The following is a 493,896-nucleotide window of genomic DNA, read 5'->3' as shown; positions in this document are numbered from 1 at the left end:
TATCTAATTCCCATCTTATTTCAGCAAGACATAGATGTAGGCATATGTCAGAGTGCAGCTTGAAACCAAGCTGTTATAGGAAAACATGCAACTGTGCAGAATCCTTGTGACAAAACTTATATTTATCATAACTTCTTTCTGCTCCCACCAGTGACAAAGCACTTTGTTTTCATTGGCTAAATGGACATGTAGTCTGCAAATTTACATAATGTTGTCTGTAGGATTTTGAGATAGTGGTTAAGAACACTGTCAGAGTTGAATGTTACCATATTGTGTTTGAGGAATTGGCCAATCTAGAAATGAGGACATTCTATAACTAAACTTTCTAGGTCTGGGCATCAAAAGGCTACCGAAAGGTACATGCTTTCAGAGGTGCATTAGTGCAAGAATGACCCAATTAGTTAAATAAGTAATCGAATATCAAGAGGGAAATGTCATATTCCATTTAAATTAAGAACCACTGAAATGCTATTAAAAGCTATACTTAGTACATTAAGGTTTTGATTTGCATAGCAATATGATTTCAGATATTAATGCTATGCTTGAGACTTCTGGTGGCTGATGCACAGGCAACAGCTCAGTATGGATATATCACTCTTATAACCCACATGTCGAGGAAACTATATTTATTCAGCCTTGATTTATCTATCTGGTAATCAGATGTTTGTGCCTGAATTGGTGCCAGTTAATGTTCTGAAGAAACTGGTGAGTTTTGTACACTTTTGGGATCATGCACTTAGTAATAATTGATATGAAAATTATATATTTGAATATCTTAGTGAGCAATCTTGATCACAGAATCATACGGTTTAGATCACTCAGACCCTCAGGCCCGTTTCTTCTCAAACTCTAGCCCATTAGTTCTATTCACCATTCTGAATATATAATTACTGCTGAATCTGCTTCCAATAAATCTTTCAAACCTCTTCATTCTAATAACTTGTCACATTTAAAAATAAAAGACCTTATCTCCCACAGTTATTTTACTAATTATTTTAAATCTGGAATGCTCTACAGAGTCAAAATGAATTAAATGGATTGAACAGCCTCCTGTGTCATAATGACTGACTCCACTGGTTCATAACCCTTCTCACAGTGAAACTGATCCTGTAAAATTTATAACTATCAAAATTTATATTGAACACTTCAATAAAATGTACCATTGATTTCAGATCAAAGAAAGTTAGTCACAGCTTCTTGATATACCTGAAGTCCCTCGGTCCTGAAGCTTTTCTCGTTAATCCTTTCTGCGACCATTCTGGAATCTTGACATTCTTCCTAAAGTGTGCTGGTTGGAACATGGGGTTTTGGCCATGATCCTATTAGAGTAGGTTTGAGGGGCTCTAATTCATGGTAGCACTGTAGGAGAATCAATAAATACTTGGCTACTATTTGTTCCCTAGCCCATCTGCACTTTCAAGCCACTTCTTAAGATAGCTACGGATGAGGGCAGATTCCCTTCCATGTTACAGATTAGGGATCCAGTTGTATTGTTAGTGACAATCTGATGTGAGCCCACAGGCTACAAAACTTACTGAAATAGTAGGATTTGAATTCTCCCTCTGGGTCCTATTACCACACCTCATAGCAGATAAGGTGGTGACTGTGGCAGATGAGTTCACAGCTGGCACTATTGCAGCTGTCTGCACTTACTATCCAGTGCCCTCCTTTTTTAAATGATGTGGGGGGGGAAGGCTCAGAGCCAGACAGGATTCTGGCTGCTTTTGAGCTAGCAGAAGTAAATCATGGTATTCCAACCAAAATTAAACACTACAAATCAAAACTAAATTGAGGGAGGAGTAATGCAATAGTGCACAGTATCTGTGGGGGAAATACTGGACACTTCTCAATTAAGCCACAGGGCTTATATTCTGCAAAGTTTCAAAAATGCAAATTGATTTCTTGAGGCATACAAAAGGAATACAGGGTAGACATTTTTTCCCCTCAGCTTTGTGTATCTAGAACCTAATGACAGTCTCAGCATTACAAGTATGTAGGCAGTGCCATGGTTAGCACTGCTACCTCACAGGGGCAGGATCTGGGTTTGATTCCACACTTGGGTGACTGTGGGTTTGCTCCCACGGTCCAAAGATGTGCAGGTTCATTGGGCTGGCCATGGGAAATGTGGGGCTGCAGGGATATGATGGGTCTGGCTGGGATCCTCTTCAGGGGGCTAAATGACCTGTTTTAGATGTTAAAAGACATCAAGGAACATAAGCATTGATCTAGTTAAATAGTGGAGAAGGCTCAAGGGGCTGAGTAGTTTACCCCCATTTTCTATATTTCTGAGGAGAATAGACTTTCCAGGTGCAGGATAAATAAGACACTTTCCTACATTGCTGACTCTGCTCAAATACCATCCTAACTTGGCCATTAGGTCAGTCTGCTGTCTCACCATACTTCAGACAATAAGACAAGGCATCCTGATGAAGGGCTCTGGCCCGAAACATCGAATTCCCTGTTCCTTGGATGCTGCCTGACCTGCTGTGCTTTAACCAGCAACACGTTTTCAGCTCTGATCTCCAGCATCTGCAGACCTCACTTTTTACTCGAACATTTTCTTGGAGTAGCCTTCCTCAGCTGCTGGCTGTAATTCCAGACAATAAGAATGAAATACAAATTTACATCCATGCCCATGTCACCTCCCATCCCCCTCCCCCTCTCACACACGCTTGACGGAGGTAAACGGGCTGTCAATGAAGGTAATAGGCAATCAATATATCCAGAACTTGGGTAAATATCTGCTGGATATCTGGGCAAGAGAGATGTCATGTTTCCTGGACACCTTTGTAGAATTATCAGCGTCAATAACTACTAAATACCCAGTGCATGGAATTGAAAAGTCATTGTTAAGACAGGATGTTCTAGGGGCCATCAGCTTTCTTCACACTGGAATATACAGCCTCCTTCGTTACTCCTCTTAATTGCTAATTCTTGGGAAATTCCTGAACTTCCAGGTTCTGTACATTAGACAGAAAAATAACCCACAAAACATTGGTTGGGAAATTAAGTATTTTCTCCAGAACTGTCCTTCAGAAATCATTCTGCATTTGACAAATAGTATCCTGTAACTATCTACGAGGGTCACCTTCCTCAGTCAGATAAATTAACATACAAACTTATTAATTTACACACAAATAAATGTTGTGCAGGAAATTTCAGACCCACATTGCTAAAATGCTGTTTCTGGTTTGAACTATTGTGACCTTGGTTAACAGCACACATAGCCAGAGGCATTTTAAACACAACTCCATTCATAAAAGTTTTGAAATGAAACATTTACTGGAGCATAGCAATTCAATGTTAAATTATAGGCGCCAAAACAGTGAACCAAAGCTGAAGCTTACCAACTTTTTTAAAAAAATGCTCAAACACTAATTCAGATCTTTCCTTTTTACCAGAGAGCTGGAGTTTCAAGTAATTGGAAACTTTCTGCAAATAGTGTGTTTACTGCCTCTACTTTGTTGGTGTAATACTCTAGAAAAGTTCAATGTGCTGTTCCAGTGACAGCTATCATTGCACAAAACTGATTAGTAAGACATTCTCTCCCCGAATGAAAAGTTGATTCACATGTCTTTGAGAAACCTGCTGATAATCCACCCTGGGTAAGGATTTCTTTTTCCATTTCTGTTTTCCTCCTGTCAGTGTCCTGAGCTTCAAGCTTGGTTGTTTGGTGTCTCCCTTTGATCGGTCAAGGTCTCCTCCTTCACTCTGTGCAGAGGGGTTTAAAGTATCTGAGGATACCTGTGTAAGTCCACAAGTCAGATTTTTGCTGTCATCCTGTTCAGCATTAGTACCCTGAAACCTTTTGGGTAAATAGCCTGTTTGTTCTGTCGATGTGGCACCTGGCTCCTCATCTGCAGATCTTTCTTGTAGTTTCAGCCGATTAAAAAGCTGAATTAGAAAACAAATTTAGTTAACACAATATAATCTATGTAGTGCCCAAAGATAATATAAATCAAACTGAATTCTCAGCTAAATATAATGCAGGTTTAACATGTAAAACCCCATTAATATCCATTAAACACTCTTGGGCAAGGTACAGCATAGTTTAAATACAGATCTGTGGCCCCTCTATGCTGTTTTATAAAATAATTCAGTATGAGGTAGGCACATGTTAAACATAAAAAGTATCAGCACACACCTTACCGAATCGCAGCTAAGAATACATATTTAAATGCTAAAGTGTGAGAAACATTGGCAACAGTTAAAACTTCTATTTCACTGCTTTTCTCACTAAAGTATACGTGACAATAAAAATCATCAACTGAGCTGCAATAGCGACGTTTTTCTCTCCCCAGATGCTGTCAGAGCTACTGAGTATTTTCAGTGTATTGAATCAGCACCACTATCATCTTTCATATTTATTTAACCTTCCTTTAAATATTATCCTTGGAAAGAGAGGGAGGGAGATCATGCAGGGTTCCCACTGCTGAATGTAGAGTCATACAGCATGGAAATAGACCCTCCAGTTCAACCGGTCCGTGCTGACCATAATCCCAAACTAAACTATCCCTCCAAGCCTTTCCTATTCATGTACTTATCCAAATGTCTTTTAAACGTTGTAACTGCAGTTCTCCCACCTGCAGAGTGAATGCAGGACAGCAGTCAGGCTGAAGCCACTATGTAATGTGGCACAGGAGGCAGCAGCTTTGGGTTGGGAGAAGGGAGAAAGTTGAGCAAAATGATTGCAAAGTATTTGTCGTCGAAAAAATAATCATATCAAGCTCTCGACTTACTCTGCCAACGGTTAATACTGGTTCACTGTAAAAGGCTTTCCCAAGGATAGGTTTCCTGAAGGTCTCATCCACATCCACGAGTGCCTGAATAATGGTGGCAGACAAGACAAATTAACAATGCTTGAGTGCTGCATCTCACATTTGCTGAAATCCTAGAAGCTGTGAAATTACTCATTCTTTCATGATGGCATTAGAACAAGGAATATACAAACTACAACCCTACTCAGGAAGACTCAAGGGGCAACACTGCTGCTGCCTCACAGCACCAGGAACTCAGGTTCAATTGCAGCCTTGGGCATCTCTAGAGTTTACATGTTCTCCCCGTGTCTGCATGGTTTTCGTCTGGATGCTCGGACTCCTCTCTCAATTTAAGGATGAGTAGGTTAGGTAGAATGACCATACTAATGTTGCCCATGGTGTCCAGGGATATGCAGATTAGGAGGTTTAGCAGGAGAAACGTCGATTCTCCTGCCCCTTGGATGCTGCTTGACCTGCTGCACTTTTCCAGCAACACATTTTTCAGCTCTGATCTCCAGCACCTGCAGTCCTCACTTTTTCCATGGTACATGCAGGGTTACAGGATTGGGGGGGGCAGCAGATCTTAGTTGGATGCTCTTTGGAGGGCTGATGCAGACTGAATGGGCCCTTTCCACGCTAGGGATGTTATGATTCTGACTACAGCATCTGATGAAGGTAAAACATAACTTAAAATGACATTCAAAAGGAAGGCCAGTTAGCCATCTATGTCATTACTCCCAAAGTTCCTCACAGCATCTCAGAGTCTATTCCATGTTAAACAATTTTAGTGCAAAGCAGCACAACACCTTCAGTTCCAAATCTGTCTATCACTGAACCAAAGCTCTGTCCCCTGTTCTACCTGCAGTTCATTTACTCATGAGTTTCTAAATTTATGCATTGATCAGGTAACCTCATTTCACTGAGGGAAAGCCCAGGTTGGTGCAGAATGAAGTGATATGCCTTGAAATTCTCCTCTAGGGCTTGTGACTCACTGACTTTAAACAGGTCAACACTCAAAGTGTGGTCTTAAATATTTGTGTATTCCTAATCACAATATTTAATACCTCCTGCTGGAAGGTGCAAGTACACAACATAAACTGGGCTCATAAAATAGCCTGACAACTCCCACCGCTGCAAAATGGCATTTTTAGATAGGGAGTAAACTGGGAAAAGAAATACTATAGCTTTGACTCATCTTTGTATGAGGTGCAGAGCAAAGAAGAAGCATTCATTACCATGTTCCAGAACTTGTCGAAGGTCACCAAAAATCCTGAACAGACGCCCCGCAGTCCTTTGAAAGTCCGAATGTGGACATTGACCTTTATCCTGTCCTGAACGCAACGATACAATTCACCCAGTGGGCTGCCTTCATGTACTGAGAACAAAATAAACCATTTCCAGTTAATAATACATTAAAGAGTGCACAACAGCTAGTTAAAAAATTTAAACAACTGCATTATTGCTTGTTGCCACTGGAGGTCATCAAAGCTGCACTGTACAGCAAGAATATCTCCCCGCAATCTCCCCACCCCTTGCAGAACTCAAATTCAATATCAGTTCTAACTAGATGGACTTTGCATGTCTTGCCTTCAATCTAAAGTTACAGTCTCTTTGGAGGATTGGTGAGCACCTGAGAGTTCCTTAGGCAACAAGCCTATTTACAATTGTTTTTTGATAATTAAGTGGCAAGTTGATAATACAATCATCAATAACTATAAAAATGGCGCCAGTTGTTATTTGAACATAGTGCAAGGTCCCAGATTGCATTATTTGTGTGGAAACATTGCTCAGGATCTAAGTGTACATTATAAAAAAACACGGCGGCACGGTGGCACAGTGGTTAGCACTGCTGCCTCACAGCGCCAGGGACCTGGGTTCAATTCCCACCTCAGGCGACTGACTGTGTGGAGTTTGCACGTTCTCCCCGTGTCTGCGTGGGTTTCCTCCGGGTGCTCCGGTTTCCTCCCACAGTCCAAAGATGTGCGGGTCAGGTGAATTGGCCATGCTAAATTGCCCGTAGTGTTAGGTAAGGGGTATGGGTGGGTTGCGCTTCGGCGGGTCGGTGTGGACTTGTTGGGCCGAAGGGCCTGTTTCCACACTGTAAGTAATCTAATCTAATCTAAACAACTGGTTACACTCAAGGGTTAAACTGTTTGTAAATGAAAGGATTTGATAGATCTATTTTGCATCAGAAATAAAACTAATAAGTGTAAGATTATTGAAATCTTGCAGATTTAAGGAAGCTGCGAGGAAAGAACAAATATTTACAAGGAATATTCACAGTAGGTCCCAAGATAGTTCACAATTGATAATGCCCTTTTGGAAGGGCAGTGACTGCTTTGTTGGAATATATGGCAGTCTAATTATGCACAAAATTCCACAAAATGTAATGAAATAAAACACCAGATCAACTGCTTTTAGCAATGTGATAAAGGAATGTTTGTCAGGTGACGAATAGCAATCGTCTGTCTTTAGGAAAAAAAGCACCCTGGCATTTTTTTTTACGTCCAAGCGATTCAGCAGGCAGGATCTCTAATAAAACAAAGGTCACCTCTTACTTAAATAAAAAATTACTGTCAAACTATAGTGAATTATCAGCCTTGATTATGTACAACCTTTGACTCAGGGACAACTATGGCGGGACACAATGACAGAAGTGTGCCATTACCTACAAATTTAATGGCCTTGGTTTTAAACTTCCAATTTACAAAGAGGTTCTTCAAAGAAAATTAGCAACTGGAATAAACAGTTAGAAAAACTATTAAAACAAGCATTCTCTCTCACTACCTCTCTCTCTCTCTCTCTCTCTCTCTCTCTCTCTCTCTCTCTCGCCCTGCTACATGCATACCTCTGGTTGAGCAATAACGAAGCAGCCCTGAAAGCGGTCATGGAGGTGTCCATGGCCCACACCATACTGCGCTCCTGGCAGGAGGAGGCGAGCTGCTCCTACAGGGAAACAAAGAGCAAAAGTCAGGGCTCGAGTTGAACACACAGTCACTGAAACTTTCACAACACAAACACCCACTAACTCTCAACACTGTTTCAGACTCTAGCGAGCAGGGATAAAGCACCTTCAGTCTAAGTTAATTGCATTTTTACCTCAGTAAACCCTTCTCTAAAGGTTACGAGTTACAAGTTCTCCCAGTCTGCTATTCTTCATCCCCAGTATCTTACCTGAGTTTTATTACTGATGTGCAGAGACAGCGAGCGCCAAGTTTGGGAACTGAGTCTAATGCAGTCCTCACCCAATTTCCATGTAAACAATTTGTCTCTCCACAAGCTAATGCATATTGGTTGAAAATATAAGTACTGAGACTCTCATCAGGTTCAGGCTACAGTCAGTATCTTTGAGAGTAACCAGTAACAATCACCTGTTAAGTGACTCAGTGGCACCACGTGGAGGGCAGAGACCCACAAAACACTAAGGAAAAGCTATCAATGTCTTCGTGCACTTCCAGTGAAAGGTGTGTAAAGGGACAATGGACTCAAGTGAATTTGTAAGGCTCAGAGTGTAGTCTACTCATTGAGCAAGCAATTAAGATTGTATCTGAGCTTTATTCTGCCTCTGGAAATAGCAGTGTTACATCAATGAGAGTGGAGTGGGGACACAGCGCAGTATTATAGTATCATTGAATCCCTACAATGCAGAAACAGGCCATTCGGCCCAACAAGTCCACACTGACTCTCCAAAGAGCATTCCAACCAGACTCACCCCTCTACCTTACCCCTGTAACCCTGCATTTCCCATGGCTAATCCACTGAACCTACACAACCCTAGTGTGAGTCATACACAGTGCCCACTACAAAGCCTTTATACGAGGCTGATAATTCCTACAGCTGACTAGGCAACAATCTGTTCAATAAACCTTGTGAATTCAACATTATATTATGGAATTTAATTCTACAGATATTCAATTGTTAGCGCAGAGCTTGAATGGTGTTAAAAGAGCTAGACGTTTTTCTCAGCCTTTCATCTCAGGCTAAGCCATAGGAATACCATCTGTTGCAAACACAATCATGGACGTGTCAGAAATATGCAAAGAGCGGGAGGTTACTTGTCATTCCTTCGAATAACCAATCAGCATTCGATGGCAATGCCTCCACCAATAATCACGATCCACCTGTCAACCAATCAGCACCCTCTGCTCAGGCTGCACATACAGAGGAACCTCGATTATCTAAAAGACACGGGTGGCCAGTATTTCGCTCGGTTAATCCAATTCCGGATAATCGAATGCTGAATAACATAGTTTAGACAAGCATCGAGACCTTGCAATCTTGCCGGATAATCAAGGTTCCGCTGCATGTTAGTTTTCCTCACAAATTGTTTCGACAAGTGTGAGACGAAAGCTTCAGCAAAATGTTTTCTTTTTTCTAGCAATATACAAACATTACGACTGGAAGCAACACTGGACAAGACAAATTCCAGAGTAAAATCTGGCTTGTTAGAATACAAGGTATATTGTTTCCAATTTGGTTAGCATGGTGGTCAGTCATTAACTATGTGCACCCAATGCTGTCACTGTACTTTTAACAGTATTTATATAAAAAAAGGGAAAAAAATTAAAGCTATAAAACAATTTGATAGACCTTACTATAAACAGCAAATGAAATGAGCCATCTTCCCTGTAATATCCTTTATACACAACCAAAGTGAAGTATCAATCCTTTCATCACTTTAATATTTCTTATTGAACTGACAAGATTGCAATGGTTGTGTCTCGTTGGCTTCCTGCACGTCCACCAGATGTGATTCTTTCCATTTCTATCTCTTCCTGAGGCACACAGACAGGTTATTAATCTGATTGCCTACATTGAGATTGCAAAAACATCTTAAAATTTCATTCCACAGACTAAAATGTTACCCTTGTACTGGAATGGTTCTTCTGAACTCACCCTGCTTTTGGTCCTGGCCAACTGTCTTTTGTATTAGGTCATAAAAGTTCCACTTAGCAAACAACCCAGCAATTATTTCCACTGGCAACTTGCAACATCTAGAGTATGTCACAAGCTTTTTTTTCATGTCTTTATTCACTGAACCAAATTACTTTCTGACCCGTAGAAAAACTCAGAACCTAAAAAGACTGAAAACCAAAACTTAATTTACATCATTCTTCTTCAGAATCCGAGATCCCAAAAGTTATAAGACTTTATTACAAACTTTCATCACACAGCCCCTCCACCAAAACAAAACAAAAACATTTTTATTTTCCATGAAAATTTCCTTTGATTGCTAAGTGTATTTCATGTTGTTATTAAGCAGAAGGATTTTTATAACAATCATATACTATACAAGTTCATTTCATTCATGACATTAATTGTTTTTCATATTTGTTCTTGACAAAGCTTCAGCTATGATACTGTAATTTCTGTGATAGGAATTGTTTTCAAATTATATATTTGTAGCATTAACCTACAATGAAAGTCTCAGATTTTATTGTGGAAATGCTGCAGGAAGGTTAATGGTCTGTGATCTCGATAAATACGTTTCTGCAGAGTTGTTCAGTATTATATTGTGATGCTAGCTGATGGTAATAGTGATCAAGTCAGATCTCAGAATAAATGTGACTTGACAGACTGCATTTTGTTTTTCTTATTTAACACAGTGGCTCAGTGGTTAGCACTGCTGCCTCATAGCACCAGAGACCCAGGTTCAATTCCCGCATTGGGTGACTGACTGTGTGGAGTTTGCACATTCTCCCTGTGTCTATGTGGGTATCCTCCGGGTGCTCTGGTTTCCTCCCATAATCCAAAGATGTGCAGGCCAGGTGAATTAGCCATGCTAAATTGCCCGTAGTGTTAGGTGCGTTAGTCACGGGTAAATTTAGGGTAGGAGAATGCGTCTGGATGGGTTACTCTTCGGAGGGTCAGTGTGAACTTGTTGGGCTGAAGGGCCTGTTTCCATACTGCAAGGAATCTAATCTAATTTAAACATGGCTGTACTTTACTGAAACATAAGCGCACAAGTCTATGGCTTTCATTTTATCAATAAACTGATGTTTATTGCACAAAAAAAGTTAAATAAACCAAACCAGGCTAAATCTGAGAGTTTGAAGTAGTTTAAAAACACGCAGCAAAAAAAAATCCCATCCACTCCCCAAAGCCATCACTCTGCAGTTAATCAAACTCCAAAGAAACTCCTGCCCATAACTGCTTCTTGACAGGTTTGGTCCTTTGAGTTGCAAAGCCTTTTCCTTGAATACTCACACAACTAAAATCCTAAGACTTTCTCAATTTTGAATAACAAATGCAAAGTTCTAAACAAACATTCCAGAAGTTTAATATTAAATTCTTTCCCCAAGGTAACTTAATCCCTTAACTGTCCTGAATAATCCCCTTTCTGGCAGAAATTATACCTGTATCTGACTTGAATGGAACTTCTTCCTTGAATTGAACTTAAAAGCTGTTGACATTTTTATTTGCTTTAAAATTTGATCAGTGGCTCTACAACTAATACTTTCATGTTTTTTTCTCTTCTGTTGTAAATGCCAACATAAACAAACTTCCATTAACTCTCCCGGAAGTTCTGAAGTCGCCTGCTCTCTTGCACTTATTGGTTTCAAACTATGTTAGCAGAAGGACTAACCTAATTAATTTTAACTGCTTCACTAAAGTAGGCCAAACACTCATATACCACAAGATTAAAATCCAAACTCCTAAACACAATTTTTACATATTCTACTGTCCATCGCAAGGGGATGTATTAACCATAAAATAATAATCTTCGAGTCAAAACAGCAGTTAGCCAAACTGAGATCGCATTTACCATCAACCGTTATAATACTGCTTAGTTATTGCAGCTGTAGGTAACCTGTTGTGATGATGTCAAAACTGGATAGATTAAATCAGTTCTGTATTGATTATCACAATGTCAACATGGCAACAAAGACATTTTTAAGTAATTTCATGATTGGAGAATTATAGAGAGGATTGGGCAAGCACAGTTTGTAACAAAAATGGACTCATTAAAATTATATTGGCAAGTTCCATTGACTGACACATCTAAAACAATTTCAGCTTTTGTAACACTGGATAGACTTTATCATTGCAAAGTTATTTTTCACTTTTGCAATGAAAAACGCGCCAGCGGTTTTTCAGTTCTTAACCAACAAGATCATTGAAGGATAATGTAATAATATTAAATATATCTTCAATTTGGATGCATTCATCTAAACCTGTGAAGAACCTTTGAACCACTTAATGGGCAGTTGCAGAGGTCCAATTTGGTCATAACTCTGATTTAAAGTGAATTTGACAAGGCACAATTCATTTGGCCACACTGTAGACAGTAGCACCGAGGGGTAATTCGAATCACAATGCCCTACATTAACAGCATGTATAGCCAAATACGTATCTGCTGACCTAGTTATGCAACTCGGTGTATAAGTCTGTAACAGCTTTTGTAAGTCACCAATAGTTTCTCCAAGATTTTTTAAGGATCTCAAACTGCACTTCCTACAGCTATTATGATGGTTCCTAATTCAAATTCACAAAAATAATATGTTATAAACTTTCACATCAAACAAATATACCAGAGTCTTCCTGCCCTCCTTAGGATTTAAGGCTGCTTGTCTGCATGCATTTAGCTTTCATTCTGTAGTATCAGCTACATTCATGATTATTAATAACCACTTGTATTTATATAGTGCCATTCACATGATTAAAATGAAAAATGTTTCATAGAGGCATTATATAACAAATTGTGGCAGTTGAAACACAAGTAGATTCAGAATAGATAGCCCAAAAGCTATCAGGCATGTCATAAAAGAGGAAAATACAGCAGAAAGGAAAAAAGGTTAGGTAAACTATTCCAGGGTTTGGAGTCTAGGCAACTGAAGCCATAGCCACCAATGTCAAAGCAATTACAATCAAGAAGTCAGAACTACAGGAGTACAGATATCTCAGAGTTGTGGGGCTGGAGAAAATTAAATCAATTTGTTTTACTCATTCGTGGGATGTGAGCGTCACTGGCTGGCCAGCATTTATTGCCTATAGCTACTGACCCTTGTGTAGGTGCTGGTGAGCTACCTTCTTGAAATGCTGCAGTCCCTATGCTGTAGATAGACCCACAATCCTTAGGGTGGATTTTGAAGGAACACTGATATGTTTCCATGTGAGGATAATGAGTGGTCTGGAGGGGAACTTGCAGTTGGTCGCGTTTCCTTCTAGATGGAAGAGGTCACGTGTTTGGAAGGTGCTGAAGAAGGATCTCTGGTGAATTTCTGCATCGCATCTTGTAGCCAGTACACACTGCTGTTAATGAGCGCCAGTGGTAGAAGGAGTGGACGTTTGCAGATGTGGTGTTAATCAAATGGGCTGTTTTGATCTGGATGTGTCAAGCTTCTTGACAGTTGTTGGAGCTGCACTCATCCAGGCAAGTGGGGAGTATTCCATCACACTTCTGATTTTTGCCTTGTAAATGGTGGACAGGCTTTAGGGAGTCAACAGATAAGTTACTTGCTATACATTTTCTAGCCTCTGACCTGCTCTTGTAACCACAGTATTCAGGAGCCAATACTCAATTGTGTTGAACATGGTGAAATCATCAGCGAACATCCTCACTTCTGACCTAATGATGAACAGAAGGTCATTGGTAAAGCAGTTGAAGATGATTGGGCCTAGAATACTATCCTGAGAAACTCCTGCAGAAATGTCCTGGAGCTGAGATAATTGACCTCAAACAATCACAGCCATCTTCCTATGTGTCAGATATAACTCCAGCTAGCAGAGAGTTTGCCTCCGATACCCATTCAAACGCAGATTGATATCAAGGGCTGTCATGCCCCCATCACCTCTGGAACTCAGCTGTTTTGTCTATGTTTGAACTAAGGCTGTAATGAGGTCAGGAGCTGCGTAGCCCTGGCAGAGCCCAAACTAGGCATCACTGAGCAGGTTATCACTGAGCAGGGACTGCTTGGGTAGGAATGCTGATGACAGCTCCCATCATTTTACTGATGATAGAGAGTATACTGATGGCATGGTAACTGACCAGGTTGGATTTGTCTTGCTTTTTGTTAACAAAACATACCGTGACAATTTTCCACATTGTCGGGTAGATGCCAGTGATGTAACTGTACTGGAACAGCTTGGCTACGGGAGCAGCAAGTCTTCAGTACTACGCTAGAATGTTGTCAGGACTCATTGCCTTTGAAATATCCAGTGCCTCCAACCATTTCTTGATATCATATGAGGTGAATCGAATTGGCTGAAGACTGGTATCTGTGATGCTGGGGACCACTGGAGGTGGCTGGGATGGATCATCTCCATTTGGCACTTCTGGCTAAAGACTGCGGAGAATGCTTCAGCCTTATCTTTTGCACTGATGTGTTGGGCTCTTCCATCACCGAGAACCGCAGCCATTTGTGGAGTCTCCTCCCCCAGTAAGTTGTTTAATTCTACCACAATTCACGATCAGATGCGGGCAGGTCTGCAGAGCTGAGATCACTTAGCTCAATCACTTGTTGCTTTGGAGGGGTGAGACCGTATGAGATCTAAAACAAAATTTAAGTTGTGGTATTGCTGCACTAGGAACTAATGCAGGTAAGTGAGTTCAGAACAAATAGATGCACAGGATTTGGTACCTGAGTTTTGGATAATCTCAAATTTACAGAGTACAAAATATGGGACACCAGCCAGAAGTACAATAGAATGGTTAAGTCTGAAGATTTCAGCAACAGGCAGTTGGAAACAGGCAATGTTATGGAGGTAGAAACAGGTATCCTGCACGGTGGCGCAGTGTTTAGCACTGTTGCCTCACAGCACTAGAGACCCGGGTTCAATTCCCGACTTAGGCGACTGCCAGTGTGGAGTCTGCACATTCTCCCCGAGTCTGCGTGGGTTTTCTCCAGGTGCTCCGGTTTCTTCCCACAGTCCAAAGATGTGCAGGTCAGGTGAATTGGCCATGCTAAATTTCCTGTAGTGTTAGGTAAAAAGGGTAAATGTAGGGGAATGGTGGGTTGCGTTTCGGCGGGTCGGTGTGGACTTGTTGGGCCGAAGGGCCTGTTTCCACACTGTAAGTAATCTAATCTAATCTTATTTACAGTGTAGGTACCCGCTCAGGTACATTAATTAAATTGCAGTCTGGTTTAGCCTCAGCTAGTTGCTGAAGAGAATGGTCAAATCAGTGGCAAGAATCAAAGACAATAAGTATGAGAGATTCATTTATGACACAGGGGAAGCATCAGGTATTGAACTGCCTCCTCCTGCTTCTGTGTTCCTAAGCCAACTGGCACATCATATCCACGCCATCAATAAAGTATACGTTCAGTCTAATCCCATTTTCTAGATTTTAGTGCTGTCACCTTCAAGGTCCAAGTATTTTTTTAAACTGTGATGAAGGTTTCTACCTTTGCCTTATTTTCAGGCAGTGAATTTAGGCATCCCTCACTGCCTGATCGTCCATCCCTACCAACAGCCCCAGAAACCAATCTGCTCTGTGCCCTACCCAATATGATTGTATTCTCCCTGTAATGTGGTGACCAGAACACTATGCAGTATTCCAGCTGTGGCCCAAGTAGTTTTTTTTTTAACACAGTTCCAGGATTACTTCCCTGCTCTCATATTTTGTGTCTCTGCAAATAAAGCAAAGTATCCCCTATCTATCAATCACCTCCGCATCTCCCTTTCACACTCTCCTCCTTTAGGACACTGCTTAAAACCTACTAACCTTGAGAGATCTGTGGACATGTACCCAACGATCCTTACTGTTCCTCTCCACTTCTCAGACCACCTACAATAGTCCCTGTTTTTTGCACTAAGCCCATAGCCTTGAATGTTATGACAAATAGTTACACGGCCATCATTAGGCTCATAATTCTAGGTTTTAATACCTCTACTCAATCTTTCCTTGGTCTTTCTTCCTGAAAGAGAACAATTTCCAATTTTACTAATCTCTCCTAGCACTGGGGATACACAACTTCACAACACGTAATAATCAGAAACTCCTAATCAATCAAGGTGCACACAGGCTTCTGCTTTCAAGCCAACTATGTTTTCGAGCCAACTTCTGGTGCAAGCCAAACTCAATATTTTCACTGGCCTTAAACATTTGCAATCGACCTAAACCCACCATATCTGATCAGGAAACCAAACTACAGAAAGAAATATGGATTGTTTATTTCAAGAATATTAATCAAACTGCACATACTAAATCCAGTGCTAAATGAAAATGCTTGTCATTTGCAAGTGGATACTTTTAATCCTCTTAGTATCTCTATACAGGTACATAATGATAAAATATCGGAGTTTATGGTGGTGAGATAAAGCTGGGTATTGTTACGAGGAAGGTGAACACCAACAATGCCTTTTCAGTAGGCTGTAGAGAAGCAGATGAGAAAAAGGAGGGATCCAAAGATAGATCCCTAGGAGTCAGAGGTAACTGCACATGAATGGGAATAAAATCCGTCAATAGCAATTCTCTGGCTATGATGAGGCAGACAAGAACAGAACCAAGCCAGCGCAGTCACAGCCAACTGGCAGCTAATGAAGACACAATAGAGCATGGTGTAGCTAACTGCAGAAGGGTCCAGAAGGCTGAAGGTGGATTGGTCATCTTTACCATAATTAAAGAGGATGTAACCTTTTGATAGCAACTATTTTGGTACTTATCAAAGCTCCACTCTGAATGACAACTTTATTTTTATTTACTTGATAACATTAAGATTCACATCTAATTATAGGCTCAGATCTTTTTCCTCAGACATAAGTACCACACTAATATAAAATAGCATTATCACAGCCCAAGGCATCCTAGTCAATACATTGCTCTTGTAGGTGTAAATCTTATATCTAAATGCACTTCCCGCCAAGATTCTCTACTCTAAGCTCATATGTCTATGTTTATGATGGAAACAGCTTGTAAACATGCCACACTGTGAAACATCCTGCCCTAGTGGAAGCATTGTGGTTTATAAAATCATGAGAGGCACAGAGAAGATGAACAGTCAAGGTCTTTTCCCCAGAGTAGAGGAGTCCAAAATGAGAGGGCATAGGTTAAAGGTGAGAGAGGAAAGATTTAAGAGAAAGCTGAGGGGCAATCGTTTTTTTAACAAGGGGTAGCATGTAAATGGAACGAACTGCCGCAGAAAGTAGCAGAGGGGAGTACAATTACAACATTTAAAAGACGTTTGGATAAGTATATGAATAGGAAAGGGTTAGAAGGATATGGGCCAAATGCAGGCCCACTTCGGTTACAGGGCCACCTCGGTTACAGGGCCACCTCGATTATCCAAGCAACATGGGAGGGGAGTGTTTTTTTCAGATAATCGAATGTTCAGATAATCAATTGATTGGATAACACAGTTTGCCCAAGCATCATGACCCTGAGATCCTGTTTGAATAATCTGAAATTTGAATAACCAAGGTTTTACTGTAGTTTGGTTTAAGAAACCTGGTCAGTATGGATGAGGTGGACTGATGGGTCTATTTCCATGCTGCATGTCTCTACTGTAAAAAGGCTCCAATTATAGCATGACATTGACAAAGTAGTGCCCAACCAGTACCATTCCACTGACACTCTCATTCCACTGGCTGAACTGGTCCTCACCCTTAACAACTTCTCCCTCGAATCCTCCCACTTCCTCCAAACCAAAGGGCTAGCCATGGGCACCCGCATGGGCCTCAGCTATGCCTGCCTCTTTGGGGTATGTGGAACAGTCCATCTTCCACACCTATGCCGGCACCAACCCCATCTGTTCCTCTGCTACATCGGTGCTACCTCGTGCTCCCACGAGGAGGTTGAACAGTTCATCAACTTCACTAACACCTTTCACCCCGACCTCAAATTCACCTGTACCATCTCGGACACCTGCCTCCCCTTCCTGGACCTCTCCACCCCCATCTCCGGTGACCAACTCCCACAGCTACCTCGACTACCTCCTCCCACCCTATCTCCTGTAAAAATGCCATCCCTTAAATCACAATTACTCCACCTCCACCACCTCTGTTCCCAGGATGACCAATTCCACCGTAGAAAATATCAGATGGCCTCCTCCTTCCAAGATCGCATTTTCCCTTCCCACATGGTCAACAATGCCCTGCAGTGCATCTCCTCCACTTGTCGCACCACTGCCCCTGAACCCCATCCCTCCCAATGCAACAAGGACAGAATCCCCAGACCTCACCTTCCACCTTGCCAACCTCCGCATATATCACATCATCCTCCGCCACTTCCACCGCCTAAAAGCAGACCCCATTACCTGAAATATTTTTCCCTCCCCACCCCTATTAGTGTTCCGGAGAGACTATTCCCTCTGCGACTCCCTCGTCAAATCTATGTTCCCCTCCAGCCCACATCTCACTCCCGACACCTTCTCCTGCCACCACAGGAAGAGCAAAACCTGTGCCCACACCACTCCCCTCACCTTCATTTAAGACCTGAAAGGATCCTTCCAATTAGATGGAAATTTACCTGTACCATCACCAATGTCATCTACTGTATCCATTGCACCTAATATGATCTCCTCTACAGATAGGAGCAACAGGACACCTAATTGCAGATCATTTCACAGAATTTCTCTGGGACACCCACACCAACCAACCCCGCCGCCCCGTGGATGAATACTTCAATTCCCTCTCCCAATCCGTCAAGGACATGCAGGTCCTGGGCCTCCTCCATCGCCAAACCATTACCACCCGAAGCCTGGAGGAATAATGCCTCATATTCTGCCTTGGGACCTGCAACCACACAGGATCAATGTGGATTTCAACAGTTTCCTCATTTTCCCTTCCCTCACATTCTCAGTCCCAAGCTTCCAAATTGGCACCATCCTCCTGACCTGTCCATCACCTTTCCCACCTATCCACTCCACACTCCTCTCCAACCTATCACCTTCTCCCTCACCTCCATCTATCTATTGTACTTTCAGCTGCCTTCCCCCCAACCTCAACCCCCACCCATTTATCTCCTAGCCCCCAGCTCACAAACCTCATTCCTGATGAAGGACTTAGGCCCGAAACGTCGATTCTTCTGCTCCTCGGATGCTGCCTGACCTGCTGTGTTTTTCCAGGACCACATTCTCTAACTTGACAAAGCTAGGCTGATTATACACATGGACATTTGAGTTTACCGTGGAAATGTCAAATAAGGATAGAATTCTAGCCTTAAAACAGAAAGCAAATTATTTTATTTACCCTGACCTCAAACCTCAGATCACTTCATAAGGATCTTTTTGCAACATATAAGCAATTAATTGGGAGTACAGTCATCATTTTTATACATTTGAACTCAGCAAAATGTAACGTGATGAATAACTGGTTAGTCTGCCTTTTCACTATTTTGATGTGGAATTCATGAATGCGACCACAAGGGTACATTCAATCTGAACCATCCAAAAAACAAAACGAGCGTTGGATTAATATTTTTTGAAAAACTGAGCATCCCACAATGTCATCAGTAGGGCACCAACTGAATCACTCTACTGAAGTAGACGGCAACACATTGCTGGAACAGACAACGTCAATACCACAATAAAGCTTACGGCCAAGAAACAGGTTAACAGACTCAAAAGGTGACAATAAGTCCGGGTTTTAAGAGCTTTTCAAAATGGAGAGGAAAAGCTGAGAGGTGAAACGGTAAAGGCTAGAACTCCAACATAAGGCTAAAGTTATGAATATGCTGTCAATGAGTGATGCATGAAGAAATGAGGAGACACAAAAGATCAAAGTCAAGACGACACAAGAATGCAGCAGACAATGATATTGGAGTTTGCAGAGATAGGGCGAGGCAAGGACATGAACCCTCTCTTGCTCCAAAAGGAGTTTATATCATCTATGATGCAATTGAGGATTTGTTCACAGGGAGTATATTTAATGGTTATAATTATTATATGGTTCTTCACTTGCCAAGCACAATAATTAGGAGTTCATAGTACATTGGGATATAATTGAAATTCTATCATAATCCAGTCCCACACTCTGTCTGTGCAGCACTTAGGATTACATAAAATGTAGACCACAGAATCAGGCCACTTGCTCAAAATTGATCTATACCAGAGCTTTTGCCTGACATAAGCTCCCTCCCTCCTTATTTCACCTAACCCACACTTACCTAAAGGTGGCCTACTTACAGGTTCCATTTGGTTAAAGGCTGTTTCTCTCCTGTATTTGTTTCTAAGACCAAACCTTACACAGTACTCCAGATGTGTCCAATGCTCCATACGAGGTCAACAAAACATTATTACTTTTGTATTCCATTCTTATTTCAATAAGGGATTTGGATTCTATTTGCCTTCCTATCCCTTGCTGCACCTGAATACTAACCCTTTTTTTTTCTCATGACCAGGAATTCCAAATCCCCATCTACATCCGGACTCTGCGATCTCTCTTATTTTAAACAATATGCAGCTTTTTTATCCTTCCTGTCAGAGTGGACATGATCAATTTTTTCCCCCATATTTTCCACTTGCCAAATTGGTATGCACTAACCTTTGTAAATCCCTTTACAGACTTTATATCCTCTTCACAACTTACCTTTTAAACCTATCTTTATGTCATCAGCAAATTTAGTAAGCATAAAGTCACCAATAATAACTTGTAAATAGCTGAGGGCCCAACACTGATTCCTGTGGCATATCATTCACATCGAGCCAACCTGAAACTAGCAATCCATGCTCACTCTCTATCCTTATTAGCCAAGCAATCCTCAATCCACGCTAATAGGTTGTTTCTTACACCATGAGTGCTTATTTTTTCAGAGTATCCTTTGATGTGGCACTTTGTCAGATACCTTCTGGAAACTGAAGTATGACAATACAAGTATGATGAAAAACAACGTTATTGAAGCTTTTTATTTCAGTGGGCACATATATTCTGCTTGGTAGAAACAATACCCAAAGTCTGGAGATTATAAGGCAGTCAAGCACTATGCTTGTTTAACTCAAGTAAATAGGTGGTGACCATTCTCTGACTCATTTCTTAGGGAAATGCCTTGACCAATCAGGGACAACCTACTGGTTTAAGAGTAAACAAAGCCTGGCTGTTAACTTCAACCAGTATTGGGGAGACAGGACTTGAGTTACTTGCTGCAAAGTTCCTAGTCCCTGAGCTGTTTCTTGTAGCAACAGTATTTGTACATCTAGTCAATTGCAGTTCAATTTCTTCACTGCTCTCCAGTGTGATTGTTGTTCCAGGGTCTATAAAACAGTCCAGAAATGATTTTATTTTAATCTGAAACACACAAAACAAAAACTTAGCAGGTCTGGCAACACCTGTGGTGGGGAAAATAGTGTTAATGTTCCAAGTCCAGTGACCCTACTTCAGAACCGTTCTGAAGGGGGATCACTGGACTCAAAACGTTAATTCCATTTTCTCTCCACAGATGCCATGAGACCTGCTGAACTTCTCTAGCAATTTCTATTTTTGTGTGTTTCATATTTCAACATTCACAGTTCTTTGTTTTATTATAGCTTTTTTTTTTCCATTTACTATTTCTCATCTTTACCCAAACTGATTCTACCCCTCCACTCCAGAACTAAACTAAACTCTCTCTGTCCAATGTAATGGTGCCATTCTTAATTACCAAAGCTCCACATCCTGAACGACATCTACCCCCAATGTTTTTATTCCTAGCTTCCTAATGCCATGCACCTAGAATATTCAGGTCTTAATCTTCATCATTACAGATACATAGTTACAAAATGACAATCAGATCAAATACATTTCTGTCCATTTTAAACTTCAATTCATGCCTTGCTATGAATTGGAAATCTTTACCTGCATGACTTTGAACCCCTCCAAATTACAAGGATGTTGCCAAGGTTGGAGTTACAGGGAGAGGCTGAATAGGCTGGGGATGTTTTCCCTGGAGCATCAGAGGCTGAAAGGTGACTTTATAGAAGTTTATAAAAGCATGAGGGGTATGGATAGGGTAAATAGACAAGGGCTGTTCCCTGGGGCAGGAGTGGTCCAGAACTGGAAGACATAGGTTTAGAGTAAGAGGGGAAAGATAAAAAAGGGACCTAAGGGGCAACTTTTTCACACAGGGTGTAGTGTGTGTACGGAATGAGCTGCCAGAGGAAGTGGTGGAGGCTGGTACAATTACAGCATTTAAAAGACATCTGTATGGATATATGAATAGGAAGGGTTTAGACAGATATGGGCCAATTACTGCAAATGGGACTCGATTAATTTAGGATATCTGGTTGGTATGGACAAGTTGGACGGAAAAGTCTGTTTCCGTGCTGTACACCTTGATAGTTTTAAATAGTTTCTAAAAATACAACCTGGGGAAAGTAGGGCTGCAGATGCTGGAGAGTCAGAGTTAAAGAGTGTGACACTGGAAAAACACAGCAGGTCAGTAGCAGGAGAGTCAACATTTCGCAAATAAGCCCTTTTTCCTGAGGAAGCCCGAAATGTTGACTCGCCTGCTCCTCGGATGCTGCCTGACCTGCTGTGCTTTTCCAGTGCCACACTTTTCAACTCTAAAAGCACACCCAGCCTGTTGAATTTTCATAACAGATATATCCAGTACCATCTGTGTCAATCCAATTTTTAATGTCTTCCCCGGTGCCTCAACACAAATATCATGTGTAGTCAATATTCCACACAGGTTTAACGTAACTTCATGGTCTGAGGAAGGGTCACCGGACCCGAAACATTAACTCTGATTTCTCTGCACAAATGCTGCCACACCTACTAAACTTTTCCAGCAACTTCAGTCTTTGACGTAACTTTGCTTCTCAGTCTTATCCTTGAAACGAGTCAGTTTTGGATGATTAAATGGTTTTGTTAGCTTCTGCTCTTGCTCTTAATGTTATGGAGGTGCCGGTGTTGGACTGGGGTGGACAAAGTTAAAAATCACACAACACCAGGTTACAGTCTAACATTGTTGTTGTTGTGTTGCCAGAGTCTTACCAGACCAGAGGGACTGCACTGCCATGAGAGACAGAAGCGACTGGTGGTGATTTAACCTAAGGGTCATCAGAGCTCAGGCGAGGGAAGAGGTTGAGGGTTTGCAGAGGAACCTCGATTATCTGAATTTTGGATTATCCGAACAAGATCACAAGGTCCCAGTCTTGGCTAAACTGTTATCCAGTATTCGATTATCCGAACACAATACTCCCCGCACACGTCATTCGGATAATCGAAGTTCCTCTGTATGCGGAAGTGCAAGCTTTTGGAGCGCTGCTCCTTCCTCCGTACTTCCAAATAAAGCTGCTGAACTATACACAGAGGGTGGTGTGTGTGTGGAATGAGCTGCCAGAGGAAGTGGTGGAGGCCGGTACAATTACAGCATTTAAAAAGCATCTGGATGGGGACATGAATAGGAGGGTTTAGAGGGATATGGGTCAAGTGCTGGCAAAAAGAGACTAGATTAGGGTTAGGATATCTGGGCGGCACGGATGAGTTGGAGGGAAGGGTCTGTTTCCGTGCTGTACATCTCTATGAATCTATAACCTGGGTGTCTGGTTTTTAGCTGAAAATGTGTTGCTGGAAAAGCGCAGCAGGTCAGGCAGCATCCAAGGAGCAGGAGATTCAATGTTTCAGGCATGAGCCCTTCTTCAGGTCTCCTGCTCCTTGGATGCTGCCTGACCTGCTGTGCTTTTCCAGCAACACATTTTCAGCTCTGATCTCCAGCATCTGCAGACCTCACCTTCTCCTTGTCTGGTTTTAAACATTGCTCTTAATTTGGGATCCTTTGCCCGGTCTGGGCTCATTTCCCAACTTGATTCCTTCATCCCACCCTCGAGTGGGATCCTTATAAATCCAAATGTGCACACACACATACACACACACAGACGGCCCAGCGGCCCCTCTCCATCCCCGGGCTCGGTTACTCACGGGACATCCGGGTCAGCACATTCTTCGGGGCCCGCTCCCTCCTGAGGGGCCTGGGCCTCTCCTCGCTGCCCTGCTCGGCCACCATCAGCTTCTTGAGGCGCTCGATCCTGTCGGGGTCCGGGGGAGGCCTGGCGGCGGTGCGGCGGCGCCCGCGAGCCCGGGCCTGGGCCTGGGCCGGGTCCCCGGGCTCACGTTCCCGCGGCCGCCGCCTCAGGAAGCTCTGGTACTCGGCGATGTTGTTGAAGGTGCGCACGTTGGGGAAAGGCAGCGGCGGCGGCGGGCTGCTGTACAGCGCCAGGTACGGGTCGAAACGCGGCGAGCTGACATTCAGCCGCCCGTCCCCGTCTTCGTCCGGGTCGGGCTCCGAGCTCCCGGTCCCGGCCTCCGCCATGTCCCAGCGCTTCCCCACCGCCAGCTGCGGAGATAGGGCACTTTCACCAGCCGCCATCTTTGGCTCCGCTCGCGCTCGGCATTGTGGGACGGAAACGGAACGCTGGAGAGTGGCAACATCATCGAGCCAAAGAGATGTGCAGCAGGGGAACGGAGCTTTCGGTTCAACTCGCCCTTGCCGACCGGACATCCCAGACTAATCTGGCCCCTCTTGCCAGCACTTGGCCCACATCTAATCTAATCTATCCCTCCAAACCCTGCCTATTCGTGTACCCATCCTGATGCCTTTCAAATGTCGTAATTGTACCAGACTCCACCGCTTCCTCTGGCAGCTCATTCCGTCCACTCTGTGTGAAAAGTTACCCCTTAGGTCCCTTTGAACTCATTCCCCACCCTGAACCTACGCCCTCTAGTCATGGACACCCCAACCCAAGAAAAAGACCTGTCTATTTACCCTATCCATACCCCTCATGATTTTGTAAACCTCTGGGAAAATAGCCCCAGCCTATTCAGCCTAGTGTCTATGAAGCATTTAGGTGTTCTTCAGAGTCACACACTGGATTCAAAATGTTAAATCTCTTCCCCTCTCCACAGATGATGATGAGTTTCTCCAGCACCTTCTATGTTTTTGCTTTCTGCACTTTCTACTGATTTCCAGCATCTGCAGTGATTAGATTAGATTAGACTTACAGTGTGGAAACAGGCCCTTCGGCCCAACAAGTCCACACCGACCCGCCGAAGCGCAACCCACCCATACCCCTACCCCTACCCCTACATTTACCCCTTACCTAACACTACGGGCAATTTAGCTTGGCCAATTCACCTGACCCGCACATCTTTGTGACTGTGGGAGGAAACCGGAGCACCCGGAGGAAACCCACGCAGACACGGGGAGAACGTGCAAACTCCACACAGTCAGTTGCCTGAGTCGGGAATTGAACCCGGGTCTACACAGTGTTTTGCTTTTATTACCTGGACTCAAAATGTTAACTGTGTTCCCCTCTCCACAGATGCTGCCAGATCTGGTGAGTTTCTCCAGCACTTTTTGTTTTGATTTTTAGACTTCCAGAATCCACAATATGTTGCTTTTTTTCTGAGCATTGTATGACCCCCTCCACCTCAACTCAGGATTTTTTTTTTCTGACAGGAAGGCAATAGCCTTGATGTATTATTACTGGACTGTTAATCCGGATAACGGTCTGAGGACTCAGGTTCAAATCCTACATCAGCAAATTTGAATTTAATAAAAATCTGGAATTAAGAATCTAATGATGACCATGAATTCATTATTGATTATTGGAAAAACCCATCTGTTTCACTCATGTGCTTTAGGGAAGCAAACCACTATCCTTACCTGGGCTGGCCTACATGTGACTCCAGACTGAGAGCAATGTGATTGACTCTCAACTGTCCTCTGGGCCATTAGGGACAGTCAATAAATGCTGCCTAGCCTGTGATAACGTCAACCCATGAATGAATAAAAAAAAGACACCACCTTGAGGAAGTACCAAAGTGTCTACATTTTCCAAAACAATAACAAATGGGCTGTTGCCATTACCAGGAAGCGTAGCTGCCAATCTGTACAAAGAACCATGTTGGAGGTTGGGGTAGTAACCGTTCATTGACTTCGTCTGATTTTTCAAATAGGGTCACATTGACCCAAGAAAGTAGATGGCACCTCAGTTTTGGGTCTGTTCAGAACATAGCATCCCGGACTCAATCTAGGTTGATATTCTAGTGTAAAGTGCTCAAATTCTGAAGTAGGTCTTAAATCTATCACCTCTTGCCACAAAATCAATAATGTACCAACAGAACCAATGCCACTACTTTGATTTTATTTTGAATTTACATAACACCCCTTGTTCAAAACCCATCAAAACTCCTCATAGTTATGTAATTAGAGTAACTATTTTGCTGTAGCCAATTTGCACATAGGAAGATGTCCTTGTAGACTGGTAACAACAGACAAATTAGAAGAAACTCTCCAATCCATTCAAAATAAATTATAAAAGCTACATCTGTTTTAAGCATTATTATAATCCACCTTTCCCTGCCCCAACAGCTATTCATTCACAAATAGAAAGACATGTTTACTTTGAAAAAGGTGTCCAGTTACTCACATAAAAACAAATGCTGTAAAGACTCAATACATCTAGAGGTTTCTGTTGAGGGGAAAGCAGAGTTAACTAGAGTTTGGTCTGAATTCTGAAGAAGTCATTTGGGCTTGGAGCATTAAAGAGGACCTACCAACATCTGTGATAGGTAGATTGAAGAGCACAATGTGAATGAAGTTCTTCACACATGTTGGGTCCTTCACTTCCTGCTGCAGATCCAGTTGAGCAGCAATGTTCTTTAGGACTTGGCCAATTGTGATGCTATTGATGTACTCTTGGTAATGAACATTGAAATCTCCCACCCATAGTGTCCTCAAAATAATATTGAACATGGAAGAGTATTTGCTCTTCAGCCAAACAGTAGTGTGATAAATTATCAGGATGTTTCCTTTCCATATTTAACTTGATACCATTAAACATCATGGGCCCTGGAGTCAGCATTGATGATGTCCAGGGCAACTCCTAATTGTATAGCACTGTCCCATCACAGCTGATAGAATACTACATTCCCAGGATTGGTGGTGTTTGGGATCTAGTCATGGAATTATACCTTACAGATAATGGCCACCTGTTGCTTGACTAGCATGTGGGAGAGCTCACCCTGTTTCAGCCCATGCTTCCAGATCTTAGAGTCATAGAGATGTACAGCACAGAAACAGACCCTTTGGTCCAACCCATCCATGCCTACCAGATATCCCAACCCAATCTAGTCCCATCTGTCAGCACCCGGCCCACATCCCTCCAAACCCTTCCTATTCATATACCCATCCAGATGCCTCTGAAATGTTGCAATTGTATTACTCTCTACCACTTCCTCAGGCAGCTCATTTCATACACGTACCACCCACTGTGTGAAAAAGTTGCCCTGTAGGTCTCTTTTATATTTTTCCCCTCTCACCCTAAACCTATGCCTTCTAGTTCTGGTCTCCCGATCCCAGGGAAAAGACTTTGCTTATTTACCCTATCCATGCCCCTCATAATTTTGTAAACCTCAATAAGGTCACCTCTCAGCCTCTGACGCTCAAAGGAAAACAGCCCCAGCCTGTTCAGCCTCTCCCTATAGCTCAAATCCTCCGATCCTGGCTTTAGAAGGAGAACATTGCAGGATTGACAGAGCTGAGCTTACAATTGTTGTTTTGGTGCCTAGAGTTTTGCAGGAGGTCTGCTTGAGTAATTCCCTTCTTTAGACTTTATAGTGGCTTGATACAACTGAGAGTTTTGGTGGGCCATTTCAGAGGTTAGTTAAGAATCAATCACTTGTTGTGGGTCAGAAGTCACATGCAAGTCAGACCAGGAAAAGCAAGATCTCCTGCAGAAGAATGTCCCTCATGAATTGAGGCCTTTTTGGGGGAAGATTATCTAGTTAGAGCGATATTCCTTCAGATATTGAATAGATTCAGTCACCTTGTTGTGGCATCTGAGATTAAGACCAATGCCAATAATATGTGCAACTCTCCTGTTAATAATATGTTGCCTTTCACTCCTTCAGGCTGAAACCTTGTCCAGCATGTACTTTAGTGTGATATCTGACAGTGGGACAACTAACAACTGGTTGAAGGGGGGCAGTAACTGGACATGGAGCAATGTGGCATATTCTAGCCTGTCATGCCTTACGCCTGTGAATTTTTCTGAACCAAGTTCAGGTTTCTTTTGCCAGTCCTTGTGGAAACGAGGGTTCACAATCATTCCATTAGACTTGGGGCCCGACTGTTTATTAAAGGGCTGAAAGCCTCCTGGAGAATGTTGGCTGCTTTAGTTCATAAGAAAGGAGACCCTTCTGCAGAAGAAATTAAAGTGATAACTCCGCTAACTGGACCAGTTGAGCCAATCAAAAATATATAAATATATACAAAAACTGAAGGCCTAAGTGATCTCAGAAAATAAGAATTTCAAAGCTTCTGTAAGCCCAAGACTTGTGCCAATGCCTATTTATGTGGAATCTGCACTGAGACCAAAGAAAACAGCAGAACAGGGCATTGAGAAGAAAATCTAAAATATAAAATATATGGAACTGTTCAATAAATAACTTGTCTATTTGAAATGAAAGAAAAACTGCTTCCCATAAGGACATTAGTGAACCAGATGGGATTTTATGATATTCAATAATTGTTATATGATTGTCAATATACTTGGTTTTAATTCCAAATTTTTATTGAATCTATATGTTACTTTCTACTACAGAGGAATTTGAACCCACATGCCCAGATCATGAACCTTGGGTTATGGATTGCTAGTCCAGTGATATTACCAATTATCTCATTGAAACTTACAAAATTATTACAAAACAGAAATAGACAATGTTTCCCTGACTGGGGAGTCTAAAAATCATGGGGCAGAATATGAAGAAAAGGGATTTAAGGCAGAGATGAGCAGAAATTTATTTGATCAGAAGATGGTGAATATTTGAAATTCTCTACCACAGCTTAGGATTGGAACCGTAAAAGTTTGTGAAATTCAATTTTTATGAAAAGAAATCAGGCACGTGAATTGAGGTCTAAGCCTTAACACAATTCTTGACTTTTCCTTCTCAACTAGTCTATGTTGAACTCAAATTCAAGGTGACATAAAACCGCATGATAAAAGGGAGTTAAGAAATAGGACTGAGAAAGGGAAGCCAGTAGATGCAGTCTATTTGAAGTTCCAAGACTAGGAATACCGCAGTGAGTGACTCACCTCCTAACTCCCCCACAACCTGTCCATCGTCTAGAAGGCTCAAGTCAGCAGCGAGATAGAATACTCCCCACTTGTCTGCAATACAAATCAACAATCATGACACCATACAGGACAAAGCAGCCCACTTGATTGGCACCACATCCACAAGCATTGACTCAGTCCATCACAGACGCTCAGTAGTGTTATAAGTGAATTCTGTCTAGGTATTCTAAATCTCCGGAGAATAGTCCCTGACACTCGGCTAACTACTCTACACTAGGGCTATGGTTCAGATCAACCGGGTTCTGCCTCCACACTCTGCTGACCGCGGACTGTCCTTTAACCCTTGACTTCAAGGGAGACTGTCCACAAGGTCCCGTCCTAGGAGGCGAACTCCAAGCTGACAGCACCAGCCCTCATCCCCTCCGGCTACCGCTTTTCCCGTGGCAAATCAAAATGCTGCGAGACACACAAATGAGAACGGATGTTTATTTCAAACTTGCAAGTTTGGGCGGCTTCCAAAAAAAAAGGAGCTTCGGAAGAATCGCGCCGGAAGATTTTACAGCGCTAATATTTATACATTATTTTTACAGGTAAAAACATTAATGACAATTCCATTGGTTAAAACATTTCACGCTTTTCTCTGCCAATTCTTTGATTAAATATTATTTTACAATTCCATTGGTTAAAACATTTCTCGCTTCTCTATCCCAGGCCTTGGTTATCTGTATGTTTCTAATATTTTAAGAGCTTCTATTGTATTATTGCCAAGGTTACCTAGCTTCATAGCAGCCTAGTTTTAATTAACAGCTTACGTCAGTTTCATTCAAGGTTACAAACCGCCATGTTTTTGACATAACAGTTTCTCCCTGTTTCCAGGCTAACTTACATTCAGTCTCACAGTTCGCCCTTACTTATTAACCCTTAGTTAAACTGCAGAAATTACATCACCCATATCAGTAGCAGTATGGACAATCTACTAGATGCACTGCAGAAGTTCAAGGATGCTTAGAGAGCATGTTCAAAACCAATGAGCACTGCCAGCTAGAAAGACCAGGCCAGCAGATAGATGGGAACACCACCACCTAGAAGTTCCCCTCTGATCCACTCACCATTGTATTTGGAAATACAAATCAGTTTCTTCACTGGGTCAAAATCCCTGGAATTCCCTCCCTAACAGCATTGTGCATCAACCTACATCATGTGGACAGTAGCAGTTCAGGTTAGCAGCTCATCACCACCTTCTGAGGGCAATGAGGGACAGGCAATAAATGTTGGGCAGCCAGCGAAACCTTTGTCCCATGAGTTGAGTTTTAAAAATAATTGCTTAGTGAACTAGCTTTAAGTGACATATAACAAAGATATCTAGGTTCCCTTAGCAAGAGACTGAAAAGTATTGACTTTCACTCAAAAAAAAACTCTGCATTTGAATTCTTCCTACCAGTGAAAAAGCTCACATTCATCTCATATGCTCTTGCCCACTAACTCAGCCCATCTAAAGGGTCCTTAAATTTTTTGATTCCTTTTCTCAATTCACATACCCACTAGTATTGTATCATCTGCAAACACTGCATTTGAACCCCACATTTAAGCCACTGATTAAAAGAAAAGCTGTTGCCCAAGCACTGATTCCTGCCATACCTCACTGGTCACAGCCTGCTAACTTGAGGATGACTTATTTATTCTGAGTTTTTGTTTTCTGCATGCTAACTAATCTTCAGTCCAAGTAAGTATATAACCCTAATTCTCAGCATTTTAATTTTGTTTATAACTTTCTGTGTGGAACATTATCAAAAGCATTCTGAAAGTCTATATACTCCATATCCTCTAGCTCACAATACACACAAGCCAATGGTGTTAAGGCAATATACTCTATTAGCATGGATAGAGGAGGATTCAACTAACAAACAAGAGAGAGAGAAAGGATAAAAAGAAACATTTTCAGATTGGTGAACTGTAACTGTAAACCAGGATTCAATAATGAGATCTCTAATACTTTCTATATTAATGATCAGGATAAATAATATTTTGAAGCCAAATTTACCAACAACAGAAATATGCAAAAAAGCAAGTTGTGAAGAGGGTATTAAAAGTCTGCATTTAATGAGAGCGCGCTATACTTTGCCTGCCAAATTATGTGCAAAAGTTAAGGGTAAGAACAGCAGTCAGGCAACATATTTAACTGGAGAGACTGCTAGATCTTTTTGTATCTGAATCATTGAAACTTAACATGCAAGTCCAGCCAATCATTTGGAAGGCAAATGGAATGATTGCTACATTGTAAAGGTGAAATGAGCATAAAAGGAAGTCTCAGTGCAACATGTAGAGCATTGCTGAAATAACACTTGGAGTACTGTATGCAAGGTTGGTTTCCTTATTTGAGGATATGCTCACATTGCAGGCAGTTCGAAGGTTCACTGGGCCGATTGCTGGATTGAAAGTGTAGCCTCAAAGGGGAAATGTTGAGCATGCTGAACTATATTCATTTAGAATAAAGGTGGACTTGTTGAAATACAAGCAAAGGGGCTTGACAAGTGACATGCTGCACGGATGTATTCTCTTGTAGGAAATCAATAACTTGAGGGCAGTTTTAAAAGAAGGTGTCTCTTTTAAGACAGAAATAGCCTGGTTCAGATTTCAGATCCTCATTTCCTCCCACAGTCCAAAGATGGGCAGGTCAGGTGAATTGGCCATGCTAAATTGCCCATAGTGTTAGATGCATTAGTCAGATGGAAATGGATTTGGGTGGGTTACTCTTCAGAGGGTCGGTGTGGACTTGTTGGGCCGAAGGGCCTGTTTCCACACTATATGGAATCTAATCTAATCTAATCTAAATGAGGAAGTGTGTCTTCTGAGCATTTCTGCTCAGATAGCAATGCAGACTGGATCACTGAATATATTCAATTTTCAATCTGTAAGGTGTTACTGTAGCAGGCAAGAAATAGTTGAGGCCACAATTAAAACAGTACTGACCTTATTGAATGATGGAGCAAGCCAAGGGGTCACATAGCCTACCAGCTGTACTTATTTCCTTCGATTCATATAGGTTAATAGGCTTCTTGTTTTCAAATTTCCATGGTTTTAGCCCTCCTGATATCTAACCTCCACCAGCCCTAATGCTTCAGGCCCATGCATTTACAATTCTTCTTGCACATCTCTGACTTAGGCATCGGTGTCTGTAGTTGAGAAAGCTTACCCTCCTTAAACCTCCAGGATGATCTTTAAAACCTTCTCTGACCCAGCTTAGATCATATCTCCTAAAATCTTTTACGGCTTCGTCTCAAGCTATTAGATAAAACCCCAGGAAGCTGTTTTATAAAAAAGGTTCTATATATAGTGAGGTTACCGTAAAGGACTCTCCTTCCTCAACCTCTCTCCTCACCAGAGGTGTAGTGACCATGACATTAAACCAGCACCACTTGCCTTCCTCTAATGATCTGGCAGGTCTATGGCAACTTTATATACATAAAAGCTGGAGTTACTGTTAATCACAAAAAGTTGTCATTTGACTCATTAAAACACTCAACTACAGAAATGTAGGCACCCATCATAGCATCTAACTGGCCCACACAGGCTTTTGTCCCCATGACATTTACTGTGACATCTCTTATAGCTATCAAGAATAAAGAAAAATATAATTGCTTTAAAAAGCATTGATTAAAAATGCAATGTATTCCACAAATTTGTACAAAATATGTTTGCAATGCAAGTCAGGTGACTTAAGTTAAATATGAGAGAGTGAAGTGCATAGGTATGAGATTCATTGGCCATGCACAAGGTCAGACAATTCAAGCAAAAAATATTTAAAACATTATCAAGATTTAATAAAGAGAATTATTAACCTGAACTAGAAATAATATTACATTTCTTCATTCAAAGACATTTGTCAAAAGCACATCTAACATTAAAAATCTGTACATAATTCAACTTTAAATGACATCAGGACCCCAGCTCAAATTTTATAATCTCAACCATATTAGTCCGTTCAGCCTGCAGCAGTAAAAGGAAGCCCAAGTTCAGCACTCTGATCAGGAAGGGAATGAAAGAGAAAACAAAGCATCTTGCCCCTTCTTGCAATCCTGTGAACCCCACTGGGTAACTTGGAGCTGACTTGGGCATAATGCAGCATCCTTCCATTATTCCCTGCAACTCAAAATCCAAATTAACCAGCTGGACAAAGAATCAGGAGACCCGACATTGCTTGTTGATTTGAATTCCCGATGTCAGTATCATCAGGATGGTGTTAAGAAGAAATCTTTGCTTAGCTGTTATCAGCAAGAATCTCTGAGTGCTCCTCCCAGAACTTATCTCCAATGATATCCACATGAAATGGAAGAACTTTCTTGCGAGTCCTTTTAACCACAACATTCTTTCCCTCTGGTGCATCCGGAGTTATAATCTTTTTATCAATAGACTCGTCAACCTTAACCAGATGAAAATAAAATCAGGAAGGGATGTTAATAACCAGAACACAAATCTCACCCAAATACACATAAAACATTGAAGTACACAGGACAGTCAGACCCAGTAATATTGTCCTATTGTCAAAGATCAAATTCAATATATCTCCTGGACTCAAATGCTTCCTAAGATGTATCAAATTGCATCTTGAATCCATTTAAAACTTGCCACTTCAACAGCTTTCCCCTTTAACCTATGCCACAATTCATTGTAAGCAGGTTAAAACGCTTCTCCTAACCCACCCCATTTTTGCATTTGAACTTAAGGTAGTGAACACTTACATCTGCTAGCTGAACAGTTAATCCTATGTTCTTTATAACAGTTTACTGCAAGTAGCCTTTTCCAAACATTGACAACTTCCAACAACAGAATTGCATTTCTATTGTGGCCCTCATGATAACACGATGTTCCAAAGCATTTTCGTGCAGTCCTCAAGTGTGGTCACTGTAGTAGTGGAGAAAATCTGGCACACAAGCTCCCACAAATAACCAAATTAACATCCTTTTTCAGTTAAAATGTGATATTGATTGAGGGATAAGAATTGGCTAGGACATTGGGAAAAGCATCCTGCCCTTTGTAATAGTGCCATGGGATCATTCCCATGAGGCGGAAAAATGGGGTTTTGATTTAACTTCTCTTGCCAAAGACTCTGTGTTTGATCATGTCCTCAGGATTACAAGGGCAATTCATTAAAATGTATTATTTTAATGTACTTTCAAGCTTTTAGACAAGTATTGTGGACAATTTGCACAAAGCAAGATCCGTCACATCAAAACCAAGACCTTCCATTTCTTTATCACAATCAACAGCACTTCTAAACACAGAATTAGAGAGCTCCACCCACGTCTTTCTATGCAATCTTTATTCAGGATGGAAAGCTACTAGAAACAGGGCACCTGCTTAATTTATGACTGGATATTAAATCCCGTAACAGTACAATCTAAAAGATTACAAACTCCGAACAGACTATCTCAGAGTTAGCTACACCTCTAAAACCAGAAGGAGTCACTGCTGTATCCACCCAGCTTCCTGCAGATTAGAAATATATCAAAGGATTCTTGTTATTACAACACTGCTTGGGAGAGTGGAGGCGGAATCCATAGGGCATTTCAAAAGACTGAATATATGCATTGAGCTGATATAGATACAATGTGTCAAATGGTCTCCTTACGTAAAATTCTATGATTCCATAATATGCCCTTTCTCCATTTGCCAGACTGATATTCATCTTTGAATTAGACAAAAGACTTTCATATATTTTATTGTTAATTTGTATTTTAGCAAAGACATCACTTTCCTTGTCTGGAATACCAAGTTGGGAAGAAGTCCGTGATTTTTAAAAAAATAAACCAAATTGAGAAGAGCAAAAATTGCTTCGGGGGGCACTGTAACAAAAATAGAGGAAATTTAGATGAAGCAGCTCAGGTTCTGGGGCACAGGATCCTAAGAGAGCCTTTACCTGTCCAAGCGGGGATATGTTCAGATGGAATCCATTGCACACCTGAACCTCCACCAACCCACAAATGACATAGGAGCTGAGTATAACCATATTCAAGGTGTTGCCACAGAATACTCTTGTTCTTGTTGTAGCATTGCTTCACCACAGAGTACATCCGTGACTCTTGTCACCTCTCCCTTTCACCAGCCACTCAAACCAGTGACAACCAAGGCACAGGTTCCTGAACAATAGCTCACAGATGACAGCTACTATTCCTGACAAGGACGAGCTATGATTTGAGTCGACCACGTTCCAGACATTGGTTAGGACAAGAACCCAGTTTTTTTTTTGTCATATCAATAAACCCACCACCAAATTAACAAGTTACAAATGCTGCCCACCAGAACAGAGCAAGAATAACAAATAAAATTAAAAAAAGACAAAAAATCTAAACTAATTTAGTGTTGAAAGGGAGAAGATGCCCTTGTGGTGCCAACCTGTAAAATCTTTCGAAGGTTCACATGGACACCACTTGCTCCCTCTCCAAGGGCACCCAGACACAAACATAGCTATGTTAGAGGGACAAGCATTCAGATACTACATCTGGATCCATTGATGACTACCTTAGCAGGCCCACGAGGTGGTCCTCCTAACTGCCCACCCCTTATGCACAAAGGAGGAGAATGACAAAAAATTCAACAAAAACAAAAGAGGTTTTCCAAATAACTAAATAGTGCAACTAACACTTTTCACAGCACCACGAAGAAGCAGTTGGGCTCAGAGTCTGGCAGTTGCATGGGACTGCTACATGTAACACCCTCCACCTCAGGTCCCAGTGGAAAGCCAACTCCACCAGAGAGAGCCTTCTACTGGCTTGGCTGTGGAACAGAATGCCAAAGCACACCTAGGCAGCAGATGGCATGGTTGACATGCAGCAGCAGTCCGTATAGGAAGCATCCTCACGCTATGTAGATGATGATGGATCGAGTTTCCACATCAGGTTGTGGGACAGGGGCTCCTGAGGAAAGTCCACTGATGTGGAATTTTGTCCAAGCCTGGGTATGCTCAGATGGAAGACCACCACATACCTGAGCACCCTCGAACCTGGAAATGATATCAGAGGCGAGCACTGCTGTTTTCAGGTAATGAGACAACCATTACTGCTCAATTTGCCAGGTCACTCCTCCCCACCCAACATCCCTCCGACACAGGTCACTATGGCAGCAATAGCCTTTCTTTTTTCCAGCCACCAGAAGCCTTGATGAATGAGACACAGATTCCTACTCTCTGATAATAGCTGGTTATTCTGACAGGGGGACAGTATGATGCGAGTGATTTTGATCAGGGCCAGAAGCTAGCTGTCAAGAAATTTTCTCAACTTGTTCAAGAGATCTTATGTCATGCCTGTGGAGCAGGTGGTACTTGAACTCAGGTCCCCTGGCCTCAAGATAGAGGCACCACCACTGCACCACAAGAGCCCCAAGAATCCAGCTCTTGATATTTTTAATCGACATGTTCAGAGATGTTATGTCACGTATCTGGAGAGGTGGGACATGACACATAATATCTAGCCCAGAGATGGGGACACTACCACTGTACCACAATTCTCCACTGGTGGTGGTTTAACATGAGGATCACCAGGACTCTGACAAGGGGACAGGTTGAGAAAAACAGCCCTTCACGGTAACCTCAGCCAGTGCAGGAATTGAACCCATGTTGTAAATATTACAATTCAGCCATCCAGCCAACTGAGCCAACCAACCCACATCAGAACCTAGCTTTTTTTTGCCTATTTTCTAAGAACTACGTAGCTGTCAACATGCAATTGGCATAATTTATTCTCAATCAGTTCTGAAAATGTCCTGGTTAGGCCTTTTAAAAGGCCTGCATTTCAAGCAATGACGCCATTTACTTTCATCTTGGTTCCTAGTGAGAGGAAGCACAAGGAGCAATTTTCAAAGGCAGTTGAGTAGCTAGGCTCGAACTGACAATGAAATACCAAGTGTAAATGTCATACATCCTGTGGTTGCCATTCAGGTTTTATAGAATTCTGCTCACCTTATGCCATATCAACACTGTTCCTTTTCTATACATTTCTGGTTCGTTATTGTAGTTTACATTAAACTCCAAAAATAAAATGTCGTTTTTTTCTCCAGCAAGACTACCCTGTGACCAAAACAGAATAAAAACAATGCATCATAAGGCAAATTCAAAACCATATCCTTTCAAGCTGCTATTTAAAAACAAGCAATTGTTAAAGTGACTAATACAGCACAAAGACCTACATTGATAGATAGGAAGTAGCAATGAAAGCTTATGGACTGAGAAATATTCTAAAAAAAGCTCAAGTTATGAAGATTGGAAGAAATAATATTGGAAAGGTTAATGTTAACAGCTGGAACAGATATTGCAATTTAATTAGCATTTGGCCGGAGATGGTTTACCACCACAAGGAATGAGAGCCAGACCAGCAATAGCATATAGTGCATATGCTAAATAAAAAGAATTGCTTAGATGAATGAGCAAGGATCTAAGAATTCTGAAGACTGCGGTTTGGCGTGTCTTGTTCCGTAAGGTTGTGAATGCAGACCGAGAAAGATCAATACCCAGAGACTGGAAATTGGAGAAATGCAATTCTGAAGGAGGAAGGAGTAGGTCAGTTGGAAAGAATGAAAACCAAAAACGACATTTAGCATGATGGAGAAAGGGAGCTTGATGGTGATTATCAAGAGAAGGCAACAGGTTTAGTTCGACCATATTGTAAGACACGAGATCTTACTGAACGAAGTAACTGTAGAAATTTTAAAAGTGTTGGAGACCAAGGAAGGAAAAAAAAATCACCTTACATCATTTAAAATTGAAAACACAAAGGCATTTATAACTAAATGAAGAGAAAAGTATTAGACAACAAGGAATAAGCAAAGGAGCTGCCCTTGGGTAGGTCACTACTAATCATTCCTAAAGTTTTTTTTAAAAACTTGAATTTATGGGATTACATTTCTCCAATAACTAAAGTTATTTTGAGTTACAATAACACATATTAGGCCGTTTTGCACAACAGGATCCCACAAACAACAAATCAGAATAATGACAACCTGGTGGTACAGCTTAGAGGCAGAGTGATGACTAGGGCACCAGAATAGCATTCTGCTTTAAATGACAGCACGGGATCTTCTTTGACAATTTAAAGTAATTGAGACATTAGTTAAATAACTCAGCTGAAGGACCATACTTTCAGTAATGCAGTCCTCCCCATCAAGCACTGCAATGAAGCATCAACCTAGATTGTGTTCCAATATAGAGCTTGAATCCATAACTTGCCACTAAGGTGATGGTCCATCAAATGGGTCAAGACAACAAAGTTCAGCCCCGAAAATACCAGATATGAATTCAGGAGGGGGGATTGAGCTGCATGCACAGTGCCAACCCTTTTACTCCAAAAACCTCTTATTAAAAGAAATTAGACTAATGGAAACTAGAAAACAATTGGCCATTGTCATAAAATCTGTCTGGTTCACTGAAGTCCTTCAGGGAAGAAAACCTGCTGTCCTTACCTGGTCAGACCTTCATGTGTCTCCAGACCCACAGCAACGTGGTTAACTCTTAGCTGCCTTCTGAAATAGCCTAGTAAGCCATTCAGTTCAAAGCAATTGGGACTGGGCAACAAGTACTGACCTTCACAACACCCACATGCCATGAGAAAGCTAAAAAGTTACATATTAGAGTCACCGATAGGACAATCCCAATTCTTTTCCTTCAATATAGCTCTTAGAAATTTAAGTGAATTGAATGATCAATAATCCATAATTATCAAATGAGCTGTTTATGTCAGGTTTAGCAGTTAGGCGTATTTAATACCTGTTGTTGGGAGTCATTATAGATTAAGCTTTCTGACCACTCAATAGATCCCCATCAAGGTGGTTCAGAACCCCAATAGCTTCGGTTGGTGCATCTATTGTTACAGAGTTTGATACAGAGGGTAGGTTTGACAGCATTCAAGTAGACAACTTTTTCTGCTCATGCAATTCAATCTGTAGCATTTCAGACTTGACCGGTTAGGCAGACTTTTAAGTTTAGTACTTCCCATTATCCCTGACATTTTTTTTCAAATACATAGCTGAGGATGTGCTCATCTTTGAATTATCATCACCTTAGCAGAGATGTTAATTCCTAGCATCTCCCCACTTTGCGACCATTACACTTCAAGCTTTTGTCTTAAAGAACTTTTTTTATAGAATCCCTACAGTGCAGAAACAGGCCCTTTGGCCCAACAAGTCCACACCAACCCTCTGATGTGTATCCCAACCAAACCCATTCCTTTACCCTATTATTCTACATTTACCCCTAATTAAAACATTCCTTATACTACGCACAATTTAGCATGGCCAATTCACTTAACTTGCACATCTTTGGATTGTGGAAGGGAACCAGAGCACCCAGAGGAAACCCACGCAAATACGGGGAGAATGTGCAAACTCCACACAGACAGTTACCAGAGGCAGGAGTTGAACCCAGGTCCCTGGCACTGAGAGGCAGCAGTGCTGACACTGAGCCAGCGTGCTGCCCTGCATGCTTCAATCTATCAATTCTCTAATCACCACTATTACCATGAGTCTACTCTGTTTACTATTCCAAGCATTGCCAAATGAGAAACTGCTAAGAGGGTATATTCACAGCAACTTAGTATCCCACGAGGAGAAACGCTTGAGATAAGACGATCAGTTAAAACAAAATTTCAAGCAGTTGCCAGGCTTAACCATAGTGAATAGTGTCAAGATTATTACCTTTAGTTTTTCTTCAGCTTCGCTGTTAGACAAACCACCTTGCTGCACTAATGCCCAAAAGGTTGTATTGTAAAGGTTATTAATATGACCTATTGATAGAAAAAAAAAATCACTGTTTAGAGCATTCCAACTTGAATATTCTTCATCTCAAATTTCAATGCATTGCACAGTAGAGGTATGCATGGGCATTGCAAGTGACAGAATTCAATCACTTGAATAATTAAAGTACACCCTATCTTACAGCACAAAAGAGGTATCAATCTTGCAACAGAAAAATTTGGAAGAGTTTTGGAATTTTTGTATTATAATCATTTGAACCATGAAAACCAAACTTATCCAGTAAACAAAGTCATACAGTACGGAAACAGACCCGTTGGTCCAGCTTGTCCATGCTCACCAAGTGTCTCAAACCACACTAGTCCCATTTGACCCACATCCCTCTAAACCTTTCCTATTCATGTACCAAACCAAATACATTTTAAATGTTGTAACTGTATCTGCATCTATCACTTCCTCTTGTAGTTAATTCCACACAAAAACGACCCTCTTTGTGAACAAGTTGTTCCTCAGGTCTCCTTTAATCTTTCTCCATTTCATCTTTAAAAATATGCCCTCTAGTTTTGAGCTCCCCTAGCCTAGGGAAAAGACCTTTGCTATTCATCTTATCTATGCGCCTCAATTTTATAAACCTCTATAAAAGGTCACCCTTCAATCTCCTACATTTCAGTGTAAAAAGTCCCAACATATCCAGCATCTCCTTATAACTCAAAACCTCCAGTCCCAGTAACATCCTTGCAATATTTTCTGCGGCCTCTCCAACTTAATAGTAACCTTCCTATTTTAGAGTGACCAGAATTATGCTCACTACTCAAAGAGACCTCACCAATGCCCTGTACAACCGCAACATGATATCCCAATTCCTATACTCAATGATCTAAGCAATGAATGCAAGTGTGCCAAACATCACCTTTACCACCCTGTCTACCTGTGAAACAACTTTCAAAGGATAATGTACTTGAACACCTAGGTCTTTGTTCAACACTATTCCCTTGGGCCCTATCATTAATTATATAAGTCCTCCACTTGCTCGCCTTACCAAAATGCAACCCGTCACATTGATCCAAATTACACTCAATCTACCACTCCTCTGTCCATTGGCTTAATTGATCAAGTTCCCTCGTAATCTTAACCTTGTGCACGGTCCACTCTACCACTAACTTTGGTGTCATCCACAAACTAACTAATCATGCTTCTTAAATTCTCAACCAATTTTTAAAAAAAAATAAATGACATATAGCAGTAGACCAGCACTGATCCCTGCAGAACACTGCTGGTCACAGGCCTCCAGTCCAAAAAACAACCCTCCACCAACACCCTGTCTCCTAACATCTCTCAGACTATGCTGAGATACCACGCATCTACCGGGATAACAATTACAAGTCACTTTACTAACTTTGGGCAAGTCTAGAATGGAATCCAAATACTACAACTGAAGCAGTCAAAAATGCATTCAAATCATCTCATGTAGATGGTATCTGACCTTGGGAAATATATGCATGCATACTCGCTGAAAAGTTTCCATCCTGTTCAAAGATGAGCAAACACTCCCCAAGGCTAATTTGAGAAATGGGCACGAGGTAGGGGTTTGAGAGGGCCATGATAACCTGTATCTCAGCAAAGAGGCAAAGCCTTTGGTAGGAGATCAAATTGACTTTATAAAGCTCTGGTTAGGCCCCATTTGGAGTACTGTGTCCAGTTTTGGTCCCCACACCTCAGGAAGGACATACTGGCACTGGAGCGTGTCCAGCGGAGATTCACACGGATGATCCCTGGAATGGTTGGTCTAACATAAGAGGAACGGCTGAGGATCCTGGGATTGTATTCATTGGAGTTTAGAAGATTAAGGGGAGATTTAGTAGAAACTTACAAGATAATACATGGCTTGGAAAGAGTGGACGCTAGGAAATTGTTTCCGTTAGGCGAGGAGACTAGGACCTGTGGACACAGCCTTAGAATTAGGGGGGGTCAATTCAGAACAGAAATGCGGAAACATTTCTTCAGCCAGAGAGTGGTGGGCCTGTGGAATTCATTGCCGCAGAGTGCAGTGGAAGCCGGGATGCTAAATGTCTTCAAGGCAGAGATTGATAATTCCTTGTGACATCAAAAATTTAAGGGCTACGGGGAGAATGCTGGTACGTGGAGTTGAAATGCCCATCAGCCATGATTGAATGGCGGAGTGGACTCAATGGGCCGAATGGCCTTACTTCCACTCCTATGTGTTATGGTCTTAAATTATAGAGTGGTTCAATTAATCACATAAACCTTTAATACATCATTGAGTGAAAGCTTGAGAAAAATGAATATAATCGCAATTAACTTATAACTTTTAAAAAAAACTCACAATCTGCCTGCCTCCAACTTAGGTAGTCACGCAGGTTCTGGTTGCTTGGATAAAGAATGACTCTCCCATCAAATCCAGGTGGAAATAACAGAGCTTGATCTTTAAAATAATCCTTCCAGTAGAAAACAAAGCTGGAAGAAAACTGAGACACCACGTGGCTCATGAATTTGCTGTTGGAAGAGGAGGGAAACAAAGTGAATTGTTAATCACAGTAAATCATGTTACATTTATCAAACTAAGTATGTAAGTTAGTTCGCTGTGCTTGAAGGTTTGTTTTCAGACGTTTCATCACCGTACTAGGTAACACAATCAGAGTGTCTCTGGTGAAGCTCTGGTGATATATCCCATCTCTCTATGTATGGGTCTTGGTTTCTTAAGGTGGGTAACATAATTTCCAGTTCTGGCCACCAAAAGACACGATCCACTATCACTAGTTTCTATACACACAGGAGGACATCACTTTAACTGGGACAACACACACATCTTAGGACAGGTGAAACAAAGACATGCACGAGAATTCTTAGAGGCATGGCATTCTAACCAGAACTCCATCAATAAACACATCAATTTAGATCCTACCTTCCCTTGAAATAGAACCTGAAATGACATCACCCACCTTAAGAAACCAAGACCTATAAATAAAGAGGTGGGACATACCACCAGCTCTTCATTGGAGACTCTCAGTGATGATGTTACCTAGTCATGATGATGAAACATCTGAAAACAAACCATCAAGCTCAACGAGCTATCTTACATACTAATCAACCTGAGCTACAAGATCACTAATATATCATACTCCCTGCCTTAGAGGAACCTCGATGATCCAAATATCGATTGTCCGAAAGACATCTCAAGGTCCCGATAGAAACATTACGTCAAAGAGCTGTTTCAACCCTGATCACATCTTTTGTTTATAGGTACAATGATTAAAAACGAACTCAGCTCACTGAAATGCTGGCGAGAACAATCTTGGACAGTCCAGGCACAGTCTTTAAATGACTGACCTCCTGCCCTCACGCACTCCCGCCCACACACTTTCCCTGGAGTTCTACCCAGGGGTGAACCCTAAACCCCGCCTTCCTCAGATAATCTCTCCAACATTGTCCTGTACAGGGCAGGGGTGGAACCTGTCAAAGAAGATGTGTGTGTGTGTTTGTGTGCACGCACACTATTTGGAGACAGCCCACAAAGGCGACAGCAGTCTTACTGTTGGTGTACATTCCGGCTGGCCCAGGTCCGGTGTTTGGGGGGGGGGGGGGTGGCGGCAGGAGAGCTGGGACGGGGGTCCGATGGTGCATGGGAGTGGACGGGGATGCGGGCGGGCAGGGGGATAGCATTGGACGGGGCTGGGGGAGACAGGGTGGGAGCGGACAGGGTTGGGGCGTGCGAGGGCAGTCGAGGTTGGTGGCAGGCCGTGGGGGTGGGGTCTTGCGCACAGTGTGCTTTTGCCTAGTCTCCTGAACGGGGAGCGGACTTCACATGAAACTCTGAGCCCCAGAGGAAACCAATTTACCAAATAATCAATTATCCAAACGAAATAGTGCCCGCCCATCTTGTTCAGATAATCGAGGTTCCTCTGTATTACAATGGTTCTGAAAGAATAAAAACAGATTTATCCTTTGGTTCAGTAAGCAAATATGCGATCCTAAAAGATACTTTGTGGTCACAAAGTGGGACTTAGTACAAGATGGACTAATGGTTGAATGGCGTGGGTGAGCACACATGGGAGAAAGAGGACTTCAAGAAACAGATAACAATCATTATTTCGTGCATACACAAGAAATCCAGTCTTATCACCATAAACTGTAAATTCACACTAGTGAGTTACAAATACCAACATATTAAAAGACATGGAACCAAGGCAAGTAGATGGAATTAAAGTACACAGTAATAATCTAATTGAATGTAGGAATAGGCTCAACATGTCGTCCTCTTTCCTATGCTTGATACAGGCCAAGCTTTGAAATTAATTTTCAATACTTGCTCATTTACCTCCTTAAAATCATATGGAATCTATTTGTTCGTTTCATCTCAACCATCCTTAGTCTTAAAATAAATGAATGTATTCATCTTTTAAACTCTTCTATTCTTCCTTGAATGATACTAAATTTATGCTTTCTAGTTACTAACTTAGCAACTAGTAGAAAGAATTTTCCTATTTATGTTAAAGCTTTAATAACTTATTTCAGATCTTATCCTTTCTTGCTAGAATTTAAAGAGTCTCCATTCCTCCAGTCTTTCCTGGTAACAATGTATGTAAACCATAAACTAATAAAAACATCTCTGCTTTCCCTGACTCTTGGCTCTCAATACATCCAAACTAAATAAAACCAGAAAACTAATCCAGAGTGAAAGCTTCTATTTGTACACTACACCTTGCTCTCCTTTTGAACCAGTTACTTGTCTTCTTAAAGACAAAACTGTACTCATCACTTTGGCCATAGGCGATTACAATGTCATTCAGTTCTTCCATGACAGTTGAAGCACATCGTGTCATCAGACGGAGGGCCCGCTCATCATTGGGCTTTCTGAAATCATGCAGATTTGCAAACCTGAAGTGAAGCAATAAGTTCAAATAAATGCAAGAGTTACAAACAGTAGCACTTTCATCACATTGAACTTAGAAACCAAAAACATTCAGCCAGGATACAAAAGCTTCGACCCAACCCTACTTGACAAAAGGAGGAGTAATTTCCTCAAATTCAGCAACAAAAGAACACAAGTACTGGAATTTTGACAAACACGCCTGGGATATGATTGCCATGATAAAGATTAGATTAGACTAGATTCCGTACAGTGTTGAAACAGGCCCTTCAGCCCAACAAGTCCACACTAACCCTCTGAAGAGCAACCCACCCAGACCCATTCCCCTACATTCACCCCCGACTAATGCACCTAACTCTACGGGCAATTTAGCATGGCCAATTCACCTAATCTGCACATCTTTGGACTGTGGGAGGAAACCGGAGCACCCGGAGGAAACCCACGCAGACACGGGGCGAAAGGCAACTGCCTGTGTGGAGTTTGCATAAAGACGGGAATTGATCCCAGGTCCCTGGTGCTGTGAGGCAGCAGTGCTAACCACTGAGCCACTGTGCCATTCGTTGTTGAGGCAACAGACTACCATGTATTGATGCAACTGAATGGATAATTTGAGCTGAGTACAGAAAGCCAATATTGATGTGTAATAGCTCCTGCATGTCTACCAAATGTAACTGAATTGTTGCAGGAACTAACTAAAGTAGTTAAAGGAATGTCTATAGAAGGAATTCATACGGAGCTCCACGTAAGAAACAGTTAACTAAAATTAACACTTAATGACTCAGCTATTCGCAACATTTATTAATGACTTTGATAATACGTGAGAGAGTCATATATCCAAGTTTTGAGATAACACAAAGATTGCTAATATAGTAAATCAGTGTATAAATGTGAATAGAAGAATCTGTAACAGATGGATTTAAATTCAGTTAAATGGGAGGTCACTGATTTCAGAGCAAAAAAGGAAAAAATGTGACTATGTCAATTCAAAGAGCTTTAGAGGTCACAAACATAGATCAGGTACAAAAAATAATTTTAGAAAACTTAAGGAATGATAGCCTTTAAACTTCTGGCATAATAAAGAGTTTTGCTACAGTTATACAAAACTTACGTTAGACCATATCTGACTATTTGGCTACAGAACCGGTGGTAACATTCTTTGTGACATTGGTGGCAGTGGTGGATTGCTTATCAGAATGGAGGCCCCTGACCAGAGATGAGCCACAAAGATCAGTGCTGGGTCCATTGCTTTTCATCATTTATACAATTGGTTTGGATGCAAATAGGAGATATGGTAAGATTGCAAATGACACCAAAAATGGAGGTGTAGTGGACAATGAAGAAGGTTACCTCAGAGTACAATGGGATCTCGATCAGATGGGTCAATGGGCTGAGTGGTGGCAGATGGAGTTTAATTTAGATAAATGAGAGGTGCTGCATTTTGGAAAGACAAATCAGGCAGGACTTATACACTTAATGGTAAAGTCCAGAAGAAGTGTTGCTGAACAAAGATGCCTGGGGGATGCAGGTTCATAGTTCCTTGAAAGTAGAGTCACAGGTAGATCGGATAGCGAAGGTGACTATGCTTTCTTCATTGGTGGGTGCATTGAGTACAGGAATTAGGAGATCATGCTGCAGCTGTACAGGACATTGGTTAGGCCACATATGGCGCACCGTGTGCAATTCTGGTCTCCCTCCTATAGGAAGAATGTTGTGAAACTTGAAAGGGTTCAGAAAAGATTTGCAAGCATGTTGCCAGGGTTGTAGGACTTGGGCTTTGGGGAGGCTGAATAAGCTGCAGTTATTTTCCCTGTAGCATCATACGTTGAGAGGTGACTTTATAGAGATTTATAAAATCACGAGGGGCATGGAGAGGGTAAATAGACAAGGTCTTTTCCCCAGAGTGGAGGAGTCTAAAACTAGAGGCCATAGGTTTAAGCTAAGAGGGGAAAGATTTAAAAGGGTCCCAAGGGGCAACATTTTCACGCAGAGGGTAATTTATGTATGGAATAATCTGCTAGAGGAAGTGGTGGAGCTAATATAATTACAACATTTAAAAGGCATGTAGATGGGTATATGAATAGGAAGGGTTTAGAGGGATATGGGCCAAATGCTAGCAAATGGGACTAGATTTATTTCAGATGTCTGGTCAACATGGGCAAGTTAGACCATAGAGTTTGTTTCTGTGCTGTATAACTCTGCGACTCTGAAATAATGTGCTCTACTCTCTTCAGGCCAAATAACTGATTAGTCTTGGAAGGAAAATAGCAAATTCAGAAGAATACTATCAGGATTCCACTGGTGATCTTAGGAATAGAGATGAACACAGATGATTAAGAAATTAATTCATTTCAGACAGACAATAATTTAGAAGAAAATCATTCCACTAGTGGGATTCTAAGACAAGGATGAATTTAAAGAACCCATTTAGGAGAAAAATTAGGAAACACTGGAAAAATAGTGGTAGAAAGGAGAGCAGGATTGACTGGATTGATTTTTGAAAGAGTTGGCACAATCTTTATTTGCTGAACTGCTTCCTTCCATGATGCAATATTCTATATGCTGTAAGATTGAAGGTGCCAGCTCAATTAGTAATTTTAAAATAAGGTTTTTGGTAGACAAGGGCATTAAAGGACTTGACGTGACAGCCGGTGAGATAATTTAAAACCATTCATTACTTTATTATGTAATGGACAGGCTCAAGGGCTAAATGGTCTATTCTCTCTCTTATGTCCATGAACCAGGATCCAAACAGATCTGCAGACGCGAGTGATGGATTACCAATACTTGGTAAGATGTAAGATACAGACAGCAGAGATTTTAGATAAACGTTAATTTTAGGGGCTTAATAAAAAGCAGCAAAATGTAGTATGCATCTCTGCTTTCCACTTACTTGTGAAAATTTCTACCATCCAGTCGAACCACAACCCAGCAATTTTGTAGACAGGTATCATCAGCTTCAAACTGGCGAACGTATTCAAATTTAGTTTTAGCCATGGTTTTGTGTCTTTGAGCTTGCACATGGAATCCTCCATTCGTTTCCCTACCGCATCTAGAAAAACCAACCGTAAGAGCAGCTTTTGAAAGTCGATTCAAATATGTCCTATATAGCATTGGGTAGCCTGCAAAAGTACAAGAGGTTAACAATTATTATTGATTCACTCCAGGCAGCACATGGTACTATCATTTTAAACTCAACTGTTTTTCAGAGTCTCAGTCTCAAACAGCCCACATTTATAAAATGCTACAAAAGTAGGAACAAACACCAAAGTTATCTACTTCTAGATTACTGTCTAGACTAACATCCCCATTAAGCTGCATGACCACTCACTGTAACCCAGAAGTTTTGATGAAGAATACTCATAAATCAGCCTCAAAGTTGCTGCACAAAACACAATTCAAGTCAGGGCACAAACTGAAGGCCTTTCACAGAAAGAAGTTGAAGGAAACATTGCTCTAGATTGACAACAAAATAAAGATGCAGATGCTGGAGGCCTGAAATGAAAACAAAAATTACTGGTGAAACTCAGCAGATCTGGCAGCACTTCCAGGTAAAATGCAGTGTTAATGTTTCAAGTTCAAATGATTCTTCATCAGAACTGATAGCAGCTAGAAAAAGTGATATTTGGACTTGAAATGTTAACTCTACTTTCTTTCCAGAGCTGCATAGTTTCACCAGCAAATTCTGTTTTTGCTCCAGATCTGTAATGCTGTGCCTTGATATCTGATCACTATGCACAAGTTTCCTTTATTTTCTTCTACTTTTCTCACCCAACCCTGTACTCTTTATGCAGTAGTTTCTCATGCAAGAAAAAGGCAAAAGCAAGCAGAGAGTAGCAGCCAGTAGCAGCTGACCATGGATTGATATCAAAGTTTACATGCAGTGATGTGAGCAGCCTCTGCTGGCAGCAAAACATACTGTACCTGGTATTCCCAGGCAGTCTCCCAGCCAAGCACCAACCAGACCAGAGTCTGTTCAGCTTCTGAGATCAGATGATATCTAGGGCTTTCAGACCAGTATGTCTATTGGCATTTACTAGTTAGCTGTTACTTTAGTTAAAGAAACACTGTTTCCTTTGTAGTTACTGTTTCATAAATGACAGTAGTTTATATTTTTATTTAATTACTTTATTCTCTCCCAGTATTCTGCTTCCCACTTAAGTGAACAACAAGCGCTATTCTTCCAAAAGTAGTCAGGCTTGTACAAAAACATTTTCCCCCCAATCCCTTAAAAAAGGCAATTACAAAAATTACACTTGACGACAGGATAGCAACCTTAACATTATAACAGGTACAAAATTCCTTTTGAAATTGCGCCAGTTCCAAACAGAAGCCAGCCTTCAAATTAACAAGATAGTTTGGAAGCAACAAGACAAGAACCACAGGTACATGAGGTACCAGGGCAAAAACCACACAGTGTCTAATTGGATCTCTCAATATTCTTGCAAAATAGAGAACATCAAACCCACCAACTATCGAGAACTGTTGCTTGCTTAGCTTTGTCCCAGGCAAATCAGGGCAGGACTTATACACATAAGATCTGGGTGAGTGTTGCTGAACAAAGAGACCTTGGAATGCAGGTTCATAGTTCCTCAAAAGTATATTCACAACTAGTTACGGTAGTGGAGGCAGCATTCAGTATGCTTGTTTTATTGATCGGTGCATTGAGTTTAGGAGTTGAGGTGTCATGCTGTGGCAGTACAGGACATTGGTTTGGCCACTTATGGAATAATGCATTCAATTCTGGTCTCCCTGCTGTAGGATGGAGGTTGCTAAACTTAAAAGGGTGCAGGAAAGATTTACAAGGATGCTGCTGGGACTGGAGGGTTTGAACTATAGGGAAAGGCTGAATAGGAAAATAGAATAATTTCCCTCCAGTGTTGGAGGCTGAGGGGTGACCTTATACAGGTTTATAAAAACCATGAGAGGTCAGGAGGGGGTGAATAGTCAGGGTCTTTTTCCTAAGTAGGAGAGTCCAAAACTAGAGGGCATAGGTGTAAGGTGACAGGGGAAAAGATATAAGGGGCCTATGGGGTACCTCTTCACACAGAGTGTGGCATGTGTGTATAGAACAAGTTGCCAGACTAAGTAGTGGAGGGGGTTACAATTACAACATTTAAAATGCATCTGGATGTGTACATGAACAGGAAAGGTTTGAGAGAGAGATATGCGCAAAATGCTGGCAAATGGGATTAGATTTATTTAGAATATCTGGTCAGCATAGAGGAGTTGGACTGAAGGCAAGTGTGTGATGCTGGAAAAGCACAGCAGATCAGGCAGCATCCGAGTAGGAGAATCGACATTTCGGGCAGATGCCCTTCATCAGGGATCGAAACACTCATGCCTAAAAAGGTCAATTCTCCTGCTGCGCTTTTCCAGCACCACACATTCAACTCTGATCTCCAGCATCAGTCGTCCTCATTTTCTCCTAGCTGGACTGAAGGGTCTGTTTCCCTGTTGTGTATCTCTATATTTCTGATTAACAGGTTCGAAGGGTTGAACGGCCAATTCAGTTCTATTAACTTTTTGCCTTTATTTATAGGAGATTGGGAGTTTAAATGTAGGAAAGTCTTGTTCCAACTGTGCAGGGTGTTGTTGAAGTCATAGCTACAGCAGTATAAAGTTTTGATGCCAGTGTTTAAGAAAGGATATACTAGAAGTGGAGACAGTTCAAAAGAAATTTGCTGGGTTGATTCCTGGGATGAAGTAGCTGACTTATCAGGAATCACTAGATAAAGCCTTTATTCGTTACAGTTGAGAAGAATGAGGAGTGATCGTATTGAAAACATACAAGATTCTGAGGAGGCTTGCAGGGTGGATGTTGAGAAGATGCTTCCATTTGTGGGGAATCTTGAACTAGGAGGCACAGTTACAAAATAGGGGGACACATTTGCCGCTGGGGCAGCACGGTGGCACAGTGGTTAGCACTGCTGTCTCACAGCGCCAGGGACCTGGGTTCAATTCCTGCCTCAGGCGACTGACTGTGTGGAGTTTGCACGTTCTCCCCGTGCCTGCGTGGGTTTCCTCCGGGTGCTCCGGTTTCCTCCCGCAGTCACAAAGATGTGTGGGTCAGGTGAATTGGCCATGCTAAATTGCCTGTAGTGTTAAGTAAGGGGTAAATGTAGGGGTATGGGTGGGTGGCGCTTCGGCGGGTCGGTGTGGACTTGTTGGGCCGAAGGGCCTGTTTCCACACTGTAAGTAATCTAATTTAAACAGAGATGCGAAGGAATTTTCTATCCCGGACAGTGGTGAATATTTAGAATTCTCTTCTCCAGAGATGTGTGAGGGCTTAATCATGGAAAGTGTTTAAGGAGAGGTGGAAACATTTTAGAAATAGAGGAGTTGAGCACAATGCTCCCTTTCATATTTGCAGAGATGCAGCCATTCCAACAGTCCACAGGCAGCAATCGACATGCCAATGCTATTCACAGCATTAGCTTCTAGTTCCAGAAGTTGCTGTCTGCACAGACCCAATCCAAAATGAGCAGGAATGCTGGTTGAGAACTATGAGAACTGCGGCAGATCAGCAATAACTTTGTTGAACGGCAAAACCAGCTTGAGGGACTAATGGTCTATTTCTGCTGTTATTTCCATTCTTAATATCATCATTGCCACCCACTGAAGCATATCTTCTTGAGCGAAGGATATTGTGAAACTTGAAAGTGTTCAGAAAAGATTTACAAGGATGTTGCCAGAGTTGGAGGATTTGAACTATAGGGAGAGGTTGAATAGGCTGGGCCTGTTTTTCCTGCAGCATAGGAGGGTGAGGGGTGGCATTATCGACGTTTATAAAATCATGAGGGGCACGAATAAATCAAATATACAGTCTTTTCCCTGGGGTGTTAAAGTCAAGAACTACAGAACATAGGTTTAGTTTGAGGGGGGAATGATTTAAAAGGGACCTAAGGGCAACTTTTTCACCCAGAGCGAGATGTGTATGGCATGAGCTGCCAGACAAAGTGGTGGTACAATCACAACATTTAAAAGGCATCTGGATGGGTGTATGAATTTCGAGGGATGTGGGCCAAGTGTTGGTAAACGGAACTAGATTAGGATATCTGGTTGGCATGAATAAGTTGGACCAAAGGGTCTGTTTCTGTTCTGTACTTCTCTATTACTCTATAAATGCAAATGCTGATACAGTACCTAAGCAATAACTAAAGACCACTTTTTTTACTCCCTACTCATCTCCACTTCTTCAACTTCCTTAGTATTATATATGTATTGAAACAAAATGTCTTAAATTCCTCTTTAAGTCTGGCACTAAACTATTTTCTCATTAAGTGGAAGTGCCTTCTCCTGATGAAGGAGCAATGCTCCAAAAGTTTATGATTTCAAATAAACCTTTTCACTATAACCTACTGTCATGTGACTTCTGACTATTTTCTCATCACCTTTCTTAAATTATTCATGTTCTTTGTATACTCAGTTTGGCTGTATACACCCCACTCCCCATAGTAGCATCTCCAACCTAAAGGATTGGGATGCAGAACAGTGCAGAAGGCAATGCAGATGCCATTCGGCTCAATGAGTCTGCATCGACCCTACAAACAGCATTCCACCCCTTCCTTGTAACCATACATGGGATTTTAATGATGGCTATCCCATGTAACCTGCATCTCACTGAACACTTAGGAGCAATTTAGCAATGGCAAATCCACCTTACCTACACATGTTTGGATTATGGGTGGAAACCCACACAGACACAAGGAGACCATGCAAATTCCACAGTCAGTCACCCAAGGCTGGAATCAAAACCAGGGTCCTGTTATGACTTAGCAATGCTAACCACTATGCCGCCACACTGAGCCACCTCCCATGACAGCACCTTGCATTCTTCCCACCACTCCACTCTGCATGCACATGGACCCCAAACCTATACCCCATGCCGGCTTTTCCTGCACCACACTTTCCTCTACATCAGGAGACAGGACACCTACTTGCAGATCATTTCAGAGATCATCTCTGGTACACCTACACCAATGGTGCGGGGAAGTGAAGGGGGGCACGGGATGGGGGGGGGGGGGGGTGGTGCACAGCAGGGAAGAGGGGACACAGGGGGCAGAATAGGTCACAGCAGGGAAGGGGGCAGAATGGGAAAGGGGTAGCACAGAGCAGGGAAGGGGGTTGTGGGGAGAGAGCAAGGGGATGGGTGTGTGGAGGAGGAAGTGGGGTGGAGGGATATATGATCAGCACACTGTCCCATCGCACACCCGTCTCCTGTGCAAGGGCTCAGCAAACTCCTTCTCCCCTCTCAAGAAGCGGCCCTCATACCTGACTCGCTAGCCGCCCGCCCGTTTCCGCCGGAGACTAAAACCAACTGCCTCCCTCACTTCAGTCCAACGCCGACCCAGGCCCGGGGCCACTCCGAGGCTGCGCAGTGCTCCCGGCCCGGAGCCCAACCAACAGTGAGACGGAGGGAGGGTATACCCTTCTATGGGTTTAAAAAAAACAAAACAAAACGAAACGGACAGTTGAGAGGGGATTAAATATTAGAAACAAGGGGTTACAATAGTCACGAGTCCTCTCACTGTCCTTATCCGGGAGAGGTTTGCACGCAAGTAGGCCGGTAGATGAAAATCACCCCCTCTCCGTCCCTTGTGGTATATCCGGGGATGATGGACAGATGGGTCCCCGCCCCCTTAGGGCACGTCCCGCCCTCTGGTCCCGCCCAGCGGTGACGTTACTCTCCCTCCCGTTTGTGACGCGCACGGGGCCACGTGCCGGGCCAATGATTTTCAAAAAGGTTCGATCCGTTTGTTACCAACGAAACCAACCTAACAAAAGGGGTGAGGGAGTGAGTGTTGGGTGAAGAAGGATCCCATTGACTGAGATCACAATAAAATAATGATCACAATGGAGGCATCTCCGAATAAAGCAATCCAGGTAAACAGGGAGGCAGAAGAGGAGACATTGCAGGTGAAAAACGGCATTGAGAAACACTTTTCTGATAACTTTTGAGGCTCAAATTGAGGCTTTAAAAATTGAGGTTGGTTTTATTCCTCAACCATCGCACCCAAAACCAATGGCACCCAAATGAGAAGTCAGTACTTTTTCTCTGTGACACTGAGGAGGAGCAGTAATTTATGAAGTTCTGTATTTGGGGTCCTCTCCTTGGACGAGAGAGAGAGCTAAAGAAAAAGCTGCCAAAACTTGATGGGCTGTCATAAGCCATTTGTTTTGTTGTTGTTGCCTGAGCAAATGCCTACCCATGTCTGCCTTGCATTTCCATTGGAAGTCTTTGTGGGATCATTAATGTCTGAAGTCTTGAGTTGATGCTGTGCTGTCCTATCAACATCCAACTTTTTTTTTGTACCAGCAGCAGATTTGGGAGCCCTCATTCATCCTTTCCTCCCCTGACAGATTGTGGAAGTAGTGAGTTATCAATGGTTGGTTGGGAAGCCCCCAAGTTTGGTTTTGTCAGTGGGTTATGGTAATAACTGAGCTGCAGGAATGTGGGAAAGGAGAAAGAAACATTTTGCAGTGTTTTAAGTATTTCATGTTAGGAGGAATGAGTGCTGTGTTTAAATCACAGCCTAGTAGAATTGCAACAATGATCACATCCATTTTATGATTCACCTATTTGTGTTGCATTTACTAGTCAGAGAAGTTAAGATAATAGACTAATAGATGATTAAGGGTGCTTGCTAAAAAGTAGCTTTCATGAGCTTAATGACAACAAGTGTTGAGGTGGTTTATAACCAGTCTCTGAACCCCAAGTTGGGATGGTATAATTCTGTCAATTTGGACAGTATTATTAGTTTTCACTTCCAGTGTTTTAGGTTTATCCTTACAGGCTTTGGCATTCAGGATACTCCCTGTAGTTAAGGTGGGATGACACACTCACTGAGGGATTACTGATTGTGATGTAAGCATTGCAAATTTATTGAGTGATAATATGCACTTGATTACCAGAAAATGGGACTTTCAGTCTGGCAATCAGACATTTCACATTGCTGACATTCTGACATTTTGTGTGGAAAAGAAGTGCAAATGAGACTTGGACTACATCACGTAGAACTTGTCAAGGTAACCATTGTCAAAATGTTTAAAGAAAAAGTAGTTACATACTTTATGTTGTAATATAATTAACAATTTGCCAACTTAAAATTGCAAATGCCTTCAAAATTCCATTGGTTTTGGGTGGTAATAAGGTTTCTAATGCCTTTCACACTGCTGTTTTTCCAAAAGCCAATTGATAAGCTAATGTTTTTGTTGGTTTTGCTTAATCGTAACACTCATGCCTGTCAGAAATTTGTGTGTTCAATTCAGAATTTTATCACTTCATCTATGATAAACTTCAGTGCAGCACTGAAGGAATTTTGAAATGTTGGATATGTTGTATTTCCTATGAGTTATTTATATGTAAAAGATTCTGTGGCATCTGGTAGAAACTCGGGGAGCTTCTTTGGTTTCCTAGTCAACATTCATCCTTCAGCCAACATCATCAAAACAAACTCACTGGTTGTTGACTTGTTGTTTGGGATCTTCTTTTGTCTAAAATTGCTGCTACGTTGATCCACATAATAGTGAACACGGAATGAAGATTATGAAGAGCTTTAGGGTAACCCAAGTGAGTGACAGGTACAATATGATGCACATTTTTGTTCTCTTAAAGATTGTTGGAATGAGAAGTCAAAAGAAATTACCCCAAAATTATCAAAAATTGTTCATTATTATTTTAAAAGAAGATTCTCCATCTACTACTGATTTACCATTAAATAATCTGAGGAAATTTCCTTAAAAGAATTCTTATCTCAGCTTCCATTGTATGTTTCTCTGCTTCTTCATATTCCCAAGTATTTCCTTCCTACTCAATTCATAGGCATCCACTCTTGTTTGGCTGTCTGATGCTCTGAGCCAACTATCTGAAGCTGAACCAGACTGTTTGTGAGCTTGGAGCCATAGTTGACCATGAGGTGAGCGTCCAACCACAAGTCTGCACCTTAATAAGATTACTTACTCCCACCTTGATAACTGTACCCTTCTCAACCCTGCCTCCTGCTGCTGAACTCCTCATCCATGCCTTTGTTACCTCTACTAATGTACCCCTAGCCAGCTTTCTGCATTGTACCCACTGTAAACCTGTGGTTATGCAAAACTCTACTGCTCATGCTCTTACTTACATCAAGTCTTTCACTGACATGGCTTGACTGAAAACCAGTGGAAGTCAGAGAGCAAAGTATCTCAATTACAAAATTCTCTATGGTCTTGCATTTACCCATTGCTGTAGTCTTTTCCAGCCCTTTAATCTTCCAAGATAATTGTGTTAATCTAATTCTGGCCTTCTGAAAGTCCCTGATTTTAATTGCTTCATATTGGTTGGTGTGTTTCCAGCTGCATTGAGCTTAAGCTCTAAAATTCTCTGCTTAAACTTTCTACCTCTTTATCTCTCCCTTCAACTTTAAAATACTGATTAAAAGCTTTTGGCTGTACAGTATTCACTGTTACATTTTGTTTCAAAATGTTCACGTGAAGCACATTGAGATGTTTGATTATGTTAAAGGTGCTATATAAATACAATTTGTTGTTTGAAGTCATTCATTTAATATATATCAATGCTTAATACTCTGCATTTTTGAACAGCATTCCCAAAATCAAATGTGGATGGTAATAAACCTTTCTAAATTTAAACTGCTATATTCTAATTCTGCTATGTTAATGTAAAACAATGACTTTTTATGGAATTTTCCTTCTTCAATTTAGTATGTACAGCGTAAAATGTTTTTAATTTTAACTTGGATGTGAATATCACTACAAGGCAAGCACTACTAGATTATCCTTAATTGCCGTCAGGAGAGGGTGATAAACTACCTTCTTTAACTGCTGCAGTACCTGTGGTGCTGATAATTCTAAGGTGCTGTTAGGATCAGATTTCTAGGAGCTGAACTCAGTGACTGTGAAGGAACGGTGATATAGTTCCAAATCAGAATGATAACTAACATGAAAGGGAACTTGTAGGTGGGGCTGTTCCCATTCATCGGCTGTCCTTGTCCTCCTCAGGGGTGAAGGTCATAAGTTTGGAAGGTACTTTGAAGGTGAGTTGCTGTGATGCACTTATGGATGACACACACTGCTGTCACTCTGTGCTCGTGGTTGTAGGAGTGATTGTTTAAAGGTGCTGAACAAGTGAACTTTTTTTAAAAATGTTAAGCTTATTGGGTGTTGGTAGATCTGCACTTGTCCAGGTAAGTAGAGAATATTCCATATATTCCATACATTCCAGTTGTTATAACTGAGGTGGGAGAAGTGCAATGTCTTTCTGGCCCCACTGGTCCACAAGTTGTAACGCAATACAAAAATAATATCCTCAAGTTCTGATAAAACTACTTATATGCTTTATCTATTTTAGACATGAATTGATCATTTTGTGTTTTTAATATTTTCATTATTATAAAGCAAAATACATTCAATGACAGTGTACAACTGGTTAACATATTTGCAAGATAAATGTATAAATCTTTCCCTGTTTAAATAACCTAAAAACACACACACACAATCTCTTCAGGTACGGGGAAATATTAATCTCTCTTTGTACAGAATCACTTTAAAAAGAAAAACACTTTCTGAACAATATTGATTATTCTTGGAGTCAAAAAGAAAGATGAGTATGGCAATCTTGTGTTCTTAGAAATTTGGGCAAGTTACTAATTATTCATGGTTGTCTCTAGGTCTTGGCAGATGTATATCTTGCTCAGTAAGTAGAACAATATGAAGTTCTTTCAGTCATTCTTCCAGACAAGCAATCAGATTTCAAGCTGAATTCACCACAAAACTTCTTAAGCAACCGGAAACATGAACTGACAAACTAGTTTGGGAGCAGGTTTTTCTTTACTGAAGAATTCCAATACAAACTCCAAACCTACAAATACTGTATAAATAAACCTATTCATACACCCATCCAGATGCCTTTTAAATGCTGTAGTTCTACCATCCTCCACCACTTCCTCTGGCAGCTCGTTTCATGCACGCATTACCCTCTGCTTGAAAAATGGGTGGCACAGTGGTGACTCTGCCGCCTCGCAGCACCGGGGACCCAGGTCTGATTCCAGCCTTGGGGCGGCTGTCTGTGTGGAGTTTGCACGTTCTCCCCCCCCACCCCCCCCGTCTGTGTGTGTTTCCTCCGGGTGCTCCGGTTTCTGCAGACCTCGACCCACCAGAGGGGTCCTTTGGTTCCGTGATCAGTCAAATAAACACTCGCAATTCGGTCTGGTTCCGTAAGATTTCACACTTTATTGTCACAGCTAGGGTCAGGTTGTCCAGCAACGCAGAGGTTAAAAGCTTCTGTGTATCTAGGGGAAAGCTGTGCATATGGCTTAAAACAGAGACAGTTTTTATATGGTTTTTAAGGAATAGTACAGCCTCAATCGCAGATCAAATCCAATAAAATGTCATAAAGTGACATTATAGATATAAGGTTAAGCCAATGATATTTCCTGTGAACTAACTTTGTTTGGCATGTTTTATCTCTCGGCCCCTGTGTCTCCGATGTTAGCTAGGAAGGATAGTAATGTCCTATCTAGCTCCATACTATGAAGGAAGCATTGCCTGCTAATCTTTGGTTCAATTAGTTCAGGAATGCAGCTTTTAGTTGGGTAAAAAGCCATTTTAAACAAAGTTGTCAATTTCCAGCCCAGGAGCCATTTTGTTATGTTACTCGCATGAAGAAGCCATTTTGTTGTTCGTAAGGGCGTGTATCAAATGGTTGCTCCTGACAACAGCCTGGTTCAGATTTCAGATCCTCATTTCCTCCCACAGTCCAAAGATGGGCAGGTCAGGTGAATTGGCCATGCTAAATTGCCCATAGTGTTAGATGCATTAGTCAGATGGAAATGGATTTGGGTGGGTTACTCTTCAGAGGGTCGGTGTGGACTTGTTGGGCCGAAGGGCCTGTTTCCACACTATATGGAATCTAATCTAAAATTGGAAAACGAAAAAGCCATAAAAACCAATGGTAAAAGCAATCAGCAATTTACCTTAAAGTGAGTTCAGGCAACTGAGAACAACAATTATGTGGAAATATATGGTTTCCAAGAAATGCATTGTTTGGGGAAAAAATTTCCACTCTATCTTTTCATTCACCTTTTAAAAACAACACAGGCATCTCCAAAATCCTTCAAACTCAATGCCATATCAAATTAAATATAAAGCATCTCCATAATAACTATTGAGATGCAATATATTGAAACTAAACTGGTACAATAAGAATATCTAGATTGACGAAGAGATACTTAGGCTCTTTAAAGAAGCATCAAGAGGAATGTATATTTGAAAAACAGTCAAAACTGATTAGCATAGAATCATTTTTTGCCATTTACATCTTGTAACCTAAGGTAACCTTCTGAAACGATGCACCTCAGAATATGGTTAAATCTGTACACTAGAAATTCATAGCAGAACTAAAGTTTTTGAAACACTATACATTGGAATCTGTGTAGTGGATAGTCTTTCAGACCAGCCACAATCAGATAAGCACCACATCAGGCACAAGTCATGGTGGGGAGAAGAGTTTGGAAAGATGAGTGAAAATGATTTCAAAGGTTAAAGTTGCAACAACCCTTTGAAGGAAATGGAAGGATCCAGCATTAAGGACTTTGCCAGTTAATGGGGCCATCACCATTCAGACATGACTATTTGGACTCAATCTGAGCAACTGGAAAGATCCAGGTGAAAATAAGAGTTACATCCTCAAAAACGAAGGTGATTGCAGATGAGGAACCCAAGCCTTCTCAGTAGGCAAAACATTGAGCATCAGGAAGCAAGAAGGAAAAACAAGGGGGATAAAAGACCAGGAGCCTGACCACAGCATTTGTGGCAGAACATATGTGTAGAGGATGGAGAACAGTGCAGAAATTCTCTCTCTCTGTCTGGTAGATAGTCATTGATACCTGTGACCTCAGCAATGCGAACCTTTGAGGCATCTTGCAGGTGGCTGCGTTCTAGTGCATTACATAGGGTGACAGAAGCCTTATTCAGCAATGCTGGGCAATATCACAGATTCAACACAGGTAGGACATCACAGATTCAGAGGCAGGAAATCCAATGCCTGGAGAAGTCAGGTAGAGTCCTCTACTACTTTCCGGCTAAGATCTTGGTCATGATGGTCCTCCAAAGAGGCATGAATGTTGATGCTGGGGAACCCTTTGACAGTGAAAAATTAGTGGATGTTAGGGAGGAGGCAGGGTTGGAAGTATGGGCAGATGATGCTCAATAGAAAAGTCCCTCTGCTGCATTATATAGTAGCCTCCTTCTGTCACCTTCCAAGAAGAGCAACTCTTTCCTTTCCTTCCTGGGTCCCAGTCTTCTAGCTCCTCAGTAATGTCTCACTTTCTTGTGTTGCAGTAACAGAAAATATTGTAGGAGTCCATTGAGGAAATTTCCAAACTGTTGGACAATTGTACTACTATCCTGAATGAGATATAACTTGAACAGATGCAATAAACTCTGTGGGCCATCAGTAACAGCAGAATAGAATCCAAGCTAAATCTTTAATTTCATCACACATAATCCCCACTCTACCATTATCACCAGTCCAGGGAATAACATTAGTTAATGAAGAATGCTGGTGGTCATGCAATAAACAGCACCAACAATTAGCCAAAACTGAGATCTCACCTTGATGAAGCTACAATTTAGGGCCATATGCATGCCAAGGAGTGTAAGCAGCATGCAGTAGACAAGAGCAAAGAAATTCCCCAACCAGCAGATCAAGTCTATGCTCTGCACTCCTGCCATATTCTGTCATGAATGGTGGTGAACGATGAAATAATTCACTGAAGGAGGAGGCTCCACAAAAATCCCTGTCCTCAAGGATAAGGGTGCCAAACAGTTGAGTACAAAAGACAGGGCTGGGTGATCTTTTGTACCCCTGAGATCTCCAGCATCACAGAAGCCAATTTTCATTCAATTTGAATCACTGTACATGACATTAAGAAACAGCTGGAGAAACTGGACACTGCGAAGGCCAACACTCCAGCAAGATGTGCTCCAAATATACCCCATTCCTCAAGACACTAATACATTTACAATACTGGCATCTTACCTGGCAATGTGAAAATTGTGTTCCATTAGTCTACTCTCGGTCTTCAATAAAGTGATGGAATGTGTCATTAAATGTGCTATCAGGTGGCACTTACTCAACAATAATCTTCTCAGTGATGCTTAGTTTGGGCTCAATGAGGTCCACATAACTCCTCACCTCACTGCAATGATCAGCAGGTGAAAATCCTCACATTTCATCCCTGGCAGCATTGTAGCTGTTGACATTGAGCCTTTTGACATTCTACCTAAAATATGGTACCCAAAATTGAGCATATTACCTTACCTGAGCCCTAACCCATGTTTTATATCAGGTTTTGCATAGCATGCTTTTGCATTCAATGTCTCTGTTTACAAAATGAAGAGTTAAGAAGAAGAGAGTGTTCCTTCTGCAATATTCTACTGTTCAATAAACCCCAACATCACCTCCTGTCTCAGTAGCACCTTCCTATGTAAGTGCAAAAGTTGGATCAATTTCTCTCTCTTATGTTCATCCTTCCCATTGTTCAAGGATCCAAATTCTCCTTTCAGGTGAAAAGCAATTTATTTGTGCTTCTTTCAATTTAGAATACTCTGTCGCTGTTGACACTGTCTTTTCCTATATAAACCCTCCTTACCAACTTGCTTTGCAACCTTCAAGGTCCCTCTGCTTTGTAACTCCCTTAATATTGCCATTTAGATTCTCCTGCTTCTCCAAAAGTGTGCTCCCAAAGTGCATTACTTCACACTTAGCTAAACTAGTTTCTCCCTGCTGTCTATCTTTCTATTTCATCATCCTTCTTATTGTTTATTCTGTTACCAAGCTTTGTATCACCTGCAAATTTAAAATTGTCCTCTCTCTACCCAAGTCAAGGTTATATCAATTAAGAAGAATAATGACATTGGTTTCCTATCCTTTTAATTTCATATGCATCTATTTCTCAATTAAATCTGTTATGTAACTATTACGTGTCTGTAGAAGATATATTCTTGAAAGAATGTTCGAACGAGCCTTCTTCTGGTCTGATGCATGCTTGTAACTATATGTCCATATGTAATATTTAACATTTGTATTTGAACTTCCATTTATGAACTATTGAGTTTCAGGTAACAATTGTGCTTGAGCAACTGTAGCTCATACATTTTGTTTCCACGTTAAGAATGGGAGATCTGCTGAACTGGTAACATTTTTGAATTTTTGTTATGATCTTGTGCCAAAGACTATAAGTGCAAGTATGTTATCATTGTGTCATTTGTTGGACTTAATGGCCGTCAACTGTACTGAGCTGGAAAACTTTGAATGTTTCTGACTTCCAAACACGATTCTAGTTATTCAAATAATGGACAGATAAAGGTTATGTGCAACAATTGTGATAAAATTAGATAATTTTCTTTCCTTGAAGATTTCCATTCTTCCATGAGCTTTTTCAGATACATTTATACTATTTTTGTGTGCGAGTGTTAAATAAACAGTTCTTATCAAGTTTTTCAACCAAGTCATTTTTATATATTCCCATAGTAATTTATTCATGTTTATGAGAAGACTAATCATTGTATTTAAGAACGTAACTTGTATGATAAACTTCAAATTACCTCTTTAAAGAAGATCAAAAGTCTTTAATTGGAGTAAAAGAAGATAACCAATAGGGAATGTGAAGAAGCAAAAATTCTTCTTCACTAAGAACTAATGCACAGATACAAAACATATTTGAACTGCCTAATAAATTTTTTACCTTTATTTGAAAGAGACTGGAATTTGAAAACAATGAAGAGTCAATGCTTCAATTGTACAGACAGTTGGTTAGATACCATCTGGAGTACAATGTTTGGTTTTAGATACAAATCATTGGGAAAATATCTAAATATAAAATGCTGGAAATATCCAGGAATGAGAAACAGAGTTAATGTTTCACATCGATGACCTTTCATTAAAACTGGTATAAATTAGAGATATAGCAGGTTTTAGGTATATTTGAAGACAGGGGAAGGTGAGGGGCAAAGGAGAATAGAGCAAAAGGGATGGTGTCTGTTAGGATGTAAGACAAGAGTGATTTAATGACAAAAGACATGGAAGGAATCCAAATAAAAGATCAGCAGTTGTAAATACCTACAATGGTATCATAAACAGTACCTAATATCCAAAACATGGGTGCACTAGTTGTAACTTGAAATGGCTGAGCTCAGTGTTGAATCTTGAAGACTCTAAATTGCCTAAATATGTCTTGAGCTGCCATTGAGCATGAGCAATTCAAATCATCTTGGCACTTACTGATTTGTTACTTAATAGCACCCTTGAGTTTTTTAATTCTCCTAAGATTTTAGCATTCTCCTGTTCCATTTTTGATAACCATTTCTAATAATTGTCTGATCTCTTCAACTTTTCTTTTTGATTTCTTTGAAGTTCTTCCAAATGTTGTTTCAGTTGTTTGGTTGCCTTTATGTTCTGCATGAGCTCTTTCATTAGTGCATCATTGGCATTAATTCTTGAAAGGACTGTCTTATGTGTGACTAGCAGTTCCTAATTGTGTGTATTGTACATATCTACTGTTTATACAGGTCTGTAAGTTTTTTTCTGGCATTGTTCTGAGTTCAAACTAAAGTTTTCATTGTTGTTCTTGCTGAACCTGACCTGTTTTACATGCAAGTTGCTCCAATCTTCCCATAAATGAGCATTCCTTTTACTGGATTAATGATGAACTGTTTATAGTTCATCCTTTTTCATTTCTTTCTCTTTTAACACTTAACAGCTCATAAGGATGACTTTCATGAAGTTGAAGGCATGTACTGTACCTTTAAGGGAGAGTGAAAGCTGAAAGCTGGCAAGCAACTGTCATATGACTGACTAGCATTCACATAGTATGCTGGAAAATTGAAAGATGTAACATTTAGCCGTAACCTAGATATCTCAGCTGTTCGAATTTAACCACTCAGTTTAAATTATGTCCCAAGATACTAAAACCTAATCGAATTTGAATTTTACTGTTTTGACACCATTGAACCAATGAGACGATCTGATGTTTGGGGTATAAAGAAAGCAGGCATTTTGGACAGTTCGCCAGAAAGAGCACCAATTGCCATTGAAAGACTGCTATTCGCCACACTCTCTGTCAAAGGTACCTTTTTTTCATATGAAGCGTCTTTGCAGCAAAAGACTGATAATGACCCTGGGAGATCTACGAACAGAGGAAGACCGACATTAGAGACAACTGCTGGTGTTTGGTTTTGAAAATTAAATTGCTGTAAATTTAATAGGGGCTTTTATTGGATCAGGATATTGTTATAGAGTGATAGACAACAAGCCTTTTAGAGAAAAGAGGCTTAGAGTTGTAAGTAGCCGTGTTTAACATTCACTTTGAGAGTTAAAGAATAGTGGATTTTGGGTAATTCTCTGTCACCCTAACAGATTATGAGGCAAGATGAGCTTTTCCATGTGTTTGGTTTAACTAGCAGAAGGGTTTACTGCCGTGTCATAACAGGGCTGAATAGAGGTGTTCCCAAACGACTTCATCATCTCAGAGATAGTAATCTCAAGCCTGATTTTATTCTCAGTTGGTTAATTAGTCTTTTTTTTTTGAACTTGCATTTTTCTTTTTATTTCTTGAATAATCTGCTGCAATTTTTCTTGTGCCTGTGACATTTGGTTGCGTCCATGGATTGTCACTGACATCAGGGATCAGCATACAATTGCAGGTCCAACAGTGTTTACAATGTAGAAAATCGATGATGTCCAGGTTGATTGATTATACTTGTACGCAAACACTATTGATCCTGGGTATGGAGTTAGTGAACTGTTGTATTCTTAAAAAAAGTGTTACATTTATTGGTTTTAATTTGTCTTTGCAAGGGTTGTGTTGATTTTGCTTCTTTTCAAACTCCTTTATTTCAGTTATCACTATTTATTTTGTTACCTGATAATGCACTTTGTATCTTTCCTACTTATCAAGATTTGAGCTAGTTTTTTGGATTTTTGATCGTGTTTACTTTTAATTTTATGTTCTCTTTTAATCTTTTAGCTGTCCATTGTGAGAAATGAAACATTTAAAATATTATAACTACCCTAGCAGAATGTTATATGCTTTCTTTACAACTGTCAGTAAACTATCTTAGCAATCATTCTTAGCAAAGACAGAGTTAAAGAAAGATATTAGCTAACCAAGGAAAATAGTGCTCTCAGCAGTCTGAGGTTGAAATCTCTGGGTTAGAGTCCCTTATTGACAGTCCTAAGTCATTAAGAGCATGGAGTTGCATACCCCCATTAATATAAAATTCTGACGGGAGTTAGATAGGTAGGAAGTGTACACTTAGATCCAGCCAAAATTGTGCCATGCTTGTCAAGAAAGTCAAATGAGAAACATGGCTGCATGTCATCAACATTTAAAGAAAAATTAACCTACATGATGCTGCATGAATAGTTTAATTCTGATTACCTCAGGATATTTTCCAGGAGCAGTATTGCATGACAAACAATACGCTGCTCAGGGCTGGAAAAGTTTCTTACCATACTATTTAAAGAAACCGTGCAGTGAGTGTGGTCAGGTTCATTGTTGGTTTATAATTCTGCCTTTTGCTTGACATCAAGACATTTTTTGATGTATATTTTTTACTTTATTTTCACAGAAAAGTTTTCCTGATATTACACTGTTGCTGTTCATGGTGCAGATACACAATTTCATAGGACTGCCTTTGGGGCAAGAGCTAGGCTGATAAAAGAAGGGGGTTGGATCCCTAAATAGTGTCATGCGCTGATATTTTGAGGTTATGAGCTCCAATACAGCAATGGCTAATTCTACTGTTTTTTTCTCCAACCCGCCAGTATTTCACCAAGATGTCATGACAATTTCCAAAGCTCAAAATATGGTCATAGTAGAAAAATGTTTTGGAAGCATTGGGGTAGAGGATGCAAAAAATTAGCAAGGAGCACAGGATCACAGATCAGGAGAACTTGTCAGCAGAGGGAGGTCAATGACACTCATCAAAACGTCATATTCGCATTGAGTTTTCAGAGCACAATTCTCCCACAACTTTTCACCAGCCTTACTCAGAAGCCATACATAAGATACATTTGTGTCACCGAGGATGCTACTGAGCTGTGTTACCCGATCAAGCCATAACTCAAGTCTGAACCCAGGATTAGCGAGAATTGCCTTTGTCTAAGAAGGTCACTGTAACCTTCAAGTTTTATGCCATAGACTGAATTTGATCAGCAGAAATGTCAACAAAACCTCCCAATTTCTAGTTCAATGTATCTATTAGAGAATTGACTAGTGTCCCTATACCAAGAGAAATCTCCATTGATAGGACTTAAAATGAGAGAGATGAGGCTTTGAAAACATTGATGTACTTCTCCAACATGCAAGATGCAAAGACTGCTGTCACGTTGCATATCAAGCCTCTAGATTGTAATTATATAAATGGGGTTCTACTTCCTGCCCATGTAACAATTTATGACCAAACCAGTAGTCATATTCTTTCAACCTGTGCCAGGTTTTGTGTGAACTTGTGCCAACTTAGCTACGCAGTTTACAGATTGGCTATTTGCTCACAAAAAAGATTCCACCTTGCTTCACAACTCAAGTAAGAAATCTCTGCAGAGCGTTTTTAAAGTGCGACAATGATGTTACATTAAAAGTTTATTTTGTCCTTTATTTTTAAAGAGAGTTTGTAAGGCAGAGGTGCCTTAGCGATGACTTAAATAAATAATTTGATAGACCTTCAGGTTTTTTTTTAAAGTTGGAAAAATGGATGCAGCCTGAATGTGTGTGGCCAGCTCTCACAAAAGCAGATATCAAGATTTTGGCATTTTTCAATCACTCAGAAGCTGTTAGTGGCCTCAAAAGAATTAGAAGCTTCAGTGAATGTTTGTTGATTGCTACACTCTCTGAACTTTGTCCTGATGTTTTTTCCTCCTGAATTGGATGTAAGAAGCTGTTTCTGTATTTGCCTTTTTGCCAAGGAATGTGTTTATGGTCTGTTACCTTATTGGAACAGTTAATTAGTAGGAGGTACAGGAACAGAAAGGGTGACCAGACTCAAAACATTAACTTTGATTTCTCTTCACAGATGATGCCAGACCTGTTGAGCTTTTCCAACAATCTCAGTTTTTGTTTCTGATTTACAACATCTGCAGTTCTTGCGTTTTTTAAAAGTAATTTTGATAGGTGAATAAGAGCATTGAAAGTAGATCAAACATAAGACAGACTTAGAGAAATGATTATTTTTGAGGTTTTCAAACATTCACTTCCTGAATTAACGAGAGCTCATATGGGAGAGCAGAGAGTTAAAACTGCAAGATTAGCAGCGGAAATTGCTGAGTTGGTTCAAAAGATTTGCTTCTGACATCAATTTCAATCTGTAAGGGGTAGAAATGGGGGCAAAGAGAAATCCTCAAATGGTAAGAAAAAAGGAGACCTCATTGAAGACAGTAAAGATAGTTTGTCACAGGGTAAAAAGGAAACCCATGAGGGGGAAGGAGAAGTAAAAAAGCTCCAGTGTTTTCACTGTAATAAAGTAGGCCACATGAAGTCGCAGTGTTGGTGCTTTAATAAAAGCACTGGGAAGATGGATGTAGGGAAATAGGATACAGCAGTGAATTTTGTTGAAGTGGTAAAGGAAAGCACTGTAGAAGCTAAAAAAAACTGCACCAGAATGTATAACCTGGTCAGAGGTTGGTTGAGAAGAAATGCCAGATCTTCTTAAACTATTTACTTGCAAAGTAAACATTTACTCTCATATGCCAAGTGGAGCAGGTAAGGAAATTACAATTTCAAGAGATACAGAAGCAAGTCAATCTTCAATGTTGAGAAGTGCAGAGATATGTAATTTCCGAAGGGCTATTGCCTGCTGAAGGGTCAACACTCTGAAAGCCTGTGATTTAAATAAACCTGTTGGACTATAACCTGGTGTCGCCTGACTTCTGACCTTGTCCACCTCAGTCCAACACCAGCATTCCCACATCAGAAAAGGTGGTAATATGTGTTCCATTGTGTACAGTGAGGTTGGAGTACCCGGTGAAAAGTGGCAACAGTAATGGAGGAACTCTTGACTCCAGGAATACAATTTGTCCTTAGTAATGATATAGTTGGATCAGAGGTGCGAGTGCTACTTACTGTGGTTGAAATGTCAGTGGAGATCAGGCAACTGTGGTATTACATGAGTTATATCCTGGGATTTTTCCTGACTGTGTGGATAACAAGATTGGAAAGCTACAGGTTGAAGTAAGAAGAGAAATCAAAGAATAAGGATAGGGAACTTGAAATACAATAGTCAGAAACTACGTTTGATCAAATGGTTGAGAAAAAAAACAAGAACAGATGCTGAACCAAGTGCATATTTTTGGTTCAGAGAAATTAATTGTTACAACAGAAAGATGAAAATCTGAAGTAGTTGTATCAAAAAGCATACACAGGAGAATCTGAGTGTATCCCAAAATGTTACTATTTTAAAAACTGACAAGTTGATGAGGAAATGGAGACCATTACTTAGGTAGATGAGAAATGAGCAGACGTTCATCAGGTTGTATTACTAGTGGGTTATAGAAAGGAGGTGTTGTGGGTATCACATGAATTACCAGTAGGAGGTTATTTGAGAATAAAGAAAACTCAAGCCAAAAATAAATGCATATTTACTGACCTGAACTGCATTAGAATGTAGTTGAACTTTGCCAGACAAGCCGTTCGTGTCAAATAATTGGAAAACCTCTGGCAGTAATAAAACCAGCACCTTTAATATCAATTCCTACATTTGAAGAATAGTTTATAAGGGTCTTAATTGATTGCATTGGACTCCTACCTAAAATAAAAAGTTGGAATCAGTATTTGTTGGCAATAATGTCCATTAGATTTCCAGAGGCCTTTCCATTAAGCAATATCACAGCAAAAAACATTGTACATAAGTTATGCAATTTTTTTCACGAGATACAGACTACCCACAGAGATATAATCAGATCAAGGGTCAAATTTGACATCAAATTATTCATGGAAGTTATGGATAGCTTAGGAATAAAACAATTCAAATCCACTGTGTACCATCTAGAATTGCAAGGAGCATTAGAAAGGTGCCATCAAACTTTAAAGACCATGCTGAGGGCTTATAGTGAAGATGATCCAGATGATTGGGGTAGAACAATTCTGTTTGTACACTTTCTAATTAGGGATGCACCATATGAATTGACCAACTTCAGTCCATTTGAATTAGATTTTGAGCATGAGGTCAGAGGACCATTGAAATTAATCATGGAGAATTTAGTGAGTCAGAGTTCAGAGACCACACATTTGCACTATGTGACAAAGTTTAGAGAAAGACTACATTGAGCAGGCAAGTTAGCTAGACAGCATTTGAAAACAGCACAACATGCGATGAAACAGGAAGCAGACAATAAATCAAAAATTCACGATTTTGCATGTAGAGATAAACTGTTAGTGTTACTTCTAGTGACAGGTGAATCTTTAAAACATTTAGTGGACCTTATCAAATCGGAAAGAGAGTGAGGTGGAGGATTATTTGATAAGAAGACCATATAGAAAGAAATATCTTAGAGTATGCCATGTGAATATGCTCAAAAGATATTTTGACAAGGAAGGAAAGCAAAAGGAGAATGTGTTACTGGTTACAATACAGAGTGAAGAACCAAGTTCAGATGACTCTGAGTTGGACATTCCTCAAACTAAATTGGACAAGAGGAAGTTCTCAAAAATTGGGATAATTATTGAGTTATCTTCCAGATGAAAATCCAAATGACCTTTAAGTTATTACTGTTGCATGGGGGGATATGTTGGAATAAGTTGGGAAATACTAATCTAATTATGCATGACATAGATGCAGCAAATGCTATTCCAATTAAGCAACATCCTTATACCACCCTTATAATCCTCTAAAGTTGGCACATGTTCAAAAGGAGATTGGATGCTTGCTTAAAGACAACATAATCAAAGTACGTTGCAGCAACTGGAGCTCGTCCAACGTGATAGTGCCAAAACCAAATGTACCCAATGACTATGTGTGGACTATTGTAAAGCCTATCACAAGTTTAGATGACTCTGAATTGGACATTCCTCAAACTAAATTGGACAATGAGTGAATTCGCAAAAGCACAAGTCACTTTCCTGGGCCATGTTTTTGGACAATACAATGCGGACAGATGGCCGCACAGGATGTGAAAACAAAAGTTTTTGAGGCGTTTTCCATACCATTAATATTGAGGGCAGTAGTACGATTCCTGGAATTGAATGGGTTTTATTGGAATTATGTACCAAATTTTAGCAGTGTGGTTGCTCCATTGACTGACTTGCTGAAGAAGTGCAGAAAATTTCAGTGGATGGCAAACTGTCAGAAGGCACTTGATGGCCTGAAAGCTGTGTTAACCATTGTCCCAGTGTTAGGCACTCCTAAATAGGCAAAGCCATTTAAGGTGGCTATTGGTTTTGGTGATGCGGGTATTGATGCTGCACCTTTATAGAAAGACGGTGAGAAGATAGAAAGACCTATAGGGTATTTTTTCAGAAACTTGAATACTCATCAGCAGAAATATTCCATGATTGAGAAAGAAACTTTGAATTTGGTGTTGGCATTACATTTCAGCATTTAAATTGCCAGTAATATGTCAAGACAATTGTATATACTGATGATAACCCACTAAAGCTTTTGGAGAAATTTATAGACAAAAATTTGAGACTGTTTAGATGGAGCTTATTATTGCAGCCATTCAATTTGAAAATTATACACCTGACAGAAAAAGAAAACGTAATTGCTGACATGTTGTCACGACTTTGATGAAGAAAGACGGAAGCATTCTGAAGCAGGAGTAAACTGACTGAAATAGAATGTAGTATTTAATGTTTGCATGCTTAAAGTCAATGTAAGGTGTATATATTGTCGTGTACTCGTAGAGTAAGACTAGGAGCTTTAAAATTGAAAGCATCTTTCCACCCTTTTTTTAAAAGGGTGGAGATGTGACAACTTTAAAAGGTTATTTTGTCTTTTTTTTAAGAGAGGTTGTAAAGGCAGATGTTCTGAACTGCTACTTGAAGATGATTTAAATAAACAACTTGTGAGCCCTTTAAGGTTTTTTAAAAGTTGGAACAATGGAAGCAGCCTGAATGGGTGTGGCCAAGTCTCACAGTTCCAGGTCTCTGGATTTTGATTTTGTTAGTAACCCTGATAAGCTGTTTGGGGTCTCAAAAGAGGTGGACACTTCAGTAAATGTCTGTTGACTGCTACACTCTCTGAATTTTCTCTTAATGTTCCTTCCTCCTGGATTGGAGAACTGCATGTAAGAATCTTTGTGTGTGTCAATTTGCCTTTTTGTTAAGGGGTGTGTTTATGGGATGTTACTACACTGGAACAGTTAATTAGTTATAGGTACTGTATCTATTATTCAGTTAAGTTTTTCCAATAGGTAAGTTATTCTAAATTCCTCTTATAGTTTGTATGTTAACTACAGTTTTTAAATAAATTGCTTTTTTTTAACATCAAGTGGTTTGACCAGTTGCATTGCATCAAAAACACAGCGCTTCACATCCACCTTCAGAATAAGAAAATGTTAGGCTGCCTTCTTAAAATATTTTGAGGGGGTATGGTCTGGTCCTTAACAAAAGCTAGATCCATTCTGCCAACAGGAATATCAGTGAACCTTGCTTTCATTGCCTGAAATGTCCCGGAGAAGATTTTCAGTACAACGCAGTGTGAGCATCTCAACTTATTATACTTTGCATGCATGCTGCATAACTTTGCCATTAATAGTGCAAGGAAAATAAAGGAGGAACAGTTAAGTGAGGAAGAAGAGAGGCTGTGATAAACAAAGGCCTCATCTGTCCAAACTCTCAAAGACAAAGCATCTTGAAAAGAATCTCTAGATTCTATTCACTGTGCCTCTTTGTCCTTACCATCTTGCTTACAATATCTGAATGCCTTTCTTATTCTAGATTTTTAGATCTTGCACTCATTTCAGAGATCATATTTGAGTATCAACTCCAGAAAAACAAAAAAAAATCAGTCAGCATCACAAAAGACTAATCAGCCTTCTTTACAAATTTAATAGCACATGCACTCATTTTTCTAACCTGGTGCATTCATAAAGTGATACTCCAGTGACTGTAGCTTAGGCTGAACGCTGATAGGATTGTATGGAGGACAGTTGAGATGATTTTGGAACACAATCTCAAGTATCTCTGCGTCCAGAGGGCTCAGCTATAGTTTCTACACAGCAAACCATATGGGCTACAGCAGACCAGTCTGTTTAGCTGAGCAGCAGCAGCTAGGGCACTAGGTCTAATATGATGTCCAGAGACACGCATCAGATGCTTCTCTGATGGAGCCCAGGACACTGTTCTAATATAATGCCTCAGCATTCTTATAGAGCTGCCAAATCATTACAAATCCTGAGAACTACAATTTCATGAACTTTCATTTCCATTTATAGGATGAACAATAAATGCTGGTGTGTTTCCAGTAATCTCACATTGCATAATTGAACTAATTAAATAAATCTATAAAGCACTTTTGGTTTGGAGGATGTAATAATGATACTTTTGCCATCCAACGTTTGCTAAATATTGTATCCTGGTGCTGAGAACATTTTGAAAGATTTTAAACAAAATGTTAAAGGAGAAGAGAGACCAGAATATGTTTAGGAGGGGAATTCTAGAACTTAAGGTCTACAAAGTTTAGAGACACCAACAGCAGAATCTTTCACCATATGGCTTATCTTGTCCCTCATTCTACCATCTGAAAGGTCAGTCTGGTACAATGAGGAATATTGGATACTATTACAAAAGCAGCACCAGGTAAAATGAAATATCAGTTACTAACCTGGTGAAGCTTCAATCGTGGACCCCAGCATGCTAAATTGTAAAAGCAGCATGCCTTTACTGCTTTTACAGTCATATTATTGAAACAATATGTGGCTTTTTAAAAAAAAATCAGAATGCAACCCTTATCAAGATTGAAATCCATTTAAGAATTGCATGTCCTTTCCAAAAATTGCACGTCCTTTCCTCAGTATGTACTATATGTCTCAATTTGGTGTCATTGGTCAAATTGTATTTCCAATTCCATACACCAAGTCATAAATACAATATTGTGAACTATAGTAGTCTCAGCATCAATCCATTTCGCATATTGTTTCCCATCTTCTGCTAGTCCAATCCTCAACTGCTACTCTTGACTTTCTGTTTTCTACCAGGACATATTAGCATTACACATTTCCTGATGGAATCCTAAGAATCAGAAGCAAAATTTGGCAACTTTGGCAATGTTAACAGTGAAAGTGATCTCTCAATTTGTGGAGCTTTAGAATTCAAGGAACTTTTCTGTGAATTGCTCTTTTCTGTTCACACATTAGTCATGGGGAACACCATTGATACATAATTCTCCCAGCAATTTGAGGTTTGTTTGCTTTAGCCAATTGACAGTATCAGATGTATTCAATTAAGGTTAATAATATTGCAGTTAATAATGCACTCAAAGTTACAAATAATAGGGCATAATGTATTGTTTAAAAACATATCAATGTTTCCATCCATTATGTCAGCATCTGTTAAGTCATTTTGCACTGACATCAATGATTTTATACACACTGCAGTGAACCCTCAGTGCAACATTGTATTAATATATTTTTCTGAATACACAGATAAATGCAAAATCAACATTTTAGTATCAGAAGTGCATATTTTTGGTGATAGGTAGGTACAAGTACAGAATTGGTGTGAGTACTTCCATATCATCAGGATCCACCAGTTTGCTGACATATTTTGAGGTAGTTGCATAATGAAAAAGCATACGGATGAGAGTTAAATGACTGACGTGGACGGGGTTGAAAATCAGTCAAGAAAGACAGTGAAAAAATGTTTACTTCCTCAGCTAGAAATGACTTTGAGTTTGTAAAATTTGTAACAGCATTGAATGGAAAAACCAAGAAACATTAATGTTTATCTTCATGATTAAATGGTGTGTAAGAGAAAAATAACTTTTTTCGTAGACTGTTACATTGTGTTAATACTGTGTGAATATGGAAACCACACACAAACCTGCTAAAACAATACTACCATCAAATATGTCAAGAATAGATCACATGAACAAACAGCTAAACTATGGTTTCCTATTTACAATTTTAAAATGTTTTCCTAATTTTGATTAGTTTCAATAAAAGATGCTCCATAAAGTGGTATCACAGGAGAAAAAAAAAGTTGATCCTTGTCCTACACCAGAATACCGTCAGATGATTGAAGCTAGCTCTAATAAAACTTCTAACAGGAACATTTTCTACAGATGCAAATAAAATGGCACTATAGTCAGAGAGGAAGATATTAGGAGAAGTGAACGAAAGCATGGTCAATAAGTATATTTTGTGGAAGGTCATATAAATGGAAATAGAGAGGCTGATACATTCAGGAGCTGGATCCCAGCTCCCTGCAGATGTGTATGTCAATAGTGAAATACAGACAAGGTTCAAATACAGATGAGGAAACAGGCCATTCTGTTATAACACGCATTTTGTCAACGTGAATTTGCTGTAACACAATTGATGAACTGGGGATGCTGTTTCTACAACACATATTGGCTATAACGCGATTACAGTGCCAACACTTTAAGTGCTGTTTCTAAGGCACAATTTTTCTAATAATGTGGGGAAGAACTGACTATATAGGAATGTATTCATGATGCTGGAGGATGTTTAAAGCAATGGAGACATTTAGCAGAAAGGATAAAAACCTTAAAATGGAGGGAGCTGAGATAAAATAGGGACTGGAGTAATGGGAGAGTGGTACTTGGTGCAGGTAATATTTGTCCAATGGATTGTTGAATGAGCTAAAGTTTAATGAAGAATTGAGGCCCACCTAGAAAAACATTAAACTAATTGAATCTGAGGGTGGCAAAAGCACAAGAGTTTTAAGAACAGATGGGCTGAAGTTGGAGTAGGAAGGGCTGACATTAACAAGATAGGAGCAGGCGGACTGTGATGGAAAGGAAATGAGATAACAAGCTCAGTTCAGGTCAAATAAAATGTCATGTTTAGTGGCTGAGGATAGAGCTTGGAATCATGCCAAGAGTATGGTATTTGTAGGGAGCACCAAAGGTGATTGTTTATATCCTCCCATTGCCGGGGCGGCACAGTGGCTCACCGGGTAATCCGGTTTCCTCCCACAGTCCAAAGATGTGCAGGTCAGGTGAATTGGCCATGCTAAATTGCCCAGAGTGTTAGGTGCATTAATCAGAGAGAAATGGGGCTGTGTGGGTTACTCTTCAGAGGGTCGGTGTAGACTTGTTGGGCCGAAAGTCCTGTTTCCACACTGTAGAGAATCTAATCTATTCTTATCCATAAAATTCTAACTCATTGAAGACTGGAGAACAACTAGGGAAAGGATCAGAAGAGACCAGAGTGGGTACCATCAACAAACATACTGACCCCTCATCTGCAGAAATGTCACCAAAATTCAACTTGTAGATAAGAAAGAGGACACTTCCAGGATCCTTGGGTTAAGTCACCTTTCAAGGTGGCAGTATAGAATGTGAACAGCAACGACTGCTGGAGATCTTAGAATACCATTGGATTGAAACATAATGAGGGTATTTTCTCTAAATTGGAGAATGTTGACAACAATTTTGGAAGATAGTATGTGATCCACTGTATCAAAGCCTATATAGACCCAAGATGCATTGGAAGAAAAAAACATCATGGTCACAGTCATCAAGAATGTGTTTCATGATATTGTTTTAGGCCATTTTGGTGCTACGACAGGGTGGAATCATGTTGAAGTGTTTCAAACAGGAAGTTGTGGCACTGATGGCATACACCTGGGAACTAATAAAACATTCAAAGTCAAGCTACATGTTGAAGCAGTGTGATCTGTTATATAAACGCATATGATTTTTGAAATATCACATATTGTGGATCATCATGGTTAATTTGTTTTCCTCTAGAACTTCAGTGAGGCACTAGTATTCACCAAAGAAATGTTCAAAGCCTTTATCAGTCTACCATCATGCTCTTAACTAAGTCACCACATAAAAACAAGGAACAAAAGTAGGCAACTCAACCCTTTGACCCTACTCCGCCATTCAATAATTTCATGGCTGATCTGATTTTAAGTTCAGCTCTACATTCCTGCATCCCACAATAATCTTTCATTCACTTGGTAATCAAAAATCTATGTAACCCTATCTTTACAGTATTAAAAGATTTTGCACCCACTATCTTTTGAGGAAGGGATTTCCAAAGACTCATAACCTTCTGTAAGAATAAAAATCCTCATTTCTGTTTTAAATGGGCACCCCCTTATTTTTAAACACGACCTGTAGTTCTAGATTCTCCCGCAAAGGGAAACATGTTTTCAACATCCACCCAGTCAAATCCCCTCAGGATTTTATAAGGTTCAATTAAATTGCCTCTGACCCTTCTGAACTCCTACTCTGTCTAGCCTTTCCTCATAAGGCAATCTATGCATTCCAGCTGTTAGACTAATAAATCTTCTCTGAACCTCTTCCAATGTGTTACCAAACTTACATGAGCACAGTGACTAGTACCATGCAAAGGACAGGTCATTCTGCTTTAACAGATGTTTCATCAATGTGAATTTGCTGTAACATGATTGACGAATTGAGATGCTGTTTCTAACTTTTAAATCATGTGTTGGCTGTAAAACAATTACATTGCCAGCACTTTGAGTGCTGATACTAAAGCACGATTTTTCTATAGCACAGGATTGCACAAAAATGTCATCACATTATACAAGAACTGACTGTGTACTCCAGTTGTGGTCTCATCAGTATTCTGCATTACTGAAACATAACCTCCATATTGTTGTATTTAATTACCATTGCACTAAAACATTAAATTCTGTAGCTTTCCTAATTAGTTGCTGTGTCTGCATTCTAATCTTCTGTGATCCATAGATCAGGACATCCAGATTTCTGCTTCTCAGAGTTTTGCAATCTTTCTGCAGTTTACATAATGTGTATTTTTTATTCTTTCTGGACAATTTCACACTTTCCCATATTCTATTCCATTGGCCAGATCTTTGCCCACTCGCTTAACCTATGTATATCTCTTTAGAGAGGCTTATTATGTCCTCTTCATAACTCCATTTCCTACTTATCTTTGTGCCATCAGCAAATTTAACCACGATACCCTCAATCCCTCAATACAAACACATATATAAATTGCAAAGGTTGAGGTCCCCAGCACTGGATCCTTAAGGCAAACCACTTGTGAAAACATGCCAGCTTGAAAATTATCCACCTATTCCTACTCTCTGCTTCCTGTTAACAAGCTAATCTTCAATTCTGAGGACCTAAGGACTTGTCAACTTGCAGTTCTAACAATTAACTGAGTACTATTTCCCTGTTAATTTTCTTGAGTTCTTCCCTCCCTTTCAATTCATGATTTACAGTTATTTGCAGAATGGTACTTTTATGCGCTCTAGTGAAAATCAAAACAAAATACCTGTTCAATTCATCTATCATCTCTTTATCCTCAATTACTAATTCCCTGGAAGCCTACAGGTAGCGTTTTAGGAATCAAACAAGGGAATCTGGTCAAAAGTACACAGACTTTGAAAGGATCAAACATACTAACTTTGATAGGTGGATAAAGGCATTGAAAGTAGATCAGACGTATGATGCTCTTAGAGATTGTTATTTTAGAGGAGTTCAAAATTTCACTTCCTGCTTCCAATATCAATTTTAATCTGTGAGGAACAGAAATTGGGGAAAAGAGAAATCCTCAGTTAGTGAAGGAAAAGGAGATCTCATTGATGATAGTAGAGATAGTTTACCAGAGGTTAAAAAAGAAACCCATGAGAGGGAAAGGGAAGAAAACCATCAGAAGTTTCACTGTAATATGATAGGACATATGAACTCACAGTTTTAGCGTTTAAGAAAAGTACTACAAAGACAGATGTGGTAAAACAAGATAAGCTTGTGTGATATATTAAAGTTGTAAAGGAGATCCCAGTTGAAGCTAAAGAGCACCAACAGAATATACAGTCTGGTCAGTGGTTGGTTGGAAGAAAGTGCCGGATCTCTTTAAAGAATTTACTTGCAAAGGTAAGGTTGAAATTTTAGATGATACAAGAATAGTATTTATGGTCAGAGATGAGGAGATAAGTAATTTGGAAGGAATATTGGCAGAAAAGGTGGTTATATATGAGAAGAGCAGTATTCCATTCTATAAATTGAGGTTGAAGAGTCTGGTAAAAGGTGGTAAAGTAATGGTAGGAGCAATAGAGAAATTCTCTTCCAGAGATACAATTTATCCTCAAGAATTGTATAGCTGGATCCCAGGTAAGAGTGATGCCTACAATGGTTGAAAAGCCAGTGGAAAATGAGGTGACTGAGCTGTTACAGGAAGTAAATCCTGTGATTTTTCCTGACTGTGTGGTAACAAGGTCACAAAGCTACAGGTTGAAACAGGAGGAGAAATCAAAGAAGAAAGATAAAGAAGTTGAAATCTAATTATCAGAAACTATGGTTGATCAAATGTTTGAAAAAATCAACAGATGGAGGACAAGATGGATATTTTAGTTTAGAGAAGTTAGTTGAATTACAACAAAAAGATGAAAAAAATGAGTTAGTTGTATTAAAAAGCATACAGAGAAGGAGGTGTATCTCAGAATGTTACTGCCTTAAAAATGAAGTCTTATGAGGAAATGGAGACTGTTATGTAGTCAGACAGAAGAAGATGGGCAGATGTTCATCAAGTTGTATTGCCAGTGGATTATAGAAAGGAGGTGTTGTGGGTAACACACGAGATACCAGTAGGAGGTCATTTTGGAGTGAGGAAAATTCAAACCAAGCTACAAAAACTTTTTAATTGTCCAGGACTGCATAATAATGTGTTTGAATTTTGCCAGACGTATCATACATGTAAGGTAATAGGAAAACCTCAGACAGTGATAAAATCAGCACCAGTCACACCTATCCCAACATTTGAGGAACGTTTTACAAGAGGCTTAATTGATTGTGTAGGACCATCCTTAAAACAGAAATCAGTATTTGTTGACCATAATGGATGTGTCTATGAGATATCTGAAGGCATTCTATTATGCAATATCACAGCTAAAAGGATTTTCAAAGAGTTACTCAATTTTTTTCTCTATATGGACTACCCACAGAAATATAATCAGATCAAGGGTAAAATTTTGAATCAAAATTATTCAAGGCATTCATGGATGGCTTAGGAATATTGCAATTTAAGTCTATTGCATACCATCCAGAATTGTGTGGAGGATTGGAATGTTGACATCAAATTTCAAAGACCATGTTGAGTGCTTGCAATTATGGATTCACCTAATGAATAAATTTAAATTCAGTCCATTTGACTTAGGTTTTGGACATGAGGTGAAAGGGCCACTGAAATTAATGAAGGAGAAATTGGTCTGTCAGAGTTCAGAGAGTAGTACATACATGGAAAAAAATAAATACTGTGGATGAGTTGGCTAGACAGCATTTGAAAGTAGCACAGCATATGATGAAACAGGAAGCAAACAAATAATCACAAATCTGTAGTTTCGCTAGAGCGAATAAAGTGTTAGTTTTACTACCATTGGTAGATGGACCTTTAAAAGGAAGGTTTAGTGCGCCTTATCAAATTGAGTGAGGTGAATTATTTGGCAAGAATACCAGATGGAAGGAAATCTCACAGAGTGTGTCATGTATGCATGCTCAAATGATTTTTTGATTGGGAAGGAAAACAAACAGAGATTGTGGTACTCTTTACAACTCATAGTGAAGAATGAAATCCAGAGAAATTTGAGTTTGATATTCCTCAAATTAGATTGGATAATGAGGAATTTCTCAAAAATTGGGATAAATTATTGAGAGGAAACTCGAAATGACCTGAAAGAGCTTTGAGAATTACGGAGAGATAGGCTGGAAAAAATGATTACACGACTAACATGATTACACATGTAGATATAGGAAATGCTATTCCAGTTAAGCAAACTCCTCATAGACTTAATCCTCTAAAATTGGCACAGGTTCAACAAGTGATTGCCTTTGAACATACTTTCAATGTAATTAAAGTGAGTTTCAGCAAATGGAGTTAACCCATAGTGATGGTCCCAAAAGCAGATTAATAGAATAGACTGGCAATTTATTTTTACAAAAAAAAGTGAAAAGTTTTATAAGTTGCGATACCACAGCACCTAAATTAATGACAGAAATTATAAATAAAAAGAAAGCAAAGTAGAAGTTCACCACAGTTCAAATAGCAGCCCCTGGGTTGGGGTACATTGGAAAACTGGGCAGCACAGTGTCTCAGTGGTTAACATTGCTGCCTCACAGCGCTAGGGTCCCAGGTTCGATTCCAGCCTCAGGCAACTGTCTATGTGGAGCTTGCACATTCTCCCGGTGTCTGCATGGGTTTCCTCTGGGTGCTCCAATTACTTTCCACAGTCCAAAGTTGTGCAAGTCAGGTGAATTGGCCATGCTAAATTGCCCATAGTGTTAGATTCATTAGTCAGAAGGAAATAGGTCTTGGTAGATTACTCTTTGGAGGGTCGGTGTGGACTGGTTGGGCCGAAGGGCCTGTTTCCATGCTATAAGAAATCTAATCTAATATAAAAAGATACTGGCAAATACCTTTACCAAGAGAGCAAAGGAAAATTTGGCTTTAGCGAACCAAATGGACTTTATCAGTTTAAAGTTATGCCAGTTTAGAGGAATATTGACCAGAAGGTGACAAATGGGACTAGATCCGTTTAGGATATCTGGTCAATGTGGACGAGTTGGATCTGTTATGACACGGGGTAAACCCTCTTGCTTAATTTAAACCAGCAGCACAGAAAAGATTTATATGAAAAATGCACCAGCTACATTTCAAAGACTAACTAATAAAGTCATTTCTAGAGTAACTAATTGTGTGGTGTGTATATAGACAATCTAGTGATTATTACTGACACATGGAAGGAGCAACTATCAGAATTGTTTAGTCAACTTCAGAAGGCAGGTTTGGTGATAAACCTGGCAAGGAATGAGTTTGCAAAAACCCAGTCACAATCCTAGGCCATATCATTGAACATGACCTGATAGCTCCACTGGATGTGAAAATAAAGATTATTGTGGAATTTCCCATACCGTCAATAAAGAGGAAAGTTCTATAATTCCTGGTACTGAGTGATTTTTGTCAAAATTTAAACTAAATTTTGTATGAACTGACTGACTTGTTGAAGAAGTGCAAAAAATTTCAGTGGACAGAGGAATATCAGAAGGCATTTGACAGCCAGAAAGCTGTGTTAACCACCGGCCCAGTGTTAACCACACCTAATTATGTAAAGCCATTCAAGGTGGCTATCCATGCGAGTATGTCGGTATTGATGCTGTACTCTGGCAAGAAGATGACAACAAAAAAAAAGACATCTGGGTATCTTTCAAGGAAGATAAATATTGATCCACAGAAACAGTCCTCAATTGAGAAGGAGACCCTGAAGTTCAATGTTGACATTGCAACATTTCAACATTTATGTTGCTAGTAATGTATCTATATATTGATTATCATTCCTTAATGTTTTTGGAGAAATTTAAAGACTAAAATACAAGATTGTTTAGACGGAGTTTATTGTTACAGTCATTTAATTTGAAAATTATACACATGGAAAGAAAACGTAATGGTGTCATGACTTTGATGAAGGAAGGCAAAGATGTTCGGTGGTGGAAAAAATGGACTAAAGTGGACTTTAGTGTTGAATGTTTGCATGCTTAGGATCAATATAATGAGTATGTATTGTAGTGTATAATAACGTAAGACTGGGAGTTTTTATAAATGAAGTTGCCTTTATGTATTAATGGTCCATTTTTAAGGACAGGGGTGTACAATGAAATTATGGCTTTTAGAGATGTATTTTGTCCATTTTAAGAGAGATTCTGAGCCCTAGGTGATAGCTGTCTGTTCAAAGCCAATAAAGTAAACATCTTGTGAGGCCTTGGAGTTTTATTTTAAAGCTGTAACAGAAGCCACATGAATGGGTGGAGTCTGTCTCCCACAGAGCCAAGGTTTTAGTTTTGTTTTCAGTAGTTGTTTGGGTTTTGAATTTGCTGTACATCTCACCCGCTATGGCAAAATGGTTGAGTTCTCTCTCTCTACCAGAATTTTCTCTTGATATTCTTTTCTCCTGGACTGGAGTAACATTGTATGTGAGACAATCTCTTTTTCTGAACTTGCCTTCTCCAGTGATGAAGGGCTTATTCCTGATGAAGAGCTTATGTCCGAAACATTGATTCCTGCTCCTTGGATGCTGCCTGACCTGCTATGCTTTTTCAGCACCACACTCTCGACTTTGCCAATGGTGCATTGATGGAGTGTTACCATATTGGAACAGTTTCTGTTTAGTAATTAAGTAATCTAATATTCTGTTAAATTTTCCACTAGCGTTAAAATTATACCAATTCCTCTTTCATTTATTTATTCTTTAACTGTATAGGGTAAAGATAAAGCTTGCTTTGCTTAAAACTGAGTAGTGTAATTAATCAAATTACATCTGAAGTACAGTACCTTACACTTGCCTGTAAATAAGATTAAAGTTAGGGTCTAAGCTATCTCTGTGATATATTTGAAGGGGGTTTGGTCTGGTCCATAACAACTTGATTTACCTGATCTACCATTCTACTTTTTCAACCATGGTGGTGCTGTCTGCAATAGGCCTGATCTTTCAGCTATTTTGGTTAATATATAAATTGCCAGCATGTTGTGGTATGATGTGATATTTGGGAGTTATTTATTTGTAAATGGCAAATGTTGCAAATCCAGATCTGTTTGGCCCTTGTAATCTGTTGTAGCTTTATACCTCGACCTAAGTATTTGTACCTGATCAAATGGTACTTTTGTAGCTCCTGTGCATAAAAATAAAATACTATTTTTCCAACCAGAAGGTGCCTGTAATTAAATTGACAATATCCACTGACTTTATTTTAATTCAAGCATGTTTGAATTTTTTTGGATGCATACATTATTTTTAAGTGACAGAGCAAGCTAATATTATTCTTGTAAAAGCAGTATAGGACTAATAGCTTGATGGATCTTTAAATTTAAATAGAAATAAGATTAGTTTGCCTCCATGATATTTTACTTGCAGATCAGTACTCACATAAACTTGCTGCTGTCTTCTGAATGCTTTAAGACCAGGGCTGTGTGATTTTCAGTGGAGTTTCCAAGGTATTGCAGATGAGATTCTAGATTCTTTTACAAGCAGATACTGCTGCTTAACACCAGGATACCACCAAGATGTTGTATTATGTGGTATCTAGGAGTCATTTCTCCATAAAGGGCCACCACTGTTCATTGGGATCTGTTCTGCTTTCATGTTCTGTCATAGTTAGAGTTATACGCTTTTTATGTTCAGTTAGATACCTGGTGAGGTGATACTTATATTACCTGTAACATAAGAATGAGATATGGATAACGTAGTACTGAAAGATTCAATAATCTTTTATATAGCTCCTGGTATATATAGTGTGCCTGGGCTAAAGCTAAGCAATTTGAATATCAACTGTCGAACACTTTTTTTAGCATGACATGCTAAAAAGGTCCTCAAGAAGATGAAGAGCTAGATCTTTTATACCATTAGCTCTCATGGCATGGTACAACGATAGTATCATGCACATGTCCTTTAAAGATATGTTGTATACTGACCTTTCACATAAGACAACAGAGAACACACATGTGCAACTTGAACAAGTTAAGTGAATGGCGAATGGAATGGGTGTTATGTATTTAAACATAAGGTAATATACATATGAGAACATGAAGTGGATTATTAGTTTGCTTTTATTGACAAAATATCAGAAGATAACTACAAGTAGGATAAACAAGCCAAATTATCTTAACTTTCTAGTTACTAAGATCAATTTTAGAGTTTTACGCGTAAACCATGCTGCCTTCAAATGGAATTGATACACAATGGAGAGATCAGAGAAGAGTAACAAGGATGAATACAGTTGCAGAACTGTTTTGTTTGGAGAAAAGAAGACTGATCATGTACAGCCCCTCAAAATGTTAAGTTTGAATAATATTTAAGTTGACTGTGTGAGCACAGAACCTGAACTGCAACTACGGAATTAAACTGGAGGATCTTCTCCCCACAGAACAGTGGATATGGGATAGAATCATCATAAAAAGTATATTTTATGTAGAGCATTTCACTTCTCAAAAAAAGCAAGATAAATGCCGGCATGGAAATAGGTTTGAAGGCAATAAGAATGTGTTAACAGAATTGGATTTTTTGACATTTTCCTTGATTGAATGGAGGTCAGGGAGAGATTTTGCCAGAGAACATTGCCTGAAGTAAATAAATACATTTGATGGTGCCTGTACTAGAATGGATTGCACATGGATTTTGGGGGAGCATTGATGGCCTGAAGGGCCTTTTCTCATTTCATGCTTTCTTATTTACAGATTACATTTACACCTATCTGTGAACTTTGGGAGAAATCTTCATTGGAGATACCCTCCACAGGATCATTTTCAGGATGAATGGCACATCGGCTAGAGTGCCAATGGATGGTTCCCCACATTTCCCTGAAGGTAACCTTCAGTTGACTCTGCAGAAATATAAACGGCAACATCTTGGCGTGATATAAAACAGAACTACTGGATTTTCACAATGGCATGCATCTTGTATCAATTGGATCTGCTATGACAACCACTCTTGTGATAATGCAAAAAAAGAGGCTATTTTTTCCATTTTTGTGCTTGAGCCTATGCAACAAGATTCCCTCTTTAGCTATCCTTTGGCATTTTGGATTGTATTCTTATATTTCATATTTTCGGATTATGGTGGAGCATTGAAAGTACAATATCTATTGTTCATATGTTCTTCTACATCAATCCTGTGGAAGATACCTCCATTTGAGAGATTTGTTCCTTGTACTCTTGTTTAAACTGAATAATCTGCTCCTCATTGTGCTTTGATGCTCAGATTTCAATAATTCATTTTGCCACATAAACTTCAGGTGACACCTACAGTTACTTAGCTAAGATCACAGTGGCATCATGTTTTATTATGCATTAGGAAGTGAAGGAATCCTCAATATGCATTTAGAGGCAAGGTGTTGCTTAATGCACATTAGAATATACATTAACTACAATCTATAATAACTATCCTAAGACTTGATCATTAGCATGAGCATGCACAGCTTATGACAAAATAAACCTTTGTGGACCAATAGTATTTGTCTCTTTTTAGGAGCAAATAGGTTGGCTTGTAAAGGACATTATATTGTGTTTGACAACAATAATTGAAATTTTCTAAAGTTCAGAATCTAGTTTGATAAAATGACAATACCAGAATTAATAGAGGTATATACCACAAAGTTGTGGATTTCTCTTCATTTTATCATGTAAATATATTTCATTTGGGCATATCAAAACTTGACATTGTGAATTTTTAAGGAAGTTAGATAAAATAGGACAGATTATTCCTACAGGTTGAGGCTTGGTGCCTATAAGTAAATACAATGTTGGTAAATGGTTCACAGTCCTGTCAAAACTGTTAGTGGGGGCATTGTGGGTAAACCTTTGATTTCTGCAATGAATCTTGTCTTAATCACCTATCATCAATTGTTACCTTTATCAAGTGAAGGAAAATAATAATTATTGATTTTAATTTTTGAGTCTTTAAGTTAGAAATTTAGAACACTGATTGTTAAATGAAGGCCTTACTTTCTCAAGTAAGAAACAAATAATTAAGTAATACAAAGAATCCACCATCTTTTTCTTAACGTATTGTAAGAGGAAAATTCAATAGAAAGCCTTGAGCAAGATGTTTTTACTTCCAAAGAAATTAGAAACAAACATCTTTTCCTTCAACATATGATAACTCTGGTACCTTGGTAGGAGTATTTAATATAGATGCTAATTCAGTTGCAATTTTAAGACTGGGAAATGTTATAAATGAGGATATAGAGAAAGGTTTGATAGTAAGAGGTGAGGTACAGATCAACCATAATCAGACAGAATGGTGGAGAAGTCTGGGAAAACCAAATGGTTTGTCTTTCTGTTCATTTGGTAATTTTAAGTGTATTCAAATTTAACTTTATTTCTACCATACCTTCTTAAAAGCAATTTCTCTTAAAATACCAACTTCATCTTTATACAATTATAAACACTCGTTATCCTTCTCTGACTCACATTTAGATGGTGTATGATACATTCAATGATCTCACACTCATAATAAATAGCTGTTCTTGAAAGGAGATAGAGATACAAGTCCTTTTAAGTATTGCTTTTCTGTGGGCCCATTGGATTTGTGTGTATAGCACAATGTTTCCTGATTATTGAATTCATGATAAATAGGTGATTGCTTCAGCCTCTTCAACAACAGGTTGTTGTAAATCCAACAGAAACTTCAGTTATTTGTAGTGTAATGTCAAAGCATTGACCGCAGAAAAACGGGCCAGATCAAATGTGTCCAAAAATTGGTGCATCAAAAAATTTACAATTACACACATTGTCTGTAGAAGTTAAGGTTTGTATGAATCCATGTAAATCCATAGTTTCAGAAAAGGGCATGATATATAGTAATAATTTTGGGGCTCTGATCATTATTGGCAAAAGATAGTGGTCGTGAGCCTTCTCCTTGAATTGCTTTAATCGATACAGTGCTGTTAGGTAGGCAATTTCTGCATTTAGGCTGGATGACCATAAAGGAACAGTTTCACATCCTCATAACGAGGGTACATGACCTGAATACAAGCCTAGAAGTGATGGTATTCCAGTATCCACATTGGCTTTGATCTGTTAGGTGATAGAGACCAAAGGTTTGGGAGGAGCTGACAAAGAAATTTTGGCAAGGTAAGTAATTGCTTTCTGGACAGGGAAACCAAGGTATCCTGAGTTTGGGATGGAATTGTTCTCCATTTGCCTCAATCTGAGTGTATTCAGTGGCAGGGAAAGCTACCCATGTCCTTGCCTCCAACCTCTCACTGTCTCCCCTCCAGCTCAACAAAAAAAGGACTAATTTGTTCGCCAATGCAGCTCTTTATGGCTGTGCAACCTGGTCCTCCAATTGACACACACTACAACTCTACTCAGGCTGCCAATCTGTCAGAGACAGGTAGGGTGAAACTTCAATTGTTAGTTTCCTAGTTAGATGATATACTCACCCATATAGCATTTAAGTATAGTACCAAATTGGTGTTTGATCCAATGAGCTTTCTCACTGGTGAGCGAGGGGTATTAGTCAACCTGAAGTTCCTGCACAAAAGCCTTGTGCACAAAGCACTAAATCCTTACAATAGTATCCTTGTAGGCTTCAAGCAGATGTAGTGCCTCAATTTTTATAACTACATGCTATTACTGCATTTGTATGCAAGACTAATTTCAATTTGTACACATAAAGTAGTTTTTAAAATATTGTGTTACACACTATGTATAGTTTGAAACAAAGGGCTTATTTTAACTATTCAAAACCCATGCACTTGTGCAATGGTTAACTCAGGTCCAAAGCATTACAACATTGATTGGGAGCATCATCTGTATTTTTAATGAATATCATTAATTCAGCAATTACTCAAGAGAGAGAAGAATTAGATAAGTTGACTTTCGTATGTAATGACGAAAGGCTCACTCTGTTAAAGCTGCAAAAATATATATATATTAGAACCATTCTCTGAACACAGTTCTTCATCACTATAGATGAATAACTGTATTTATGTCAGTACAAATGTAGGTAGGCTTCATATCAAAATAGTCTCCAAAAAGAGTTCCAAATGCCATCTTTTTTTTATTTGTGAACTTTATTATTTCTCCACTTTCTGATTCATCTATCAAAAAGACCTCTTAAACTGAGCTAGAGTAAATAAAAATTCTCTCTGGCATACACAGAGCTGCAGTTGACATATTTCAACAAGCTGTTCACCCTGACAAGTATGATTTCAATTGAATTTAGGTTAGTAATGCAGTGACAGCATATAGTCCTTTGCAAATGATGATAGTCTAAACCATAACTATGGTGCTTATTAACATTATTTTCCTATATTGCACCACGTGTACGGAATAGCACAATTAATCCCTTTCCCAGTGCTAGATCACATTTTTTCTCATTCATGGGATGAAGGCATTGCTAGTTGGGCTATCATTTATTGCCCATCCCTAATCTCTCTTGAAAAGGTGGTGGTGAGTTGCCTTCTTGAACCACTGCAGTTGGTGAGATAAAGAGACAACAGGATTTTGACCCAGTAACAATGAAGGAACAATGATATACTGTAGTTCCAAGTCAGGATGGTATGTCAATTAGTTCAACAATTTCTTTTGGTGGTCAATGCAGTGCGTCTAGTATTACTTTTGACCTCTTCTTCTGCTCTTTTCCTTTTCTCCTCTCCCCTTCTGAAGATAGAGTTCATGGAATAGCATTGTTCCAGAGCTACCATCAGCTGTTCAGAACGTTTTGCTCATGAATGAATCGAAGACAATCTGTGCTTACAACTATTTAACAGAGTGGCAGGACAGCCAATGCCAGGAAGTAAACAATAGTTGATTTTGATTTTATCCTGGCCCAATATATGATCTACATCTACTCATCAACCACAGCTCCACCTTCAATCCCATAAATCCGACCAGACTAATCTCAAAATTGCGAGACTTAAGTCTCAGCTCTGCCCTCTACAACTGAATCCTCAGCTTCCTGATCCACAAACTGCAATCAGTGAAGACAGCCAAAAGCATCTCTTCCATGACAGTCCTCAGCACTGGCACCCCAGCAAGGATGTGTTCTCAGCCCCCAGCTGTACTTCCTACACACACACAGCTGTGAACCCAAATTCCATATGAGCATCATCTACAAGGTTGGTAGGACAGATATTAAATAATGATGAGTTAGAATACAGAAAGGAGATAGAATGCTTGATGTCATGGTGCAATGGCAACAATCTCTCTCTCAAAGTTGGAAAAACCAAAGAATCAATCATTCACTTCAGCAAGAAAGGAGGGGGACACAACTGTATCTACATCAACGGAGCTGAAGTGGACAGGTCGAAAGTAACAAGTTCCTAGGAGTGACGATAACCAACAACCTATCCTGGACCTCCCATGTAGATGCAGTGGTCAGAAAGTCACAACAATGCTTTTTCTTCCTCAGACAACTTAGAAAATTCAGCATGTCTATAAGCACTGTCACCAACTTTTACAGATGCACCAGAGAAAGCATTCCTTCCAGGTGACTGGTACAGCAAATGCTCTGCCCAGGACTGTAATAAACTGCAGAAGGTTGTGTGCACAGCCCAGACCATCATGGAAGCCAAACTGCCATCCATGGACTCCACTTGCACTTCTCATTGCCCCTGAAAGGTTACCAACATCAAAGACCCCTGCCTCACCAGTAATGCTCGCTTCCAAACTCTTCCTTCAGGTAGAAGACATAGAAGCTTAAACACTTGCACCAACTGGTTCAAGAACAGCTTTCTTCTCTGCTGTCATTAGACTGTTGAATGGAGCTCTCTAACTTCAAATAATGTTGGTCTTGCTAATGTTGATCTTGCTTTGCACACTCCTGTGCAACCGTAAATCTTTATACCTCAGTCTGTCCTCAGGTACATGTGACTACAATAAATCAAATTAAATATCTGTATGTTTTCCAGTTGGTGTCACTCAAAAGTAAAATTGGGATTTCTGGACTTTTCCTTATATCTCCATCACTAACTCACTGAGATTGTGATCAATGTGATTCATCCCAACTAAGATCAGATAACTTAGTACACAAACAACTCTATATTCTGTTCTGTATTGTTACAGTACAACACCAAGCAGAACCTTTACATAATGAGAAATCAAGGAAGTCAATAAACCTGCTGATATCATTCAAGTTATTAAAAAGTTGTTTAGGACAACAAATAATGAAATTTACCAATATTTTCAGTTATTTAAGACAGCCAATAGATGAGTTTGTTTTGCTAATTCATGTAAGAAAGTACAAAGGGATCTAGGAGTGCTAGTCGAGGATTCTCCAAAGGTAAACGTGCAGGTTGAGTCCGTAATTAAGAAAGCGAATGCAATGTTGTCACTTATCTCAAGAGGGTTGGAATATAAAAGCACTGTTGTGCTACTGAGACTTTATAAAGCTCTGGTTAGGCCCCATTTGGAGTACTGTGTCCAGTTTTGGTCCCGACACCTCAGGAAGGACATACTGGCACTGGAACGTGTCCAGCGGAGATTCACACGGATGATCCCTGGAATGGTTGGTCTAACATACAAGGAGTGGCCAAGGATCCTGGGATTGTATTCATTGGAGTTTAGAAGATTAAGGGGAGACTTAATAGAAACTTACAAGATAATACATGGCTTGGAAAGGGCGGATGCTAGGGAATTTTTTCCATTAGGCGAGGAGACTAGGACCCGTGGACACAGCCTTAAAATTAGAGGGGGTCAATTCAGAACAGAAATGCGGAGACATTTCTTCAGCCAGAGAGTGGTGGGCCTGTGGAATTCATTGCCGCAGAGTGCAGTGGAGACTGGGACGCTAAATGTCTTCAAGGCAGAGATTGATAGATTCTTGATGTCTCGAGGAATTAAGGGCTACGGGGAGAATTTGGGTAAGTGGAATTGAAGTGCCCATCAGCCATGATTGAATGGCAGAGTGGACTCGATGGGCCGAATGGCCTTACTTCCACTCCTATGTCTTATGGTCTTATGGTCTAAGATCAGACCTAATTATGACCTAACCCACCTAGTGGAAACAAATTTCATCCAGAATGGACACAGACTTCACACTTGAGCGATTTTACTCACCATTGATTTCATTGTTGCTTAGTAGTACTACTATGACTTGTAGCAGATATTTTCTCATCACTGGGCAGAAATGTCTTGGATAAAAGTCAACAATCCCAGCACTATTGGAACAAAATTAAACTAATTCCATGTCTGAATACTAGCATTTCTCAACTTGACTAGCAACTTATACACTCTTTCATCAACCTATCAAATCAGGTTCCCATAGTTTTGTATCTCAAGCTCAACTGACGGCTGCTGTTAAAGATACTACGTTGATTTCTTAAGAAAAAGCTGGATAACTATCTGATTAGGACCAGAGTTAAGCCTTAGCAGTACAGATAGTAATAAAGCTAGTGTGAAAACAACACAATGAAGAAAATTTGTCAAATATGAATACATTTCTTTATTCATTTATAGAATGTAAGCATCAAAATTGGCCATTATTTTCCATTTCTAATTTGCCTTGAAAACATGAAGAGATTTGAAACGCGGATGTGAATTAAAATCAAAACTTCACTTAATGCAGAGGATTAGGTGTGATAAAGGGATGGGACTTGGTGCAGTTTTAGAGGTTTTTACAGATTTGGATGGTCTTATGTTTATGATAAACACTGTCTGGGTAGTCAGCCTAGAGGGTTAGTGAATAAAAAAACAAACTAAAAGAAACATGAAGATTTATTTAATTAGCTGAATTTGGATTCCCAGATTGCCAAGTGGCATTTAAACTCATTATACTAGATTATTAGAACAGGGATTTGAATTTACTTGTCCTGTAACATAACCAGGTGTCACAGTTCCCAATATAGGGTTAGATGTAGCATTATATAGATATTTGCTTAATTTGCCTTCTTTTTGACATAAATTAATAATAAAAGGGAACAGAAAGCTCAAAAGAACATGTCTTATTAGAAATTGTTCTCTTACCTGATTTGTAACTTTGATACCTTGAAAACATTAATTATGTTGAGATATTCAAAGTTGAGTCTCACTCATTGAAAACTCTTGAGCTATGTCACATTTGAGAAACATCACTGGGAGCTGCTTTGATGTTAATGCAATATTGAACAAGGAGGTGGAGAAGCAGCAGCCTGAAAGCCTTAGTCTTTCCCGTTGAATCTTTTTTTTATATGATGGTCTTCACATGAACATAAAAGCAAAAGCAGCAAGTAATGTTGAAAGTGGCACATAATGTTATTACTGATCCATGCCATTGCTGTCGTTATTGTAATGAACTCACTACACCCTAACCTTCTTTATGATTTTACTTGCCTCGCTTAAGAGTAGTGTTCTGCAGTATCTTCTTAAATCGGTAACTACCAAAAACAAATTTATAAGTTCCATTCTTACAGCATTTGCTTTTGCTGGCATATAATTCATGTGCCAACATTGACCATGTGTCTCAACAAGCAGTACACCCATGGATCACATTCTGAATGTTGTTCTTAACAAAGTGTCCATACACATTGTGTTTCTATCAGGAGTCACCAGACTGATTCAGAGATAACTTTCTGGCTGTTTAGTCCTCATTGCAGGTTTGTGGCTTTGATATCAATCTCCACATCTCACTGCTTTCTTCAGCCCCCACTGTGTGGACTTGGAATAACCTCAGAGTATCTAGTTCCTACAGAATAATTTCACAATATATATTGGCCCTTTTAATTAATTGAGTCACCAAGGGGCTCAAATATTAAACTAATTATAGCATTCCATATTTTCGCTTTAATATGACATAATTTTCTATTTGTTTTTCAGAGTGAAAATAAGTTTGTTTCAGGGTTAAACTCAAGAAAAGACTTTGGTGATCAAAATATTGCTGGCCAACATGTGACTGAAAAGATAAAATTAGAAGATGATGAGCATTATAAACCTTCTAGTTCCAACCGAGGAACTCAACAGACTAAAGATTTATTGTTCTTGAAGGATCTGAATGGGACTGATGGGTCACAACATAGTGATCTAAAGCTGCCTATAACTTTACACCCACTTCCACCTGGAATCAAACTTCAACTTCAAGGATCATCTTCCACATGTGATGTGGTCAAATTTGCCAAATTATCTGGACCACTAGCATCAAACAATCTGGGCGACATCAGGCTACAGACGCAAGTGGATCCATCCTTGAAAATCAATACTATAAATGTTCCCCTTACTGTTCCTCCTACGGAAGCAGGTACTTTTTTATATAACAGCTGTTGAATTTTATTTGAATGCAGTACATTCTTGAGGGGTATTTTTAACATCAAAATGAACATTTTGCTAATCAGCCACAATCTTAATCATATATGCAGACAAATCATACATATTTTGTTGGTGTGTAGTACTGCGACATCAACAGTGTCAGAGTAGCATATTGCTGATTATCCTAGGTTGAGAAGTTTATACTTATTGTTTTAAAATATATGAGCAATTATTATTGTCACAACCTCTGAATGGCACTTTAATTTTTTTTCTGTTGCAACATATGCACATTAGAAGCTTAATAAATATTCATGAGAAAATGAAAGTTTGAAGAACCCATATATTTTAGAGAGCTAAAACAAGTTATAGGATCATAAATTAAATGTATTAACAAATATTTCTCACTGCAGATTTTCTACCAATTTTTGTTCCCTTGTTATTCCTCTCTTGTGGACAAAATCTGCTTTTGGGTTATTGTGCCAAGGCTGTCCATAGCACATAACTGACGTGGCCATTCTTCAAGTTCAAGCTTTGGCAGTTATAGGTCATTCTGCTGTAACGCATGTTTCATTACCACAAATTTGCTATAATACGATGACGAACTGGGAACACTGTTTCTTAAGCATAGCGTTTTAAAGCGTGTACTGGTTATAATGCGATTCCAGCCCCATTAACATAGATGGTGCTGCTACTTTATGACTTTCTTGTAACACAGGATTGCATGAGAACAGAACTACCGCGCTATAACAGAACTGACTGCACGTGATTAGGATGAATCAGAACCAAGTTTTCACTGAACCCTCCAGTTTCACATTTTCAGAGATGGATTATCCTAAGCTTCCTCATGCAAATTCTGAAACCACTCTAATTTCACCTTTATTCCATACCTGAAATCATTTGTTTGCGTAGACCAGAATTAAACAAAGATTTTCAAGTTTACTCGGTATCCCATAGGTTAAATCCAACACTTTTATATATATTTATTTGTTGATTAATCAAGTGTCTATTATGCAGACAAACGCCTCAGCATGTTTAAGAGGTCTGAAACCAGGTTAATTGAATTCTGTCCATCTGTTGGGCAGTGCAATATGCACTCTGTCATCAAGAGTATATTCCACTTTTCTAAACTCTGAGAGAGATTAGGTATAGGTTGATTGAAATTGAAATTGAAGTAACTTTGTGATACTTCTGCAAGTGAAAAAGTTTACAGGTTTCAAGTTCAGAGCATCCAGCATGGGTTACTTATGACATTAGGGAAATTACTTAAAGAGTATTGAAGTATGGTGATAGGGAGAAAATGCGGACTGCAGATGCTGGATATCAGAGTTGAGAGTGTGGTGCTGGAAAAGCACAGCAGATCAGGCAGCATCCGAGGAGCAGGAGAATCGACATTTGGGCATCAGCCCTTCATCAGGAATTCTTGACGAAGGGCTTATATCCGAAATGTTGATTTTCTTGCTCCTCGGATGCTGCCTGATCTGTTGTGCTTTTCCAGTACCACACTCTCAACTCCAGTGACGGGGACCAACTTCCATTTGTGAACCTGGTTAGTTATTCATCAACAATGCCCTATAATACTGCTAGCTTGTATAGCTTGAATATTGGGTGAGTTTGCTATAGTGGCTTCACTTAGTTCCAAGGTCATGTCAGAATCCATCTTATCTTGGAAGCAAATTGACCACCTCTTCTTCTGGCAGGATGATAATCATGTTGATGGCTAAGCAGGTATAAGTGCAATCTTTGTGAATTTACTAAGTGGATACAGGCTTCTCAAAGCTGCAGTTAGTGGCCCAGACTTTGCTGCCACCAACAAAGGAATGGCACTGGCTGTTTGTCACAGTGAAAGTTGCCTACAGAGTTTTCATGGAGACTTGCTGTAATCTAGTGCCTCTACTATGCAGTTACAAACAAAACAGAAAAATGTTTGAGCACTTGTCCCTACCAGATTGAAGATTTTTGACTGACACATACAAGGTCAAATTTCTCTGGAGTCAAGAAGATACTGTAAAAATGACATGCAGAACCTGCATAAAAAAATTCCCTCCCCATTTCTGACAGATCCCATGTTTGCTGGTATGGGAACAGGGTGGGCCGTGATTCACAGAGAAGGCGAATCTAAATCCATCAGTCATTTAAATTTAGCCCTGATATGATGATGCTGAAGAAATGTAACTATAGTTAATGGTTTTATGATTGAGGGATTTTTTCCCCAATAGACTGAAGTCTACAGTAGACTTTTCGAACGTTATGGAATCTTATTTTGCTGTATCTCTCTATGGATCCTGATATTTGTCAAAAGTGGCTACCAGGTGCAATGCATACTCAATTTAAGGTCAACAGATGGTGGATGGAGATCATGGGTTAGCATTAACTGTCACTGTTGGCATAGGACTACAGGAGTGGGTAGACTGGCACAGACTGGTGTGGAGGACATGCGTATGGTCGGGGGGTGGGCGGGGGGCCTGAGTTGGCATGGGAATGAGATGGTGTGGGATGGAGATGCATTGGGTTGGCATGGATGAGGCATGAGGAGTGTGTGTGTAGAGAAAGTATGAAAGGTGAGGTTGGTAGGCCATATAATATTCCCATTTTTTTTCTGAAACTTCATACTGTGATGTTAATCCAAAGTAGGCCTTATGCTCAGCGTATCCTCTGTGCCGAGCAGCATGTGCACTCATTTTGTGATTTGTTAGTGAGTTCTACTGTATCTCCCCTACCACCAAACCAAAATTCTACTGTTCTGACAGCCACTTTAAAGACTGAGTTCACGCAGCTGGGCATTCTTGCAGCTTTGTACACCCAAAACACAGACAAAAATTTAGTGCTTTGAGGATTTTAAAGGCTTTTTTAAAAAAATCTTTAACATGCTACATTATTCTGATGACACAATTTTTTTCAACCATCTGTACAGTTACTCCCTTTGTTCTGGCTTTAGAAATCAATGATATGCCACCCTCCAAAGATAGAAGTGGGCATATAAAACGGCCAATGAATGCATTTATGGTTTGGGCTCGAATTCACAGACCTTCGTTAGCCAAGGCAAACCCCAATGCAAATAATGCTGAAATTAGTGTCCAACTCGGCCTGGAGTGGAACAAACTGACTGAAGAACAGAAGAAACCCTACTATGATGAAGCACAAAAGATAAAAGAAAAACACAGGGAAGAATTTCCTGGTGAGTTAAAAGCTAGTTAGAATATGTAGATTGGTTTTTATCTTGAAGTGAAGATGAAGTCTTGGATAATAGCAGGGGAGGATTAGACAGTTCTGGGGAGACTGGGAGTTTAGTTTTTTTTAAATCTCCAAAGCATACGTCTTTTGTGCTTAACAGGTTCCTGACTCAGGAGTCACTCTGATTGACAGGTTTGCCTTTCACCCCTTGTGGGTTGAATTCAGCAGTAGACTGTAGGAGGAAGTGCTGCATGTCTGCCCTCTCCCCAGTGCTTAGAATGGTGTGAAGATGGTCTGCTCGAAGGAAGTGGTCCAAATCCCAATTCTAGCAAACTTTTTATGGGAGAGAAGGTGAGTTAATGGACCTGGGGGTGGGGGGAAGCATTTCTGCTCTTCCTAGCCCAGAAAGTGTGCTATAAATGCACATTACTGTACGATGTTCCTGCCTCCCTTTAGCCACCAGATTGGAAAGTCTGCTGCATTAAGATCATTTAATTTGCCTCCTCACCTCCTAGAAGTAGATCTGCTGCCCTCTTTTTTTTTGTCCTGCCTCTGTTGAAACTGGAAATAGGTGTGTTGAGTTGTGGCATTTTTTAAAACATTTGTACCTTATACAACTCTAATCCACCCAGTTTTGATGTTAACATTCAGCTTGAAAAGCTAAAACCTGAAACAGAAAGCAAATCTGAGTCATAATTTTCATGAAAGTATTCCTCTAATGTCTATGTAAAAATATTATGAGAAGCACATGGACTATACTTACTTAGAAAATTTCAAATGTTGTAAGGCATAGAAGAATCTTAATAGTTTTCCAGATGGCATCAAGCATTCTCTCTACTATATTTGTTGCCACTTAAAAATGTATTTTTTGTTGGAGAATTATCTCAATAAATTCACTTTTGGCTGAGAAAGCATGGGTCCTTTGCTCCATCATAAATACTGAGATAAAGTAAGAAAATATCAGGTTCCCTCTGATGATGATCAGTCATGGCACTGCAAGTAATGAATTGCAATAAAAGGTTGTAGGTTTGAGCCATGAATCAAGATTTGCACCTACATCTGAGGCTGAATTTCCAGCCCCCCTTTGAGAAGTACTACCCAGTTCTAACACGTTAGCATAATTCACTGTGTCAAAGGTGCTCTATACATGCATGTTGGTGTTGTAAGCCACACACTGATGAAACATTAAAGAGAGTTACTCTCTAACTTACCCTGTGAGTATTAAAAATGAATTATGAGAAGATTGTAGGATCATTATTCTAGAAGGGTAATTTTGAAAGGCCCAGATTGAAACGGATTAATTGTATTAACTCACACCCTGCAAATACCTGACAGAAAGAAAGAGTACCATTGCATAAAACAAAATGAAAATGATCATTAAAAAATCAGAAGCAAAGAGACTCATCTTATTTGACCTAAGATTCTTGCGTGACGTAATACTGAACTCCACTTTGTTATTAACCATCAGAAGTCTTCTGAAGAAATTACATTTGACACCATACCATGCAATGACAGTAGTCCTTATAATGAAACTCTAGCTGTCCAATGTGCTTTTAAATATTATCAGTTTTCAGAGAAGAAAAAGCACAATATCCTACTGAGGCTTAGGTCCAAACTCTTATGGTCTCCAATCCACCACTCAACCAACCAAACCTATCTAACACTCAGTAAGTGCATTAATGATGTTTATTTTATCAAACTATTAAATAATGAAATTTGTCCACTTAGTTTAACATCTGAATAGGTGCAAATTTCATACTATAATATACTACGTTACTTTTTCCCCATAGGATGGGTGTACCAGCCACGACCGGGGAAAAAAAAACGATTTGCATTGGGTGTTCCTTCAAACGTTTTTCCTGGCAGTGGTCAAAATATTGTTTCGACAACTCCAGCAACCATTTACCCCTATCGGCCTGCCACCTACTCAGTAGTTATTCCGAATTTACAAACAAATGTCAACCGTCCATCAGTTATTGGTAAGTTGTGAAATTTATAATTGCGTGTATTAAACAGTGTAGTTCAACACATCTATGATGTAATAAAAATGATGCGTAAGCTCCATATTCCAATGGTATGAGTATAAAGCATAGAAAAGGATGTTCAAGGTAGTGAGGTGACACCATATGCTGCGTAATAGCCCTCTAGTCATTTCTTGGTCAGAGAGAACCATTGCAAAAGGGACCATATGTAAAGCCACAATGTGGACACAGTAATGGTAATCATATTTACAAAATGGTGAACAAATGAAGTCTGCAATTTAAGAGGCCAAAAGAAGGTGTGGCTATGTGTTCACAGAAAATGAATCTTCATTAAGGAGCAAAATCATGCACTTCTTCCTGTCACCCCATTGAAGCCTAAACAGATAACTGGCTACCTCCCTTTCTCTGAGGTAGATTCTTCCCTTCTTCACCCATTTCTCGTAGTCCCCTCTCCACTTCTACCTTTTTTCACTTCCTCCCAGCCCATCCAACACTCCAACCCAACGTTCTGACTGAGGCCGACATCAATTATGATCATTTCTATTGATGCCTAAAGAGTCTCCCAGCTCTTTCCTTGCTTTCTTTCTTGTCTTTATTTATCCCTCAATGCTTTATATTTGCTTATGATTTATTTATTTAATTATTTAAATATTTGTTTCTCTTCTTTCCCACTTTCCCTCTCCCTGTCCCCTTTCTTCACTTCCCCCTCTCCCTGACCCTTTCTTCACTTTACCGTTCCCAACTGCTTCCCATCCACCTTTCCCTCACCTCTCCCTCTCCTCCTCCTGTCTCCCTATCCCCTCCCTGTTCCTAACCTGTTATTATCACTTCCCAATATTCCCTTCCCCTGACTCTAATCCTCCATTCCTCCCTTCATTCAAATTAAAATTGGTCTCATGCCTGCAACATCTGACTGTAGAAGAAGACCAGAGACTGCCTGGAAGTTGAAACTCAGATCTCTTTTGCTCAAAACCTGCAAGCTGTCATCACTATCTGGGTGACCTGATGCTCTTCGTTGGTCAAGGAATAGAAATTTCGGCTGGACACAGCCCAGAGATTGGAGTGAAGGAGGTGAGCAGAAGGGGAACAAGCATGGGTTAGCAGCAACCTGCAGAACTGTTTGGACAGGAAAAGATGAGAGAGCTGTTGTCCTCTCTTCAAATTAAGGTATATTAAAAAACAAGAAATTACCAGTTCCGTGATTGCCTCCAGTGGCTTACTGAGGAAAACTATCAGGCTACTGACCAAGCAGAACTTTCGCTTTCCATTTATTTTTTTACTGAACTGGAGGTCTTGCTGCAAGAGGAGGAGAGTAGGTCAGATATCACACATGGGACGAGATCATCCAATGTTTGCAAAGGCAATAGGATCAGATAATTATAGTGACTAATCTCAGATCAGTGCTCTCTTTACATTACACATGCGCAAGATCGCTCAGGAATCTGGAATATGCCATGCAGGAAACAAACTGGTAACGTGCCTGGCCTGGCAGAAGTCTTAAAGGGACCACTCAGTGCAACAGCCGGGCTGAACACATTCAAGGGAAATTAGAGAAATTAGACATTGAGAAGGTGTTAAGTTCTGAGGTTTTAGAAAAGATATCACACAGTGGTCATAAAATGCATCTTCATGTTTTACCAACTGTGCCAGTAGACTCTCACATGACTCAGTGCATTGCATCTTCAACATTCATTGATCATCATTCTCTGTTAATTGTACTCACACCTTGTTTTCTTAATTTTTCTTTAACTCATTGAGGGAACATGTGCTTCATTTATTGGACCATCATTTATTATTAACCATCCCTGATTACTCTTGAAAAGGTGGTGGAGGTCCGTCCTCTTTGACACGTCCATTGGGTCTAGGTAGATTTTCTTACACATTTCTGTCTCTCTTGTAGGACAAGGTGGTGTGCAACCTTAGGCAACAGTTACTAGGGTGACATTCCTTTCTCCCTTGGACAAGTCAGTGCTCACCATCATTAAGCAGTTATGGCTGAGACCAGGGCAATGGCAGAACTACTGTCACTGAAACTGATAATATGCTTGCACTTACTCCACTTTACAATCCTATTTACCTTCATTTAATAATCTCCTCTGACTTGCAAGGTGCAGATGGTGGAAGCATGCATTTCTTGGTTTCTCCCTCTCCTCTTTGCAAACTCTGCCCTTATACTTTTCAGATACCCAAGACTGTTATCCAGGCAGTTATGGAAGACAAAGAACTGAAGAACAAGAAAATAACGATAAAAAAGAAACAAGTCAGTCACTGTCATACCTAGTTTCCAGCTCGGATATTGACATTACACATACTGTAAAGGAAAGCTTAGAAGTAGGATCTGTGAATGGTGAGATATGGGACATAAGTGGCCTCCAGCCTGGGCAGGAGAAAGGCAATACAAGTACCAGATTACCAGAGAATGAATTTGTGTATGAGTCCTTCCACAGTCAGATGAGGATTTAATGGAAAACGAAAAGAACTGTGGATGCTGGAAATCAGAAACAAAAACAGAATTGCTAGTAAAACTCAGGAGTTATGGCAGCATTTGTGAAGTGAAGTCAGAGTTAATGTTTCAGGCCCAGTGACTCTTCTTCAGAACTGATGGTAGCTTGGAAAAGGTTTATATTTATGCAGAAGTTTGGGTGGGGGGAATGGGGAGAGCAAATGATGGATGGAGATAGAACCCAAAGAGAGAGAAAATCAGTAAGACAGATGAAGGAGTAATTTAAAGCCCACCTGGGGGAATGAAGAGCTGCTGATGGGGACTATAAGTAGCTGACAAAGAGTGTATGAGGTAGCAAGCTATGTGACGACAAGGTCTAATGCGTGGAGGTTGGTGTAAGAACATGGTGTAAGGCCCTAAAATTGTTGAACTTAATATTAAGTCCCATATAAAAAATGAGGTCCTGTTCTTCCGGCTTGTGCTGACCTTCGATGGAACACTGCAGCAAGTCTTAGACAGCAATGTTGGACAGGGAACAAGGTGGTGTTTTGAAATATCAGGCAACTGGAAGCTCAGGGTATTTCTTGCAGACAAAACATAAGTGTCCTGCAAAGCAGTCACCCAGCCTGCACTTTGTTTCCTTAATGTAAAGTAGACCATATGTGAGCAGTAAATCCAGTAGACTAGATTGTGCAAAGTGCAGGTAAAGTGTAGGTACAGGAAGCAAGGTATGAGGATGTATAGTCAAGGTAACTGTGGGAGTCAGTGGGTTTTTGTGGATGTTTGTGGCCAGCCTGTGCCCAGAATTGGAAAAAGACATGCTAAGGAAGGAAATGAAAGCTTCAGAGATGGACCAAGTGAAAGTGAGAACAGGGTGGAAATTGAAAATGAAATAGATAAACTTTCCCAATTCAGGACGAAAGAGGGAAGTAGCACTGATGATGTCATTGATATAACCAGAGAAAGTGTTATGGGTGGAGTCTGGAGTAAGATTGAAACAAGGAATATTCCACATATCCCTCAAAAACACAGGCATAACTGGGGCCCATGCAGGTCCACATGGCCACACATTTGATCTGAAGGAAGTGAGAGGAGTTAAAGGAGAAGTTGTTCATAGTGAGAACAAGCTCAGCCAAACAGGGGAGGGTGGTGGTGGATGGGGACGGTTCAGGCCTTTTTTCCAAGAAGAATTAGACAGCCCAGAGACCATCCTTATGGAGGATGGATGTGTAAGGGGATTGCACGTCAATGATAAAGGGAAGGCAGCTAGACCCATGAACGGGAAATTCTGAAACTGACGTAAAGCGGGAGAGCAATCATGAATGTAAGTAGAAGGTTCTGGAAAGATGAAAAAAAATCGAGTCAAGATGGGAAGAGATGAATTCCATGGGGTGGGAGCAAGCAGAATTAATGAGTCTGCCCAAGCAGTCCTGTTTGTAGATTTTGGGAAGGAGGTAGAAGTGAGTTGTGTGGGATTAGGAGACTATGAATTTGGAGGCAGTGGTGGGGAGACCACCAGCTGAAATGAAGTTACTGATAGTGGTGGACACCACACAATGGACTTTAATGCAGTTCTCTCTGTAAAAGGCTGAAGGGTATGAACAGTGAAATGCCAGACTTGCCAGAAAGCCTGGAGTCAATATCAAGCAATGTTGAGTTGTGCATTACCAACCTTACACGGGCCTCTGGAGTCCATCTTCTCCAACATGGAAGTACTGGTCAACTTCATGTCAATACTTGCAGATCCAACCATGTTAATATGTTCTGATGGCACAGTTTCCAGTTTTTAAACCAGAACCTAGACTTCTGACATGCAAGCTCAACTTGCTGCCACACAGGTACAGGTAGATGCAATATATATGCTGATACCATTGTTCAAAGGAGCTTCTGGGTGTCAAAGCAGTCCAGCAATCTCTCTTGCCACAGTTCCTAGGTGAAGCTCTGAAGGAGAGGCTGTGACCTTGTGGAGCATAAACCTGATATCCTCTCTCAGGATGACAATCTTCATTCCATTTTGTTCTGGCTGAAATAGCAGACTGCTGCAGAAAGAAGCATCATGATTGTTGCCAGGATACCAAACAACGACTTGCATGCAATGCTGTACACCGGCTAGATTTTGAAGAAGTGGAATTTCATTCAATTATACTTTATCCCAGAGTTGCCAGGCAACACCTACAAAGCGTATCACCTGCTTTGTGTGCATAACACTTGCTTCTATCTGGCAAGGCAAAGTGCCATGTATTAATCTCTTTGTGAATAAAGTGTCTCAGGGTTATCGTTCATGCAATGGTGATCGTTAGGGAGAAGAATTGGTCCCTGAACATCCTCAGCAGATATAGTCTCCTACTGAAAGCTCTTCATATCCTCCCCTCCTCCCCCTTCTAGTAGCTTGTCTTGCTCTGCAGGATTTCTTTTAATTCTTTCTGTCATTTGCTAGCCAAAGGAAGTGAAAATACCTATATTTATGTTGGGGAGTGAGTTCTTTGTACAGTGTCTCTGATCCTTAGCACATGCTACACCACTTGATGTAGACTTCAGAAACTTCAACCAATTCTGAAAACCAGCAAACTCTTCTAAAGTTATAACTGAGTTGGTAAAAGTCAATCAGCAATTTAATGCTCCCTTTAAGTACCACTGAGATGATTGAATTCTAACTGCTGCTGAACATGTATTCAACTGTGTGTGTCTACCAGATGGAGCTAGCTGCAATGTTGAGTTACAAAATGGCAACATTAGAGTTAAATCAACATTATAGATATTGCTCAATCAACCTGTTTAGATATGTTATGGAACAGCTCTGAAGCAGGTGGAACGTGAATTTGGGCCTTGTGTCTCAGAGGCTGGGACACTGTCACTGTGCTACTGGAACTCTCAAATCGACATAATGTGCTGATTGACATGTGATTTGTCTCTAGCATCGAGTGAACACTCCCTGCATGCATGTGATATGACACAACTCACAATGTAATTACACTTCTAGCATCAGGCAGCGGGATTCACACTTAGCAGCAGCAATATTCTGATCCTTTCTTTGAATCCTGGTATGATTCAAATATACCCTCAATCTATCTCATCTGCAACACAAATTGAATTCTTACTGCAGTCAGGTACCCTGAACTAAACGAAGCACTCCAACAGAAACCTGAGCAACGTATAAACTAAGCATAATTTAACTATTAAAAAGTGACATGAAGTCAAAGCTCTTCATTTTGCATTTATCCCTTTCAAACCCCTTCATTATTTTTCCCTCTGTACCAGTTTCATTATGTTGCTTTGCCCATGTCCATTTGCAATTTCTGCACATTCTTCACAATTTGAAATATCCTCTAATTTAAAATAATCAGAAACTTTGATTGTTATTATTCCTATCTCTCCAATCTGCATCTACATTTATATAAGTGGAACATAGAAGGGTTTCTGAGGGATGTCACTATTGCTGCAACCTTTTTGCCTATATGTCAAGTCTCCTAGCTAGTCAAATAAAAGCAAGTTACTGCAGATGCTGGAAATCTGAAACAAACACTGAAAATAATGGAGGTACTCAGCAGGTCTGTGGAAAAATATACAGTTAATGTTTCAAGACCAGTATGATTATCCTTGAGAAAAGATACTGCAAGCAGAGTCATTGAATATTTGTAAAGCAGAGTTGGAAACACAGGAAATGTTAGGGTATAGTGACAATGTCATTGGACTAGTAAACCAGATCCCTGGCTAATGTAGTAGAAACATGAATTCAAATCCCACCATTGCAGATGATGAAAATTGAGTTCAATTTTTAAAAATTCTAAAATAATGATGTAACTGTTCTTCATCTTTGCTAAAAAAAACCCCAACTGGTTCACTAATGCCCTTTAGAGAAAGAAATCTGCTGTCCTTACCTGATCTGAGACAAAAAAAACTGCAGATGCGGGAATCCAAAGTAGACAGGCAGGAGGCTGGAAGAACACATCAAGCCAGGCAGCATTAGGAGGTGGAGAAGTTGGCATTTCAGGTGTAACCCTTCTTCAGGACTGGAGCTGCAGATAAAGGAGGATGCTGGGGCAGGGTGGTGAAGTGGGGATAGGTGAAGATAGATAAGAGGGTATGACCTGGTTGGTCAATGGGAGGAATTAATCCATTTGGTGGCAGAGAGCATTGGAAGGGAGACGATGGGGCTGGGAAGGGAGCCAGAGGATAGGGAGGGAGGTTATTTGAAATTGGAGAACTCAGTGTTGAGACCCCTGGGTTGTAGGGTGCCCAGGCAGAAGATAAGGTGGTGTTCCTCCAATATGAGCTGTAGTTTGTTTTGGCAATGGAGGCGGCTAAGGATGTTCATGTTGGAAAGGAAGTGATTGAAGAAATTGAAATGGGCAGTGACTGGGAAGTCCGATAGATGTGACTTTAGACTCTCAGCCATGGAGCTGACTCTTAACTACCCTCTGGGAAATTAGGAGTGGACAATAAATGCTGGCCTAACCATTGATGCCTGCATCCCATGAACAGATTAAAAACAAATATGTTCTTGGTAATAAAGGCGATAAAAAGTTATTAGAGTAGGCATGAATGTGGATTTGGATTTGAGGTTTCAATCACATCAGATTGTATTAAATTGTGCAGAATGTTTGAAGGACAGAATGTGCTGCACCATGTTCATTGATTCATAATTGTTAAGATGTCAAAGAATTGTTAAAACTCATTGGAACTGAGAAAACTGCCAAGGGAGTTAAATCCTTAAAACAGTATTTCAAGTTTAAAATAAGTGTTTTCTATTTCATTTGTGCTCCACAACTGATTTTACAAACCAACATGTCATAGTGGGATATCTGTAATTTAACAGCTGAAGTATTTAACATTCTATATTGATTGTTGAGATTGCAACCCTGTTACTCATAACCACATTTGCTGCTTCCATTTTCAAAACAGATACATGAACATTGAAGGAGGGCATAGCACTAAAGGTGTTTAACCTCCTTGAGACAAAAGTAGATGAGTGCTTGGTTTGGGAACTGTTTTAGGCTTATAAAAAGAAGTAGAGTTAAAGAAAATGAATACTGTATGGAATATGATAATTCTTGAGTTAGAAGATCTGTATTTAATGGAGTCTACTACATTGTCAGAATATCCCCCAAATACTTCCAATAATGAATTATTTTTAGAAACAGAAACAGAAATTTCTGGAAAAGCTCAGATGCTGCCAGATATGCTGAGCTTTCCCAACAACTTCTGTTTTTTGTCTGATTTACATCATCTGCAGTTCTTTCAGGAATTATTTTTAGATTTGTACACTTCAAGATATCTGCCACAACAATGAGTCATTTTTCCTTGCCTGAAATTAGCTGAAGAAGAAAGTTATCCAAGTTAACTCCAGTTATTCTCATTATAATCATTTGTTTGCAGTAGAACAAGTGGCTGGATCTCAGTTTGACATCTCATCAGAAAAAAATTGCACTTCATTAAATGCATTATTCCTTCAATCAAAATGCAAACTTTTCTCACATACTATAGTACTCCTCACTAAAAAAAACAAGGAAACTGCTTATAAAGCACATGTGAACTCTTCTCAAATCTCACAAATCTTCTCAAAACTCATGAACTCTTCTCTATAGAACATGAATGTGCAGTGGTCTGGGATAAGCTCATGGACTATCACTAATACTTGATGCTACCTTTGCAGGGTCTCTGTTACTGTATTCAAGGAGGGTTATTCCAAGACTAGGCCTCACTATTAAGTTCTGCTTCTGGCTAAAGATGATTTAGAAAGACATTGTCTTACATTGTAGAAGATTTTATCCAGAGTTCATTAACATCTAACTCAAGAAGATGGACTGATATTGAAATTGTGGTAATTAAAGAATCGATGTGTGTCATTTTATCATTGAGGAGCAGATTATTTTATTACTGTGGAGCAGTTGGTGTTAAAATCAGCAAAGATATCGCTACATCCTGAAGCTGGTTCTAATGCACTGAGTTATGTCTTATTTCTAGATATTTTTGCATCACTCTGTTGTTATTACATGGAGCAGGGTGAACCTGATCCCAGCCCTCCTAGCACGAAGGTCCTAGCACGTGGCCACTGTGGCACAAAAACATCTCCTGTATTATTTGGAGGCTATTTTCTAATCAACCTGCTCAGATATGTTAATACACATCTTTGGAATAGGCAGGACTTAAACCCAGGCCTCATGGTCCAGCGGCAGGGACTCTATTCACAGCACCACCGTGTTGATTGTTTATGGATTGAGTTTAATTATATCCAGGTTTGCAAATTAACTGAAGATTCAATTGGCCTCTATATTACATTCATGCCTCAATGTCCTTAGAGAAGAAGTAAGCAGTGTCCGCCAATACTCTCGATGCCTTTCGAGAGAGGTAGGCCTCATAGTGGGTAGAGTGCTTTATCTATTCATCAAACTACATTTTGAATTAGCCCCTTCCTCCTGTGTCTGCCCCTGTCCCACCCACCCCACCTTCTGGTGGCTTGCAGTGCCCTTAACAGGCTTTGTATATAACTATCTAATTGGCTACATGGGTGATTTACTGATGGTGGTAAATAGTGAAAAACAAAAAAATTCACAATGGTTTGGTGGTGGAAAAATTTTTTTTTGTATCTGATAGCACTTCCAGTGATACAAAAAGAGCAATTGGCCCCTCTGTGACAACTCCATTTTAAATTAAATCCCTGTCTCTTTCTTCCCCTCCCTCGCCTTTAGTGTCATGCTCTGTCATTAACAGGCTCTGCAGGTCAGTTGAATAATTGAAACATGGGTGGTTCAGTGATGGCGGATACCTGGTGAAAAGTAACACAGATGATTTCGTGTTGGAAAGAAAAACATTCAGTTGTACGAGAAAGTACTTCTGAATATAAAGCAAAAATTGACCCCTATGAATGTGGCTGTGTCCCTACCTTTTAGACAGGAGGCCCAAATTCAAGTTTATCTGCACCAAGGATGTGTAATAATATCTCTGAAAAATATCTTGACCCTTATGAAGTGCTGCTGTGTTGCAAGGTAGTGTCTCTATGTCTGAGTCAGCAGGCTCTAGGGTATGTAATAACATCTCTGAATTGGCTGAGTAGATTAGATTAGATTAGATTCCCTAAAGTGTGGAAACAGGCCCTTCGGCCCAACAAGTCCACGTCGACCCTCCGAAGAGCAACCCACCCAGACTCTTTCCCCTCTGACTGATGTACCTAACACTACAGGCAATTTAGCATGGCCAATTGACCTAACTTGCACATCTTTGGACTGTGGGAGGAAACACACGCATAGGGAGAACGTGCAAACTCCACACAGACAGTTGCCAGAGGCGGGAAGTGAACCCAGGTCCCTGGCACTGTGAGGCAGCAGTGCTAACCACTGAGCCACCATGCTGCAATATTTTGCCTCTTATGAATAGACACTGATTTAAACTGCTGTTGATTGGTGACAAGGTGCTGGTTTGTAACTGTGCAACTAAATGCCTCTAACTGTATGTAAAGTTGATTCCAATTCAATCTTTCAGCAATCGGTTTTCTGAAAATTAGCATTTTTTTGTTTAAACTTGGATAGTCAACTGCTTTCAGGTGACCCATGCTAGAAAGGTAGTGATTTGAATAATTAGAGGATCATAGAGCTGTTCTTTCAGTACAGGGAGAGGCAACAGGTGATGAGTTTAATTTGAGGGTGATCACACCTTGGACAAGTGGTAGGATTGAGGAAAGCTGGACCTTCATGGTGACCTCAGTTGGTGTGGGAATTGAACCATGAGTTGATATCAGTCTGCACCGCAAATCAGCCATCCAGACAATTAAGCTAGCTCCCCTCCACCCATCCCCCAGTGGCTCTCAATATTTAAATCTGTGGATAGCAAATATATATGTAATCTCCATTTAAATTTTACAGTGCATGTGGAAGTTTCCTTAAATACTGAAACTTACCTAGTAAATAAAATTGAAAAGAGATCGACAACTCACGGAGCTCGTCATCATAGCATCAGTGGCTCAATAACTGTGTTACATTCTGGGTAATTTGATCTGAATGGATTCACAGGTACAGAATGAATGACCTCATACTGGCCTCAATCTCACATCACAAATGCATCATATTAGAGTTCTAGAAATCCCTTGCTAGAGATGTGGTTCTTAGAGTTTATTAGATTATGTCTACTACCTAATTCTACAATTCAATTATTGTTCCTACTTCTCCTAATAGATGGAAAAAGCATACTCATTCAAAGTACATATTGCTCAATTAATTACTTGGTCAATATGTACTTTGAATGACGGTGGTTTTTCCACCTATTATGCTATTTCTGTGGTGGTTCTCCCCACTCAATGATAACAATCATTTTGTCCCCATCTGAGGGTATAGTGTTAGATGTCCTGCAATATATTTTGCTGATTTCTAGGTCCATAAAAAATATTTACATCCATAGGCAGGTCAGGAGAAATACTCAACATTTTGAGTTATGACCAGACACCTGCTGTCCCGTCACCAATTGTTTCTTTCACTTTATCTGTGCTACCTCTTCATGATCATTAAGTGACAACTGTGAAGTATATGAAGCGTAACACAAACAGGAATACTGGGAAAATTCAGCTGGTCTGGCAGCATCTGTGGAGAGAAAGCAGAATTAGCATTTCAGGTCCAGTGAACGTTCTCTCCACAGATACTGCCAGACTGGCTGAGATTTCCCAACGTTTCTGTTTTTCTTTCTGATTTCCAGCATCCACAGTTCTTTTGTTTTTTATGCTTAGTAAATGGAGTATGTTTAGCTGATCTATCCAGGCTTAGGGAATTACTCACAGTTAAATTGAATGTCCCTAATTAGCTACACTAGTGCAATTTTCCTTTTCCATGTTCTGTGAAGAGAAGACAACACAGATCACTAGAAAGTACAATGAAGAAAGTGCTTTGGATGGAGATCCTTATGTTAAATGTAGATTAGAAAATCATAGCATGGATTCATCTATATAGTAAATGTGTTGAGTGTTACGTTGACATCAGTTGGATCAATGGTTTTCAAAATATCCTAGCACATCTGCCTAAATGCATACATTGCAACACCTTGTGGCAACTGGCCGTCACTTGGACAGCTCCTTGGCATTTTGTTCACTAAGACATTGGCTTTGGAACATAAGGGTAAGAACCTCATACAGCACATGGTGTTACGCTGTGTCTGAGTAAGCAAATTACAATAGAATCCCTACAGTGTGGAAACAGGCCCTTCGGTCCAATACGTCCACACCAATCCTCCGAAGAGTACATTTACTCTTGACTAATTCCCCGTAAAGTTCGCATCCCTGAACATTAATGAGCAATTTAGCATGGCCAATTCACCCTAACCTGCGTCATGGGAAAACCAGAGCATCCAGAGGAAACCCACGCAGACACGGGGAGAACGTGTAAACTCCACACAGACAGTTGCCTGAACCTATCAAGACACCTCAGGATCATTTATGTTTCAATTAAGTCACCTTTTATTGTTCTGAGCTCCAGTAGTTACAAGCCTAGCCTGTCCAACTTTTCCCTCGTTCCAGAACCTGTCCATTCCATGTATTAATCTAGTAAATCTTCTACAAACTGCATCTGATGCATATATATTCTCCCTTAAATATGGAGGCTAATTGTGTACACAGTACTCCAGGTCTGATCTCACCACTGTCCTGTATAACTGAAACAGGGCCTACCTACTTGATTCAATTTTCTTCACAACAACTTGTAAAATTCCATTAGCTTTCCTTGCTAAAGCAACCTTATCAACCTCTTGATAAATCAGCAAAAATTATATACAATACCTCAAATACTGTGATCTACTGCAATGCCTGGGAATTTATGCTGTAAAGTATAACAGTAACATGTATACCCCCTGCATTACACTTTTATTACTGTGTGTTTTCACATTGATTTTAGGAGGAGTGTTGATGTTTTTTATATCGATTTTTTTGAAGTGTATTGATGTCTCAAAGCTTTGTTTCAACAGGGTTTACTGCGGTTATGCATACCATTTGGTTATCCGGAATATTTGATCAACCAGCACAATCCTGGTCCAAAAAGTGCTGGTTAATAACACGTTTGCTCTATTGCCATATCTTGTTTATTCTTCCTGCCAAAATGGACAAACTCATGTTTTTCCACTTTATATTCCATTTTCCAGATCTTTGTCCACTCACTTAACCCATCTAAATCTTTTTGTAGCCTCCTTATGTCCTCGTCACGATTTGCTTTCCTATTTTTTTGTCCTCAGCAAATTTTGCAGTCCCCTTCCTAACATTCAAGACACTTACTCTGCCATTTGTGATCACTGTCATTTTTTCCCCATTGCATACTTCCAATTTCCAGCAGAATAGAAGGAGAGATAAGTGTTATTTGACAGATGGTTTTCAGCCTCTACCTCTGTATGTCAATGATCCCTGAACATCCAGATCCCCTTCCTGTAAACCCACTTTGACTTTGATCTCCCCAAGTCCCTCCCCAACCTGCACCTGACCCCCTTTCATCCTCAATCCCCTGGCATATGAGGTGAATAAGCCAAGTATGGTCATATATAGTCCCCCACTTAAAGCCAGAGCACTCCCAATCATGGTTGAATCCCCTTCCCATATCTGTTTATCACATTCCCCCTTACAAACACAGTTGTCCTCTTCATAATTGTCATTTGTCCTTCCCCCAGCCAGAAGCTGCCAAACCCTGTAAGTCTCCTTTATACAGTAATGACACCCATTGTCTACCTCCTCATTGCCACTTTCCCCTTAGTTTTTCTGAACTGACCAATGGCTTTGCAATGGCACACTGTCTGGTTTGACCTAATCAGCAGCCCTGGACGAGAAATGCCCAGCCACATGACTGATGCCTATAGATCTCCCCGACGATATTAGCCCTAGCCCTGGTCGCAGCCCCATACCGAGTGCTATGGAACTGCAGGACTGACTACCCTTGACTTACAGTGCCAAGAACCCATGACTAATGCATGCACACATTATGAGCACTGGCTTCATTATTGCAACTGTTCATATTTAAGATGCATTTATCTTCCTGGATAAAGAATCCAATGCCTATGAAAAGACAATTACATTATTCCTAAATGATGGAAAACTAGAATTTGACTCCAACTATAATTATTATAGAAAATTGAGTATGTTCCCAAATAAAAAATCCTAGCAGAAACATAATCATGAAGTATCACAAACAATGAAAGACTACTGGAAGCATCTGAATGGACTCACTAAAATACATAAACTATTTATCTGCAGCTGCAGAAGATCCTGAGATTTTATTTGCTGGAACTTCATAAACTTTAACCAAGTGTATGCAGTGGACTATTTTGATAGATTACACAGAATGTACATTACAGAAACAGGTTTGTGGTAGCACGCACACTCTCACAAGCCTCATTTCACCTCTCTTCCTCTCCTCCTATCAACATAACATTCTGTTCCTTTCCTACCTCATTTATTTACTGAATTTTCCCTTAAATGCATTAATGCTATTTTCCTCAACTACTCAATGTTGTAATGAGTTTTATATTGCAAGTTATTATGGGTAAAGACACTTCTCCTGAATTCACTTATATTTATTTATGAATATCTTATACTTTTACCTCCTAGTGTTTGCCTTCCCCACAAATGGAAATATTTTCACTACATCTACCCTATCAAATATTTTCATTATCCTAAAGGCGTTCAATGGCCTCTCAACCACTTCATTGAGAAATACAACACAGGGATTTTCAGTCTTCCTTCATAAGCACAATCTCAAAAATACTCATTAAACAAATTGGATAAGCATGCAAAATAAGCATGCATTACCAGTGGCAGTGATAATATCTCATTGAGGATATGTTGTATGGATGGCATGCTGATATGGTGTTTGCATGACCTGACTGAAGAGTGAACACTTGCAATCTCATCACATTGATGTTATGTGCTCAGTCCCCTTCAATATAAATATCACATTGTGCCCATGATACTCTTCAAAGCTAAGATTAGTAACATTAGTGGTTATACTCTGCTTGGGACTTCAAGAGGTCAAAAGCATAAGAAAAATCACACAGACAAATTGTAGACGTCAAATGTGAAATTAGGTAATATTCAAATTTGACAACAGCTTAGCATTTTGAAGGGAGAGGCCAACAAAAGTTCAACTGGGATCCTCCATCAGTTGGGTTAATTGAGCCAAAACAGATTGAAGTCAGAAGTTCAATTTTGCTAACAAGTATTTTCATGAAATGATAATTGAAGGAATGCAAAAGCTGTGTCAATAGATGTTAAAATATGGATGAAATTATTGTAATGCATAACACAGGAGTTAAAATGCAGCTCAAAAATATAAGAAAAAGCAGTGAAACTATATAGCAAATCAGAAAGACATCAGTGAGCTAAATGTAATAATATAATTGTACTGAATTAGAAATCTGTACAATGATACATTGTTATTGACTCATATAACTTTGATGGTAATCATTGTGAATTATGATACAATTCTGCTTGTTGGAGTTGTTCACACCGACTGCAGTTTACTGTACATATTCCAAGTAATAGAGATTTGGCACTGCATAGAATTTCATGGTGTGCTGATGAGTGGTGTTAGTTGTGCTATCGTAACTGCTTACTGCAGTGATATCGATGATTGTAGATTTTTTTTGGCAGTGTCAATTAGGGCTAGGATTTATCTAACTCACTATGGATCAGCCTGTCTTTTATGTAGCACCTGGATTTTATATACAACGTTGGTCAACATGACAGCCATTTTCCGCTGTCAAGAACTGAGGACTAATTATGTAAATTAAATTAGACACTTTAAAAATCCCACCACATTTGCAGCAACAATGGCCTGTAAAACTGAAAATTTCAGTGTCTTAATGAGTGCGACGATATTGAAAGACTGAAATACTCAGATCAAAGAATGATTTATGAGTGAATTATTTCATGTCATTCTCAATTAATTTTAGTTATTACAATTTGAAGTTGAAAACAATATAACATATTTCAGATAAATGCATAAATATTGGTTCTGCAATGTGTAATGTCTTGATTCTCCAGCAGGTCAAAGCCAACCTCTACGCATGCCAGTTGCTCAAGGTCCTCGTCCAAATTCAATTATACTTTATCCACAAACAAACCCTGTCCAGGTTGGTCTCCCTACGCAGAGTATATCTAACCACCCCACTGTGCAACCTACTTGTCCTCCAGGACACGGTAGAAGTGAGGTCCATCATGAGGTTCCTGGTCCAAGTGCGGTGTCAAATTGTTCAGAGCAAAGGATACCTACGATGTCAGTGGATATTGGCAAAAGAAATTCGACAAACGAAATTAATAACACCCACAATAGAGTTACTATACCTGAAGTACCACCACAAAAGGAGATACCTACTGTTGCCAACTGCCCTAGAAATCCACCACCAATGCCTTCAGCAACTCTTCCACATCCACATGCTTACCAACATCCACCAATGGGGCATGCTGCTAATCTCTTCGGAGCTGCTGCCCGATTTCCTTTTCATCATCCTTATTTCTTGCCTGGACCACCGTATTTCCCCTCAAGGTATGTAGAATCCAAAATAGGATTTAATTTGTACAGAAACATTGCACCAGTTGAGAACTGGAAATATACTTACTTTAAATGGTTCTGTAAGGTAACCTAGTGTGTTATTGAACCCTGAAATTCAAATGGGATTGTGTGGTAGTATATGCTTTCTAGGATATTGCTCAGTTGAGGAAGCATTCTGGATGCAACCTCTATTGAGGCCCATTTTCTATGTAAGTTAAGGGCAAGCAGCATAATGCACCAAGGTAACTCACCTCCAATGCCTGGTGCCTGTTGCACCAGGGCCTTCAGTGAAAGAGTTTGTATAGCATGTTTCCTGAACTGTGCAATGCATATTGTGCCACCTTTGACAGGCAGACTGGGATAGCTGCTGTTTTGCTGCCCTTATAAGCACAAAACAGTTGCCTTGGCCACGCAAATGTATTTTGGGGTTATAGTCTCTGGCATTGGGCTGGGGTAAGTGGTGATTCTGCTCCAGAACTGGATCTTTGGGGTGCAACAGATCATTAAAGACAGAGATTTAATAATTACCTCATGAGCACACCATCACTCCCCCCACCTTCTCTTGTGCCCATGGAGCTCTCCAAGTGCATTATGAAATACTCACTAACAACATTTCTCAAATATTTTAAATCAACAGTCTCATTATGAAGTAATATCAGCTCACAGTTCTGCAGGAATGGCCAGCATGTAATGCACATTACCAGTCTGTTGTTCAAAAAATGGCTGTTGAGAGAACTTGGTGACTAAGTAGTTGATGCAAACTGGGATATAAGATTTATGATAACTGTTACATGTTTTGCACTCTCTACTGGCTGTGGGTACAGCATATACATCTGTCTAATTTTGGCAGCAGCTAACAACTGAAGGAGACTGTGGCAAGCAGTATTATCAACGGACAAGTAGCAGATACCCAGTTGAATGTTTTAACAGCTTGGTTTCAGATCCCGCTCCAACAGCTGGTGGAGTTTAAATTCAATTTATATTTATACACCATTTTAGTAATGGTGACAAGTTCACTCATTTTCATTCGGGAGAGAAATCTGCCATGCTAACCCAGTCTGGTCTAAGTGTGACTCTGGACCCATTGCATTGTGGTTTATTTTAATCACCCTCTGAAATGGCCAAATATGTCACTCATTCAAGGGCAATTAGGGAAGAGCAATAAAAAACAACTTTCCAGGAGCCCAGGATAAAAGAAACTCAGCGGCTCCAAGGCTTGCTGGTACCTCATTTTCAAATTTAACATGAGTGTATAGGTGGTAATTTTTATGATGTGAGGACTAGGGAACTTTTGGGGGGAAAGTAAAGGAGAAGTAACAGATTATTCTTTATACTTGTCCTTGGTGTGCTTGGTACAGATTTAGTACGTTATTTTGATATGTAAAATTAAATTACTAGGATTTTTGTTTGACCAGAGAATCTCTGATTGAGACTAATGAAAATCTGAGATTTTAATCAACTGTGCGTATTCTTAAAATAGGTAATTTTATTGAAACTGTGGTAAGTGTAAGAATATAAGATATGGGAGCAGGAGTAAATATAGCCCATTGGACACCCCTGCCATTCAATATAATCATAGATGATCTTTAACTTTAGATCCACTTTGCCACTTGCTTCCCATACAATAACTTACTTATTTGATGTAATCTGGGCACTAATTAAAAATATGAAGATTCATCATGTTTTTAGGAGCCACAACAAGGAATTAGTGCCCATTGATAAATGGAGGCTCAATGTTTTGCATTCAGTACTCCTGAAAAATCCCCTCATTAGCTAATTAACACTCTGTCATTCTGCAAAAATGCATTTTACCATGATTCAGCACCTGGCCATTTATCATCTCTATGAAAACAGCCTTAAAATGCAACAGATTATTCTCCAAATCTAGTGAAACTTCAAGTACTTCTTCATTTTTGTAACCGGTTTTCTATATTTTACCTTTTTTTTGTCATTTAACCTGCACTTTTTGGCAAAGCAGTTTGACAATGAAGCAGATGCCTGTTGGTACCATATCCAACTAGCCTTTTTTGATGTGTACCATAACAAGTCCTCCAGCATACAGTATCTTCGGCTTACTAGATCATGTCAGTAATCACATTGATCCATCTGTTTTCAACACTACACCGAAACACACATGCACATTTTTATTCCAGTACAGTAGTCAGTTTTATTTTTAATAATGATGATTACTATCTTTTAACTCTTCGAGAATTCTTGATCCAGAAAGCTCAGTGATAAACCACATTGTACGTTGTCATTATTTTAGGCTACTACTGTTCCGTTATTTTTGTATGAATGCTATGATCTTTCATAAACATTAGCAGCTGCTCTGTTAACTCATTTTTCTCTTATAACTCCACTGACAATGATCTCTTTCACTATTCTAATCCATTTGATCAATATGAACATCACATTTCTGATATGCTAGATCAGTTGGATCCTCTGCTCTGTAGGTTGCACTAACGTTTTTGATGCTGATGGTGTCACTCATCGTCTTCAAGATGTATACTTCTAAATTTATCCAAGCTACTTGTCACAAGTCATTTCTTCAAAAAGAAAAGAACTTTAATATAGTATTTTTCACACCCTCAGGGTGTGCTGAAAGCCTTTACAACCGAATAAGAATTTGCCCTTGAAATATAGTAACTTTGTAATATAACAAATATAGCTGCAGTTAACCTCCAAAAACAGCCAGATATTAAGTTTAAATGATGCACCAAGTAAGCAGTAGCAAGATGCAGCACTTTTGTGAGGCCAGAAAGAATATTGCTGCCCCAAAATTTTTCAGGATGGTTTTAAAGCACTCTTCAGCAATGTAGAACAGGAAGGCTTGTGGTATTCTGACCTTTGCAAGAAGATTTGAGTACAGCAGCAAGAGTATCCCACTGCCCCTGTATAGGGCCCTGGCGAAATCTTACCTGGAGGATTGCGTGCAATTGTGGTCTCCTTACTTGAGAAAGATATACTTGCCGTAGAGGTAGTGCAGAAAAGATTCATAAAACTGATTCTTGCTATGGCAGATTTGTTACATTAGGAGAGGTTGGGTTAACTGGGCTTGTATTCACTGGTGTTCAGAAGTATAAGAGGGGATATTATTGAAATGTGTAAAATTCTGGCAGTGCTGGACAGACTGGATGCAGATATGATATTTTCCTGGGTGAGGGGTCCAGAACAAGGGATCATGATTTCACGGTACAGGGAGGCCTGTTTGGGTTAAGATAAAACATTTTTCCACTCAGATAGTGATGAACCTGTAGTGTTAGCTGCCACAGAAGGGTTTTTGTGAAGGAATATATGTTCCAACATATATTCCTAACCTTCAGTGTGGCATTGAAAATCTTACTGCTTTCAATTTTCAAATTGGTCAGGCTATAATTACCATTAAGCATTGCCTGGGTGAGGTTCAGAAAGAAAGATTTAGTGAGAATGATCCGACACCAATAACAGAACTCTAAATCTTTTCCATAGTTTGAAATTATTGGAACCTATTTGGCTGCAAATCTCCTGACTAGATTTTCTGCTGTCTGCCAGATAAGAACAGCAATCTCCGACAGTTTCTTCCTGTTTTGCAGAGCTTCATCTTTTAGTTTGTAACCAGTTTCAAATGGATTAACATCATGTGATCTCAGCTGTAAATCTCATAATCTCTCTATTGATAAAATTGAACCATCAAAACAATCAGAATTGTTCTTCTGGGCCCCATGTTCTCTGCAAAATAGCTTTGATTAAGTCTAAACACTTCTCCCACATCTGGGGAGAAATTATTTGCAGTTAACTCCAATTCCCAGACAGGATACAAGATAAAAATAAGTCTGTAGATAATTTTTCATTCAACCTACCCTTTCTCTCCTTCCCTTTCCCTTTTGCACCATTAACTATTTTATTGCAGTTCTTTGGTTTGTGCTGTTGTAAGCTTTTCTTCCTATCCCTATTTATTGATACTGATGTGAAGTCAAAACAATTTCTACTCTCTGTCATTCCGACATTCTGAATAAAGGATTTCTGTGGCCTCCTTACCTTCTGCCTTCCTTTCAGTTCTAAAGTCCCTGCTGTCATAACTACTTACTACCTCCCTATTTGTGTCCAATTCTTGTGATATCTTGTACAATAGAGCCTGATGTTTCACCTGTGTCTTTCAATAACAAATCTATCTCTATTTTAAAAGGCACTGGCTAGGAACTTCTAGCCAAAACCCTTTTACAATAAAAAGCTAGCATATCACTAGCTGGATGTAGTATAAATTTCTCCAGAGCTACTCTGCACTTGCTCTGATAATTTCAAGATTTCAGAAGCTGTACCCCAGCATGTGTTGACATGCATAAACATAGCACAAACTGAAGGGCTTATCTCATGCAATGCACTTCTGTTATTTGCTCCCGAGCAACTCCACATCCAACATTTTAAGACAAAAAGATGTTTGCTCAACCAAGCCTTCTACAGTCAACCTCCCGCCCTTTTCCTGGACATCAGAATGATTTAATAAACTCCAGACTTAAAACCAGACCATGTTAGGAGAGAACCACGTCAATGTTTGCAAGTTCTATCTATACTTCAGCTTGCCTCACAGCTGAGATCTGGATAACAGCCTAAATCATCCAAAGTGTCTTTCAAAGAGGGAGAAGTTGGCCTGGTCAGATGTTTGAAGGACAATAACATTAGGAATATAGCTTTACATATCAGTCACGCTGTTGTGCTTTCCTGTATTGTTTGTAGTATCCTCCAAACCATTTGTACCCCTTTGTAACACATTCAGTGCTCCTGTCAGATAGTCAGTGACCATATATTATTGGCAAACATTGAACTGAGTCTATCTCTTTTCCCTCTATAGCACCTGCCCTTACAGTAGGCCACCCTATGGCTACGGTGATTTCGCAAACAGTATGTCTGAATGCCTGGGCTATTATGAGGACCGCTACCAGAAGCATGAAGCTATGTTCTCTGCACTGAATCGAGATTACCCTTTTAGAGAGTATCCAGATGACTGTCAACGCAATACTGACTCCAGGAGCAATAGCAGCATTGAGGAAGGACCTCACTCCAACAGCCTGGGAGGAGAAGAGTACCTGAACTCTGTGCCACAGTTAGATGTTGGTGCGCTGGAAAATGTCTTCACTACCCCAATGTCTGCTCCATCACAGCCACAAAGAGTGGAGATGGTCCATAGTGATGATGAACAAGAAGGCAAAGTATTAAAAAGTCTGTAGCTTAAAAAAAAACTATTCCATTTGTTTTAAGCATACCATCATAAAAAAAAGTATCTCTTTGGAATGATGATTCTTTTATTTATAATAAACCAAACTGAGAATTCACAGTTTTGTCTCCAAACGGGAGCACTTGATGTTTATAACATCCATGCATGAAAATAGTGAGCAGTAAAAATATAATTTTAACCTTTGCACACAAAAATACAGAAAGAAAACTTTGTTGGTGTTACAGATTGTTATTGATACATTTTAAAATGCCTTCAGTGACATTTCCTTTTCATTCAGTTGCAAAGTTCAATTGAAACACATCTAATTATTAGTTAGTGCTCATGATTCTGGTTATTGATAGAGAAATGTGAGTGTTGTTCATATTGTTATAATTTTTTTGAGTAATATTTTAATAAACTAACATTAAACATACATTTTTAAAAATAATTGTTTTTTTAATTGCTCCCTTATCACATATAAAGTTGCAGTACATTATGGCTTATTTTAAAAAAGGTTAAAGGATTCCTCTTCGGCACAGAGGTGTAAGCAGGCAAAATGCCAAGGCTGTTGTCATTGCCACATTGTGGAGTGTCTTTGGCTCAATGTTCACAATTTCCCTGCCGGAAGTAGAACAGAGATTGGAGATAGGGAAGTCTGATGCTGATCCTTTCCCTCCTGCTCTTTCATACCGAGTGAACAGAGCTGGCATAAAGGCCTGGCAGCAGGCTGCATGCCAACTCCCAGGGACTGGTAGTTGGTGGAAGAGTGTGAAGAGGGGGAGCAAATCTTCCAAAGGTTGATTTCTGTATTTATTCAATTCCAGCTGTTTTTTTTCATATAATATTATTTATTATAAGCCATCAAGGACTGCTCAGCATTCAAGTTGCTGTATTTTTGATTACAGGGAGCTTTCTTAATTTAACATAACTCTGTGGCATAGACCAATTAATTTTATTGAACTTTTTTAAAGTAATAGTTGCAGTTCAGAACATTCCAGTTTTGATGGACGATGAAGGGATGGGAATCAATTTGCCATCCCTAACTTGTAACATTATCACAAATTCATATTTATTGTTATAATAAATATTTATATTTATTGCTGTCCATTTCTGGTGTGATTTTATTGCATGAATAAGGATGCTTGAGACCTCTTAACAATTGCCCAGCGTTTTGCCTCGGTTTTCTCCCCGACTTCAGCATTAACCTGTTGTTTTCTCTTTACACATGCTGACTGATCTGCTGAGAATTTCCAGCAGTTGCTGATTTCATTTCGTACCTTCAACTTTAGCAGCTTGTCTCTTTATAACCCAGTATGTTTTGTTTCACTGCTACTCTTAATCAAACTACTTTTTCGAAATTTTCTCAACGACTGACACTTCAGTTTTGTATCCTTCATTTTAAAGGAATACTTTTGCCATTTGAAAGGGGTCACGAAAAATCAGTTTTTCACTCTCTAAGTAAGCAAGGTACACATAAAACTTAGTGATTTCATATTGTTGGAGATCATCCCTTTGTGTGAGATTCAGCCCAGTCTGACCCCATGAAATCTTCTTCCATTCCACTATGAATTAAACATGTATTGTGGGCATTATCCTTGCACCATCAAAACTTACCACTATTCCATTACATAAAGTGAAAGCATTCCCCACAGCCAATAATCCACTCGTTTAATGTAAAGCTCAGGCTAACAGAAAGTCTGTTAGAAACCTGTCTCTTCTGAGTCAGTTGGTTTTTGGGGTCCAGTAAAAGCCTTTGACGCCCTACTCTTTAGGAAGAAAAATTGGCGGTGATTCATGCTCTTGATTCATGTCAGTAACAACAAGGGAAGCTGGGACAATATTTGGTAGGTGATTTGATAGACGAGGTATTTAAAATCATGAGAGATTAGGACAGAGTAAATGGGGAAGAACTGTTCCCGTCCAGAGATCTGCAGGTTAGGTGAATTAGCCATGCTAAATTGCCCGAAATGTCCAGGGAATTGCAACCATGGGGCATGCAGGGTTACAGGGATAGGGTAGAGCCAGGTTCAGGGTCGGATGCTCTTCGGAGGGTCAGCATGGACTCAGTGGGCCAAGTGGCCTGCTTCCACACGAGGAATTCTGTCATTAGTGGATGAATTGAAAACATATTGGAAGTAAAAGAGCAATAGCAACATGTAGAAAATTGTTTACATATAGGTAGTGCCTCTGAACTGGAATGTACTGCCTGAGAGTACAATGGCTTCAAGTTTGAATGTAGCATTCAAGAGAGGATTGGAATGTCATCTGCAACACAACAGGGAGATGGTGCAAGAGTGGTACTAGGTTAATTTCTTCTTTAAAGAGCCAACACAAACACAACAGGCTAAAAGACCACCTCCTGTGTTGCCCCCATTCTGTGATTTTATGAACTCCTGCTCGGAAGTTAAAAATCACACAACACCAGGTTATAGTCCAACAGGTTTAATTGGAAGCACTAGCTTTCACAGTGCTGCTCCTTCATTAGGTGCTTCATCAACCACCTGATGAAGGAGCAGCGCTCTGAAAGCTATGCTTTCAAATAAATTGGTTGGACGATAACCTGGTGTTGTATGATTTTTAACTTCGTACACTCTAGTCCAACACCGGCATCTCCAAATCCTGCTAGAAAGTGCTGCTATCTGAAATTTGAATGAAGACAGATATTGGCATGCTTCTGTTGGCTTTTATGCTTAAACAGTTTACTGATAGCATAAATAAAAGACACTTGTACTGTATGCCTGCAGAACTGTCCCAGGAATGGAGAAGACAAATAATGGCCATCTTTAACTTAGACCTCTCTCAGAAGAAAAGAACCAGACACTACGCGTAGTAATAATTAAATAGATACAACTGTTTGTATTCTTTGACACTTTTAGTCTTACTCATTAACTTCATAGATTACAGCAAAGAAGTTAGTTGAAAATTAAAAAGCAGGACTTCAAAGATAATTTCTAGTTTACTCCTGCTGCTATAGGAATTGAAGAATAGAGGAGATGAATGCACAAGATGGTGTAGAAGGAAGGACTTTGGATTCTTGCAGCATTGAGTACATCCCTGGCGGAGTTTGGCCACTGTACAGGTTGGGCAGGTTATGTTTGAACAGAAATTAGACCCACATCATAGTGAGGAGGTTTGCTGATGTTGTTAGGATGGATTTAAAGTATGTTGGCAGGGGAATGGGATCCTGAAAAGTAGCTCAAAGGGGGGAGAAGCTGAGATGGGATTAGAAATTAAAACATGAGTGAGTCTGGAAGGCAGATGAAACACAGAATAGATAAGAAAGCTATTTAGTTTAGCAAGACTAAATGGAATATACATTTAGTACAAGATCCTGAGGAATAAGATAGTTAAGGTGAGGGTTCAGATAGTCATATTGGAATGTAATATCATTGCTATGACCAAAGCATGACTGGAAAATGGGCAGCTCAACCATCTTGGTTATAGAGTAGTCAGATGAGGAGGATAGCAGAGCAGTCGGGGTTCACAAATTGATCAAGGAATTAATCATAGCGGTGAGAAGGAAGGATCATCAAATGAGGTGGTATGGTACAAGCAAAATATACAGAAGGGGCAAAAATACTGTTGGGCACGTACTATAGGTTCCCCAAACAAAAAGAAATAGAGAATCAACTATGCATTCTCTAAATTTTAGAGAAATATAGAAAAAATAAGGCAGTAGTATGGGGATTTTTAACTATCTGAATATTAACTGGGCTAGGTTAGTGAACAAGATATAGAGGGAATAAAGTTCTTAAATTACATCCAGGAGAACTTTTTTAGCCAGTAGGTTTAAAGCCTAACAAGGGAGAGGGTAGTTCTGGATCTCATATTCATATTCAGAAATTCCAGCCTTGGGCAGCTGCCTGTGTGGAGTTTGCACATTCTCCCCGTGTCTGTGTGGGTTTCCTTTGGGTGCTCCGATTTCTTCCCACAGTCCAAAGATGTGCAGGTCAGGTGAATTGGCCATGCTAAATTCCCCGTAGTGTTAGGTGCATGAGTCAGAGGGAAATGGGTCTGGGTGGGTTACTCTTTGGAGGGTCAGTGTGGACTTGTTGGGCCAAAGGGCCTGTTTCCACACTGTGGGTAATCTAATCTAATCTAAAAAACTGAGCCTGGGCAAATGGAAGGCGTATCAGTAAGGGAGCAGAACTCAGTTAGATTGAGGATAGCTATTGAAAAGAATAAGGATTGGCTAATTTTAGTAAAGAATAATGAGGCCCAAAGACATTGGGTGCAGCTACTTGCAGATAAATCTGTGGTGGAGGAAATAACAAGAGCTCAGGACAAATATGTTCCCATAAAGACAAAGACTAGAGAACTCTGGACTTAAAGGGACATCAAGATAAGGATTTTTAAAAAAAGGAGACACCAAGGGTTCAATACAGCAGAATCCCGAGAGGAGTTGTTATAAAAAGTATGGTTGGAGAGATCTTCAAAAGAAAATTAGGAAAGCAAAGAGAGTAGAGAATTTGAATATTTCCGAAACTGAAATGGTGTTCGTCATATAAGGACGAACGGTCTACAGAAAGAGCAGTCTAAACTTTGAAGGAAGGCTTAAAGAAGCAGCTTACAGCTTCATAAATGCCAAACTCTCCCAGTTCCTATTTGATTATAGGACCACCCCACCCAAGCAAGTACAGGGATAGATCTAGCAGAGTTGCTGATAGGGAGAAGACTCCACACCAGGCTAAATCTGAGCTTCTTGGACCGGGGTGGAGGGCGGTGGGAGGGTGAAATGGCATCAAGAATGCCAATGCTGGATGAAAGACTCCTGTAAGTGACAGAGACAGTGTACTTCAGGGGATGAAGTTTGGTGAAGAAAATGGCCCTCCATCGGTCTGAGGCATGTGAGATCAGGTCCAGTGACGTATAAAGTTTAAGTAAGTGCGATGGTCCTGAACATCATGAGGATACGAAAGCTGCCTCTGAGGAAGCTCTTCATGTGTAAATAAAAGGGAATTTGGTGATGAGAGACCAGCCTCTGTGAGCGATTTCACTGGGTACATGGGTTTGACTCCTACCACAGCCGAGTTTGAATTCACTAAACATTTGAAACTAAAAGCTAAAAGCTAATCCAATGGTGACCATGTAGACACTGTTGATTGATGGTAAAGCCCCATTTGATTCATTCATGTTCTTTATAGAAGGAAGTCTGACATCTTTAGCTGATCTGGCTTACGTGTGACTTCAGACCCACAGCAATGTGATTGACCCTGAACTGCCTTCTGGGGTATTAAATGCTGTCCTAACCAGAGCTTAACCCTAACCCACATCCCATGAATGAAGTAACTCTACTGTAATTCTACTAATTGAACATACCTTAAAGCTCCCACATATATATAGACAGATGGGTGTTATGGGTAGTGGGAAAAATCAGGAAAGTTGCTCAATGGTCCCTAGCCACAGGATTTGCTGAGATTATCCTTTTAGCTTAGTTCTAAAGGTTCTAAATCTTCCTTGTTCAGGTACATTCATTGTTTGCAGGTGTCACTGTTTCATCCTTATAATGTCTCTAGGTTATTGGTTAAAAACCACAGCTTAAAACAACTACTGAGGGAAGTAGGTTTGTTAGAGCTTTGTGAGGGCCTTTCTTTTACTGTGGGAAATGAACTCCTTTACTGCAGGGCCAATGACTTCTGAATCATGTGTTCATGTCCACAGTTTGTTCTGCTCCCTGGGAGCCAATCGTCTGGTTGTTGGCAGGCAGAGGGCCTTTGTCATTTTCCATAGATCATCACTACCCAGAACAATCAGCTACTTTTTGGCGGCCAAATCTCCATTCATGCACACTCCTTGGCTCCACCAGGTCTGCAACTAGACCCAATTTATTTGGGAACATGGTTGATGTGGACTGGTTGGACCAAAGGGTCTGTTTCCAGGCTATATGACTCTTAAGTCCAAGGAATGGATTGTCCTTTGCTCTTCAGCAGAAGTAGAATTAAATCTGGGTTGCGAGGCCTCATTGGCCTCACCTCAATTTTCTTCATCTTGCTGCTGCCAGGATCAGCCCTGGGCACTTCTTTTCTTTCCAAGTATGAGTCCTGAGTTAGGACTAAATTAACAGTAGGAGTATTTAGACCGTCTACCGTTCGATGAAATCATGGCTGCTCTGAGAACTCTGCATACCCACCTTTGTCCCATATTCCTTAATAGCTTTGGCTGACAATAATCTATCACTCACCATTTTAAAATGAAAAGTTGATCCAGCATTCGTTGTTATTTGTGGAAGTCAATTCCAATCTTCTGCATCTAGCGCATGAATATGTGTTTCCTGACTTCACTCCTGAAATGTCTGGTTCTTATCTTTGCAGAACGTGATCCAGTTTTAGACTTGCCAAGGAGGAAAAATAGTTTTCCCTCCAGTCTACTCTTAGTTGTTCCCCTTAAATCCTTGAAGACTTTGTTTAAATCACTTGTATAAGTTCTAATTTCGGGGAATGCAACCTTTTGTTTGTATAATCTCTCCTCAAATCTTCACCCTTCTATAATAACTTAGGAAACTTGACTGGAGAGGAACATAGTTTATCGTTGAACATCAAAGTAGAGCCACTACTCGTGGTGTACAAATGGCTCATCCTTACCCAGGACAGATGGTTCTGTAGCCTCAGCCTTGGGTCTACTTTTTAAAAAATATCTGGAAGTGTTATCGCATGACCAAACATTTTTTTCACCGTGATTTATTTTTCAACTACAGATCATCACCGATAAATCACCTGTGAAGTCGTTTATAAATGTGCATGCAAAGCCTTCTAAAGGCATCAGGAGTGTTAAGAGAAAGTGAGGACTGTCAATGCTGGAAATCAGAGTCGAAGAGTGCGGCCCTGGAAAAGCACAGCCAGTCCAGCAGTACCCGAGGAGCAGGAGAGTCGACAATTCGGGTATAACCCTTAATCAGGAATTTGAGAGTGTTGGTGGACACCACATGCTCCCTCTCTAAGGACATCTAGGCATGAACAAAGCAGTGGAAGAGAGAGTTTGCTCTTTTTTATTATATCCAGAAGCGCTCTTACTCACAACTGAATGGTTTTCCCACGACCAAATCACAGTGACTTGTTTTTGCTGTCTTAACTATCAACCATTATCAGTAAAACACTCAAGCAGCCAATACCAGTAAAACATGCAAATCACATTATGAGCAATGCAAACCATCAAAGGTGAGGGAGTGGTGGGGATATGGGGAAGGGGGAAAATAAAGTACTGTATTCCCCACTGTGCCAAACATTCTCTAAAGGCATTCAGAGTATTTGTGGACACCCTGTGCTTCCTCTCCAAAGATACCCAGGCATGAACGTGGATATGGCACGTTTTTTCTTCATCTTTCTTATACGCCTATTATGCACCACTGACTGAATTCCCCACCACAAAAATCACTGTGGCTTTTTTTTTGTCTTTTGTTAACTACTACCACTAATTGTGGTCTGCCTTATAAAGAGCTCAGGTGATGACTTCAGGCTGGGCAAGTCATTGCTTGTTCCCAAGTGAACTCATACTCGATGAGATCCACAAGGAAGTTGATTAGTGATTCCATGGACCTTTGTAAGGATTATCACATCTTGGAATCCAGGTATTATTCATTTTTACCGAAAGTGTAATGCCTGGAACTGCTTGCAATACTCCAGATCTGTTCTCACCAGGGCTTTGTATAACTGAAGTATGACCTTTAATCCCTTGCATTCTAGTTGTCCGGACAGAAAGGCCAGCATTCAAATTGACGTTTTGATTATTTTCTTGATATCTAAATTCAGAGAATAAAACCTTCGTTAATATAATCTCTTCTCAAATCTTAACCCTTCTGTAATAAGTCAGGAAACCCAATTAAAAGGAACATTGTTTATTGCTGGTCTTCAAAACAGAGTGGTAGGGAATCTAAGTGTCAGCACTGCTGCTTCACAGCGCCAAGCACCTGGGTTTGATTCCACCCTTGGGCGACTGTCTGTATGGAGTTTGCACATTCGCCCCGTGTCTGCGTGGGTTTCCTCCGAGTGCTCCAGAACCACTCAAAATATTTTAAGAGGGTAGCCTAGACCCTAACTTTTTATCATTTTAAAGGCAAATGTAACATGCTGTGTTCCTGAAGCAATTCAATTAAACCACTCTCAAAACGCAATTTATTTAAACACTGTAGCTAAATACAACAAAAGAATCAAGAACTTAGAATAACTTAATTCTACTGGATAACTTGACAGAATTTTAGATACAGTAACTATTACTAATTAATTGTTCCAATATAGTAACATCCCATAAAGACAGCCCTTGGCAAAAAGGCAAATACAGAAAAATTGATTTGTCTCCCAGGTAACCCAGCAGCAGAGAGAAACCCAGTTTATAGCTGTAACCAAGACAGGGAAAAGATAGTTTCCACTTCCTCAAAACTCAAGCAGCTTCTGCCCTGGTGAGATTCCAACAGCAAATGCTGCAAGCCAATGGTTTGTCTGTGGAATGAACTGCCAAAGGAAGTATATGAAGCAGGTGCAGTTTCAGCATTTAAAAGACAGTTGGGTAAGTACATAAACAGGAAAGGTTTAGAGGTAATTGGTCCAAATGCAGACGGGTGGGACTAGTTTAGTTTTGAAAAATGGTGGACGTGGACAAGTTGGACCAAAGGGTCTGTTTCCATTTAAAGTCTGGTTGAAGATTTGTAGCTCGGGTGTCCGTTGTTGTGGTTCTGTTCGCCGAGCTGGAAGTTTTTGCTGCAAACGTTTCGTTCCCTGGCTAGGGAACATCATCAGTGCTATTGGAGCCTCCTGTGAAGCGCTGCTTTGATGTTTCTTCCGGTATTTATAGTGGTAAATATAGTGGTAAAACCACTATAAATACCGGAAGAAACATCAAAGCAGTGCTTCACAGGAGGCTCCAATAGCACTGATGATGTTCCCTAGCCAGGGAATGAAACGTTTGCAGCAAAAACTTCCAGCTCGGCGGACAGAACCACAACAACGGTCTGTTTCCATGCTGTATGACTCTATGGCTCTATAACAGTATGACTCTATAACTGTGGTGTGCAAGTGAAAGTCACACCTTTATAACAAGGCATGTATTCCATCATTGAGATTTGTGTGTATAATCCTCTGGTCTTACTCAGATCATTCTTCTAGTTCTACTGTTTCCAAATATCCTACAGAAGTAAAAAGTGAAGTCTGCAGATGCTGGAGATCAGAGCTGAAAATGTGTTGCTGGTTAAAGCACAGCAGGTCAGGCAGCATCCAAGGAACAGGAAATTCGACGTTTTGGGCACAAGCCCTTCATCAGGAATGAGGAGAGTGTGCCAAGCAGGCTAAGATAAAAGGGAGGGAGGAGGGACTTGGGGGAGGGGCGATGGAGATGTGATAGGTGGAAGGAGGTCAAGGTGAGGGTGATAGGCCGGAGTGGGGTGGGGCGGAGAGGTCAGGAAGAAGATTGCAGGTTAGGAGGGTGGTGCCGAGTTCGAGGGAATCGACTGAGACAAGGTGGGGGGAGGGGAAATGAGGAAACTGGAGAAATCTGAGTTCATCCCTTGTGGTTGGAGGGTTCCCAGGCGGGAAATCTGAGTTCATCCCTTGTGGTTGGAGGGTTCCCAGGCGGGAAATCTGAGTTCATCTGGGATGACCTCTCCGCCCCCACCCCCACTCCAGCCTATCACCCTCACCTTGACCTCCTTCCACCTATCACATCTCCATCGCCCCTCCCCCAAGTCCCTCCTCCCTCCCTTTTATCTAAGCCTGCTGGACACACTTTCCTCATTCCTGATGAAGGGCTTGTGCCCGAACGTCGAATTTCCTGTCCCTTGGATGCTGCCTGACCTGCTGTGCTTTAACCAGCAACACATTTTCAGCATCCTACAGAAGTATAAAATTACCCATTGCTGAAAATGTAAACGTATGGAAGATAGTATGCAATGAGTTCAAACTTGAAAATACACTGTAAAAACAGAAGATGGCCTCCTTTACCACTCAGTAGCACCAACAACAAACTATTGCTCTCCAATATTAGTCAAATAAATGTTTAATTCATTTGTGACTTCTTTGACCATAGATGACAACATCTTAATGCAAGCAGTAGACTGATATCATTGTCAGGGGGCTGACAATGTCTTTAATTGAATTAGAACATTGAAAATAAATGTATTGAGTAAGAGTTGAAAAATAATAGCCATATAGCAACATGATCAACATACATAAATTGCCAAGATCAAACATGGTTGAGCTGTGAAGACTTCCACAGTTAATTAGGTAGACAAGCAGAAGGCTGCAAGAACACAGCAAGCCAGGCAGCATCAGGACGTGGAGAAATCAACATTTCAGGTGTAACCCTTCTTCAGGACAAGCAGCCACAGCCACAGTTAATTAGTTGGCAGGTTCTCATTGTCTTCATTGTCAGATACATAATTACCCTGTTTCTGCACCGAGGGTGGGACACATGCCAGCTAATCCAACCCTGGCCCTGGTTCAAAGGGAATTGATGTACTTGAAGAGAATGGTGATGTATGAAACTCAAAGAGAATGAGAGTTTAATGGGATGAACGGAAGCTTCAATTAGTCAAGATTATTGCCACAGTCACTCCAGGAGCTGGGTCAATTATAGTCCAGAGGGTTGGCCACAGTCAATCAGGGGGTTGGACCAATGCAAATCTGGAGTCTAATCTAGCTAGAGTATCCACTGAAGTGACATTCTCTGTGATGCTAGTAGGTGCAAATGGATGGTAATCCTTTCCTGGGGTCCAACAGTGCTGAGCTGCCCTGCTATCTGTACCCAGGCTGAATGGGTGAGAAGGTGATAATCTTATAATTCTATTTACTGTGTCCCAGTTTTCTGTGACCTCACCCAGCAATGTCAGGAGGGCATGTTCTCTGAGACAGGGAGTCAACAGGAATGTTCTGGCTGGCATCTCTTCTGTTATAGGAGTGACCACGACAGCCTGAGGGGCTGTTCTTTGCTTGCAGTGCCTGAAGAGGAATCCAGCTGCCCTTTAAGTATACACTCAGATCCTGTGAATGCTGAAAGTTCCAGCAGCGCAGAGAACATTTGGCTCACACCCTACATGCCTTGTCAAGTGACCATGCAGTATCCCTATTGCACAGATGATAAATTAAGAATGTGCAAACTACTCACACACATAGTCGCCCAAGGCTAGAATTGAACCCAGGTCTCTAACACAGTGAGGCACCGTTGCCAATCACTGAGCCACCATGCCACCCTGTTTTCCCCAACTGGGGAAGTCTAGAACCAGAAACGTGTTCTGAGAATAAGGGGTAATCTTAAAACAGCCCCAGCCTATTCAACTTCTTCCTATAGCTCAAATCCTCCAACTCTGGCAACATCCTTGTCAATCTTCTCTGAACCTTTTCACGTTTTGCAACATCTTTCCATCTCTTTGTTCAGCAACACTCCTTAGGACCTTACCATTAAGGGTATAAGTCCTGCTAAGGTTTGCATTCCCAAAATGCAGCACCTCGCATTTATTTAAATTAAACTCCATCTGCCACTCCTCAGCCCATTGGCCCATCTGATCAAGATCCCGTTGTAATCTGAGGTAACCTTCTTTGTTGTCCACTACTACCCCAATTTTGGTGTCATCTGCAAACTTACTAACTATACCTCTTATGCTCACATTCAAACCATTTATATAAATGATGAAAAGTAGTGGACCCAGCACCAATCCTTACACGATTTTCAAATCTAACACAGGACTGGCTGCTTTTTAACTATGGCATGAGCTCCTGCAATGAACATACAACACCAAATACATATTTAAACACAAGAAAAAAGTTAGGAATATGCAGTCAAAAGTCCTTAGAAGTGTCATGTTTTAACCTGAGACCAGAGATATTAAACTGATGACTTATATCCTCACTTTTTGCAAATTGTGTAGGTACCCTTCAGGTCTTGGTGAATGGAAGTTTCTTGAGTTTGCTTTATCCCTGTTCACTGTTTTATGGACAGACTGAGAGGACCAGGGAGAAAAGGGTTTTTCAGTTTTACTTTCACTCTTCAACTCTTTCCTCTCTGCTTTACATCACAATGCTGCTGCCTGAATTGCCAATCCTTTGTGCAATTCTATTTCTGGCTCCACTCGTTTTCTCCAAGCTGAATAATTTTTAACCCAAGTGTGAAACATCCAGGAAGTTGCGTAAATAATTTAGAAGATGCAAATATAACTGACTGATTTCAGTCATTTGATGACCTGTTAATTACCAATCAGACTGAGTCTTGTTTATTGATGTTTGCATGAACTTGGCTCAACCTGGTCAGGTGACCACTATGGCTATCTTAAATCAGAGGTTCCTTTTGTTTTTATACCATCCTTGTCAATGAAAAGTCCCAGTAGTACAGTCAGCTGGGAGAAGTCAAAAATTAAGAGTCCATTTTGACTACTATCATAATAAGAGATGTGCCAAGTCAAGAATTTACAGGTTATGCTTGAGCACTGTGCTGTTGCTGCTTTTGTCCCTGAAATAACCCACAAAGACCAGTATCCCATCACCAGTCAGCTTTTAGATCTGTATGCATAGTACATGACACTAATCCAGCAAACTCAGAGCGGCTCCTAGAGGGAATAGAATGTCTCACATTCCGGTTTATATTTGTCAGTCAGGACTCCCTGATTGGACCAGTTTAACAGCCCCAGTCAGGGAATTTATGTTTTGTGAGATCCACCTGACTGACCTTGTTCCAATCACTATAACCCCAATTCTATCTGGATACTTAATTTTGAGCTGCCAAAACTCTTCTGAATCTATCCAACTTAGTGCTGTAACAGAGTCGAGAGTGTCATGCTGGAAAAGCACAGCAGGTCAGACAGCATCCGAGGAGCAGGAGAATCGACGTTTCGGGCATAAGTCCTTCCTCAGGAAAGAGCTATATAGTATATCCTCAGTGTAAAGACAGGACTTTGACTCCACTAGGACTCCACAGTGGTCAATCTTACTAATACTGTCACAGATAGGTAGATGCATTTGAGACAGGTAAATGGCTAAAGGTGTTTTTACCTCTTTTTGGTCTCTCACCAGGTGCTGTGGGAACAGTCTGGCAGGTATCTTCTTCAGAACTGAGCCTGCCCAGTCAGCGATGGATCTACCAAGACACTCAAACAATCTTCAGTGTTTCTTTATCTTGGTGTTCACTGTGAAGGAATTCTGGTTAATCAACCAAGGGATGATGATAAGTGGTAATCGACAGATTCTTACTGAATTTTGAAGTTATTGCATCTCCTGTTGCACTACTAGACAGTTCATGTGAGAGCAGTTGAAAGGAAAACAAGTAGGTGGATGAGATCAAGAACAGACAGTCGGGAATCAAAAGAGTTGCTAAGTATAGTTAAAGATAGAAAAACCGTCAAGCCCAGACTTTAGAATTTAAGATCCAACAGCCCTGTCCTAGTAACAGTTGCAGGAAAAATTGACAGGAGAGGATAAAACAAACACGGGAGATAATATTGAGGCATGACTAAGGAGGACTTGATAAAAGGGCGGCACGGTGGCACAGTGGTTAGTACTCTGCCTCACAGCACCAGAGACCTGGGTTCAATTCCTTCCTCAGGCGTCTATCTGTGTGGAGTTTGCACGTTCTCCCCGTGTCTGCATGGGTTTCCTCCGGGTGCTCCGGTTTCCTCCCACAGTCCAAAGATGTGCAGGTTAGGTGAATTGGCCATGCTAAATTGTCCATAGTGTTAGGTGCAGGGGTAAATGTAGGGGAATGGGTTTGGATGGGTGTGCTTTGACGGGTCGGTGTGGACTTGTTGGGCCGAAGGGCCTGTTTCCACACTATAAGTAATCTAATCTAATCAGAACAGAATCAAACAATGTCAATGACCCTACTCAGACTCTTTTTTTTCACTCATGGAATGTGAGCACTACTCACTAGAGCAGCATTTATTGACCATCCCTAATTTCACCTGAAAGGTGGCTCAGCAGTTGGCACTATTGCCTCACAGTGCCAGGGACCTGGGTTCAACTCTTGGTGGAGTTTGCACGTTCTGCATCTAGATGCTCCGGTTTCCACCCACCGTCCAAAGATGTGTCAATTAGGTGGATTGACCATGCTAAATTGCCCAGGGACATTTAGGTTGGAAATGCACGGATAGGGTTGAGTTTGGGTGGGATTTTTTTTTGGAGGGTCGGTGTGGACTCAATGGGGTGAATAGCCTGTATCCACACTGCAGAGGTTCAACGAAAGTGATAGTCAGCTGCCTTCTTGCTGCACAACCTGGGAAATAGGAGCACCCACAGCTTGTGAGGAAGATATAAACTGACTGTAAAAGCTTCTATAGGTATGTGAAAAGAACAAGATGAGTGAAGACAATTGTAAGTAACTAACATCAGAAACAGGGGAGGTTGTACTGGAGAACAAAGAGACGGCAGATCAATTAATTGAACATTTTTGTTGTTTTCACAAAGGAGGGCAAAAATAACATCCCAAAAATGGTGGGGAACACTTGAGAGCATTTGTAAGACAGATACAGCATTGTACGGTCAGCGTATATGTGCAAAACTGTGCTTGATAAATATACTGGAATTTTATAAGGATGTGACTAGTTGAGTTGATAAAGGGGGAGCCAGTGGATCCAGTTTACTTGGACATTCAGAAGGCATTTGATACGCTCCCACATAAGAGATTAGCATGTAATAGTTAAGTGCATGGGATTGGAGGGCATGGATAGAGAACTAGTTGGCAGATAAGAAACAAAAAGTAGAAACAAATTAGTTTTTTTTTGAGTGACAGGCAATGACTAGTGGAGTACTGCAGAGATCAGTGCTTGGACCCCAGCTATTCACAATATTTATTAATGATTTAGATGAAAAGGAACTAAATGTACAAAATTGGGTGCCAGGGTGAACTGTGAGGGAGATGCTGCAACGTGATTTGGACAATTTGAGTGAATGAGTAAGTGCATGACAGGTGAAGTGTAATGTGGATAAATGCGAGATTATTGACCTTGGTAGTAAAAGCAGTAAAGTCGATTATCATCTGAATGTTGATAGAGTGGGAAAGGGGAGATGTAATGAGACCTGGGTATCATTGTACATCTTTCGCTGATGTAAGCATGCAGATGCTGTTGGCATTAAAGAAGGCAGATGGTATGTTGACTTTCATTGCAAGAGGATTCGAGTACAGGAGCAGGGTTGTCTTGGTGAGGTCACATCTGGAGTATTGTGTGAAGTTTTAGCCTTCAGTTCTGAGGATGTTCTGGCTACGAGGGAACGCAACAAAATGTTTGATTTCTAGAATGGTGTGAAAGTATGAAGAGAGACTGGATGGTATAAGACTACATTTGTTAGCATTTAAGATGGGTCGAGAAACCAATATGGAAACCTTTATGAAGACTGATGAAATTCGAACAGGACTGCAGAGTGTTGCTAAATAAAGAGACCTCGGAGTGCAAGTTCATAGTTCCTTGAAAGTGGAATCGCAGGTAGATAGGATAGTGAAAAAGACCTTTGGTATGCTTTTCTTTATTGGTCAGAGCATTGAGTATAGGAGTTGGGAAGTCATGTTGCAACTGTACAAGACATTGGTATGGCCACTTTTGGAATATTGTGTGCAATTCTGGTCTCCCTGCTATAGGAAGGATGTTGTGAAAGTTGAAAGGGTTCAGAAAAGATTTACAAAGATGTTGCTGGGATTGGAGGGTTTGACCTATAGGAGGAGGCTGAATTTTCCCTGCAGCATCGCAGGCTGAGGGGTGACCTTATAGAGGTTTATGAAATCATGAGGGGCATAGATAGGGTAAATAGACAAGGTTTCTTCCCTAGGGAAGAGGAGTCTAGAACTAGAGGGCATAGGTTTAGGATGAGAGGGGAAAGATTTAAAAGAGACCTGAGGGGTAACTTTTTCACACCAAGTGTGGTGCCAGAGGAAATGGTGGAGGCTGGTACAATTACAACATTTAAAAGGCATGGATGGGTACATGAATAGGAAGGTTTAGAGGGATATAGGCCAAGTGCTGGCAAATGGGATGAGATTAGATTAGGATATCTGGTTGGATTGGACAGGTTGGACCGAAGGGTCTGTTTCCATGCTGTGCATCTCTATGACTATGACTCTATGACTAAACAGAATAAATGCTGGAAGGATGTTCCTGATCACTGGGGAGTCCAGAACCTGGGGTCACAGTTTAAGGATACAAGGTAGGCCATTTCGGACTGGGAGGAAGAGAAACTTCTTCATCCAGAGAGTGGTGAGCCTGGGGAATTCATTACCACAAAAAGCAATTGAGACCACAACATTGAAAATTGTCAAGAAGGTGTAAGATATTGTTCTTACAGCTCAAATGGTCAAAATGTCATGGAGGGAAAGCAGGACCAGGGTATTGAGTTGAATGATCAGCCATTACCATATTGAATGGCAGAGCAGGCTTGAAGGCTGAATGGCCTGCACCTGCTCCAATGTTCTAAGGTGATTTCAAGGTTCTGACATGGTGACAGTGAAGCAACGGTGATATGGTTCTGAAGTGGGAGATGGCACAGGGCAGGGCGACACTAGGCACACGGACACACAAGATGGCTGTTGAACCATAAGTTGACCCTTGACACACAAGATGGCCACCAGATCACAATATGGAGAGAGACAGCAGAGCAAACCTAGATACTGCCTGGGGACACTAGAATGCCAGCACAATGAACTCACAACCTAGTTGATTAGTTTAAGGCAGGTGGGGAGAGAATACACATGAGAAGCGTATACTGCCTGCTGAAGTGTCTGGGTTCAGCCAACACCTTTGATAGAAATGCTAACTGTTTGATATGGACTCAATACAAAGTGTTAATAGCCAGGGCTGCAGTAATCGTCCTTCTCAGGAAGAGCGATTAGCGCTCATTACTACAGCAATGGACTTTCATGCAGACACCAAAACTGACAATGTCTGCACTGAAACTGACAACAACCGTGCTGAAATTAACAAAGGCTGGGCTGGAACTAACAGTGACTGCACTGAAACTATCAATGATTCTGCAATGTTTACAATAAACAAACTATGTTACAAAGGCAATAACCTCATCACTGACCTATTACATTACAAAATGTATAAAAGTATCTTGACATGCGCTCCAGATTGAGAGAAGACTCACAGCTGACCACTGCGCTGTTGGTGTCTTTCTCTCTCCGGAGCTCCAGTATTTTCTTGTACAGTAAACTCTATCATTGAACTCCAAGGTTGGTGATTTTCCCCATAACAGTTCCAAGTCAGGAAGATGCATGATAACATGGGAAGATGGCAGTATATTCACTGGATTGTTAATCCAGAGACCCATATAATGTTTTGGGGATTTGGGTTTGTACAGCACCTCAGCAGGTGGTGGAATTTGAATTCAATTTTTAAAAAAATCTGGAATTAAGGTTCAAATGGTGACCATGTATCCATTGTCGATTGTTGGACAAACCCATCTGGGTCACTAATATCCTTTAGGGAAAGAAACTGCCATCCTTACCCTGTCTGGGCTACATGCGACTCCAGACCCATAACAATGTGGTTGACAATTGACTGTCCTCTGGGCAATTAGGGATGGACAATAAATTCTGGCCTGGCCAGCGGCATCGTCACTCTACAAATACATTTTTAAAAATGAACAAATATCTCACTAATTTTCAACAGTGACAGTGGCTTGTTGTTTATAAAGCTCTTTGGGACATCCTGAGATTGTGAAAGATGATCCAAAAATGTTTCTTTCTTTGCACAGAAAAGTCACAAGAAATATTTGTTGTAAGTAATGTTATGACCAGGTCAAACCCCCTCAAAACATATTCAAAGCAGTAGCCTAACTCTGAACTTATTTAAAAGCAAGTGTAAGGTACTGTGTTTCAGATTAGATTTGATTGTTAGGCTTTAAGCAAATTAAACTTTGTTCTTGCAGCACAGTTAAAACACAAACAAAAAATTGAAATACTTACCATAAATATATACATATTTTAACTACTAGTCATCAACTTCCAATGTAGCAGTATTCCATAAAACCACCCTTGGTAAAGGTAAATTCAACTAGGAGAAAGTGAGGACTGCCGATGCTGGAGATCAGAGTTGAAGAGTGTAGTACTGGAAAAGCACAGCCGGTCAGGCAGCATCCGAGAAGCAGGAGAGGCAATGTTTCGGGAATAAGCCCTTCAGGAAATTTGCTAGAAGTGCTTGGGAGGATTTAAACTAGTAAGGTGTGGGGGGTGGGGGGGGGGTGGGACCCAGGGAGATAGTGAGGAAAGAGATCAACCTGAGACTGGTACAGTTGAGAACAGAAGCGAGTCACAGTCAGGGCAGGCAAGGGGCCTAACAGGGAAGGCAGATGATTTCAGGGCATGGTTAGGAACATGGGACTGGGATACCATAGCAATTACAGAAACATGACTCAGGGATGGGCAGGACTGGCAGCTTAATGTTCCAGGATACAAATGCTACAGGAAGGTTAGAAAAGGAGGCAAGAGAGGAGGGGGAGTAGCACTTTTGACAAGGGATAGCATTAAAGTTGTGCTAAGGGAGGATATTCCTGGAAATACATCCAGGGAAGTTATTTGGGTGGAACTGAGAAATAAGAAAGGGACGATAATCTTATTGGGATAAGATTATAGACCCCCTAAGAGTCAGAGGGAATTTGAGAAACAAACTTGTAAGGAGATCTCAGCTATCTGTAAGAATAATAGGGTGGTTATGGTAAGGGATTTGAACTTTCCTAACATAGACTGGGACTGCCATAGTGTTAAGGGTTTAGATGGAGAGGAATTTGTTAAGTGCATACAAAACAATTTTCTGATTCAGTATGTGGATGTACCTATTAGAGAAGGTGCAAAACTTGACCTACTCTTGGGAAATAAGGCAGGTGACTGAGGTGGGGGAGCACTTTGGGGCCAGCGACCATAATTCTATTAGACTTAAGATAATGATGGAAAAGGATAGAGCAGATCTAAAAGTTGGAGTTCTAAATTGGAGAAAGGCCAAAATTTGACGGTATTAGGCAAGAACTTTTGAAAGCTGATTGGGGGCAGATGTTTGCAGGTAAAGGGATGGCTGGAAAATGGGAAGCCTTCAGAATTAAGATAACGAGAATCCAGAGAAAGTATATTCCTGTTGGGTGAAAGGAAAGGCTGGTAGGTACAGGGAATGCTGGATGACTAAAGAAATTGAGGGTTTGGTTAAGAAAAAGAAGGAAGCATACGTAAGGTATAGGCAGGATAGATCGAGTGAATCCTTTGAAGAGTATAAAGGAAGTAGGAGCATACTTAAGAGGGAAATCAGGAGGGCAAAAAGGGGACATGAGATAGCTATGGCAAATACATTTAAGGAGAATCCAAAGAGATTTTACAATTACATTAAGGACAAAAGGGTAACTAGGGAGAGAATAGGGCCCCTCAAAGATCAGCAAAGCGACCTTTGTGTGGAACCGCAGAAAATGGGGGAGATACTAAATGAGTATTTTGCACCAGTATTTACTGTGGAAAAGGATATGGAAGATATAGACTGTAGGGAAATAGATGGTGACATCTTGCAAAATGTCCATATTACAGAGGAGGAAGTGCTGGATGTCTTGAAACGGGTAAAGGTGGATTGATCAGGTGTACCCTCGAACTTTGTGGGAAGCTCGAGAAGTAATTGCTGGGCCTCTTGCTGAGATATTTGTATCATAGATAGTCATAGGTGAGGTGCTGGAAGACTGGAGGTTGGCTAACATGGTGCCACTGTTTAAGAAGGGTGGTAAGGACAAGCCAGGGAACTATAGACCAGTGAGCCTGACGTCGGTGGTGAGCAAGTTGTTGGAGGGAATCCTGAGGGGCAGGATGTACATGTATTTGGAAAGGCAAGGACTGATTAGGGATAGTCAACATGGCTTTGTGTGTGGGAAACCATGGCACACAAAGATGTGATCTATATGGACTTCAGTAAGGCATGCAATAAGGTTCTCCATGGGACACTGATTAGCAAGATTAGATCTCATGGAATACAGGGAGAACTAGCCATTTGGATACAGAACTAGCTCAAAGGTCAAAGACAGAGGGTGGTGATGGAGGGTTGTTTTTAGGCTGGAGGCCTGTGTCTATTGGAGTGCCACAAGGATCGGTGCTGGGTCCAACAAATTTTTGTCATTTACATAAATGATTTGGATGTGAGCATAAGACAAAAAGTTAGTAAGTTTGCAGATGACACCAAAATTAGAGGTGTTGTGGACAGCGATTACAACAGGATCTTGACCAGATGGGCCAATTGGCTGAGAAGTGGCAGATGGAACTTAATTCAGATAAATGCAAGGTGCTGCATTTTGGCAAAGCAAATCTTAGCAGTACTTATACACTTAATGGTAAGGTCCTAGGGAGTGTTGCTGAACAAAGAGACCTTGGAGTGCAGGTTCATAGCTCCTTGAAAGTGGAGTCGCAGGTAGATAGGATAGTGAAGAAGGCGTTTGGTATGCTTTCCTTTATTGGTCAGAGTATTGAGTACAGGAGTTGGGAGGTCATGTTGTGACTGTACAGGTCATTGGTTGGGCCACTGTTGGAATATTCCAACAATTCCAATATTGGAATTATTATTGCATAATTCTGGTCTCCTTCCTATCAGAAAGATGTTGTGAAACTTGAAAGGGTTCAGAAAAGATTTACAAGGATGTTGCCAGGGTTGAAGGATTGGAGCTATAGGGAGAGGCTGAACAGGCTGGGCTGTTTTGCCTGGAGCGTCGGAGGCTGAGGGGTGACCTTATAGAGGTTTACAAAATTATGAGGGGCATGCATAGGATAAATAGACAAAGTCTTTTCCCTAGGGTCAGGGAGCCCAGAACTGGAGGGCATAGGTTCAGGGTGAGAGGGGAAAGATATAAAAGAGACCTACGGGGCAACTTTTTCACACAGAGGGTGGTACATGTATGGAATGAGCTGCCAGAGGAAGTGGTGAAGGCTGGTACAATTGCAACATTTAAGAGGCATTTGGATGGGTATATGAATAGGAAGGGTTTGGAGGGATTTGGGCCGGGTGCTGGCAGGTGGGACTAGATTGGGTTGGGATATCTGGTTGGCGTGGATGGGTTGGACTGAAGGGTCTGTTTCTATGCTGTACACCTCCATGACTCTATGACTCTAAATCAGGAATTCAGCAAAACAGATTTCCCTCGCTTGCTATTGCCTCTAGAACAGGAGAAGGAGCACCAACAGAATGAATCTTGCAACAGAGAGAGAACTCAGACTTTAGCAGCTGCAGAGAAATAAAGAAAACTGTATCTAGGAGCTTCAACTCCGAAACCCCAACTTCAACAACAACTGAAAGCAATCATGCCTCTTTTGTCTCATTAAAAAAAAATTCAAAGTTATTTATTCTGCCTTCCATGGAGGAGACACCTTAGCACAACATCCCCCTCCAAACAAACCAGGACAGAACAAATCCCTTTGAAGGCGCACATCAGCATAATACTGAGAGTAGACAAGCTGGGGTTACTCATCTTTGAGCAGAGCAGGTCAAGGTCATATGTTCAAAATTATGAAAGGTAAGATAGAAAGTAATTGACTCCTTATAGTCCTTTGAAAGTTGAGGCACAAGTAGACAGGATAATGAAGAAAGTTTTGGGTACACTTGCCTTTATAGATCAGTGCATTGAATATAGATGTTAAGATGTCATGTTGCAGCTGTACAAGACACTGGTTCGGCCACTTTTGAAATAATGTGTTCAATTCTGTTCTCCCTGCTGTAAGAAACATGTTGTTAAACCAGAAAGGGTACAGAAAAGATAATTAAGGTTGTTGCTCGGTTGGAGGGTTCGAGCTGTAGGGAGAGGCTGAATAGGCTGCGGCTATTTTCCCTGGAGCATTGGAGGCTGAGAGGTGACCCCATAGAGGTGTATAAAATCATGAGGAACACAGACAGCGTGAATAGCCATGGCCTTTTTCAGCGGGTAGGGGAATCCAAAACTAGAGGGCATAGGTTTAGGGTGAGAGAGGAAAGATATAAAGAGACCTAAGGGGCAACTTCTTCATGCAGAGGATGGTGCAATAATGGAATGAACTGCCAGAGGAAGTGGTGGAGGCTGGTACAATTACAGCATTTAAAAGGCATTAGATGGGTATATGAATAGGAAGGGTTTGGAGGGATATACGTCAAGTGCTGGCAAATGGGACTAGATTAGTTTAGGATATCTGGTCGGCATGGACAAGTTGAATTGAAGGGTCTGTTTCCATGCTGCACATCTCTATGACTTTATCGAACAGCCAGTCATGACAGGAGACACATTCAAGATAATTAGGAAAGGAATTAGACCAGGAATGAAGATTTTCTTTTCATGCTGTGAGCTGTTCTGATCTGGATTACACTAAATTGTTGGACAAATCAGTCTTAATAACAATTTTTAAAATGTCGACTGAATAAATACTCAAAGAGGAAAAGTAATCAGGGCTATGAAGAAAGGGCAGGAGGGTTGGAATGTTTGATTGGCAGGGTCATGATAAAACAAATGGTCTTGGGTCTGTTACAAGATTCTATTAGAAACTATTTCACTTGCTCCACAGCTGAGCACTGACCAACTAGTCTCCATTTAGAATCCAGCAAGCTCCACACAGTTTAGAAAATCTTATAATACAGAGGGATTGCAGCTTGTGTCTCAGGATGGATCAGTCCTAACAGCTGGGGTCTCAACTCCATTGTAGGGATTTTCCTTCCTACAGCCATGGTATGCTGTCATGGGAGGTGGGGTTGAACATGATCATACTTGCAAAGGCCTTCTTCATTCTTTGAATTATCCACATGCTTCACAGTCTGGTATCCAGAATTCTTAGCCTGCCACACCTTCCCTCCCTCATGTTTAATCAACTTTTAAAAGGGGATGGGTTTTATCAGTAGTCTTGTTGGGAGCTTGAGGGATTAAGGGTAGGGAGGAGGTTATCCTCAATGGACAGCAGAAACTGCTCCAATTTGCAAACAAGATATCTTCACTTTTTCATGTTAGTTGTTGCTCACAGGACTGTTCCATTCAATTTAGCCTGCATTGGATCATTGGTCACAGCTTGTTTCCAGTTAGCACTGGGTTGGAATTAGCAAGAAGGTGAACCTTCAGGGGGATTTTGCATGATTCTGGGAGTGGGAGATTACTTGGGACACTGCCAGATGACAAAGTCATGATCGTATTTTGATACGAGTGTGTCAAAAGCCTCCTCTCTATGTCTTAATTCACACCAAGACCCATTCACCCAACATCTCTGTGCTCACTGGCCGCCAATCCTGGAGCAAGACAAGAGCAGGGACTCAATAGAGACATTGGAGGAAATCAGAGACCCTTAAAAATTGTTGGATTGGAAAAGTTTATGTGGAGATATGGGAGGGCAAATAAGCCAAGAGGATACTAGTGCAAAAGAACTGCTTTCACTGGTGGATAATTGGAATAGGTATAATTGAGAAGTTTCTTAGTCTGAGAACTCTTTCTTATCCTTTGTATATTGCATGTCAGCTACCCACTGTAAAAATAAAGCCTAGGTACAGGGTAATAGGTTAATGATGTGCTGGAACACCTACATCAAACTGCTGTCATGACCTTGCCAACTGGTAGCATCTTGGGCAGTTTTCCATTCCTCATAGAATCCCTACAGTGTGGAAACAGGCCAATTGGCCCAAAGGATCAACACCGAACAGCATCCCAACCAGACTAATCCCGTTATACCTCCGCATTTCCCATGGCTAGCCGACCTAGCTTGCACATCCCTGAACACAATGGGGCATCTTAGCATGAACAATCTTCTTAACGTGCACATTTTTGGACTGTGGGAGGAAACCGGAGCACCCAGAGGAAACCCACATAGACTTTTGGAAGAACGTTCAAACTCCATGCACAGTCACCTGAGAGTGGGATTGAACCTGGATCCCTAGCACTGCAAAACAGCAGTGCTGATCACTGAGCTCGCATGTCACACCTAGATCTTGTAAAATTCTCATTCTTGTTTCCTGAACTGTTTCCTTGACTTTGACCTTCCATATCAGTATCAATCTCCTTCTTCAGCCATAGAACTCTCTGTATTCATTTGATTTTTATTTCTTGAAAACTTCTCAATTTAATTACTTCACAACATCTTTCACTACCAAGGACTAAACTCTGAAAAGCCTTCACTGAATCCTTCCACCTCTTTACTTCACTTTTTTTCTGTAAGATTCTCTTTAAAACCTACTGTTTTGACAAAGCTTTTGACAAAGACATTCCTTGTAAAGCCTTGTGTGGCTTGGATTCTAAATTTGCTTTATCTCCTGTGAAGAGATTATTATGTTAAAGTCACTATATTGATGCAAGTTGTTGCTAGAGTCAGTGAATAATTACAAATCATTGACATGCCTGACATAAATCACCAACTGGATGAGAATTGCATTCAGTTTAAGTCACCTTGGTTGCATGGATGGATGGAAAGAATTAGTCAAGGTTCCTGCTTCCTGATGCTTCCAACGACTCCTGCAAGAAAAATCCATTCAGATTCACAGAATTACAGAATTGTTCCATTGTAAAAGGAGGCCATTTGGCCCATTGTCCTGGTAATGGCTTTTTTACCTAATGTAACCTCCTGTTTTCTCCCCATATCCCTGCACACAATCATACCAAAATAATCATTCAATGTCCTCTTAAATGCCACATTTTAACCCGCTCCACCACATTTCCCAGCAACGTATTCCATACCCTAACTAACTAACATCACTCTTGCTTCATTTGCGCATCACTTTAAAATTAAGCTCACTGGTGCTTTTTCTTTTTAAAGTGGGAAGAGCTTCTGTCTATGCAATCTGTATACAGGGTAGTCTGTTCAAATACATACGCATTGAGTAAAAGGTTTACTGTCTGGGCATGTGTATATATATAGCTAGGGCCTGAGCTTCTGAAAAGCTGCCAGAACTATCCCACAGCAAGTAGTATAGATGCTGCAGGAGAGGAAGCGATAGAGAGAGAGAGAGAGAATTGAAGGAATGTGGGAGATGAAATAATTTAAATGATATTGCAGGTTCTGCAAGGTTTCTTTTGGTAGATTGCACAGGAATGGCACACTGTGAAAACTGAGACAAAATTGAAAGCTGATGGTGAGACCTGAAATGGATAGCATCACTGTCACAAGACAAAGTAATTTGCACCCGCATTTGGTGTAAACACAGTTTTATTGCAAAATCAAGAATCAAGAAAGCCAATATGTTTTTATGATTGGGAAATCTCTACAAGCCACTGCCTCTAACAATTTTAGCCACTTCAGTCAGACTCCAATCACAGATGTTGTCACACTTTGACCAGATGAGAAGGTGAAATGACTTGAAAAAATGTCATTTGCTGGAATTTGCCGAGCTTTTTAAAAGGGTTACACATTGTTAAATAGCTAGCATAATACAATTTAATTGGCATTTTTGGAATGGACCCCTATGATGACTGCAAATGATTACTGCGTCTGCTCTGGGCTTATGTGGGATCAGTTTAGGCAGTGTTAATGGTAAGGGATTGCATTTCCAAAAGCTGAAGTAGTTAAACATCAGAGGACTTTTAAGTTGTACAATATTTTGGTTGAGGGTAGGCCTCTTCCTGCCCTTCCACCTGACACACACACGCACACAAGCACACACGCCCACACACACACACACCCACACATACACACCCATACACACACACCCACACACAAATACACATCCACACTCACACACCCACACGCATACACACCCACACACACACACATATGCACCCACACATGAATGCACACACACACATGCACGCACACAACAGATAAATACACACACACACCTATACGCATGCACACACACACAAATACATGCACACACAAATACACACACGCACACTCACACACACACAAATACACACACAGACACGCACACAAATACACACACACACAGACACACATGCACACACAGACACACACGCACACACACGCACACTCAAATACACACACACATACACACACGCGCACACACACAGTCACATGTGGTCCTGAAGTAAAGCATGCTGTTGATTTTTTTCTAAGTTCATATGAACAAGATCATCTGATCTCAATTTATATCCTTAGACGTTGAGGCTCCAGAGCTTTTCTTCCACTGGCAGTGTTTCAGGATTCCTAGAAGCGCTTAGGGACAAACAGGACCTCATTTCATATTGTCCTTTCACTAGGAACTGCCCTCCTGCACGCAAGAAAGAGGCAAGAGGGAGTTTGCATTTATGTAGTGCCTTTCACAAACTCAGGTTGCCAAAATGTGCTTTGCAGAAAATGTTATGTATTTGTAAACTGTAGTCAGGCTTGTAATGTGAGATACGCAGCACCCAATGTGTGCACTGTAAGCTCTCACAAGCAGGTATGTGGTAATGACCAGCTATTCTGCACTAGTGATGTTGGGTTAAGAAATAACATTGGCCAGGACACTGGGGAACTCTCCTACTCACCTTCAAAATATTGGGATCTTCTTTTGGAATATTGCGTGCAATTCTGGTCTCCTTCCTACAGGAAGAATGTTGTAAAACTTGAAAGGGTTCACAAGAGATTTACAGGATGTTGCCAGGGTTGGAGGGTTTGAGCTATAGGGAGAGGCTGAATATGCTAGGGCTGTTTTCCCTGGAATGTCAGAGACTGAGAGGTGACCTTATAGAAGTTTATAAGATCATGAGGGGCTTGGATGGGGTAAAATAGACAAAGTTCTTTCCCTGGGGTGGGGGAGTCCGAGCTAGAGGGCATAGGTTTAGGGTGAGAGGGGTAAGATTTAAAATGGACCTAAGGGGCAACTTTTTCACGCAAAGGGTGGTGTGTGTATAGAATGAGCTTCAAGAGGAAGTGGTGGAGGCTGCTACAATTACAACATTTAAAAGTCATCTGGGTGGGTATATGAATAGGAAGGGTTTAGAGGAATATGGGCCAAGTGCTGGCACATGGGACTAGATTAGGTTAGGATAACTGATCAGCATGGACAAGTTGGACTGAAGTGTCAGCTTCCATGTTGTACATCTCTATGACTCTATAACTTGTCAGAAAATTCCTGGCCTCTTTTCTGCTCTTGTAGCCATTATGTTTATTTGTCTGCCCCATTCAGTTTCTGGTCAATGGTAACCACCCACCCCCAATTATTGATAGTGGGGGATTCAGTGATAACAATGCCACTGAATTTCAGGGTGAGATAATTACATTCTTTTTTCTTGGAGATGGTCATTATGTGGCACGAATGTTAATTGCAACATATTAGCCCAAAACTAATGGCCAGCCCTTGCTGCATTTGGACATGGACTGCTTCAGCATCTGAGAAGTTATAGATTATGCCAAACGATTCAGCAAATGATCATTTCTAACCTCTTAATAGAGGGAAGGTTAGCAAGTTTTGAGAAGATTTGTAGCTCAGGTTGAGTTCCTGGATGTAGGTTTGCTTGCTGAGCTAGAATGTTCGTTTTCAGACATTTCATCACCATATTATGTAACATTTTCAGTGAGCCTCCGGATGAAGCACTGGTGATATAGCCTGCTTTCTACTTATGTGTTTGGGTTTCCTTGGGTCGGTGATGTCATTTTCTGTGGTGATGTCAATTCCTCTGGCGATGTTATTTCCTGTTCTTATTCTCAGGCGGTGGTACATGGGATCTGAGTCAATGAGTTTGTTGATAGAGTTCCAATTGGAATGCCATCTTCTCGATATTCTCGTGCATGTCTCTGTTTGACTTGTCCTAGGTTGGATGTGTTGTCTCAGTCAAAATGGTGTCCTTCCTCATCCGTGTGTAGGAATATTGATGAAGCAGCTGAAGATTTTTGATCTGAGGATACTATGCTGATGAACTCCTGCATTGATGTCCTTGGACTGAGATGATTGACCTTCAACAATGACAACCACCTTCCTTTGTGCCAGGTATGACTCGAACCAATAGAGAGTTTCTCCCTGATTTCCAATTACTCCAGTTTTGTTCCGGCTCCTTGATGCCACACGATCAAATGCAGCATTAATGTCCAAGGTTGTCACTCTCACCTCATCTCTGGAATCCAGCTCTTTTGTCCATGTTTAGACCAAAGCCATGATGAGGTCAGGAGCTGAGTGGCCCTGGTGGAACCCAAGCCATGCCTCAATGAGCAGATTATTACAGTGGACATGCCACTCGATAGTGGCATCGTTAACCCCTTCCATCATTTTAATGATGATCGAAAATAGACTGATAGTTTGGTAACTGGCCAGGTTGGATTTGTCCTGCTTTTTGTTGACAGGACATGCCTGGGCAATGGGGATGGGCAATAAGTACTGATCCATCCAGAAAAGCCCACACTTCATGATCACATGAAGCACACATCTGATTTTTCTTATATCATAAGAGGCTACACCAGAAATAGTCAATTGGCTGTAAAGGGCTTTAGGACATTTCAGGTCATTGAAGATGCTATTTAATTTCAAGTTATTTCCTTTTAGAGTAAGTGAAATTATGAGTGATGAGAAGGAAATTAAGAAATTTCAGGATGATTGAGACAAGTTGAGTGTGTGGACATGAGCGTGGTAGATGCAGTGTAATGTGGATTACTATGAAGTTGTCCAGTTTGGTAGGAAAAGCAGAATGGCAGGGTATTAATGAAGTTATGATAGATTGGCAAAGATTGACGTATAAGGGACAAGGGTGTTCTTGTACACCAGCCATTGAGAGGAAGCAGTTAGGAAGGCAATTAGTATGTTGGCCTTCGTTGCAAAAGGATTTGAGTACAGGAGCAAACAGGCTGTACCGAGACCTGGTGAGACCAAACCTGGAATGTTGTGTACAATTCTAGTCTCTTTACCTAAAAAAAGATACACATGTCACAGAGTAAGTGCAACAAAAGTTCACCAGACAGATTCCTGGGATGGACTAGGAAAAAGTGAGGACTGCAGGTGCTGAAGATCAGAGTCAGGAGTGTGGTGATGGAAAAGCACAGCAGATCAGGCAGCATCTGAGGAGCAGGAGAATAAACGTTTCGGGCATAATTTCACACACAGAATTTTGTTTTTTTTTGTACGCAGAAATATATCCTTACATCATACCTTTTTCAATAATGCCATACTCAGAAGAATGAAGGGAGATCCTACATAAATCGGTTAAAACTATCACCTCCAACTTATTGCTTTTTAAAAGACATTTGCTTGCCTTAAGATGGCTGCTACCAACCACAGAATGTGCTTTCTACAAATTTTCACTGAACCAAAGCTAACTAATCATTGTCCTTAAATATCACACCCCCTGCATTGTGTAGACATTCTAGTTAAACACATAACGGAGCTACAAGCAGGAACATCGATGTTTTGGGCATAAGCCTGATGAAGGGCTTATGCCTGAAATGTCGATTCTCCTGCTCCTCAGATGCTGCCTGACCTGCTGTGCCAGTCCAGCACCACACTCTCAACTCTGATTCCTGAGATGGCAGTTTTGAAATATGAGAGATAAGGTCAACTGGATCTGTATTCAGTGGAGCTTAGGAGAATGGGAAAGGATATCATTGACAATATATAATATTACAGAGGCTAAACAGACTGGATACTGAGATGATGTTTTTGCTGGCAAGGGGTTCCAAAATGCAGTCTCAGGATACATGGTATGCCATCTTGGCCTGAAATGAGATGTTTCTTCACTTAGAAGATGGTGAACCTGTGGAATTCTCTACCATAGAAAGTTGTGGAGGCCAAACACTGAATATGGTTAAGAAAGAAATAGGTAGATGTCTAAAGATTAAATGTATCAAGGGTGATAGGAGAGAGCAGGTATAAGATGTTGAGATAAGCGATCAGCTATGAGCTTATTGAATGGTTTCGATGGACAGAATGGCCTGGTACTGCTTCTATTTTCTATGTTTCTAATGGCAACCTCAAGCTGGACACTTCCTGTTCTCCTATGAAGAACATCAGTCCCTCCTTCCATTTGCTCAGGGGCTTGGGGAACTACAGAGGTTTGCCAACCCCAGTTAGACACACTTTGGGAGGCATTATTGCATCACAGTAGTTCCTCCATATCTGCGGGGGTTACGGTCCAAGACCTACCGCGGAAGCCCGAAAATGCAGATGGAAGTGAACCCATTCATTTCAATGGGAAATTTACCTTCCCGGCAGCCCTCTGACCCCTGATTCCAAAGGTTCCCTACAACATACCCGGTAAACTGCAGGTAACTGAAACCGCGGAAAACAATTCCGCGGATACAGGGGTCATCCTGTACATTTCATCTTCAACTTCTTTGCCTTCATTCTCTTGGCATTGGTCATCTGATACACATATCCTCACACTGCATCCCTTCTGCTCCAATTGAAAAGGCAACTAAGTCTTCATGGTGCAACTGAAAGGCCTGTTGTGGTACACTGTCACAGTCTCTAGTATTGGTGTAAAGGTCTAGGTTCAAGTCCTGCCTTGAAGCTGTGTCTTATTTTATCTAAACAGGTTGATTAAGTACAGTTTATATGAATAGATAACTCATTGTTTTTGACTATTAAATCTAATGTTTATTTCACTCTGCATATTTCTACAACTGAGCTGAAAATGTGTTGCTGGAAAAGCGCAGCAGGTCAGGCAGCATCCGAGAAACAGGAGAATCGACGTTTCGGGCATAAGCCCTTCTTCAGGAATGAGGAAAGTGTGTCCAGCAGGCTAAGATAAAAGGTAGGGAGGAGGGACTTGGGGGAGGGGCGTTGCAGATGCGATAGGTGGAAGGAGGTCAAGGTGAGGGTGATAGGCCGGAGTGGGGTGGGGGCGGAGAGGTCAAGAAGAAGATTGCAGGTCAGGAAGGTGGTGCTGAGTTCGAGGGAATCGACTGAGACAAGGTGGGGGGAGGGGAAATGAGGAAACTGGAGAAATCTGAGTTCATGAACTCAGTCAAATCCCTTGAACTCAGCACCGCCTTCCTAACCTGCAATCTTCTTCCTGACCTCTCCGCCCCCACCCCCACTCTGGCCTATCACCCTCACCTTGACCTCCTTTCACCATTTCCAACGCCCCTCCCCCAAGTCCCTCCTCCCTACCTTTTATCTTAGCCTGCTGGGCACACTCTCCTCATTCCTGAAGAAGGGCTTATGCCTGAAATGTCGATTCTCCTGCTCCTTGGATGCTGCCTGACCTGCTGCGCTTTTCCAGCCACACATTTTCAGCACTGATCTCCAGCATCTGCAGTCCTCACTTTCTCCTCGAATATTTCTACAACTATCAAACAAAAAAGAACGAACATGTGAATAAAACTGCTGAGATTTTTCTTCAAAGTTTGCTTGCAGGCTTGTTCAGGAGATTAACCGTATCCAGTAACCATGCTTCAGCAGCCTACACTAGTTAGTGAGAAGGATAGGTTTCTTGACTCTACACAGTTCAAGGATACATACAGCACCCAAATGACCTTATAGTTATTAGCTGGCTCAATCAATTGGGGCTGAAGCACCAGGAGTGAATAAAATACTTAGTGAAGCTCATTTGGGGTGGTTTAGTGGTCAGCACTGCTGCCTTAAAGCCCGAGGAGTCCTGGTTCAATTCCATCCTTGGGTGACTGTCCATGTGGAGGTTGTTGTTCTCCCCTGTTAGGTCTCCTCCAGATGCTCTGGCTTCCTCCCACAGTCCAAGGATGTACAAGTTAGGTTGGAATGGCCAAGCCGAGATATGCAGGTTAAATGGATTAGCTGTAGGAAATGTGGGGTGATTCTGGGTGGGTTGCTTTTCAGAGGGTTGGTGTGGATTCAATGGCCTGCTTGCACACTGCTGGGATCCTATGAAATGAGATAGAAGAAGTCTGAGCACATACGCAGTACTTTCTTAACATTTTCCCTCTGTCACCCCATTTCGAAACTTGAAGATCATTGCGACCCCTCAGCGAGAATTGAGGGTCTGTTAGACCAGGAGTACAGCTGTTGTAATTTTGTCCTAACTACTCCGGGGTGTTCATTACTGCCTTCAAACTTATGAGCTGAAAATTTCAGCTTGTGAAGAGGGAGGGGGGTCCTGATTCTTCCCCCAGCCCCCAATAATTTTGGTAAACCTTACATTAGAACATCCGAACTTCAAGGGCAGCGTCTGTGACCATGTTACGCTGCAGTGACAGTGACAACTCAGGTTCTGTCCTGGAGTGTGTGGAGGACAGAGGTTTTGATGCCACACACTTATGGATTGGGGCGTGGGGGGGGGGGGGGGGGGGGTGGAATGAGAGGAGAAAAGCGTCTTTGAGAAATTTGCAAAACGAGCTGCAGATCACATGTAGAACATTAGAAACGGTTCAGACTGAGGTTACACAAGGAAACAAAGCTCAACTCCTCCAACCACGTGCAACGAGAGCAGGATCAGCAATGTCTCCTTTTTAAAAAAAAGGGGTGGTCCCAATGTACTATATTTATACAGGACTGAGACAAAAAGTCCAATCACAAGTTGGCAAGGCTGCAAACCGCGGAGAAGGATCTCCCTCAGGCTCCCGAGATGGTCTGTGTGGAGCCCAGGGCAATGCTTTTCGGTTAGATGGGACATCAGCTTGGCGCTGGGACATCTTTCAGTCTCGGCTCGTCCCCGATGCTCAGGGAAGGTCTCAGCCCTCGGTCGAACGATTCAAACAGGAGCGAGTCACCGGGGGGCTATACTGTGCTGTGCCTTTGCCGGAGTGGGGTGGGGGGAAGAGGCGTCGCTGCTCAGGGAGAGACTCTCCCGCGGACCCTGACGGCGGAGGGCTGATGGCTCAAAGTCAGGGACCGACCCCCAGCCCCTCGCCCCATCTCGCCCAGATCCTGTGCTGCCTGGTGCTGGCCGGCTGTGGGGAAGCAGGAGGTGAGGCGTGTCTCTTACTATATATGGATGTTGGCAACAGTGTGTGTGGAGCCCGGCCGTTAGTGCAGGCATGCTAGAGAGACAGAGACAGAGAAAGCTGTTTTGAATCAGGAGTGGGGAGGAGGGGGAGTGGGGAAAGGGATGGCCAAATGTCTGAGACTTCTCCCGACTCCCCCACCCCCCTCCTTCAATGTGATTGATATCAAGTCTTTCACTGTACATTGTCCTGTGGGAAGACAGAACACGGAACTCGTTAGTCACAGGCACTGACAGCATCAGACTGCTGATACCACGAAGGGGCCTCTGAGCTACCTGGTGATCCCACAGCTACACCAGAGGATGTGCGAGGGGCTGGGGAGACAATGTTTTGGGACCATTGAACTGTACAGACGAGTGACAGCGCCCCTAACTCCCCAAGTCCGTTAGCACTCACAGCTCAGAATTCACCAGAGGGCTCAGCTGGGTGGAAGATCACTATGAAATCTCGTTTGTGTTATTGCTGCACACTGATGTTGCAATCTGATCTGTCTAGGGGATAACTGCCTGTGTGTATTGATGTGCATGTGCATCAGTCTGTGAAAAGAGTGTATGTATCTTTACTAACAGGTGAGGACAGGTTTTTGATTGACAGAACCCCTACAGTGTGGAAGCAGGTCATTTGGTCCATTGAGTACACACCGACCCTCCGAAAAGCATCCCACCCAAACCCTCCCCTAGCCCTGTAACCCTGCAGTTCCCATGGCTAATCCACCTAGCCTGCGGACGCTATGGGCAATTTAGCGTGGCCTATCCACCCTAACCTGCACATCTTTACGCTGTGGCAGGTAACCAGAGCACCCGGAGGGCACCCACACAGACACGGAGAGAATGTGCAAACTCCACACAGCCAGCCACACAAGGCTGGAATCAAACCCAGGTCACTGATGCTGTGAGGCAGCAGTGCTAACCACTGAGCCACCATGCCAATGTTTTAGCTTCCTTCTTTTTAACCCACAAATGCTTTAATTTGTTTTTGGAATGCAATTATTACACTTAATTGGACAAACACGGAAGAGCCAGTTGCATAGTTTTACTGAGCAAAATGAAAATAAATATTATTACCTATTTACCACCCCAAAATAACCAAACTAGTATCAAACACCCCACACACAAATGGATAAGTTTAGAAAGAAGAATTTATATATCAGACAGGAAGAATAGGCTATACAGTTTTTGTATAAGTCATAGAATCTTTGAGGTGTTTGATTTTTTGGGATCCCATACATTAAAGCTGGATTTAACAAAAAGACTCATTGTCAGACTATGATTAAACTGGTAAGCTCAACACTTATTATCCTTTGAAAGTGGCAGTGATGAGCCACCTTCTTAAAACTTTGCAGTCCTTGTGGTAAAAATGCTACTGTGCTGTTATTTGGTTGGATTGAAGCAACAATGATAAAGGAGTGGTGTTTAAGTGTGGCTTGAAGGGGAATATAGAGGTTGTGGTAATCTCTTATCCTTTTAGATGGTGTTCATTGTGAATTTATAAAGTTTCCTATCAAGATGTCTTAGTCAGTCATTACAGTCTATACAACGGATGGTACATGCTGCTACTATTGTGCACTTGGTGGTGATGGAAGTAGATGGTTGAGGTGATTTTAAAGTTCTCAAATGCTGTAGTTGCCTCTTGTACCCATCTAGGCAAGTGGGGAAAAGTCGGATGCTGCCTGACCTGCTGTGCTTTTCCAGCAACACACTTTTGACTCTGATCTCCAGCATCTTCAGTCCTCACTTTCTTCAATTTGGGGAATATTCCTTCATACTTCTGACTTCTGCTTTATAAGTGAGGAAATGTCTATGGGGATTCATGAGTCGTTCATTTCAAAATGTCCTGCCAATATGCCAAGCATTTATAGGTCATAAATTTGAGCTTTTCATTAAAAGTGACTCCCAAAATTTTGCGGCAATCACGATGCCATTGATGCCACTCCTAGATTTTGTGTTGTTGACAATAATCATTATCTGGCACTTATAGACAAATGCTACTTGTCATTGTATTGCTGAATGCATATATGATTTAGTGCCCTTATCCAACTTAAGGATGCTAGCACTGTGGACTGAATCATCTTTTTGTATTGAATACCCATTGTCAATATAAAAATTCCTCCATTCCAGGACAGATCTGGCAGAGAGTAAAGTCGTATCAGGGTTGATTTTAATTCATGGTAGAGAGAGAGAGAGAGAGCTGCTCTTCAAATACCCTATCACCAATCTCCAGACTTTTAAAGAAATACACATTTGGGTGGAATGTTTTGGTGTAAATCAGCAAAAGAAGAGGATTGGAGAAAAATAGTTTAAAAATTGTTTAAAAGGAAGTGAAGAATCCAGTCAAACAACTGTGCAAATATTGAGAAAAACATCTTCTTGGAATAGTATGAATTTGCCATTGTTATTGTGTTTTTAAAAAAAATTATAAATCAGGAGACATAAAAGTGACAATTCATTTGTTTTTGCTTAGTTGTAAAATACTTCACTTATGGGACTGCTTTGCAAGACCAATGGGTCAATTCTACAACTGTGCCAAGACAAGAGGGGGCACTGCAGTGCCATCAGTATGAAGTTAGTTTTGAACGTGGCACCTTATTGGGTCACATTCTGCAGTTGATTCATTGAGTACCTATATCTACCCATCTTGCTCTGCATCACATTGCACATGCATAGTATCATAAAGTACTTTGCAAACACTGCTATAGATCCTGTTTAAATTGTGAGATGCCAGATTGAATGGGTGATAGTATCTCACGTTCGCAACAGCTCATTTTCCATACTCCCCTTCCCCCTATCCTCTTCTTGCCTTTCGTACTGAAATGACCTCAACGTCAGCTTCCAGTTGGTAATGTATTCAAGTAATTGTCTAAATGGAGCTTATCAGAGGTTTGCTAAATGGATGCATTCATAAATCTTTACCCTTCAGACTCTGCAAGGGCCAGCATGTGGATCAGAATGAAGGATTGAGTAGCAATTATGTGCAGTTTTCATAACAAGAAAATGTGCCTGCACTGTTCCTTCATTAATTTTTTTAACAGTTGATTTCTGTTAGTTCAAATCAAGCCTCCTCATTATATTGTCTTTTCCCCTGGAGATGGCACTTTGAAGCCCAATAGTCAACTCAAATAGTGGACAAAGATTAAAACTAGTATTAATTTAAAAAAAAACAAGTATGCATGTAGCCCATACCCACGTCCACGACAGACAGAAATTTAACTCTGTACTGCGGTGTGGAAGTATTCAATGTTATGATTACTGAGCGTTTAAATGCTGCATCCATAAGTGTGGCCTTCAGAAATAATGCCCATTATGGAGGATTGAACAAATAACATGGGTAGTACATTACTTAAACATCACTAAAAAATGCACAAAGTCCAAGTTCCTGGCCCTGCATTAATCAGGACTGGAATGCAAGAAATCAATTTTAGAAAACATAGCAAGAGATACCTATCAGAGAGGTGCAACCAGAGCTGTTAATTGTAAATCTTAGCTGCTTAAAATTAGGCCAGGCAGACTGACTCTGATTGTTCAGTGTATTGTCATTGGGAATGAAACAGAGATTGCTGTCTCCATAACCCTTCTGTAATGACATGGAGAAGATATAAATTGAATTAATTTATAACCTTTCTCTTCTGTCTGAAACAGAAGTTGTGTTTTTTTTCTGTTTCAAAATAAGCTGTGCTGTCATTCCAGAGTCACCGTTTCTGAAGTCAAAATTATAACAATTATAGTCTTTGAGATGAAAATAAGATGATGGTTTATTTAAGCATTCAATGCAGAGGATAATTCAAAACAAATGCATACACAGGCATACAAGGAAGAAAACAGAGAAAAGAAGTTAAAGAAATTAGAATTATAAATAATTTTAAAAGGTGAGCATTAATTCACATGAATTAAAGCCAATTGAATGTTCCTACATTTGAATGTTCTGGCAGAATTCCTTTTCGTAGGAACTCAGATACTAGTGAATGGGATTACTGGTATAACTTTGCCAGTGAAATACAGGATGTTTCCTAGAAATTAAGGTTTCAAGAGAGGTCAAGACTAGCAGAATGCTTTTGGCTGAGTCTGGATTTCCTTGTGAAAAGCAGGCCAAGGAAAGAATTAAAAGCAATTCAAAATTAAAAGATTCACTCACATGATTGGCGTTTCCCTGGCTGAGTATGTTCACTTGATAAAGTGACTCCGATGTATCTTTGAAAAAAATATTGTGTATTTTTGGACATAATAGGGGACATTAGCCCCATCTCAGGCATAATGAGTTTCAATAGTATTCTTTCAAACCAAATATGGCTGGGGTGGGGAGCTGCAACATTTGTAGCTCCTTTATGTGTTTAACTAGAATGTCTATACACTGCAGAGGGTGTGACTTTCAAGGACAGTGATTAGTTAGCTTTGGTTCAGTGGAAATTTGTAGAGAGCACATTCTGTGGTTGGTAGCAACCATTTTAAAACAAGCAAATGTCCTTTAAAAAGCAGTAAATCGGAGACGATAGTTTTAATAAAACTATGTAAGATCTCCCTTCATCCTTTCTGAGTATGGCATTATTAAAAAAGGCATGATGTATTTCCGTGTACAAAAAAACAAAGATTCCGTGTGTGAATTTATTTACCTGAAACATCGACTCTATTGCTGCCCCATCTGCTGTGCTTTTTCCTGTGCCACGCTTTTCGACTCTGTCACTTCTAGTATGCAAGTATTAAGCACATTCACTGATAATCTTAAATTGGTGTCTACTTAAATTCTTAGCACAGTCAGGAGAGTTTAGGAAAAGTCTAATAATAGAATCGTGGCTAACATTGGACATAGTGTTCTGACGTTTTTAAGCAAAGTTGGCGCATTGTTGACAAAACGGCATGTTTTATAAAGTTGTTGGGATATACGGCTTAGATTCCTGGAACCATGTTAACACTGACACTCAATTGAAGCCAGCATTCTTGAAGAGCTACTTTGCACTAAGTACCCAAATTCAACTCTCTACTGACAGGGCCCTGCCATCAATTGCTTTGCTTCCTGCTCAAATGAGTAACACGCATTGAGTTTCAATGCTGTGATTCTTTTCCCAAGAAAGGAAAATCCAATTTATTACCTGCCAGAAATTCCAAAGCTTTATGAAAGGGCTATATAGGTTTGACACCAGCAACAGCTTGTGTTTACCTAGAATCTTTAGAATAATGAAATAGTATGAGGAAATTCACAGAAACATTACAAAACAAAGTATGATACTGAGCCATGTTATGAGATATTAGGCCAGATGACTAAAAGCTTAATCAAAGTGGAACGTGTTAAGAATTGCCTAAAAGGATGAAAGTGGAGCAGAGATGCATGGAGAAGATTTCAGAACTCAGAATCCAAGTCAACAATAGTGGAACAATTATAATGAGGATACACAGGAAGAAAGACTAGAGTGTAAGAGGAGTAGAGATGACTTGGACATCCCGGAGAGGCTTGACTCTGGGGGAAATTACTGAGGGAAGGACTGTGGAGGGATTTGATAACGGATGAGAATTTTACAATCAAGATATTGCTTGACCATGAGCTGTTGCAGATCACTGAGCACGCATGTGACAGGTGAGCAGGGCTTGTAGACAGTTAAGACATGGGCACTGTTATGAATCACCTCAAGTGTACAGATGGTGGAAGGTGGAGCCCCAATTAGGACTGAGCTGGAATAGTCTAGTTTGGCGGTAACAATAAACTGAGCTGAGTTGGGACAAAGTTACAGAGATGGAATTAAGTGGCGCTGGTAGTGGTGGCAACTGGTGAATGGCGGAAGGATTTTTTAACCCTCCCCCTGCACACTAGTACCCTTTATTGAAGTTAAACCATTGGCCCCATGATAGCTCCCCCCTTACCTTGCCTAAGTGGTTATTCAGTATGTGTTAGCTGACCTAGTATCAGCAGATTTTCAACTGTGAAGAAAATCACACCTGAGACTCAACTTGTCCTCATGGGTTATTCACCTTTGAGCTACTGGATCACCGGATTATGACCGAGAAGCCTGGAGAATGTTGCTTTTCTTGTATCTTATCCAAAGCAACCAGATGCCAATTGTTCAAGTCTGGGAGTACCTGGTTTAAAATGAATTAGAACGGAATAAGAATTAAACCTGAGGATTTTTAGAATTTAGACCAAAAGAAGTTACTAAGTATGATCTAGGTTAATACTATCTGGAGGGCAGCCTTAGAGATTGATACTGGTGAAAAGTTGCATAAAATTAATTGGATTGCATTTGCATTAATGACTCTCAAGTATAATGTCCCTAATGCACAGTTGAGGCATCCCGTTTCGATTAAAGGTTAATAAATCTGTGTGAAACGAAGACCTAGTACCATTAGGGATATCAATGAATCTTGCCTGAGTGTGTGTTTGCGCTGTCACAGAGTCAAATGATTGTCATTGTTTCCCAACCCTTTGTAGGTTAGATTGAATAGAAATTAATAGAGGCCAATGAACTGGTTTGTTCATTCCGTAGACATTGGTTTAGGTATCTGCCTAGATAAACCTGATGACGAAAGTTATCAACCCTCCCCAAAAATGAACCCTGCTTCTCCTCACATACCCTTGCCACCTGAAACAATAAGAAACAAAGAATTGTATTTTGTATTGTGCATTTCAGTGTTCCAGTGTGCTTTACATCTGGTGAAGTGTATTCTCCCCTGTAACATAGGAAATGCAGCAAGATTCCAAGAACGAGAATGACTGGAAAATCTGATTGCTTCAAATAAAACACAATACTGGGCACGTGCATTGCATTGGTAAGGTCCCTGCCTCTGTGCTAGGTGATCTAAGTCCCACGTACTCCTACTCATCAGGCAGGATGGCGGCAGAGTAAGCTGTGCCAGCTGGAGCTCCTCTGCTCCTTACTTTTTCTCTCTTTTTTTCCCTTTCTGTTTTTTTTTTAAATCAGCTAATGACTTGGACTTAGCTGGAGGGAAGTGGAGGAGCTGGTGAGCCCCAGAGGCGAATCCCAGAGCGGAGGCCAGCAAGGGGAAGAGAGTCTGCAGCGGAGGCCAGTGTGGGGGAGAGAGTTCAGGAGTGGAGGCTGGTCTGGGGAAGAGAGCTCCGGAGCGGAGGCCAGCAAGGGGAAGAGAGTCCTGGAAAGGAGGCCAGTGTGGGGAAGAGAGTCCCAGAGCAGAGACCGGTGTGGGGAAGAGAGTCCCAGAGCAGAGACCGGTGTGGGGAAGAGAGTCCCGGAGCAGAGGCTGGTGTGGGGAAGAGAGTCCGGAGTGGAGGCCGGCATAGGGAAGAGAGTCCGGAGCAGAGGCTGGTGTGGGGAAGAGAGTCCCGGAGCGGAGGCTGGCATAGGGAAGAGAGTCCGGAGCAGAGGCTGGTGTGGGGAAGAGAGTCCCGGAGTGGAGGCTGGCATAGGGAAGAGAGTCCGGAGCAGAGGCTGGTGTGGGGAAGAGAGTCCTGAAGCGGAGGCCGGAGTGTATAAGCAATCCCGGAGTGGAGGCCAATGTTGCAAAGTGAGTCACGGAGCAGAGGCTGGTGTGGGTAGGTAAGGCCCGGAACGCAGGGGAGTTTGGGGAAGCGAGTCCTGGAGCGGAGGCCGGTGTGGGAAAGTAAATCCAGAGCAAAGGCCGGTGTGGGGGAGCGTGTCACGGAGCAGAGGCTGGTGTGGGGAAGTGGTCCCGGAGTGGAGGGGGGTTTGGGAAAGCAGTCACAGAGCAGAGGCTGGAGTGGGGAGCCGAGTCCTGGATGAAGGCTGGAGCCGGGAAGTGAGCCCTAGAACGGAGGGGCGTTTGGGAAAGCAGTCATGGAGCAGAGACCGAAGCAGGGAAGAGAGTCCTAGAGCAGAGCCCAGTATGAGAAAGGATGTCCTGGGCCACAGGCTGGAGCAGGGAAGCAGTTCTGGAGCGGAGGCCACTGTGGGGAAGAGAGTCCCAGAGCGGAGGCCAGTGTGGCGATTAGAGTCCCAGAGCGGAGGCCAGTGTGGGGATTAGAGTCCCAGAGCGGAGGCCAGTGTGGGGAAGAGAATCCTGGAGCGGAGGCCACTGTGGGGAAGGGAGTCCCACAGCAGAGGCCAGTGTGGGGAAGAGAGTCCCAGAGCGGAGGCCACTGTGGGGAATAGAGTCCCAGAGCGGAGGCCACTGTGGGGAAGAGAGTCCCAGAGCAGAGGCCACTGCGGGGAAGAGAATCCCGGAGCGGAGGCCACTGTAGGGAAGAGACTCCCAGAGCAGAGGCCAGTGTGGGGAAGAGAGTCCCAGAGCAGAGGCCAGTGTGGGGATTAGAGTCCCAGAGCGGAGGCCAGTGTGGGGAAGAGAATCCCGGAGCGGAGGCCACTGTGGGGAAGAGAGTCCCAGAGCGGAGGCCAGTGTGGGGAAGAGAGTCCCAGAGCGGAGGCCACTGTGGGGATTAGAGTCCCAGAGCAGAGGCCACTGTAGGGAAGAGAGTCCCAGAGCGGAGGCCAGTGTGGGGAAGGGAGTCCCAAAGCGGAGGCCACTGTGGGGAGGAGAATCCCAGAGCAGAGGTCAGTGTGGGGAAGAGAGTCCTGGAGCGGAGGCCAGTGTGGGGAAGAGAGTCCCAGAGCAGAGGTCAGTGTGGGGAAGAGAGTCCCAGAGCGGAGGCCAGTGTGGGGATTAGAGCCCCAGAGCGGAGGCCACTGTGGGGATTAGAGCCCCAGAGTGGAGGCAACTGTGGGGAAGAGAGTCCCAGAGCGGAGGCCACTGTGGGGAAGAGAGTCCCAGAGCAGAGGCCACTGTGGGGAAGAGAGTCCCAGAGCAGAGGCCAGTGTGGGGAAGAGAGTCCCAGAGTGGAGGCCAGTGTGGGGAAAAGAGTCCCAGAGCGGAGGCCAGTGTGGGGAAGAGAGTCCCAGAGCGGAGGCCAGTGTGGGAAAGAATGTCCTGGGGCAGAGGCTGGAGCAGGGAAGCAGTTCCGGAGTAGAGGCCAGTGTGGGGAAGGGAGTCCCAGAGCGGAGGCCACTGTGGGGAGGAGAATCCCAGAGCAGAGGCCAGTGGGGGGAAGAGAGTCCCGGAGCGGAGGCCACTGTGGAAGAGAGTCCTAGAGCAGAGGCCAGTGTGGGGAAGAGAGTCCCAGAGCGGAGACCTGTGTAGGGAAGAGAGTCCCAGAGCAGAGGCCAGTGTGGGGAAGAGAGTCTCAGAGTGGAGACCTGTGTAGGGAAGAGAGTGCCAGAAAAAAGATACATTGAAGCAGATGAGAGCCGGTGCAGAGTGGACTGGAGGCTTGGAGTGGAGTGGGAATGGTTGTTGGACTAGGGTCTGGCTTGAGCAGTCAGAACGTGTGTGGAAGCCCCTGTGCTGAGTTATTGCAATGCAATGTTCATCTGTAATCTGTCCACCTGACTGTAATGTCTATCCTATTAAGTATGTCTTATTTCTAACTTAAACTCCCAATCAAAGTAAAGTAATGCAACTATCTTTTTTATTCCTTTTTTTGTATCTAAGATTTCTACCTAGGTACTTGTATCTCACATAGCACTAGAAGAGGGGACATTGTCAAAATCTTCACTGTACTCGTATACTTCTGTACTTGAGTGCACATGACAATAAAGGATATTCTCTAGAGGTGTGTGATAATATGTCTGAATAAGGTGATTTTAGGTTAAATAGATAACATAAAATACTGATTAGATGTTGGGTCAACGAGTCCGTTTCTGAGCTGGCAAATATCTTGAAGTACAATGCTGCACATATGTACTTCCTGGATTGCTCCAATCATGGAACCTCCATAATGGAACACTCTCAGCTCGCATCAACCTTACTGTGAATTTGCAAAAAGCCACATCACAAGTCAGAACATTTATATCTGTACTTAAAGGTGGGCCTGAGTCTGAACCAGGTGTCTCCAGAACCCAGAATCCAGAACCGTTCTGTGGAAGGGTCACTGCACCCAAAATATTAACTCTGATTTTCTTTGAATGATGTTGAGTTTTTCCAGCATACCTGTTTTTGCGTCTGATTCCTAGCAACATGATTGGTAATTCCCTGGCTGAGTCAGTTCACTTGATAAAGTGGCTTCAGTGTATCTCAGAAAAAGAAATTGTGTGTTTTTGGACATAATAGGGGACATTAGTCCCATCTCAGGCATAATGAGTTTTAATAGTATTCTTTCAGTTTTTATTTCCAGAACACAGTTGTTTCTTAATCCATGTTAGATAGAATATGCAGACTGATTCCTCTAAGCAGAACAAGCCACATATAGTTCAGTGGTAAGGAAGTTTGTCATTGATGCAATTTAAGGTCAAAGGTGTTTGCAGTAAAAGATTCATACTACAGGCATCATGGTTGCTGTGACACACATAGACATGCATGAATGCACACATACGCACATACACACACATGCGCGCGCGCGCGCACACACACACAGAGTTTAATTTTAATGTTCAAGCGAATTCTACTTTGGGCAACGACCTGCCCCAGCTGTTTGAATGTGGTCTATCCCATTTTGAACAGTCAGAATTGATTAAGCCACAATATTATCTTACAGCTGCAGATAATATTACACCCCAAGCATGTGAAGATGTGAAGGTCAGTGCATATTCGTGGGAGATATTTTCCTTGGAATCTTGGTTGAGACTGATCTGCGGCTTAGCTCTGTTGTGGAATCCCAGTTCTGCATTAAGTTGCAGCTTGATATTCTTTTAAATCTGTAAAAAAGCCCTGATTTTAATGTACTCAGAATATACTCTGTGTTGGGAGTTTCACTGTCCACCACCAAGAATGGCTCAGCAGTGCAAATCTTGAGCAAGCTGATTGAATCTAAAGGCCACAGCTTCTAGACTGGGACTCTGGAAAGTGGTGAGGGCGATAACAAGACACACATCATAAATGCTGAAAATGTGTTGCTGGAAAAGCGCAGCAGGTCAGGCAGCATCCAAGAAACAGGAGAATCAACGTTTCAGGCATGAGCCCTTCTTCAGGAAGGCATCGAACACATCATAAATGATCTGCCAGCTGCAGGATGTAATGATAACTTGAGGTTTTATCTCAGGACTGTGACTTGAAAGAAGTTCTGGGATTTACATAATAATCAGTCGAAACTTGCATCCATATTCTGAGTGATTAAAAACTTTACAGCAATCTAGGTTTGTTCAAAACATTGCATCAGTTGTATGACTCTTCAATCTTTTGCTATAAATTCTGTGCCCTATGATCCTGCCTGATGAAAGAGCAGGGCTCCGAAAGCTAGTGCTTCCAAGTAAACCTGTTGGACTATAACCTGCCATGTAACTTTATGACAATATCAGTAAGTGTGATCATCTCACAGTGCTTGTGGAGATGAAGTCCTATCTTCACACCGAGAGTATTTTTCACTATGTTTTGTGGCACTATCACCATACTTAATGAGACAAACTTTGAATAGCTCAAACAGCTCAAGTCTTGGAATCTATGAGATGCTGTGGGCCATGAGCAGCAGCTGAATCAGACTCCAATACAATCTGCAGCCTCATGGTCTATCACATCCTCCACTCCACCATTACCATCAAGCCAGGAGGTCAATCCTGGTTCAATGGAAAGTGCAGGAGGGAATGTCAGGAGAAGCACCAGACATATCGAAAAAGGAGCCACTCTGCCAAAGCTATAAAACAGAACCACTCTTGCACTAAATAGCATATGCAGCAAGTATAGACAGATCTAAGTGATATGACCGCAAAACAACATGACCCTCTCTCACCACTTTGACCGGACAACACATCTATTCTAGGACAAACCATGCAGAGACACACACGAGAATTCCGAGAAGCATGGCATTCCAACCTGAACTTTGTCAACAAATACATCGAGCTAGACACCATCTACCACCCCTTGAGCTAAAGAACAGGAAATGACATCACCACAGGAAATGATGTCACCACAGGAAGTAACATCAACACCTCAAAGAAACCCAAACATATAAATAGAAAACAGGAATTATCAACAGTGCTTCGCCCGAAGGCCCACTGAAGATGTTGCCTACTAGGGTGATGAAACGTCTGGAAATGAACTTTCAGTGAGCAAACCTACATCCAGAACCTTAACTTGAGCTACAAATCTTCTCAAACCTCGCTAAAAGCTAAGTGAGCCCACAAGCAATGGATCAGATCTAAGCTCTGCAGTCCTGCCCCATCCAATGTGATTAGTGGTGGATAATTAAATAACTCACTGGAGGAGGAAGCTCCACAAATATTCTCATCCTTAACAATGGGAGAGCCCAAAACCTCATTGAGAAAGATAAGGCTGAGGCATTTGTAACAATCTTCAACTAGAAGTGCCAAGTGGGTGATCCATCTCAGCCTATTCAGGAGGTCTCCAGCATTACAGATACCAGTTTTCAGGGAATCCAATTCACTCTATGTGATATCAATGGTAGGAGGCAGTGGCAGCAGTCCCTGACAACAATCCAGTAACAATAATGAAGACTTGTGCTCCAGAACATGCCACTCCCCTGGCCAAACTGTTCCAATGTAATTATAACACTAGCATCTACCCAACAATGTGGAACATTGGCCATGTATGTCCTTTGCACACAAAGTAGGACAAGTCAATCACTGCCTTATCAATCCACTAGGAGAAAGTGCTCCTCAGATGCTGTCTGACCTGCTGTGTTTTTTCTAGCACCATACTCTCGACTCTTATCAATCCACTACCAATCATCAGGAAAATGATGGAAGGGGTCATCAAATTCAAGCAGTACTTGCTTAAAACCTACTCACCAATGATCAGTTTGGGTTCCACCAGGGCCACTCAGCTCCTGACCTCATTACAGCCTTGGTTCCAACATGAGCTGACTTCCAAAAATGAGGGAAAACTGACTGTCCCTGACTTCAAGGCTGCATTTGACTGTATGTGACATCAATGAGTCAGGGCAAAACTGGAATCGGGGAAAATTTCTTTGGTTGGAGTCATACTTGGCACATTGGAAGATGGTGTGATTGCTGGAGGTCCATCATCTGTTTTCTCTAGGATATCTCTGCGGGGTAGTGTCCATTGGCCCTACCATCTTCAACTGCTTCATCAATGACTTTCCCTCCAACTTTGGTCAGAAGTGGGAATGTTCGCTGATGATCACACAATGGGAAACCATTTGTGAAGCCTAGTCCATCTATAAAATCTGGAAGATATCTAGGTTTGGGCTGACAAGTTGCAAGTAACATTCACGCCACACAAGTGCCAGGCAATGACCAACTGCAACCAAAGAATCTAACCGTGGCCTCTTGACATTCAATGGTATTACCATCATTGAACCCCACACTATCAACATTCCTGGGGGCTACCTCATGAAACTAAACTGAACGAATGATGTAAGTACTGCAGCTACAGGCGCAGGTCAGCAGTTAGAAATCCATCAATGAGTAAGCCACTTTCTGACCAGCATTCCCTCTAATCTTCCTTCCAGCTATGTGACCATGATTGGTCTTCTGAAACTGGAAGACAATGCCACAGTCGGCACTGCCGCTGAGTTTAAAGGAATGGTAATAAAAACAGCAGTTGCTGGAAAAGCTCAGCAGGTTTGGCAGCATCTGTGAAGTGAAATTAGAGTTAACGTTTCGGGTCCGGTGACCCTTCCTCACCACCTCTGAATTTTAATTGCTTCACCTCAGGTGGCTGTGCCTACAGATATCTAGGCCCCAAACTCAGGAATACTGCCTCCTCACCCCATTCCCCCATCCACTCTATACCTCTCCACCTTTAGGGTGGTGTGGTTGCTCAGTGGTTAGCTTGGCAGCCTCACTACGCCAGGGACCCAGGTTTGATTCCAGCCTTGGGCAACTGTCTGTGTGGAGTTTGCACATTCTTATAAATGTGCAAAAGATTCTTGAACCCACATATGCACCTGTAAACATCTATTCCTTGGTTCTCGCCTACATGTGCCCACGTTCCCTGACGGTTGTTAAGTGGAGGGTGTACCTGCACTCCTTATCAATTAAAGGCAGGGTTAGGAAACAGGAATAGGAGTCGACTCTTCAGCCCCTTGGGACTGCCCTGCTTTTGGTAGGATCATGGTTGATCTGAAACGCGAATCAATAATCCCATGTCTGGAATCTGGATGGCATTGAAGTGTTAACCTCACCTCTCGGGAAAGGCATCTTTTTTTGTTGGTTAACTAGACATGTGGCAGTAGAAAAAGCCCAACAGCAGACTTGGGAAGCGCTGAGAGCAGCCCCCCCCGCCTTTAGTTGATAAGTTGATATGGAAGAGGTTAGAGGACTGGCATTGAACAGCCCTGCTCCTAGGCTGGGTCAAAGTCCAATACAAAAAAGAAGCTGCAGATGCTGGAATCCAAGCAGGAGGCTGGAAGAACACGGCAGGCCAGGCAGCATCAGGAGGTGGAGAAGTCAACATGTCGGGTGTAACCCTTCTTCAGGACTCGGCTTGTCTACATTAGCAGGTTCAGGCAGAGGACAGTCAAGAGGATTGTGACACCCTTTTCATCTGCTCCTTTTCTGCAGTGACCTCGGTGCTCAGGTGTCCATTGAGAGGGAGCTCATGTTGTACACTGGCATGGTAGAGGCCTTTAGAGACAGGTAGGCACTAGGGGAGCTGGGACAATGTTGTTTTGATAACTTTCCATTGCAGTTCTGTACATTTCCATTGGCCATTTGATTTTTGCTTTTGTTGCACAGCCCCACTACGCAAAGTGTTATTTTAAAAGAGGAAGCTGGCCCTGCATTGTCTTATGCAAAAGGGAGTAGGTAGTGTCCCGACCTCTGGGCCTGTGTTCAAGTCCCACCTGCCTCAGAGATTTCAAAATAACCAGAGTACTCCTATTCTACCACAGAAAGTGGTGAAGGTTTACTTAAATGAGCAGACTGATTTAAATGAGTTTTATTTCATCATCCAGAAAATGAAATCCTTTCCAGTCAGAATGACTCAGGCTAGAAATTGAATTGCTAATGATTGGCAACTATTATGAACTAATTAGTTAATTAATTAATCCTTGTCCGCTCTCTTATTGCTGGGCGTGTGATGCCTCTGCTGGAACAGCACACTGGGGAATAAAATAACAATGAATTAAATTTTCATCTGCTCTTCTGTACTGTAGCTTCACTTTCTTTGTGACTCATCCCGTCCTGCATTTAAGAGAGGAAATGACAGTTTCGTTTTTCAAAGAATTACACCTCTATGACTCCATGACTGATCTTTATCTGTTATCAAGCTACTTCTAATAAGACAAAACTGTTTATTCGACATGATAGTGTCAGATGAGTAATGCCATTGGTTCCATTTTGGATCAACTGCTCAGAATGGCTTTGTCTGCCGCCCCTCTTGTTTGCTTCTTAAATGATTTGTCTTCGTTTCTCTTTACCCTTATTCAAGTTAATTCTTAAATATTTGAACATCATCTCCCGGGTACGTGCATTACCTTATTTTTCCTTTACATGTCTGTATTAAATGTCATCTCCGTTATTCTGTCCGCTGAAATAGAAACAGAGGGATTGCTGAACAAAAAAAAAGACCCAAGTTCACCTTCTTTATCCTTCTAGTGTCCAGACAAGCACGTACTGATAAAGTAATAACGGACGTAATGGCTAATCACAGCAGTCTCTGTCAATTAGATGCAGACATGAACAAATAACAAAGAAACACAGAACAAAGAGCAGTACAGCACAGGAACAGGCCCTTCGGCCCTCCAAGACTGTACCAACATATGATGCCTTTCTAAAGTAGAAACCTTTTGCCTCAATATGGCCCATATCCCTCTATTCCCTGCCTATTCATGTACCTGTCAAGTAGCCTCTTAAACATTGCTGTTGTGTCTTCATCCACCAACTCTTTTGGCAGCATCTTCCAGGCACTGACTGCTCTCAGTGTAAAAAACTTGCCTCTCACATCACCTTTAAACTTTCCCCTTTTTACCTTAAACCTATATCCCCTTGTACTTGACATATCTGCCTGGGAGTAAAAAGTATGGCGCTGGAAAAGCACTGTAAGGCAGCATCAGAGGAACAGGAGAGTTGGTGTTTTGAGCACAAGCTCCTGATGAAGAACTTATGCTCGAAGTATCGATTCTCCTGCTCCTCAGATGCTGCCTGACCTGCTGTGCTTTTCCAGCACCATACTTTTTGCTCTGATCTCCAACATCTGCAGTCCTCATTTTCACCATATGTACTCGGAAGAAAGATTCCGACTATCCATTCTGTCCATGCCTCTCAAAATTTTGTAAACTTCTATCAGGTCATCCCTAAGTCTCTGATATTCAAGTGAGAACAAACCAAGCTTATTAATCTGTCCTCATGAAGCATACCCCTCCAAACCAGGCAATGTCCTGGACCATCACCAGAGACTCCACATCCTTCTGGTAATGTGGTGACTAGAGTTGAATGCAATATTCCAAATGTGGCCTAACTAAAGTTCTATACAGCTAAAACATGACTTGCCAACTTTTACGCTCTGCCCCGACTGATGAAGACAATCACAGTTGAGAGTGTGGTGCTGGAAATGCACAGCCGGTCAGACAGCATCTGAGGAGCAGGAGAATCAACGTTTCTGGCAAGAGCCCTTCATCAGGAATGATGTCTTCATCACCCTGATGAAGACAATCATGCCATGCATCCTCTTGACCTTCTTGAGGAAAAGAAATCCCCAATGCTGGAGAACGTTTTGGGAGTCATAAGTCCAAATTCAACCCTTTTTCCGCCCAGTCCTGTTGCATTTTATGAAGGGGTCCGTAACCAGAGTTTAAATTTTAAAAATCAAAGAACTGTGGATGCTGGAAATCAGAAGCATAAACAGAAATTGCTGGGAGAACTCAGCAGGTGTGTGGAGAGAAAGCAGAGTTAGTGTTTCAGGTCCATTGACCCAGAACTGTCACTGCAGGCTGTGAGCTCTAGTTCTACAGAACTGGACAAAATAACATGGATTGTCAATATGGGCATTATCCTCAAAATAGCAATCATATCAGCTTTTCACCTTCTCTCTCTCTCTGCACGTCTAACTTGCACACCTTGCTGAAATGGAATGTGTTGCCTGATGTCTGCTGGAGTAAACTTTCAAAAGAGCTGTGGCAGATACAATGGACTGAATTCTCTACACCAATTCTGCGACCATTCTACGATTTTATGAACTCATTCCATAACCTTTGATCTGCTCGCTTGATTGCAGTAGCAATCTCAAAACATCCCGTGAAACTACTTTGAAGCAGAACAGTGGAGTACTCTCTCGGGTCCCCTCTAACCTAACTCAAGCAACATCTCTGGCAAAGAAAGCCTGGAAAAAGACAAACTCTTGAAAATGAGCCATTGGCTAATGGGGGCATGAAGCATTATGAATGCCAAAGTTCATGATCTAAAGTTGTTGAGCACAAAGTTGAGTCCGGAAAGCTACAAAGTGCCCAACCAGAACTGAGGTGCTCTTTCTCCACTCCACCTGAGCACTACATGGGGAGGCGATGACCTAGTCTTATTATCGTTGGACTGTTAATCCAGATATGTAAATAGTGTTGTGGGGACATGGGTTTGAATCCTGCCCAGCAGATGATGGAATTTGAATTCTGGATTCTGGAAAATCTGGAATCAAGAGTCTAACAATGACTATGTAAACATTGCTGGAAAACCCCATATAGTTCATGAACTTCACTTGAGGAAGAAAACTACCATCCTTACCTGATCTGGCCTAACTGTGCCTCCAGACCCCCAGCAATGTGTTTGACTCTTAGACTGCCCTCTGGGCAATGAATGCTGGTCAGTGACGAGTGATGATGAATGAGTAAAACAAAAACTACAGCTGAACAAGGATGTGTGAACATGAGAGTTCATAGTTTCAATCGAGCTGACCTATATTCTCCTGTTAACATCTGATGTCTTTTCTATAACCATTACCACTCCGTTTTGACCTGGGATGCCTGTGATCTCTAATCTCCTTCACCCTCTAACCCTTCCCTCAATTAAAATTGTTCCTCCACACCTTTCTCTCCAGTATAAAATCCATCACTACTAGATTCTGGGTAATCCAACATGGAGGACAGGAAAAATTTCTGACTGTATTTTTGAGGTATTTTAGGTGTTGGATGTGATTTCCTCGAATTCCAGGAGCAGCAATTACTGTTATATATGCTGTTGCATTGTTTTGGAACTTTGCAGAGAAAACAAAAGTCAAAGCAACAGCACTTTTAAAAGGGAGAACAGATACAGGAAGCACGAGGTGAGGTCAGTGCAGGAGAGAGAGAGAGAGAGAGAGAGAAAGAAACCCACTTTGCTAACTGACAGAGTTAGTAATTACTGTCCTAGCTGGACATCAGAGTGCATCTGGGAAAATTTAAAAACAGTGAACTTCACAACTGATTTTGGAGGATGGAATGAGCTGCCAGAGGAAGTGGTGGAGGCTAGTACAATTGCAACATTTAAATGAATGGGTATATAAATAGGGAAAGTTTGGAGGGACATGGGCCAGGTGGGACAAGATTGAGTTGGGATATTGAGTTGGGAATGGACGAGTTGGACTGTAGGGTCTGTTTCTGTGCTTATACATCTCTATGATTCTATGACTATGTCTCATAAATTCCAAAGAAGAATTGTTCTGGATTCAAATTGTTAACTCTGCTTTTCTCGCTCTCTCTTCACAGATGCAGCCAGGCCTGCTAAGCTTCCCTCACCCTTTCTGTCTTTATGAATGTATTTCTTCACTGTTTCTTTGGCTAACCTGTTTCCAATCTACTGGCTTGCCCCAGTATCTCTCAAAATTATTAATTCCTCTGCTGACTTTCAACAGTGGGACAAATGCACTTGGAGATTTATGTATTTATTTTGAGCAGTTCAGTGACTGACAATTCATTACCATTGAAATCATGGATTATATTTGGGCTAATCCTGTCTGGGAAGTTCCTGTTCAACAGATATTCCTTTTGAATGCCTGGAGAGTGGAACTATTCAGACAGATGCTGCCAGACCTGCTGAGATTTTTCAGCATTTTCTCTTTTGGTTTCAGATTCTACCATCCGCAGTAATTTGCTTTTATCAGAGTACTTGATGTTGTGCTCAAATCTGTTTCAGGACAATTTTTGTTGATCTCGCCTCTTCATCTTTCACCTTATTATCGAATGCCTGAAAGCATTTTCCTCTGTTCTATACCTTCGTTTTTGTGGTAATGCTTTTTCTCTAAAGTCTGTATATACTCTTTTGATTATGCTTTTACTTCTGGGTGTACTTGTGTTTATTCCAGTAACCAGCAACTCTTTTGTGCCCTCTCTGTAGAATTAGTTAGGCTTTATTTTTCTTTATATTATTTTAAAATTGGTTGATAATGTCATTTGTTCATTCTGAAATCAAACAAAGAATGGCAGATACTGGAAGACTGAAAAAATAACATAAACTGCTGGAGAAATGCAGCAGGTCTGGTATCGTTTGTGGAGAGAAAGCTGTTTTTAATGTTTCATGTCTGGAGGCATTTCTGTTTTTGTTCAGTGTGATCTTGATAATTCTTAATTGTATATTTAATCTGTAAGGTGAACACTATTCCTTTCCTACTTGTTATTTTGAAATATTTAATATCAACATCCCGGGGGTAAATATTGACCACAATTGAACTGGATCTGCTGTACAAATACTGTGGCTTTAAGAGTAGGCCAGAGGCTAAGAATACTTCAGCCATTAACTCACCTCCTATTTCCCCAAAGCCTGTCCACTATCTACAAGGCATGAATCAGAAAACAGTGGCAGCATAATTACACAACAGCTACAAAGCCCTGCTGCTTTTGACCAGCAGCCACCGTTATTGACACTACCTCACACATGCAACCCCATTTTTTCACCCAAACTGCTGTTTAACTATCAAGTCACACAGTTTACCTGCCTCCAGTACTGTCCTGGTGCCCAACTCCTATACATTCCTCAATCTTGACTGTCCACCACCACCCCCATCCCCCTACCACTCATTGCCCCTATAGGTCCCTTTGCACGCATCTCACTAATCAATGCTCAGACAGCCAGGATCGGTTTCCAGACCGCTGACTGATGTCAATGCAGAGACCCTAGACATGAATGATCAGACCAATGCATTTGCAGCTCCCTGATGGACGATACACAATTCTCTGACTGCTCTACATTCCCATTTCCCTGACTGATACCAGACCCAGTAGATGAATGACTGTGGGCAGTGAGTGAAGGGTGCCTGTGACTGATGATACCCACCCCGATTGACAACAGCCCTCCCTTGACTGGACTGAAGAGGAGACCCATTCGCATTCTGACTTGACCATTTGGTTAAATGGACATTCGGTGTGTTTACTTCAGAGACAGCTGGCACATGCTGCAAATGTTAGACTTACGTCTCGGTGTGACGTCCACCAAGGTGTCCCCCAAACCTGGGCAGATTCCCACTGACAGGTAGCCTGTATCTGTATATGTGCATAAAAGCATGTCAGTATGGAAATGCTGATAGCCTTTAGGCTCCAATTGACCTGGGAAGTATTACCAAAGACACTTAGGGATGCAGGTACACAGTGTCTTGAAAGTGGAGTTGCAGGGAGACAGGGTGGTGAAGAAGGCATTTGGCACGTTTGCCTTCATTGGTTAGAACACTGAGTATATGAGTTGGGATATCATATTACAGGACATTGGTGAGGCTACTTTTAGAATACTGCATACAACTCAGGTCGCTCTTTTATAAGAAGATGTTGTTAAACTTGAAAAGGTGCAGAAAACATCTGCAAGGGTGTTGCTGGGACTGGAGGGTTTGATTAATGACAGAAGCTGTATGGGCTGGGGCATTTTTTCTCTGGAGGGGCAGAAGCTGAGGAGTGACCTTACTGATGTTATAAAATCATGAGGGGCATGGTTAGGGTGAACAGCCAAGGTCCTTTTCTTAGGGTGTGCGAGTCCAAAACTAAAGGGTATTGGTTTAAGGTGAGGGGAAAGATTTTAGAAGTTTCAATGGAGTAACCTATTCAGGCAGAGGATGGACCTGTATGGAATGAGCAGCCAGAGGAAGTCATAGATAATATAGCATAGAAACAGACCCTTTGGTCCAACTCTTCTGTACCAGTCAGATATCCCAATCTGACCGAGTCCCATTTGCCAGCATTTGGCCCATATCCCTCTAAACTCTTCTTATTCATGTACCTGTCCAGATGTCTTTTACAATTTTTGGATTGTACCGACTTCTACCACTTCCTCTGGCAGCTTGTCCATACACACACCACCCTCAGTGTGAGCAAGTTGCTACTCAGGTCCCTTTTAAATCCTTCCCCTCTCATCTTTAATCTGTGCCCTCTGGTCTTGGACTTCCCTACTCTCGGAGAAAAACCTTGACTGCTCTAGTGGTGGCAATGAGTACAATTGAAAGGCACCTGGATGGGTATATGAACAGGAAGGGCTTAGAAGGAACTGGGCCCAATTCTGGCAAATGGAAGTAGGTCACACTGGGTCGGCATGGATGAATTGGACCGAAGGGTCTGTTTACATGCTGTCTGACTTTACGACTCTAAGTGGCAAGCATGGTGTGGATACTGCAGGCTGGAGCTAAGTGTGCACTTCTTAGGAGAGAGAGCAAGAAGCCCTGAGATGCAGCCTGGTTCAGTCTGTAAGCTGGATGTCTGTCCTTGCACAATTTGTCCTTGCAGCAGCCTTCCATTACAAGGTGCCAGTGTGCCCTGCAGTGCAGCTCTGTTCTCCCTGAGTAGCCTGCTCATGGATTGGAGAGGTGCCATGATGATTGTGAGGGACTGACAGACGTTGGATGCCAATATCTGTGGATGAAGGAAGAGGCAGCATGCTCCATGAACCGTGCCCCTGCAAAGTTTCACCTCTTTGTTTTCCACTTTCTTTGGTAAAATTAGGAGGAGGAAGCTGGAAAAGTGATTGTTAGATGGTACAGGATGAGCAGACAGAGGTTAGTAGATTCTGTGATGTTGAACATAAACAGTTTATTACTGTCATTGAATCCCAACAATGAGAGTGCAGCTTTGAACTGACTCCAACACACCCATTAGTGGATTGCCAATAATATAATGTCCATGGGTTTTAATTTACTTCTGTTCGGGGTCATCTTATTATGCTGATGGATAATGCACTTTTTATGATTGTGCAATGACATTCAGGCCAGAGAAGTAATAAGTTATATTCATGCGGTAAGCGTTTTGAGTGATAATACATAGATTGCGCAACACTGAGACAGGATATTGAACCCAACCCATCTAATCTATTCTGTGTATGTGCTCCATACAAACCTCCACCCACTACTCTTTATCATACTCCATCCATCTAACATTCTAATCATTTTCACTCGTGTTTATATCTGGCTTCTTGCTAAATATATCTCTGTTATTTGCCTCAACCATTCAGTGCTCAGCAATGTCTTAACCATTCTCTGATAACCAGCTAATTGCCCACAATTAATGTACTTGGCATATATCATGAAATGAACAGCTATCATTTAATTTTCCATTGTATTGGCCAGTGGTGGTTTAAAAAGTGATTTAAAGCACTGTAAATGCCTTAATTATTAGATTCAGTATGACAAGATACATAGCAGACCCCATATTCATTCTCATCTCTGCTGGGTTCAGCCAAGGATATATTAGAGATGGGAAAGATTTACTCATTTGTTTAACTAGCTTCCCCTTAAAAACATCAAAAGAGGTGGCGAGATTTTGAGTATCACCTTTGGAATTTCAGTGCAACATGACCAAGTTTAGTTTGTTTCACTGGGGATGTTGCCCAGATTAAAGATGTGAGACAGTTTACAATGGCTCACAATGTAGCATTAGCTTTGTCAGCCTGGACGAGGGAGAGGATGTGGTAGGAGTGGGGGCCCAGCTGGGGAGGGAGGACAGAGCAGCTATAACCAGCCTTTTGGCCTGTATTTGGGAGATGAAAGCCAACTGGACAAAAATTTCTAATGGCTATCAAGCGATTTCACAGGCAGCAGTGTGTATCTGTGGGGAGAGCATTTTATTTTTGGGTGGTATTGAATTAGCAGTCCATTATGTACTCCCTCCAGTTCGACTTTTCTTCGAAATGTCAACATTTCTGCTCAGGCTATTTAGATCAGATAGAATAGATTAGTTACCACTGATATATCTACCAAGAGTCATTATCTTGAGGAGGTCATGGTTTGGGGGTGCCACTGTTGGATTGGGGTGGACAAATTTAAAAATCACACAACACCAGGTTATAGTCCAACAGGTTTATTTGGAAGCACTAGCTTTTAGAGCACTGCTTCTTCATCGGGTAGCTGTGATGAAAGAGCAGCATTTCGACGGCTAGTGCTTCCAAATAAACCTGTTGGACTATAACCTGGTGTTGTGTGACTTTTAAGTTTGTCTTTAGGAGGGAATGGTTCAGGTGAACAATTCGAGCGAAAGAGGAGAATAATCACTGCTAACTACTCAACTTGACCTCTTACCTGTGGATTCACTGAATTGTTTTTCTCTTTCCAGGAAGAAGCAACAAATTGAATCCAGAGTATCAAATGCACAATCACATCATAAAATATGAAACAATAGTACCCCAGTGGCTCACCTCAGGACCATTGGAACACCCTCCATCTCAGAACCAGGTACAGCAAACTAATCAGATAACTAACCCATTGTTGATCAGACTAACTCAATCAGGTAGTGTGTTGACCTGATAACCAGATAAAGCTTGATTAGCAGAAAGCCAGTTCCTACTCTGATAATCAGTTACAGCTTGCTAACCTCGCAACGTGACTACTATGCTAGTGACCAGGCAATTATTAACTGTTTATTACTTGCATTTTATAATCAACCAAAATGATGATTTAATACCAGCTAGATGCAGTATTTGAACTTATTAACTTTCACACAGTATTTTAATATGAACAACAGTTTGTGTGTTATGATGATACAACAGGAAGCTTTGAAAGAGAATGGCAGATAGACCATCAGGACTAAGGTTAAGTACTGATGGGAAGGGGTGTGCCTGGAGGCAGTAAGCCAAGATTCTTGTTCCGATTCATCACCCCTCCTCCCTGCCCTGGATCCTGCACCATGTTTTTACAGGGGCTCTAATGCTTTCCGGAATTGAATTCCAAATTTCCATCGCCAAGAGTGCTACCTCATTCTTGAGCAATCTACTAATCTATTAATGTTTCTCTTTTATGTAACTTAAGACAAGATAAATACTCAATGCTGCAAAATAACAATTGTAAAACTTCCTGAAGAAACAATAAGCCTGCTTTCAGACTTATCTCTCACCCTGAACTGTAGCCTCTGATTACTCTGCTTACCACATTGAACATTTGCCTGCCTAGGTGAGTGAAAACAGTCTGGTCTGACACTGACACACAACCTGGGAAGGTCCTATGTTCCCTTTCGACTGATTTAACCAACCTCAAATCATGCTGGTTAACCCAATCTAGAATTGGGCATCTGTAGCTCAAACACACTTTAGTGTCTGTCCTTTAGAAGACAATAAAAAACGGAGAATGAGATTGAAAGAAAAGAAGGAACTTGCATTTATGTAGCACCTTTACCAGCCTTTGAACATCCCTAAGTACATTACATCTGATGAAGTACTTTTTAAAATGTAAGCAACATGGTGGCCAATTTGCACATAGCAAGATCCCACAATGTGACAATGATCAGATGACTTGATTCAGTGATTTTTCTTCAGGGATAAATATTGGCTAGGATACCCTTAGAGTCATAGAGATGTACAGCATGGAAACAAACCCTTCAGTCCAACTCATCCATGCTGACCAGATGTCCTCAATTAATCTAGTCCCATTTTCCTGCATTTCATATCCCTCTCCATCTTTCCTATTCATATACCCATCAGATGCCTTTCAAAAGCTGTAATTGAAACAGCCTCCACTCCTTCCTCTGGCAGCTCATTCCATACATGCACCACCCTCTGTGAAAAAGTTACCCCTTAGGTCCCTTTTAAATCCTTCCCCGCTCACCTTAAACCTATGCCCTCTAGTTCTGGACTCCTCCACCCCAGAAAAAAGCTTGTCTATTTATCCTATCCGTGCCCCTCATGATTTTGTAAACTTCTATAAGGTCACCCTCAGCCTCCAACACTCCAGGGAAAACGGATCCAGCCTATTCAGCCTCTCCCTATAGCTCAAACCCTCCTCCCCTGGCAACATCCTTCTTCAAAGTAGTGCCAGAGGGATTTCTGTATCCACCTAGGAGGGCAGCTGAAGTCTCAGCTGAATGCCTTGTTTGAAGGTGCTCCCTCTCCTCTTGCAGTATTGAGGGAGTGCTACACTGTTAGTATGGGTTACATCTTCAGGGCTATGGAGAGGAGAGGAGCCCCTGAGCTTCAAACTCGGAGCTGAGATTCAACTGAGCCACAACTGATAACCCAATGTTCAGCTGTAATTTTGCTGATTTTGGGTGAGGTCATAATTGCGATGGTCTCTTGTTCCTGAGGCAAGAAGACCCCCCCCCCTCCCCCGCCATCACACACACACACACACACACACACACACACACACACACACACACACACACACACACACACACACACACACACACACACACACACACACACACACACACATACTCTTAATGGTCAGTCCAAAGGAAAAGGAGGTGACTGATGTTTGGTTCAAGAAGAACTTCATTTTTCACACACCTTGTGTAGAGGCCAATCTCTGAATTTTCACCAAGGAAATCCAAATACTTTGCACTTACCAGCCACTCACTGCTGAGGTCAAACCTGCCTGAGTGAAAACCTATTTGGTAGAATCAAAGAATAGGACACTGTTGAGTTTAGCTCCTCATGTCTGTGCATGTACCGTTTGCTGGACTTCTTGGGAAAGGGATGGCAGGGACAATCTGGTAAATCTGTGATAGCAAGGCAATGAGAGGACCTGCAATTCACCTCCTCAAATGCCATTTATCCGTCCAAACCTTTCCTATTCGTGAACTTATCCAAATGTCTTTAAATAATGCAACTGTCCCTGCATCCACACACCATCTGCTATACAGGAAAAATATTGCCTTAAAAACTTGTCTTTTATAATCATTATAGAGAACTTATTTGGACACAGAGGTCATTCTACATGTTTAATCATTAGTAAGACTGTTTGAAATATAGAGCCATAGCAGCTGAGGCAACCCACACCATTGTTGCCTTGACCTAGCAACCAGATGAAGTTTAATAACTTTAAACCAGGAGAAAGTGAGGACTGCAGATGCTGGAGATCAGAGTCGAGAGTGTGGTGCTGGAAAGCACAACAGGTCAGGCAGCATCCGAGGAGCAGGAGAAAGAAGTTCTCTTCCTCGCTCTACAAGGGATTCTCCTGCTCCTTGGATGCCGCCTGACCTGTTGTGCTTTTCCAGCACCATACTCTTAACTTTAAACCAGCCACTGTATAACCCGTTAGCCAGCTACATTGCATTGTTAAGGCACTCACTCACTCTGAACCAATTGGAGTCATAGAGTCATACAGCACGGAAACAGATCCTTCGGTCCAACCAGTTCATGCCGACCATACTCCCAACCTAAACCAGTCCCACCTGCCTGCACTTGACCCATATCCATCCAAACCTTTCCTATTCGTGAACTTATCCAAATGTCTTTGAATGATGCAACTGTCCCTGCATCCACACATCCTCTGGCAGTTCATTCCAAACATGAACCACTCTCTGTCTAAAAAAGTTGCCCCTCATGTCCTTTTGAAATCTTTCTCCTTTTTCCTTAAAAATATGCCCCCTAGTTTTGAACACCCCTCCACCTGAGGGAAAAAAAACTGATGCACAAATGCTAACCTTGAAACCAGGTGCAGCAAATTAACTGTAAGCCATTTTGTTTTGTTATTCAGTTGCAGCACCCCACAAAGCATCCACATTGGCACCTAGTACCTTGCACCTTGCAGTTACAGGCTAGCAACCTTCGATGAGAGGTTTGGCCATCAGTAGACAGCGCAAGCGAAGAGTCACGCTTGGGGTCTTATCTATGTGATTGTGTACCAGGTTGTACAATTATTAACTGAATCACCTAGAGAACTATACTGCATTAGACTTTTTAAGCCATTTGGTCTTTCCTCAACAGCTGCATTTTCACCTCTGTGATGGAGAGATGTGGAGTCAACAGAGTTGAACACATTACCCAAGCCAATGTTGTCCATGTTATCCTTTGGTCTTGGTGTTCGGTCCAGACTCTGCCTCTGAAGTGAATTTAAAAGATCCCATTGAAGAAAAAACAGCTGTGTTTTCCCTGATGGTCTAACCAATAGTTAGTCCTCAACTTGCATCGAGATCGCTTGGTTGTTTATGTTTTTGTGGGATCTTGATTTGACTTTTAGATTGCCTGAACTCATGAAAGTGACCACTAAAAATCACTGTGAAGTGCTGTGAGGTTGTAAAAGACGCAATGTAAATTTAATTATTTTTTCTCTTGTTGACAAGTATTGGAATGGATCAATTGTTCCATGTCCATCTGAATTGATTACCTTTTCTCAGTTCCAACACTAGAGGAAGGATCATTGGGACCTGCTCACATTGTGCCCATGAAACCCCAAGCACTTGGGAGGTGTGAATGTTCACAATGCATTTCTCTTGGCAATTGTCCTGTCTCTCATTGTTAGCCCTTGAAAGGATTCTTCCCTCCCTCTCCCCTGCACAACACATGACCATCACTCGTCCTTCAAGTGGACTGTACAACCAAGGAACTCTCTGCTTGAAGTCAATACTGAGAGGTGCCAGACCAAGCAACTCTTTAACAAGTTACACTAATATAGGTCAGAATAATGAAGCTTTTCGTTCCTTCTTTCCCCTCCTACCCTCCCTGTGCACTCAGCATCCAGCCTGGGCCGAGATTCAAGTCACAGCTGAAGGAAGACATTATATTCTCGAGATTCAGAAAAATGAGTAAGTACATATGCAGTGTGCAGAACGAAATGTATTGTATAGAAAGTGAAATACATTACAAATTACAGACACAATCTAGAATGCAGGGCACAGTACTGTAATACAATAAGTAATATGCAGTGCCGAAGATAAACTGTGGTATGGAATGCGGATAAAGTGTAGCACAGAGAGTAAATTATTAATGACAATGGCATCATGCAAACAGAATAGACATATTCTGGACTGTTTTCCACCTTGTGACATAATGAATTGTGCCTCTGTGGTCAACTATGACATAAGCATCTCCTGGTGTAGCGCAGGAGACCTGTACTGACATGACAGTATCTAGCACATTTGCTGTGGAAAGAGATAGTGTGCTAAGAGTATGCACGAATCGCTGATCCCCATTGGCTCTCGGACTTGTCCCCTCCAGTGGTCAACCTCCCAAGGTCCAGAAGCCCATTTGCAGCTTCAGTATTCATCATCTCACGTGCAGGTGTCCTTGTTGAGAATGAGTGGACACCCAAGGGATCATGACCTTTTGGTCAGTTTAGTATCCAGAATGTCTTTATATGGTTAATGGCTGTAGACCCAGTGGACATCATTGAGTAATAATGATTGTATGCTATTAGAATCTTGCACCTTCCAGGATCCCTGAGTTGATGGCCTTGCCTTGCCAAGAGCTACAAACATAGGAATTGGGAGCAGAAGTAGGCTATTGAGCTTGCTTTACCAAGGATCCGTCTGTGACAGCAGAGATAGAATGTCCATCCTTTTGTTCTGTCTTGCAAGTGTGGTGCTGGAAAAGCACAGCAGGTCAGACAGCATCTGAGGAGCAGGAAAATTGACATTTAGGCATATGCCCTTCATCAGGAATGAGACTTATGGGCAGGGCGTAGGGGGCTGAGAGATAAATTGGAGGGGCTGGGGTGGGACTGGGGGAATGGTAGCTGAGAATGCAATAAGTAGATGAAGGTTGGGGAGACTGAGCTAGGTCAGAGAGGAGGGTGGAGGGGATAGATGGGGAAAGGTGATGGACAGGTCAGGTGGGCAGTGCCGAGTTGGAGGCTTGGGACTGGGATAATGTGAGGGGAAGAGAAATGAGGAAGCTGTTGAAATCCACATTGACCCCATCTGGTTGCAGGGTCCTAAGGCAGAATATGAGTTATTCTTCCTCCAGGTGTTGTGTGGTAAGGATTGGGTGATGGAGGAGGCCCAGGACCTGCATGTTCTTGACAGAATGGGAGGGGGAGTTGAAGTGTTCAGCCACAGGCCAGTGGGGTTGGTCGGTTTGGGTGTCCCAGAAATATTATCTGAAACAATCTACAAGTAGGTGTCCAGTCTCCCCAATATAGAAGAGACCACATCGGGTACAATGGATACAGTAGATGACGTTGGTGGAGGTACAGGTAAATTTCTGCTGGATATGGAAGGGTTCTTTGGGGCCTTGGACGAATGTGAGGGGAATGGTGTGGCCGCAGATTTTGTAATTCCTGTGGTGGCAAGGGAAGGCTGGAAGTGGAGTGCGGGCTGGCGGGGGTGCGTGGGTCTGATTAGGGAGAGAGTGTGGTGCTGGAAAAGCACAGCAGGTCAGGCAGCATCCGAGGAGAAGGAGAATCAATGTTTCGGACATAAGCACTTCATCAGGAGTGCATGAAAGTACAAACCCTTTTCTCCTGCCCAGCATCTGTTATCCACTGTAGAAGAGTGCATTGTGGATGCTGATTTGTTAGATCTGTGATGATAGATGATGGTACAGTAACATCATAGAATCACTACAGTGTGGAAGCAGCCAATTCCACACTGATCCTCCGAAGAGCATCCCACTACCTTATACCTGTAACCCCACATTTTCCATGGCTAATCCACCTAGCCTGTACATCCCTGGAAATTATGGGTAATTTAGCATGGTTAATTCACCTAACTTGGACATCTTTGGACTCTGGGTGGAAACCGGATCATCCAGAGGAAGCATGGGGAGAATGTACAAATTCCACACAGACAGTTTCCCAAGGGTGGAATTGAACCTAGGTCACTGGTGCTGTGAGGCAACAATGTTAACCACTGAACCACTGTGTCATGCTAACATCCTGGACTATTTCATTTATCTTCCTTATCTTAATCATCCAACTAAACTTTTTACAGACATGTCTGTCCATTTAGCATCAAATGTGTTGTTCTGTTTAGAATATTAGTGTGATGTCATCAGAATAAAGATGTTAAAGACTTGGTGCAACTTTGTCTTGGATATCAGATGAACAAAGTTGACTTGGGAGTGGACCCATGTACCCATACAAAGTGTACCAGAGTAGCAGAAGAGAGCGAAGAATACTGTGTTACAGCCACAGAGAAGGTGCAGAGTTAGAGATCAGAATTAACACTTGAGAGGTCTATGCAAAAGTCAGGTAGCAGTGGGGAAGAACTGTTCTTGAATGTATTCATATATGCATTCAAAACTTTACATCTGCCTGACGGAAGAGGGTGAAAGAGGGTATAACTGGGTGAAAGAGGTCTTTGATCTTGTTGGTTGCTTTCCCAAGGCAGTGGGAAGTATAGATGGAGGCAGTGTGAGGAAGAATAGTTTCCGAATGGATTGCGCTGCATTCACAACTCTCAGAAATTTTTGCAGTCTTGGGAAGAGCAGGTGCCATTGTGCATTGTGAGTCATCGGAATAGGATGCTTTCTCTGGTGCATCTATAAAAATTAGTAAGAGTATTCGTGGACATGCTAAATTTCCTTAGCCACCCTTGTGATGATATGGGTGGACCTGGATAGATTGTTGGTGATCATCACTCCCAGGAACTTGACGCTCTCGACCATCTCCACTCCAGTGCTCAAGGTGCAGACAGGAGCATGTCCTCTACTCCGCTTTCTGAAGTCAATGACCGGGTGCTTCACTTTGCTGGCATTGAGGGAGAGATTGTTGTCTTTACACCATTCAGCACTCAATCTCTTTCCTGTATTCTGTCTCATCGCTGTTTGAGATCTGACCTACAATGGTGGTACATTCAGCAAACTTGTAAATGGAGTTAGAGCTGAATTTGACCACACGGTCATTAGTGTATAAGGAGTTCAGTAGTGGGTTTAGTAGGCAGCCTTGTGGGGCATAGGTGTTGATGACTATGGTGGAGGAGGTGTTGTCACCTATTCTTACTGATTGTGGTCTATGGATCAGAAAGTCCAGTATAGATGGAGGAGTCAAGACCTAAGTCTCGGAGTTAAGAGATGAGTTTGTTTGGAATTATGGTGTTGAAGGCGAACTGCAGACACTAAGTAGGGACCTGACATAGGTATGCTTGCTATCCAGATGTTTGAGAGATGAGCGAAGGGCCAGGGAGATGGCATCTGCTGTGTACTTGTTGCGCCAGTAGCTGTATTGGAAAGGATTAAGGCAGTTTGGTAGGCTGGAGTTGATGTGAGTCATGACTAACCTCTCAAAGCACATCATAGTTACAGAGCGAGAGCCATCGGCCATTGAGGCATGCCGCGTGATTTTTCTTAGGCATATTGAGATCACATTGAGCAAACAGACATTTTTAGAAGCATAGAAACTTGGAATGGAAGTGGCCATTTGGCCCTTCAAGCCTGTTCCATTATTTAATATGATCATGGCTGATCCTCTATCTCAATGCCATTATCCTTTTTTCTCTCCATACACTTTGATGTCTTTAATATCTAACACATAGCCATCTCTTTCTTTGAATATTCTGAGTGACCTGGCTTTCATGGCCTTCCATGCAAACTAGTGCACAAAAATGGAAATCTCCCTTCACCTAAACACTAGACGTTACACAGCAACTGTTGGAGAAACAGGAATATGAAAATTGAGGCACTTTTAAAGGGGCACCTTACAGAATAAAAGGTACAATCTCCTTGACTGCATTTGGAGATTGTGTAAAGTTTTAGTCAGCTGATATAGAACCGGTATAAATGTACTGAATTGGTAAAATGTGGACTTCTTAGGATGATGTTAAGGGTGAGGGTTGATGTGCATGATAAGAGGCTTGAAAAGTTGTTTTTCTTTAACAGTTGCAAAGGTTAGTTGGAGGGAGATCTGTCTGAGGCTTACACAACTCAGAGGGTTATGATGAGACTGAACACTGCTAAAAAAAAATGACGGTTCAAGACAGTGTCAACAGAATGACAAGAATGTACAATCCATTAGCCCATGGATTAATTGAATTCATGAATATTGTTTCTTTAAAAGGAAGCTTTTAAAGCTTTAAAAGGAAGCTAGATCAGCACATTTGAGTCGGTCTAGGTGCGATACTCTTCGGATGTTCAGTGTGGACTTGATAGGCTGAATGGCCTACTTCCACACGTTGGGATTCTATCATTCTATGAAGGTTCTGTAAGAGGGAAAGGTATAATGTGACAGGTTTAACTGAAATAGGAAGGCAGTGAGCTTGCTTGGAGCATAATGCCTGTGTTGGTCTTTTCTGTACGAAACAAATGGATGGAATAAATATTTTTTATGCAGAGAATCATCAGAATCTGAAATTCTTTGCCACAAATTATTAATTGAAATAGAGTCCATTGATTCTTATAATAAGGACCCAGTAATTGTTTGAAAGAGTTTAACAATTTTGCAAGTATAAAGGTTTCATTTGCTCACTGCTATTTCAATTACAGGCCTGTCCTCTGATACCTGTAGCAGCTGGGTGGCATGGTGGCTCAGTGGTTAGCTCTGCTGCCTCACAGCACCAGGGACCCGGGTTTGATCCCAGCCTTGGGTGACTGTCTGTGTGGAGTCTGCACATTCTCCCTGTGTGTGTGTATGGGATTCCTCCCACAATCTAAAAATGTGTGGGTTAGGTGAATTGGTTGTTCTAAATTGCTCATAATATTCAGGGATGTTTAGGTTAGGTGCATTAGTCTGGGGTAAATGTAGCATAGGGGGAATGGGTCTGGTAGAATACTCTTCAGACGGTAGTGTGGACTTGTTGGGCTGAAGGGCCTATTATGAGAAAGTGAGGACTGCAGATGCTGGAGATCAGAGCTGAAAATGTATTGCTGGAAAAGTGCAGCAGGTCAGGCAGCATCTAAGGAGCAGGAGAATCAACGTTTCGGGCATGAGCCCTTCTTCAGGAATGAGGAGAGTGTGCCAAGCAGGCTATAAAAGGTAGAGAGGAGGGACTTGGGGGAGGGGCTTTGAAAATGCGATAGGTGGGAGGAGGTTAAGGTGAGGGTGATAGGCCGGAGTGGGGGGTGGGGGCGGAGAGGTCAGGAAGAAGATTGCAGGTTAGGAAGGTGGTGCTGAGTTCGAGGGTTGGGACTGAGACAAGGTGGGGGGAGGGAAAATGAGGAAACTGGAGAAATTTCTCTGCCCCCACCCCCACTCTGGCCTATCACCCTCACCTTAACCTCCTTCCACCTATCGCATTTCCAACGCCCCTCCCCCAAGTCCCTCCTCCCTACCTTTTATCTTAGCCTGCTTGGCACACTCTCCTCATTCCTGAAGAAGGGCTCATGCCCGAAACGTCGATTCTCTTGCTCCTTGGATGCTGCTTGACCTGCTGCACTTTTCCAGCAACGCATTTTCAGCTCTGAAGGGCCTGTTGCCACACTGTAGGGATTCTATGATCAGAACCAGCCGATGATTGGAGGAGAAGCCCCTCCCTAATTCTTTAAGTTTTACAATTGGGTCAACTGTTCTGCTTTGGCTACCTCACCCCATGATTAAGGCTCCATGGGTCTTTTAGGGACCTGCCATTCCCTCTCTTTTGAGTATTGCTTAGTTGACCATATCGCTCGTGGAAGCTAATTGCTGTAATGCTGCTATGTATTTCTGGGGTCACCATTTTCCTGACATCTCTGGCAGAAGGTACATCTCCAATGCAGATAACCAGACCCTGTATCTCATGGGACTCCAGTTTAATTTTCCCAAAATGTTCAAGTAATTCTCATTCTCAACATTGTCCTCTTCAATCTTGGTGTCTTGGCTCTATGCCTAGCATAGCCGATAGGGTTGGGTGGGGGAACAATACAGCCATCCCATCCTCAAAACAAACACATCTGTAACCTTATATCCTAAGGTCAGTTTGGCAGTTCTACATATGTTCCTGAAAACGGTGTGAAAATGTATAAAGAGAATGCCAAGGAAGTAGGTTTAGTATGACATAGCTGAAAATATATTGCACTGACCAGCAGACATTGTTTTAAACAGAATCATTCTGCACTTACAGCAGTGATCTCATCATTTCAAGGCCTCCAGCTTTGGCAACTGTTATAATTTGCTGTTGAGAAGCTGAACTTTGAGTTGAACATCAGCCAATCTATGCAACGTTAAGAGTATTTTTCTTGGTCCAAGACTCTGTCTAATGTGCAAAAAGATTTGTCACAAAGGAGAAGCTAAGGATTCTTATGTTAACTGTAAAGAGAGATTGAAAAAGGGTTTCATCTGTAGCTTTTGTAAGTCAGGGCTTTAATTTGAGCAGAAAAGCTTTATCTTGCAGGTTAGAACTGTCAAATCATTACCTCAGTGAGTATCATAGAAACTTAATTCCGAGTTCGGATGGTGTATGATTTAGAGGAACGTCCTGAGGTGGTGTTTGTTATATCTGCTGCTGTCTTTGTGTTGAGGTTGCACATTTAGGAGGTGCAGTTGAGGTGTGCTGCATTCTGTTGCTATGGTACTCCAGCAGTGTAGGGATTTGACGTTTAAGCCACTGTAGGGGGCACTGATCAAGCTGCCAGCATTCGTCATGTTTTATTTTGACAAAGCTGTATTTCAAAAAGGTGTCATTTTATAGGACATCCTTGGGATGAATTGTCCACCCTGTTATGCTGCTGTACATTGACTTACAAAAGGGATTTTGGAGAAGTTAGTTTAAAAGCTTGCCTCTGGAACATGGTGAAGATGCCCTGAGTGATCTGTAAATGGATGATGTGAGAAAAGAAACTTTGTCACACAGCGAGACGTTAGGGTGTGGAATGCACTGCTTGGAAATGTAGTGGAGGCCGATTCAATTGAAGCATTGTAGAGGTGATTATCTGGATAGAAATAGCGTGCAGAGATAGAGGGAAAAGGTAGAAGGTTGGCACCAGGTAACAGAATGGACCGAATGAACGCCTTATGTGCTGTGAAAAGATTCAAAATGGCACTAATATCAGGCGACTCCTTGCCAGCTCCCTACAACAGATCTTATTCTCACATCACCTATAACCATTCCACACTTTTAAACCTACATTGTGAGTCTGTAAAAATTATTAACAATGTTCTCTTAAATCTTGCTAATGTTGATTTTGCTTGGTGCACCTCCTGTGTAGCTATAACCTTGTATGCCTGCCTCTGTCTCAGTGCCTTATGGTCCGTATGCCTTTGTTTGCTATGATCTGCTTGTATTGCTTGCAAAACAAAGCTTTTCACTGTACTTAGGTACATGTGACAACAATAAATCAAATCACAAATCACAATTCTGCAATTCTGTGAATGAAACCAGTTAGAGGAATAGCTAGGAGAAAAGGAAGTTCCACAAAATATTGTGAGAATTCTGTGCATGGGAAGGTTCTCGGCTTACAATTGATTGAAATGTTGTAATGCAAAGCTTAGACTTCCTTGGCAAATAAGGCCATGACAGATATTGAAGAATGTGGAATTGTGATTTAAAAATCAACAAATGTTAACAAATCATCGAAGCTATTCTGACAAACTGAATATCTGACTCATATTCCTGTGTTCTGAGAAACTACTGACTTACTTAGTGATGGCTTCCTGACTTGCTTCATGTTGTCCTTAACCCTTACCTAACTTCTTATGGCTTCACTAATAAGAAAATCCAAAGTCCTGATTTCAGCCATCCTGCAAGAAGAAACTTAGAAGTAGCTAAAACAGTTTAAGCAAGAGGTGAGGAAGGGTGCCATGATGATACCATTTAACATGCCAGTGATGGCAGTAAGCAGTATTACGGTGGCCATGTTTAAGCCCTTCCAACACAGCTACCTCTAAGAAATAAGATAGATTGAAATACACTGAATAAAATACACATTCTAGAAAATAAAATCACCGTTTTTCCAGAAAAGAGTACTTTGAGGTCAAGTATTTGATTGCATTGATCAAATGGCTTGCGACTGAATGGAAATACTGTATTAAAACAAATCTGTGGAATCTGTCAGGTAGACAAGGCATGGCACACAACTACTTTTCAAAGATGGAGATCTCTGGCCTATTAAGCAATGTTGCTTCAGCATTAGTGGCTGTGTTCATTGCCTTGGCCCTGGGCACTGAGTTGGAATTCCATCCTTAAGTTAATTTGCATTCAACTTCTCCTTTTCTCTTTCTTAATTTCTCTGTCTCTCCACTCTTTCTCTCTGTCTCTCGCTGTGTTTGTTCTCTCCTCTGTCTGCATCTGGCAGCTTTGCATGTACAACTGAAGAGCTCAGATGCCTTGCAGCAGACCCCAAATCCTGTAAACCTATTGCCAATTCCACCAATGACTGTGTTTCTGGGAAAGGGCTTCATTGTTGTAAAGCACTTCTGGGCATCCTGAGGATGTGAAATTAAATAAGTATAAATTGCTGGAGAAATTCAACAGGTTTGGCAGCATCTGTGGAGAGCGACACATGACTTCTTTGGAATGAAAGGTGACAAAGGGTCAGTTAGACTCGAAACGTCAGCTCCTTAAAGATACTGCCAGATCTGTTGAGATTTTTCAGCATTTTCTCTTTTGGTTTCAGATTCCAGCATCCGCAGTAATTTGCTTTTAGTTAACGACTGGAAAATGTTACTTTGTATGCTGTTGACAAAGGAGGGACAAATGGAACAGGTAGTGGGGGTGGCCAGAATAAAACACAAAGAGGGAGTGCTAATGATAATAGAGGTCAGATATTCAGGCAAAATAGATGTTAATGGTAGGTAGAAATACAGATCAGCTGGGCTGAGAAAAAGCCCTTGTAAGCAAGACATTGTGTGGGGGAAAGGCTCTATAGGAACGCAGGCCCTTTTATCCCTTGAGGTTGTAACAATTCCCCCGATATAAATTAAAATTGTCTTTATTTCTGAGCATTGTTTCCTTGTGAGAGGTCACTTATGCTAGTGGTTAGTAGAGCCATAAACCTAACTGATGTAGTACTGAGCAACGTTTTAGGAAAAGTGTATGTGTGGCTTTGAAAAGCACCTTCTGTGACGTTTGTAAAATTTTGACTTTGAAATGTATGATGCCCATTTTCCAGGAATTTTTTCAGTTCCATCAAGCTTGAAGGCTTGGTTATTTCAGATATACAGCACAAAACATCATTGCCCCTATACTGAAGGCTGTGTCTCTGGTTGAGGTATATTCCCTGAGGCATCAATTGCTGTCGCAGACTTCAGTCAACTGGCCATCTTTCAAATACAAGGTGAGATTAGATTCCCTACAGTGTGGAAACAGGCCCTTTGGCCCAACAAGTCCACACCGACCCTCTGAAGAGTAACCCACCCAGACCCATTTTCCTCTGACTAATGCGCTATGTGCAACTTAGCATGACCAATTCACCTGACCTGCACATCTTTGGACTGTGGGAGGAAACTGGAGCACCCAGAGGAAACCCACACAGACACAGGGAGAATGCGCAAACTCCACACAGTCGTCCGAGGCTGGAATCGAACCAGGGTCCCGATGCTGTGAGGCAGCAGTGCTAACCACTGATCCACCGTGCCTGCCAAAGCCTAACCATTGATTACTGCTGGGCTGTTGCAGATGGTCCCAATCCTGACTGAGTGTGTCTTGACTCTGTATAAGAATCTTGGATTGAATTTTGAAACAGATTGGTACTGCTGCCAGGCCAGCTGTGGCCAATCGGGAGGGTCAGCAGCTCAGCAGCACCAGCAGGTGTGGTGGCCACTTTTGACCTGCACCTAGATATGAGGGGTTGATCATGGAGGGCACACTCAACACCACATCAGAGGTTTGGAAATGCCGGGGCAATCACACAGTCTGTGAAGGCGGTGTGAGGGATTTGTTGACAAGGGCATGCAGCCATTGCTGCTGGGTGACCACTCTGCAGACTGCAGTGTGCTGAGCTTGCTGGGAATCCAGCAGTGTTCAAACGCCAGTCTGTCCAATGTGGCAGAGGAACCCCCACCCCACCCAAACTATTACTAGTAAAATGCTTTGAATTGTCCACCAGAGTAGTGCAGTTGGCCTCCAAGTGGGAAAATATTCCAGGCCTTTCTCCGATACTGGAAAGATGGTGGCAGAGTAACTCCTCCCATTTTATAGAGCTCGATGACTCAAACCATCCCTGACAATAGGTAACATCCACTCCCTGTGTCAACTTTGCAACTTGTGACCTCACAACATTGAATACAAATAGCAAGTTGCACTATAACTCTGACCACGACCAGCTAACTTGGCAAAGACTTGTTTTGACCGCACAACTAAATGTTTTTGTAATACCGATTTTCTGAATTTGGGTGTGTCCTGGACAGGTTGTCCAATGACGGTTACCCCAAGAAGGTTCTGGAATTGAGAAACCAATGTCTGTCATATGGTGCCATTTTTTCTGGAATGTTCGGGAAAGGCAAATTGTGAAGAGTCTGTCATGATGAGCATTTTGCTTGAAATATGTTCAATAACAGAATTGGTCGGTCATCAAGAACTGCAAATTGAGGCTCTGGAGACATGGATAACCTTATGTTTTCAATCTTTTTGGAAAGTGTTATATTTTTAAAGATGATGTGGAAAAGTCAAATATTATCCAGTGTTCCAACAAATAACTGCAGCAGTTGCCTCACACATTGACACTCAGCTGGTCTCGGATTCCCGCTGGGAATTCTGTCTTGCCTGTATGTATCCAATGCAGAGGAAATCTCAGTTTCCAGAATATTTTGTGTCTTGGAAGGTTACTCTGGGGTCAGAAACAGGCAGCTTCAAACTAATATGAACATTTCCTTTCTGGTTTCCATTCCCCAGGGTTTGAATGTTTTTGTTACGAAGCATCATTTTTGCTGTTGATATCCCTTTCAACAGCGATTAGCCTCACTCATTCCTTGCTAAGTTTCAATCCCTGTGATACAGGGGTGCATACATCGTTTCAAGGCAAAATTCAATGCCATCATGCTGGGCTCTGTTTAGTAGTCGTGGTTCCAGAAAGTCAAAGTAGACAATAATATAGTTGAATGGCACAACAGACTTGAGGGGTAGAATGTAAATCGATGGAAGGCAATGAATCTTGGGGATGCCCCCACTAAGGGTGGCACGGTGGCTCAGTGGTTAGCACTGCTGCCTCACGGCGCCAGGGACACGGGTTTGATCCCTGCCTCAGGCGATTCTCTGTGTGGAGTTTGTACATTCTCCCTGTGTCTGTGAGAATTTCCTCTGGTTTCCGCCCACAGTCCAAAGATGTGCAGGTTAGGTGAATCGGCCATGCTAAGTTGCTCATAGTGTTCAGGGATATGCAGGATAGGTGCAAAAGTCTGGGGAAACTGGAGTAGTAGGGGAATGGGTCTGGGCAGGTTATTCTTTGGAGGCTTGATGTGCACAGTTGTTCCACACTGTAGGGATTCTATCAAGTATATCATAGAATTTCTACAGTATAGAAAGAAGCCATTTGGCCCATCGAGTCTGCACTGACCCTCTGAAGAGTATCCCAGCCACCCCCCATCCTTTCTCCATAACCCCACATTTTCCATGGCTAATCCACCTCGCCCACACATCCCTGGACACTATGGGCAATTTAGCATGGCCAATCCACCCTAACCTGCATATTTTTGAACTGTGAGAGGAAACCGGAGTACCCGAAGGAAATCCACGTACACACAGGGAGAATCTGCAAACTCCACACAGACAGTCACCTGAGGGTGGGACTGAGCCTGGGTTCCCAGTGCTGTGAAGCAGCAGCGCTAACTGCTGAGACACCCTAGCATTGTCCAGATACTGACACAGGTCAGAGGTCCATGATCTGTGCTGAACTTAACTGAGGAATCACAATATTCACAAATGTCACAGATCATAAAAGGTGAAAAGGATCTCATTGTCTAACCTCCATCTCCCAGCAATCCCAACATCTAGGATGATCCTTCCTTGCTGTTGATCAGGTAGAAGTGACATGTCACTTTGGGTGACTACAGGTTTACAGATTACTTAGGAGTCTTGACCAAGTCATGCACATCCCTTCATGGTGAGGACCTCAGTTGTCATCTGCTGGGAGATTGTTGACTCAAGCACCCTCTCTCTCTTTCTATCTTTCTTCCCGGTTTTAACTCAGCGGCTCCCCTGGTTGTCTGAAAAAGTCTTTATGCCATTCCTGACGGTCGATCACCATTTTAGCTGTGATTGGTCCCCTGCTTCCCATGTGTGAACGCCAGTAGAGAACATCATCATGGAAACTTTGAGATTGGCCCAAATCTTCGGGTGTCTGGGTGTTCGGAGATGGGATAGAGGTTTGGAGATGCAGATTGGGATCCCTTAGATGTAGGGATGTAGGCAGAAATTTCTAAGTAAGTCTATACCTCTGATGGCTAATTTTCGCTGCCTGAAATCATCCACAAATGTTTCAACCCTGAGCTCAGGTCAGACGTTTGAAGCAATTTTCGGGTATTACCTGGATATTTAGTGTGGAAATATTAGACCATTCAATATCTGGTGTAATAGACACGCTGAGTATATATACAGATGCACACACACACACACACGTGCACACACATACACACGCGCACACCCACATACACGTATGGGAGAAAGTGAAGACTGCAGATGCTGGAGATCAGAGTGATGTTGGAAAAGCACAGCAGGTCAGGCAGCATCCAAGGAGTAGGATAATTGATGTTTCGGCAAAAGCCCTTCCTGATGAAGGGAACTTGCCTGAAATGTTGACTCTCCTGCTCCTTGGATGTTGCCAGACCTGCTGTGCTTTTCCAGCACCAACTCTTGACATATACACATACAGGCACACACACACACATATATGTACAAACACACACGCATACATGCTCACACGCACACATACGCTCACACACAGACACACATGCACACACGTTCGCGCACACACATGCTTACATATACACTCATGCTCACACACACGCACACATGCCCGTGCACACAGGCATACACATATGTACTCACTTGTGCTCACACACACATACATGTGCACGTAAGCACGCTGATGTTTTTTGATTTGTCGAACTGTCTGGCTGTAAAAGTAAGATTTTGCCTCCATGCTTTAGACTTTGCTCCAAGGGAAATGGTTTCTGTCTATCTACCTTACCAAACCCTTTCGTCATCTCAAACACTCACCCTTTCATAATAAAAACAAAATGCTTCAGATACTGAAAATCCAAAACAAATACAGAGAAAACAAAGGCAGTCTATGCAACTTATCCTCATGGTCTAACCCTGTGATCGTTCTCGCAGAATCTGTGCTACATGCATCTAAGGTCAATGAAGAAGGCAGCACTTTGCCAAGTTTCTCGAAGTCTCAGCATCAGTGGAAGTCACATGTTGGCAAACAACTACCAGCTGCTGGCACTTCCCCTCAGTTTTATAGGTGGGCAGCCAGCTGAGGATAGCCACCCACTCTGAGAGCTGTTGGCATAATCAGTCGAGCTTTGAGGAGTCAGTAGGAATCATAGAATCCCTACAGTGTGGGATTGGGCCATTTGAATCCACATTGGCCTTGTGAAAAGCATCCTGCCCTTTACCCTATCCATGTAACTCTGCACTTGCCATGGTTAATCCACAGAACCTGCACATCTTTGGACTGTGGGAGGGAACTGGAGTAAACCCAGGGACAATGTGCAAACTCTACACAGTGGTCCAAGGCTGGAATCAAACCTGGGCCTCTGGTGTTGTAAAGCAGCAGTGCTGACCACTGAGCCACGATGCCATCCCAAAAGATGCCAGCTGCTGCCCAACGGAAGAGCCTTGTACCCTACAGCAGGCAGGTGCCAGGAAAATGAGAAGAGAACCGAATACTGAGCTTGTGAAGATTGGTGTCAACAAATGAAATATTCTGCATGTTGGAGGAGTGGGAGATCCTCTTAGGATATCATGGGGCTGGTGGGAGCTTGGCATCGTCTGTATTGAGAAAAGAAGTGATCCCACTCCTCACCAGCAGTCTACCTCCACTGGCTAGTCAGCTCTGTTCACTGGCAGACTCCTCTGGTGGCAGGTGGCTGATCTCCCTGTATCAAAATGCCAGTGACCTGGTAAAAAGGTCCTGAACAAGGTTACCCATCCAGATTGGCATCCCCACTGCTGCTAGCCTGCCCACCATCTGTAAAATTCCACGGTGTTGGGATGCGGTGTAACTCTACCCAAGGATTTGACTGCCCTCTATCCCCCCACCCCTCTAGTTCACTCCTTGTGCAGGCTGCTCCGATTCTCCCTTAGTGAGAAATGTATACGGTAGTCCCCCAAAACTTGAGTAAAGTTCTTCTCATTGTGTTCGAACACAGGTTTTTTTTAACGACACAACCATCTGTGTACCAGCCCACTTGGCATAAAGGTCAACGCTCTGCTTGTCTTTGTACCCGTCACTGAAGGAAAGAGCTAACCCCTCTGGAACCCCATCTCAGCATGTTGGGAGAGAATCACTGAACATCCTCCAGTGTAGGAAGGATGTTGTGAAACGTGAAAGGGTTCAGAAAAAATTCACAAAAACGTTGCCAGGGTTGGAAGGTTTGAGCTATCAGGAGATGCTGAAAAGGCTTGGGCTGTTTTCCTGGAGCATTGGAGGCTGAGGTGTGACCTTATAGAGGTTTATAAAATCATGAGGGGCATGGATAGGTCTTTTACCTGGGGTGAGGGAGTCCAGACTAGAGGGCGTAGATTTAGGGTGAGAGGGGAAAGATCTAACAGGGACATAAGGGGCAACGTTTTCACACAGAGGTGATGCATGCATGGAATAAGCTGTCAGAGGAAGTGGGGAAGGCTGGTGCAATCACAACATTTAAAAGGCATCTGGATGGGTATATGATTGGAAGGGTTTAAAGAGATATGGGCCAAATGCTGACAAATGGGACTAGGTTACTTTAGGATATCAGGTCAGCATGGACGAGTTGGACTGAAGGGTCTGTTTCCATGCTGGACATCTCTATGACTCTGACTATGTGAACATGTCAGTCAATCTTGGTTCCTCTAACCTCTCTGGAGCTAAATCTCAATTCTACTAGTTTACGAAAAGTGGGAGGAGGGAATATAAGTTCCCTTCTCTCCGACCTAGCTCGAAGCTTGTGAATTTGGGATTTGGTCCTACATTTATTCTCCAAGTTAAACAGCTTTAACACAAACAGAATTTAAGTGGCCTGTAATTTTGTATTCCTAGAGTTTATTCTTTCAGTGTCTAAAAATGTCACAAACTATTTTTCTTTTATTCCTCATGGGAGGTGGATGTTGCTGGCCAGCCAGTATTTATTGCCCAGTCAACCACATTGCTGTTGCTCTGGAGTCACATGTAGGTCAGACTGGGTAAGGATGGCAGATTTCCTTCCCTAAAGGACATTATTGGACCAGATATGTTTTTTTCCTCCCAACAATTGGCAATAGATTGTGGTTATCATGACAGTCTTAATCCCAGATTTTCATTACAATCAAACTTCACCGCATTTCCGAAAGACATGGAAGCATTAGAAAGGGTGCAGAGGAGATTTATCAGGATGTTGCCTGGCATGGAGGGAAGATCTTATGAGGAAAGACAGAGGGACCTGAGGCTGTTTTCGTTAGAGCGATGAAGGTTAAGAGGTGACTTAATAGAGGCGTACAAGATGATCAGAGCATTAGATAGGATGGACAGTGAGAGCCTTTTTCCTTGGTTGGTGATGGCTAGCACGAGGGGACATAGCTTTAAACTGAGGGGGTGATTGATATAGAACAGATGTCAGAGGTAGGTTCTTTATTCAGAGATTAGTAGGGACATGGAACACACTGCCTGCAACAATAATAGATTCGTCAATGTTAAGGGCATTTAAATGGTCATTGGATAAACATATGGATGATAATGGAATAGTGTGGTTATCATGATTTGGAGATGCTGGTGTTGGACTGAGGTGTACAAAATTAAAAATCACACAACACCAGGTTATAGTCCAACAGGTTTAATTGGAAGCTCTAGCTTTTGGAGCGCTGCTCCTTCATCAGGTCCACAACCACCTGATGAAGGAGCGGTGCTCTGAAAGCTAGTGCTTCCAATTAAACCTGTTGGACTATAACCTGGTGTTGTGTGACTTTTAACTAATGTAGGTTAGGTGGACTCCAGATCGGTTTCAAAGGTTGGCGCAACATTGAGAGCTGAAGGGCCTGCACTGTGTTGTAATGATCAATGTTCATCATCGACTTTGGCAGGATTTGAACTTAGGCCCCCAGGACGTTGCCTGGATCTCTGAATTAATAGGCGCATAATAATACCACTAGGTCATCGCCTCCCCCTAATGACTTTGTATGACTTTGGTTTTAAATATTCTGTTTGTTATTGGCTTGGGTTAGTCTTGCAGGCAGCTCCATAAACAGACTGTCAGACTAATATACACACAGACAGGCTCTTTCTTTGTCGGAAGTTGGTGATTGAGTCCAGTAATCAGATGGACCAAAACTGCAGCCTTGGTGTGATGATTGAAAGGTTTATGAGTCGCATTTGCTGAATCTTAACAAATGCCACCATAGCTTGAGTTTTGAGCCTGTCCCAGTCTGCACAGATGAGAAACAGAGGTAGATTTGCTGCTAATTCATTCATATCAATGGTCACTGTGCACAACATAATCATTTGGAGAGCAGCACTGGTCCTTTGAATTGGAATCAGAATTAGGTTTATTGTCATGTGTACTCAAGTTAAAAGGAACAGGTGCCCAGTGAAAAGTGTACAATGTCACCAACACAATCTTAGGTACAAAGCTATGGCAGGTCTACTATAGTCAGCTACTTGGCCGTGGTTGTCTTTGTGTGTTGTCTATGAGAGTCAGAATTCCTCTTTGCATATCCGCTCATGCATCTTCACCAGGTGTCTGTGCATGCTGATTAGCATGCCGACATTATTCCCAACGTTGACTTCTGGTTTTGGAAATTGCTACTGCACACAGCTCACAGAGAAGGAAACAAAATTAGACAGAAAGTACGTGGGAGCCATTAAATGCACCATTTGTATCGTGAGGTGGAATCTTATTGGGGTTTGAGGGCCAGAAATGAGGCAGAATGAGACATTGAATGACCGAAGTCCACCTTGGTGTCAGAAGCAACTTAGGTCATCGTTTTGCTTTTCACAAATGACGTGGCAGGATTCTCACTGGACAACAGCAAGTTGCCAATTGTCTGTCATTATTGATTGTCAAGCGCCTCGCTAATGGTCCAGCTCAGCTCATTAACACTCAGCTTCCCATCTTGGGAAACTCACTAAACAAGCTGAAAATTGGGCAAAGCCGATAAAGAGACCAGAGTGAGGACCTGGTGGATTGAGCTCACCACTTGCTCTGAACTATCGCTACATTGGACACTGAGCATCAACATCTCGGGCGGCACGGTGGCTCAATGGTTAGCACTGCTGCCTCACAGCACAAGGGACCCTGGTTTGATACCAGTCTCGGGTGACTGTCTGTTTGGAGTTTGCACATTCTCCTTGTGTCTGCGTGGGTTTCATCCCACAGTCCAAAGATGTGCAGGCCATGCTAAATTGCCCATAGTATTCAGGGATGTGCAGGTTGGTACATTAGTGAGGGGTAAATATAGAGTAGGGAAATGGGTCTGGGAGAGTTACTCTTCAGAGGGTCAGTGTGGAGTTGTTGGGCTAAAGGGCCTCTTTCCACACTGTAGGGCTCCTATGATGATCTCAGGGACATCAGTCACACTCATCTCACATCCATGGACATTGACATCCGACACGTACCAGCCTCTAAGAACCCTCATGGCACATGTCTGATCCACTGACTGGATGCTTCTGTACTTCAGTACTTCACTTTGAGGGGCACCAGTTACTCTCACTGTATAAGGGTTGGAGGGTTTGACCTACAGGGAGAGGTTGAATAGGCTGGGGCTGTTTTTCCTGGAGCGCCGGAGGCTGAGGGGTGACCTTATAGAGGTTTATAAAATCATGAAGATTTGGATAGGGTAAATAGGCAAGGTCTTTTCTCTGGGATGGGGGAGTCCAGGTTTAAGGTGAGAGGGGAAAAATTGAAAAGGAACCTAAACGGCAACATTTTCATGCAGAAGGTGGTGTGTGTATGGAATGAGCTGCCAGAGGAAGTGATGGAGGCTGGTATTACTACAACAAAGGCATCTGGATGGGTACATGAATAGGAAGGGCTTAGAAGGATATGGACCAAGTGCTGACAAATGGGGCGAGGTTAATTTAGGATATCTGGTCGACAAGGACGACTTGGACTGAAGGTTCTGTTCCATACTGTATGACCCTATGTCTCTAATGCTGCTGATAAGGACACTGTGCTCACAGACACACACCCAGCTCATGGTCTGGACCAGGCTGCACCTCCAGCCTGTTTGCTTGCTGTCAGAGCTCACTCCCTCTGAGACAATCTGAATGCCCTCAGCATCCTTACCTTGCAATGACTTGCTTTGTCTTTGTGTACTCTGGCCCGTCTGTCAGAGATAGCAGGCTCATATTAATAATGCCTGGCTTTGCCGTTTAACTCTGTCAGAAAGCCAGGAGGTCTCCATCAAGTCAAGGGGGATGAGCTTTGCCCAGGGGGTCCAGGTATGATAAATCCTGGTACGGCGACTGGGAATGAACTGGGGACGGCCAACGAGCCAGGAGGGGAGCGGAGATGGCCAGGGGCCAAAAGGGAAGTTGGAACAGCTAGCAGGCCCAGAGCGTAGATGGCTATTGGTTGGGAACCAGTGGACCCTGGTCAGACCACTTGGAAGCCCTTATAGAAAGATTGTAATGTCTATCTTCTTAGCTTTATTTCTTATTTTCCTGACATATGCTATGTATACCTTGGGGTGGTCATAATCAAGGTTCTCTCCACATGAGGGGTGAGGAGCAGAATGTGGAGCAACTTGGCATCCATTTTGAGTGCTCCTGCTCTATCATGGACTGGAACCTCCTGGAACGAGAAAGAGGCAGGACTTAATAGAAGTTAAAGAGGTGGACTTAGCTATTACTTTTTGTGCAGGCTGGGAGGTGTCCTGAGTTATTGAGTGGATAGTGCAGAGGGTGTCCTGAGTTAGTGAGTGGATAGTGCAGAGGGTGTGCAGGATTAGGGAAGTCAGGAGTTAGAATGAGTGAGAGCGAGTGAGGGTCAGTGTTGCCATAGTGACAGTGGTAGAGCTTGTGTCTTGGACAGAGGATGAGGACACAGTTGTGGAGATAGTGTGAGGTATTAGAGAAAGGATTATCCCGTTGAAGTGGAGAAGGTTATTCATCTTGTTCCCAAAGGGCTGGGCATTCCTCCATACGCCTCTGACCTGGATGGCAATTTTGGACCAGGTTGGCATGGTCTTGTGTCGTGGCCACCCACTGCTGTTGCTGGGGGAGGAGGAAGTCCTACGTCACCCCTCACCCAATCCAATCAGAACCTCCAGGTAACCTCCCATGAGGTGTGCTTCTGATTTCACCCTGACAGCCATATCTGGGGCAAATGTCAGCATCTGTGCATGGCAGCTCCAGATGATGGCATGGGCACAATGGATGTCAGTCTTTTGGCAGACATCATCAGAGTGGTGAGCTATTTAGGGATGGCACAGAGGGGGTCAAAATTGGATATCAGCGATGCCAGAGGGGCAGTGTAGATAATGAATGAGTCGTAGAGTCATAGAGATGTACAGCACAAAAACAGACCCTTTGGTCCAATTCGTCCATGCTGACCAGATATCTTAACTAATCTGGTCCTATTTGCCAGCCTTTGGCACATACCCCTTTAAACCCTTCCTATTCATATACCCATCCAATGCCTTTTAAATGTTATAATTGTACCGACCTCCACCACCTCATCTAGTAGTTCATTCCATACATGTACCACCCTCCGTGTGAAAAAGTTGCTCCTTAGGTCCTTTGTAAATCTTGCCTCTCTTACCTTAAAACTATGCCTCCTAGTTTTAGACACCCCTACCTTGTGGAAAAGACCTTGACTATTCCCTCTTTCCATGCCTGTAATGATTTTATAAGCCTCTCTAAGGTCACCCCTCAGCCTCCGAAGCTGCAGGGAAAAATAGCTGTAGCTTGTTCAGTCTCTTTTTGTAGCTTAAAGCCCCCAACCCTGGTGGAGTAAAGATTTGGTAAGGTAAGGTGAGAGAACTCGCTAGACCTCATGGTGAAACACTCTCCAAAAAACTCTCAGTTAGCCGCAACAAAACAGAAGATTAAGCCCACGGTGCCAATGTGGTGCAGCTGAAATTGTAGGGATTTTCGAGAGCTGATAGAGAGCCAGCTGCTGAAAGGAACAACAGTTAGAAGTAAAATGAAAATGAAGTTGGCAACTTTGAATGACTGGGTGAAGCAAGATGTTTCCATTTCCTGTTGCTTTTGAAAATGAAGGGAATTATCAGACAGATTTGGAGTTGTTTACCAAATTCAGTGGCAAAACTTTGAAATGGAAATGGAATGAGTACAACTCCATACATCATCTCCACATTATCCTGTCAAGTCGAAAGCAAATTGCCAAAGAGTTTGTAAAGAAATCAAGTGGCAAAAGTCTTCAAATAACAACAGAACAAATACAACACCACACGTCATCTCCACTCTCTCCCCCGTCAAATGGAAGGGTTGAGGCAGATTTGAAAATTGCCAAAGTATTCATAAAGAAATCAAGCAAATGCAGCATAGGCTTAGACATGTGGAGAAATATAGCTAATGAAGCCATGGAAAGTAGTCCAGTCCAAGCAAAGATGTCTCGACATGCCAAAACTACTCTGTTATAGCAAGTGAAGTACTTAGGCCAGCGTTGGGAACAGGATTGGATCACAAATTCAAGGTAAAATGACAGAAAACCAAATTTTAGTATGCAAAAACTGCCAAATCATTGCCAGAACTGATCACTGGAGAGCTACTCAAAGAGCAAATATCCAATTCTGTCAATGAAATTCTACCCTTGTGGCAACTTGGGAGCTGTTTAGAGCAGTTGTCACCTCAGTTGTGCCCAGTGACCTCGAGCGGTCAGATATACCAACACAAGCACAGATGCAGACATACCACCATAGAAGTTGTGCGTACACTGCAGGCAATGAGTCCGAGTCATAGAGTCACAGAGATGGACAGCATAGAAACAGATCCTTCAGTCCAACTTGTCCATGCTGAGCAGATGTCCTAACCTGATCTAGTCCCATTTGCCAGCACTTGGCCCATATCCCTCCAAACGTATCCTATTCATATACCCATCCAGATGCCTTTTAAATGCTGCCATTGTACCAGCCTCCACCACTTCCTCTGGCAGCTCATTCCATACACGCACCACCCTCTGTGTGAAAATGTTGCCCCTTAGGTCCCTTTTATATCTCACCTTAAACCTATGCCCTTTAGTTCTGGACTCCCCCACCCCAGGGAAAAAAGCTTGTCTATTTATCCTATTAGTGCCCCTCATGATTTTATAAACCTCTGTGAGGTCACCCCTCAGCCTCCGACGCTCCAGGGAAAACAGCCCCAGCCTATTCAGCCTCTCCCTCAAATCCTCCCAACCTGGCAACATCCTTGTAAATCTTTTCTGAACCCCTTGCACAAGAGTACAGAATGACTAACTGTCTCAGAGGTGCAATGTTCCCTAGTAACAGAAATGGAGTGGCTGCAGAACTTACCTTAAGACCGAAACCTCCTGAAGAAGAAACATCTTGAAACAAGCAGATAGCGGAAGAACAATCAATAGTGACACAAAGATGGAGCAGCAGAGGACCTCCATAATTTAAACACTTTGTCGGCAATTGACTGAAGGAAGTGTAACAAATCACAGTTAACACTTCAATGTTAATAAATGATGATTTCCTTTGTGGCCATATGTACAGGGTAATTTGTAACTATAAACTATAATGCTAGTAATTTTTTTTGTTGTTTTCTATGTGGAAGGGGGTATGTTTAGTAAATTCAATTGAACTCATTCCACAGGGCTGGTTCCTGTAGGTATGTCACTCTGACTTGTACTATTAATGTAGTTCTATGGGAGCCATTAAACACACTTTATTTTGAACATCAAGGATTCCAATGAATGGGTACTACACAGAAAAACTTGCGATCTCAAGAGGAATCAGTTTTGAGTACTTGAGGTAAATTTATAGTAGCAGATAGCTGATTTCAGTGTGCTGCACAGATAAATGTAGTTTGAAAGGATGTTTTGAATGTTTGCCTTTCTTCCTTAAGCTGTGATGACAAATGAGCTGTAAATGTGGTGCTGCCAACAGCTCACTCTGAGAAAACAGTGTGGCTCGGCTTGAAGTGACTCCATCTCACATCACTGGAATTTTTGTCTTGACTATAAACGTGGCAACAATGATGAGGCCACACACGATGGATATCAGCATTGCAGGACAGACTTTGTAAACTGTAATTTGTTGTGTTACAGAGAAGCATGGCCCCACTGTCTAAAGAAAAACCACTCCTGATTTGACTTTTGAATCTCAGCCAACCTAAACAATCGTGTTTGATGAAACAGCTGGGAGAGGGAGGGAGTGAGGGAGGGGTAGGATTGAGCACAGGGAGGGAGAGGGTTAGTGAGGGACGAGCAGGATTGAGTATAGGGAGGGAGAGGGTGAGGGAGTGGCAGGATTGAGTACAGGGAGGGAGGGAGAAGATGAGGGAGGGGCAGGATTGAGTATAGAGAGGGAGAGAGAGTGAGTGAGGGAGAGGATTGAGAACGAGGAAGGAAGGAGCGAGTGAGAGGTAGAGTCGAGTAGAGGGAGGTGTGGAGAGTGAGGGAGAGGATTGAGGACAGGGAGGGAAGGGTTGAGTGAGGTTTAGCGTTGAAAACAGGAAGGAAAGGATTGAGTGAGGGATTGGGTTGAATATTGTGAGGGGAGGATTGAGTGAGGGACAGGGTTGAATATAGTGAGGGAAGGATTGAGGCAGGGATTGGGTTTAATATTGTGAGGGGAGGATTGGGGCAGGGATTGGGTTTAATATTGTGAGGGGAGGATTGAGGCAGGGATTGGCTTGAATATTGTGAGAGGAGGATTGAGTGAGGGACAGGGTTGAATATAGTGAGGGAAGGATTGAGGCAGGGATTGGGTTTAACATTGTGAGGGGAGGATTGGGGCAGTGATTGGGTTTAATATTGTGAGGGGAGGATTGAGACACGGATTGGCTTGAATATTGTGAGGGGAGGATTGAGGCAGGGATTGGGTTGAGTAAAGGGAAGGAAGGATAAGGTTATTTGCTGGCAGTGAGGGTGGAAGAGGGGTCCTGGAAAACACTCCATGGCTGTTTTCAAGCCAAACAGAGACAGAAGATGCTGATGTCTGAAAAGAAATTGTGGTCCAACTGCATTCAGAATGAAAGGATCAACATGACAAAACAGATGAGCAGCATGACGAAAAAATTCACAGGACGTGCATTTCACAGAGGCCATTGAGTGATTCTTGCTTTGATCATAAAAAACATTATCCCTCATTTCCCTCAGTAAAAATATTCTGTCTTTATTTTTCATTGGGGAGAGGATGTGACTTGAAACTCTGGCGGTGACTAGTTCATAAATGCCACATAAATACAGGAAGGAGGCTAATAAGATTACTGCAGGCTTCATTACAAGTACAGATGCTGTAGCTGTTTAAATGAGGCACAAAGGCATCTGTTCTATATCTCAAGGAATTGTGTGTAGTGCAGTGAAGGTCAGAATATATTAGTGCGATAATGGAGGCACTCTGAAAGTTGTGTCTCTCATTGGCCAGTATTGCATGGTCACAGCCTGCACTGTGACACCTCATGAGAGTGGCTTTTATCATTGTGAAACACTTGTGCTGTCGGAAACATATTCTGCACATTGTCAGCTATGCTCAGCTTTCACTCCCGAGTTCTGCCTGGCACCTAGAGTATGACACCAGTATAAACAGAGCAAAGATTAATGTGGCTCTCATAATGAGACCACACGTGAGACTCTGTGAAAGAGCAAGCTGCTTGCCTGATGCCAATAAAGAGACCTGAAAACCTCAAAGACAAAATGCTGACCTTGTAAAATTAGTTCTAAGTCCCAACCTGATCTGCTGAGGTTAAACAAAGTGTCATTGTGATGTAAACCAGAGACAGCAACAGGAAAAGCACATTCCCAAGCTTTGATATATTTTATGCATTTGACTGCATGAATGTGTGAAGAAGTATTTTTATGAACTAGTGCACATTCCCTAGCATATTAAGTTTGTCAAAGAATGAGATTTCATTTCTCTAGGCCACAGACGACAGAAATAGGAAGATATGGGGCAGAATGTTGGTTAGACCACATTCAGTACATTGCATGGTTCTGGTCTGTGGAAAGGATGCAGCGTGCTGGAGTATGTCCAGAAAAGATTTGCGAGGATGTTGGATGATGTGAGAGGATGTAACTATCAGGAAAGATTCCAGCAGGCTGGAACACTTTCATCTGGGAAATATAAAGCCTCAAAGAAAACCTGATAAAAGTCAAAAACAAGGTGGATTCAACACAGATATTTCCACTTCTAAGTAAGTCCAGAACAACAGATTAAAGATTTTTAAAAATCAAATAAAGAAACGAAGAGGAATGTTTTGAAGCAGACATTGGAGGGATTGGGGGAATAAGATAATTATAACTTTCATGGAGGGGTTCAGAGGATCTCGGGAGTTTAAAAGTGGTCTCTTAACATGCAATATTTTGACGGGGCTGGAACACTGAGTGGTTGAGGAATCAAGAATCTGGGAGCACAGTATCAAGATAATACTCCGGTCTATACACCTTGTGTAGATCAGAACTATGCAAAGTACCAAATGTGGTAAAAACAAAATTCTGTAGAAGTGTCCCATGATCTCCCTAATTTATAGGCTCTGTGTGTTGAGAAATGTAACTTCACTTTTTGATAAAGCTAATATGCTGGAGAATGTGTACTAGCTCTTAAAAATACTTCCTCACTTTGAGAATTGTGAACCTTTGGATGTCTCTGCTCCAAAAGGTTATGGGAACGCTGTCATGGAATACCTTTAGAGCATGAATGAAAAGATCTTTGGTCTCGCGTAGAATCAAGGATTATGGGAAAGGGACAGGAAAGTGGAATTGAAACCCAAGATCAACCATAATCATATTGAATGATGGAAGATGCTAGATGGGCTGAACGGTCTACTCCTACTGCTATTTCTTTGTTCTTCTGGGTTAATGCAAGATTTAATCAAGGTTTTTAAAATTGACAAATATTTTAGTGGTTAGTCAGGAAATGACTTTTCTCCACAGAGGTTGATAAGAGGTCATCATTGAGTAATCATTAATCTAAAATTCCATAGAAATCGCTGTAAATAAATGTTTTCTTCAGACCAGCCCTTGATGCTGTTCATCCTTTAAATGAGCATCGCCTGCTTTGTTCTTTTTGGACAATAATTTGAAGAAGGAAATCTAAAGATAGCTCATTTACAGTAAACCCTGCCACGTCTTATCTGTCCCTTGCTAAGATGCTGTTTTTAGATTGTGACAAATGACAGGATGGTCATCTCTATTGATGCAGGTTATTGAGTATCCCACTCATCATTAACTGCATGTGACAGCGAGTGACCGACTGAAACTTGGGAGGAAATGCTTCTTCTCGTTGTATTGGAGTAGACTGACATTTTAAAAATATTTCTTTGTGGAGAAGTTTAATTAATTACCAACCATCTAGAACTTGCCCTTCTTATCTAAGATCATCAAACCTGTCGCCATCTCTCTGTACTCAGCTCTCTCATAGCTCCTTGCTTCATTTGCCTTCAGTTTGCTTCCACAGCATCACAAACCTCTTCATCAATGGCTCCAATGTTTATCTTGTCTGACTATAGCAGGTTATCCCACTCGGTTCTCCTTGAACTATGCAAGCCTTTGCCACCTCCAGACAGAATTCACATTATTAATCTTTCATTGGATATAGGCATTGTTGGCTGGTTCAGGAATGATTGCCTTTCCAAGTGGCCCCTGAGAGGATGGTGCTGATCTGCTTTCTTGAATCTCTGTAAGTCTAGCAGACAGAGCCAGCTTAATGAATGCAACGAGATAAGCAATCTAAAGTGTATTTATTTTAATGCAAGAAATATAACAGATAAAGCAGATGAGCTTAGTGTCTGGATTAGCGCATAGGATTATGATGTGGTGGCCATTGTAGAAACCTGGTTGAAAGAAGGGTAAGTTATTTCAGAGATTAGATGTTTCAGGTGAGGTAGAGAGGGATGTAAAATGGGAAGGGGGCATTGCATTAGTAATTAAGGAGAATGTCACAGCTGCGCAAAGAGACAACACCTTGGAGGGCTTATCCAGTAAGGCCATATGGGTAGACCTCAAGAATATAAAAGGAGCAGTAAGAAATGTGAGGTTGTCCCAATAGCCAGTAGGAATTAGAGCAACAGATAGATAAGCAGATCAAGGAAAGATGTAAAAACAACAATATTGTGATACTGGGTGATTTTAATTTCTCCAATATTCATGCGACTCCCTTATTGCAGGGGCCTAGATGGGATAGGATTTATTGGGTGCATGCAGAAGAAATTCTTGAAATAATATATCGATAGTTCAATGGGGCCTGTATTAAATCTTGCTTGGGGAATGAGCCTGGTCAGGTGATTGAAGATTCAGTGGGTAGCATTTTGAGAACAGTGATCATATTTCCATAAATTGTGAGATAATTATGGATAAGGATAAGACTGGTCTTAGTGTGAAATTGCTAACGTGGGGGAAGGCTAAACAAACTGTATTAGGCAGGAACTGGAAAAATTGGATGGGGCAGCTGTTCAAAGGTAAATCCATATCTTACATGTGGGAGTCTTTTAAAAGCCAGTAGGCCAGAGTTCAGGACCAGCATGTTCCTGTGAGGATCAAAGATGAGGATAGCAAGATCATGAACCTTAGATGATGAGATGTTTTAAGTTTAATTCAAAAGAAAATGGAAACACATATAACAGAAATCAAACAAGACCCTTGAGGAGTATAAAGGCTTCAGAAACTAACTTAAAAAAGGAAATTAGAAGGGGGCGTAACATGTCCTTGGCCAGTAGGATTAAGGAGAATCTCAAGGTATCTTTTATACATATTAGGAGCAAGAGGGTAACTAGGCAAAGGGTAGGTACAGTCAAGAAGAAAGGATGGAGCCTGAGGAAGTGGTAAAATCATTAATGAATACTTCACATCAGTATTCACCAAGGAGAAAGACATGAACCTGATGGGATCTATCACAGGACACAGAAGGAGGTAAGGGCGGACATTGATGGTGCGTTGACAGAGACCTTTGCATTCTATTTAGTCACAGGTGAAGACTCAAAAGGCTGGATAATAGCCAATGTTGCTCCTTTGTTCAAGTAGGGATAATCCAAGAAATTACAGATAGGTCAACCTTATATCAGTGGTAGGGAAATTATTGAAGAAGATTCTTAGGAGCAGGATTTACTCATACTTGAAGAAGAATGGACATATTAGGGATAGTCAACATGACGTTTGGGCAGGGGACGTCATATCATACAAACTAGGTTGAGTTTTTTGAATAAGTGATAAAGATGATTGATGAGATAAAGATAAAGATGAGGGTACGACAGTGGATGTTGTCAACATGGGCCAAAGACCAAAGACACCAAGATAGAAGAGGATGAAATAATGGTCTCCTTGATGTAACAACTCTGTTCACATCCATCAACATCAACTTGGCCAAGGAAACACTGACTACATTATTAGAAGAACTAAAGACACTTACACCAAACATCACCAACGTCATCATTAAGGATAATATCGTCAAGCTAGTGGACCTATGCTTTACCACCCACTTCACCTTCAACAATAAAACCTACAGACAAATCAACGGAACATCCATGGGATCTCCGCTATCAGGGCTCTTAGCAGAGGCAGTAATGCAGAGACTTGAACAATCAGCTCTGCAAACCATCCAACCCAAACTTTGAGTCTGCTATGTGGATGACACCTTTGTCATTACTAAACGAAATAAATTAGAGGAAACCTTCAAGACCATTAATAATATCATTACTGGCATAAAATTCACTAAAGAGGAGGAACCTGCCATTCCTCGATGTCACAGTAGAGTGAACAGCCAATGGGGAACTTCAAATGAGCGTCTACAGGAAACAACACATACGGACAAATACTGAACTACAGAAGCAATCATTCTAACACCCACAAATGGAGCTGCATTAGAACATTATTTCAACGAGCCACCACACACTACAGCACAGAGGAACTACACAGAGCAGAGGAAAATCACCTACACAGTGTATTCAAAAAGAATGGCTACCCAACAAACACAGTCCGTCAATTTCTCAGCAAGAAACCCAAGCAAGCAGACAAAACATGTCCAGAAACACTCGCCATTCTCCACAGCATCAAAGACATCTTGGAAGTAACTGCCAGACTACTCAGACCCCTTGGCATCATGGTAGCCCACAAACCCACCAACACACTAAAACAACATCTAATGAACTTGAAGGACCCTATACAGACAACAAGCAAAACTAATGTCCTTTACAAAATACCTTGCAAGAACTGTAACAAACACTAAGTTGGACAAACAGGCAGAAACTTAGTCACCAGAATACATAACATCAACTAGCCACAAACAGACATGACCCTGTCCCACCTGTATCCTTACATACAGATAAGGAAGGACACCACTTAGACTGTGACAACACATCCATCCTAGGACAAGCCGAACAGAGACACACGCGAGAATTCCACGAAGCATGGCATTCCAACTGGGACTCTATCAACAAACACATTGACTTGGATCCCATTTATGGATAATAAATAAAAAAATAAAAGTTATCCCATACCACTTGTGCTTCATCGGGAGGCTCACTGATGATATTACCCAGTATGGTGATGAAACGTCTGAAATTGAACCTTCCAGCTCAGCGAAGAAACCTACATCCATGGACTAAAACATTTGACAAGGTCTTTCATGGTAGGCCGGTCCAGAAGATTAAACATATGGGATCCATGGTAAGATGGATACAGAAGTTCCCTGGCTTTTGAAGACAGAGGATAGTTGTGGAGGGGTGTTTTTCTGACGAGAGGTCTGTGACTATTGGTGCTCCTCAAGTATCAATGCTAGGACCCCTGTCATTTGTAATACATATAAATAAATTGGATGAAAATGTAGGTAATCGGATTACTAAGTTTGCAAATGACATAGAAGTTGGTAGAGTTGTTGGTAGTGATGGAGAATATCAAAAGGTGCAGCAGGATATAGTTCAGCTAGAAAGTTAGGCAGAGTAATGGCAGATGGAGCTTCTTCTGAGCAAGTGTGAGATTGTACATTTTGAGAGGACAAATGTAAGAGAAAAGTATACAGTGAATGGCTAGATACCCTTAGGAGCATTATTATACAGAGAGATCTTGGAGTCCAAATCCATAGTTCCCTGAAAATGGCAACATAAATGGCTAAGGTGGTAAAGAAGGCATATAGTATGCTTGCCTTCATCATTGGGTAAAAGGGTTGGCAGGTTGTTTTGCAACTGTATATAGCTTTGGTTCGGACTCATTTGGAATAGTGAGTGCCGTTCTAGTTGTCACACTATTGGAATGATGTGGAGGCTTTGGAGAGGGTGTAGAAGAGGCTTATCAGGATGTTGCCTGGACTGGAGTGTATTAGCTATAAAAAGACTTTGGATAAACTTGAGATTGTTTTCGCTAGAATGTTAGACACTGAGGGACGACCTGATAGATGTATATAAAATGTTGAGGGGCACAGATAGGGTGGAGAGTTAGAGTCTTTTTCCCAGGATAGGAATATCAAATTCTAAGTGGCATGGGTTTAAAGTGAGATAGGGCAAGTTTAAAGAAGATGAGCAATGAAAGTTCTTTTACACAGAGAGTAGTAGGTGTCTGGAATGCTTTGCCAGGGGAGGTGGAAGAAGAAATATATGAAAGAGATATGAAAAGTTTAGAACATTTAGAAAAATTTAGACAGTCAGCATGGTTTTGTGAAAGGCAAATCATGTTTGACAAATTTACTAGAGCTCTATGATGATATACCAAGTAGAGTTGATAAGGGGGAGCCTGTGGATGTCATGTATTTGGATTTTTGGAAGGTATTCAAAAACATTGCCAAATAAAAGGAAGCATGTGGCATTCAGGGCAATATATTAGCATTGATTGGAGATTGGTTAACACACAGAAAGCAGAGAGTTGAGATTAATGGGTCTTTTTCAAGGTCGAAAGCTGTAACTAGTGGAGTATCACCAGGATCCATCCTGTGCTTCAATTAGTTACTATCTATGTTGGTAACTTGGAGGAGAGCAGAGTGTAATGTGTCCAGGTTTGCTTACAGTACACTAACAGATGGGAAGGCATGTTGTGATGAGGACATAAGCAATCTGCAAGAGAATATAAATGGTTTGAGTGAGTGTGCAAAATCTTGGAAGATGGTATTTAACGTAGGAAAGTGTGAGTTCATGCACATTGGTAGGAAAAAAACAAAAGGAAGACTGTTGTTTAAATGGAGGGAGAGTCTAACAAAGTGCAACACAGAGGGATCCGCGTGTTTTTGTGCATGAACACAGAAAGCTAGCAATCTGGCACAGTAAATAATGAGGAAGGCAAATTGAATTTTGATCTTAATTGCATGGATCTTCGAGTTTAAGAACATAAGAAATAGGAGCAGGCCATCTGGCCCTTTGAGCCTGCTCATTCATTCAATAAGATCAAAAACAAAGAAACTTACAGCATAGGAACAGGCCATTCGGCCCTCCAAGCTTGCACTGATCCAGATCTTCTATCCTCTATCTGTTGCCTATTTTCTAAGAATCTGTATCTCTCTGCTTCCTGCCCATTCATGTATCTGTGTAGATATGTCTTAAATGACGTTATTATGCCCGCCTCTACCACCTCCACTGGCAACATGTTCCAGGCACCCACCACTGTCTGCATGAAGAACATTCCACATATATCTCCTTTAAACCTTTCCCCTCTCATCTTGAACCTGTGGCCCCTAGTAATTGAGTCCACCACTCTGGGAAAAAAGCTTCTTGCTATCCACCCTATCTATACCTCTCATGATTTTGTAGACCTCAATCAGGTCCTCCCTCAACCTCCATCTTTCTAATGAAAATAGTCCTAATGCACTCAACCTCTCTTCATAGCTAGCACCCCCTATACCAAGGCAACATCTTGGTAAACTTCCTCTGCACCCTCTCCAAAGAATCCACGTCCTTTTGGTAATGTGGCGACTAAAACTGTACACAGTATTCCAAATGTGGCCAAACCAAAGTTCTTTACAACTGTAACATTATCTGCCAAATTTTTTACTCAATATCGGTCTGATGAAGGAAAACATGCTTTATGCCTTCTTGACCATTCTATCGACCTGTGTTACCATCTTCAGGGTACAATGGACCCAAACACCCAGATCTCTCTGTACATCAGTTTTCCCCAGAGCTTTTCCATTTACTGTATAATTCGCTCTTGAATTAGATCTTCCAAAATGCATCACCTGGCATTTGCCTGGATTGAACTCTATCTGCCATTTCTCTGCCCAACTCTCCAATCTATCTATATTCTGCCGCATTCTCTGACAATCCCCTTCACTATCGGCTACTCCACCAATCTTAGTGTTGTCTGCAAACTTGCTAATCAGACCATCTATACATTCCTCCAGATCATTTATGTATATTACAAACAACAATAGTTCTAACATGAATCCCTGCAGAACACCACTGGTCACAGTTCTCCACTTTGAGAAACCCCCTTCCACTACTACTCTCTGTCTCCTGCTGCCCAGCCAGTTCTCTATTCATCTAGCTGGTACTTCCTAGATCCCATGCACCTTCACTTTCTCCATCAGTCTACCATAGGGAACCTGAGCAAATACCTTACTGAAGTCATGGCTGATTTTTTCATTACCTTAGCTCCACTTACCTGCCCTCTTACCAGAATCCTTAATTCCTTTACTGTTCAAAACACTATCTATCCTAGCTCTAAAAACATTTACTGAGGAAGCCTCAACTTCAGTGGACAGGGAATTCCATAGATTCGCAACCCTCTGGGTGAAGATCTTCCTTCTCAATCCAGTCCTAAATCTGCTCCCCCTAATTTTGAGGCTAAGCCTTGTTATCCTAGTTGGACCCAGCAGTGGAAACGTCCTCTCTACTTCTATGTATCTATTCCCTTCATAATATTTTATGTTTCTATAAGGTTCCCCTCTCGTTCATAAAAGCAAAGAAGTCTTGTTTCAACTGTACAGTGTGTTGGAGTATTTTATCAGTTTGAGTCCCACTTTAAGAAAGGATGTATTGACATTGGAGGTCATTCAGAAGAGATTCTTGAGGACTAAGGGGTTTTCTTATTCAGGACAATGAAACAGATCAAGCCTTTATTGTTAGAGTTTAGAAGGATGAAGGGCTGATTTGATCAAAACATGCAAGATTCTGAGGGGGCTTGACAGAGTAAGTGTTGAGAAGATATTTCCACTCTTGGTAGAATCTGAAACTAGGGTCTTGGTTGAAGAATAAGGGGACAGTCCTTTAAAACTGAGGTGCAAAGGAATTTCTTCTTTCTCAGGGAGCGAGTGTCTGGAATTCACGACCTCAGAAAGTTGTGGAGGCTAGATCACTGAAAGCCTTTCAGGAGGATGTAGGTAGATTAATGAAATATCAGGAAGTTGATAGCTATGCTGAGCTGGCATGAAGGAGGAGTTAAGGCCTGGGACAGATCAGCCATGATTGTATTGAATGGCAGAACAGAAGGGCCAAATGGCCTACTCCTCCTCCTATTTCTTAATCTCTTGTGTTCACCTTGCAGACAGCTGTTAATACAATCCACTCCAAAGACTATGGCTTTGTGAGTCAGTTGCTGGAATCTTTCTAACCAATGAACCTGGAATAGTTACACAATGTCTGAATAACCATCAATTCTTTGCCCACCCCCAACTCAAGGTAATCTGAAATTATGAACAGACTCTCCTGTTATTCCTGGATTATTTGCATTTTTAATCTTCAGAATCATTATTTCTAACCTGCCCTTTGCCCTTGTTTGTTGGAGATGGTTTATATTTTGATATGTGGAAAGGGTTTCAAAGCTGTCTCTGCTAAATTTATGAGAAGTGGGTTGAGTGCAGCAGATAACTGGGGTGCTATTCTCAGGATTGCAGTCTCAGTTGGAATTGGCTAGGAGCTGGGAGTGGGGGAAGCGCAGGATTTTCTCAGGCTGTCGTCTGGCTCCCATTACTGACAGACGAGCTAAGGATGCAACGAACCTCACTGTGGGTAGGATGATGCTGCCCACTTCCTGCCATGTTGTGGTTCATAACGCCTTCTAACGGCTTGAAGAAAATTCAGGGAATTGGCTTTGTGGTTGGTTCAGTCAAACGCATCTTTCTAGTTGACAGGAAGTGCCTGATAATAGGCAGCTTCCTGCTGCAGAGCAGTTGACAGAGCTCCAACAATCTGAGGAGAGTAGGTTTTGAATTTTGAGTCGGCCACAGTGATAATTGTTTTTGCTCAGGGGTTGTGGGGGTATAGCTGGTAGGGCGAATGATCATTTCCCACTCTGAATTGCCCTCAAGAGGTCTGACTCCAGGCACCACAATCTCACCATAGGTAGAGCAAAGAGGCAAATCCCAAATCCACCCCAACGAGATGAAGCGTTGAACCCCATGCTGTTGGCATCAATCTGTTCGGCACTGGCTGTCTAGCCATATTCCCCCCCTCCACACCCACACCCCACACCCCACTCCTCACCGAGGACCCCATGGTGCTACGGCACCATTTACTTTTACATATCTGTCATAATTTGGAGCTATGGATAGCAATGGTAGAGTCTCCAATCCCTTTCCACCACATAGTTGATCAGGAATCTCTCCCTGCCTTACCACCTGCCATTGGTATGCGTTGGAAGGATTAACAGGTTGACACTTAATGTTATCAATGCATCATCATTGGCCCAGGAACCACTGGATTGGTTCACAGAATTTAGAGGTAAGTATGTTACCCACAGCTCCATAAGATTTCATAACTCACAATTAAAGCTGACCACAGTAAGAAGGCCTATACTGTAACATTTACAGTATTGTCCAGTTGTCACCATAGCTTAAAAATGTGTTGAATGCCTCCAGTAATGGAGCAAATCCTTTAGTGGCCTCTGTTAGGGCATGAAGGAGGAGTTAAGGCATGGGACAGATCAGCCATGATTGTGTTGAATGGCAGAACAGAGGGGCTGAATGGCCTACTCCTACTCCTATTTCTTAATCTCTTGTGTTCACCTTGCAGATAGCTGTTAATACAATCCACTCCAAAGACTATGGCTTTGTGAGTCAGTTGCTGGAATCTTTCTAACCAATGAACCTGGAATAGTTACACAATGTCTGAATAACCATCAATTCTTTGCCCACCCCCAACTCAAGGTAATCTGAAATTATGAACAGATCCTCCTGTTATTCCTGGATTATTTGCATTTTTAATCTTCAGAATCATTATTTCTAACCTGCCCTTTGCCCTTGTTTGTTGGAGATGGTTTATATTTTGATATGTGGAAAGGGTTTCAAAGCTGTCTCTGCTAAATTTATGAGAAGTGGGTTGAGTGCAACCGATAACTGGGGTGCTATTCTCAGGATTGCAGTCTCAGTTGGAATTGGTTAGGAGCTGGGAGTGGGGGAAGCGCAGGATTTTCTCAGGCTGTCATCTGGCTCCCATTACTGGTAGACGGGTGAAGGATGCAATGAACCTCACTGTGGGTAGGATGATGCTGCCCACTTCCTGCCATGTTGTGGTTCATAACACCTTCTAATGGCTTGAAGAAAATTCAGGGAATTGACTTTGTGGTTGGTTCAGTCAAACGCATCTTTCTAGTTGACAGGAAGTGCCTGATAATAGGCAGCTTCCTGCTGCAGAGCAGTTGACAGAGCTCCAACAATCTGAGGAGAGTAGGTTTTGAATTTTGAGTCGGCCACAGTGATAATTGTTTTTGCTCAGGGATTGTGGGGGTATAGCTGGTAGGGCGAATGATCATTTCCCACTCTGAATTGCCCTCAAGAGGTCTGACTCCAGGCACCACAATCTCACCATAGGTAGAGCAAAGAGGCAAATCCCAAATCCACCCCAACGAGATGAAGCGTTGAACCCCATGCTGTTGGCATCAATCTGTTCGGCACTGGCTGTCTAGCCATATTCCCCCTCTCCACACCCACACCCCACTCCTCACCGAGGACCCCATGGTGCTACGGCACCATTTACTTTTACATATTTGTCATAATTTGGAGCTATGGATAGCAATGGTAGAGTCTCCAATCTCTTTCCACCACATAGTTGATCAGGAATCTCTCCCTGTCTTACCACCTGCCATTGGTATGCGTTGGAAGGATTAACAGGTTGACACTTAATGTTATCAATGCATCATCATTGGCCCAGGAACCACTGGATTGGTTCACAGAATTTAGAGATAAGTATGTCACCCACAGCTCCATAAGATCTCGTAACTCACAATTAAAGCTGACCACAGTAAGAAGGCCCATACTGTAACATTTACAGTATTGTCCAGTTGTCACCATCACTTAAAAATGTGTTGAATGCCTCCAGTAATGGAGCAAATCCTTTAGTGGCCTCTGTTAGGGATTTTTAATGTCAGTTATGTGATATAATGCTGATTTCTTGAAGGGGGATATTGATGAAGATAAGAGCTTGGTTATGTAGCGGAGAATGAAGTCATTCATCCATACAAACTGACTTGATTACTTCAAGCTGTACTGTACAGACCTCAAAAAAATCTCGCCCTGTCGATTGGCAACACTCCAATCATGCACTCATTCTTTTTTTACCAACCTTCACCCAGTCCTTTCCCCAGCAGCCGCTGCCTAATTGAAAAAGTGCTGAGCAACTGCATGTATTTTGAGCCAACACAGATGAAGGTTGAATTGTTTCATTAAATGCTAAAATTCCATTAACAAAAAAATGTAGTTATTAATAGATCTATCCTCGTAGAAATAGTATCAGAGATCTGAAAAAGGATTGTGTTATTTAGTTAGTAACATGATCTGTGCCTTTAAGATCACTGCTCTAATGAACAAATGACTTGTCTGGTAACTATAACTTACTGCAAAATTCCAATGGTTGATTGTAGGGCTTCAGTGTGTTATGGTTACAATGTGACAATTGGAGCGAGACAGATATGCATACAGAATGACTTGTGCATAAGTTCATTAATTTCCTTTGTTTATGAGCAGACTGTAGAATGGTATGATGCTCAACTTCTTCTGCAGCTTGGTTCATTTAAGGTCACTGCTGAAACACACATAGAATCCCTGCAGTGCAGAAAGACTTGACTCTTACCGACCCTCTGAAGAGCATCCCACCCCAACCCAGCCCTTACCCTATCCCTATAAACCTGCATTTACCATAGCTAACCAACCTAGCCTGCACATCCCTAGACACTGCAGATAATTTAGCATGACCAATCCACCTAATCTGCACATCTTTGCACTGGGGGAGGGAACGGGAGCATCCGGAGGAAACCCACGCAGACACAGGGAGAACATGCAAACTCCACACAAGGCTGGAATCCAACCTGGGTCCCCTATACTGCCAGACAGCAGTGCTAACCACAGCCACCGTGCCACCACATCTGTGAGAAAGCCGAAGTAGACAAACGTAGCATTTTTTCTGTAGTGTTCATGGGGTGTGGGAATTCCTGGTAAGGTCCATCCTTAATTTCCCTTGAGTGGCTTGCTAGGGCACTTCAGAGGTCAATGAAGAATAAACCCCTTCACTGTGCATCTGTGGTGACATCTAGAGTAGACCAGTTAAGGATAACAGATTTCCTTTCTTAAAGGACATTACTGAATCAGACAGGTTCTTGATGTCAATAGTTACTATTGCTGAGACTAGTTTTGCATTCCAGATTTATTAAATGAATTCAGATTCCCCAAGCTATCACTGTAGGACAAGCCCCTGTCGCCAGAATGTTAACCTGGATCAATGATTGCGAGTCCAAACAATGTATTTCTATGCTGGCCCCTTTCACCAGCTGTTTATAACCTAAGGTCAGTCAGAGAGCACTTGTATATACATGTAAATGTCAAGCTTTAAGTCAATGATTGGAACTCATTTACCTTTTATTATGAAAAAAAATTCATTATTCATAAAGTGCTACAGTGATGTCAAGTTTCTAAGTTTCATATGTTTTTCATCTACTTGAATAGAACTTTGGACATAGAACTCTACAGCACAGGAACAGGCCTTTCAGCCTATGATATTGTGTTGACAGGACAGCAAATTAAGTTGATCCTTCTGCCCACCCTTAGTCCATATCCCTCCATTCCTTGCATGTTCATGTGTTTATCCAAATGTCTGTTAAAAGCCTCTATCGTATCTGCCTCTGCCACCACCCTGGCAGTGCATTCCAGACTCCTATCACTCTCTGTGTTAAAAAATCTGGCCTTCACATGTCCTTTGAACTTTCCCCCTCTCACCTTAAATGCATACAAACTCTCAAATTCTCTTTTAAAAGTGCACACTTGAATTGTTCTACAAACATTTGGTGAGTGCCCAAAATTAAACTTGGTTTTAAAACACAAAACCTCAAAATTTGGGCTTCACTGGCACAGACGTTATTTATTGCCCATTCCTAGTTCCCCTTGGAAAGACAAAAACTGATCTTTTTGAGTTTCTGCAGTCCATGCCATGTCAACACCCTTAGAGTGCTGTTCCACCGGGATTGTGAAGTGAAACAATGGTAATCTATGCTGGATAGTGTCGCTGCTTGGAGGGGAACCAGGAGGTCATACTGCCCTCAATTGGCGTTCGCATGTAAGCTTTATATTAACTATGTGAGCACTGGCCAATATACTCCCTCCTTTATTCTAGGGGTCCTGAGGCCAATTGCAACATAGTTGGCTGAGATCCTTTCGGAGTTGAAATAAAAGCAGTGACTTTTTTAATTTGCAAGATTTATTGCGAGGCCTGTGCAATTGAAAATGTCTTCAAGCCAGATTTGTCTTTTGTGTTTTAATCTGAATGGGTCTATCTTTTATTTTTCAGATTGCTGATTAAGTCCTATGAGAACTGCTAACTGTAGCACTCCTAGTTTGCTGGAAATGTAGGATCATTGCTTGACTATGCAAAATCTAAATTCACCATTTGACCAACAATGATCTCATTTCAACCATGACCTCAAAGTTGTCTGGTTGGCAATAACCAGATGGAGAATAAAATTATTTGGTGGCAGACATTATGAGCCTTTAATATTCCAAAATGTTAATAACTCAAAGTTCGTTGTGACTCTGAATTGTAGACGCCTGAAGACTGCATTCACTGTTTTCCATGTGGTGTGACAAAGATGGCCTGTTGACTGTTTAAGGACCTTTTTTATATAACTCGGCTTTAATAAAGAGCTTGGAAAGGATCAATTATTTGTCAGATGTATCCAGGGGAATTATTCTAACAAAATCAGAAGGAGAAATCTTGACCAAATACTCCACTCTAGTTTGGGTTATTAAACCTTTTCAGGTCTAGCTTTGTGGCTCTTTCAACACTTAAAAGGGCTTGAGCTGTCCAAACATGGTCAAAGATTTCTGGGTTAGTCCCTGTTAAACAGTTTGCCAGAATGTTGAGTTATTTATTATTTTAAAAGTAACTTATCCGTCAAACCCGACAGCTAACTGCCTGTAACAACCTGAGAGGGTGCTGATGAGATGTGTAATGTCATTGTAGTGGAAATGGTTTCAAACCTCATTTGCCTCTGTGTTGAGCTGAACGGGTTTTTTTTTCAGATTGCTGACTAAGTTCTATTAGAGCAAGTAAATGTAGCGCTCCTCATTTGCTGGGCCTTAAGGCAGATTGTGTCCTTGGCCTGGATCAATGCTGGACACGGCATCTTTGATAATGAGATGATCTTTCAACTGTTTACAGGATAAGTCTGAGCCCAAAGCTTAAAACTGACTCATCTCTCTGTGGAATTTGTTATATGATCTGTTAGATCATTGATGGTAAGCTGATGACATATTTCACATTAACCCTTGACAAGACAGCGTAAGGGAAGCTTTACTCTGTATCTAACTCGTGCTGCTAGTGCCCTGGGTGTGTTCAAAGGGATAAAGAACAAAGAACAATACAGGAAGAAAGAAAATAGTTTGTTTAGTGTATGAATTCTTCTGAGGATGAAGAACGGATGCTGCCTGGCCTCTGTGTTTTTCCAGCACCACATTTTTCAACAAAGAACAATACAACACAGGAACAGGCCCTTCAGCCTTCCAAACCTGTGCCAACTCAATTTCCCCTTTCTTACTAAAACTGTCTTTACTTACAGGATCCGTATCCCTCTATTCCCATCTTATTCATGTACTCACCCAGGTGCATCTTGAATGCTGCTATTGTGTTTGCTTCCACCACTTCCACCAGGCACTCACCCATCTTTATGTGACAAAAAGGGTATTGTAGGAGGAGTTCTGGGGAGAAAGGGTGTTGCTGCAACCTTGCCCATAGTCTTGGGACTTTAAATCCAGTGAACAAAATTCCCATCATCTTGCAGCTTCCCTTAAACTTGGGTTCCACAGTTTGGTCAGTCCTGTTGAGATATTAAAGGATTAATTTGCTGTGCTGACCTGCAGGAAATTGGATGTTCCGAGGTTAGGTAGTATGCCTCTGTCCTAGGAAGGTATGTTGCTGTCTTACAGGTAGATTGGAAGGAATTTACATCCCCATCCCTTGCCATTTAGAGCCATTTGCATGGCCATTTCCTAGTTATTCAGAGTAAAAAAAATTAGATCATTCCCTGTTCAGAAGTCAATAAGAACATTGCAATTAAAATCCTGACTACTCCCTGCAGTTATAAAAAAAGATTCTCAACGGATCTGGTCATTAAGGGATGTTTTGCATTACATTGTTTCTGCAGATGATGTGATCACTGTATTTTGTTTTGAATGGCATGTGACTATGGGGAAAATGGTTGGGGTTGTCTTGTGGGCATTGCTGATGGTAATGTGAAACTCTTGTACTGTGTAAAGGAAGGACTGTTTCTTTTATTCAGAGGGATCCCTTGACATGGCTTCACAAGCCCTGCAAAGAATGTTAATGGTTCCTCCACAGCTTGTACTTGCTTAGTAAATTTTGGCTGTTCACTGAAGTTGGCGTATTGCAATTACATCAAGTGTGTAAAAATCTCAAGAAAACGAACCTAACACTATTGCATAAGGTAATGGTTCTGAAAGAGCTCATGCTGAAGATGCATGAAGTTCCACCCAATCTGATGACATCACACGATATTTGGGTGGAGATGAGGCCAGTCTAGTTCTAGATCCTGACGGGGTCCTCTCTAGCTCCAGTTAGTCTTCACAATTGCGCCCAGCTAGCAAATATAACTTGCTCAAAAGCAAAATATTGTGGATGCTGGAAATCTGAAACAAACACAGAAAGTGCTGGAGAAACTCAGCAGATTTGGCAACATGTGAGAGAGAGAGCGAGAGAGAGAGAGTTAATGCTTCGAGCCATTATGGCCCTTCCTCAGAACTGCAGTTTTCGAATTTGAATTCGAATCTCTCTCCACAGATAAGCTTCTCTGCTACTCTGTTGTGTTTGTTTTTTTATAACTTGTATCTGTAGCTACCATGCTGTCTTGGTTGTTAAATATGGGCCTTTTTTTTAAATTAAGACTCACAAGTAGTTTATCCTCCATCACTGTTAACTGAATGGGCCCTTAGAAACAGCACAGAAAGGAGGATTGCTGGCAGCAACCATAAAGCAGGGCCTCAGGGCTGGTGTGGGAAGGGGTGAGGGGTACATGAGGTCCCAATAGTGCACAGGGCTTTGGGGGTGTATGCTCAGATTGGGGTGGGGTGAGAAGCAGAACTGGGGTCCTGTGATTTCTGTTCCTGCCTCAAGCCACCAGTGTTTGGTACCACAACATACAACAAACAGCTGTGTACAGCGCTGAAACCTAGTCATTGCATTAGCAGTCGATTTGATTTTTTATGAATGACTTATTGTCTCTGTGTGTATTGGCACAACACAAATTGATTTTTATTTTTCATGTGCGACTGTGGACAGTGTTGTTATTGACAAGAAGACAATGACTTCTAACAAAAATCAGTTGTTTCCTACTTCACCAGATAAAATAAAGATTTTCTTTTTGTGTCCTGTGAGCTTCTCTAATACTGGCTCTTCGATGGACACTTGACTGAATTTTGAGCATCAGAAGAAGATGGACGCATAAAAACTTTGTGAACGCCTCAAGAATCCTGGCTTATCACATAAGGGTATAAAAATAGCAGGAGCAGGAGACCATTTGGTCCATTGAACCTGTACCAGCATTCAGTAAGATCGTGGCTAGTATAATGTTGGTCTCACTTGCACTTTTCAGCGCTTTGACTTTAATCCTTGACATGCTTATTGTGCTGTAAACAACAACTTATATTTAGATAGATCCTTTAACTTGATGAATCAGCCTAAGGTACTTCATATTATTAAACAAAACAAGACATTGAGCCATATAAAGAAATATTAGGCCATTTGGCCAACGAGTTAGTTTCAAAATGACTTCTAAATGACTTGGATGAGGAAGTGGAAGAGTGAGTTAGTAAGTTTTCAATGACACAAAGGTTGGTGGAGTGGTAGATAGTGTGGAGGGCTGTTGCAGGTTGCAATGGGACATTGACAGGATGTAGATCTGTGCTGATAAGTGGCAGATGGAGTTAAACCTGGAAAAATATGAAGTGATTCACTTTGGAAGGTTGAATTTGAATGCAGAATACAGGGACAAAGGCAGGATTCTTTGCAGTGTGGAGGGACAGAGGGGATCTTGGGTTTGATGTCCATAGATACCTCAACATTGTCACCCAAGTTGCTGGGTTTGTTAAGAAGGTGTATGGTGTGTTGGCTTTCATTAGCCAGGAGATTCAGTTTAAGAGCTGCTAGGTTATGCTGTAGTTCTATAGAGCCCTGGTTAGACCACACTTGGAATATCCTGTTTAGTTCTGGTCGCCTCATTATGGGAAGGATGTGGAAGCTTTACAGAGGGTAAACAAGAGATGTACCAGGATGCTGCCTGGACTGGGGGCATATCTTATGAAGAAAGGTTGAGGGAGCTAGGACTTTTCTCATTGGAGCAAAGGATGAGAGGTGACTTGGTAGAGGTGTACAAGATGATGAGAGGCATGGTTGAGTAGATAGCCAGAGACTTTCCCAGGGTGGAAATGGATATCATGGGAGGGCATATTTTAAGGTGATTGGAGGAAGATTTAGCAGAGGTGTCAGAGGTCAGTTCTTTACACAGAGTTGTAGTTGTGTGGAAGGTACTGCCAAGATTAGTAGTAAAGTCAGCTATTTTAGGAACATCTAAGCGACTCTTGGTGGGCACATGGCAGATAGCACAATGAAGGTTATGTAGGTTAGTCTGATCTTAGAATAGGATAAAAGGTTAGCAGAACATTGAAGGCTGAAGGGGCTGTATTGTGCAGTATTGTTCTGCGTTCTATGTTCTATTCAGGAGTGACATAAAGAAAGAAAATGCAATTGAATGGCAGAGGGAGGGTGTTTCAGAGCTTGGGCTCCAGGATCTGAAGATACAGCCACTGATGGTAGAGTGATTATAATGAGAGAGGACAGAATATGAGGAGCACAGCTTTTTCAGTGTGGGGTGGACTGGAGGAGGTCACAGCGACAGAAGAATAGAGGGATTTGCAAACAAACATGAGAATGGTATACTCAAGATGTTGCTAGATAATTAGCACCAACAGGGTAACAGGGAAATGGGCCCATCAATGCCCATCGAATACATCAATGACTCACCCTCCAGTTGTACTCTGTGTACGAGATACAAGGACATTGAGGACCCAGATTAACATTATAAGGATATTACAAAAACATGAAAGGATATAACTATCTGAAAACATTGAGCAGGTGGGGAGTGTTCTTCTGAGTAAGAGAAGGCTGAAAGGAGACCTGATCGAAATAGTGAAGAAATTGTGGAGAAACTGTTTCTAATTCTTCCCTTTATTCATTCATGGGATAAGCGAGACTTTATTATTCATTTCCCTGCAGGAAGTGATCATGAGCTGCCTCTTGAATTTCTGCGATCCTTGAGGTGTAGGGACATCCATGGTGTTGCAGGGGTTGGATGTAGGCATCAATGATGAGGCCCAACACTTACTACCCATCCCTAATTTACAGAGGGCAGTTAAGAGTCAACCACATTGCTGTAGGTCTGGAATCATGTGTGGGTCAGACCAGGGAAAAACTGCAGATTTCCTTCTCTGAAGGACACAGCATTCCAGCGAACTAGATATGCTTTCACAGCAATCGGCAATGGTTACGTGGTTGCATTGTACTAGATTTTATTCCAGACTTTATTGAATTCAGACTTCACCTCTGTCACATTGGGATTGTTACCCATTACCTCAGAACATTAGCTTAGGCTTCTGTATTACTAGCCCATTGATATATCACTATGCCATCACCTCCTCATGTTTCCAAGTCAGAATGGTGCGTGCCCCAGAGGAGAACGTGATCCTCTGATGGTCATGGTATTCCTATGCATCTACTGCCCTGGTCCTGGTCAAGGTCGCGGGTTTGGAAGATGCTGTGGGTGAGTTACTGCAGGGTATCTTGTAGATGGTAACTCATTGCTTCCACTTTCTGTGTGTTGCCATGAAGGGAGTGAATTTTGAAGATGGTGGATTTGAAGCCAGTGGGTTTTTTTGTCCTTCATGGTATCAAGTTTTTTTTCAATGTTGTTAGAGTTGCACAGGCAGGTGGGGAGTATTCCATCAGACTCCTGCCTTGGATATGGTGGACAGGATTTGGGGAGTCAGGAAGTGAGCTCATCACTGCATAATTTCTAACCTCTGACCTGCTCTTGTAGTATTTACATGGCTGGTCCGTTGTGGTTTCCAGTCAATGCTAACCCCTGAGATGTTGGAGTGGAGGACCCAGAACTGGAGTGCATAAGTATGCAAAAGCCAACAACAGGTCAAATAAAAGGCACTACTTTCCAGAACGGTTAAAATGATGGTTTCCCTTTCGGGATGGTTGAAAGAGCATTGTTATAGTTAAGGGGATGTTTGCTGTTTGCATCAGGGTATCAGACAAACTCACCATATGGAGAGGTAATTTGAGTGGCAGGAAGCTTGTGTAGAGGATAAACATTGACATAGAGCTTTTTAGGAGGATGTTGTGCTTCTACAACCTAGTTTGTATCTAAAGCTACACATTATTCATTTCGAACATATAACCATAGAATCCTTGCAGTGTGGAGGCAGGCCATTCAGCCCCTTGAGTCCACATCAACTCTTCAACAAACTTTCCCACAGACCTGTAATTTCTGTGGCTACTCCACCTAGTCTGCACATTTTCGCGATATTGTGGGCAATTTTGCCAATCCACCCTAACCTGCACATCTTTGGAATATGTGAGGAAACCAGAGCACCCAGAGGAAACCCGTGCAGACATGGGGAGAATGTGCAAACGCCACACAGAGAGTTGCCTGAGGCTGGAATTGAGCCCAGGTCCCTGGCGCTGTGAGGCAGCCGTGCTAACGACTGAGCCACCATGCCACCCCATACCTTTGCAGGCTTTACATGAACTAGGAGATAGTGAGGTCTGCAGTTCTGGAGAAATTAGAGTCGATAAAGTATGATGCTAGAAAAAGCACAGCAGGTCAGGCAGCATCCAAGGAGCAGGAGAGTCGATGATTCAAGCTTAACCCTTTTTCAGGACTTTTTGTCCAGGTCTGAGGTTTTACAGGGAAGCAGTTGAAACATTTGAAAGTGAGTACTTATTTTCTAAAATCTCAGCAAGTTTGTTGAGATCTTAAACAGAACTGCATTCATATTTTCAGGCAACTGATGGCACTGGGTTATGCTGAGACTCACTACAGCCCAACTGGAGAGCAAAGAACAAGCTACCCTGACCACAAGGTGAGTGTGTAAGGTGTCAATGTGTGGCTGGGGGGCAGCAGGACACAGCACAAACAGTGGTTAGCTGACAGAGGAAGACTCTGCAATAGCAAATGGTAGAACTGACCTATCTATTCCTCTTGAGGCAAGCCATGACTGAGCAGTGCCATGTGAATACTTTATATGGTCCCACTCAAATTTCTAAAATACTGTAAGATCACCTGTCTTGCATCTTATTATCAATCAGAAAATTTGACAAGAGAGGATTCACTTTCGACATCCATCTCATTAAATAAAGGGAAAGAACTTTATATTATTGGCCTGGATTTTAACATCAGTGATGGGGGAATAAGCCAACCTGTCCATGACATCAACATGTCCCACGGGCGTTCTGTGGAGTTTTGATCTGTGACTCCTGGAGATACATTTCAGCATGACAGTGTCTGTAGGCAACTGGGTCCCATCTGAATGGGGAGGCAATGGCCTCGTGGTATTATGGCTGAACTGTTAATTCAGAAACCCAGATAATGTCCTGGGGATCCGGGTTTGAATCCTGCCATGGCAGGTGGTGGAATTTGAATTCAATTTTTAAAAAATCTGGAATTAAGTGTCTGATGATGACCATGAATCCATTATCGATTGTTGTAAAGACCCACTTGGTTCATTGACTCCAGACCCCACAGCAATATTTTTGACTCTCAACTGCCCCTCTGGGCAATTAGGGACGGGCAATAAATGCTGGCTCAGACTGCGACATCCTCATCCTGTTGTTGATTTAAAAAAAAGGTAAGTATTATTTGAGACGCAAAGAATTTAAACCAGGAAATTAAAATATATAATTCAAAGTGGTGTACAAAAAGCAACTTAAAGGATGAGAAGTGGAAATGAGATTCAGGGAGAGAAAAAGAGGCAAAAGAATTGTTGAAATGTATTAATTTTAATTGTTTTAAAAATCTCCAATCATATTTAAAATCTGATGCAATGCATTTCCATATTTGTAAAATGACATTTTCAGTATCAGTGGGATTCCCATTGCACTTAAAAAATTCACTTAAACTTGAATGGACAAGCCTAATATTTGAAATGACACCCTGATTTCCTTGTTCAACAGTGCATGTGTTGAATAATTGCTGTCAACATACAATTAATGTTGTAATAGTGAATGCTGATAGTCTTGCTGATAATTCCAACTGGGAAAATTGGGGCATTATAATATTTCTCACTGACTAAAAGTGCCCCAAAGCATTTCAGTCAATGAAATACTTCTGAAGTGTGGTCACTGATGTTAGCATAATTTTATGGAACCCCACCAATGGAGTTCCAGTTGGATGGAGAATAAAATGACGGGTGTGGCCTTCCTGCCGTAGTTCCTCTGCTCCTTACCTGTCCACAAACTCGCAGGAGGCCGTAGAGGTCCAGGGTGCCCTCCTTTACTGTGCCCTGTCCGATCTTATCCCAAACTAAGGCACTCAAATGGACTTTCCACCCCAGCCTCAATCTTGAGGCCAGGAGGGGGTTTGTGGAGATGGACCAAATCCAGTGGAGCACTCCACTTGATCCCCAAGTGTTAGGGATAGGGAAAGCCTCTATATATGGCTCCTTTTCCAGTTCAGGTGCAATACCCCCTCATGGTGTGTGCCCCTGTCCTCCCACTTCTCCCCACTGGTACTTCCTCCTTTGTGCCCTTGTTATTAAGTTCACTGATCCACCACTCCTGCACCCTCTCCACGCTCATTATATTCTGCCTACGAATTTAAAGAATTCCTGTATATTACCTAAAAGACAGTTCACTGGCATCTGGCAATATTTTAAATTAGGAAGTACGGTTTTGTTAAAATGCAGCTTATACACAGACCTGTCTTGTTATAAGATTTTCTTTCATGGAGTATAGACCTCAGTAACCAATGACACAGCAGGTTACTCCTGTCACATAATGGCCAGGCACCACTAATAATCAGCAAGCTTAGCGTTCCTGAATTGACACTGAGAGTGCAGAGCTCCTCTTAACAGGACTGAATGGAAGTTGGCACCTCACACAAGCTTCTGTTCAGGTTGAGCGCAAAGAAGGTCATGCCCATTTGGTGTATGCATGATCAATATTTCACTGTGCTAGAATACCTAAAGGCAAAACATTCCCATTTGTATTTCACATGAACCATCTCTGCTGTAACATAGGCTAACCTCATACAGTCAAAAGAACAAAAGAGACTTATAGCACAGGAACACGCCCTTGAGCCCTCCAAGCCTGTACCAATCATCTTGCTCTAACTAAACTTAAAAATAAACCTTCTGCCTTTATTTGATCCGTATCTCTCTATTCCCTCCCTATTCATGCAACCATCCAGATGCTTCTTAAGTGTCACCAACTTGCCTGCTTTCACCAAATCTTCTGGCAGTGCATTCCAGACTCCTACCACCCTCTGCATGAAAAACTTCCCTTGCACATCTCTCCTAAACTTTCCCCCTTTAACCTTGAACTTATACCCCCTTGTAATTGGAATTTCAACCCTGGGAAAAAGCTTCTGACTCTCCACCCTATTTATGCCTCTCATAATTTTGTAGACCTCTATCAGGTCTCCTCTCAGCCGTCGTCTTTACAGTGACTTGTCTTTTTAACCTTTCCTCGTAGCCAATACCCTCAAGACCAGGCAACATTCTGGTGAATCTTTTCTGCACTCTCCCCAAAGCTTCCATGACTTTCTGGTATTGTGGCGACCAAAACAATGGTCTCCAATTGCGGCCTAAAGGGTTTTACATAGCTGCAACATGGTTTGCCAACTCTTGTACTCCATGCCCCAGCCGGTGAAGGCACGTATGCTATATGCCTTCTTAATCATCTTGGCCACCTGTGTTGCCACCTTTAGGGAACTGCACACCCACATTCATCTGTGTGTTAATATTCTTAAGGGTTCTGCCATTTACAGTATAATTCACACAAAAATCTGATCCTCTAAAATGCATCACCTCACATTTGCCTGGATTAAATTCCATCTGCCATTTTATTGCCCATGTTGCCAATCTATCTATATCCTGTTGAATCCTTTCACAATCGTTTGCATTATCAGCAATTCCACCACTCTTTGTGTCATCTTTAAACTTACTAATCAGACCACCCACATTTTCTTCTAGATCATTTATGTATATTACAAGCAACAGCAGACCTAAGACTGATTCCTGTGGAATAACACTGGTTACTGGTCTCCATTTTGAAAAGCACCCTTCCATTGCTACCCTCTGTCTTCTATCATCAAGCCAGTTTTGTATCCATCTAGGCAGCCCACCCTGAACCCTGTAGTGATTTTTGTACCAAGCTGCCATGTGGGACTTTATTACATGCTTTACTAAAACCCATATAAACTACATCCACAGCCCTTCCTTATTCAATTATCTTTGTCACTTCTTCAAAAAATTCAATCAGGTTGGTGAGACGTGACCTTCCTTGTACAAAACCATGATGCCTGTTGCTAACTAGTCCATTTTCTTCCAAATGTGCAAATAACCTGGGTCTCAGTATCATCTCCGAGAGCTTCCCCACCACAGATGTCAGATTCACAGGGCTATAATTTCCTGCATTATATCTGCTTCCTTTCTTAAACAAGGGAACAACATTGGTTAATCTCCAATTCTGTAGAACTCACCTGTGCTTAAAGAGGATCTGAAGATATCTGCAAAAGGCCTCAGCTATTTCTTCCATTGCCTCTCGTAACACCTGAGACAGATCCCATCTTGTGTAATCTTGGGGACTTGTCTACCTTAATGCAATTTAGAATACCCAAAACTTCCTCCTTGAATATATTGACTTTCAGTAAAGCATTCACACATTATCCCTGACTTTAACATTAGTTATATCCTTCTGTTTGGCGAATACCAATACAAAGTAATCATTAAGGATCTCTTCCACTTCCTGTGGCCTACTCTTTTCCTTGCTACCCTCTTCTTCTAGCATGTGCATAAAAAAGCCTTGGGATTCTCCTTGACCCTGTTTTCCAAAGACGATTCACAGCTCGTTTTAGCCTTCCTAATTCCATGTTTAAATGCCTGTACTCTTCAAGGGCTTCATCACCCAGACCTATCATATGCTTCCTTTTCCTTTTTGAATCAGCTTACAATCTCCCTGGTCATCATGGTTCCCGAATCCTACTATTCCATTCCTTCAGTTTTCCAGGGACATGCATGCCCTGCATTGTAATCAACTGTTCTTTAAGAGTGTCCGACACGTCTAACAAATTGCACTCCGTCCAAGCTCCTGGTTCTGAGAGAGTTTCGGTCAATGAGAGGAAAGTTTAAGTTACCCACCACAACTACCCTACTTTTATCACACCTTTCCAGTATCTGACTACATAGAGTCATAGAGATGTAAAGCATGGAAACAGACCCTTCAATCCAACTCATCCATGCCGACCAGATATCCTAAATTAATGTAATCTCATTTGCCAGCATTTGGCCTATATCCCTCTAAACCCTTCCTATTCATATACCCATCCAGATGCCTTTTAAATATTGTAATTGTACCAGCCTCCACTACTTCCCCTAACAGCTCATTCCATACATGGACGACCCTCTGTGTAAAAATGTTGCCCCTGTTATGGATTAGGCCAGACCACTCAAAACATTCTTAAGCAGGCAGCCCAGACCATAACTTTGCAATTTGTTTCGTTAAGAGTACAGTGAAAATTACCTGGATTAAGTTAGCGAGGTTGACTGCTAGATTTTAAAACAGTAATTAAAACAGTAGTTAAAACAGTGATTCCTGATGAAGGGCTCTGGCCCGAAATGTCAAATTTCCTGTTCCTTGGATGCTGCCTGACCTGCTGTGCTTTAACCAGCAACACACTTTCAGCCTAGATTTTAAAACAGACAAACATTATTCACAAAATTACACAATGAAACATAAAGAACAGAATAAAGAAACCCTACAGAAGTCAGTCTATTCAATCTAGACTTAATTATGCTGTTCCGAATATACACAACAGTCCCAATCAGCAAACTTCCTTTAAAAACCAGTATATGCTTACAGGTTGAAGTTGAAGGGCAGAAGTAGAGAGAGAGTTTCCACACAGCTCACTGTTGAACTCCTCACCAGTTCAAGACTGAACTGAACTGCTCAGCTCAGCTAAAGAGCTGACCACTCCCTTTTCATTGTGCGGGTCATTTCTAAAACATGACCACTTTGGCCTGAAGTCTTATCTGTTTATATATAAACAAAAGACCTCTCAAAATCCTTTTCATCTCTGTACCAAACCAGACTGATTGGACCCTGGCCCAGAAAAAAAATCAAGGACAGAGTCTCCTTGAGCCAAGGAACAGCTTTTAGAAAACAAAGGGACTAACTTTGTGACACCCCTTAGGTCCCTTTTAAATCTTTCCCCCCCTCACCTTTAACCCTATACCCTCTAGTTCTGGACTCCCTACCTTTGGGAAAAAGAAGTCTTGACCTTCCCCTTCATGATTTTATAACCTTCTAAAAGGTCACCCCTCAGCCTCCGACACTCCAGGGAAAACAGACCCAGCCTATTCAGCCTCTCCTTACAGTACAAACCCTCCGACCCTGGCAGCATCCTTGTAAATTTTTTCCGCACCTTTTCAAGTTTAACAACATCTTTGCGATGGTAGGGAATTTGGAATTGAACGCAGTATTCCAAAAGTGGCCTAACTAATGTCCTGCACAACCACAACGTGACCTCCCAACTCCTAAACTCAATGCACTGACTAATAAAGGCAAGCTAACCTTCTTCACCATCCTGTCTACTTGTAATTCCACTTTCAAAGACCTATGCACGTGCACCCCGAGGTCTCTGCTCAGCAAGACTCCTTACTTGCTGTTCCACATGAAACCTACAGCATGTTTTCCATAGAATCCCTACAGTGTGGAAACAGGCCATTTGGCCCAACAAGTCCACACTGATCCTCCAAAGAGTAACCCACCCAGACCAATTCCCCTATCTAAGCTGTTTGTTTTTATTTCAGTCTCACTGTTTGTACCATGGCAATGTGAAAGGCTTCAAACACTCCAGCGTCGTACTGAGCACATGCAGAGGACTCCGGTAAGATTGCCAATGCATGCATTTGATCATAAACTGATTTTCACTTTAAAAAAATGAATTATTCCAATTGCAAATTGTCAGACTTTCCCCCCAGTCAGAAGGTTTGGGGGAACATCGGGGCTGCGGGCAAAGTAAGGGAGGCACGGAAAACATTCTCTTTCCCTTTAAAATGTGCCAACTGTGCAAGCTTGGCATTGTTTGGCAAATCTCTGAAATGATGATTGCCAATGCTGTTCAAGAACTACTACAACCCTGGTGATAACTGTCTGATGATAGCGACGGGAGAAAGGAAACATGTTTGCATTTCTGTAGCACCTTTCACAAGGCCTGTAGACAAGAAATGCGAAGGAAATTTCAGGAAATGCTGTATCCAGTTGGCACTCATCAAGGTCCCAGAAACAGCCATAATTAACCAACTAGTCAGGTCAGTGTGGACTTGTTGGGCCACAGGGCCTGTTTCCAAACTGTAGGAATTCTAAGATTCAATGATGATAGTCTATTATTAATTGTTATTGAAAACCTCGATGTAGTTCACTCGTGCCATTCTGAGAAGAAAGTCCTTGTCCAGACAGGCCAAGATGTCATTCCAAATCCTTAGCATTGGGGATGACGCTGAAATGGCTCAACATCCACTTGGTTTAAAGACTTTTAGAGACTGGCAGCAACTGCTGACCTTCCCATCAATTCCCATATCCCATGAAAGGGTAAGGAGAAAGTAAAATCTGTTTTTGTTGCTATCGCAGGAGGGATAACTGTTTGCCAAGGCAACGGGAGAATCCTGTTCAGTTTTGAGTAGATTCCAACATGAGAAGGGAGACGAAAGTCTGACATTAATGGGCCACTGAGAGAGGGGAACAGATGGTAGAGTTCATGGGTTTGGAAGGTGTTTTCAAAGGAGCCTTGGCAAACATATGCAATCCATACTCTGGATGGTATCCACTGTGCATCGGTGATGGAGGAAACAATGTGGTGCCAATGAAATGAGCTGCTCTGTCCTGGATAGTGCTAAGATTCTTGCCTGTTGCTGGAGTGGAACTGACTGAGGAATGTGGAGAGTATCCTTTTACGCACCTCAGGGCAGGTTTTGATGTTGGGGAGTGAGGGAGTAAGCTATCACAGACTTCTCAGCCTCTGACCTGCTCTTGTAGCTACATCATGTATCTTGCTGGCCCAGTTCAGTGACAAGTCTCAAGGATGTTGACGATGAGGGATTCAGGGAAAAGTAATATCTATTGGCAGCTTCACTGTTTTTCCGATTTTTGGTTTGGAACTGTGAACTGTGAGTCGAAGGTGACCTTTGGACTGTGAGAGCAGCTTGTTTTTATTTAAAAATGGGAAAATAAACAAACAAATTGATATTTGTTTATGGGACCTGGTTTAATTGCAGGTTGATTATTTCATAGAGTGTGGAAGTAAGCCATTTAGTCCACACTGACGCTCCAAAGAGTATCCCACCCAGATCCACTGCCCAACCTTATTCCTGTAACCCTGCATTTCCCATGGCTAGTTCACCTAACCTGCATATCTTTGGACTGTGATAGGGAAAAAGAACACCTGGAGGAAACCCATACAGACATGGGGAGAACGTGCAAACTCTACAGATAATCACTGTAGGCTGGAATTGAACCTGCTTCCCTGGCACAGTGAGGCAGCAGTGCTAACCACTTAGCCACCATGCTGCCTGCATTGTTGAAGATATTTCAGAATCAGAGATGCATTATACTCAAGGCTGAGAGATGTTCGAATGTTAAAAGGGGCCATCACAGGGAGGCTGGGTACTGACCTGTTCAACAAAGAGAATATTGGAAAAACAAAGAAACCAAAGCTTGAACTGGCCTGAACTGTGTTTTAGTCTTAGTCATAGAGTACAACATGGAAACAGACCCTTCAGTCCAACTAATCCATGCCAACCAGATGTCCTAACCTAACCTAGTCCCATTTGCCAGCACTTGGCTCATATCTCTCTAAACCCTTCCTACTCATTTACCCATCCAAATGCCTTTTAAATGTTGCAATTGTACCAGCCTCCACCACTTCCTCTGGCAGCTCATTCCATACACGCACCACCCTCTGCGTGAAAAAGTTGCTCCTTAGGTCTCTTTTATATCTTTCCCTCTCGCCCTAAACCTATGCCCCCTAGTTCTGGACTCCCCCATCCCAGGGAAAGGACCTTGTCTATTTATCCTATCCATGCCCCTCATGATTTTATAAACCTCTATAAGGTCACCCCTCAGCCTCCGATGCTATAGGAAAAACAGCCCCACCCTATTCAACCTCTCCCTATAGCTCAAATCCTCCAACCCTGGAAATATCCTTGGAAGTCTTTTCTGAATGCTTTCACGTTTCACAGCATCCTTCTGATAGTCAGAAGATGTTTGACTGTGAAAATTACAGTCGGGAGCTTTGGTTGCTCTCTGGTTATCCTCTTGTTATCAACGTATTCAATGTTCAGAGAATAGAATCCCAGTAATAAGAAAGAAGTGAATATTCCTTGCAGCCTATTAGAAGCTATTTACACTGATTCAGAAATCAAATAAGGTACAATCCCATGTACCTGTGATACTAGCCATTGTTGAAACTACTAAAGTGATCTCACTAATTTTTCTTTAAATTTATTTCTTAGCCATGTCTGTTTGTGTGTGAGCTGGGACTATGATCAAAGAAGATTGGGTTCAAATCATAGCCACAAATTAGATTATGTTAAGTTAGATTAGATTCCCCAACAGTGTGGAAGCAAGCCTTCAGCCCAACAAGACCTTGTTCTTTAATAATAATAAATGCTTTTTTTCTATAAGTAAAATCTTGAAAACTGGTAATAATTATTCATAAACTCTGGTTACAACATTGGGGCAATTTTGAGGGTCATTCAGTGTTTTAATTTTCCTGTATCGCAAATACAGGAATAGGGAGGCTGATTTGGTCTGGCTTGCTGTCCCTGTGTTTTACTTTATTGGCTCATTAGATGTGAGTGCCGCTGGCTAGCTAACATTTATTGCACTTTTTGCCCATTCCTGGTTGCACTTGAGGAGGTGGCAGTCAGCTGACTGCTTGAACCACTCTAGTCCATGAGCTGTAGTTGGCCCCCAATGCCCTTAGAGAGAGAGGTCTAAGATTTTAATCCAGTGACAGTGAAGGAATTGGTCACATGTTTCCAAGTCAGGATGGTGAGTGGCTTGGAGAGGAACTTGCAGGCGATGGCATTCCCAAGTATCTGCTGCTCTTGTCCTTCTCAATAGAAGTAGATTTGGGTTTGGAAGGTTCTATCTAAGGATCTTCGATGCTGCTACTGAGTGGTGGAGAGAGTGGATGCTTGTGGATGCAGTGCCAATTAAGCGGGCTGCTTTGTCCTGGATGTTGTCAAGCTTCTTGAGAGTTGCACCCATCCAGGCATGTGGGAGATATTCCATCACACTCTTGACTTGTGCCTTGTCGATGGTGGACCGGCTTTGGGGAGTCAGGAGGTGAGTTACTCACCGCAGTATTCCTCAGATCTGCTCTTGTAGCCACAGTGTTTATATATGGCAAGTCCAGTTGAGTTTCTGATCAGAGGTAACCCATAGGGTGTTGGTAGTAGGCGATTCAATGATGGTAACACCATTGAATGTCAGGGGGCAGTGGTTAGATTGTCTTTTATTGGAGATAATCATTGCTTGGAATTTACGTGGCGCAAATGTTACTTGCTACTTGTCAGCCCAAGCCTGGATATTGTTCGAATCTTTTTGCATTTAGACTGGACTGCTTCAATATCTGAAGAGTTGCAATTAGTACTGAACATTGTACAATCATTGGTGAACATTCCCACTTCTGACCTTCACTGGAGGGGAGGTCGTTGATGAAGCAGCTGAAGATGGTTGTGCCGAGAACACTACCCTGATGAACTGCTGCAGAGATGTCCTTGAGCTGAGATGATTGACCTGCAACAACCACAAACATTTTCCGATGTGCCAGGTGTAACTCCAAGAACTGGAGAATTACCTCCCTGATTCCCATTGATCGAAGTTTTGGTCGGGCCTTTGATTGCACACTCAGTTGAATATAATCTTGTTGTCAAGGACAGTCACTCTCACCTTACCACTGGAATTGAGCTGTTTTGTCCATATTTGAACTAAGGCTGTAATTAGCTCAGGAACTGAGTGTCCCTATTGGAACCCAAACTGGGCGTCACTGAGCAGGTTATTGCTGAGCAGATGCTACTTGATAGCACTGTTGATGATACCTTCCAGCATTTTACTGATGATTGAGAATAAACTGATGGGGCGATAATTAATTGGATTGGATTTGCCCTCTTTTTTGAGTACAGGACATACTTAGGCAACTTTCCACATTGTTGGGGAGATGCTAATGTTGTAACTGTGCTGGAACAGCTTGGCTAGGGAAGCAGCAGGCTCTTGAGCATAATCTTTAGTTCTGTTGCTGGAGTGTTGTCAGGACCCATAGCCTTTGCAGTATCCAGTGTCTATAATCATTTCTTGATATCATGTGGAGTGAACCAAATTGACTGAAGATTGGTATCTGTAATGCTGGGGACCACTGAAGGAAACGGAAATCTATCATCCACATGGCACTTATTGCTGAAGATTATCGAGAGTGCTTCAGCCTTATCTACCAATAGTATCACTAGGCCATCGCCCTCCCTTTTAAACATCGAGGGGAAATGGTCAGATTCTCTCTTGTTTGAGATGGCCACTGCCCCTGCCATGTGTGGCATGAATGTAAATTGCCTTTTAACAGTCCATTCCTCAATGTTGTCCAGGTTTTGCTGCATTTCAATTCAGACTGCGTCAGTATCTGAAGAGTTGTTAATATTACTAAACACTGAAACAGCCCACATTGACACTATAATGGAGGAGATTGTCATTGATAAAGCAGCTGAAGACAGTTTTGCCCATACTCTCGTGTCTTTGAAGTAAGCTTTAAAACTGTGTTCTGATTCAATGTGAAAGTATTACTACAGAAGCAAGGGTGATTCCTCACTTGGGGAGGAATTGCAGGCTACTAATCTAGGAATGATGAAGGAATGGGAGCAGCTGTTTCTGTAAGGTTGATTTAAGACTTGGAGAATAACTTACTGAAGTCAGTAATACTATTCTTGGATGATTTTATCTTTAACAATAATAGAGGAGAAGGAGATTGAAGTCACTCTGGGTTGGAAGAAAGAGGTCTAGATTAGAGTGGTGCTGGAAAAGCACAGCAAGTCAGGCAGGGGATGCTGCCTGACCTGCTGTACTTTTCCAGACCACTCTAATCTAGACTCTGGTTTCCAGCATCTGCAGTCCTTGTTTTTACCTGGAAGAAAGAGGTACCTGTGCTAGACACAATCAGACATTGTTAAGGCTGATCATCTATCAAGTCTATTCAACCACACACGCACCACACTTTCTCAAAGTGACCCTTCTTTCCTTGTTCTGCTTGAGCAAGCTAGTAATATCTTGTTGAAGACCAGAATTCTAGGAACTGATCCTTTTTTGTAGAATCCCGACAGTGTGGAAATAGGCCCTTTGGCCCAACAAGTCTACACCGATCCTCTGAAGAGTAACCCACCCAGACCCGTTTCCCCTAACCTACACATCCTTGAACACTATGGGCCAATTCACCTAACCTGCACATCTTGGGATTATGGGAAGAAACCAGAGCACCCAGAGGGGACCTACACAGACATGGTGAGAATGTGCAAACTCCACACAGACAGTCACCTGAGATTGGAATCAAACCTGAATCCCTGGTGCTGTGAGGCAGCAGTGCTAACCATTGAGCCACTGTGTCACCCAAAGGGACTGGAGGGAGGAGTAGGCCTCTGAGGTTCAATCTCAGAATAAATTACATAAAGTGAACTCCTGAACTTCATGACATCTTGTGAGGGCAAGTACTAAATGGAGGGTAGAGAGCTTCCAGGGAAAAATGCATCTGTGGAAAATTATCATCTGCTTTGTCATGACGTAGAATCCTTTTATTTAGCACGCCAGTTCTCCAAAACAGCAATCACTTCCTCTGTGATATAAGTCAACCCTCTCAATCACTCCCAATCTCAATGTTGGTAAACAGCCTAACCTCCGAATGCTGATTTGTGAATGAATCTGTTTCCTATTTAAATAGCTAGAAACTTGAGTCATATTACTTGGCAACTAGTGCAATTATTGCGGCAAATTGAAGCTCTGTTCAAAGTGAAGATTGCTGTGTTGATGGAGCAATTATAAGCTCTTTGGAACATGAAAGCAGCTGGGAATTGTTTGAGCAGATGTTCAGGAGTAAAATCAGTTTAAAAGGCAATTTTCCTATTTATATCAGTGAAGGAAGTCACAATATAGATCCCAGGATGAAAACAATGAACTTCCTGCAGTGGATTTTCTGACAAGGTCAAACAAAACAGCCTGCTAATGTTTACATGAAAGTAAGGAACAAATTGTGTGTAGATGGAGGTTTTCACTCTTCATAGAATTTATACAAGAAATCTGTGCGATACCTTTGCTATCTGAGGCAAAATTACTTTTCTCAGCATCATATATAGTTCAAATCATTTTAGGCCAATTATTATAAAATTATTATTATATAATTAGTCCTTTGACAGAAACCTGAGTTCGGTATTTCACTCTCATCTCTTGAATCATAAGGTTATGGGTTCATGCCCTTGTTGAGATTAAAGCTCATGATCAAGTCAGATGCTTCAGTGTGTACTGAAGGAGAGCTGAATCACCAGAGGTGTTGTCTTTTGAGTGAGATGTTCTCCTGAGACCCTCTTATATGGGCCTAAAAGACCTTGTGATGCCAATGGAAGAAGATTGAAGGGGGGAGTTCTGTTTGGGCTCTTGTCAATTTTAATCTGTCAGCCAACAGCACTGACAAAAGGATAGAGATGAGTCATAGACATCTATAGTACTGAAAAAGGCCCTTTGACCCATTGAATCTGTGCCAATGGAAAAGATGTACTTAACTTTCCAAACTCATTTTCCACCTCTTTTTTGCCTTAATGTTGCATGTCCAACTTACTTCCACTTAGGAGAAGACTGCAGATGCTGGAGATCAGAATCCAGAAGTGTGGTGCTGGAAAAGCACAGCTGGTCAGGCAACATCCGAGGAGCAGGAGAGTCGACATTTCGGGCATAAGCTGTTCATCAGGAACATTCGTGATGAAGAACTTATGTTTGAAATGTCGATTCTCCTGCTCCTTGGATACTGCCTGTTTGGTTGTGCTTTTCCAGCACCACACTTTTTCACTCTTGCTTCCACTTATAAAACCTGCCTTTCCTGATGCTTAACAAAATGTAACCCTGGGTCTTGCTGAGCAATGACGGAGGATCACTGCTGGCTTTGCGCCAGGAAATGGGACCGTTCACCACCACAAAATCCAGCTTGACATTTTTCTGACTGAAGGGAAAGTTGCAAAATGGGGTCAGTATTAGGACCGTCACTTTTCTTACTGTACAGAGGCAACATGGACTCGGGTATGCAGAGCGTGTACCAGTTTACAGATGGTAGAAAACTGGATAACCCGATAAGCGCCGAGAAAAATAGTCATCAACTTAGTAACACAGAAAAAAAAAGCACTGATTAAACATAGAAACGTAGAAAAAAAGAACAGGAGTCGTCCATTTGGCACTTTGCCATTCAATATGATCATGGCTGAGCATCCCACTCAATGCCATGTTTCTGCTTTCACATTAGATCCTGTAACCCTGAGAATTATATCTAAGTCCTTCTTGAAAACATTAAATGTTTTGGCCTTAACCTCTTCCTGGAGCGGAGAATGCCAGTGGCTCACCACTCTCTGAATGAAGAAATGTCTTCTCACCTCAGTCTAGAGTGGCCTACCCAGCATCCTCAGCTGGAAACCTTTCATACAGTCCTGAGTGTCACACTTTTGGAACGATATCAAAGCCTTGGAGAAGCTCCAGAGGAGGTTTGGCACAATGAAGTGGAAGGATTGGAAGCTCAGGATCATTCTCCACGAATCAGGGTAGACTAAGGTGGCACAGTGGCTCAGTGGTTAGCACTACTGCCTCACAGTGCCAGGGACCCGGCTTTGATTCCAGCCTCGGGCAACTGTCTGTGTGGAGTTTTCACATTCTCCCCGTGTCTGCATGGGTTTACTCTGGTTTCCTCCCATAATCCAAAAATGAGGAGATTAGGTGAATTGGCAGTGCTAAATTGCTCATAGTGTTCAGGTATGTGTATGCTAGGAGCATTACACAGGGGTAAATGTAGGGGAGTGGGTCTGGGTGGGGTACTCTTCAGAGAATTGTTATAGACTTATTGGGCCCAATAGCCTGTTTCCACACTAAGGATTCTGTGACAAATGGAGGTATTCCAAATTAATGAGGGACTTTGATAGAATAGGTGAGAGGAAATTGTTTCCTGTAGGCCAGTAATCAAGGGCTTAGATTTAACATAAGAAGGGCTTTTGCCCGAAACGTTGATTTTCCTGCTCCTCGGATGCTGCCTGACCTGCTGTGCTTTTCCAGCACCACTCTAAACTCTGGTTTCCAGATTGGCAGTCCTCACTTCTGCATAATTCATAAAGAGTTTGAAGAAAATGAAGGAATGTTTTTCGCACACGGTGTTGTAAGGATCTAGGCTTTACTGAATAAAACATATTCCAGCAGAATCTACAGATGGAAGGTGGGCATACTCTTAAAAATGACTAGTTTTTCTGGCAGGAAGGAAATACCGGGGCTCCCGATTTACAAACTTGAATTGAATTTATTGTCAAGTGTACCGAGGCACAGTGAAAAGCTTTGTCTTGCGAGCAATACAGGCAGATCACACAGTTAAGTAACTTCTGACTTACAAATGCTTGTACTTACGAATGCGATCCCATGCAGGGGTGTAGTTTTAAAGATCTGACATGTGAACATTTCCTATACTGCCCTGTACAGAGTTCCGACTTGAATACAAATTGACTTCTGAATGGACTCAGAAACAGAACCCGTTCACAACCCAGCAACTGCCTTTAGCTGGTGACAGCTGGGGAATTATATTGGACGGCACTTGCAAAGAACCAGAATGATTATTATGTTCATATTGTGGAGGTGCCAATGTTGGACTCGGGTGGACAAAGTCAGAAGTCACACCTGACCAGGTTATAGTCCAACAGGTTTATTTGAAATCACAAGCTTCCGGAACACTGCACAAGGTCTTTTCCTTGGGTGGGGAGTCCAGAACTAGAGAGCATAGGTTTAGGATGAGAGGGGAAAAAATTAAAACAGACCTAGGGGACAACCTTTTCATGCAGAAGGTGGTGCATGTATGGAATGGGCTGCCAGAGGAAGTGGTGGAGGCTGGTACAATTACAGCATTTAAAAGGCATTTGGATGGGTATATGTATAGGAAGGGTTTCATGGGATATGGGCCAAGGGCTGAAAAATGGGACTAGATTAGTTTGGGATATCTGGTTGGCATGGACAAGTTGGACCGAAGGGTCTGTTCCTTGCTGTGCATCTCGATGAGTCTATGACTTCTGACTATGATTATAATGGGTCTACTGGCCGAAGTCTGTGTTGGAAGGTGACAGATGTTAGTTTTTGGAAAAAGGATGACTTACACTTTGCTTATTAATTGGCAGCTTTGAGGGTTGATCAGCAACCGTTCTGCTCTGATGGCATGTACTGATCTTAAGCTCAGAACCTATTTCACCAAGCACCCATTGGGGATAAAACTGCCCTTGGGCTAGTGGCACAAAACAGGTGATTATTTTCCCATTGTCCATCTCGGTCTTGCCCTGCATTCTTTATTTCCAACGACTGCAAAGGAAAAGAGTACCAGGCCAAGTTTAAAAATACTGACCTATCTCCATGAACTATTTCGAACTCGTGCTCCTGCATTAGTTCATCCCAATCTACCTTTTGTCCATTTCAAGAGTTGATGCTCCCCAGTGAATGATGTAGCCAATTGAATGTGAAACAATTGAATGATGGAGGTAGAGGGTTGCTAGACTGAAGTTGTCCAAGTTCACAACACTTTGGCTCCTTATGCCAGCAAACATTGGGAAGCTGAATATGAGCTCAGATCTCTAACATGGAAATGTTGATACTTACCTCATTCTGCTTCCTTGTTCTCTGTCCTTTAAACTGTATTAACGTGAGCTGATAATAAGCTGATAATCTCTGACAATATGCATTATCTCTCTGACATCTCCTATACTAGGGGTTTGATCATCCTGAATATGAACCTCAGCTACATGGTGCAACCCCTTGAAGATAGCCTTGACCATCACCTTATCTATCGGACTGAACACCTAAAACTGAAAGGAGGGACATGTGGACATCAAGAGAGCAAACGCGAGGAAAATTGGGTCAAAGATTTCACTCGCCAGTTTCATCCAGAACATCATCGGGTAAGGATCACAGAAAACTAAGACTTGTCAAGAGTCATTCAAAATCATAACCTGCTCACTCTTATTGATTAGAGACAACAAAAACTGCAGATACTGGAACCCAAGGTACACAAGCAGGAGGCTGGAAGAACACAGCAAGCCAGGCAGCATCAGGAGGTGGACATTTTACACTTGGGTCCTTTCCATTTGCTTGTCTGCTGTTAATTGTTTATCGTCTTACCTCATCGACGGCAGCACATTCACAACGATAATTGATAGAAACATTATAAAGATACAAATGGAGCCTGGAGCTCAAAAACTTCAATTTCATACTCTGACATTACCAATTTCAAATCTTCAATCGCCAGGAAAATCTCAAATTAACAAGATTAAAAAAAGACAAATCTGAAGCAAACAACTTGCAGCTAATAGTGTACAAAGTGGTGTTAGAAATTTAAAAGCAGTAGTTGCCCATTCAGCCCAATGAGACTATTTCACCCTTCAGTTAGATCCTCAATGATCATCCTCCTCAATTCCAGTTACCTGTACTTTTTCCTTATCCTTTGATGTCATTATTTATCAGAAATCTAATGGTAACTGAGCTTTCACAGCTGTCTGTGGTAGAGAATTCCAAACACTCACCACTCTTTGAGTGAAGAGATGCCCCCTTATCTCTGCATTAAATGGCTTCCATCCTATTTTGAGAATATACCCCCTAGTTTTAGAGTCATCAGCCAAAATAAACATCGGTATCCACTCTGTCACTCCCTCTAAGAGTTTGCATGCTGTCACTTGTTCTTTGAAACTCGAGGGAATACAGCCCAAGTCACCTCAATCACTTCTTATTGACTCATCTTGCCATTCCAAAGATTAATTTGGTGAACAGAGCACTCCCTCTGTGGTAGATACATCCCTCCTTGTGAAAGAAACTAAAAGTGTACTCCAGCTGGTATATCACACCAATGCTATATAGAACTGCAACAAGATGTCATTACTCCTGTATTCAAGCCCCTTTATGATGAAGGCTGACATACCAATTTCCTTTCTAACTGCTAGCTGCACCTCCATGCTAACTTTAATTGACAACGACACTCAGGTTCATGTAGATAACTGCACTTACCATCATTATGAAATATTCTGACTTTCAAAGTTTGCTCTTCCAAAATGAATAACTTTGCACGGATTTACATTATATTCCATCGACCATGATCTAATCCTTTCACTCTGATTTCCAAGACCTCTTGAAAGCATTTTGCATCCTCCGCACAACTAGATGGAAGTGAGTACTGCAGATGCTGGAGATCAGAGTCAAGGTTAGAGTGGTGCTGGAAAAGCACAGCAGGTCAGGCAGCATCTGAAGAGCAGGAAAATCGACGTTTGGGGCAAAAGTCTGGATGATACCTGACCTGCTGTGCTTTTCCAGCACCACTCTAACCTTGTCTCATCCTCCTCACAACTTCCTTTCCCATGCAGTTTGGATAATACACTAGGAATAATGGCGCACCAACAGATCATGGCAAACTAATAGAATGAGACCATTCCAAAATTTTCACTTCCTTATTTAAACTAATTGGTTAATACAGACATATGTTACAACACGGGGTAAACCCTCCTGCTAATTTAAACCAGAAACGCAGTAAAGCTCACCTTGCGGCGTAATCTGTTACATTTCGAGAGGCAGAGAATGATCCTAAATACCACTACCTAAAGAAAAGATCTTAACAATTTTATTTTTTTAAGTCCAACAGAGAACATTAAACAACAACTATTTATAAGTCCTTTCTCTTTAAACATATTTCTACCTCCCCCTACCCCCACTCTACAATACTAGTCCAATAAATTCCCTCTTAAATTTACAGGAAAATCAAATTCAAGTCCAGTCATCATCTTCGGATATTAAACTTCCTCTGTGGATTTCTGTAGGTTGGTTTGGTGTTCTGCTGCACAAATTTCTTATGGACAGATACCTGTCAGGGAGCTATCCTGCTGGCTGTTATGTTGGTGCTTAGCAACTCTTTGCTGTTCTCCCTCTAACTGTTCAAAATGTCCAATTTTATACCCCAAAACAGTGGATCATTTCATTGGTTTGATGTCATCCAAAACAGTAAAATTCAAATACGATTGGATTTTGGTATCTGGGGCTTATTTTAAACTGATTGGCCAAATTTGAATTGGTTTTGTACCATGGCACCGCAGCTCCAGTTATTTGTCAACCAAATGTTGCACTTTTAAATCTTTCAGCACCCACTGCGCCAGCCAGAAATTTCAGACTCCTTAAAGGTACAGTCCACATCTACCACTTCATAATGCATGTTGACAAACTAAAATCATTTTTTCAAACTGAAGTGAAATAAACCTGTTACATCTTTGCACTTCAGCATCCCGAGGATTAGTTGGTGAACAAATGTTTTAAAGATTCAACTACAATTGAAATTAGGCCAGCTTAATGTTAAAAAGAGCATTTTTTTTTATTCTGTCATGTGCAAGAGTTAGCATAGATCTACATCTGAACACTATAATGTTGATTGAACTGGATGGCCCTATGTGTTATATCTACTGTGTACAGGTAAAGAGAGATGTGGTGAAGGATATGAAGTATGTGGAGCTATATGTCGTGGCCGATTATGCTGAGGTAAGGCGCTTTATGGTCCTTGCATTCTTCACTCATCTGATTTATTCACTGACAGGTCAGACTGAATGGTCAGGGTTCCTAGTCCATTAGTCCAATCAAATTGAGCAGGATGGAAGGGAGGACAATTCAGGATAGAGGCTGGTTGAATAGAAAGTCTGAGTGGGGGAGGGAATTCCATCCTTGCAGTCGTAAAAGGGGTTGAGTTGGACTTTATGAAATAAAAGCAGAGGGAGGCCATTTGGCCCATTCAGCCAGCTCTGCCATTCAATAAGATCATGGCTGATCTGATAATCCTCAACTCCACCTTCCTGCCCTTTGAAATGGGAAAACATTCAGTTGTGTTGGACATAGACTTTCTACTGTAGTCGAATGCAGATGACATGTGAACTGGAATTGAACATATTCTGTTTGTGATCCCATTGACCAATAATAATTTTAAATTATGCCACTGACTCACTATCTCTCAATAGGCACACAATTAAGAACAACCGTGATAAGTCTTAGGAGTTGCGAGTCTTCTCCTGGGTTTTCCAAAATATCTGTTGTTAACTTTGTTTAATTGATTTGTGGGATGCAAAGATTTTTGGTTGGGCCAGCCTTTACTGCCCACTCCTAATTACCCTGGAAAAGGTGATGGTTAGCTGTCTTTTTGAGCTGCTGTAGTCCTTGGGGTATAGGAACACCCAAAGTCAAGTTAGGGGCGTTCGAGAATTTCATCCTAAGTCAGGATGTTGAGTGCCTTGGTGTGTGTGTGTGTGTGTGTGTGTGGTTTGGTTGATGGTTGCTTTTTGGATTGGAGGCCTGTGACCAGTGGTGTGCCACAGGGATCTGTGTAGGGTTCACTGCTTTTCATCATTTATATGAATGATTCAAGGGATGGCTAGTAAGTTTGCAGATGACACAAACATAGGTGGTATAGTGAAGAGTGAAGAAGATTATCTTAGAGTACGGTGTACAGGGACCTTGATCAGATGGGCCAATGGGCGGCAGATGGAATTTAATTTACATAAGTGTGAGGAGTTGCAATTTGGTCAAGTAAACCAGGGCAGGAATTATACAGTTAATGGTAGGGCTCTGGGGAGTATTGCTGAATAAAGATACCAAGGGGTGTAGGTGCATAAGTCTTTGGAAGTGGTGTCACAGCTAGACAGGGTGGTAAAGAAGGCATTTGGTATGCTTCGAGTAAAAAATGAGGTCTGCAGATGCTGGAGATCACAGCTGCAAATGTGTTGCTAGTCAAAGCACAGCAGGCCAGGCAGCATCTCAGGAATAGAGAATTCGACGTTTCGAGCATAAGCCCTTCATCAGGCTTACCTTCTTTGGTCATAACATTGAGTATAGGAGTTGGAACATCATGTTGGGGCTATACAGGACATTTTTAGAATATTGCATACAGTTCTGGTTGCTCTTCTGCAGAAACAATGTTAAACTTGAGAGGATGCAGAGAATATATTTACAAGGATGTTGCTGGGATTGGAGGGTTTGAGTGATAGACAGAGGCTGAATAGGCTGGGGATATTTTCTTGGAGCATGAGGATGCTGAGGTGTAACCTTATAGAGGTTTATAAAATTAAGAGGGGAGTGGATAGGGTGAATAGCCATGGTCTTTCTCCTAGGGTGGGGAAGTCCAAAACTAGAGAGCATAGGATTAAGTTAAGATAGGAAAGATTTAAAAAGTTACCCCAATTTGCGCAGAAGGTGATACATATATGGAATGAACTGCCAGAGGAAATGGTGGAGGCTGGTACAATTACAACATTTAAAAGGCATCTGGCATCTGGATGGAGATATGAATAGGAAGGGTTTAGGGGGATATTGGCCAAATGCTGGCAAACGGGAGTAAGTCAGACGGGGATGTCTGATCGGAGCAGATCAAAGGGTCTGTTTCCATTCTGTATGAATCTATCTGGTACCCTTGCCTTTCCAGATGGTAGAGGTCAGGAGTTTGGAAAGTGCAGCTTCTTCATGGTTGCTGTGGTTCTTTGGTGAACAACGTGCCTGGTTAAAGTGATGGATGTGGTGCCAGTCAGTCAGGCTGCTTTGTCCTGAATGGTGTTGAACTTCTTCATTGTTCTTTGAGTTGCACTCATCCAGACAAATGGGAAGTATTCCATCATACTCATGAACTGTGCCTTGTAGATGGTGGACAGGCCTTGGGCTGCGTGGACAGACTTTCAGGAGCAATTGGTAGAAGAGCCATAGCTACGCAGGAAAATCAGGGTGTGGGCCATTTCTTCAGGGCTACAGCAGCAGCTATAGTGGACAATTTGGAGAACCGCAATAGACATTCATCCCAATTAGGGGGAAAAAAAGAATCTCTTGACATCTCATCTGACAATGTGGCAAATACCTTATTAGCTCTGCCGACCAGTTTCGTCTGAACTAGCATTACCCATAAATCCTCGGACCACTCCATCTGCCTAGCCAATTTTTCAAATGAAATAAAGAAGGCTTCAACATAATATGATAAGTTTTAATCTACAATCTGAGAGGGAGAAGGGAGAATTGGAAATGCCAGTATTGCCTTTGAATAAAGGGAACTATGGAGCTATGAGGGAGGAACTGGCCAAAGCTCAATGGTGCAATACCCTAGCAGGGATGGCAGTGGAACAACAATGGCAGGTATTTCTGGGTATAATACAGAAGGAGCAGGATCAGTTCATTCCAAAGAGGAAGAAAGATCCTAAGGGGAGGCAGGGGTGGCCATGGCTGACGAGGGAAGTCAAGGACTGTCTCAAGATGAAAGAGAAGAAGTACAACATAGCAAAGTTGACCAGGAAGCCGGAGGACTGGGAAACTTCTAAAGAGCAACAGAAATGCAGTACATAGAGAAAAAAATGAGGCACGAAGGCAAACTGGCCAAACATATAAAGGAGGTTTGTGAAGGTTTGTAGCTCAGGTTGAAGTTTAGGGTGAAGCTTCACTTGGAGGTCACCACTGATGATGTTACCTAGCCAGGTAATGAAACGTCTGGATATCAAACCTACAGCTCAGCGAGCAAACCTACACCCTATATAAAGGAGGATAGTAAAAGCTATTTTAGGTATGTGAAGTTAAAACTAAAATTGGGCCCTTGAAGACAGAAACAGATGAATTTATTATGCGGAACAAGGAAATGGCAAAAGAGTTGAATAGGTGCTTTGGATCTGTCTTCACTGGGGAAGACACAAGCGATTCTCCGATGTAATAGTGGCTAAAGGACCGAGGACAATGGATGAACTGAAGCGAATTTATATTAGGCAAGAAATGGTGGGTTGGATAGACTGTTAGGTCTGAAGGCTGGTAAGTCCCCGGGACCTGATGGTCTGCATCCCAGGGTACTTAAGGAGGTGGCTCTACAAATTGTGGATGCATTGGCAATCATTTTCCAATGTTCTATAGATTCAGGATCAGTTCCTCCGGATTGGAGGGTGGCTAAGATTGTCCCACTTTTCAAGAAAGGAGGGAGAAAGAAAGCAGGGAAATATAGACCAGTTAGCCAGAGGTCAGTGGTGGGAAAGATGCTGGAGTTACTGATAAAAGATGAAATTATGACTCATTTGGATGCATGGCAGATGCAGTTTAATGTTGATAAATGTGTGGTTATCCACTTTAGTGGCAAGAACAGAAAGGCAGATTACTATCTAAATGGAGTCAAGTTAGGTAAAGGGGCAGTACAGCGAGATCTAAGTGTTCTTGTACATCAGTCAATGAAAGCAAGCATGCAGGTACAGCAGGCAGTGAAGAAAGCTAATGGCATGCTGGCCTTTACAACAAGAGAAATCGAGTATCGGAGCAAAGATGTCCTTCAGCAGCTGTATAAGGCCCTGGTGATACTGCACCTGGAGTATTGTGTGCAATATTTGTCTCTAAATTTGAGGAAGGACATTCTGGCTTTTGAGGGAGTGCAGCGTAGGTTCACAAGGTCAATTCCAAGAATGGTAGGACTATCATATGTTGAAAGATTGGAGCAAGTGGGCTTGTATGCACTTGAGTTTAGAAGGATGAGAGGGGATCTGATTGAGACGTATAAGATTATTAAAGGATTGACTCTCTGGAGGCTGGAAGAATGTTTCTGCTGAAGGATGAGTCCAGAACCAGAGAACACAGTTTAAAAATAAGGGGTAGGCCATTTAGAACAGAGTTGAGGAGAAACTTCTTCACCCAGAGAGTGGTGGGTGTATGGAATGCTCTGTCCCAGAAGGCAGTGGAGGCCAAGTCTCTGGATACTTTCAAGAAAGAGATGGATAGAGCTCTTAAAGATAGTAGAATCAAGGGTTATGGGAATAAGACAGGAACAGGATACTGGTTGTGGATGATCAACCATGATTATAATGAGTGGTGGTGCAGGCTCAAAGGGCCAAATGGCCTACTCCTGAACCTATTGTCTACAACATCTTTCTCATTTAAACGTAGCAGAATTTTGACATATTTATATATATATATATATATCACTACCTTCTCTGTTAATGTCCATCCTGTTCATTTGACTTTGCTGACTAAGTCACAACTTCTCAAGTTCAAATTCTTTCTCTCTTTCACTCTCCCTTTCTTCTCTCTCTTTCTTTCTCCCCTTCTTCTCTCTTTCTTTTTCTCTCCCTTTCTTCTCTCTCTCTTTGCTCAGCCAAGAGACTTCTCTCTTTCTTTCTCTTTCTCCCTTTGTTTATCTTCTAACTCCATTTTCCTCAATTGTAATTTAAGCTTTTCTACCTCTACTGCACTTGTATGTTTCTCTGACATGTTCATGTTTGAGTAATTCCCTTACAATTTCAGCTTTAGTTTTGTCCTGGGTCAAACCCAAATCTAACTTCTTTGCTAATTCTAAAAGTATGCCTTTTTCTTTCCTTCTAAACTTTCTTGGCATATCTGGAAATCATCTTCAAATCCCAGAACCTCTTTAGCAATTTTAAGAGCCATTTCTCTCACTTTTAATTTAATCAACCACAAGTCACTGAAATTAAACAAATTGTCGCATGTACGTTTTATTAAACAATCTAGGACACTAACCTGCAAGTGTTTAAATCTGCTGGGATTTTTCATACCTCCAAATCTATTCAAATCTGTCTAAACCAGTTCAAATCATGGACCCGAGCCCCCAAACTGTTACGACATTGTGTAAACCCTCCTGCTAAACCTAAAACCAACAACACAGAAAAGATTTATCCCGTGCAGTAATCTGCAAAAATTCATGTGGCCAAGAACTATTTAAAGTAAAAAATTAGAAATTTTATTTCTTCAAGCATAACAGAGAATAATTAACAAACCACCGTTTACAATTTCTTCCCCTAGCCTATCTTTTACCTTCCCTTATATAATACTAGTCTAATAAAACTCCCAGTTATGATTTACAAAACCACACTTATCTCAATACCAAGCAGCTTTTGTTCTTCTATTCGAATCTTATTGTGCCTTCTTTTCTTCTACTTAGGAATTTCTGCATCACAGGTTACTGATGGAAAAGGTACCTTTTTAAGAGAGCTATTTTTCAGGCAGTCTGCTTACATGCTGGGCTTGTCAGTTTTCCTCTCAGCTGTTCAATCTTCCCCAGTCTTATAACCCCAAAGCACCGGATTGTTTCATTGGCTTTTAAGATTGTCAATATACTAAATTCAAACCTAAGTTGGAGTTTATTTTTCGGTGTATAATTTAAACTGATTGGCCGAATTTGAATTTGTTTTTGTCATTTCCAGGCAACCAGCTACTCCAGTAGCTGGAGAATGCTACATTGTGTCTTATTGAGAACACCTGGTGATATCATTGCTAGCTTTTAACTCTCTTAATAGGTATAGTTCACCCACATCTTCATAACAATAGCATCATTCTCAGAAGCTTCTCTTAATGTTCATATGTAATAAATTACAGTCCCTGATGTCAAATTGAAGGAGACACTCATTGCTCTTCAGATTCTTCCATGGATTTTTCTTAGAGGTTTGAATCAGTCTGTTGGGACCTACAATTAACATCTTACCTGGTTATCAATATTTCCCACACTGTAGTGGTATCTCCAATTGTAATGATGTGTCAGCCTGGACTACGTACTGAGGTCCCTGGAATTGCAGTTTGAACCTGCATTGGATTGTCTGGAACCAAGCATGCTATCACCAGCAAAATACTCCATTCAGAAATCATGTGTACCTGGTGCACAGATTCCCCCAGCACTTTCTCATGGCTGATTAATTATATACCATTTTCCCACCAAAAGAGGGGGGTTGGTATGGTGTCGCCCTGAAGATGGAGGAAGCAGATTGAGGCAAGCTTACTAGTTAGACAATTCATTGTGACATTATATTCAGAAAGAACGACTATTGTGTCTCAGTAAGTGGAAGCCTCACACCAAATTTACCTCATAACACACTCACCCGTTCCAAACCCATCATCATTACCATCCAGTAGGACAAAGGTAACAAATACATGGGAAAACCGCCACCTGACTTGAAAATAGATCACCGCCCCTTCAGTGTCACTGGGTCAAAATCCTGGCACTTCGTCCTTGTGGGTCTACCTACAGCACGTTGACTGCAGCAGTTCAAGAAGACAGGTCACCACCACCTTCTCAAGGGCAACTTGGGATGAGACAATAAATGCTGAAAATGTGTTGCTGGTTAAAGCACAGCAGGTTAGGCAGCATCCAAGGAGCAGGAAATTCGACGTTTCGGGCCAGAGCCCATGAGACAATAAATGTCCATATCCTGTGAATGAATTTTAAAAAAAAGAAACAAAGAATAAAATACTGCCAAAGTTCAAATTCTGAAGTGTAAACAAAAGTGCTGAAAATAGTCTGGCAACATCTGTGGAGTGCAAGGCAACCACAGAATAAACCTTTTGGGTCCATTTTGTATCTGTGTGATTTGTTTTCCTGCTCATCATTTTATTCTGTGCAAGACGGAGAGATGCTTTACCCCAATTCCACTCCTGGTCCCTCGCCCAGAACTCTTGCTGGGTTCATTGGCATCCCTTTGGTACTCAGCTTTGGTGGCCATTGTTTGCACCTAAACCCAGTCGATTAGGTTTACCCATGATGGGAACCATGGCCATATCTGGGTCTCTCCTTGCCCGACATCCGCCTGTTTTAAAACAGGAGTCACTGAACAACCATTCCAAATCAATTCCACCTCACACCCTCATCTTTAGTTTATTTTTAATCCCCTCCTAGCCAGGGCATATTGATGCCAATTGTTACACAATAGTCTCAACCTTCTGAATTACCTGCCTTCTCAACAGCCATGAAATCTGGCTGGTTGACTGATGTGTCCATACATAGAATAGAGAAGCTGAAAATGTGTTGCTGAAAAAGCGCAGCAGGTCAGGCAGCATCCAAGGAGCAAGAGAATCGACGTTTCGGGCATGAGCCCTTCTTCAGGAAAGAATAGAGACGGTAAACCAAGGCAATACCTGTAGCAGCAACAACAAATGTTCAATAAAACATCGCTATGCTACCAAGCCAGACAAGATGATATTACGTTAGATAAGAAAGCATTTGGTCAAAGCAGTAATTTCTTTGAAGCGTCTCAAATCAGGAAATCAAGGGAGAGATGTGGAGAGATGGGATATGCAGGAGAGACATCTCCAAGTTTACGGCTGAGAGAGTGGAAGGTAAGATTGCCAATGGTAAACTGATTGAAATTGGATTGAGAAATTGCAGAATTGCAGGAGCACGGATGTGTCCTGAAGGGTACGGTACTGGGGGTGATCACAAAGATAAGTGAGGGTCAAGAACTTAGAGTTTAAAGTGGCATAATTTGAAAACAAAGCCAACATAGGTCAGTGTGCACAGGGGGTGATGGGTCATTTGGTGTGAATGAAGCCACGGGCAATAGGATTTTGGATGACTTCAAGTTTATGGAGGGTAGAATGTGGGAGACCAGAGAGGACTGCATTGGAATAATCAAATCAAGAACTAAGAAAATGTAGGAGAGATTTAGAGGGCTATTGGGTGAAGTGCAGGCAAATAGGACTATTGTGGAAAACCTGGTCAACATGGACAAATTGGACCAAAGAGTCTGTTTCCATACTGTATGCTTCTATGACTCTATGAAGGCACCTGATTAAATGAAACCTGGATTGATAGATCATATGTTTAAATTTTTCAATTTGTGATTTTTAATTCCTGAACCATGTTCGCATGATGCTGTAAGCGTTTTTTAATAAGAAAACCTAAGTTTATTGTACAAAAGAAATAAAACAAGCAAGCCAGGCAGTTCAGAGCATCTTAGCACAAACAGAACAAAGTTTCAACAAGTTGCCGACCATCCATTATAGAAACTCAACCCCAGAGAAAAATCAATCATGTCTCAGCTATTTTAAACCTTTTTTTTAGCTGACCTTGCCCAGTTTCTTTCCCTTGGATATGAAGACCAAGGTTCTCTTCTGACTTCACTGCATTCATCACTCTTGAAGATCTAAACCTTTCACTTCCAACAACTTGAAGTTTTCTATCCAAACTTTCTTGGCTTGGAAACTCCACATTAAAACACTAATTTGATTGCTTTCCATAGCTAACTTGGTTCCCATGTTAGAGAAATTGTTCTACCTTCTCCTGAACTAAAACTTTAAACCTTTGGTTCTGAATTCATAGTGAAACTAATTGCTGTAAAGTGTTTACTCTTCCTGTCATAAATCCAATAGTAAAAATGTTTTATCCATTGACAACACGATGGTTCTCCCAAACACTCAGTTGCAATCACATGCTTTCTTGGAACTGATGCACTCACCAAGTTACTTTCTAATTGTTTTTTAAAAACTTCACAGAACTGATGCACATCCACCTACTGCTATTTTGAACTTTAAGTCACAAATTGTAGTATAAATACCCTATATACTCAAGTAACAATTGAATTTTTTTGACTACTTTTTAAGGTTAAATTTATGGGGTCATTAATACTACTTTCGATGAGCTGATATTCATGCCCATCAAAATTCATTCCGTATCATTAGCAGAAGCCCAATTGATCATAAAACGAAGAAAGAAAAAAGCACAAATTATAGTAATTCTGAAAACCCGGATTGGAACACAGCTGCCAGCGGACTGGAAGACTGGGAGCAGAGCGGAATAACCAGCAGACTGGAATGCTGGAGCAGGACTTGACAGCCAGCATACTGACTCATAAACGTTGATCTGTTATCTGTGAAGAACTAAGGTTAACTTTTACACGAGATATATGGAAAATTCCAGGTATTTTGGCCACAAATAGGGGGTTGACTTTTACATGCGATCGATTATTACTCGAGTATATACTAAACACCTTTCATCACAGGAGGCATGACGTGCAGATTTATCAGGCAACAAACTAACTTAGCAGATTGAGGACAGACTGCAACTTTGACATTGAGAGTGATGAGGAGCAGGTTGCTGGGAAATATAACTGAGGTTATGATTAACTAGTAGAGTTTAATTGGCGTAATTTGTCAGCACCTCCATTATTGCGTATCATATAACTACCAGGATGGTAGAAGGGGAAACTTGGCGGTTTGATCTTCTTCATCCTCCAGCTCCCATGCTTCCATGATTCTGGATTAACTAAGGCAATAACCGGATGTTGGGAAGCCATGCTGAGGTACAGGACATTGGTGAGGCCTCTTCTGGAATACTGTATCCTGTTCTGGTCGCCCAGTAATAGGAAGTATATTGTCAAGCTGGAGAGAGTTCAGAAGAAATTTACCAGGTGATGCTAGGTATGGAAGGTTTGAGTATTTAAAAAAGGCTAGATAGGCTAGAACATTTTTCACTGGAGCATAGGAGGTTGAAAGATGATCTTATAGAAGTTTATAAAATACTGAGAGATATAGATAGAGTTAATGTTTAGTTAGCTTTTCCCTATGATGATGGATTTCAAGACTATGGAGCATGTTTTGAAGGTGAGAGGAGGGATTTAAAACATTTTTTACACAGAGGGTGGTTTGCATATGGAATGAGCTTCCTAAGGGGGTGGTGGGTGTGGGTACAATTATTACATTTAAAAGACACTTAGATAAGTACATGAATAGGAATGGTTTCAAGGGATATGGGCCAGGAGCAGTATGGGACTAGTTTAGTTTGGATCATGGTTGGCATGGACTGGTTGGACCAAAGGGTCTGTTACCATGCTGTATGACTCTATGTCGTATTGGGCGGATTGATAAAGAGACCGTAGCCTGAAAGGATAGATCAAATCAGTCAAAAAATCCTTCTTCACTGAGTCCATTTTGCAAAGACCTCAGGATGTTGGGAAGTTAATGTTAATTCCTGCCAAGCCTAGCTAAAATTTTTAAGGACGGTTGATGTCTTTTCTCTATCTCATTCCATCACCTGTTAGTTTCAGAAGCATAACTGGGACCTGGAGAAGACCAAACTGAAATTGAAGGAAACTGTGAACTATGTTGATAAGGTGAGACCAAAGCCTTATTAGCATGAACTTTTATGCATGTCAAATTGTACTGCATATCACCGGGTGTCATGATCAATATCCAGCCCTTAATCATAGCATTAAAGTATATTATCTGACCCTTATGTCATTGTTTGTGGGAGCTTCCTGGGCATAAATGGGCTGCTGTATTTTCTACATTACAGCAGTGTTTCCACGTCAAAAGTATTCTATTGGCTCTAAAGCACTTGGGGATATTCTAAGGCACTATTTAAATGCAAGTCTTCCTCTTATTATTTGTGGCATGGATATTCACATCAAATGTAAAATGCATGCACATACATGTGTCTGTTTCCCTTTAAGTGGTACAAGTTGCAAGCCATTGACTTAATTTTCGTTTACAGAGGAACCTCAATTATCCGAAGGTTAGATTAGGTGAGGATATCTGGTCGGCATGGACGAGTTGGACCAAAGGGTCTGTTTCCGTGCTGTACATCTGTGTGACTCTATGACACAGGCCGGGGGTATTTCATTCAGATAATCGAATGCTGGATAACGTAGTTTAGGCAAGCAGCAGGACCTTGCAATCTTGCCGGATAATCCAATGTTTGGATAATTGAATACTGGTTAATCGAGGTTCCTCTGTAAATGGGCAGTGCTTGTTCTTGCATTCTGATCAGTCCTTTGTTAACCGCCAATGGAGTCCATCTGTCTACCTGTGTGTCTCCCCTCAGTATTACAGGTCTCTGAATATCAGGATTGCCTTGGTTCACCTGGAGGTGTGGACTCATGAGAACAAGTGTGATGTGAGAGAGGATCCCTACATCACACTCTGGTCCTTTCTAAAGTGGAGGCGGCAGATATTGATCCGAAAGAAGCATGACAACGCACAATTGATCACGTAAGTGTCAAAGAAATTATCCTTGCATTTCTTCAGGAAGTGCTTGTCTCAGTTTCTGAAGTGGAGGAGCTGGTGTTGAAGTGGGGTGGACAAATGTAAAAATCACGCAACGCCAGGCTATAGTCCAATAGATTTATTTGGAAGGAGAAATTGAGGACTGCAGATGCTGGAGATCACAGTCAAGAGTGTGGTACTGATGAAGGCATATGCCCAAAATATTGATTCTCCTCCTCCTCGGATGCTGCCTGACCTGCTGTGGTTTACTTGGAAGCACTAGCTTTCACTATAACCTGGTATTGTGTGATTTTTAACTCCATTTCTGAAAGAGCAGTCTCTCTCATGTCCTTGGCTGTCACTTAAAATCTGCTCAACTTTACCTTTCACTTTTTAAAAACGATTCTGCCTTGATTCCTGATCATTTATATTTGTACACAATCAATTATTTTAGAGGTTTATAAAACCATGTGAGGCATAGATAAAAGGAATAGTAAAGGTCTTCTCCCTAGGGTCGGGGAGTTCAAAACTAGAGGGCATAGTTTTAGGGTGAGAGGGGAAAGATTTAAAAGGGACCTGAGGGGCAACTTTTTCACCCAGAGGGTGGTCTGTTTATGGAACAAATGCCAGAGGAAGTGGTGGAGGCTGGTACAGTTACAACTTCTTAAAATAATTGGACTGTGACATAGATAGGAAAGGTTTAAAGGAAAATAGGCAAATGCAGGCAAATAGATCTTATTTAGTTTGGGAAACTGGGTGGCATGGATGGGTTGGACTGAAGGGTCTGTTCCCATCCCGTATGAATCTATGATTCTATAATCATCAAGGAAAGCTGATCATCTGTTGACATGTACTTAATATTTTGTGCTGGTCTTCATTTAATGTGAGAGGAGAGTAAGGGAGTGGCAACAGTGGATGACTACTAAGTGAGTAGGAGGAAGGGGTTTGGGAAGAGAGTGTGTATCTGAGGCAGGAACTCCAGTTACTGATAGACCCCCTCTCTCACGCTTGCAAGGATTTCGGGCTGAATATCAGTCTGAACAAGAGAAAGGTCCTGGGACAGGACACAGAAGCACCGCTGGTCATCACCATCGATGACTATGAACTCAATGTCATCCACCAGTTGGCTCTACCATCATCAATGACCTCTCCTTGGACACAGAAATCGGGAAAGCAGCCTCAACTCTCCCTCGCCTCATGACTCGAGTATGGACAAATCCCAAGCTGACAATGAAGACAAAAATATCAGTCTACGACACCTGCATCATAAGCACACTGCTGTATGGCAGTGAAACATGGCCTACATATGCCAGACAGGAGAGAAGACTGAACACCTTCCACTTGAGGGGTATCCTAGGCATACCCTCACAAAACAGAGTGTCCAACACAACGGTCCTATCTCGAGCTGGCCTGCCCAGCATGTCCACTCTGTTCAGGCAGCAGAGACTGCACTGGCTGGGCCACGTCCACTGAGTGGAGGATGGCCACATCCCAATGGATATCCTCTACTGAGAGCTTGCATCCGGGAAGAGACCCACTGGACATTTCCAGCTGCACTACAAGGATGTCTGCACGAGGGACATGAAAGCGCTTGATATCGTGATGGAGCCCTGGGAAAGGCTTGCAGCTGACTGCACGAAATGGAGAAGCACCCAGAACCAACACCTCCAAAGCAGGTGAAGAAAAGCCAATGAGCGCTGCAGCAGACTTAAGTGGGCACCAAAGAGGAAGTGCAGCAGCTCGAGCAAATCAACGACCACATACAGATGTGACCTCTGTGACAGGGACTGTCATTCCACTCTTCAGCCACAAGCGATGTTGCTCCAGGGAATCAGAAAGCTGCAACAATGAGGATGCATCCTGTGGTCAGCCATGATTGAAAGGAGCCTCACGTGTATCTGGAGATTGGGAGATTTACTTATAATAAATCAACAAAAGCATGTTATTTGTTGGTTCTGAGTTAAAACACACAGCAGAAAAATCTTTGACATATGCACTTTTTTATTGGTCCAAAAAAGAAGGTCCTAAACATAAACACAATACAGATGATGTTGATGTTAATACTTTGCAACTGCATTATCTAATAAGTGAATTAATGAAAATTTTTTTAAAAAGCCCCTGAAAAATGAAGTAGTCTTCAGAAAAGAAAATCTCACCATGAGTCCTCAAATCAAAAACATTTTCTCCGCTACTTTGCCACGCACCACAATAACCTTTGCTGTATTCCAGGATTTCACTGTTGGCTCCTACACATGTACAATTTGGGCTTTAATCAAATCAGGCAAGAATTTGGCATTTATTGAAGCAATGACCTCTTTCTGCCTGACTTACCTTCTTCCGGTCATCTGGAGGATATATCTTACTTGGCAGAAATATCTTGTTCTTGTTCTTTCAGTGACATCCTGTTAGCTGAGTTGGCTCAATGCTGGAATGTGATGCTGAATGATGCCAACAATATGGCTTCAGTCTTTCTGTCAACTGCAGTAGCTCCTTCACGCCTATGTCCCTTTAAGGGTATATCTAATTACCTGACCCTGTACTTCCTGCCGTTCTGCAGCCAATTTCAGTTGAACTTTGAGAAGTGTATCTTGGAGAGATTTTAAGGCGTTAAGGATCTTCCTTTTTCTGGCAAGGATATAACTTGTAAGGGATTTGTGATCACAGTTACTTGAAATACACAAGAGAAAATTTGTGGTAATTTTCTGATAATTTGCTAAGGAGCAACAGTTTGGATATAATACCTCAATTAATTAAACAAAGAAAGTAATCAACCATGACAATTAGAGAAGGTTTGCTGATACCAGAGGACAAATAGGGAGTTCGAGTGAAATGTGTCGATCTTGTTGATGTTGTGAAGATAGCATCGTGCTCCCTCACTGAAGCGTTAGAGAACTCTTCCCTGGGTGTTCCACCTTTTGGTTCATCTTCCATCTGGAGAAGACACCTCTCTGAGAGCCACCTGATGAGCTCTCTTTCAAGTTCTGGCCCTACATTGGTGCTTTACTCTGGGCAAGGAGTGAGGTGATGCTCAAATCGTCAAATCATTCAACTGCCTTATGAAAACACTCTGCTTGCATTTGGACCAGATCTTTTGAGCCTCAGGTTGCAAGATGCTTTTAAACGGAGGTGCAGCCTTCAACCTTCAGCTATGCCACCTTCATTTCATGGTTTCTTGAGGCCATTTGCAAACCTTTGCAACTACACAAGCTCAGGTCAGAAACCATACAACACCACATTATAGTCCAACAGGTTTATTTGAAACCACAAGCTTTTGGAGTGCTGCCTCTCATCATCATTCCACCTGATGAAGGAGCAGTGCTCTGAAAGCTTGTGACTTCAAATAAACCTTTAGATTATAACCTGGTATCATGTGACTTCTGGCCTTGTCCACTCTAGTCCAACACTGGCACCTCCATATCATGACACAAGCCCAGGCCAGCAAGACCATCCATTTCAATAATATCTAGCACTACGATCAGTATATTTTCCCTTGTGTGTTCCTTTAATTTGGGTCTTTCCCTGATAAAAAAAGTCTAAGTTCCACTGCACACCATCAGTATTGATGTTGTCTGATTCTAGAGCATCTTTCCGATCGTTAATGTTTCCTTTCAAATTCACAGGAACCATCTTCTCGTTCAGCCTGAGTAGAATGATATCACTTTATGCTAAATGATGGAATTGAAATATATTCTGAATGTATATAGGTGGATCTATTAGTTTGAGTTTTTTTGAAGATGTGTATCGAAGTTTTCAAAAATTGTGGCCATGTTTTTAATATCATCGTCACTCATTTTACAGTTAGACTGGAAAGGTCTAACCTCTCCCTACTGTCCTCAGAAAGATCTTTTATTCATCATAGTGCTTTTTGGAATTCTGTTGAATATCAGTTTTCCCTTTTGCTTGAACATCCTGAACAGTTCCTTGACACCATTCGTCATGGGCTGGAACTGCACCTGCACCGCTGTGGTGACCATTTTGCTTTTGTGAGATGGCTTGTTTGGGCTAGAATTCAGAGAATTCGTAGATTCATACAGTGCAGAAAGGCCCCAAACAAATTTGTTTGGCATGACCTCCCTTTGACAAAGCCTTGCTGATTATCCCAAATTCCCCCATGCTTTTCCAAGTGGGTTTTAATGCATTACTTCAGAGTTTTCTCCAATAGTTTCCCTACCACTAACATGAGACTCACCAGTCTGTAATCTCCTGGTTATTCTCTACCTCCTCTCTTAAAAAGTGGAACCACATTAGCTGTCCTCCAGTCCTCTGGCACTCCCCAGAGTAGCCAGAGAGGAATTAAATGAATTTGGGTTAATTTCAAATGAAGTTTGCATGAAAATCATTCATAAAGTTTGATTTCTACCTGCAGTGAAACTGTTGCCACCACGTTACATATTATGTTTGCTAGAACTCCTAATGAATTAGACTTCAGACGCAAATTCCAAAGTTTTATTTGTGCATTGTTTATCATATGGCTTTGTGTGATTGAACGATACAATGGATTTCTGGTACACAGACTGTAATCTAATGGTAAGTGGGTTAGCATTACGGATATTGATGTGTTGAAAACATATGGATCCCATTTGCTGTTGTGTAACTTCATCTTCATCTTTCCATTGTGCATTTCCATTTAGGGGGACCTCCTTTAACGGCACGACGATTGGTTTTGCACCTTTGATGGGCATGTGTTCAGATTACCAGTCAGGGGGGATCAATATGGTGAGTCCTTCAATATATTGGCACATGGTAATGAATCAAAAAATGTGGCACTGGCAAGGCACAGCAGGTCAGGCAGCAGGAGAGAGATCAGGGTCAAAAAGTGTGGCACTGGAAAAGCAACTGCAGTCCTCACTTTCTCCTCACATGGTAATGATTTATGTATTTATGGTCTCTCAGTCAATGTGGTTAGCATGGTGTTCAAACAAGTGCCAGTGAACAGAATTGCTTCAACACACCATTACTTTCTCTATATCGAGTTCTGTTATTTTAAGGATTAAAGGTATGACAGGTCAGTAGCTTATAATGACGTCACTAGCATTTGCATTGTATTAATACATTGAAGACCTTCAATCTAGTATTGTGTCAAGAAGCTTTTCTATGTTGTTCCAAAAACAATTGGTACTATCAGTTAGGATGAGTCAAATGGTGCGTAGCAGCGTGTTTGCCCTCCTTAATGTGGGGAAGGTGTTAATTAATGGAGCAGTGCTTTAGATTTCCGGTGAAGAGGGTGAGGTCACTGGGTGATAGATTTGTATGAAATGAGTGAGGACAGGAGCAGTCTCAGATGCACTGCTCCCTTGTATCCAATGGCACTCTCTGTTGGCTTGCATGGAAAGTGACCACTGGATGTGTAATAATGTTGCAGCACAAGGAAAGAAGGAGCACAGAGGGCAGAAGTACTCCTGTGGATGCTATTTCAGTGGTGCTAGCCTTGGGCTTACTTGCCCGCTGTGTATCAGTTGGTGGCACCTTCCCTCTGAGTCGCAAAGTCATGAGTTCAGGTTCCACTCCAAGATCCTCCATCAGAAAAAGTCTAGTGTGACACTGCACAGCGCTGCACTTTCAGAGCTGACATCTCTTGGGTGAAATGTTAAATTGTGACTCCATCAGCCCAAGCAAGGGCAAAAAAGATGCTGTACCACTGTTTGAAAAATAGTGGAGGATGCTTCCTGATGTACAGGACATTTATTGCACTCAAACAACATCATTTAAAAAGAAATAACAATCCATTATTCCATCGGTGTGTGTGAGAGCCTCTATGAAAATGAACTGCTGCATTTCTGATAAAGCAGTAGTAGTAGCATGGTGGCTCAGTGGTTAGCACTGCTGCCTCACAGTGCTAGGGATCCAGGTTCAATCCCAGCCTTGGGTGACAGTCTGTATGGAGTTGACACCTTCTCCCTGTGTCTGTATGGGTTTCCTCCCACTGTCCAAAGATATGCAGGTTGGGTGGATTGGCCATGCTAAATTGCCAAGTGTTATGTGCATTAGTTATGGGTCTGGGTGGGTTACTCTTCAGAGATTGGTGTGGACTTGTTGGGCCAAAGGGCTTGTTCCATACTCTAGTCTAATTTTAACAAGCGAATGACTGTTAAACAAAAGGTCAACTTCAGTCACGAAAATCTGGCAATCCTCCTTATGCTACCAATGTGTTCTATCTCAAGGATCACTCTGACAGTGCCATCGGTGTCGCTGCCACTATGGCACACGAAATGGGACACAACTTCGGGATGAGCCACGATGCTGATGGCTGCTGTGCAGCCCGTCCAGAGGATGGAGGATGCATCATGGCTGCAGCCACTGGGTGAGATTACAAAACTGTCGGTGTAATACCTGAGTGTTGTTTGGTTAGCACAGTGTCTGGTCTGGGCGTGCCCCTACCTTGCAGCAAACAGCTGTTCTACAACCTGTGAAAATCATGAGTAGATTTCAAGGATGGAGTCATAGAGCACAGAAACAGGCCCTTCGGCTCATCTCCTGCGTGCTAACCAGGTTTCCTAAATCAAACTGAGGTCAGCCCTTCCAGAATGTGATGTGTGCGTCCTTGTGCAGTCCCGCGTTATCAAAAAGTCGAGCTTTAGAAACAGCGCTTGAAGTGTTGGCAATGTAATTGTGTTACAGCCAACACGTGTTTGAAAAGTTTGCGCTCTAGAAACAGCGCCCCCAATTCATTTTGACAAAATGCACCTTACAACTGAATGACCTGTCATGCCATTTGCCTGCATTTGGCCCATATCCCTCTCAACATTTCCCATCCATGTACCTATCCAGATGCCTTTTAAATGTTGTAATTGTACCAGCCTCTACCACTTCTTCTGGCAGCTCATTCCATACAAGCACCACCCTCTGCGTAAAAATGTTTCCCCTTAGATCCCCTTTAAATCTTTCCCCTCTCACCTTAAACCTGTGCCATTTAGATTTGGACTCCCTTATCCTGGATAAAATACCTTGGTTATTTACCCTATCCCTACCCCTCATGATTTTATAAACCTGTATTAGGTCACCCTTCAGCCTCCAAACGCTTCAGGCGATAAAGTCCCAGCCTATCCAGTCTCTCCTTATAAGACACAGCCTTTCCCTGTGTCTAATAACCCTTATATTTAACAGTATGCACAAAACAGGGTTTGGAATTCTGCTATTCTACAATTAAGAATGAATAATAAAGAAATTCTGGCTTTATTTTACCTTTCCTGCAGGATTTTCCCTGAAAGCTGTACAAAAAACATTGTATAGCGAAAGAATGTTGACCAAGAATATATTGGCTATTGTGTCTGCTGTGTCACAAATAAGCAGAGAAGATTGGACTGCTGATGAAATGGTCTGAAAGACAATCACTTCTCATCCAACACCCTTGTCCAGTCTGCCTGGAGTGAAATAATACTTTGCTAGTTTTGGCCAGCATTTAGTTATTTCAGATTTTATTTATAATTCCATCACACAGTTCCAAAAAAGAGTTCTCCTCTGTGTCATGGTCAACATTGATCTTTCAGTCAACCTCACTAAAACAAGTGACCCACTCATTTATGTCATTGCTGTGGGTGTCCCCTGTTGTGTTTGCGAGACAGCAGCAACTGATGGATTTTCCTTGTTTGTAAAGTGGCTTTGAGCAAACTTAAGTCTTACTGGAAAGCTGGTACCTTTGACAATGTGGCAGTCTTTCAGTAACGCAGAGGAGAATTGCTCCCTCAACCGTACACTGAATTCACACTGAATGCATTTTGAGGTCTGTGACCTTCTCATTAGAGGTGAAATGCTAATTCTTGTCCACACCTGACGCTAGTGTTAATCTGAAACCTCTCTTGTTGAAAGGACATGCCAAACCTCGCTGTGGTCCAAGAATTCACCTTGACCTGAGAATGATCGCAAAATTAGTGCTTTCCCCACTACACCAAGCGTTTACTGTTATTTGGAATTAATGATTAATTTATAATGTTTCTCCCACCCCACCCACAACACTGCTAAAGCTATTCTGACCCAGTCCAGACCTGAGGTAGAATCTGCTGCCCCAGATGCTGTTGATGGGAAGAGTGTTTAGTTAGACAGAGTGGTGGTGTAGCCAAGTGCCCTTGTTATCTCGCCTCTGCCTGAATTGGATCCCAGATAGGAAAGCTATGGGCCTTCCTGCAGCACTGCTAACTGAACCTTTAAGTGGTCAATTAGGGTGGACATCTCAACACTGCTGGGAGTAACCCAGCTACAAATGGGAGTAACCCAGCTACCATGCAACACATCTGGGGGCTGATACTGTCCAAGATAGTACCTGATCAGGGCTTGTTCAAGTAGTTGGGCAGAGGGCTGACAGGTTTTATCTTCTGGGAGTTCTTCTTACCCTCTGTTCTCAGGATCCTTAGGACTGATTGACAATCAGCTCTTTTCAGGTGGGACTTCTCAGGTGGGGTCCGGATTCTAAGCAAGGCCCCTCCCCTGTCTAGCCAGTGTCTGATGGGCCTCCCCCTGGAAGAGCCATCATTTGTCCCTTGCCAACTCTTCAATCGTCTGTCAAAACCTCCAACACCTGAGGAAGATCCCACTTCTAATCTTAGCCTTTGTTCCTGGTCTAACTAATATACCGCAAAAACAAGTCATGTGCAAAATGTTTTTTAATATTACTAAAAACAAAGACCTCTACTCACCTTGCATCTATCAGGGCAATCTGAATGCCAAATTCCAACCGATCATAAATCAAGCTACAGTAGCGAAGGTTGTTGATCGATTGGCAAGTCAACACTGTTTAGCTGATGTATTGCTATAAAAAAAATTAGAAAATTATAGTCAAGACGGTGGTGCTGGAAAAGCACAGCCAGTCAGGCAGCATCCGAGGAGCAGGAGAATCGACGTTTCGAGCTAAAGCTCTTCATCAGGAAAATTATAGCCACCCCAAGTTCCTTATTAATTCCAAGAAGATGCAAAGCTTGATCATTTTCCTATTCCTTGCAAACAAAATGAGCCCCTGTCTGTAAATGTGTGCCACCCCAAGCAAGCATAAATAAGCCACATTAATACCTCAAATGATTATCTTAAATTGGTGGTTAGTATCGTCACTCAGGATTATTCAGCAAGTATTTCCCAACCACAGAATCACATCTAATTGTAGACATTTTGTTTGGCGTTTGACAAGCTTGCACTCATTCCATGTGGTTGTCAGCATACAGAACATTCAGGGATCTTTTCTCATGTAGGATAAATTGTTGAGATTCTTTAGAATTTGATATTCTTTCATTTGTCCTAATGACTGCACAGTGAAAACCTTCAACATCCTTTCTCTATTTTTAGAAATATTCAAGTTCTGCATTACCAACCAGTTGTTTTCTAAACGTATCCAGCCACTTTACAAATACGCTCATTTATGGTTTTCTGTGAGCAAGACTGTTATCAGAACATTTATGTTACTCAGTTACTCTGAATTAATATCCATCAGTGTGGTATTCCTTCAGGTGCTCAGACATTAGTGCTTGCCCAGTGAGAGATATTGAAAACAAATCTTCCAGTTCAGAGAGCTAACCTACATAGTTATCATCAACCTGAGCTACAAATCTTCTCAAAAATCGTTAAGATGTTAAGTCCTTTTTTTTAACTCCAGCAGGTTTTCAGATGAGTGGATGGTGAGGTGGTTTAGAAATGTTGCTGTAGAAATCTGTCGCAACCTATTTTGACTTATAAGCCTCACTGGTGCACAGTGTTCTGCTAACTAGAGGAATTCAGCTGACTGCCTTTGGGAAATCCTGCACACATGAAACCATTGACCTTTGTTGAATCATCTCAGTTTGGCTGCTTTAATGAGAGTCCTGAAATCTGTTTTCTTGGACATGCTGTTGGCTAAACAACTCTTATTTCTATGTCTCATTTATAAAATTTCTATAATTAGTAAACGTGGGCTAAGAGGAAGAATAAAAGAAAGTTACATACTTTTATCTTAGTGGCCCATAAAATTTCACTTACTTGCCTGCAGCAAGATCCTTGAGATGAAGTTTGTATTCATGGGGGACTCCAGGGCAATGCTGGAGGGTTGGCAATCCTAATGTCAGTACCAGAAATTCAGAACTGATGAATCAGTATTTACTACAATATAATGTGAATAGAGTTTTTGTAGCAGAGGATTATAATTTTGAGGTGAGCCAGATTCAGTCTGTCAGGGCTTGCATTTCAATTTGTGTATGGGATGCAAGATTAGATGAAGGAAAACCCGTCATTTCACTGTGGTTTGTTCTGACTTGGACTTAGAATTGCACAACCACCTTTGTGGTCTGCGAACATTTCTCACCAATAGTAATCAAATTGTATGTTTCTATGTACAGCAGTTGGGTAAACCAAATCAGGCCAGATTCAACATAGGCGTGCATTATTCATTCATGGTTCATTCTGTCTAATTACACAATGCTATCAATGTCCGAGTGTTGCTAATCATGGTTTATGTCACTTTATGAACGTAAGAACTAGGAGCAGGAGTAGACCATTCAGCCCCTCTAGCCTGCTCCACTATTCAATATGCTGGCTTATTTGTAAGCCAAGTCCAATTCCTGTCCACCCCTGGATAGTCCCTTGTTAATCAAAGATCTAGCTATGCCTGCCTTAGAAAATGTTCGATGACCCTGCCTCCATTGCTCTCTGGGGAGAATAGTTCTAACTAATCACGATCCTCATAAGAAACATCCTCCTTGTCTCATTTTGAAGGAAGACCCTTTTTACCTTTGAACTGTGCCCATGACTTCCTGCCTTTCCCACAAGGAGAACTTTCACATCTACCTGTCAGGTCCCTTCTGGATCTTCCATGTTTCTATCAGATCACCATTCATTCTTCTAAACGCACATGGATCCAGGTCCAATCAGTCCAACCTTTGGTTGCCAATGTTGGGCAATGTGGCAAGGCAATACAGCAAGAACCAGCTTAGCCAGAAGAGAGATAAGAACCCATTATGTTAAACTCATTCGGCTTCATAATCTAGCCAACTAATCTAACCCACTGTGTTATTGTGCCTCTCACAGTGTAATCATCCTATTGTTATAACATGGTGGTGAACCCCTCTGTTAATTAAACCAAACACCCCTAAAAGCTCACTTTGCCTCATAATCTGTTAAAATATGAGTGACAGAGACCTCCCAAATTCCACTACTTAAAGAAAATAATATTAATTTATTCTTTAACTCTAAAAGTGAACATTAAACAGCAACTATTCACAACTCTAAGCCCCCACTTTCTCTTAACTGCTTATTATCTGCCTCCAACTCTATAACAATATGCTGTTCCAATAAGACACTTACTAAAGTTACATCAACTTAATTTCAAAACTACACAGCAGCTGTCACCTCCTGTGACGTCAGTCTTCCGGCTGCTGAATTCCCTGGGTTGTCTTCTTTCTTTTTATTGCAAGTATGTATCATTAAAAAAGGTATCTTTAATAGAGAGTGTTTCCCAATTTCTTCAGTCTGTCTTGATGGTTAGTTGCTCTCTGTCCAATTTTCAAAATATTCACATTTTTATATCCCTAACATTGATCATCTCATTGGTTTGATGTTGGCAAAACAATAAATTCAAACTTGATTGGGTTTTAGTATCTTGGGGCATAATTTAAACTGATTGGTTAAATTTAAATCATTGTCAAAATAGCAACCAAAACTCAGGTTTCCTTTTCACAACTAAATATTACATATTTTCAATTTTCTAATACACTCTGGGACTGTCATCTAGTCATATACACAGGGGCTTGCAAATTCTCAGTGCATGAACAGTATTCACTCTCTCTTAAAGGTACAGTACATGCCTTCAACTTCATAACACTATTGGTATGAAATGGTATATCACACACCTGATCTGGGCAATGTATCAAAGAGTTCAATGTTGCTTGTTCCATGCATTTGTTCCTCAGTGATCCATTTCCAAAAGTCTTCAACAAGTGCAATGAGAAGGAACTTCAAAAATATCTGAACAATGGTGGAGGAATGTGCCTGTTCAACATGCCTGACACAAACACTCTGTATGGAGGGCGAAGGTGCGGGAATGGCTATGTGGAGGAAGGCGAGCAGTGTGACTGTGGAGAGGTTGAGGTACGTTGGCTCTTTAAATCCACCAAGTAGTTCTGCTGCTTCACCCTTCCTTATTTCCTGCTCTCTGAATTACTGTGGTTCAGTAATAGAATGGTAGTGTCAACCAAGCGTCAGTTCCTGTACTCCCACACCTGAGTTGAAAGATTGCGAGGACACAACCCTAGTCATAGAGTCATAGAGATGGACAGCACAGAAACAGATCTTTCAGTCCAATTCATCATGCCGACTGGATATCTTAGAACATAGAACAATATAGTACAGGCCCTTCAGCCCTCAATGTTGTGCTGACCTTTTGTAATACCCTACAATCAAACTAACCTGCATACCCTTCATTTTACTATCATCCATGTGCCTATCCAATAGTCGCTTAAATGTCCCAAATGTATCTGACTCTACCACCACCGCTGGCAGTGCATTCCACACACCCATGACTCTCTATGTAAAGAACTGACCTCTGGCATCTTCCCTAAACTTTCCTCCAAACACCTTAAATTTATACCCCCTCGTGATAGCCATTTCTGCCCTGGGAAAAGGTATCTGGCTATCCACTCTACCTATGTCTTGTACACCTCTATCAAGCCACCTCTCATCCTTCTTCACTCCAATGAGAAAAGCCCTAGCTCCCTCAACCTTTCTTCATAAGACATGCCCTCCAGTCCAGGCAGCATCCTGGTAAATCTCCTCTGCACCCTCTGTAAAGCTTTCACATCCTTCGTATAATGAGGCAACCAGAACTGAACACAATATTCCAAATGAGGTCTAACTAGGACTTTAATTTACTTAAATTAATCTAGTCTCATTTACCAGATTTGGCCCATATCCCTCCAAACCCTTCCTATTCATATACCCATCCAGATGCCTTCTCCATGCCATAATTGTACTAGCCTCCACCACTTCCTCTGGCAGCTCATTCCATACACGTACCACCCTCTGCGTGAAAACATTGCCCCTTAGGTCTCTTTTATATCTTTCCTCTCTCACCGTAAATCCATGCCCTCTGGTTCTGGACTCCCTCACGCCCGGGAAAAGACCTTGTCTATTTAGTCTATCCGTGTCCCTCATGTCTTTATAAACCTCTGTAATGTCAACCCTCAACCTCCAGACTTGAGTGGAAAAGCTAGGCCACCACTTCAGTGCTGCCCACAGAGAATACGACACTGTTGAAGATGCTGAATTCAGAACGTGACCTTGTTTCCTCATTTTCAGTAATGTGGACATGGGAGGAATGGGTACAAGATTTCACCTCCTTGGCATCCACCTGACAAGTGCTATGAAACAGTCGATAATAAATCAAGTGAAGTTTGAAAGGACGCAAGTTGCTGTTGGGGAAATGAGGAGGTTTCTGAAGAGCTGAGAGATTTGCAGGGTGACTTGCACGTCCACAGCTTGGGTGTTGAAATTTGCAGAGTAGAGCCCTTGCTTCCTAGACCATGCCAGTCCTTGTAGGGCAGGCAATTAGAAGAACAGTGAAAAAGTGACACTAAATATGTTAGCTGCATTATTTTGCGTGTGAATGTTCTCTGAGTGTCCACTCATCAGGAGAGGTGTTGACATTTCTGGAATTCTGAAATTGCACGGAAATGTCTGGAAGATTATGACAGTTTGCCTTTCAAGTTGTGTCTTGGTGAGATGTGGGTGCGACTGGCATCTGTTGTCCATCCCTAGCAACCTTGAGGAGCCTTTCCTGCAGGCCCTGCTCCTGTTAAATTGTTGCATATGTTGGCAAGGAGAGAGGAAACTCGCAATTTTAGCCAGCGCCTTTCAGAACCGCAGCACTTCCTGAAGTGTTTCAAAGCCAGTGAAGTATTTTTGCTGTGGGGACCCTGTTGCAATGGAGGAAGTGAGTCAAATTTGTGCACAGCAATCTCCCACAACAAAGCCAGGAGGTAAATGCGATTGCTGACTATTTTCATCAGCCAGAGAAAAGTGAGCTTACCTTTTCAGATAAGCGTGCTTACCTTCAGCACTTGCTAAAGGAAATTCTTGTTGTGTTTCTGTTTCAGAAACAGTTGTCAAAGGACTTATGTTTCTTATTATGTGAATCAACTGAAATGGCTGTATAATATAGAGCAGCTGTCAGCCTGTTCCTCAGGCTGTATCTGTGCTGTGGCTGGGAATGGTAGAGGAAGGCAGGGCCAGTATTTAGGAACTGGATGATTTTATTTCATCAGAATGGGAAGGTGAAGCTGAATTTCTATAAGAGGCTGGTTAGATCTCACCTGAAGTACTGTGTACAGTTCTGGGTGCTATACATTAGGAAGGATGTGAGTGTATTGGAGAGAGTGCAGAAAACGTTGCAAGGACGATTCCAGGGATGAAAAACTTCAGATAAGACAATTCATAGAATCCCTGCAGAAAGAGGCCATTTGGCCCATCCAGTCTGCACCGACGCCCCAGACAGCATGTCACTGCATCCCCATAACCCCACATTAGCATGGCCAATACATTTCCCTGCACACTATGGGGAATTTAACATGGCCAGACCACCTAGTCTACACATCCCTGCATATTATAGAGAATTTAGCGTGGCCAGTCCACCTAACCTGCCTATCATTGGATAGTGGGAGGAAACTGGAGCACTGGAAGGAAACCCACGCAGACATGGGAAGAACATGCAAACTCCACCCAGACGGAGGGTGGTATCGAACCCGGGTCCCTGGCGCTGTGAGGCAGTTGTGCTAACCACTGAGCCACTGATTAGAGAGGTCCAAAGTGCTTCGCCTTCACTGAAATGGCCTCAAGATGTGCGAGGTGCAGCGCTCCTGCTAAATGAGGATGTCTCGGGACACTGCCACAGAATTGGACATCTATCGGAGCAGTTCAGGTGCAGGGAAAGGTACTCAGGTAGCATTGAGAGTACTGAATTATCACTCCACTAACTTCATGCATAGGAAAGTTTACAATCAATCAATGTTGATCTCATCTGTGATCATTGTAACCACATCTTAAAAGCTTGTGCCAAGTACTCTGAAAGCACCCATGACACCGATTTTATTGATAACCCTCAGGTTCCTGCTTCATTCTAATAGCTGTGTACCTTACAGGAACAATTGCCAGGAGACCAGAGGTACCGTCTCCAAATATGGTTGATGACCACAATACAACCCGAATGAGGCCACCAGGCCCATCATGGGGCAGACAATAAGCCCCTTCGAGGTGAAGTTCTAACACATGGACAGGTCTGGGGGATGTTCCTTGCAGTATGCTGTAGACAGAGTGTGCTCTGTAACCCTCGCATGCAGTGCAGTGGGCACCCATTGCAGACAAAGGAGGGAACATTATGGATGACGAGAAAGCAGTCTTCTGAGGAGGAAGATGAGGATGTTGTTCAGAAAGAACATCACGTCCACCATGATAAGAGTGCTGAAGAATTGGCCACATCAAGCCGGACAGGACTTACCTGACACCCACGTCCAACGGAACTGAGTTGATTGAAACCATCATTCATTGGTTGTCAATGTGTTGTTGCTGGAAAGGCCGGGCAATCCCTGGTTATTCCCAATGCAAATACAGCCTTTTGCTTGGTTCCTTCTTGCCTTTTCCAGTTGTACAGTAAAAGTTAATGCTGCCAACATGTTGGAAGGTTTCTAAACATCTGCTGTTTCCACATTTGAACATGACAAGATGTTAGGCTGTGAAGGGAAAATGTAGCTGTTTTCAGACAGGGTTCTCACAGTCTGTGATGCTGGGGTGGGGTAGTCCTCCTGAGTTCATTCGTGTGGCTCCAGCTAAAATAACATTGGATTAATCAGACGGTGATGTAAAGGGAAAATATGTTTATAAGTGTGATAGTCAATCATGCCGCCTATTTGTCCTCAGGACGTTTTCCATTTTGTTTATCTCTCACTATGTCCAGGTGCAGGATGAATGACCTCCACCTGTGCTATACAAATCCAGGACTCTATAATTCATAATTCTGCTTTTGAATGATGTGTTAAATTGAAGCTGCATCTGCCCGGTCGCCATTAATGTAAAAGATCCCATCGCACTATCTGAAGGGAAGGTTTTACCATTTATGGTCAATGGTTATCCATAAACTAACATTAGTTGTGGGCGGCACGGTGGCACAGTGGTTAGCACTGCTGCCTCACAGCGCCTGTAGACCCGGGTTCAATTCCCGACTCAGGCGACTGACTGTGTGGAGTTTGCACGTTCTCCCCGTGTCTGCGTGGGTTTCCTCCGGGTGCTCCGGTTTCCTCCCACAGTCCAAAGATGTGCGGGTCAGGTGAATTGGCCAAGCTAAATTGCCCGTAGTGTTAGGTAAGGGGTAAATGTAGGGGTATGGGTGGGTTGCGCTTCGGCGGGTCGGTGTGGACTTGTTGGGCCGAAGGGCCTGTTTCCACACTGTAAGTCTAATCTAAAAAAAAAATTAGTGAAAGACAGATTATCCTGTCATCACTGTTTCGGGACCTTACTGTGTACAGAGTTGCTGGTACAAAGACAGACTACATTCAATTGGCTGTGAAGTGTTTTGAGACGCCCTGAGCTCAAGATGATGCTATGCAAAAAGTAAAAGCCTCTAATTTCTTATTTGTTGTAGGCATCACAGAATTGTTTTGAGTCGTTGCTTTGAGTTATTGTGTGTTGAGGATCTGCAGAGCAGTGTAGAGATGAGATGCCACAATTGCCCCTCTTGGCCTTTTGATTAGAACAGAGAGATCGGTCGAGGAGTCTGTTCCGGATCTCTAGGTCATTGGTTTGCATCCTGTTAATGGCACCAGTACTGGTGACTTCACTTCCAACTCTTTGGCAGGGATTTTCCTTCATAATTCACATAGTGTCCATGACCACATTTGCCCTGTCTGGAGTCTTATGGAACCTGTGGAAGTCTGCTTGGAGTAAGTGTTCCAAATGTGAGTTAAATATTAATCAGTGATGTCTGTGATAGCTTCAAAAGTTGAGCCCTTACCCCTCATAATAGCACCTAATTCCAACCATCCCGTTTCACCTCAGGCTATGTTAGCAAGCTATATGATAGTAAAACATCCATGAAGAGAGAGCAAACTAACGTTTTGAGTCCAGATGGCTCTTCATCTAGACTCGAAACGTTAACTTGCTGTCTCTCCCTAGATGCTTTCTGACCCTCTGTGATCTCCAGCACTTGTCATTTTCAGGGCAGAAGTGGGTGCTGCAAATGCTGGAGATTAGAATCAAGATTAGAGTGGTGCTGGAAAAGCATGTTTTCCTGATGAAGGGTTTTTGCCCGAAATGTCAATTTTCCTGCTCCTCGGATGCTGCCTGACCTGCTGAGCTTTTCCAGCACCACTCTAATCTTATTGTTTTCAGTACATATTCCAATATTGGCAGTAACATGTTCCTATATATGATAGTGAAATCTGAAACTAGGATGCTACAACAATCAGAGACCTCTTCATTTCAGTCTTAAATGGGAGAGTGTTTATTTTGAACTTTATTTATTTTGTGGCCTTGAATTCAAGGGAAAGCTGAACTCTTAGGAAAAAGGGTGTTATTGGTAAACAGGGAAAAGTAGAGGAGAACCTGACTGAGAGGGGCATAGGTGAGGTCACTTCATTCAAGGGCTTGGGGAAGGTGGAGGTCTTTTCAAAATTCTTATCTTCAACCAGATACTGAACATGGGGTCGTGCTGATATATATGGTTTTCTATCACAGGAATGCCATATTTCAAAGTCTGTCCCTTCTTTGCTCTTTAGCATTGTTTGTGTTTATTTTTCAGGAATGCAACAACCCCTGTTGCCATGCCAATAACTGCACCTTGAAAAGAGATGCAGAGTGTGCCCATGGAATCTGTTGTGAAAAGTGCAAGGTCAGAAGCCTTTACATTATCATGTTTTCAATGCAGTAACATCTGGTGAACTGAAAATGCCCATTCATGCGCTATTCCACAGAATCATACTTGGTTATAGCCTTTCAGAAGCCGATTGTGTCTGCTCTGGCTCTCAGAACCTGCAATGCACTGAGTGTCATGGAGCCACCTTCTCTCTGCAACCCTGCATGTTCCTCCTTTTCAGATAATGATCCAATTCCCTCTTCAATATCTCAATTGCATGTGCATCCATCACACTCCCAGGCAATGCATTCCAGATTCTACTGTCATGACCCTGATGTGAGGACTGCTGCACTGGGAACGAAACTCCACTATTCTATGAGTTGTCACAAACATAGAAATGACAAATTTAATTACCAAAACACTTAATTTGCCTAAACTTGACTGCTACCTAGGACCAAAGGAACTCAAACCAGGTTTCATCAATTAACAAAAGAAACACATTTATTATAAACAAACCTCCCCTTTAACAAATGGCAAAACTTATTAACTGCTGCTACTTTACAAATTTAGACTAGTCTACTTTAAACTCAAACATGCACATCCACCAGACAGATCTGCAGATATATTATGGCTGGGAAAGGATAGGGCAAAAGGTACAAATTCTGTGGATCAAAAGTTCAAAATGTAAGAGACAAGAGGTGACTTTCTCCCAGTTCTTTTGATTTTCGTTGATGGTATCACATTGCTATCGATCACAGAGCTGCACTTTGGATCGTTTGTTCATTTGGAATTTGTTTGAAGTTCTTCTTTTCAGACTTTTTGAGGTATTTTTCCCCCCCCCCCACTCTCAGAGAGTGAGAAAGAGAGAGCCCTGTCTTTGTTTGCAGACTTCTGAGAGGTCTGAGTTCAACTTGCTCTTCTCAGGTATGTCCCAAACTGCAACTTCAAAATGTAAAGGCTGTTGCTGGGGGCCTTTCAGCCCAAAGGCACCTGGTACTGGTTTGTCTCACAACGGTATCGAATCCAGCTTTTCCAAAGCTACACGATCTTGTGTAACAGATGAGTGAACGCCACACCATTCTGCTTTTGACTTTCAAGTTGTAAAAGAAGACACACAGCTGATGCAACCTCTGCAACACAGTAGGTTTCAAACTCACATTTCCCGTAGTTTCTATTCTACAAAATATGTGTTGCCACTCGATATTTAACCGGTGTTTCCAAGTTGTTTGTTTGATTGCCACAATAACCCAACTGGCTCAAAAATACTTCTGTTGGGGAGTCTGAGTCAGGAAAGTGGGTCCGTTTTGGAAATTCCTGTTTACGTTACTTGAACAAGGATACCAGCTGTAGTGATTAGAACCAGATAGATCTTATTGACTGTGCGATCCTTGATTGGGGTTGTTGCCTTTGGCCAGTCAGGGAACCCTGGCTGACAGATGTAAACAGGTGATTCAGAGAGTCCCCTGACTTCAGGGACTGACTCTGAGCTGGCTGGTCATAGCCAGTGTACTGTGCATGTGTACATAAAGGGTGACTTGGAGACGGGATACCGGCTTCTGTGTGGTTACTTCACTAACACACACCCACTAATTAATCCACTGAAAATAACACACAGAGGCAACAAACCTTTTGATATTCTATTTACATTTTAGCCTTGTTTATACCTGTTTCAGTTGTTGGTTACCAATCTCCAATTGGTGACCACCCTCCAGTCGTGGGGCTTGAGCAGTGGTATCCTATTGTTCCTATGACCAGGAAGCATCTTCTCCATGCCAAAGCTACCTCTCAAATTCATAGTAGCAATGAAACAACCTGAGGTTCAATAACCTAAGGAGGAAGCAAGGACTGCAGATGCTGGAGATCAGAAAGTGTGGCACTGGAAAAGCACAGCCAGTCAGGCAGCATCCGAGGAGCAGGAGAATCTACGTTTCAGGTGTAAGCCCTTCATGACAAATTCCTGATGAAGGGCTCACACCCAAAACATCGATTCTCCTGCTCCTTGGACGCTGCCTGACCTGCTGTGCTTTTCCAGTGACACACATTTTGACTATTAATACCCTTACCTGCTGCGAATTTGATGTATGACCTCTAATTGGTCCAGCAATGTATTTCTTATAATTCCTACAATGTGGAAACCGGCCATTTGGCCCAAAAGCCCAGATCGACCCTCTAAAGAATAACCTATCCGAGCCCATTCCCCTACCCGATTACTCTACAGTTACCCCTGACTAATGCACCTAACCTACACATCCCTGAACACAATGGGCAATGTAGCAAGGCAATTCACCTGACCTGCACATTTTTCGATTGTGGGAGGAAACGGGAGCACCTGGAGGAAACTCACACAGACACGGGGAGAATGTGTTATCTCCACACAGACAGCCACCCAAAGCTAGTATCGAACCCAGGTCTCTGGCGATGTGAGGCAACAGTGCTAACCACTGAGCCAGTGTGTTACGTACAGTGTTCCTTTTAGCAGCCCCACTCTTATGCACTGGTGGATTTCTCCTTTCCTTCCAACAGTTAAAGGCCTCCGGCACTGTCTGTAGGGCCTCGTCGGGACCATGTGACCTACCTGAATATTGCTCTGGCAGCTCGGAGTTCTGTCCGGCCAACTTTTACAAAATGGATGGTGCCAGCTGTGATGGAGGTCAGGCCTATTGCTACAACGGGATGTGTCTAACTTATGACAGCCAGTGTGTGCTGCTATGGGGTGCTGGTAGGTAGTAATCCTGGATTCAATTATGGCTCTGTCTAGCGTTGTTCTTTAATAATTGGAAAGATTTAGATTTTTATTCTCTCTCTCTTTATGGATATCACCGCATGATCTCTGTTTTAATTACTGTATGTACTCGTGTATAGGTCGATCTCATGTATAAGTCAACCCATTATTTTTGGCCAAAAAATCATATGTTTTCCATGTATCACGTGTATAAGTCGACCCCAGTGCTTCACAGTTACAGATCCTCTCCGACTTTCCAGTCTGCTGGCAGTACGCCTCCATTCCGGGTCTTCCAGCCGTCACTCTCCACTCCAGGTTTTCAGAATTACTGTAATGATTCAACAGTACAGGCGACCACTTTATCCATGGAGTCGGTTTCAGTTACCTGCAATTTACTGCAGCCCAAACATATTACAGGGAATGTTCCAGAAGCAGGGACCGGGGGCTGCAAGGAAGATAAATTTCCTATTTTATCTATTTTGTAAATAAATATTCATCCCCACAAAAACAATACCTCCTGTATAAGTCAACACCCTAATTTCAGATTTAAAAAACCATCTTCAAAATTCAACCTATACACGGGTATATATGGTACGAGTAGTCCTCATCGTTTTAGTGATCTTCTCCCATTGCCGTAAAAATGTTCAAGGCGTAGTGCCCTCAACCCCACTCTCAATTTTCCTCTCCGTGGTTTCAGGGGCTCAGGCTGCTCCTGCAGAATGCTTCAAGATGGTGAACAGCGCGGGGGACACGTACGGTAACTGCGGCAGAGGCCCCGGGGGAAGCTACCGCAAATGCGAGACCAGGTAAAAGGGTCGACCAGTAACTTCACCAGCATTTGGACAGCCTTGTGCCATGTAACTGGGGATGGTGGGGAGGAGCGGAGAGAGGACTGCACAATTGGTGCAACAAATGGTCAATGACTTTTTGGCAGGTCGGCCATTTTGATCTGCCCTCAGGGGTCAAAAAGAGTTATTGAGGTGGGAAAGTAACTCCTGATTTGCAGTCTCCTCATTTGTGTGATTGCTAATGACCAACCACAGTCATACATACCGTCTAAAAGAAATAACCTGGATTTTTATGCCACCTTTCAAGAAATCAAGGGTTTGCAAAGTGCTTTATCGTCTTGAAGTGTCCTTGGGGTGCAGTCACTTATCACATTGTAGGGAGTAGATAGCAAAACGGCCACAAACATCATTCACTGGGCAATCAGTTTTCCTTACAGTGAAAGAGTGGCACAATGGTTAGCACTGCTGCCTCACAGTGCCAGGGACCTGGGTCTGATTCCAGCCTTGGGTGACTGTCTGAGTGGAGTTTGCACATTTCCCCGTGTTTACGTGGCTTTTCTCTGGGTGGTCCATCTTCCTCCAAAGTTGCACAGGTTAGGTGGATTGGGCTTGTGAAATGCACGGTCATAGGGTTGGGGTGGGTCTGGGTGGAATGCTCTTCAGTATGTCAGTGTGGACTTGATGGGCCAAACGGCCAACTCCCATACTGTAGGGATTCTACGGTAAGTTACTTGATTCACACAGAGGATGATCAGGGTCTGGAATTCATTGCCTGCAAGTTTCGGAAGAGCCCCTCAACTGCTTTTAATAGAAATACACCTGAAGTCCCATAACTTCCAGGGATATAGTTTGCTTTTTGATGGAATTAGTTTGTGCGGTTTGTTGCTTGCCTGGTGTTGACATGGTGGGCCGGGTGGCCTCCATCAGTGCTGTACACTTTTCTTACATTCCCTAGACATTCGAAACCTTTGAAGAGCAGGATTATGCATGGATCTGAAGAGAAGGGCGGGGTAGGGCAGAGGCTGTAAGGAGGGCAAGCATGGACGCAACGTTGACGAATGGCCTATTCCTGTGTTGATGTGATTTCTGTGTTGTTCAAAGGATAAATATTCTTGCAGATTCCAGGGAGGACTTTGTTGTGCTGTTTTGAAATAGTGCTCTTGTATCTTTACTATCAACTGAGAAAGCAGACCAGACCTCAGTTAAACATCTCATCTCAGTTAAGCACTTCCTCGGCCTTGATTTTTGTGTTCAAATCTCTGGAGTGGAACTGAAAACTGGGATTTTCTGATTTAGATTAGAAGATGACACCAAATCGTACACAGCCAGAATCTGACTGAGGTAATATATTTGATCAAACATGACCATTGACATTTTTCACTGGAGTGTAGGAGTTTGAGGGGGTGACCTGATGGAAGTTTATAAAATTGTGAGGCAGATAGATAAAGTGAACGTCAGATGTCTTTTCCCTCAAGTGAGGGACTTGAAGACCAGGGGATATTTTTTAAGGTGAGAGGAGAAAGATTTGAAAAAAAAGATATGTGGGACAACTTTTTTACACAGTGAGTGGTTCATGTGTGGAATTAACTTCCAGAGGAAGTGGTGGACGTGCATGCAGTTATAATGTTGAGAAAAGACATTTAGATAAGTACATGAATAAGAAATATTTGGAAGGATATAGGCCAAACATAGACAGGTTGGACTAGCTTAGTTTGGGATTATGGTCAGCAAGGACTGGTGGGGCCGAAGGGTCTCTTTCTGAGCTGTATGACTGTATGACCACAAGTAATATAACTTGCTGCACTAACACTTCTGAACAAGTGATCAATAATGAATAATCCCACATTTTCATTTCCTCATTTCAGTCAAGCTGCTACGAATACCTACCAATTGGAGCCTACTCACTTTGTGTGCAGCACTGAGTGCAACTCTGGAATCCACATTACAGGAGGATGTGAAAGCGCTGGAGATGGTGCAGAGTGGATTTACCAGGATATTGCCTGGGCTGGAGAATTTTAGTTCTAAAGAGAGATTGGGCCGATTGTGGTTGTTTTCCTTGGAGCAGAGAAGGCTGAGGGGGGTGACGTGATTGAGATGTATCGTGTTATGAGTGGCATAGACAGGGTAGGCAGGAAGGAAGTTTTCCCTTGATGAAGGGATATGATATGGGGCATCAATTTGAGCTCAGGGGCAGGAGGTTTAGAGGAGATGCGAGGAAAATTTCTTTCACCCAGAGGGTGGTGATAACCTGGGACTCACTGCCTTGTCAGGGTAGGAGAAGCAGAAACCCTCATCACCTTTAAGAAGATTTTTAGTTGTGCACTTACGAGGCCAAGTCAATGGGCCAAGTACTGGAAAATGAGATTAGAATAATTAGATGCTTCATTTTGACCGGCACAGACTCAACGGGCCGATGGGCCTTTTTCTATGCTGTAGAGCTCTGTAACAGTGACTTTCTGGGACAAACGAGAGAGAGGGTGATGTGATTGAGCAAGAGGGAGGGCAAAGGGTAAGAAATAGACTGTGGCAGTAATAGAAGAGAGACGGGACACATGTCACATTGTGAATGAAAAGGGAGGAGAAATCATCAAATGAGAGCAAGTCATGGAAGGGAGAGAAATCAATTAGAGGGCATCTAAGAGAGATTAACGGAGAGGAGGTGAAAGGGATTGCAGCAATGAGTGAGAGTGGTGGGCAGAGAGACAGTGGGATTTGAATCTAGCCTTACACTGGCATCTGCAGAGTATATCTTAGCATGCTTAATTCTGCAAATTTATTGTAAATGTCTCGTTCTCCTGTGGAATTCATGTCGTTAAAGGTTGATGTTGAATTATTGGCGCCTTTGGAAAATAATCGATGCCTCAGCTCTCAATCCCGCTAACTTTTAAATATGTGTCTTTTTTACCGTGGAAGGAATGCCAAGTGCGGGAAAATACAGTGTCAAAGTGCAGCGCAGAAGCCCCTGGATGCAAATGCAGTCGCCATAGACACCACAATAATCTTGGAGGGGAGGAAGGTGCAGTGCAGAGGTACTCACGTGTACATGACTCCAGAGCTGGAAGGGGACATGCTGGATCCAGGGCTGGTCATGACTGGAACAAAGTGTACTGAGAAGCATGTGAGTAACTTCTGCTTTGGCAAAGGTTTGAGACCAAGTGGCTGGTGATCATAAGCAGGTTTCGATTTTGGGCATTTTGCCGGCAACTGTGGAATGTTCTACTTCTTGTGTGTTTTATACCCCATTAAGATCAATGGCCGCAATAAAATGGGGGTTATAAAGTTATAGAGTCATACAGCACAGAAATAGACCCTTTGATTTATCTCGTCCGTACCAAACGTGATCCCATAATAAACTAGTCCCATCTGCCTGCTCCTGGCCCTTATCTCCCCAAACCTTTTCCTATTCATGTACTTATCCAAATGCCTTTTTTACATGTTGTAATTGTGCCCACATCCACCACTTCCTCAGGACGTTTCTTCCACAGGTGAACCACGCTCTGTGTAAAGGTATTTGGCCCTCATGTCTTTTTAAAATTTCTCTCTTCTCACCTTAAAAATATGCCCTCGAAGGCGTGAAATCCCCTCTGTCAAGTTCTCAGCCCAGTACTGGGTACAGCCAATATTACTAGGTACCTTGCAGTCTTTCAATATGGTGCACGCCCATGACCTGTCCACTTACCTTTGGTCCCAAAGGCAATTCCAAGTGCCCCTCTTCCCTTCACACTGAACCCCTATACTTACACTCCCTCCATAACCTCCCACCTCATCTTCCACTTCTCCCAAGTTTTGGCACTCTCCATTCCACTCTCCATTCCACTTTCCTCCTCTCTCCGGCTGCCCTTTACAATTTGCATGTCCACCCCAATCTGTGTCCCTCTCATCACTTCTGACACTGGCCACTCCCTGCTCTTTCTTGGGGTCCCTTTGAAAACTGGGAAGTCTCTAGTTTGCAAACTTCTTAATATCACTAGCACCGCTTCGGCATCTCCCAAAAAAAAATCATCTTCTCGGAGCCAATGGGACATAAGTGCAGTCTGTTGTGATATAACACAATAGTTCCATTCCCGTGTGATCCCATGTTATAAGAAAATCGAGTAATAACAGCACCAATTAAACCAATGGGACCAGAATCGTAGTCAATAGAGGTAAGGAAAGTTTGCATTCTACATACAACGGTCTAAATTCATCGTTAGCGTTATTGCCAACTTGCATTGAAGAAACACAAATTATAGCAGAGCCACTGCAGGATAAAGTACTGCCGTCACTGGAGATCTGAAACAGAAAGTGCTTGAGAAACTCAGCGGGTTTGGCAGCATCTTTGGAAAGAGGAACAGAATTAGTGTTTCTAAAGAGGAGTCATATCGGACATGAACCATTAATTGTTTCTCTCTGCACAGATTTGTTTTTACCCCAGTGACCAATCTTGATGCATCTGGGTCCTGATCATGTTGAAAAGCCCTGTCAGAGTTACAGCTGGAGTATGGTGGAAGTGTTGCGTATGTGTGCTCCCAATGGGGATTGCATGTACATGAGATTGGCGAACACTCATAGCTTCCTGAAACCCATTCCCTTCCTCAATCACCACGCACCAGAAGAGGAGTACTGTACAGAATCCAGAAGCAGAACCCAATCTGAATGCATCCTGTGGCTCTCTTATTAACTGGCTATTAGGGTTAATATGATATTAAGGGAAAATAGAGACATCTTTTCTGGGAGAAAGAAAGAATTGAAGGCAATGGTGAGCTTTCTTAAAAAAAAACTGTATTCTGGCAATCTAAGCACATCTATTGTCCATGACTTGAGAAGCTGGTAGTATAGCATAGAACATTACAGCGCAGTACAGGCCCTTCAGCCCTCGATGTTGCACTGACCTGTGAAACTGATCTGAAGCCCATCTAACCTACACTATTCTATTTTCATTCATATGTTTATGCAATGACCATTTAAATGCCCTTAAAGTTGGCGAGTCTACTTCTGTTTCAGGCAGGGCATTCCACACCCTCTCTGTAACCTGCAATATCCTTCTGCACTGTCCACAACTCTACCGATTTTAGTGTCATCTGTAAATTTACTAACCCATCCTTTTACGCCGTCATCCAGGTCATTTATAAAAATGACAAACAGCAGTGGCCCCAAAACAGATTATTGCGGTACCTGACGAGTAACTGAGCTCCAGGATGAACATTTCCCATCAATCACCGCCCTCTGTCTTCTTTCAGCTAGCCAATTTCTGATCCAAACTGTTAAATCACCCTCAATCCCATCCCTTTGTACTTTCTGCAATAGCCTACTGAGGGGAACATTATCAAATGCTTCACTGAAATCCATATACACCACATCAACAGCTTTACCCTTATCCACCTGTTTGGTCACCTGCTCAAAAAACTCAGTAAGGATTGTGAGGCACAACCTACCCTTCACAAAACTGTGTTGATTATCCCAAATCAACTTATTTCTCTCTAGATGATTATAAAACCTATCTCTTATAATCCTTTCCAACACTTTATCCACAACCAAAGTAAGGCTCACTGGCCTATAATTACCAGGGTTGTCTCTACTCCCATTCTTGAGCAAGGGGACAGCATTTGCTATCCTTCAGTCTTCCAGCATTATTCCTGTAGACAATGATGACATAAAGCTCAAAGCCAAAGGCTCTGCAGTCTCCTCCCTAGCTGCCCAGAGAATCCTGAGATAAATCCCTTTCGGTCCAGCGACTTATTTATTTTCACATTTTCCAGAATTGCTAATGCCTCTTCCTTATGAACCTCAATCCTGTCCAGTCTAATAGCCTCTATTTCAATATTCTCCTTGACAACATTGTCTTTTTCCTGTGTGAATACTGATGAAAATATTCATTTAGCACCTCTTCTATCGCTTTGGACTCCACGCACAACTTCCCACCACTGTCCTTGACAGACCCTAATTTTACTTTTTTCATTTGTTTATTCCTGACATACCTATAGAAAGCTTTAGAGTTTTCCTTGATCCGACCTGCCAAAGACTTCTCATATTCCACCTGGCTCTTTTTAGCTCTCTCTTTAGGTCCGTCCTGGCTAACTTGTATCTCTCAAGTGCCCTAACTGAGCTTTCATGCCTCACCTTTACATAAGCCTCCTTCTTCCTCTTGACAAGGGCTTCAAGTTCTTTAGTAAACCATGGTTACCTCACTCAACAACTTCCTCTCTGCCTAACAGATATATACTTATCAAGGACATGCAGTAGCTGTTCCTTGAACAAGCTCCACATTTCAATTGTACCCATACCCTGCAGTTTCCTTTCCCATTCCATGTATCCTAAATTTTGCCTAATTGCATCATAATTGCCTTTCCCCCAGCTATAGAACTTGCCCTGCGGTATATACCTATCTCTTTCCACTGGTAAAGTAAACTTAACCAAATTTTGATAATTATCACCAAAGTGCTCACCTACCTCCAAATCTAACACTTGGCCTAGTTCATTACCCAGTACCAAATCCAATGTCGCCTCACCCCTTTTTGGCCTGTCTACATACTGTTTCAGAAAACCCTCCTGGACACATTGGACAAAAACTGACCCATCTAAGGTACTCAAAATATGGCATTTCCAGTCAATATTAGGAAAGTTAAAGGCCTCTATAACAACTACCCTGTTACTCTCACTCTTATCCAGAATCATCTCTGCTATCCTGCCCTCTATATCTCTGGAGCTTTTCGGAGGCCTATAGAAAACTCCCAACAGGGTGACCTTTCCTGTTTCTAATCTCAGCCCATACCACCTCAGTCAACAAGTCCTCATCAAACGTCCTTTCTGCCACTGTAATACTGTCCTTGACTAATAGTGACACACCTCCCCCTCTTTTACCGTTCTAACTGAAACATCAAAACACCGAAATCTGCAATAACCGTTCCTGTCCCTACTCTACCCATGTCTCCAAAATAGCCACAACATCGAAATCCCAGGTACCAACCCATGCTGCAAGTTCACCCACCATATTCCAAACGCTCCTGGCGTTGAAGTAGACACACTTCAAACCAACTTCCTGCCTCAGTACACTCCTACGACCTTGAAACCTTATTCATGATCTCACTACTCTCAACCTACTGTACATTGGAGCTGCAATTGCGGTTCCCATCCCCCTGCTGGATTCGTTTAAATTCTCCCAAAGAGCATTATCAAATCTCCCTCCCCCTGGATACTGGTACCCCTCTGGTTCAGGTGTAGACCATCCTGTTTTAGAGGTCACACCTACCCTATAATGAGCCCCAATTATCCAGGTATTTGAATCCCTCCCGCCTGCACCATTCCTGTAGCAAGGTGTTCAACTGCTCTCTATCTCCCTATTCCTCGCCTAGCACGGGTAACAAACCAGAGATAATAACTCTGTTTGTTCTAGCTCAAAGCTTCCACCCTAGCTCCTTAATTTCTGCCTTACATCCCCATCACTTTTCTTACCTATGTCGTTGGTGCCGATATGGGCCGGTAATGGACCAGAGCAGATCCCCTCCAAACATTTTAAGAAGGTAGACTAGACCCTAACATTTTCTTATTTTAAAAGACAGATGCATTGCAACTGGTCAAACTACTCAATGTTAAGCAAAACACAATTTAGTTAAACTCTATGGTTAAAATATACACAAAAGAAAGATGGATTTAGACTAGCTTGACTATTGGAAAACCTAACCAAATAGTAGATACATTATCTATCACTAATTAACTGTTCAAATATAGTAACATCCCTTAAACACACCTCTTGTCAAAAAGGCAAATTCAGGCACAGATTCTCACACCAAGTTCTCTAATCCAGGAGGAAGCAGCATCAAGAGAAAATTCAGAGAGTGTAGCAGCCAGGAAACATTCACTGAAGACCCCAGTGGCTTCTGCTTAAAACTAAACCCACCCCCCACAAAAAAGTGAGAAAGCCTGGTCTGTGAAGGTTGGCCAGGCTTCTTCCTTTGTTCTAACTTTAAAAAAGAACCCTAAAGCCTTACAAGTTGTTTGCGTTCTCAGAGATAGCTCAGCACCTCTGCCTTACAACCTCTCTTCAAAAAGAAACCAGGACAAAGTGACTTCTTAAAGTGACAGCAGTTGCAATCGATGTAGTAAATGAACCACTACAGTGCTGTTAGACTGGAATTCCAATGATTTGTTCCCATTAATCTGTGTGAAGCCTAACGGTCATTTCCTGTCGCTAAACAATCCTTTTGTTCTCACAGATATGCTTTGAAGGACAGTGTCAGAATGCTTCGTTCCTGCAGGCGGATGAATGTATAGCAAAATGCCACAACCATGGGGTAGCAACCTAATTTCTCTCAGTCTTTGCTGTCACATGTAATATTGCATTATGGAAACAGGCACCTTAGCCAGACCTGTTGATGTGAGCAAATTCAAAAGCAGCGGTTATTGGAAAAGCTCAACAGGTCTGGCAGCATCTGTGAAGAGAAATCAGAGTTAATGTTTCGGATTGAATGATCCTTCCTCAGAACTGGCGGTAGCGAGGAAAATGTTGGTTTATGTACAGAAGGGTGGAGGGAAGGATTAAGGAGTGAACAGTAGGTGGGGATAGAACCCAAAGACAGAAAAGAAATGCACGGTGACTCAGTGGTTAGCACTGCTGCCTCACAGCGCCAGGGACTTGGGTTCAATTCCAGCCTCAGGTGACTGTCTGTGTAGAGTTTGCATGTTGCCCATGTGGGTTTCCTCCCACAGTCCAGTGATGTGCAGGTTAAGTGAACTGGCCATGCTAAATTGACTATAACGTTCAGGGATGTGTAGGTTAAGTGCAGTGGGTAGTGGAATGGGTCTGGATGGGATACTCTTTGGAGGATTGGGGTGGGTCTTTTGGGCCAAATGGCCTGTTTCCACACAGAAGAGATTTTCTAATTCTAACAGTTGGATAGACAAAGGAGTAGATAACAATCTGGCTAGGAGGTAGTTGTTAATGGAGACTGTTAGTGGCTAACAATAGGGAGAAGCTATGTGATAACACACTCCCAGCCAGATCATTATCTACTCCTTTGTCTGTCCAACTGTTCTTCTTCAGCCAGAGAGTGGTGAATCTGTCAAACTCACTGCCACAGAAGGCTGTGCAGCCAGATCATTGAGTTTATTTAAGACAGAGTTGGATAGGTTCTTGATTGTCAAGAGGATCAAGGGTAATGGGGAGAAGGCAGGAGAATGGGGTTGAGAAACTTATCAGCCATGATTGAATGGCGGAGCAGACTTGATGGGCTGATAGGCCTAATTTCTGCTCTAATAGTTTTATGGTCTCTTTGGGTTCTATCCCCACCTATTGTTTACTTCTTATCCCCCTCCCCCACCCTATCTTGTGAACATAAACTGACATTTTCCCAGCCACTATCAGTTCTGAGGAAGGGTCACCGGACCCAAAAAGTTAGGTCTGATTTCTCTCCACAGATGGTACCCGACCTGCTGAGTTTTTCCAGCAACTTCTGTTTTTGTTTCTGATTTACAGCACCCGCAGTTCTTTTTGTTTTTATTTAGTGTATGAGCAAATTGTTTGAATTGGATTTGCCCTCCCTGATGTCATATGCATTTGTCCTGTTTTGCTTCATATGCCTATCCTTGAATGATGACTTTAAAAAATCCAGGGCATTACATTTGGACCGTCAGTGCAGATCAAACTCAACAAGAGTCAAGTAAGAGAAAATGAGGACTGCAGATGCTGGAGATCAGATTCAAGAGTTTGGTGCTGGAAAAGCACAGCAGGTCAGGCAGCATCTGAGGGGCAGGAGAATCGATATTTCGGGCATAAGCCCTTCATTAGGAATGAGCGTGATGACTGGGTTTCATTCCTGATGAACGGGCTTATGCCCAAAACGTCAATTCTCCTGCTCCTCGACTGCTGTTTGACCTGCTGTGCTTTTCCAGCACCACACTTAAGAGTCAAGTAACAGCTTGCCGAAAGCAGAGAAGGGAAGAGAGAGGCACTGAACCCCAAACAGGAATGAGCAGCCAAGTAGTGAGGTGAATAAAGGCAAGGCCTAAGAATTAGGTTTTTGAAGAGAAGGTCTAACAGATTAATAAGGTGGAGATGTTTAGAAAGAGTGTGGATCCACTTGGCTTGATGGAGGAGATGATCAAGCTTTGGAACGCAGGAACTCAGTCACGGAAGAGCAGGGAGCATTGGGTTGGGATGTAGAGCATTGAGGAATTAGGGAATTGCAAGCCAGCTGAAGATCTTTGAAAGAGCACAAGGTTGCAAATTTTGGCCGATGAAGCGATTTTGACCAAGGAATCACGTATAAGGTGTTGGGTTTGTTGACTGTCTTTTCTTATTGGCCCAGGTTTGTAACAACAAGCATAACTGTCACTGTGAGGCGGGCTGGGCACCTCCGTTCTGTAACAAGCCTGGGTATGGAGGCAGCGTGGACGGTGGAGTTGGAGCACCAGGCTGTAAGTGGGCAATGATTGCTGTCTGTCACTGTGCTGCATTCCACTGCATTCAGTCCTGGGCACTATGCTACAGGAAGACATACAGACCTTGGAATCAGCAAAGCTGATTAATCAGAATGATATTGTTGCTGAAAGATTTGAAATACTTGAGGTAGGAGCAGGAGTAGGGCTTTAGCGTTCTATGTTGCTCCATTATTCAGTAAGACCATGGTTGATCTGATTACGATCTTAACTCTACTTTCCTGTCTGTGCGCCCCACCAATAACTCTCATATGAAAACAAAATACTGTGCGTGCTAGCAATCTAAAATGGAAACAGAGAATGCTTGAGAAACCCAGCAGGTCTGGCAGCATCTGCAGACTAAGAAACAGAATTAATGTTTCAATGACTGTACATTGGAAACCCCTGACTTCCCTGTTCAAGTCAGCTCTGAATGTATTTCATGACAAAGGCTCCACTGCTGTCACAGGTAGAGAATTCTGAATTCCTAACAACTTGCAGAAACAGGCAATTGCTCCTCACCTCTGCCTTTATTAGGAAACTGCTTAATTTGAAATTGGCCCCTTCGATCTAGACTTCCCTCAGAAGGGAAAACATCCTCGTTCAATGTTGCCTTGTCAAGCCTCCTCAAAAAGTGCTTCAATGGGTCACTTCTCATTTTTCTGACCTCCAATGGATATAAACCATACCTGGTCAACCCTATTTCAAAGGAATCAATCCAGTGAACCTTCACTGAAGATCCAAACATGTGTATCCCTCTTTAAATAAGGAGACCAACAAAGTGTACTGTGCCAAAAGTTTTCTTAAAGATTATCTATGGTATGAAAACAGGCCCTTCAGCCCAACACGTCCACACCAACCCTCCAAAGAGGTTCTAACATACCAAACACTATAGGCAATTTCGCATGGCCAATTCACCTGGCCTGCAAATCTTTAGATTGTGGGAGGAAACTCACACAGGTACAGGGAAAATGTGCAAACTCCACACAGACAGTAACCCAAGGCAGGGATTGAACCTGTGTTCCTGGCATTATGAGGTAGTAGTGCTAACCACTGAGCCACCGTGCCACCCCAAATTATGAGGAAAGGTTGAATAGACTGGTATTATAATCCCTTCAGTACAGAAAATTAGGGATCTGAAGATACTTTATTGAAATACGTAAGAAATTGAGGAGGGTCTTGTGTGCAGTGTATTATGATTAGGCCAGATCCCGTCAAGAATATCACTCAGACCCTAAATTTTCTGGTTGTTTTAAGCTGGTGTAAAGTGGATATTCCAGGAGTGATGCATCTGGCCAAACTACTCAGTTTTAAACAAAACACGATTTATTCACAAACCACTGAATGAAACACGAGCAAAAGAGAACCAAAGTTAGAATAATGTAACCTATCTGAAATTCCAGTCATCTCTATTGCAACTTAACGATGCTGTTCCAAATACAGAGGAACTTTAATTATCCGAACAAGATGGGCAGGCACTATTTCATTCAGATAATTGATTATTCGTTTAATCAATTAAATGCCTTTTCTCTGGGGCTCGGAGTTATTAATGTCTGCTCCTCGTTCAGGACACTGCAGCAGCAAACAGCGCGCGGGACCCCACTCCTCCCACCCTTGTCCAACACCGCTCTCCCCCCCGCCTGCTCCCGACCCTGTCCAACACTGCCTCCCGCCCCAAACGCCCATTACCTCCCCTCGCCCCAAACACCGTCCATCACCTCCCTCTGCCCCCAATCATCCAAAACTGCCCCCCATGCTCCCAAATCCTGTCCAACACTGCCTCCTGCCCCCAACTGTCCATCACCTCCTCCCCCGCCAACAATACCATCCATCACCTCCCCCCGCACCCCAACCCTGTCCAACACCTCCCCCGCCTCCAACCTCGTTCAACACCCCCTCCCCGACCCCCCGGCCTGGCCCAACGCTACACCCCACCCCCATCCCCATCCAACACAGCCCCCAGCCCCTCTCTGGGGCAGCCAGACTAGACAACAACACCTAGCCTGCTGCTGCTGCCTTTGTGGGGTAAGTCTCCAAATCACACGCACAACCTTCACGCACAACCTTTTTCTGCAACATTTTGACAGGTTTCACTTCTGCCTGTACACGACAATGTTGGTCAGATTATCTGGAAAGGAGGGTGGTTTAGGGTCCACCCCTCCGTAGAACACCAAGGAAAGTGTGGGGAGAGAGAGAGGGCGGGAGGTCAGTCGTTTGGAGACAGTGCCTGTTTAATCACTGTAAACAAAAGATGCGATCACTGTTGGAAACACATCTTTGATGAAATGTTTCTATCGGGACCTCGAGATCTCCTTTGGATAATTCAATTTTCGGATAATTGGTATTCAGATAATCGAGGTTCCTCTGTATTTGCAACATCCCCAAAAACACTCCCTTGGCAAAAAAAGATAAAATCAAACCCAGGTCCTGACAGGAGAGATGTCGGAGAGAGTGAGGATGAGTGTGGAGCTGCTTCTTTGGGTCCCCAGCTAAAACTTGACTAGCAGCTGCGAACAAAACAGCCAGACTGCTAAAACCAAACCAGGCCCTGAAATGGGAGAACTGGCCACTCCCCTTTCATTGTAGAAGTGTTTTAAAACAACATTTTAAAACGTTTTCAAGTAGATAGTTCCAGACATATCAGTACTTCTGCCTTTATGACCCCTCCGAAAAAAAAACATGGACAGCATAAAATTGTTAAAGGAGCAGCATCGTCACAAGCGTTAATGTCATTACCTCTGGGGCAGAAGGGCAGAGGTAAAAGTTCACCTGTTGTGGAGATGTTTCAAACATGTCTGGACAATTTCTTGAGGAGTCTTAGCAGGATGGATGCTAAAAGGATGTAGTAGCGACTATAACTAGAGGACACAGTTTAAAATGAAACAGTCTCCCATTTAAGATGGAGATGTGAAGATTTTGTTTTCTTGCTGAAGGTTGTTTTGTGGAACTTCCCTGACCAAAAAAGGTATTAGAAGCGTCATTGAATATTTTATGGCAGATGTAGATAGACTTTTGACTAACAACAGAGTCAAAAAATATTGAGGGTGGCTAGAATTCGTTCAGCCATTGTATTACCAAAAGGCGGAGTAGATGCGAGGGACCAAATACTCAAAACCTGTTCCTAATTTTTATGTTCTTAAAAGATAGGTAAAGAGAAATGATTTTCTCTGGTGAGGGGCAGGCCAGTAATATCAAGAAAGATCTCTTCACACCAGGAAACTTCATCACTTGAAAAAAGGTTTTGAAGATCAATTAAAAATTTCATCATTGGGATTGATAAATTTTTGTTTGGCTAACTTATTCAGTTTACGGAACCAAGGTTGGTAGATAGGGTTAAAATATGGATTAGCCTGCATTTAATTGAAGAATTTCCAAAGTGCAGTCTGGCTAATGCTGTTCCTCCAAAATGATCAATGCCAAAATCTAGATTGGATCTTCTGTCCAAGACAGCGAAAAAAAAAACAACAGATGTTTGGGCATTTTGTCTTTTTGTTTTAACTATTGAGTGCTTCCATGACTCACTTGGTAGCCTTCTCAATTCTGGCTGTCAAAGTTCTCAGTTCAAGACAGCTCTGTGGCATGAGCATAAAAATCTAAATTGACCCTCCTCTGCAATATTGAGGGGGCATCATACTGTCAGAAATGCCACCTTTTGGATGAAATGTTAAATTGACTGCCTGTCCTCCTGTTCAGATGGAGGAACAGTTCCAGTGGCAATATTACTATTGACTAACCCACCCAGGATAACTCCCCTACTTAAGATTAGTGCCCTGAGATAGTTTACCTGGACCCGAGAGGGCAGGCACTTGCTACTCTCTAATTTGTGGTGTCTATTCTAGAATTTAATAAGCTTTAGCCTCTGTGTTAAAGAACTTTGGGTTCAGGTTCCACTCCAGACACAAGAGCCCATCATTGAAGCTGATAGAATAGAAACTGGAATAACTTACTCAAAGTTAACGATTGGATCGTCTGAAAATGTGTTGCTGGAAAAGCGCAGCAGGTCAGGCAGCATCCAAGGAACAGGAAATTCGACATTTCGGGCATAAGCCCTTCATCAGGAATGAGGAAAGATGAAGGGCTTATGCCCGAAACGTTGAATTTCCTGTTCCTTGGAAGCTGCCTGACCTGCTGTGCTTTTCCAGCAACACATTTTCAGCTCTGATCTCCAGCATCTGCAGACCTCACTTTCTCCTCCTGATTGGATCGTCTGGCCAAGTTCAATTCCAGACCCATGCTGAGATCGCCAGTCAGATCTTGACCAAGAATTGGATTTTAAGTTTAAACCTGTGAAGGTAGTAAAAGCACCTTTGCTGATGTGGAGCAAGAGACAGGTGGCCAACTGCTCAAGATGGGAATCGAGTAGCACTGGTATTAAAAATTCCCGATAGAGGGCTTATGCCTGAATCATCGACTCTCCTGCTCCTTGGATGCTGCCTGACCTGCTGTGCTTTTCCAGCACCATCCTTTTCGACTCTGACTCTCCAGCATCCGCAGTGCTCACTTTCTCCCAGTTATTACACTGTAAAAGTAGCATCCGAATAGCCAGCGACTCACAGTGCTCCGTGGATTTGCTGGTAGCCGGGCATTAAGGGTGGAGTTTCCCTCCCTGGAACAAGCACAATACTTGGTGAAGACACAAGGGGAGCAATTGGACAAGTTTGTCCCCTCCTCGCCACCTCACCAATTCAGTTCTGGATGATCTGGTTATTTGTTGGCCACTTCATCATCAGCAGTTAATGCCTTCAAGTGGTCAATAAATGACCAGATCATCACCTTCCCAGCTACGAGTGTGAGAAAAGTGGCTACCTGCCTGCTGGAGGGGCAGAGAGGCTGCAGCAGGTGAATCTATTTGCCCCATAGTCAGGCACTTAGGAGTATGGATGGGGACCAGGAGGATACCTTCTGGAAGGTCCCTTTCTGCCCTCTCCTCTGAACCCTTCCTGACTTTCCTTTCATTGTGATCCCCAGCCCCTGTTGGAAAATAAAAAAATTACTTACCATCTCAGCATGGAGGGAGGTTTAGGCCTCTGACTAGCCGGCAACCTCTGGCAACCCAGAAGGATGATGTGGAGGCCTGTGACAGGCTGAGAAACTCACCTACATGCACCTATCAACTCTTAAACTAGTCATATAGTATGTGACTGAAGAGGTGTCCCAAGGGCAGTGCTTTCATTACCACTTAATGCACATCCCACTCCGCCCTCACATTTACTACCAAAAAAAAAATAAGTTCCGTCCTAAGGTTCAATTTATGAGCATCAATTTGAGGTGTTTAGAAATGGATAATGTTTTCATTTTGGGAGCCCTCAGTCAGTATCAATACTGCCGGCTTGTTACAACATGGAATAGCTGCAGGCTTCTGAAGTGGCAGCAGAGGAGGTGATGGCTTAGTGGTATTGTTATTAGGCTATTAATTCAAAGACCCAGCTAAAGTTCTGGCAACATGGGTTCAAATCCTGCCATGGTGGAATTTGAATTCGATAAAAATCTAGAATTAAGAGTTTAATGATGACTGTAAAGCTGTTGTCAATTGTTGGGGAAAACCCCCCTAGCTCATTAATGTCCTTTAGTGAAGCAACTTGTCCTCACCTGGTCTGGCCTACATGTGACTCCAGAACCATAGCAACATGGTTGACACTTAACTCCCTTCTAGTCAACTGGAAATGGGCACAAAATGCTGGCCTAGCCAGTGAATCCCATACTCTGATTGAATTAGAAAAATCATGTTTCATTTAATGACTTCAAGATAACCCCAAAGTACTGTCTGACCAATCAGCTATCCATGGTGTGCAAGCACCATTGTATTGTTGGGAACATACAGCAGCTAATTTGCACACAGCAAGATCCAACAAACACGGAGTGATAATGGTTGATTAAGCTGCTGTTGGTTGAGTTGAAAGTATTGGTCATGGCTTTAAGGAGAATTCTCCTCGTTTTCTTTTACATCTGCCCAAGAGGACAGTATACTGTCCCAACTGAAAGTTGAGACCTCCAACAATCTAGCACTCCCTCAGTATTAGACTGGAACACCAGCCTGGATAATGAGCTGAAATGGATGACATTCTGACCGAGAGGTGAGAGGGCTGCAATGCAGCTGATATTCCTCAGACCCTTTCATCCAGGAGAAACTCTCTGCTTTGCACATGAACCAATTCCCAGAGGCATGCAGAGAAAATGACCAACAGTGAGGTGCCCATCTCTCCATTTCAAATTAATTTATTTTGTTTAACAGTTGAATGAAAACATGATAACGTGGATGCAGAATCTTTAAATCTTTGTAAGGCAGAGGTAGATAGAGTTTTGATTACCAAAGAGAAGAACAATTATCGGGGATGTGCAAGATTTAAGGCTAAAATTGAGTTAAGGCAAAAATCAGATCAGCCATGGTCTTTTCGAATGGTGGAGCAGGTTTCAAGTGCCAAGTGGTCTACTCCTGTTCCTCGTTCATATGTTCAAGGCAGCAGCAGATTACGTTTATTCCAACATGACATTTATATTTGATAAATATGATTGAGAGCAAATTAAAAGTAGTCTGACATGAACTAAAACAGAGAGTGCTGGAGAAAGACATCAGTCTAGCAGCATCAGTTAAGCGAGATAATATTTTTGATTTCAGTGACCCTTTCTCAGAATGGTTCTGGACTCGAAACATTGACTCTGCTTTTCACTCAACAGATGCCGCCAGACCTGCTGCGTTTCTCCAGCATACTCCGCTTTTGGTTCAGATTTCCAGAATCCAGAAGCTTTGTGCTTATTCATATGAACCAATTTTTTTTGCAGACAACAGCCTGATTGTGGTGGGAATTGTGATGCCAATTATATTGTTGCTGTGTGGCATTGCAGTAACTCTGCATTACTGCTATCGACGAAGAAACAACATCTCTCCGAAGGACATCAAGAACTTAGGGCCTGATGACAAACAGTTCTGGTAATTTGACCTTTGTGTTTAACTTCTCTCACATTTTCAGAGGGAATCTCTGTCACCTCCATTATTCTTTTATGTGACGCTAATTTTACTCATGAACTGATTCTGACTGTTCTCCTATGAACAAGAAGGTCCAGGCTGCAATTTCCTTTAAGAAAATTGGGGCTCCTCAGGGATTCAGTCTGTATCTTCTCATCACTCGATTGTTCTGCTGGGTCAGAAATTCCAAATGGCATCTGTCCTTCTGCAAATAACTTGCTAACCACAGATAGCCATTATAAACATAAATACTGAGGGAATATTCAGCCTTTGTTCCTCCTTTACCTTAGAATGTTTGGAATTTTTTGAAGTTGACCTCAGTGACCCAGGTCACAAACTCTAATAAAAAACCTTTGGGTGACTAATATCCTAGGAGGTTAAACCATATTGCTACCATGAGGCGTCAAGAAGGGAGTCCAGGAATCTGTCCACCAAAAATTGAACTGGGCTATTCTGGCACCTTGTAGTGATCTTTGCGGGAGTGGCAACTGAAGTGTGGGTCACCTGACTTCCTTACCTTTGCAAATACATTTGGAGGAGTGGACCAACAAATCGAAAGACCATGAGAGTGAGCAAAGCTCTCCATAGGAAATGGAAAGATTTCATACCAAACCTTCCTGAGATTTTATTTGCACTTATTTTTTCAGAATGATTAGGGATTGGAAACAAAATATGATGTCATAAAGCTGCTGAAGGTTAAGGCAGTTTTTCTCAATGACATGAAGAGATGTCCAATGCTATAAGCTGCTGAATTGGGTTGTGATTGTCTCTCAGATGCTCCTGTCCATCCTCTCTGATAAAGAGATTTTTCACAGTTATCCCAAGCTTTGATATCACTCCATCAGTCTACAATTTTTTACAATCCTCCATCTTCCATATGGTGTATCAGCCTAATACAGAGGTTGATCCCAGATTATGTAGCGATACTGCACCATTCTAACTTGAGTGATGAGATTATGATGCATTGTTCATAACATTGCATTATATATGTTCTAATTGTCAAGAACCCCTTGATACTTTTGCAAAAGCAAAATACTTCAAATGCTGAGAATCTAAAATTGGAGCAGAAATTGCTGGAGAAACTGAGCAGGTCTGGCAGCATCTGTGGAGAGACAAACAGAGTTAATATTTCAAGTCTGACCCAACTCGTTCTGAGCAAGAGTCAAGTTTGACTCAAACTGTTTCTGTTTCCACAGAAGCTGCCAGATCTGCTGATTGTTTCCAACACTTTTGCCTTTTATTTCTTCATGCTGTGACATTGTTGGGTCTAAAGTAGAAAGATTGGCTCTCAATATTATGATTGCACACCCACACACACAAATGCCTGCACATTCTGACAAAAAAACCCTGTCAAAAACAGACAAAAGTATACATACATGAGTGCACATGCAACACATGAATGCAATACAAATGGAGAGGCTGAAGCTATGAGGCTGTGACTATGTTCTTAAGTTCCCTCGTACTGCCACAAAACCTTCACACAAACATTAATACTCAGGCTTTTAAGCATGTGTACTCGCACATACACATGTCTGCACACGCAAACACATGCATACATGTGTGCAAACACAAGCACGCACACACCCATAAGTACGCACACGTGCGAGCGTGCGTGCACACACACAGACAAACACATACACATTGAATCACTGAACTGTAAAAAGGAAGCCATTCAACCCACCATGTTTGCACTACAATCGTGAGTGCCATGCTTCCATCCTTTCTCCAAAACCCTGCTCAGTATTTCTGTTTAGGTAGACATCTAATGCACTCTTGAGTACCTCTGGCCGCTCACCTGCCCCTAGACATGTGCCCTCCAGCCGTTTCTGTGATATCCATGACTCTAATACCAGGAAGGCAGCACATCATCCTGAAGTCACTCTGTGATTGCGGGAACATCTGTCTGTTCTTCACTCTGCTTCCTTCTCCCCTGTGGCGCGATGAGCCTGGAGTTTGCTATTCTTCTCTGAGAAGCCATCACCTGCACCTAGAAAAGAGGAATGAAAGTTGATCAGGATGTCAGTGGGGGATGACCTGCCTGGTTCTCTTGTACTCTCTGCTGGTCCCCATTGCCAACTCCCTGCGTATCCCTAACTTGTGGTGTGACCATCTCTATCCATGTAGCTCTCAAGCTTTGCTGTTGCACCACACTGATTCCAGCAGCTACTTAAGTTATGAAACTCAGAGCTCAGCTTTCTGCAGCCACCAACGCTTATTGTATGTGTTCATCTCGGGTGCATGAAGTGTTCATTATCCCGTATTCCTCATGGCTGAGCTGCCCTGACATAACTTAAGTTTACTTTTGTAGTATTAACTAGAAACTGAACATTCGAGGTAAGACTACATACAGGCACAAAATCTTCTAACTAGCATTAATACGTCCAGGCTGAAAAGCACGTGTGCACACATACATACCAATGCACATGCATGCACATATGCACATGCAAGTGTACAGATGCAAACAATCACATGACTCTTAAACAAGGAAGATGAAAGATCAGGTCTGACATAACTGAACACTGACACTCTCTAGCAGACATCATTGTGCCCATATTCCTGTAGATACAGATCATTCTGCTGTAATGTGAGTTTCATCAACACAAATTGGCTATAACACAATTGACGAAGTGTGGCCATTGTTTGCATAACACACACTTTCAACCGAATAGATATGGCGATTTTCTATCAGTGACCTCGTACAGCATGATTTTCTATAGCAGTTTTCCACAGCACAATTTTCGATAGTGCGAGGTTACAGAGGAACACAACTGTTGTGTTATAGAACAATCTGTTCACAAGAACACTCTTGAATATGTTCATCAAGTTCTCAACCTAAAGAAATTTGTTCGTTTGCACTTTAACAGAATCGATGTTTGAAATTTTACAATGTGTTATTTAAGCAGATTATGAGCTACCTTTTTCTTTTCCCAGTGATAATAACGTGGACCAGAAAATTAAAAACGGCCACTCAAACCCAACCTTCCAAATCAGAAACAAAGATACAAAGGTAAGCTTAAGAGAAAATGGTACTAATTCAGGGGAAAGGAATATTCAGTGGGAGAGTTAACTCCATAAATGGCTCACTGGGTATTTGATAAATGATATATTGGACTGACAAGACCTGAAGGCTCCTGATTCAATTTCTAGCTTGCAGTGAGACAACTGAACCAGTGCTTGGTTACACAGCACTTAATATCAGAATGATCAGTGAGGAAGCAGATCAGTAATCGTTATTTTTCAGAGTCATCATGGCTGAATGTCAATCAGGCTTGGAAGATGATCAGTATCAATTGGGGTATCTTAGAATGTAGTCTTAGTATATTGCAGTACAGACATTGTCAAGTGAACCATGTATTCACCATCTAATTCCTGCCCATGTCCTTTTGCACCCAATGCATTGTTCAAGATAATAATCCTCTTACTTTTTAAAATAAGTACGAGTCAACAATAATTCCTCATTCTTCCAATCCATTGCGCAAAGAAACATTTTTTCCAAACTTCGCTTTCTTTTTCTGATCTTGTGACACTCTGTTACTATTTAACCAACCATTGAAACTCTCTATTGCAACTCAACCTGCCACAATCCTCTAAAAATCTGATTAATTTAACCCTCTTAGAGCCAGTGCATTTTTAAAATTCACTTTAATTCCAAAACCTCCTTCCTCCTAACTTTCTAATGAATCTAGGTTTCTGTTATTAGATTAGATTAGATTAGATTACTTACAGTTTGGAAACAGGCCCTTCGGCCCAACAAGTCCACACCAACCCGCCGAAGCGCAACCCACCCATACCCCTACACTTACCCCTTACCTAACACTACGGACAATTTACATGGCCAATTCACCTGACCCGCACATCTTTGGACTGTGGGAGGAAACCGGAGCACCCGGAGGAAACCCATGCAGACACGGGGAGAACGTGCAAACTCCACACAGTCAGTCGCCTGAGGTGGGAATTGAACCCGGGTCTCTGGCGCTGTGAGGCAGCAGTGCTAACCACTGTGCTACCGTGCCGCACACATGTTATGTATTATGGACCAGGCCAGAGCCTCTTAAGAAGATAGCCTAGACTCTAACTTTTCATTATGTTAAAGGTAGATGTGAAGTGGATATTCCAGGTGTGATGCAGCTGGTCAAGCCACTCTGCTTTAAGCAAAACAGAATTTATTTAAACACTACATTTGAAACATGAACAAAAGAAAGCAGAATTTAGAAGAACTTAACTATTTGATAACTCACCCGACTAAATACAGCAACTTAACTAATTAACTGTTCCGAATGACATCCTAAAAACACACGTCTTGGCAAAAAGGTAAATTCAAACAGATTCTTTTAGGTAGGAGGGAACAATATCCAGAGAGAGATCTCAGGGAAAGGTCAGTTAGGAACCATTTACTGAAGCTTGCAACTCTTCTGGTACTCATTCATCTTGTGACTGTTACAGCTAAAAAACACACAGGAAAACCTGAACTGGGAAAAGGACGTCTCCCCTTCCAGTGTTAAACTGTTTAAAAAATAATCCATGTCCTTCGATCCCTCGGCACCCCTGGCTTTACAAACTCACTTCAAAAAACCCAGGACACAAAAATATTCTTAAAGTAACAGCATCGTCAAATAGGTCTAGTTTATAAACCCAAATTGATGCAATAAAGTCCAAATGTAGCCTAACTGAGAATGTAAGAAACTTCAGGGACTGGTGCAAAAAACTAGCAAAGTGTTTCACCATGTACTCTTCAGAACAGATGCAAGAATATCATTTTTCAAAGGGAACAAACAATTTGTACAGCATGAGAAAAGAGACGCGACTGGTTAACCAGGTTGACTCTTTCTAGTCAAGGTGTTGCTATGGAGATGAACCAGGAAACTTTTGTTCTCCACCCCCCCCCCCCCCACGACCCCTCCCCGCTTAACTTGAATCTGTATTCTACATTTATAACTACAAAACAAACAATTCAGTTTTTAAAATGTAAAATAAAGAACTGCTGATGATGGAAATATGAAACAAAGACAAAAATTGCTGGAGAAACTCGACAGGTCTGGTGGCATCTATGCAGAGAAAGTAAAGTTAACTTTTTGGGTCCAAGACAGTTTTATTTTGTTGCATTTTTAATAGCCTTTCCTACTCACACATCAAAGCCTCTTATGTTTCCAGTCCTTTTGCAATGTTACCCTTCAAGATGCAATTCCTTTTCTCTATTCATATAAAAATATAAAATATAAATAAATGTATAAAACATTACAACATAGCTGCCCCCCAAACTGCCAGTTTATGTGTATGCTCTTTTAGTGTTTTTAACATCACAAAAAGATGTAGTAGTTTGATCAGATTCCCTACAGTGTGTAGGGACAGGTCCTTCGGCCCAACAAGTCCACACCGACCCTTCGAAGAATAACCCACTTCCCTCTGACTAATGCACCTAACAGTATGGGCAATTTAGCATGGCCAATTCACCTAACTTGCACATTTTTGGACCGTGACACAGGGAGAATGTACTTACTCCACACAAACAGTCACCTGAGGCTGGAATTAAGCCTGCTACCCTGGTGCTGTGAGGCAGCAGTGCTAACCACTGTGCCACCGTGCCACCCCAATTTTTGACACCAGTCCTTTTAGCTGCAAGATCATACATGTTTATGAAAGCAGCAAAACGTAAACTCTGATGAACATCCCATCATTGCTACTTTTTGCTTTCTAAGCAGTGGTCAGTCCTCCTTGTCTCTGTCCTAATTGTTTCCTATCCCACTCTTTTCAAAGTCCACTTAAACCACATTTTTCACACTTGCCTTCATTGCTCAGACCATTGAGTATAGGAGTTGGGATTGTACAGAACATTACTGAGATTACTTTTGGAGTACTGTGTACTGATCTGGTCACCCTGCCATAGGAAGAATACTATTAAATTGGAGACAGCGCAGAAAAGATTTACGAGAATGTTACCAGCATTGGAGAGTTTGAATTATAAGGAAAGGCTGAATATGCTGGGACATTTTTTCACTGGTGAGTAGGAGGCTGAGGGGTAACCTTATAAAGGTTTATAAAATCATGAGGGACATAGATACAGTGGCGAAGGTTTTTTTCCTAGGGTAGAGGAGTTCAAAACCAGAGGGCTTATCTTTTAAGGTAAGAAGCAAAGGGTGTAAATGGGACCCGAGGGGCAATCTTTTCACAGAGGGTGGTTCATATCTGGAATGAACTGCCAGAGGAAGTGGAAAATGCAAGTATCATTTACAACATTTAAAAAACATTTTGACAAGTACATGAAGCAGAAAATTTTAGAGGGATATGGATCAAATGCAGGCAAATAGGATTAGTTTCGTTTGGGAAACTTTGTTGGCATGGACGAATTGGACGGAATGATCTTTTTCTGTGCTGTATGACTCTATAACTCTATGATTTCATTTGTATAATTCTATAAGAGATATATACAACTGACTAAACTCAATCTGCCTTTGAAAATCTATGCCAACTGCCCCAATAATTTCCTGTTTTCTCCAGGAGTAACATGCTTTAATCCTAAATTATAGACTCAAGTAATTAGATGCAACTAAACCTAATTGGCCCATTAATTCCTGACATTTCCTCCATTGTTAAGAGGCTAGTTAAATTAATCACTTTCCAGTCCACTGCCAAAATTAATTTCCACATTAAGGTCACAAAATAGCCAGAGCACCTACAATTTCCTTCTGCTAACTTCCCTCGAGATCTTTAAAGCTAAGATGTGGAGGTGTGAAAGCTGGTACTTCCAAATAGACCTGCTGGACTATAACTTGGTGTTGTGTGATTTTTAACTTTAAAGCTAATTCCACTGGCTCTCTATCACCTTACATTTAAACCACATTTTAGGGCCATCACTTTTTTTTAATAGATATCTTTGTTGAAAATTTAACATGCTTTTACAAGTTTGCAAATAAAAAAAACCCCAAGCATAAACATTGATATACAATTAAATCATAAATAAATAAAAGCCAAAATCTGTCAAACAAAAGGAGAGATACCGAAAAGAAAAAAATAGACAAAACACAACTAACTACTAATCTACCCTACAACTAACCAGAATGTATGGTTAAATCTCTTACATTACTCAAGAAAAAAAAATGACGGATAACACAGAAATTGAGTAGTAAAGTACATGCTCAGAATGTGTTAACATCGGATCGTAACAAAACCCGTATTCATGCGGGATTCCTCTCCCATAGGGCCCCGGATCAGCCAGGGTCATTGTCTCAATTAGATAAATGTCCTTAATAGAATGGCTGAATTATCTGTATCTATGTAATTCAAGTAGGGCTGCCATATTTTATAGAATAATTCGGTTTTTTGGTGCACCATATTTGCAAATGTGTTGCTGGTCAAAGCACAGCAGGTTAGGCAGCATCTCAGGATGCTGCCTAACCTGCTGTGCTTTGACCAGCAACACATTTGCAGCTGTGATCTCCAGCATCTGCAGACCTCATTTTTTACTCGGTGCACCATATTTGTAAGGATGTCAAGAGGAATATATTCATGATTATTCTGTGCCAGTTTGAAAGTCCAGGGGGGCCCTCAGCCACCCAGTTTACCAAAATATTTTTCCTTGCACAGAAAGAGAGAATGGAAAATAATCCCTTCCTGTGCACATCCAAGGAAGGCGAGCTCGAAAAGCGCAAAAGGAGAGATATTGGATCCACTCTAATTTCCGTTCCCAGGATTTCTGTCAAGGCATTTGCTACTTTAGTCCAATATTTATGGATCTTATGACAAGTCCATAAGCAGTGTACAAGACTGCCCACCTCTGTTTTACATTTGGGACACTTTGGAGATGTTCTTGCCTTAAATTTTGCCAATCAGTCCGGTGCTATATGGGCCCTGTGATGTATCTTCAACTGAATGGCCTGGGTCTGTTGCAGATGGAGATTTTTCTGGCATTTTCCCAAATGTTATTCCAAATTTCTATGGAGATTTCCAGCCCCAAATCCTGATCCCATGTTTTAGCAGATTGTCCAGCTCTTCCGATACTTCATGTAAAAATGATAAAGAGTGCTGACCGAAGGTACCCCCATTGGTCATAACACTCTATGTTCTCTATCTGATTTATAAAGACTATCTAACAGCGTAGTCTTCTTCTGTATGTAACCTCGAATTTGGAAGTATCAAAAGAGATCACCATTAGGTAATCCAAATTTCTGATGCAGCTGTTCAAAAGACATCAGGACCCCTTCCTTAAACAGATCCCTAAACAGGAGATACCCCTGGATCTCCAGAGTTTGAATGTGGCATCTGTAAGCCCTGGTTGAAACCCCCATGCCCCCACTATTGGAGTGTAGGGGGATGTTTACGTGAATTGCCCTCATTTTGCTGCATCATATTCCAAGCTTTAATTATATTTAGTATTATAGGGCTTTTACAGTGGTCCGTAATGATTTTCCTCTTGTCTGAAAGTAAGATGTTAATAAGTGGGCATTTTACTTGAGAAGCCTCGATGTCCAGCCAGATTGATGTGGGTCAGACAAGACCCAATTGGCTATGTAGCTTAATAGGGGACTTAACTGATATTGTCTAAAATCTGGAAAATCTAGTCCTCCCCTTGCCTGTGGAAGCTGTACCTTCCTCAGCTTAATTAGGGGCCGTCTATGATTCCAGATGAAGGAACCCAGCCAGCCATACAATTTGCGTGGTACCAACGCGGCAGCATCACCAGGAGCATTCTCATAGAGTATTGGAGACAGGGCAGGACATTCATTTTAATTAGTGCTATTCTGCCTAACCAGGAAATTCAAAGGTCTCCCCATTGCTGGAGGTCCTGCCTTACCCTCTCCAGTAACTGCACAAAGTTAGCCTTGTATAGCTGGCCAAGTACTGGGGTGATAAAAATGCCTAAATGTAAGAAACCCTCCAGGGACCACCAAAAGGGAAAGTGGGATCCATCGGATAGGTGGGATATACTAGTGAGGTCGCTCACTGGCAAAGCCTCTGATTTAGAAAAATTAATTTTGTAGCCTGAAAATGCACTAAATGTATTAATAACTTGTATTAGGTGAGGCACGGACATCAAAGGATTACTGAGGAATAGGAGAATATCATCTGCATAAAGAGTAATTTTATGTTTACCTGTACCAGTCCTCGGGGCTGTTATATTAGGGTCAGCCCATATCGCTCCTGCTAATGGCTCAATTATTCGAGTAAATAGCAATGGTGAGAGAGGACATCCCTGACAGCAGCCCCTATCCACACTGAAGCTGTCCAAGCCTAGTCCACTGGTAATCACAACTGCTTTGGGATCATTATACAGTGTTGAGACCCATTTGGCAAACACCTTTCCAATGCTAAACCTTTCCAATGTGTAAAACAGGTATAACCATTCAACCCTGTCAAATGCCTTTTCCGCGGCTAATGAGACTACTACTCCTAGTATTTTTCCCTGATGGCAGGCTTGAATCACATTCAAACCCTTCTAACATTATTGGATGATCTACGGCCCTTAATAAATCCCACCTGATCCTCCTTTATGATGTATGGCAATACCCTTTCTAGCCTCAATGCTAACATTTTAGAAAGGATTTTAAGATCTACATTTTGCAAGGATATTGGTCTGTATGGCGCGCAATCTTCTGGGTCCTTTCCTTTTTTTGAGAATAAGAGAGATATTTGCCTCTTTCAGCGAAGGTGGGAGACAGCCCTGACTGTATGAGTAGCTATACTTGTCCATACATGGGCCAGCCAGTATTCCTGTAAATTCTTTGTAAAATTCAGCTTGAAATCCATTTGGGCCAGGTGCCTTACTGCTCTGAAGTTACCTGATTGCTGAAAATGTGTTGCTGGTTAAAGCACAGCAGGTCAGGCAGCATCCTAGGAACAGGAAATTCGACGTTTCGGGCCAGAGCCCTTCATCAGGAATGAGGAGAGTGTGCCAGGCAGGCTAAGATAAAAGGTAGGGAGGAGGGACTTGGGGGACGGGCGATGGAGATGTGATAGGTGGAAGGAGGTCAAGGTGAGGGTGATAGGCTGGAGTGGGGTGGGGGTGGAGAGGTCAGGAAGAAGATTGCAGGTTAGGAGGGCGGTGCTGAGTTGAGGGAACCGACTGAGACAAGGTGGGGGGAGGGGAAATGAGGAAACTGGAGAAATCTGAGTTCATTCCTTGTGGTTGGAGGGTTCCCAGGCGGAAGATGAGGTGCTCTTCCTCCAACCGTCATGTTGTTATGTTCTGCCGATGGAGGAGTCCAAGGATCTGCATGTCCTTGGTGGAGTGGGAGGGAGAGTTAAAGTGTTGAGCCACGGGGTGGTTGGGTTGGTTGGTCCGGACATCCCAGAGGTGTTCTCTGAAGCGTTCCGCAAGTAGGCGGCCCGTCTCCCCAATATAGAGGAGGCCACATCGGGTGCAGCGGATGCAATAGATGATGTGTGTGGAGGTGCAGGTGAATTTGTGGCAGATATGGAAGGATCCCTTGGGGCCTTGGAGAGAAGTAAGGGAGGAGGTGTGGGCGCAAGTTTTACATTTCCTGCGGTTGCAGGGGAAGGTGCCGGGAGTGGAGGTTGGGTTGGTGGGGGGTGTGGACCTGACGAGGGAGTCACGAAGGGAGTGGTCTTTGCGGAATACTGATAGGGGAGGGGAGGGAAATATATTCCTGGTGGTGGGGTCCATTTGGAGGTGACGGAAATGACGGCGGATGATACGCTGTATACGGAGGTTGGTGGGGTGGTAGGTGAGAACCAGTGGGGTTCTGTCTTGGTGGCGGTTGGAGGAGCGGGGCTCAAGGGCGGAGGAGCGGGAAGTGGAGGAGATGTGGTGGAGGGCATCATCGATCACGTCTGGGGGAAATCTGCGGTCCTTGAAGAAGGAGGCCATCTGGGCTGTACGGTATTGGAACTGGTCCTCCTGGGAGCAGATGCGGCGGAGACGAAAGAATTGGGAATAAGGGATGGTGTTTTTACAGGGGGCAGGGTGGGAGGAGGTGTAGTCCAGGTAGCTGTGGGAGTCAGTCGGTTTATAGTAGATGTCTGTGTTGAGTCGGTCGCCCGAGATAGAAATGGAAAGGTCTAGGAAGGGGAGGGAGGAGTCTGAGACAATCCAGGTGAATTTGAGGTCGGGATGGAAGGTGTTGGTAAAGTTGATGAACTGTTCAACCTCCTCGTGGGAGCATGAGGCAGCGCCGATACAGTCATTGATGTGGCGGAGGAAAAGGTGGGGGGTGGTGCCAGTGTAGTTGCGGAAGATGAACTGTTCCACATATCCTATGAAGAGACAGGCATAGCTGGGGCCCATGCGGGTGTCCTACGAAGAGACAGGCATAGCTGGGACCCATGTGGGTGTCCTACGAAGAGACAGGCATAGCTGGGGCCCATGCGGGTGTCCTACGAAGAGACAGGCATAGCTGGGGCCCATGCGGGTGTCCTACGAAGAGACAGGCATAGCTGGGACCCATGTGGGTGTCCTACGAAGAGACAGGCATAGCTGGGGCCCATGCAGGTGTCCTACGAAGAGACAGGCATAGCTGGGGCCCATGTGTCAAGTATTTCTTGGATTGTTAGGGGAATATTCAGGACCAATACCTGTTCCAGGGTTAGGTCTGGAAAGGTCAAGTTTTTTAAAAATGACTGCATCCTCCTAGCTCTATCTTCACAATCCTGTGATTTATATAAATCAGAATAAAATGTTCTGAAGATTGTGTTAATCCTTTTGTGATCATGAGTCAGAGAACCCACACTTTCCTTGATAGATGTGATAGTTTGAGGGGCGTTTTTTTACTTTGCGAGAAATGCTAAGAATCTACCAGGTTTATCGCCAAATTCATATAACCTTAGTTTTGCAAATAATATTTCCCTCTTAGCCGTTTGGGTAAGCGTGGTATTTAGAGCTGTCCTAAGGGCCGTAATCCTCTGTAATTTGATTACAGAAGGTCTGTCAGCGTATGCTGTTTCAGCTGCTTTTAAGCGAGCTTCAAGCAGACGCTGTTGTTCTCCCTTTAATTTTTTCTGCGTCGCCGAGTATGAAATGATCAAACCCCGTGTGTAAGCTTTGATGGTCTCCCACATCATTGATGGGTTGCTAGCCGTACCTGAATTAATTTCCAAAAAAGTTTTAAATTCTTGAGAGAAGTACTTTACAAATTTACTATCTTTCATCAGGAAGGAATCCATACGCTAATGCCAGAGGGATGTCTCATTGTTCCTCGCCTTGATTTCCATATATACAGCAGCATGATCAGAAATTATTATACTACCTATTTTACAGGATGATATGGAATTTTTAAAAAATCGAAGGGGCAAAAAACATATCAATTGTGGTGTGTCATTCATGTGGATTGGAGTAAAAAGAAAAATCTCTGCCCTGTGGGTGAAGGCATCTCCACACATCTACTGGTCCTAATTCTTTGTTCAAATCCACCAATTGTCTGGATCTAGGGGATACTCCTGCAGTACCCTTGGGAATCTTATTTATTCCCAGGTCCATAATATAATTAAAGTCTCCCCCTATAATTGTATGACAAACACTGAGAACCATTAATTTGGAGATGGCTTCATTATAAATTTAAAAGGATGTGCTGGGGGACAATACAGATTTAAAGATCCCATATTCCTCTCCATTTATAAGGGCTTTAATTAGAATATATCATCCAGATTCGTCTTTTATCTGATTTAGGATTTTGAAAGGGAGATTCTTCCGAGTAAGGGAGTAAGGATGACAACTCCCCTACTTTTTGAACTGAAGGAAGAAGAGAAGGCCTAGTCAAATCCACCCTGTCGTAATTTCAAGTGTTCTTTATCCAATAAGTGTGTCTCCTGTAGGAGAGTTACATCAACCCTTTCTTTCTTGACGTTTGCTAATATTTTCTTCCTTTTGACTGGTGAATTACTCCCCTTGACATTTCAGGTGCACCATTAAATTGACTGATTAACCATAATCGTCCGGGCAAGCCCGAGACCCCTCGGGAGAAGAAACCCCATCCAAAACATCCCGAGCATAGAACATATAAAATTCACAAAAATAGAGGCTCTTTAATACACTTACATCAATATAATAAAAAAAATTTCTAAACAGAAAAATTATAAAACATATTTAAACGGATATTTTCCCTGATTAAAACGTGTTGGCTGTAATGCAACTACAATGGCAACACTTTAAACACTATTTCTAAAGTGCGATTTTTCTCTAAGAAGGAGTTGCACAAGAATGCAACCATCATGTTACAGATGAACTATCTATCATAACCCATCTCCGAGGAATCTAGAGTCTCTTCACCTGTCTTGTTTGTGATAACTGATGTCATATTCTCTGGTTTGGGTTCTTTGCTGTTACCAATCCTTCTTTCTAAATATTTTCTAATCATCCAGTACCTCACATGTGGAGCAGATAAGAATTGTGTCCTCCTTTCTAAACTGAGTTTAAAGGTAGCTCTAGTTATCAGTAGTAGAACACAATGTAGTGAGGTCAGCTCACTAGACATCATAGAATGCAGATTGGGGCTGTTAATCATTGTTTTACCAGGGAGCCCTGATAACATGAAAAGATTGATCACTGATGAGCCTTAACAGAAGAGGCATTTGTCTAAACGACAATGTAGGTTGATATAGGAACAGGTTACAGAAACCATAACTCCTAAAGGCTATTAGGAGTAGTGAGAAACACATCTGCTTCATTGAGGAACTCATGCAAATCCCCCAACTTTCTGCACTCAAATACTGTGCTGTCATCAGGATGGGTGGAGCTGGAATTGAATCTAGGTCCCTGGTGCTCTGAGGCAGCAGTGCGAACCACTGACCCACCATGTCACCACAGTGCTAGTCATTCCTGGTCAACTAGTCCATTACCTTAGCTGGAGGACCTTTAATCTGAATTCTCTTTACAGAGAGGTCCTTCTGTCCTAACTCAGGTCATTTCCACTTAGAATCCCCTGGGGAACCTATAATCTCATGAAAGCCCACCATGGAAGGCAATTGCTCTGTTGAAACAAATACTTTCTTTCTTGGAGCATCCTGGATTTCTCGATCAGATAATATCTTTCTGACTGGAACTGGTAGTCCTTTTTCCTTTTTAACCATTTCCTGAAATCTGTGGACATTGGTCTGACTTTCATGGAGTCACATGTGGCTTATCTCCATTTTCTTCAAACAAATATTTACTCTCAATCTGTGGATACAGTTCTGTTGAAGCATGCAAGTGCCCTACTTGAGGCGGTACAGTGGCCTCATAGCAGCAGGGACCTGGGTTCGATTCTACCCTCAGGTGACTGTTGAGTATTATGCGTGGGTTTCTTCTGTTTGCTCTGGTTTCCTCCCACAGTCCAAAGATGTGTAGATTAGGTGGAATGACTGTGCTAAAATACCTTGTAATGTGCAGGTTAGGAGGGGTTAGCCGTGGGAAAATGCATGGCTATGGGGGACTTGGTGGGATGCTCTTTAGAGGGTCAGTGTGGACTCGATGGGCCAAATGGCTTGCTTCCACACTGTAGGAATTCTGCACTTCAATTTACCAAGCAGGTTGGATGTCATCAGCCACCCTGTGTGCGCATTCTGGAGGTAAACTAGACTATTTCATATCCTCAATCTTGTTATTAGAAGATTGCTGCACATGCAGCATTATCTTTGTACCTGGCATCGATTTTTCTGCTTCAGAAGGCACATGAATGAACATTTCCACCAAGCATTCCTTCTTGGTAACAGAATCACAAACTCACAGAAAAATGTCATGACACAGAACGAGGCTATGTCGTCCATTTGCATCTGCACTGACTCTCCACATGTCTTAGTCCCATTCTCTGGTCTTTCCCACATATCCTTGTACATTCTTTCTATTTGTAGCAAACTTTGTTTTAACCAGCAACTTATGAACAGGCACTCTCTATAAACTGGCAAACGTTTTATAATTCAAGTACTGGAATTTTACTGTATAATTATGATCGCCGTGACTTCAGTAAGGCGTTCGACAAGATTCCCCGTGGGAGACTGATTAGCAAGGTTAGATCTCATAGAAAACAGGGAGAACTAGGCATTTGGATACAGAACTGGCTCAGAGGTAGAAGACAGAGGGTGGTGATGGAGGGTTGATTTTCAGACTGGAGGCTTGTGACGAATGGAGTGCCACAAGGATCGGTGCTGGGTCCTCTACTTTTTGTCATTTATATAAATGATTTAGATGCGAGCATAAGACGAAAATTTAGTAAGTTTGCAGATGACACCAAAATTGGAGATGTAGTGGACAGCGAAGTGGTTTACCTCAGATTAAAACAAGATCTGGACCAAATGAGCCAATGGGCTGAGAAGTAGCAGATGGAATTTAATTCAGATAAATGCGAGGTGCTGCATTTTGGGAAAGCAAATCTTCGCTAGACTTATACACTTAATGCTAAAGTCCTAGGGAGTGTTGCTGAACAAAGAGACCTTGGAGTGCAGGTTCATAGCTCCTTGAAAGTGGAGTCGCAGGTAGATTGGATAGTGAAGAAGGCATTTGGTATGCTTTCCTTTATTGGTCAGAGTATTGAGCACAGGAGTTGGGAGGTCATGTTGCAGCTGTACAGAACATAGGTTTGGCGACTGTTAGAATATTGCGTGCAATTCTGGTCTTCTTCCTATCAGGAAGATGTTGTGAAACTTGAAAGAGTTCAGAAAAGATTTACAAGGATGTTGCCAGGGTTGGAAGATTTGAGCTACAGGGAGAAGCTGAACAGGCTGGGGCTGTTTTCTCTGGAGCGTTGGAGGCTGAGGGGTGACCTTATAGAGGTTTGCAAAATTATGAGGGGCATGAATAGGGGAAATAGGCAAAGTCTTTTCCCTGGGGTCAGGGAGTCCAGAACTAGAGGGCATAGGTTTAGGGTGAGAGGGGAAACATATAAAAGAGACCTAAGGGGCGACGTTTTCACGCAGAGGGTGGTACGTGTATGGAATGAGCTGCCAGAGGATGTGGTGGAGGCTGGTACAATTGCAACATTTAAGAGGCATTTGGATGGGTATATGAATAGGAAGGTTTTGGAAGGATATGGGCCGGGTGCTGGCAGGTGGGATCAGATTGGTTTGGGATATCTGGTCGGCATGGACGGGTTGGACAGAAGGGTCTGTTTCCATGCTGTACATCTCTATGACTCTATGATGACCGAGTAGTCACTTGAGGGTGTGAGTGAGAAGGCTCTCTGTTGATAAGTTTTTATTTAAGTAATTCACTCTATAAATGAGGTAGAACAGTGATGTGCAGACCTCTGCATTAGGTTTAGATTAGTTAGTTTTCACATTGATTATGTGTACCTCTTGATTCAATCAAAAAACTTGATCAACTGAAACACTCCAGGTCTAGTAGGTGCTGGATAATGAGAAATCAGTTAACTAAGTGTGATCATCTACTGCCCTCTTGAATGCCTCAGTTGTACCTGCTTCCACTTCCATGCTGTGCTTTCCATACTCTGACTACACACTGTGTAAACTAAAATCTCACATCAAATTTGCTTCTTTATATCCGTGCCAGTCTCATTCTTGATACTTTTCTGAGTGGGGAGAACTTCCCCCTATCTACTCAATCCAACCCTCACGGTGTGGAATAGTTCCTTAATGTCAATACTGGTGATCTCAACAGGGTTGAACGATTTGTCTAGGAAGCCCGATGAAATCATCTACCAGTTGGACCCTTGACCTGTTGGTTGAAAACCGTTTATTCCTGGACCAGTTGTTGTCTGGTAGGTAGTTGACATCCTGTAGCTACCTTAAGGATATTGTGGTCAATACATCCATGGAGGCTCAAGGTGAATAGTGTTGATTGTGAATTAGGCAAGCACTTCCTGCTTATACGTTTTGAGCTGCAGTCTATGATAATAACAGTTATTCCCCTTGTGCCATGTTTTCTCATCTCGTTCAGCTGGGACTTCTGATTTCTCAGCCAAGGTAACTGATTTGATACCAGTTCGCACCTGTACTGAGCTTAAAAGTAACTTGCCATTGACATAAATGGATTCTGTGAAATCTGAATTCCTGGATCAACAAGCTCTCCTAGGAATACCTCTTCCAATGGAGGTATATCACTTAATACAGATTTCTTCTAAAGGAGGTGGTGCAACCACACTGACCTTGTTCCATGTTTCAGCATTTGGCTGTTTGCTATAATGTCTTGCTTCTGCACACCTTTTGGAAGTGGCCTGCAGTTTGACAAATTTAGTATTCTTGATCACAGTAGGGTAATGTCTATGCTTGTGAGGCCTTGTTGTTCCAAAGTGCTGACAGTCTTAGCATCTGCTGTTTGGCTTTTCTCTGGGTTGGATTCTCACATGTCTCTTCACAGAGTACAGAAATCTACAGCACAGAAAGACCCTTCAGCCCATCACCGCTGTTACATGTTTTATAAAGTAGATAGTCTCTGCGGTTGTCTTGCTGTTCACCTCTCAGGATTTGTCGATAGTCTTTCTGGTTTTGCTTGTAGTATACTTTACATAACTTTCTTTGATGTCAAATCTTCCTTCATTTAAGAAAGAATTAAAGAAATCTGACAAAGAAACATCAGTAGTAATTCTGTCTCTTCTGAATTCCGATTTCAACACACTGGAGCTGTAGATTTTCATCAATCTGTAGAGATCACTGTTGAAATTGTCCTCTGGAAATTGAACTCTGCTATTAAAATTCTTGCTGTTCAAGAATTTTGTTCATTCTTAAATTGAAGTCACCATTCAAAGCTATTAGAATGTTGTCAGAAATATGTAGGCTTTTTATTATGGTGAGGATTAATAACAACATTCACAATAGGACCCAATGAATATATTAGTGCATTATCTGTTCTGCTTCATACTTATTACTTAATTTTAAAGCAATTCTACATCCTAGGAATTGTCCTAGAGTTTTAGTGTCATCCAGCGCGGACACTGACCCTTCGGTCTAAACAGTCTGTGCCAAATGGAATCCCAAACTAAACTAGTCCCATCTGCCTGCTCCCGACTCATATCCCTCCAAACCTTCCCTATTCATGTGTCCATAAAATGCCTTTTAAACATTGTAAATTTACCCACATCCACCACTTCCTCAGGAAGTTCATTCCACACTTGAACCACTCTCTGTATAAAACATTTGACTCATGTTTTTTTTAAATCTCTCTCCTCTCACCATAAAAATGTGCCCCCTATTCTTGAAATTCTTCATCTTAGGGAAAAGATGACTACCATCAACTCTATCTATACCTCTCATTATTTTATAAACTATCAGGTCAACTGCCTAAGCGCCAGTGAAAAACGTCCCAGACTATCCAGTCTTTCCTTATAACTCACACCTTCCATCCATGGCAACATCCTGCGAAATCTCTTCTGAACCTCTCCAGCTTGATAATATCCTTCCTGTAATTGTGTGAGCAGAACTGGACACAGTAATACAGAAGAGGTCTCACCAATGTCTTGTACAACTTGAGCTCCTTTTGGTCCATTTCTGGACCTTAATCCTACTTGGCAGTATTAATTCTCTGTTCTTGGATTGAAAATGATAAATTTAGATGTTTACAAAGATAGTGCTGGAGAATGGGACTAGCTGGGCAACTCTTTCAATTATGTATTCTCTGTACTGTAAAATCCTATGATTTTATACTTAATATATTTACTATGGTTATCATTGTACAGCTATTTTAAACCCATAAGCTTCCCTCCATCAAGTTTAGGCAGCATCACTCCTAGAGAAACCATCATTTCTCACACAGTGAGAATAGTCTCTTAGGTGAATTACTGGAAGGCAGTTGGACATAACAGAACTGAACTGATCTCCACCAGCATTCAGAATAGAACTTTCAGTGCTATGTCACTGGTTGCTAGAACAGGAGTATGCAGAGGTGAGTACATTTGGACAGGGGAAGAAAGTATGTGGAGAAGACAAAAAATAACTCTTAATTTTCCTTCTTTTTTTTCCAGAGTGGACAACAGCAGAGTCCTGCACTGCCTCAAAAACCAGTATTACCTCACTCTTTTCATTCTCAGCGTCCTGTTCTGATACTACCAAGCCTTCGGCCTACCTCTCCAACCAGTAACGATCAGCAGGACAGCATAGTGCCCACCCCTATTGCAGTACGGGTTCAGTCTCCAGCATCTTTAGAATATGCCAATATTAAACCCTTAAAACAAACACCTCCGAATAGACCCTTGCCAGCGGATCCACTCCCAAAGACTTCAAAGGTACATATTTAATGCTTACCCTATTTATTATTCATTCATGCACAGGATGAGAGTGTCACTGGCTTGGCCAGCATTTATTGCTCATCCCTAATCACTCAGAGGGACAGTTAAGAGTCAATCACATGCCGTGGGTGTGAAGTCACATGTAGGCCACACCAGGTAGGTATGGCAGTTTCTTTCCCTCCAAGACATTAGTGAACTTAGAGTCATAGAGATATACAGCATGGAAACAGACCCTTCGGTCCAACCCATCCACGCCAACCAGATATCCCAACCCAATCTAGTCCCACCTGCCAGCACCCAGCCCATATCCCTTCAAACCCTTCCTATTCATATACCCATCCAAATGCCTTTTAAATTTTGCAATTATACCAGTTTCCACCACTTCCTCTGGCAGCTCACATACCACCTTCTGTGTGAAAAAGTTGCCCCTTAAGTCTCTTTTATATCTTTCCCCTCTCAATCTAAACCCATGCCCTCTAGTTCTGGACTCCCTGACCCCAGGGAAGAGACTTTGTTTATCCTATCCAAGCCCCTCATAATTTTGTAAACCTCTATAAGGTCACCCCTCAGCATCCGACGTTCCAGGGAAAACAGCCCCAGCCTGTTCAGCCTCTCCCTTTAGCTCAAATCCTCCAATCCTGGCAACATCCTAGTAAATCTTTTCTGAACCCTTTCAAGTTTCACATCTTTCCAATGGGAAGGAGACCAGAATTGCATGTAATATTCCAACAGTGGCCTAACCAATGACCTATACAGCCACAACATGACCTCCCAACTCCTGTACTCAATACTCTGACCAATAAATGAAAGCATACCAAATGCCTTCTTCACTATCCTATCTACCTGTGACTCCACTTTCAAGGAGCTATGAACCTGCACTCCAAGGTCTCTTTGTTCAGCAACACTCCCTAGGACATTAGCATTAAGTGTATAAGTCCTGTGAAGATTTGCTTTCCCAAAATGCAGCACCTCGCATTTATCTGAATTAAACTCCATCTGCCACTTCTCAGCCCATTGGCCCATCTGATCAAGATCCTGTTGTAATCTGAGGTAACCTTCTTCACTGTCCATGGGATTTCCCGACAATCAACAATAGATTCATGGTCATTCATTAATCTCATAATTCCAAATTTTTATTGAATTCAAATTGCACTATCTGCCGTGTTGGGCTTTGAACCCAGGTGTCCAGAATATCATCTGGGCCTCTAGATCAGTAGTCCCTGATAATACCACTAGGTCATTGCCTAACCCTGATAAGATGTGAAACGACATGTGTGGAAACTGAGGCTTTCAGTATCTTAGAGAAATCTATGGGTGTCTTTCTGGCAAAACAAGCACAAAGTGGTTGAAACCAGATGCATCTCAACTCTAACCTGAAAGTGGGCCCGGATAACAGCATAAGAAAGCAGCTGATCTTCTCTGGGTGATTATAAAGAACATAAAAATTTAACAGCACATCAGTACTGTTCCTCCCCTAATGCATAATGTGGATGAGCCGCTGTTGGACTGGGGTGGACAAAGTTAAGAATCACACAACATCAGGTTATAGTCCAACAGGTTTATTTGGAAGCAGTAGCTTTTGGAGCACTGTTCCTTGATTAGATAGCTAGCGGAGCAGAATCATAGGATACAGAATCTATAGCAAAAGAAGGTAGTGTCATATAACTATATTGAACAAACCCAGATTGCTGTTGTCTTTGATCTTTTAGAATGGGTTGCAGGTTTCGATTCATTAATATATAAATACAAGAAGTTCTTTCAATTATTTACATATTCATGAACCAACTGTTGTGTGGTACAGCCAAAAATTCCCACTTTTTTTTCCACCCTGCTTGATTTTCCTGAGGCCGGATATAGGTTAGGGAAGATGTCAGATGTTGATTCTTTACACAGAGTTAAAAATCACACAACACCTGTCCAACACCGGCATCTCCAAATCATCTTTGCACAGGGAGTGGTGGGTGTGTGAAACGCACTGCCAGCATTGGTAGTAGAGTGAGATACATTAGGGAGAAAGTGAGGACTGCAGATGCTGGAGATCAGAGTCAAAATGTGTGGTGCTGGAAAAGCACAGCAGGTCAGGCAGCATCCGAGGAGCAGGCAAGTCGACGTTTTGAGCATAAGCTCTTCATCAGGAATGTGGAATGATGGAACATGAAATTCCTGATGAAAAGCTTATGCTCAAAACGTCGACTCTCCTGCTCCTTGGACGCTGCCTGACCGGCTGTGCTTTTATTCGACTCTTGGATAGGCACATGGATGATAGTAAAATGAACAGTACATAGGTTAGTCTGATCTTAGAGTAGGATAAAAGGTCAGCACAACGTCGTGGGCTGAAGGGCCTGTACTTTGCTGTATTGTTCTATGTTCTAGGACACATGCCCACTCCTATTAGGAAGCAAATTTACAGAGTGACAATTTCATCCAGACCCCGTCTCTGGACAATTTCAAACTTTTTGCAAGGTGGGGTTTACCAGCTGCCAGTTTTTACACCAGCTGGAGGGAGACAGGTGGACTTTTATGAGGTAAGTAATTCTGAGGGATAAAGTGATTGCTTTAAAGTTTTTAGTTTAGCCAACTGCAGAGATTAACAGTTCAGCTCACATTGTTTGTTGAGAGATTAATGGGCCATTGGATGCAATCCAGCTTTTTAATATATTTATCAACACTTGTTAACTACTTAATAGACACATTAAAAAAACTGGATTGCTTCCAAGACTCTATAAACCCTTCAAATAAACAATTGGACTCTTGACAATATTTATGTCGCTGCTTTGCAGAGTCATACTGTTTATCTGGGGGATGTATGGGCTTCTGTGAGGTGGCACAGTGGCTCAGTGGTTAGTGTTGCTGCCTCACAGTGCTAGGGACCCAGGTTCAATTCCAGCCTTGGGTGATTGTCTGTGTGGAGTTTGCACATTCTCCCTGTGTCTGTGTGGGTTCCCTCTGGTGCTCTGGTTTCCTCCCACAGTCCAAAAGTGTGCAGGTTAAGTGAATTGGCCTTGCTAAATTGTTCAGGGATGTGTAGGTTAAATGTACAAGTCAGGAGTAAATATAGGGCTGAGGAATGTGTCTGGCTGGGTTACTCTCCAGAGATTCAGCGTGGACTTGTTGGACCAAAGGGCATGTTTCCACACTGTAGGGATTCTAATTCTAAAATGGTATCATTTATAGGGTGGCACGATAGCTCAGTGGTTTTCACTGTTGCATCACAGTGCCAGGGACCTGGGTTTGATTCTAGCCTCAGGCAATTGACACGGGGAGTTTGCACATTCTCCCCGTGTCTGAGTGGATTTCCTCCCACAATCCAAAGATGTGCAGGTTAGGTGAATTGGCCATGCTAAATTGCCTGTAGCATTCAGGGATGTTAGGTTAAAGGTAGATGTTGGGGAATGGGTCTGGATGAGATACTCTTCAGAGGGTTGGTGTGGACTTGTAGGGCCGAAGGACCTGTTTCCACGCTGTAGAGATTCTATGAAATTTGTACATTTAGGTTTTAACTTCTTTTTGAGATCTTTCTGAGATTTTGTATGACAGGAATGGACAAGAGTGAAGGTAATCCTTTTAACTTGCTTGCTCCGGAGTCAGTCTGGCTCCCATTTGTATCTCCATTCCTACTACAGGTGTGCCAGTTTGGATGGCATACCTGTGGACCTCTCCAGGCCGCTGCCAACCATCGATCCGTGTTCCCTGGTAAACCAGAGATAGAAGCAGGAATGTGACTTGGATTCCATCCCAACTCATAATTCCTGCTTTGCATGGAACTTTGAATCCCTCATTCTATACTGATCTGTATAAACTTCAGAAAAATATTCCGAATGCAAAAAGCATGTTACTTTCTTTAATTAGCAGGTAGGAAGAAATAAATTAAGCACATTGCTGTGCTCCTTTGTCTGATTTGGGCAGCGGGTTGGCGCTGCTGTCTCACAACGTCAGGGACCCCAGTACGATTCCACCCTCAGGAATGTGTGGAGTTTGCACTTTCTTCCTGTGTCTGTGTGGGTTTCCTCTGGGTGCTCCAGCTTCCTCCCACAGTCCAAAGATGTGCAAGTTTTTAAAATTAGCCATTCTAAATTGCCCATGGTCTCCAGGGATGTGCTGGCTAGGTGGATAAGCCATTGGAAATGCAGTGTTACAGGGATAAAGTAGGTTGGTCTGGGTGGGATGCTCTTTGGAGGGTCACTGTGGACTTGATGGGTTGAATGGCCTGCTTCCACACTGTAGGGATTCTCTAGTTCATCACATTCCATCAGCTTCTCCAGAATCTATAGTTCAGGAATGCCTCTGATTTTATGGGTAAAGGTTTGAGATTCAACCATTAGCCTGAAAAATCTCAGTTCACTCAGGGAAGGCTGTAGCATAGTGGTAGTGTCACTGGTCGAATAACTGGAGCTGCAGACTAATGTTCTGGGAATATGGGTTTGAATCTCGTCTTGACAAACAATGAAATTCGAATTCAATGAAAGCTGGGATTAAAATCAGCCATGTAGCCATTAATGATTATTGTCAAAAAACATCTAATTCACCAAAGTCTTTGAGGGAAGGAAATCATCTGTTCTTACCTGATCTGGCTTACATTTGACTCCAGGTCTAGAGCAATGTGGCTGACTCTTAAAATGCCCTCTGGCAATTGAGGATGGGCAATCAATAAATGAGCCAGTGATGGCCACATTCACTAAAGTAAACTTTTAAAATTCACTTCGCAGTTTCAATGTACTCTGAACCACCTGCTGATCATTTTCTTCAGTGAAATTACAGAGAAACTCTAGTGAAAAGGGGTAAGAACAGTGGTTAGCACTGCTGCCTCACGGAGCCCAGGTTCAATTCCAGCCTTGGGTGACTGTCTGTGTGGAGTTTACACATTCTCCCCGTGTCTGCATGTATTTCTTCCGGATCCTCTGGTTTCCTCCCACAGTCAAAGGATCTGCAGGTTAAGGTGTATTGGCCATTTTAAATTGCTCCATAGTGTGCAGGTTAGGTGGGTTAGCCGTGAAAAATATAGGGCTACAGGGATAGGATTGGGTTTGGGTCCAGATGGAATGGTCTTCGGAAGGTCGGTGCAGACTCGATGGGCCGAATGACTTCTATCTGTACTTGTAGGGACTCTATGAAAATCTTCCTTCCAACTAAACATGTGTTCAGACATTGGTTTGATTAAAAGATCGTTCATGCTAAAGTTGCTGATGATTATCCCTCCTTATTTGTTTGTCATTGTTACGTTTTTTTACTCTCTTCTCAGCTGATCCAGCTTTAAAACTAAAAGTACTGTGTGCATTATCAGGGACCAGATGTTCAAAGTAACAAAAAAGTGTTTTTTTTTCCTTTGGTGAAAGGTTTTGCAGAGAGTGGCAGTGTTAAACAGTAGCCCTAACCTCCAGATCAATAATAGAACTGTTCAAGAGAAACTACAGGACAACATGGCTCATTTTGAACCCAAACCATACAAGTAAGTAAGGCCAAATAACTTCTTACTTTATATGAAACAAAGTCAGAGTTGGAGGGCCCAGGGTCAGGAAGGGAATTTAATAAGGAGACATGGTGGTGGAGCAGAGTCCTGTCACTTTCCCTCCCACCGCCTGATTTAAGTTCTGGGCAGGTAGCCCAAATTCGATGTTTCTGCCCTCCTGCCAATTATAGAGTCATACAGCATGGAAACAGACCCTTTGGTCCAACTAGTCCATGCCAACCATAATACCAAACTAAACTAGTCTCACTTGCCTGCGCTTGGTCCATATCCTTCCAAACATTTCTTATTCATGTACTTCCCTAAATGTCTTTTAAATGTTGTAACTGTACCCACATCCACCACTTCCCTCAGGAAGTTCATTCCATAGACGAACCACACGAAGAAAAATAATGGCCCCTCATGTCTTTTTATAATCTTTCTCCTCTCACCTTAAAAATATGTCTCTTGAAACCCCATCATAGGGAAAAGACATCTGCCATTAACTTTATGAATGCTCCTCGCGGTTTTATAAACCTGTGTAAGATCACATCTCAACCTCCTAATTCCAGTGAGAAAAGTCCCAGTCTATCCAGCCCTTCCCTATAAGTCAAACCCTCCACTCCCAGCAACATCCTGGTAAGTTTCTTCTGAAGCCTCTCCAGTTTAACAATATCCTTCCTATAGGCCTCACCAATGTCCTGCACAACCTCAACATAACGCTACAAGTACTCTACTCAAAGACCTGAGCAATGAAGGCAAGTGTGCTAAATGCCTTAATTAATTAATTAAGGCATTTGCATGATTAATGAATGACGACTTCAAATCCTCTTCCAGTCTGGACTGTAATTATTCCAGCTCCAGGGGAATAGGGAATATAGCTGGCCTACCCAACCAGTTAACCAGTTGTTGAGTGGGCAGGTTGCCAGTTGTGGGTTGGGTGTGATTTCTCAACCTGCTCTAATCAAGAAGCTCAACATAGAATTGGGGTGGTAACCCCTGCCCTTCCGAACCTCCCCCCGGCCCCCTCTCCTCACAACACCCATCCCGCAAGATACCCCCTCCCCCAAAATCAGCTCTTACTTTTCTGTGAATGTTCCACCATCCCTGAAGATCCTAATCTCAAATCCCAACTCCAGTGGAAAGTCCTGCTGGAAACCACCAGCTGCTTGATGGCTGGAAGATCTGTTGGCTGCTCCCATCTTGACAATCCCGGCGCTTCTGTTCTCCAGTTCATCCATAGGAAGGTATAGTCCATAGTGTTTTACCATGCAATTCTGAATGAGATACAACTCTATTGTGAATTCAGCTATAAGTGCTGCAACTGAGGATATCTTCTTAGCACGAACAAAATTGCCTCTCATGATGAATCAATCTAGATTTTAAGGTTGAATAAAAAACATTCACACCATCAACACATCTCTTTACATAATGAATTACTTCTGACATATTATCATATCGACACTTATTCTGGTGCAGCAAATGCCAGCAAAAAAGAGCAGGAAGGACGAATGAACTGTTATTATTGGAACTAGTCACAGGGAGAATGTTGTCTAAGACCATCATGACAGCTCCCTATATAATTTCCAAATATACTCCATGCATTTTGATAGCTGTCTAAATGAGAAGACAGGATTTGAATTTAATATTTCATTTGAAGGGTCATACTCTGGCAGCACAATGGCATTTCAGATTAATATGTGCCATAAAAACATCCACAACATCTTCTTTGGAAGAGTTAATGACTTCCCATGTCAATGGTTACGTTTTCTGTGTCATAGTAAGTTTTTAGATGACACCAACGGTGTTGTGGACAGTGAAGAAAGTTATTTCAGAGTACAACGGGATCTTGATCAGCTGGGCCAAGGAGTGGCAAATGGAGTTTAAATTAGATAAATATGAGATACTGCATTTTGGAAAGGCAAATCAGAGCAGGAATTATGCACTTAAGGGTAGTTCCTGGGGAGTGTTGCTGAACAAAGAGACCTTGGAGTGCAGCTTCATAGTTCCTTGAAAGTAGAGTCGCAGGTAGATAAGTAGTGAAGAAGGCATTTGTTATGCTTGACTTTATTGGTCAGAGTATTGACTACAGGAGTTGGGAGGTCATGTTGCAGCTGTACACAACATTGGTTAGGTCACTTTTGGAATATTGTGTGCAATTCTGATCTGCTATAGGAAGGATGTTTGTGAAATTTGAAAGGGTTCAGAAAAGATTTACAAGAATGTTGTCAGGGTTGGAGGGTTTGAGCTACAGGGAGAGGCTGAACAGGTTGTGGCTTTTTTCCCTGGAGTGTCAGAAACTGAGGGATGACCTAATAGAGATTTATAAAATCATGAGGGGCATGGATAGAATAAACACATCAGATTTTTTTCCCTGGGGTGGGGGAGTCTTAACTAGAGGACATAGGTTTAGAATGAGAAGGGGGACATTTTAAAAGGGGCAACTTTTTAACACACAGAGTGGTGCATATATGGAATGAGCTGCCAGAGGAAGTGGTGAAGGCTGGTACAATTACAACATATAAAGGCATTTGGATGGATATATGAATAGCAGAGGTTTAGAGGGATATGGGCCAAGTGCTGGCAAATGGGGCTAGCCTTGTTGAGGATATCTGGACGGAATGGACAGGTTGAACAGAAAGATCTGTTTCCATGATGTATGTCTCTATGACCCTGGGCAGCTGATTCAGTGCTGACAAAAATTGCCCCTTGTTATTCTGGTTCTCTCTTTTACTCTGTGATTGTATACGTGCATGTCTTTGTGAATGAGAGAGGAAGAAATGAAGAGAGAATGTGTGAGAGATGGTGAAGAGGAGGAGAAGCAGAGAAAGATAATTTAGCAGAGTGGGGAGTTGAAAAAAAACAGGGAATAAAGAAAGTAATATTAATGAGGGTAAAAACCAATGAGGCGAAAGCAAGAGTGGAGAAATTCGGTTTGGAGTGGGTTTGGAGGGTAGCCTGCAAATCCATCTTTTTTGTTACAGTGTTCCAATAAAGACGAGCAAATAATTGTACACATTTACTCTGCAAACCATTTCAGCACTATACCTCAGCTAAGACACACCTCAGCACTGTACCTCAGCTAGGACGTACCTCAGCACTGTACTTCAGCTATGACGTACCTCAGCACTGTACCTCAGCTAGGACGTACCTCAGCACTGTACCTCAGCTAGGACATACCTCAGCACTGTACTTCAGCTAGGATGTACCTCAGCACTGTACCTCAGCTAGGACGTACCTCAGCACTGTACTTCAGCTAGGACATACCTCAGCATTCTACCTCAGCTAGGACGTACCTCAGCACGGTACTTCAGCTAGGACGTACCTCAGTACTGTACCTCAACTAGAATGTACCTCAGCACTGTACTTCAGCTAGGACGTACCTCAGCACTGTACCTCAGCTAGGACATACCTCAGCTAGGACGTACTTCAGCACTGTACCTCAGCGAGGACATACCTCAGCACTGTACCTCAGCTAGGACATACCTCAGCACTATACCTCAGCTAGGACGTACCTCAGCACTGTACCTCAGCTAGGATGTACCTCAGCACTATACCTCAGCTAGGACAAACCTCAGCTAGGATGTAACTCAGCACTATACCTCAGCTAGGACGTACCTCAGCACTGTACCTCAGCTAGGATGTACCTCAGCACTATACCTCAGCTAGGACATACCTCAGCTAGGATGTAACTCAGTACTGTACATCAGCTAGGACGTACCTCAGCACTGTACCTCAGCTAGATCATACCTCAGCACTGTACCTCAGCTAGGACGTACCTCAGCACTATACCTCAGCTAGGACATACCTCAGCACTGTACCTCAGCTAGGATGTACCTCAGCACTGTACCTCAGCTAGGACATACCTCAGCACTGTACCTCAGCTAGGACATACCTCAGCACTGTACCTCATTTGGACGTACCTCAGCTAGGACATACCTCAGCACTGTACTTCAGCTAGGACATACCTCAGCACTGTACCTCATCTAGGACATACCTCAGCATTGTACTTCAGCTAGGACATACCTCAGCACTGTACCTCAGCTAGGACATACCTCAGCATTGTACTACAGCTAGGACATACCTCAGCACTGTACCTCAGCTAGGACGTACCTCAACACTGTACCTCAGCTAAGACACACCTCAGCACTGTACATCAGCTAGAACATACCTCAGCACTGTACCTCAGCTAGGACGTAGCTCAGCACTGTACCTCAGCTAGGACATACCTCAGTACTGTACTTCAGCTAGGACGTACCTCAGCACTGTACTTCAGTTAGGATGTACCTTAGCACTGTACCTCAGCTAGGATGTACCTCAGCACTGTACTTCAGCTAGGACATACCTCAGCACTGTAACTCATCTAGGACGTACCTCAGCTAGGACATACCTCAGCACTGTAACTCGGCTAGGACATACCTCAGCACTGTACCTCAGCTAGGACATACCTCAGCACTGTACCTCATTTGGACGTACCTCAGCTAGGACATACCTCAGCACTGTACTTCAGCTAGGACATACCTCAGCACTGTACCTCATCTAGGACATACCTCAGCATTGTACTTCAGCTAGGACATACCTCAGCACTGTACCTCAGCTAGGACATACCTCAGCATTGTACTTCAGCTAGGACATACCTCAGCACTGTACCTCAGCTAAGACATACCTCAGCACTGTACTTCAGCTAGAACATACCTCAGCACTGTACCTCAGCTAGGACGTAGCTCAGCACTGTACCTCAGCTAGGACATACCTCAGCACTGTACCTCAGCTAGGACGTACCTCAGCACTCTACCTCAGCTAGGAATGCTTCAGCACTGTACCTCAGCTAGGACATACCTCAGCACTGTACTTCAGCTAGGAAATACCACAGCACTGTACCTCAGCTAGGACGCACCTCAGTACTGTACTTCAGCTAGAACATACCTCAGTACTGTACTTCAGCTAGGATGTACCTTAGCACTGTACCTCAGCTAGGATGTACCTCAGTACTGTACTTCAGCTAGGACGTACCTCAGCACTGTACTTCAGTTAGGATGTACCTTAGCACTGTACCTCAGCTAGGATGTACCTCAGCACTGTACTTCAGCTAGGACATACCTCAGCACTGTAACTCATCTAGGACGTACCTCAGCTAGGACATACCTCAAGTAAAAAATGAGGTCTGCAGATGCTGGAGATCACAGCTGCAAATGTGTTGCTGGTCAAAGCACAGCAGGTTAGGCAGCATCTCAGGAATAGAGAATTCAGCACTGTAACTCGGCTAGGACATACCTCAGCACTGTAACTCAGCTAGGATGTACCTCAGCACTGTACCTCATCTAGGACGTACCTCAGCATTGTACTTCAGCTAGGACATACCTCAGCACTGTACCTCAGCTAGGACATACCTCAGCACTGTACCTCATCTAGGACATACCTCAGCACTCTACCTCAGCTAGGACATACCTCAGCACTGTACCTCAGCTAGGACATACCGCAGCACTCTACCTCAACTAGGACATACCTCAGCACTGTACTTCAGCTAGGACAGACCTCAGCACTGTACCTCAGCTAGGACGTACCTCAGCACTGTACTTCAGCTAGGACATACCTCAGCACTCTACCTCAGCTAGGACGTACCTCAGCACTGTACTTCAGCTAGGACGTACCTCAGTACTGTACCTCAACTAGAATGTACCTCAGCACTGTACTTCAGCTAGGACGTACCTCAGTACTGTACCTCAGCTAGGACATACCTCAGCTAGGACGTACTTCAGCACTGTACCTCAGCGAGGACATACCTCAGCACTGTACCTCAGCTAGGACATACCTCAGCACTATACCTCAGCTAGGACGTACCTCAGCACTGTACCTCAGCTAGGATGTACCTCAGCACTATACCTCAGCTAGGACATACCTCAGCTAGGATGTAACTCAGCACTGTACCTCAGCTAGGATGTACCTCAGTACTGTACATCAGCTAGGACGTACCTCAGCACTGTACCTCAGCTAGATCATACCTCAGCACTATACCTCAGCTAGGACGTACCTCAGCACTGTACCTCAGCTAGGATGTACCTCAGCACTGTACGCAGCTAGGACATACCTCAGCACTGTACCTCAGCTAGGACATACCTCAGCACTGTACCTCACTTGGACGTACCTCAGCTAGGACATACCTCAGCACTGTACTTCAGCTAGGACATACCTCAGCACTGTACCTCAGCTAGGACATACCTCAGCATTGTACTTCAGCTAGGACATACCTCAGCACTGTACCTCAGCTAGGACATACCTCAGCATTGTACTTCAGCTAGGACATACCTCAGCACTGTACCTCAGCTAGGACGTACCTCAACACTGTACCTCAGCTAAGACATACCTCAGCACTGTACTTCAGCTAGAACATACCTCAGCACTGTACCTCAGCTGGACGTAGCTCAGCACTGTACCTCAGCTAGGACATACCTCAGCACTGTACTTCAGCTAGGACATACCTCAGCACTGTACCTCAGCTAGGACATACCCCAGCACTCTACCTCAGCTAGGACATACCTCAGCACTGTACTGTACTTCAGCTAGGACATACCTCAGCACTGTACCTCAGCAAGGACATACCTCAGCACTGTACTTCAGCTAGGACATACCACAGCACTGTACCTCAGCTAGGACGTATCTCAGGACTGTACTTCAGCTAGGACATACCTCAGTACTGTACTTCAGCTAGGACATACCTCAGTACTGTACTTCAGCTAGGACGTACCTCAGCACTGTACTTCAGTTAGGATGTACCTTAGCACTGTACCTCAGCTAGGATGTACCTCAGCACTGTACTTCAGCTAGGATATACCTCAGCACTGTAACTCATCCAGGACGTACCTCAGCTAGGACATACCTCAGCACTGTAACTCGGCTCGGACATACCTCAGCACTGTAACTCAGTTAGGATGTACCTCAGCACTGTACCTCATCTAGGACATACCTCAGCATTGTACTTCAGCTAGGACATACCTCAGCACTGTACCTCAGCTAGGACATACCTCAGCACTGTACCTCAGCTAGGATGTACCTCAGCACTGTACCTCATCTAGGACATACCTCAGCACTCTACCTCAGCTAGGACATACCTCAGCACTGTACCTCAGCTAGGACATACCGCAGCACTCTACCTCAGCTAGGACATACCTCAGCACTGTATCTCAGCTAGGACGTACCTCAACACTGTACCTCAGCTAGGATGTACCTCAGCACTGTACTTCAGCTAGGACGTACCTCAACACTGTACCTCAGCTAGGACGTACCTCAGCACTGTACCTCAGCTAGGACATACCTCAGCACTGTACTTCAGCTAGGACATACCTCAGCACTGTACCTCAGCTAGGACGTACCTCAGCACTCTACCTCCGCTAGGACGTACTTCAGCACTGTACCTCAGCTAGGACATACCTCAGCACTGTACTTCAGCTAGGACATACCTCAGCACTGTACCTCAGCTAGGATGTACCTCAGCACTGTACTTCAGCTAGGACATACCTCAGCACTGTACCTCAGCTAGGACATACCTCAGCACTGTACCTCATCTAGGACGAACCACACCTAGGACATACCTCAGCACTGTACTTCAGCTAGGACATACCTCAGCACTGTACCTCAGCTAGGACGTACCTCAGCACTGTACTTCAGCTAGGACATACCTCAGCACTGTAACTCAGCCAGGATGTACCTCAGCATTGTACTTCAGCTAGGACATACCTCAGCACTGTACTTCAGCTAGGACATACCTCAGCACTGTACCTCAGCTAGGACGTACCTCAGCACTATACCTCAGCTAGGACGTACCTCAGAACTCTACCTCAGCTAGGAAGTACCTCAGCACAGTACCTCAGCTAGGACATACCTCAGTACTGTACCTCAGCTAGGATGTACCTCAGTACTGTACTTCAGCTAGGATGTACCTCAGCACTGTACCTCAGCTAGGACATACCTCAGCTAGGACATACCTCAACACTGTACCTCAGCTAGGACATACCACAGCACTATACCTCAGCCAGGACACACCTCAGCACTGTACCTCAGCTAGGACGTACCTCAGCACTGTACTTCAGCTATGACCTACCTCAGCACTGTACCTCAGCTAGGACGTACCTCAGCACTGTACTTCAGCTGGGACGTACCTCAGTACTGTACCTCAATTAGAATGTACCGCAGCACTGTACTTCAGCTAGGACGTACCTCAGCACTGTACCTCAGCTATGACATACCTCAGCTAGGACGTACTTCAGCACTGTACCTCAGCGAGGACATACCTCAGCACTGTACCTCAGCTAGGACATACCTCAGCACTGTACCTCAGCTAGGACGCACCTCAGCACTGTACCTCAGCTAGGATGTAACTCAGCACTGTACCTCAGCTAGGATGTACCTCAGTACTGTACTTCAGCTAGGACATACCTCAGCACTGTACCTCAGCTAGGACGTACCTCAGCACTATACCTCAGCTAGGACGTACCTCAGCACTGTACCTTAGCTAGGATGTACCTCAGCACTGTACGCCGCAAGGACATACCTCAGCACTGTACCTCAGCTAGGACATACCTCAGCACTATACCTCATTTGGACTTACCTCAGCTAGGACATACCTCAGCACTGTACTTCAGCTAGGACATACCTCAGCACTGTACCTCAGCTAGGACATACCTCAGCATTGTACTTCAGCTAGGACATACCTCAGCACTGTACCTCAGCTAGGACGTTCCTCAACACTGTACCTCAGCTAAGACATACCTCAGCACTGTACTTCAGCTAGAACATACCTCAGCACTGTACTGTACTTCAGCTAGGACATACCTCAGCACTGTACCTCAGCTAGGATGTACCTTAGCACTGTACCTCAGCTATGACATACCTTAGCATTGTACCTCAGCTTGGACGTACCTCAGCACTCTACCTCAGCTAGGACGTACTTCAGCACTGTAACTCAGCTAGGACATACCTCAGCACTCTACCTCAGCTAGGACGTACCTCAGCACTGTACCTCAGCCAGCATGTACCTCAGCACTGTACTTCAGCTAGGACATACCTCAGCACTGTACCTCAGCTAGGACATACCTCAGCACTGTACCTCATCTAGGACGAACCTCACCTAGGACATACCTCAGCATTGTACTTCAGCTAGGACATACCTCAGCACTGTACCTCATCTAGGACGAACCTCAGCTAGGACATACCTCAGCACTGTACTTCAGCTAGGACATACCTCAGCACTGTACCTCATCTAGGACGTACCACAGCACTGTACCTCAGCTAGGACGTACCTCAGCACTCTACCTCAGCTGGAAAGTACCTCAGCACAGTACCTCAGCTAGGACATACCTCAGCACTGTACCTCAGCTAGGACGTACCTCAGCACTGTACTTCAGCTAGGACATACCTCAGCACTGTACCTCAGCTAGGACATACCTCAGCACTGTACCTCATCTAGGACGAACCACACCTAGGACATACCTCAGCACTGTACTTCAGCTAGGACATACCTCAGCACTGTACCTCAGCTAGGATGTAACTCAGCACTGTACCTCAGCTAGGATGTACCTCAGTACTGTACTTCAACTAGGACGTACCTCAGCACTGTACCTCAGCTAGGATGTACCTCAGCACTGTACGCAGCTAGGACATACCTCAGCACTGTACCTCAGCTGGGACATACCCCAGCACTCTACCTCAGCTAGGACATACCTCAGCACTGTACTGTACTTCAGCTAGGACATACCTCAGCACTGTACCTCAGCTAGGACGAACCTTAGCACTGTACCTCAGCTAGGACATACCTCAGCATTGTACCTCAGCTAGGACGTACCTCAGCACTCTACCTCAGCTAGGACGTACTTCAGCACTGTAACTCAGCTAGGACATACCTCAGCACTCTACCTCAGCTAGGACGTACTTCAGCACTGTAACTCAACCAGCATGTACCTCAGCACTGTACTTCAGCTAGGACATACCTCAGCATTGTACTTCAGCTAGGACATACCTCAGCACTGTACCTCATCTAGGACGTACCTCAGCACTATACCTCAGCTAGGACGTTCCTCAGCACTTTACCTCAGCTGGGAAGTACCTCAGCACAGTACCTCAGCTAGGACATACCTCAGCACTGTACTTCAGCTAGGACATACCTCAGCACTGTACCTCATCTAGGACGTACCTCAGCACTATACCTCAGCTAGGACATACCTCAGCACTCTACCTCAGCTGGAAAGTACCTCAGCACAGTACCTCAGCTAGGACATACCTCAGCACTGTACCTCAGCTAGGACGTACCTCAGCACTGTACTTCAGCTAGGACATACCTCAGCACTGTACCTCAGCTAGGACATACCTCAGCACTGTACCTCATCTAGGACGAACCACACCTAGGACATACCTCAGCACTGTACATCAGCTAGGACATACCTCAGCACTGTACCTCAGCTAGGACGTACCTCAGCACTGTACCTCAGCTAGGATGTAACTCAGCACTGTACCTCAGCTAGGATGTACCTCAGTACTGTACTTCAACTAGGACATACCTCAGCACTGTACCTCAGCTAGGACGTACCTCAGCACTATACCTCAGCTAGGACGTACCTCAGCACTGTACCTCAGCTAGGATGTACCTCAGCACTGTACGCAGCTAGGACATACCTCAGCACTGTACCTCAGCTAGGACATACCCCAGCACTCTACCTCAGCTAGGACATACCTCAGCACTGTACTGTACTTCAGCTAGGACATACCTCAGCACTGTACCTCAGCTAGCACATACCTTAGCACTGTACCTCAGCTAGGACATACCTCAGCATTGTACCTCAGCTAGGACGTACCTCAGCACTGTACCTCAGCTAGGACGTACTTCAGCACTGTAACTCAGCTAGGACATACCTCAGCACTCTACCTCAGCTAGGACGTACTTCAGCACTGTAACTCAACCAGCATGTACCTCAGCACTGTACTTCAGCTAGGACATACCTCAGCACTGTACCTCAGCTAGGACATACCTCAGCACTGTACCTCATCTAGGACGAACCTCACCTAGGACATACCTCAGCATTGTACTTCAGCTAGGACATACCTCAGCACTGTACCTCATCTAGGACGAACCTCAACTAGGACACACCTCAGCACTGTACTTCAGCTAGGACATACCTCAGCACTGTACCTCATCTAGGACGTACCTCAGCACTATACCTCAGCTAGGACGTACCTCAGCACTCTACCTCAGCTGGGAAGTACCTCAGCACAGTACCTCAGCTAGGACATACCTCAGCACTGTACTTCAGCTAGGACGTACCTCAGCACTGTACTTCAGCTAGGATGTACCTCAGCACTGTACCTCAGCTTGGACGTACCTCAGCACTGTACTTCAGCTAGGACGTACCTCAGCACTGTACCTCAGCTAGGACATACCTCAGCACTGTACCCCAGCTAGGACGTACCTCAGTACTGTACCTCAGCTAGGATGTACCTCAGTACTGTACTTCAGCTAGGACGTACCTCAGCACTGTACCTCAGCTAGGACATACCTCAGCACTGTACCTCAGCTCGGACATACCTCAGCACTATACCTCAGCCAGGACACACCTCAGCACTGTACCTCAGCTAGGACGTACGTCAGCACTGTACTTCAGCTATGACCTACCTCAGCACTGTACCTCAGCTAGGATGTACCTCAGCACTGTACTTCAGCTAGGACGTACCTCAGCACTGTACCTCAGCTAGGACATACCTCAGCACTGTACCCCAGCTAGGACGTACCTCAGTACTGTACCTCAGCTAGGATGTACCTCAGTACTGTACTTCAGCTAGGACGTACCTCAGCACTGTACCTCAGCTAGGAAGTACCCCAGCACTGTACCTCAGCTAGGACGTACCTCAGCACTGTACTTCAGCTAGGACATACCTCAGCACTCTACCTCAGCTAGGACGTACCTCAGCACTGTACTTCAGCTGGGACGTACCTCAGTACTGTACCTCAACTAGAATGTACCTCAGCACTGTACTTCAGCTAGGACGTACTTCAGCACTGTACCTCAGCTAGGACATACCTCAGCTAGGACGTACTTCAGCACTGTACCTCAGCTAGGACATACCTCAGCACTGTACCTCAGCTACGACGTACCTCAGCACTGTACCTCAGCTAGGATGTAACTCAGCACTGTACCTCAGCTAGGATGTACCTCAGTACTGTACTTCAGCTAGGACATACCTCAGCAGTGTACCTCAGCTAGGACGTACCTCAGCACTATACCTCAGCTAGGACGTACCTCAGCACTGTACCTCAGCTAGGATGTACCTCAGCACTGTACGCAGCTAGGACATACCTCAGCACTGTACCTCAGCTAGGACATACCTCAGCACTGTACCTCATTTGGACGCACCTCAGCTAGGACATACCTCAGCACTGTACTTCAGGTAGGACATAGCTCAGCACTGTACCTCAGCTAGGACATTCCTCAGCATTGTACTTCAGCTAGGACATACCTCAGCACTGTACCTCAGCTAGGACATACCTCAGCACTGTACCTCAGCTAGGACGTACCTCAACACTGTACCTCAGCTAAGACATGGCTCTGCACTGTACTTCAGCTAGAACATACCTCAGCACTGTACCTCAGCTAGGACGTAGCTCTGCGCTGTACCTCAGATAGGACATACCTCAGCACTGTTCTTCAGCTAGGACATACCTCAGCACTGTACCTCAGCTAGGACATACCTCAGCACTGTACCTCATCTACGACGAACCTCACCTAGGACATACCTCAGCATTGTACTTCAGCTAGGACATACCTCAGCACTGTACCTCATCTAGGACGAACCTCAGCTAGGACATACCTCAGCACTGTACTTCAGCTAGGACATACCTCAGCACTGTACCTCATCTAGGACGTACCTCAGCACTATACCTCAGCTAGGACGTACCTCAGCACTCTACCTCAGCTGGGAAGTACCTCAGCACAGTACCTCAGCTAGGACATACCTCAGCACTGTACTTCAGCTAGGACATACCTCAGCACTGTACCTCATCTAGGACGTACCTCAGCACTATACCTCAGCTAGGACATACCTCAGCACTCTACCTCAGCTGGAAAGTACCTCAGCACAGTACCTCAGCTAGGACATACCTCAGCACTATACCTCAGCCAGGACACACCTCAGCACTGTACCTCAGCTAGGACGTACCTCAGCACTGTACTTCAGCTATGACCTACCTCAGCACTGTACCTCAGCTAGGACGTACCTCAGCACTGTACTTCAGCTGGGACGTACCTCAGTACTGTACCTCAACTAGAATGTACCGCAGCACTATACTTCAGCTAGGACGTACCTCAGCACTGTACCTCAGCTATGACATACCTCAGCTAGGACGTACTTCAGCACTGTACCTCAGCGAGGACATACCTCAGCACTGTACCTCAGCTAGGACATACCTCAGCACTGTACCTCAGCTAGGACGCACCTCAGCACTGTACCTCAGCTAGGATGTAATTCAGCACTGTACCTCAGCTAGGATGTACCTCAGTACTGTACTTCAGCTAGGACATACCTCAGCACTGTACCTCAGCTAGGACGTACCTCAGCACTATACCTCAGCTAGGACGTACCTCAGCACTGTACCTCAGCTAGGATGTACCTCAGCACTGTACGCCGCAAGGACATACCTCAGCACTGTACCTCAGCTAGGACATACCTCAGCACTATACCTCATTTGGACTTACCTCAGCTAGGACATACCTCAGCACTGTACTTCAGCTAGGACATACCTCAGCACTGTACCTCAGCTAGGACATACCTCAGCACTGTACCTCAGCTAGGACGTTCCTCAACACTGTACCTCAGCTAAGACATACCTCAGCACTGTACTTCAGCTAGAACATACCTCAGCACTGTACCTCAGCTAAGACGTAGCTCAGCACTGTACCTCAGCTAGGACATACCTCAGCACTGTACTTCAGCTAGGACATACCTCAGCACTGTACTGTACTTCAGCTAGGACATACCTCAGCACTGTACCTCAGCTAGGATGTACCTTAGCACTGTACCTCAGCTATGACATACCTCAGCATTGTACCTCAGCTTGGACGTACCTCAGCACTCTACCTCAGCTAGGACGTACTTCAGCACTGTAACTCAGCTAGGACATACCTCAGCACTCTACCTCAGCTAGGACGTACCTCAGCACTGTACCTCAGCCAGCATGTACCTCAGCACTGTACTTCAGCTAGGACATACCTCAGCACTGTACCTCAGCTAGGACATACCTCAGCACTGTACCTCATCTAGGACGAACCTCACCTAGGACATACCTCAGCATTGTACTTCAGCTAGGACATACCTCAGCACTGTACCTCATCTAGGACGAACCTCAGCTAGGACATACCTCAGCACTGTACTTCAGCTAGGACATACCTCAGCACTGTACCTCATCTAGGACGTACCACAGCACTATACCTCAGCTAGGACGTACCTCAGCACTCTACCTCAGCTGGAAAGTACCTCAGCACAGTACCTCAGCTCGGACATACCTCAGCACTGTACCTCAGCTAGGACGTACCTCAGCACTGTACTTCAGCTAGGACATACCTCAGCACTGTACCTCAGCTAGGACATACCTCAGCACTGTACCTCATCTAGGACGAACCACACCTAGGACATACCTCAGCACTGTACTTCAGCTAGGACATACCTCAGCACTGTACCTCAGCTAGGACGTACCTCAGCACTGTACCTCAGCTAGGATGTAACTCAGCACTGTACCTCAGCTAGGATGTACCTCAGTACTGTACTTCAACTAGGACGTACCTCAGCACTGTACCTCAGCTAGGATGTACCTCAGCACTGTACGCAGCTAGGACATAGCTCAGCACTGTACCTCAGCTAGGACATACCCCAGCACTCTACCTCAGCTAGGACATACCTCAGCACTGTACTGTACTTCAGCTAGGACATACCTCAGCACTGTACCTCAGCTAGGACATACCTCAGCATTGTACCTCAGCTAGGACGTACCTCAGCACTCTACCTCAGCTAGGACGTACTTCAGCACTGTAACTCAGCTAGGACATACCTCAGCACTCTACCTCAGCTAGGACGTACTTCAGCACTGTAACTCAACCAGCATGTTCCTCAGCACTGTACTTCAGCTAGGACATACCTCAGCACTGTACCTCAGCTAGGACATACCTCAGCACTGTACCTCATCTAGGACGAACCTCACCTAGGACATACCTCAGCATTGTACTTCAGCTAGGACATACCTCAGCACTGTACCTCATCTAGGACGAACCTCAACTAGGACATACCTCAGCACTGTACTTCAGCTAGGACATACCTCAGCACTGTACCTCATCTAGGACGTACCTCAGCACTATACCTCAGCTAGGACGTACCTCAGCACTCTACCTCAGCTGGGAAGTACCTCAGCACAGTACTTCAGCTAGGACATACCTCAGCACTGTACTTCAGCTAGGACATACCTCAGCACTGTACCTCATCTAGGACGTACCTCAGCACTATACCTCAGCTAGGACATACCTCAGCACTCTACCTCAGCTGGAAAGTACCTCAGCACAGTACCTCAGCTAGGACATACCTCAGCACTGTACCTCAGCTAGGACGTACCTCAGCACTGTACTTCAGCTAGGACATACCTCAGCACTGTACCTCAGCTAGGACATACCTCAGCACTGTACCTCATCTAGGACGAACCACACCTAGGACTACCTCAGCACTGTACTTCAGCTAGGACATACCTCAGCACTGTACCTCAGCTAGGACGTACCTCAGCACTGTACCTCAGCTAGGATGTAACTCAGCACTGTACCTCAGCTAGGATGTACCTCAGTACTGTACTTCAACTAGGACATACCTCAGCACTGTACCTCAGATAGGACGTACCTCAGCACTATACCTCAGCTAGGACGTACCTCAGCACTGTACCTCAGCTAGGATGTACCTCAGCACTGTAGTTCAGCTAGGACATACCTCAGCACTGTACCTCAGCTAGGACATACCCCAGCACTCTACCTCAGCTAGGACATACCTCAGCACTGTACTGTACTTCAGCTAGGACATACCTCAGCACTGTACCTCAGCTAGGACATACCTTAGCACTGTACCTCAGCTAGGACATACCTCAACATTGTACCTCAGCTAGGACGTACCTCAGCACTCTACCTCAGCTAGGACGTACTTCAGCACTGTAACTCAGCTAGGACATACCTCAGCACTCTACCTCAGCTAGGACGTACTTCAGCACTGTAACTCAACCAGCATGTACCTCAGCACTGTACTTCAGCTGGGACATACCTCAGCACTGTACCTCAGCTAGGACATACCTCAGCACTGTACCTCATCTAGGACGAACCTCACCTAGGACATACCTCAGCACTGTACTTCAGCTAGGACATACCTCAGCACTGTACCTCATCTAGGACGAACCTCAACTAGGACATACCTCAGCACTGTACTTCAGCTAGGACATACCTCAGCACTGTACCTCATCTAGGACGTACCTCAGCACTATACCTCAGCTAGGACGTACCTCAGCACTCTACCTCAGCTGGGAAGTACCTCAGCACAGTACCTCAGCTAGGACATACCTCAGCACTGTACTTCAGCTAGGATGTACCTCAGCACTGTACCTCAGCTTGGACGTACCTCAGCACTGTACTTCAGCTAGGACGTACCTCAGCACTGTACCTCAGCTAGGACATACCTCAGCACTGTACCCCAGCTAGGACGTACCTCAGTACTGTACCTCAGCTAGGATGTACCTCAGTACTGTACTTCAGCTAGGACGTACCTCAGCACTGTACCTCAGCTAGGACATACCTCAGCACTGTAACTCAGCTCGGACATACCTCAGCACTATACCTCAGCCAGGACACACCTCAGCACTGTACCTCAGCTAGGACGTACGTCAGCACTGTACTTCAGCTATGACCTACCTCAGCACTGTACCTCAGCTAGGATGTACCTCAGCACTGTACTTCAGCTAGGACGTACCTCAGCACTGTACCTCAGCTAGGACATACCTCAGCACTGTACCCCAGCTAGGACGTACCTCAGTACTGTACCTCAGCTAGGATGTACCTCAGTACTGTACTTCAACTAGGACGTACCTCAGCACTATACCTCAGCCAGGACACACCTCAGCACTGTACCTCAGCTAGGACGTACGTCAGCACTGTACTTCAGCTATGACCTACCTCAGCACTGTACCTCAGCTAGGACGTACCTCAGCACTGTACCTCAGCTAGGAAGTACCCCAGCACTGTACCTCAGCTAGGACGTACCTCAGCACTGTACTTCAGCTAGGACATACCTCAGCACTCTACCTCAGCTAGGACGTACCTCAGCACTGTACTTCAGCTGGGACGTACCTCAGTACTGTACCTCAACTAGAATGTACCTCAGCACTGTACTTCAGCTAGGACGTACTTCAGCACTGTACCTCAGCTAGGACATACCTCAGCTAGGACGTACTTCAGCACTGTACCTCAGCTAGGACGTACCTCAGCACTGTACCTCAGCTAGGATGTAACTCAGCACTGTACCTCAGCTAGGATGTACCTCAGTACTGTACTTCAGCTAGGACATACCTCAGCACTGTACCTCAGCTAGGACGTACCTCAGCACTATACCTCAGCTAGGACGTACCTCAGCACTGTACCTCAGCTAGGATGTACCTCAGCACTGTACGCAGCTAGGACATACCTCAGCACTTTACCTCAGCTAGGACATACCTCAGCACTGTACCTCATTTGGACGTACCTCAGCTAGGACATACCTCAGCACTGTACTTCAGCTAGGGCATACCTCAGCACTGTACCTCAGCTAGGACATTCCTCAGCATTGTACTTCAGCTAGGACATGCCTCAGCACTGTACCTCAGCTAGGACATACCTCAGCATTGTACCTCAGCTAGGACATACCTCAGCACTGTACCTCAGCTAGGACGTACCTCAACACTGTACCTCAGCTAAGACATGCCACTGCACTGTACTTCAGCTAGAACATACCTCAGCACTGTACCTCAGCTAGGACGTAGCTCTGCGCTGTACCTCAGCTAGGACATACCTCAGCACTGTTCTTCAGCTAGGACATACCTCAGCACTGTACCTCAGCTAGGACATACCCCAGCACTCTACCTCAGCTAGGACATACCTCAGCACTGTACTGTACTTCAGCTAGGACATACCTCAGCACTGTACCTCAGCTAGGACGTACCTTAGCACTGTACCTCAGCTAGGACATACCTCAGCACTGTACCTCAGCTAGGACGTACCTCAGCACTCTACCTCAGCTAGGACGTACCTCAGCACTGTACCTCAGCTAGGACATACCTCAGCACTGTACTTCAGCTAGGACATACCTCAGCACTGTACCTCAGCTAGGACGTACCTCAGAACTGTACTTCAGCTAGGACATACCTCAGCACTGTACTTCAGCTAGGACGTACCTCAGCACTGTACTTCAGTTAGGATGTACCTCAGCACTGTACCTCAGCTAGGACATACCTCAGCACTGTACCTCATCTAGGACGTACCTCAGCTAGAACATACCTCAGCACTGTACCTCAGCTAGGACATACCTCAGCACTGTAACTCAGCAAGGATGTACCTCAGCACTGTACCTCATCTATGAATTACCTCAGCATTGTACTTCAGCTAGGACATACCTCAGCACTGTACTTCAGCTAGGACATACCTCAGCACTGTACCTCATCTAGGACGTACCACAGCACTATACCTCAGCTAGGACGTACCTCAGCACTCTACCTCAGCTGGAAAGTACCTCAGCACAGTACCTCAGCTAGGACATACCTCAGCACCGTACCTCAGCTAGGACGTACCTCAGCACTGTACTTCAGCTAGGACATACCTCAGCACTGTACCTCAGCTAGGACATACCTCAGCACTGTACCTCATCTAGGACGAACCACACCTAGGACATACCTCAGCACTGTACTTCAGCTAGGACATACCTCAGCACTGTACCTCAGCTAGGACGTACCTCAGCACTGTACCTCAGCTAGGATGTAACTCAGCACTGTACCTCAGCTAGGATGTACCTCAGTACTGTACTTCAACTAGGACGTACCTCAGCACTGTACCTCAGCTAGGATGTACCTCAGCACTGTACGCAGCTAGGACATACCTCAGCACTGTACCTCAGCTAGGACATACCCCAGCACTCTACCTCAGCTAGGACATACCTCAGCACTTTACTGTACTTCAGCTAGGACATACCTCAGCATTGTACCTCAGCTAGGACGTACCTCAGCACTCTACCTCAGCTAGGACGTACTTCAGCACTGTAACTCAGCTAGGACATACCTCAGCACTCTACCTCAGCTAGGACGTACTTCAGCACTGTAACTCAACCAGCATGTACCTCAGCACTGTACTTCAGCTAGGACATACCTCAGCACTGTACCTCAGCTAGGACATACCTCAGCACTGTACCTCATCTAGGACGAACCCCACCTAGGACATACCTCAGCATTGTACTTCAGCTAGGACATACCTCAGCACTGTACCTCATCTAGGACGAACCTCAACTAGGACATACCTCAGCACTGTACTTCAGCTAGGACATACCTCAGCACTGTACCTCATCTAGGACGTACCTCAGCACTATACCTCAGCTAGGACGTACCTCAGCACTCTACCTCAGCTGGGAAGTACCTCAGCACAGTACCTCAGCTAGGACATACCTCAGCACTGTACTTCAGCTAGGACATACCTCAGCACTGTACCTCATCTAGGACGTACCTCAGCACTATACCTCAGCTAGGACATACCTCAGCACTCTACCTCAGCTGGAAAGTACCTCAGCACAGTACCTCAGCTAGGACATACCTCAGCACTGTACCTCAGCTAGGACGTACCTCAGCACTGTACTTCAGCTAGGACATACCTCAGCACTGTACCTCAGCTAGGACATACCTCAGCACTGTACCTCATCTAGGACGAACCACACCTAGGACATACCTCAGCACTGTACTTCAGCTAGGACATACCTCAGCACTGTACCTCAGCTAGGACGTACCTCAGCACTGTACCTCAGCTAGGATGTAACTCAGCACTGTACCTCAGCTAGGATGTACCTCAGTACTGTACTTCAACTAGGACATACCTCAGCACTGTACCTCAGCTAGGACGTACCTCAGCACTATACCTCAGCTAGGACGTACCTCAGCACTGTACCTCAGCTAGGATGTACCTCAGCACTGTACGCAGCTAGGACATACCTCAGCACTGTACCTCAGCTAGGACATACCCCAGCACTCTACCTCAGCTAGGACATACCTCAGCACTGTACTGTACTTCAGCTAGGACATACCTCAGCACTGTACCTCAGCTAGGACATACCTTAGCACTGTACCTCAGCTAGGACATACCTCAACATTGTACCTCAGCTAGGACGTACCTCAGCACTCTACCTCAGCTAGGACGTACTTCAGCACTGTAACTCAGCTAGGACATACCTCAGCACTCTACCTCAGCTAGGACGTACTTCAGCACTGTAACTCAACCAGCATGTACCTCAGCACTGTACTTCAGCTAGGACATACCTCAGCACTGTACCTCAGCTAGGACATACCTCAGCACTGTACCTCATCTAGGACGAACCTCACCTAGGACATACCTCAGCATTGTACTTCAGCTAGGACATACCTCAGCACTGTACCTCATCTAGGACGAACCTCAACTAGGACATACCTCAGCACTGTACTTCAGCTAGGACATGCCTCAGCACTGTACCTCATCTAGGACGTACCTCAGCACTATACCTCAGCTAGGACGTACCTCAGCACTCTACCTCAGCTGGGAAGTGCCTCAGCACAGTACCTCAGCTAGGACATACCTCAGCACTGTACTTCAGCTAGCCGTACCTCAGCACTGTACTTCAGCTAGGATGTACCTCAGCACTGTACCTCAGCTTGGACGTACCTCAGCACTGTACTTCAGCTAGGACGTACCTCAGCACTGTACCTCAGCTAGGACATACCTCAGCACTGTACCCCAGCTAGGACGTACCTCAGTACTGTACCTCAGCTAGGATGTACCTCAGTACTGTACTTCAGCTAGGACGTACCTCAGCACTGTACCTCAGCTAGGACATACTTCAGCACTGTAACTCAGCTCGGACATACCTCAGCACTATACCTCAGCCAGGACACACCTCAGCACTGTACCTCAGCTAGGACGTACGTCAGCACTGTACTTCAGCTATGACCTACCTCAGCACTGTACGTCAGCTAGGATGTACCTCAGCACTGTACTTCAGCTAGGACGTACCTCAGCACTGTACCTCAGCTAGGACATACCTCAGCACTGTACCCCAGCTAGGACGTACCTCAGTACTGTACCTCAGCTAGGATGTACCTCAGTACTGTACTTCAGCTAGGACGTACCTCAGCACTATACCTCAGCCAGGACACACCTCAGCACTGTACCTCAGCTAGGACGTACGTCAGCACTGTACTTCAGCTATGACCTACCTCAGCACTGTACCTCAGCTAGGACGTACCTCAGCACTGTACCTCAGCTAGGAAGTACCCCAGCACTGTACCTCAGCTAGGACGTACCTCAGCACTGTACTTCAGCTAGGACATACCTCAGCACTCTACCTCAGCTAGGACGTACCTCAGCACTGTACTTCAGCTGGGACGTACCTCAGTACTGTACCTCAACTAGAATGTACCTCAGCACTGTACTTCAGCTAGGACGTACTTCAGCACTGTACCTCAGCTAGGACATACCTCAGCTAGGACGTACTTCAGCACTGTACCTCAGCTAGGACGTACCTCAGCACTGTACCTCAGCTAGGATGTAACTCAGCACTGTACCTCAGCTAGGATGTACCTCAGTACTGTACTTCAGCTAGGACATACCTCAGCACTGTACCTCAGCTAGGACGTACCTCAGCACTATACCTCAGCTAGGACGTACCTCAGCACTGTACCTCAGCTGGGATGTACCTCAGCACTGTACGCAGCTAGGACATACCTCAGCACTGTACCTCAGCTAGGACATACCTCAGCACTGTACCTCATTTCGACGTACCTCAGCTAGGACATACCTCAGCACTGTACTTCAGCTAGGGCATACCTCAGCACTGTACCTCAGCTAGGACATTCCTCAGCATTGTACTTCAGCTAGGACATGCCTCAGCACTGTACCTCAGCTAGGACATACCTCAGCATTGTACCTCAGCTAGGACATACCTCAGCACTGTACCTCAGCTAGGACGTACCTCAACACTGTACCTCAGCTAAGACATGCCTCTGCACTGTACTTCAGCTAGAACATACCTCAGCACTGTACCTCAGCTAGGACGTAGCTCTGCGCTATACCTCAGCTAGGACATACCTCAGCACTGTTCTTCAGCTAGGACATACCTCAGCACTGTACCTCAGCTAGGACATACCCCAGCACTCTACCTCAGCTAGGACATACCTCAGCACTGTACTGTACTTCAGCTAGGACATACCTCAGCACTGTACCTCAGCTAGGACGTACCTTAGCACTGTACCTCAGCTAGGACATACCTCAGCACTGTACCTCAGCTAGGACGTACCTCAGCACTCTACCTCAGCTAGGACGTACCTCAGCACTGTACCTCAGCTAGGACATACCTCAGCACTGTACTTCAGCTAGGACATACCTCAGCACTGTACCTCAGCTAGGACGTACCTCAGTACTGTACTTCAGCTAGGACATACCTCAGCACTGTACTTCAGCTAGGACGTACCTCAGCACTGTACTTCAGTTAGGATGTACCTCAGCACTGTACCTCAGCTAGGACATACCTCAGCACTGTACCTCATCTAGGACGTACCTCAGCACTGTAACTCAGCAAGGATGTACCTCAGCACTGTACCTCATCTATGAATTACCTCAGCATTGTACTTCAGCTAGGACATACCTCAGCACTGTACCTCAGCTAGGACATACCTCAGCACTGAACCTCATTTGGACGTACCTCAGCTAGGACATACCTCAGCACTGTACCTCAGCTAGGACATACCTCAGCATTGTGCTTCAGCTAGGACATACCTCAGCACTGTACCTCAGCTAGGACATACCTCAGCACTGTACCTCATTTGGACGTACCTCAGCTAGGACATACCTCAGCACTGTACTTCAGCTAGGACATACCTCAGCACTGTACCTCAGCTAGGACATACCTCAGCATTGTACTTCAGCTAGGACATACCTCAGCACTGTACCTCAGCTAGGACGTAGCTCTGCACTGTACCTCAGCTAGGACATACCTCAGCACTGTACCTCAGCTAGGACATACCTCAGCATTGTACTTCAGCTAGGACATACCTCAGCACTGTACCTCAGCTAGGACGTACCTCAGCACTGTACCTCAGCTAAGACATACCTCAGCAGGGTACTTCAGCTAGAACATACCTCAGCACTGTACCTCAGTTAGGACGTAGCTCTGCACTGTACCTCAGCTAGGACATACCTCAGCTAGGACGTACTTCAGCACTGTACCTCAGCTAGGACATACCTCAGCACTGTACCTCAGCAAGGACGTACCTCAGCACTGTACCTCAGCTAGGATGTAACTCAGCACTGTACCTCAGCTAGGATGTACCTCAGTACTGTACTTCAGCTAGGACATACCTCAGCACTGTACCTCAGCTAGGACATACCTCAGCACTATACCTCAGCTAGGACGTACCTCAGCACTGTACCTCAGCTAGGATGTACCTCAGCACTGTACGCAGCTAGGACATACCTCAGCACTGTACTTCAGCTAGGACATACCTCAGCACTGTACCTCAGCTAGGACATACCCCAGCACTCTACCTCAGCTAGGACATACCTCAGCACTGTACTGTACTTCAGCTAGGACATACCTCAGCACTGTACCTCAGCTAGGACGTACCTTAGCACTGTACCTCAGCTAGGACGTACCTCAGCATTGTACCTCAGCTAGGACGTACCTCAGCACTCTACCTCAGCTAGGACGTACTTCAGCACTGTAACTCAGCTAGGACATACCTCAGCACTCTACCTCAGCTAGGACGTACTTCAGCACTGTAACTCAGCCAGCATGTACCTCAGCACTGTACTTCAGCTCGGACATACCTCAGCACTGTACCTCATCTAGGACGTACCTCAGCACTATACCTCAGCTAGGAAATACCTCAGCACTCTACCTCAGCTGGAAAGTACCTCAGCACAGTACCTCAGCTAGGACATACCTCAGCACTGTACCTCAGCTAGGACGTACCTCAGCACTGTACTTCAGCTAGGACATACCTCAGCACTGTACCTCAGCTAGGACATACCTCAGCACTGTACCTCATCTAGGACGAACCACACCTAGGACATACCTCAGCACTGTACTTCAGCTAGGACATACCTCAGCACTGTACCTCAGCTAGGACGTACCTCAGCACTGTACCTCAGCTAGGATGTAACTCAGCACTGTACCTCAGCTAGGATGTACCTCAGTACTGTACTTCAACTAGGACGTACCTCAGCACTGTACCTCAGCTAGGATGCACCTCAGCACTGTACGCAGCTAGGACATACCTCAGCACTGTACCTCAGCTAGGACATACCCCAGCACTCTACCTCAGCTAGGACATACCTCAGCACTGTACTGTACTTCAGCTAGGACATACCTCAGCACTGTACCTCAGCTAGGACATACCTCAGCACTGTACCTCATCTAGGACGAACCACACCTAGGACATACATCAGCACTGTACTTCAGCTAGGACATACCTCAGCACTGTACCTCAGCTAGGACGTACCTCAGCACTGTACTTCAGCTGGGACGTACCTCAGTACTGTACCTCAACTAGAATGTACCTCAGCACTGTACTTCAGCTAGGACGTACTTCAGCACTGTACCTCAGCTAGGACATACCTCAGCTAGGACGTACTTCAGCACTGTACCTCAGCTAGGACGTACCTCAGCACTGTACCTCAGCTAGGATGTAACTCAGCACTGTACCTCAGCTAGGATGTACCTCAGTACTGTACTTCAGCTAGGACATACCTCAGCACTGTACCTCAGCTAGGACGTACCTCAGCACTATACCTCAGCTAGGACGTACCTCAGCACTGTACCTCAGCTAGGATGTACCTCAGCACTGTACGCAGCTAGGACATACCTCAGCACTGTACCTCAGCTAGGACATACCTCAGCACTGTACCTCATTTGGACGTACCTCAGCTAGGACATACCTCAGCACTGTACTTCAGCTAGGGCATACCTCAGCACTGTACCTCAGCTAGGACATTCCTCAGCATTGTACTTCAGCTAGGACATGCCTCAGCACTGTACCTCAGCTAGGACATACCTCAGCATTGTACCTCAGCTAGGACATACCTCAGCACTGTACCTCAGCTAGGACGTACCTCAACACTGTACCTCAGCTAAGACATGCCTCTGCACTGTACTTCAGCTAGAACATACCTCAGCACTGTACCTCAGCTAGGACGTAGCTCTGCGCTGTACCTCAGCTAGGACATACCTCAGCACTGTTCTTCAGCTAGGACATACCTCAGCACTGTACCTCAGCTAGGACATACCCCAGCACTCTACCTCAGCTAGGACATACCTCAGCACTGTACTGTACTTCAGCTAGGACATACCTCAGCACTGTACCTCAGCTAGGACGTACCTTAGCACTGTACCTCAGCCAGGACATACCTCAGCACTGTACCTCAGCTAGGACGTACCTCAGCACTCTACCTCAGCTACGACGTACCTCAGCACTGTACCTCAGCTAGGACATACCTCAGCACTGTACTTCAGCTAGGACATACCTCAGCACTGTACCTCAGCTAGGACGTACCTCAGTACTGTACTTCAGCTAGGACATACCTCAGCACTGTACTTCAGCTAGGACGTACCTCAGCACTGTACTTCAGTTAGGATGTACCTCAGCACTGTACCTCAGCTAGGACATACCTCAGCACTGTACCTCATCTAGGACGTACCTCAGCTAGAACATACCTCAGCACTGTACCTCAGCTAGGACATACCTCAGCACTGTAACTCAGCAAGGATGTACCTCAGCACTGTACCTCATCTATGAATTACCTCAGCATTGTACTTCAGCTAGGACATACCTCAGCACTGTACTTCAGCTAGGACATACCTCAGCACTGTACCTCATCTAGGACGTACCACAGCACTATACCTCAGCTAGGACGTACCTCAGCACTCTACCTCAGCTGGAAAGTACCTCAGCACAGTACCTCAGCTAGGACATACCTCAGCACTGTACCTCAGCTAGGACGTACCTCAGCACTGTACTTCAGCTAGGACATACCTCAGCACTGTACCTCAGCTAGGACATACCTCAGCACTGTACCTCATCTAGGACGAACCACACCTAGGACATACCTCAGCACTGTACTTCAGCTAGGACATACCTCAGCACTGTACCTCAGCTAGGACGTACCTCAGCACTGTACCTCAGCTAGGATGTAACTCAGCACTGTACCTCAGCTAGGATGTACCTCAGTACTGTACTTCAACTAGGACGTACCTCAGCACTGTACCTCAGCTAGGATGTACCTCAGCACTGTACGCAGCTAGGACATACCTCAGCACTGTACCTCAGCTAGGACATACCCCAGCACTCTACCTCAGCTAGGACATACCTCAGCACTGTACTGTACTTCAGCTAGGACATACCTCAGCATTGTACCTCAGCTAGGACGTACCTCAGCACTCTACCTTAGCTAGGACGTACTTCAGCACTGTAACTCAGCTAGGACATACCTCAGCACTCTACCTCAGCTAGGACGTACTTCAGCACTGTAACTCAACCAGCATGTACCTCAGCACTGTACTTCAGCTAGGACATACCTCAGCACTGTACCTCAGCTAGGACATACCTCAGCACTGTACCTCATCTAGGACGAACCTCACCTAGGACATACCTCAGCATTGTACTTCAGCTAGGACATACCTCAGCACTGTACCTCATCTAGGACGAACCTCAACTAGGACATACCTCAGCACTGTACTTCAGCTAGGACATACCTCAGCACTGTACCTCATCTAGGACGTACCTCAGCACTATACCTCAGCTAGGACGTACCTCAGCACTCTACCTCAGCTGGGAAGTACCTCAGCACAGTACCTCAGCTAGGACATACCTCAGCACTGTACTTCAGCTAGGACATACCTCAGCACTGTACCTCATCTAGGACGTACCTCAGCACTATACCTCAGCTAGGACATACCTCAGCACTCTACCTCAGCTGGAAAGTACCTCAGCACAGTACCTCAGCTAGGACATACCTCAGCACTGTACCTCAGCTAGGACGTACCTCAGCACTGTACTTCAGCTAGGACATACCTCAGCACTGTACCTCAGCTAGGACATACCTCAGCACTGTACCTCATCTAGGACGAACCACACCTAGGACATACCTCAGCACTGTACTTCAGCTAGGACATACCTCAGCACTGTACCTCAGCTAGGACGTACCTCAGCACTGTACCTCAGCTAGGATGTAACTCAGCACTGTACCTCAGCTAGGATGTACCTCAGTACTGTACTTCAACTAGGACATACCTCAGCACTGTACCTCAGCTAGGACGTACCTCAGCACTATACCTCAGCTAGGACGTACCTCAGCACTGTACCTCAGCTAGGATGTACCTCAGCACTGTACGCAGCTAGGACATACCTCAGCACTGTACCTCAGCTAGGACATACCCCAGCACTCTACCTCAGCTAGGACATACCTCAGCACTGTACTGTACTTCAGCTAGGACATACCTCAGCACTGTACCTCAGCTAGGACATACCTTAGCACTGTACCTCAGCTAGGACATACCTCAACATTGTACCTCAGCTAGGACGTACCTCAGCACTCTACCTCAGCTAGGACGTACTTCAGCACTGTAACTCAGCTAGGACATACCTCAGCACTCTACCTCAGCTAGGACGTACTTCAGCACTGTAACTCAACCAGCATGTACCTCAGCACTGTACTTCAGCTAGGACATACCTCAGCACTGTACCTCAGCTAGGACATACCTCAGCACTGTACCTCATCTAGGACGAACCTCACCTCGGACATACCTCAGCATTGTACTTCAGCTAGGACATACCTCAGCACTGTACCTCATCTAGGACGAACCTCAACTAGGACATACCTCAGCACTGTACTTCAGCTAGGACATACCTCAGCACTGTACCTCATCTAGGACGTACCTCAGCACTATACCTCAGCTAGGACGTACCTCAGCACTCTACATCAGCTGGGAAGTACCTCAGCACAGTACCTCAGCTAGGACATACCTCAGCACTGTACTTCAGCTAGGACGTACCTCAGCACTGTACTTCAGCTAGGATGTACCTCAGCACTGTACCTCAGCTTGGACGTACCTCAGCACTGTACTTCAGCTAGGACGTACCTCAGCACTGTACCTCAGCTAGGACATACCTCAGCACTGTACCCCAGCTAGGACGTACCTCAGTACTGTACCTCAGCTAGGATGTACCTCAGTACTGTACTTCAGCTAGGACGTACCTCCGCACTGTACCTCAGCTAGGACATACCTCAGCACTGTAACTCAGCTCGGACATACCTCAGCACTATACCTCAGCCAGGACACACCTCAGCACTGTACCTCAGCTAGGACGTACGTCAGCACTGTACTTCAGCTATGACCTACCTCAGCACTGTACCTCAGCTAGGATGTACCTCAGCACTGTACTTCAGCTAGGACGTACCTCAGCACTGTACCTCAGCTAGGACATACCTCAGCACTGTACCCCAGCTAGGACGTACCTCAGTACTGTACCTCAGCTAGGATGTACCTCAGTACTGTACTTCAGCTAGGACGTACCTCAGCACTATACCTCAGCCAGGACACACCTCAGCACTGTACCTCAGCTAGGACGTACGTCAGCACTGTACTTCAGCTATGACCTACCTCAGCACTGTACCTCAGCTAGGACGTACCTCAGCACTGTACCTCAGCTAGGAAGTACCCCAGCACTGTACCTCAGCTAGGACGTACCTCAGCACTGTACTTCAGCTAGGACATACCTCAGCACTCTACCTCAGCTAGGACGTACCTCAGCACTGTACTTCAGCTGCGACGTACTTCAGTACTGTACCTCAACTAGAATGTACCTCAGCACTGTACTTCAGCTAGGACGTACTTCAGCACTGTACCTCAGCTAGGACATACCTCAGCTAGGACGTACTTCAGCACTGTACCTCAGCTAGGACGTACCTCAGCACTGTACCTCAGCTAGGATGTAACTCAGCACTGTACCTCAGCTAGGATGTACCTCAGTACTGTACTTCAGCTAGGACATACCTCAGCACTGTACCTCAGCTAGGACGTACCTCAGCACTATACCTCAGCTAGGACGTACCTCAGCACTGTACCTCAGCTAGGATGTACCTCAGCACTGTACGCAGCTAGGACATACCTCAGCACTGTACCTCAGCTAGGACATACCTCAGCACTGTACCTCATTTCGACGTACCTCAGCTAGGACATACCTCAGCACTGTACTTCAGCTAGGGCATACCTCAGCACTGTACCTCAGCTAGGACATTCCTCAGCATTGTACTTCAGCTAGGACATGCCTCAGCACTGTACCTCAGCTAGGACATACCTCAGCATTGTACCTCAGCTAGGACATACCTCAGCACTGTACCTCAGCTAGGACGTACCTCAACACTGTACCTCAGCTAAGACATGCCTCTGCACTGTACTTCAGCTAGAACATACCTCAGCACTGTACCTCAGCTAGGACTTAGCTCTGCGCTGTACCTCAGCTAGGACATACCTCAGCACTGTTCTTCAGCTAGGACATACCTCAGCACTGTACCTCAGCTAGGACATACCCCAGCACTCTACCTCAGCTAGGACATACCTCAGCACTGTACTGTACTTCAGCTAGGACATACCTCAGCACTGTACCTCAGCTAGGACGTACCTTAGCACTGTACCTCAGCTAGGACATACCTCAGCACTGTACCTCAGCTAGGACGTACCTCAGCACTCTACCTCAGCTAGGACGTACCTCAGCACTGTACCTCAGCTAGGACATACCTCAGCACTGTACTTCAGCTAGGACATACCTCAGCACTGTACCTCAGCTAGGACGTACCTCAGTACTGTACTTCAGCTAGGACATACCTCAGCACTGTACTTCAGCTAGGACGTACCTCAGCACTGTACTTCAGTTAGGATGTACCTCAGCACTGTACCTCAGCTAGGACATACCTCAGCACTGTACCTCATCTAGGACGTACCTCAGCTAGAACATACCTCAGCACTGTACCTCAGCTAGGACATACCTCAGCACTGTAACTCAGCAAGGATGTACCTCAGCACTGTACCTCATCTATGAATTACCTCAGCATTGTACTTCAGCTAGGACATACCTCAGCACTGTACCTCAGCTAGGACATACCTCAGCACTGAACCTCATTTGGACGTACCTCAGCTAGGACATACCTCAGCACTGTACCTCAGCTAGGACATACCTCAGCATTGTACTTCAGCTAGGACATACCTCAGCACTGTACCTCAGCTAGGACATACCTCAGCACTGTACCTCATTTGGACGTACCTCAGCTAGGACATACCTCAGCACTGTACTTCAGCTAGGACATACCTCAGCACTGTACCTCAGCTAGGACATACCTCAGCATTGTACTTCAGCTAGGACATACCTCAGCACTGTACCTCAGCTAGGACGTAGCTCTGCACTGTACCTCAGCTAGGACATACCTCAGCACTGTACCTCAGCTAGGACATACCTCAGCATTGTACTTCAGCTAGGACATACCTCAGCACTGTACCTCAGCTAGGACGTACCTCAGCACTGTACCTCAGCTAAGACATACCTCAGCAGGGTACTTCAGCTAGAACATACCTCAGCACTGTACCTCAGTTAGGACGTAGCTCTGCACTGTACCTCAGCTAGGACATACCTCAGCTAGGACGTACTTCAGCACTGTACCTCAGCTAGGACATACCTCAGCACTGTACCTCAGCTAGGACGTACCTCAGCACTGTACCTCAGCTAGGATGTAACTCAGCACTGTACCTCAGCTAGGATGTACCTCAGTACTGTACTTCAGCTAGGACATACCTCAGCACTGTACCTCAGCTAGGACATACCTCAGCACTATACCTCAGCTAGGACGTACCTCAGCACTGTACCTCAGCTAGGATGTACCTCAGCACTGTACGCAGCTAGGACATACCTCAGCACTGTACTTCAGCTAGGACATACCTCAGCACTGTACCTCAGCTAGGACATACCCCAGCACTCTACCTCAGCTAGGACATACCTCAGCACTGTACTGTACTTCAGCTAGGACATACCTCAGCACTGTACCTCAGCTAGGACGTACCTTAGCACTGTACCTCAGCTAGGACGTACCTCAGCATTGTACCTCAGCTAGGACGTACCTCAGCACTCTACCTCAGCTAGGACGTACTTCAGCACTGTAACTCAGCTAGGACATACCTCAGCACTCTACCTCAGCTAGGACGTACTTCAGCACTGTAACTCAGCCAGCATGTACCTCAGCACTGTACTTCAGCTCGGACATACCTCAGCACTGTACCTCATCTAGGACGTACCTCAGCACTATACCTCAGCTAGGACATACCTCAGCACTCTACCTCAGCTGGAAAGTACCTCAGCACAGTACCTCAGCTAGGACATACCTCAGCACTGTACCTCAGCTAGGACGTACCTCAGCACTGTACTTCAGCTAGGACATACCTCAGCACTGTACCTCAGCTAGGACATACCTCAGCACTGTACCTCATCTAGGACGAACCACACCTAGGACATACCTCAGCACTGTACTTCAGCTAGGACATACCTCAGCACTGTACCTCAGCTAGGACGTACCTCAGCACTGTACCTCAGCTAGGATGTAACTCAGCACTGTACCTCAGCTAGGATGTACCTCAGTACTGTACTTCAACTAGGACGTACCTCAGCACTGTACCTCAGCTAGGATGCACCTCAGCACTGTACGCAGCTAGGACATACCTCAGCACTGTACCTCAGCTAGGACATACCCCAGCACTCTACCTCAGCTAGGACATACCTCAGCACTGTACTGTACTTCAGCTAGGACATACCTCAGCACTGTACCTCAGCTAGGACATACCTCAGCATTGTACCTCAGCTAGGACGTACCTCAGCACTCTACCTCAGCTAGGACGTACTTCAGCACTGTAACTCAGCTAGGACATACCTCAGCACTCTACCTCAGCTAGGACGTACTTCAGCACTGTAACTCAACCAGCATGTACCTCAGCACTGTACTTCAGCTAGGACATACCTCAGCACTGTACCTCAGCTAGGACATACCTCAGCACTGTACCTCATCTAGGACGAACCTAACCTAGGACATACCTCAGCATTGTACTTCAGCTAGGACATACCTCAGCACTGTACCTCATCTAGGACGAACCTCAACTAGGACATACCTCAGCACTGTACTTCAGCTAGGACATACCTCAGCACTGTACCTCATCTAGGACGTACCTCAGCACTATACCTCAGCTAGGACGTACCTCAGCACTCTACCTCAGCTGGGAAGTACCTCAGCACAGTACCTCAGCTAGGACATACCTCAGCACTGTACTTCAGCTAGGACATACCTCAGCACTGTACCTCATCTAGGACGTACCTCAGCACTATACCTCAGCTAGGACATACCTCAGCACTGTACCTCAGCTGGAAAGTACCTCAGCACTGTACCTCAGCTAGGACATACCTCAGCACTGTACCTCAGCTAGGACATACCTCAGCACTGTACCTCATCTAGGACGAACCACACCTAGGACATACCTCAGCACTGTACTTCAGCTAGGACATACCTCAGCACTGTACCTCAGCTAGGACGTACATCAGCACTGTACCTCAGCTAGGATGTAACTCAGCACTGTACCTCAGCTAGGATGTACCTCAGCACTGTACTTCAGCTAGGACATACCTCAGCACTGTACCTCAGCTAGGACGTACCTCAGCACTACACCTCAGCTAGGACGTACCTCAGCACTGTACCTCAGCTAGGATGTACCTCAGCACTGTACGCAGCTAGGACATACCTCAGCACTGTACCTCAGCTAGGACATACCCCAGCACTCTACCTCAGCTAGGACATACCTCAGCACTGTACTGTACTTCAGCTAGGACATACCTCAGCACTGTACCTCAGCTAGGACATACCTCAGCACTGTACCTCAGCTAGGACATACCTCAACATTGTACCTCAGCTAGGACGTACCTCAGCACTCTACCTCAGCTAGGACGTACTTCAGCACTGTAACTCAGCTAGGACATACCTCAGCACTCTACCTCAGCTAGGACGTACTTCAGCACTGTACGCAGCTAGGACATACCTCAGCACTGTACCTCAGCTAGGACATACCTCAGCACTGTACCTCATTTGGACGTACCTCAGCTAGGACATACCTCAGCACTGTACTTCAGCTAGGACATACCTCAGCACTGTACCTCAGCTAGGACATACCTCAGCATTGTACTTCAGCTAGGACATACCTCAGCACTGTACCTCAGCTAGGACATACCTCAGCACTGTACCTCAGCTAGGACATACCTCAGCACTGTACCTCAGCTAGGACGTACCTCAGCACTGTACTTCAGCTAGGACATACCTCAGCACTGTACCTCAGCTAGGACGTAGCTCTGCACTGTACCTCAGCTAGGACATACCTCAGCACTGTACCTCAGCTAGGACATACCTCAGCACTGTACCTCAGCTAGGACATACCCCAGCACTCTACCTCAGCTAGGACATACCTCAGCACTGTACTGTACTTCAGCTAGGACATACCTCAGCACTGTACCTCAGCTAGGACGTACCTTAGCACTGTACCTCAGCTAGGACATACCTCAGCACTGTACCTCAGCTAGGACGTACCTCAGCACTGTACCTCAGCTAGGACGTACCTCAGCACTGTACCTCAGCTAGGACATACCTCAGCACTGTACTTCAGCTAGGACATACCTCAGCACTGTACCTCAGCTAGGACGTACCTCAGTACTGTACTTCAGCTAGGACATACCTCAGCACTGTACTTCAGCTAGGACGTACCTCAGCACTGTACTTCAGTTAGGATGTACCTCAGCACTGTACCTCAGCTAGGACATACCTCAGCACTGTACCTCATCTAGGACGTACCTCAGCTAGAACATACCTCAGCACTGTACCTCAGCTAGGACATACCTCAGCACTGTAACTCAGCAAGGATGTACCTCAGCACTGTACCTCATCTATGAATTACCTCAGCATTGTACTTCAGCTAGGACATACCTCAGCACTGTACCTCAGCTAGGACATACCTCAGCACTGAACCTCATTTGGACGTACCTCAGCTAGGACATACCTCAGCACTGTACCTCAGCTAGGACATACCTCAGCATTGTACTTCAGCTAGGACATACCTCAGCACTGTACCTCAGCTAGGACATACCTCAGCACTGTACCTCATTTGGACGTACCTCAGCTAGGACATTCCTCAGCACTGTACTTCAGCTAGGACATACCTCAGCACTGTACCTCAGCTAGGACATACCTCAGCATTGTACTTCAGCTAGGACATACCTCAGCACTGTACCTCAGCTAGGACGTAGCTCTGCACTGTACCTCAGCTAGGACATACCTCAGCACTGTACCTCAGCTAGGACATACCTCAGCATTGTACTTCAGCTAGGACATACCTCAGCACTGTACCTCAGCTAGGACGTACCTCAGCACTGTACCTCAGCTAAGACATACCTCAGCAGGGTACTTCAGCTAGAACATACCTCAGCACTGTACCTCAGTTAGGACGTAGCTCTGCACTGTACCTCAGCTAGGACATACCTCAGCTAGGACGTACTTCAGCACTGTACCTCAGCTAGGACATACCTCAGCACTGTACCTCAGCAAGGACGTACCTCAGCACTGTACCTCAGCTAGGATGTAACTCAGCACTGTACCTCAGCTAGGATGTACCTCAGTACTGTACTTCAGCTAGGACATACCTCAGCACTGTACCTCAGCTAGGACGTACCTCAGCACTATACCTCAGCTAGGACGTACCTCAGCACTGTACTCAGCTAGGATGTACCTCAGCACTGTACGCAGCTAGGACATACCTCAGCACTGTACTTCAGCTAGGACATACCTCAGCACTGTACCTCAGCTAGGACATACCCCAGCACTCTACCTCAGCTAGGACATACCTCAGCACTGTACTGTACTTCAGCTAGGACATACCTCAGCACTGTACCTCAGCTAGGACGTACCTTAGCACTGTACCTCAGCTAGGACGTACCTCAGCATTGTACCTCAGCTAGGACGTACCTCAGCACTCTACCTCAGCTAGGACGTACTTCAGCACTGTAACTCAGCTAGGACATACCTCAGCACTCTACCTCAGCTAGGACGTACTTCAGCACTGTAACTCAGCCAGCATGTACCTCAGCACTGTACTTCAGCTAGGACATACCTCAGCACTGTACCTCATCTAGGACGTACCTCAGCACTATACCTCAGCTAGGACATACCTCAGCACTCTACCTCAGCTGGAAAGTACCTCAGCACAGTACCTCAGCTAGGACATACCTCAGCACTGTACCTCAGCTAGGACGTACCTCAGCACTGTACTTCAGCTAGGACATACCTCAGCACTGTACCTCAGCTAGGACATACCTCAGCACTGTACCTCATCTAGGACGAACCACACCTAGGACATACCTCAGCACTGTACTTCAGCTAGGACATACCTCAGCACTGTACCTCAGCTAGGACGTACCTCAGCACTGTACCTCAGCTAGGATGTAACTCAGCACTGTACCTCAGCTAGGATGTACCTCAGTACTGTACTTCAACTAGGACGTACCTCAGCACTGTACCTCAGCTAGGATGTACCTCAGCACTGTACGCAGCTAGGACATACCTCAGCACTGTACCTCAGCTAGGACATACCCCAGCACTCTACCTCAGCTAGGACATACCTCAGCACTGTACTGTACTTCAGCTAGGACATACCTCAGCACTGTACCTCAGCTAGGACATACCTCAGCATTGTACCTCAGCTAGGACGTACCTCAGCACTCTACCTCAGCTAGGACGTACTTCAGCACTGTAACTCAGCTAGGACATACCTCAGCACTCTACCTCAGCTAGGACGTACTTCAGCACTGTAACTCAACCAGCATGTACCTCAGCACTGTACTTCAGCTAGGACATACCTCAGCACTGTACCTCAGCTAGGACATACCTCAGCACTGTACCTCATCTAGGACGAACCTCACCTTGGACATACCTCAGCATTGTACTTCAGCTAGGACATACCTCAGCACTGTACCTCATCTAGGACGAACCTCAACTAGGACATACCTCAGCACTGTACTTCAGCTAGGACATACCTCAGCACTGTACCTCATCTAGGACGTACCTCAGCACTATACCTCAGCTAGGACGTACCTCAGCACTCTACCTCAGCTGGGAAGTACCTCAGCACAGTACCTCAGCTAGGACATACCTCAGCACTGTACTTCAGCTAGGACATACCTCAGCACTGTACCTCATCTAGGACGTACCTCAGCACTATACCTCAGCTAGGACATACCTCAGCACTCTACCTCAGCTGGAAAGTACCTCAGCACAGTACCTCAGCTAGGACATACCTCAGCACTGTACCTCAGCTAGGACGTACCTCAGCACTGTACTTCAGCTAGGACATACCTCAGCACTGTACCTCAGCTAGGACATACCTCAGCACTGTACCTCATCTAGGACGAACCACACCTAGGACATACCTCAGCACTGTACTTCAGCTAGGACATACCTCAGCACTGTACCTCAGCTAGGACGTACCTCAGCACTGTACCTCAGCTAGGATGTACCTCAGTACTGTACTTCAACTAGGACATACCTCAGCACTGTACCTCAGCTAGGACGTACCTCAGCACTATACCTCAGCTAGGACGTACCTCAGCACTGTACCTCAGCTAGGATGTACCTCAGCACTGTACGCAGCTAGGACATACCTCAGCACTGTACCTCAGCTAGGACATACCCCAGCACTCTACCTCAGCTAGGACATACCTCAGCACTGTTCTGTACTTCAGCTAGGACATACCTCAGCACTGTACCTCAGCTAGGACATACCTTAGCACTGTACCTCAGCTAGGACATACCTCAACATTGTACCTCAGCTAGGACGTACCTCAGCACTCTACCTCAGCTAGGACGTACTTCAGCACTGTAACTCAGCTAGGACATACCTCAGCACTCTACCTCAGCTAGGACGTACTTCAGCACTGTAACTCAACCAGCATGTACCTCAGCACTGTACTTCAGCTAGGACATACCTCAGCACTGTACCTCAGCTAGGACATACCTCAGCACTGTACCTCATCTAGGACGAACCTCACCTAGGACATAGCTCAGCATTGTACTTCAGCTAGGACATACCTCAGCACTGTACCTCATCTAGGACGAACCTCAACTAGGACATACCTCAGCACTGTACTTCAGCTAGGACATACCTCAGCACTGTACCTCATCTAGGACGTACCTCAGCACTATACCTCAGCTAGGACGTACCTCAGCACTCTACCTCAGCTGGGAAGTACCTCAGCACAGTACCTCAGCTAGGACATACCTCAGCACTGTACTTCAGCTAGGACGTACCTCAGCACTGTACTTCAGCTAGGATGTACCTCAGCACTGTACCTCAGCTTGGACGTACCTCAGCACTGTACTTCAGCTAGGACGTACCTCAGCACTGTACCTCAGCTAGGACATACCTCAGCACTGTACCCCAGCTAGGACGTACCTCAGTACTGTACCTCAGCTAGGATGTACCTCAGTACTGTACTTCAGCTAGGACGTACCTCAGCACTATACCTCAGCCAGGACACACCTCAGCACTGTACCTCAGCTAGGACGTACGTCAGCACTGTACTTCAGCTATGACCTACCTCAGCACTGTACCTCAGCTAGGACGTACCTCAGCACTGTACCTCAGCTAGGAAGTACCCCAGCACTGTACCTCAGCTAGGACGTACCTCAGCACTGTACTTCAGCTAGGACATACCTCAGCACTCTACCTCAGCTAGGACGTACCTCAGCACTGTACTTCAGCTGGGACGTACCTCAGTACTGTACCTCAACTAGAATGTACCTCAGCACTGTACTTCAGCTAGGACGTACTTCAGCACTGTACCTCAGCTAGGACATACCTCAGCTAGGACGTACTTCAGCACTGTACCTCAGCTAGGACGTACCTCAGCACTGTACCTCAGCTAGGATGTAACTCAGCACTGTACCTCAGCTGGATGTACCTCAGTACTGTACTTCAGCTAGGACATACCTCAGCACTGTACCTCAGCTAGGACGTACCTCAGCACTATACCTCAGCTAGGACGTACCTCAGCACTGTACCTCAGCTAGGATGTACCTCAGCACTGTACGCAGCTAGGACATACCTCAGCATTGTACCTCAGCTAGGACATACCTCAGCACTGTACCTCATTTGGACGTACCTCAGCTAGGACATACCTCAGCACTGTACTTCAGCTAGGGCATACCTCAGCACTGTACCTCAGCTAGGACATTCCTCAGCATTGTACTTCAGCTAGGACATGCCTCAGCACTGTACCTCAGCTAGGACATACCTCAGCATTGTACCTCAGCTAGGACATACCTCAGCACTGTACCTCAGCTAGGACGTACCTCAACACTGTACCTCAGCTAAGACATGCCTCTGCACTGTACTTCAGCTAGAACATACCTCAGCACTGTACCTCAGCTAGGACGTAGCTCTGCGCTGTACCTCAGCTAGGACATACCTCAGCACTGTTCTTCAGCTAGGACATACCTCAGCACTGTACCTCAGCTAGGACATACCCCAGCACTCTACCTCAGCTAGGACATACCTCAGCACTGTACTGTACTTCAGCTAGGACATACCTCAGCACTGTACCTCAGCTAGGACGTACCTTAGCACTGTACCTCAGCTAGGACATACCTCAGCACTGTACCTCAGCTAGGACGTACCTCAGCACTCTACCTCAGCTAGGACGTACCTCAGCACTGTACCTCAGCTAGGACATACCTCAGCACTGTACTTCAGCCAAGACATACCTCAGCACTGTACCTCAGCTAGGACGTACCTCAGTACTGTACTTCAGCTAGGACATACCTCAGCACTGTACTTCAGCTAGGACGTACCTCAGCACTGTACTTCAGTTAGGATGTACCTCAGCACTGTACCTCAGCTAGAACATACCTCAGCACTGTACCTCAGCTAGGACATACCTCAGCACTGTAACTCAGCAAGGATGTACCTCAGCACTGTACCTCATCTATGAATTACCTCAGCATTGTACTTCAGCTAGGACATACCTCAGCACTGTACCTCAGCTAGGACATACCTCAGCACTGAACCTCATTTGGACGTACCTCAGCTAGGACATACCTCAGCACTGTACCTCAGCTAGGACATACCTCAGCATTGTACTTCAGCTAGGACATACCTCAGCACTGTACCTCAGCTAGGACATACCTCAGCACTGTACCTCATTTGGACGTACCTCAGCTAGGACATACCTCAGCACTGTACTTCAGCTAGGACATACCTCAGCACTGTACCTCAGCTAGGACATACCTCAGCATTGTACTTCAGCTAGGACATACCTCAGCACTGTACCTCAGCTAGGACGTAGCTCTGCACTGTACCTCAGCTAGGACATACCTCAGCACTGTACCTCAGCTAGGACATACCTCAGCATTGTACTTCAGCTAGGACATACCTCAGCACTGTACCTCAGCTAGGACGTACCTCAGCACTGTACCTCAGCTAAGACATACCTCAGCAGGGTACTTCAGCTAGAACATACCTCAGCACTGTACCTCAGTTAGGACGTAGCTCTGCACTGTACCTCAGCTAGGACATACCACAGCTAGGACGTACTTCAGCACTGTACCTCAGCTAGGACATACCTCAGCACTGTACCTCAGCTAGGATGTAACTCAGCACTGTACCTCAGCTAGGATGTACCTCAGTACTGTACTTCAGCTAGGACATACCTCAGCACTGTACCTCAGCTAGGACGTACCTCAGCACTATACCTCAGCTAGGACGTACCTCAGCACTGTACCTCAGCTAGGATGTACCTCAGCACTGTACGCAGCTAGGACATACCTCAGCACTGTACTTCAGCTAGGACATACCTCAGCACTGTACCTCAGCTAGGACATACCCCAGCACTCTACCTCAGCTAGGACATACCTCAGCACTGTACTGTACTTCAGCTAGGACATACCTCAGCACTGTACCTCAGCTAGGACGTACCTTAGCACTGTACCTCAGCTAGGACGTACCTCAGCATTGTACCTCAGCTAGGACGTACCTCAGCACTCTACCTCAGCTAGGACGTACTTCAGCACTGTAACTCAGCTAGGACATACCTCAGCACTCTACCTCAGCTAGGACGTACTTCAGCACTGTAACTCAGCCAGCATGTACCTCAGCACTGTACTTCAGCTCGGACATACCTCAGCACTGTACCTCAGCTAGGACATACCTCAGCACTGTACCTCATCTAGGACGAACCTCACCTAGGACATACCTCAGCATTGTACTTCAGCTAGGACATACCTCAGCACTGTACCTCATCTAGGACGAACCTCAGCTAGGACATACCTCAGCACTGTACTTCAGCTAGGACGTACCTCAGCACTGTACCTCATCTAGGACGTACCTCAGCACTATACCTCAGCTAGGACGTACCTCAGCACTCTACCTCAGCTGGGAAGTACCTCAGCACAGTACCTCAGCTAGGACATACCTCAGCACTGTACTTCAGCTAGGACGTACCTCAGCACTGTACCTCAGCTAGGACATACCCCAGCACTCTACCTCAGCTAGGACATACCTCAGCACTGTACTGTACTTCAGCTAGGACATACCTCAGCAATGTACCTCAGCTAGGACGTACCTTAGCACTGTACCTCAGCTAGGACATACCTCAGCACTGTACCTCAGCTAGGACGTACCTCAGCACTCTACCTCAGCTAGGACGTACCTCAGCACTGTACCTCAGCTAGGACATACCTCAGCACTGTACTTCAGCTAGGACATACCTCAGCACTGTACCTCAGCTAGGACGTACCTCAGCACTGTACTTCAGCTAGGACATACCTCAGCACTGTACTTCAGCTAGGACGTACCTCAGCACTGTACTTCAGTTAGGATGTACCTCAGCACTGTACCTCAGCTAGGACATACCTCAGCACTGTACCTCATCTAGGACGTACCTCAGCTAGAACATACCTCAGCACTGTACCTCAGCTAGGACATACCTCAGCACTGTAACTCAGCAAGGATGTACCTCAGCACTGTACCTCATCTATGAATTACCTCAGCATTGTACTTCAGCTAGGACATACCTCAGCACTGTACCTCAGCTAGGACATACCTCAGCACTGAACCTCATTTGGACGTACCTCAGCTAGGACATACCTCAGCACTGTACCTCAGCTAGGACATACCTCAGCATTGTACTTCAGCTAGGACATACCTCAGCACTGTACCTCAGCTAGGACATACCTCAGCACTGTACCTCATTTGGACGTACCTCAGCTAGGACATACCTCAGCACTGTACTTCAGCTAGGACATACCTCAGCACTGTACTTCAGCTAGGACGTACCTCAGCACTGTACTTCAGCTAGGATGTACCTCAGCACTGTACCTCAGTTAGGATGTACCTCAGCACTGTACCTCAGCTAGGACATACCTCAGCACTGTACCTCATCTAGGACGTACCTCAGCTAGAACATACCTCAGCACTGTACCTCAGCTAGGACATACCTCAGCACTGTAACTCAGCAAGGATGTACCTCAGCACTGTACCTCATCTATGAATTACCTCAGCATTGTACTTCAGCTAGGACATACCTCAGCACTGTACCTCAGCTAGGACATACCTCAGCACTGAACCTCATTTGGACGTACCTCAGCTAGGACATACCTCAGCACTGTACCTCAGCTAGGACATACCTCAGCATTGTACTTCAGCTAGGACATACCTCAGCACTGTACCTCAGCTAGGACATACCTCAGCACTGTACCTCATTTGGACGTACCTCAGCTAGGACATACCTCAGCACTGTACTTCAGCTAGGACATACCTCAGCACTGTACCTCAGCTAGGACATACCTCAGCATTGTACTTCAGCTAGGACATACCTCAGCACTGTACCTCAGCTAGGACGTAGCTCTGCACTGTACCTCAGCTAGGACATACCTCAGCACTGTACCTCAGCTAGGACATACCTCAGCATTGTACTTCAGCTAGGACATACCTCAGCACTGTACCTCAGCTAGGACGTACCTCAGCACTGTACCTCAGCTAAGACATACCTCAGCAGGGTACTTCAGCTAGAACATACCTCAGCACTGTACCTCAGTTAGGACGTAGCTCTGCACTGTACCTCAGCTAGGACATACCTCAGCTAGGACGTACTTCAGCACTGTACCTCAGCTAGGACATACCTCAGCACTGTACCTCAGCTAGGATGTAACTCAGCACTGTACCTCAGCTAGGATGTACCTCAGTACTGTACTTCAGCTAGGACATACCTCAGCACTGTACCTCAGCTAGGACGTACCTCAGCACTATACCTCAGCTAGGACGTACCTCAGCACTGTACCTCAGCTAGGATGTACCTCAGCACTGTACGCAGCTAGGACATACCTCAGCACTGTACTTCAGCTAGGACATACCTCAGCACTGTACCTCAGCTAGGACATACCCCAGCACTCTACCTCAGCTAGGACATACCTCAGCACTGTACTGTACTTCAGCTAGGACATACCTCAGCACTGTACCTCAGCTAGGACGTACCTTAGCACTGTACCTCAGCTAGGACGTACCTCAGCATTGTACCTCAGCTAGGACGTACCTCAGCACTCTACCTCAGCTAGGACGTACTTCAGCACTGTAACTCAGCTAGGACATACCTCAGCACTCTACCTCAGCTAGGACGTACTTCAGCACTGTAACTCAGCCAGCATGTACCTCAGCACTGTACTTCAGCTCGGACATACCTCAGCACTGTACCTCAGCTAGGACATACCTCAGCACTGTACCTCATCTAGGACGAACCTCACCTAGGACATACCTCAGCATTGTACTTCAGCTAGGACATACCTCAGCACTGTACCTCATCTAGGACGAACCTCAGCTAGGACATACCTCAGCACTGTACTTCAGCTAGGACGTACCTCAGCACTGTACCTCATCTAGGACGTACCTCAGCACTATACCTCAGCTAGGACGTACCTCAGCACTCTACCTCAGCTGGGAAGTACCTCAGCACAGTACCTCAGCTAGGACATACCTCAGCACTGTACTTCAGCTAGGACGTACCTCAGCACTGTACTTCAGCTAGGATGTACCTCAGCACTGTACCTCAGCTAGGACGTACCTCAGCACTGTACTTCAGCTAGGACGTACCTCAGCACTGTACCTCAGCTAGGACATACCTCAGCACTGTACCCCAGCTAGGACGTGCCTCATTACTGTACCTCAGCTAGGATGTACCTCAGTACTGTACTACAGCTAGGACGTACCTCAGCACTGTACCTCAGCTAGGACATACCTCAGCACTGTACCTCAGCTCGGACATACCTCAGCACTATACCTCAGCCAGGACACACCTCAGCACTGTACCTCAGCTAGGACGTACCTCAGCACTGTACTTCAGCTAGGACCTACCTCAGCACTGTACCTCAGCTAGGACGTACCTCAGCACTGTACCACAGCTAGGACGTGCCTCATTACTGTACCTCAGCTAGGATGTACCTCAGCACTGTACTACAGCTAGGACGTACCTCAGCACTGTACCTCAGCTAGGACATACCTCAGCACTGTACCTCAGCTAGGACATACCTCAGCACTATACCTCAGCCAGGACACACCTCAGCACTGTACCTCAGCTAGGACGTACCTCAGCACTGTACTTCAGCTGGGACGTACCTCAGTACTGTACCTCAACTAGAATGTACCTCAGCACTGTACTTCAGCTAGGACGTACCTCAGCACTGTACCTCAGCTAGGACATACCTCAGCTAGGACGTACTTCAGCACTGTACCTCAGCTAGGACATACCTCAGCACTGTACCTCAGCTAGGACGTACCTCAGCACTGTACCTCAGCTAGGATGTAACTCAGCACTGTACCTCAGCTCGGATGTACCTCAGTACTGTACTTCAGCTAGGACATACCTCAGCACTGTACCTCAGCTAGGACGTACCTCAGCACTATACCTCAGCTAGGACGTACCTCAGCACTGTACCTCAGCTAGGATGTACCTCAGCACTGTACGCAGCTAGGACATACCTCAGCACTGTACCTCAGCTAGGACATACCTCAGCACTGTACCTCATTTGGACGTACCTCAGCTAGGACATACCTCAGCACTGTACTTCAGCTAGGACATACCTCAGCACTGTACCTCAGCTAGGACATACCTCAGCATTGTACTTCAGCTAGGACATACCTCAGCACTGTACCTCAGCTAGTACATACCTCAGCATTGTACTTCAGCTAGGACATACCTCAGCACTGTACCTCAGCTAGGACGTACCTCAACACTGTACCTCAGCTAAGACATACCTCAGCACTGTACTTCAGCTAGAACATACCTCAGCACTGTACCTCAGCTAGGACGTAGCTCTGCACTGTACCTCAGCTAGGACATACCTCAGCACTGTACTTCAGCTAGGACATACCTCAGCACTGTACTTCAGCTAGAACATACCTCAGCACTGTACCTCAGCTAGGACGTACCTCAGCACTGTACCTCAGCTAGGACATACCTCAGCATTGTACTTCAGCTAGGACATACCTCAGCACTGTACCTCATCTAGGACGAACCTCAACTAGGACATACCTCAGCACTGTACTTCAGCTAGGACATACCTCAGCACTGTACCTCATCTAGGACGTACCTCAGCACTATACCTCAGCTAGGACGTACCTCAGCACTGTACCTCAGCTGGGAAGTACCTCAGCACAGTACCTCAGCTAGGACATACCTCAGCACTGTACTTCAGCTAGGACGTACCTCAGCACTGTACTTCAGCTAGGATGTACCTCAGCACTGTACCTCAGCTTGGACGTACCTCAGCACTGTACTTCAGCTAGGACGTACCTCAGCACTGTACCTCAGCTAGGACATACCTCAGCACTGTACCCCAGCTAGGACGTACCTCAGTACTGTACCTCAGCTAGGATGTACCTCAGTACTGTACTTCAGCTAGGACGTACCTCAGCACTATACCTCAGCCAGGACACACCTCAGCACTGTACCTCAGCTAGGACGTACGTCAGCACTGTACTTCAGCTATGACCTACCTCAGCACTGTACCTCAGCTAGGACGTACCTCAGCACTGTACCTCAGCTAGGAAGTACCCCAGCACTGTACCTCAGCTAGGACGTACCTCAGCACTGTACTTCAGCTAGGACATACCTCAGCACTCTACCTCAGCTAGGACGTACCTCAGCACTGTACTTCAGCTGGGACGTACCTCAGTACTGTACCTCAACTAGAATGTACCTCAGCACTGTACTTCAGCTAGGACGTACTTCAGCACTGTACCTCAGCTAGGACATACCTCAGCTAGGACGTACTTCAGCACTGTACCTCAGCTAGGACGTACCTCAGCACTGTACCTCAGCTAGGATGTAACTCAGCACTGTACCTCAGCTGGATGTACCTCAGTACTGTACTTCAGCTAGGACATACCTCAGCACTGTACCTCAGCTAGGACGTACCTCAGCACTATACCTCAGCTAGGACGTACCTCAGCACTGTACCTCAGCTAGGATGTACCTCAGCACTGTACGCAGCTAGGACATACCTCAGCACTGTACCTCAGCTAGGACATACCTCAGCACTGTACCTCATTTGGACGTACCTCAGCTAGGACATACCTCAGCACTGTACTTCAGCTAGGGCATACCTCAGCACTGTACCTCAGCTAGGACATTCCTCAGCATTGTACTTCAGCTAGGACATGCCTCAGCACTGTACCTCAGCTAGGACATACCTCAGCATTGTACCTCAGCTAGGACATACCTCAGCACTGTACCTCAGCTAGGACGTACCTCAACACTGTACCTCAGCTAAGACATGCCTCTGCACTGTACTTCAGCTAGAACATACCTCAGCACTGTACCTCAGCTAGGACGTAGCTCTGCGCTGTACCTCAGCTAGGACATACCTCAGCACTGTTCTTCAGCTAGGACATACCTCAGCACTGTACCTCAGCTAGGACATACCCCAGCACTCTACCTCAGCTAGGACATACCTCAGCACTGTACTGTACTTCAGCTAGGACATACCTCAGCACTGTACCTCAGCTAGGACGTACCTTAGCACTGTACCTCAGCTAGGACATACCTCAGCACTGTACCTCAGCTAGGACGTACCTCAGCACTCTACCTCAGCTAGGACGTACCTCAGCACTGTACCTCAGCTAGGACATACCTCAGCACTGTACTTCAGCTAGGACATACCTCAGCACTGTACCTCAGCTAGGACGTACCTCAGTACTGTACTTCAGCTAGGACATACCTCAGCACTGTACTTCAGCTAGGACGTACCTCAGCACTGTACTTCAGTTAGGATGTACCTCAGCACTGTACCTCAGCTAGGACATACCTCAGCACTGTACCTCATCTAGGACGTACCTCAGCTAGAACATACCTCAGCACTGTACCTCAGCTAGGACATACCTCAGCACTGTAACTCAGCAAGGATGTACCTCAGCACTGTACCTCATCTATGAATTACCTCAGCATTGTACTTCAGCTAGGACATACCTCAGCACTGTACCTCAGCTAGGACATACCTCAGCACTGAACCTCATTTGGACGTACCTCAGCTAGGACATACCTCAGCACTGTACCTCAGCTAGGACATACCTCAGCATTGTACTTCAGCTAGGACATACCTCAGCACTGTACCTCAGCTAGGACATACCTCAGCACTGTACCTCATTTGGACGTACCTCAGCTAGGACATACCTCAGCACTGTACTTCAGCTAGGACATACCTCAGCACTGTACCTCAGCTAGGACATACCTCAGCATTGTACTTCAGCTAGGACATACCTCAGCACTGTACCTCAGCTAGGACGTAGCTCTGCACTGTACCTCAGCTAGGACATACCTCAGCACTGTACCTCAGCTAGGACATACCTCAGCATTGTACTTCAGCTAGGACATACCTCAGCACTGTACCTCAGCTAGGACGTACCTCAGCACTGTACCTCAGCTAAGACATACCTCAGCAGGGTACTTCAGCTAGAACATACCTCAGCACTGTACCTCAGTTAGGACGTAGCTCTGCACTGTACCTCAGCTAGGACATACCTCAGCTAGGACGTACTTCAGCACTGTACCTCAGCTAGGACATACCTCAGCACTGTACCTCAGCTAGGATGTAACTCAGCACTGTACCTCAGCTAGGATGTACCTCAGTACTGTACTTCAGCTAGGACATACCTCAGCACTGTACCTCAGCTAGGACGTACCTCAGCACTATACCTCAGCTAGGACGTACCTCAGCACTGTACCTCAGCTAGGATGTACCTCAGCACTGTACGCAGCTAGGACATACCTCAGCACTGTACTTCAGCTAGGACATACCTCAGCACTGTACCTCAGCTAGGACATACCCCAGCACTCTACCTCAGCTAGGACATACCTCAGCACTGTACTGTACTTCAGCTAGGACATACCTCAGCACTGTACCTCAGCTAGGACGTACCTTAGCACTGTACCTCAGCTAGGACGTACCTCAGCATTGTACCTCAGCTAGGACGTACCTCAGCACTCTACCTCAGCTAGGACGTACTTCAGCACTGTAACTCAGCTAGGACATACCTCAGCACTCTACCTCAGCTAGGACGTACTTCAGCACTGTAACTCAGCCAGCATGTACCTCAGCACTGTACTTCAGCTCGGACATACCTCAGCACTGTACCTCAGCTAGGACATACCTCAGCACTGTACCTCATCTAGGACGAACCTCACCTAGGACATACCTCAGCATTGTACTTCAGCTAGGACATACCTCAGCACTGTACCTCATCTAGGACGAACCTCAGCTAGGACATACCTCAGCACTGTACTTCAGCTAGGACGTACCTCAGCACTGTACCTCATCTAGGACGTACCTCAGCACTATACCTCAGCTAGGACGTACCTCAGCACTCTACCTCAGCTGGGAAGTACCTCAGCACAGTACCTCAGCTAGGACATACCTCAGCACTGTACTTCAGCTAGGACGTACCTCAGCACTGTACCTCAGCTAGGACATACCCCAGCACTCTACCTCAGCTAGGACATACCTCAGCACTGTACTGTACTTCAGCTAGGACATACCTCAGCAATGTACCTCAGCTAGGACGTACCTTAGCACTGTACCTCAGCTAGGACATACCTCAGCACTGTACCTCAACTAGGACGTACCTCAGCACTCTACCTCAGCTAGGACGTACCTCAGCACTGTACCTCAGCTAGGACATACCTCAGCACTGTACTTCAGCTAGGACATACCTCAGCACTGTACCTCAGCTAGGACGTACCTCAGTACTGTACTTCAGCTAGGACATACCTCAGCACTGTACTTCAGCTAGGACGTACCTCAGCACTGTACTTCAGTTAGGATGTACCTCAGCACTGTACCTCAGCTAGGACATACCTCAGCACTGTACCTCATCTAGGACGTACCTCAGCTAGAACATACCTCAGCACTGTACCTCAGCTAGGACATACCTCAGCACTGTAACTCAGCAAGGATGTACCTCAGCACTGTACCTCATCTAGGAATTACCTCAGCATTGTACTTCAGCTAGGACATACCTCAGCACTGTACCTCAGCTAGGACATACCTCAGCACTGAACCTCATTTGGACGTACCTCAGCTAGGACATACCTCAGCACTGTACCTCAGCTAGGACATACCTCAGCATTGTACTTCAGCTAGGACATACCTCAGCACTGTACCTCAGCTAGGACATACCTCAGCACTGTACCTCATTTGGACGTACCTCAGCTAGGACATACCTCAGCACTGTACTTCAGCTAGGACATACCTCAGCACTGTACTTCAGCTAGGACGTACCTCAGCACTGTACTTCAGCTAGGATGTACCTCAGCACTGTACCTCAGTTAGGATGTACCTCAGCACTGTACCTCAGCTAGGACATACCTCAGCACTGTACCTCATCTAGGACGTACCTCAGCTAGAACATACCTCAGCACTGTACCTCAGCTAGGACATACCTCAGCACTGTAACTCAGCAAGGATGTACCTCAGCACTGTACCTCATCTATGAATTACCTCAGCATTGTACTTCAGCTAGGACATACCTCAGCACTGTACCTCAGCTAGGACATACCTCAGCACTGAACCTCATTTGGACGTACCTCAGCTAGGACATACCTCAGCACTGTACCTCAGCTAGGACATACCTCAGCATTGTACTTCAGCTAGGACATACCTCAGCACTGTACCTCAGCTAGGACATACCTCAGCACTGTACCTCATTTGGACGTACCTCAGCTAGGACATACCTCAGCACTGTACTTCAGCTAGGACATACCTCAGCACTGTACCTCAGCTAGGACATACCTCAGCATTGTACTTCAGCTAGGACATACCTCAGCACTGTACCTCAGCTAGGACGTAGCTCTGCACTGTACCTCAGCTAGGACATACCTCAGCACTGTACCTCAGCTAGGACATACCTCAGCATTGTACTTCAGCTAGGACATACCTCAGCACTGTACCTCAGCTAGGACGTACCTCAGCACTGTACCTCAGCTAAGACATACCTCAGCAGGGTACTTCAGCTAGAACATACCTCAGCACTGTACCTCAGTTAGGACGTAGCTCTGCACTGTACCTCAGCTAGGACATACCTCAGCTAGGACGTACTTCAGCACTGTACCTCAGCTAGGACATACCTCAGCACTGTACCTCAGCTAGGATGTAACTCAGCACTGTACCTCAGCTAGGATGTACCTCAGTACTGTACTTCAGCTAGGACATACCTCAGCACTGTACCTCAGCTAGGACGTACCTCAGCACTATACCTCAGCTAGGACGTACCTCAGCACTGTACCTCAGCTAGGATGTACCTCAGCACTGTACGCAGCTAGGACATACCTCAGCACTGTACTTCAGCTAGGACATACCTCAGCACTGTACCTCAGCTAGGACATACCCCAGCACTCTACCTCAGCTAGGACATACCTCAGCACTGTACTGTACTTCAGCTAGGACATACCTCAGCACTGTACCTCAGCTAGGACGTACCTTAGCACTGTACCTCAGCTAGGACGTACCTCAGCATTGTACCTCAGCTAGGACGTACCTCAGCACTCTACCTCAGCTAGGACTTACTTCAGCACTGTAACTCAGCTAGGACATACCTCAGCACTCTACCTCAGCTAGGACGTACTTCAGCACTGTAACTCAGCCAGCATGTACCTCAGCACTGTACTTCAGCTAGGACATACCTCAGCACTGTACCTCAGCTAGGACATACCTCAGCACTGTACCTCATCTAGGACGAACCTCACCTAGGACATACCTCAGCATTGTACTTCAGCTAGGACATACCTCAGCACTGTACCTCATCTAGGACGAACCTCAGCTAGGACATACCTCAGCACTGTACTTCAGCTAGGACGTACCTCAGCACTGTACCTCATCTAGGACGTACCTCAGCACTATACCTCAGCTAGGACGTACCTCAGCACTCTACCTCAGCTGGGAAGTACCTCAGCACAGTACCTCAGCTAGGACATACCTCAGCACTGTACTTCAGCTAGGACGTACCTCAGCACTGTACTTCAGCTAGGATGTACCTCAGCACTGTACCTCAGCTTGGACGTACCTCAGCACTGTACTTCAGCTAGGACGTACCTCAGCACTGTACCTCAGCTAGGACATACCTCAGCACTGTACCCCAGCTAGGACGTGCCTCATTACTGTACCTCAGCTAGGATGTACCTCAGTACTGTACTACAGCTAGGACGTACCTCAGCACTGTACCTCAGCTAGGACATACCTCAGCACTGTACCTCAGCTCGGACATACCTCAGCACTATACCTCAGCCAGGACACACCTCAGCACTGTACCTCAGCTAGGACGTACGTCAGCACTGTACTTCAGCTATGACCTACCTCAGCACTGTACCTCAGCTAGGACGTACCTCAGCACTGTACCCCAGCTAGGACGTGCCTCATTACTGTACCTCAGCTAGGATGTACCTCAGTACTGTACTACAGCTAGGACGTACCTCAGCACTGTACCTCAGCTAGGACATACCTCAGCACTGTACCTCAGCTAGGACATACCTCAGCACTATACCTCAGCCAGGACACACCTCAGCACTGTACCTCAGCTAGGACGTACCTCAGCACTGTACTTCAGCTGGGACGTACCTCAGTACTGTACCTCAACTAGAATGTACCTCAGCACTGTACTTCAGCTAGGACGTACCTCAGCACTGTACCTCAGCTAGGACATACCTCAGCTAGGACGTACTTCAGCACTGTACCTCAGCTAGGACATACCTCAGCACTGTACCTCAGCTAGGACGTACCTCAGCACTGTACCTCAGCTAGGATGTAACTCAGCACTGTACCTCAGCTAGGATGTACCTCAGTACTGTACTTCAGCTAGGACATACCTCAGCACTGTACCTCAGCTAGGACGTACCTCAGCACTATACCTCAGCTAGGACGTACCTCAGCACTGTACCTCAGCTAGGATGTACCTCAGCACTGTACGCAGCTAGGACATACCTCAGCACTGTACCTCAGCTAGGACATACCTCAGCACTGTACCTCATTTGGACGTACCTCAGCTAGGACATACCTCAGCACTGTACTTCAGCTAGGACATACCTCAGCACTGTACCTCAGCTAGGACATACCTCAGCATTGTACTTCAGCTAGGACATACCTCAGCACTGTACCTCAGCTAGGACATACCTCAGCAATGTACTTCAGCTAGGACATACCTCAGCACTGTACCTCAGCTAGGACGTACCTCAACACTGTACCTCAGCTAAGACATACCTCAGCACTGTACTTCAGCTAGAACATACCTCAGCACTGTACCTCAGCTAGGACGTAGCTCTGCACTGTACCTCAGCTAGGACATACCTCAGCACTGTACTTCAGCTAGGACATACCTCAGCACTGTACTTCAGCTAGAACATACCTCAGCACTGTACCTCAGCTAGGACGTAGCTCTGCACTGTACCTCAGCTAGGACATACCTCAGCATTGTACTTCAGCTAGGACATACCTCAGCACTGTACCTCAGCTAGGACATACCTCAGCACTGTACCTCATTTGGACGTACCTCAGCTAGGACATACCTCAGCACTGTACTTCAGCTAGGACATACCTCAGCACTGTACCTCAGCTAGGACATACCTCAGCACTGTACTTCAGCTAGGACATACCTCAGCACTGTACCTCAGCTAGGACATACCTCAGCATTGTACTTCAGCTAGGACATACCTCAGCACTGTACCTCAGCTAGGACATACCTCAGCACTGTACCTCAGCTAGGACGTACCTCAGCACTGTACCTCAGCTAAGACATACCTCAGCACTGTACTTCAGCTAGAACATACCTCAGCACTGTACCTCAGCTAGGACGTACCTCTGCACTGTACCTCAGCTAGGACATACCTCAGCACTGTACTTCAGCTAGGATGTACCTCAGCACTGTACTTCAGTTAGGATGTACCTCAGCACTGTACCTCAGCTAGGACATACCTCAGCAATGTACCTCATCTAGGACGTACCTCAGCTAGAACATATCTCAGCACTGTACCTCAGCTAGGACATACCTCAGCACTGTAACTCAGCAAGGATGTACCTCAGCACTGTACCTCATCTAGGAATTACCTCAGCATTGTACTTCAGCTAGGAGATACCTCAGCACTGTACCTCAGCTAGGACATACCTCAGCACTGTACCTCATCTAGGACGTACCTCAGCTAGAACGTACCTCAGCACTGTACCTCAGCTAGGACATACCTCAGCACTGTAACTCAGCAAGGATGTACCTCAGCACTGTACCTCATCTAGGAATTACCTCAGCACTGTACCTCAGCTAGGACATACCTCAGCACTGTACCTCAGCTAGGACGTACCTCAGCACTGTACTTCAGCTAGGACATACCTCAGCACTGTACTTCAGCTAGGACGTACCTCAGCACTGTATCTCAGCTAGGACGGACCTCAGCACTCTACCTCAGCTAGGACGTACCTCAGCACTGTTCTTCATCTAGGACGTACCTCAGCTAGAACATATCTCAGCACTGTACCTCAGCTAGGACATACCTCAGCACTGTAACTCAGCAACGATGTACCTCAGCACTGTACCTCATCTAGGAATTACCTCAGCATTGTACTTCAGCTAGGACATACCTCAGCACTGTACTTCAGCTAGGACGTACCTCAGCACTGTACCTCAGCTAGAATGTACCTCAGCACTGTACTTCAGCTAGGACGTACCTCAGCACTGTACCTCAGCTAGGACATACCTCAGCTAGGACGTACTTCAGCACTGTACCTCAGCTAGGACATACCTCAGCACTGTACCTCAGCTAGGACGTACCTCAGCACTGTACCTCAGCTAGGATGTAACTCAGCACTGTACCTCAGCTAGGATGTACCTCAGTACTGTACTTCAGCTAGGACATACCTCAGCACTGTACCTCAGCTAGGACGTACCTCAGCACTATACCTCAGCTAGGACGTACCTCAGCACTGTACCTCAGCTAGGATGTACCTCAGCACTGTACGCAGCTAGGACATACCTCAGCACTGTACTTCAGCTAGGACATACCTCAGCACTGTACCTCAGCTCGGACATACCTCAGCACTCTACCTCAGCTAGGACATACCTCAGCACTGTACCTCAGCTAGGACGTACCTTAGCACTGTACCTCAGCTAGGACATACCTCAGCATTGTACCTCAGCTAGGACGTACATCAGCACTCTACCTCAGCTAGGACGTACTTCAGCACTGTAACTCAGCTAGGACATACCTCAGCACTCTACCTCAGCTAGGACGTACTTCAGCACTGTAACTCAGCCAGCATGTACCTCAGCACTGTACTTCAGCTAGGACATACCTCAGCACTGTACCTCAGCTAGGACATACCTCAGCACTGTACCTCATCTAGGTCAAACCTCACCTAGGACATACCTCAGCATTGTACTTCAGCTAGGACATACCTCAGCACTGTACCTCATCTAGGACGAACCTCAGCTAGGACATACCTCAGCACTGTACTTCAGCTAGAACATACCTCAGCACTGTACCTCAGCTAGGACGTACCTCTGCACTGTACCTCAGCTAGGACATACCTCAGCACTGTACTTCAGCTAGGACGTACCTCAGCACTGTACTTCAGTTAGGATGTACCTCAGCACTGTACCTCAGCTAGGACATACCTCAGCACTGTACCTCATCTAGGACGTACCTCAGCTAGAACATATCTCAGCACTGTACCTCAGCTAGGACATACCTCAGCACTGTAACTCAGCAAGGATGTACCTCAGCACTGTACCTCATCTAGGAATTACCTCAGTATTGTACTTCAGCTAGGAGATACCTCAGCACTGTACCTCAGCTAGGACATACCTCAGCACTGTACCTCATCTAGGACGTACCTCAGCTAGAACGTACCTCAGCACTGTACCTCAGCTAGGACATACCTCAGCACTGTAACTCAGCAAGGATGTACCTCAGCACTGTACCTTATCTAGGAATTACCTCAGCACTGTACCTCAGCTAGGACATACCTCAGCACTGTACCTCAGCTAGGACGTACCTCAGCACTGTACTTCAGCTAGGACATACCTCAGCACTGTACTTCAGCTAGGACGTACCTCAGCACTGTATCTCAGCTAGGACGTACCTCAACACTCTACCTCAGCTAGGACGTACCTCAGCACTGTACTTCATCTAGGACGTACCTCAGCTAGAACATATCTCAGCACTGTACCTCAGCTAGGACATACCTCAGCACTGTAACTCAGCAACGATGTACCTCAGCACTGTACCTCAGCTAGGAATTACCTCAGCATTGTACTTCAGCTAGGACATACCTCAGCACTGTACTTCAGCTGGGACGTACCTCAGCACTGTACCTCAACTAGAATGTACCTCAGCACTGTACTTCAGCTAGGACGTACCTCAGCACTGTACCTCAGCTAGGACATACCTCAGCTAGGACGTACTTCAGCACTGTACCTCAGCTAGGACATACCTCAGCACTGTACCTCAGCTAGGACGTACCTCAGCACTGTACCTCAGCTAGGATGTAACTCAGCACTGTACCTCAGCTAGGATGTACCTCAGTACTGTACTTCAGCTAGGACATACCTCAGCACTGTACCTCAGCTAGGACGTACCTCAGCACTATACCTCAGCTAGGACGTACCTCAGCACTGTACCTCAGCTAGGATGTACCTCAGCACTGTACGCAGCTAGGACATACCTCAGCACTGTACCTCAGCTAGGACATACCCCAGCACTCTACCTCAGCTAGGACATACCTCAGCACTGTACTGTACTTCAGCTAGGACATACCTCAGCACTGTACCTCAGCTAGGACGTACCTTAGCACTGTACCTCAGCTAGGACATACCTCAGCATTGTACCTCAGCTAGGACGTACATCAGCACTCTACCTCAGCTAGGACGAACTTCAGCACTGTAACTCAGCTAGGACATACCTCAGCACTCTACCTCAGCTAGGACGTACTTCAGCACTGTAACTCAGCCAGCATGTACCTCAGCACTGTACTTCAGCTAGGACATACCTCAGCACTGTACCTCAGCTAGGACATACCTCAGCACTGTACCTCATCGAGGACAAACCTCACCTAGGACATACCTCAGCATTGTACTTCAGCTAGGACATACCTCAGCACTGTACCTCATCTAGGACATACCTCAGCTAGGACATACCTCAGCACTGTACTTCAGCTAGGACATACCTCAGCACTGTACCTCATCTAGGACGTACCTCAGCACTATACCTCAGCTAGGACGTACCTCAGCACTCTACCTCAGCTGGGAAGTACCTCAGCACAGTACCTCAGCTAGGACATACCTCAGCACTGTACTTCAGCTAGGACGTACCTCAGCACTGTACTTCAGCTAGGATGTACCTCAGCACTGTACCTCACCTTGGACGTACCTCAGCACTGTACTTCAGCTAGGACGTACCTCAGCACTGTACCTCAGCTAGGACATACCTCAGCATTGTACCCCAGCTAGGACGTGCCTCATTACTGTACCTCAGCTAGGATGTACCTCAGTACTGTACTACAGCTAGGACGTACCTCAGCACTGTACCTCAGCTAGGACATACCTCAGCACTGTACCTCAGCTCGGACATACCTCAGCACTATACCTCAGCCAGGACACACCTCAGCACTGTACCTCAGCTAGGACGTACGTCAGCACTGTACTTCAGCTATGACCTACCTCAGCACTGTACCTCAGCTAGGACGTACCTCAGCACTGTACTTCAGCTAGGAGGTACCCCAGCACTGTACCACAGCTAGGACGTTCCTCAGCACTGTACTTCAGCTAGGACATACCTCAGCACTCTACCTCAGCTAGGACATACCTCAGCACTGTACCTCAGCTAGGACGTACCTCAGCACTGTACCTCAGCTAGGATGTAACTCAGCACTGTACCTCAGCTAGGATGTACCTCAGTACTGTACTTCAGCTAGGACATACCTCAGCACTGTACCTCAGCTAGGACGTACCTCAGCACTATACCTCAGCTAGGACGTACCTCAGCACTGTACCTCAGCTAGGATGTACCTCAGCACTGTACGCAGCTAGGACATACCTCAGCACTGTACCTCAGCTAGGACATACCTCAGCACTGTACCTCATTTGGACGTACCTCAGCTAGGACATACCTCAGCACTGTACTTCAGCTAGGACATACCTCAGCACTGTACCTCAGCTAGGACATACCTCAGCATTGTACTTCAGCTAGGACATACCTCAGCACTGTACCTCAGCTAGGACGTACCTCAACACTGTACCTCAGCTAAGACATACCTCAGCACTGTACTTCAGCTAGAACATACCTCAGCACTGTACCTCAGCTAGGACGTAGCTCAGCACTGTACCTCAGCTAGGACATACCTCAGCACTGTACTTCAGCTAGGACATACCTCAGCACTGTACCTCAGCTAGGACATAACCCAGCACTCTACCTCAGCTAGGACATACCTCAGCACTGTACTGTACTTCAGCTAGGACATACCTCAGCACTGTACCTCAGCTAGGACATACTTCAGCACTGTACCTCAGCTAGGACGTACCTCAGCACTGTACCTCAGCTAGGAAGTACCTCAGCACTGTACCTCAGCTAGGACATACCTCAGCACTGTACTTCAGCTAGGACATACCTCAGCACTGTACCTCAGCTAGGATGTACCTCAGCACTGTACTTCAGCTAGGACATACCTCAGCACTGTATTTCAGCTAGGACGTACCTCAGCACTGTACTTCAGTTAGCATGTACCTCAGCACTGTACCTCAGCTAGGACATACCTCAGCACTGTACCTCATCTAGGACGTACCTCAGCTAGAACATACCTCAGCACTGTACCTCAGCTAGGACATACCTCAGCACTGTAACTCAGCAAGGATGTACCTCAGCACTGTACCTCATCTAGGAATTACCTCAGCATTGTACTTCAGCTAGGACATACCTCAGCACTGTACCTCAGCTAGGACATACCTCAGCACTGTACCTCATTTGGACGTACCTCAGCTAGGACATACCTCAGCACTGTACCTCAGCTAGGACATACCTCAGCATTGTACTTCAGCTAGGACATACCTCAGCACTGTACCTCAGCTAGGACATACCTCAGCACTGTACCTCATTTGGACGTACCTCAGCTAGGACATACCTCAGCACTGTACTTCAGCTAGGACATACCTCAGCACTGTACCTCAGCTAGGACGTACCTCAGCATTGTACTTCAGCTAGGACATACCTCAGCACTGTACCTCAGCTAGGACATACCTCAGCATTGTACTTCAGCTAGGACATACCTCAGCACTGTACCTCAGCTAGGACATACCTCAGCACTGTACTTCAGCTAGGATGTACCTCAGCACTGTACCTCAGCTAGGACATACCTCAGCACTGTACCTCATCTAGGACGTACCTCAGCTAGAACATATCTCAGCACTGTACCTCAGCTAGGACATACCTCAGCACTGTAACTCAGCAAGGATGTACCTCAGCACTGTACCTCATCTAGGAATTACCTCAGCATTGTACTTCAGCTAGGACATACCTCAGCACTGTACCTCAGCTAGGACGTACCTCAGCACTGTACTTCAGCTAGGACATACCTCAGCACTGTACTTCAGCTAGGACGTACCTCAGCACTGTATCTCAGCTAGGACGGACCTCAACACTCTACCTCAGCTAGGACGTACCTCAGCACTGTACTTCATCTAGGACGTACCTCAGCTAGATCATATCTCAGCACTGTACCTCAGCTAGGACATACCTCAGCACTGTAACTCAGCAATGATGTACCTCAGCACTGTACCTCATCTAGGAATTACCTCAGCATTGTACTTCAGCTAGGACATACCTCAGCACTGTACTTCAGCTGGGACGTACCTCAGTACTGTACCTCAACTAGAATGTACCTCAGCACTGTACTTCAGCTAGGACGTACCTCAGCACTGTACCTCAGCTAGGACATACCTCAGCTAGGACGTACTTCAGCACTGTACCTCAGCTAGGACATACCTCAGCACTGTACCTCAGCAAGGACGTACCTCAGCACTGTACCTCAGCTAGGATGTAACTCAGCACTGTACCTCAGCTAGGATGTACCTCAGTACTGTACCTCAGCTAGGATGTACCTCAGCACTGTACGCAGCTAGGACATACCTCAGCACTGTACTTCAGCTAGGACATACCTCAGCACTGTACCTCAGCTAGGACATACCCCAGCACTCTACCTCAGCTAGGACATACCTCAGCACTGTACTGTACTTCAGCTAGGACATACCTCAGCACTGTACCTCAGCTAGGACGTACCTTAGCACTGTACCTCAGCTAGGACATACCTCAGCATTGTACCTCAGCTAGGACGTACATCAGCACTCTACCTCAGCTAGGACGTACTTCAGCACTGTAACTCAGCTAGGACATACCTCAGCACTCTACCTCAGCTAGGACGTACTTCAGCACTGTAACTCAGCCAGCATGTACCTCAGCACTGTACTTCAGCTAGGACATACCTCAGCACTGTACCTCAGCTAGGACATACCTCAGCACTGTACCTCATCTAGGACAAACCTCACCTAGGACATACCTCAGCATTGTACTTCAGCTAGGACATACCTCAGCACTGTACCTCATCTAGGACGAACCTCAGCTAGGACATACCTCAGCACTGTACTTCAGCTAGGACATACCTCAGCACTGTACCTCATCTAGGACGTACCTCAGCACTATACCTCAGCTAGGACGTACCTCAGCACTCTACCTCAGCTGGGAAGTACCTCAGCACAGTACCTCAGCTAGGACATACCTCAGCACTGTACTTCAGCTAGGACGTACCTCAGCACTGTACTTCAGCTAGGATGTACCTCAGCACTGTACCTCACCTTGGACGTACCTCAGCACTGTACTTCAGCTAGGACGTACCTCAGCACTGTACCTCAGCTAGGACATACCTCAGCACTGTACCCCAGCTAGGACGTGCCTCATTACTGTACCTCAGCTAGGATGTACCTCAGTACTGTACTACAGCTAGGACGTACCTCAGCACTGTACCTCAGCTAGGACATACCTCAGCACTGTACCTCAGCTCGGACATACCTCAGCACTATACCTCAGCCAGGACACACCTCAGCACTGTACCTCAGCTAGGACGTACGTCAGCACTGTACTTCAGCTATGACCTACCTCAGCACTGTACCTCAGCTAGGACGTACCTCAGCACTGTACTTCAGCTAGGAAGTACCCCAGCACTGTACCACAGCTAGGACGTACCTCAGCACTGTACTTCAGCTAGGACATACCTCAGCACTGTACCTCAGCTAGGACGTACCTCAGCACTGTACTTCAGCTAGGACGTACCTCAGTACTGTACCTCAACTAGAATGTACCTCAGCACTGTACTTCAGCTAGGACGTACCTCAGCACTGTACCTCAGCTAGGACATACCTCAGCACTGTACCTCAGCTAGGACGTACCTCAGCACTGTACCTCAGCTAGGATGTAACTCAGCACTGTACCTCAGCTAGGATGTACCTCAGTACTGTACTTCAGCTAGGACATACCTCAGCACTGTACCTCAGCTAGGACGTACCTCAGCACTATACCTCAGCTAGGACGTACCTCAGCACTGTACCTCAGCTAGGATGTACCTCAGCACTGTACGCAGCTAGGACATACCTCAGCACTGTACCTCAGCTAGGACATACCTCAGCACTGTACCTCATTTGGACGTACCTCAGCGAGGACATACCTCAGCACTGTACATCAGCTAGGACATACCTCAGCACTGTACCTCAGCTAGGACATACCTCAGCATTGTACTTCAGCTAGGACATACCTCAGCACTGTACCTCAGCTAGGACGTACCTCAACACTGTACCTCAGCTAAGACATACCTCAGCACTGTACTTCAGCTAGAACATACCTCAGCACTGTACCTCAGCTAGGACGTAGCTCTGCACTGTACCTCAGCTAGGACATACCTCAGCACTGTACTTCAGCTAGGACATACCTCAGCACTGTACCTCAGCTAGGACATACCCCAGCACTCTACCTCAGCTAGGACATACCTCAGCACTGTACTGTACTTCAGCTAGGACATACCTCAGCACTGTACCTCAGCTAGGACGTACCTTAGCACTGTACCTCAGCTAGGACATACCTCAGCACTGTACCTCAGCTAGGACGTACCTCAGCACTCTACCTCAGCTAGGACGTACCTCAGCACTGTACCTCAGCTAGGACATACCTCAGCACTGTACTTCAGCTAGGACATACCTCAGCACTGTACCTCAGCTAGGATGTACCTCAGTACTGTACTTCAGCTAGGACATACCTCAGCACTGTATTTCAGCTAGGACGTACCTCAGCACTGTACTTCAGTTAGGATGTACCTCAGCACTGTACCTCAGCTAGGACATACCTCAGCACTGTACCTCATCTAGGACGTACCTCAGCTAGAACATACCTCAGCACTGTACCTCAGCTAGGACATACCTCAGCACTGTAACTCAGCAAGGATGTACCTCAGCACTGTACCTCATCTAGGAATTACCTCAGCATTGTACTTCAGCTAGGACATCCCTCAGCACTGTACCTCAGCGAGGACATACCTCAGCACTGTACCTCATTTGGACGTACCTCAGCTAGGACATACCTCAGCACTGTACCTCAGCTAGGACATACCTCAGCATTGTGCTTCAGCTAGGACATACCTCAGCACTGTACCTCAGCTAGGACATACCTCAGCACTGTACCTCATTTGGACGTACCTCAGCTAGGACATACCTCAGCACTGTACTTCAGCTAGGACATACCTCAGCACTGTACCTCTGCTAGGACATACCTCAGCATTGTACTTCAGCTAGGACATACCTCAGCACTGTACCTCAGCTAGGACATACCTCAGCATTGTACTTCAGCTAGGACATACCTCAGCACTGTACCTCAGCTAGGACATACTTCGGCACTGTACTTCAGTTAGGATGTACCTCAGCACTGTACCTCAGCTAGGACATACCTCAGCACTGTACCTCATCTAGGACGTACCTCAGCTAGAACATATCTCAGCACTGTACCTCAGCTAGGACATACCTCAGCACTGTAACTCAGCAAGGATGTACCTCAGCACTGTACCTCATCTAGGAATTACCTCAGCATTGTACTTCAGCTAGGACATACCTCAGCACTGTACCTCAGCTAGGACATACCTCAGCACTGTACCTCATCTAGGACGTACCTCAGCTAGAACGTACCTCAGCACTGTACCTCAGCTAGGACATACCTCAGCACTGTAACTCAGCAAGGATGTACCTCAGCACTGTACCTCATCTAGGAATTACCTCAGCACTGTACCTCAGCTAGGACATACCTCAGCACTGTACCTCAGCTAGGACGTACCTCAGCACTGTACTTCAGCTAGGACATACCTCAGCACTGTACTTCAGCTAGGACGTACCTCAGCACTGTATCTCAGCTAGGAAGTACCTCAACACTCTACCTCAGCTAGGACGTACCTCAGCACTGTACTTCAGCTAGGACGTACCTCAACACTGTACCTCAGCTAGGACATACCTCAGCACTGTACCTCAGCTAGGACATACCTCAGCACTATACCTCAGCTAGGACGTACCTCAGCACTGTACCTCAGCTAGGACATTCCTCAGCACTGTACCTCATCTAGGACGAACCTCAGCTAGGACATACCTCAGCACTGTACTTCAGCTAGGACATACCTCAGCACTGTACCTCATCTAGGACGTACCTCAGCACTATACCTCAGCTAGGACGTACCTCAGCACTCTACCTCAGCTGGGAAGTACCTCAGCACAGTACCTCAGCTAGGACATACCTCAGCACTGTACTTCAGCTAGGACGTACCTCAGCACTGTACTTCAGCTAGGATGTACCTCAGCACTGTACCTCACCTTGGACGTACCTCAGCACTGTACTTCAGCTAGGTCGTACCTCAGCACTGTACCTCAGCTAGGACATACCTCAGCACTGTACCCCAGCTAGGACGTGCCTCATTACTGTACCTCAGCTAGGATGTACCTCAGTACTGTACTACAGCTAGGACGTACCTCAGCACTGTACCTCAGCTAGGACATACCTCAGCACTGTACCTCAGCTCGGACATACCTCAGCACTATACCTCAGCCAGGACACACCTCAGCACTGTACCTCAGCTAGGACGTACGTCAGCACTGTACTTCAGCTATGACCTACCTCAGCACTGTACCTCAGCTAGGACGTACCTCAGCACTGTACTTCAGCTAGGAAGTACCCCAGCACTGTACCACAGCTAGGACGTACCTCAGCACTGTACTTCAGCTAGGACATACCTCAGCACTGTACCTCAGCTAGGACGTACCTCAGCACTGTACTTCAGCTGGGACGTACCTCAGTACTGTACCTCAACTAGAATGTACCTCAGCACTGTACTTCAGCTAGGACGTACCTCAGCACTGTACCTCAGCTAGGACATACCTCAGCACTGTACCTCAGCTAGGACGTACCTCAGCACTGTACCTCAGCTAGGATGTAACTCAGCACTGTACCTCAGCTAGGATGTACCTCAGTACTGTACTTCAGCTAGGACATACCTCAGCACTGTACCTCAGCTAGGACGTACCTCAGCACTATACCTCAGCTAGGACGTACCTCAGCACTGTACCTCAGCTAGGATGTACCTCAGCACTGTACGCAGCTAGGACATACCTCAGCACTGTACCTCAGCTAGGACATACCTCAGCACTGTACCTCATTTGGACGTACCTCAGCTAGGACATACCTCAGCACTGTACTTCAGCTAGGACATACCTCAGCACTGTACCTCAGCAAGGACATACCTCAGCACTGTACCTCAGCTAGGACGTACCTCAACACTGTACCTCAGCTAAGACATACCTCAGCACTGTACTTCAGCTAGAACATACCTCAGCACTGTACCTCAGCTAGGACGTAGCTCTGCACTGTACCTCAGCTAGGACATACCTCAGCACTGTACTTCAGCTAGGACATAGCTCAGCACTGTACCTCAGCTAGGACATACCCCAGCACTCTACCTCAGCTAGGACATACCTCAGCATTGTACTGTACTTCAGCTAGGACATACCTCAGCACTGTACCTCAGCTAGGACGTACCTTAGCACTGTACCTCAGCTAGGACATACCTCAGCACTGTACCTCAGCTAGGACGTACCTCAGCACTCTACCTCAGCTAGGACGTACCTCAGCACTGTACCTCAGCTAGGACATACCTCAGCACTGTACTTCAGCCAGGACATACCTCAGCACTGTACCTCAGCTAGGATGTACCTCAGTACTGTACTTCAGCTAGGACATACCTCAGCACTGTATTTCAGCTAGGACGTACCTCAGCACTGTACTTCAGTTAGGATGTACCTCAGCACTGTACCTCAGCTAGGACATACCTCAGCACTGTACCTCATCTAGGACGTACCTCAGCTAGAACATACCTCAGCACTGTACCTCAGCTAGGACATACCTCAGCACTGTAACTCAGCAAGGAAGTACCTCAGCACTGTACCTCATCGAGGAATTACCTCAGCATTGTACTTCAGCTAGGACATCCCTCAGCACTGTACCTCAGCGAGGACATACCTCAGCACTGTACCTCATTTGGACATACCTCAGCTAGGACATACCTCAGCACTGTACCTCAGCTAGGACATACCTCAGCATTGTGCTTCAGCTAGGACATACCTCAGCACTGTACCTCAGCTAGGACATACCTCAGCACTGTACCTCATTTGGACGTACCTCAGCTAGGACATACCTCAGCACTGTACTTCAGCTAGGACATACCTCAGCACTGTACCTCAGCTAGGACATACCTCAGCATTGTACTTCAGCTAGGACATACCTCAGCACTGTACCTCAGCTAGGACATACCTCAGCATTGTACTTCAGCTAGGACATACCTCAGCACTGTACCTCAGCTAGGACATACCTCGGCACTGTACTTCAGTTAGGATGTACCTCAGCACTGTACCTCAGCTAGGACATACCTCAGCACTGTACCTCATCTAGGACGTACCTCAGCTAGAACATATCTCAGCACTGTACCTCAGCTAGGACATACCTCAGCACTGTAACTCAGCAAGGATGTACCTCAGCACTGTACCTCATCTAGGAATTACCTCAGCATTGTACTTCAGCTAGGACATACCTCAGCACTGTATCTCAGCTAGGACATACCTCAGCACTGTACCTCATCTAGGACGTACCTCAGCTAGAACGTACCTCAGCACTGTACCTCAGCTAGGACATACCTCAGCACTGTAACTCAGCAAGGATGTACCTCAGCACTGTACCTCATCTAGGAATTACCTCAGCACTGTCCCTCAGCTAGGACATACCTCAGCACTGTACCTCAGCTAGGACGTACCTCAGCACTGTACTTCAGCTAGGACATACCTCAGCACTGTACCTCAGCTAGGACATACCTCAGCACTGTACTTCAGCTAGGACATACCTCAGCACTCTACCTCAGCTAGGACGTACCTCAGCACTGTACCTCAGCTAGGACATACCTCAGCTAGGACGTACTTCAGCACTGTACCTCAGCTAGGACATACCTCAGCACTGTACCTCAGCTAGGACGTACCTCAGCACTGTACCTCAGCTAGGATGTAACTCAGCACTGTACCTCAGCTAGGATGTACCTCAGTACTGTACTTCAGCTAGGACATACCTCAGCACTGTACCTCAGCTAGGACGTACCTCAGCACTATACCTCAGCTAGGACGTACCTCAGCACTGTACCTCAGCTAGGATGTACCTCAGCACTGTACCTCATCTAGGACGTACCTCAGCACTGTACCTCAGCTAGGACATACCTCAGCACTGTACCTCATTTGGACGTACCTCAGCTAGGACATACCTCAGCACTGTACTTCAGCTAGGACATACCTCAGCACTGTACCTCAGCTAGGACATACCTCAGCATTGTACTTCAGCTAGGACATACCTCAGCACTGTACCTCAGCTAGTACATACCTCAGCATTGTACTTCAGCTAGGACATACCTCAGCACTGTACCTCAGCTAGGACGTACCTCAACACTGTACCTCAGCTAAGAGATACCTCAGCACTGTACTTCAGCTAGAACATACCTCAGCACTGTACCTCAGCTAGGACGTAGCTCTGCACTGTACTTCAGCTAGGACATACCTCAGCACTGTACCTCAGCTAGGACATACCTCAGCACTGTACTTCAGCTAGGACATACCTCAGCATTGTACTTCAGCTAGGACATACCTCAGCACTGTACCTCAGCTAGTACATACCTCAGCATTGTACTTCAGCTAGGACATACCTCAGCACTGTACCTCAGCTAGGACGTACCTCAACACTGTACCTCAGCTAAGAGATACCTCAGCACTGTACTTCAGCTAGGACATACCTCAGCACTGTACCTCAGCTAGGACGTACCTCAGCACTGTACTTCAGCTAGGACATACCTCAGCACTGTACCTCAGCTAGGACATACCTCAGCACTGTACTTCAGCTAGGACATACCTCAGCACTCTACCTCAGCTAGGACGTACCTCAGCACTGTACCTCAGCTAGGACATACCTCAGCTAGGACGTACTTCAGCACTGTACCTCAGCTAGGACATACCTCAGCACTGTACCTCAGCTAGGACGTACCTCAGCACTGTACCTCAGCTAGGATGTAACTCAGCACTGTACCTCAGCTAGGATGTACCTCAGTACTGTACTTCAGCTAGGACATACCTCAGCACTGTACCTCAGCTAGGACGTACCTCAGCACTATACCTCAGCTAGGACGTACCTCAGCACTGTACCTCAGCTAGGATGTACCTCAGCACTGTACCTCATCTAGGACGTACCTCAGCACTGTACCTCAGCTAGGACATACCTCAGCACTGTACCTCATTTGGATGTACCTCAGCTAGGACATACCTCAGCACTGTACTTCAGCTAGGACATACCTCAGCACTGTACCTCAGCTAGCACATACCTCAGCATTGTACTTCAGCTAGGACATACCTCAGCACTGTACCTCAGCTAGTACATACCTCAGCATTGTACTTCAGCTAGGACATACCTCAGCACTGTACCTCAGCTAGGACGTACCTCAACACTGTACCTCAGCTAAGAGATACCTCAGCACTGTACTTCAGCTAGAACATACCTCAGCACTGTACCTCAGCTAGGACGTAGCTCTGCACTGTACCTCAGCTAGGACATACCTCAGCACTGTACTTCAGCTAGGACATACCTCAGCACTGTACCTCAGCTAGGACGTACCTCAGTACTGTACTTCAGCTAGGACATACCTCAGCACTGTATTTCACCTAGGACATACCTCAGCACTGTACTTCAGCTAGGACATACCTCAGCACTGTACCTCAGCTCGGACATACCTCATCATTGTACTTCAGCTAGGACATACCTCAGCACTGTACCTCAGCTAGGACAAAGCTCAGCATTGTACTTCAGCTAGGACATACCTCAGCACTGTACCTCAGCCAGGACATACCTCAGCACTGTACCTCAGCTAGGATGTACCTCAGTACTGTACTTCAGCTAGGACATACCTCAGCACTGTATTTCAGCTAGGACGTACCTCAGCACTGTACTTCAGTTAGGATGTACCTCAGCACTGTACCTCAGCTAGGACATACCTCAGCACTGTACCTCATCTAGGACGCACCTCAGCTAGAACATACCTCAGCACTGTACCTCAGCTAGGACATACCTCAGCACTGTAACTCAGCAAGGAAGTACCTCAGCACTGTACCTCATCGAGGAATTACCTCAGCATTGTACTTCAGCTAGGACATCCCTCAGCACTGTACCTCAGCGAGGACATACCTCAGCACTGTACCTCATTTGGACATACCTCAGCTAGGACATACCTCAGCACTGTACCTCAGCTAGGACATACCTCAGCATTGTGCTTCAGCTAGGACATACCTCAGCACTGTACCTCAGCTAGGACATACCTCAGCACTGTACCTCATTTGGACGTACCTCAGCTAGGACATACCTCAGCACTGTACTTCAGCTAGGACATACCTCAGCACTGTACCTCAGCTAGGACATACCTCAGCATTGTACTTCAGCTAGGACATACCTCAGCACTGTACCTCAGCTAGGACATACCTCAGCATTGTACTTCAGCTAGGACATACCTCAGCACTGTACCTCAGCTAGGACATACCTCGGCACTGTACTTCAGTTAGGATGTACCTCAGCACTGTACCTCAGCTAGGACATACCTCAGCACTGTACCTCATCTAGGACGTACCTCAGCTAGAACATATCTCAGCACTGTACCTCAGCTAGGACATACCTCAGCACTGTAACTCAGCAAGGATGTACCTCAGCACTGTACCTCATCTAGGAATTACCTCAGCATTGTACTTCAGCTAGGACATACCTCAGCACTGTATCTCAGCTAGGACATACCTCAGCACTGTACCTCATCTAGGACGTACCTCAGCTAGAACGTACCTCAGCACTGTACCTCAGCTAGGACATACCTCAGCACTGTAACTCAGCAAGGATGTACCTCAGCACTGTACCTCATCTAGGAATTACCTCAGCACTGTCCCTCAGCTAGGACATACCTCAGCACTGTACCTCAGCTAGGACGTACCTCAGCACTGTACTTCAGCTAGGACATACCTCAGCACTGTACCTCAGCTAGGACATACCTCAGCACTGTACTTCAGCTAGGACATACCTCAGCACTCAACCTCAGCTAGGACGTACCTCAGCACTGTACCTCAGCTAGGACATACCTCAGCTAGGACGTACTTCAGCACTGTACCTCAGCTAGGACATACCTCAGCACTGTACCTCAGCTAGGACGTACCTCAGCACTGTACCTCAGCTAGGATGTAACTCAGCACTGTACCTCAGCTAGGATGTACCTCAGTACTGTACTTCAGCTAGGACATACCTCAGCACTGTACCTCAGCTAGGACGTACCTCAGCACTATACCTCAGCTAGGACGTACCTCAGCACTGTACCTCAGCTAGGATGTACCTCAGCACTGTACCTCATCTAGGACGTACCTCAGCACTGTACCTCAGCTAGGACATACCTCAGCACTGTACCTCATTTGGACGTACCTCAGCTAGGACATACCTCAGCACTGTACTTCAGCTAGGACATACCTCAGCACTGTACCTCAGCTAGGACATACCTCAGCATTGTACTTCAGCTAGGACATACCTCAGCACTGTACCTCAGCTAGTACATACCTCAGCATTGTACTTCAGCTAGGACATACCTCAGCACTGTACCTCAGCTAGGACGTACCTCAACACTGTACCTCAGCTAAGAGATACCTCAGCACTGTACTTCAGCTAGAACATACCTCAGCACTGTACCTCAGCTAGGACGTAGCTCTGCACTGTACTTCAGCTAGGACATACCTCAGCACTGTACCTCAGCTAGGACATACCTCAGCACTGTACTTCAGCTAGGACATACCTCAGCATTGTACTTCAGCTAGGACATACCTCAGCACTGTACCTCAGCTAGTACATACCTCAGCATTGTACTTCAGCTAGGACATACCTCAGCACTGTACCTCAGCTAGGACGTACCTCAACACTGTACCTCAGCTAAGAGATACCTCAGCACTGTACTTCAGCTAGGACATACCTCAGCACTGTACCTCAGCTAGGACGTACCTCAGCACTGTACTTCAGCTAGGACATACCTCAGCACTGTACCTCAGCTAGGACATACCTCAGCACTGTACTTCAGCTAGGACATACCTCAGCACTCTACCTCAGCTAGGACGTACCTCAGCACTGTACCTCAGCTAGGACATACCTCAGCTAGGACGTACTTCAGCACTGTACCTCAGCTAGGACATACCTCAGCACTGTACCTCAGCTAGGACGTACCTCAGCACTGTACCTCAGCTAGGATGTAACTCAGCACTGTACCTCAGCTAGGATGTACCTCAGTACTGTACTTCAGCTAGGACATACCTCAGCACTGTACCTCAGCTAGGACGTACCTCAGCACTATACCTCAGCTAGGACGTACCTCAGCACTGTACCTCAGCTAGGATGTACCTCAGCACTGTACCTCATCTAGGACGTACCTCAGCACTGTACCTCAGCTAGGACATACCTCAGCACTGTACCTCATTTGGACGTACCTCAGCTAGGACATACCTCAGCACTGTACTTCAGCTAGGACATACCTCAGCACTGTACCTCAGCTAGCACATACCTCAGCATTGTACTTCAGCTAGGACATACCTCAGCACTGTACCTCAGCTAGTACATACCTCAGCATTGTACTTCAGCTAGGACATACCTCAGCACTGTACCTCAGCTAGGACGTACCTCAACACTGTACCTCAGCTAAGAGATACCTCAGCACTGTACTTCAGCTAGAACATACCTCAGCACTGTACCTCAGCTAGGACGTAGCTCTGCACTGTACCTCAGCTAGGACATACCTCAGCACTGTACTTCAGCTAGGACATACCTCAGCACTGTACCTCAGCTAGGACGTACCTCAGTACTGTACTTCAGCTAGGACATACCTCAGCACTGTATTTCACCTAGGACATACCTCAGCACTGTACTTCAGCTAGGACATACCTCAGCACTGTACCTCAGCTCGGACATACCTCATCATTGTACTTCAGCTAGGACATACCTCAGCACTGTACCTCAGCTAGGACAAAGCTCAGCATTGTACTTCAGCTAGGACATACCTCAGCACTGTACCTCAGCTAGGACATACCTCCGCACTGTACTTCAGTTAGGATGGACCTCAGCACTGTACCTCAGCTAGGACATACCTCAGCACTGTACCTCATCTAGGACGTACCTCAGCTAGAACATATCTCAGCACTGTACCTCAGCTAGGACATACCTCAGCACTGTAACTCAGCAAGGATGTACCTCCGCACTGTACCTCATCTAGGAATTACCTCAGCATTGTACTTCAGCTAGGAGATACCTCAGCACTGTACCTCAGCTAGGACATACCTCAGCACTGTACCTCATCTAGGACGTACCTCAGCTAGAACGTACCTCAGCACTGTACCTCAGCTAGGACATACCTCAGCACTGTTACTCAGCAAGGATGTACCTCAGCACTGTACCTCATCTAGGAATTACCTCAGCACTGTACCTCAGCTAGGACATACCTCAGCACTGTACCTCAGCTAGGACGTACCTCAGCACTGTACTTCAGCTAGGACATACCTCAGCACTGTACTTCAGCTAGGACGTACCTCAGCACTGTATCTCAGCTCGGACATACCTCAACACTCTACCTCAGCTAGGACGTACCTCAGCACTGTACTTCAGCTAGGACGTACCTCAACACTTTACCTCAGCTAGGACATACCTCAGCACTGTACCTCAGCTAGGACATACCTCAGCACTATACCTCAGCTAGGACATACCTCAGCACTGTACTTCTGCTAGGACGTACCTCAGCACTGTACCTCAGCTAGGACATACCTCAGCACTATACCTCAGCTAGGACATACCTCAGCACTGTACCTCAGCTAGGACGTACCTCAACACTGTACCTCAGCTAGGACGTACCTCAGCACTTTACCTCAGCTAGGACATACCTCAGCACTGTACTTCAGCTAGGATGTACCTCAGCACTGTACCTCAGCTAGGATGTACCTCAGCACTGTACGCAGCTAGGACATACCTCAGCACTGTACCTCAGCTAGGACATACCTCAGCACTGTACCTCATTTGGACGTACCTCAGCTAGGACATACCTCAGCACTGTACTTCAGCTAGGACATACCTCAGCACTGCACCTCAGCTAGGACATACCTCAGCATTGTACTTCAGCTAGGACATACCTCAGCACAGTACCTCAGCTAGGACATACCTCAGCACTGTACCTCAGCTAGGACGTACCTCAACACTGTACCTCAGCTAAGACATACCTCAGCACTGTACTTCAGCTAGAACATACCTCAGCACTGTACCTCAGCTAGGACGTAGCTCTGCACTGTCCCTCAGCTACGACATACCTCAGCACTGTACTTCAGCTAGGACATACCTCAGCACTGTACCTCAGCTAGGACATACCCCAACACTCTCCCTCAGCTAGGACATACCTCAGCACTGTACTGTACTTCAGCTAGGACATACCTCAGCACTGTACCTCAGCTAGGACGTACCTTAGCACTGTACCTCAGCTAGGACATACCTCAGCACTGTACCTCAGCTAGGACATACCTCAGCACTCTACCTCAGCTAGGACGTACTTCAGCACTGTACCTCAGCTAGGACGTACCTCAGCACTGTACCTCAGCTAGGACATACCTCAGCACTATACCTCAGCTAGGACATACCTCAGCTAGGACTTACCTCAGCACTGTACTTCAGCTAGGACATACCTCAGCACTGTACCTCATCTAGGACGTACCTCAGCACTATACCTCAGCTAGGACGTACCTCAGCACTCTACCTCAGCTGGGAAGTACCTCAGCACAGTACCTCAGCTAGGACATACCTCAGCACTGTACTTCAGCTAGGACGTACCTCAGCACTGTACTTCAGCTAGGATGTACCTCAGCACTGTACCTCACCTTGGACGTACCTCAGCACTGTACTTCAGCTAGGTCGTACCTCAGCACTGTACCTCAGCTAGGACATTCCTCAGCACTGTACCCCAGCTAGGACGTGCCTCATTACTGTACCTCAGCTAGGATGTACCTCAGTACTGTACTACAGCTAGGACATACCTCAGCACTGTACCTCAGCTAGGACGTACCTTTGCACTGTACCTCAGCTAGGACATACCTCAGCACTGTACCTCAGCTAGGACATACCTCAGCACTCTACCTCAGCTAGGACGTACTTCAGCACTGTACCTCAGCTAGGACGTACCTCAGCACTGTACCTCAGCTAGGACATACCTCAGCACTATACCTCAGCTAGGACATACCTCAGCTAGGACTTACCTCAGCACTGTACCTCAGCTAGGACATACCTCAGCACTGTACCTCAGCTCGGACATACCTCAGCACTATATCTCAGCCAGGACACACCTCAGCACTGTACCTCAGCTAGGACGTACGTCAGCACTGTACTTCAGCTATGACCTACCTCAGCACTGTACCTCAGCTAGGACGTACCTCAGCACTGTACTTCAGCTAGGAAGTACCCCAGCACTGTACCTCAGCTAGGACGTACCTCAGCAGGGTACTTCAGCTAGGACATACCTCAGCACTCTACCTCAGCTAGGACGTACCTCAGCACTGTACTTCAGCTGGGACGTACCTCAGTACTGTACCTCAACTAGAATGTACCTCAGCACTGTACTTCAGCTAGGACATACCTCAGCACTGTACCTCAGCTAGGACATACCTCAGCTAGGACGTACTTCAGCACTGTACCTCAGCTAGGACATACCTCAGCACTGTACCTCAGCTAGGACGTACCTCAGCACTGTACCTCAGCTAGGATGTAACTCAGCACTGTACCTCAGCTAGGATGTACCTCAGTACTGTACTTCAGCTAGGACATACCTCAGCACTGTACCTCAGCTAGGACGTACCTCAGCACTATACCTCAGCTAGGACGTACCTCAGCACTGTACCTCAGCTAGGATGTACCTCAGCACTGTACGCAGCTAGGACATACCTCAGCACTGTACCTCAGCTAGGACATACCTCAGCACTGTACCTCATTTGGACGTACCTCAGCTAGGACATACCTCAGCACTGTACATCAGCTAGGACATACCTCAGCACTGTACCTCAGCTAGGACATACCTCAGCATTGTACTTCAGCTAGGACATACCTCAGCACTGTACCTCAGCTAGTACATACCTCAGCATTGTACTTCAGCTAGGACATACCTCAGCACTGTACCTCAGCTAGGACGTACCTCAACACTGTACCTCAGCTAAGACATACCTCAGCACTGTACTTCAGCTAGAACATACCTCAGCACTGTACCTCAGCTAGGACGTAGCTCTGCACTGTACCTCAGCTAGGACATACCTCAGCACTGTACTTCAGCTAGGACATACCTCAGCACTGTACCTCAGCTAGGACATACCCCAGCACTCTACCTCAGCTAGGACATACCTCAGCACTGTACTGTACCTCAGCTAGGACATACCTCAGCACTGTACCTCAGCTAGGACGTACCTTAGCACTGAACCTCAGCTAGGACCTACCTCAGCACTGTACCTCAGCTAGGACGTACCTCAGCACTCTACCTCAGCTAGGACGTACCTCAGCACTGTACCTCAGCTAGGACATACCTCAGCACTGTACTTCAGCCAGGACATACCTCAGCACTGTACCTCAGCTAGGACGTACCTCAGTACTGTACTTCAGCTAGGACATACCTCAGCACTGTATTTCAGCTAGGACGTACCTCAGCACTGTACTTCAGTTAGGATGTACCTCAGCACTGTACCTCAGCTAGGACATACCTCAGCACTGTACCTCATCTAGGACGTACCTCAGCTAGAACATACCTCAGCACTGTACCTCAGCTAGGACATACCTCAGCACTGTAACTCAGCAAGGATGTACCTCAGCACTGTACCTCATCTAGGAATTACCTCAGCATTGTACTTCAGCTAGGACATACCTCAGCACTGTACCTCAGCGAGGACATACCTCAGCACTGTACCTCATTTGGACGTACCTCAGCTAGGACATACCTCAGCACTGTACCTCAGCTAGGTCATACCTCAGCATTGTGCTTCAGGTAGGACATACCTCAGCACTGTACCTCAGCTAGGACATACCTCAGCACTGTACCTCATTTGGACGTACCTCAGCTAGGACATACCTCAGCACTGTACTTCAGCTAGGACATACCTCAGCACTGTACCTCAGCTAGGACATACCTCAGCATTGTACTTCAGCTAGGACATACCTCAGCACTGTACCTCAGCTAGGACATACCTCAGCATTGTACTTCAGCTAGGACATACCTCAGCTGCAAATGTGTTGCTGGTCAAAGCACAGCAGGTCAGGCAGCATCTCAGGAATAGAGAATTCGACGTTTCGAGCATAAGCCCTTCATCAGGCACTGTACCTCAGCTAGGACATACCTCGGCACTGTACTTCAGTTAGGATGTACCTCAGCACTGTACCTCAGCTAGGACATACCTCAGCACTGTACCTCATCTAGGACGTACCTCAGCTAGAACATATCTCAGCACTGTACCTCAGCTAGGACATACCTCAGCACTGTAACTCAGCAAGGATGTACCTCAGCACTGTACCTCATCTAGGAATTACCTCAGCATTGTACTTCAGCTAGGACATACCTCAGCACTGTACCTCAGCTAGGACATACCTCAGCACTGTACCTCATCTAGGACGTACCTCAGCTAGAACGTACCTCAGCACTGTACCTCAGCTAGGACATACCTCAGCACTGTAACTCAGCAAGGATGTACCTCAGCACTGTACCTCATCTAGGAATTACCTCAGCACTGTACCTCAGCTAGGACATACCTCAGCACTGTACCTCAGCTAGGACGTACCTCAGCACTGTACTTCAGCTAGGACATACCTCAGCACTGTACTTCAGCTAGGACGTACCTCAGCACTGTATCTCAGCTAGGACGTACCTCAACACTCTACCTCAGCTAGGACGTACCTCAGCACTGTACTTCAGCTAGGACGTACCTCAACACTGTACCTCAGCTAGGACATACCTCAGCACTGTACCTCAGCTAGGACATACCTCAGCACTGTACTTCTGCTCGGACGTACCTCAGCACTGTACCTCAGATAGGACATACCTCAACACTATACCTCAGCTAGGACGTACCTCAGCACTGTACTTCAGCTAGGACGTACCTCAACACTGTACCTCAGCTAGGACATACCTCAGCACTATACCTCAGCTAGGACATACCTCAGCACTGTACTTCTGCTAGGACGTACCTCAGCACTGTACCTCAGATAGGACATACCTCAACACTATACCTCAGCTAGGACATACCTCAGCACTGTACCTCAGCTAGGACGTACCTCAACACTGTACCTCAGCTAGGACGTACCTCAGCACTGTACCTCAGCTAGGACATACCTCAGCACTGTACTTCAGCTAGGACGTACCTCAGCACTATACCTCAGCTAGGACGTACCTCAGCACTGTACCTCAGCTAGGATGTACCTCAGCACTGTACGCAGCTAGGACATACCTCAGCACTGTACCTCAGCTAGGACATACCTCAGCACTGTACCTCATTTGGACGTACCTCAGCTAGGACATACCTCAGCACTGTACTTCAGCTAGGACATACCTCAGCTAGGACATACCTCAGCATTGTACTTCAGCTAGGACATACCTCAGCACTGTACCTCAGCTAGTACATACCTCAGCATTGTACTTCAACTAGGACATACCTCAGCACTGTACCTCAGCTAGGACATACCTCAGCATTGTACTTCAGCTAGGACATACCTCAGCACTGTACCTCAGCTAGGACAAAGCTCAGCATTGTACTTCAGCTAGGACATACCTCAGCACTGTACCTCAGCTAGGACATACCTCGGCACTGTACTTCAGTTAGGATGTACCTCAGCACTGTACCTCAGCTAGGACATACCTCAGCACTGTACCTCATCTCGGACGTACCTCAGCTAGAACATATCTCAGCACTGTACCTCAGCTAGGACATACCTCAGCACTGTAACTCAGCAAGGATGTACCTCAGCACTGTACCTCATCTAGGAATTACCTCAGCATTGTACTTCAGCTAGGACATACCTCAGCACTGTACCTCAGCTAGGACATACCTCAGCACTGTACCTCATCTAGGACGTACCTCAGCTAGAACGTACCTCAGCACTGTACCTCAGCTAGGACATACCTCATCACTGTAACTCAGCAAGGATGTACCTCAGCACTGTACCTCATCTAGGAATTACCTCAGCACTGTACCTCAGCTAGGACATACCTCAGCACTGTACCTCAGCTAGGACGTACCTCAGCACTGTACTTCAGCTAGGACATACCTCAGCACTGTACTTCAGCTAGGACGTACCTCAGCACTGTATCTCAGCTAGGACGTACCTCAACACTCTACCTCAGCTAGGACGTACCTCAGCACTGTACTTCAGCTAGGACGTACCTCAACACTGTACCTCAGCTAGGACATACCTCAGCACTGTACCTCAGCTAGGACATACCTCAGCACTATACCTCAGCTAGGACATACCTCAGCATTGTACTTCTGCTAGGACGTACCTCAGCACTGTACCTCAGCTAGGACATACCTCAGCACTATACCTCAGCTAGGACATACCTCAGCACTGTACCTCAGCTAGGACGTACCTCAACACTGTACCTCAGCTAGGACGTACCTCAGCACTGTACCTCAGCTAGGACATACCTCAGCACTGTACTTCAGCTAGGACATACCTCAGCACTGTACCTCAGCTAGGACGTACTTCAGCACTATACCTCAGCTAGGACGTACCTCAGCACTGTACCTCAGCTAGGATGTACCTCAGCACTGTACGCAGCTAGGACATACCTCAGCACTGTACCTCAGCTAGGACATACCTCAGCACTGTACCTCATTTGGACGTACCTCAGCTAGGACATACCTCAGCACTGTACTTCAGCTAGGACATACCTCAGCACTGTACCTCAGCTAGGGCATACCTCAGCATTGTAGTTCAGCTAGGACATACCTCAGCACTGTACCTCAGCTAGGACATACCTCAGCACTGTACCTCAGCTAGGACGTACCTCAACACTGTACCTCAGCTAAGACATACCTCAGCACTGTACTTCAGCTAGAACATACCTCAGCACTGTACCTCAGCTAGGACGTAGCTCTGCACTGTCCCTCAGCTAGGACATACCTCAGCACTGTACTTCAGCTAGGACACACCTCAGCACTGTACCTCAGCTAGGACATACCCCAACACTCTACCTCAGCTAGGACATACCTCAGCACTGTACTGTACTTCAGCTAGGACATACCTCAGCACTGTACCTCAGCTAGGACGTACCTTGGCACTGTACCTCAGCTAGGACATACCTCAGCACTGTACCTCAGCTAGGACATACCTCAGCACTCTACCTCAGCTAGGACGTACTTCAGCACTGTACCTCAGCTAGGACGTACCTCAGCACTGTACCTCAGCTAGGACATACCTCAGCACTATACCTCAGCTAGGACATACCTCAGCATTGTGCTTCAGCTAGGACATACCTCAGCACTGTACCTCAGCTAGGACGTACCTCAACACTGTACCTCAGCTAGGACGTACCTCAGCACTGTACCTCAGCTAGGACATACCTCAGCACTGTACTTCAGCTAGGACATACCTCAGCACTGTACCTAAGCTAGGACGTACCTCAGCACTATACCTCAGCTAGGACGTACCTCAGCACTGTACCTCAGCTAGGATGTACCTCAGCACTGTACGCAGCTAGGACATACCTCAGCACTGTACCTCAGCTAGGACATACCTCAGCACTGTACCTCATTTGGACGTACCTCAGCTAGGACATTCCTCAGCACTGTACTTCAGCTAGGACATACCTCAGCACTGTACCTCAGCTAGGACATACCTCAGCATTGTACTTCAGCTAGGACATACCTCAGCACTGTACCTCAGCTAGGACGTACCTCAACACTGTACCTCAGCTAAGGCATACCTCAGCACTGTACTTCAGCTAGAACATACCTCAGCACTGTACCTCAGCTAGGACGTAGCTCTGCACTGTACCTCAGCTAGGACATACCTCAGCACTGTACTTCAGCTAGGACATACCTCAGCACTGTACCTCAGCTAGGGCATACCTCAGCATTGTAGTTCAGCTAGGACATACCTCAGCACTGTACCTCAGCTAGGACATACCTCAGCACTGTACCTCAGCTAGGACGTACCTCAACACTGTACCTCAGCTAGGACGTACCTCAGCACTGTACTTCAGCTAGAACATACCTCAGCACTGTACCTCAGCTAGGACGTAGCTCTGCACTGTACTTCAGCTAGGACATACCTCAGCACTGTACTTCAGCTAGGACATACCTCAGCACTGTACCTCAGCTAGGGCATACCTCAGCATTGTAGTTCAGCTAGGACATACCTCAGCACTGTACCTCAGCTAGGGCATACCTCAGCATTGTAGTTCAGCTAGGACATACCTCAGCACTGTACCTCAGCTAGGACGTACCTTAGCACTGTACCTCAGCTAGGACATACCTCAGCACTGTACCTCAGCTAGGACGTACCTCAGCACTCTACCTCAGCTAGGACGTACTTCAGCACTGTACCTCAGCTAGGACATACCTCAGCACTGTACTTCAGCTAGGACATACCTCAGCACTGTACCTCAGCTAGGACGTACCTCAGTACTGTACTTCAGCTAGGACATACCTCAGCACTGTACTTCAGCTAGGACGTACCTCAGCACTGTACGTCAGTTAGGATGTACCTCAGCACTGTACCTCAGCTAGGACATACCTCAGCAGTGTACCTCATCTCGGACGTACCTCAGCTAGAACATACCTCAGCACTGTACCTCAGCTAGGACATACCTCAGCACTGTAACTCAGCTAGGATGTAACTCAGCACTGTACCTCAGCTAGGAATTACCTCAGCATTGTACTTCAGCTAGGACATACCTCAGCACTGTACCTCAGCTAGGACATACCTCAGCACTGTACCTCAGCTAGGATGTACCTCAGCACTGTACCTCATCTAGGACATACCTCAGCACTGTACCTCAGCTAGGACATGCCTCAACACTGTACCTCAGCTAGGACGTAGCTCAGCACTGTACTTCAGCTAGGACGTACCTCAGCACTGTATCTCAGCTAGGACGTACCTCAACACTCTACCTCAGCTAGGACGTACCTCAACACTGTACCTCAGCTAGGACGTACCTCAGCACTGTACTTCAGCTAGCACGTACCTCAACACTGTACCTCAGCTAGGACATACCTCAGCACTGTACCTCAGCTAGGACATATCTCAGCACTATACCTCAGCCAGGACATACCTCAGCACTGTACTTCAGCTAGGACGTACCTCAGCACTGTACCTCAGCTAGGACATACCTCAGCACTATACCTCAGCCATGACATACCTCAGCACTCTACCTCAGCTAGGACGTACCTCAGCACTGTACCTCAGCTAGGACATACCTCAGCACTCTCCCTCAGCTAGGACATACCTCAGCACTCTACCTCAGCTAGGACATACCTCAGCACTGTACCTCAGCTAGGACGTACCTCAACACTGTACCTCAGCTAGGACGTACCTCAGCACTGTACCTCAGCTAGGATATACCTCAGCACTGTACTTCTGCTAGGACATACCTCAGCACTGTACCTCAGCTAGGACGTACCTCAGCATTATACCTCCGCTAGGACATACCTCAGCACTGTACTTCAGCTAGGACATACCTCAGCACTGTACCTCAGCTAGGACATATTAGTTTTGGAACAGCGTCATTTAAATTATGTCAGGGATTTGAAAAGTTTCGATGATGAAGGTAGACTGCATTCACTAAGCTTGTGTTTAACTGAGTTCCGAAAATTGAGGTGTGTTACCTGTTAAAAATGCTTGACAGATGAACTATGACTTCTGGTGAGGGAATCAAAGCCCAGAGACCACACTCTTCTCATTGTCTTGACTCGAATTTAAGTTAATGCAGAGAAATGGAGTCATGGTACAGATTGCAGTACGCTGGCTCAGTGGTTAGCTCTGCTCTTTCACAATGCCAGGGATCTGGGTTCAATTCCAGCCTTGGGCGATTGTCTGTGTAGAGTTTGCACATTTTCCTCATGTCTGCGTGGGTTTGCTCTGGTTTCCTCTCACAGTCCAAAAACGTGCCAGTTCAGTGAATTGGCCGTGCTAAATGTCCGCAGTGTTCAGGAATGTGGAAGTTATGTGCATTGATTAGTGGAATTGGTCTCGGTGTGTTACTCTTCGGAGGCTCGGTGTGGACTTTTGGGCCAGTTGGCCTGTTTCCACACTGATAGGGATTCAATGACCTAATTGTTCGTTGGACTGAATTGTCCTGTCGTATTCCTGTTGTTGCAGTCCTACAAATCCCCCTCCTCCACCTGTTTGAAAGCTCTTTGGTAAATACCCTTCAGTGTTCAGGTCACTCTTTACAGTTTCAATAGCAATGTGTAGAGAGTACAATTAACTTCTTTATTCCAATTGGACTTTGGATAGGTTGGATGGTGGGGATGGAAGCCTCACAATTGCATTGACACAGCAGTCATGGATTCATAAAGATGTGCAGCATGGAAACAGACTCTTCGGTCCAATAGTCACAGTTCGAGGTTGAGGGGTGGGTGGGGAGGGTGAATGTTGCTGAGGTGTCCCTGCAGGAATCCCACAGTGCAACAGGCTCCACCACCAAGATCTGTGGCTGGGGGCTACAGCTCAGGTGGGGAAGTTGGGTTTTAAGGTCACTCCCAAATAAACCTGGGACTCTGGAAGAATTTCAGGGATAGTACTTCTGATTGTAAGTTGGCGTTCAAGAGCCTTATGAAATATTCCAAGTGAAATCAATAACTTACTTTCATTTATGTTTTGCAGAAGGGACCACATACAGCCCGTGCCACAGAAACTGAGGAGATAAAGGCTATGGAGACTGGAACTCTTCAAGAGCCACTTGCACTATCCTGATCTCTGTCCTCCTAGACTCTCTCGATATCAATGTTAAGCGAACAATGAATGTGATATCCAGTTCAATGGCACCCTAAATATATTGGAATCACCCCATTTGTTTATTTTTAAAAATGAGCACGGTCAAACTTGCAATCCAAAACAATTCATCTCAAGTAATTCATTGGATTAGCATTTTCAGGAGATGGGAACAAATTCCTCAGGAACTTGAAAGACCACTTTTTGTTTCCATTCAATCGTTCTGTGCTAAACAATGCATTAATCCCTCTGGTGACGGGGTTCAGTGGGTTCCTTCCAAGTCCTTATACCCACCAACAGATTCCAGTCCGCAGACCTGAGCCCGAATGATGCAATTTGACAAGTTATTTGATATAAAGGATTCATACACTCTACATTGATTGTTCAACCTCCAGTTCTTGTATTCAGTTGAATTAAGAAAACTGAGCGATGATAAGAACAAGGTGCGTAAAATGCTAAAGCTATTTAACAGAACAAAAATCATCTCTGGTGAGAGGATTGAGACCAAGTGGTCATCATCTTCTAAATGCTGCCCATTTCCAAGAAGAGTTGGGGGATAACCATCGGAAGTGGAGGAAATTCTCTTAACATCCCAGAAGTAGTGATAAATATGGAAATGATCAGAAGGGAGGAACTCAGGAAACTCTTAATCACCAGGTACTGGACAGATTGTCCAAGCTCTGGGCTGACAAGTGAACGGGTCTAGGTAGACTTAGTCGTAGGGTCTTAAAAGAAGTGGCTAGTGAGATTTTGGAAGTTAGTATTGCAAAACTCCATCGATTTGGGAAAGGTCCCAATCATAGGGAGGATAGCAAATATAACTCCTTTCTGTTTCCCTCTCTTTCTCAGTAAAGCAGAAAACTACAGGCCAGTCAGCTTAACATCTGCCTTAAGGACAAATGTTCGAAACTCTTTTGAAATATGTTATTGCAGGGCTCTGAGATCAGATTGAGGTATGTCAACATCATTTTGTGAAAGGCAAAACTGGAACCTATTGGAGTTCTTTGAGGAAGTGATGCATTGTAGGTAAAGGGGAGCCAGTGGATACGATGTACTTGGATTTCCAGAAGGCACTTGGAGGAACATAAATACTAATTGTGTGTGTGTGTAACATATTGAAAAGATAGAAGTTGGGTTGGCCAGTGGGAAGTCGAGAGTAAGCATAAATGGGTCTTTTTCAGATTGGTAAGATGCAACATGTGCTATGACCACAGGGATCAGGCCTCTACTGTTTGCAATTTATATAAATGACTTGGGTGAAGGGATTAAAGACATGGTTCCCAACTTTGCAGGTAGGTTGGAAATAAGTTGTGAGGAGGGTATAAGTAAGTTACAAAAAATATAGATGGGTTCATTCAGTTATCAAAGATCTAGCAAATGATGCCAAAAAAATTGCATGTATTCAAGAGGTGGCTAGATGTAGCACTTGAGATCAAAGGTTATGAGGAGAAAGGAGGGTTAGGCCATTGAGTTGGACGATCAGCCATGATTGTGACGAAAGGCAGAGCAGGCTCGAAGGACCAAATGGCCTCCTCCTGCTTCTATCTTCTATATTTCTATGCATATGACATGGGAAACATGAAATTGTCCTTTTTTGGAAGGAAAAATTAACAGGAAGCACATTATCTAAGGGAGGAGAGATTGCAGGAGGCATCTGGGTGCCTGTGTGGATAAATTGCAAAAGGCTGGTGTGCAGGTATAGCAAGTGATTAGGAAAGCTAATAGAATTTTCTCATGTAGTGTGAAGGGAATTGAATACAAGCGTATGGAGATTATGTTTCAGTTACATGAGACACTGGTGAGACCATATCTGGCCAACAGTTTTGATTCAAGGAAAGATATAACCTCAGTGGAAACAATTCAGAGAAGATTTGCCATTGACCCAAAATTGAACTGGACCAGCCATGTCAATACAATGGCTGCAAGAATAAGTCAAAGGTTAGGAATCCTGCAGCAAGTAACTCACCGCTTGACTACTCAAGTCAAGGTGGCTTAGTGGTTACCACTGCTGCCTCACAGTGCCAGGGACCTGGGTTTGATTCCACCTCGGGCAACTGTCTGTGTGGAGTTTGCGCATTCTGCCCATGTTGTTGCGGGTTTCCTCCAGGTGTTCCGGTTTCCTCCCACAATCCAAAGATGTGCAGGTTAGATAAATTGGCTGTGCTGGACGCCCATAGTGTTCAGAGATGTGTAGGTTAGGGGCATTAGTAAGGGGTAAATCTAGAGCAATAGGGTGGGGAAATGGATTTGGGTGGATTACTCTTTGGAGAGTTGATGTGGACTTGTTGAGCCATTTGGCTTTCCACACTGTAGGGTTTCTACAATTTCTATGAAATCCTGTCCATCGTCTATAAGACACAAGTCGGGAGTGTGATGGAATACTCCCCTGGATGCGTGCAGCTCCAACAGCATTCTGGACAAAGCTGCCCACATGATTGGCACCCAATCCACCACCTTCCACACATTCACTCGCTATGTCAGAGTGGCAGCGGTGTCGTATCCACTGGCTCCCCTTTACCTCCAATGCATCACTTCCTCAAAGAACTCCAATAGGTTGCAGTTTTGCCTTTCACACAATGATGTTGACATACCTCAATCTGATCTCAGAGCCCTGCAGTAACGTATTTCAAAAGAGTTTCGAACATTTGTCCTTATGGCAGATGTTAAGCTGACTGGACTGTAGTTTTCTGTTTTATTGAGAAAGAGAGGGAAACAGAAAGGAGTTATATTTGCTATCCTCCCTATGATTGGGATCTTTCCCAAATCAATGGAGTTTTGCAATACTAACTTCCAAAATCTCACTAGCCACTTCTTTTAAGACCCTACGACTAAGTCTGCCTAGACCCACTCACTTGTCAGCCTTTAGCTTGGACAATCTGTCCAGTACCTGGTGATTAAGAGTTTCCTGAGTTCCTCCCTTCTGATCATTTCCATATTTATCACTACTTCTACATCTCTAATAGGTCTGCAATAACTCAATAAGGCCCTGCAACAGCACCTTCCGAACCCACGAACTACCATTTAGAAGGACAAGGGGAGCAGATGCATGGCATCAGCACAACTGTAATTTCCCCTCTGAGCCCCACATGATCTCACTCAAACACATTGTCTGATAGGGTGGGGGAAACGCTTTCAATAGTGACTTTCAGAAGGGAATTCTAGAAGTAATTGAAGCAAAAGAAATTACAGTGCTGTGGGAAAGGGGGTAGGGGAGTGTGACTGACTGGAGAATTCTACCATCAGCCCAGCATTGGGACAATAAGGGAGAAAGTGAGGACTGCAGATGCTGAAGATCAGAGTCAAAAAGTGTGGGGATGGTCCAGCAGCTTCCGAGGAGCAGGAGAGTCGATGTTTCGAGCATATGCTCTTCATAAGGAATGTTGCTGAAAGAGCTTATGCTCGAAACGTTGTTTCTCCTGCTCTTCGGATGCTGCCTGACCGGCTGTGCTTTTCCAGCACCACCATTTTTGACTTTGATAGGCCCAATAAGCCAAGGTTAGCGCTGATTGTCGATTGATGGAACTGAGTGTAGCTAGAAACAATGGCCTGCAGTATACCTGGCAGGTAGGTGGCAGGGGAAATGGTTGTGATGACTCCATATGATGCATCTTTTGCATGTTGCCCGCTTGGAAGTCAGGTTTGAACGCCTGACCAGGCTGGATAGATTTTGGAGCACAGTGCAGGTTTCAGGCCTGGGGATTGGCACCTGTACACCAGGGATCTTTTCACTTTGGGATCCGGTTGGAGGCTGGGTCCGGGAGAGGGTGGGGAGCACTCCTGCTGCAAAGCCACTCTTGCCCTCACTAAATTATAGCTTCTGAGCTGACCCAACCCACTCTTTTCTGGGTGTTCAAACTCACTGCATGATGTCCCTTGTTCTGTCTCGGTTTGACATCCTCACATCAAGCTGCCATCTGGTTCAGTGGGAGAGTTCTCTCCTCTGAATTAGAATATTGTGCCTTCAAGATCCACTCCACAAACCTGAGCTCATAATCCGGGCTGACACTCAAGTACTGAAATGAAGCGGTGTTGTTGTGTTGGAAGATCTTTGTTTTTGAGATGAAACTTTAAACCAACCTTCAGCTGCTCTTATCAGCTGGGTCCATTTTTGGAACAGGCAAATTCAAATTGTGTCCTGGCCCTCATTTAAAAGCACCTCAGGAACCTCTTTTAAAATTCCTCATTCTGATTTAGAAATCCCCTGCACGCCCTCTCACTTCCCAAGCCTGTAACCACTCCTAGCCAAATGACTAAGATTTCTGCATTTTTTAATTCTGGCCTCATCTGCATCTTCAGTTTTAATGACTTCCCCTTTGGTAATGATGCCTGCAGTTCCCTGTCCCTAAACTCTGTGATTCTCATCCTAAAGTTTTTCAGTCTCCGTGTCTTTACTCGTACGGTGGTCCTTCAATGTGCATCTTTGACCGAGCGCATTTTGTTATTTTTTCCATGTTAAAAGCATGACATAAATGCAATTTGTCAATGTGGGAGCCCAATAGATTTACTTGATTCTATCACAGTGTGTTCATGCTGTCAAACAGACCACTGGGCACTTGAGGAGCCTATGTAATATTAATCAGTGTAAGAATGTAAAAAAGGTGATGATGCCTTAATACATTTAATAACTGACCTCAGTTGCTTGGAAGATGGGTCGTTGTTCGGAGCAACTTTTGGGATGGGTTTGGTTGAGAGGGAAGGAGACAGCTGGGGCCCCATCATGGTTCAATAGCTCCTGTTAGTGCAGAATACTGGTACAGAGCTGACCCAGAAACAAAAGAAACGGTAATCACTGGAGAAACTCAGCAGGTCTGGCAGCAACTGTGGAGAGAAAACAGGTCTAATGTTTCCGATTCTGTGACCCTTCATCAGAACCAGTCTGCAGAAGGGTCACTGGACCCGAAGCGTTAACTCTGCTTTCTCTCCACAGCCACTGCCAGACCTGCTGAGTTTTTCGGGCAATATCTGCTTTCATTTCAAGTTTACAGCATCCGCATTTTTTTCTTTGCTCGATTTCAAGGCTGACCCAAGCTTGGGACAGCCCTTGTCGCCATTGTTCATTGCATGCACACAAGAGGCTGTGCAGTAGCAAGAGTCAAGCGTGGAGGTGAAATACACAACATGAGAAGGTCCTGATGCTGAGCCTTTGTAGATTCCCCAGGCTGACCCTAAATAAACACAGGAAATGCTGGAAATACTCCCCAAGCCGTGGAGAGAGGAACCAAGTTAAAAGTTGCAGTTGGATGAGTTTTCATCAGATTTTATTTCGGATTCCCAGCATCTGCAATATTTCCCTGCTTTTTGACTTCTGCAACCTTACCGACTCCACGCATATGGAAAGGGACCGCGGAGGAGTGGGGGAAATCTTCGTTCACTTATTTTGACCACTCTACCTTTTCACTATCTTTGGGTTTTGGAATTTATGAGTGACAAAGTATACTTTTGTGAAGGCAGGGGAGGGGTGGTGAATCTAGACTTCAGGAAAATAAATCATGTTTTAACAGTTTTTCAACGGTGCACAGATGTTTCATGTCAGGACAACATAGTCATGGTTTTTTTTAAAAATTGCTTCTTTGAATATATATAACTGGGTAAGACAAAAAAAACTTGAACACCATGACTTGTGCCTTCACCTTATTTATTATGTCAATAAAGTTAATGTTGGTCCAGTGATTGTGTGTTGCCTTCACTTCTTTAAATTTGGGTTTTACTGCTAGCATTTTGTGTGTAGCCTGCTTAATGTTGTGTTTTAAGTAAGTACTGCTCCCTGCACAATGAGATGCCAGTCTAGAGTACCCTCAGGCTGTGGGTGTCTGCACTTGCATTGTCTCTGAAGCTGCTGGCTCCTTAGCACTAAGTAAATCTCATCAACTGCTTCTTACTGTAACACACCTTTATTTGCATCTGTACACAGTAGGTTATCAAATATACCTCTCTAATGTAATGCCTGAGATCGTTTGCTTTACACATCCAATCTAGTCTTCTTACTAATTGATGTCAGAGTCATGTAATCCATTAAATCATTTATTTACATGTTATATAACATCACCCTGTAAGTTTCCCTCGAAATGGCCAACTTTTATTCCAGTAGTTGACTTCTACCTACTTCCGCAGTCTTTGTAATTGTTATTGTGACTAGCGATATCATTATCATTACTACCATTTAACACTCTAAATCATAGGATGAAAGATTGGTGACCTGGAACTTTGGGTGGAAGTCCCAATCAGCTTCACTTGAGTTCAGTACTGCAATGCTCGTGCTATACCATGTCTGGAATTGTTGTACCACTCTGTACCTTACCTGATGTGGATGTAAGTATAGCTGCCTATATTCTATGATAATCATATTTGGTCTCACTTCTTGACTTGAATAACATAAATGCCTTTCTGTTCCTCCTGAATGCCCATTCAGGCATTCTGATAAGATCAGTCCGTCTGTCACGCTGGTGACTGTGGCTTCTGGTCCCCTCAACCAGACTTTGTGCTGACAATTATTCACCCTACCTCTACAATTGTATCAGCTCTGCTGTTTTTTTACTCTGTATTTTCTTTTGTTATTTTACCTTCTCACATCTGGAGAGGAAATAGAGTCATACAGAACAGAAACAGATCCTTAGGTCCAACCAGTCCATAATCCCAAACTGAACTAGTCTCACCCGCCTGATCCTGGCCCCTATCCATCCAACCCTTTCCTAATCATTCACTTATACAAAATGTCTTGTAAATGTTGTAATTGTACCCACATCCACTACTTAGAGTCATAGAGATGTACAGCACGGAAATAGACCCTTCGGTCCAACTCGTCCATGCCGACCAGATACTGCCTGGCTTGCTGTGTTTTTCCAGCCTCCTGCCCGGCTGCCTTGGATTCCAGCCTCTGCAGTTTTGTTTTTGTCTCTAAGCAGTTAGTCTTGCCAGTTTTCTTTGCCCGAACCAACCAACCCAATCACCCCGTGGCTCAACACTTTAACTCCCCCTCCCACTCCACCGAGGACATGCAGGTCCTTGGACTCCTCCACCGGCAGAACACAACTACACGACGGCTGGAGGAGGAGCGCCTCATCTTCCGCCTGGGAACCCTCCAACCACAAGGTATGAATTCAGATTTCTCCAGCTTCCTCATTTCCCCTCCCCCCACCTTGTCTCAGTCGGTTCCCTCAACTCAGCACCGCCCTCCTAACCTGCAATCCTCTTCCTGACCTCTCCGCCCCCACCCCACTCCGGCCTATCACCCTCACCTTGACCTCCTTCCACCTATCCCACCTCCATCGCCCCTCCCCCTAGTCCCTCCTCCCTACCTTTTATCTCAGCCTGCTTGGCTCTCTCTCTCTTATTCCTGATGAAGGGCTTATGCTCGAAACGTCGAATTCTCTATTCCTGAGATGCTGCCTAACCTGCTGTGCTTTGACCAGCAACACATTTGCAGCTGTGATCTCCAGCATCTGCAGACCTCATTTTTTACTCGAAGTTTTAAACAGTGACCCTTAGAATCATAAGAGTCCCTGCAGTGCAAATAGAGGCCATTCAGGCCACCAGCTCTGCATTGACCCTCTGAAGAGCACTCCACACTAACCACGTAATCTTTTGTTTACCATTACTAACCCACCAAGCCTGCACACTACAGGGCAATTTCCCATGGCCAATCCACCCTAATCTGGACATTTTTAGTCAGTGGGAGAAAACCCACACAGACACATAGTCAAGTCGCTCAAGGATGGAAGCAAACCCGCATCCCTTGTGCCCAAAGTATAGTTGACGGATGAAGTAGGATAGAGTTCTATACTAACTCTTTTAACTGAGGGAGATCCACGCACACCTTCATTCTTTATTTGTCTGGGGAACAGGTACTAGCCCTGAGCACTATTGTGTCAGGTCTGTCTCTGGCAATATGACCCCACTTTCAATCAAGTTGTCTACCTGTGATTTTATTTTGCTCATCAGAGGATGAGGAATTTTCCCAGGTGTGTACAAGAAGATGGGTTTGGCACCTTCCTAAAGAGGAATGGGATAACTCTATTTCCACGTGCCTAACCCCTTGAGCAACTTTGGAACTTCTTGTCAAATTCATTACTGGTCGGCATGGACGGGTTATACCAAAGGTTCTGTTTCCATGCTGTACATCTATGACATCCTCCGTGACTGAGCTTCATGGTGTTTTGTAGATCCATTCCCCTTGGTCTTTGAAGTTTTATGCTTGCTGTTCTGATTCTCACAGACTTGAATTATTGTCAATTATTCAAAACTGTTGATTTTCACGTTGCCAGTATTGAAGCTGCTGTTGTGTTGAGTTTAAATTGTTTTAAATCTCTACACAGTCATGTTGCTGGACCATTATCTGCTATGGTTCTGTTCCTTCAACTTGTTGAACCCATTTCTTGTTGCATGATTTGTATTTCTCTGGAATTTTTTCTTTTGCAATACCTTTTGTTCTGAGGTGATGGAAGTGCCATTAAAATATTTTCTGGAGTCCCAAGTGGCCACACTGTTATCATTTAGCTCCCTCTGGTGGACAGTCTTTCAGCTGTTCAGAGCCACGTTTTGTACCAATCTCAGGTGGTCGACAATATTAGTTGCTGCACTTTTGTCATTACGGCTTTCAGGACGGCAACAACATCATCTTAGGAGCAACCCATCAGGCCTTGTCGGAAAAATTCTTGATGTTTCCTCACAATATTAACCGATCTTGGGCAATGATTTCTGCCTCCGTAGCAAATTGGATGATCTATTCCATCATTAAATTCTCCTGGGATTGAAGAGAATCTGACAGCTTCTCATCCTGCACACAAACTACTGTGTGGTATCTAATTAAGTTAAAAACCAGGTTCAATTACAATGGGTTTACTTGGAAGCACTAACTTTCAGAGCACTGCTCCTTCATCAGGTGGTTTTGGAGCATAAGATCGTAAGACACAGAATTTATAGCAATTGTATCTAATTAATTCATTATTTAAAGTTCTGCATCTCCAGCATCAAGTGAGTTGATATAAATTGAATAATTACCATTGATTCTCCCCAAGGCTAAGATCAACAATTAAAGCTCACCTGTTCTATCACTAAAATTTAATTTGGGGCTACTGTCATTTGCTCTTTATCTTAACAGAACATCTTCATCTAGTGTATCTTCAATCTGTTGTTACACAGCTTGGAATGCGCAGCTTTTGCAGTTCCCATTTCTGACCCCATTGTGGGTCTTTTACATGATCAAATATTTGACACAATGGCTCCACTGGAGCTACCATCCCGATGGACAAGTGGGCTTGGCTGACCAGAGTTCACTGCAGTGCTTCCATTCTTTGTCTGATCTGTCAGAGTGTGGCTTCACTATGGCTATGCACTGAATTCTTCCGAGACTCTTCCATCCTCAGCTTCAAAGTCTTTCTTTCCTTTATTTTAACTCAGCTGCAGTTATCAAAGGTCCTGCTCTACCTTCAGAGTATCCGTGTTTCAGCTGTGTCCCATGGGCTTCATATTCACGTCTGATCCTGGCTCTGGAGATTTTTTTTTGTCCCAGGCTGCCACAGGCTTAACCTTGTACTTTATGCCAATGCTGCTCCGTGCACATCGAGATACCAGTCTGGAGTATCTCAGGCTGTGGGTGTCTGCACGTACCATGTCCCCGGGTTTGCTTGCCCCATATCTCTCAGTAAAGTTCTTCTACTCCTTCTGTATGGGTAACACTTCTTTACTTCCACCTGTACATAGATGATCAAATACAGCTCTCCAGTTTAGAATGTAAGGCCTTTCTCTTTTCTCATGCTCATTCTACAGTGATGTCTTCCCTGTTACTGATATCAGAGACTGCAATCAGTTACAATATCGTGATTTACACAAATCTCGTGGTATCACTCACCCCACTCCTTTCCCTGATTCTATTCCTTTTCCTGATTTATTGAGTGGGACATGATTTCACAAATGTCAGTGATGCCTTCAGCTCCTTGCTTGTTTGATTGTTATTGCTGTCCTTGTAGAGTCATAGAGATGTATAGCACAGAAACAGACCCTTCGGTCCAACACGTCCATGGCGACCAGGTATCCGACATTAATCTGGTCTCATTTGCCATCACCTGGCCCGTACCCCTCTAAACCCTTCCTATCCATATGCCTTTTAAATGTTGCAATTGTACCAGCCTCCACCACTTCCTCTGGCATTTGATGACAAGACCTGACTCTGCTTCCACTTCTGGGATGTATAGGAATAGATGTGCAAGTGAAAAGCCTGTTACACTCAAAAAAGGACTGGAAAACCTTCCCCCCTCACATTTCCAACCTCACTACCCTCTCGATGACAATGATGATGAGAAGATCATTCCTAGCTGCACACCGCAATTTTCTTAGTATCATCCAGATCCACTTCCAACAATGCTTCCACTTTGGGAAAAGACATTTGAGAGCCTTCTGGTGTTGTGGCTCAGTTGGTGACATCTTCACTACCAAAACACAGGGTCCAGGGCTTGAACATGTTAAACTGAGACTGAGACTCCAGAGCAGCACTGAAAGAACCCTGCACTGCCAGAGGTGCTGTCTTGCAGCTTAGACATGAAACTCAATTGTCCTCTGACTGTTCAGGTGGACATAAAAAGATCTCGTGGGCATTTTCTGAAGAAGAAACAGGGTCCTGGCCAACTTTCAGCATTCAACAGGGTGGCACTGTGGCTCAGTGGTTAGCACTGCTGCTTTGTAACGCTAGGGACATGGGTTCAGTTCCAGCCTCAGGTGACTGTTTGTGTGGAGTTTGCACATCGTGTCTGCATGGGTTTTCCCCAGGTGCTCTGGTTGCCTCCTATAATCCAAAGATGTGCAGGTTAGGTGTAATGGCCATGTTAAATTGTCCATAGTGTTCAGGGATGTGTAGGTTAGGTGCAATAGTTAGGGGTTACTCTTCAGAGGGTCAGTGTGGATTTGCTGGGTCAAATGGCCTGCTTCCACACTGTGGGGGTTCTATTCTTCATTAAAAGGAGAACTACTGGTGTACTATGGATATTAGTCTGTGATGCAGGCAACAAAATAAAGCACATGGCTCTTTCTTGCTCCTGCCCCTGTGTTGGTGCTTTTCAGCTGTCCCCCAAAGCCTGGTTGATGCTCAGGGGCCTTGCTGGCCTGTCCATTTAAGCAGGAGAAAGTGAGGACTGCAGATGCTGGAGATCAGAGTCAAAAAGTGTGGTGTTGGAAAAGCACAGCAGGTCAGTCAGCATCCGAGGAGCAGGAGAGATGACATTTCGAGCATAAGCTTGTGCTCGAAACATCGACTCTCCTGCTCCTGGGATGTTGCCTGACCGGCTGTGCTTTTCCAGGGCCGCACTTCTTGACTCTGTCCCTTTTAAGCAGCCAATATGGTCTGATCAGCCACAGAGCTGTGTAGGATATCCTACAGTGCAAAAAGGGGCCTTTCAGTCAGACTATGATGGGTTCCCAGTGGAAGGAATGTTTCAGGCCCCGCTGTATGGAATCCAGCTGTATGGATTCCCCGCTTGTCTGCCTCGCCTCCATGTAATCCAAGGGCACCCAAAGGCAAAGCCAAGCAAAATGGTGACGTGCTACCAAGGGGGTCAACTTGTAAGGCCTCACCCTGACAGGAATTTCCCACTCCTTTGCTTCCCACTCCTCTACTTTCATGAGGGAAATAGGACACTGGTGGGTCATGTGACCGTTATAAATGAGCTGAATCCCATTGTATAATAAATCCGTGTCTGCTGTAGATAACCTGCCTGGGCGCAGTGCTCTCAGATGTTCCAAGCAGTAATCTGGCTGGGTGATTCTTGACTCTCACTGCCCAGTAACTGCCAAACATTGCACCCCGCCGCCTCCCTGAACAAACATAATATGAAGCAGCTCTGTAAAAGATGTACGGATTCATGTGTCTCTCAGAAGGGGTTACTGAGTTCACTCTAAGGTGAGACAGCACTTGATTTGTTTCACAAACTGCTGCCTCCAGTCAAAATATAACCGACAGAACACTGAGTATGATGACCAGCCGAACAGCATTCAGGACAACCTCTCCTGATGCAATTTCTCTGAGGAAAAATTTGTGGAAGGCTTGAATTTGTACAGTGCCACTTACAACTTAAGGATGTTCCAAAGCATTTTATAGCCAGTGGAGTGTGCAGCAAGTAAGTCAGCCATGATACACATTTCAAGATCCAATAAACAGGAGAACAATAATGACCAGATCCATGTGTTTTGCTGAAGGATAAATATTGGGCCTTCTTATGGTGCAGTGGCAGTGAAATTGAGAACCGTGGGCTTAAGTCTCAAGTGCTCCAGAGATGTGTAATAATATTCCCGAGCAGGTTGATTAGACAAGTAGTTGAACGATACATATTAGGCAGTAATTAGGGAATAGTATCCCTGCTCAACTTAAAAGTAGAACTTCATTAATTGCAGGACAGACAGTGAGGACTGCAGCTTCACAAGGAGCAGAAGAGAGCAGGGGGACAGTATCTCCTAAAGACAGTGGGAGAGAGAGCGAGGACAATCGCTCCTGAAAGAGAGTGGGAGAGAGAGAGAGGACAGTAGTTACTGAAAGAGAGTGGGAGAGAGAGTGAGGACAGTAGCTCCTGAAAGAGAGTGGGAGGGAGAGAGAGGACAGTAGATCCTGAAAGAGAGTGGGAGAGAGAGCGAGGACAGTAACTCCTGAAAGAGAGTGGGAGAGAGAGTGAGGACAATAGCTCCTCAAGAGAGTGGGAGTGAGAGAGAGGACAGTAACTCCTAAAGAGAGTGGGAGAGAGAGCGACGACAGTAGTTCCTCAAAGAGAGTGGGAGAGAGAGCGAGGACAGTAGTTCCTGAAAGAGAGTGGGAGAGAGTGCGAGGACAGTAGCTCGTGAAAGAGAGTGGGAGAGAGAGCGAGGACAGTAACCCCTGAAAGAGAGTGGGAGAGAGAGCGAGGACTGTGCTCATCAAGAGAGTGGGAGAGAGAGAGAGAACAGTAACTCCTAAAGAGAGTGGGAGAGAGAGCGAGGACAGTAGCTCCTGAAAGAGAGTGGGAGAGAGAGCGAGGACAGAAGCTCGTGAAAGAGAGTGAGAGAGAGAGCGAGGACAGTAGTTCCTGAAAGAGAGTGGGTGAGAGAGCGAGGACAGTAGTTCCTGAAAGAGAGTGGGAGAGAGAGCGAGGACAGTAGTTCCTGAAAGAGAGTGAGAGAGAGAGCGAGGACAGTAGTTCCTGAAAGAGAGTGGGAGAGAGAGCGAGGACAATAGGTCCTGAAAGAGAGTGGGTGAGAGAGCGAGGACAGTAGCTCGTGAAAGAGAGTGAGAGAGAGAGCGAGGACAGTAGCTCCTGAAATAGAGTGGGAGAGAGAGTGAGGATAGTAGCTCCTGAAAGAGAGTGGGAGAGAGAGCGAGGATAGTAGTTCCTGAAATAGAGTGGGAGAGAGAGTGAGGATAGTAGTTCCTGAAAGAGATTGGGAGAGAGAGCGAGGACAGTAGCTCATGAAAGAGGGTGAGAGAGAGCGCGACGAAAGTAGTTCCTGAAAGAGAGTGGGAGAGAGAGGGAGGACGGTAGCTCCTGAAAGAGAGTGGGAGAGAGAGCGAGGACAGTAGCTCATGAAAGAGGGTGAGAGAGAGAGCGAGGACAGTAGTTCCTGAAAGAGAGTGGGAGAGAGAGAGAGGACATTAGTTCCTGAAAGAGAGTGGGAGAGAGTGCGAGGACAGTAGTTCCTGAAAGAGAGTGGGAGAGAGAGCAAGGACAGTAACCCCTGAAAGAGAGTGGGAGAGAGAGCGAGGACTGTGCTCCTCAAGAGAGTGGGAGAGAGAGAGAGGACAGTAACTCCGAAAGAGAGTGGGAGAGAGAGCGAGGACAATAGGTTCTGAAAGAGAGTGGGAGAGAGAGCGAGGACAGTAGCTCGTGAAAGAGAGTGAGAGAGAGAGCGAGGACAGTAGTTCCTGAAAGAGAGTGGGAGAGAGAACGAGGACAGTAGCTCGTGAAAGAGAGTGAGAGAGAGAGCGAGGACAGTAGTTCCTGAAAGAGAGTGGGAGAGAGAGGGAGGACAGTAGCTCCTGAAAGAGGGTGAGAGAGAGAGCGAGGACAATAGTTCCTGAATGAGAGTGGGAGAGAGAGTGAGCACAGTAGCTCCTGAAAGAGGGTGAGAGAGAGAGCGAGGACAATAGTTCCTGAAAGAGAGTGCGAGAGAGAGCGACGACAGTAGCTCGTGAAAGAGAGTGAGAGAGAGAGCGAGGACAGGAGTTCCTGAAATAGAGTGGGAGAGAGAGTGAGGATAGTAGCTCCTGAAAGAGAGTGGGAGAGAGAGCGAGGACAGTAGCTCCTGAAAGAGAGTGGGAGAGAGAGCAAGGACAGTAACCCCTGAAAGAGAGTGGGAGAGAGAGCAAGGACAGTAACCCCTGAAAGAGAGTGGGAGAGAGAGCGAGGACAGTAGCTCCTGAAAGAGAGTGAGAGAGGGAGAGCAAGGACAGTAGTTCCTGAAAGAGAGTGGGAGAGACAGTGAGGACAGTAGCTCCTAAAGAGAGTGGGAGAGAGAGCGAGGACAGTAGCTCATGAAAGAGAGTGAGAGAGAGAGCGAGGACAGTAGTTCCTGAAAGAGAGTGGGAGAGAGAGAGAGGACAGTAGCTTCTGAAAGATTGTGGGAGAGAGAGCGAGGACAGTAGTTCCTGAAAGAGAGTGGGAGAGAGAGTGAGGACAGTAGTCCCTGAAAGAGAGTGGGAGAGAGAGCGAGGACTGTAGCTCCTGAAAGAGAGTGGGAGAGAGTGCGAGGACAGTAACTCCTGAAAGAGAGTGGGAGAGAGAACGAGGACTGTAGCTCCTGAAAGAGAGTGGGAGAGAGAGCGAGGACTGGAGCTCCTGAAAGAGAGTGGGAGAGAGAACGAGGACTGTAGATCCTGAAAGAGAGTGAGAGAGAGAGCGAGGACAGTAACTCCTGAAAGAGAGTGGGAGAGAGAGAGAGGACAGTAGTTCCTGAAAGAGAGTGGGAGAGACAGTGAGGATAGTAGCTCCTGAAAGAGAGTGGGAGAGAGAGTGAGCACAGTAGCTCCTGAAAGAGGGTGAGAGAGAGAGCGAGGACAGTAGTTCCTGAAAGAGAGTGGGAGAGACAGTGAGGATAGTAGCTCCTGAAAGAGAGTGGGAGAGAGAGCGAGGACAGTAGCTCCTGAAAGAGAGTGGGAGAGAGAGCGAGGACAGTAGCTCCTGAAAGAGAGTGAGAGAGAGAGAGCGAGGACAGTAGTTCCTGAAAGAGAGTGGGAGAGACAGTGAGGACAGTAGCTCCTAAAGAGAGTGGGAGAGAGAGCGAGGACAGTAGCTCATGAAAGAGAGTGAGAGAGAGAGCGAGGACAGTAGTTCCTGAAAGAGAGTGAGAGAGAGAGCGAGGACAGTAGCTCGTGAAAGAGAGTGAGAGAGAGAGCGAGGACCGTAGTTCCTGAAAGAGAGTGAGAGAGAGAGCGAGGACAGTAGCTCCTAAAGAGAGTGGGAGAGAGAGCGAGGACAGTAGTTCCTGAAAGAGAGTGAGAGAGAGAGCGAGGACAGTAGCTCGTGAAAGAGAGTGGGAGAGAGAGCGAGGACCGTAGTTCCTGAAAGAGAGTGGGAGAGAGAGCGAGGACAGTAGCTCGTGAAAGAGAGTGAGAGAGAGAGCGAGGACCGTAGTTCCTGAAAGAGAGTGGGAGAGAGAGCGAGGACAGTAGCTCGTGAAAGAGAGTGAGAGAGAGAGCGAGGACCATAGTTCCTGAAAGAGAGTGAGAGAGAGAGCGAGGACTGGAGCTCCTGAAAGAGAGTGGGAGAGACAGTGAGGACAGTAGCTCCAAAAGAGAGTGGGAGAGAGTGCGAGGACAGTAGCTCATGAAAGAGAGTGAGAGAGAGAGCGAGGACAGTAGTTCCTGAAAGAGAGTGGGAGAGAGAGCGAGGACAGTAGTTCCTGAAAGAGAGTGGGAGAGAGAGCGAGGACAGTAGCTCGTGAAAGAGGGTGGGAGAGAGAGCGAGGACAGTAGCCCCTGAAAGAGAGTGAGAGAGAGAGCGAGGACAGTAGTTCCTGAAAGAGAGTGGGAGAGAGAGCGAGGACAGTAGCTCCTGAAAGAGAGTGGGAGAGACAGTGAGGACAGTAGCTCATGAAAGAGAGTGGGAGAGAGAGCGAGGACAGTAGCTCCTAAAGAGAGTGAGAGAGAGAGCGAGGACAGTAGCTCATGAAAGAGAGTGAGAGAGAGAGCGAGGACAGTAGTTCCTGAAAGAGAGTGGGAGAGACAGTGAGGACAGTAGCTCCTAAAGAGAGTGAGAGAGAGAGCGAGGACAGTAGTTCCTGAAAGAGAGTGAGAGAGAGAGCGAGGACAGTAGTTCCTGAAAGAGAGTGGGAGAGAGAGCGAGGACAGTAGCTCCTGAAAGAGAGTGGGAGAGAGAGCGAGGACAGTTACCCCTGAAAGAGAGTGGGAGAGAGAGCGAGGACAGTAACCCCTGAAAGAGAGTGAGAGAGAGAGCGAGGACAGTAGTTCCTGAAAGAGAGTGGGAGAGAGAATGAGGACAATAGGTCCTGAAAGAGAGTGGGAGAGAGAGCGAGGACAGTAGCTCCTGAAAGAGAGTGGGAGAGAGAGCGAGGACAGCAGCTTGTGAAAGAGAGTGAGAGAGAGAGCGAGGACAGTAGTTCCTGAAAGAGAGTGGGAGAGAGAGGGAGGACTGTAACCCCTGAAAGAGAGTGGGAGAGAGAGCGAGGATGTGCTCCGCAAGAGAGTGGGAGAGAGAGCGAGGACAGTAGCTCCAAAAGAGAGTGGGAGAGAGAGCGAGGACAAAAGCTCCTGAAAGAGAGTGGGAGAGAGAGTGAGGACAGTAGCTCCTGAAAGAGAGTGGGAGAGAGAGTGAGGACAGTAGCTCCTGAAAGAGAGTGGGAGAGAGTGCGAGGACAGTAGATAATGAAAGCGAGTGAGAGAGAGAGCGAGGACTGTAGCTCCTGAAAGAGAGTGGGAGAGAGAGCGAGGACAATAGCTCCTGATAGAGAGTGGGAGAGAGAGCGAGGAAAGTAGTTCCTGAAAGAGAGTGGGAGAGAGAGTGCGAGGACAGTAACTCCGGAAAGAGAGTGGGAGAGAGAGCGAGGACTGGAGCTCCTGAAAGAGAGTGGGAGAGAGAGCGAGGACAGTAGCTCCTGAAAGAGAGTGGGAGAGAGAGTGAGGACAGTAGCTCCTGAAAAAAAGTGGGAGAGAGAGCGAGGACAGAAGCTCCAAAAGAGAGTGGGAGAGAGAGCGAGGACAATAGCTCCTGAAAGAGAGTGGGAGAGAGAGCGAGGACAGCAGCTCGTGAAAGAGAGTGAGAGAGAGAGCGAGGACAGTAGTTCCTGAAAGAGAGTGGGAGAGAGAGGGAGGACAGTAGCTCCAAAAGAGAGTGGGAGAGAGAGCGAGGACAGTAGCTCCTGAAACAGAGTGAGAGAGAGAGAGCGAGGACAGTAGCTCCTGAAAGAGAGTGGGAGAGAGAACGAGGACAGTAGCTCCTCAAGAGAGTGGGAGAGAGTGCGAGGGCAGCAGCTCCTGAAAGAGAGTGGGAGAGAGAGTGAGGACTGTAGCTCCTGAAAGAGAGTGGGAGAGAGAACGAGGACTGTAGCTCCTGAAAGAGAGGGGGAGAGAGAACGAGGACTGTAGCTCCTGAAAGAGAGTGGGAGAGAGAGTGAGGACTGTAGCTCCTGAAAGAGAGTGGGAGAGAGAGCGAGGACTGTAGCTCCTGAAAGAGTGTGGGAGAGAGAGCGAGGACTGTAGCTCCTGAAAGAGAGTGGGAGAGAGAGCGAGGACAGTAGCTCATGAAAGAGAGTGAGAGAGAGAGCGAGGACAGTAGTTCCTGAAAGAGAGTGGGAGAGAGAGCGAGGACAGTAGCTCCTCAAGAGAGTGGGAGAGAGAGCGAGGACAGTAGCTCCTAAAGAGAGTGGGAGAGAGAGCGAGGACAGTAGCTCATGAAAGAGAGTGAGAGAGAGAGCGAGGACAGTAGTTCCTGAAAGAGAGTGGGAGAGAGAGCGAGGACAATAGGTCCTGAAAGAGAGTGGGAGAGAGAGCGAGGACAGCAGCTTGTGAAAGAGAGTGAGAGAGAGAGCGAGGACAGTAGTTCCTGAAAGAGAGTGGGAGAGAGAGGGAGGACTGTAGCTCCTGAAAGAGAGTGGGCGAGAGAGCGAGGACTGTAGCTCCTGATAGAGAGTGGGAGAGAGAATGAGGACAGTAGCTCATGAAAGAGAGTGAGAGAGAGAGCGAGGACAGTAGTTCCTGAAAGAGAGTGCGAGAGAGAGCGAGGACTGTAGCTCCTGAAAGAGAGTGGGAGAGAGAGCGAGGACTGTAGCTCCTGAAAGAGAGTGGGAGAGAGAATGAGAACAGTAGTTCCTGAAAGAGAGTGGGAGAGAGAGTGAGCACAGTAGCTCCTGAAAGAGGGTGAGAGAGAGAGAAGGACAGTAGTTCCTGAAAGAGAGTGGGAGAGACAGTGAGGACAGTAGCTCCTAAAGAGAGTGGGAGAGAGAACGAGGACTGTAGCTCCTGAAAGAGAGTGGGAGAGAGAGTGAGGACTGTAGCTCCTGAAAGAGAGTGGGAGAGAGAGCGAGGACTGTAGCTCCTGAAAGAGAGTGGGAGAGAGAACGAGGACTGTAGCTCCTGAAAGAGAGTGGGAGAGAGAGCGAGGACTGTAGCTCCTGAAAGAGGGTGAGAGAGAGACGGAGGACAGTAGTTCCTGAAAGAGAGTGGGAGAGAGAGTGAGCACAGTAGTTCCTGAAAGAGAGTGGGAGAGAGAGCGAGGACTGTAGCTCCTGAAAGAGAGTGGGAGAGAGAGCGAGGACTGTAGCTCCTGAAAGAGAGTGGGAGAGAGAATGAGGACAGTAGCTCCTGAAAGAGAGTGGGAGAGAGAGCGAGGACAGTAGTTCCTGTAAGAGAGTGGGAGAGTGAGCGAGGACAGAAGTTCCTGAAAGAGAGTGGGAGAGAGAGCGAGGACTGTAGCTCCTGAAATAGAGTGGGAGAGAGAGCGAGGACAGTAGTTCCTGAAAGAGAGTGAGAGAGAGAGCGAGGACAGTAGTTCCTGAAAGAGAGTGGGAGAGAGAGCGAGGACAGTAGCTCCTGAAAGAGAGTGGGAGAGAGAGTGAGGACAGTAGTTCCTGAAAGAGAGTGGGAGAGAGAGCGAGGACAGTAGCTCGTGAAAGAGAGTGAGAGAGAGAGCGAGGACAGTAGTTCCTGAAAGAGAGTGGGAGAGAGAGCGAGGACAGTAGCTCGTGAAAGAGAGTGGGAGAGAGAGCGAGGACAGCAGCTCGTGAAAGAGAGTGAGAGAGAGAGCGAGGACAGTAGTTCCTGAAAGAGAGTGAGAGAGAGAGCGAGGACAGTAGTTCCTGAAAGAGAGTGTGAGAGAGAGCGAGGACAGTAACCCCTGAAAGAGAGTGGGAGAGAGAGAGAGGACAGTAGCTCCAAAAGAGAGTGGGAGAGAGAGCGAGGACAATAGGTCCTGAAAGAGAGTGGGAGAGAGAGCGAGGACAGTAGCTCCTGAAAGAGAGTGGGAGAGAGAGCGAGGACAGCAGCTTGTGAAAGAGAGTGAGAGAGAGAGCGAGGACAGTAGTTCCTGAAAGAGAGTGGGAGAGAGAGCGAGGACTGTACCTCCTAAAGAGAGTGGGAGAGAGAGTGCGAGGACAGTAACTCCTGAAAGAGAGTGGGAGAGAGAGCGAGGACAGCAGCTTGTGAAAGAGAGTGAGAGAGAGTGCGAGGACAGTAACTCCTGAAAGAGAGTGGGAGAGAGAGCGAGGACAGCAGCTTGTGAAAGAGAGTGAGAGAGAGAGCGAGGACAGTAGTTCCTGAAAGAGAGTGGGAGAGAGAGCGAGGACAGTAGCTCCTGAAAGAGAGTGGGAGAGAGAACGAGGACAGTAGCTCCTCAAGAGAGTGGGAGAGAGTGCGAGGGCAGCAGCTCCTGAAAGAGAGTGGGAGAGAGAGTGAGGACTGTAGCTCCTGAAAGAGAGTGGGAGAGAGAACGAGGACTGTAGCTCCTGAAAGAGAGGGGGAGAGAGAACGAGGACTGTAGCTCCTGAAAGAGAGTGGGAGAGAGAGTGAGGACTGTAGCTCCTGAAAGAGAGTGGGAGAGAGAGCGAGGACTGTAGCTCCTGAAAGAGAGTGGGAGAGAGAGCGAGGACTGTAGCTCCTGAAAGAGAGTGGGAGAGAGAGCGAGGACAATAGATCCTGAAAGAGAGTGGGAGAGAGAGCGAGGACTGTAGCTCCTGAAAGAGAGTGAGAGAGAGACGGAGGACAGTAGTTCCTGAAAGAGAGTGGGAGAGAGAGTGAGCACAGTAGCTCCTGAAAGAGGGTGAGAGAGAGAGCGAGGACAGTAGTTCCTGAAAGAGAGTGGGAGAGAGAGTGAGGACTGTAGCTCCAAAAGAGAGTGGGAGAGAGAGCGAGGACAGTAGCTCCAAAAGAGAGTGGGAGAGAGAGCGAGGACAGTAGCTCATGAAAGAGAGTGAGAGAGAGAGCGAGGACAGTAGCTCCTGAAAGAGGGTGAGAGAGAGAGCGAGGACAGTAGTTCCTGAAAGAGAGTGGGAGAGAGAGCGAGGACAGTAGTTCCTGAAAGAGAGTGCGAGAGAGAGCGAGGACTGTGCTCCGCAAGAGAGTGGGAGAGAGAGAGAGGACAGTAACTCCTAAAGAGAGTGGGAGAGAGAGCGAGGACAGTAGCTCCTGAAAGAGAGTGGGAGAGAGAGCGAGGACAGCAGCTCGTGAAAGAGAGTGAGAGAGAGAGCGAGGAGAGTAGTTCCTGAAAGAGAGTGGGAGAGAGAGGGAGGACTGTAGCTCCTGAAAGAGAGTGGGAGAGAGAGCGAGGACAGTAGTTCCTGAAAGAGAGTGGGAGAGAGAGGGAGGACTGTAGCTCCTGAAAGAGGGTGAGAGAGAGAGCGAGGACAGTAGTTCCTGAAAGAGAGTGGGAGAGACAGTGAGGACAGTAGCTCCTCAAGAGAGTGGGAGAGAGTGCGAGGGCAGCAGCTCCTGAAAGAGAGTGGGAGAGAGAGTGAGGACAGTAGCTACTGAAAGATTGTGGGAGAGAGAGCGAGGACAGTAGCTCCTGAAAGAGAGTGGGAGAGAGAGCGAGGACATTAGTTCCTGAAAGAGAGTGGGAGAGAGTGCGAGGACAGTAGCTTGTGAAAGAGGGTGAGAGAGAGAGCGAGGACAGTAGTTCCTGAAAGAGAGTGGGAGAGAGAGCGAGGACAGTAGTTCCTGAAAGAGAGTGGGAGAGAGAGCGAGGACAGTAACCCCTGAAAGTGAGTGGGAGAGAGAGCGAGGACTGTGCTCCTCAAGAGAGTGGGAGAGAGAGAGAGGACAGTAACTCCTAAAGAGAGTGGGAGAGAGAGCGAGGACAGTAGCTCCAAAAGAGAGTGGGAGAGAGAGCGAGGACAATAGGTTCTGAAAGAGAGTGGGAGAGAGAGCGAGGACAGTAGCTCCTGAAAGTGAGTGGGAGAGAGAGAGAGGACAGTAGCTTCTGAAAGATTGTGGGAGAGAGAGCGAGGACAGTAGTTCCTGAAAGAGAGTGGGAGAGAGAGCGAGGACAGTAGCTCCTGAAAGAGAGTGGGAGAGAGAGCGAGGACAGCAGCTTGTGAAAGAGAGTGAGAGAGAGAGCGAGGACAGTAGTTCCTGAAAGAGAGTGGGAGAGAGAGGGAGGACTGTAGCTCCTGAAAGAGAGTGGGCGAGAGAGCGAGGACTGTAGCTCCTGATAGAGAGTGGGAGAGAGAATGAGGACAGTAGCTCCTGAAAGAGAGTGGGAGAGAGAGCGAGGACAGTAGCTCCTGAAAGAGGGTGAGAGAGAGAGCGAGGACAGTAGCTCCAAAAGAGAGTGGGAGAGAGAGCGAGGACAGTAGCTCCTGAAAGAGGGTGAGAGAGAGAGCGAGGACAGTAGTTCCTGAAAGAGAGTGGGAGAGACAGTGAGGACAGTAGCTCCAAAAGAGAGTGGGAGAGAGAGCGAGGACAGTAGCTCATGAAAGAGAGTGAGAGAGAGAGCGAGGACAGTAGTTCCTGAAAGAGAGTGCGAGAGAGAGCGAGGACTGTAGCTCCTGAAAGAGAGTGGGAGAGAGAGCGAGGACTGTAGCTCCTGAAAGAGAGTGGGAGAGAGAATGAGGACAGTAGCTCCTGAAAGAGAGTGGGAGAGAGAGTGAGAACAGTAGTTCCTGAAAGAGAGTGGGAGAGTGAGTGAGCACAGTAGCTCCTGAAAGAGGGTGAGAGAGAGAGCGAGGACAGTAGCTCCTGAAAGAGAGTGGGAGAGAGAGCGAGGACAGTAGTTCCTGAAAGAGAGTGGGAGAGAGAGTGAGCACAGTAGCTCCTGAAAGAGGGTGAGAGAGAGAGCGAGGACAGTAGTTCCTGAAAGAGAGTGGGAGAGACAGTGAGGACAGTAGCTCCTAAAGAGAGTGGGAGAGAGAGCGAGGACAGTAGCTCCTGAAAGAGAGTGGGAGAGAGAACGAGGACTGTAGCTCCTGAAAGAGAGTGGGAGAGAGAATGAGGACAGTAGTTCCTGAAAGAGAGTGGGAGAGAGAGCGAGGACTGTAGCTCCTGAAAGAGGGTGAGAGAGAGAGCGAGGACAGTAGTTCCTGAAAGAGAGTGGGAGAGAGAGCGAGGACTGTAGCTCCTGAAAGAGAGTGGGAGAGAGAGCGAGGACTGTAGCTCCTGAAAGAGAGTGGGAGAGAGAGCGAGGACAGTAGCTCCTAAAGAGAGTGGGAGAGAGAGCGAGGACTGTAGCTCCTGAAAGATAGTGAGAGAGAGAGTGAGGATAGTAGCTCCTGAAAGAGAGTGGGAGTGAGAGCGAGGACAGTAACTCCTGAAAGAGAGTGGGAGAGAGAACGAGGACAGTAGCTCCTGAAAGAGAGTGGGAGAGAGAGAGAGGACAGTAGCTCCTGAAAGAGAGTGGGAGAGAGAGCGAGGACAGTAGTTCCTGAAAGAGAGTGGGAGAGAGAGCGAGGACAGTAGTTCCTGAAAGAGAGTGGGAGAGAGAGCGAGGACAGTAGTTCCTGAAAGAGAGTGGGAGAGAGAGCGAGGACAGTAGTTCCTGAAAGAGGGTGAGAGAGAGAGCGAGGACAGTAGTTCCTGAAAGAGAGTGGGAGAGAGAGCGAGGACAGTAACCCCTGAAAGAGAGTGGGAGAGAGAGCGAGGACTGTGCTCCTCAAGAGATTGGGAGAGAGAGAGAGGACAGTAGCTCCAAAAGAGAGTGGGAGAGAGAGCGAGGACAGTAGCTCCAAAAGAGAGTGGGAGAGAGAGCGAGGACAGTAGCTCCAAAAGAGAGTGGGAGAGAGAGCGAGGACAATAAGTTCTGAAAGAGAGTGGGAGTGAGAGCGAGGACAGTAGCTCCTGAAAGAGAGTGAGAGAGAGAGCGAGGACAGTAGTTCCTGAAAGAGAGTGGGAGAGAGAACGAGGACAGTAGCTCTTGAAAGAGAGTGAGAGAGAGAGCGAGGACAGTAGTTCCTGAAAGAGGGTGAGAGAGAGAGCGAGGACAATAGTTCCTGAAAGAGAGTGGGAGAGAGAGTGAGCACAGTAGCTCCTGAAAGAGGGTGAGAGAGAGAGCGCGGACAGTAGTTCCTGAAAGAGAGTGAGAGAGAGAGTGTGGACAGTAGATTCTGAAAGAGAGTGGGAGAGAGAGGGAGGACTGTAGCTCCTGAAAGAGAGTGGGAGAGAGAGCGAGGACAGTAGCTCCGGAAAGAGGGTGAGAGAGAGCGCGAGGACAGTACAGCCTGAAAGAGAGTGGGAGACAGAGCGAGGACAGTAGCTCCTGAAAGAGGGTGAGAGAGAGAGCGAGGACAGTAGTTCCTGAAAGAGAGTGGGAGAGAGAGTGAGCACAGTAGCTCCTGAAAGAGGGTGAGAGAGAGAGCGAGGACAGTAGTTCCTGAAAGAGAGTGGGAGAGAGAGCGAGGACAGTAGTTCCTGAAAGAGAGTGGGAGAGAGAGCGAGGACAGTAGCTCCTGAAAAAGAGTGGGAGAGAGAGCGAGGACAGTAACCCCTGAAAGAGAGTGGGAGAGAGAGCGAGGACAGCAGATCGTGAAAGAAAGTGAGAGAGAGAGCGAGGACAGTAGTTCCTGAAAGAGAGTGGGAGAGAGAGTGAGCACAGTAGCTCCTGAAAGAGGGTGAGAGAGAGAGCGAGGACAGTAGTTCCTGAAGGAGAGTGGGAGAGAGAGCGAGGACAGTAGCTCCTGAAAGAGAGTGGGAGAGAGAGTGAGCACAGTAGCTCCTGAAAGAGGGTGAGAGGGAGAGCGAGGACAGTAGTTCCTGAAAGAGAGTGGGAGAGACAGTGAGGACAGTAGCACCTAAAGAGAGTGGGAGAGAGAGCGAGGACAGTAGCTCCTGAAACAGAGTGAGAGAGAGAGAGCGAGGACAGTAGCCCCTGAAAGAGAGTGGGAGAGAGAGCGAGGACAGTAGCTCCTCAAGAGAGTGGGAGAGAGTGCGAGGGCAGCAGCTCGTGAAAGAGAGTGGGAGAGAGAGTGAGGACAGTAGCTCCTGAAAGAGAGTGGGAGAGAGTGCGAGGACAGTAGATAATGAAAGAGAGTGGGAGAGAGAGCGAGGACAGTAGTCCCTGAAAGAGAGTGGGAGAGAGAGTGAGGACAGTAGCTCCTAAAGAGAGTGGGAGAGAGAGCGAGGACTGTAGCTACTGAAAGAGAGTGGGAGAGAGAGCGAGGACTGTAGCTCCTGAAAGAGAGTGGGAGAGAGAGCGAGGACAATAGCTCCTGAAAGAGAGTGGGAGAGAGAATGAGGATAGAAGCTCCTAAAGAGAGTGGGAGAGAGAGCGAGGACAATAGCTCCTGAAAGAGAGTGGGAGAGAGAATGAGGATAGAAGCTCCTGAAAGAGAGTGGGAGAGAGAGCGAGGACAGTAGTTCCTGAAAGAGAGTGGGAGAGAGAACGAGGACAGCAGCTCGTGAAAGAGAGTGAGAGAGAGAGCGAGGACAGTAGTTCCTGAAAGAGGGTGAGAGAGAGAGCGAGGACAATAGTTCCTGAGAGAGTGGGAGAGAGAGTGAGCACAGTAGCTCCTGAAAGAGGGTGAGAGAGAGAGAGCGCGGACAGTAGTTCCTGAAAGAGAGTGAGAGAGAGAGTGTGGACAGTAGATCCTGAAAGAGAGTGGGAGAGAGAGGGAGGACTGTAGCTCCTGAAAGAGAGTGGGAGAGAGAGCGAGGACAATAGCTCCTGAAAGAGAGTGGGAGAGAGAATGAGGATAGAAGCTCCTAAAGAGAGTGGGAGAGAGAGCAAGGACAGTAGTTCCTGAAAGAGAGTGGGAGAGAGAGCGAGGACAGTAGTTCCTGAAAGAGAGTGGGAGAGAGAGCGAGGACAGTAACCCCTGAAAGTGAGTGAGAGAGAGAGCGAGGACAGTAACCCCTGAAAGTGAGTGGGAGAGAGAGCGAGGACTGTGCTCCTCAAGAGAGTGGGAGAGAGAGAGAGGACAGTAACCCCTGAAAGTGAGTGGGAGAGAGAGCGAGGACTGTGCTCCTCAAGAGAGTGGGAGAGAGAGAGAGGACAGTAACTCCTAAAGAGAGTGGGAGAGAGAGCGAGGACAGTAGCTCCAAAAGAGAGTGGGAGAGAGAGCGAGGACAATAGGTTCTGAAAGAGAGTGGGAGAGAGAGCGAGGACAGTAGCTCCTGAAAGTGAGTGGGAGAGAGAGAGAGGACAGTAGCTTCTGAAAGATTGTGGGAGAGAGAGCGAGGACAGTAGTTCCTGAAAGAGAGTGGGAGAGAGAGCGAGGACAGTAGCTCCTGAAAGAGAGTGGGAGAGAGAGCGAGGACAGCAGCTTGTGAAAGAGAGTGAGAGAGAGAGCGAGGACAGTAGTTCCTGAAAGAGAGTGGGAGAGAGAGGGAGGACTGTAGCTCCTGAAAGAGAGTGGGCGAGAGAGCGAGGACTGTAGCTCCTGATAGAGAGTGGGAGAGAGAATGAGGACAGTAGCTCCTGAAAGAGAGTGGGAGAGAGAGCGAGGACAGTAGCTCCTGAAAGAGGGTGAGAGAGAGAGCGAGGACAGTAGCTCCAAAAGAGAGTGGGAGAGAGAGCGAGGACAGTAGCTCCTGAAAGAGGGTGAGAGAGAGAGCGAGGACAGTAGTTCCTGAAAGAGAGTGGGAGAGACAGTGAGGACAGTAGCTCCAAAAGAGAGTGGGAGAGAGAGCGAGGACAGTAGCTCATGAAAGAGAGTGAGAGAGAGAGCGAGGACAGTAGTTCCTGAAAGAGAGTGCGAGAGAGAGCGAGGACTGTAGCTCCTGAAAGAGAGTGGGAGAGAGAGCGAGGACTGTAGCTCCTGAAAGAGAGTGGGAGAGAGAATGAGGACAGTAGCTCCTGAAAGAGAGTGGGAGAGAGAGTGAGAACAGTAGTTCCTGAAAGAGAGTGGGAGAGTGAGTGAGCACAGTAGCTCCTGAAAGAGGGTGAGAGAGAGAGCGAGGACAGTAGCTCCTGAAAGAGAGTGGGAGAGAGAGCGAGGACAGTAGTTCCTGAAAGAGAGTGGGAGAGAGAGTGAGCACAGTAGCTCCTGAAAGAGGGTGAGAGAGAGAGCGAGGACAGTAGTTCCTGAAAGAGAGTGGGAGAGACAGTGAGGACAGTAGCTCCTAAAGAGAGTGGGAGAGAGAGCGAGGACAGTAGCTCCTGAAAGAGAGTGGGAGAGAGAACGAGGACTGTAGCTCCTGAAAGAGAGTGGGAGAGAGAATGAGGACAGTAGTTCCTGAAAGAGAGTGGGAGAGAGAGCGAGGACTGTAGCTCCTGAAAGAGGGTGAGAGAGAGAGCGAGGACAGTAGTTCCTGAAAGAGAGTGGGAGAGAGAGCGAGGACTGTAGCTCCTGAAAGAGAGTGGGAGAGAGAGCGAGGACTGTAGCTCCTGAAAGAGAGTGGGAGAGAGAGCGAGGACAGTAGCTCCTAAAGAGAGTGGGAGAGAGAGCGAGGACTGTAGCTCCTGAAAGATAGTGAGAGAGAGAGTGAGGATAGTAGCTCCTGAAAGAGAGTGGGAGTGAGAGCGAGGACAGTAACTCCTGAAAGAGAGTGGGAGAGAGAACGAGGACAGTAGCTCCTGAAAGAGAGTGGGAGAGAGAGAGAGGACAGTAGCTTCTGAAAGAGAGTGGGAGAGAGAGCGAGGACAGTAGTTCCTGAAAGAGAGTGGGAGAGAGAGCGAGGACAGTAGTTCCTGAAAGAGAGTGGGAGAGAGAGCGAGGACAGTAGTTCCTGAAAGAGAGTGGGAGAGAGAGCGAGGACAGTAGTTCCTGAAAGAGGGTGAGAGAGAGAGCGAGGACAGTAGTTCCTGAAAGAGAGTGGGAGAGAGAGCGAGGACAGTAACCCCTGAAAGAGAGTGGGAGAGAGAGCGAGGACTGTGCTCCTCAAGAGATTGGGAGAGAGAGAGAGGACAGTAGCTCCAAAAGAGAGTGGGAGAGAGAGCGAGGACAGTAGCTCCAAAAGAGAGTGGGAGAGAGAGCGAGGACAGTAGCTCCAAAAGAGAGTGGGAGAGAGAGCGAGGACAATAAGTTCTGAAAGAGAGTGGGAGTGAGAGCGAGGACAGTAGCTCCTGAAAGAGAGTGAGAGAGAGAGCGAGGACAGTAGTTCCTGAAAGAGAGTGGGAGAGAGAACGAGGACAGTAGCTCTTGAAAGAGAGTGAGAGAGAGAGCGAGGACAGTAGTTCCTGAAAGAGGGTGTGAGAGAGAGCGAGGACAGTAGTTCCTGAAAGAGAGTGGGAGAGAGAGTGAGCACAGTAGCTCCTGAAAGAGGGTGAGAGAGAGAGCGCGGACAGTAGTTCCTGAAAGAGAGTGAGAGAGAGAGTGTGGACAGTAGATTCTGAAAGAGAGTGGGAGAGAGAGGGAGGACTGTAGCTCCTGAAAGAGAGTGGGAGAGAGAGCGAGGACAGTAGCTCCGGAAAGAGGGTGAGAGAGAGCGCGAGGACAGTACAGCCTGAAAGAGAGTGGGAGACAGAGCGAGGACAGTAGCTCCTGAAAGAGGGTGAGAGAGAGAGCGAGGACAGTAGTTCCTGAAAGAGAGTGGGAGAGAGAGTGAGCACAGTAGCTCCTGAAAGAGGGTGAGAGAGAGAGCGAGGACAGTAGTTCCTGAAAGAGAGTGGGAGAGAGAGCGAGGACAGTAGTTCCTGAAAGAGAGTGGGAGAGAGAGCGAGGACAGTAGCTCCTGAAAAAGAGTGGGAGAGAGAGCGAGGACAGTAACCCCTGAAAGAGAGTGGGAGAGAGAGCGAGGACAGCAGATCGTGAAAGAAAGTGAGAGAGAGAGCGAGGACAGTAGTTCCTGAAAGAGAGTGGGAGAGAGAGTGAGCACAGTAGCTCCTGAAAGAGGGTGAGAGAGAGAGCGAGGACAGTAGTTCCTGAAGGAGAGTGGGAGAGAGAGCGAGGACAGTAGCTCCTGAAAGAGAGTGGGAGAGAGAGTGAGCACAGTAGCTCCTGAAAGAGGGTGAGAGGGAGAGCGAGGACAGTAGTTCCTGAAAGAGAGTGGGAGAGACAGTGAGGACAGTAGCACCTAAAGAGAGTGGGAGAGAGAGCGAGGACAGTAGCTCCTGAAACAGAGTGAGAGAGAGAGAGCGAGGACAGTAGCCCCTGAAAGAGAGTGGGAGAGAGAGCGAGGACAGTAGCTCCTCAAGAGAGTGGGAGAGAGTGCGAGGGCAGCAGCTCGTGAAAGAGAGTGGGAGAGAGAGTGAGGACAGTAGCTCCTGAAAGAGAGTGGGAGAGAGTGCGAGGACAGTAGATAATGAAAGAGAGTGGGAGAGAGAGCGAGGACAGTAGTCCCTGAAAGAGAGTGGGAGAGAGAGTGAGGACAGTAGCTCCTAAAGAGAGTGGGAGAGAGAGCGAGGACTGTAGCTACTGAAAGAGAGTGGGAGAGAGAGCGAGGACTGTAGCTCCTGAAAGAGAGTGGGAGAGAGAGCGAGGACAATAGCTCCTGAAAGAGAGTGGGAGAGAGAATGAGGATAGAAGCTCCTAAAGAGAGTGGGAGAGAGAGCGAGGACAATAGCTCCTGAAAGAGAGTGGGAGAGAGAATGAGGATAGAAGCTCCTGAAAGAGAGTGGGAGAGAGAGCGAGGACAGTAGTTCCTGAAAGAGAGTGGGAGAGAGAACGAGGACAGCAGCTCGTGAAAGAGAGTGAGAGAGAGAGCGAGGACAGTAGTTCCTGAAAGAGGGTGAGAGAGAGAGCGAGGACAATAGTTCCTGAGAGAGTGGGAGAGAGAGTGAGCACAGTAGCTCCTGAAAGAGGGTGAGAGAGAGAGAGCGCGGACAGTAGTTCCTGAAAGAGAGTGAGAGAGAGAGTGTGGACAGTAGATCCTGAAAGAGAGTGGGAGAGAGAGGGAGGACTGTAGCTCCTGAAAGAGAGTGGGAGAGAGAGCGAGGACAATAGCTCCTGAAAGAGAGTGGGAGAGAGAATGAGGATAGAAGCTCCTAAAGAGAGTGGGAGAGAGAGCAAGGACAGTAGTTCCTGAAAGAGAGTGGGAGAGAGAGCGAGGACAGTAGTTCCTGAAAGAGAGTGGGAGAGAGAACGAGGACAGCAGCTCGTGAAAGAGAGTGAGAGAGAGAGCGAGGACAGTAGTTTCTGAAAGAGGGTGAGAGAGAGAGCGAGGACAATAGTTCCTGAGAGAGTGGGAGAGAGAGTGAGCACAGTAGCTCCTGAAAGAGGGTGAGAGAGAGAGCGCGGACAGTAGTTCCTGAAAGAGAGTGAGAGAGAGAGTGTGGACAGTAGATCCTGAAAGAGAGTGGGAGAGAGAGGGAGGACTGTAGCTCCTGAAAGAGAGTGGGAGAGAGAGCGAGGACAGTAGCTCCGGAAAGAGGGTGAGAGAGAGCGCGAGGACAGTAGATCCTGAAAGAGAGTGGGAGACAGAGCGAGGACAGTAGCTCCTGAAAGAGGGTGAGAGAGAGAGCGAGGACAGTAGTTCCTGAAAGAGAGTGGGAGAGAGAGTGAGCACAGTAGCTCCTGAAAGAGGGTGAGAGAGAGAGCGAGGACAGTAGTTCCTGAAGGAGAGTGGGAGAGAGAGTGAGGACAGTAGTTCCTGAAAGAGGGTGAGAGAGAGAGCGAGGACAGTAGTTCCTGAAAGAGAGTGGGAGAGAGAGTGAGCACAGTAGCTCCTGAAAGAGGGTGAGAGAGAGAGCGAGGACAGTAGTTCCTGAAAGAGAGTGGGAGAGAGAGTGAGCACAGTAGCTCCTGAAAGAGGGTGAGAGAGAGAGCGAGGACAGTAGTTCCTGAAGGAGAGTGGGAGAGAGAGTGAGGACAGTAACTCCTAAAGAGAGTGGGAGAGAGAGCGAGGACAGCAGCTCCTGAAACAGAGTGAGAGAGAGACAGTGAGGACAGTAGCTCCAAAAGAGAGTGGGAGAGAGAGTGAGGACAGTAGCTCCTGAAAGAGAGTGGGAGAGAGAACGAGGACAGTAGCTCCTCAAGAGAGTGGGAGAGAGAGCGAGGACAGTAGCTCCTGAAAGAGAGTGGGAGAGAGTGCGAGGACAGTAGATAATGAAAGAGAGTGGGAGAGAGTGCGAGGACAGTAGCTTGTGAAAGAGAGTGAGAGAGAGAGCGAGGACAGTAGTTCCTGAAAGAGAGTGGGAGAGAGTGCGAGGACAGTAGCTTGTGAAAGAGAGTGAGAGAGAGAGCGAGGACAGTAGTTCCTGAAAAAGACTGGGAGAGAGAGCGAGGACAGTATCTCCTGAAAGAGAGTGGGAGAGAGAGCGAGGACTGTGCTCCGCAAGAGAGTGGGAGAGAGAGACAGGACAGTAGCTCCTGAAAGAGAGTGGGAGAGAGAGCGAGGACAGTAGCTCCTGAAAGAGAGTGGGAGAGAGAACGAGGACTGTAGCTCCTGAAAGAGAGTGGGAGAGAGAATGAGGACAGTAGTTCCTGAAAGAGAGTGGGAGAGAGAGCGAGGACTGTAGCTCCTGAAAGAGAGTGGGAGAGAGAGCGAGGACTGTAGCTCCTGAAAGAGAGTGGGAGAGAGAGCGAGGACAGTAGCTCCTAAAGAGAGTGGGAGAGAGGGCGAGGACTGTAGCTCCTGAAAGATAGTGAGAGAGAGAGTGAGGATAGTAGCTCCTGAAAGAGAGTGGGAGTGAGAGCGAGGACAGTAACTCCTGAAAGAGAGTGGGAGAGAGAACGAGGACAGTAGCTCCTGAAAGAGAGTGGGAGAGAGAGAGAGGACAGTAGCTTCTGAAAGATTGTGGGAGAGAGAGCGAGGACAGTAGTTCCAGAAAGAGAGTGGGAGAGAGTGCGAGGACAGTAGCTCCTGAAAGAGAGTGGGAGAGAGAGAGAGGACAGTAGCTTCTGAAAGATTGTGGGAGAGAGAGCGAGGACAGTAACCCCTGAAAGAGAGTGGGAGAGAGAGCGAGGACTGTGCTCCTCAAGAGATTGGGAGAGAGAGAGAGGACAGTAGCTCCAAAAGAGAGTGGGAGAGAGAGCGAGGACAGTAGCTCCAAAAGAGAGTGGGAGAGAGAGCGAGGACAGTAGCTCCAAAAGAGAGTGGGAGAGAGAGCGAGGACAATAAGTTCTGAAAGAGAGTGGGAGTGAGAGCGAGGACAGTAGCTCCTGAAAGAGAGTGAGAGAGAGAGCGAGGACAGTAGTTCCTGAAAGAGAGTGGGAGAGAGAACGAGGACAGTAGCTCTTGAAAGAGAGTGAGAGAGAGAGCGAGGACAGTAGTTCCTGAAAGAGGGTGAGAGAGAGAGCGAGGACAATAGTTCCTGAAAGAGAGTGGGAGAGAGAGTGAGCACAGTAGCTCCTGAAAGAGGGTGAGAGAGAGAGCGCGGACAGTAGTTCCTGAAAGAGAGTGAGAGAGAGAGTGTGGACAGTAGATTCTGAAAGAGAGTGGGAGAGAGAGGGAGGACTGTAGCTCCTGAAAGAGAGTGGGAGAGAGAGCGAGGACAGTAGCTCCGGAAAGAGGGTGAGAGAGAGCGCGAGGACAGTACAGCCTGAAAGAGAGTGGGAGACAGAGCGAGGACAGTAGCTCCTGAAAGAGGGTGAGAGAGAGAGCGAGGACAGTAGTTCCTGAAAGAGAGTGGGAGAGAGAGTGAGCACAGTAGCTCCTGAAAGAGGGTGAGAGAGAGAGCGAGGACAGTATCTCCTGAAAGAGAGTGGGAGAGAGAGCGAGGACAGTAGTTCCTGAAAGAGAGTGGGAGAGAGAGCGAGGACAGTAGCTCCTGAAAAAGAGTGGGAGAGAGAGCGAGGACAGTAACCCCTGAAAGAGAGTGGGAGAGAGAGCGAGGACAGCAGATCGTGAAAGAAAGTGAGAGAGAGAGCGAGGACAGTAGTTCCTGAAAGAGAGTGGGAGAGAGAGCGAGGACAGTAGCTCCTGAAAGAGAGTGGGAGAGAGAGTGAGCACAGTAGCTCCTGAAAGAGGGTGAGAGAGAGAGCGAGGACAGTAGTTCCTGAAGGAGAGTGGGAGAGAGAGCGAGGACAGTAGCTCCTGAAAGAGAGTGGGAGAGAGAGTGAGCACAGTAGCTCCTGAAAGAGGGTGAGAGGGAGAGCGAGGACAGTAGTTCCTGAAAGAGAGTGGGAGAGACAGTGAGGACAGTAGCACCTAAAGAGAGTGGGAGAGAGAGCGAGGACAGTAGCTCCTGAAACAGAGTGAGAGAGAGAGAGCGAGGACAGTAGCTCCTCAAGAGAGTGGGAGAGAGAGCGAGGGCAGCAGCTCGTGAAAGAGAGTGGGAGAGAGAGTGAGGACAGTAGCCCCTGAAAGAGAGTGGGAGAGAGAGCGAGGACAGTAGCTCCTCAAGAGAGTGGGAGAGAGAGCGAGGGCAGCAGCTCGTGAAAGAGAGTGGGAGAGAGAGTGAGGACAGTAGCTCCTGAAAGAGAGTGGGAGAGAGTGCGAGGACAGTAGATAATGAAAGAGAGTGGGAGAGAGAGCGAGGACAGTAGTCCCTGAAAGAGAGTGGGAGAGAGAGTGAGGACAGTAGCTCCTAAAGAGAGTGGGAGAGAGAGCGAGGACTGTAGCTCCTGAAAGAGAGTGGGAGAGAGAGCGAGGACTGTAGCTCCTGAAAGAGAGTGGGAGAGAGAGCGAGGACAATAGCTCCTGAAAGAGAGTGGGAGAGAGAATGAGGATAGAAGCTCCTAAAGAGAGTGGGAGAGAGAGCGAGGACAATAGCTCCTGAAAGAGAGTGGGAGAGAGAATGAGGATAGAAGCTCCTGAAAGAGAGTGGGAGAGAGAGCGAGGACAGTAGTTCCTGAAAGAGAGTGGGAGAGAGAACGAGGACAGCAGCTCGTGAAAGAGAGTGAGAGAGAGAGCGAGGACAGTAGTTCCTGAAAGAGGGTGAGAGAGAGAGCGAGGACAATAGTTCCTGAGAGAGTGGGAGAGAGAGTGAGCACAGTAGCTCCTGAAAGAGGGTGAGAGAGAGAGAGCGCGGACAGTAGTTCCTGAAAGAGAGTGAGAGAGAGAGTGTGGACAGTAGATCCTGAAAGAGAGTGGGAGAGAGAGGGAGGACTGTAGCTCCTGAAAGAGAGTGGGAGAGAGAGCGAGGACAGTAGCTCCGGAAAGAGGGTGAGAGAGAGCGCGAGGACAGTAGATCCTGAAAGAGAGTGGGAGACAGAGCGAGGACAGTAGCTCCTGAAAGAGGGTGAGAGAGAGAGCGAGGACAGTAGTTCCTGAAAGAGAGTGGGAGAGAGAGTGAGCACAGTAGCTCCTGAAAGAGGGTGAGAGAGAGAGCGAGGACAGTAGTTCCTGAAGGAGAGTGGGAGAGAGAGTGAGGACAGTAGTTCCTGAAAGAGGGTGAGAGAGAGAGCGAGGACAGTAGTTCCTGAAAGAGAGTGGGAGAGAGAGTGAGCACAGTAGCTCCTGAAAGAGGGTGAGAGAGAGAGCGAGGACAGTAGTTCCTGAAAGAGAGTGGGAGAGAGAGTGAGCACAGTAGCTCCTGAAAGAGGGTGAGAGAGAGAGCGAGGACAGTAGTTCCTGAAGGAGAGTGGGAGAGAGAGTGAGGACAGTAACTCCTAAAGAGAGTGGGAGAGAGAGCGAGGACAGCAGCTCCTGAAACAGAGTGAGAGAGAGACAGTGAGGACAGTAGCTCCAAAAGAGAGTGGGAGAGAGAGTGAGGACAGTAGCTCCTGAAAGAGAGTGGGAGAGAGAACGAGGACAGTAGCTCCTCAAGAGAGTGGGAGAGAGTGCAAGGACAGCAGCGCCTGAAAGAGAGTGGGAGAGAGAGTGAGGACAGTAGCTCCTGAAAGAGAGTGGGAGAGAGTGCGAGGACAGTAGATAATGAAAGAGAGTGGGAGAGAGTGCGAGGACAGTAGCTTGTGAAAGAGAGTGAGAGAGAGAGCGAGGACAGTAGTTCCTGAAAGAGAGTGGGAGAGAGAGCGAGGACTGTAGCTCCTAAAGAGAGTGGGAGAGCGAGCGAGGACAGTAGCTCCTGAAAAAGACTGGGAGAGAGAGCGAGGACAGTATCTCCTGAAAGAGAGTGGGAGAGAGAGCGAGGACTGTGCTCCGCAAGAGAGTGGGAGAGAGAGACAGGACAGTAGCTCCTGAAAGAGAGTGGGAGAGAGAGCGAGGACAGTAACCCCTGAAAGAGAGTGGGAGAGAGAGCGAGGACTGTGCTCCGCAAGAGAGTGGGAGAGAGAGCGAGGACAGTAGCTCCTAAAGAGAGTGGGAGAGAGAGCGAGGACAGTAGCTCCAAAAGAGAGTGGGAGAGAGAGCGAGGACAGCAGCTCGTGAAAGAAAGTGAGAGAGAGAGCGAGGACAGTAGTTCCTGAAAGAGAGTGGGAGAGAGAGGGAGGACTGTAGCTCCTGAAAGAGAGTGGGAGAGAGAGCGAGGACAGTAGCTCCTGAAAGAGGGTGAGAGAGAGAGCGAGGACAGTAGTTCCTGAAAGAGAGTGGGAGAGAGAGCGAGGACAGTAGCTCCTGAAACAGAGTAAGAGAGAGAGAGCGAGGACAGTAGCCCCTGAAAAAGAGTGGGAGAGAGAGCGAGGACAGTAGCTCCTCAAGAGAGTGGGAGAGAGTGCGAGGGCAGCAGCTCGTGAAAGAGAGTGGGAGAGAGAGTGAGGACAGTAGCTCCTGAAAGAGAGTGGGAGAGAGTGCGAGGACAGTAGATAATGAAAGAGAGTGGGAGAGAGAGCGAGGACAGTAGTCCCTGAAAGAGAGTGGGAGAGAGAGTGAGGACAGTAGCTCCTAAAGAGAGTGGGAGAGAGAGCGAGGACTGTAGCTACTGAAAGAGAGTGGGAGAGAGAGCGAGGACAGTAGTTCCTGAAAGAGAGTGAGAGAGAGAGCGAGGACAGTAGTTCCTGAAAGAGAGTGGGAGAGAGAGCGAGGACTGTAGCTACTGAAAGAGAGTGGGAGAGAGAGCAAGGACAGTAGTTCCTGAAAGAGAGTGGGAGAGAGAGTGAGGACAGTAGCTCCTAAAGAGAGTGGGAGAGAGAGCGAGGACTGTAGCTACTGAAAGAGAGTGGGAGAGAGAATGAGGATAGAAGCTCCTAAAGAGAGTGGGAGAGAGAGCGAGGACAGTAGTTCCTGAAAGAGAGTGAGAGAGAGAGCGAGGACAGTAGTTCCTGAAAGAGAGTGGGAGAGAGAGCGAGGACTGTAGCTACTGAAAGAGAGTGGGAGAGAGAGTGAGGACAGTAGCTCCTAAAGAGAGTGGGAGAGAGAGCGAGGACTGTAGCTCCTGAAAGAGAGTGGGAGAGAGAGCAAGGACAGTAGTTCCTGAAAGAGAGTGGGAGAGAGAGGGAGGACAGTAGCTCCTGAAAGAGAGTGGGAGAGAGAGCGAGGACAGTAGCTCCTGAAAGAGGGTGAGAGAGAGAGCGATGACAGTAGTTCCTGAAAGAGAGTGGGAGAGAGAGCGAGGACAGTAGCTCCTCAAGAGAGTGGGAGAGAGAGTGAGGACAATAGCTCCTGAAAGATTCGAAAGGAGAGCGAGTACAGTAGCTCCTGAAAGAGAGTGAGAGAGGGAGAGCGAGGACGGTAGTTCCTGAAAGAGAGTGGGAGAGAGAGCGAGGACAATTGCTCCTAAAGAGAGTGGGAGAGAGAGCGAGGACAGTAGCTCCTAAAGAGAGTGGGTGAGAGGGTGAGGACAATAGCTCCTAAAGAGAGTGGGAGAGAGCGCGGGCGACAGTTGCTTCTGAAAGAGAGTGGGAGAGAGAGCGAGGACAGTAGCTCCTAAACAGAGTGGAGAGAGAGCGAGGACAGTATCTCCTAAAGAGAGTGGGAGAGAGAACGAGGACAATAGTTCCTGACAGATAGTGGGAGAGAGAATGAGGACAATTGCTCCTAAAGAGAGTTGGAGGGAGAGCGAGGACAGTAGGGACCTATCTTTGGGAATAGAGGGCAATGAGGGATCCAGCACATGATTCAGCAGCAGAGAAATGTAGCGACTGTAACACCTCAGACGAGTCATGAGTCAGTTGGTTATTGTGCAGTTACCTTTAGGGATTATGTTTCGATGCTGGTGATTTTGAACAATGGAAATTTTGATGCGTTTTCACAATTTATTGTCATAGTAGAGAGAGCTGATTTGTGAGTAAGGATAAAATATTATACGTTCTCCTAATCTTCAGTTGTAATTTATATTGCAAGAACAAGGTTAATGTGAGTAAGAGCAAATGAAGTTGAAGTAAATTTAAGTTATGGCAGGGCAGCTTGACCAAGTCGGAATACCCATCCTGTGACCCTTGGGAAATGGTGGACCCTTCTTATGACCTCGATGGGTCTGTGTGCAAGAAGTCGCATTGGCTGAAAAAACTCAGTCCCTGGGTTTCAGACGTTGAGTCATGATTGGAGTCACTGAGCTGCATCTGAGAGGCAGAGAACTATGTGGGTAGCATGTTTAGAGAGGTGGTCACACTGCAGATTAGGGATAAGTGGGCAGGTAATGAATGGGAGACCATCAGACAGTCCATGAGAAGCAGGAAGGTAGCACAGGAATCCTCAGAGCTTACTAACTAGCTGTCAATTCTGGATATTGGTGAGAGCAATGGATCCATGGAGAAGGACAGTATGAGCCAAGACAATGGCACCACAGAGAAAGGAGAATGTAATATTGATAGGGGAGTATTCACACTCATGATAATTAGTTAGGAGGAACTAATATAATAGATTGGCACTTCTGCAGCTGTAGATGTGACACCAGGATGGTATGTTGCCTCCCTGGTATCAGGGCCAAGGGTTTCACAGAACAGTTGCAAGGCGTTCCTCTGTTGGAGGACAATCAGCCATGGTCCACATCGTTACTAATGACATTAATAGGCAGGGGGAACGCTGTCTGGAAATTGGAATCTAGTATGCTCTGTAAAACATTAGCAAATAAAGACCTGCAACGTAGTAATACCCAGATTACTGCCAGTGCCAACATAATCAAATCCCGATTTTCTGCCACCCTGGTTATACTGTTGCTGGAAAAGTTCAGCAGGACTGGTGGCATCTGTGGAGAGAAATCAGAGTTTACATTTCCTCAGAACTGCAAGGAGAAAGCTTCTTATGCAAAAGATAGAGTGGGAGGAAGGGTTAAGGAGTAAATGACAGGTGAAAATAGAGAGAGAAGAGCAGTTGAACAGATAAAGGAGTGGATAACGATCACTGTGGAAGAATGAATACCTGGAAATGGGGACAATGAGTTGCTAACAATGGGTTGTGTGTAATAGCGGACCATGTGATGACAAGGACTGGTGTGTGAAGGTTGGAGTAAGGGCATGGGAGAGGGTCCCTCAAAACTTGAAACTATTGAACTCGATGCTGCGTTTAGAGGCTGAAGAGTTCCCAATCAGAAAATGAGGTGTTGTTCTTCCAGCTTGCGCTGAACTGTACTGGAGCACTGCAGCCTGAGACAGAGATACTGGCCAGGAAACGCAGTGGGGGTTGAAGTGGCAGGCAACTGGAAGCTCAGGGTCAGAACCTAGGTGTTCTGCGAAGCAGTCACCCAGTCTATGCTTCATTTCCCCAGTGCAGAGGAGAGCACATTGTGAGCAGTGAATGCAGTGAAGTGCAGGTAAAATGCTACGTCACCTAGAACGTGGGTAATTAAAAGTGGGTGATTAAAGCTCCCTCATTGTAACTACACTGTGTGATGGCTACCCCTGGTAGACAGGTGTACAGGTTCTATTTCCTGCCCTGAAGTCCTCCTCTGCCATCTTTCCAACCACTTATTCATTTGTCTTATTTTCCTACCTATGGACTCGCCTGCACGTGGCACTGGGAGTAATCTGGAAATTAATCCATTAGATGTCCCACTTGCTAATTTTATTACATAGCTCACGAAATTCCAATTGCAGGACAGCAACTTCCTTGCTAACAATGGCATTAGTAACAATGTGCACCTCTGGCTGGTTGTTCGATATCAGGTAGGAAATACGATTGAGAATTAAAAAAACAGAGAATATTCAGAAAGGAGCCAAAACAGCACATAAGTGAAACAGAGTGATTACAAAAAGAATGGCAGCTAGCATAAAGGGAAAGTCTTCCATCAACACATAAATACTAAAAGGGCAATAAAATGAATTGTTGGGTGGGTTAGGGATCAAAAGGGATTTATGCATAGAGGCATAACTGAGGTTAAATAAATACTTTGCATCTGCCTTTTATCTCTCATCAGGCCATGGTGACAGAGGAGAGTCACTAGAATGGTTTAAAACGATGAGGTGGTGATATTAGATAAGCAGCCAGTACATAATTGATGAAGTTCCATTACTGGATGAGATATATGAGAGGAATTTCAATGGAAATTGCAAAAGCACTGGCAATTATCTTTCAATCCTACCCAAATTCAGGGATGTTGCCAGAGGAGAATTGCAGAACTTATGTCCTCGTTCACAAAGGTTACCATAACCTGAGAATGCAACTTTTAAAAAAAAGTTTTGTGATTTACACATGAAAGAAGTGAAACTATCATGGTATTCAAACAGATGAAAGACTCAATAGACAATCAAGGTATTTTTCAATGTAATTTCAGTTATATCACACTGTAAACTTTCGCTATAAATTCTGTGCCTTACAATTGTGCCCTCCACAAACAACCGATCGCTCCGAAAGCTAGTGCTTCCAATTAAACCTGTTGGACTATAACCTGATGTTGTGTTATTTTTAACTTTGTACACCCCAGTCCAACACCGGCATCTCCAAATCATGGTTATCATAATAGATCTTGTAGAAACAGACCAGTCAATTTAACTTTGGTGTTGGAGAAACTTTTTGAAACAGTTTAATATTGATTAGTTTTATTTGATAAATCTCTGACACAAGAATCAAATCAATGACCTGTCTGACAAACAGACATGAGTTTTACCCAGTGAGCCATGAGTAACAATTTAAAGAAGGTGTCTACATTAACATGCTTTGATGAACTATTGGTTTAATGTAAAAGGACAAACATTTCCTGATCAGGACATGTTTACCTTTTTCAGCCATATGCTGCTTTACTGACATTCTGTTTTGTTCATCAAGATTTTTAAAACCTTCTCTCACCAAAAGTCACCCTGAGTGACCTTACATTATCATAGAATCACAGAAAATAGGAATGGGATAGGCTATTTGGCTCTTTGAGTCTACACCGCCCTTCAGTATGAAAAGTGGTCAGCATTGCTGCCTCACAGTGCTAGGGATCTGGGTTCTATTCGGGCAACTGTCCGTGTGGAGTTTGCACATTCTCCCCGTGTCTGTGTGGTTTCCTTCGGGTGCTCTGGTTACCTTCCGCAATCCAAAGATGTGCAGGTTAGGTGAATTGGCCATGCTAGATTGCCCATAGTGTTCAGGGATGTGTAGGTTAGGGAAATTAGTAAGGGGTAAATATGGAGTAGGGGGAATGGAGCTGGGTGGGTTACTCTTTGGATGGTTGATGTGGACTTGTTGGACTGAATGGCCTCCTTCCACACTGTGTAGGGATTTTGAGAGAGTCAAACAGCACACTAACAGACCCTTTGGCCCAACCAGTCCATGTTGACCATAATCCCAAACTAAACTAGTCCCACCTGCCTGTGTTTGACCCATATCTCTCCAAACATTTCTTATTCATGTACTTCTCGAAATGTCTTTTGAAAGGTGTAAGTGTACCTGCATCCATCACTTCCTCTGGCAGGTCATTCTATATTCAAAACACTCTCTGTGTAAGAAAATTGCCCCTCCTGTCTTTTTTAAATCTTTCTCCTCTCACCTTAAGAATATGCCCCTCAGCTTTGAAATCCCCACCCTCAGAAAAAAAACCACCTGCCATTCACCTTATTTGAGTCCCTTGTGAATTTAATAACCTTGATAAGGTCACTCCTTGACCTCCTGTGCTCCAGTGAAAAAAGTCTATCCAACCTCTCCTTAAAACCCTCCATTCCCAGCACCATCCTGGTAAATCTCTTCTGAACTGTCTCCAGTTTAATAATATCCTTCCGATGGCAGGGCGACCAGAACTAGACACAGTACTCCAGAGCTCAGGACTGTCCCCAATCCATCTCCATACCCTTTGATCCCTTTCATCCAAAGAACTAAGTACAAATGCAGAATCGAAATACTGGAAATCGGAACTAAAAAACAGAAATTGCTGGAGTGTTGCTCATGAAATACCCATTCTATGGACATGTGCAAAATAACCAGGAGCCCCCTCATTCAGGATGAGTTCATTTGGCCCCTTGGTCTGTTCTTCTGTTAGATCATGATTGATTGGTGCCTCAACACCATTTACCTGCCTTCTGTCTGTAGTACAAGAGTTCAGGTCTGACTGTGTGTGTGTGCTAATGAGATACAATGTACGTCATTGAAGGAGGTAATGCAATCTCACAATCTTGCAACCTGAAGGCCATATGTACCGACAGTAAGATGTTTCTTAAATGAAGTGAACTTATTTTCACGCCAGCAGATTTCATAAACATTCTTTAGCGGGACCAAGAATATTATTATTATTATTATTACCAAGAATAACCTCACTGAATGGTTTGACACATCCATAACAGCCTTAAGAATTCCTATTGACATCACCTTCCATTGCGTTTTGAGAAGAGTTTCAGATTGCCAAAACACTCTGCTTAAGGTGTTCTAATTTTAAGATTATTCTCTGTATTTCCCCACCAGAGGGAGTAACTCCTTAAATCCACGATGTCAAAATCTCTAGATTTTGAAGATCTCGCTTAGATTAACAGTTAATCTTCCAGCCTCAGGACAACACAGGCCAAGTTTGTTCAACCATTCCTAATAAATTAAGCCTTGGTGCACACAGAAAAATGTCTATAGCTCTCCAGGGCCAAGTGCATTCACCCTGAGGTGATGTCTGCAAACTGAACGCTGGGCTCCAATTGGGATTTTATGTACCTCTGATTTTCAGCTGAAGCTACAGTTCAATTTGGTGTCAGGACAGCAGCGCCACCTGGAGGTACCTCTGTTGGCACCTTCACCATGACGGTGGTACAGACAATTACAGCATTTGAAAGGTATTTGGATGGGGATGTGAATAGGAAGGGTTTAGAGCGATATAGGCCAAGTGCTGCAAATGGGACTGGATTAGGTTGGGATATCTGGTCGGCATGGATGAGTTGGACTGAAGGGTCTGTTTCCGTGCTGTACATCTCTATGACATAGGGATGGTATCCAGCTGTCGTCCCATTCCTGCCCCAGTCGAAGCAAAATGCTCGGAGACACAGTATGGCTTTAATCCTTCATCTTTATTCTGGGCCCTGGAGGGAGAGAGAATGATTGCCCATGTGCACAGAGACATGAGTTCTCAGTCTTCTCTCAAACATCAGATTCTTAATGAATTACATAGTCACTTACAGGGAGAATGTGCTGCGGGTCCCTCATTGCCGTGCTGAGCCCCAGTGGTTAGAGCGATGGCTTACACCACTCTGTATAGATCACACAGACAGCTGAACCTGGCTTTCCTTGGCAAACCTGACCAACCTGCTCTTGAGTGCGTGCCAACAAAGTCACGAATTGCTGATACTACAGCATCCTCTCCTGTCTGGGACCCAGCAGGTGTCTGGTCTCTCATAGCATCCTTACAGTGTGGAAACAGACCCTTCAGCCCAACCACTCCACACTGACCCTCCAAACAGTAACCTGCCCAGACCCATTCCTCTACCGTATTATCCGGCATTTACCCCTGACTAATGCACCTTAGCTATATATCCTTGAACATTATGGGTAATTTAGCATGACCATTTCACCTAATCTGCATATCTTTGGATTGTGGGAGGAAATCAGAGCATCCAGAGGAAACCTATGCAGACACGGGGGTAAATGTGCAAACTCCACACAAACAGCTGCCCATGGCTGGAATCGAACCCAGGTCCCTGGCACTGTGGGGCAGCAGTGCTAACCACTGTGCCACCTGATAGCCCTCCCCTAAGAGCTAGCAACATGGGAGAGTATTCTTCTTGCCCCACCTTCAGAGACGTGGCGGTGATGTGTTCCCCAGAGTTTAATCGAGTTGGAATAGCCTGAGGGGGGCTCAGAATCTAAGCTGGCAGAGGTGCGAGAATGAGCCTTGTTGGTGCAACCTCTGAGGAACATCATACTCATGGAGGCATACAACATGGAAACAGACCCTTCTCTCCAAATTGTTCATGCAGACCAGGCATTCTAATTTAAGTCCCATTTGCCACTATTTGGTCAATATCCCTCTAAACCCTTCTTGTTCATGTATACATTCAGATGCCTTTTAAATGCTGTAATTGTCCCAGCCTCCGCCACTTCCTCTGGCTGCTCATTCTGTACACGCACCACCCTCTCTGTGAAAAAGTCACCTTTTCTTTCTTTATTCACGGGATAAAAGCATCATCACTGGATAGGCAGCATTTATTCCCCATCCCTAATTGCCCACAGGCCAACCACATTGCTGTGGGCCGGGAGTCACATGTAGGCCAGACCAAATAAGGATAGCAGTTTCCTTCCCTAAAGGGCATTCTGAACCAGATGAATTTTTCCAACAAACGTCAATGGATTCATGGTCATCATTAGACTCTTAATTCCAGATATTTCTTGAATCCAATTCCTCCATCTACTGTGGCAGGATTTGACCCGACGTCCCCAGAACAGTACCAGGATCTCTGGATTAACAGTCCAGTGATAATACCATAAAGCCACTGCCTCCCCTTTGGTCCCTCTTATAGGTATAACATTTTGATTTGCCTTGATTTTAATCAGCAAATTGTGTTTCACAACAAATTCTGGGAAAACAATGAGCAGTAACGCAACAAGTGGATAAAAGTCCACGCTGACCCACACCCCTACATTTACCCCTGCACCTAACACTACGGGCAATTTAGCGTGGCCAAGTCACCTAACCTGCACATTTTTGGAGTGTGGGAGGAAACCGGAGCAAACCCACGCAGACACGGGGAGAATGTGCAAACTCCACACAGTCAGTCGCCTGAGGCAGGAATTGAACCCGTGTCTCTGGCGCTGTGAGGCAACAGTGCTAACCACTGTGCCACCGTGCTGCCCATTAACGATTTCAGCAGATGCCAAACCTCTGGTCTCTGGCAAACCTCTGGATGTGACCCGGGTCTCTGGATTAACAGCCCAGGGATAACAGCACAAGGCCATGAGAATGAGCTGGCTGTACTGGAGCTGGATTTTGAAGGATGGGTCAGATCATTATGTGCCATTTGCCCGTTTCACCAGTTTTCCCTAATCTGTCCTCTCTCTAATTTCTACAGAAAAGCCATCAGTGGAGCACTTACAAATCTTTAGACCCATATGCTGCATTTTTGTGCCTCTGCGTGTTGCACAGTTTAATGACCTGTTAGAATGACTTGCAGCATCTGCTCAAATCGTTATACACCTCCCCTTTAGCTGAACCGCTGAAAAAGCAAGTTCTCATTTTTAACTCATGTTGGTCTCTCAGGATTTTACATGCAACTACTCTGCAGTGTTAGCTGCATGCTACTTATAGTGATTTAACTTTTAGATAGCACAAAGTGTACTGCTTGAACCAATACGTTACTGCAGTGTTTGCACCTAACACTACGGGCAATTTAGCATGGCCAATTCACCTGACCTGCACATCTTTGGACTGTGGGAGGAAACCGGAGCACCCGGAGGAAACCCACGCAGACACGGGGAGAACGTGCAAACTCCACACAGTCAGTCACCTGAGGCGGGAATTGAACCCGGGTCTCTGGCGCTGTGAGTGTGTTTACTTGGAAACCAATGGATGATATATATGTTCTTGTATATATATTTGATTTTATATATATATGTTTTTTTGTGTGTGATATATATATATATATATATATATATGAAGGGCTTATGTCTGAAAGGTTGACTCTCCTGCTCCTTGGATGCTGCCTGACCGGCTGTGCTTTTGCAGTGCCACACTCTCCAACTCTGATCTCCAGCATTTGCCGTCCTCCCTTTCTCTTATATATTGCAATGTTACGCTTAAGGTACGGGTGTGGTTCAGCTTCTGAGAATTGGGAAAAAGGAGAATGACTTCTGAATTCTGAGGTGCAGAGGGATCTAGGTGTTCTAGTGCCTGAGTCCTGAAAAGTCAGGTGCAGCTTGAGCAAGAAGCATGGAATACTATCCTTTACTGAACCTTAAAGTCAGGATGTTATCCTTCAGTTTTAGTGTGTATCAGTGAAATCACATTTTTTACGCGGTTTAATTTTGGTCTCCATATTTAAAGAAGGAGTAAGTAAATTAGAGGTGGTTCAGATGACATTTGCTAGAATGATACCTGGAATGAGTAGGTTGTCTTATGAGAAAAGGAGAAAGTGAGGACTGCGGATGCTGGAAACCAGAGTCGAAAAGTGTGGCACTTGAAAAGCACAGCAGGTCAGGCAGCACCCAAGGAGCAGGAGAGTCGACGTTTCAAGCATAAGCTCTTCATCAGGAAGATGATGAAGAGGTTATGCTCGAAACATCAACTCTCCCGCTCCTCAGATGCTGCCTGACTGATTGTGCTTTTCCAGCACCACACTTTTTGAGTCTGTCTTATGAGAAAATAGTGGTTAGTCTGGTCTTTTTTTCACTGGAGTTTGGAAGAGTGAGGTGTGATTTGATTAAAGTCTATAGGATCCCGAATGGTCATGACAAAGGCAGTGGAGGTCGTTCATGAATATGGAGTAGATTCTTGTTAGGCAGGGGAATCAAAGTCTATCAGGGGGTTGATGGAATGTGGAATGCACAAACAAAGGTCAGCCATGATCCTATTGAATGGTGGAACAAATTGGAAGGCCAAAATTCGAGAGTGTGCTGCTGGAAAAGTACAGCTAGTCAGGCAGCATCCAAGGAGCAGGAAAATTAACATTTCAGGCATAAGCTCTCCATCAGGTCCTGATGATGGGCTTATGCCCGAAATGGAAATGCATTATAACCAACACATGCTTTAAAAGTTAGCACTTTAGAAACAGTCCCCAGTTTGTCAATCGTGTTACAATGAATTTACATTGATGAAACATGTTGCAGCAGAATGGTCTGCATTACTGATTCTGAATCAGACTGGCCTGTATCTTTAAGACCGTTACATAACGTCACAATGTGTAACATTTTGCTGTAAGGGTAACACCTCACCTTCAGTCACTGTTACTTTGTAATGGAGCCAGTGCAGTATTTTCAGTCAGTCACTCATGTGTATGTAATGTATTCTAATATCAACAGGCACAGAGTCCAGACTGTGTTTGTAAATCAGTAATCTCACAGCATTGGAAGTAGTGGGTGTTGTCAATACGATTTAGGATATCTGACTCAGCAAAAACCCAGACTTGGTGGTATTTGTTACATGGGCTAACCTATCAAAAATCACAAAACTACTGACCATGGAATAACTGTGAGGGGAGCTACTGAGTATGAGAGTGGTGTTGCTCAGAGGGTGGAGTAGGAGAGGTTCTGGGAAGAACAAAGGAGGAATGAACAGGTTTAAAGTGACTAAAACATATCTTATGGAGTCACAGATCTCTCAGCTGGCTGATTTGCAGACCCACTATCATATTCACTTCCCTCAAAATGCTGGACCAAAGTAACTCCTAAGTGGGAAATCAGTCAAGGGTCAATCCTTTGAAATGTGTGACAGTTGGGTCAGTCACTATGCAGGTCAGGCAGCATCCGAGGAACAGGAGAATCGACATTTCGGGCATAAGCCCTTCTTCAGGAATTCTGGATGAAGGGCTTATGCCTGAAATGTCGATTCTCCTGTTCCTCGGATGCTGCCTGACCTGCTGCGCTTTTCCAGCAACACATTTTCAGCTCTGATCTCCAGCATCTGCAGTCCTCACTTTCTCCTCAGTCACTATGCAGCACTATATGGTCCAGAAAAGATTTCACAGCATTATCTGGATTGATTAGGATTGACATGAGAACGAATACGATCTATATTAACAAACATTGGTGTGGAATCCAGAATCAAACGTCTCACAGCTTTGTGTCAGGAGAGCAAAATGAAGTATAGAAAATATCAGAAATACACAAAATGGCCATTAGCAATCTGAAAAGAGACAAAAAAAAATTGAGCATGTGCTGAAAGGTTAAAGTTTTGAACAAGATTGCATCTTAACAAATAAAAGCAAAGTTCTACGGATGACAGAGATCTGAAATAAAAACGATTAACCTCAGCAGGCCTGGCAGCATCTGTGGAGAGAGAAAGGGAGATAACCTTTCACATTCAACACGATAGTTCTACAGAACTGGGCTCAAAAGATTTTGTTTCATTCATTCATGGGATATAGATGTGGCTGGGATAGTCTAATATGTACTGCCCCTCCTAATTGGCCTGAGAGCAGTTAAGAGTCAACCACATTACTGTATGTGTGGAGTCACATGTAAGTCAGACATGAGAAAGATGGCAGATTCCTTCCCTCAGGAACATTAGTCAACCAGATGTTTTTTTTTCCCACAACAATTGACATTGGTTACACAGTTACCAATAGACTGGTCTTTTTTTCATTCCAGGCTTTTTCTAAATGCATTAAATTTCTCTATCTTCTGTGGTGAGATTCAAATCCATAAACATTTGCTTGGGGTTTTGGATTACAAGTCTAATGATATTTCCATCACTTTGCCACCTCTGTTTCTCTCTCCTGGTGCTGACAGACTTGCTGAATTTCTGCACCACCTTCCATCTTGCATCTCAAACATTTACTGTTCCAAAGAAGAGTTGAAAAGTGCAGTGCTGGAGAAAGCACAGCAGGTCAGGCAGCGTCTGAAGAGCAAGAGAGTTGAAGTTTCAGGCAGAAGCCATTTTGACTTTTTCTCTCCACAGATTCCGCTGTATCTGTTGACTTTCACCAGCACAAAACTGAAAAGTATTGCAGATGCTGTAATTCAGTGACAAAAACAGAAATTGTCAGAAAAGCTCAGCAGTTCTGAGGAAGGGTCACTCGACCAGAAACGTAAACTCCAATTTTCCCCTGCCAGATCTGCTGAGATTTTCTAGCAATTTCTGTTTCTCATTTTTTAAAATTTTTTTTCTTTCTAGTACGCAGTAATCCACAGTATTTGTGGATGCTGTTTAGTTTACTTTCTGTAAGAGTCATAGAGATATACAGCAAGAAACTGACCCTTTGGTCCAACTCATTCATGCTGGTGAGATATCCTAAACTACTCTAGTCCCATTTGTCAGCATTTGACCCATATCCCTCCAAACCCTACCTATTCATATACCCATCTAGATGCCTTTTAAATGTTGCAATTGTACCTGTCTCCACCACTTCCTTTGGCAGCTCATTCCAAACATGCACCACCCTCTGAGTGAAAAAGTTGCCCCTTAGGTCTCTTTTATATCTTTCCCCTCTCACCCTAAACTTACGCCCTCGACGCACTCACCCCAGAGAAAAAACTTTGCCTATTTACCCTATCCATGACCCTCATAATTCTGTAAACCTCTATAAGGTCACCCCTCGGCCTTGATGCTCCAGGGAAAACAGCCCCAGCCTATTCAGCCTCTCCCTATAACTCAAATCCTCCAACCCTGGCAACATCCTGGTAAATCTTTTCAGAACCTTCTCAAGTTTCAGAACAGTGGTGGGATGGAGGATGGGGGATGGGGGATGGGGGGCTTCCTCCTGTGTTTTGTTTCTGTGTGTGTTGAATTGAGAAAGTGCTGAAAGTTTGGGGAGGGAGAAGACCCTTTGGTGGGCGGAACCCCTGAAAGCGGAGCAGGCAGACTGGCTGGTGGGGGAGGCTGGAGAGGGACGGACGCGGAAGCGGCTTAGATGAGGAGGAGGAGGGGGAACGGCAGAAACTGACGGAACTTCCGGCGGACACGCAGACGGTAAAAAAAACCCGGGAACGAGCTATAATAATAATAATAATATTTGCCGAAGGTATAAGTAACGGGAAGGTCAGACCGAGGGAGGTGGGGACTAAAACCGGCAGCTCCGCTCCGGAGGGTCGTTTTATTATTTTAAACCAGGACTTTTAAAAAATAACTGACAGGAGTTTATGACCCATTCCCCGTCTCATTTGCTCTAATTCCCGCCGCCAGCCCCGCGGATTTATTCCACTTTCATTTCCTCTCTCCGCCTCTCTCCCTGTTATGTATCGATGTAAGAGGTTCGCTCTTTCATTATTGAACAGAAAAATATTCTTTCGCCCCTGTCCCCTCCCCGTTATCCCCCTCTTACCTTCAGCCCCTCTCTCCCTCAGCCATTACACCCCCTTACCCTCTCCCCTTATCCCCCCCCTTACCCTCTCCCCTTATCCCCCCCTTTACCCTCTCCCCTTATCCCCCCCTTTACCCTCTCCCCTTATCCCCCTCTCACCCTCTCCCCTTATCCCCCCCCTTACCCTCTCCCCTTATCCCCCCCTTTACCCTCTCCCCTTATCTCCCCCTTTACCCTCTCCCCTTATCTCCCCCTTTACCCTCTCCCCTTATCCCCCCCTTTACCCTCTCCCCTTATCCCCCCCTTTACCCTCTCCCCTTATCCCCCCCCTTACCCTCTCCCCTTATCCTCCCCTTTACCCTCTCCCCTTATCCCCCCCTTTACCCTCTCCCCTTATCCCCCCCTTTACCCTCTCCCCTTATCCCCCCCTTTACCCTCTCCCCTTATCCCCCCCCTTACCCTCTCCCCTTATCCCCCCCTTTACCCTCTCCCCTTATCCCCCCCTTTACCCTCTCCCCTTATCCCCCCCTTTACCCTCTCCCCTTATCCCCCCTTACCCTCTCCCCTTATCCCCCCCTTTACCCTCTCCCCTTATCCCCCCCTTACCCTCTCCCCTTATCCCCCCCTTTACCCTCTCCCCTTATCCCCCCCTTTACCCTCTCCCCTTATCCCCCCCTTTACCCTCTCCCCTTATCCCCCCCTTTACCCTCTCCCCTTATCCCCCCCTTTACCCTCTCCCCTTATCCCCCCCCTTACCCTCTCCCCTTATCCCCCCCTTTACCCTCTCCCCTTATCCCCCCTTTACCCTCTCCCCTTATCCCCCCCTTACCCTCTCCCCTTATCTCCCCCTTTACCCTCTCCCCTTATCCCCCCCTTACCCTCTCCCCTTATCCCCCCCTTATCCCCCTCTTACCCTCCCACTTACCTTCAGCCCTCCCTCTCTCCCTCAGCCATTACACGCCCATACCTCTCCCCTCATTCCCCCATACCCTCCCACAAACTTCACTAGGAGATAAAAGTGTGGGACGGGTTTCTCTCGTGTGTCCCTCCTGTCGAAGGGTGCATCTCTTTGTTTAACAAAAATATCAGTTGGAAAATCCAGTCAGATTTGAGAAGCAAAACAAAACAAAGCTGCACATTCCGGAATCCAGAGTAGACAAACAGGAGGCTGGAAGAACACAGCAAGTCAGATTTGAGATGCTGGGTGAATAGATTTCCTCCTCCCCATACCCCCCCCCCCAAAAAAAACAGCTTTTCTTTCTTTAACCCCTCATGTCTCTCTTTGCCACCTCTCTTGTTTGCTAAACTCTTCTGACTTTACATAGTGGAATTTTGTACATCGACCCTTAGTCTGTAAGTTTAGGATGTGTCGGCCTCCAAGAATATTTTACTTCAGAAATGTGTAACAGATTGAGTGTGAGTAAATAACATTTTAGGTTGTATGACTAGTAGTTTAGGACACCAAATAAAGAAACATTGGTAAATTTAAGGAATAAAATGTTTAACCTGCAGTTTTAAAATAATTTACATTGCAGAGTTTTGTAAAGGACTTTATAATCAGTGACGTTTAGGAAAATGAAGTGCTCAATTAGTTTAAATGTCTTGCAAATGTCTTTCATTTGTTCCCCTTCATGCCAAGATTCAGCTTTGTGCATCAAATCTGGAGCACAGATTTGAAACCAGATCAGTGGAGAAAGTTGCCGGATTCTGGAGAAAGAGTTTGCGTTTTAAAGAGCTGGCACAGCAGCTTGTGGGTGCTGTAAGATTCATCAAGTGACACCAAATGAGCAATGTTCCTCTGTATGTCTCACCTGCATTGTTGTCTGGTACAGTTCACAACAAAGAAATGCTGGAAATGAAATAGAATCAGAAAGTTCTGGAAACCCATAGCCAAACCAGTGCCTTTCAGGCCAACATGTATAAGATATTTCAAGAATATTTCATTTTAGAAATGTGTAGCAGACTGAGTGTGACCAAATAACATTTTAAGTTTTATAACTAGTGGTTTAGGACACCAAATAACGAAGTAACAGTATATTTGAGTGACACAATTTAAAAACTACAGTTATAAAATCATCTGCAGTTCTCGACCCTCCATCTGTTTTTATTCTTTCTTGGGAAGGGGGCATCGCTGGCTGGACTGACATTTTTTGCCTGTTCTTAATTGCCCCTTGAGAAGGTGGTGATGAGTTGAACTGCTGCGGTCTGCCTGCTGTGGGTTGACCTGCAAAGCCTTTCCAGAATTTTGACCAGTGATAAATATTCCATATCTAGATAATGGATTGCTTTTTTTTTGTGACTTGATTTATTGCCATCAAATGTATGTAAGTACAGTGAAAAGTTTTGCTTTGTAGTTTTGCAGTGCAGCCAGATCAAACCATACAGAGTGCATTTGGGTAGCAGAACAGAATGAAGAATGCAATATAATGGCTGCAGAGAAGCTACATAAAGAGTGGGATCAACATTAAATTTAAAGTTTGAGAGGCCCATTCAAAAGTCTGATAGCAGCGGGGAAGAAGCTGTTCTTGTATCAGTTGATATGTGAATTTAATCTATTGTATTTTCTGCCTAACAGAAGAAGTTGGAAGAGATTATAACCGGGTGGAAGGAGTCTTAGACTAAGTTGGCTGCCTTCCTGAGGTAATGAGAAATATAGATGAAGTCAATGGATGGAAGGTTGGCTTGTGTGATGCACTGGGCTGTGTTCACAACTCTGTAGTTTCTTATGGTCCTAGGTCGAGCAATGATGCGTCCAGATAGAATACTTTGTATGGTGCATCTATGAAAATTGGTAAGAGTCTTTACAGACAAGCTGAATTTCCTTAGCTTCCTGAAGAAGTAGAGATATTGTTGTGCTTTCTTGACTGTCGCATCAATGTGGCTGGACTAGGATAGATAATCACTCTTAGGAACTTGACACACTCTACCATCACCTCAGGATCATTGATGTAGACAGAGGTGTGCCCTCCACCTTGCTTGCTGAGGTCAGTGACCATCTCTTTAATTTTGCTGACGTTGAGGGAGAGATTCTTACCTCTACATCATGCCACCAAGCACACTATCTTTTTCCTATATTCAGCCTCATCATTTTGAGATCCGGCCCACAGCATTGGTGTCATCAGCCAACTTGTAGACGGAGTTAGACTGAAGTTTGGCCACACAGTCATGAGTGTATAGGGAGTATAGTGAACGGCTGAGTACACAGCCTTGCAGGGCCCTAATGTTGACAGTTATTGTGGAGGAGGTGCTATTGCCTATTCTCACCGATTGTGTTCTGTGGGTCAGAACACAAAGCTTGGAGTTGCAGAGGATAGAGCAGAGATCTAGGTTTGGAAATTAGTTTTGTTGGAATTATGGTCTTGAAGGCAATGTTATAGTCAATAAGTAGGAGCCTGACGTAGGTATCTTTATTGTACAGATATTTCAGGGATGAGTGTAGAGCTAGGTGATGGCGTCTGCCATGGACCTATTGCACTGGTAGGCAAGGAATCAAAACAGGCTGGGAGGTTAGAGTTGATGTGACTCACCTCTTGAAGCACTTCATAATAATGGAGGTCAGAACCATTGGGCACACTGCATTACTTTTTTTGGTGCCAGGATGATGATGGTCTTGAAGCAGGTGGGGGCTTGGAGGTGATATTGCAGGTGGTGGTGTTCCCATGTAACTGCTGACCTTGTCCTTCTAAGTGGAAGTGGTAGTGGGTTTAGAAGGTGCTGTCTATCTAAGAATCTTTGGTGAATTTCTGCAGTGCATCTTGTAGACAGTACACCCTGCTGCTATTGAGTGTCAGGGGTGGATGAAGTGGATGTTTTTGGATTGGTGATAATCAAATAGGCTGCTTTGCCCTGGATGGTGTCAAGCTTCTTGTGTTGTTGGAGCTCTCCCATCCAGGCAAGTGGGAAGTATTCCATCATGCTCCCTTTACCTTATGGATGGTGGACAAGCTTTGGGGAGTCAGGAAGTGATGTTTCTAGCATCTGAGCTGCTCTTGTAGCCACTGTTTCTGTGGTGAGTCCAGTTGAGTTTCTTGTCAGTGGTAACCCACAGGATGTTGATAGTGAGGGATTCATTGATGGTGACACTACTGAATGTCAAGGGGTGATGGTGAGATTGTTGCTTATTGGAGTTAGTCATTACCTGACATTTGTATGGTATGAATGTTACTTGCCACTTGATAGACCAATTTTGTTGCATTTGAATGTGGACTGATTCTGTTTCTGTGGATTTGTGAATGGTGCTGAACATGGTGCATTCATCGGCGAAAATCAGCTGAAGGTGGTTGAGAGCAGGCTATGTGGTCATGGAGTTCCAGTGATAATGTGTATAAGATATGAGCAAGTAGTGAAAGAGTTATGCTTTGGGTTGCATAACAAAGGCTCGGCATGCATGGCTTTGACCAGATCAGAACTTGCAGTAAAAAGTGCGGTGCATGAGTCCGGGGTGGTGGGTTAACGAGGTGAAAAGCATCCGTTATGTAATGCTAGTTAACAAGGTTAAAAACATCCATTGTGTCGTGCCAGATGTCTTCATCTTTACTGTTGATGTTCGCTGATTGTAATGGTCATCCAGTCAATATAGATACTTCCTTATTTGGATGCTGCTCCCTGTAAGTGACTATATAATTCTTTAAGAATCTGTTGTTTGAAAGAAGACTGAGAACTCGTGTCTCTGTGCATATGGGCAATCGTTCTCTCTCCCTCCAGGGCCCAGAATAAAGATGAAGGAGGTAAAGCCATACTGTGTCTGAGTGTTTACTTTGATTAATATGGGGATAGGGAAACTGGATGGCACCAGGATTTTGACCTTGTGACAGTATAGGAATGCCAGTATAATTCTATGTCAGGATGGTGTATGGCTTGAAGAGGGACTTGTATGTGGTGTTCCCATATGTGTACTGATAAGTGATAGAGGTCAAGGGTTTAGAAGGTCCTGTTGAAGTAGCATTAGTGAATTAATGCTTTGCATCCTATAGATAGTGCATAGTATATATGTGGTGATGATGGGAGTGAATGTGCTGCCAAATCAAGTGGATTGCTTTCTTTTGAGGTAGTCTCAAGTTTTTGAGTGTTGCTAGAGCTGTACCCATCCAGGCAATTGGAGAATATTCAACCACACTCAGTCTTGTGCCTTGTTAATGGTCTATCCTGAAGGTGTTGCACCAACATTGAGATTGTATTGTGAATCCATTGTGTTTGTCTCCAGGCAAAATGAAGTTCGGTAACCACGTGTAAAGCATTTAAATTTGAAAGTAGATTGTATTCAGTGAAAGACAAATAGACTTGTATTTCCGAAATGCCTTCTTTAGAGTCATTTTGCAGTCACTTTAGTACTTTTTAAAGTTGTGGTCACTGTTGCAATGAGGGAACGATGGTACTGTAGCCAGTTTATTCACAGCAGACTCAGTGCTACAGTTCCCAGCCAAAGCTTTCAATGATGTTGAGTGAGGAGTAACTATTGGTTAAGGCACTTGAGATAACTCCCCTGTTTTTATTCAACATAAAGCTAATGAGTCTTTGAGAGAACTGATATTACTTCATCAGAAAGACAGACCCTCAGCATTGTGCTCCCTCAGACCTCCAGCATTGTGCTCCCTCAGACCTATATTGGAATGCCTTGGGTCTTGTGCTCAAGTCTCTGGAATAGAAGTTGAATCTACAACGTTCTGACTCAGGGAAAATTAATCTGAACTGAATGATAGCTAACACCCTTACAGATTCTCAAATTACATTACAACTGTAGCATCTGTATGCAATAGTGATCAAATTATATGGGACCAGCAGGCAAATTCACCCATGAAATTTCCAAATTGCCTGGGAATGTTCAATCTCATGAGTGACCGATCTAGGAATTTAAAAAAAATCATCCTTGTAAGTTGAGTGGACCAGACTGGTAAGAGCTGGTGCTGTAATCACAGGGTGCTGTTCTGTCACATTTACTATAGATGCACAATCCTTTATCCGAAATGCTCGGGACAGCTGGTTTTTGGAATTCAGAATTTTTCAAATTTCAGAATAAATGACAGTTTGATGGTGAAATCTTTAAAAATCTTCCCGAAGAACAGACTTATTGTGAGTAAAATGGAAGGGGGGAGGGGGGGAATGATTGGATGGGGTTGAGAGACGGGTTGGAAGAGTTTGATATGACTGCAAGAGGTTCCGGGAAAGAGAGAGATTGCAAAAGAGAGTGTAAATCTGTCAACAAAGTCACATTAGAAAACTGGAAGGCAGGAAAACATGAATGAAATCCTTATAAATGAATGTAGAATCTATAATCTTATGCTGGCTAGATTTAGGAGCTGCTTTATGGGATCAGTGTAGTAGATAAGATTATAATGAACATTATCTGTCAACTGTTAAATTTAAATCTGAGATGCGTTAGAAAGGGTAGTAGCTGTCAAGTTAAAATATTCTGGCTTTTTCTATTTTTGGTGGAAGTACATTAGCTGTGATCTCTCAAATTTAGGGTAATGACTTTTTCCATGTAGGGATGTGTCAGTTATTTGTAAAAAAAAATTAAATAAACTTCTTAATTTAAATTGTATTGCCTAGGAAAAATAGTAGACCTGATTGAGTGGGAGGAAACCTGAGCACCCAGAGGAAACCCACACAGACATGGGGAGAATGTGCAAACTCCACACAGACAGTTGACCGAGGTGGGAATTGAACCTGGGTCCCTGGCACTGTGAGGCAGCAGTGCTAACCACTGAGCCACCGTGTTGCCCACAATAAATGAATAAGTAGCTAGCCTGAGGACTGGAAACCAATTAAAATTCAGTAAAGGGGGAAACATAAAACAAAACCCGATACTGTTGGAAAAACGTAGCAGGTCTGGCAGTATCTCTGGGGAGGAAGCAGAGTTGACATTTTGAGTCCAGTGACCCTTCTTCAGAAATCCGTCACTGTTTTCCATCATCTGCAGTTCTTTCGTTTTTTTAAGGAGCAACATAAGATTGATCAAGAGGGGAAAAATAAAATATGAGAATAAAAGTACAAGGAACTTATGAAAGTGTACTTGTAAGAGCTTCTGTAAGTGTGTAAAAAATAAGATTAATAAAGACAAATGTAAGCTCCTTGCAATGTGAAATCAGGGAATTGATAATGAGAACCAAGGAAATAGCAGAACAAATAAACAACTAATTTAGATCTCTGTTTACAGAAGAAGACAGAGATAGCATCCCAGAAATGTCAGGAAAGTTGGGGTCTATTGGGAAAGATAATTTCCTTCAATTTATAATTATTTAACAAAAATAGTGCTGAAGAAATTGAAAGGACTGAAAGCTGAATAATCCTCAGAGCGTGGTAATCTACATTCCAGGGTACAAAAATAAGATGCCGTGGAGAGAGTGGATGTGTTAGTTGTCATGTTTGAAAATATTTTTAGCTGAAGCCAAACCAGCATTTTATAAAGGTTCATTATAACCTCCTTGGACTTATATGTACTCTCTTCGTGGAATTGTTAAGAGCTTTATCAATCTACCCAGCCACTTTGAGCAATTTAAGATGAATATAAAGATAACATGAGAAGATATTTGCATAGCAATTGGTTAAGTTCGGGAATATGTTGCCTAATGTTTCCGTGGAGACAGATTTAACTGTGGCTTTCAAAAGAGAATTGTAAAGTGACTTGAAGAACCATGTGGCTAGGGCCACACAGAAAAGTCAGGGGAGTAGGACTAGCTGAGTTGCTCTTATGGAATGTCAGCATCGGTTTGACAGACTGAATGGCTTTTTTCTGTACTGTAACTATTCCATAATTACAGGTTGTTGTGCTATACTGTGTGGTTTGTTAATGCAAATTTGCATTGACGAGTTGAGGGCACTATTTCTATGGCGTGAGCTTTTAAAGCTTCTCTTGGTTATAACGCGATTCCAGCCCCATGATTTAAATGGTGGTGCTATTACACGATTTTCTTATAACAGGATTGCATGAGAACAGAACTACTGCGTTATAGCAGTCCTAGCCAGTAACTTTATCACTGCCACAATTCTCAGTTTTGAAATGAAGTGTAAAAGTGCATCTTTCCCCTTTGACGCCTCAGTAGAGATATCTAACGTTGGTAGCATTGCTGCGTTACAACTAGTTGAGCAATGTGTCTGTTTGCAATGGGTTATTACTGTTATATTTTTGGTAAAGTGTAATGTTTTTGAACAAATACAGTTCATCAACTTACCCACATTTAATGAAAGATTAGAAATTTTGGTTGGTTTTTGCAAAACCAGGCCCTGACTGTGGAAAACTTGTTTGTTTTGTTTTTTGTTTTGTTTTCTGCAATATCATATTCGTTGAAATTTTGAACAAGTGTTTGCATTTAAATTTTAATGTTCACATTCACATTTTATCATGTTTCTTTCTCTATATTCAGATTGAAGCCAAACCTTACCTGTGAGGATGTCAGTTTCAATTATAATAAAATGGAGTGGACAAGAATATCCAGTAACAAAACTGACAGAAGAGGACACAGTGCTGGACTTGAAGGAAACAATTAAAACTCTAACTGGGGTGCTGCCAGAGCGCCAGAAGTTACTTGGCTTGAAAATCAAAGGTAGTGTTTGCTTATGCATGCAGGGTTAGCTGAATTCAGCTCGGCAAAAATACAATATTGTCTATACTGAGTAAAAGTAGGTTTTGACAAATGCTTCTTGAATCTAAGCTGGATTTGTTCATGATTGAGTTGGGAGTAAATTGAGAGGCACTGTTGCACAGTGAAAGATGGAATGGTGACAGGGATTGCATAATGAAGGTCTGCAATAATAAAATTCACTTAAAGCCAGCAGAGAATAAAACATCTTAATGCAAGATAGTTCGTGTAACATATTCAATTTTCAGAAATATTGTGGAATGTTCATTTTACTTGACTGTCCGATAATCAACTGATCAGATGTACTCTAAAACTGTGGGAAGCTAGGAAAGAGATTGCTGGTCCTCTTGCTGAGATATTTGTATCATCGACAGCCACAGGTGAGATGCTGGTAAACTGGAGGTTGGCTAATGTGATGCCACTATTCAAGAAAGATAGTAAGACAAGGAACTCTCGACCGGTGAGCCTGACGTCTGTGCTGGGCAAGTTGTTGGAGGGAGTCCTGAGGGACAGGATTTACATGTATTTGGAAAGGCAAGGACTGATTATTGTTGGTCAACATGGCTTTGTGCGTGGGAGATTATGTCTTACTAACTTGATTGAAGTTTTTGAAGAAGTAACAAATGAGGGCAGAACGGTAGATTTAATCTGTATGGACACTTGTAAGGCTTTTGACAAGCTTCTGCATGGTAAACTGGTTAGCAAAGTTAGATCATACTGAATAGAGGGATAACTAGCTATTTGGATATAGAACTGGCTTGAAATTAGAAGATAGAGGGTGAAGGTGGAGGGTGCTTTTCAGACTGGAGGCCTGTGAGTAGTGATGTGCCACAAGGATAAGTATTGGGTCTGCTACTTTTTGTTATTTGTCTAAATGATTTGGATGTGAACTTAGTTATGGTTAGTAGGTTTGCAAACTACACAAAAGTAAGAGGTGCAATGGACAGCAAAGAAGATTACCTTGGAGTGCAGGGGTATGTTGTTCCTTGAAAGACAGTTGCAAGTAGACAGGATATTGGAAAAGGCATTTGGTATGCTGGCTTTATTGGTCAGAGTATTGAGTATAGGAGTTGGGAGTCATGTTGCAGCTGTACATGACATTGGTTAGGCCACTTTTCGATACTACATGCAATTCTAGTCTCCTGCTATAGGAAGGATGTTGTGAAGGATTGGAGGGTTTGAGCTGTAGGGAGAGGCTGAATAGGCTGGGGCTACTTTCCCTTGAGCATAGGAGGCTGAGGGGTGAACTTAAAGAGGTTTATAAAATCATGAGAGGCATGGATAGGGTAAATAGACTGGTCTTTTCCTTGAGGTGGGGAGTCCAGAGCTAGTGCATAGGTTTGGGGTGAGAGGGGAAAGATTTTAAAGGGACCTAAGGGGCAACTTTTTCACACAGCGGTGTGTGTTTGGAATGGCTGCCAGACAAAGTGGTGTTTCATGGTCACTCAGGCTTTTTCGTGGACTGAGACTGGCTTTCATTTCCAGACTCTTTTAAATGAATTTAAATTGCACTAACTGCCAGGGTGGGATTTTAACTCATGCCGCAGAGTAATAGCCTGGAACTTTAGATTATTAATCAATGGCATTGTCACTGTCCCAAATTAGCAAAGACAGTATGCTTCCCCATAACAACAGGTCATCACTAACACAGAATCCCTACAGTGTGGAAACAGGCCGTTTGGCCCAACAAGTCCATACGGACTCTCCAAAGAGTAACACATCCAGATCCATTCCCCAAACCTTACTACTCTACATTTACGCCAGGTCATCTAGTTTGACTACACATAATTTATGAATGCTCTCCCAACATTCCAAACTTCTTGCCATCTTTACTTGGTTGCCTTGTTACCATTCTGTCTCAGAAATTTGACAGGTGAACTGTAATGGTTTTTTTTTTAAACCAGTCCCAGTCAAAAAGAATGAGTCCCTTGCGCAACAGCTGGGAACCAGCAACGCCAGCACGTTGGATACGAGGTCTTGTTAGCTTGTGGCTCCATAATTGCCAAGTTGCTTATTATTTAGTCTGTAAGGAAACAACGTCAAACTAAAGTCATTAACATGTCAATAAGCAGTTGACAGCGAATGTTTTTGAGGCCACGTGCAAGCACACTATCCTTAGAAACACAACATTTAAAGGGAGCACCCCCCCCCCCCCAAGAACCTTTCTGAACCAAAGTGGTCATAGAGTCATGAAAGTCAAAAGCTCAGAGAAAAGGTCTTATGGTTCTTCAAGTCTGCTCTGATCAAAAACAAATACCTGACTATATTTATCTAATTATCCAGCATTTGACGATGGCCTTGTATGCCTTTGCATTGCAAGTATACATCTAGATAGTCCTTAATGTTAGGAGGACTTCTGTCACTGCCATCCTTACAGGCATTGAGTTCCAGATTCCCACCACACTCTGGGTGAAAAACCTCCTGATTCTTACTTTAACTCTATGCCCCAACCGTTGATCCCTCCACCAAAGGGTAAAGTTCCTTCCTGTCTACTTTGACTATGCTTGTCATAATTTAATCCATCTCAATCTGTCTCCTCTCCTCCTCAGTTTTGTCTGCTCCAAGGAAAACATTCCCAGTTGGTCCAATCTCTCTCCATAAGTAAAACTCTCCGGCCCAGGCAACATCCTGGTAAATCTTCTCTACCCTCTCCAATGCAATCACATCCTTCCTGCTTCTCTGGAATATTGATTCCAGAATTGTAATCGTGGTCTAAGCAACAGTTTATACAGTTACATCATAATCTCCATGACGGTAAACTCTGTGCCTTGGCTAGTAAAGGCAAGTTTCTATTACGCTGCCTTAAGCACTTTACTTATGTGTCCTATTACCATAAGAGCCTTGGGAATGATGTCCCTTTTATCTTCAATGTTTTGCTGGATCCTACCATTCATCATAAATTCCCTTAGCTTGTTTTTCCTGCTGAAGTGAATTATCTCACTTCTCTGGTTTGCATTCCATCTGACATTGATCTGTGTTGTCCGTCTATGTTCTCTTGTCACTTAAGGCCATCTTCTTCACTATTTACCGCTCCACCATTTTTCTATCATCTGCGAACTTGTGATCAACCTTTCTTCATTCACATCTAAGTCATTGTGGGTTAAAAGCATGTAATAAGTTAATATGTCCCACAGCCCCCTTCTTCCTCTCTTGCAACTCCTAAATAGAGACACATTGGACAAGGGGAGAAAAATTGAATCAAGTTTGGAAGAAATCAGTTTAGTGCTGCAGGGAAGTTGATGGGCCAACTGGCCAATCCTGTACATTGATCTTTAGAAGAAGATAGAGACCCACTGAGGGAAGATCGCCAGAAGAAATGTGGTCGGTGACTGTTTTGAAAACAGTGCTTGATACTTGGTGGTGAGGTCATAGTCCGAAAGGAGATGGGAAGAATCAGCTTCTAGGTTGAAATCTAGGCCATAAGGTATATCTGCTCACAAACCTCAGACAACCCAGTTCTATTTGTGCTAATCATGCTGATTTATCTGATTTGAATTTTATTGGGTTCCCGCCTCAGGAGTTTGCACATTCTCCCTGTGTCTGCGTGGGTTTCCTCCGGGTGCTCTGGTTTCCTTCCACAGTCCAAAGATGTGTGGGTCAGGTGAATTGGCCATGTTAAATTGCCCGTGGTCCTAGATTATGAATAAATGTAGGGGTATGGGTGGGTTGCGCTTCGGCGGGTTGGTGTGGACTGGTTGGGCCGAAGGGCCTGTTTCCACACTGTAAGTAATCTAATATTTGGAAAAAGATTTTCTTTTTTGTGCCCTTGATGGGTAAAATGTGAATCATTACATAAAATCAGTCTGTGACCATAGGTTTCTGTGTACAAGGTTAACAGGCTTCCAGGTTATACATGGTCCTAAGTGACCTGTATAGACCCCTGGTTGCTCCTGAAATAGCAAGGATTTTGTAAATGTTTTTCTCTATTTTCTCTATTTTCACTTCTATTGTATTCTAATGGGATTGAATCTCCTCTGGATCTGATAGTTTTTTACTTTTCATTTTTGGCCAAATGTCCTAAAGGTTGCAGCTCAGAAACTGCAAATCAATCACCTGTCTTCTGTGAACTGTGCATACAATTCTCTGAGCTGTTCTTTTGAAATAATGGAGCCTTTTTCTTTCAGAGACTGGTGCTTAAATAGACAAAGGTCACAGAAGGGTTAGGAGTAGCTTACTTTCCAGCATCCCGATTTGAAAAGATCACGAATGTCAGGAATAGATGAGATTATGGATTAAGCACTGCCTTTTACCTATTTGTTTCACTGATAGATCGCAAGATTCTTCTGCTCAGTAAAAGGGCTGAATGTAGAACAAATTTTTTTCAGTCTTGTTTGGATGGGCTGACTATTAGAATTGCTTCTATTTAGACACTTTAAATGAATTAGTAATCTTACTCAAAGAAACCATAATATAACCAGCGAGGAGACCTGGAATAAGACAACCTTATTATCATAGTGTGGAGCTTGATCCAGTACCTCACCTAACTCAATCAGCATGAACATGAGGACAAAGACAAGAATAAGAGAAATGATTGTAACTGGAGGACACCCAAATTTACATTTTTACGGTGTGCAGATTGCGGGGGAAATGGAACACTGTATTGTGACACAAGTATTGAGCTAAAGTGGACATGAGATGGACCATGGCCTAAGGGAAGGTTTATTAAGGCTGGTTGTGCAGGAACTGTGGAGGCAGATGCAGCCACTCTGTTGCTCACTCGATGACAGGGACAACTTCAACACTAAACCAATAAGAAAGTAATAGCTGGGTGGGGTTGGTCACAACGGATGGGTATGTTTGACATTCAGGAAGAAAGCCTGAGAAATTATCAAGATCAAGAAGAATTGCAGGACAGATAGAGTAGAGAATATTTTATTTATTTAATCGTTAGCTTTGTAATGAATGTAAGCTGATTCTTCTTCTCTCTGTTTACAGGTAAAGCTGCAGAAGATGACGTTAAGCTGGGCGTGCTTAAACTGAAACCAAATACTAAGATTATGATGATGGGCAGTAGGGAAGAGTGCCTGGTAGGAATCAGATGTTCCAAAATCAATTGTCTTTTGAATAAAAAAGCTTTGGTAACTATCATTGTTTGTTGAGAAAGGGCAAGTGTACAAACCTGAATTGTAAAATAAATCTGCCACATTAGGGGCAGCACTGTGGCTCAGTGGTTAGCATTGCTGACTGTCAGCGCCAGGGACCTGGGTTCGATTCCTGTCTTGGGTGACTGTCTGTGTGGAGTTTTCACATTCTCCCCATGTCTGCGTGTGTGTTCTCCGGATGCTCTGGTTTCCTCCCACAGTCCAAAAATGTGCAGGTCAGGTGAATTGGCCATTCTAAATTGTCCCTTAGTGTTAGGTGCATTAGTCAGGGGTAAGTTTAGGGTAGGGGAATGGGTCCGGTTGGGTTACTCTTTGGAGGGTCAGTGTGAACCTGTAAGGCCGACGGGCCTGTTTCCACAATGTAGGTAATCTAATCTAATCTAATATCTGTGGGTTCTAGTAAAGGAAAAGACCAATGAATGCTTTGGCTATATGTGTTTGGAATACATTGGCTTTCCCTGTGAAATGTTAACCTGCCCTTTCCTTCAAACAAGATTGTTCCAGTACTTGACTGCCTTCTTTCCTACCAGAATTTGAAATGTTTAAAACATAGACGTTGTTTTATACAACTTCTTGTGGGCATTGAATGCTGTCTTTTACATTGTTCAGTGAAGAAAGCTGCAAGTCTTTCCAGCAAGGTTTGGAATAGTGCACACTGGGACGGACCATAGCCGAAGGGAAGATTTAGTAAGGTTGAGGAGCGAGATGCAATCACTCTTTTGCCCAGTGAATGACTGACAGCCTCAGCACTAAAGACAATAAGAAAGCATTAGTTTGGAGCTCTTTAGTAGTGAAACTCATTACCTTTTGACAAGTGATAATTAGCAGTAATGTGGTTCATGTTGCTGGGAGTGGACCTAATTTTCTTGTTTTCTGAATTTGGAATGTTAAGTACATGCTCATTGCTAGGTCTTTGCTTCTCATTAGATAGTCTGATTTAACCCAGACTGAAAGCAGATAACCTCAATTCCTGGCTCCCTCCCACACCCACTCCTAATGTCATCTTTCAATGATATTTTGCTGCTAGTTACATCTGGTGTCATCAGTAAACTTGAATGTACAGTTCTCCATTCCTCCATGTTATTTATGTAGATAATGAAAAACTTATCCCTGAGAGCCAGTTGTTGCATCTTACCAATTTGAGGACATATCTGTACTCGCCTCCATATTATGCTTTCATATTGAAGTCCATGTAAGTGATGATAATATTCTTTAATCTACAACAGTAATTACCTCCTCAAAATTCAACTAAACTTGTTAGACACAACTTGGCTTTTACTAATTCATGCTGGCTTTCTCTGATTTTTCAAATCCGTAGTCATTCTGTTTCAAAGAACAGATTCTGGTAACTTTCCCACAGCACGCAATTATTTCCTGGTTTATCTTTCCGACCCATAAATAATTGAGTGATGTCTGCCATATTCCTACTGAGTGTTCAATTTCAGAATCAAGTGCATTTTAGATCATGACTAAAACTTTTGCAATCCCCCTCCCGGCCAACCACTACCAATATCGTAAGGTAGAAACTGCCACATTCTGGAAATTTGTTATTCTTTAGTTTTGTTGTATTTTCCAAATATTTTTAAAGATTAAATTTATTCTAATAAGGTCATCCCCTTGATTTTCTAAAACGTTACCTCGTGTATCTGGGACTTCTTCCTTATTATCTACTCTGAATGCCGATGCAAAGTAATAATTTAACAACTCTGCCATTTCCATATTTTAAAAGTGACGTCGTGTGTCTGATGTTCAGGGTCTCACTTATCTCTGTGCATCCTCTTTTTATATACTTAAAAAATGCTTCAACATTGTCCTTAATATCCCTTTCAAGTTTTTTTTTCCCCCTTTTTTTGCAGGAATTGCAAAAGTATTATATCTCTGAATCAATGGGATCTTGATTATTTCTAGCATAAATAAAGCCCTTTCCTTTAGTTTTATACCGCCTGTCTGGATTCTCAGGTCGATCAGGGTACATTAGTACATGATTTGTACAGAAATATATCAGATACAGTTTCTAACAGCTCCCCTTGCTTGAAGTCTTTTAATTTATGTGAAGTCTGTGGTGATCAAATGCTGCCTCAGTTATTCTGAGCCAGATTTGAAGTATTTTGTAATTTGTCTTTCTCTCAAATGTACTACCAAAATCAATTGTGTTTTGGATACTATTCGGTACATGTCCCCTTACTATTAAATTAGCTAATTACCTAGTGCTACATCTAATTGGGTTTGCTCTTGGTTCAAAGACATAATATTCCAGGAGACCCTGTAGAATGTGATTAGAAATTTTGTTGCCTTTGAAATTCAAACTATTTTGCTTCTCACAGTGAATGAAAATTAAAGTCTCCATTAAAGCTGATCTATGCATTTATTCCTCCAGCTATTTTATCTATCAGGAGACCTGTAGACAGCTCCCACTGAAGTCCAGCCTTATTTCCTATTCTTCATTTTTATCCTGAGTTTCTAGTACTTTTCTCCCTCTTTTTAATGCTGTAATAATAATTTTCTGTCAAGATTACTACTCTTTCATTTCCAATTTCTCCATCTTTCCTCAAGAACTTGTATCATGGCCTATTTTCTACTCATCACAGCTTGTAGCTTCGTCCAGGTCAAAGTGTTAAATTGAACTTGTGCTTCTAATTTCACTTTTTGTGTGTATGGAACTTTTTACTGCCCACTAGCTCTGAACTGTTTTGCTCACCCATTTCAATTTAACCCATTCCTCCACTGTCTCGTGCATCTCTATCTCGTATTTCTATTCAATGGCCCTGAACTGGAGTGTCTCAAGGTAAAGATATTTCCTATGGATTTGACAATTCACAAATAATTCGGCTGTACGCGTTCTCCCACATACTTCAGTCCAGAATTTTCTGTTTTTATTCCTGTCATTACATTTTTGAAACATACTCATTTTAATTGATTAACTCAGCATTCACTCAGGAAGCCTGACACTTGAACAAATTGCCCAACATCTCATGGGAAGAAAACGCAGGAAATGCTTGTGTTGCCATTACCAATTTTTCTTTATTAGTTATTATGAGTTTAATTGTAATTCTAGAACTCTAATACTGATGGGATTGTTTGAGTTCTAGATTATGTTTGGTAAATAGGCTTTATCTTGATTTAACCTTAATAATTAATTAACATGCTCACTTGCTTAATTATTTAAGGATTAAACTTGAAAAAGTTTAAGTTGAACATTTTAGTTTGATTTCGCCTGACCCAGCTGGATCTTGTGACTTTGACCAAGGTGAGTGGTGCTGGTTTTGGAGAGCAGCTTGAGAATAAGATTTCTACTCATTAGAACAGCAAAAGTTAAGGGTGATTTTATAAAGATCTCCCAGATTGGAAAGTGCTATGCTGAAATATTGAGTATCCTGTCTGTTCCACTGCCTGGCTGAATGGATAAGGGGATGTCATTTGGCAGATTCGAGACAGTGCCAGTCTTGATCTGACTATGGAGAGACAGTAATCTCAGATTATTCAGATGCTGGACTTTTTTTTTACTCATTCCCCGTTTTGCAGAGGCTGAGTCCTACTTCTGTCTGGTGCCCTCCCTGAGGACATCTGACTTCAGGACTTTCCGTGTGGGGATCTGTTGTTAAGGACTTGTAGGATGGCACTTTATTGTCAGCTGTTTCCTGTATTAAAATACAATTATTGTTTCCTTTTGTTAATAATTTGCGCAGTCCTTACTGTCAGGAACTTAAATTAGATTTTCTTTGTAATGCATTCCTGTTTGATGACATCTTTGTATTTTTTTTCTTGCGTTTTCTTCCCTAGAGGTGTTGGGCAATTTGCCCAAGTGTCAGGCTTCCTGAGTGAACCTAGGAAGGGAATGCTGAGTTAATTAATTAAAATGAGTGTGTTTCAAAAATGTAATGGTAGGAATAAAAATAGAAAATTGTGGTAATGCTTAGCAGGTCAGGCAGCATATCTGTTCTGAGTTGGTGGGGTTTTTTTAATCAAGTTGAAACTTTATTTCTCTCCAGGGATGTTGCCTGCCCGGCTGGACCATCTTCTGCTTTTCTTTCGGATCTTCAGGATAAATTGCAGTAAATTGCAAATGATTAGCCAGCAGACTTTTTTTATGTAGTACAGTAATTTATAGTTACACATATTTATGGAAATATAGTAAACTGTGCCATAAAAGTCACCATAATTAATCCAGCAGAATTTTTTAAAAATTACAAAAAATAAATAATACATACAAATTCGAGACATAATTTTCATTTTTTCCAGCCATGGCTTCTTGAGTGGCTATGGGATGCTGCCTTACTGCACAGCTGCCAAAGCTGTCCCTGAGGCTACCACAGCAAAGGGGAAGCACGTTGAAGCATATTACACATTGCTCCATTTCTGACGTCTGAGTGCAATCTGCACCTTCAGGCTGGGATTTGATGTTCTGAAAAACAAGGCCAGTTGGGCCACATCAATGAAAGTTACGAACCAGGAACAATCTTGAGTTAGTGGAGTGTAATCCTTAATTGCATTTTGGCAAGCAAAACATGGAATGACAGTACAAAGAAACAGGTTCAGTACTTAAGGAGGACTGGAACAGAGGAACTTGCGAATGTGTCTATAGATCACTGAAAGTGGCAAGACGGATGGAGAGAGCAGTTAATCAGTCGTTTAGTATTTCTGGACTTTTTTAATAGGAGTTATGTTGAAATTAATCAAGACACTTATTAGACCTCGGACTTGTTCAGTTCTGGATGTCGTACAATAGAAAGGATGTGACCTCATTGGAGAGAATGCAGAAGAGATTTTTCAAAATAGTTCCAGGGGATGCAAAATTTAGTGATGAGGATAGCCCGGAGAGGTTGGAACTGTTTTGTTTGGACAGCAGTAGGCTAATAGGAGATCTGATAAAAGTTTCAAAATTATGAGGAAGAATAGAATATATAGGGAAAAACTGTTCCCACTCAAAAAGGGTCAAGGATGAGAGGATCCGTATTTAAAGTAATTTGCAAATATAGCCAGTGTAAAGTGAGAAACACCCTTTTTGTATAACGAGTGGATCAGTTCTGGAATGCACTGCCTGGTAGTGTGGTGGAGACAGGCTTAATTGGTGCATTTGAAGGAGCATTGTTTCTCTGCAAGCAACCGTCCAACATGCAAGGGTTCGGGGAAAAGATAGGCAAGTAGCACTGAGTGATTATGTTTGTCAGAGAGCCAGTGCACACATGATGGACTGAATGACTTCCTTCTGCGATATGATGATTATCAGATTAATATGAGCATTGCAATTAACTCGATCCTCTTCTATCCCCACGCGCAATTGGGTTCACTTTCCAGCTGAGGTGCAGTGTCTGAAAAGCAATTATGAGCAGGAACTTGGAGTTTGTCTCCTGCTCTCTATCCCTGTCTTATTTATTCTGTTGGATTGCAGTTGTTGATGAGAATGCTAATTCATCTAAAACTAGAAATTCTAAAGACCTAAACCCTTGTTAGCCTGTACATGTCCTTGTCTATTTCATCAAGCAGGGCTTTCACCACCTTGGCCAGTAGAGCACTTAACCATATCAAACTATTTCCTATAGAAATTTTAATATATTCTCTTTACAATTGCTGAAGTGGATTTATTACCTGGTACAGATCTTACCAGATTGAGGGGGTAATGCTGTTAAAATCCTGTTCCTCTGTTGTAAAAACACTGAAAAGTTGTTGTACATTAAGATAATACACTAAGAACTGTTACTGCTTCAGTGGTGATTTCCTGCTCAGTTTATTATTCTGAGCACAATGTCCAGTGACAGTGACCCAGGTTTGTATGTACTTCACAAACATTAACCTGTTTTACAGGAGAGTTGCTTCAAAGCTGTTGACTAGACAGGTTGCAGTCTTCCTCTTGGATTTTGTTTCAATTGTTTAAATACTCATTTATTTTCCCACTCAGGAGGAAGTACTGGCACCACCCCCTGACAATGATGATGTCATCAATGATTTTGATATTGAGGAAGACGTTATAGAAGTAGAAAACAGGTATTCCATTTTTGTTCACGTGCATGGGCAGTGGTTCCAACCATCATCTTGAAACATTTAAGATTCTGACAGGGCTTAACAGGGTCCACACTGAGGGGTTGTTTCTGCTGACTGGAGTATTTTAAACATGGGGCATGAGTATAGGATAAGGGATTGCTCGTTTGGAGATCAAGCGAAGTTTTTTTAACAATAATATGCTATAAATCTTTGAAATTTTCTACTCCAGAGAGTTATTGATGCTCTGTCATTGACTAGATTTATGTATACCGCTGAGGATGGGAAGATATAAAGTTTTTGTTTATGCTTGTTGGTTGTTTATTTGTAAACAGTCAGCCTCAAGAACTATTGGACACATTTCAACAAGGTTTGGTGCACAGTATTGCCTAAGGTAGAACTAATTAGTTTTTTTTGGCTAATATGCAGGTTTAGATCTTTGAATTTTTTTTTTGAAGGATGCTTTAACATTGGAACATAAGCCAAAGTAACTTTTTTTTAGAATTTTGTGGGTTGTTATTTTGTTTTAGAACATTGCATGTTGTCTTGACTGCTGTAGTGGAATTAGGCACAGTTGTAAAAATGTGAGCAGAGGTTTCAAAGCAGCTTATGGAATGTTGATCAGCTTGAACTCTCTTCCAGGTCAAAGCTTTATTAAAAAGATACCTTTATTCAGCTATCTAATTATAGACTATGAGTGATGTTAAACTAACAAAGCATGGTGAAGTAATGTGCTGTGTTGAACATCCCCTTCACTTTTTAAGACTGGAATAAACAGATTTTTAGTGTCTAAGTGAACTGAATGATATAGTGAATTTGCATGTGGAAAATGCAAGTCAGACAGCATCTGAGGAGCAGGAAAGGTAACTTTCCCTGCAACTGCGAGAGCTGCAACACCTAACCTTACACCTCACGTCCGAGCAAGGCCCCAAATAATCCTTCCAGAGCCAGTGGACCTGCACTCTATCCAACCTGATCTATTGCATCCGTTGCTCCTGATGTGGTCTCCTCTATATCGGGGAGACCAAATGCAGATAAGAGGATCGGTATGCGGAGCATCTGCACTCTGCACGCATCAGCCAACCCAATCGTCTGGTTGTCATCCATTTTGATTACCCCTCCCACTACCTCGGTAATATCTTCATCCTTGGCCGCCTCCACTATCCGAGTGAGACCAAATGTAAACTTGGAGGAACAGTATCTTATATTTCATCTGGGTGAGCTTACAGCCCAGTGGTCTCAATATTCATTGTAACAGGTTCAAAATCCCTCCATCCACAGCCTTATCCATGCCCAACCCCTTCTCCCTGCTTCTCACCTCTCTGACCTGCTGTGCTTTTCCAGCTTTACATCTTTTGACTGTTGCTTCCAGCATCTGCTGTCCTTACTGTCTCCAAGTGTGGAAAATGCATTTGAAACTAAGATAAACTATGATTGTATTGACTGGCAGAGTAAGCTTAAAGGCCAAATGGACGACTCTCATCTCTTGTCTTTATTTACCTCTGTTTATGTTGACATCCTGGTAGTTTACTAGTTGAATTGTGTGTCGCACTTGCTACCTTAAAGTTTACCTTAAGTCAACTCAAGAAGAAACAGAATATGTGTTACTCTTTGCTTGTCGCTTTCCCAGTTCTCTTGTGATTTCTCTAAGTTTACTTTGCATGGAGGGGCAGTGGTTTCTTTGCACTGTGAGTCTGTGCCTGTTCAGATCTGCATTAAGGATGACCAAACTTGTCCTAACATTCTGCTAAATTTGTATCCAAGCATGATTGGCAGCAAATAACCTGCAGCTCCATCCAGTTCCTTTGATGGGCACGATATAAAACTCTCTTAGTGATGCTGTTTCTGTGGGTGATTATCTAACATGAAAGGCAGGATCTAGGAAGGGAGATGATGATGTGAGAGGATAAAAAATCCTATTCCACTTAGTAAATGTGATATAATTAATGGTGTATATTCCCAATGCAAATTTGGTTGCTGTGATCTACCTGTACATTCATGACCATTATGTCATCACAGTGTATAATAATTGGTGTTTTTATTATGGTCTGGATGGTAATTTTGAACCTGGGTTTATCTTACCTGTGCAGAGATTTTACAAGCTTACATTATTCAGAAGCAAAAGCTTCTCTGACCCATCGTGATATTTCTATATCTGTGGTAGCTTGAACTTCTAAATTGAAGATTTCTCTGTACTGTTAGAGGCAGGCAAGGCCACAGTTACATATCCAGTGGACTTTTTAAGAAATGTATAGAAAATATGATAATTTGTTAAAATTATCAATTCTGATAGACTCCATGGCTTCAATCAGACAATGTCAATTATTTATTATAAACTTATTGGCCATGCCCTATTGATTTTTTGCTAAATTAGCAATTATTATCTCTTTTAATCTAGGGAAGAGAACTTGGCCAAAATTGCACGCAGAGTAAAAGATTATAAAGTTGAAGTGCTAAATCAACCTCGGGAAGGGAAGAAGCTGCTAGTTTTAGATGTGGACTACACGTTGTTTGGTAAGTGCACTTCAAAACCGATCGGTCAAGAAACATGAGCAATTCGGTCTGGTTCTGCAAGATTTCACACTTTATTATCATGGCCATGGAGAAAGCTGTACACATGGCTTAAGGCAAAGACATTTTTATATCATTTTTTGAAAAGAAGTACAACCACGGTTATAGAGCAAATTAAGACAATTCCCAATCAAATTTAATAAAATGACGTTGTTGACAGCCACTTAGCCCAATATTATTTCCTGGGACCCAACTTTGTTTTACACAAGCAAGCTTCTTTATCTTCTTCTCTTTGCACCTGCAATTGCAAGGCCAGTTAGGATGGCTAGTAATGTCTTATCTAGTCTCGTTATTTCTATGTTGTAAAGGAAGTATTGTCTGCTAATCTTTGATTCAGTCCTCAGGAATGCAGCTTTTAGCAGGGTTAAAAGCCATTTTAAGCAAAATTGTCAATTTGCAGCCTAGAAGCCATTTTGTCATGTTACTCGCGTTAAGAAACCATTCTGTTGCGGGTAAGAGCATGTATTAAATGGCTGCTCCTGACAACAACCTGTATTCGTATTTTAGAAATCAGTATTTGCTAGTTTATTCTGTCACAGTTTTTGGGAGTTTGCTGCCTATAAATTACCAGTAGCATTCCCCCTCCTCCCCCCCCCCCCCCCCCCCCCCCCCCCCCAAAACCCGATAACAGTTACAGTACATCAAAATGAAGCTGTCAATTGTGAGGTAGTTGGTGCCCTGACGTTGTGAAAGGTATTATATAGGTACAACTATTTTCTTAAATCTTAGTGCATCACATAGCCTGCTGAATCTGTTTACTCTGATTAAAGATCATAGATCGTGTGCTGAGAGTGGACTTGAGCTAATGAGGCCGTACCTTCATGAGTTCCTCACCTCTGCATATGAAGATTATGACATTGTTATATGGTGTAAGTATTGAGGCAATTGATCATTTAGTTTTCAAATGGATATGCTCTACAGAAGCAGCAGAAGAAAGAAATGAATGGTAGATAGCATATTGTCTGCTAAAATATACAGTACTTGATCACATTTCACCAAAACTTTGACTTCACTGCACACCTGAGAAGTAGTCAGATAACATGCCAGTACCATTTGACAGTTCCACCCTTTCACTTTAAGGGAGATGAAGAAATTGATCACTTTTCAGTATTATGTAATCCTAAATTTTTAGCTGTGTATTTTCGCTTTCTCCTTTCTGAACAATTTACTTAATTTTTTTTAAGGCATCGTAACATAACTATCAAACTAATTATTACCTTTGGCATTTAAAAGTAGTTCACTTCTTTAAATAAAGGCTGATTTCATTGGTAATTTAAAGCAATTTTTTGTAATTTAGATCTAGACAGCTCTAGGAGACTTTGCTACTTCTGAACCTGAGGTAAATGGCATTAACACTGCTATCCTGAGAAAATGGAAGCAGGCTTTTCTTTTGATCCATTGACTTCTCCATGGCAATAGTGATCCCACATTGAGGTTACGATAGTGCAGAACCCCATGACAAATCTCATGAATTTCTATACCACCACATGTAGTGTGATTTGCTTGTTTAAGTTCCCAAAAATAGTTTGATATGATGAGAAAGTTGCTTTCTGAGCAAAGATATCACTTGTTGCAGCAAATCACTCACCTGTGTTATCGTACAAGGTTTCATAGTAAATTTCATAAATTGTTATGCCAGTGACAGAGTAGATGTTATTATTCAGTCTCATTCTGTTCAAGATTGTTATAAAACGTAAAGGCTCATGTAATTTCTCTAAATTTTATCCACAGCTGCTACCAGCATGAAGTGGATTGAAGTGAAAATGAAAGTAAGTTATGGCTCAGCATGATTTTTGTTCCACTTCGCACCATGCCTAAAGACAATGCTTTTTTGCTGTTTTCTCTGTATCCAGTGAAAGTATAAAGCACTCCTTGTGCCGATATAGTACAAGCTAGTGTCAATGGTAGGTGTCTTCGTTGCGCTGAAAGCGCTGCTTCTATCTCAGTGCTGGTGTGTTGGCATGCTTTTCTCTTTCTCAGTTTCATGCAATTTTTTCAAGAAAACCTGGGGTATCTCATCGTTTCAAGCACTCACACCTGAGACAGGTGGCATTGCAAATGATAGCCCATTATAGAAACTTTCAAAAGTTGATTGGGAGAGGCTATTCGCAGGTCAAGGGACACATAACAGGTTGGGGGGGGGCTTTTAAAAATGAGATGCGAGTTTAGAGACAGTATGTTCCTGTTAGTGTGAAGACCAGGCTAATAGGTATAGGGAATGCTGGATGACTAGAGAAATTAAGGCTCTGGTCAAGAAAAAGAAAGGAGGCCTGTGACCAGTGGTGTGCTACAAGGATTGGCGCTGGGTCCACTGCTTTCCATCATTTATGTAAATTATTTGGATGTGTTTAGAGGAGGTATGGTTAGTAAGTTTGCAAATGACACCAAAATAGTTTGTGTAGTGGACAACAACGAAGATTGTCTTAGAGTATAATGGGATCTTAATCAAATGGGCCAATGTGCCAACGAATGGCAAATGGAGTTTAATTTAAATAAATGTGAGGGGTAGAGTTTTGGTAAGGCAAACCAGGGCAGGACTTATACAGTTAATGGTAGGGCCCTGGAGCATGTTGACAAACAAGGAGATCCAGGGCTTGGATGTATTGTTCCTTGAAAGTAGAGTTGCAGTTAGATAGTGTAGTGAAGAAGACTTTTGGCACCCTTACCTTTATTGGCCAATGCATTGAATACGTCATATTGCAGTTATATGGACATTGGTGAGGCCCCTTTAGAATATTGTGTGCAGTTCTGTTCTCCACTCTCTAGGAAGGATGTTATTAAACTTGAAAGGGTGCAGAAAATACTTACAAAGGTGTTGCCAGGAATGGAGGGCTTGAGCTATAGGGAGAGGCTGAATAGGCTGGGACATCTTCCCTGGAACATTGGCAACAGAGGGGTGGCATTCTAGAGATTTATAGAATGATGAGGGGTGTAGATAGGGTGAAATAGCCAAGGTCTCTTTCCCTAGGGTAGGGTAATCCAAAAGAAGAGGACATAAGTAAGAGGAGACGGCAAAGATTTACAAAGGACCTGAGGGGTAACATTTTTCGTACAGAGGTGCTGTATGGAATGAGCTGCCAGAGGAATTGGTGGGGGTGGGGACAATTATAGTTTTTAAAAAGCATCCAGATGGGTATATAAATGGGAAGGGTTTTGAGCGAGATGAACCTAATACTGGCAAATTAAACTAGGGTCAGATTGGAAAGTGTTGTCAACGCTGATGAATTGGGTCAAAGGGTTTATTTCCGTGCTGTTTGACTGTACGCTGTGATGTTGATTCAGCCACTGTCATGGAATCCCTGTAGAAGTGTTTGGTGCTAAAAATGCAGATAGGTCCCTTAAGAGTCAACCAGAAGGTATCTTCTAATCCGTCTGTTCAGAATGTGATTGCACACCTCTGGAACAGGTCAAACATGAACCTGGCCTCCTGGCTGAAAGAGAGGGACACTACCACTACATCACAAGAGTCCTCTGGTAACCTGACACTGACATATCATAACTCAACTGAAGATGCTGATTTATGGAAAAAAAAACTGGTTTTTCCCCAGAGGGGACTGGCTTTTGGATAAGGAAAGGCTCCAGAAGGGAAATTTGGGATGGAGTCCTTTTGCTAACTGGAAAGTTTTCTGCAAAATTAATCTTCGAGTCTTTTGCTATCTAATTTAGCATGCGGGTATTGTTACTTTAAACAAAAGATGTTTAATTTTATACTCCAGGATAAAATTCGGCAGCAGTGCAACAACTGAATATCTGCACACAGTTTGTGACTTGCACTTTCAATACCATTTTTTCACAATTACAGTAACATAGTATTGTTCTCATACTTGCTGGAACCTTCTTTAGTTTTTGGTTAGGGTGGATTGTTCATACAAGGATAAAGTGAGGACTGCAGATGCTGGAGATCAGAGTCAAAAAGTATGTTGCTGGAAAAGTATAGCCAGTCGGTCAGACAGACAGTATCCGACGAGCAGGAGAGTCGGCATCAGGTTAAAGTGCCATGCTGGAAACGACAACTGTCCTGCTCCTCAGATATTGCCTGACTATCTGTGCTTTTCCAGTGTCACACTTCTGACTCTAGATTATTCACACAGGCTAGTGATGCAGAAAGGCACAGTTACAGCACACTTTGGGCAGGCTTTGTAATCGCCCCTTTTTCAAAAGGCTCTGGCAGCTGCATTCCAAAAAACATGCAAGGAGCCACACAATTGCTTGCAGCAATGTTGTTCCCACTCAATGTAATATATACTGTTTAAAAGTGGGGCGGGGGTGTGCTGTGGGGTCGTGTCTACATCTTGTGCTGGGTACTGGTTGTCACCATGTCAGATAATGGAACACACTGCTTTAGCCTCTTGTAATAACAGCTCATAATCCTACAAGTGCTTTGTATAAACTTGCTATTTTTCTGCTACTTCATTAATCTAAAATTTCAGCTTGTTTTAGCACGTTTCACTGAGGAAAATTGATCTACAAGCATTATTAGTACACATTTAAATTAGGATGACATGGAATAACTTGTGAGCTTGAAGGTATTTTTCTTTTAATTTTTGTTGCTAGAATGATGTGCTGTCTTGAGCTGAAACACTTCTTTATCTTTAAATGGACTGTCATAGGCAATAGCAACACAATAGAACTTTGCTGAGAGTCAATGGGCACCTATTTTCCTCACATTTTCAGAAGAAAAGTTTACCCAATTAAAATCGGAAAGTCAGGTGCTGTCATAAAGGTTATAAACAGATTTAGACCATAAGGTATAGGAGTGGAAGTAAGGCCATTCGACCCATCGAGTCCACTCCGCCATTCAATCATGGCTAATGGGCATTTCAACTCCACTTACCCGCATTCTCCCTGTAGCACTTAATTCTTTGTGACATCAAGAATTTATCAATCTTTGCCTTGAAGACATTTAGTGTCTCGGCCTCCACTGCACTCTGTGGCAATGAATTCCACAGGCCCACTACTCTCTGGCTGAAGAAATGTCTCTTCATGTCTGTTTTGAATTGACCCCCTCTAATTCTAAGGCTGTGTCCACGGGTCCTAGTCTCCTCGCCTAACGGAAACAATTACCTAGCGTCAACCCTTTCCAAGCCATGTATTATCTTGTATGTTTCTATTAGATCTCCCCTTAATCTTCTAAACTCTAATGAATACAATTCCAGGATCCTCAGCCTTCCTCATATGTTAGACCTACCATTCCAGGGATCATCCATGTGAATCTCCGCTGGACACGGTCCAGTGCCAGTATGTCCTTCCTGAGGTGTGGGGACCAAAACTGGACACAGTACTCCAAATGGGGCCTAACCAGAGCTTTATAAAGTCTCAGTAACACAACAGTGCTTTTATATTCTGACCCTCTTGAGATAAATGACAACATTGTATTCGCTTTCTTAATTACGGACTCAACCTGCATGTTTACCTTTAGAGAATCCTCGACTAGCACTCCCAGATCCCTTTGTACTTTGGCTTTATGAATTTTCTCACCGTTTAGAAAGTAGTCCATGCTTGTATTCTTTTTTCCAAAGTGCAAAACCTCGACTTGCTCACGTTGAATTCCATCAGCCATTTCCTGGACCACTCTCCCAAACTGTCTAGATCCTTCTGCAGCCTCCTCACTTCCTCAGTACTACCTGCCTGTCCACCTAACTTTGTATCATCAGTAAACTTCGCTAGAATGCGCCCAGTCCCTTCATCCAGATCATTAATATATAACGTGAACAGCTGCGGCCCCAACAGTGAACCCTGCAGGATACCGCTTGTCACCGGCTGCCATTCCGAAAAAGAACCTCTTATCCCAACTCTCTGCCTTCTGTCAGACAGCCAATCCTCAATCCAATAAAATGAAAGAGAAAAAACAAATCAGGTTAGGTTTTGAAAAAACCATGGAGGAAACAAAATTCCCTGGAAGATTGAATTGAATTAGCTTTATTGTTGCATATACTCAGAGTACAGTAAAAAGTTTACAGTCGCTACATTACAGGTACAAAGGTGCCTCAGTACAGATTCTTAAGATCAAATTCTTAGGAACAAAAAAACATTAGAAAAGTAAAGAAATAAATAGTCTGAGGTTATTTGATAATTGCGTTAGAGTAGGAGAACACGGAATCAGCCTGAAATTTAATAGCTGGTGGTGAGGGAAAACATTATCACTCTACTGAAATCATTGTTATTTCCACTGTTGGCAATGATTGTTTCTTAGATTCTCAGAAGTTCTGAAGATCAATTGCTATTTGCCTCTTTTTACTCATAATTAAACTCCCTTTGTTTATAATTCATTGGGAGGAAGTATCATTTAATATCCCTGTTGATGAATCTTTAATATTTGGTTATTGCAAGACTATTTGTGCCTGCCAGTTTGTTACTGGTAAGACACTGCTATAATCTGAAAATTTATATTACTGATCTAAGTATTAAGCATCTCCTGATGCTGAGTCCAACTGTTGTGTACCATGTTACCTTGTCTGAAAAGTTGATAGGAAGAAGCAAGTTCTTGAAACCAGAAAGACAACAGGTCAGACTTGAACTTTAGCTATATTGAAGAGTATAACCATGTTACAGCAAAGTGAAAAGGGGTGATTTGGCTTCCCTGATTTAATCATGTGGGTTGGCCATAGTGAATATTTTTAATTATTTTTCATATGCCTCTACATCCCACTTAAATTCAGCCATTGTCACTAGATTAGAATTGAGAACCAATGTAAGGTTTTCTTGAGTGAGAAGAGGAATTTTATTACTCACTAACCTCAAGCTAATAAACTATGATATGAAACACACACACACACACACACACACACACACACACACACACAAAGACGAAGTTTAAAATGGAGAATGTCTAGTGCAATTAGAATATAAAAAATATGCAGTTTAAAAAATTCCTTGGAATCCTTGAATTATTATGGTTGAACCTGATACCATGACTGTTTAGTTGATGTCTTGTATTCTCAGTTGTAGTGAAATTTATAAGACTGTTTGGGTTCCTAGTCTGCCAAATTGTTTTATCACTGGTGCTGACTTTTTTGCTGATGAGAAGAAAGCAGTGGTGTGAGAGTGTTCCCATCTTTGCTGTTTTCATTTTCTTTCTCTCTGCCTGATCTGTCAAACAGCTACTGAAATATGGTTCATTGTGTATTCCCAAGTTTAGCTTCATTGTCTTTCCAGACTGAATAGTTGCAGGCAACTCTTTCATGTTCAATATGTGCAACTTCTCATATAAGTGTAAATCTACAGAGGACACAGGAGTTACTAACTCAGTTGACTAGTTCCAGTGGTTTTAGGTCTTACGGTAATTTCACTTCGGACAATTTTGGTTATTCACAATGGTTTCCTGAACTTGTGTTCAGGTGATCACTGCTGCCATTTTGGATCCATGCTTTGTCCTTTCTAAAATTCCATTTTAGTCCGTGACAGTCTTGAGTATTAAAATCAGATGGTAGAAGTTGAAAGTGTTCATTCAAATTGTACCACTATTGTGACAGTCTGTAAAGTACCAGTTACTCTGATTATAATTTGCTTTTGTCAGTAAATGCTGAATAAGTTTATGAGAGCTTAAACATTCATTAAACTTGGATGGTCACAGCATGGGAGTTGAACTCAAGTGATGAGATGGGTTCTCACACTATGAAGAGGGTATGACAAGTTTATGACAGGATCAATGATGCAAGTCCTGAATTAATAATTCAGGGCAATATAGAGGCTGTGCTATGAAATCTTGAGGTGCAGTGTTTGGAAGTTGGACAGATTGGACAGGTAAGTAGAATGTAAGTATATGATGACTGTGAACTTTGGTTGAATACCTGAGCGTGTTGGACAAAGTGCAGTATTGTCCTACATGAAGTACAAATTAAAATTCTATATAATGCAGCATATTCTCAATATATAAACATGTACCTGAGAATGACCAAAATGAAAATTCCGCTTCAAAACTTGGGTCATTGGATTATATAACAATGAAGAACAAAAGTTGTGTTTTTTTTTGCCAAATAACAAAGGGCCATGACACTAATGTCAGAGTAAACAGAAGTTGAAATTCTCTTTGCCATCTTTTGGCTTTTTTTAAAAAAATGTGTAATTAACCTGTTACTGTGAGAAGAAGTAATAAACAGAAGTTATTCTTTTGTTAGTTTTTATGAAATGCACTTTTAAAAAAAATTGATTTGGTTTTTTTAACAGGAACTGGAATTAATTTTTATTTTCTATGATGCAGAAAATTACACATTTGTGTTGGTTAGTATTGTAGTCACTGTATCTCACCAGAATCTCAAATTATGAAGCACTTTGTAAATTATTTTGATAAATGGAACAATGTGAATGGAAGATCTTCTTGCTGTAAACTAGGAAATTAACTACAATATCCTTGGAATTAGCAGCCATCCCAGGAGTAGTGCAGAGGTACTCAGGTTTTCTTTGAAGTTTTGCATTGTATTTTGTGCGATTTTTCCATTATTTTAATTTTCTTTGTTGAACTTTGTCTTTTCTCTTGTTTTTCAGGAACTAGGGGTTACAACACATGCTAACTATAAGATCACCTTCATGTTGGATAGTGCAGCTATGATCACAGTGCACACACCTAAGAGAGGGGTGGTGGAGGTATGTGTGAAAATAGCTTTGAAGCTTTTATAAAAGCTTTTATAGCCTGGCGCATGTACTGATGAGCAATCAGACCAGTCAGTTACAAAACCAGATTGGTATTCCATTCAATTAAACATTTAATTTTGTAAAACCTTTTTGTGAATTATTTTTGTCAGTTGAGGTAATGGATGTTGGTGCTCAAGAATATGGATTCTTTGTTTCAGGCACTTCATCAGTATTATGCCCAGCTAGGTCAGGTATGAGGTGCCTACTTTAGTCTGCATTTAACCTCTATTCAGTGTTAATTGTGTATCAATGATATTTAATTAAATGCCGCAGTGGCCATTTAGTGGGAATTTACTGTACTTAATTGACGGGATTCTGGTAGTGCCCCTATCCATTGGGACAGTGTGAATATAAGGTTGTTGCACTAAGAGGTGCTTCTTTGTCATGTGCATCTCTTGTAAACAAATACTTTGTGTAAGTATGTAAGGATTGACTGTAGTACTTATTCTTCACTCAGCTTTCTGGAGTAAGCACATGTTATCCCAGTCAGTGCGTATGAACATATAAATAATCAGCAAAAGTATGAGATTCAACCCTTCAAGTATGTTCCCCCATTCGGTAAAATCATGGCTGATCTGATTTTAAATTCACCTTCTTGCCTACCCTGATAATATTTCAACTCCTTGCTTAACAAGAATTGATCTATCTCTACATTGAAAATCTTCAAGGAGTCTGTTTCCACTGCCTATTTATGGCAGAGTTCCAACAATTTATGACCCTCTGAGGGAATTTTTTTTGCTTAATTTCTTCTAAATGGGTGACACCTGATTTTTAAACAGTAATCCCTAAGAGGAGATATCCTCACCACATCTACCATGCCAAGACTCCTTAGGATTTTATATGAATAAATCATAGTGATTCTTAACCTTCTAAGTGGATACAAGCCTAGCTTATCCAACCTTCATATAATAACCCACCCATTAGCATTAGTCTATTAAATCTCTGAACAGCCTCCAATGCATTTAATTCCTTCCTTAAAGTGACAATACTTTGCACAGTACTCTACGTACGGTCTCACCAGTGCCCTGTAAAACTGAAGCAACACCATGTTACATTTGTATTCATTATGCTTATGATAGATGTTAACATTCTATTAGCTTTCCTAATTACTTGCTGTACCTGCACACTGACCTTTCGCAATTCATCCAAAAAGGTACCCAAATTCCTCTGCAAGCTCTCGCCATTAGATAATATTTTTTAATTCCTCCTCCTAAAATTGACAATTTCACATTTTCCCACATTATACTCCATCTTTGACCACTCAGTTAACCTATCAACATCTTTTTGCAGCCGCCTTGTGTCCACTTCACAACCTACTTCTTACCTTTGTGTTGTCAGCAAATTTGGCAACGGCACCTTACTTCTCTTCAACTAAGTCATTTATATAAATTGTCAGCATCTGAGGCACTGCGCTGATCGTGTGGCACACCACTTGCTACATCTTGCCAACTTGTAAAAGACCAGTATTCCTCTATTCTCCACCTTCCTTTAGACAGTTGCAAGATTTGTGAAGGTTGAGGTTTAGGGTGTAGGTTTGCTCGCTGAGCTGTAGGTTTGATATCCAGACGTTTCATTACCTGGCTGGGTAACATCATCAGTGGCGACCTCCAAGTGAAGCGAAGCTGTTGTCTCCTGCTTTCTATTTATATCTTTCTCCTGGATGGGGTTCCTGGGGTTTGTGGTGATGTCATTTCTTGTTCGTTTTCTGAGGGGTTGATAGATGGCATCTAGATCTATGTGTTTGTTTATGGCGTTGTGGTTGGAGTGTCAGGCCATTAGGAATTCTCTGGCATGTCTTTGCTTAGCCTGAACCAGGATAGATGTGTTGTCCCAGTCGAAATGGTGGTTTCTTTTCATCCATGTGTAGGGCTACGAGGGAGAGAGGATCGTGTCTTTTTGTGGCTAGCTGGTGTTCGTGTGTCCTGGTGGCTAACTTTCTTCCTGTTTGTCCTATGTAGTGTTTGTGGCAGTCCTTGCATGGAATTTTGTAGATGACATTGGTTTTGTCCATGGGTTGTCCTTTAGACAGTCTTCTTCCAGTGTGCTGCCCTTTTTATTTTCACAATAGCTTGTGATGTGACACCTTATCAAATACTATTTGGAAATCAAAGTGCAGTGTGTAATTGGTTTCTCATTCATAGAACCATATTGACTCTCTGATTGCTTTGAGTTTATCCAAGTGTCCTGTTATAACTTTAATAACAGCTTCTAACATTTTCCCTGAGATAGGAATTAAACTAACTGGCCTGCACTTTCCTACTTTCTATCTCCCTCACATTTTTGAATAAAATGTACATTTGCTACCTTCCAAAGTAATAGGACCATGGCCGTCTCAAGGGTTGTTTTTGGAAAATTAAAACCAATCATCTATTATCTTATAAGTTTTGTCTTTTAAGACCTAAGAGCCTAAAATAAACTCAGGGTAAGGATCTTTTGTACTGTTTTAGTAACTATTTTTAATGAAGTATAGTGGAGATAAGTAAACTATGAAGTCACTCTTTTCTCTCAACAAAATGCTTTAGCACCTACTCTACATCAGTTGTGATACTTATTTATACTTGGAGAACCAACTATCCTGCAGCTTCTCTGTGTGTCACGACTAATTGGTGCTGAACTGATGGCAGTTCTATGCTGTGGGATTGCACACAGTAGGAAAGACCTCCACATGGAACCAGACTCATTCCATTATTTGGCTTTTCTTAAACTGGGCCGATTTCCCAAATGAGTGTAGTAGATTTGGAAGCTACTTTCTACAGGTGTTAGGAATTCAAATACAGCAGCAGTATCAATTAAGATTGCTCTCTTCCTCTTTTTCCTTCCCAAGCACCTAAATTCAGATATGGTTCCAACATTTTTTAGGTGATGTGTCACAAAGATTCTTTTCACAGGTTAAACCGCTGGGTGTCATATGGGATAAATTTCCAGAGTTCTACACTAGAAAAAATACGATAATGTTTGATGACATTGGTCGAAACTTCCTGATGAACCCACAAAATGGGCTAAAGGTAAGGGCTATTCTCTTATGTTCCCATATAAGCTCGGGATTCATTGTACTATCTGTTAAGAATTTACGTTTCCTGTTGGCACCATTAATGTTACAGTTAATAGTAATTCTTATTATATTGGATTAATGTTAACCTAAATCGACTTGTATGTTAGTGTACAATGCCTTTTGAGCTGAAAACAATCAAAGCTTTTATTAAACTGTTTTAATTTATAATGGACAAATATTCAGTTATGATTAGATTCAGTTAGTTTAAAGATTACTCACTTTTCTATATTAATTTGTGGAACGTGGGCGTTGCTAGCTGGCCAGCATTGATGCCTCATCCCTGTTTGCCCTTGAGAAGGTGGTGGTGAGCTGCCTTTTTGAATCGCTGCATCCCATTTGCTGTGAGTTAACCCACAATGCCGGTAGAGAGGGAATTTCTGGAATTTGATTCAGCGACTATAAAGCAACGGCAGTATATTTCCAAGTGGGGGTGGTGAGTGGCTTGGAGGGGGACTTGCAGGTGGTGGTGTTCCTAAGTATCTGCTGCCCTTGTCCTTCTAGATGGAAGTGGTCGTGGGTTTGGAAGTGCTGTCTAAGGATCTTTGGTGAACCTTGGCATATTGGTTGTAGTTTGTGTGTGGCATCTTTGCTTCATCACTGGATAATTTTATATAGGACAGGAAATGTCATGTTGGTCTATTTAACCTATCTCAAATGGACTTTAAAAAGAGTTTTCTTGCTTCAGCACGGCATTCTTGCCACTTAACAAACCAGACTCGACCAGTAATTGTCACATTTGAGCAGCCTGAGTTTCTGTGTCATTCTCCCCCCACAGGTTGTGTTTGTGTCCTAGGTAAGCTCTTGTGTGGAAATGGCAGGTGCTTCCCCACAGAGAATGGATCAGCCACAGCTATTACTGCTCCCAGCCACTCATTTCACTGGCTTTCAATTTTATTTGCAGTGGTGCAGGTAGAAAAATATTAGTTTTGTCAGTGTCTGTACTGTAGCATTAAAACATTGTCAAAATTGCCCCAAAACCTGAAGTACTTTTTTAGGATGTGAAATAAAAATAAAGAACCGGAACTAGTCAATAGGTTTGACTGCCTCAGTGGAGAAAGAAACAGTTCAGATCCCAAATCGAACATGACTCTTCTTGGGAACTTCGAGCATTTCAAAGAAGAGTCATGTCGGGCTTGAAGTGTTAACCCTGCTTCTTTCTCCAGACCTATTGAGCTTTTCCGGCACTTTGTGTTTATTTCGGATCTCCTTCATTCACATTATTTTAATTCTCTTTAGAATGTGTTTACCTGTTGTGCTGGCAAAGAAATAAATGCCGAAAAGATTTCAATTGGGATAAAACAACGTTTTTTCAGAAAAGGAAGCATATATTTCAAAGAATGCCGACAGTGTGGAAGCAGGCCATTCGAGTCCACACCAACCTTCCGATGAGCATCCCAACTAGACTCACCCCACTACACAATCCCTATAACTCTACGTTTCCCATGGCTAATCCAATTTAGCATGACCAATCCACCTAACCTGCACATCGTTGGACTGTGGGAGAAAACTGGAGTACCCGGAAGAAACCCTTGCAGACACGGGGAGAATGTGCAAACTCCACACAGTCGCCCAAAGTTGGAGTCAAACCCAGGTCTTTGATGCTGTGAGGCAGCACTGCTAAGCACAGAGTCGGGTCTGCTCCCCAAGCCCTCCCCACATTCCTCTGTACGTTTACAAAAAAAATAGAAAAATTAATTCACCCTTTTAAATTTGCTTTTATTTTTAGAACAAAACACATCAATGTCCTCATCCTGCCAAATACAATCCCTCTGTGTCCCTATTTGCACTATTCTGAACCCCTACATTTAAAACATTATGCAGATCCCCATGATGACACCAAGATAGTTTTGATTTGTAATGCTGAAAGTTTGTTCTGTACTAGCCATAAGGAAGTATGAAGCAGATTGAACTTTCTATTGATCAAATAACTGTTCTTGAAGAGTAACTCTCCGAATGCTAAACACTTTGAGAAAAGATTGGTCCATTTTTGGTGCTAGACTGCTTTGGTTTAATATTGGTTTACTGCAGGTGGTATGTGCAGCATCTTGCGGTGTTTGCAGTTTTCTGATATCTTGTCAAAGAATTTGTTCTTGGTGTATGAACCTGGACAACAATTGATTACAAAGAGTGGTAACGCTGAGTATCATCCACCTGTTATCCAAATTCCACTCATCTGTGTGTATAATGTAGGAGAGATTTTATTATAATTAATAGTACCCTTTTGTTCAAGGGACTTGTAACATTCCAATTGCTCTTCCAATTGTGATCAACTATGAATTGAACCTGTGTCCTTTATTCTGGTTGGCACTTGATCTTCTGGTAGACAGTGCCCATTAGCCATGAACTTTGAGAGGGCAATAAATATGTGGGATTTATTCCATGACATGGGCTCTGAATGTAAAGACGTGAATGAAACATGTGTCGTATTCCTCTGTTACCAGATCAGACCCTTCATGAAGGCTCATCTCAACCGAGATAAAGACCGGGAGCTGCTGAAACTGTCTCAGTACCTGAAGGAGATTGGCAAGCTAGATGACTTCACAGACCTCAATCATAAGCACTGGGAAAGGTAAGGTGTCTCTGCTCCCTCTGACGTTGCATGCTGTAAACCAGCAACGGTCATATTTCATTTGTCAGCAAAAAATATCAAAGGTGCAGATGTTTTCCTGGCTTGAAGACTTGTACTCAAAGCATAGACCTCCAACTTTACCAGATGGTTCTGTGGAAAGATGGTTATTATTTATTTCATTGTTAATTCTGCCTTCAGACCACCTACTGAACTTCTGCCTTCAAGCCTGCCATGTGGGTTCATACGTCTCATCTTTCAAAAACATTCTCAAAACCTCTATCTTCAAAAGTGCTTTCAGACACCGTTCTTGAGATTTCTGTTACTGTTCCTCTGTGCAGAGTCTCTCAGTGTAACTGGTGCTGTATATTTGCTCAGTAAGTGGTTCAGATTTGGAATTCATTACCTGAAAGCTTGATCTCTATCTGAAGGTGAAATATAGGGCCATTGAGAGATCAGAGTACAGGATGATGGCCACCTCCTGTGTAGTATGGTTTGACTATATAATGTGGTGCTCTTTTCACCTCTGTGACCTAAGTACAAATCTGACTGAGAATAATGGGGTCAGCATCTTGTGTGGCTGATAGATTTAAACATTAGAGCCATCTGCAACGCAGTCCTAATGTGCACAGGAGCATGATGTGGTCCAAAATAGATTATTAATTTCCACTTATTAGAAATCTCAAGGGGAGACTGAGAATGTGTGTTATTACATGGTACTGCATATAGTGGAATGAGATTTGGCAGGAACATACCTTTTATAAATAGGGCTGAGGCACAGAGGTGGTAGAGCAGAGGGAATTGCCCTCAGTGTCCATTTGTACTTGACACTGGCATTGGGTTTTTCAAATCATTCCTCAGGATTGATATCCCTTTGAAATGATTTTGAATGCATTGGATTTGATATATACTTCATCTGCTACCATTGCATATCATAAGGGAAGAGACAGTGCATTAAATAAAATTAAAGTCTGGTTGAAGATTTGTAGCTCGGGTGTCCGTTGTTGTGGTTCTGTTCGCCGAGCTGGAAGTTTTTGCTGCAAACGTTTCGTTCCCTGGCTAGGGAACATCATCAGTGCTATTGGAGCCTCCTGTGAAGCGCTGCTTTGATGTTTCTTCCGGTATTTATAGTGGTTTGTTCTTGCCGCTTCCGGGTGTCAGTTTCAGCTGTAGTAGTTTGTATGTGGGGTCCAGGTCGATGTGTCTGTGACCCAGACTACTGCGACCCTTAGGACTCATAACAGCACACAAGCCAACTTCCGCACTCAGACAACAACTCACTAGAACAAAGGACCCAATAGCCAGCACGAGCCAAACTAACGTAGTTTACAAAATACCATGCAAGGACTGCACAAAACACTATATAGGACAAACAGGAAGACAGCTAACAATCCGCATCCATGAACATCAGCTAGCCACAAAACGACACAACCAGCTATCCCTAGTAGCCATACACTCAGACAACCAGGAACATGAATTTGACTGGGAAAACGCTACCATCATAGGACAAGCCAGACAGAGAACAGCCAGGGAATTCCTAGAGGCATGGCATTCATCCACAAACTCCATTAACAGACACATAGACCTGGACCCCATATACAAACCACTACAGCTGAAACTGACACCCGGAAACGGCAAGAACATCCATCAACAGATACATCGACCTGGACCCCACATACAAACTACTACAGCTGAAACTGACACCCGGAAGCGGCAAGAACAAACCACTATAAATACTGGAGGAAACATCAAAGCAGCGCTTCACAGGAGGCTCCAATAGCACCGATGATGTTCCCTAGCCAGGGAACGAAACGTTTGCAGCAAAAACTTCCAGCTCGGTGAACAGAACCACAACAGCATTAATTTTATATTGAAATTCAGAAATATTACTGCAACTTATACAATTATTAACATTACAAGTGAGGCTTATTCTACTTGGTTCTAAATTATTGATCAATTGGTATAGTGCAGCAACTTGCTACTGTGGTAAACTCAGCCTTACAAATATGTAAATCATTGTTATTTTCCTGCTCCAGGAAATGAGACTTCATTTGTGCTGAGTGACTGTTGCATTTTCAATTGTAAGACTTCAGCTAAAAGTAAAACCAGTTTTAATTGTGTTTCCCAGCTTATGTGGTATAGGCGTTAGGAAATCACCTCCACTTCCTGTCCTGATTGAGCACAGATTGTGAGGGTTATGATGTCTGCAGTATGTATCTCTACATGCTAACTGTAGACACATTACCCCTCTCCACCTCCAAGTACTGCATGTATGTATGATGTACATTGGAATATATCCTGAAGCTGCGCTTTTATAGTCATGGTATTCTAGATTAGTTCTGCAGATTGCTAATTTAAAAAAAAAGTTGTTCATGGATTTTAGTGTCTCGAGCTTGGTCAGCATTTATTACCCGTCCTTAATTACGATAGAGAAGGTGATGGTATGAAGCTGTTGTCTATTGGTGTCGAAGCACAGTGTTAGGAAGGGACTTCCAGAATCAAGAAGAAGGGGCTTCCAAAATGAAACATTGGCAACATAGTCCCAAGTCAGGATAATGTATAGCTTGAAGAGAAATATATTGTGTGTGTTCCCGTGTTTCCCTCAATTTTCTAGGTGTTAGAGGTTACAGTTTGGAAGTTCATTTGGGAAGAGCCTTGGTGAGCTGCTGCTAATCCTGTAGATGATGCATACTGCTGCCACTGTTTGTCAGTGGTGAAGGGAGAGAGTGTTGAATGTGGTGTACTTTGTACCAATCAAGTGTGCTGCTTTGTTCTGAATGATGAGCTTCTTGCATGTTGTTGGAACTGCACTCGTTCAGGCAACTGTACACAATGGAACCAAAGACATAGGATGAGATTCTGAAGGGAGAATATAAAGAGTTAGGTAGGAATTTAAAAAGGAGATCCTTAAGAGTAGTAATATCTAGATTACTCATGGTGCTGCGAGCTAGTGAGGGTAGGAATCAGAGGATAGAGCAGATGGATGCATGGCTGAGGAGGTGGTGCAGGGAGGACTGATTCATATTTTTGTATTATTGAAATCTCTTCTGGGGTAGAGGTGACCTGGACAAGAAGGATGGATTGCATCTGAATTGGAAGGGGACTAATATACTGGCAGGGAGGTAGTGAGAAAAGAGTTCAATCAGAGACTGGTACAGATGATGAAAGAAGTGAGTCAGGGCCAGCAGGGACAAAGCATAGAACAAGGTGGGCTAATAAATTAAACTGCATTTACTTCAATGCAAGGGGTCTTACAGGGAAGGCAGATGAATTCGGGGCATGGTTAGGAATATGGGACTGGGATATCGCAACAATAACAGAAACATGGCTCAGCGATAGACAGGATGGGCACCTTAATGTTCCAGGATACAAATGCTGCAGGAAGGTCAGAAAGGGAGGCAAGAGGAGAGGGGGAGTGGCATTTTTGATAAGGGACAGTATTACAGCTGTACCTGGGCAAGATTTTCCCAGAAATACATCCAGGGAAGTTATTTGGGTTGAACTGAGAAATAAGAAAGGGATGATCACCTTATTGGGATTATTAAAGGCCCCCTCATAGCAGAAAATTGAGCAACAAATTTGTTAGGAGATCTCTGTTATCTGTCAGAGTAATAGAGTGGTTATGGTAGGGGATTTTAACTTTCCAAACATAGACTGGGACTGCCGTAGTGTTGAGGGTTTAGATGGAGAGGAATTTATTAAGTGCGTACAAGACAATTTTCTGATTCAGTATGTGGATGTACCTACTAGAAAAGGTGCAAAACTTAACCTACTCTTGAGAAATAAGGCAGGGCACTTTTGGGGAGCATTTTGGAGCCAGCGACCATAATTCTGGTAATTTTAGAATAGTGATGAAAAAGGATAGACCAGATCTAAAAGTTGAAGTTCTAAATTTGAGGAAGGCTAATTTTGATGGTATTAGGCAAGAATTTTCAAAAGCTGATTGGGGGGGCAGATGTTTGCAGGTAAAGGGATGGCTAGAAAATGGGAAGCCTTCAGAAACGAGATAATGAGAGTCCAGAGAGAGAGGATATTCCTGTTAGTATGAAAGGAAAGGTTGGTAGGTGTAGGGAATGCTGGATGACTAAAGAAACTGAGGGTTTGCTTCAGAAAAAGAAGGAAGCATATGTCAGGTATGAACAGGATAGATCGAATGAATCCTTAGGAGAATATAAAGGCAGTTAGGGGTATACTTAAGAGGGAAATCAGGAGGGCTAAAAAGGGGACATGAGATAGCTTTGGCAAGTAGAGTTAAGGAGAATCCAAAGGGATTTTATAAATACATTAAGGACAAAGGGTAACTCGGGAGAGAATAGGGTCTCTCAAAGATCAGCAAGGTGGCCTTTGTATGGAGCAGCCGGAGATGAGGAGATACTAAACGATTATTTTGCATCAGTGTTTATTGTAGAAAAGGACATGGAAGATACACGATGTAGGGAAATAGATGATGACATCTTGAAAAATGTCCATATTACAGAGGAGGGAGTGCTGGATGTCTTGAAACATGCAAAGGTGGATAAATCCCCAGGATCTGATCAGGTGTATCCTCGAACTCTGTGGGAAGCTAAGGATATGATTGCTGGGCCCCTTGCTGAGATATTTCTATCATGAATAGTCACAGGTGAGGTGTCAGAAGACTGGAGGTTGGCTAATGTGGTGGTAAGGACAAGCCAGGGAACTATAGACCAGTGACCCTGACATCGGTGGTGGGCAAGTTGTTAGTGGGAAGTCCTGAGGGACAGGATGTACACTTATTTGGAAAGGCAAGAACTGATTAGGGATAGTTAATTTGACTTTGTGAGTGGCAAATCATGTCTCACAAAGTTGTTTTGAGTTTTTTGAAGAAGTAACAAAGAGGATTGATGAGGGCAGAACGGTGACTGTGATCTATATGGACATTCGACAAAGTTGCCCCTGGGAGACCCGTTAGCAAGGTTAGATCTCTCAGAATACAGGGAGAACTAGCCATTTGGATACAGAACTGGCTCAAAGGTAGAAGACAGAGGGTGGTAGTGGAGGGTTGTTTTTCAGACTGGAGGCCTATGACCGGTGGAGTGCCACAAGGATCTGTGCTGGGTCCACTATTTTTTGTCATTTCGGCTGTGAGCATAAGAGGTATAGTTAGTAAGTTGACAAGATGACACCAAAAGTGAAGGTGTAGTGGACAATGAAGAAGGTTACTTCTGATTACAATAGGATCTTGATCAGATGGGCCAATGGGCTGAGAAATGGCAGATGGAGTTTAATTTAGATAAAGTCAGTTGCTGCATTTTGGGAAAGCAAATCTTTGCAGGACTTAAAAACTTAAGGGTAAGGTCCTAGGGAATGTTGCTGAACAAAAAGACTTTGGAGTGCAGGTTCATAGCTCCCTGAAAATAGAATCACAGGTAGATAGGATGCTGAAGAAGACGTTTGGTATGCTTTCCTTTGGTCAGAATATTGTGTACAGCAGTTGGGAGGTCATGTTGCAGCCATTTTTGGAATATCGTGTGCAATTCTGGTCTCCTTCCTGTTAGAAGGATATTGTGAAATTTGAAAGGGTTCAGAAAGGTTTACAAGGATGTTGCCAGGGTCGAAGGGTTTGAGCTACAGGGAGAGGCTGAACAGGCTGGGGCTGTTCGCCCTAGAGTGTCAGAGGCTGAGGGGTGACCTTATAGAGGTTTATAAAATCATGAAGGGCATGGTTAGGATAAATAGACATAGTCTCTTCCCTGGGATGGGGGAGTTCAGAGCTAGAGGGCATAGGTTTAGGGTGAGAGGGGAAAGATATAAAAGAGATCCAAGGGGCAACATTCTTACTCAGAGGGTGGTACATGTATGGAATGAGCTGCCAGAGGAAGTGGTGGAGGCTGGTACATTGCAACATTTAAAAGGCATTTGGATGGTTATGTGAATAGGAAGGGTTTGGAGGGATATGGGCCGGGTGCTGGCAGGTGGGACTAGATTGGGTTGGGATATCTGGTTGGCATGGAAGAATTGGACCGAAGGATCTGTTTCCATGCTGTACATCTCTGACTCTATAAGTGGAGAATATTCTATCACACTCCTGTCTTTGCATCTTGTGGTTGGTGGACAGACTTTGGGGAGACAGGAGGTCAGTAACTCTCCACAGGATTCCTAGCCTCTGACCTGCACTTCTAACTTGCAGCATATTGATGCTATCAGTGTTGCTCTCTAGTCAACTGTGCGATTATACTTTTTGATTGCTGATTCTTTCTCTTCCGTCTGCAGATATCTCTCTAAGAAGCAAGGGCAGTGAGAGCCCCAGGTGGATCTTTCTGCCCTAGATTGTGCACTCTTCAGAAGTAGGTGAGAAACTTTAACTGTGATTGAACTCGGAACAAGTGCTGAGCACTGCAACAGTCGAAAACAAAAACGAGGAAAAAAACACAACGCCAAAGGGACTTATCAACTGACGTGCTACCTGCAACTTACTTTCTACTTCAGATATCCCCACTGCTGGTCCTGCACTCAGGGCTAGTGAATTGAACAAAGAACAATGTGTTTCAGCAAAATACTGGCGCACTGTTTGCATTCATAGGAAAATGTTCCTGCTGCATCGCCATATACCCCTGTCTAAGTGTAGTTTTCTTGCTCTATCATATGGTTGGTTGAAACCAGAAGTAAGTTAATTGTAGGTTATTTGATGCAAGAGTAAGTTGTTCTTATTTTTGACAAACGGACTCTCCTTGTATGCTGAGTTTGGATTATATATGTGATAAAGCATTTGAATTCCTACATGAACAATTTCTGTTTGACCCAAGTTTTAACAGAGGGGAATGTTTTAAGCTTGCCTGTCGGTGGATTGAACTCCAATGTATAAGCAGTAACAAATGTACTTTGGCCCTTGCCCCACTTCAGAGACCCTATGTCCAAATCTACTTTCAGCTAGTGCTAAGCTGTATGGACATATGCTTGGTATTTCAGTGCAGTGACTGTCCCAATGACCCTTGCTTTACTGGCTGGACATGTGTTACCGACCATAGTGCCATTTCATGGTCTACACCCTGGAGAATTTATCTCCTCATGTTTCATTCCTGCTGCTCATTGATTCCTGCACCATTGCACCTCAAACTGTTACTTTGATAGCATCGCTTCCTTCAGATGCTGCTGATGTTATTCCAAGCAAACTGCTGACCAGGAGAGTGTTGCATTTTCTGAATTTTTTTGCTGTATGTGTTTGAGATCCATCAGTGAGAAATCAGCCTGGCTTTTGGTTTCTACCAAGCCACCTTACATGGTGGGGCACCAGTGATGATTACTCTGCACAGCAAAAGGGCAGCCATGGGCCCTGGTGAAAATGCCTGTTTACATAGTGCAAGGATGGCAAAAGTTTTGCTCTACAGGGAGGTGCAACTTTATATTCTATTCCTAAGTGGTTTCTTGCAGCTAAAGGTAAAACAAAACCAAAAGCATGCAATAGTGAGCATGCTAGCTGTTGCAAAGTTTTCCATCATTTTTTTACTGCAATCAGTAGCAAGAATATGGCAAGACAATGACTTTGTCCAATGGTATTGAAGGGAGTGCGAGGCAAGAAAACCATCTTATTTCCAGACATTCCAACATATGCAGCAGCTATTGGAAGCACCCAATAAGATTAAAATCGAGATCTGGGCTCTGAAGTCTTAGTTCCATGTTACCATTCTCCCGTCACTCTGCTGAGTAAAAGAGCCCGGCCGAAGCAGCACCCGCAACTGAATGCAGTAGTGCTTTATGCCCAAGCTTTTTCTTACACCACCTTTACTTATGCAACAAAGAACTGGTGAATAACAAAAGGTGTGCTGGAGATCAGCAGGGGTTCCCCTGTTGGAGTTGAATGAAGGTCAAACTATTCTGTTTACAGTTCAGCCTGGCTGAAAAGGGCCAGAAATGTCCTGGAATTCTTATGTTGGTTTCTTCCTGTTGTGAATTTTCATTCATTACTGCGATGTGTTTATTTTCATTCTTTTAAATAATGAAAACAGACATTCCAGGTTGAATTCTGTATTTAAAAAAAAAGTGATTCTCAGTGGAGCAATATCAAAGGTGTAAATATTAAATAAAATACCTGGTGACGTTCTTTGGCCCAAAGTGATTCTTTAACTGCTTTATTATTTGAAGCTGAGGGACAATTTCTATCTATGGAGAAAGTGAGGACTGCAGATGCTGGAGATCGGAGATGAGAGTGTGTTGCTGGCAAAGGACAGCAGGTCAGGCAGCATCCGAGCAGCAGGCGACTCGATGGGCTTCAATCTTGATGAAGGGTTCTTGCCCGAAATGCCGATTCTCCTGCTCCTTGGATGCTGCCTGACCTGCTGTGCTTTCCCAACACGACACTCTCGACAATTTCTATCTATTCAGAGTGTAGAACGGGGTTTTCACCAAAATGGATATAGTTGAGTAATGTGTGCAGAAAATAATCTTAAACTCCAGCAACAGCTCACTCAACCTGAAAGCTGATGGCTGGAACTCCAGGCTCAGTAATACTGTGATCGTATGTACTGTGGGCTTTAGGCATGTTTCACCACCATACACAGTGTAAAAGGAAAGGAGTGGGTCATGTGTATGAAAAATCTCCTGTTTATGCTCTGTGTGGCTGAGAATATGGAGGAGTAAATCTACTAAAATTCTTACCTGATTATCCAGTACGTCAAAATGACTCATTTAGAATGGTTATGTGGGTATGTGTCTGTCTGTGTATCCTCAGGCAACCTGCACTGCTTTATTTGAAATTAAAATGTTGTCATCCAGTTCATTGAGGCCTTAACCATTTGACTTTCTTATTTAATTTGCAAGAACATGACTGTGTAGAAGTTATGGACTGGTTTCATGGTCCAGAGAACTTGAGTTCAAACCTCACTGTGATTGGTTGAGAAATTTGAATTAAGTCTAGGAAAGCCAGTAAATGAAGAATTGCGTTAGTGAAGGTGAGCATGACCTTTTGGATCATTGTGAAAACTGGGGGGACTGAAACTTATTCTGTCTAACCTAAGCAAAGTGGAATCCTTAATTCCCTTCCCGTGCCACCTCAAAAATAGTTGTATTTTGTTCAGTTGTGGGGTGTCAAACCACAAGAAGAGATTCAAGATGATCACCACCACCACCACCATCATCATCATCATCATCATCAACACAATAACGGTTAATCTTGTCAGTAATGTACCACTTTGAGAATTTAATGTAGGATTTCTGCCAGAGTGTAATGTATTTGGATGCTGTGGGTGGGTGGGGCGGGGAGTGTGACACAGATTGTATGTATATGTACATGTTTGTTTTTCTAACATGTATAGGCTTCACAATCTGAAGACTTGTTTTGATAGTTCTTTAAATGCTTAACATACACTTAAGCAAGCAGTTTTTTCTCACAAAGCATGTTGCAGTCTGAACCTTGGAAGGCTACAGTACTGTTGAACGTTTAGACCTTCCAGGACTGAGATTGAAAGATTATTTGGTGAGTGTATCAAGTGATATGATGCCAAGGCAGGTTGAGGTACAGATTAGCTATAGTGATGAAGGGCTTTGGCCTGACATGTCGACTTTCCTGCTCCTCAGATGTTGCCTGACCTGCAGCAACACACTCTCAATGCTGATCTCCAGCATCTGCAGACCTCAGTCTCTCCTACAAATTAGCTATAGCCTACTGAATGTTGGAAATCACAGTGAGTCAGGTAGCATCCATGGAGAGAGAGCAAGCTAATGTTTCGAGTCTAGATGACTCTATGTCAGAGTCTGAGAAAGGGTCACCAAACCTGAAACGTAAACTCAAATTTCTCTTCAAAGATGCTGCCAGACTGGCTGAGCTTTTCCATTAACTTCTGTCTTTGTTTCTGATTAGATTAGATTCCCTACAGTGTGGAAACAGGTCCTTCGGCCCAACTAGCCCATCCCGACCCTCTGAAGAGTGACCCTCCAAAGAGTAACTCACCCTGACCCATTTCCTTCCGACTAATGCACCTAACGCAATGGGCAATTTAGCATGGCCAACTCACCTGACCCGCACATCTTTGGACTGTGGGAGGAAACCCACACAGACACTGGAAGAACATGCAAATTTCACACAGACAGTCACCCAAAGCTGGAATTGAACCTGAGACCCTGGTGCTATGAGGCAGCAGTGCTAACCTCTGAGCCACCGCATCCACGGTACTTTTGCTTTTTAGGAAGCTGATTTTGACTGGGGCTCTGTTAAGTGAATTGAAGCGCTGACAACCAGACAGCAATGGAAAAAGAGGGAGAGAATCAGTGCCTTTTAGATTGATACATTTTCAGCAAAACTGGGAGACGTCAGAGATGAACAAGTTTGGAACAAAGGAAGAGGAGGGGATAGGAAGAACACCTGCTCCTCAGATGCTGCCTGACCTGCTGCGCTTTCCCAGCAACACACTCTCTACTCTGATCTCCAGCATCTGCAATCCTCAATTGCTCCCAGA

General features: G+C 43.8%; 5 protein-coding genes across 10 annotated transcripts; 3 read left to right on the top strand and 2 right to left on the bottom strand.

Moving 5' to 3' along the window:
• Positions 1-3,263: 3,263 nt before the first annotated feature.
• Positions 3,264-23,977, bottom strand: lsm11 (LSM11, U7 small nuclear RNA associated). Its single transcript, XM_060836713.1, has 4 exons — positions 23,535-23,977; positions 5,993-6,132; positions 4,740-4,823; positions 3,264-3,894 (listed from the first exon to the last, which is right to left on the bottom strand). Exons 1-4 carry the CDS (start codon positions 23,923-23,925, stop codon positions 3,514-3,516), a joined length of 996 nt encoding a protein of 331 aa, XP_060692696.1. The 5' UTR covers positions 23,926-23,977; the 3' UTR covers positions 3,264-3,513.
• Positions 23,978-32,490: 8,513 nt separating this feature from the next.
• Positions 32,491-52,696, bottom strand: thg1l (tRNA-histidine guanylyltransferase 1-like). 3 transcript variants are annotated; one of them, XM_060837031.1, is made up of 7 exons: positions 52,590-52,696; positions 47,209-47,437; positions 44,150-44,326; positions 41,775-41,944; positions 39,374-39,462; positions 36,648-36,755; positions 32,491-33,113 (listed from the first exon to the last, which is right to left on the bottom strand). In XM_060837031.1, the coding sequence occupies exons 2-7, from the start codon at positions 47,427-47,429 to the stop codon at positions 32,952-32,954; spliced, it is 927 nt and encodes a 308-aa protein (XP_060693014.1). In that variant the 5' UTR covers positions 47,430-47,437; positions 52,590-52,696; the 3' UTR covers positions 32,491-32,951. The 3 variants fall into 3 exon arrangements, with proteins under 3 accessions (XP_060693014.1, XP_060693015.1, XP_060693016.1); XM_060837032.1 differs by having other exon boundaries at positions 47,209-47,367; XM_060837033.1 differs by lacking the exon at positions 52,590-52,696 and adding an exon at positions 48,240-48,335 and having other exon boundaries at positions 47,209-47,367.
• A 24,931-nt stretch (positions 52,697-77,627) lies between these two features.
• Positions 77,628-118,507, top strand: LOC132823536 (transcription factor SOX-30-like). Its single transcript, XM_060837479.1, has 7 exons — positions 77,628-77,705; positions 91,777-92,194; positions 95,138-95,377; positions 97,164-97,352; positions 99,538-99,702; positions 112,799-113,297; positions 118,132-118,507. Exons 1-7 carry the CDS (start codon positions 77,628-77,630, stop codon positions 118,505-118,507), a joined length of 1,965 nt encoding a protein of 654 aa, XP_060693462.1.
• A 32,258-nt stretch (positions 118,508-150,765) lies between these two features.
• adam19b (ADAM metallopeptidase domain 19b) lies at positions 150,766-399,358 on the top strand. Its single transcript, XM_060836711.1, has 23 exons — positions 150,766-151,145; positions 174,490-174,608; positions 178,823-178,893; positions 223,650-223,728; positions 229,675-229,751; positions 239,889-240,078; positions 242,624-242,689; positions 252,961-253,032; positions 253,743-253,909; positions 258,535-258,619; positions 260,065-260,204; positions 265,765-265,942; positions 271,638-271,727; positions 274,215-274,410; positions 275,111-275,219; positions 278,115-278,319; positions 283,394-283,471; positions 285,485-285,593; positions 292,374-292,521; positions 295,489-295,564; positions 311,394-311,654; positions 316,991-317,103; positions 398,639-399,358. Exons 1-23 carry the CDS (start codon positions 151,052-151,054, stop codon positions 398,679-398,681), a joined length of 2,766 nt encoding a protein of 921 aa, XP_060692694.1. The 5' UTR covers positions 150,766-151,051; the 3' UTR covers positions 398,682-399,358.
• Positions 399,359-446,621: 47,263 nt separating this feature from the next.
• On the top strand, positions 446,622-491,706 carry ublcp1 (ubiquitin-like domain containing CTD phosphatase 1). 4 transcript variants are annotated; one of them, XM_060836708.1, is made up of 11 exons: positions 446,622-446,679; positions 455,374-455,553; positions 460,525-460,667; positions 466,588-466,673; positions 469,066-469,181; positions 470,009-470,107; positions 470,970-471,007; positions 477,723-477,821; positions 480,758-480,874; positions 483,363-483,490; positions 489,719-491,706. In XM_060836708.1, exons 2-11 carry the CDS (start codon positions 455,400-455,402, stop codon positions 489,744-489,746), a joined length of 1,008 nt encoding a protein of 335 aa, XP_060692691.1. In that variant the 5' UTR covers positions 446,622-446,679; positions 455,374-455,399; the 3' UTR covers positions 489,747-491,706. The 4 variants fall into 4 exon arrangements, with proteins under 4 accessions (XP_060692691.1, XP_060692690.1, XP_060692693.1 ...); XM_060836707.1 differs by having other exon boundaries at positions 446,679-446,731; XM_060836710.1 differs by lacking the exon at positions 446,622-446,679 and adding an exon at positions 446,682-446,731 and having other exon boundaries at positions 460,525-460,616.
• The last annotated feature ends 2,190 nt before the right edge of the window (positions 491,707-493,896 follow it).

This window comes from Hemiscyllium ocellatum, chromosome 16 (assembly GCF_020745735.1).
Source record: "Hemiscyllium ocellatum isolate sHemOce1 chromosome 16, sHemOce1.pat.X.cur, whole genome shotgun sequence".
Classification (NCBI taxonomy): domain Eukaryota; kingdom Metazoa; phylum Chordata; class Chondrichthyes; order Orectolobiformes; family Hemiscylliidae; genus Hemiscyllium; species Hemiscyllium ocellatum.
This window is presented reverse-complemented; position numbering and strand designations above follow the sequence as displayed.

Excerpts from the sequence above, each read along its gene's own strand:
- ublcp1 (XM_060836708.1), top strand. The coding sequence starts at position 455,400 with ATGTCAGTTTCAATTATAATAAAATGGAGTGGACAAGAATATCCAGTA. Across the intron at positions 466,674-469,065 it reads GTTATAGAAGTAGAAAACAG|GGAAGAGAACTTGGCCAAAA; the intron begins GTATTCCATTTT and ends CTTTTAATCTAG. Across the intron at positions 470,108-470,969 it reads TTATGACATTGTTATATGGT|CTGCTACCAGCATGAAGTGG; the intron begins GTAAGTATTGAG and ends TTTTATCCACAG.
- LOC132823536 (XM_060837479.1), top strand. The coding sequence starts at position 77,628 with ATGGTTGAAAAGCCAGTGGAAAATGAGGTGACTGAGCTGTTACAGGAA. Across the intron at positions 95,378-97,163 it reads ACACAGGGAAGAATTTCCTG|GATGGGTGTACCAGCCACGA; the intron begins GTGAGTTAAAAG and ends TTTTCCCCATAG. Across the intron at positions 113,298-118,131 it reads CCACCGTATTTCCCCTCAAG|CACCTGCCCTTACAGTAGGC; the intron begins GTATGTAGAATC and ends TTCCCTCTATAG.
- lsm11 (XM_060836713.1), bottom strand. The coding sequence starts at position 23,925 with ATGGCGGAGGCCGGGACCGGGAGCTCGGAGCCCGACCCGGACGAAGAC. Across the intron at positions 6,133-23,534 it reads TGTGCTGACCCGGATGTCCC|TACATGAAGGCAGCCCACTG; the intron begins GTGAGTAACCGA and ends TTTTGTTCTCAG. Across the intron at positions 3,895-4,739 it reads CAGTATTAACCGTTGGCAGA|CTTTTTAATCGGCTGAAACT; the intron begins GTAAGTCGAGAG and ends TTTCTAATTCAG.
- thg1l (XM_060837031.1), bottom strand. The coding sequence starts at position 47,429 with ATGCTATATAGGACATATTTGAATCGACTTTCAAAAGCTGCTCTTACG. Across the intron at positions 36,756-39,373 it reads AAGCTGAAGAAAAACTAAAG|GGTAGTCTTGCTGGAGAAAA; the intron begins GTAATAATCTTG and ends TTTTGGTCACAG. Across the intron at positions 33,114-36,647 it reads CAGTGTTGATATGGCATAAG|GTTGACGAGTCTATTGATAA; the intron begins GTGAGCAGAATT and ends CATCTGGTTAAG.
- adam19b (XM_060836711.1), top strand. The coding sequence starts at position 151,052 with ATGGCTCAAAGTCAGGGACCGACCCCCAGCCCCTCGCCCCATCTCGCC. Across the intron at positions 260,205-265,764 it reads ATCATGGCTGCAGCCACTGG|TGATCCATTTCCAAAAGTCT; the intron begins GTGAGATTACAA and ends TTTGTTCCTCAG. Across the intron at positions 295,565-311,393 it reads TCAGAAACAAAGATACAAAG|AGTGGACAACAGCAGAGTCC; the intron begins GTAAGCTTAAGA and ends TTTTTTTTCCAG.